Raw genomic sequence first — 485,540 nt, forward strand, 5'->3', positions numbered from 1 at the left:
TTAACAGAGTCAGCAATTTTCTAGCATCCTTTTCTGGCTTTTGTGGCGGCAACAGTGTTGCTTGTTGGCTCCGCTGATGTGTTTGAGTTCTCCATATTTTTAAAGAATAATTTTCTGCTCTTTCAGGATAAAGTAGGCTGGTGTGCAGGCTTTCTCCCATTTCTCTATGTGTTTGATTGGTCACACACTGCAAACACCACCCCTCTTGTGTGGGCATGATCAAGACTGGAAAATCACTTGTTGAGTTGATATCCAGCTGCGTAGTACCACTTATCAGGATTGTAATTGTATGGTTAAATCAATCAAAGTAACAGAGGGAGATCCAGGATGTGTTAAAGGATAAGTTCGGTTTATACAGCTTTTACATTTTTTAGAGAATGAAGTAGAACAAAATACTCACACTGACCTCTGAACTTACGAAGACTTTTTTTACGCTTGCCCCTCAAAGTACTGCGCATGCGCAGTACTTTCTGGAGAGCTGACTCCTTTCTTTGAGGGACAATCGTAAACAAAGTCTTGGTCAGTTCAGAGGTCATTACAGCCACACGGCGCTGTCTGGAGTGACACAGACTGCAGCAGGAGGTGGTGGAGGACTAACCCTGAGCGGACCATGATGGAATATTGGTGAAAAACATGAGTTTTTGGACGATTAATGCAGTTTTAGGAGGGGCGCTGTCTATGCCCTGATGGATCCCATTATACGGACGTCTGCTGCACAATTTTGGATTCTGAAGCTTGGATCAGGAAAGCCTTCTTGGTGAGTATTTTGTTCTACTTCATTCTTTAAACAATATAAAAGCTGTATGAACCGAACTTATCCTTTAATCCCAATTCATAGGGGCCCTGGACTTTAGTATGACAACACTGGCTTCACATGTTTTTCAGATAATTCTGTGGTGTGCGGCCTGACACTGCAGGGACTAGATGGCAGAATGTCAAGGAGACAGCTTTGAACCAGAGAACCTGCTTTTGTTGCTAGCTGGTTGCTAACTGAGCACTCCTCCTTCTCCACTCTTCTCTGACCTATCAGGCTGAACTAGGGCAACTCCTTCCCCCTTTAACTCCCCATCAGTTCCCCCCATAGCCCTGTAGAGTAGCTACAATACTAAGACATCTTCTACTTATCACATCTTCTTTGGACAAGGACACAAGTAGATTAGATATAAGACATAGAAGGAAATACAATCTGATATGATGTGTTAGCTTGTATAACATTTTTCATGAAAGCGCAGGAAAAGAAGTCAGGAAATGACTGAGACACTCTGATTCTCTATTAAAAAAAAAATCACATGGGAAATAAACTTCAATGATGGACTTGTTCTGTCCTGAGCCATGCATCATGCCAAAGTCCCATATTTGGCAAACCTAGAGTTCAGTCATCAGTAATTGAATTTAATACATTTCTGTAGTTCAGGCATTGAACTAAAGGTCTGCTGTGGTAATGCCAGTTTGAGAAATCATGCAGCTTTTTATTTCTCCATCAGAGTGCACTAAGCTGCTGAAAAAAGAGGCTCTATTGCTTGTTCATTAATATAAAGGTCAGTTTAATGCCCAGTTAAGTGGAAAAGACAAAAGAAGAGATTCTCAAAGGTCTCCCAGGAGAGGCGTACACAAGAGACGAGACCAGAGGAGGGATTTTTAATGAATCTGTGAGCTACCTGTGTGTGCTCAGAGGAGAGTCAGGGATTTCTGAAGTGTGCATGGAGCTCAGGTTGTCTCTCTCTGGGACATGAGTGCAGTAATTGGTTGGGGGGTCTGAGAGAAACAGACAGGGGATAGGTTTGGCTTAACCCCATGAGTCATTGGTTCATGAGGTCAGATCAAACCAAGACTTCTTTTTTACACACCGAAAAAACCCATTCAAACATGACCGGATGTGTTTGCCAAGTTTCCTTTCATTCTGAATTAAAAGTCTGTCCATGAGCAGCAGGTAATTAAATCGTTTTGGTGCTGCTGCCGGGGATCATTAGTTCCTGTTGTAGTGCATTGATATTCAAGAGGAACTTCAAAACAATCTCAGAACTAAAAACATTGTGACCACAGGGACCTGCTGAAGCCCTGATGTTTGTGTTACTGTCACCGTAAGCAAAGACCAGGTGCCTGTTGCCTTCTGGATAACATCCTCTGTCTTTTTCCTCATATTACTATTGCTTTGCCTTGACCTTTTGGTGACTGAAGTTTCTTCCATTAAAGAGGCTGTGAGGAGCTTTAAAGTGATCTTGAAAAAGTCTCCCTTCTAAAAATATGCCTAATTGAGATTCACACTTTGAAATGATATTATCAGCGCCAATATTACAGGTTATTTTGAATTGCTACTTCTTAGCTTCCAGTTCAGGTCGACCAGGACCAGACTGATTTACGGCACATCTAAGTCTCTATGACAACACCATGCTGGCTGATGAAGTTTAGAAGTGAAAAGAGATAAAACACAAAGATCTGTGTTTTTCTCTGCTAAAGATGATTTCTGGGATGAATTTTGTAGTAATGTTGGACACAAGAGCCTAACTGCCAGACAGAAAACGGACAGGAGAAAGCTAAATGGGAGAGTGATAGGCTAATTAGCCTTTAGCCTGGGCTGTATCACTCAATGACACAGAAGCTAATCTGTTTGTGCTAATGCCCATTCCAACCCACAGTCAGCAGTTATTCTGCAGTGGTCTGTTCAAACTTGAGAGTCTATCAATAAAATGAAGAGTGATGTTACGTTAGCTCTGATTGGTAGATGACTGGCAGGACATAACCAGGATTCACTAACGTTACACATTACAGACATGTCTTAGAGCGGCTGTCGGCTGTGTTGAATATAAACAGCTACATAACTACTTACAAACTGTCGTGTTGACTTGTTGTCACATTAGCCTACAGATACGCCGGAGCACCGGGCTGATGATGTTGCTAATGTGTAGCTGGCTGCTACAACATCAGCTTGATGTCATGTTTCAAACCATATTACTACGTAACTGTACTGATGAATACCTTCCCTTGGTGTGTTATATCCAGTAAAAAGTTGTCTTGAACAAAGAAAATGTGTTTTGATCCGATCTCCATTTAATTCCAAAACAACACACGGCTCGCTAAAAATAATTTACGACAGAGTGCGCGAGACTCTGGGCCAGAAGGTTGTGAGGCAATCCAAGTAAAACAGATCCTCCTCACAGCATCTTTAAAAGAAACAGCAGATATTTCATTATGTTGCTTCAGTGTTTAACACCACCTGTTACACAGAAGAAACTTTAAAGGCCATTAACATTTAAAATCTGGAGGGTTATGGCTGATTGTTTAATACCAGATCCTGTTTAATTCCCACTTAAGCAGTGTTGAATGACTCTGATCAACAAGGAGGGCGCTGCTGAGACATACAGTCAAGCCCAAAATTATTCATACCCTTGGTAAATTTTCCCTGAAAGTTACTTTAATCCAGCCTTAAAGGTTTTTTTCTACCAGAAATGACACAGGCTTCTCCAGGAAGATAGTAAAATGATGTACAAGAGGCATCATTGTGTGGAAAAAAAAATCTCAGCTTTAATTCCCATTTAATCAAAAAGTGACATGTCCAAAATTATTCATACCCTTCTTAATAGTCAATAGAAAAGCCTTTATTGGCTATCACAGCAATCAAACGTTTACTGTAATTGCTGACCAGCTTTTTGCATGTCTCCAATGGTATTTTTGCCCGTTCATCTTTTGCAATGATCTCCAATTCTTTCAGGTTGGAGGGTCTCCTTGCCATTACCCTGATCTTTAGCTCCCTCCACAAATTTTCAATTGGATTCAAATCTGGACTCTGGCTAGGCCACTGCAAAACATTAATGTTTTTGTCTGCCAACCAGTTCTGCGCCACTTGTGCTGTGTGTTTTGGGTCGTTGTCATGCTGAAATGTCCACTGGTGACCAAGGCCAAGTTTCTCTGCAGACTGTCTGATGTTGTTGTTTAGAATTCTTATGTATTGCTCCTTGTTCATGGTGCCATTCACTGCAATTAGTTCCCCTGGTCCACTGGCTGAGAAACACTCCCAGAACATGAGGTTCCCACCACCATGTTTGACAGTGGGGATGGTGTTCTTTGGGTTGAAGGCTTCTCCTTTCTTACGTCAAATGTAGGCTACATCATTGTGGCCAAACAATTCCATTTTAGTTTCATCTGACCATAAAACAGAAGACCAGAAGTCTTCTTCTTTGTCCAGATAAGCATTTGCAAAGTCCAAGCGGGCTTTTATGTGCCTTTTCTAGAGAAGTGGTGTCCTCCTTGGTCTGCGTTCATGGAACCCAGCAGTGTGCAGTGTCCGTTGGATTGTCTGCCTTGAGATGTTGCCACCAGCAGGGCCCAGATTCATCAGAATAGCCTTGGTGGTGATCCTTGGGTTCTTCTTCACCTCTCTAGTTATCCTCCTGGCCAGCACAGGTGTCACTTTTGGCTTCCGACCGCGTCCTTTGAGATTTTCCACAGTGTGGAACGTCTTGTATTTTTTGATAATACTTTGCACTGTTGCCACTGGAACTTCAAAACATTTTGAGATGGTTTTGTAGCCCTTTCTTGATTTGTGAGCAGCAACAATGCGCAGCCGTAGGTCCTCACTGAGCTCCTTTGTCTTAGCCATGACTGTCTACAAACCTGCTGCACAGAGCTGCTGTGTTTCACCTGCTGAGTTGATTAAAACAGCTGTTCCCAATGAATCAGGGTAATAAGGATGCTTTGGAACAGCTTGGACTTTTTAGGATGTTTTCGAACTTTGGATAGTACTATGAATTCCCATTTACTGTGACAGTTTGCAAAGGGTATGAATAATTTTGGACATTCCACTTTTTGTACAAATGTAAATAAAAGCTAAGAAGTATTTTTTTTCCACACTGATGCCTCTTGTACACTGTCTTATTATCTTTTGGGAGAAGCCTGTGTCATTTCCTGTAAAAAAAAAACTTGCCAGTTGAATTAAATTAACTTAAAGTGAAAATTTACCAGGGGTATGAATAATTTTGGGCTTGACTGTAAGTGTTTCTGGGTACAGGCTGAGAGCAGCCTGAGGAGCTGTCCGGTCCTGAAATCCAAACCTTGGCAGCAGAGCAGGGAGCCAGTAGCAGCAAAGTAACTGAGTTAACTGTAAAGCTCTGAGAGGGAGATCAGAATGAGGACAGAAACATCAACATGAATATTCCTGCAGCTGTTCAGCTCAAGTGATGTTGTAAGAAATGTTCATCTGAATGTGAAACACAACAAACAGCCTCATGTTTAAAGCTGACTTGATTTACCATGTCCACACATAGCTAGGTATTTGGTAAACCGCATATACTTTTATTTGTTTAGGCCTGTCTTCCACACGTCAGGCAGTTTTACGTCACTGAAAACATGTTTTCTAAAAAATCTGTCTGAAGTGAAGATTTTGGAAAATTCTGGTTTTGTGGTTTTGTGTCGACGCCAGAAAACTGTTTTTGGTTCTCAAATGTCACAGCTAAATATGGGGGGCCCTCCTGATTGGATGGCACGGGTTTCACATCTGAAAGACAAATATAAATGAAAAATAGGTTTGGTATGCTTCAAACTGCACTCACCAGCAGATTTACCCAGTGCATGTGGACAAAAATATTTTTTTAATGAATGAGAGGGGGATATGTGTTTTTGAAAATACCTGGCTATGTATGTATGAGGCCCTAGTGACTGACAGGAATCCTCTGCCTCAGCAACAAGGCACACTGATGGATCGGATGGAGTATTTTTCTTTTCTGTCTGGAGAAATCAATACAACCAAATAATGTTTATTGAACTTTAGACTGAGACAAGATCCCATCAGGGGTCATCTCAGGATTCCAACTTGCACCTATACAATTTTTTTTAAATGGCATCCACAGACCTGCTAGTGTCATATTTTCAGTTATTCATTGATTAAGAGTTATTTTTGGCCTTTTTGAGCCTTTCTTTTGTGAAGGACAGTGGACTAAACAGGGAACACAGTGAGAGTGAAAAGTGAAATGTGAGGAAAAGAACCACAGGTTTGACTCCAATCCTGGCCACCTGCTTGCCTTATGGGACTTTTCTGGAGCCCCATAATGTCATACAATCAACAAAGACTCAACAATAAGGAGTGTGATCTCACATCATAGACTGTATATAGAGTGGACAGCGTGTCTCCGCCATTTATCATTGTACGGTTTTGAAGCCAAACTTCCGCCAAAATGGGGGGTGAAGCCAAAAGTGGAAGCCAAAATACCGCTGTCACAGGCGCCACCATTGTAGCAGTTTGGAGCCAGAGTCTGCGCAGTGGAAATGGTGAGGGATTCTGGGAAAATCTGAGTGGAGCTGGGTGACAAAAATAACATATATTTTTTTCTTTCGAGAGTCTTATCACTTCCTGGCTCTCCCTCCTGACATATTTTACAATCCCTGAAAAAAATACACGAGAACAACAGCAATCAATCATCGTTAAACGTTATGTAAAGCCTAGTTTTTAACCTTGTATAACTAATGAAAAAAAAAACTTTTCAGAAAAAAAGATGACTTGGATACAAGACAGCCAAATGATATCTTCAAATCACCACAACAATCGGACGTGAGAAACATTTCCACAAGGAGTATTAATACTTTAAAGTTTGACCACAGCCCATCTGGAATGGCTGGAAAGCTGTATCTTTAAACCTATACTGCAGCCAGCCACCAGGGGGAGCAGTTTTTGTGGCGACCTCACTTCAAGCCGAGCAAGCGGACGTCCATTTTTTTACAGTCTATGGGTGCACCTCAAAGCTCCAAAGTTCCATCCTTCCTTCCTCCACGTGCGTCGTTCACTTGTTTCTTAGTCCCTCCCACCAGAGATGCATGGAGAGACAGGAGGAAATGAAGAGAGGAGAGAGGATGGAGGAGATTTGTTTTTAGAGCAATGGGACGTCCTCTCCTTCGGAGCGTCACATGACGCGACGAGTTTCAGTGACGAAGGCATCAGCTGATCACCTCTGGATCATCTGTCAGTCAGCTCTAACAGCTGTTTGTGCGTCTGGGCATGTGCGCTGTAACAACTCTGATCAAACAGAAACAGTAACAGAGCTTTGTCTGTTCCTTTAACCTGTTAAACACACACGTTACCATGAAGAAAACCTGCTCTCTGTTTATTCTGTGTGCTGTTTAGAAGGTCATGGATCACTTTTATAGTATAATGCATAATTGTGAGATTATTTATGAATTATTTATCCTTTATCTAGATCGTGACCTCTGAAGCTTATTAATATAACCCACCTTATTGTGTCTCAGGAAGATATTATTTATCAGTCAGTTTTCTGTATTAAGCCTCTGTTATATTGATTTGATGATGGTTGTGTTCAGTGTTTTGTGCTTTAAACTCACAGCGAACACTTTATTACCTAATTTATGATCAGTTTCTGAACGATCCTCTGTGTCTGTTTTCAGCTCGTCTTTTCTCTCATTAAACTCTGTTGTGTTTGTGAAGATTTATGTAAAGTCTGAGCTGCTGCAGCGTCCAATCAGAAAGTGATATTCCATATGGGGGCTTGTCAGTCAGTGAAAAGACTTCTGCAAAGCCGGCTCTCGTGTCTCCTCGATCATAGCTCCTCCGATCAGTCTCCTCCATCCTCTCTCCTCTGAGCGCAATTATCGCTTTGGGACAGTCTTCAAAATGGCGACTGGGAAAGTACTTCCAGTGTCGTGGAGGAGATAGGACGGAGGAAGCACGAAATTAACGCATTGAGACGCACCCTATGTCTCACATTTACCTGCTAAAAGAGTGTCAGCCTCCTGGACCCTGACTGTACATCATTTGTTACAGAGCTAATGTTAGCATCTAGCCACATCACAGCTTATATTTCAAAGAGTTACAAAATCCTTTTTGCTGTTGACAATTCACTCATTCCTTGTTTACACAACCATCACCTGGAGATTGACTTTTACAGGGGCCTGCAAGGGCTGCCCACTTTTATATCGATCAATCAATCTTTGTTTATATAGCGCCAAATCATAACAAAAGTTATCTCAGGACACTTTCCAAAAACATTAACAGGCACAGACAGAAACTCAGAGTTTGTTGTTGGGGTTGTAGTGCTGATTTTGGTGAGACTGTAAGAAGCCGTCCACAGCAACAGACCTGATCCAAATCTGACTGTAAGCTTTATCAAAAAGGAAAGTTTGAAGTCTACTCATAAAAGATGTTATAAGAGACTCAGGGCCTGAAATGCAAGTGTTGGATTTTAAGTACACAAAACTTGTTAACCCTTATGCATTCATTTTGGAGTGGCACAGGCACTCCTCTGTGCAAACAAGCCTCGTGCTAACAGGCCTGCACAGTCACAGTGAAAGTCTTACCGTCTGTGGAAAGCTGATGGTAGATGCTCCGTTATGTTTATAAGCGTTGAAAACCCATGACACAGAAATGTGTTGAAATAATGTTTTATGTATGTTGGAAAAACAAATATCCAGGAAAACGTCTGATGTTTTATTGACAGGCTCTGGTATCTTCCTGTGTCGAGAGGCACTCAGTGAATTCAGAGAGCTCACGGTAAAATCCTGTAACTACTTCCTGCCTTATCACAAGATTGATTTGTTCTCCTGTGATACTTTTCATCCTCCTTCCTGTGCTGTTGTTTACATGATGGGAATGTGAGCACACATAAATATGGATGTTCTTGATTTGTATTCTCTTTCAGACCCGCTTTTTTCCACTTCTCCACATTCCTCTTTATTTTTTTTTTCCTCTCATGTTCTCAGCATGAAGCTCCTCGATGTGGGGGGAACCCGGCTCTTTTCTCCTGCCTGCTTTTAGAGTGTCATCCCTCTTTCTCTCTCCTTCTCTCTTGTCATTGCAAGTTTTGCAGCCACATGGTTTCTGTTTGGCTTTCACTCAGCTGCTGAATCATCACTTTGATTCCCTTCCCTCTCTGTCTGTTTCCCTCCATCATCTGCCAGCTTCAGTCCCCCGTCGCTGATACAAGAAAAAGTTGCTGCTTCGCTCTGCTTGCTTATGTAATTCCAACTTATTTATATTTTATATTATGTAATGTTTTTGCTGCAGTAGCAACACTCAAAACAATAACTTTGCCAGTAAAGCTTTATGCGGAGATGAATCATGTGAGGTAAACAATCTTCAGTGCTTACAGGAGGCAGTGTGTTTGTTGTTCCTGGGCATGCGTTGACATTATATCCTAATTATAGGCTGGCTAACTTTTGTGGTATGTGGTCCGTGCTTTCCAGTGTGTATCTGTTAGAGCACAAGAGACGTGTGTGCATTGTTATGTCCATTCAACAAATGTCTAAACCACAATTAATCTGAAGCAGTGTTGTTGTCAGGTTATACAGCTGTCAAAGAACAAAACAAAAAGCATTCACAATATAAGATAGAGCATGTATAATTAATGATTTACTTCACAAAATGAAGTACAGAAGCTTGAAATGCATATATTGTTTTCTTTTTTGGCAAAGAGTGGTCTAGCTCAGGGGAATCATTAAGCCATTATGGGAAATGTAGGACTCAGGCTTTTTAGAGATGAGTCAGGACATCTGACACAACATGATGCAGTAGGATGGTGTCAAACTGAAAGACAGGGGTGGCCAACCTGTGGTTTGGAGCCTCCTTTTGGTGTCCGGCTCTTTGATCCAGTCATATATATATATATATATATATATATATATATATATATATATATATATATATATATATATATATATATATATATATATATATATATATATATATATATATATAGTGGTCTTTTGTGGACAGTCTAAGGCACCCCTATGGGGTCTGATGAGTATCTTGATGTGGCACACCTGTAAGGTGGGATGGATTATCTCAGCATAACAGAAGTGTTCACTATCACACATTTAGGCAGATTTGTGAACAACATTTGAAAGAAATGGTAATATTGTGTATCTGGAAAGAATTTTAGATCTTTGAGTCCATCTCGTGAAAAATGGGAGCAAAAACCAAAGTGTTGCATTTATATTTTTGTTGAGTGTATATACATATTTTTTGTATTTAAGTAATGGTGTGCTGATCAATTTTAAATTTTGATTTAGATGCCAATGTTGGGATCAGTATTGATAAATACTTAAGTGATTGGATTGATACTTAAGTTTCAGTTTCTCTTCTCTAAATGTCTTCCTGTGAACTGCTCATGTGCTCATAGCTATCTGGATAGATAGATAGATAGATAGATAGATAGATAGATAGATAGATAGATAGATAGATAGATAGATAGATAGATAGATAGATAGATAGATAGATAGATAGATAAACTTTGTCTCTACGACGGAAAAATCTGAAATCTGACTTTTGACAAGGCTCAAAATTTCATGTCATTTCGTCTATGTGTGAAAGGAAGTGTGTTTGTAAGACCACGTGTGACGTGGCTTTTTGTAGTACCACAGTTATTTTTCTGGCTCTTGGTCTCTGACTGGTGGGCTACTTCTGATGTAAGCCAATGCAGGAAACAATTTATTTACTTATTTACTTACTTACTTACTTATGTTTTTATTTTCAAACAACAGGAAGTGTTGAGGCTAGAGCTGGACTCTTTAAGGCTTTTAGTGGCAGCTCATACTGCCCCAGTGGATTCCTGTCGTTTGTGTTTATTAACACCTTTGCTTTTTTTTCTGAGTTCTGTTTGATAACTTTGCATACCAGCAGTGATGGATAACATTTCTGAACCAGCATGATACGCCTTTAGATTTGGTTAATGTTATAAAATTTTGATAGTTTGATACTTTTTTGCAGCAGCTCAGCAACAGATCAAAGTCATCCAGAAATGCCTCAGAGCTGAACTTTGTAGGAGAATGTCCAGACAGTCTGTAAAGTAGTGAAATCATCTGTGGCTCTGACAAATGTAATTATTGTGAGGGATAATGTGTGAGTAGAAGGTTGTTATCCAATATAGTAACCTAACAGGGGGGGACAAGACTCCAACATGAAGTCCGCCTATTAACTTAAAGGGGCTGTAAGGAGTTTGAAAGTGAGTTTGAAAAAGTCTCTCTTCTAAGTATATGCCTGATTGTAATCCACACTTTAAAAAGCAACAATTTTACAAGTTACAGATTATCTTAAATTGCTACTTCTTAGTTTCCAGGTCAGGTCGACCAGGACCGGATCAATTTACAGCACGCCTAGGTCTCTATGACAACACCATGCCAGCTGACAAAATATAGTAGAGAGAAGAGATTAAACTGATTTCTGTGATTAATTTTGTAGTAATGTTGGACACAGAAGCCTAACTGCCAGACAGAAATAGGACAGAACAGCAGAAGAAAGATAAACAGGAGAGAGATCGAGCATGGGCTAAAGGCTAACACAGGAGCTAAACTGTTTGTGCTACTGTTGATTCCAACCCACAGTCAGCAGTTACTCTGCAGTGGTCTGTTCAAACTTGAGAGTCTATCAATAAGATGAAGAGTGAGGTTACGTTAGCTCTGATTGGTAGATGACTGGTAGGACATAACCAGGATTCACTAACTTTACACATTACGGACATGTCTTAGAGCACCTGGCTGCTAAACTACTTACAAACTGACTGTGTTTACTTGTTGTCATGTTAGCCTATAGACTGCCGATGTTGCTACATGTAGCCAGCTACAACATCAGCTTGATGTCACATTTCAAACCATAGCGCTACATGACTGTACTGACAAATACCTTACCTCAATGTGTTGTATCCAGTAAAAAGTTGTCTTGAACAAAGAAAACTTGTTTTGATCCGATCTCCGTTCAATTCCAAAACAAACACATGCCTCACTGAAAGCAATTCACAACACTGTGAGGGAGACTCCGGGCCAGAAGGTGGCGAGGGAGTGCAATTAAAACAGATCCTCCATACAGCATCTTTAAATACACACATGTTGTAAAAGTCACGGAAATAATTTCTGTGTGCAATATTCTTTCCTTTTACAAATATTTCCAGTGAATCTACAATGATCTGCCTGTTGTTGTTGAGTTAATTTCAAACTATTCTCCTTCAGCTCTTCTTCTCTGAGATCTGTGTTTGACACACATTTTGAAATATAAACAAAATGTCACAATGATTATTACTGCTGCCACAATCACGACCTCTCATAAATTAAATATTTGACTTAAAGTTTCTCTCACCTGCTCTTCCATTATCAGGATTTACTGAACAGGCAGTGTTTCTAAGTCCTCAGAAAGGGAAGAGCAGTTGCCTGCTCTGGCTGCAGCTTGGAGAGACTGTGAGGAGGACTAGTCTGCCTGTGGTAATGAACAAAGGGCCATGGCAGAGTAAGATCACACAACAGGGTCTCCTGAAAACTCATTAGTTGCTTTTTTGATAAAGTGTCACAGGAAAAGAAAATCAAATCTGAAAGATAATCAGCTCAGCTGATTATTTTTATTAGCAGCAGACATTTTTAGTGCTTAGAGATAACTCCAGCCCAAACTCATCTTCAGACTTATTACACGCCAATGTGCAAACTCAATCCCTGTCAGCAGGCTGCTGTTGGCCCCCAGCTCAAAGTGAAATCTGAGTAAAATCGTATTGACAGGGTGTTGGATCATAAATGTTTCACTTTGAAGCGGGTAAAAGATGCCAGCACTTTGTAAATCACTTTGAATCAAGTTTACAAGAAACAATCATAATTCAAACAGCAGGTTTCAAATGTATGCAGATACTGTGTGTGTTTGTGAATATGCTTCAAGCTCTTCACAGTTGACCTAATTACTTAGCACATCCTTTGGCGATGTTCCCAGATGGAGGCGCGTTGAGTGGGCAGGTGTGTGTGAATGTGTGAGAGTGTGTTGTAGGAGTGCTATTCTAATATGTCACTTATGCTCCTGCTCTCCCAGGAGGGGACGCAGAGGGGCGAGCGGGACCGCACCGAATGGCAGATTTGGGCCAATTAAGCTGGAAACAGAGCATATATAAATACACAAATACACACACACACTGGACACACACACTGGACACAGCCTTGTCCTCCTGCTTAGACACGCACACATGTCTCCTTTGTCTTCCATGTCTCACTGGCACTTAAGCAGGCCCTCGGTCTGTTTCCTGTCCACACACACACACTCAAACACATTCAGATCCACTGCAGCTTCCTCCCTCCTCCCTCCCTCACACACATACACACACACACATCTACTGCAGCACTTTTCCCTCTCACATACAACACACACATGCATATCTCCTGTGTTTCCAAAGTTCTGTCCTCCTGCATGTGTTTCCGCTCCTCTGAGACAGCCGATGTATCCTTCATCCAGTCGTCTCTGGTGAAAAACTATTTGGTCTCCTCCTCTCACACGCTGACTCTGAGCATCTCAATGTCATACGAGGCTGAGGAGGCTCAGTACATCTGTGGCTGAATGTGATGCTCCTCTCAAATCCCCACAGTGAGACAGAGAGCACATACGTCTCAGAGCAGCCTCTGTGTGTGTGTGTGTGTGTGTGTGTGTGTGTGTGTGTGTGTGTGTGTGTGTGTGTGTGTGTGTGTGTCTGCGTGTGTGTCTTTAAGTGTGTTCCTACATTTAAAGTGTAGCAAACAAAGTCAGGGATTCTGTTTGTGTGTTGTTTGATTTTGTTTCTGTCTTGAAAGCCCGTCTGCCTGCCTGCCTGCTGCACCAGCAGACACAACCGCAACAGAAATTCTCAATCCTGATTCAGGCTCGTTCAATTATTCATACTGCTATTGCGGTGCTCAGGCACAGTCAGAGAGAGAAGGAGAGAGGAAAGGAGGGAGGGAGGGAGGGAAGGAGGGGGTGTGGGGTAGTGGTGAAGGAAGGAAAAGGAGGAGGGGGAGATATTGGTGTTCCCTGAGAGCGTCAGCTTCAGAGATGGAATATGTATGTGTACCCGGTGACTCCCTTTTCACTGTGGTCCTCCTGCCTTCACCGCTGCTCATAACCTCTCATCACTCCTTCTTTCTCTTCTCTTACTCTGTACTCTATTTTATCCATCTTTCACTTTATTTACACCTTTTCCCTCTTTCTTTCTTCCTCACTTGTTCTTCATCTATCTCATCTTGTATCAGCTCCTACATGTCATCGTCTCTGTCTCTTTATTCTCCACTTTCCCTTTCACATCTTTAGCCTCCTGTCTTTCTCATTTCTTGAATGACTTTGCTCCTTCTTGACCCCATTTCCTTGTCAGAGTTTTGGTTTGTCTCATTTTGCCTCACTTTTATCTGTTTTTCCTCTTGCGTATTCTTTTTCTCAAGCCCTATCTCCTCATCTTCCTCCATCCCTTTATCTTTCATTCATTTCCACCATCTCCATCTCTTTCTGTTCCTTTTCACACTGTGAAGCCGGATAAGTTGAGTTTACTTGAAAAATGCTCATAAACAGCTTACCCTAAAAAGGCTAAGTAATGAAATATAAAAACTTAAGTTCATTTAACTCAACATCTTCAGTAGTTACGATTATTATGGAAAATCAATGTCTTTAATCAAATAAACCTGATGCTTATATGTTACAAATTAAAATAGTAAGTAATGTTAAAAAATGATGTATATTACTGTAAAACATGATAAGTTGACTTCAATCAAACCTGAGAGATGTGATATCAATAAATTTGTCTTATGATTTGATTAAATGTAATAATAAAAAATTGAAGCAGATCCAAAAAACTAAATTAAATAATATTTCAAGTTCAGCTGGGTCTCATATCCACAGCGTTCCCTCCTCACTCATGGTTACAAACGCCGTCACAACAAAAATCAGCTCTAATTTCATAACTTTAGTAACCATGAGTGAGGAGGGAAGGCAGTAGATATGAGACTCTGTTGTACTTTGATATATTGTTCTACAGGGGGCACAGGTTGTCTGAGCCCCACGGCACTGACTGGGGGTCTGTGCTCCATGGCACAGGGTCTTGTACCTATTGACTTTTGCAGTGTTTGTCTAATGGGTAATACATTTTTAAAGAAAATTTTTGACTGGACTATCATGCTATTTAGACCAAGTTTGAAAATGTAAAAAGATACTTTATATTTATTCATTTTAGATGCAGACAGCCAGTCCACACCATGTAGAGCATGGACAGCTGATCAATGCCACAAGGAGTACAGACAAACAGTCCATGTCATGCAAAGCACAGACAACCTGTGCCACTGCTGCATGTTTAGAACAAGGGGCAAAATCCAGTTAGTAAAAATTAAGCTTATGCGGAAGTGGTAAATGTCAATCCGCTTGAGGCTGGCTGCAGAAAGACTGGAAGTCACGTATACACCCAGTCATAAAAACAGACTTTTACGGCATTAAAAAGCATATATATAGCCTGGTTCAAGAAACAATTTGGTCTAAAACACTGATTTCACCATCGGCACACACTGTATGGTGGGCGAATTTATTTCTATCTCTGTGGTTTAGAAGTTAAGATCTTTTGATTGTCCAATCAGAGGCACAACTTAGGTCACGTGACCACTGGGCGCCCTGTAGCTGCTTGAAAAAAAACTCACAGCCGGCGTCATAGCAAATGTGGATGCGTCCGTGGATTGGCTTCATTTCAGTTCCAGGAGCAGACGGGTGGTGCAGCAGAGACTATGTCCATGTTTGATACAGTCTATGGTCTAGAAGTTCAACAGGGTCTCACATGGACTGTGTCCCCCTCCTCACTCATGGTTACAAAACAGAGTCAGAAACTAATGGTTTCAAGTTGTACTTACTTAAACAGTAACAAAAAGTAAATCTACTCAGAAATCATCAGTTTTATCACTTAAAACTCAGACATTTGAGTAAATTGAACATACTAACACATTTTAAGCTATCATAGCTTCAATGGAGGAATTTGAACTTTGGGGTTTACAGTGCATCACCATCTTTCTCCTCAACATCCTCTCTTCTTTCCCTCCCTCCGCTCTCACTTTCCTTTCTCAGTCTCTTTTTCCTTCCAGCCACTTTCCTGTTCACCTCATCTGTCACTTTTCATCTTCCTTGTTTAAGGATCTGAGGCCCTCTCTCCTCCTCCTGTGTGACACTCGAGTATCCCTGTCCCTCCTCTGGGGCCACAGCTCGAGTCCTTCCATCAGAGTCCTCTGAGCTGGAGGGAAAGCTGCGGTGTTAATCTGGAGGAGGCTGCACACTCATCTGAGGACACTTCAGTGCTCATGCAGCTGACCTTGAATATGTGATCACTCCCTGAACTTAACCTCCTGTGGGAGGTTACCTCATCCCATTAACAGTTCATCCCAGCCTCACCCGCTCCTCTAGGGGAAACTAACAAGTCCTGGACCCATCTTTGGACCTGCTGACCCCCTGGTCTCCAGGTAGCTCATTTTCTCTCTCATCTCACATGTTTTAGACTTTTAGTCCTCTCTGTAGTCTCTGTGTCTACAGCCTTTCTACCTGTATGCAATGTTAATGCAGGAGGCCGCTGTGAGCCCCCCCCTTCCTCCGATGTGGAAATCACTGGCCTTCTCTGGTGCATGGAGCGATTCTGTTGGATAAGAGCTGTAACTGGTTCCCCAGAGACAGAGAGACGGAGAGAAAAGGCAGGGAGATACGTAAAATGAAAAACACACGCCTGCTTAGTTGGGTTCACAGAGAGAGAAACAGAAATGATGAAGGGAGTGGAAGGGGTGGGGAGATATGAGGGAAGACTGAGGGAGAAATGAGAGAGATTGGCATTAAAAGCAGTGAACAGCGTGCTGGAAGACCAAGAGCAGCATCTTCTGAAACTGTTCGTTATCATTGTAACAGTTCTTTACCACCCGCTGCAGCTCAAAGGTTACAACCAAGAGCTTTAGTTTACTTTGATACATATCTCGTAACTTATTCAGAGAGACATCAGAGATCCCATACCAGTGATGAAAGCATCAAACCATATGGTGTGAACTAATGGAGACTATATGAGAGGGAGGCTATATGATTGGCTCTGACTCATTACATCATCACCTCATGATGACCATCTTCATGTGATATTAAGCCAAGAGTGGGAAGTTTCAGTTTTTCCTACATCATGCCTCAATGTTTGGAATAGAAGCTAAATAACCTGTGATTTTGACACACTGTAATGGTGTAGTTAGTGATCATAACGCACCAGGGATTGGACCCGAAATGTAGGACAGAGGAGTCAGGCAGAGAGTTCAAGAGCCAGTTTGACCTGTCTAAAGTTCAGTGCGCAGGCAAGAAGAAAGACAAAAATATGTGCCAAACATTCGAGAAGGGGTCTTAAAAACACTAAAGGGCAACACAAGGACATATGGCTGAAATGCTGAATAAAGGCCCATTTAAAGGTCCCATATCCTGCTCCTTTTCTGCAGTTTAATATGGCTCATTGATGTCTTCATAAAATGGTAGTAACATGTTTTGGTCCAAAAAGCCAATAAATTAAGCACAGCAGCATTGTTTCCAGGCTCTCATAGCCCCTCTGTACAAAACTGTCTGATCACAATGTTTAGAAAACAGTGAAGCTCGTTTACCGTAACATTACAGGCTAAAACAACAGGATAACCGCAGCTAAAGTTAGCATCCTGAAGCTAACACAGAGACAGGGGGGGGACACTGAGGAAAAGCTCTTACATCTGCTCCACAGCACACAGCATTTAAAATACTCACATTCCCAGGGTGCGGGGTTTGTTGGTGGGTGGTTGGTAATGAGCCTGGATTCAGGACCAGTCTATTTGCTAGCCCTCTGTTGTACTGTCCAAAGTTGAAAAAGCAGTCGGGCGTGAAGTGACTAGCACACACATGCACAGTTTTACTGAGTGTAGCTGGAACATTTCCTTGATAAATGAACTCTAGCCACTTAGTCTTGTCTTCTTCTGAGATGGGAAGCTTGTGCATGGAACTATGTGGCTGTTTACAGCCCAAAACAGAGCAGTGATGGCTCTGTAACTTTGGCATTCTTCTCCCCGCTGCTGGAAAGGTTTCTCTCCAGCAGCGAGGAGGGGAGTGGGCAGGGAGAGGGTTCAGGGGTATCTGCTCTGGTGGACCAATCAGGTCAGACTTCCTCCTGATTCGTCAAAAGAGGGAATTGCTGACGTCGGCAAATCCCCAAAATCCAAACAGCTTGTTTGAGGTCAGGATTTTATATTCACAAGCACTACTAAATACAGGTTTTGTCATTAAATATTGCATTTTATGGGCTGGGAGGAAAGCCAAAGACCCACAAATTTCACCAAAAGACTTGATAAAGTTATTTTTGCACAACATGGGACCTTTGAAATTTATTCCAATAACGCCTTTTAAGCAGAGAAAAACAGAGATCTCTATCCTCTCTGCTAAACTTTGGGGGGCATTGTTGTGGTTTTAATTGTTCTGTCATTTAAGGCCCATTTATGCTTAACGTTACTTACGGATAAGGAGCAAGTCTTCTGTCCATGTCTCATTTTATCTGTATTTCTGCACGTTTCCATGAAGCTTATGGATATGGACCAAACGGAGCAGTACCACCGAAAACCATGGGGGCAGTGTTGCTGTTACTACCCAATACGTAGCTGTAGTGAGACATGAAGAAGAAATAACAATGGCGGAGCTTTCGTGATGTATTTAACTGCCTCACTTACCACCACCTGCTACAATGTTGCCTCTGTCTTTGTCTTGTATGCAAGGGGTAAATTATCAATTCTTCCTCCAGAGTTGCCATGTTTGTTTATGAGCTAGTTGTTGTCATAAACGTTTGTCTCTGGGCTGCTCCCCCCGGTGGATGTATTGGTTAACTGCAATGGTAACGTAAAGGACGTATGAGAGCAGTGACGGTAACACCATTTGAAACGGATGAATATGATTTTGAAGGTAAAGGGAGGAGAAATGGACCTTAAGAGTACAAGAAAAGCTGGCAAAGAAAGGAGGTAAGACTGGGTTTGAAACCACATGGGGAGTGGGGATGACAAGACACACAGAAAAGGTGGAGACACAGAAGGGCGTGCTTTGTTGCACGTTGACTGCATATGTCGACTCACACTGGCTGTGGCACTTCAGGATGCTAACTTTAGCTGCTGTTAGCCTGTTGTTTCAGCCTGTAATGTTACAGTAAATGAGCTTTGCTGTTTTCTAAACATTGTGCACTCGGAGCTTGGTAGTCATGGATGAGGCGCCGCTCTCAGTGAGGTAGAAGAGCGGGGCGGTATCAGCTGTGGCTCATTTGCATATGAAGGTCACGCCCACTAAATCAGAGCATTCTGAACAGAGGGGCTATGACAGCCTGGATTTATGTGCTTGATTTATTGGCTTTTTGGACCAAAACATGTTACTACCATTTCATGAAGATATCAATGATCCAAATTACACTGCAGAAAAGGAGCAAAATATGGGACCTTTAATAATGGTTGGCGCTGGAGCTGAACTGGCAAAAAGAAACAGGACACGTCTTAGGGCACTGGGCTGTGAGCAACACTCAACAGTCTGCTCACAAAGTTTAATAGTTGCCACGTTTCAAACAATAGCGCTGTGAAAATAAATAAAACAAATAATCACCTTGTCACTTGGCAAAAGTTGTCTTAAAGAAGAGTAGACTTTAAAAGAAGGTCTGCTCTCCAAAACAAATACATCCCTTGGCTCGAGTCATGTCCTCACCACAGTAGATGCAAGTGCTCATGGGAAACTGAGTTTTTATCCTAGAAAAACACTAGCTTTACAGATAGTCCTCACAGCCCCTTTGAGACCTTCCACTGTTTTGACGAGCTAGCAGCCAGTCGCACCCATTCAGCAAGCGCTGTAGACTTCTTCAGTTCAGTTTGATTCACATGTCTGTTGTGACTTACTCTTCAAGATTAAGCTCTGCCAGCCTTTGTGACTTCAGCTTAATTAGTTGTGTGCATAACACAGAGTTATGTCTTAAGCATGGCTCAGAGGTGGTAGCTCAAACATAAGCACTTTAGCTATTTGACATAAAGCAAACAATACGTTTGATTGTTAACCAAGCCATCTGGGATTTTTTTTTTTTTTAAGTAAAATGTGTTGTTATTGTTCATCAAAGCAGCAGCTGGGGCAGGGGGACACTGCAGTGTGCTGATGGGTAAATGAAATATCACACAGTGAAAACAAAGTGCTGTAATTTCAGACCCATCATGTTGCATTTAACAAGCCAAAGCTAAAAGCCTTAGTTATTTTTAAAGATGTGAAGTGCTGAACAAGTTTATTAGACCACCTGTCATAAAATAAACCATCTAGCATCATGGAGCTCTGTAATTCAGACTCTTCCTGTGAGATTTTCATGCTTCATGATTTTGAGCAGCAGGGAGGAATTTCAGACTGAATTCACATTTTATTCACAAATTTGTAAGGCAAACACCTGAATAAATTTGTAAGTTTCTTTTGTTTTAATTCAACAGAAAAAAAAAGTTTCCCAGCCCGTTTGAAACTCTGTCTCTTTGGTCCCTCTGAGTTCACTGATCAGATTCCTCGGGGGAGTTCACCTGAGACGACCTTTCAGATGAGATCAGGGCTGCTCCCCCTCACCTTCCCACGAGTGTTCCTCTTTGACATCCTGTTGGCATGCGTCAGACATACATATTTCATTCAGGATTCAGCAAGGGGTAGGTGGCAGTAGGTTGAGGGAAGGCACATTAATAAATCAAAGCAGAATGGAAGTGGTGTGATGCAGGACTGGACCCTGTACAGTTATTTTAATTTCTTCATGTAAACCATTCATGCATGCTAATCTAAAGATTTCTGAACCTCATTGACAAAAAAAAAAAAAATCTCTGAATATTCAGACATAGAACGTCCTACACATTTGTCCAGTGACAGAGGGAACTTGGGGAATCACCCGGGGGAGACTCATCAGGTACAGAGGGAAGGAAACACCTGAGAGCCCCCACCGACACAGCGAGAGCTTCCATCTGTTGAGCACAGGGCTATAACTCTGCGGGGCGTCAGATCAAACGCTGACTTCAAAAGGCTTCCGCACCACAAAGACCAGCCTGAATTGTCAGGATTGTCCAGACTTGTTTGTGATTCAGTCAAGCTCACAGAGACACTTCAATCTCAAAGAAAGTTTGCTTGTGGATTATTTAATAGGAGGAGGCTTCAGCCCCCTGCAGCACTGTGAGAGGTAGCAGAGAGCGTTGGATACTCTGATCAGACTATCATTTTTTATTTGTGTGGCACTGAGTCATAACGAATGTGAGGACTCTACAAAAAGAGCAGGTCTAGACTTTCCTCTTAGTTATATTATTTACAGAGACCCAACCATGAGCAAACACTTCTCTCTCTGACAAGAAACAGTAGCTTAATAAAAAGTTCTTTTTATGAAAAGAAACTGTTGTATAAAGTTCAAATCAGACAAATCAAACAACTATTACACAATGATAGCTCTACATGGCTTCAAATATAAGACAACTTTATGATTATTCTAAATTAACTCCATTTGAACCACTCTCATCTTCTTCTTTGTCTAAAACCTTTGCTGTGCACCGTACACTGACTGTAGGCCAGTTTTTCCCAACAGGAGGAGGATGGATGGAGAGCTGTGACACACTCTGTGGAAGTGAAGTGTGGAGGTTTCTCACCCATCTCACATCTGTTCCAGGAGATGGGCTGTTCACCGGCAGGAAATATCAGAGCTGTCAGAGAGCTGTCAGAGGAAGCTGAGGTCGCTGTGGCTGAGGAGGAAGCACAGAGTTTAAGGTAAAAAAAACTCCAGGCTAAGTCTCAATGTACCCTCTGAATCCTCAACACTGAGCCTTTATGACTTCACCAGCATCACCTGAAAAATGAACAAGTGCATGAAGCTGCAAAAGCTCAAAATGATGTAACTAGGAATGAGACAACACTTAACCTTCATGTCATCATGTAGCTCACCTGAGCAGCAGGAGGAGTTTTTACAAACTGGGAGTGGCTGCCTGATTTTTATATAATCAAGAAAAAATTTAATATCTACCCATACACACTTAATATATTATACATGAGTGTAAATATGTATAAATCAAGGTTGATTAAGGCTGTACATTTGAATCTACCAGTAGGCATATTCTTATTTGTATTTTTAGAGCATCATATTGTGTGCATCTTGTTCATCATCTCCTTTTCTTGTTCCTATTTTCAATTTATGCTGTCATGTTTGTGGGTTTCAGCTGGGAATCTACTGTTTTACATCACATTACTATAAACTCTTGGCAATTTCAATGGACCATATAAAAAATGGACATAGTGTACATGATGTTAGCTGTCTGTGTCTGCGATGGAGTTTGAAGAAATCCTCAGCAGGAACTGAGGCTTTAAGCATTCTCACCAACAGCTATAGAACCCACCTCTCAATCAGTTGAGCTGGGTCTCTGATTGGGCGAACTCATGATCTTTAAATCTTCTATACTGCCGAGTCAGAAAAAAAAAAACCTCTTGGCTTGATGTGTATGTGTTTTCTAGTACCTTCAGAGCCAGCCTCAAACCGACACTTGACGACTGAAGATTTAGTATTTCTGCATTACCTTATATTTTTTAGACCAGAGGTTACCTCTTGGTAATTTCCTCACATAAAACCTGCAAACAGACAGGGTGCCTAATGGGCTCAAAAAAGTTCCAGGACCCCTCACACACTTTCAGTTTGACACTGGGGCAGCCCTAAGTCCTCATGAATTTAACAGGAACACACCTGACTAGTATCTGCTCCTTATTTCTTGGTACCAAGTACCACATCACATCCTCAGAGGTCATGTGTCCTGATGTTAGGGCTGATTTTACCCACACCTGATGAGAGGGGGCCTGCAAAGTACTCAGGAAGTGGTCATCATTTTATGGCTGAACAGTCCAACCCTGCTGTTGCACTTTTTATATCCATACAACCAAGATTTAAGTTTCATTATTGAATTTGCTGATGATCCAGTAACAGTTTTTCTCTTGTAGGACGATGATGTAGGCCTTGGTCCCATCCTGGACAACTCAAGGATTTTTCTAAGAACCAACCCACCCATAGTGTAAGTATCCAGGCACAGAACCTGATTTAAAACTGGCCTTTGATTTCAGCATCATCTTAAAGAACTTCACCATCCTCTTGATATAGAGTCTGGACTTTTCCAACAGGGAGTGAAGTATCATATGTTAGGAAAGTCAAATTAAACACATACCTGAGATCATTGGTTTCATCTGTTGTTTGGTTTTAAAAAAGCTGCAGGATCGTTTTCCGTGGCACAACAAAAAAAGTCTGTTGTAGCATGCTTCTCATTTCTGACTGCTCAAAAACTGCCAATTGGCCAAAGTAACTTGGCAAAAAGGCCTTGTTCCCAAAAGTATGACCCCAAACTCGGTTTTGAGAAAACCGATAGAGTATGTTTCTTCGGACCTCACGGATGTACCCTTAGAGTGTCGAAGCCCTTGGGCTACGTCTTACTGAGTTTTGGCTCATTTGGTGGCAGGTTAAAAAGGACCTTTTTTTGCCCTGCCAGAATAACTTGGCAAAATGTCCTTATTTCCTAAGGAAGGACCACTTGGTTTTGAGAAACCCATTTAGGACCCTCCTTGAAACCAGTTGCGCCCCATGAGTACTGAAGCACTTGTGCTATGTACAACAGAGTTTTGGCCCCTTTGGTAAACACTTAAAAAAAAAGGCCCTTGTCATCCTGCCAAAATGGCCTGGCAAGAAGACCAGTTTTTCCAAAAGTTGGAACCGAAACCCAGTTTTGAGAAAACCCACTGGGAATGTTCCAAGGGATCTCACAGATGTGCCCTAGGAGAATCAAAGCCCTTGGTCTACGTGTAACAGAGTTCTGGCTGATTTGGTAAAAGGTTAAAAAAAGGGCTTTTTTCGCCATGTCAAAATAACCGGACAAAAAGGCTAAATTTTGAGAATAATTCTGAGAAAAACCCATTGAGGACCCTCCTTAGGACCTTACAGTTGCACCCTTTAAGTATTCAAGCCTTTTTGCTATGTCCTAGAGAATTTAGACCCCTCAGGTGCGAAGTTAAAAAAAGCCATTGTCTCCTTTCCAAATGGCCTGGCAAAAAAGCCCTTTACCCTAAAGTTGGACCCAAATCCCAACTTTGAGAAAATGCACTGGGGATCTTCCTAGGGATCTCACAGATGTGTCCTAGGAGTATCAAAGCCCTCGAGCTACATCTTACACAGTTTCGGCCGATTGGTAAAAAGTTTTTTTAAAAAAAGGCCTTTGTCATTCTGCTCAAATGGCCTGGCATGAAGGCCATTTTTTCTGAAAGTAGGACCTGAAACCTGTTTTTTAAGAAAACCCACTGGGAACGCTCCTAGTGACCTCACGGATGTGTCCTAGGAGTATCAGAGCTCTCAGGCTACATCCTACAGAGTTTCATTTGGTGAAAGGTTAAAAAAAAGGCCCAATGGAGGTGTTTAACATTAACATTTTTCAAATGTAATTAAGTTTTTTTTATTTTATACAACCAAGTTTTCCCAAGTTTGGGTACAATTAAGGTTTTCCAAATCCAAAAACACCTCAAGTTTCTCTTATCACATATAATCTCACACCTTAAACAAAGCCTCTCACATGGTCATACACTGAAGTTATTTTTAGAGAAAGTGTCTGATCCGTGCTGCTTTGTCAGCCATGAAAACCCACAGAGATACACGAGTGTTATCCAGGTTAGAAATGAAGGGGTTATTATTCTCTGCTTCGTCAAAGTCAGCAGCTAAAACTGGAGTGAATCCTCTGAGTGTGCGCCTGGACAGGTCCACATTTAGAGGAGAGTTTTAGTCTTACAGAGAGTCCTGAGCTGTGGAGCAGCCTCCTGTCGATGCCTACATCCACCTTGATCCCAGCCTACCCAGGAAGCCTCATTATCCTCCCTGCATCCGTCCTGGAAGCTTCTGCTGATCAGTAAATGCCACAACTTCCACTCCCTGCTGCCTTAGGGGGCTCTCGCCACAGGAGGAGAACGGAGAGGAGGAGAGGAGAGAAAAAGACAAGACCCTTTCAGTCTTTCTTCCTTTCTTTCTTTCCACCTCTGTTGTGGAGGAAAAGCTTGATGTTGGCTCTCCGCTCTCAGGCATCTGCTGTGAGACAAATCCCTCTCCCCATTTCAAGTCTTGGAGCTCAGCATGAAACGGCTCCAGTGGCAGAAACAAACAAGCTGTCAGCCATCCAAAGCTTCAGCATTTCACTGGAATCAAAGGGACGTGGACACACTCTTCTTCTCCTTCGAACATGGCAGAGCCCAACCCCTCATTACAAGGTGCTGCTTCGTCACCCCAGTGTTAACAAGAGCAATTGCAGCAGTTCTGAACTGAAACATTATTCCTGTCTTGCCTGTGCCACCGGGGACAGCTTATGAATTAATGAGATGTCAGCAGAGATGTCACGTCTTTATCCACTCAATCTCTCCAAAAGAAAAAACCTACAAGGAGGAATTGGTGCAACACAGCACCATGAATCTTGTTTGTCTTTGGGGGCTTGACTCAGGGGGACTCATCCTTAAAAATGCTTGCTCCTTCTATTTTGTTATGACAGATATACATCGAGAAAAAAACAAAGGGGATAAATCAGAGAGGGACATATATTCTGACTCAGAGCTGAATTAATCACTGATTTGGACTGGATTCTGTTCAACACAGAGCCACTTCATGTGTTTCTGTCACAGTCTGGTTTGAATACATGAGTCTTTAAAGGGCGTATTGCAGGTTATTATTATCATTTTTTAAATTAGCACTCAACATCGTCTGATTATGGCAGTAGAACGAGTCAATCACTGATTTTGTTTGTTACCCAACAAAAAAAAGCGCAAAGTTAGAGCAAGAAGTGTCTGTTTTGAGTAAAGCTGTTTAAAACACTTTTTTTTCAAGATCACGTCATTTGACGTAACAAAAGGGACTCACCTCCTCTAACTCCACTTTGAGCCAATGTGAATAACAAGTTGCCATGAGTGAGATCAGGCATTTCCAGTCATGTTTATTGTGTGTCTTCCGAAGTATTACTTAATTTGACCGTTCATTAAGATGATTCAAATGTGTTTGGATGGATGGATGCAGAAATACTAGCTTAACAGGACATAGAGTCCACTTTTTCGGACTTGTGAGTTAGCTTTCATGCTTGGATTCATTCTGTGCAGCTGACAAGATGGGACTTTATTTCTGCATTGGTCACAAAGAAAAGCAGCCGTCCGCGGTGCCCATTTTTTGTCCATGAATTCAGTTCAGGGTGGGATACAGGAGCCGGGTGAGACTGATGTGGCTGCTGTCCCTACTAACAATTTTTCATTCCCAGAATATTCTGCACTGCAAAAACTGAAATCTTATCAAGTGTTTTTGTCTTATTTTCAGTAGAGAATTCCTTTTTTGACTCAATATGAGCCACATTCACATGACCAATCCTAAAAAAATGTCTTGTTTAAAGTTATTTAAGGACAAAAATCAGGTCTGAATTGCTCGTAACCAGTAAAAAAAATTGCCAATGGAACAAGAGAAAAGTTACTTGTATTAAGACATTGTTCTAGTCTCAAGGAAATTTTCAAGCATTTTTTTCTTGTTCCATTGGCAGATTTTTTTTACTGGTTACAAGCGATTCAAACCTCAATTTTGTACTCTCATAACTTGAAACAAGACATTTTTCTGGATTGATAAGTTGAAAGTGGCTCATATCGAGTATGATAAGACAATTTTTACTTAAAAAAAGACAAAAACACTTTTTAGATTTTAGTTTTTTGCAGTGTTGAAACAAAAGCTCTGACGATCCTGGAAGGGTGTTCTTAGTTGTGATTACAGGTTACCCCTTGGTTGCCATGGAAAGTTTGTGTTACGTTCTCTTAACATACTGTGTTGGTCAGATGTTAGGTTTTCCCAATGTTGCCCTGACGTATATTTTGGTTAAAGTGACATCTCTCAACTTTCCCCTAACCTTTAGGGAATGTTAGATTTTGGTCACCTTTTGGTAACATTGAAATTCCCCCACCACCTTTAAAACCGCATAATTTATTTTTGGACTTTTAAAATATAAACCTGACTGCATATGAAGAAGTAGTAAGTACTTGCAGTAATGAATGAAATAAATATGTCAATGAAATACATATAACACAACAAAAAATAATTCAACCAATTACATTGCAAGGCAATAAAAAGGTTGCAAAATACAAACAATAAAAATAATGTGCCACAATAGCAATGTCGTGTCCAGTTGGTGTCTTAATTCCATCTTAGCTGATAAAAAAATTAAAAATGGGAGCAAAAATAGGCATGTATGGTCAGGTGTGTCCTCATTGCATTTAAGCTGGCTTTAAAAGACAAAGAAAAGTTTGAATTGTTCTGTCAGACAACTGCAGTTCACCAGAAGAAGCAGCACTGAGCCCAGCTCCAGGCGTGACAGACGTAATCAAGGATTGCCAGAGATTCAACCCGGGATTCAACTTGACAGAAATGTAAGTTGAGCACTGTAGTTAAGTCTTAGTTTTCTGACTCTAGATCAGTGGATAGACCTCTCTTTCTTTCTGTCTGTGGGCTTTATCATGACGGCTCAAAGCACCTTACTTTATGATCAGTCCTTATAACAACTACTTATTTTTAAGTCAGTGAATCTGATTTCAAACTTTAAAGATGTTGATGTGAACACAGCGTTGGGCTACATATCACTAGCTAACAGCGCTCTCTCACCGGGATACCTGCTCCATTCTCCTCTGGTTCCCCTCACACCACAACTCCACTGCTCTCCTGCCTAATTGTTAACCTAACTTGGATATAATTTAAAAGACTTTTAAACCTATTGCCTGACTCTTTAAGTCCTGTGTTTTGGTTCCTGTTTCTAGTAAAGCAAAACAAGGTGTGAGTTTTTTTGTTTGTTTGTTTGTTCTTTAAGGAATGCGGATTGGATCTTCTTTTTAACACTTCTTGTCTTTGTTCAAGGTAACTTTTTACAAGATACAATGCAATGAGGTGTTGTATTTATCAACAGTTAAGTGCAATTAATCCTGGTTATATCCTACCAAAGCTCATCTACCAACTCCAACCTCACCAATCAGAGCTAACATAACCTCACTCTTCATTTTATTGATAGACTCTCAAGTTTGAACAGACCACTGCAGAATAACTGCTGACTGTGGGTTGGAATCAACATTAGCACAAACAGTTTAACCCGTGTTTTAGCCCGTGCTCCATCACTCTACTGTTTAGCTTTCTTCTGCTCTGCTCCTTCTCTTTTTGACAGTCCAACTACAGTGTCCACCATTATGACAAAAGGAACCCAAGACGTAATTTCAGTAGAGAAAACACAGATGTCTTTTCTGACTGCTAAACTTGGCCAACTGGCGTGGTGTTGCCATAGGGACTCCTACGTGCCGTAAATCAATACTGTCCTTGGCAACCCAGCCACAGATACTGAGAAATAGCATTTAAAAATAACCAATGTTGGTGCTAGTGATTTAGCTTAGTACCGAAGGTTATAAAGATGTAAATGTATAAAAGTGAGACTATTTGAGGATCACTTACTGTGCCTTTAATGCCATCCCTGCAGTCAGTGCCCTTGTCTGGCCACCCCTGTGAAAAAATCTGGAAACACTACAGACTTTACCTGAAGATATGAGATGAAGTGGTAGAAATAAAGTGGGTCATTTCATCCTTTCCTCTGCTACAAATACGTCATCTGTTTACATTAGCAGGAGCTGTCCTAGAATCCATGCATATCCAGAAAAGATTATATAATGTACTGTACTGTAGAAGCATAAGAATTACCACCAGAAGTTTCCCTGCACTAACTGTCCTAAAGTCATGAGGCCTCTTATTTTACCTCACAGACTTTATATAACATACACAGAGGGCAGAAACCGCAAGTATTTGTTGTGTTTGCCTGCTGCTCTGTGGCTGGGTTTTTGGTGAAATGCAGCTTGATCTCTGAGTGTTACGTATTCACGGCGTCACATCATCCTTCTGACCACCTGGATCTATTTTTGTCCCTGTTTAATTCTGCACGGAGCAGTGTCTGGGGCTCAGAAAGCAATTGCAACATATTCTGTCAGGGCTTAGCTGCATTACCCTGACAGCGTGTTTGCAGAGTGTAGTAAGCAGACTGGCTGATTATGACTGTGTGCCTGTTGACTAGTGTGTGTGTGTGTGTGTGCGTGTGTGTGTGTTTAAGATGGCATCAAAAACAGAGGCAGACAAACATCAAATACATAACACATTCATGGTGTTTGAGAGATTAAAAAAGATAAAACCTAAGTGAACAGTTTTTCTAGGCATCTCTGAGCTGATCAATAAATCTATAAGTGGCTGATAAACTCAAGTGCTTTAGGATCCATCTGATAGTGTGTGTGTATGCGTGAGTGTGTGTGTGTTATGCTGCTACAGACATTTGCTCTGTGTGATAATGCCTTGTCATTCTCGTAACAGGTTCTTGACCCCGCCGCTGTCTGCCGTGCATCATGGGGGATTAAGCTGATGTACACTCTCCCTGCTGAAGTATATCCACTCTTATGTTAAGCTCCAGGACAGACCACACACCTCTGCAGGAATCTGTCACCTGTGTTTCAGCCAAGGCTTGATTAATTGATTCATGTGCTAATCCCTGGAAACATGCAAAGAAGAGGAGCTTCTGTCCTCCAGGAAAACAACACGTCCAACAACACGTCCCTAATCATTGAAGCTTGTGCATCACTCTCTTTGGCTGAAACAGATGACTGATGAAGACACTCATCCCTCAGTGTGCTTTGCATAAAGAAATAAGTAATTAACTTAACCTAATTGAAACCAGACTGTAAACAAGTTAAAATTTGTTGTAAAACTGGCGTTCCAATGTTGGTGAACAAGGGACTTTTGGAGCTGGCCTCAAGTGGACACGGCCGGAACGGCACCTTGTCCTTCCACTGGGGTTGCTCTTAAAAGATTCTTGAAAAAAAGTTTTCACAGTTGTGTGAAGGACATCACAAAGTTCAACTTTGTGAATCACTGTAGTAATCAGACAAAAATGAACCCGCAGGTGCATGGTGGGCACTGCAGCACACAGACATTTGAAGTCATTTTCTCCTAAAGTCAGTGGTCTCTATGGTGGAACTGGATACCTTGCTCAGAGTGCTCTCTGCTGCTCCACACTATCAAGCTTCATTCTGTCAAAAGTGAACAGAAGTCAACATTTGGCCCAAAATGTAAGGGCCAGCCCTTACATTTAGGTCAAAGCCCGTCCCATCCCATCCAAGGAAACAAAAACGCAACCTGGATCAGCTAAAGCCTTTGTTTTGGGTTTTGAAAATTGGCTCAAAAAATCAGGGCTCTTAGGCTTGGATTTGAAGGGAAACACATATTTCATGTAATTTCAGCCAAAAATGGAAAGTCAAAATTTGGCCCAAGACCTAAGAGTCGGCCACTGCATTTTGGGCCCAATTTCAATAAACCCAAAACAAAGGTCTTAGCTCTAGGCTTGATTCAGGATATATATATATATATATATATATATATATATATATATATATATATATATATATATATATATATATATATATATATATATATATATATGTCTACTCCAGATGGGATTGGCTTCAAAGGGAAACACACATATAAAGGAATTTTAGCCAAAAATGGGAAGTCAGAATTTGGCCTAAAACCTGGACCCAATTTCCAATAAACAAAACAAAGTTTTAGCTCTCAGACTTGATTCAGGGTGGGGATTTTTTTGTCCAACCAGATTGGACAGCTTGAACAGGGGAAAGATATTTCATGGAAGTTCAGCCAAAAATGGGAAGTCAAAATTAGGCCCAAACCTAAGGGCTGGCCATTGCATTTTTGGCCCAGTTTCAAAAAACCCAAATCAAAGGTTTTAGCCTTTGGTATTTATTCAGGGTGCATATTTGTCACCCTTGGATGGGATGGCCTGGGATGGGAAGTCAAAATCTGGCCCAAAATGTAAGGGCCAGCCCTTAGGTTTTGGGCCAAATTTCCAAAAACCCAGAACAGAGGTTCTAGCCCTTGAGCTTGTTTCAGAATGCATTTTTTGTCATCCTGGATGGGCTAGGCTTTGAAGCCAAGCGGCTAAAAAGAAAAACATTAAATGATATGCAGTTTTTTTTTTTTTTTTTTCATATTGTGTTTCAAATAAACAGTAAGTCCTGTTTAACTGTGGTTTCACTGAAGATGACGTCATGTAACAGGAAGTTTATGTCCAACATAAAGTTATATTGTTTGAAAGCATTCAATGAATTGAAACAGAATCTTTAAATCTCACATTAATTTTTTTTTTCTTGTTGTAGATGTTTGGAAATTAAGACTTGGCTTACGTCTAAGCTTACATTTGTAAGTGTTTTTTTAAAAAAAATTATTTATTCGTTTATTTATTTTGCTTATTCTGACCTAAATAATTGGCCTGTACAAATTAAAAAAAAAATCAAAGCATAAAAGGAAATTCAATAATAATAATAATAATAATAATAATAATAATAATAATAATAATAATAATAATAATAATAATAAATATCAGAAAAATGAAAAGAGAACTTTTCCATGCCCTGGGAAGAATAAAAAACACTCGAGGGAAAAAAAAAATGAAAAAAAAAAAGTAAAAGACACAGCCTTCATAATTCATGCATCAGAGGGTTAATTTAGTTCTGCTGGCAGAAATTTTTTCAGCATGACATGATACAGATTTAGGGACTGTGAGAGGAAAAACTCATTTCAAACAGAGAAATTAGTTTCCCCTTCTGAACTTTCCTGCTAAAATGTGAAATCTAAGAGTGAAGGAACAAACTGTGTTTCTCTGATGTATTGCTTTCACCACTTGATCCTACTTTTAGAGATGAAGTGTCTGATTTAAATGCAGAAGTGTCAGCAGTCACATCTCTGTCATGCAAATGTTTGATGCTACAGCAACAGGTCTTTTCACCGCAGCCGTAATGAAAGTCAAGCCTAAAGTGCTTCAGTTTGAGTTTCGGGAGCGCTCACTTGAACCAGGCTGTTGAAAGGCTGATATGACGAAGCACTTTTCTCCTCTAACAGCTCGGCTGTCTTTAGCGCAGGCACGGCATCTCACAGCAGCAGCAGCAGCAGGAGGAGCAGCAGCAGCAGAGCTTTGACTGCAGTCAGCTCACAAAGAGTCACTGCACGCCATCTCCCTCTCTGTTTATTTACTCTGTCAGACTCTTTATCGCTCCTGTCTGTCTCTTCGCTCAATCTCAAGGTTAAAATGTCACATGATGAAGCAAAAACATCCCCTCCCCTCTCCCACCTGTCCTCACCTCGAGCTGTGACGCACATAACCAAAGGCAGGAAGGCACAGTGACGTTAAGTATCACAATTTTATTACAAAAATTAAATTCTTCATCTCTCAGTTTTGCCATGCTTGGAGCATATAACAATACAGTAAAAAACCCAGACCCAGAGAAGATAGTAAAGCAGATTTCAACAATGCTTTCACAGCACTCTGTCGTTCATGCTGTTACTATACAAATACTTTAACATTCCTAATACAGAGTAGTACAAACACCTGCCAAAACACGTCATGTCAGATAACAAACTGTAATTAAAGTACATTTACCAGAGAAACAAGAAAACTCAACCCAGCTCAGAAAGAAAACAGAAACCAATAAACATTGAATTTGCAACTTATAACATACTGAATGTGCTGAATATTTGTACCAGCCCAAGGCACCCAGGCTTTGTAGCAATGTTGGCAAGTTAACGACATTCTTACAGAAACACTTGAAGCAAACGACAATAACAAATTGGCTTGTACCACAGTCTGACTTTGCAGTGTCCTTCAGCGTACCCTCCTCTCCTGGCGATCTCTTCGTCAGTCACAGTGCAAGTTCCGGAGGGGAGGGGCGGAGTGAAGGAGTAAGAGGAGGAAGAGGAGGAGGAGGGGTGTTTGTTTGTGTGTGAGGTGGGAGGGTATGGGACCTCAGGAAGCTGTACCACTCGAGATATCACTTTACAGCGCCAAACACTGACAGAAATTGGATGGACAGTGTAATCTCCCACACTCCGGAGGGGAAGGGGGCGGGAGCAGTTATGTAATTCCTCTCTTGGATTGTGAATTGTCGAAACATAAGGCGCAGATTGCAAGCTGCCAGTCCAAGACGAAATAAGCCAAACGAAAAGCTTAGGTGTGCTTTCAACTCAACGTCCAAGAAAGAAAAGAGAGAAACAGACACCGATACTTTCTCACTGAGGTCTCCAAGACGATTTTTTCCCCCCTTCGAGATGAAAAGTGTTGTTTTGCACATTAATACCTAAGAATGATAGAAATCCCCGATTGAAGCTTACCAATAACTCAAATAGTCTCTAACAAACGTCAAATGAAGACAAGAACGACAAAAGCTCAGAAATACAGAGAGGCCTCTCTTGATGCAGTTCAGTTGTGGGAACGGCAGGGCTCAAATGTCCATTTGGTCGCTCCGCCAAATATTTCGATGTTGCTCTCCGTCCAGGAGAAGACGTTCCCAGCCGGTGCTTTGCTGTTGCATGTGGCCAAGTTGTAGATCTCTGCGATAGAGAGTTTCCTATTCCAGATGTTTAAGTTTGCTAATTCTCCCACGTAAGCTTGTGTTGCATCAAAGCCTCCTCCCAGCGTGTCCTGTGGAACAATTCAGACAAGTGTTAGTCACAAGTTCAATGAGCACAACAGTAGATGTTAAAAACTCTGAGACATTTCAAATGAGATGGAGAGGGTTGAATTTTGAGCTCAAAGTGACATGATTCTGTCTTGAGTAAAAAAGGAGGATTTAAAGCCGATGAGTATTCTTAAGTCAGAAAATAGAGCCTGGTGGATTTATGCCTATATGTTCTTTCCTGTTGTATTAGCTGTAAAGTTGCAGAGTATATCATGACCTTTCAATGACAGAGCTGCAAACAGTCGTGATTTTTTATAAAAGACAAATGTGCTGAGGATTTTCACCAGCATGGTCTGTAAACTGTCAAACAACTGTGACAAATGTTCATAATAATTTCCCAGAGCCCAAAGTGATGCCTCCAGATTTCTCACTTTTCAAAGCAACAGTCCAAACCCTGAGGACTCCTGTTTCACTGTCATCAGTGACAAATAAAGGCAGCAAATCTGACAGCTCATAAGTTTCTGCAAGTTTTTGTTACTTTGCTTCGAAATGACAAAAACAAGCTTGGATTTATGAAGAAAACCTTTTTTTCTGACTTTACTTCAGCTTTCCAGAGCCTTAAGGTCAGCTCATCACGTTTTTAAAACCTAGAGGAGATCAAGCCTTCACAGTCGTTCTAACTCTGTGGTCCATTTCACCTCTGACTGTGTGGACTGTGAATAGCCTCTCCACTTTTTTCCTCTCTGCTTTTATTGTTTCTACCTGTTTTTCTGTAAAGCACTTTGGCAGGCTTTTTAAAATATGTCATATAAATAAAGCTGACATTGTCATTTACTATCAAGAGTTTTTGCAGTTTCACCAAATGAAAGCAAACTTAAAGTCTCTCCTGGAAACACTCCAAGGATGTCTTTCTGGCAGGATAACAGTGGACTCTTTTCTCTAATAGAATGACAAATTGCACATTAATATGAGTGGAAAGACTTAATGAAGCACCTCGTCAAATATCTCCACAATCTAATTTCATAAATATTCACACCTTTAATCTGTGACCGAAATTTAAAAGCAGAACTGTGCCAGGATCCCTCCCTAATGTGTGAGCAGATTAAAGTGCAGATAACGGATCTAAAAACGAGTCTCCACCTGCTCTTGTCCCAGGACCAGCACTCCCTCTGGTTTGATGGGGTGGTACGGTGCCAGATTCTCCCCGCTGCCCCGCATCACTCCGTCCTGGAAGGCTTCCCACATCCCGTCGCGGGTGGTCCACGTGATGCACAGGTGATGCCATTTCCCGTCGTTGATGAGGAATGGAAGCTTTGCCACCTGCAGCAGAGACATAACATTTGTCTCACTCTCTTTTACACCCCAGTAACTCATTTCCTGAAAACAATCACACCTCCTTTTCTTCAGCCTGTTTATAACTTCAACTTCCACCTTCCATCCAGAGTTTTTACAGCCCTGGAGAAAACTCTTTTTTTTTTCTTCTAATGCACCTTGGTCGTGGAATTATCTCCAAAAAGAGCCAAAATTGGATGCAATGATTTCTCTTGGTGAAGAGCATCTTTAAGCATGTGGTGACAGAGACATGTGGTTGTTTTTCTTGAAAGCCAAATGTGTATTTGATTATTTGTCTTAAACCGATTGTGTTGTGTAATTTTTGGCCAGGTCTCTCTTGTATAAGAGATTTTTTAATCTCAATGAGACTCTCTGGTTTAAAGATTAAATAAATAAAAAAAATAACAATAAAATAAAAAAATAACCTCAGTCACATCTCTCCTCTTCTGTAGCTCTCCTGGTCTTTCCTGACACCAGGTTACTGACTCATCAAGCTCTTTATCACCAACAATAACCTCTCTGACTCTCACTCCCCCTTTTAAACAGAGTCTGAACATTAACATGACGTTTGTAAACACATAAAGCCATGTGGTGATGAAAGATGTCACAACAGTCTGTGTGTCTCTTACCTTGTCATTGATGAGAATCTCCATGGGGTTGTTGCCCCACTCGATCAGCACCAGCTCATTGGACTGGCCCGGGACAGCATAGGAAAAGGGCGTTCCCACTCCAGGTGAGGCGTTGGACTTGATCCAGAGACACACGCTGAATGAGTACATCTCAGGGAGGCTCCTCTTGGCTTTGGCGTACATGTAGTTGGTTCTCAGGGGGAAGGTGAGCTGGAATTTGTCTGTCGGCCTGGTGTCTTTACCTGCACAAGACATGTCAGACTTATCATTTAGTATTTCAGGTTAGGCTTCAGAGTTTCCTCATGTCTCCAGAGAGGAACTTTAAACACCTTTAACAATGGCTGTTACATACAAGAAGTTGTGATGGACTGACTTAAGGATCAAAGTGAACTTATAAAACCTGTGCATCCTCATATCTAACAGAGAGCTTTGTCTTCACTCTGATTTTCCTCTCTTGCCTCCTGTCCTCTCTGCCTCCTCTCTTTTTGAAAACAACACGAGCACGCGCATTTGCTTTTTTAGCTCCGTGCAGGAGCTGAAAACGCTTCCCCAAAGGCGCCAGTGAAAAGGCGCAGCCTGTGAAGTTACTCTGCCTCTGACCCCTCTCCGGACAAAGCCCCCTCTGTTTTGAACGCTCACGCTGGACAATATCCTGCTCTGAAAAAAACACAGAAACCCAGCGCAGCAGAAAGTGCCAGCAGCGGGTCTTGAGATATGCAAAGCAATGCAGCTCTCTCCTCCCTCACACAATGTGCGCGCAACGTGATGGTTGCGGTATTCCAAACGGCTCCATGTGTGTGTGTGTATGCTCCTGAGTGCTTCCGTGTTTTTATACTGGGATGATCTTAAACTTAAAAGGCAATTTACTCCACTCTTAATCCTGTTAAGACCTGCCGTAGAGCCACATTCAAAGCGCGGAGGATCCGAACGCACCTTTCTCCAGGTCCGTTATGCGATGGTGCAGAGAGGTGAGCGTGGACTCCACTCTGTTCCGCTGCTCGGTGTCGTTCCTGGAGCCCGGTTTGGACTCCTCTAACGTGTTGACCCGGGATAGGACCTGCTTCTCCATGTCATCTATCTTGTTTTGCAGCAGGTCTTTCAAGCTGTTCGCCTGAACGGTGTTGTTGCCTCGGCTGTACTGCTGCAGTAGACAGAGGGACACAAACACGGGGTTAAAAGAGAACAGAGGATACTTTCTGAAACATGTGCACTCTACTCAGAGTGGAGTTTAAAGCCCCATCCCTTCCCTGATCACTGTCCTTTATGGATATCTGCTCTGCGACGCGTTATATAAAGACAGGTATCCTGCTCTTGGTTTAGGCTACTTTACGAGATGTTTTTCTCTATGTGAGAAAAAGATTGCGAGACTTGGAGCAGATCCGCAAACAGTTGGAGAACAAAGCTGAAGCGCTGTAAAAGAGGATTATCCTTAATTCTAATAAATAACCAGGGAAGCTAATTAAATGAACTTTTGACCTGATCCGCGTTGCCTCCTCTGCGTGCCTACCTCTAGGTTCTCCAGTCTCTGTTTTAAGGTCTGCAAAGTCTGACCCAGCTGGGCCAGAGTTTCCGTGGTGCCCCGGGATACATCCCCCATCGTGTTCTTTGACCCCGGCCGTCTCCCGCCGGGTCCCGTCCCCGGCAGGCTCTGGCTCTCGCAGCGGCTCAACTTGGACGTTAGTTCCCTGATTGTCTCCTTCTGGTTCATTATGGTCTCCTTCTGCTGCAGCACGGTCTCCCGCAGCTGCATGACCGTGGTTTTCAGGTCCTCTGCCGGCCCGCTGTTCTGCATCGTGGCCGTGCACAAGTCCATATCCTTCGGCACTGACGTGCAAATAAACTGTGTCTGTCCGAAATCTTGCGCCGAGCTCTCCATAACAACCAGGCAAGAAAGTAGAAAAAGTTTCCACGAGAATCCGTCCATGTTTCCAGTCATGCACCGCGGCTCACTGAGGGAGTGAGTGTGTGGAGAGAGTGTGAGGTTTCAGCACCACGGAGCTGTCCACTGACGCTGTGAGCTCTGCTGTCAGAGTGCGCTTTATATAGCGCACAAAACGCAGCGCAGTTTCACCGCATCACTGAAGGGAGGCAGCGGGTTCTGCTCTACCTACTGAGTCCAGCCCCTTATTTAAGGTCGTCCTGGGCGCTGTTCGCGGAGCTCCCACTCAATCCTGTCTTACAGTAGCAGAGCGCCTACACGGTGTTAGTGGTTAGAGGAAATGTGGAGTAGTAGATCAGCAGTTCTTGGAAGTTGAAGCAGTCACGACATACTTTTGTACGGCGTCTTTATTTTCTTCACATAACTTATCTGTGCTGCAAAAGTAACGTTATTAAGCCTGAATCAGTGGGCTACATTGGAAAAAATAAAAATAAAAACTTTGAAAAGTTCCTTCTTAAAAATGATGCTTAAAGCAGGCTGTAAGGGGTATTAGTAATGACGGTGATGAGGTCTGAAGAGCTGGAGTCTGAAAAGTCCTGTTCCTGCCAAATCATTTTTGATCCTCGTGTAGCTAATGGGGAGCTCTGTCAACTTTAAACCAGCCCAAAGGTTAACATTTTCAATGTCAATTGTTGACCATTAGACATTCTTACGTTGAAACTTACAACGTTTGTACTGGCCTTAGGTTTTATACATTTGTGGGATGAGTAAGCTATTTGACCAGGTGAACTATCTAAAGCCTAATGAATATTTTATTTTAAAGAAGAATTGGGCTGAATTAAATAGAGCCATTTTAAAATTTCAATGGCAGCAACAACAAAAAAAAAAAAAAGAAAGCATGATACATTTTTTATTATTTTTTTTTTAAAAAACGATACATTCTGCCAGGGAAAATAAAAAAAGAAAATGAAGACAGAAAATATTTATCTGTTTATTAGTTTGTTTTTTGTTTATTTATTTCTACATTTATTTATACATTTGTATGTCTATTTATTTATTTATTTATTTATTTATTTGTTCATTTATTTCTGCGTTTATTTATACATTTGTACATCTCTTTATTTTTTAAATTTTTATACATTTATTTCTTATTTATTTACTTGTTTGTTTATTTATTTCTACATCTATTCATATATTTGTACGCCTATTTATTTATTTATTTAAAAATTTGTACATCTCTTTATTTATTTATTTTTATTTATTTATTAACTTGTTTGTTTATTTATTTGTCAATTTGTACATCTCTTTATTTTATTAATTAATTAATTAATTAATTTATTAATTAATTAATTTATTTATTTATTTATTTATTTATTTATTTATTTTTTATTTCATTTTCGTCGTTTCTCAGTTCGGAGATCTTATCCAAAAGAAGGTGAGCTAAAGTAATCCCAGTCAGCCCTCTGACTTCACGACTCGTGTCTTTGATAAATTACACTTTACCACATGCCATTGTTTCGTATTCTCCTCCTCCAGAAGCTGCTGCACGGAGTAACAGTTCACCACCAGACTTAATGTGACTAACTGGGCTTATTTTAACTCCTCACTGGCGCGAAGCACAGGCTTAGTGTGGAGAAATTATCGGTCCACCTTAAATGAAAGCCGCCCTCCATCTCCTCCATACAGAGGAGTGTGTCCCACGGTCGGAGTCCCCCATCCCCTCTCCCCCTCACCTCCTCCTCCCCCTCCCCTCCTCTTCCTCTCTCCACGGCACGCTCCTCACACCATGAAACCGTGAATCACGCCGGACAATGTGGCAGAAAATATCTGGCGTTATGCTTCTTTACATCAGGACAGGCTTACAGCACGGTTTTAATCTCACTGTACAGACGAAGATGCCCTCCATCGGCTGCTCTCAGACACAGAGAAGGAAATTAATAGTTTAAGGAGAAAGAGGGGAAGGTTTCTGTGCGCAGCAGGCTACACACAGTCTGATAGATGCTCTATCATCTTCCCTGGATGCGTTGATAGCAGTGGAAACATGAGGGGGGCGCTAAAATGAGAAAGAAATGTTTCCAAATTATTAAACACTCTCCCCTCCCTGGCTCCCTCTTTGATGAGGGCTCTAACTCCAGCATGGATCAACAAATCAAGAGCCAGCTTCATGAAACCTAAAGTGTAAGAGCTAAAACAGGAATTTATGCAGTTACAGCAGGGTGATAATGAGGCCAAAGCCTGTCAGAGTGAGAGGGATTCTGGTAAAGCAGAGAGAAAATCTGTGCTTCACCTACTCTAAGGCTGCACTCAGGAAACTGAAGAAGTAAAAACTCCAGCATCATAAAGAAGACCTTATTTTATAAGTTTCTTTGCACATCAATAGTTAATCATTACATCCCAGGGTTAGCTCAGAATATTTCTGGAAATGTTTTAACTTTGCTGTTTTTGTACGGTGGCTCTGAGGTGCAAAACAGGACAATAACAAAAAAGAAAATGCAAAATGCAACCATCCCTGTCAGAGCAGGTACCCTGATACCTATCTTTTTTTCTTTCTTTTTTTCGGTTTTAGTTTTTGTTTGTTTGTTTTTTTATTGGTTTTTTTGTTGTTTTTCATATATTCATGTATTTATGATTCTTTTTATTGATTTTAAATTTTTGTTGTTTTGTTTGGTTGTTCGTTGTTAGTGTTTTGCACTCCACGATAAGCATATTTCAAACTTTACAGGGTCACATACTTCAATGATTCATGATAACAATTAAGAAGCAATAAGATGCACTTATTTCAAGCTTTACTGATAAACCACTGAAGTCTTTTGAAATGTTTCCTAGGCTTAAGATTTAGTTTGAAGAGTGATGTGCTTTTAGACAGATGTGAGAGGAATCAGTGTAATATTTGAGTAAGGCAACCCTTACAGAAATCAGCTTTGCTTATGAGACACAAAACTGTAACAACACATGACAGTAACAAAGAAAACACTTCTCAATCCACCACCAAGTTTAAACTTTTAACACCTTTAATATCATCTTTAATATGTGTCCTTAAAATAGCTTCATAAAAAAAATACAAAAGGAATAATAATAATAATTTAAAAAACATTAAAAAAGAGATCACATCACTCAAGACTGACACCTGCCAGAAAATAAAGTCTTTGGATAGTTATACTAGCGCATCTTTAAACCCCCAAAGAGCAAACATCAACATTTGAAAAACAGATTATTTCTTTACTTTGATAAAAATCTGTGGGGTATAATTTATTGAAGCCTGAATCAAGATTTTGGGCGATAATTTTTCTTTTTGCATGAAAAAAAGTTCTAATGTTTTGATTTTTTTTTTATTTTCAACTGTTAAATTTTATTTATTTTTTTAATTTAATGTATTTTTTTTGTTGTGTTATTTTATATTGTGTTATTTTATTTTATATTGTTTTATTTTATTTTATTTTATCTTATTTTACTTTATTCATTCTATTTTATTTTTTGAACGTTACAGGCATGTTTTTGGTAATTCCATGAATATTTTTCTTATCTTTAAGCTTTGCAAAACATTCTAACTCTAATTTTTTCACAAATTTTAACGTACTTATTGCATTAAGGGTTTTATTTCTTTTGTTACTGTTACTGTTTGTATTCGTTGTTACATTTTGGGCTCTTGCACGGTCCCATGTACAGGAGCTACAGTCCTGTGTGCATGTCATTCCCTAAGTTTCTCAGTGTCTTATCTATCTCAAGCTGTGATATAAAAATAAATGCAAAATAATAATGATAAGAATAAAACGAATAAGAATAAGAACAATAAAAACAATAAGAATAATGATCTTAAAAAAAAAAAAAAAAGTGAGCTTTTTAAACACAAAAAACCATAAATCTCAACAAAACATCCTGTTCTTTTGTGCAGAGCTGTGCTTCATAAGACCTAGACTCTATCACAGCCAGCTCATTGTCTCTTCCCACCTCTGCCAGTAGCACTGGGCCCTATTCAAAGTCATCAACCACTGCAGCACTGGTCCCACACTGGAGCCATTTTTAAAAGTCACGGGTTCCCTGCCAACTGAAGAGCTCCCTCCTGCTCTGAGACGGATGACTTCTCCCTCCCTGTCGCATCAATGAGGCAGAGTGCGGCGTAAAACTGAGCCATCAAACAGAAAAGAGGAAACAAATGTGCAGCCAAACATTTTAAACATGTCTTTAATTCAGCGCAGCTAAAATTCAGGAGGAGTTTTAGACTTGCACATGATTTGGTGTTGCCGCTGGGTAAGATGGGATGGAAATTGACCCAGCAGTCTGCCTTCATTTGTTTAATTATCGATCCAGCACGCTGTAATCAGCAAGGTGCCAAGCTGAAGGCAAGAAGCCGCAGATATAACAAATGGTTAATGGCAGGGTCTAATTGTGAGGGTCCTAAACAGGCATGAAACAAACCCTGATCTCAGCACATGCACATTAGAGACCACACCATACTTGCTGTTAACGTCTGCAGATCAACAAGTAATGTTTCATTCATTATCAGCTGCAGCTCAAAGCTCGTTTGCAGAGTGGAAGCCAATGAAGAAGCTTTTGATGTGCAGGATTTAATACTGATGATCAAGCTGAGCAGCGTCTCCCACCGGGACACGGCCCACCTCCCACTCTGTCAGGTTAGAGTCAGCACTGCCTGTACTCTACTGTACTATTCAATATTCATCTCAGATCCCACACATAAAAAAGTGCTGCAGCAGCATATGGTCAGCCATGTTTCTCTCCTTCTCAACATGTGCCTGCTGCTTAGTCTGCTCTGTCACGGAGAAACATGGAAATACATGTTCATCAGCTTTAGCTCGCTGCGCAGACTTTGACATCCCTACAGGCTTTTTGGTTGGACTTTATTTTTACCTCAGTCATTCAAAGAACACTGATGAGGCCGAGGCCTCTCTGTGAGGGATTGGTGTGTCAAAACCATGTTTGTAATGTCGACACTGTTAAGAGTTTTGAATGAGTCTTCTCCTGTGCCACTGAGTTCAATGCCCAGGGGTTATGCTGAGCCTATTTATGCTGTAAAAAGAAGCTTTGCATACAAGAGACACTTTGTTTGTCTGACTGTAGGGATGAATGCAGCCAAAGTAGAGGAGGTCTGAATGCAGATCCACACATTTCAGTTTGACCTTTTATGAAGTGAGTCTTAAAAATTTAAAGCTACAACAAGTTTCTGTTTCCTTCCCACATAGGTGCCCAAAGAAATACTCATTTTGCTCACTTGTCTATAGTGTCAGTGCGTCCAGCTGTTAGCCCTGTGATAGTTTGGCAGTATTTGTATGAACCAGCCTCCAGTGACCTCAGTCAGGATAAGCAGCAAAGAAATTGTCAGACACAAACTCTGTTCTTTTTCTTGAAGAAAATTATATCTTGGGTTTATTTTATAGTAATGGTGGACACTAGTGCTGGACTGACAAAAAAGAAAAAAGAGGAAAGCTAAACAAGAGAGTGATACAGCATGGGCTAAAACACTGGTTGAGCTGTTTGTGGGTTCTAGAGGAGGAGCTTTAAAGAGTCTGTCAATAAAATGAAGAGTGAGGTTACGTTAGCTCTGCTTGGTGAGGTTGGAGATGAGACCTGGTAGGATGTGACCAGGATTCAGTAACGTTAGAGGCACGTCTTAGAGCACAGGGCTTTGAGTAACAATAAACAGATAGTCTGCTCACCTTCTGGACACTGAAATCAAGGGTAGTGTTAGTTTAGGCAGGCCACAACATCAAGCTCTAACAGCTTAGCTGTCATCAGTGCCCCATTAGTTGCTGATTGCTCAGCTGACTCCCGCGTTTGCTTCCTATTGGAAAGTTGTATTCAGAGAGGGCTATTTAAACTGCTGTAGCCCAGCCTCCTTCCTGCTTCCTCTGCTGGCACTTTGGAACCCACCTCCACCTGTCAATGTATTCATGTCAATTGCTCTGCTATGTCTGGGTTTTCTTTTTTCTGCTGCCCCCCCTGCTTATGCCGCTCATGATGGGCAAGAAGGTTCCTGCTTTTCACAGAAGCGCATGGAAGAGCAGGGAGTCCCAGAACAGAACCATACCGCCAAACAAAAACTGTGCAAGTTAATAAAGATCATTTTTGAGTGGTCCTGACTGAACTACAAACTAAGTTTACAAAGTTTGATTGTTGTCACGTTTCAAACAGCAGCTTTATGTTACTTAAAATGAATATATTACCTTGTCTCATGCATCCTGGGAAAAGTTGTCTTGAACAAAGAAAAGTAGTATCAAACAGAAGAGCTGCTCTCCAAAACAAATGTATGCCTTGGTGAGAGTCATGGTGTTTTGACAGTGGGTTCTAGTGTTCATGGTAAATGCTGACATCAAAACAAACTAACAAAAAAAAAAAAAAACCTACATATTCGTAAGGTATCGCTGTAACCAAAGCCGAACAGATAGTACTCACAGCGCCTAAGAGATAACAGTAATGCTGTTTGGTTTACTTTCATCCATGGTGCTGCAAGTTCCTTCTCTCTTCAACATCATGTTCTCTGAACTCTGTTCTTTTGAGTTGGTCATTTCTTGCTCTAAAATTTGACTAGGGATGGGTACCTATCACATTTGAAATGATACGGTACTGATGCCTGGTACCTGGCAATCAGCGTCAGTACTCAACGGTACCAATTTTTGGTACTTTTGTGTGTTCATGTGGTAAAAAATATTAATTGTTTTAATAATAATATCACAAAGTTTTCCAATTTAACATATTTATTCTTCATGTATAACTTTGCAATGCTGCGTTAAAGTCCAGCATGGAAAATAGCCTACTCCTCCACTCCCTCACAGTCTCAAAAATGTGTTTAGGTACCTACATGGTATCTTTTGATTTAACATGAATTGATACTCTGTACTACATTTGGAATTCAGTCGCTACCTATAAAAGTACCTAGTTCGTTACCCTATCCTTAAATATGACAGGGGGAGTAAAGTAAAGGTGACAAAGCTTTTTAAACTGTCAGTCACCTCTTATTGTTATCACCATTCATTTTATAAGTCTGAGGATCCTTTTCTGCATCATTGGTGGCTGGAGCCTGTTCCAGCTGTCACAGGGTGAGAGATGAGCGACCAGTCAACCTGATGAGCATGTTTCTGGATTGTAGGAGGAAGCCAGAGAGAACCAGAGCATGCACATGAAGGACATGTAAACTTCACAACAAGGATGGATAAATCTGGCTCTACTCAAGGCTGAAAGCTTAAGACTGGTAAACAGCTGAAGCAGAGAGGCCGTGGTTCAGAGTGCACGTGGCTTTGAGGGGAAGACGGATAAAGGAAAAGATGGATAGAGAAGAACAGGCCATCACTTGTATTTCATTTATTCCCACTTTTTCTTGATAGTTACTCTCTGGTATGTCCTCCTCTAACGTTCAGTGCACAATACCAGTCCACAGCTGCACTAATCCTGGTTTCCCTCCAGTGTTCGGTGTTCAGAGCACAGGGTCAGGTCCACACATGCCTGTGCTGGCAAGCCGAGCCGGACTCCAGGGGCTGGTGTGGTAAAGGGCTGAAATCCATAATGATCAGTCTCTCAGGCTCACTGAATTATTCAGAGCTTTATAATAGAACCCACTCTCTAATGGCAGAGATAGATAAGAACAATTTCACACACTGGCAGCAAACTGCTTGCTTATTTATCCTGCATCTGCAATAGCAGAGAGAGATGATGGAGGGGAGGTCTGACAGTGCTGCACAAAGGGAACAAAACACAGAGAGGCAGAGGCTGAATGGTGAAATGCTTTTTTATATTCATTGCTGGCACAGTAAAAAAAACTCTATCCTCCTTTTCTTTGATCTGAATCCTCTATTATTCTCTTTTTTATGACTCAAGGGAGCTGCAGTTTAATTGTTAAACCTATTGACTTTCTGTCTTTGTTTGCTCTGTCCAGGTTTGGTACAAAGCAAGCTTTACTTTGCTTCTGTAAACTCTTCGCTGCTCCTCTTCAGACGGCTGAGAATTAAGATGTGCTGCCAGGTAACTGAAGCCTCGGCACAGCAGCTCCTTGTCTCTGCTGCTGCACTGACGTCTCTATTTCAGCCTTCCCGCCGAGGAGGAGATGAGGGGGGAGTCAGGGGGGAGTTTTTCCGATGGGATCACTGCGCTGTAGAGCCGTCAGCTGATGTGCACGTATTCCCTTCCGGGGAAAGATGCAGAGGTAAAAACTTTACATTCATACGTGTGCACAGAGAGCCAGCTTCATGTGTTGTAGAAACAAGTCACGTACAAACAATAACACGGCTTTGACCTTCAGTTTCATTCTCAATTGCTCATAAGTTTCCAGAGGAATACACAGATTTTTATATATATCCAGTCATTTACTGACTTATTTCCCTCTTATTAAAAGCTGAAGTGACATAAACAAATATTGGTGGCATTATGAGTTCCACTGGGCACAGAGCTAACCTCATCATAACTCTCTAAAGCCTGCACATTAATGCTTCTGCTTCGACAGCACCGTTCATCAAGCCGCTTGTGTTGGCCTCCCTCCAGAAAAAGCATTTTCCCCATTAGGCGTTTGGCTACAACAAGTGTCTGGCCAACATGTGTCCAAAAGAGGAAGTGGAATCAAGCTGTCACATCAAGGATGTTGTTGTCGGTGATGATGATGATGATCCTGTTTTTCAAGAAGTGTGTGTGAAATTTATGTAGGAAAAAGAAATGGTTGGCTTTCTGTACTGTGTGACTTTGTTAAGAGGAGCAGCAACATGTCGTATACTAGGAGTACCACTGAGTGTCAGAAAGACATGTTTGATAACTCCTGGTAGAGTTTAAAAGCACAGACTTCTTTTTTTTTTTTTTACAGTTTGATCGTTTGATCTCGTTTCCAGTGAGGGTTGGACTCCACCAGGGCTGCCCTTTCTCACCGATTCTGTTCATAACTTTTATGGACAGAATTTTTAGGCGCAGCCAGGGTGTCGAGGTGGTCCAGTTTGGTGACCTCAGGATTGGGTCACTGCTTTTTGCAGATGATGTGGTCCTGTTGGCTTCATCAAGCCGTGACCTTCAACTCTCTCTGGAGCGGTTCGCAGCCCAGTGTGAAGCGGCTGGGATGAGAATCAGCACCTCCAAATCCGAGTCCATGGTCCTCAACCGGAAAAGGGTGGAGTGCCCTCTCCGGGTCGGGGATCAGATCCTGCCCCAAGTGGAGGAGTTTAAGTATCTCTGGGTCTTGTTCATGAGTGAGGGAAGGATGGAGCAAGAGATCGGCAGGCGGATCAGTGCCGCGTCCGCAGTGATGCGGACTCTGCACAGGTCTGTCGTGGTGAAGAGGGAGCTGAGCCGGAAGGCGAAGCTCTCTGTTTACCGGTCGATCTTCGTTCCCACCCTCACCTATGGTCATGAGCTTTGGGTAGTGACCGAAAGAACAAGATCGCGGGTACAAGCAGCCGGAATGAGCCTCCTCCGTAGGGTGGCTGGGCTCTCCCTCAGAGATAGGGTGGGAAGCTTGGCTATCCAAGAGGAGCTCAGTGTAGAGCCACTGCTCCTCTGAGGTGTTCAGGGTACGTCCAGTGGTGGTTTTTTATGGAGGCCAAGGGAAGCCTGGCTTCCCCCAAAAAATATTGCAAGAAAGAAAAAAATAGCCTATAAACAAGCTTAACCACAATGTATTTCATATTGTCATTTCCTTGTCAAAACACTACATTGGTGCACTTCTGCTTTGGCTGAGCGTGAGAAGCAAAACAGCGCCCTCCTGTCAAGCTCTCATTGTGTATTACACTACGTGTCTCATGCCCTCTGCCCTGTCAGTCAGCTAGGAGGCCCGCTTCACTTTGCCTCCCTTAGAAAAAAAAACAGCCCGTATTAGCCAATCAGGTTGAAGCAAGGCTCATCGCTTACTGGTTGATGCATCATTAAAAAAAGGTGAGGGAGGCCAGATCGAATCTGGCTTCAAGCCACAAGAAAGAAAGAAAGGAGTCAAGAGACGACTGTGCATGGGCAGTACTCTCTGGAGAGCTGACTCCTTTGAGGGGCAAGTGTAAACAAAGTCTTCGTCAGTTCAGAGGTCAGTACAGCCAAACAGCGCTGTCTGGAGTGACACAGACTGCAGCAGAGGACTAACCCCGAGCAGACCATGATGGAATATTGGTGAAAAACATGAGTTTTTGGACGATTAATGCAGTTTTAGGAGCGGCGCTGTCTATGCCCCGATGGATCCCATTATACGGACGTCCGCTGCACAATTTTGGATCTAAATATCTCCTGAAGCACTGCTTGGATCAGGAAAACCTTCTGGGTGAGTATTTTGTTCTGCTTCATTCTATAAACAATGTAAAAGCTGTATAAACCAAACTTATCCTTTAACGAAGGGTAGAGCCGATGGAAAAGTCCGCTCTGAACACTGAATTAAATTCGTTGTCCAAGCTGGCTTCCTCTGTAATTTTTACCACAGGCCGCCACTGGGTACGTCCCACCTGAAGGAGACCCCGGGACAGACCCAGGATATGCTGGGGAGACTACGTCCCTCGGCTGGCCTGGAAACATCTAGGGATCCCCTGAGAAGAGCTAGATGAAGCAGCTAGGGAGAGGGAAGTCTGGGCTTCCTTCTTTAGAACCGACCCCGGATAGGCAGCAGGAGATGGATGGATGGATATTTAATCTTCTGTTTTAATGCTTTAAAACACGCTTCAATGCTAACATGATTGTGCATGTACGTTTTGGTGATTGGATTTTGGGTTTTGAAAATGATATAAAAAAAATAAAAACAAAACAAAAAACAAGTGATTTGAATGTCGTATTAAATTTAGAAATTAAAATTGAAAACCAGGTTGATTTTCATATTCTATTTCCAAAAACAGAAAATAAAATATCAGTAGACAGAAACAAAAAAACTATGTTTTTTCATATTATGCAACCAGAAGTTGTCCTTTAAAGTAAGAGCACCAGTCAGGATGGTGCTGTGTAGGCTGAAACATGGGTGACTCTAAACAAAGACAGCTTTTCGTTTTGATCCCTATAAGGACCCTATGAACCCTTGGACCCATGTAGCCTGCTTGATATAGTGTGGGGTCACTGTCAAATAAATAAGTGAAATATACATAAAATACATAAAAACTAAAAGCATTTAATGTTTTGGTTTTTAATCTTATATAAGCTGTTCTCCCAGGAAAATCTGACTCAACAAGGCGATGAGAAATGATGCCAGTTGGCTCAGCCCTTTTGGTCAGGACCAGAGAAGAAGCTAGCCTGCAAACCACAACAGACAGGATCAGTTAGAGCATAGTTCAGCTAGTTTTACGTAAGATCAACCAAATCAATGATTGTTTTTTGTATTTCTCCGTCTCCAGTCATGATGTCTGATCTCAGGAAATAGTAGAGAGAGGGGGATTTGAGGAGGATCAGAATTGTCTTATTGGACTGTCTGCATGCCCTCTTTGAGCACGCTCTGTCTTTGAGTTTATTTTTGAAGACAGATTAAATTCAAACACATCATCACACACTTGTGGACAGGGCCTCTTGTCTCCTTTCACATCTTTTCGCACCTCTGGAGTCTCTGATGTTGGTCTGATGGATGGATGGATTCTCTGATTGGAAAAGTAACACACTATTCCCCAGCTCCACCATCAGAGTAAGACTCCAGTCTCTGTCAGACCATACAAAAAGACTTAATACACAGCATGGTGAAGCGCTATGATCGATGACTTCACTTTTTATCACCAGGAATAAAATCCCGTGGCTTAGATTGACTTCATTCTCTGTTTACATCCAGCGCTGACAGAGCTTGCTTTACAGAGCCCTGTTTAATGTTTCTTTTTATTGCTGGGATGAATTTTTCCAGATAAAGGATTAATAAACCATTACAGCAGCACTATAAGCTCTCACAGCTTCAGTGTATGTGTGAGGCCAGTTTGTGATGTCGACACATTTTTCCTCTAAAAGGTCGCTTTTTTCTCTGCTTGTGAAAATGTCAGGAAAAACTGCACATGATGCAAACACACACACATACACACTTTATTTGACCTGTTTTGACTTGTATTACAACATCATCCTGACAGAAATAAACATTAAGCCTTCTAAAATTTTACAGAGCGCTATAATAGAGCAACAGTTCCCATGGAGCCTGCGGTCTTAAAGACAAGCTGAAGCACTTAGCGTTTAGTGGCAGAGTGAGGCCATGGCACTGAGGGAGCAGGTGTGTTTTAGGACTCAATAACATGGTGAAGGAGAAACCCTGTAAAGCAGAAGGGTCTGGAGTGGAGGAGAGAAATAGATAGAGTGAGCCCTCTGCACATCCCCTCTCAATTACGTCAAGTGACCAGGGCGTCCTTGTAAAACACAACTCTCTGCCACTGTCCTAATGTGCGCGTTGTTATTCCTCCCAAACAGAGATTGAGTTTTGACCAAAGAGAAGGGGAACTTATTTTACAGAGAGAAAACCTAAGGACACACTGTTTACACATCAGGTTTTTGTTAGAATGAGAACAGAACATGTCTAAAAAAGTATATCATAGACGCTGCTATTACCCAATAAGAATCTTTTGGGAAAATCTACAACCAAACCCCCTAAAAACACAAACACCTACAAACAGAAGTCCAGGCAAAAATTAAAGGTTTGAAAATTGTTTAAAACTTCCTTTAACTGAAAACAGAGTACAGAAAACACATTTTTACAAATTTTAATTTCTTGAAAAAAAAAAAAAGAATAAATTCTAAATTTAGACGTGATGTCTGAGACTTGTTTCAAAACTTTGGACAGGAGCATGTTTGTGTTGCATCAACAATTAGCTGTAAACATTTAACAAGACTAGTTTTAAAGTGATTTTAATACCAACTCCTGTCTGATGAAGGGTTTTAGCTGTCTAACAGTTCAGAATCTTCCCTACTTTTATTTCACTATGTCCAAAAAGTTTTCAATTGGTGAGACTTGCTGTTTTGGACTCTTCAGCTACATGTAGAGAAATGTGCAGAGTGTGGTTTGTAGATGTCTTAATCAAATATGCAATGTCTCATTTGAAAAAGACATCGTCTGGACAAAAGCACATGTTGTTAAAAAATCAGTTTATATTGCTTTGTGGTGCCTCTCAAGATGTGGAAGGTACCATTAGTGATTTATACATCCCACATTGCAAAAACTGAAATCCTATTAAGTGTTTCAGACCTCATTTCTGTCTTTAAATAACTTGAAACAAGACATGTTTCTGGACAGGTCAGGTGAATGTGGCTAATAAAGGGATAGTTCAGTTTTTTTTTTTTTTCAAGTGGGATTGTATGAGCTCTATGTGACCACTACGGACATTAGATACAGTAGAAAGGTGTCTCCTCTCCCTCAGTAAGACACAAACTGTAATCGATGGTGACGAGGAAATAGACGCTAACAGGGACAGACCGTACCAGATTCAAAGGCTATTTTCTCTGCCTTCAAGAACTAAAATCAAAAAGTAATACCACAGTATAAGAGTACGCTACATAAAATATTTTTAAGTGCATTAAGTCTTCAGAAATATAAACATTTATCCGGACCTAACAAACTGGTCATTTATCCTTCTGCACAGCGCTACGGCGCTCCGTCCCCCCTCCTCCTTTCAGCTGTAGGGAATGTAAACAAGCTGCTTAGGGTGCCGGTTGTAGCCTCGTGTAAGTTTGATCAAGTATCGTAATTCTTTTGTTTGTACTCTAAGGATTGTGAGGCAGCGTAGGAAATTCAAAATGAGTGACGCGACGATGAAGTTCCATTCACTTTGGAACCAAAAGGATACCTGCATGAACCGGAGCACACAGAAGAAGAGCTGCTACAGATGGCGATCGAAAGGAATACAGAGGAAACATCCACGGACACTGATAGATAGAGGGGCTCAGGTCTACAGAATTACCTGCCAGGTTCATGTTTTTACGCTTTTCCTGTCTCTTCAAACGGTTGATCAAGTGGACTGCAGGATGGAACCTGGACGAGGTACTTGTGTTGTTGGGGATGCAGGCTGCAATCAAGAAGGAAATCTGAAGAGCCAAAAGGTTGGGTGGAGGAGGGTCACCTGTGCCATGCTTTAAAAGAAAATGTACAGAGCAGTGAGAGAAATGTGATTTAAGTCTGACAACAGCAGGATGGTTGGGTGATTGACGTAATAACTCATGTATATAAAATTCTTGACTATGTGCTCCAAAAAGGCTGCAGAAAAAGCAGAGAGCTGAAATGATCCAGGGTGTGGAAATGATTAAACACTTATTTTTTTAAAGTTCACTTTAGACACACTTTGTACCAGCAACCACAGCACTTACTGGCCATGATTTCTTCTCTCTTCTGTGTTTTTTCAGTGAGAACTTTCATTATGTAAATATTGTAAGAGATGTCACATTATCCTCACAGTTAGTTAAAGTGCAGTGTCATCATCACATTTGCTTTGTGTGCATTTTCAATGAGGTCTACATTATTTATCACATTGGAGCGTAACTCTAAGTGTTGTAGCACACGGTTAATTTATACAACAGACAAGGCACAGCAATGAGCTGCACATCAATAATACAGATGCAAAGCAGGTTTTTTTAATAGTGGGAGTCGTTTGTAGGCAAATGTGGGCCCACAAACTCAAAGCTTTACAACCAGAATGTGATTTTATTCTCAGCACTCGCAGAGTGAGATCTCCGGATGCTGTTTCTTTTTATTGGAACAACACCTTTTGGGATTGTTTAACATAACAGTCCCATTAACTGCTAACTTTCCTCATATTTCACCCTTAAAGCGACATGTCCTGTGACTTCTCCCTGTGAAATCATACACCCTGTGTATGTGGGAGTGTGAGTCAGTGCCAGCTAAACACAGAGGCTACTCCTCTCAATCAGGCCTGTGTGAAGCCTTTAACATGTTACTTTGATGATGTGCACAAGGCCACTCAACACTCAGTATTTTCTTTCATTTAGTTTTACAAGCCGTCACTATGAAACTCAGAGCTGCTGGCTTTGGCTGCTTAGAATCACTTTGTTCTCATTCACCAGTCACTGCTCTCAAATAGAAGTCAGTTGTTGTGAGTTTTTAGCTGATAATAAAATTCCCTGAAATCAGTACAGACGCCTCCAAGTGACCAACAAAAGAAACATGATTAGCAGTGGGACATTTTTTCTGTCCCTTTACAGTAGGCCATAGGGTTGGTGTGAGTCCAGAGGCTACACAAAAAGATGGATGATACAATAGCTCCCCAAAAATGAAGCCAAAAAAAGTTAGAATTTCATCTACTACTGAAATAACAAGCAGAATTTCCTTTTAGTCAGTTATCTAAAGTTAGATGCCCCAGAATCTTTGTTACGAACTGCAGAAGTAAAAAAAAAAGCCTGTATAGTATTCAGTGTAAATAGTAGAATATGTGGAGAATTACTGGTAGGAAACTGCGTGTTGCATTAAAACAGTGTTCTCTTGCAATGAACTGTGAGAAATGTAATACAAATAAACAAGAACTAAGCGTTACTCCAGAGTCTTAGCTTGGTCAGAGGGCCAAGAGATGACAGCCAGATCACACCAAAGCCATCTCCACTCCATGACAGCTATAGTGTAAAGGCTGTGTTGTACTTCCCGCACAAACGTGACGCGCAGAAATGAGACACTCTGGACCACGCGAGAGAAGGCATGAGGCTTTTGTACTTTTTAACAATCCATGTGGTGTCCTTTGGTGTCCATACCCAAACTGCAGGGGGCAGTGTATCACAAATGTACACCTACCAGAGTACTAAACGAAGGTCGGAGAAGTTTGCCTTTGTTCACAACATGTCCCAGAGATTTTTCCAGGTTCCTTCAACCGATTCCTCTACTCTGCCGAGAGTGGCCACAATTTCACGCCATGAATTATTTACCACTAGGCTATCACAGTGATCTCTGTGTGAAGAGTCATACAGATTCCTGTATTTCTGCATTTCGACTACTAGGGGATCCCATTCTTCCTCCATCTTGTCTGCACTGTGTCTTCGTCCAGCAGCAATTTTGAGTGCGCAACGTGGAAGTTTTCAGCGTGAAATGGACTGCGCGAGGAAGCGTAGGTGTGAAAATGATGTCGTTGCTTAGCGCCGCCCTGTTGGCTATGGCTGCCTTTTGCAGCAGCTCTCTCTTCTTGTAATTTTTTCTTCTCTTTTTCGTGATCTCTGTATTTGGAGTGGATCATTACTTTGTATGGTTCATTGTTGGTCATGGACAAACTTTTTGTGTCTTCAGTGAAATTTTTACAACTTTTTCTCCTGTGTTTGTCTGGACATCCTACATGTAACCATTGCTGCATTGTTTACATGTGAAATCAGCTGTAAGCAGCCTGTAGCATGTCTATGCTAACTGGTGCAAGGCCTGATGTCTTCCCACAAGGTGAGAAGAAGGAGGTGAGGATGACGTGCTGGTTCTCAGGTGTGAGCTAAGAAGTGACGACATTGACCTGTCCGTCCATCCATCGTTATTGGGAACGTAAGATCTATCTCCAATAAGATGGACAAGCTAGCTGTGCTAACCCAGCAACAGAGGGAATACCAGAGGGCAGAGTAGCATCATGCTATTCACAGACATGGCTAACAGAGCTAACATCAGACACCAACGCCACATTGAAAGAACTTCACCTGCTGTGAATAGACAGGATCCAGGAGACAGAGATGGAGCATGACTGGAGAAGCTCAGTCTGGACCCTGTGGAGGTGGAGACTGGCTGAACTGGAGAATGATGGACAAGCTGTCATCATCTATTTTCTTATGGACCTTTTTGCACTTTTTATACACTTTCTTACTTTTTTTTTCTTGATTGCTGCTGTGACTTCAATTTTGTTGTACTTGTTACAATGACAATTAAGTTCTATTCTATTCTATTCTATTCTATTCTATTCTATTCTATTCTATTCATCCGCACAAAGCCACGCGGACCCCGTGGACGCATCAAGCATAAATCAGCCTTAACAAGCAACGTTTGGGCACATATGCAACACACAAAAAACACAGAAACTGTAGCAATGTCTTTTATTGAAGAAACTTCAGTAAGAAAAGTCCAAAAACCAAGCAACAGTACTGTGAGGGATCATACAGAGACCATAGTCAGCAAGGCAGCAGGGTCTAAACCAGGTTTCAGTCCAGAAAGGCGAGGGCAGGAGGCAGAACGAAGACAGGCAGAGGATCAAATCTGGGAAACCAAAACCCTGAAACCAAAACCCCGAAAACCAAACCTGAAAAGTCTTGCATGAAGCTCAGAACAATCTTGCAAAGAACGGGTGAACAGGGGAGGCTTATGCAGGCCTGATTGCAAATAAGTTGCAGCTGGGTGCCCAGGTGCACTGAGTTGCCTGATTAGGTGGGCGTGTCCCACAGGCAGAGCAGCAGAACTGTGACAAATAGATCTGATAGGTTTTAAATTAAGTTAATGTATTGACCCACACTGGCCTCAGTTGGTTGGGTTCCAGCTGCATGTCGGATCCAGCAAATCTAAACTTTCTAGATCAGATGTGTGAGTCTTCTTCTGCAGTATGCCAGAGCAATGCCGCATCAGTGCCACAGAGCAGATCAAAAGAGACAGGAAGTCAGGCATTGAAGCTGCCTGACTTGCGAGACAAATAGTTCTGTTGGAAGTTAGCCATAGTTTACCATCATAGGATCAGTGTAAAAGTACAGAGTTGGATCCAGAACCCTAAATGAGCTTAAAAAAAACAGGAAACAGGAACAGGAAAGCCTTCTGGGTGAGTATTTTGTTCTACTTCATTCTATAAACAATGTAAAAACTGTATAAACCAAACTTATCCTTTAAGGGATTTTAATAACGTTCTACCTGTTTGCATCTCGACAAAACAAACTGAAAAACAACGGTAGCACTTCGGCTGTCAAATCAGCCTCCGGTAGCAAGTTTCGCACGAGTAGGACGTGTCGACAGAACAAGTTTCCTACTCGAGTTTTGCAGGTTAGCAAGTTCACAAAGTTTAATGTTATGGTAACTCTGATGCAGGTCGGACTTTTAGTAGCAAATTTAGTGGTGTGTTCCCCACCTCCACAACATTGACATCTTTATACATTACTTACAGTGGCTGCTGCTGGCCGAAAAAAACTTCTAATATCCCTCCTCTTCGAAGGAGGCGGCATGTTGTCGACACGTATTTCTGTCAGGGCTGAGTGAGTGTGAGTGTGCGTGTGTGTCTGTGTGTGTGTGTGTGTGTCGGGGGCGGAGTCATTAGCCAATCTAACGTGCGTTTGAGGAAAAAAAAAATGGACCGGCACATTCAGCGAGTGAAAAGGGGCAAATTTAGGTCTGAACATTATGAAAATAATTCACTTAGTAACGGTAGGGTCAGTTCTATCCTTACAACATATGGGAAGACAATCTAAATTCCCTATATAACTGAACTTATTATATAATGCAAAAAGTTGCTTAAAAGTTGGTGGGGACAATTTGTGCCTCCTGAAAAGTTGGTTGTGTTATGTCCCTACCATCCCTATGCAAACCTACGCCCTTGAAACCTATGGTTGCTTGTCTTCTCTCATTTGCACAGTCACTGTATGGTGTATAATAGTGTACATAATCCTGAATTGTATACTCTCCCACAATTCAAACGTGTTAATTAACCGGTCTGGCAAGTTTTAAATGTGTTGATACAGAAGATATGGTTTCAAACTTTTCCATTTGTTTTCTATTAATTGGATAGAATATCTGTCAATCAGTCTACAGCATATTAAAATTATATTCCCCAGGATAAGAGGCTCAAACTGTACACAGCCCAACCAGCCAGACCTCGTCCATTTGAGTCAGACGCAAAAAAGCAATAATTAATTTAAACCTGTTTTAACACCTTTGTCACAGGGTGTTTTGATAATAACAAAAGCCAAAAGATTACGCAAAATCTAGGGGTGCACCTATCACAATTTTCTGGCAGATCACCGATCTTTAAAAAGCCTGAGCTGCAGATACAGATTTTAATTTTTTATTTTCTATAACTAACAGCATATACCTTCAATGTTCCAATCTTGTTGTATTGAAAATCGATACCAGTGAAACAATAAAATCTTTATGTTTTAACTGTTTTAGGTCTAAGAGCAAAAAGTTACAAAGGCTGGCTGTCAGACCTTCCAGGAGGTATATAATATCAGTTTCACTTACCCCCAAAATTAAGGAAATATCTATCTGATGGAAAGGAAATATCTAATGGAAACCCAGAGTCCAACAAAAGCTCACACTGGAGGAGCATTGAAAGCCACAAGGAACACAATGTCAATGAACTGCTGAAGACAGGAGGACCCAGAGGGACTTGATACACACCTTGTAATGGGTAACAGGACAAAGGTGTGTCAAAGAGACACAGGTGACACCTAGAAGGTGCAATCAAAGATGAGAGAAACACACAAAGGCAAGAACAAACTGCTACAGTCCTCTCCAGTAAACAAAGCCTCGTCAGTGTCTCTGAGTGTACACATGTTTGTGTGCATGTGTCTAAAAATGACTTTTTCTAGGTCTGTGACAAAAGCCGAGCCTGAAGGGTTCCAGCGTCTGCCTCCTCAAACACACAGTGACACAGCCATTACTGAAGCCATCACTTCAAAACTCAAGGTCAGGGTCAAGGAGCCCAATTTATTTTGTTTTGGTCTGCAACAACAAAAGAGCAGAAAATCAGCCCAACAGTCCCGTCCACACTTGCTTCCTTTGAACCTCAAATAATAGCAGCTTGGTCTGTGGCTAATTTTTAAAATATGATTGTCTACCATCAGGTACTGCTCTACTGCTGCACAGAAAGGATGTTACTGGTATACAAATAAAAACAGAGCCTTATTAGTGATGATGAGTGAGTAGTTTCTGGACAACATGTTGAAACTGAAGCAGGCAATAAATAAATGTTTCATGTTCAAAGCTGCCAAAATAACACAAAGGAATAAGAATAAGCTGGTTTTGTGATGAAAGGAAAAAACCCAGGTTCTTACCTCTCACCTCTGGGTAACAAGTTGTGTTCCTGACCTGCAGAAACAGCGGCAGGTAATCTTTCAGTGATCCATTTCACCAGAGGGGAGCCACAGAAAGTAGACACCTACATTCATCCAATTGACTGCGTGTCGTCTGGTCTAATATGAACTCATTGATCAGGGGTAAACAGAGACGTGTCTGCAGGATGTGTGTGTCCATGATGCCTGCACCGTCATGAATGAGCAGCTACCTGTGTAAGTGACTATCGATTATCCTGACAGGAGGAGCTGTCTGCGATGATGGAGGGATTGTGTGAACACAGAGCTAATTTGCATAACATTCACAGTTAATTATTGACAAAGCCTTCTGGGAGGTTTAATGAGACTGCACTTGTCAGATACAGTTATGACTTAAAATAGAGAGAATGAGCAGATTTGATGCATTTGCATGTTTTACAGTGAAAAAGTAGAGTTTGGTCTAGAGTCAATGAACCCAATCTGTTTATTAAATGTCTATGTCCAGAAGGCGTTCATAAAGGCCAGATGTGAAAGTGCATCTGGAAAGGAACCAATTTTTACTAGGACGGTGGAAAATAAGTAGTATGATGTATCGTGAGTGGGTGAGTGTGAGATCCTGACATGGTGAGCAGATCAGCCTCAAACATTTTTTTTACTTCAAATCTCATTTTTTGATTTTTTTTTTTTTTTTTACTGTGGCCGTAATTTTCCGTCAAAAATGTGATAGTGACGCAAAGTTAAAAGTATGAACAGGAATCTGCATAAAACCAAAAGATCTCCTTCAATCAAGGGCTTCTCTGGCAGTAACAGAACAGACATGTCTCTACACTGCAAAAGAACTGAAATCTTATCAAGTGTTTTTTGTCTGATTCTAAGTAAAAATTGTCTTTTTGTACTCTATATGAGCAAAATTTAAAAAAAATGTCTTATTCAAGTTATTTAAAGACAAAGATGAGATCTGAATTGCTTGTAACAAGTCATAAAAAATCTGCCAGTAGAACAAAAAAAAATTGCTAGAAATTTTGCTTGAAACTAGAATAACGTCTTAATACAAGGAACTTTCCTCTTGCTCCATTTGCAGATTTTTTTTTAACTTGCTCCAAGCAATTCAGACCTCATTTTTGTCTTGAAATAACTTGAAATAAGACCTTTTTCTGGAAGTATCAGGTAAATGCAGCTCATATTTAGTCTAAAAAGATATTTTCTACTCAAAATAAATAGAAAAAACACTTGATAATTTCAGTTTTTCACAGTGTAAGACCATGCACCTGTAAATGGAAAGAATTATGTGAGCTATAAGCAGGCCCTCACCCCACGTGGGCCCGTCAGGGCATGTCCTGAAAAATCTGCCTCAGCCAAAAGCCATCTACAATGACTTCCTGGTTCATGGCCAGATAGCAGAGTTTGACTAGACGCCGAAGACACCCTTTAACTACAGAGCATGACGTAATACATGATGCTTTATGACGGCTTGAAAAACTTTTGTGAGCAAAAATGAAGAGAAAATCCAAAGAAATGGAGGCATATTACAAGATAGATAAAAACATATTACTTCCTGTTGACAATAAGTGGTGCTGTACTTTGAGCTGAAACAGACATATAGATATGTTCAGGATGACACACTTAACAAGTGTGTGCATTTTGGTCCTGATACAACATAATACAAGAGCGCTATTGAGGTTTTCCTGATGTTAAAGAAATGGGCAACTTATGGCCACACCCAGTGAGTTACAAAAAAAATCTTGCGTAGCATATACAAGCCAAGTTTGGAGTTGATAAGATGAAAAACCAAGTATAGTTCAGTGAAATACATACCCTATAAATCGTCAAAATCCAATGTTTACATCCAAATTTCAAACTTCCCGTTTAGAATTCACAATGGTCTTAAGAGACTTTTTTGTAGGTGTAGGCATGACAGTTATGGGCAAAACATTTTAGGGCTCTAGCTCAAAGTCAGAAGCGCTGCAGTTTTTAGCCCCTTGGTGGCGCTATGGAGCATTAATGTTTGCAAAACCAGTGATAGAAATCCACCTAGGCTGTGATGGTGAAAACTTGTGTGCATTTTGGTCCTGATCCAACTTTGTACAAGAGAGGTTTTTATGAAGCGTCCGAAATGGTCAAATTTTGCAGTCATTTGTGGCCACGCCCATTGAATTACAAGAAATCTTTTAATAGCTTTTCATCGTCAATGTGTGTAGCATAAATAAGCCAAGTTTGGAGTTGATTAGATGAAAAACTGGGTGAAATACATACCCTGTAACTGTAATTCTTACTGTTGCCATTTGGGGGCGCTGTGCTCTCTGGTGAAAATAATGACATGGTTGCATCCGGGTTGTTACACTGAACATGTGTGTCTGTTTTTGTAAAGATCGGAAGTAGTTGAAAAAATGCCGAACTTTTAGCCTTTGTCCTGGCCACGCCCATTGAGAGTCTATAAGTGTTTTAGTAACTTTTTAATCATCAATGTGTCTACTATACACAAGCCAAGTTTGGAGTTGATCTGATCAAAAACCTCGAACTTGTTCATTGGAATACATACCCTATAAATCGTCAAAATACGATGTTAAAGTCCAAATCACAAACATCCTGTTTGGAATTCACCATGAACATGGAGACTTTTTTGTAGGACTAGGCATGATAGTTACGCCTGCAAAATTTCAGGGCTTTAGCTCAACGTAGCCTGAGGGGCTGCAGTTTTAGGCCGCTAGGGGGCGGTATGGAGCATATTTTTGTGCTTATACTGGGTTCATAAATTTTCACAGCTGACTAAATTTTGTGGCTAGGTGCCTTTACATTTATCTCAAGCAAAAGGCAGGCAATTGGGGGTTAAAAGGGGTAAGAATAACCCATGAGGTTTCAAGAGGGCCTTCCAATAATGAAATTTAAACCATGGAGAGGACTGTGACACATGATAATGGTTACAGAGTCTGTAGGCTCATTGTGGGATACATGTAATGAGCATGAAGTTGACCCGCAGAGTGAGACGCAACACTTCCCTAGACAAATAATCTGACTCGTAACAAGGAAATAGATTTTGCTGCCCTCACTACCAGCCACTCAGGGAGGAAGGGACAGAGGTTGGAGTTCATGAAGTCACTGAAACAGATCAACGTTTAATTGAGTCTTCTCCTGACCTGAGGTTAAAAAGCTAAAGACTGAAAACTCCAGCATCGTCTCCCTGCTTACATTTCTGCTTCCACACTCAGCCTCATTATAATCTTAACACCAGAAGGGTCTACCATGCCTAGTTTCTATTAGTTGGTGTTGAAGTTAGTTGTTAGTTTGTTCACCTCGCTTCAAACCTTGAATTTGTCGTCCATCTCCTGCTACACTATCCTCTCCCTGCAGCTCCTGACAGCCAAATAATCTGACATCTCACTAAACATCAGCCTCTTGTGAGTCTCATTTAAAGCTTCACTCTGCGGCAATCACTGCCTTAAAAATTCCAGTTGGGGACCTGATGGATTTACAATTCATATTCTCAGTCAACCTTGAGAGGGAGTTATGAAGCTGAGACTTTCACTGCTGCTCGGAGAGTAAATAGTGATCAGTATGCGGTGGAGAACGCAGCATTAATCATCGCAGCAGCTCTACTGTAAACTTGGCTTAGAAACAGAGAAAGGTAAATGTTCCACTGTGCTCATCGATTAGTCCCAAATTTTCTCTGCTGTGCTGTGCAGCGCCAACAGCGTGAAGTCACGTTTAGGAGCTCTGTGGCTGAGAACAGCTGCCGTCTGAGTAGAAAAGGCAGTAGAAAAGGCAGAGACAGATGAAATGAAGTAGTAAGTGACTATCAGATCAAAACAATGAGCTGAAAGATGCCAAACCGCTCCATAGAGCTTTAAGATCAGAAACACGGGATGAATGAGATACTCATTTCTGCCTTTCACAGGATATGTTCACCGAGAGCGGCACTGGAAGAACAGAACGCAGCACCTTTTTGTAAGGTCTTAGTATATTTCCTGGTTATAATGAAGCTTCAATTAGGAAGACTGTGTGCTCTCTATCACCTGAGTGGGGGTGTGTCAGCTTTTCCCTTTATCCAATCACGTCATCACAGATTCACCTGTAAGCAAATAATCTAATAGCTGTCAAAGTTAAAAGGTCCCATATCCTGCTCCTTTTCTGCAGTTTCATATGGATCATTGATGTCTTCATGAAAAGGTAGTAACATGTTTTGGTCCAAAAAGCCAATGCATCAAGCACAGCAGCATTGTTTCCAGGCTCTCATAGCCCCTCTGTTCAGAACGCTCTGATTTAGTGGGCGTGACCTTCATATGTAAATGAGCCACCGCTGATACCGCCCCGCTCTTCAGCGTCACTGAGAGCGGCGCCATGAGCTCCGAGTGCACAATGTTTAGAAAATAGGGAAGCTTGTTTACTGTCACATTACAGGCTAAAACAACAGGCTAACTGCAGCCAGAGTTAGCATCCTGAAGCTAACACGGAGACAGGGGGACACTGAGGAAAAGCTCTTACATCTGCTCCACAGCACACAGCATTTAAAATACTCACATTTCCAGGGTCCGAGGTTTGTTGGCAGATGGTTGGTAATGTGCCTGGATTCAGGACCAGTCTGTTCGCTAGCCCTCTTTTGTACTGACCAAAGTTGGAAAAGCAGTCGGCCGTGAAGTGACTAGTACACACATGCACAGTTTTACTGAGTGTAGCTGGCACATTTCCCTCATGAATGAACTCTAACCACTTATTCTTGTCTTCTTCCGAGATGGGAAGCTTGTGATGGCTCTTCAACTTTGGCATTCTCCTCCCCTCTGCTGGAGAGAAATCTCTCCAGCAGAGGGGAAAAGAAGAAAGTGGGCGGGGAGGGGGTTTGGGGGTATCTGCTCCGGTGGACCAATTAGGTCGGACTTGCTCCTGATTGGTCAAAAAAAGGAATCACTGACGTCGGCAAATCCCCAAAATCCAAACAGCTCGTTTTAGGATTTTACATTAACAAGCACTACTAAGTACAGGTTTTGTACACACACACACACACACACACACACACACACACACACACACACACACACACACACCCCAACACACACAGTGTGTGCTGATTGTAAAATTAGTGATTCAGATGGGAACTATTTTTGAACCAGGCTGTAATATGTTTATTTCTGCTGTGAAAACTGCATTTTTACCTCCGCCAAGGAGGTTATGTTTTGGGGAGTTTGTCTGTTTGTTTGTTTGTCTGTGAACAACATAACTCAAAAAGCAACAAACAGATCTTGATACAATTTTCAGGAAATGTTCATATTTGGTTAAGAAAGAAGTGATTCATTTGGGAGGTGATCTGGATCACCGTCTGGATCCAGTGTTTTTTAAAGGATTCTTTATCATTGTGAGATAGGGCTGTTGTCACCATATGTTGCTAGGCGCCCTCCTGTTGGCTAAGGCTGCCTTGTGCAGCAGCTCTCTCTTTTTTGTCCTTTTCTTGTAATTTTTTCGTCTCTTTTTCGTAATCTTTGTATTTGGAGTGGATCATTACTTTGTTTGGATCATTTGTTGGTCATGGACACCAAACTTTTTGTGTCCTCAGTGATATTTTGACTACTTTCTCCTGTGTTTGTCAGGAGATCCTACATGTAAATATGGCTGCATTGTTTACATGTGAAATCAGCTGTTAGCATCCTGTAGCATGTCAGTGCTAACTAGTGTAGGGCCTGATGTTTCCCCACAAGGTGAGGAGAAGGAGGGGAGGATGACGTGCTGGTTTTCAGGTGTGAGCTAAGAAGTGACGACATGGACCTGTCCTTTCATCGTTATTGAGAATGTAAGATCTATCTCCAATAAGATGGATGAGCTAGCTGTGCTAACCCAGCGACACAGGGAATACCAGAGTAGACTTAACTAACAGAGCTAACATCAGACACCAACGCCATGTTGGAAGAACTTCACCTGCTGTGAGCAGACAGGATCCAGGAGACAGAGACTGAACAGACTGCTGAAGAAGCTCAGTCCTGGACCCTGTGGAGGTGGAGGCTGACTGACTGGAGAATGAGGGACAAGCTGTCGTCATCTATTTTCTTATGGACCTTTCTGCACTTTCTTTACACTTTCTTACTTTTGTTTTCTTGATTGCTCTTGTGACTTCAATTTTGTTGTACTTGTTACAATGACAATAAAGTTCTGTTCTATGTGTATACAACTCCGCGATAAATGGTCGGATTGCTTTGCAAAACACTACAAGACAAGGTCACCATCATTTCTGACAGATGTAAAAGTAGGATCCAGATCCTGCCAATATTTTGGATACTAAGATCCAGAACATGAAATATGTGCTGGGTCATCATAATTTTCAAAACTGTCAGGTAACAAATTATGGTACAAAGCTGCAACTAACACCAAATTGTAGCAGACAGTCTGCTGAAAGGGAGTATAACATTAAAGTAAGACTTAAGTGTTGGTGACAATCATAATATGCTTGGTGTAGGTCTGCGCTCTCTGAGTGCTTTTCTAGTTTTATGTTTTTTGGCCAAAATTTGATTTAAGAAATATTATAAAACCGGAATTATAATAACGGACCCAAAATGTAACAAAATTGCTTATGCATATGCTTCATTCTACTCTTCTTTTTTTTTTTCTCTGGACATGTTGCGTTCATATTGTTATAGTTTATTATTTGTTTATTGTAGTTTGTTTTTTACTTTACTTTCTTGCATTACTTGTACATGTTTGAAATAAAACATTCATTCATTCATTCGTTTATCATCTTCTGTAGCATCTACTGAATCCCTGGATTAGTTGCATCAGGTGAGTTGAGATTACACCTGTTTGGCAAGCACGCCCTTTAATCAGAGACATTAATCAAGGCTTTAAAAAAAAACATTTAAAGCATCTATTTTGTGTTTCAATCTAAGAACCAACTTTGAAACATTGGATATTTTGTGCTATATAAATTGTTCAATATTTAATTTGTTCAGAGTAAACAGGTAAAAGCTTGTTCATTTTGGCAATGAACCTAAAGTAATTCATTTGCAACCTCAAATAACTATTTGCTGAAAAAAGGTTTTATAATACTCTGACTCATCTATTATTGAAAAACTGAGGTAAAGCAACAGGGAAACGACTCTCATCTGCTCTCTTCTCACTGTCGGCCACAGACTTGACATTTAACAACTGCTGCTAATCACGTAATGCAGGTATTAATAGTTGCAAAAGCGTGAAGTGGAGCTGATTTAATAAAGTCGTGACAATACTCATGACGTTTCGGTCTCACTGTGACCTGCAGGTGATCATGTCGGGGTCTTATCTCACAAAGATTCACATTCTGTTTTGCATAACCATCTGCTAACCATGCCTTGTCATTTACATGTCATATATTACTATGTTACATAAATGAATACAACTCAGTGTCTTGTTTAGTTAAAGCGACCACCAGCCTCTCATGAATCTGAAACCTAAACCATGTCAACTCCACCTGTAACCATGTACAGATTGTTGTGTTTGTTGTGTATGATAACGCAGCACAATCCTCTGACTCTCTATAGAGGAGGCCGGCGTGTATAAAACCAGACTATATTCTTTTTCACTTCCAATGGAGACTTCAGTCTGTTGTGTACTTCAAACACCTCACTGACAAACACAGTCAAGAGTATAGAGCTTCAAGATCAAACAAAGTTTTGTTCACATCAATACTTCTGTCTGGAATAACCCACTCTCTCCCGCTTGTACACATAACAGCAACACTTTGTCTCCCACTCTGTGATTGCAGAAGTCTGCATCACTTTTCTTCTTATAAACACAGATTATAATGAAGAGGAGCCAGACCTTTTGTTTATGTGCAAACAGAACGAGGGCATGAGGTAAACTGTCAGGTTGTAGTCAAACTGTCAGCACAAGTAACGTTACATAAACATCAAACCTTCAGGCCATTGTTTTGCTTTCAGGGTGGATCTCTGTCTGAAACCATATGTTCAACCACTCAACTTACAGAATGAGATGGACTTTGATCTTGTGTACTGTGTTTTTATCATCTCATATCTGCGAAGGTGTGTGATTGCATAGCTAAGCTGCTGATAGACTCCAGACTCATCATAAAACAATGTTTCTGTGATCTTTGCAGACCATACTTCAGCAAATTTCTGTATCATGAGATTGCTGAATACTATAGTTCAGGTTTAACAACAAATTTACAATCTTGCACTCACGAACTCTGGGTAACTAGATCTGTAAGTATTAGAAAACTTGTAAGAGATCATACCTTGTCTTTTCTTAAACTTCAGCTCTACTGGATCACAGTTGTTGGATTTAAAGTTATGAGTAAACATCATCATGCCAACACACTAACAACTTTCCCTTCTCTCTGTTTTTGGCCTCCACTAGTTCTTTTTTTTTTTTTTTAATATGATTTTATTTTCATTTTTCAAACATCAAAAAATTACATGGTTGACAACAAAGACACGCAATTATAATACGAACAATCAAAACAAGAAAACAAAACTGACTAAAAAAGAAACAAAAACTCGGACATGTACAAGAGACAAAAAAAAACAAAACAATTACACAAAAAATAAATAACTACACAACACAAAATTTGACAAACCCACAACGAAAAACAAACAAGCTCAACCTCCTGATTTCAAGTCCTTTATCATAACACCAATCTCTATAATCCAGCAAAATAAATATACTCATGTAAAACAGTTCCTGTCCCTTATTTTAAACCATGCTATTTATTCATCCTGCTGAGTAAGATAAAAAATTAATCAGCGCATATAATTCATACCCAGACCACTGGAAAAGCCAGAATACTGTATTAATCAAACACACCTATTTGTTAAACATACAACTTTATGAACTCAGCGCTTGTAATACTTTACCCCAGATGTTTTCAAATTGAGCCACTTTGTTTTTTTCATTGGCTATAAGCTTTTCCATGTTCAAATAAAAAGACAGTTCACTTTTCCAGTGTTTAAGGGAGGGAGGATATGTAGATTTCCAACTTTGTAGAATACGTTTCTTTAGTATCAAAGATGAGAAAAGAATGATCCATTTTTGTGGAAAATGCATATTGTTATTTGAGACATCTTGCAAAATACAAAGTGATGGGTGAAAATGCAACTTCGTACCAAGAGCCTCAGATAGCCAATTCTCTATTCCCAATCAAATCTTCTGAACTTTATAACGTTCCCAGAATGCATGTACCAGAGAGTCTGGGGTTCCACACTTTAAGCAGTTATTTGAAACCCTTCCATCATACTTGTGCATTTTATCCCTGGTGCAATATGTTCTATACATTATTTTATACTGAATCAAACATAAATTTTCATGGCCTCCACTAATTCTTTGCAGTAATGTCTGGCTCTTTGATTTCAAGCATATAGTGTATGCCAGTGTCGTGTACTCCAGTCCAGGACTGGACTCGAGTCTTAACTTGTGTGCCGATGACTTTGACTTCTTTACTAATAATGATTAATGCGTCCTTACTGACGGGCTACGTGCCCCAACTTTTTAAAGTTGCTGTTCTTAAGCCTCTTCTTAAAAAGCCTACACTTGATTCAGGCTCTTTGGTCAACTACAGACGATATCTAACCTCTCTTTTATTTCTAAGATTTCAGAGACAGTTGTGGCGAGTCAGCTCTGTGAGTTTCTTCATAGCAACAGTCTCTTTGAGGTCTTTCAGTCTGGGTTCAGAGCCCACCACAGCACTGAGACTGCGCTTCTAGTAGTAACCAACGATCTACTTTTGGCTTTGGGCAGTGGTCTTCTTCTGTGCTCGTCTTGCTCGATCTTAGTGCCGCTTTTGGCAGTATTGATCATCGCATTCTTCTGTGGAAATTAGAGGGTCTTCTTGGTATCTCAGGAACGGCTTTAGCTTGGCTTTGATCATATTTTTCAGATCAATATCAGTTTGTCCATTTGAACTACATATCTTCTTTGCACACCAGGGTGCATTATGGAGTTCCTCAAGGTTCAGTGCTCGGACCAATTCTTTTCATCTTGTATATGCTTCCTCTCGGCACCATATTGAGGAAACACTCCATAAACTTTCACTGCTATGCAGATGACACTCAGCTTTACTTGTCCATGAAGCCTGAAGAAACCAACCACTTATCTAAACTTGAAGCATGCCTCAAAGACGTAAGGTCCTGGATGAGCAGAAACTTCTTACTGCTGAACTCAGAGAAGACTGAAGTCATTGTTCTTGGACCTAAACATCTCAGAGAAGCTTTCTTGAACAACATCGCCGCCTCGGACGACATCAGCTTGGCTTCCAGCACCACTGTCAGGAACCTGGGAGTTCTTTTGGATCGGGACCTGTCCTTTAACTTTCGCATCTAACAGGTCTCAAGGACGGCATTTTTCATCTTAAGCCGCGTTTCCACCAAGCAGTCCGGGACGGATCCCTAAAAACCAAGACGAGCCGTCCCACTTTTTTGGGACCCTTTCGTATGGGTGCCAGACTGAACCGATCCGCTCTCGGGAGGTGGAGCAACACACTACAGACGGTTGATTGGTCAAAAGAATCGTCACTTACCCCGACAGCGGCTGCATTTCTCCTGGCGTCACACAGACTTCTCTGAAACGAAGCTTGATTGTTCTTTGTAACAGAGAGTTACATGAAAATCACAGAGAGGATGAAATGCTGCATGTCTTACATCCGTGCTCTTTGTTTACTGTGTCGCGTTTTCTTCTTTGTTGGATTTAATTGCGGGGTAAGCTGCTACGGCGTCGCGCTATTGTTTACCAGCTGTGGCTTCCGGCATGCGGCTTACACACCGCCCACCGCGAGAGGGCACAGTTTGCTGTGGAAACGCAAACAGGCTGAGACTTAACTGTCCCAAACCGTCCCAAACCGTACTGAACCGACCCGTACTGCTTGGTGGAAACGCAGCTTTAGTAATCAAGATACAGAGAATTAGACACATCTTGTCTCAGAACGATCCTGAGAAACTAGTCCATGCTTTTGTTTCTTCTAGGCTGGACTATTGTAACTCTCTTCTATTCGGCTGTCCTAATAAGTCTATTAGGACTCTTCAGCTGGTTCAGAACGCTGCTGCTGAGGTACTGACTTGGACTGGGAGGAGAGAGCACATCTCTCCAGTGTTAGCGTTTCTAAACTGGTTACCTGTAAAATCTAGGACAGAGTTTAAATTCTTCTTCTGACTCACAAAGCGCTTAATGGCATCGGCCATCCTATCTTAAAGATTTAATGGTTCCGTATTGTCTGTTTCTGTGTGTGCAGTGTGTGTATGGGTGTGTGTGTGCCTGTGTGTGTCTTCCTCTCTCTCTTTATATATTATTCAAAAACTGAATTTTGTTTATTTTTGTGTTTTTGTGACCGTGGGTGACTACTGTGTTTTTCTTTGTGATGAGTCTGTGGAACATGACTTAAGTGTATTGCCGTGTTTGTGTTCTTAATGTCCTGAGCTGTCAGACTTCACACTCCTCTGTCACACAGCGGGATCCAAAGGTTTGTTTTTGAAAGTAGACACTGAGAGAAAGCTGTCCCATCTGTCCCCGAGTCAAAATCAAACAGAGTCTGCATGTATTCACGCAGCCGGTCGTGACATTACCAGGAGCTGTTTAATTGCATCATCAACATGTTTACCAGTTTGCTCTCGGTCAACAAAGAGGTTTGCTCTGTGGCCTTAATGACTTGAATCAAGCACAGCACAGTTTGTGTTGGACACGGAGGACAATGCTGTGCTGAGATGACTAACAGCTTTCTTTGGGCTGTCAGCTCATCAGAAAACATGAAAATGCCACACCAGATGGGTGCGGCATGAAAATATCTCTCTCAGTGCGTTTGCCAGCACAGCAATCATCGCTGCGGCCTCTTGGCTTGCTACACGAACAGCGACGGGGAAATCTGGTGTGCAAGAAACTCAAAGGTGCATCCCACCAATTTGTTCTGCCTTTAACACAATCCTGCAGGAGGGAAGGGGCAATTCAATCTGCAGCCCACCAGATATGGGGACAGCTAACAGGAAACAGGGAGAGGACACGAAAGAAGAGATTAGTCCACTTTTTTTCTCTGTCATGTGGAGATTGAGGTGACATGGAAGCTGGAGCTGCTCCAAGAGAAAAATCAGACATGGGATGGAAACTAGAAAGAAAATTGTGTTTCAAAGGATTGGTTGTGACAAGGTTAAAGACAGAATAAAAGGTAAACAGAGACTGATGGATGAATGGATTCAAGGAAGTGAATGTTTTGAGGGAGGAAGCTTTAAATCATGATCCTAAAATGTGAAGCAGACAGATCGCTGAGTAGGGGGAGCAAAACTCTTCTGTCATTTCCCTTGAAGATATATTCAACAACATGCAGCCTCTCTCTACATTTACGTTCAGCAGAAATACCAAACCTTTACCCACCTATCCCAAACCTCCAAACTAAGATCCTGTTAAATGATAAACTCTTATATCTGAGCCCACTTGATGAGGGATTCTTTTTAAGGACTTGCACTATCACCTAAAATATTGATTCTCTACAAAGGACTAAACTACAGGAGGTCAGGGAACAAGATCTAGAGATCGTAAGTCTGGGTAAATTACATCTCGAGTGTTCATTCGTCCTCAGTTTGTATAAGCGAGAGTAAATTCAGAAAAGTGAGTAGGCCTACACCCCTCACATTTCTGCAGATATTTAATATCTCATCATGGGTCAAAGAAATAATACTTTGAAACAATGAAATATAGTCAGTGCACAGCGTATATAACAGTGTAAATTTATTGTTCCCTCAAAATAACTCGGTACACAGCCATTAATGTCTAAATCACTGGTAACAAAAGTGAGTACACTCCTAAGTTAACATGCCCAAACTGAGCACAGTTAGGACACGGTCACACTCAAGGGCAAAAATCCCTTTTCATTGTTGGGGGGGACAATAAACAGCAAAATTCAAGACATCAATTCCTGGGGGAGAACATAAAAATAAATGCTATATTTTTTGCTGTGTTTTTTTATGTTGTGATATTAAACAGTGACTATAATTCAGTATTTAAAATCGTCAAGCAGTGTGTTTTAAGTAGCATGACTTGTATTATACCATTAGAAAAACATTACTATACAATTAGAAAATTAATTACAACTGATTTTTTGGGGGTGCAACTTTATGGAAGGGGGGGACATGACCCCTGCGTGCCCCCAGGTCGTGCTTGAGCATGATTCACTTTTTGCTTTGGCGCGTTTCAGAGAGGTGGGCTTCAGCACTGTTTACTTCACGCATGAGCACAAGCACGCGGACAGCACGTGTGATCCATGACATATGATCACCGCGTGCGCATCTCTCGACAATCATCTCAACGTAATATTTGCCGCAAAGACAGGGGGTGATACGGGAAAAAAATGTTTCAGAAAGCAGTAAAAGCAACCAAAAGACGAAGAAGTAAAGTCACATGGACCAAACATAGGGACCAAAACAACGGCGGCACGAAAGTTACGAATGGAGGAGGAGGAATTTTATAGGAAAATCTAGAAGCGCCACGTGTGGCTCTTGTGACACGTTTAAATATTTTGGAGGTGCACGACCACGTGAATGCCAGTGCGCCCAGCGTCAAGCATAAACTAGGCTTTAGAGGGGTGTGTCGGGCCAAGACGACTTACCATAAGTCTAAAAGTCTCTAAAGGTGTAGCTTAGTGGTCTGTGTGTCATTGTTTCATCTGGCTTCATGTAAACAGACACTTCACGATGACGTAGGTGGGCCATGAGCATGTGTGATACCCGCAAAACTCTGGTTCATATAGGAGTAGTGTGACCGCTGGTCGTACTCTACAGCTGGGGAACACGCTGGGGGGGGGGCAGTGTGACCGCGCCCGTAGTCATTTTTCCTTACCTGTGTCATGTGCCTTGTTAGTGTTACAATGTCTCAGGTGTGAATCTGTGGCTGTTATCTTAAATCTCATTTTGCTGCTCCAGTCACTTTCTCATATTAGTCACAGAGGGCTCTAATTTCGTAGACCAGGCGCAAGCGCAGGCGCACCTGCCCTGCGCCGGCCTTCGCTGCGCGGACAGGGTGGGACCGGCGCACTTTGCAAGTTTCCTGCAGTGCCAAGAGAGGCGCAGTCAAGGCACAGAGGAGCACAGAGGTGCGTGTCCACACCTCCCTCCGCACAAATGGCAGAGAGGGAGGAGAAAAGCCGTGAGTGTGTTTAACACAGCCGAGCGCTGTTTTCACCAATCAAATGAGCGCCTCTCCTCGCCTTTCAATGCCCTGCAGCCGAGGCGCAGCATCTGATCGGTCTGAGTGATCCCCAGCACCGCGGAAACAGTGCTGGTAGCGGAGACGGTCAGAGCTGTCCCTGCAGCAGGAGAATGGACAGCGGGGCGCATCAGAGGACACGAAGCGCGTCATCGTGTGGGCCAGCTCCCGGGACAGATTTAATCTGTTCCTTTGTCATTAATAGGAGTACAAAATGAAGAGACAGTTACACAGCTGGCTTATCCATTCAGAATACTTTTGATCCACCTGCACTCCTGGTTTGTCATCACCAAATAGCAGAACCTTTGGTGATATACTGTATACTCTCCCGGTGTCTCCACCTCATCCTCCTTACAATAATGTACTCCATCTTTTTAGATCACATTAAAAATAAAGACTAAAACAGAGAAATATGGGAAATCATGGGTAAATCCTGAGTGACATACATACATATACATTAATTGCAAGATGTGCATCAAACTTCCAGCTGCCGTCAGGTTAACTTTCCATTATGACAAACGGCTTTAATCTGACATCAGATGTGACGGGACAGTTAATATAGATATAAATGTATATGCTGGTTCAGACGGTTACATTAAATAGTGATTGCTGTGATTGTTTATTACATTAAAATGTGCCTGACACTCTGGAAACCTGCCTCTGAGGCTTTGATGACATGTGCGCACATGTGCGCCTGTCACCAAATTACAGCTGCGTGGGGTGCGCTCCGCCTTGCGCCGAGGATAGACCAGGTTGGAGCTGGTGAGCTTTCAGCGCACTTTTTTGGCACAAAATTGTCACTGCGCCAACATGAATCTGCTGACACCTCCCCCTGGTGCACCGTCAACTCCCCCTGGCGCGCCGTCACACCCATCTCTGCGCAGATGGTCTACCAAATTGTCAAATTGGCAGCACATGGCGGTGCGCCGCACGCAATTAGCACTGCGCAGGCTGCGCCAGGCTTGCGCCCCCTGCGCTGCGCCACTAAATCAGAGCCCTGAGGGTTAAGGGAAGAATTGGAATTCACCCAAAATGTCTTGCCAAAGGACACTTCAGCATGCGGACTTGAGATTGAACGCTCCACCTTCTGACTGAGAGATGACAAACGCCACCACTGAGCCATTGCCCCAGTCAAGTATACAGAAGACTGATAATACCAGGGCAGTAGTGACTTATACGTTGTTTTTAATGTCTAATGATCATACTCTCTGAGCATCACTTAAAGTCCCAGGCTTCATAACTCACACTCCAGGTTAACTGAGAATATGAACTCTGTATTTATCAAGTCCTGGGTGGAAATTTGAAGGCACTGATTGCAGCAGAGAGGGCCTACAAATGATATTTAGAGGAGATTGATGGTTGGTTAGTGCAGTTAGACATATTTTGCTATCAAAAGCTGCAGGCAAAGGCTGGCTCTGTGAGTGCTACAGATGACTTGTGCAGCTTGTGGAAACTGAAGGGAAACGCTGGCTGAGGTTTAAATCTGACACTTAAAGCTGGAGTCTCTAACTGAGAGCATGATTTTCTAAATACACAGTATGCAGTGTGAAGGAATCACATGGTGACACAGCTTTTATTGTGAAGGGGCCATTGAGACTCACTGCCCACAAACCCAACACTGTGAATGTGAGCAGTTAACCTGAGTGACCTTATGTACTGAAAGAAATATACGCAAAACACAAGTACTAATATGCTGTGTGGTGAGTCGTACAAGAACAGCATTCACTGTGAGGAAAATAAGTATTAATGTGTCAACTTTTTTAGCATTACATTTATTTCCAAAGCTGCAATTCACACAAAATTTCTACCAGACATTGGTATTAACTCAAATAATCCACACATGAAAATAAATCATGATATCCAAGTCCATAAATAATGATTATGTGGAATTAAGTACGATAACACAGGAAAAAAGTATTGAACACACCATGGAAATGCTGTATACTTTGGCAAGGAAATGCACCATACCACCTGAAATCTGTCAGTAATTATTACCAACATCAGCTGGGCTAGAGCAAATTGATGGTCCTATAAAAAAGGTAGTTTTTTCACCAAGCAGTTAAATACCACACACCTCATGATGGGTAAAGGCAAAGAGCTCTCTGAAGACATTCACAACCTGATTGTTGCTCAGCATCAGAATGGAACTGGTTACAGACTTATATCAAAGCACCTAAATATTCCAGTCAGCACCGTTGGGGCCATTATTCACAAGTGGAAGAAGCACCACCTTACCATCAACAGGCCACCCACAGGAGCTCCTTGTAAGATTTCTGACCAGGGAGTCAAAAAGATAGTCAGAAGAGTAATCAACAAGCCAAAGACCACCCTGAAAGTGCTCCAGAAAGACTTGGAGGCAGCAGGTACAATTGTTACAGAGAAAACAATAGGCAATGCACTCCACCGCCATGGCCTCTATGGACGCACAGCCCGCAAGACTCCATTCTTCAAGAAAAGGCATGTTGAAACTGGTTTAAAGTTTGCTAAACAGCATCTTGACAAGCCTGTAGAATACTGGGAGAATGTTGTCCGGTCAGATGAGACCAAAACTGAACTTTTCTGCTGTCATACTACATACCATGTTTGGAGGAGAAATGGCTCTGCACATCACCCAAAAAACACTACACCAACAGTGAAGTTTGGAGGAGGAAGCATCATGGCATGGGGTTGTTTCTCATCTCATGGTTTTGGCAAACTTCATACACTTGATGGAGCAATGAATGGAGCCATGTATGGGTAAATTCTTGATATGAATCTGCTGCCATCCACCAGGATGATGAAAATGAGACGTGGCTGGACCTTCCAGCAGGACAACGATCCAAAGCACACGGCAAAGTTGACTCTCAAATGGTTTCAAAAAAAGAAATCAATCTGTTAGAATGGCCCAGTCAATCACCTGACTTAAATCCAATTGAACATTTGTGGAAAGAACTAAAGAAAAGGGTTCACCAGAGGGCACCAAAGAATATTCCAGATTTAAAGACAATCTGTGCAGAGGAATGGGCCAAAATCACACCTGAGCAGTGTGGGCCATTAGTTAAAACATACAAGAAGCTTCTGGAAGCTGTCATTGCAAACAAAGGCTCCTCCACTAAGTAAAAGATGAGTCTCAGTTAGCATGTTCAATACTTTTTTCCTGTGCTATCTTATTTAATTCCACAGTTGCTAGGTGCCGCCCTGTTGGCTATGGCTGCCTCTTGCGGCAGCTCTCTCTTCTTTATCCGTTTCTTGTAATTTTTTTGTCTCTTTTTTGTAATCTTTGTATTTGGAGTGGATCAGGACTTTGTATGGCTCATTTGTTGGTCACGGACACCAAACTTTTTATGTCTTCAGTGATATTTTTACTTCTTTTCTCCTGTGTTTGTCTGGAAATCCTACATGTATCCATGGCTGCATTGTTTACATGTGAACTCAGCCGTTTGCAGCCTCTGGCATGTCAATGCTAACTGGTGTAAGGCCTGAGGTAAGAAGGAGGTGAGGAAGACGTGCTGATTCTCAGGTGTGAACTAAGAAGTAGAGTGTGTTTAAGATCTTACAATCTTAATAGCTATAAAGATGAGCATTGTATACCACTTTGTTGGATTTATACAAAATTAACTACCATGTTAGTGTATCAAGTGTCATTTGAAAGATAAATTAATAAGTAATCTAATATTTTAGCATGAAGAAGAATGGCCTTCACATGTTTACATTTGAATTTGAGTTGGAACCTTAGAACAAACAGAACTCTAGAACCTCTCCTCTATGAGGTCACAGAGGGCTCCTTTCCGCGCACTAGTCTATGAGTGAGCAGCTTTCAGAGATCATTCAAACCCATCGTTCACTGGAGACACACGTGTCAGACAGAGAGCTACAAACTGAGAAAAATGCATCAGAAAAAGGAAGCAGGAAACGCTCAGGCCAAGACCTGCAGAAGAAAAACTGCGCATACCAACGCCAGTGATGGAAAAAAGGTGAGAAGCAAGCTCAACCAGAAGACCTTCAAACATCAGGTCCAAGGACGAGCTGCAAACACCAACGTGTTGGACGCAGGCAGGCTCAACATCATGTTGAACAGAGAGAGGAACACCTGCCAGCAAGAGAGGAAGGAGAAGGCTGTACTCAGCAAAAAACTGGATATGGCCAAAAGAAATGCGGTGAAAGAGAAAACCCTCAGAGAAGTGTACCAGAACAGGTGCAAAGAGCTGGAGGAACTACTGAAAAATGCCTCAATACAAATTCCACTGCAGCTGTTGCAGACCAAAAAGGAAACTAATGGTGGGAATAGCAGGATGGAGGTGGACAATGCTCAGCTGGACCTAAAGAGGGGGAAGAACCGACACCTGCAGCAAGAACTGGAAAATATCAAAGGTGCTCACAGCCAGCTGCAGGCCTTCCATCAAAACCAAATGAATGAGGCCAGGAAGATAGTGGATGACCTCAACAAACAAGTTCAGGTCTATGCCAACAAGGTGGCCCAAGACCAGGCTACCATGGCGGCTATGACTAAAGAACACCACGCCCTGCTACAGAAGATGGCAGACGAGAGCCAGAGCAACAGGAACAATATGAAAAGCGCAGAGCAGAGGATTGAGGCTCTACAGCGCGAGCTTCAGGAGCAGAGGAAGACTAACGCTGACAAAGCTTCCCAAGATCAGGCTGCTTTCACATCTCTACGAGCCGATCACAACGCCCTGCTTCAAAAGACAACCGAGGACAAGGCTGCCAAGGAAGCCATGACCAGGGAAAACAACGCCCTGCGCCAAAAGATGGAAGAGGACAGACAAACTTACCAGGCTCATCTCAGGCACGCTGAACAGGTGCTACAGGGGCTACAGCGGGAGCTCCAGGAGCAGAAGAGCAACAACAACAACAATGCTCTTCAGGTTCAGGGAGCCTTCACATCCCTCAGAGCTGAACACCAAGCTCTCCTTCAGAGGACATCAGAGGAAACAAAGAGGCACCAAGCTGATCTGCTCACTGCCAGGCAGACAGCTGACACCCTTACACAAGAGCTGCAGAAACAAACCCAGGCTCACACTGTCAGGGTGTCACAGGACAAGGCCGCCATGGAAGCTATGGCGAAAGAACAAAACGCCTTGCGTCAGAAGATGGCAGAGCAGAGCCAGACGTACCAGGCCCACATGCAGCACGCTCAGCAGGTGCTACAGACCCTACAGCGTGAGCTCCAGCAGCAGAAAGATGGTAACGCTTCCAAGGACCAGTCCACCATCATGTCCTTAAAAGCTGAACATCAAGCCACCTGCCAGAAGATGGTCCAGGAGATGACCTCCCTGAGGCAGTTTGCTGTCCACAGAGAGCAAACGCTACTGCAAGAGATGGAGAAGCTACAAACTCAGCTCCAGGCAAAAAACAAGACCTAAAAAGACTATGAGGAACATAAATATATTTGTGTATAAATAAATAAATAAATACATAAATGTGAATATATAATATACATAATTAATTTAGTAAATAATTAAATAAATAATTGAATAAATAAATAAATAAAAGTTTCAAATGGTTCATTCATTTTTTTATGTAGGGAATGTTTCAATGTTGTGAAGTGAAGTGTAAAGAAAAACTAAAACTGTAAGTGAGTGGTGTCTGTTTGTCATGGTTAGTCATTTCTTTAAAGGTTTCAGATACTATTTCTATTCGTTGCAACTTGGGGGTCCTCCCTGAGAAAAAATTGAAAGAAGTTGGTTTAATTTTCTGCTTTCTGGTGCATTTTATCATGTTTAGGTCCCCCTCTTTTGTTGTTTTTGTGGTGTTTGCTGCCTGTTAGAGTCTTTTGTGTGTGTGTGTGTGTGTGTGTGTGTGTGTGTGTGTGTGTGTGTATGTGTGTGTGTGTGTGTGTGTGTGTGTGTGTGTGTGTGTGTGTGTGTGTGTGTATGTGTGTGTGTGTGTGTGTGTGTGTGTGTGTGTGTGTGTGTGTGTGTGTGTGTGTATGTGTGTGTGTGTGTGTGTGTGTGTGTGTGTGGAGTTTCTATTTTTCTCCACAGAGATTGGGCAGTTCTCTTCTGCACTGGCTCCTCCTCCTCCTCCACCTGCTCACCTGCTTCGCATCCAGGCAATCTGCACCTGCATTTAAGCTCTGCTCACAGACTGTCCAGTGCCAGAGTATTCCAGCTTTTCAAGTAGTATATGGTCGACTCTCTTCAAAGTTTTATGAGCTTCTGTAGAATTGAATTGTATCTACCTGGATTTGCCTGCCCTGTTAACTCTTTTTGTCTTCCTTTTTGGACACTGAATTACCCCCCTCCTTACCCTCGTCACAATAAATTCTCTTTAACTGATTATCAGCCTCTGCAATTAAAACAACTGGTTGCTAATGGTAACACTTTTTCTCTTTTGTTTAACAGAATGTTAAACTACATTACTGTTGTTTTTTGTAATAAATGCAAGAAATTATACATTTAATTTGAGTTTTAGTTGTAACTTTTTCTTCATTCTGTTGAATTTTGAATTCTGCGTCTTCAGGTGCTGCTGGTCTTAAATCATATCAATAACTGCTTTTGTAACTTGTGCTTTACAGGTGATGAGTTAAGAGCTAACTCAAGCTGAAACGTTTCCTTGAATGATTCGAGGTACTCGATTACTAAAATTACTTGAGTAATTTTCTCCGCCTTGAGGAATCCTTTAATTTTAATAAGATCAAAGAGTGGTATTTCAAATAGAGCTGAGGCCATATTAAGAGAGTTTTCAGACCCCTCAAGCTACCTCTTATACAAAATAGCAACTAGCAACAAATCTAGCTTCTTTTCTGGAGTTTGGAGACTAATGGGTCATTCTACGTGCCATTTGGGTCCACAACATTTGATGAGATGTACAAGGCACAAAAAATGTGTCAAAGCGTGTTTACAAATTTTGGAGCTAGCAAAGCAAGTGCTCTTATTGACATGCCGTATCAGAAAATTTTATTTCTTAAAGAGAAGAATTTTCTTTTGAAATATAGCTGCTCTATAACTAAACAAAAATGTATTTTATCCAATTACTTGATTAATCGATGGGATTTTCAGCAGAATACTCAAATACTAAAATATTCGATAACTGCAGCCCTGTAGAGCTAACTACTACTAAACCAATGCTTTTTTAATGTTAAATAGGATGTAGTTAATAAAGTGTAACCAGCATGGGTCTTACCTTAGGGATTCATGTGTTACATTTTACAATGAGGGTCAAAAAGCATTTAGTCATGGTTAACTGCGGTTAAATAATGCTGATAAGGCACTCCTATAGATTTATTGAGGTTTATGTCAGGTAACTGATGTTAAAGATAACTAAAGACATAATGTAACTTTTAATTCTTAATTATGTATTAATTATCTCTTAACAGTAGATGTTAATTAACTGCTTATCAATGCTTAACTAATATGTTAATTAATGTTAGATAACACATTATTATGCCTATTGAACTTAGAATTGATGCTTTATGATACCTTTGCTAACATTAGCTAAGGTACAGTTAACTATTGCTGGACAGGGGACCCCCTAGGTAGACAAACCAAAATAGTCAATAAAAAGTTGTAGTTAATTGTGTCTATCAGTCCTGCCTCTTGCTGGACTAAATACACAGCCATAACGTAACAGAGTGAAGACAGAAACAGACACAGGATTTCTTTGTATTCCCAATGTCAGCCTTGTTAGTTGACAACAGACTGTGGCAGCGTTTGAAGGGCCCTCGTCCCCTCTCGCTAAATACGTGTTTTTGGGGAGTCACAAATGACACGAGTTACAGCTGGCACCAAGGTTATAATAGTTTTGGATTTGACATTATAGTTTAGTTTTACTTATTTTTGACATTTTTTTTCCCATTACAGTTTAGTTTTAATTAGTTTTAGAGCAGGCATTCTAGTTTTTATTTAGTTTTGATTTTTGCAACAAGGCTTAGTTTTAGTTTAGTTTAGTTTTAGTTTTTCATACCTTATTAACCAGGTGCAGGATTCAAAAAGGTCAGAGTAAATATTTTGTAATACTGTTTAGTTTCAAGTCCAACATAGTGCTCACTGCTCAGTCAATGCTGATGCTGAAATGTTGGCTGCTGCCTTTCAACACAAGAAAATAATCTAAACTTCATATAAAAAATGTAAACATAAATTATATAAAACAAATTGATATGAGCTTAAATAATTAGAAACTTGGACTCTGTAACAGTAAAGTCAGACTCAGATGAAATTAAACTATTACAGATGCTCTGGTTCATTGCTCCACTACGTTTGGTCGCAGCACAGCGCACAGCCAGTCGGTGCAGTAAACAAAAACGTCCCAGTATGTCCCTATGATGGTGCCGTACAGCGCTGACAACTGCCGAAAACTGTCGGATTAATTTAAATCCTAAAGGCTATTAACATTGTCAGAAACGATAACTAAGGACATTTTGTCTATAATTTTAGTTAGTTTCAGTTAGTTTTGTGAACACAAGATACAGTTTTAGTTTACTTATCGTTTTTGTTTTCTTTTCTAGTTTTTATTAGTTTGAGTTAACTGCAATGTATTTGAAATTTTAGTTTTCTTTTTTAGTTTCATTTTAGTTAACTATTACAACCTTGGCTGGCACACATTACAGGATTCTCCAAAACTTTGCACATTTAGAGAGCGCACACTTGATGATAACAAAAGACAGATCTCACAAGATTTCTCACTCCTGATCTTACAGTGTGTGGTCTGCACTCCGAGGACACCACACGCTAACAGATTCTTCAGCAGAGCTTCAGCTTCTTCACTCTCAAAATTCCTAATCTTGCGTAGTAAAACGTGACTTTGGTGTAAACAAACATGACGGACGTGCTGGAAAAAGCAACAATGTTTGTTTTCAGACTCTAGAATTTGGAAAAAACACACAAAAGAAAAAGGCTTTTGGAAAAGGTTGTGGAGACAGTGGGGATATGAGCTGAATGAATAACAATGCGAGATGGGGATGAGTAAAGTCAAAAGTATTACCCAGGTCAGGGAGATATATGTGTTGTTTAGTTACATCTCTAGTATGGTTGTTCAGCATTTACTCGTTTACTTTTAACTTTTTGGTGTGATAAAAAATCAGACTTTATTCCTCTAAATGCATTCTCTAATAGTGTCATAGTTTCTTGTTGTATTTTTTTTACATATCATACCGCACCCCCTCTGTATCATCAATTCTTCTCTCCGCTCCATTTTCTACAGTGTTAAATTTTTCTTGACAATATTTTCTGGAGTTACTTTTATTTTTTGCATCAATAAATTCAATGAAGAAATAGGGTTTACCAGTGGCAGATTTTAGTTTTAATTCCATACAAGTTGGCCGTGATATTGTTTTTGTTGCTGATTTCATATAAGCACAGCACAGCTTGGTATAAAAGCACAGTTTATTTTAATATTGTGGTGTAAAATAACTAATGTCTTCATTAACTGACAGTTGTCAAACAAGTGTGTGTTCTCAGTTTGTGTGTTTATATTCTGGTGTCTGTGCCATGGGTCGCAGTACTCTGTGTGTGTGTGTGTGTGTTTATGTTGTAGTGTGTGTGACCGTAGCAGCGGTGACGTTTCATGACAGCCCGCCGCCCCAACAGTGCATTCTGGGTCCAACCCAAGATGGCTGCGCCCTTGCAGAAGTGCTGAAGAAGTGCCTCTCCGGAGCGGTCCTCGGGATTTTGTGAGATTTCCGCGAAAACTGTAGCACCAAACAACATACCAGGGTCGCTGGTTTGTAGGAGAGGACCATACGGCCCCAGTCATCGGTAATAGTGGTCGGTGCTTCGTGTGGCTGTGGCAGACTGTCCGTGTGAAGATGGGCCTCGTCTCCAGCCCCTTCCCATAGCGAAGAGCCGTGGGGAGAGGAGCCGCAGATTCCCATGCAAACACGCACCCATACAACTCGGATTTGACGGCTTTGACATACTATACAGACTGTGGACGTTGCCCTACAATTTTCTGACCAGGATTGTTTGTGCAACAGTATCTGTCATCGTCCGGAGACGGAGAGGTTCCTCAGCCCGGGTTGATAATCCCACCGCACCAAGGTCTGCATGCATCTGCACGCCTCGCTCCCATGATCTAGCGCCATTTCTGCACATCTGCTGAGTCTTACTCAGCTTGGTGCTGGTTTAAACCTTTAAATAGCTCTCTTCTCTTGCACTTTGACAACTGGCAGCAGTAGTCACTCTGAGCCTCAGTCAGAGCTGTCACATTAGCCGCGCGAGTTTTGTTAGCACTTGGCTAGCTAGCCGGTTTATTTGCTAACTGTCCTGCCAGCTGCTTGCTAGCACAGAGCTCTAGCTGCAAAGTGGAGCTAAACTAATTTAAGCTGTGATATCTGCATTTATAACCAAAAACACACCTGGCTCCCCACCTGCAGCTCGATAGTCTGAGCCAGGACATCACCTCAAAGTGAAAAGTATGATAGCACAACCTGAATACTACACCATATGAAAGTGACACAGCTGCTCTGTTTACAGTAAAAGATCAGTGATGAGAGAGCGAGTCTAAGCGTGTTTGCTTTCAGTTTTGTTTTGCGTTAAAGCAGGAGTTTCACAACAGTGCGTCACTGAACTAACTGAAAAACTTTTTGAGCTTGCAGGCCCTATGTGGACTTTATCGGTGATCTTGTAATTTCCTCATTTTTACATTTTTTTTTGTTCATCATCATGGTTTAAAATGAGAATATCAGTGCCAAAATCAGTTATTTCTAAATGCTATTTCCCAGTATCCATGGATGATCCGGCCAGTCTGTTTACAGCAAAGTCCAACAACACACAGTCCCTTTTCTTGAAGAAAACAATACTTTGATTAATTTTGATGTAAAGGAACTGGAACTACACTGAGCACACAAACTACAATTCACTAACGTTACACATAGACCTGTCACGATAACAAATTTTGCTAGACGATAATTTTCCAAAATATTATTGCTGATAAACGATATTATTGTCAGTATTATTTTGATTTTTTCTTTTTTTTTCATTGATATAATTATGATAAATGGGATAATAAAGTGAGTACACCATATCAAAAGCAAGAAACTGTAATTTCTCAAGAGTATTTAACTGTAGTTAAAAGGTCAGGATCTTTTAAATAAAATAAATTAAACAAAAAATATGATAAATTTAACAAACAAGAAAGAGAAAAAAAAAACAAAGAAAATGAAATGGACTCTCTTTTAGAAAAAAATACATGTCGATGAAAATAATTAATACTAATTAAAAACAATAAAACATAGACCCTGTCTCTAAAGAAAAAACAAACTCCAAAAAAAAAAAAAAAACAACAATAAAAACTATAGCCTAAATAAAAGGGAGTTTATACAGTTCCTGAACTGTTTGTAACATGTACTTTTTCCCAGTCAATCCGTACTGTCTGTCAAACATTTTTAACATTTCTGACTTTCAACCGTATTGAAGGGCTGCATTTCTTTGGCAATGTTGCTGTCTTTGAGCGCCCACCATTTGGTGCTTTTATTTCTATTTACTTTGCAGACCAAAAGCCTCAGTAAGAGCGGATTGTCAAAAAACAAGGCTCCGCTGCACCTCCCCTTCTTCTTCTTCGTCGCCACTATTTTCAAACAAATGCGACATATCAGCTCGTTGGTGTTCATGAGCTCACACTTTGTTCATTCTGATAAAAAACAAAATCTTCCCACACTGGGACTGTGGCAGGCGGCTTAAGAACCGTATCTTTGGTGCCATCACTCATATTAGCATGCGTTTCCTCCTTACCCCTCAGGACGCTCACTTCAGCTCTCTCCGTTTGTACGCGGGAGCAGCCCTGTCTTCACCCCTAAGATCGCAATTTTGACAGATGCTCACTCTGCTATAAATCCGCTAAATCTGCTATAGAACCTATGCACCCCGATGTTAGGAAAGATAGACGTAGTGAACCATCTTCTCATTCAGCCTCTTTGGTCGAAAGAGAGGAGGAAAACAAACATGCATGCATGTGTCAGTTTATCGAGGCTGGCAAACTTACCGAGGACGTTTTGATTTATCATTCCGTTAATTGATTTATTGATTATGGTGACAGGCCTAGTTACACATTACTGACATGTCTCAGAACACTCCACTATAAGTCACTCTAAACATAGCTGTTACAGTTCAAACAATAGTACTACGTCACTATAAATACATACATTATCTTGCTGCTTTGCATCCTTGTTAAAGTTGTCTTTAACAAAGAAAAGTAGTGTGACAGAGAAGATCTACTCTCTCTTCATTAACTATAAAACAAATTCCCGTCTTAAATGATAATGCTTCTGGGAATTGGAGTCTTTTTACTAGAATATGTCTAGCTTTTCCAGATCGTCCTCACAGACCCTTGAAGCTGCCAAAATGCTTAAACTGGGCAAACAGGTTTCAAACCACAAAGTTCACTATGATCCATGCCTGAAAGTGTAACTTACGCAGAACCGCAGTCTTCCTGCTTTGTAATTTGCCAACAGTCACAGAGTAAATGTACATCTGGCTTTACATTAATAGATAATTAGGAAGTAGACTAAGAGTTCCTTGCTGTAAATGTCACCACTTCACGAAAAGTCCACAGATCTCATTCACATGTTGGATGAGATCAGAGCTGTTTGAAAAGTTACCATGTTCCTCTCAGTGTTTAAACTTCTGTCTTTTCAGCAATGAGACTGTTTCTTTTTAAAAATTCATGTACTCATGTGAGAAGATGCTTTCGCTAGAAATGATATTACGAGTGAAAATTATTGAGCTACAATTACTAAAACAGGTGCTGCCATTAGATGCTTTTCAAACTTGATAGTATAAAAATAGTTTTAGATTCATTTTTGATTGAGTCAAAACAATTTTCAGTATTGAACAGTTTTATCCCACATTACATATTTACCACCATCCCATGACAGAGATTAAAGGTGAAACAATCCGAAGTGATCTGGACAGGTTGAAATGCTTCAGCTTGAAGTTCCACTCATCTCTGCTGAACAACATTACTGAGAGTGAAAATGAGATTCAACCATAAGAACAAAGGACATTTCATGATGTTACTTACTCAGATTTTCAGGCATATGTATATGACTGAAGTCAGTAAATGACTAATGAAATGTAGCAGAGCAGGTTTAGGGCTGCTTTTAAACCTGTAGTTGTGAGCAGGCCAGCTACAGCCTGCACACCTCCAGAGCTGAAGAACCAAGCTCTCTCAGTAAGAACAGCGCGTGTCTGCGTGTTTTAATCTTTCTTTTTCTTGCTAAAGTCATGCGGTTTTAGATATTCTTACTGGGTAGTTAAGAGTTTAATTAATTTAATTTAAACTTGTGATGTTTATCATGATGTGAAACTGTATTTTACTCACAGCTGTAGTATATTTTTCACCTGGTGTCACTAAGCAAAGTACACACATGCACATAACAGGTTTATGCTGTCATTCGTCAAGAGGGAGGCTATAACAATGTTTTTAAAATTGAAATCTAGACTTCCATGCTCTGGATCAAGTATTCAATAAGCTCCTTATCAAATCTGTGTTACTAACAAAAGTCCTCTCCTGCAGGGCCTTGATGAAAATGGACTCGGACTTGCTTCACTCACCAGCCGTTGGTCTGGCGGAGGAAGAGGAGGCTGACATGAATGACTGGAAACTTCCCCTGGCCTTCATGAAGAAAAGGCACTCAGAGAAGATTGAGGGCTCCAAGGCCTTGGCACAGAGCTGGAGGATGAAGGACAGGGTAATTTTATTTTTTTTCACGCTCATCTGTGTGTGGAGTCATACGGTGGGTTAGGGATGCTCCCTGTGCTGAGCTGTGCTGTCAGCTTGTTGGGCTCTGTCAGTCCAGTGTGTGCAGAGCCGCAGAGAGAATGATCTCATCCTGTCACGTTCACAAGCTGCAGACTCTGGGCCAAATATCACAGAGGTAGCAAAGTTTGTTGCACACGGTGGAACAGTAGTTTTCAGTGGATAATTACTCAAGATCAATAGTATTAAAAAAAAAAACTGGACATCATTTCCCAAGAGATATTTGATTCTGAAACTAAACAATATGTCTTGCGAGTCTTCCGCCAAAGAGAATAAAAAGTAGGTGGACTGTGCATTGTAGACAGTAGTCATCTTAGCTCAGCTAGCATATATCTCCTATGTTCACTCTGCAAAGAGCATATTGCAGGTTGAAGACAGCAGTGAAAAAAAATATTGGAAAATAACTTAACAATTATATTTTGCGAGAAATTCAGAAACTAATAAACCACTTATAGGTTTGCATTTGAACTTTGCGTTTGAACCCGCAGATTCTGCCTGTGTTTAACATTCATAAACGTGAATCTAACTGTCACTCCTGTCAATGAAGAGGAAAAAAAAATTGTAATCCTATAAATATGATGGTCCTCAGGGTTATGATTATGAGCCTGTTAGGAAAGATGGAGAGTGGTAACATGTCAGGATAAGATGGAATAACAGTGGTAGGAGAGCAGAGGAGAACAGATCAGGTGTCCTGGTGAGTGACTGGTGTTAGCTAGCTATTTGAATTCTGTGTGTTCATGTCAACATATTTAAAGTTTGAAATCGGATACAATGCTATAATGCTTGGTCACTGCTGGCTTGGACATGAACACAGCATTGTAAAGTTACATATTGAAGACTAAATATGTTAAGTTGAATACTTTTTATTAGGGCTGGGCAATGATTAAAACTTTTAATTGTAATTAATCGCATGATTTCCCTGATTAATCATAATTAATTGCATTGTAAATTCAAAATCTAATAATGAATTCAAAAGCAGTGTATAGTGCACTTTTATTGGAATGTTCTGCCATATGAACGAAAGTGCCATAACATCTGTCATGCAAACACTAAATCAGTACTTTTTATACAGTAATAATTAAATCACATATTTAGTGCAAATCAAATTTACAAAATGTAAATACAAAATAAAAGCTTATTGCCACTGTCAGGGCATTAAAGTGATACTCCGGGATGGAACAAGTTGGGTCCTATCACAAGGTTTAGGGCAGAAATTACCCCTACAGCAGTGTTTTTGTGCAGCAGAAGCCCAGGGCACTCACACCAAACACCCCAACACCCCCTCTTCTCCATGCTTGTTTTGGTCAGCAACAGACATTTACAAAATAGAAGCATGTGAGCAACATGCACTAATGTGCGATAAAATATTCAACGGCATTAATAAATTGACTGGTTAACGTGAAAGTAACGTGTTAACTTGCCCAGCACTACTTTTTATATTTTATTATTAAACAATATGATATTTTTTGCCACATTAACACAAAAAAGCACAGAAAATTGGTACCATTAAGTACTGGTACCGGGCATTGGTACCGTATCGTTTCAAATGTGAAAGGTACCCATCGCTACCTGCAGTTATTAACTTGACTGCACCCGCTGTCAGTCTCACCTGGCTCCAGTATCCAATCCTGGACTCCACGTGATCTTCCTGTCACCACAGACAGGCATGCATTTTGTGACCGATGCTGAAATACAGTCCCGTGTCTTCACTTACACAAAATGAACCCGAGCATGAACGCTAACTCTGTTTTTCTTCCTGTTGGGGAAAGAGTGGACTGCATGTCCTTTTAAGTTGGTGTTTCTGCATCCAGGGCAAAATCGAACCATATAAATGAACGGTGAATTATTAAATATAATATGCTGGAAGAAGCATGACAAACAAGACCCCAAACGCCCACTCTCACTTGCTGCCACCTTTCATGTGCGCTAGATTAAAGCAGAGTAAGGGGACGTGAGTCTCCTTTGCTACTTCATATGACGTGATGTTGGAAAAAAGAGCAGTTGGAACAGCTGTCACCATTTCCTCTAAATTTGTGCCCTTTCTTTTTGTCTCTAAAACCAATGACTGACTTATTCTAAAGTCACTATCAGACAATATCAAACCTTAATTTACCTTAAAATGTAACCCGCAATCTGATCTTTAAGGAGTCCAAACTGAGCCACCTGGCATCTGTCTGTAGCTCCATATTAACCAGACAAGACATGAGAGCAGCTGGCTGCATGGTGGCCAGCTAGATCAATGGGAAGGGAGATCAATCTTCACCTCTGTGCTGGCAAGAAAACTGAAAAAGCTCATTCTTCATGTAACTGCACCAACATGAAAAGCTGAAGCTCCAAAGCAGAGCAGTGACTGGGCTGCTGAAAAGTTTACGCTGAGCTGCAAATGCTGCCTTTAGGAAAGAGCTGGTGCTTTAAGTGGTTGGTTTGTGGAGATCTGAATCTTTTAGAGGATGTCACTCTTTAATCATTAAGGACACAGAAACAAATCATCGTCCACTCGTCTTTATTACAGCCCTGGTTTGTTTTATTCTGCTGGAGGCTGCTCTTCCTCCTCTTTGACAAGAGAGCCCCAAACCTTCCCTCGTGAGTGGCTGCAGTCTGTTTCACCTCTCATAAAGCCGTCATATCATCCACTGCAGTGCTGCAGAATGATTTTTTCATTGCCTCGCGCTAACAGAGCACTACTTTTATCTGGATAAGGAATGCTATGTGGTCATACATAACCTTACAAATGCTGCACCTGTTGTAGAAAAGCGCCCAGATGAAAATGTAGCACCTCTGTGCTGGCAGGACATCAGTGGAATTACTCTGCAGCGCCCACTGAAGTGTCGAGCTTCAGGGAGGTGTTGAATAAGACGGCATCATTAAATGTGACTCTGCTATTGATTTAAAAGAGGTAATAGAGGCTGGCTGAAATGGGCATTCCCATCAGAAACTCATGTTAAATCAGCTGTGTAACGTTTATCACTGCTCACACTGTTTCCAGGCTAGAAACTCTCATTTGTACTTCTCCCTGAAGAATGTGTCCTTTTACATTTCTGCGCCCAGAGAGCTGTGACTAAAGAGAGCTTTCTGTTTTTCATGCAGGAAGAATTTGGCTTTGAACTGTGGCCCGGGGTTACATCCAACTTTAAAGAGGAGAGTGATTCAAAGAGATAGATTTAAAGCTGTTCTTTAAAAGTTACTCTGTCATGAATAATGTGATAAATATCGGAAGAGGGATGTAAAGAAGATGGACTTAAGTTTGGGTGACTGTGGTTTTTATGCTTTAAAGAATCTCAGAGAACTGTGGTGACTTCTTTAATAAGTGTGTTTTTATAAAGAGATTTTGTTCTTGGCTGCTGCAGGGCATGGCCATTTCTCTACAAACACATCCATCACGTTGAGTGTTACAGGAACCTCAGATGCAGATTTATAGGTTTGGTTGATCTGAAAAGCTGACTTTAAGTCTAAAAGAACAGCCTTCGATCTCTCTTTGACAGGGTAACGTCCACACGCCTGTGCTGGCTGTAGATGGACACAGCACACATAAAATGTTCAGCCCCAATTTTTCAACTCACAGTCCTGCTAAACTGCACCATGCTATATGATGCTATCTGTCAGCTGGGCTTGTTTACATCAGGGCAGTAGAGCATCATGGCAGCAGCTATTAAGCAGAGCTACAGCCTGAGCGAGTGTTGGGCAGCTTAGACACAACATACGACCAGCATTTCAGGCCCACAGTAATAAAAACAGTTTGTTTATCTGACTGTTAATCTGGGTGAGGACTACTGAGTGCAATGACGTGTGTCTGTAGAGACGCAAACTTTTCAGTCAGTATTTAGGACATGTTATGGTTGTCAGTCGGTGGTGATGACTCTAAGACTGCAAGGGAAGCTCAGCTTCCCCTAAAATGTCCCCAAAAAAGTGGTGATATGTTCTGCTGTGTGTACATGTCATTGACAAAATATGCGCCAGAATTCCTTCATCTTTTGTTCAGAATCAGCTCCTATCACAGGTAACTGGCTCCCCCTCCTTCTCATTCATCCCCCAGCGTCTCAGCACTTTAACACAGTAGACTTCAGCGGGGAAGCGTAGAGTGGGTTGTTCCACTGTGGAAACTGGATGGTCATTGGATAAATGCTGGGCTTTGTCCCACCCATCGGACGCTCAGCGTCTCTGGGGGTCTATGAGGCAGTGGGCTGGCCTGGATGCTGGGCTTCTGCATGATGATTGGATGATCTGTCTGAGGCTTAATCCCTTTTTGATTGACAGTGAAATGAGCCAGTCAGCGATCTTGAAGTATAACCCTCCACCAGAGCATCTTCTGAGTCCTACATTAAGTTGTTCTGGACTGATCTGGAGGCTTTATCGATCCAGAGCAAGTTTACCTTTCTCAAAAACGTTGACGCTGTTAACTTGCCCAACTTCTGGTCTACTTTGGTCTGGACAATCACTGCGTCTCTCCATCTCTCATCTTCTGTCTGTAGCTTCTGTCACTGCGTCGCAGCGTCTCACTGCAGCCACTGTGAGGTCTCTGGCTTTACAAAAAGCTGGCTCTCTCGCTGTCGTGTAGCGGTCGTGTAGCGGTCGTGTAGAGACTCTGGACAACTATGAACATGTGTCAATGCTCAAACCCAAATTATAAGACGACCCCACGACTTTTCACATTATTTTCAAAGAAAAAAACTTATCTTGTATTCAGGTCAGTATGATATTTCTTTCAAATGTGGCATCATTTAAAAGAAAATAAACAGGCTCTCCAGGGGTAGAAAATTTATTGCAAAGGAGCACCGTTACAACACAGAAATACTCTACTGAACACAAACTTCCTCACTTTTGTGATAACTTTATGTTTGTGTGTGTGAATGAAGTCTCTAAAGCATCATCACTGCTCAAAAAACAACTTATTTCTCTGTTCTCTGATTTGTTTTCACTTACAGTATTTGCAGGACCTCATCTGCCCTCTCTGTGGTGTCAGGACACCTTGAGTTGCCTGTCAGGCAGTTTTTTCTATGATATTTGGAACTTTTTAAAGTAATTTTGGGCTTTTTGTGCCATTATTTGGAGAGTGGGAGGTAACATAAGGGAAAGGTAACTATTGCTGGTTTTGAACTAGGGTCACTTGCTCTAGGGGCTGTCTACATCATAGGCTGCTCGGCTTTACTGACACTCTGAAACGTGGCACTTTTTAATTTTTGTTTCATGCCAACAACAGAAAGTGTCCAGGTGTTGAGACTTTTATCAACCCCTCAGTGTAGAGCTGTTTGCATTTACCTAGAATTCGCCCTGTTACAATCTCTGGTGTATTTTTAAAACATTATTTTATATATACATACTTTTTAAAAATTTCTGCAATCTTATTCCAGGTATTTTGTTTGCCCTTGATTCTGCATTATTGTGCGGGGGTTTGATTCCCTGGCTGGGCAGGACTCTTTCAAATCAACTCAAACTTTATTTTCAGAGCACAATTAAAACAGCCGAGGTTGACCAAAGTGCTGTACAGATTAAAAGCAGCAAAAATAACAGAATATAACACTGAGATACATAAAAACATAAAACCAAAGCAAATATAAAATGAAATAAAATAGGATAAAATAAATAAAAATTATGCCAGATGACCAATCAAGCTTTGATTAAAAGCCAGGGAGAAGAGGTGGGTTTTCAGGAAAGATTAAAACCTCAATTGACCGTGCAGAGTGGATATGTAATGGCAGTTTTACCACAGCCGGCGGGCAGTACGAGGCACATTTTGTGGCGTTTCCACTGACTTATCCCGGGACAGATCCCCAAATAACCGAGATGAGCCGTACCACTTTTTGGGATCCTTCCGTATGGGTGCCAGACTGAACCGATCTGCTCTTGGAAGGTGGAACTACAACACTGCAGACTGTTGATTGGTCAAAAGAATCGTCACTTACCGTGTGACAGCGGCTGCATTTCTCCTGGCAGCACACAGTCTTCTCTGAAACAAAGCTTGATTACACTTTGTATTAAAGAGCTACATGCTAATCACAGAGAGGATGAAATGCTGCATGTCTTCCATCGTTGCGCTTTGATAACTGTATCGTGTTCTTCTTCTTGGATTTATTAACGGGGTACACTTTGTCGCTCTGTTACGGCATCACGCTATTGTTTAACAGCTGCGGCTTTCGGCATCCGGCTTACACGCCGCCTACCACAAGAGGGCACAGTTTGCTGTGGAAACGCGGACACGATCAGGCTTTACAGTACTAAACCGAGCCAAAACTGTACTGAACCAACCCAGACTGCTTGGTGGAAATGCGGCTTTAGAGCGCGGTCACACTGGCCATCCAAAACGTACTGTGCCTAAGCATGATTGCCCCCCTGCAGAGCAGATCCCCAGCTGGAGAGTACGGCCGGCGGTCACACTGCTCCAATATGAACCAGACTTTAGCGGGTATCAGACACGCGCACGGCCCGCCTACGTCATCGTGAAGCATCTGTTTACATGAAGCACGATCTTATCAGAGTCAGCACAATGAGACACAGAGAGCACTGCTACAACTTTAGAGACTTTTGGACTTATATTAAGTCGTTTTCACCCGACACAGCCCTCTAACACCCCCCCTTTGTTTAAAATGATCGTTGAGAGATGCGCTCGCGGTGATTATACTAATAGATCGCACGAGCTGTCCGCGTGCTTGTGCTCGTGCATGAAGTAAACCGTGCCGAAGCCCACCTCTTCGAAGCGTGCCGAAGCACGGAAGGGAATCGTGCTTGAGCACGGCACAGTTGCGGTCACACTGGTCATTCCAAACGTGCTTTACGGCTGAAGCGTGCTTAGGCACGGCATGATTGGCCAGTGTGACCGTGTCCTTAGTTTTGAGTCTGGTTTTGGGGGTGACTGGAAGCAGCTGACCAGTTGATCTCAGTGTCAGGCAGGGACATGAGGATGAAGAAGTTCAGTCAGGTATTCAGGGGCAAGGCCATTAAGAGCTTTACAAACAAACAATGAAATTTAAAAATGTATTTATAACAGCAATTGGGAGCTAGTGCAGCCAAGCTTAAACAGGTGAAATATAGTCCTGCTTGCATTTTCCATCAAGGAGTTAGCATTTCCTGCTTCCTCCTTCAGTCCAAAAACACGCTTATCAGGTTGATTGGTAGCTCTAAATTACCCACATGTGCTGTAGTAGACTCCACCCCCCTGCGTCTCTCAAAGGAGAAAGCCGTGAAGATAATGAATGGATGGATGTTTACCCTGGTTGATATAATCTGGAGATTTAGAGCCAAAAGAGTTGTGTGTTCTCAGTACAAAGTCTGGGAAGCTTTTTCCTGCCAGATGCTGCAGAGATTGAACTTAGTGCTGTGTGCAAAAATGTCAAATAAACAAAGCAAACTGTAAAAATCAGGTAAAAAGTGACTTTTGACACAGGTCAGGGCAGCGCTGTGAAAGTCGAGCCCAGAGTGTTTATCTGCCGTGGTGAACCTTTTCTTTCCTGTGTGACCGCAATGAGTGGGGCTCTTACAGGAGCTGGCCTTCAGCTGCTGAATTCATTTTTCCTGGAGATCAGGGGAGTTGGTATGCTAACAGTAAGGCATGGAGAGGGGAGTGTGTGGTGTGAGGCTCAAGAGTGGGCTGTAAATGATGTTCTGCACTGTGGGAAATCAGAGGTCCTGCTCTCAGAAACACACACACACTCCTTTGACCGCAGAAGGAGAGAGAGAGTTTATACAATTACAAGCCCCATTGGTCAAATCAGTGTTTTTATTCCCCCTGTTGGGCCAGTGACTGATACCCAGCTTTGCAGGGGTGTGACTGAGTGTCTAAGTGTGTGTGTGACTGAGTGTCTCAGTGTGTGTGACTGAGTGTCTCAGTGTGTGTGCTTGCTGCACTTGCTCTGAGGACTCATGATAACAGTTTCCAGATCCTCATTCTTTGTAAAAGCCTATCAGTGTGGAGTCCAAGGACAGAGCTAACAGGAGGCTCCTTAGAGGCATAAATTTCCTCCTCCTTGATCAGAAATCCATCATGACAGAAATGCAGTATTATTTCTGACAGTAAAGTAACAAGCAATAAAAGAAACTCAGATCATTTTTTCCTTTTATTGAGCTGTCAGACCAGCAGTGTGAAATGAAAGCAGTCAGCTTGACGAGGAGTGACTGAGTGGGAGGAGGTTTGCAATGATTCGGAATGAATTTCATTAATCTTAATTAAGAAAATGGAAAAATAATGTGGGTGGTTCAGGCAGCAGATGTTGTACTTTGTTGTTTAGTGACTTTTTTTCTTGCATTGACGGTAAACTTTGAACATGTGTCTGCAAACATGGACCCTGACCTGATGAGATAACTCAGGCTTGTGTAAGTTTCCACCATCACTGCACCAAAGATTTTCCTTTTTTGAAGATGTTAAGGCTAAAAAACATTATCCTTATACAGTCAATCCTTATAGAAACTTTGGTGTTTCAGTTTGAGGACACAACATATTGAGTCGCTGATCTCAAACACCTGGCCCTTCACAAACAGACCCTGCTTGCTCTCTGATTAATCATTTCTTTAGGTCAACACTACTCCTGGATCTGAGAGCAGATGTTTCACAGAGCAGAGCAGCAGCCTGAGAACTTTGCAAGTCTTTGCAGGCAACATGATACTATATTGGTGTGCTTGTTTACATTTTGAGCACATTAAGAGCTGATGTAAGCGTCTTGTTTCAAGAAACAGTAGACTCTGTTATCGCACTCTGAGACACAGATACACTTAAAGCCCCAGAGGCAAACAGAGGCATTGACAGATTAAATGCACATAATACATTTTTTTTTTTTTTTTACGTTAGAAGAGTTTGTAGCTCCACTAAAGGTGTGTTATGCATGTAGAAAAACATAGATATAGACAAAAAAATTACAGTGCTGCCTCATTGAACTCACAGTTCACCAGTTAAAGTTAGCCTGCTAGAGAATCCCTCCTGCAGACTGCTGGACGGATCACATTCATTGCCATTGTAGAGCCAACATAGCGTGCCTGTTATAGTGATGTCACCAGCAAATTTCAAGGTGAACTAGGTTAAAGTTTTGAAGACTTAAGAAATAAAGTGAGGTCTCTTAATTTCATCAGTATGTATAGCTGGTGCTGCGCTGCAGAGTAAGTGCTGCTGCTAAAGCACTGTGGGTCTGTGCAGCGTTTTCAATCAGAAACATCAGTAACATCAAGTCATCAAGCTTCTCTTATCCAGTGTACCATCCAAATTACAAGAGGGCCCCATATTATGCTAATTCTGAGCTAACAGAGCTTTTTTTATTAGAGCCGGGGGCAAAAAAAGCGCCGATATCCAATGTATCGACCGATACCTGATATATCGTCTGATATATATAATAAATTCATTGATATACACAGGATATATATTGTTTATAATCACAAATCATTATAATACCCATATGATTCAAAACAGAGACAGAACACTATTAAAATAAAACAAGGAACTTTAATTATAAAACTGTCAACATAAGAACTGTAGTGTAAACCAATGATAAATAAGAACAAGCTGTAAACACAATAATAGATAAAGAAGTCAAACTTAAACACAGTAAGTAGAAAAAAAAGTCAAACTGTAAACACACAATGAGCAACTTACACGTCGTAAAAACGCTGTATTATTTTTAGATTATATTTAGATTATTTTTACATTAGATGATGGTAGACGTGTGAATTAACAGTACCATTTATCTCTGTTTATCTCTCAAAAAAGCAACTAATACGATGTTAAAACGTCCTTCTATGGTCTTACATTAGATAATGATGGACAAAGGGGGCGGGCCCTCTGGCAGTGTGCAGCCCAACACACAGGAACAGGAGCGACAGAATCTCCGTGGAGCAAAATTTTTTATAATCGGCTACGTTTTGCAGATGTTGATTAATCGGTGACAGGCATAATCGACCCGATTAATCAGCCCGACCAATTAATCGGTCAGGCTCTAGCTTTTATTAGGGATTTTTTTATTAGGGATGTTTGATACCACTTTTTCTCATACTGATACCAGTACAAGTACTCCTTCTTGAGTACTCAACAATACAGAGTCACGATACCACTAGTACTGTTGATATATATAATTTTAATTAACAGTCACAGACCATTTTGATCAAAGACAGCACAGTCACATCGCCTTAAGTCCAAAATAAAATAAAAACAACTCTCTCTGAGTTTACTCTGTTTTTTTTGGGGGGATAAATTAACAGAAGTGTAAAATAAAAATACCAACTGTCAGAGAATAAGTAATTTTTAATATAAACTGAGGTTCAAAACAAAACAGTTTAACTGTTAACTCTCCCTGGTTCATTCATATTGTCCAAACAGGATCTGACCATAGACTATATAAAACACGGATGAAGCATCCGCAACGCCATACCTGAACGCAGCCACGTAACTATGACACCGACTGTGAGTTTTTCTTTGAGCAGCTACAGGCGCCCATCACATGCCTCTGATTGGAAAATCAAACAAACCTAATAAATTTTAAATCGCAGAGATATAAAAAAAAATCACTCACTGTACAGTGTGTGCTACTAGTGAAATCAGCATTTTAGACCCAAGCTGTTTTTTGAACCAGGCTGCAATTATGTTTTTTAATGCCGTAATAGTCAGTTTTTCCTGGCTGGGTGTGTACATGACTTCTGGTCTTTCTGCAGCCAGCCTCAAGCAGGTTCTCGATGAACAGCGACTTTTAGCACTTCCACAGAGCCTTCATTTTTACTGACCCGATGTTGCCCCTTGGATCTGATGCATATTTGCTGTGGTGTTGAACTGCAGCAAGTAGCGTCAACTAGCAGTGAGGAGGACTAACCTCGATGTACTATTTTTTTGCCTTGAGTATTGGCTGCTGGTATCGACAGCCTTCACAAGTACCAATACCTTAAAAAAAGGCTGGCGATACCAGTACTCGCCCATTCCTTGATGTTTTTTTGTCTATTGTCTACGCCATAATAATCAACAAACTTGTTTTTTTTTTTTCCACAAATTCATTTATTTGGTAGAAGAATATGATATCTGTGCTGTATTCTGAACAGAAAGCATTTTATTGACAAGGTTTTGTGTTCAGCTACCTCTGATTCTGACTCTTCTGATTTGGCCCTTTGGTGTTAAAATTTGATAGCTTTGATGAAAAATAAAGCAGTGCCTGTTTGATTTTAGAATCTTGAATAACTGGTTAGTAAAAAGGGAAGAAAACACTCAGGTAACGGTTTGAATTAAACACCATTTCTGTGAAGCAGCAAAACACAGAATCAAAGACTGTGGGTAGATAGAGGCAATATAAATTTCATATTCAGTCAGTTTATCCCCAGACCAATATAGAGAATGCACACTTTGTTATTCAACAAATATTAATTAGTACTGGAAGGAATGATCTTAATTCTTCTGTCATCTATGCATATTTTCTATACCATACTAAAGTATATTTATCAATAAGGAATTGCATCAAATCCTGACCCAGAGAATTAATTTCAAAGTAAGTCCTCAGGTTTTTGAGGAACCCTGCCAGGCGTTGATACACCATCTGCTAGCTGTGCTTATATTTAAACATGTGAGTTTATTCTAGAGGTCTGAAACATATGGAAAATTCAGTTATGTAATATTTCCTCTACAAAACACCAGGAGCCAGGTGTTTAATGACATGTTAGCAATAAAAGAAAAACACTTTCTTCCATATTTAAACCAGAATACTGCCTGAGGAGATTGTGTGGTGAGGGGATGTGGAGCTTGTGCAAACTGTGCATGATCACAGCTGCTGTGGGTCAGAGGAGCTCACTGATGCAGTCCTGTTAATAAAACTGCTCTTGGTTTTTTTCTTGTCTTTGAATGAATTTTAATAGAGGTTTAGCTAGAAAAAGTTTCTAAATGCTGGAGTCAGGATGTTTGTTTTTTCCATCAGCTGCTGACTGACTGTGGAGATGAGGCTTTTATGACTGCACCTAGACCAGGATCTGCAACCTTTACTTTCATAGGAGCCGTTTTGCCTCAGCTCACCTGGATTATGGTCATCCCAGAGCCACAAAATCAACTTTCTCTTTACAATAAAGACTATAAAGTGTAAAAAACTCTATACATAGTTAAAATGTTGTAAATAATTATCTAAACAAGAAGTTTTTTGAATTTATGAAATTATACATGTGATGGCTTTGTTTTTTATTTGTAATAAATTTGCAAAATTTGAATTATTTGCTAATATTGCAAAAAATTAAAAAAACTTAAATTGTTAAATATTTGCAAAAATTGTCAAAAATTTGTCAACATTTAAGATTAATTTAAAAAATAAATAAATAAATATAATATATTTGCAAAAATTGTCAAACATTTGTGAAAACTCAAAAATTTGCAAAACTTAAATAAAATTGAAATGTTATAAATTTGCAAAAATTTTAACAATTTTGAAATTTCAAAAAAATGCAAAAATTTCAAAAACTCCTGGGAAAATACTTCAATTTAAAAACATGGATAATATCGACTAACTTTATTAATTTTTTATGTTTGTTTGCTAATGTCTTGCCACTTATCAAGCATGTATATTGAGCTGGCATGCTGGCAGTTAAATGAATCCATCCACACAGAATTAAAATCTCTATAACCCTCTGTAAGAATAATAAACATTCTTAAATTTAATAAAGTTATGAGGAGCCATTGCAAAGGTGTGGAGGTGCAGACCCTCGACCTAGACCAACAGTGATCATCACATGAGACTCAGAACTTCTATTTTGTGTTGCTCTATTCATACCAGGGAAAGGTGTATGCATATATTTGTCTTTGTACACTCACACACACACACACACACACACACACAGTCTTGGTTGTGACTGCTGCGCTGTTTTGTTCAGCGTGTCTCAGGGGTTTGTAAAAAACTTTGAATGACAAACAGCCTCAGACCTGGATGGAAATGTCCCGACTCTTTCTGTCCCTGTTCCTCCCCACTCTCCCCTGTGGAGCTTGAAGGAACATGACGTCAGAGCAGTTTGATGTAAAGTTGGTTTGTACTTTTGAGTCCGTCCCACCGCAGTCCAACATGTTCCCCTGTCACAAACCCTGCCAATGTTCTTCTGTCTCCTTCAGAAACCGGTTTGTTCCGGCCCAACTTCCTGTCAAACGGATCTGATTTTTAGGACTTGGAGCGTGTGGGAGCTGTCCAGCTCTTTGAGCGTGAAGGTGGATCAGATCAAATTCTTCCTGCCAAAAATAAATGTGGGCATCAGCAGCGAGCAGGAGGACGCTGTGAGGGACCTTTTTGGGTTTTCAGCATATTGGATGAAATCTTAAAACTGTGAAAAACATTGATTTTGTCACTTTTGTTACTTCACTTTGTAGAGATAGCTTTAATGCGGTCCCCCTCAGTAATTAGAATCCTACAAGTTGTTTTATTTAGTGATGCGCCAGATATGAAAATCAAGGCTCATACAAACATCAGTCATGACTAAAAGTCTGTTTCCTGCAGGAGCTAAGAGATTTAATGTGTAAGACTAGAGAAAGTACTTCATAAACACAGTTCATTCACCATTTTAAACTCATGCTTGTTCTCTTACCACTTGAGATGTAACTAGACCATTTTATAAAGTGGATCACACTGATCTTTCTTAGAGGCGGTGAGAAGCTACAAACTGTGAACAACCCCCCCCCCCCCCCCCCCCCCACACACACACACACACACACAAAAAACCCACCTCACTTTTTTTCTCTTTCTGTTCAACCATGTATGAATAAACACTAAATATCACAAACAGAAAACAGATTAAGTAATTTAAAAAGTGAAACTTTTGTATGGATAAACAAATAAATGTGCACCTTTAGTTAAATAGTGCAATGAGTAAGTATATTAAAGCAAGGTGTGATTTTTTTTTATTTTATTTCATATATCTGGCTTCCTGTGCCTAAGAAGATGAGATAGTGGAGAGAACAGGAAACAGAGTGAGAGTAGCAGGGAAAGTGCCACGGTTTGAGTTTCAAACCCTGACCACATGCTCAAGGGTGTTTGACCCGGACTGCTAGGCTATACCAGTGCCCCGAGGCTGACTGCCTTTTGAAGGCCCTGTGAGGACACCTTTAATAAATATGGATATTGTAATATCATGCAGCGAATCGTTCATCACAGGGGATAGTAGCGTTTTTTATTCTGGTGGCAAAAAAAAGACCTTGAAGCACAAGAGAGATGAGGAATCAGCAACAGAATGCTCAGTGATGCTACTAAGCTTTTAACACACAGTTTGGTCACTGCTGCAGCTCAAATCATGTTTTATGTTAGATAAGGAGTAGGCAACCTTAAAGTGATACTCTGGGATGGAGCAAGTTGGGTCCTATCACAAGGTTTAGGGCAGAAATTACCCCTACAGCAGTGTTTTTGTGCAGCAGAAGCCCAGGGCGCACGCACCAAACACCCCCTCCCTGCTCCTCTGCCGGTTTCCTCTGCACTCAGACGGGGCCATATTTTACTTGACCAAAAACACAAATAAACGGACTTCCACCTAAAAAATCTGATACCGGTCTGCATTCACGCTTCATTTAGAGAATTTTCAGCGCGTTACTTTTACACAAAAACACCACTAAATAAGGCTCTAGTTCTCATCGTGTCTCTTCGTCCTGGCAGACTGCCTGCGTTTGTTTATATCTGTCACGCCGCGCGCGCGGACTGATGCACTAAGCGGCAAGTGCCTCGTAGCCAGCTGTGGCTCTGCAGTGGAGGTAGCGCCATTTTACGACAGGATGAGAACTAGAGCCTTATTTAGCGGTGTTTTTGTGTGAAAGTAACGCGCTGAAAATTCTCTACATAAAGCGTGAATGCAGATAGATATCAGACTTTTTTCGGTGGGAGTCCGTTTATTTGGTCAAGTAAAATATGACCCCGTCATAACACACATCGGGTGTTTGGTGCGTGCGCTCTGGGCTTCTGCTGCACAAAATCACTGCTGTAGGGGTAATTTCTGCCCTAAACCTTGTGATAGGACCCAACTTGTTCCATCCTGAAGTATCACTTTAAATCACAGGTGCTATAGCTAGCACGTGAGGCTGTTAATGTCGGCACGCAAATTAACAAATTAATAAACAGAATAATAGCAATATTATGTTATATTCTATATAAAACTTCACTAGAAATGAAATTAAAAGCAAATAAATCTTCTTATTTAAAAATTTACCAAAAACCGGTAAATACTTTATTTAAATCATGACGTCACAAGTGCAAGATTGTGTTTTGCAAGTGTGTCACCGCAATCTCTTGGGAGGTCAGTCTGGTAGCTTGCAATCCCATCCGTTTAGCAGTATTATCAAATAAACCAAGTTCCAGTCGTTCTTTCCAACACAGCTGGACAAGGAAGTGTGGATTTACTGCAAGAGATGGCACAGATTTAGCGATACGCACCCTTACTGTAAATGTGTGGTACATAGGACCTCAAGTGCGCAGCGTCTTTTTAGACCAAGCACGAAACGGTGTTGGCAAAGTATGTGAAACAGAGTAACACATTCAAAACTTACTGTACTGTCAAAAACCGGGCAGCAGGAGGAAGTTACACCATTTCTCACTGCATTGAAAACCTCTAAAAGAAACCTTCCTACCGACCGATGAGTTTATAAAAGAAGTAGGTATTGGCTTTTTGGGCATGAGTGTATTTTAAAGTGGCTGGAGTCATGGAAAAAGGTGCCTACCCCTGCGTTACATAGAAGTAAGCTACTTCATCTGGATTTAAAAAAGTTGATTCAGAGGTTTGGGAGAGTCATAGAAAATATAAGAGTGAGTTTCATTTCACAAGACGCTTCTGTTGGGTTGGTGTTGCAGAATTAAGTTGCACGTTGAACATTATAAGAAATGAATGACGACTTTTGAGTACAAGTGTCACTCCACCTTCACCTTGCTTTTTCTTTACTCGGCTCATGGTGTTGTTCCTTTTCCAGGTTTTCCATAAATATGGATTACCAATGTGAAAGCAAATGGTGCTTCTCTACTTCTGGTATTAGGTCTACTTCTGTGTTCTCTGATGCAAGTTTAATAAATAGTGAATCTGAAAACCTCTTGATCGATCAGTTGAAAAGAAAACTGAAAGAAGAAAAATCTGAAGGGTCATTGGGATTTTTTCATCCAGTCCATTTCTGTCTCACTCTATTGTTCGATGGCTTTCAGAACAGCCCTGGAGCCTGAAGTAAGAGAAAAACAACAGCATTATGAGGTAGGAATGAGGTAAATAATGTCTATTTTCATCTTTATTAGCTTAAAGCAGGACAAATTTTCGCTATGATTCACCGCCCAGTGTGTCCTTTGATACTACGTTATGATTTTTTAGTATGCGTCATCAGTCTGCTGGCTGCTGCTTTTGTCTATTGTGGTGCCCACGGAACAGTTGTAATTGTCACAGTGACAGCACGACGGTGAAACACTTTATAACAACAGAAAGTCTAAAACCCTGAAATGGCCTGAGGCTGACTGTGAAGTCCTGAGATTTTAAAAAATTGAACACATTGGGTGGTGTGTTATTGATGAGATCTTTCAGTCTGATTTTTAAAGATTGCTCAGAGCTCTTCCATCAGATGGACGTCACATCTAGTCTTTGGTGTCAGAGTTGCTGTCGTTTCCTGGATGATCTCGCTCCATCACCGCTGCCAACAGCTGGTGGTCATAGACCAACACGCGTGCACAAACACACAGAGTTCATTTACATTCCTCTGCCTGCTGCTTCTCACACATGCGCTGCCTGCCGGCTTTTTCGATTTAGGAATAATGAAATCAATACGTCATCAATATCCAAGCCCATTGCAATAATGTGGAAATGAAACAGGCGTTCTGTGGCTCTTTATCTTCGGCATCATTAGTGGTTCAATCAATGTACACAGTTCATTAGGCAGAGCATAGACTTTCAGCCATACAGGCATGAAAAGAAACACAGGATACGAAGAAAAATTGCTCCTTGGTGTTTTTTTTCTTGTTATTCAGTTACAGTGGCAGAGACAGCAGGGGGGCAGAGAAATCAGACTGATTAAGGGTCACTACCAGCTTTAGGTGGTGGTTTCAGCGAGTACACTCAGAGCAGGAAGGAGGGACAAAACCTCTGAATCAAAAAGGTGTCTCAGCCTCTGAAGGTTTTTCTGTTTCAGCCACCTGCTGCTTTCTGGTTGATTTATTCTGTTTTATATCTTCTCCATCTCCACAGGCTGCTGCTCTCATCTGCTTTTGACACTGTTTTGACAGTTTACCTTGATACCTGTCCATTGATTCCCAGATCCTCTGGCGATCTGATGATAGACCAGGGCCCATTTGCAGTCACACAAGGCCTAATTTGGCTGTAACGCCAGAACCTCATATATCCGGTGAACTTCCTGAAAACCCCTATCCTACAAATTTGTATTGCTCATGCAGCTGTGTGATAAACATGAAAAATGTTATCTCCTAAACTGGGTTTCCGCTATAAAAAAATGGCAACGGACAACGTGACTGGCAGGTTTTCAATTTCCCGGACAAGCGTTTGATTTCCCGGTCAAATATTATCTGAATTTATTGAGCTTAAATGCCTCAAAGTATACCCCCGCAGCTTCCGCAAGGCTGGGGGGATGGTATACTTTTAAAAGGGCCCCGACCTCGCCTGTCAAATTTCGTGTGGACTAAATTTCAATGAGTGTTAGGGGAATTTATTCAAAGATATGCCCAAAGATCAGGACATATAGATTAAGTCTACTTACCTGCAAAGCAAGCCTGTAAAAAAATAATATATTCCTGTTATTAAGTGAGAGTGTATTTTCGATCGATGTAATCTTTGTCGCTATATGTGACGTGTCGCTTTAAAGCGATTTAAAAACATAAATAATTTGGTACTAGAAACATTTTTTCTATATTCAAAGTCAAGTTGTGTAACAACCAAAGTGGACTGATTCCAAAAACTGATTATAAAACCCTGCACTGTGCGTCAATGAGTAATGAGGAGTCAAACAGCGGAGTCCTGCTGACAGCTCCCGAATAATGACAGTTAGGATCCACACCTCGACAGCAAGGGAGGCGTGGACGCGCACCTCTGCACTCCTCTGCGCTCCTCTGCGCTCCTCTGCGCTCCTCTGCGCTCCTCTGCGCTCCTCTGCGCTCCTCTGCGCTCCTCTGCGCCTTGACTGCGCCTCTCTTGGCACTGCAGGAAACTTGCAAAGTGCGCCGGTCACACCCTGTACACGCGGCGAAGGCCCGGGCAGGGCGTGACCGGCAAGTCTTCACATTATTTACTAACCAAACTGGTTAAGGCAACTAATTTGGTGCTTTTAAGGTCTTGCCATTAAGTTTACGTGGATCCTCACGTTTACGTTAAGGGGCGGACTTAAAATGATACGACGTACATATAACAATATATCAAAGCATGTCAATTTATAAAACTTTCTTTTAAAGCATAGGCTGTATCAAATAAAATGAGTGCCATCAACAGACTCCCATGGTTAACTAAAATAAATATTGCACAGCAGAAGCTTCCATTCGGTCCAAAACGACAGACTTTTCCTTTTCTTCTCGGCAGGAGGCAAGACATCATCTGCTGCAGCCTCCGGGATTTCAGCCTCATCACCATCTTTCTCCTCTGAACTATTTTGTTTAGTAAAAAAGTCTTGAAGTTTCGCCTGTTTCGACATACGTCTCCCGCTGTATTGTTGTTGTTCTGCGCACTTTGTCGGAGTAAATGAAACCCGTGCGACAAGTTGAGTACCGCCTGAAAAAAAAAAAAAAAAAAAAAAAGTTTTGTTCCACATAGACCAGGCCTATCCATAAAAGATAAGAGGGAATATTTTTCACCAGACATTTTGACCGGTGGAGTTGAAATATGTGGGACTTCGGCAGATTTTACCGGTCAGTCAGGTAATTACCGGATAACGGAAACCCAGATTTCATGGTCTTTTTTTTCTGTGAAAAACCTGAAAAGGGTTATTTGGTTATTATTTATTTCATAAATAGTGTTATATATTTAATTAATAGTATTATTATTTTTTTCTGATTTTTTTTTCCTGTCAAGATCCCTGAAAGGGTTATTAATATTCAGTCATGTGTGGCTTTCTGGGAAACAAATATATACGTTTGGACACCTCTGCAATCGTCACACTTTTTTTAACAAACTGACCCTGGCCCCCCATCAGAGAAGGGAAAGTTGTTTGGCCCTGATGGGAAAAGGTTTGGGGACCTATATAAATGTTGAATTTAACCCTTTGATGCATAAAATGGCATCAGTTAAATGATTCAAGCAGACTTTTAGTTGTATTTTTAAATTTGCGCGAAAAAAAGAGGCAGGGTGTGCTGAAGAGCGAAAGTGAAAGTCCGCAGCATGTTGCGTTTTTTTTTTTCCTGAAAGAAGCTGAGAGAGAATCAGAATCAGGCAGGGATCATACTACTGAACTGGACTCGACCTCTTGCCTTCCCATAAGAAGAGAAAACTTGAGTTCTCTGAATACTTCACATCCTTTTCTGATTTCTGATGATTTCACGTCCTCTTTTTAAATGTGTGGTTGAGTGAAGTCCATTAGTTCCATGAAAATGACTCGGTTCGCCTCAGTTTATATCATCCCTCATTTCCTCTTTGCACCACAGTAATTACTGGAAGGATGACACTGATGGGTTTCATTGGGCAGGAAGATGAATGAATGGTAACACTCTGTCATTTACAAATGGTGTGGACGCATGGAGAGTTGTAGAAATGATCTGATTCAGAAGTTAGTATTTTAACCAATAAAGAAAACCAGTGCTTTTATTGATGGTCGATAAATTTAGTTAGACATTTAATGACTTGAGCCCCTGAAATATGAGAGCTTCTTTTGCCCCTCATCAACATTTGTATCAGTGAAGAGTCTCTGGGGTTTGGACTGCTTGTTAAGACATCTCTCTGGGATTTTGGAAATGGGATGAGTTTGTTCACCTTTCTTTGACATTTTTTGAACTAGGGAAAGCTGATTTACTGTGGAACTATTTTTCCTCTTTAGAAAAAAAGATTTCCAGTATAGATTTTTGCATATTGTAGTAGCTGAGCCATCCCTAAGCTTTTTTCGATTACAGGTCTGTTCTTCCTGGGCTTTTGGGACCATCACCTCCACATGAATTTGTAATCATGGATTCAACATTTCATTTCCCAGAGCAGAGCGTAAACAAAGACGGTGTTTACTGCCATCCTGCGCATCTGCAAAAGTTTTGAAGACAAAGCTATTCCAAAAGTTAGATTTGCGAGATGGTTAAAAGTTAATGTTAAAGTAGTTTTTCTTTCTTTGGCAGAGATATTCCAAAGTGAGTCATTTGCAGTTTCAAAGTGAATCAAATTAAGATTTAAGTCCCCACTTGCTAACTTGTGTAGAATGAAGGAAACTCCAAACCAATCAAAATAAAGCACCATTATGACTGAACACTTTAAGACACCAAGCATTTGTTATTGATTAATAAAGGAGCCCATCATTGTCAGATAAAAAATAATGTTTGAATCAAATGTGTGTCTCTGTTCAGCGTCTGAGTTTCAGAAGTATCTTAAAAGCACATAACTCTTTGGTCTTTTCTGGATTTCGCCCAATTTGTGACCCGTTCCTGCCAACGAGTTACAGCACAGCCAAAGAAAATCAATGTCCCGCCATTTTAATAACCTTCATTTATTTGAAGCCTAACAAATGGAATAATCAGGGGCCATTGATTGACGCAGCGAGCGCTGCTAGAGGCTGTGTGGGTGTGTTAAAGAGGAGAAGAGGGAATCGGCTGGGAAGTCCCCCAGAGTCCCGTGCAGTTATTAATGAGAGATGGATCGCTACCTATTACACACACACACACACACACACACACACACACACACACACACACTTACACAAGAAGACACACACACACTCACATGCACATAAGAACAATCCACCTCCTCTCCCCTCTTTCCCCCTGCGAGCTTCATTCCGTGCTCTTTCTGTAACGCAGACACTTTTTAAAAACATGATCACTCACAGTAGGCCAGAAGCTGAGAGTCGTACAGGCACCTGCTCTCTCTTTATACTGAAGTGACGTGACGCTCCTCCTTTTCTTACCAACCTATTGAATCTTCCTCTTCTGTCATTGATTGGTTATTGAAAATCTGTGCAGTCTTTGAACCTATTTTCAGAAGTAATTCAGTGAAGCCGTTCCTCTCAGATTACTACAAACAGACTGTTGGGAAAAGACACTCGTTTTTACAGATGCACCATATTGATAATCACCAATGATTATAATCTGTTACCGACATCTTACATAGATTATATCACCTAATTTTTTTGCATTTTTTGTTTGTGAGAACATTCAGAATATTCATTTTATGCTAACCTGGAGGCAAGAAAGGCTTAAGTGTCGAGTGCACGGATGTATAAAATATTATTTACCTTCCAATACGATCCATCGTTACCTATGCTAACCGAAGGGAAAATGTGCCTGTTTAACTGTCATTTTGTTTTTACTTTAACCCTGTAATGCCAAACGGATCATATTTGATTCATGAGTTTCAAAGACCTTTACTTCGTCAACATAATGAACAGTTTCCTTAGAAACCTGTTACAAAATGTAAAAAAAAAAAGTATTCAACCCCCCCATGTATTTTTCCCCATAATCATATTTACAACACCAATGACACAGAAAAATGTGCTCGTCAACTGTCTTGAAATTGAATAATGTCTTAATACTAGTTACTTTTATCTTATCTCATTGGCAGATTTGTTTTACTTGTTAGAAGCAACTTAGGCCTTATTTTTGTTTTTAAATAACTTGAAGTAAGACATTTTTTTGTACTGGTTAGGTAAATGTGTATGGAAGCAAATAAGAGATATAAATGTTTCAAGCCTAACAGCCACTGAATTTTGAATACTGAAATAAAAACACCACTGAACTCATTGCATTCCTGAATTCATTCCTGTCCTGGGTAGCAATCTGAATTTTTCAACTTAAATATTCAGATCTGAAGTTTGACGAGTTGAATATAGAACTGAATTTGACAAAATTAATTTGAGCAACCCAAATCTTTTTGTTGTTGAGTTATGAAACCTGAATTTTTGGATCTGACTTTTTAATAGGTGAAATCAGGACGAATTCAGATACATGGTTTTTATGGCAAAATAATTCAGTGCAATGAATTCAGTGGCGTTTTTATTTCAGTATTTAAAATACAGTGGCTGTAATAATTCAAATAGTTATGTCTCTTTTCTACCTCCATAAATAGGGCTCATATGAAGTCTAAAAGGACATTTTTTACTTTAAATGAGAGAAAAGACACATGATCAGAGTGCTATTATAGACTGTAAAAAAATGGACGTCATCTTGCTCGACTCAAAGTGCTGTCTCCACAAAAACAGCTCCCCCTGGTGGCTGGCTGCAGTACAGGTCAAAAAAACGTCTCTCCAGTCATTCCAGATGGGCTGTGGTCAAACTTTGAAAAATTAATACACCTTGTAAAAATGTTTCTCACGTCCCATTGTTGTGGTGATTTGAAGATATCATTTGGCTGCATTGTATTCAGGTCCTCTTTTTTTTGGAAAAGTTTCTTTTTCATCAGTTATAAGAGGTTAAAAACGAGGCTTTATGTCATGTTTAACAATGATTGGCAGCTGACTTTCTTGTGTTTCTTTTGGCGGATTGTAAAATATGTTGGGAGGTAGAGTCAAGACGTTATTAGACTCTTGAAAGAAAAAAAAAACATTTTTGTCACCTAGCTCCACTCAGATTCTCCCAGAATCCCTCACAGTCTCTACTGCACAGACTCCGGCTGCACAACTTATTCAATGGCTGCACCTGTGACGCAGGAATGTTGGCTTCAAAACTGTACAATGATAAATGGCGGAACCACGTTGTCCACTCTAGTAACAGTCTATGAGTGCTAATGGCTAAAATGTGCTGAGTCACTATTGTGGAACACTACATGGTTAAACTGCTCCATAACCTTTTACAGTTTCTCCTCACAGCCTCTGTTTATGGTTGGTGACCCAGAGCATGGGCATGACTTTTTTTTAATTCATAAGGAAAACCTTAAGAGTAATTTCAGGTGTTATCTTTGTTAATATAATTTATTTTGAACATCCCTGTAAAGACTCAGTTTCTACATTTGTTGTAAAGTTATAAGTTTTGGAAGGACACAGAAACTATTCTTTTTTTCACCTGACCATAAATGAGTCCTATTAGGGATTGACTCGCACCTGAAGCCAGCCTCAAGTGGCTGTTGCAGGAACTGCGGTTTAATCTGGGCTTAAACTTTTTTCAATGGAGTCTGAGTTTCTGACAGTTTCCCCTGATGTAGGATCTAATTAATATTTCCTACCCAGTGGGTTTACAAACCGGTAATTTCCAAACCTGTTGATTAATGAATCGGTGACTTGCTTTGTTTTCATTGTTTTCCTTCTGAGGTAATATGGGGAGTATGAGGAAGACAAATGAATAGGAATAATGTGGACACATCTGTGCGCCGTCACACTAGAACGCCACGTTGTACTACGATGATGAGCTGGAACACACAAACACTATACCCCATTCATCTTTGTTATTTTCATGCAAATTAGAACCTGATGTATTCTCATTTTCTGAGATGTATGCTGAAACATTTTTTTCTTAATCGGAGCTGTTTATATTGTTAGTAATCTCTCCTGTCGTGATCCGCTCAGTTGTAATAATGATCAACAGCTGAATGCTTCTCCAGCATCCCTGTGGCTTTTCTGTGATGTGAGTTAAAAAAGGTGTTTCTGTGTGACTTTAAAATTGAAGTGATATCCTCTTATCTTTTTTAAAAATCTCATTGACATTTTACCCACCGTGACAGTTACATCTTTTCCCTCTCTCTGGACTTAAACAGTAATCTGTCTCTGAGGTGTGCTGTCATCTCAGCTGTTGTATTTTAAAGGCCAAACCTGCCCGCTCTTCCCACGTGGGTTTGTGTCTTTCTTGCCTAACTTTTACAAGTATTTCTCCTCAGATAAAGACGTAAATATTTGCTACCTCGACAAAGAAAAGACACACAGTCAGGCATACCAAAAAGTTACCTCATCTGGTTACAGTGTGGTATCTGGGTTGATTCTGGGCTCTTTATTCAGCTTCTGCATTGTCTAAAAAGATCATTTGACTGATTTAATTACTGAAATAAATCAGCCATTAATGTACCTCCCAACAGCAGTGACTGTAACGGCGTCAAACCGTCTCTCCTGGTCATAGCAAAGAGTAAATGTTTTCCTATCAGGTGCCTGACAAGCAGCACGGCCCTCTCTGTTTTCCTAACGTCTTCATTGAATGTTCTGTCACACAGAGACTGAGCGGGGACACTAAATCATTCTCTCAGGAAAGCCTCCCCATCCTCCAAGAAAGGAAGAAAAAACATCTTTACAGTATTTCCTGTTACCTCAATGAGCTTAAGATCTGGTGTCTGGGGATGCAATTATCTGCCTTTCATCAGACACATTAGAGCATGTTGTGAAATGTCTGTAACATCAGGACGATTGTTCTTAAATCAATTGGAGCTTGTATTTAAATAGTATTGAAACAATTGATTAAAGAGTGGGTGTTGTGCTTTTTTAAATTTTTTATTCTTTATTAACTTCATGCAATCCCTGTGGTTTCCTGGTAGTTGCTTTACATAATTTACAGTTCTCTATTTTTTTCTCACTGATGTTTTAGAAAATCCTCATTATCTGTCTGAAATGCGTCCTTTGAGCTGCTGTCTCTTTAAGGCTCCTCAAACCCCCTTCCTTTTGATTGGCCAGCCTGTCAGGAGCAGAGCTGTGAGAGACTTTGGTGTTTGAGGCCCACATCTCCAACGTGTCATAGATTAACCAATGTGATGACCTCATCATTCTATCATGTAGGGGCGGGAGAAAAAAAAAAAAAAGATGTATCATAGTATTGGAATTTTTGGTTTAACAATTCCAAATCGTGATTTTTTTGTTCCAAAGTTGTTATTTTATTTAAATCCTTCATTTTTGAGCTGCATTGGAAAAAAAGTTAAGAATTCAGATCCTCTGAACAAATAAAAGTGACTCACATGTGATGAGCATTTTTGGCGCCTGATAAAGCCCGCTGACATTATCATCATTATTTAACTTTTTCACTTGGTCTGGTGTTCAAAAACATACTAAAAATCCCCCAAATTGGAAATATTGAAGAATCGCAATCTGAATTGAATTGGCATCCCAAAAATTGTACAGAATCAAATTGGAAGAAAAGCATATTGTCTGTGTCCTACTTTCAAGTCTTGTGAATATCTGGTGCTATTTTTAGAGCAGACGATTTTGATCAATTAACAGACAGATCCAGGGATTTCTACAACAAGTAAATATAAAGCAGTTCAAAAATCTGCTCGTTAAGTCTGAACATCCACATCATCACTTTAAATCCATGTTTAAAAGACAGGAATGTATTACATCCCCTCTCGAAACTAAAAATGTTCATTTCATGAAAAAAATATATCTACCTCTCTTTAATTTAATGGTGGTCAAGTATTAAAAGCAGTTGGGACAGGAATAATGAAACATTAAAAAAACTTGTGTAATATTAAAAAAACACCCGAAGGAACATCTATCAACTAATTACTATATTTTTATTTGCTACAGATTTGTAAAATGACTGGATATGAGAAGAACACTCCACAGAGGCTCAGTATCCCAGACTGGGTGAGGTTCAGAAACTCCAGAATAATGTTCCTCGGCATAAAATTGCACAGGTTTTTAAAGATTTTTTAAACCAGAGTACAAAATATGGTTCAAAGATTTAGAGAATCTGGAGAACTCTGTGTTTGAAAAGACACCAGGCTGATGACTGATACAGGATGGCTGTGATCTTTGGGGCCCTAAGGCATCCCATTAAAAGATCACATGACTCTGTAGTGGAAGTCACTTCATGTGCACAAAATAAGGCCCTGTTTCATCTAAAAACGCGGTGAAAAAAATCTGTGTCTACATGGAAACAATAGCCAAGGTTACATGAGTAATCTTTTGGGATGAGTTTTCCTGAAAACAATAGTATATGAAAGGAATATTCCAAACACTGGTCTACATGTGCCACTTTAATCAAATAGAATAGTCAATAGGACATGCACAAACATACGTAAACAAATTGAGGAACGTCTCTAGTTGTGTCTTACATCATATCTGAGCATGCGCTGAACGAACGCACCCTGACAACTTTCCATTTGAATGGATACATGATACCTCAATCGGTTTGGGGAAAGGAATATTCCACCCCTTTGAAACTGATTAAATGTTCATTTGGATTGGCACTTTTCTTTCAGAATGAGGTGTAAACAAAGGTTAAATTCTTTCCGTTTGAGCAAATAAACCAAATGCAAGTGAAATATTTGGGTCCATGTAAACGTGGCTACTGAGGGACTGAAAACGCTGTAGTAAGCATGCCAGGCCTGTAGGTGGCGCTATAACTGTCTTGTCCAGAAGCAGCTTTTGTTAGATCTCCACCAAAGTAGAGTTGAGCCGATCATCTGGTGTATTGGGGAATACTAAGTGCAAGAGTGGAGCAATAGATGCAGATTTTGTTGAAAGACAGTCAGCAGATTCAGCAGATTGAGCAGCACAAGCACAACACCGTAGTCCGTGACGATCATAACAACAGTACTGTTAGACTGTTGTATGCGCTCACGCAGATGTCAGCGTTTCCACTGAAAACACTGGCTTACTGTTTACATGACAATGGTGTCGGGAGCATTTCAGAAAAATCCCACTCTGGTTGCTGTTTTCAAAAGTTTGCATTTTAGGTTGGCTATAACGCAGTTTCCGTGTCAACGCGAGGCTGAAACGCAACAACACGCATTTCGCGTTTCACCCGAAAAACATTGTTGTGTCGGCCCCTAAAATCCAAAGAACACTCTCTGTCATTAGTTTGTCAAGACATCCAGAAATTTCAGGTCCAAGTAAGAAGCTTCTTCAGTATTCAGGACTTTCTTCACCTTGGCACACACATGATACATCCTAGAAGCACTAAAGACTAGAGCTGAAATGATTCCTCGAATGATTCAAGGTACTCGATTACAAAAATTACTCGAGTAATTTTCTCCGCCTCGAGGAATCGTTTAATTTTTAAAAAGATCAAAGAGTGGTATTTTAAATAGAGCTGAGGCCATATTAAGAGAGTTTTCAGACCCCTCAAGCTACCTCTTATACAAACAGCAACTAGCAACAAATCTAGCTTCTTTTCTGGAGTTTGGAGACTAATGGGTCATTCTACGAAACGGGTGCCATTTGGGTCCGCAACATTTGAGGAGATGTACAAGGCACAAAAAATGTGTCAAAGTGTGTTTACAAATTTTGGAGCTACCAAAGCAAGTGCTCTTATTGACATGCTGTATCAGAAAATTCTATTTCTTAAAGAGAAAAATTTTCATTTGAAAAATAACTGCTCTTTAACTAACCAAAAATTTATTTTATCCGATTACTTGATTAATCGATGGGATTTTCAGTAGAATACTCGAATACTAAAATATTCGATAGCTACAGCCCTACTGAAGACAAGACTGTAAACTGACTTTAATGTCAGCTTGTGATGGATTAAAAACTGAGTCTGATTTTCGGAACCAGAGTATCCTGTCCGTATAGCTGTGCACCCAGGTAGAAAACCCTTAGCATTAGTTCACTTGACGTGAAAGGCCCATGCCGTGTTCACCATACAGGGGGAAAAGGTTGGTAGGTGAGGAGGTCAGTAGTAAACATATGAAGCTATATGAAGCAGTGCTGTTGTGTGTACGGATGCCTGTGCATGTTAAGCCTGAGTCCTGCTGAGTCCCACTAGCACACTGACCTTTACTGTGTCAATGCGAGGGCAGTGGGTGTATTAATAACCTTCTAAACAACAGCTCTCCTAACCCTGAGCAGCCACAGAATGTCACAGAACCCAGTGTACACACAACACGTGTGCTCAGTGGGTCTGCATTACACACACGGGCAATCTTACACCACCTGTGAAAGGTCACTCAGAACAATTGTATTGACCAGCGTAGCAGTGTGCATATAGATCCTATAGCTCCCTGAATGCAGGTATGAAGTTCTAATTACTTTTTCTCTCAAGCTGTGGGTCTTGTGTTTATCCACAGAATTGTAGTTTTTTTTTTTTTTTAATTTAACACAGCTCTGTTGTCGTGAAAAGCACAGATGTGTGCTAGTGTTCAGCTAAATGCCAGGTGCTGACTTGATGGTGCGTTCAAGTGCAACCTAAAGCAGAAGATTTGACGCACAGCAGTGTGTCTTTGCCAGCGTCAGTTCATTGAGGTCATCACTCAGTGAAGCCACATGGGGGGGGTGGGGGAGGGGTGGTGTCACAGAGTCTGACGTCTGCTTTGATGTAAAAGGAAAGAGTCTCTGCACTCTGTTGTTTCCGTTTACGAAACCTCGCGATTGATTGGCCAAGTGAGAGTGTGAATGTGTGTGTTCACAATCAGCATTTCACCCATGGATCAATGGTTTTCCTGTTTCTTTCCGCTCACTCCATGATGCAGATGTCCAGTGTTACGGGGTTCAGTCACAGGTTTTGTTTGTCATGATTCTACTCTTGCGCTTTGTGCATCAAAAGAAAATCATCATTATGTTTATCGTCTTTTATGATGATCACACAAATCCTTGCCTGCACACTTGCCTGTATATGGAGCCAAAACAATGCAACTGAAAATAAAATTTTGAATTAAAAAACATATCCTGAAAATAAAACAAGGAGTAAGATTGGCATTAAAAAACATGTATTATAAAAAGTTATAATGGTATCAAAACAGGTAATGGCACTGATAATCCTTTTCTTTTTAAAAAAAAATACAAAACATAAAATGTTTTGTTTCATTTTTACAAATGTTTACATTTTGATGTTTTTGAATTCAAATCCTATTTTATTTATTTGATGTCACTGTTTTATCAGTGACAGTTTGCAATTTCAATGATGTTTTTCTTCTTTCATCACACTTTTTTTTGAAAATGACAAATTTTATTTTCAATACCAAACATTAAATTCAACGTTTTCGCTCCATAACTAGGCCTGTCACGATAATCAATAAATTGATTAACCAAGATGGCTCACTACGTCTATCTTTCCTAACATCGGGGGGCATAGGTTCTATAGCGGATTTATAGCGGAGTTAGCATATTTCAAAAATGCGATCTTTGGGGTGAAGACGGGGCTGCTCGCGTGTACACACAGAGAGAGCTGAAGCGAGCGTCTCGAGGGGTAAGGAGAAAACACACGCTAATATGAGTGATGGCACGGAAGATACGGTTCTTAAGCCGCCTGCCACAGTCCCAGTGTGGGAATATTTTGTTTTTTATCAGAATGAACAAAGTGTGAGCTCATGAACACCAACAAGCTGATATGTCGCATTTGTTTGAAAATAGTGGCGACGAAGAAGAAGAAGAAGGGGAGGTGCAGCGGAGCCTTGTTCTTTGACAATCCGCTCTTACTGAGGCTTTTGGTCTGCAAAGTAAATAGAAATAAAAGCACCAAATGGTGGGCGCTCATAGTCAGCCACATTGCCAAAGAAATGCAGCCCTTCAATACGGTTGAAAGCCAGAAATGTTAAAAATGTTTGACAGACAGTACGGATTGACTGGGAAAAAGGACATGTTACAAACAATTCAGGAACTGTATAAACTCCCTTTAATTTAGGCTATAGTTTTTATTGTTGTTGGTTTTTTTTTTTTTTTTTTTTTGGAGTTTGTTTTTTTCTTTAGAGACAGGGTCTATGTTTTATTGTTTTCGATTAGTATTAATTATTTTCATTGACATGTATTTTTTTCTAAAAGAGAGTCCATTTCATTCTCATCGTATTTTTTTTTCTTTCTTGTTTGTTAAATTCATTATATTTTTTGTTTAATTTATCTCATTTAAAAGATCCTGACCTTTTAATTATAGTTAAATACTCTTAAGAAATTAAAGATTCTTGCTTTTGATATGGTGTACTCACTTTATTATCCCATTTATCATAATTACATCAATGAAAAAAATGGAAAAAAATCAAAATAATATTGACAATAATATCGTTTATCGGCAATAATATTTTGGAAAATTATCGTTTCGCAAAATTTGTTATTGTGACAGGCCTAGAAATAACAAAAAGCATTTGCATTGCAGATCAGATTCCTTGAAGGAATAAGACAAACTTCACTGTTAGACATCACAGAATCTTGAACCCAATGAGGAAAGCATTGCGGGGGAAGGAAAAAAATCCATTCCTTTCTGACTTACATTGTGTTTCCCCTGAATGAGTCTCTTAACCTTCACCGCTTTATTGAAGTGTCAGTGACCTGCAGCAGCAGAGAAACTCTGACGAAAGACCTAAATACTTGTTAACTGCTCAGTACTGTTTCCCCAGAGAAATAAAAGTTTTGTGTGGTGTTAAAAAATCCTGATGAACGATGTGTGCATAACTTTGTTTTCTATTCCTTCTCCCTCAGATGAAGACTGTGAGTGTAGCGCTGGTGTTGTGTCTGAACGTGGGAGTGGACCCTCCTGATGTCGTCAAAACCTCCCCCTGTGCCAGACTGGAGTGCTGGATAGGTGAGTGAGTTCACACAGATGCACACAGACGGGGATGCTGGAAGGCACAAATACAACACTAAGTGTGAGGGAAAGGGATCTTATTTCAAGTACAAGTCATAAAATGTGTTCAGATATGACTTGGGACTTTAGACTTTCCAAAAGGACAAATTAACTTTCTATTTCAACTGAATCTAAAATAGTGTCTAGCTGACTCAGACCCTCAAAAGGCATAGCAAGAGCATTCAGAGGAAAGACCTGAATATATGCAAATATTACCAGACCAGATCTACATTACCTCAATATTAGTAAGTCACTTCAACCTGGTGATGACTTACATGCTTAACACGCTCATTGCCCCGAACTGTCCATACAGCTAGAGAAACAAATGCAGAAACCCACCAACATTACAAAAAGCCATCTCTTTCTCTCAGACCTTTAACATAAGAAGTGCTAAACTGTATACAACTGTTAACACACCAGGAAATAGCTACATTTGCACTCTGATAATGTTCTGCTTTGTCTTTAACACCTTTCCCTGGTTTATATGGAGAGCAGCATGAGGTCAGAAAGGTCGTAAAGAACATCCTTAGGGGACAGCTGCAGCTAGGATGAAAAATCCACCTACATTAAGCTGAGTAATAACCAAGGCTGTGTTATGTTAGTTAATCGGCAAGTCGGTGAAAAAGTGCTGATCAGACGAGATTTTGTTGGTTGGGTTGTCAGGAAAAACTACACATTCAAGTTGCATCTGTTGGGTCTTTCTGTAATATAACCTGCTAGGCCATGCTCTTTTAGGCTGACTTGTTGGTAACATGACTGCAGGTAGATTTTTACCTGAAGGTCTAGGAACTTTAGGTACCTGGTAAAATATCCCTAGAAACTACATGGTTCCTGTTGCCCAGCTGTTTGTTTGGGTTTCCACCCAGGGCCAAAGACCCAAATAGATTATGTAAATCAGGCCAGTGGGCTTTTACGGGTGTGTGGAGAAGAAATAAAGATAATTGCAACACATTGCGGGACCAGTAGGGGGCAGTGAGACCAGTACAACCATGAAGGCCTTTCAGCAAGAATCATAGTATAAAAGTCAAGACAAGCTAGCATCTTTATGAGTAGCACTGAAGTTAGCCTGTTAGCATGAGAATATCCAGCCTGTGCTGGTTTTGATCTTGTTTATTGAACTGGAAATGGATTTGTTTACACTTGGAGGAGACATGTGCTAGCGACAAAGCGTGAAGCTAGCAGAGGTTGGCTTGTGTTCTGTCTTAAACAGCAAGCCTATTGATTGAAGTCTGTCAGCAGGATGCATCCTTTTCGAACAGTTTTATATAACGAGTTAATACCTATCTGACGAAGATATTTAAACACGTATATAAAATCAAATCAGGATGCTCTCTCTCGAGGACTTGTCTGGGTTTGAACAGCTGATGTAAACTGGATTACCATTGGCACATTCATCTGAAGGTCTCCAGTTTACAGGGTCGCTTTTCAAACCGTAACACCAGGAGCTGAAAGAGATGCATTCACACTGTCAGGCTCAAAGAATAGAGTTATAAAACCAAGTCAAACACCTGGATGGAGGACAAAATAAAAACACTGTTGGTGCTTCACCAATCAGAAATGTATGGCTTGTAGCCAAAGTTCCTGGTCATGGCGCTACCGCTTTCAGGGATACACTTATTATCTCCAGAATTAAATTTAGACCCTAGTTCCTCCAGTTGAAAAGCACCTTTTGTCTTGGAGATGAGTATTTCCTGCGTTTAGTGTGCAGACGGTTGTAGATGTTTAACGATGCTCACAATAAATGGTTGAAAGTTTGATGATGACAAGAGCGGCTAGTTTGAGCAATGTTAACTAGTCACTGGACCATTCTTCAGTCAGACACCCAGCATCGATGAGCAGCCTGTAATACCTTTTATGACATTTCAGAGGCTCAGATATGTTTTATTTAATCACCCAGAGGAGGAAATGTATCAGTTAATAAACAGCTCTGTGAGGTCTGCTGAGAACAGGGGGGAAAACAAACTCTTCAAAGTGACATTTAAAGAGACAAACTCTTCATCAAATATCAATATGAGGCGAAACAAATGAGGACATGTAGTGATATTGCCAAACACAACTCAAGTTCACAGTGGTGCAAATAAAACTTTAAGGGCTTTGTGCTTTAGCCATTACAGACTGCAGCAAACTTTGACTGGATAAATAAAGTTCAGTTTTTCCCTGCATCATTTAGGGACAAACTCTGTCCTCCCCATGGGAACTCAGGCTATAAGGCTTCTGCTATCAAAGGCTGGAGCAGACTGTCCCCACCAAAACCACCCAGCTTGACACAGAACAAAAACCAAAGAACCACCTTACCTGAATGGGAACCTTGAAACCACTGTTCAGACCCCCTGAGACCACTTTGCTCTCAGGAGTTTGGTTAGCTCAGTAAAGGGAGGACACAGGTCTGGAAGTTTCTGAAAGTTTCTCAGTCACCTCTAAAGGCAGCCAGGTTTTCTGCACACCTGATGTTTTGTTTTTAGGGGGATGTGTGGAATGTAAAAGAGTGAATGTGAAGATAAAGGCAGAAGATGCATCATGTTCTTGATAGAGATGGGTACTTTTATAGGTACTTTTGTAGGTACTGACCTGATTCTGTCAAGAGTACCCTGTACTAATTCATGTAAAATCAAAAGGCACCATGTTAAGGTACCTAAATTCATCCTTGTGACTGTGAGGGAGAGAAAGAGTAGGCAATTTTCCATGTTGTACATGAATACAGCATTGTAATGTTATATATTGCAGAATATATATGTTAAATTGAAATAATACATATATTTGATTATTAAAAAATGATATTTTTTCCACGTGAACACAAATACAGAAAATTGGTACCATTGAGTACCAATACCAGGTACTGTGCATCGGTACTGTATCGTTTCAAATGTGAAAGGTCCCCATCCCTAGTTCTTGATGTAGAGACTGTTGTGGAAATTTTCCTGTTTCTGGTGAAGAATGAAATAGAGACTTCTGCCAGCCAGCAAGGTTTTATTTTCCTGTGCAAAGAAAAAGGTCAGTCAACACACGAGCGGTCAAAGTGAAGAAAGACCTAGAACATTATTCGAGTGAAACATTTATGCTTGAGAAAAACGCCCCAAAAGGTACTGTCCACGCCCCTCTGTCTGCTGCAGGAATCCACATTGAGATCAGGCCTAGCAGAAGGTGTGATGACAAAAGGGCCTGGAAGCTTGTTGGGGAATGAGGAGATGAGGGGTCTCAAGTGGTGGAAACAAAAGCAATGAATTCGCAATTACACAACAGGGCCTTGAAGCTGGGCAGAAGGTGCGATGACAAAAGGGCCAGGAAGCATATCAGAAGAAAAGAAACAGGACATAGGATGTCTCAAGTAATGAAATTATAATTACGAGACCCAACCTCACACACACCATAAGAAACAGTAGAGACTTAGATCTTTAAATGTCCATTTAGTATAATTCCCTTTGAGGTATGAAGGGGCTGTGTATGGGTGCGTCTCAAAGCTCCAAAGTTCCATCCTTTCTTCCTCCACTTGCGTTGTTCTCTTGCGTCTTAGTCCCTCCCACCAGAGATGCATGGAGAGACACGAGGAACTGAAGAGAGGAGAGAGGATGGAGGAGATTGGTTTTTAGAGCAATGGGACATCCTCTCCTTCGGAGCGTCACATGAAGCGACGTGTTTCAGTGATGACGGCATCAGGTGATCACCTCTGGATCATCTGTCAGTCAGCTCTAACAGCTGTTTGTGAATCTGGGCATGTGCGCTGTAATAACTCTGATCAAACAGAAACAGTAACAGAGCTTTGTCTGTTCCTTTAACCTGTTAAACACACACGTTACCATGAAGAAAACCTGCTCTCTGTTTATTCTGTGTGCTGTTTAGAAGCTCATGGATCACTTTTCCGGTAAAATGCGTAATTGTGAGATTATTTATGAATTATTTATCCTTTATCTTGAGCCCATCTGATCATGAACTCTGAAGCTTCAGAGTTCATGATCAGATAAGGTGAGTTATATTAATATATTAATATAACCCACCTTTTTGTGTCTCAGGAAGATATTATTTATCAGTCAGTTTTCTGTATCAATCCTCTGTTATATTGATTTGATGATGGTTGTGTTCAGTGTTTTGTGCTTTAAACTCACAGTGAACACTTTATTACCAGATTTATGATCAGTTTCTGAACGATCCTCTGTGCCTGTCCTCTGCTCGTCTTTTCTCTCATTAAACTCCGTTGTGTTTTTTTGAAGTTTCATGTAAAGTCTGAGCCGCTGCAGTGTCCAATCAGAGAGTGATATTCCATTTGGAGGCGTGTCATTCAGTAAAAAGATTTCCGCAAAGCTGGCTCTCGTGTCTCCTCGATCATAGCTCCTCCAATCAGTCTCCTCCATCCTCTCTCCTCTCTCCTCTGAGCGCAATTATCGCTTTGGGACAGTCTTCAAAATGGCGACTGGGAAAGTACTTCCAGAGTCGTGGAGGAGATAGGACGGAGGAAGTACGCAGTTAACGCATTGAGATGCACCCTATGAACCTGTCAAATCTACATCTTCATTGTTTTCCTGTCTCCACTCATCAAAAGGGAAGCGGTTTAATTTTCAGCATAAAGCATATCACCATCTCCCACTCCCTGCCAATGCATTTTTCACTGCCTGCTGAGTGAAATTGGATCCATCCTCAGTCTATATTCTGCCATTCTTCTGGTTGTATTGATTTACTCTCATCAATTTTTCAACCTGAGGAGCTGTTTTTTAAATCCAGCTCATGCTTTCAGTATTTCTTTGATCTGAGATCAGAAACTCAGACTCCGCATTTCTTTAGGAGGCTGGAATATCATTTTCCAAAGTGTTACATATTGTTATCGCACTTGCTAATTGGATTTTATTTTCAAAGGATAGAGATGTAAATTGTGTGTTTGTCTCTTTAGTGTGCTAAGTGTGTGATCACTTTGTCTTTGTGCCAGATCCTCTGTCCATGAGTCCACAGAAAGCCCTGGAGACCATCGGAGCCAACCTGCAGAAACAATATGAAAACTGGCAACCCAGGGTGAGTGACTACACATGACAAACGACTCTGTGCACACAAACCGTCACTCACACTCTGTTTTATGTTGTGGAATCAAATAACGCTCAGATGAAACACTTGAAATTCTGCAAAATGAATCACTCCATCACTTGACCTTGCTCATATCACATTATTGCTGATTGATTTTGGCAACCACAAAGTCTCTCTCATGTTTTGTAATTCCTTTTAGTGATTTTGGCAGACTGTTCAGAGTCTCAAGGCTGTCTTTCAGCTTTTTGCAAGTTGTGTAAACCCTGCAATGTTGGTTTCTGCTCTCAGTCCCGTGTCAGAGAGCTTTTCATCATGACCCAACTATTGACTCTGGTCATGTGTTTTTGGTGTCACTAAGCAGAGGCAGGTTTGTACTTTCCAACACGTTCAATACAGCGAAGACAAGCTGTTGAGGGGAGTTTCCTCTGAAGGGGACCCAGTCTTACAGAGGGTCAGGAGCTTGGACCATCTGGAGGGAGCTCAGAGTGGAGCTGCTGATTCTTTGCGCTGAAAGGAGTCAGATGAGGTAGTTCGGACGCCTCCTTCAGGAAGCATGTCCGCCTGGGAGAAGACGGGGGGGCAGTCAGAACTCAGTGGAGGGGATTATATATCCCACCTGGTCTGGTCTAGGGTCGCTCTGAAATGAATGGTCTTTTTTTTGGGGTTTTTGACTTCAAAACTTGTAAAAAAAAACAAAAAAAAAAACACATAAACACACATTTGGGTAGTCCTGGTTATTTATTTTTAGGTATTTACATACCATGTGAAAACATCATAACAGATCTCACTTGGTCAACTCTCTCCTCGCGACTATACTTTGATGGCCAGCATAGTGTCTTCAATGCGACAAATGTCTGTGTGGTGTAAATTGATTTCTTGGGAAAGTCTAACTTTACCACAGATGCTGATAAAAAGCATTTATGATAACCGATACTGATGCTAATAATCTCATTTTAAATAATGGGTTATTCAGGATTTTTTTCCGGCCACATTTCTTTCTGGAAGTCGATGGATTCCCACTATACTTCTAGTTTTTAGTAATGTGTCGGGCAGTTTTTAACCCAGTTTTAGTAGTTTCTGCAATCTCCTTCTCTGTTTGATGCATGCCAATGATTTGACCCTTCTCAAACAGACTATCTTTTCCACAACCACGGGATGTGTCTTTCCACATGGTTGTTGAAGAAATGAGAAGCAAATCATTACACCAGTTGGGGTTAAATAGCTTGTTGCCAGCTGAAAGATAATCGGCCATGCAACAATTATCCATTAGAAGGCTTGTACCTATTTTCTCAGTTAAATCCAGGTGGTGATTTTTTTTTTAAGCCAGGCAGTGTTTATAAAAGTGAGACTATTTCAAGATCATCATTAAAAAGTCCTCACAGTGGCTTTAAATTGGTAAAGCTGTTGTTTTCTGCGTCTACATCATAGACTGTATAAAGCATGGATGTAGTCTCGCTGACGTCACCCGTCTGTTTCTGAAACTGAAAATGAAGCACATCGGCTATAGCGCCTGGCATTCGCTTCGCCTACAGCCACAGGGCGCCAGCCATCACGTGACCCTCAGCTGTGCCTCTTATTGGGGGAGCTCGTGATCTTAATATCCTCTGAACGGCCGCGTCAGAAAAAAATTCACGCCCGGTACAGTGGGATTCGGTAGTAAAATTAGCGACTCAGACAGGAGACGTTTTTTTAACCAGGCTGTAAAAAGGTTAATTTCTGCTTTGAAAACAGCTTTTTTTTTGGCTTGGTGTGTCTGTGACTTCCTATACTTCCTGAGCACAGCCTTAAGCGAACACTCCAGAAACAGCAGATTTTAGCACTTCAGCACTGTCTCATATTCTAAGACTGAAGGTTTCCACTTGGTCTACATGAATGTCAGCGAATGAATCTGAATGTCTTTATTTTGAACTGCAAAATAAGATGATCTGAAATCAACATATTCACTATGAATATTGCACTTAAGGCTGTTCCTGAATGGATTCTGTTTCTTAAAATGACATGCTGACTATAAGGCATCCTTTACCTGAAGGAGGGATGGGTACCTTACACATTTGAAATGATACGGTTCTGATGCCCAGTACCTGGCAATCGGTACCCGTACTCAACCAATTTTAGTGCTTTTTTTCTGTTAATGTGGTAAAAAATATCAATTTGTTTAATAATGAAATATAAGAATTTTTCAATTTAACATATTTATTCCTCGATATACAATCTTGCAATGCTGTTGCTGTTGCTGCCGCTCCTTCACAGTCACAAGGACACATTTAGGTACCTTAACATGGTACCTTTTGGGTTTACATGAATTGGCACCCGGTACTTTTAAAAGTACCAAATTTGGTACCCATCCCTAACTTGAAGACTATGAAATTTTATAAAATGAAATGAAATAAAAAAGCCAAATATGGTTCTATTTTAGATTATTAAAGAAAAAAATAATTTCAACTGCATTTTAGTAGTTAGGTGCAGCTATTTGGCAAGATCATTTCGACCAATCAAACCTCTACTCATCTGCACAAGTTTATATATGACTGTAATTTGAATTAGGAGTTAGCAGTTCCATAATCTGTAATGGTAACTCAGCAGGTGGAGTTTTATGTAAAAAGACTATTTGAGAGTGTAAAATGCTGAGTGGATTATTTTCAGATATCCCATTGTGCAAGCTTTATTCCACTTCCTGTTTAATACCAACCAAACACCCACACGCTGTCAACCCTGGATTCATTGTTGTCTTTTTATGCAGATGCATCATGTGTTCCTGTAAATTTTGCTCTAACAAATGTGTTTAAGTGTGTTTGTGAGTGTGTGTGTGTGTGTGTGTGTGTAGAAGAAGCATACTAATCACTCATTCATGTTGATGCAACATTAACAGCAGGACAGTCAAAGCTTCCTGCACACTGGCAGGTGCAAGACACATTATTATGCTACATAAATTAAATAGGCTGCCACTTAAACATCACAATTAAAGCTCAAACACAAAGATGTATGAGGAATGAAGAGCTGTGAGCAACTACAGCTCACAAAAATCACACATTAAAGAAAGATGGAGAGCCTGTCCTGCTCTGTTTCTAGGCAACACGGATCATTCAGAGGTGAAGTTACAACATTCAGCGTTTGTGTTTTTGTTTTTATCCGTCTGAATCTTTCTTCTCAAGCCTTTTGCAACACACAGTCTTAAATAGTCAAAAAGTCTGTTCCAGCTTCAGCTTCTCTGTTTTCTCACTCTTAATATAACCCGTCCACTCCGTCCCCTCTGCTTCTCTCCATTTTTTAAAGTTCATGTGTCTCTGCAGTCACAGGCGTGACAGGGATTACTGTCAAATACACCAACCACACACACTTCACTGAAGGTTGAAGGGAAATGCAAAAGTCAAAGCTGGAGAATCCACCATGAACTTATTAGCATTTAGTTTTAGAGAGATGAAGAGTGCACTGGTTGGGTTTGAAACAGCCTTGGTTTGCTTGTGTGCTTATTGAGGGTGAATTCGTCCAGTGAATAAACAGAGGAAAGGAGAGGAACTCGTTATTAATCCCTGGATGAAATAAAGTGTTTTCTCTCTGTAGCTGAACATGACACACTCATTATCTCTGGATTCACGTTCACACAAATATGATCCTTCATGCTCTAATGGAGCGATGTCAGAGATATGGGTGTGTGTGTGTGTGTGTGTGTGTGAGTGCTTAGAGCGCTTGGGGGTTTGGTGCATTGCTCAAGAGCCATACTAAATGGTGCCTCTCCAGTAAGTAGTCCCACCCTCAGTTCTTGGGTCCATTCAGGGACTAAACACAATATTTAAGATAAGATTTGAGTCAATCCAGATTCCTTGTTCCTTGTGACCCAACTCGAACTTGACGGCTGGTGGCTCATTTCGACTCACACTCAGACATTGTCTGCAATAAGACACAGATGATGGAGAAGAGGACTTATTCTGTGAAAAAGCTCCAAAAAACAGGTCTTTTTGAATTTAAGACCCGTGTTCACCTGCACATTCACATGTCGTCTTGTTCAACAACAGTCACGGTAAGGATGCCTATGGAGGTGCTTTGAATCATGTTTTGCATTCAAAATTCACAGTAAGTAAAAGCAAGAGTAGAGCACAATGTCGGATATGCAAATATACTGTCGAAGGGAAAGTGGGGATGCTGGCTTTTAAAGTGACTCAGTATAGGCCTGGGACGATAGTCAGTAAATGAATTAATTGTACAATAAATAAAATGAACTTAATAATAACTAAAAGTTAATAGTAGAAATTAGGAGGAAAAAAGATGATTGTAATAGAGGTCGACCGATATGGGTTTTTTGGGGGCCGATGCCGATGCTTTCCAAATTTGGGCAGCCGATGCCGATATGCATTGTCGATTTTTCCAATTTGATATTCAAGCCGATTGTTAAATAAATATATATTTATCACATTTTTGTGAAACGCAGCAATTTCTGAGCAACTAAAAGAAATCTATTACAACAAGTCGTGTCCAGTCCTCTGAACATTCATTCAGCTTTCAAAACAATGAAATATTTTGTCTGAGTAAACACACAATGTAACAAGCAGTAGTAAACATTCACACTCTTCTTATAATGTCAAAAAAGAAATTTAAACTTATTAATATAATTTGAACAAAAGTATGTAATGTATCCAAGTGGTTCCACAAGTTTGAGGTGCTCATCTTTTTTGTGCCTGATCAAAAATTGCGTCATTTAATACAACGGATCAAAAATCGGCTTTTTAAAAGAAAATACGGTCGATGGCAGATAGAGACAAATGTCCAAATATCGGCCCGATATATCGACCGGCCGATATATCGGTCTACCTTAAGATTGTAAAGTGAAGAAAAGAAACGTCACAGCCCCAGTGTAGAAATATTTCAGGTTATAACCAAATGAGCAAGGTGAGCCCATCAAAATGGACAAGCCAGTGTGCAGCAACAAAAAAAAAGGCAACTCAACAAGCTCACAAGCCCACTTACAACGCAACCACCGACCCAGTTTTCCCAGCTGGGGGAGAAACTGCTCCTGCAGATGCAGAGCCTTCCTCCTGAAAGTCAACACCATAAACAAACAGAACAGCGCAACAGCGTTTTTGGAAGACTTCAAACCAAGAAAAGTAGAATGTTCAGAGTATGTGAAGACCTTTTTCCTCTCATCCATGAGGCTTCATCAGCTTCATCAACTTCATCCCGAACAGTCCAGTTTCCTGGTTTTGGAGCGTTCAGAATGACCCTGACCTGGATGAGTGAGAATTTAAATGGACACAGAAAGTGTAATTTGCTACATGGCAAAAGAAATGCTGCCCTTTAATACTATTTTATTAATTGCAATTTTTGACATAGAGCCCATTTTATTTATGAATTCATTATTTTTTTATTCATTTATTTTTCATTTTTTTAAAGGACATTTGAAAGTTTTTGATATTCCAAATACAAAAGTAAAAAAAAAAAACTCATAGGAATTAAAACTTTACAGCATTTGAAGGGTGTATTGCATGATTATGATATATTATGTTTGTATTTTGGTTAACTTGGCCTATAATAATGTTTGTTGTTAATAATCGTGGGACAACATACTGTTCAGCAAAATTTGTTACTGACCCAGGCTTAACTCAGCATCTTAATCAAAGAAGTCTGGTTATTTAAAAATCTGTTATTTAGTTTATAAGTTGCAGATATTTTGAGTTTCCAAGGCCTCTGATAGAGCAGCAGGAGCATTTAGTGTTTCTCCTCATTTAGAAAAGCTTGATGTGCGTTACATACTTGCATTCTTTTTTTAATCTAAACCTCCAGACGTCCCAACAGGATCAGTCCGAATCCAACAAGTCTAAATAAAAAAGTGTTTTCTACTGATTTAGAAAGTCCACACAGTCAGTTCAGGGTCATTCAGACAAGGTTTATAATAATGAGGACTCAGACTTCAGCTCACCATTCTTTTTGACTTGAAGTCAACCCAGATTTGAAAACCGAGGCATCAGGACTTGACTCCAACCTAAGTTTTGATGATCCAACTATAGCTTCCTTATTTCTATTCTGTCTCCTTTTTCTGCTGCTATAAATTTGGAGGAGAGGGGAGGGATCAGGTCTTAACATCCAGGAAGGTTTGCACTCTTAAGTACTGAATAAGAGATGCTTTGTTAAAGCAAATGTGAAAAAGTTTTAAATCCAATCAGTGAAGCTGGATATGAGTCTGCTTCATTATTTCTGTTGAGACTTTGTAGGAAAATATCTGTTAAATGAGAGTGGAGGGTGATTTTTGCTGTCAGGTGGTTGACTTCTCTTTTTTAATTTATTTTTTATTTTTTATTGAAATCTTTAAGATGCATAATAATAATAATTGTGCTTGTGAATTTTCATATAGGAAACGTGATATAAATTGAAAGAAAAAAAGGGAAAAAAGGGAAAAAAATACAATAAAATGAAGTTAAAACAATAAATAAATAATAATTATAATAAAATACAATAATAAAAAAAATATAAATATGATGATAATAATATGATTCAGAAGAACAAAACTGTGCACTAGCTTGAAGGACTTAAAAAGCCCCATGTACTCCAAATCCCACCTGTACAGGCAGGGGTGAGACAAACCAAACAAATGCACAGATGCAAATTCACAGATGTAAACATAGAAAAATTCAATACACAAGACAAAAAAGTATGGACTTCTATTTTTTAACATGTTGCTGGAATTTGCAGAATCCTAAGATCCCGCTAAAAACATCTCCTGATCAGCAGAGCAAAGGAGAAAAATAAAAATGTGTATCGGTTGGGTAAATAGAGCAGAATTGTGAGGTAAGAGGAGGCGGAGGAAGAGATGTCCCCGGAGAGGCAGGAATGTAGGCCTGGGCCGGGTTGACCCTGGAGGTCAGCAGAGAATGGTGGCGGAGAGCAGGAGCAGGAGGAGGAGTGGGAGGGTGAGAAAGCTGTTCAGCCGGAGGATTCGCTGCACAGGAACACCACACCACAGATCAGCGCTCGCCAACACAACTTACATAAAGTGTTGACAAAGAAATCACTGACACTGCAGCTTTGTCACCTTGATAAGAAACCTCCGAGAAGTTTAATTTTGGAAGAGTTAACTGAGACCTCGAAGGAGATCAACATTCCTCTTTGTTGCTTTCCCCTCCTGCTGCAGGTGGTGCCGATATGGAAGAGTATAGTGTGTTTGTACGAGTGGAGCTGCCCAGGGAGTTTATCTATGCCAGCCTGCTGTCACGAATCACTTTCTCACTTTGCTTCTGTACTCTTACAATAACCCTTCTGGCCAAAATACAAAAAGAAAAAGGCAAATATGGTCTTAGCTGCTACCCACTCACTTTCAACCAACTCTGCGTCCAAAAAAACACTCTCTTTCTTCCTCTCCATCTATGGCCACTTTCTACCCAAGCTCTTTCTCTCAATGTCAAGAAGCACTTTGACTATTATCAGTTTTTTTTCCCTGTTTCTCTTTCTTACTCTTTTACACTCCTTTGACCTTAAGGGAGGGATTGATCATCCCATCTGGTGGGATCTACTTTCTCCAGAGCACATGAATCCATAACAGCAAAAATAACGGCCATTCACAAGGATTATGGAAATGTTGATTGCAAATATTTAGTCTTATTTACATCAGCTTTATGAAAACTAAGGTTGTAAACAGTAGCCATGGCAACAAGGGATGAATTGTATCACCTCCACAAATAAAACAAACAGTTGTGAAAAAAAGTAAACACTGATTAATGTTTGTTTTTGTGTACACTGCTTAGTGTTTACAGTCTGTTTCCTGTCAGTGGTTTTCTTTGCACTGTTAGCCAGTCAGCAACATCAGCTGGGCTGTTTTATGAATGAACGTCCTGGGGCATCCTGTTCAATTTCTCACAGAGCCAGAAAAGTTTGACCTAATGACCTGGATCTAAATGACTTTATTGTTGAGCTGTTTACATGAAACCTCCAGTTTCTAAAGCCTAAAATCCATCCTCTGTGGGTGTTTTTACAGTGACTGAAACTTTTCATTCTGCCTTTTGCTTCTCTTCAAAATTCAAGTATAGGTTAGAGACTACAGCTTTTAACCAAGGTTGTACGTCAGTTTGGTTTTTCAAATCTAGATTGATCACGAAGTTTTAATATTTACTGACTTAGATGCATTTCAAATTGCATGTAAACTGCGCACAAAAAGTAAAGGATTTTGTGTTTTGTCGGATCCTTCCTGTTGGAAAGCCTGTTTATTTCCCCTTAAACTGGAGCCTTGTCTTCTCTGCCAGTGCCAAACAGCTTCTGTTGCTATTGACTTTTGTTTTTAGCTTCTGGCACTCCCAGGTGCTGACATTCACCCAGCTGTCTGAATTGTTGCAACAAAGAAACAATGAACCAAACACAAGTTTTCTTACTTTTTGTGCAAAGATAGTTTGTATGACTTAGAGGTAGACGACAGCTTCAAAGTGCTGATTCTGTAAAATGAGGTGTTATTGTTTTCAAGTTTTTTTCAGAGGATAGCCCAGTCATTCAATACAAAAAAAAAGTTGTTGGAGTGCACAAATACAGAATCTTGATTTCTTTTTTTTTTAATCAATTGTTTTTTATCTCAAAAGAGAAGAGCATGTTATTTAAAACAAAGCCTCCAGGTGAGTGTTTTGGCAAACAGCAAACTCGCTCGGTCTGCTCCATCCAATGTGTCGATTTTGTAAATACTGCCATGCTGCAAAAACCGCCCCCTGCTCTACCCCCTCTGCCCCTCTGATAGAACTGACCAATCAGAGCACAAAGGGCTGTGACGTTGCGAGGTTACTGGAGGTCAATCTTGAAATGGCCTAAACTGAGGATATTGAGAACGCTATTGTGGGGCAATGAAGGAACTAAATGACTTGTACTGAGGGCAGAAATGCTTTACAGGCATCCTAGTCTGGCATAGTGAAAAGGAGAAACAAGCAGGATATGTCCCCTTTAAATTCATCTTATTAACAGCATATAATCTTTTGACTTATTGAAGCTGCCTCAGAATTGTGAGAATTGAAGTGGGCCATTCAAAAGATCACTGGTGCTATTTCATGGTGGCAGCAGGAGCAACAGCTTCACTATGCCCTGAAAAAAGAGACAAAAAAAAAAAATGAACGAGTCAGTGTCAAACTTAAAGTGCATATATAGCAGACAGACATAATTTTAATCTTACTGGCAGAGATGTACCACAAAACTCAACTTTTGTCATTCGGACCCTTTTTTCCATCGTTGCTGAATGAAACATGATCATATTTAGCTGTTTGGCATCATATGATGGGGTAGCTTTTATTGTAGTTGTATATCTGATTCTAAGCCAGGCTTACTTTATGAACAGTAGAGACATACATCTATTTTTTTACACTTAAGCTTATCTCACCAGCGCATGAAAAACTCAGACAGAGAAGTCCAAGGTTTGATTTTTAGTTGAATTTTAGTTCTGTTACCTGGATAGGTGAAGCTAAAGATGTGGACTTTTTATTCAGTCAAACTGTTATTATGCTCTCCAGCGCCAAACCACTCACTTCACCCTGATGCCCCAGACTACCACTCTCTTTGTGTGTGTGTGTGTGTGTGTGTGTGTGTGTGTGTGTGTGTGTGTGTGTGTGTGTGTGTGTGTGTGTGTGTGTGTGTGTGTGTGTGTGTGTGTGTGTGTGTGTGTGTGTGTGTGTGTGTGTGTGTGTGTGTGTGGAGGCACCACCACATTAACCCTTGTCATGGCATACCCACAGAGGCCAACTGGCCCACTGCGTTTATCTAAACGGACAACACCATTACTCTGATATAAGACTCAAACAGCTTTAATGAAACAGAGAATCTAAATGACTTCTACCACTTTAGTTGCGTTAAATGTGCCGTCTTATTGCAGATGTGTAGCTCTTCCTGATACAGTCTGTTGTTGCTTCACCTCCAGCTCAAGCAGTTTCTGAGCCGTTCTAGTTGTTGTGTTTTATAATCTCACAGACTTTCTTTTTTTTTACTGTCTGTTCCTTTCTGATTTTCTATGATGTGTTTATGTGTGTTACCTGAAGCCAAGGCCTTTTCCTCGCTCTCTGTGCTTTTATTGTCTGTTTTGTGTTATATAAGTGCCCAGACTGGCCTCAGCTGATTACTGCTTTTGTTTCATGGAGAAAAAGAAAAAGTTATTGAGATACCTCGGCTTTCTGTTTCTCTTTGAGTTCTCGTCTTGACGTTCCTCCTCTGCTCTCACATTCTCTTTCAAGCTTTACTTGTTCTCCTTTTTCTTTCTCCATGTCGCCTTTTTTCAAGGTTTTCTCTCTCTTTCTGTCCTCTGATGTATGTTTGGGAATCTAGTTTGAAATTCTCACCTTTCGACCTGCCAGGTGTTTGGTGATCGTTGGGATGAAAAGAAGCATGCTCGGCTTGTCAAAATAAGACGCTGCACTTGCTGAACATGTTGCAGCTGCCAAACATGTTTAAACCTCGTCTCTTTTCATTTTTTCCTTTGGTCTGTCTCGTCTTTATCTTTACGTTGTCATACATTTCTCGTTTTGCCTTCTCACCGCCTGTGAACCCCCTGCTGTCCACTCAGCCAACAGCCTCTGCATTATTTATCAGTGCTCTGCAGTTTAAACACTTGGCTACTGATTAGCTTTGAGCTTGTCTCTTATCACCCTGGAAACACCAAATTGCAGAGCAGAGGATGAGTAGCAGTGAAGAATTTCACCGAGTTAGGTCTGTAATGATGCAATGCACGCTTTAGGATTGGGTCATGAAACATTTGGTCAAACTCAAGGATACAGTGCTTTTCACTGTCGCGCTGTAATGACATGAGGAGTTGTTTGAGGAGCTGATGTAGTGGATTTCTCAACAGTAAGGCCGGTGTCAACACCAGAGGAGTTACAAAACTTTTATATAAACTCTAACTTGTTTTGAAACCATGTTGCATCAAACTCACAGAGGAAACTTCAGAGTGTTTTCTCCTTCATCTCAAACACGCTCAAACTACTAGATTTGAATTTTAAAACAAGGAGAAGAAGCCAAATTACTTGCAGTATGATAGTTTCAGTTCTAACCTGGGTGTCAAAGGGAAGTTTCCTCTCAACTGTAAGGTTGCCAGTTTGACCCAGTGATGACGATAACGTGTCCAAGACACTGAACCCCATCAGATGAAGAAGCACATTTTCGCAATGAAACAGCTCTTGGCTCCATTCATTCAGACGAGTTAGCATTCTTTAAAGCCTGAATTAAAACATTACTACTCCACCACCGTCTGTGGCTGTGAGCTATCAAATATATGTCTGAATCCAGCCTCAGTTAACCAGGTTTGATTGTAAATAAGTAATATTAACTGATGGATTAATTCTGAATCCAGTTTTTACTTTGTGTAGTTCATGAAAAAGTTGCTCTGAAATTGAGGTTTGGATTAAATTCAACACATAGAACTCAGTTTGGAGAGTAAATAATAAGAGGAAGTTGAAATTGTGATCAGTGGAAACAGATTTCATGTTAAAAGTAAGTTCAGCATATAATCTCGTGGGTGGGTGATATGTCCTCAAAGTTATATCACGATATTTTAAGGAATTTTGCAGTTATGATATTTATGAGGATATGAGGAAAAAACAAACAAACAACTTATGTGGTTGCTGCTTCTGAATTACAGCATTTTTATTGCACACACTGTATGGAAGCCACTTTTCCAATCATTCACTACAACTACACAAGCTTGAAATGTAAACATAGTAAGTAGGTCAGATCCAGAGGAAATCTGACGTTTTGGAGGAGGAAAAGTTTATCTTCATCATTCCATACGACACAACTCATTCTTTCTATAAAGACACCAACAGAAAGGAGAAGGCATGGACCAAAGGAGCTGAAGTTTGGGGGGGACCAGATGAGCTTAAAGTAATAATTAATTACCATGAAAGTACGTTGTCAGGGGTGGGATTTCTGCAGGAACATGTGGTTCTCCTGTGATCTTGTGATCTCGGGTATCCAGCTGCTACGTGCGCTGCCCAGCACTGTTCTGCGCGGTGCTCCAGAGACGCATCCAGTATGAGGTGGCACGCGGCCAAGAATCGTGGAACTGCGTTGAATTAGGGGTAATGTACGTTCAGCTCGACCACACGTCCGTTGTAGAGGCAAAGAATCCACTGATAACGTAGCTTTCACGTCCTCCTCACGTGTCTTCACAGCCTGGTTGTATTCAGCCGTGTGTTTCAGCTTTAGGTGGTGGAACATGTTTGTGGTGTTGTCACCCTTTGCGGTAATAGTTCTCCTGCACATTTGCTGCATGTCTGAACTCTATTTAGCTTAACCACCTCCACATCACTGAGGTAGCTCCTCTTTTAGGCTCTAAATGAAGCTGATGATGTCGTGCTACTTTTGCTGCCGGTCATTATCATTGACACAATGATGTATAAGTGTCGTACATCATTACGTCTCCGCACTGTAAATATTGTGAAATGACAAATTTATTCAGTCAAGAAAATTATGCTAGTATTATTGTAGATGGTATGATATGGCACACCCCTAATATAATCAAACTATTTATTATTCCAATTAACAACTGTAAAACACAAAATCAGTTCTGTTCCCATATATTTGGTGCAGTTCCATGGACAATTTTCGGTCTTGTTTAACATGACCCAGGTCTCATACTCAGAGGTCTATTTGCTCGTCTCTGGTTAGAAGGGTTCCTGGTCCATCGACACAAGTTTATTAGTGTGTCCCAAATTGCATACTTCCATACTCAAATACTCAAAATTTTGAGTATACTGCGTCAAAATGAAAAACAGTATGCATAGTATGCGAGAAATGAATATGCAAAAGTACCAGGATGATGTACTCAAATCAGCCCAGATTTTGAGTATGCAGCTGTGGACACTTAACGCACTCATTTCCTCCTGTGGCAGCAATGTATAAATGTAAGTTATTGATGTTGTTTTTAACACGTGTTGTTTCCACCAAGCACCATCAGCTGTTGACGTTGTATGTGGTGTAACTTGTTTTTGTTTGTTTTGTTCTGCAAATGATAGGCTATGCCAGTGTTTCTCAAATCTGGTCCTGGGGACCCCCTGCCCTGCATGTTTTTTATGTTCCTGACTCCAGCACACCTGATTCAAATGATCAGCTCGTCATCAAGCTCTGCTTGAGCCTGATAACGAGCCATTCATTTGAATCAGGTGTGCTGGAGTGAGGTAACATCTAAAACATGTAGGGCAGGGGGTCCCCAGGACCAGGATCGAGAAACACTGGGCTATGCTAATGCTAGTTGAGCTAACAGCTATCTCAAATGCCAAAGCTCATTGGGCTAACAGTTACCGGGGCCCTAGCATTACCCGGTGAGCCAGGCAAATATAATAACAAGCGGGTTAGACCCTGCACAGTGAGTACATGACCAGAAGCACCACTCAGACATTTAATTTGTGGATGTATTTCAACTGCCACAGCGGCCCACGTAGCTCTCTCGGTAGCCTCAGTCAGCTGCACCGACCCCCATTAATAAACTCTACACCGCTGATCGTGTTATTAGCTGTGTTTAATATACTAGACAGCACAAAATTTACACACTAAGCCAGTGAGTATGTAGTTTGCTTAGTACACTTAATTTGAAATTTTTGAGTACACAGTATGGAAGTATGCGATTTGGGACACACTATATGTCTTCATATTTAACAGTCTGTGAATGTCCATGAATAATTCTGTCCCAAATGCCTCGTGTTAGAGCTCCTCTATAGTATGGTTTGGTTTATGCTAGAGATGTTCAGATACAGATTTTTTGACTTCTGATACAATTTTTTTAATGATATGTTTTACTGATCTCATACTGATACCTTACTCTAATAAATCATGTGCTCTGTTGGGTGATTACGTTGTAGATGATGAATCATATTTGTTGAATTAAAGTGAGCCCTGTTGGTGCCTCCTTAAGGAACACTCACTTCTAAAGAGAAGTAGTCCCACACAGCGGGCATGTTTGCAACGTGGTTTGATTCACAGCAGCCGTAAAGCGCGACGGTGCTAAAAACACATGAAGTGGATCTGTTCTGATCACGAAATGAAATCTGATGCTATCCAATCCTCTAGAAATAGCCATATCGGGCAATAATACTGATCAGTGTATTGGATCAGGACATCCCTTGTTTATGCTGGATCTCATTACTAAAAACATTCGTCCACTTACTGATTTCACACAAAACTGTTGTTTACTGTTTGTCAAAGTAGCTTTTTTTTGTGGTTATCCCCCTCACATATGTTGAATAACCATTGTACTCAGTGATACTTCCTTTGCTGAGATGCGCACGCTTGCCATTCCAGATGAAATGATATAAACTCAAGGTTTGGTTCCAATGGTTTGAGTTGGTTGGTTTGGTTCTAAGTTTTTGTACTGATACTGTGACCATGACATAACACCTCTGAAAAAATGCTGATTGTATTTATCTTATAACCCCAAAATCAGAGACTGTACAAAATATCGGACAGAAGAGCAGCTTTCTCGGGTGAAGCCATGACTGTTTGAGCCTCCCCTGGTGACTGGTTAAAGCATTAGTCTCAGAGTCTTCATCATGATAAGTATTCAGCTTTTGAAGAAGCTGTGTTTTATCTTGTTATTGAGGTTCACAGGCTGATTTATTTCATCTCTGACACTAGAGTCTTGAACTTTCCACGAGCGCCAGCTTCAAATCAACAAAAGAATCTGTTCAGCTCTGGACGATACTGCCCTGAGGAGTCTTTGACATTTTATCGGCCAGTTCATATGTGTTTAATTTAACAGGAAGGATGTGAGGCCAGTCCTGCTGCTCCAACAGACAGATCACAGTATGTCAGTGAGAGATGTAGCATTGTCATTAGTTTTAAAGCCAAAATGAATCCATTAACTTTGATCAAGTTACAGTTACAGAGGACATCAGGGGGAAGAGAATAGCTGAGTCAGCTTTATTAGAGCCCTTTCACACAGGAAGAGGGTCAGGCTCCATCTTTGGAATATGAAACATGGGCTGGTAGAGCACTGATTCATGATGTGTAAGGCAGTTTTTTGTCCAACCAGGATACAAACATGTTGAGGACCAGGAATGTCCTGTGGTGATGCACTCATGGGCACCTCCAGTGTAGTTGGTTAAAGTGGACATATCATGCTTGTTTCTCCTTTTCACTATGCTAGACTAGGATGCCTGTAAAGCATTTCTGCCCTCAGTACAAGTCATTTAGTTCCTTCATTTCCCCACAATAGCGTTCTCAATATCCTCATTTTAGGCCATTCTGAAGATCTCGTTGAAACGCTCTGTTTCCAGAATGACCTCCAGTAACCTCGCAACGTCACAGCCCTTTGTGCTCTGATTGGTCAGTTCTATCAGAGGGGCGGAGGGGGTAGAGCCAGGGGCAGACCGAGCGAGTTTGCTGTTTGCTAAAACTTCACAGTAAGGCACTGATAGGACTAATAAAAGGCAGAGTGTAGGATACTTCCTTTTGTATTGGACCCCGAGTCAGACCCGGACGGTTCTGCAGCTCAGGATGAAGAAAACCCACCTGGACACAGATCATCTCAGGACGCTTCAGTGTGGTGAGTCAAACCAGTACTGTAACATGTATAGTTTATACGTTTATACTTGGCTCTTGGTGGGTGTATCCCTCGGTGGTGGTTGTGTGTCTAACTGACATCACAGAGGAGGAGCTGCTTTATCAGATTACTCCAATAAAAAGAGAGGATCCTCGTGTCGTCACGACGGTCGAAATCTCGCAGCCAAATGGCAATGACCTATTTTCAGAGGCATCAAATCTTGTTCTAGGATATCAAAAAAATACAATATCTCATTTTTTGAAAATTCAGAGGGTGAAAGGTCTTGTTTTCAAATTTATTATATTATATGTAAGTATTAAATCAGGCATCAGCATGATATGTCCCCTTTAATTAGTACTCAATGACAGGAAGGATGATGATGATCTTTAGTTGTTGTCTTAATGGCCTCATGATAATTACATTAACCTGAATCCTGTGAGATAACAATAAGAGGAATGATTTGTGATCATAAGGGGATAGTGATGTGGTTGTGTATTGTGTGCTGGAGAAATGTAGGTGAAAAAAGGAAAAAGGAAGGACATGATACCCTTTCTTTTTGTGTCTGAAAAAATGTTACAGATCATATTCAGATGGTTAAAAAATCTTTTGATTCTCTTTGAGCTTTGGTGATTGTTTAGCATCCACCACGCCTCACCAGGACCTCTCCAACAGCTTCATGATCCCCGCAAAGACTCCTCACAGCGACCGAATCAGCTGAATCTCATTTGAGTCCAATTGCCGATCGGTGTGCTCGGGAAGCTGCCGAGTGAATAACACGATGCAGAAACCATCCTAATGATTTCCCCTCTTGTCTCCACATGCACTCAGTCCATTAGCCCGCTGAAAGACTTATAGACACCCCACCAATACATCAATAAAAAGGATAATTTATTGCCCTCAGTTACCGGAAATTTGTTTCCACAGCCTGCAGGATTGTAGGCAGCATGCTCCTGAGGAGGGCTGCAGGTCACAGCTCGCCTTCCTCCTGGGAGACAGACAGACAGAGAGCGCTTATTGACCAGGTCCCTCAGAGCTGCTGATCACCGTGTAAATATCCCACTAAATGACAGTTTGGGGACCACAGGCCATCTCCTGTTAATGACTGGATAGAGATTAATTCCAGATTATGGTCTTGCAGAATGGTTATTGTTTTCAGTATATCTGTTGGATGTGCTCTATTAAACCGGAGCTTCAGACTCTAAATGAGCTGAAGGTTTGTGACAGTTGGGTTCACATGAAGGGATAGACTTCATGTTTAATTGACCATAGCTCCTAAAACTACAACCAGAATAAACCAACAGGTGTGTTCAGGGAAAGCAGAGATGCAGAAGTTCCAGCAGGTTGACGATCCTCCATTCTTCTCTTACTGAAGTAAAGGACACAGATTTTATCTTTCTTTTTAATGGAAAGGGTGTCTTCTCCTCTCTGCGTTTCATGCACATAACCATGGCTGATCTACAGATCTAAATGAAGTAATCCACTAGGTTTGGTAAGAAGCAGCATAGTCTGTGCTTGGTTGTTAAATCCACCTTTTCTTTGTTCTTTGAAGACCAAACAGGAGCTCTGCTCTCTGTGGTGTACAAGTATAATCATCATGTTAACTACCAGGGTAATTGTGTATTCAACCGTTACCTATTCACTAGGGATGGGCATTTTAAGCAAAAAAGCTATTTGATATTTACTGGTAAGTATTCGAAAACAATTGAAGTATCCCCTCCGAAAGCTGCCACTGCCACTCGACACAGTAAACAAAGAGCAAAGGTGAAGGATATGCAGCATTTTGTCCATGTAGCATGCATGTAGCTCTCTGATACAAAGTGCAATCAAGCTTTGTTTCAGAGAAACAAAGAAGCCAGAAAGATGTTTTCTTCATCCTCTTCATTCATGCATTGCAAATATTCAGGAATTGTGGACAGGTGTGATGAACCAAAACAAAACCAAAACTTAAAGAGGACATATCATGCTTGTTTCTCCTTTTCACTATGCCAGACTAGGATGCCTGTAAAGCATTTCTGCCCTCAGTACAAGTCATTTAGTTCCTTCATTGCCCCACAATAGAGTTCTCAATATCCTCATTTTAGGCCATTCTGAAGATCTCGTTGAAACGCTCCGTTTGGAGAATGACCTCCAGTAACCTCGCAACGTCACAGCCCTTTGTGCTCTGATTGGTCAGTTCTATCAGAGGGGTGGAGGGGGTAGAGCTAGGGGGCGGTTTTTGCAGCATGGCAGTATTTACAAAATCGCCATACTGGATGGAGCAGACCGAGCGAGTTTGCTGTTTGCCAAAACTTCACCGTAAGGCATTGGTAGCACTAATAAAATGGCAGAGTGTAGGATACTTCCTTTTGTATTGGACCCCGAGTCAGACCCGGACGGTTCTGCAGCTCAGGAGGAAGAAAATCCACCTGGACACAGATCATCTCAGGACGCTTCAGTGTGGTGACACTGTAACATGTAGAGTTTATACTTGGCTCTTGGTGGGTGTATCCCTCGGTGGCGGTTGTGTGACTAACTGACATCACAGAGAAGGAGCTGCTTTATCAGATTACTCCAATAAAAAGAAAGGATCCTCGTGTCGTCACGACTTTTGAAATCTCGCGGCCAACTGGCAATGACCTATTTTCAGAGACACGGAATCTCATTCTAAGATATCAGAAAAAATACAATATCTCATTTTTTGAAAATTCAGGGGGTGTAAGGTCTTGTTTTTCAATTTATTATATTATATGTAAGTCTTAAATCAGGCATCAGCATGATACGTCCCCTTTAAGAATATTAAAACAGCCAAAGGGCAGAGCTGAGTTATGATTCCTTGATTTACTTTATATTTATCTCACAATTCACAAGTTTTTCCCATCTTTTGGTAACACTGTTGAAAAATTATTCCATCTCTGGTTTAAGTAAATATTTGAAAAAGAGCTAAACATGGAGGACAAAAACAGGTAAAACCTCCAGCTTGTCACAGTCTAGGGCATGTATAATGACTGTGTATAATCTAACCGAGCCAGTTCCAGGGCCCCGCTGTGGAGCATGCTGGCTGACTGGAACAGATGATGGAACAGAGCCACCAAAAACATACCTGCTCTCACCTTTGCTTTCCCTGCTTTGCTAAATGTCTGCAATCAAATCCTCCTGAAATGTCAAAATGCTCTTGTCCTTTAACCGTAAAACATCAAATTATTCCTGCTAAACCTTGGAAACTTTATCCCTCAGAGGTAGATTTGTTGAAGAAGCAGAATTAGCCGCCTCTTGTTACATTAATTGTCGGTTCACATGTCTGGTATATGATGCACAGCATGTGTCGCCCTGTGGCGGTGTAATGATTGTGTCTGAGTGACTCACCCTTTCACATCCTCTGTGTGTCTGCTCTGCTCTGATGGTGAGTGGGACTTTTCTTATTACCTCTTGATGCTGTGTGTGTGTGAAATTGTGTGTGTGTGTGTTTGGGTCCATATCATACCTGAGTGCACTGGTTTGCATGAACCTTCTGGAAAGGATGCAGAGCAGGAGGGGACAGCACGGGAGGCCAGGATGTGACTCATCAGAGAGCGCATTATGGATACACCGCCCACCTTTCATCGAACACCCTTCCACTTTGATGTGTCGTATTGAAGGTGGTTCAACCGTCACCCAGAAAGATTAGAAAACTCTGATGTGAAGTCTATGTGCAGGTATCGGAAACACAAAGACAGTAGTGTCTTCTGAGTCACTTTTCTGCCTGTGGCCCTGCCCTCTCTGCTCACTGATCAACCACAGAACGGTGTCCACTTTCTGTTCGGTCTTGTTAACACGTCTCCTCCCAGCTAGCCACTGTTTTTAATTCAGCAGCACTTGTCTTCTGTGCTGTTGCTCCAGATATCTCTTGTAAATCCCCCAGAAGAACTGCCAATGAAAATGTGAATTCATTTTCTCCTCATGCTCACAGATTTAGTGGCGTGCCACTTTTGGGGAAGGAGTAAGGAAAGTAAAGAAGGCAGAAAGTGGTGGATTGAACATTAATATTGAGTTATAAAATCCCAGAGCACTGTGATGCTGCAGCAGAGGAGCGGGTTGGAATGTAATGTAACCGCCCTGCTGTTGAAAAGTGGTTTAGCTGACTTCACTGACAGACATCCCAGGTGCAGAGCCACACTGTGTCAGTCTCCTACAGCATTGGTTCACATGATTTGACTTTTTCAACATATTTCTAATGATAATTAAAACTTAGAGCTTTAGTGTAACTTGATTTTTTAAAGGGGACATATCATACTGATCCCTGATTTAATACTTACATAAAATATGATAAATTTGAAAACAAGACCTTTCACCCCCTGAATTTTCAAAAAATGAGATATTGTATTTTTTCTGATATCCTAGAACGAGATTTGATGCCTCTGAAAATAGGTCATTGCCAGTTGGCCGTGAGATTTCAACCTTCGTGACGACACGAGGATCCTCTCTTTTTATTGGAGTAATCTGATAAAGCAGCTCCTCCTCTGTGATGTCAGTTAGTCACACAACCGCCACCGAGGGATACACCCGACAAGAGCAGACTGACTGAGTGCTGGATGCAGGGACTCTGCTCTGCTGAGCAGCTTGGCTTTACATGGTGAATTAACAGTTAAAACACTGTAGTTTAAGCAGACGTCGTAATACTTGTGAGACTGTGATATTTGCATGCTTGTTCTGACATGCACTGTGAACCTGGACCACAATAATGCTGCGGTAATAACATAGTGACGAACTGACGTTAGAGGCGATCTTTAGACTACACTTTCAGCATGATGGATAAAACAGACAGAGAAAAGTGAAGGAGCAGGATGGAGCCCTGTTATAGAAATAGTTTATTGGTGAAGTCTGCCTATATTTCCACGTATAAACTCTACATGTTACAGTACCGGTTTGACTCACCACACTGAAGCATCCTGAGATGATCTGTGTCCAGGTGGATTTTCTTCCTCCTGAGCTGCAGAACCGTCCGGGTCTGACTCGGGGTCCAATACAAAAGGACGTATCCTACACTTTGCCATTTTATTAGTGCTATCAATGCCTTACGGTGAAGTTTGGCAAACAGCAAACTCGCTCGCTAAAAAATAAAAAATAAAAAAGTGGAAACAATTCCGATTTTCTGTTTGCGTGTTTTTAAATTTAACACCCAGTTTTGTTTGTGTTTTTACAATTATAGGTGAAAAAGACAATCATTAACACAATATTTTTAATATTTTGTGACACATCTGACTTTTTTTAAAGCAATGACTCTTCTATCTTAACCTCCTGACTACCAGGAAAAAAAATATTGTCCAATCACAAAGATTTTAAGATTCCCCAATCTTTGTGAGGTTATGAGAATACTGAACACATTTTTTTGAAAAAAAAAGTTTTTTCAGACATTATGTATATTGCAATGCATATTACAATGCTAAAATACAGTAAAAATTATTCAATGTTCAAATGTGTTGTTAAGAGTCCCATGTAAAATATGCCACCAAATTTTTAAGCGAAAATTTGCTTATTAAAAAGTTTTATACACTTACTTTTCCTCTAACCATAAATTGCACTTCCACTGATGGATGCCATTTTCCTTAATGAAAAAGAGAAAGGTGCCAAAGCCCCACCCTTCACATTTGGTATCAGTGAAAAGCCCTAAATGTCCTCTGTAGATGGCATGAGGAGTTTATTCAGTAGTGTGAAGTAAATGGAAGATATTTAGGTTTACAAATGTCCTCCAAAGAGGACAAATTTGAACTACTGGTAGTAAGGAGGTTAAGACCAAGATGATGGAAAAAATGCAGGCTATGGCTCTCACTAATAGACACAGAAACTTCTATTTCTATGTAGTCAAAATCGTCTGTTGTTAATTTGCTGAAGTGCTGTTATTGTGGTAGGGTGATGCTTGGAAAGGAAAAGTTATAACTGTTTTACATTTATAGATCAGGTGTATTTTTTAGATTCTAACATGAAGCAGGAGAAATGAAAATCTTCATCACACAGATTTAATCAGGAAGTAGAATTCTGTGGCAAACTTGCTTAATGGTTCATGGTTCATGGCAGGTGAACATGCGTGACTGTCTTTCATTTTGTTATGCTGTTGTATTATGCACTGTATAAACTGATATTAAACAAAGCTCGTATCCTCTACCTCTTCTTCAGTACACACAAATGTAGTAAAGGCATGGATAAAGAGTTGGATCAGAATCAAAAATTACTTATTACCAATACAATCATTTTGAATCTAATAATCAACCCTCAAAAAATCATCATTAAAAAAAATATTTTTAATCTTAGCAACATCCTTTGCAATATCATCAATTGTCGTCATTCACAGCCCTGTTAGTACTTTCATGTGTGCTGGAGTTCATTCGCACCTTTCATACAGTTAAACATTCTGCCCAGAGTGCTTCACAAAAGAACAGAGAGAACGGAAAATAACAAAAGAAAGTAAAATATTTAAAAACCAAAACAAGGAAGAAGATAGTGGACATAAAAATAACATCGTATCCAAACAGTAAAACAGTAAAAAATGTAAGGGTAGAGGAAAAATAAGATGATATAAAACAGATGAAAAGCAAAAGATCATTAAACTTTACATGCAAAAACACCCTTTAAGGGAATATTTAGCATATTAAAAATGACTTTAATAATGGTTACGGCTTTGGAGCTGTTGTTGTAAAGGGAACCGCTGCTTGAAGTACATTTCTAAGTCCATACACATTTTGATCTGAGGTTAATCCTTGGTGGACTCTGACATGTGAGTCTTCAAACAGCTGGACTCTAAAAGGTTTCCAGATTGCTCTAAGTTTGTTATGAAGCTTTTTTTCAATGGTTGATTCTCTGCAGCCCGCTTCCTATGACCCTGAACCTGAGCTTTAACAGACGCTCTGTGGAGATCTGCTGCCGAAGCTTTCTGCTCGACCAAACTCTGAGCTGTCCTCATTACAACAGTAACCACATCTGTAGGTAATGATCACGACTCTTACTGCCGTCACACGCTAACACAGAGTCTGTTTTATTATTAATGAAGAGAAGAAGCGCTGAGGGTTGTGAATGTACACAATACAAACAGAGGTGTTTGTCCCCGTTTCTTCTGTTTACCTTTTAATTCTCCTTTCTTTAATAAGACATGAGGAAGCATTGAGAGGTAGCTTTTGCCCTGAAGAGTGTGACTAATGAATTGTAATGAGCTGTTTGTCAGGGAGCTTGATGTAGAAGAGGTGTAAACAGTAAAAGCTGTCAATACGGAGAGTGTGCAAAGGGCTCTTGGTTCTTTTAGCAGCAGATGAAATGATCAGGCTTCTCTGAGCTTCCAAATGATTATCAAGTCATTTTTTCCACTCAAGTGTCTTCAATTAAAGAGCAACTTCCTCTAATTATGCACTCAGTAGATTGTCATATCAGTTTTCATATCGCCGCTCTCATTAGTGCTTGAGTCTCCAGCGCTGAGATGGAGCTGCTCGGTCACCCAGCATCCTTCACTCCAGACCCCCCTCCCTGTCAGTCTGCTCCCCTCCTTCACCGTGGGGCTGGTTGTGAGTGAATGCGAGGACCTGCACCCCTCATTAGCAGGACAGTCTGTTTGATGATCATTACTGTCCCCCTCCGAACCGTCAGTCTTCAGCTAATGGCTCCCCTGTCCCCCTTCCTCCTCTGATGGCTGGCTCTCTTCCCCCACTGCTGTAAGGCATTGTGGGAAATCTCACCAGTGGTTGCTTCTTAATGGGCAATTTTTCTAAAGCACAGTTCTGCCTCACTGTCCATTTTGAATGTAATCACACTTAACCCTGATGGGAAAAGTCTTTCTCTTGACAGTATGGATGCTTGTTAGGGAGGACCTGAGGATGATGTGAGGCAGATTTTATGACCCCTCACCAAGAGCAATAAAACGCCGTCATCGTATTGAATGACAAGGCAAGTGCCAAGGCATCCATTCCTGATCTCAAGTCTCTGATCTGGGCTGATTTAAACATTTTCTCACTGGTTAGTGATCAGTATTTTAGCTGATCTTCTCATCCGATCACTTAGATTAGTCTTCATTGAGAACAATTTTCTATTGAACCCTGATGTGTTAGTATAACATCAGCAGCCAAACTAAGCTTTAATACAGAACACGTGCACAACCATTACAGCAATAACAACTGCTTTACAGCATCTTACAGCAACTCTGCAGGGACATACAGTTATAAAAAAGCAAAACAGCCACATGTGGAAACATTAATGCACTAAGATCTCTTCACTTGACATTCAGTGAGACCAAAACACCTAAAACATCCTCCTAAACCATAATGCAGCGTAGTTCGCTAACACAGGAAAGGCTGCTCCACTGTTTCTGGGCTTTCAAAGAACAGAAAACCACTACGGAAAGAGGGAGCGTCCAAAAAGCTCTTAAAGGAGGTGGGATACAGATTTATTGACTTCGCATGGCACAGTAGTATGACTGCAATGATACAGAACTCAAACACAAACATGTTGGGCTCATCGATGATGAGCGAGGTGAGGAATAACAAAATCTCACAAACACTCCTTTCATATGTTGTGAGATGCATGGTATGTCTTTTAGGACTCATTTAGTCTTTTAATTAAACCGTCCCCCCGATTCAAAACCACAGGGAGCTTATTGAACCAACGTTAGCATTAGCGTTAGCTGCTACAGATAGTGGCAGGGCAGAGGAGGTGTACTGTTTGACCTGCAGGTGAAAAGATGGAGGACACATTTTTATTTATTTTCCTTTTTGGCCCACTAAGTTTTTAATCTGATGACATATCAATATATTTTCTGTTATTTTGCCCAAACTGTTGATTCTTAAAGTGACAATTCATGCATATAACTTTTAAACTTTGTAAATGTAGCATCAGGTCAGTTTCATTATGTTCAAACATGTTGTTTCTTTGTATAAATCTTTAAGCAAGCAATAGTCATCAACTCAAATAAAAACGCATGTTTAGTTTTTGCAAATTTGACTATTATGCATTCTCATCCTTTTTTTCCTTTTCATCGATTAATCGTAAATATAATAGAGTAATCGATAACTAAAATAATCATTAGTTGCAGCCTTAGTCTTGACTTGATTTATACTCGAGGGCCAGGGCTGAATGATTTTGGAAAATAATCTAGCGGTGTTTATCTTCTACATTATTCACTTAACACATGCACTAAACTTTTCTATAGTATGACCAACACAACAAAGGATACTGTCAACATATAAATAAGTATTTCCTGTAGGCCAGACCTACATGTAGTGAAATGAAATAATACATCAATTGATACAACTAACATATCTTTTACTATTACAACCACAGTAATATATTGACTGATTGATTTAACTTCAAGCCTAGTAGACATGAAACAAAATTATCATTAATTTCCTCAAATAAAATCAGAGAAAGGAACAAAGCAATGCAGAACAAAATGGCCTGGTGTGAACATTATTATAAAAAGTAAATATGAATCCTCTCTTCTATGAATATCACACTAGATAAAGAGCAGAAATGTATTTAAGATCAAATCTCTGGCTCAATCACTGAAATATGTCAACATGTGGAATGCACTCTTTTATGAAAAGAAAAAGAAACACTGTGTGAACTAGGGCTGAACGATTTTGGAAAATAATCTAATTTCTATTTATTTGGACCAATATTGTGATTCTGACTTAGCATGCAAATTTTCTATTTATTTATTTGGGGGGGGAGTCTTTTGCATTATTTACTAAAAACAATTAATAAATCATTCTCAATCATTCTATAGTATGAAGGCCAGGCCTACATGTTATGATGAAATGAAATAGATTGAAGCATAAATTGATACAAATAAAACATCTTCATTCAAATATTACAGAAGAATATTGACTTATTGATTTAACTTCAAGCCTTGTAGACGTGTGATATTTTTGCCAGAAAAAACAGCATTTTGACTTTTGCTGGTTTTGAGAAAGAGGGAGCACAAGTTACTTTGTCCCCTCCAGGTCTGTGTACATGAAACTTTTTGTTTTATTTTATTTTTCTAAATTGCAGACTCTGCGATTTGAAAATTGCACTCTGTTACATCATGATGTCCATTTAAATTTGATTAATTGTTCAGCCCTAGTGTCAACAGACATATCAAATGTCAAACAAAACACATACTTAATTGCAGAAACGTAAATAAAGACAAAGTTTTGTTTCAACCACTGAAATATGTAAACTTGTGGATTGCACTTTTGAAATGCGCTTAAAACATTTTTTTTTAATTGCAGCCTTCGCGATTTGAAAATTGCACTCTATTACATTGCCATGACGGTTAAAATTCAATTAAATGTTCAGCCCTACTCAGGGCTGACTTGATCATGCTTGATCTTGTTTTGCTGTTCAGTGATTAAGCTTCAAACCTTATGTGTTTCCTCTCTGAGGGTTTCCTGAAAGACTTTTGATTTAAAGGAAGTGGCTTTATAAGCTCACTTCCACCTCGATTAACAAAAATAAATGTTAGAAACTCAAAGACGAAAGGCTTTCGTGAACTGGTTTAAACCCCTGTAAGGAAAAAAAAAAGACATTTCATTTTCTGCTGTGGAAATGAAAACCATGCAAACATAAACACGTCACCTGGAGCTCCCTTCCCCATTTCTGCAACACTGTAAAAAGATTAAACAGAGATATGCTGATTGAACTCAGTGGTTTGAGAACTCAGTCCTCTGTACTGTTTCTCTGGACGACTCCAAACTGAGGGTCTCTGCTACTCATCATCCTTTCTTCTGCAACCACTCCTGAGCTGGGCTTTTTGTATAAAGACAGACGTATCCATTGGAAAATATTTTAAAAGATCTCAAAGAGACTCTAGAGGTATCACATTACATATGAGCTGATACATGTTGCTTTTGATCATACAGAAACATTACATGAGAGAATAAAGAGGAGACATCAGAGTAAATGGAGTGGGGATTCTGGTGATGTTGTTAATGCAGGACATACAACGAAGGCCGGTGGACCAATCACAGGGCTCGAACACTTCACTTAGACCCAGGGGACTTGCGTAGGTTGCCCTTTGTTGTAGAAAAGCAACGTAGACCAATGACGCAGGTTTTGAATGTGTAAATTGTGTAAATGAGGCTTAAAGAAACTCATTCCTCCCCCTGATCTTGGACCCAGCCTTTAACTGAGGCTTTATAACTTTGAAGTGAGAAGTTTGCATCCACTTTGTAATGACGTCACCACACTCAGACCATGCTGTGTTCAGCTTATTGGGCTGAAACTTTGCATTGAAGCTTGTAATTCCAGTTGAATATTTATTTATTTTTCTGACACAAAGAGTTAGCACTAACCCCGACTGTGTGATATACAAGCTTTTCTCTTCTCATGTCTGCTCCTTTGAGGTAAGCTGCCACATTTTGATTTAGGAGAATTGAAAAGAAAAGCCTCTGCTAATGACTTGTTGAATAAAAGCTCTGACTCACTGGTCTTTTCTGAGTCAACAAAATGTTTATTTCGTGTTTATGTCCTCCTTGTTATACCGCCATGCCTGGCCTTCATTCTCCAGCCGCCCTCCAGTGACTGATTGGAGCCTGCGCCTCTGCAGTCTCTCAATGACAGCAAACAAGTTCTGGTTTCTTTGACGTAATGTGAGTTCAGCATGAAGTTCTCTTTCAGTGTCAAACTTACTGAAAAGTAAGCCGAAACACAGAGTCTGTGAACCTTGTCTTTACATGAAAGTTCAGAAAATGCTCCACAGATAAAACCAAGCCATGCGGAGTGTGACAGTTTATGTCTTCTTGTCCCTCTGCAGCATTGAAAGGGAGGGAGTCTTTTCAGGATGAGAGGAGTTTGTAGTCTATCCCAGCCTGTGGACAATTGACGTCCTCTTCACTTGATACTCTACTTTTCCCTCTTTAACTTGTTTTGTTTTTCTTCTCTGGCTGTCCACACTCAGTGCCCTCTCCCGTCTTTTCCACTGTGTCACCTCATATCCCTCATCTTTCCTTATTTGTGATACTGCACCGTATTCTCCCCCTTTAACACGGTTAAAAAAAAATTAAAAGACAATGATAATAAAATATATATATATATATATATATATATATATATATATATATATATATATATATATATATATATATATATATATATATATATATATATATATTATTATCATTGTCTTTTAATTTTTTTTATATAATATATATTTATATTTATATAATATACGCCAAACCTGCTCCAGACCAGGTTTGGCGTTAAGCATCAGTTACCGGGGCAGTGTGTCTGGATAAAAAGAGATCAACATTCGTAGTACGGAAAACCCTAAACTTATCCAGGAAGTTATCTCTCTGGGAGCTAATCCAGCTTTGTAGTACAGGCCCCACGTGTCATTTAAATATAAAAAGACAACACAATTTATCTTTAAATACATTAAATAATACATTTTTCAACTAACTTAGAAAGCATGAACCTGCAAAAGACACAGTGGATTAAACCTATGAATACAGAATCATGCTAAGCTAGCTCGGTTTGGTACTTTTTGTTTGTTGGAAAGGGAGTGTTGTGCTTTTTAAAGCTTCATAACATCCTTCTTGTGCTCCCAATGTGTCTACATGATTTACAGCTCAAAACAATCTCAATTTTTCTCTGACTGGTGTTTTGGAAAACTCTTATTTCAGCCTCTGTCTGAAACACTTCATTTTAGCTGCCGTTGTTTTAAGGCTCTCCGCTCCCTCTCACTCTGATTGGCCTGCTCTCTGGAGGCCTGTCCTGTGCAGAGCTATTAGCAGACCTTGGTGTTTGAGGCCCACCACCAACAATGTGTCATGATCCAGTTAGGAGATTTTTACGCGATGACATCATTTCATCAAGTTTTGTGAGGATCTTGTGCTGTTTTGAGCAGTTTACAAACAGATTCAGGGATTTCTACAACGTATGAACATATAGAGGTTTGAAAATCTGCACGTTTGGAACAAACATGTAGCATTGCTTCTTTGTTTCCTCGTTGAAGATGTGGGAAAGCAGAATACCTTCTCTTTAACTGGTCAGAAGATCACAGGTAGAGGTGTGTAGAGTCACACTTGTTAACACTCTAGTCCGTGGATTATATGGCATTGGGATTGTACCCACAGCAATGAAGAGAGAAGAGGAAAGAAGGAGGAGGAAGCAGGAGGAAGGTGAAGGAGTACTGAAGAAGTCATTTATCACAGCCAATTCAGGAGCGCAGGCAGGCAGCGTAATGAAGACAGAGAGCAGCTCTGAATGTCAACACGAGAAGCTTATCTCTGTATTAGTCTGTATCACCCATTGGAACACACTGGCTACATGTTAGGAGCTTGATCTGGAGCATTAAACAACTGGATGAACATCGTAATTAAGCTGGAGCTCGATACCAGGACTCGCCATCTTTTCTCTCCTCTTTTCTAGTGGTGTGATGAAATCGTCACTGAAGTCAGAGGCAGAAAAAGTCTTTCATCTGTGGTGGAACACTAGGGCTTCAAGAAAACACCTCTCTTTGTCTTAGTGTAAGAGGTTCAGTGTAAGAGAAGCAATTTAAAACGTTAAGAAGACAATAATCAAGAGCATGTATGTCCCAATAACTCAAGACTTGTACAGAAATACAGTTATAACAAAGAAGATTGATATCCAAAATGTGAAATATAACAGTATGAATTAGGGCTGTCACTTAAACAAGTTAACTAGATTAATTACGCCGCAAATTACTAAATTATAAAAATTAGCCCAAGATGCTAACCATTTTCAGAACATTTTGGATGATCTTTCAAGACCTTAATAATATATATTTTTTATGACTATGTAAACACCAAAACTACCTAAGACGAGTCAACTCTTTCTTGTGTCTCTCTTCCTGTTTTTGATCAAAAAAGCAAACAAAACATCGATTTATGATAGCGTTAGTCTCGGGTGCTCCATTCTTTGATCCTCTCCATAATCTCTGTCATCTTTTCTCTTGATGGCGCCGCTTTTTCTCTCTGAACTACTGCGACACATCCTCAGTTGGAGCGTGAGCTGCCTGAACTTTCTGACTTGCAGCGTCTCTCTATGTCTCTAGCTGGGTTTCCATTACACCTAGAATTGCGCAAAACCTAAATATCGGAGTAAAGAAACAGTAATGGAAACACCACATTTTCGAAAAAACTCTCAAATTGGATAAAAGGTTTTTTGCTCTCATGACGTGGTTTTTCAGACATTTCGAAACTGAACTTTATCACAAAAGTGCAATGGAAACACCTTTTCCGCACGTTGTCATAACAATGCTCCTCCCTCACCTCCTCGTACGTGTCCACTGCCACAAAAACAGACTCCAGCGTTCTTATTTTATCAGCTCTGCTCTTATTTATATGTTCAATGCAGAGTTAAGGTTACTTGTATTTTTAACCGACACTTGTGAAGGCATCAGGACGGCTGTGAGCCGGTCAGAGTCAGAGAGCAGCAGGAGGGAGGGGCAGAGGTGTGAGTGTGTGTGCGTGAGTGTGTGTGAACTGCAGATGATGATCTTATTCAGTGTTTTGTTCGTGCCTTTTTTGAGTTGGCATGATCATGGCCGACAGTTTGAGCAGTGAATAAAAACACTGATGTTCAAGAATCGGCATCATCATGAGTGCAGCGTCCGGACAAACATTATGTTTTACTTTACTAAAGTTGTGTGCAAATCTGGTTGTAATGGAAACACTGGCAAGGCGAAATTGTTCTTTATCCAAACTTCAGAAATATCACTTTCATTTTGCGAAAACGTTTAATGGAAACCCAGCTACTGTCATCTCACATCTTCTCCTCGTATCCATGCTGTCCTCTCATCCAAAGAGCGCACTGCTCTCACCCACAGTAGTTTACGAGCAGGATTTTGATTGACAAGCTTCGCCAGACCCCGCCTCCCCCTGCTGAAAAAACACGATTCACTTCTATAGACGCTGTAAACAATTACAATTGAATTGACGTCTGTGAACGTCAATGGCAGCAAACTGACATTTTAACATTGGCAGCTGAAAAAAAATGTGGATTTACAAATCTTCTTTTCTTCATGGATTCATTTGATTTCATTTGAAACTACAATTTGTTAATGTCCTAGAATTCAATTTTTTTTTTGAACACCTTAAGCAGATATGAGATTAAAATGCAACTAATTTGATAATTAATTAAAAATCCTGTGATTAATTACATTAATTTTTTAATCCCCTGACAGCACTAGTATGAATCCGTTGATATCTAACTGTATACTGTGCTGGCTCCATACCTATATCAGTGTTAATTTCTGAGGCATGAGTGGTACATCACTAAGATTTTCTGTGACCTCTGAATCCGTCTGAAACCCGTCACAGTGCAGAGCATGTCAGAGAGGGTCACAGAGGACAGCTTACAGGATGGCCTTTTTAGTGACTCACGTCCTTGGTGTCATGTTATACTGTATTGATAAACATGACGACGTGCTATTTTAGCTCACCTGCCCCTTCATTGAGAGGTTAAAGGTTAGGGTCAGGAATGTAGTTGAGTCCCAGAGGCTGGCAGGAATTCATCTCAGTGTGCATTATGGCTCTCAGCCAGACGCTAAACGTATCGCGGGGAGAAGGAGAAGCACTGTGGCGACCCTCTGGAGCTGGGGAGAGATGGCGTTTCTGCTCTGAGCCATGAGAAAAAAGAGTCACAGTAGTTCTCTATGAAAGCCTCAGTGTTTCTATTCCTTACTGCAGGCTTACTTTGTTAAATTGTATTCAGCTGTGTTAAAGACAGTGAGACATAAAGCTATGTCTTTACACAAAATCTTGTCTGAAAAGCCAGGTGTGAATGCCATCGTGTTAATTATTTATCTCAGTAATTAAAGGAGTAACAAGACGTGTTTGTTTCAAAGCAAATGAACTTGAGAGCAAATCTTCTTTTTAACACCACTTCTTTTTGTTTCACAGGATGCAAAGCAACAAGGTGATGTGTTTTTAGAGCTATTTTTTAAAACATGACAACAGTCAAACTATGTGAACTCAGTTTGGAGCGTAGTTTAGCATCCAGAAGGTGAGCAGACTATCAGCTTAACCTGTGTTTTAGCCCGTACTTTATCACTCTCTTGTTCTTCAAGAAAAAGTTCAGATCTTGCTCCTTATTGCCAAACTTTTTTGGCCAGCTAAGTGTCATTAAAGGGACTTTCAGTCCATGCGCTTTAGATAGATTTGTCTTCTCTCCAGAAAACGAAACAGCATTCAGAAATTGCCACTTCTGGAGCTAAAAAATCATTTGACTTTGTGGATTATGAACAGAAATATAATTCACTTGAGAACTCTCTTGTGTTACATAGGGATGCTTGTCTCAGCATTATGTCCTGTCTGCTGTGATTACATGAAACTAAATGTGCTTAGGTTTCTTAAGTGTCTATTTGTTGACAGTTTTTATTGTGAGTGCAACAAACACTTGAGCCAAAACTAAAAAACTAAAACTAGAGGTACCACTTGTTTTACACTCAAGCTGCTGCAAATAAAATCAGCTTTTTTTCAGTTTTCAGTGATGCAAGCATTAGTTTGTTTAATACAGAGAAACACTTCTGGTCATAAAACACAATAACTAAACTTGAACAGAGGATTAAAGGCCTGGGCCAGCTGGCTCTTAACTTACTGGAAACTTAGTTTAGAAAATATGTAAACAAGGTACATACTTTATAAACAACGTTTAAGTAGTTACTTGTAATTTATTTGCTGATAAAAAAGCTCATTTAGGCTTTGGACTCAGATTTATGAGATGGCAGTTTGAAAAGTCCCTCCACGTCATGGTCAGCTATTGTAACTTTGGTAACTTCTCTTGTTGTCAGCCTCGGTTGTGCTCCCTGAGCCACTCCACACCACGCTATCCCACCCCCCCAGCACAAACCCTGAAACAAGTCTGCATTAATTCCTAACACTTATTGTTGCTAGGCGCTACCCAAGTAGCTGCCTGTTGCAGCAGCTCTCTCGTCTTTGTCCGTTTCTTGTAATTTTTTTCGTCTCTTTTTCGTAATCTTTGTATTTGGAGTGGATCATCACTTTGTATGGTTCATTGTCGGTCACGGACACCAAACTTTTTGTGGCTTCAGCGATATTTTTGACTACTTTTCTCTTGTGTTTGTCTGGAGATCCCACATGTAACCATGGCTGCATTGTTTACATGCGAACTCAGCTGTTAGCAGCCTGTAGCATGTCAATGCTAACTAGTGTAAGGCTTGATGATTTCCCTCGAGCTGAGGAGGAGGAGGTGAGGACGACGTGCCGGTTCTCGGGTGTGAGCTGGGAGATGACGACGTGGTCCTGTCCTTCCATCCATCGTTGTTGGGAACGTGGGATCTAGCTCCGGGGGATGGACGAGCTAGCCGTGCTAACCCAGCGGCATCGTGCTGTTCACGGACGTGGCTGACGGAGCTGACATCGGACGCCGGCGACACATCGGAGGAGCTTCGCCTGCTGTGAGCAGACAGGATCCAGGAGACAGAGACTGAACTGACTGCTGGGGAGGCTCAGTCCTGGACCCTGTGGAGGTGGAGACTGGCTGGGCTGGAGAGTGGTGGACGAGTGGTGGACGGGAAGTCGTCATCTAATTTCTTATGGACCTTTTTGCACTTTCTATACTCTTTCTTACTTTTGTTTTCTTAAATGCTGCTGTGACTCCTGAATTTCCCCTCGGGGATAAATAAAGTATTTTCTATTTCTATTCTATTCTATTCTATTCTAACACGGACTGAGACAGTGGCAACTCGCGATAACTGTAAAGCTGCGTTTCCACCAAGCAGACCGGTTCGGTTCGTCTTGGTACGGGGCGCATTTTGTGGCTTTTCCATTGACTTATCCCGGACAGCTCCCCAAATAACCGAGATGAGCCTACTTTTTTTGGGACCCTTCCGTACGGGTGCCAGACTGAACCGATCCACTCTCAAAAGATGGAGCAACAACTCTACAGACTGTTGTCTGGTCGAAAGAATCGTCACTTACCATGCGACAGCGGCTGCATTTCTCCTGGCAGCACACAGACTTCTCTGAAACAAAGCGTGATTGTTCTTTGTATCAAAGAGCTACATGCCAATCACAGAGAGGACCAAATGCTGCATGTCTTCCATCTATGCTCTTTGTTTACTGTCACGTTTTTCTTCTTCGTTGGATTTATTAACGGGGTAAACTGTGTCGCGTTGCTACAGCGTCACACTATTGTTTAACAGCTGCGGCTTTTGGCATCCAGCTTACACACCGCCTACCATGAGAGAACACAGTTTGCTGTGGAAACGCAAATGGGATCAGGCTTAACTATACCAAACCGTCCCAAACCGTACTGAACCGACCCGGACTGCTTGGTGGAAACGTGGCTTAACAGGCTTCTGTACTCTCACACATGCCTTTAAATCACTCAAAAAGTGGTGAAAGAACAAGAAAAACACTTACTCTCGTTGTACTTCTACTCCCAACCAACAACCAGTTGTATGTACAATGACAATATGCAGTACATAATCAATGCCAGCATGTCAAAGTAAGAGTACAACTGCTTTAACCACGACCCAGAACCTCCACCTACCAGACCCATCATTATGCAACGGAAATAAAAGAAGGAAAAAGCCGACAAGACCCCAGATGTTACAACCTGGCTCTAAGCCTGTAGCAAAAACTGGACACGAGACGAGGTAGCTGCTGCTTAAACAAGAATTTACCACAAAAGGACAAAGCAACATGCCAGTCAGGATAGATATTCAAAGTAAAAGGAGCGATGAGCTGCGCCGCGATGCAGCAAGCCCTACACTGATCCAACAGTTGGGTTTAAGATGAAGACTGCACTGGGCTCAGGTGAATCCCATCATCTCCTGATGACCCTGCGAACATCTGGCCCTGTAACAAAAAACACAACCAGCAAAACAGCAACACCTAGTGGTCTGGAGGGGTTATCACATCAGGCATTTGAAGTTATCCATAAAAAGTGCCGAAACTTTAGCCGCGTTTCCACCAAGCAGTCCGGGTCGGTTCGTCTCGGTACGGTGCGCTTTCAGCGGCGTTTCCACAGACTCATCCCGGGACGGATCCCTAAAAACCGAGACGTGCCGTCCCACTTTTTTGGGACCCTTTCGTATGGGTGCCAGACTGAACCGATCCGCTCTCGGTAGGTGGAGCAACACACTGCAGACGGTTGATTGGTCAAAAGAATCGTCACTTACCCCGACAGCGGCTGCATTTCTCCTTGCGGCTCACAGACTTCTCTGAAACAAAGCTTGATTGCACTTTGTAACGGAGAGTTACATGAAAATCACAGAGAGGACGAAATGCTGCATGTCTTCCATCCTTGCTCTTTGTTTACTGTGTCGGGTTTTCTTCTTTGTTGGATTTAATCGCAGGGTAAGCTGCTACGGCGTCGCGCTATTGTTTACCAGCTGTGGCTTCCGGCATGCGGCTTACACGCCGCCCACCATGAGAGGGCACAGTTTGCTGTGGAAACGCAAACAGGATGAGACTTTACTGTCCCAAACCGTACTGAACCGACCCGTACTGCTTGGTGGAAACGCAGCTTATGTGTTGCATGTAGGGATGGGTAGTGGATTGGGTACTGGATTGGGTACTTTTAAGGGTACCGACTAAATTCTGTCAAAAGTACTGGGTACCGATTTACATATAGTCAGAAGGTACCATGTTTAGGTACCTAAATGCATCATTGTGACTGTGAGGGAGTGGAAGAGTAGGTTATTTTTTATGCTGAACATGAACACAGCATTGCAAGGTTAAATACTGAAGAAGAAATATGTTTAATTGAAAAAAAAAACAGATTTTATTATTAAACAATTTGATATTTTTTACCACAAAAACACAAAAAAGTACCCAAAATTAGTACCTGGTACTGGGCATTGGTACCATACCATTTCAAATGTGAAAGGTACCCATCCCTAGTTGCATGTATGTTTTGCAGTCTGTAAATGAAACCCAACATGTAAATCTGCCAGTATCCAAAAGACACAACCTGGCCTACGATAATAACAGGACTAACTTAATTCTTCCTGCACTATTTTCATAATTTAGCATCTCACATAGCTAGCTTGCCTAAATTAGCAAGCTGGCTAGCCCAAGCAGATGCATCCTTTGCTGCAGCTGTGTACTTCAGAATCCAGTGGAAAGCAAACCCTCAGCATCAAATGAGCTTTTTGTTATCTAATATGGTCTTCTTCCCCCTCCTCTCTTCCCTCTCACCCGTTAAAAGCATCAGGTCATCCTCAGGACTATCAGCTTTCTCCTCCAGGATGTTGGAAGCAGAGGTTGATGAATGTTTGCTCTTTCAGTCCCTCCCTCCTCCCCCTCAAGTTCCTCCTCTCACTCAAGTTGACTTCATACTTTCCCATTCCTTCTTTTCACCCTTCATCGTGTTTATTTCTACCTGCTAAGTTTAATATGCCCAGAGTGTATAACCACTCTCTCACAGAAATATGTCTCAGTGAAACAGGAATGGATCTGAAAGGAAAGAAGTGGACGCAGTTTTTAACAGAGTTGTGCCGTTGATCCAAGCAAAGCCTGTCGACACTTGTATCCATTAAAATCAGAAACTGCTCAGACTTTCACAACACACCTCAATAATTCATCACCCAAGGAGGATTATTTACCAGGCTGCTTCTTTTTTCTTTTCACATGGATTTGAGTTGTGTATTAAGGATGATAAACATCAAACCAAATCTCAGTAGCTTTACTGATGCCTAAAATGTCAGTTTTATTTTGACTTTTCAGGCTTTTTTTTAATTAGCTTTCTAAGTTTGACATTTTTTATTTAAGTTACCATTTCTATTAAAGTCTGTCTTTCCTTTAAGGGTCAGTTTGCACTATAGTTATCCCAAATTACTTTACAAAAGATCAGGTCTGGACTCTTTGTTTTTCTACCGAGTCAAAATGACCTAAATGAGGATTTCTGCGTCTTGTGTGTTTATTGTACCATGTACTGACTGTCAGTGTAGTGAATTATAAATGGAGTTAAACTTCTTGAGTCTCAATGAAAGGGAAACAGAAACTGTGTCTGGTAGACCTGCTCTGCTGAATGGTATGAATTATATGACTGGCCCTTTGGCAATGTGCAGTCACCCATCTGCCAGGAGCACAGGTGTCATTTTTGATCCGTCAGATTTGGTGTTCAGTTGTTTAGATAAGCGTCTTTCAGCTGAGACTCCTGTCGAGGATAAACGCTGATCTTCCCTTACGTGAGTCTGAAAAGCTCATACGCATGTTCATTGCTTCTCCCTGGATTATTGTGGTGCTTTGTATGTAGATGTTGATCAGTCGTCTCTGCGTCGCTTATATCTGGATCAGAATATAGCTGTATGCCATCTGCCCGGAAAGAGACAGCGGGATCACTAACCAGTGTAGTGGGCTTTATTTTCCCTTTAAGTTTCAGGATCCAGTTAAAGATTGTGTTTCTGGCTTGATCCATTGTACCTGTCTGAATGTTTGCACCAACATGCTCCAGCCCCAGGGCGTTGGGCTCAACATAACACGCTTTTTTTGACGTCCCAACGTCCCAGCTCCAAACCAGAGGTGACATAGCTGCAGTGGCTGCTCTCACACCGTGGGACACATCTAGCATGAACAAGTTATTGCTAACCAAAATGCTAGCTCCTGACTCTTATCTGTTTATTTATTTTTTTTCTATTTATCCCGCTGTTTTTCAAACCTACTGACAGGTGACAAGAGGACTGATGTATTCACAGTCGGGATGGGGATCTTTCACAATCAAAATGATACAGTACTGATGCTCTGTACCCTGCAGCTGGTATTGGTACTCAACAGTACCAGTTTTTGGTACTTTTTTGTGTCTTTTTGTGGTAATTAATTTCTATTTTGTTTAATTATATAACCCTAAAGTTTTTCAATATATTACATATTTATTCTTCAATAAACTTGCAATGATGTGTTCATGTTCAGCATGGAAAATTGCCTACTCTTCTACTCACAGTCGCATGCAATGTATTTACGTATCTAAACATGGAACCTTTAGATTTTAAGTGAATTGGTACTTGGCACTACAGATGGTATTTGGTCCGTACCTGTAAAGGTACCTAATTCCGTACCCATCCCCAATTCACAGTGAGTCTACCAAACTCTGGATTAAAGACCATATCCCATGTGCTGTTAAGAAATAACAGACTGATGCTATGGAGTTTTGACTAATCATTAAAGTGGATAACACAGCCATAATTAAAGCAAAGCTAACTAGAAAGTTCATGGCTTGAACCATATGATCCTTTTTGGTCCTTCTTAAGTCACTTGGACTATGAATGTTTAATGCCTTTTAGTGTTTTAATTTTATTTTTTTTGAATTAAACTTATATGTGTGGATGGGTAACAAATAAGGCACTTTGACAGGTAGTGACCAAATTCCATCAGTAGTGCCGAGTACTGATTCACGTAAAATCAAACGGTACCCTGTTCAGGTATCTAAACGCATCATTGTGGCTTTGAGGAAGTGGAAGAGAAAGAGATTTTCCCTACTGTCCATAAAAACAACATCACAAGTTTTTAAATTGAGAAATAAATGTGTTGAATTGAAAATCTTCAAGACTTGATTATTTAACAAATTAATATTACCGCATAAACACACAAAACAACTGAAAATTGGTACCGTTAAGTACTGATACTGGTTGCCTGGCACTGAGCATCAGTACTGTATAGTTTCAGTCTGGTATACAGGGATGTTATGAGAAATATTTTTCATGTTTTCTATTGAGCCTTCCTGAAGCTCTGAAACACACACACACACACATGCACACACATACAGGTTTCTTGTAAGTGCAACACAACAAATTGAGAAGTGGAACACTTCCTGCTGTCTGATGTCAGAAACATCCTGTAAAAGGCTTTTGAGCCTCCTGTCTTTTGCTTTTCCTGACAGAACAAACAGCCAATTCAATAAAGCCGCCTTGAGCTTCTCGCTCAGTGTCATGAGGTTTAATGTAATATGAATGAAGCCACGTGTGCATCCATTACTTCTTTCAATGGAGACGCTCTCTTACTCCTTGCTAGACCACCACAGCTATAACCAGGAGTCTATTAGGTTAGATGATGTAGGAACTATTTTTAGGAACCAAGACTCCCTGCGTTTTCCAGGAATGAGACAGGAGGGCAGAAATATACTCCAACTTCCATTTCCCTTTGCTGAGGAGGAGGGGGTGGGTGTGCATGTTTGCACACACTAACACACACACACACATTGCAGAAAAGGGTTGTTTCCATGCATGCCCAATGAGCTTCATTATCCCCAGAGCTGGAGTCACAGCCGGACACACACGTTTGGCTCATTAATCTCAGAAAGCAGGACCTGTCCGCTTCCATGTGCTAACACTTTCTTCACATGTACTTGCACTTACACATGCTTCACTCAAAAGGCACAACAGTAACCCAATTAGAGGTGCTGTTCGACCCCCCCTTCCCTTCTCCCACTGATGGCCTTGCTGTAAGTTTTGAATCATAGGCACTGCTCAAGTGCAGAAATGATTCATACCCCATTACATCGCTCTGCTGGCTACTGTAATGTGTTCACTTGCTGATGATAGAGTTCAGTGTTGGAAGTTTCATGTTTGACCAGAAAGTATCTACTTTTTACGAGTCAACTGAGCCTTCTGGGAGTTTTAGTGATTTTTGTCGTTCAGACGTTAATTGGTTGTATTGTTTTCCATCACAGGTAGCAGCACTGCATCAAAACTTAGGTTTAATGCAACAAAACAAAACAAATAAAATCTTGTGAATTTCAGCCATGGATATCATTTGCAAACAATCAGTTCAGAAAGAAAATCCTTCAGACTGCATAATCAGACATCGTAATTATCTCTACTAAAAGCTTCATGTGAGACAGTGACCAGTAAACAACAACAACAGATAAACAACACACCGACGTATCAGCCTCTGAGCTGTTCACTATCAATGCTTCAAAGAAGAGAGCTGCAAGCAACATCTCCAAAGCAGACCTCTTCAATCGTTAAAGCACGTCTGTGATTCATGAGTGTTTGAAGAGCAGAAACACTGAACGTCTCTCTGTGAGAAACATTCAACCCAACAGCCGACAGCCAGAGCCTTGCTGCAGGATCTTTCTCTCATTTACATTTTCTGTCCCTCACCTTTAAACCTTTCATTCAACACTTTATCTTTCTCGCTTTTTCAATCCCCAACACTTAACACTCAAACAAACTCTAAACATGTTACTCAAGTATCCACTCTTGATCTTAAATATGACTCACATGAAGATCTTTAACGGCGGCTTTGGAGTTCTGCAGAGTTGAAAACCAAAAGTGAAAACAATCTGCAATCCTTTATCTGATCAGTCGAATATTGGATGAATAAATAAATAATTGATAATAGCCACCTACCAATCATTACTGTTTGAGGTCTTCAGTTCATTAGCACAGTGTACAGATTTTCCGGACAATTGTTGAAAAAAAAAAAATACTCTACTGTGATAAAAGCAGCCAAATTTGAAACATTTGGTTTTTTTTGAACAGCATTTGACGCAGTATCAAGATTTCAGGGTCATCTCTGATGAGCTTTAGCACCACAGTATCACTTTTTTGCTGTTCAATTATAAAACTAGTTCAAATTCACATTATTTTACAGTGTTTGTATAGTTTCTTGACATCAGACCACACTCTTTTGGCATCTAGAAACATTACTAGTAGGGGAGAAAAAAAATCAAAAATTGACACATCTCGAATTTTTGTTTGACGATGTCAAAATCAGGATTCTTTGTTAAAAAAAACTTTCTTTTTTTTTCAAATTCAAATTCTTCATTATAAACTGGAATAGGAAAAAGTTACCACTTTTCTCCAGCAGAGGGTGAAATGTAGAGCTGCAAAGATTAGTTGACATAATCAACTTGTCGACTATAAATAATTCATTGATGCAAATTTTAACTGTCAATGCATCGAATTATTGTTTTTATTGTTGTCATACGGTGAAATGAAATACCAGGGGGTAATGCTTGTCTGTAACTTCAGTTCACTGTATGAGGCGTCACAACATTGGATACTTTTATAGGAAAAGATCACAAAGTTCTTACATGAGGGATATTGATGAGGATGAATCTCAGCGCCTCGATGGAGGCTCTGCGTCTCCGGCTTGGACAGCCTGACAGCTCCCGGAGTTTAACGTCTGATAATGTGATTTAGAGAGTCTCCTTCACTCTCTGTTTGACAGTTTTCCAGGATCTGAGTCACAAACTAGTCACAAACTCCCCTAACTTTTGAAAAGAGAGGACATTTATCTGATGGAGCTCTCACTCTCAAGCTCACACTGCACCGGTAACACTCAGCGGGGAGGAGGAGGGGCGGAGTGGGCACGAGCGAAGTGGAAGTAGCGCATGTCGAGAAACAAAACTTAACGGGTTGTTATGAAGAGCTGGGAGAGAGACAGACGGGATCATACAGAGAGCAAAGCAAGCCCCAATAAACAAATAAACATTAGAAAACAAGCCCAAAGTCACTAATAAGCGGTCTGTCCAACACTGCGTACAACAACAACATTTCCCTGTTACCTGCTTCATTCATTTTGAGATTTTTTTTGTATTTTTTATGTCATCATGAATGAAATAAAAACAAACAAACAAACATGACACAGGGCTGACCAATCAGAGGTGAGAACCTAACTCTGGGTAACTGCAGTGAAAATGCAACACACAGGTTGAATTTTAAAGGTCTGCACATTTTAAAGGCCAAATTAGGTTGAAGCACAAAATAATCATGATTAATCAACTAATCGAAAACATAACCCAGTGTTTCCCACAGGATCTTAAGAGACTGTGGTGGCAGAGTCGCTGACCCTCGGCGGTTTTAATGTGTGTGTACGATTTTAAGCACGATGTATCGCCCTTACAGTAAGTGCAGTTTTGGACCATGGACATGAACGTACGCTGATAAATAAGAACTTACAAAGGCATATCAGAAATATTTTAAATTTGATTCAGAAACAAAACCAAAAACTCACTTGCTCACAATATTTTGAAGAATTTACTGAACAGCATTTCAACAACAGGTTATTTACACTATTTCCATGATCTGTGATCCGTTATCAGGCTACTGAGACTGTAGCCTATCGTTATTCTTCTTCTCTCTGCTCCCTTATCTGTATTTAGGACTGTTGTGTTTTCATTATTTTTTTTTTACAGTGACTGCAGAAAATAGTTTAAATAAATAAAGATGCCTAAATTTGCTAAGGCCCACTTTATCACAAAATGTAGCCTAAATCAATGCAAGATCATTTTCTGACTGATATTTCCTGATATTGCTGTGTATCTGGCTTTGAGAGAAATTCAGCTTCTTCCATGCTCTCTCCGTATGTTGTGTTCACCGTCTTACGCTGATGTCGCTATAAAATCCCACAGCGCACATGGCTACTTAATATGCACGTACTGATTTGCATTGACCATATATGGCTATGTTCGGGCGTGCTGAAGGCGGGAAACGAGGTGTGTTCACGTCACCGCATTTACGCTGTTCTCGGCGCGGTGTGGTTTATCACAGGGAATAGCGTGCAGCCGTGTGTACATAGAGTTTGATAGATCTGAAAAGAGTGTATATATTTTGGTCGTACGCACGTTTTGCCTTTTCGTCGTAAGTGAAACTTAAGAGGACTTTTACACGCTGTAAAAAATGAGGCCCCAGGAGAGGAGACTATGAAATAATAAGCCGCGTCAGCTTGTTGGTATGGTAACAGGTGATTGTACTGTGTGCCTGCACTGACTCTGAATGCGCTATGATATTAAAACAGTGTGGTCGCTCTCGTTACTGAAACTCTGGAACCGAGACGTGCGCTGTGCAGCCGGTCCTCTTCCAGTGAAGGGAGGCAGACAGCGCAGTGAGCTACTGTGGCCACGGCTGCAGTTAGCATGAGCGCTAATGCCCAAAAATGCACGTACCTCAGAGTCAGACGCACCGCTCCAGTGTCTCTGGAATCTGGTTTCCGTCAAACGTGTCAAGTAAAGAGCGACGTGTTTGAGTGTGACCAGTGCGCGCGCACTCTTATTCTTGCTTGTTTACGTGCGGTAGGAAATTACAGCTGTGCAATGATCTGACCGAGTGACGGATCGTATTTTTTTCTCCATATGAGACTGTGGCGGGGCCAAATGAGACTGTGGCGGGCCGCCACAGTCTCATTAATGAATGGGAAACACTGTAACCAATAGATTAGTTGACATTAAAAATGATCGATAGTTGCAGCCCTAGTGAAATGTGTCTCTTTGACTCGCGTGATGTGCATTTAATGGGAAAATATGGCTCCTGATAAAGTCTGGAGAAATTATCATCATTATTTAACTTTTTCACATGGTCTGGTGTAAAACAAACATTGTATCGAAGAATAGCAATCATTCGGCACCCGAAAATCCTGATAGAACTGGATCTCGAGAATCGTGTATCGTCCCAGCCCTACTACTTATTCATATTTTATGTTCCAGTATATTTTTTCTATTTCTAACAAACAGTTTACTTAATAATGATACATTTTTCGAGATTTAACACTTTGACTCTCTTGATCTAAAAAATAAGTGGAGTAATGTTTTCTGCAGCATTTTCCACAAATGCCGAGTATCACAATCCTTCTCTTACTTCTTTCTGGATTGTTGAATTGGATTTTCATAGACTTTGCAGGTAAAGCCAAAAGACTGTAGGTCCCTATAATGCCTCAATAAAGTGGTGTACATACACATCTGTTTCTGTAACCAGAAAATTATTATATTCTTGATTATTAATGTGAAACGTGGCTCTTACACCAGCTGGATTAATGAAGCAGAATTTGGTTTGTACTCTAATGAGGCCCTTGGTTTATCATCAGCTCTAACTCAGAGTTAAGCAAATAGATCATCAAGAAAAACGCAGCTTGGCCGGCGTCCAGGTCCTTTTCCTCTGCTCATGTTGAACACAAAGCTATTAAATCTGAGCTTTTGAGTGTAAACAAGGTGATTGGGGAACCACACAGGCACAGAGGACAGAAGCCCCCCTGCAGAAAAGAAAACGGAGAGAGCAAACATAAAAATAAATGCACACAAACACATTTAGATTCACAGAGAGGAGATCTGTTACATCCAGCTCTGCTGCTGATATAGATTCATTGATCGGGTTATAAATATGTCCCGTGAAGCCCCTCGGCACTGCTGCTGAGTTATTATAAGACACTAATGTGGTCGATACGCAGAGGAAATGAAGAGACGGAGAGGCTGGTGTTGCTGCTGTCCTACAGTGGTGTGTGCATCCTCAAGGCACCTATGTGAATGAGTGTGTGTGTGTGTGTGTGTGTGTATGGGGGTCAGTCACAGAAACCTAACCCCACTCTATTTGACCCATGGGACTTAAAGAGACATCCTTCATTGGACCAGTGACGTGACAAACATCCTCTCTGGGCCTCAAATGACTTGAAAATGTGTGTGTTTGTGTGTTATTCCTGGTTGTATCCGGTCTTTAGAGAAGTAACCAATAGCAATGTTTAAAAACTGCTGTTCCTCAATCAGAACTGGGTAATAAAATAATGATAGAAATCAGCCGGACATTACCTGATAACATTTTCTGCAAAACTGACCTGTGCAAACCCAAAGTGTCCACTCGAGGCATGGAAACAGACTTTTTTGAAGCAGAAATAAACACATTTACTGCCTGGACTGAAAAATAGTTTGAATCTGAAAGGCTTATTTCTCCATTCCAAGACGCTGCACCGAGGGAATTTTTTAAATAACTTTATAGTTCTGAGTAAATTGAGGTTATGAGTTTTGCTTAATTAGGCGTGGCTGACATAACTGATGGGGGAAAACACTGCAGCTGTTAGTGAGGGCGCTGAAGGCTTCAGCTCTGTGCCTTTTTTTTAGGCTGACTGAAAGTTTGTTTAAATCTGAAATTAGAGACTGCGTCCATGCTAAACACAGTTTGTGGTGCAGAAATACTTGCCACGTCAGAAGTATTCAAACTAGGGCTGTCATTTTAACGCGTTAATTAGATTAATTAATTACACCGCAAATTAACGTGTCATAAAAATTAACGCAGATTAATCTGGATCCCAAACCCGCGAGGCGTTCAAAGACGCACTTATTTTCAAATGTCTAGCATTTACAAACCGTTTGTCCTACATGAAAAAAGAGGTGTTCTCGTCAGATTTTCAAATTTCGGACGGTCCCTGAATGTATCACACCTGACGTCAGCAACATGCTTTGAATGGGGGAAGAGAGAGCGCTGTTAAGGGGACTGCCGTCCACATCTCATTTATTCACACGTCCTTTTTGAAAATCTAGAGAAAATCAACCGTTTGCTCTAGCTCAATTCTGTAAAAAAACAGGTAATTTTACACTCTCTACTGCATCAAACAAGCCCTGAATGATCGATAAATGTCTTGAATTTAAATCTAAAGAATTCTTTGAAAATTTCCTTCCATCTTCCTGGTGTCATGTTTCAGCTTGAGGCTGCTCTGCACTAATGAACAACAGTTTGTGTGTTCAGAGCATGTAAAACTGAAAATACTTCACTTTTCTTTGATCCAAGACTTGAAAAAAGTGTTTTGTACATAGTTCCTCACAGCTTTTAGCCTTTAGCCCTGGTTCTCCTGACCTCATAGAAGTATAGAAGTTCATATTGCAGTGAAAATTGAGTCCACATCGAGTAAAAATGTGAACAGAAGTAAAAAAACGTCCTAAAAATCAAATCAGCTTATCTTTGGTGCAGGACTGTGTAGATTTTGTAAAGATAGAACCATAAAACTTTTTTTCATTTATTCCTTATGCATCAGGCTACCTAAAAATGTGTTGTATACATTCCCAACTTATTTTTAAATGTCTTTTAATGTAATTTTAATGTCCTGGAATTCAAATTCTTTATTTTGGGACCTTAAGCAGATATGAGATTAAAATGTGATTAATAAGATTAATTAATTACAAATCCTGTAATTAATTAGATCAATTTTTTTAATCGCCTGACAACACTAATTCAAACCTTTCTCGTCATTCGTTGATCAGTGTGCCGTCTGAAAACAAAATTTTTAAAAGACAGTACCCAAAATATAAAATTGGTGACTCTGACCAGGCCAATCTTTGGTAGGGATGTGAATCGAAAACGGGTTCCTGTTGAGAATCCATAAGAAATGTTGCAATCCATCAATACAGTTAGCCTTTGTGTTTAACGATTCCCTTATCAATTAGTCACATTGTGCCGGAGCCGCCATGCCTTATGTCGACTAGTCTGCTGCTGCTATCTTAGCTTAGCAGTTAGATAACGTTTCCGAAGAAAACTGTGATTCAGGATTTTCAGCTTGAAGTTTTCCTGAAGAACTGACTTCATAAAGAAATGTATATACTCTCTCTTAGGAGCTTCATATTCAGTACATTTGAAATGGTATAAATCACCTTTTTCTTTCTTTTTTTTTTTTTTACCAAAATAACAAAGTAGCGCAAGCTTGATGATATATGACTTCATAACTACGGAAAGCTTCCAAACAACTTAAACTATTGCTATAACCACTCTGAGACACTAGATGGCCTACTTTCATTATTAACATATTACAACACAGTACATCAATGTACATTGTGTGCAATTTTTACCTTTTTCTGTATAATTATGCCCAGAAACATCCAGACTCAGGGTCCAGTTACATTTAATTCACTTACAGTATAAACTCAATTAAATGTTGTTGACACAGAAAACCTGTAAAGCTACTTTTTGTACCAAGAAAATTCTCAACAGGAATTGATAAGGGAATCAATAAAGAATCAGATTGATAAGTAGAATCGATAAGCCCATCAGTGACAAAATCTTATCAATTCCCATTCCTAATCGTTGGTTTTTAGGAGCAACAGTCTGTCTTTAAAGTTACAAAATCTAAACAAATGTCAATATATGTTTCATTGGAGGTTAGGGTAACATCACTTGAAGCAGCTTATGACACAAAAAATGACCTTATATACAAATATTTTCCACATATGCACCAAGGCTCAAAGATAAAGATGGATAGCACATGTGCAGACAGAAGAGCTTTTAACATTTTGGGTTGTTTTTCTTTTTAACATCTTCACAACAGACAATCTACAAATCCAGAAATGTTTTATTGGCTGAGTTAGAGAACAAACAGATTGTTATTTCTCTCCTTGTTTGTTAGAGAGCCTTTCAACATGAGTCTTAATGTCCTGCTCCTCTAATGACTGTAATACGTCTGTGTGGGTTTGTTTGGGCTCCTGATCAATATTAATAACTCATTACTCGACCTGCTGCTATTTCTGTGGCTGTGAACAGGAATCCAGCGCCACAAGACAAATGACACGCGTAACCGCGTTAAGAGATATGACTAGTTGGTTTTATTTCTGTTTCACAACTTTTTCCATTGTACCGTTTGAACTCTTCATCAGACTTTTTAACTGACTCATTTCTCAGACTGTGAAGGAGGTGTGCCTTTATTTGATGTCACAGATACACACTGACGCAGGATGAGCTCTTTAAATAGGGATGGGACTGAGTAACAACACTGCAACTTTTCACCACACTGACCCGTGATACATGTGTAAACCAGAGGCTAAATATCAATTCCTAATTGAGATGATGTAGTGAAAGGAAGCAGAAATGCCAAAGACATTTTTAAATCAGTAGAAAAAGAAAGAAAGACAGACAAAAATATATGGGTGAGAAAATAACGTCATCATCTTTATCAGGTCTTAGTGCTGAGATGAGATGTGGAAGATGCACTCCATTCTGTAGAAACAGTTTCACTCTCCTGTGATAAGTGAACTGAAGACTCATTTTAGTCCTACATCATAATCACAGTCTGTTAAATGAATCGAGAAGTTCTTCATGGCATCGTCCATTTGATTCTGATGCAGAGTTTTGCCTTTTGTGGACCAGTACCATATTAGAAATGCTGGTTCAACCTAACTCAGAGTGGACCTAACAAAAAGGGCAGAGGTTACACTAGCCACGGTTACATGAGGAGTTATTCGTCTTTCTGAATGGAATCTTTCTGAATGACTTTTCCAAGAACAATAGTATACATGGAAAGGAATATTCCAATCTCTGGTCTACATGCGCTGCTGTAATCAAACAGAATAGTCAATGGGGCATGCGCAGACAAGCGTAAAAAAAAGTAGACAAACTAAGGAACATCTCTAATTGCATCTTATGTTATATCTGAGCATGTGCTGAAAGAACGCACCCTGACAACTTTCCGTTTGAGTGGATACATGAAAACCTCAATTAGTTTGGGGAAAGGAATAATCCACCCCTGTGATACCGATTAAATGTTCATTCGGATTGGCACTTTTTTTTGGAATGAGGTGTATACAAAGGTTAAATTCTTTCCATTTGAGTGAAAAACCAAATGCAAGCGGAATATTTGGGTCCATGTATATGTGGCTATTGAGGCAGTCCTTAAGCTCCTCTCCCAGACAACTAGAGTAAAATCAGCCATGCCCTCAAATAAGCAAAACTTGTCAGTTTGGTGTCTTCAAAAACAACCAGAGCAGAAGAAAATCCAGACTAAATTGTATTTTTTTTTGTACTAGGAACCTAAAGATCTGCTTTTTTTTCGATGCATGTGCTTCTGCAACCAGCCTCAAATGGCCACTTAACAGACTGAGGTTTACACCGACACTTGACCCGTATTGGCAAGAGGTGCACTGATCACTGATCACCTATCTTAAAAAGCCTGACCTGCCAATACCGGTTTGGCTGGTTTTTGTTTTTTATTTCTTACAACTGACAGCATATAGCTTCAATGTTCCAATCTTATTTTATTGAAAATCATTGAACAATACCTATGAAACAATAAAATCTTTATGTTTTAACTTAACCAATTAAGTGTCCTAAGTTTTAGGTCTAAGAGCATGTGTGATGCTCATACGGCAAAAGTTCAACTGAAAGCCACAGAGGGTTGAAAGCTGTTCTAACTGTAGCCACATATATCAGGCTGAAAATGAAGGCAGCTGTTTGAGGTACAGCCATACAGATTAAGGCCCCATTTACACAACCATGTTTCTTCTGAAAAGATTTAAACTCAGTGAAAAAAATCTGCATTTACACGGAAACCAAGGGACTGATAACGCTGTTGTAAGCATGCCAGGCCTGCAGGTGGCGCTATAACTGTCTTGTCCAGAAGCAGCTTTTGGGAATTGGGCCTCATGCTCATTTTGTATAAAGACAGTCAGCAGATTCAGCAGATTCAGCAGCATGAGCACAACACGGTTTTTCCTTTTCTTAATGTACCTCCTTTTAGGAACAGGTTATTCATACGCATGTTAACCAACTTAAACAAGTATATTGTTTCATCTCAGAGAAAACCAAATCTCAGGGCAGTGAGAACATGCAACGCTATTTTCTATTCAGTGTTTGATGAGTTACCTCAATGTATCATTTGGAGTATCTGAATCACATTGATTATTTTATAATGATGTTATTGTTATAGTGGGCCGCCTAGTGTGTATTGTATCATTCTATAAAAGTCCTGATTTGACTCCATCCTTAAAAACTTTGCCTTCTAAAACATTTCCTGGTTAGAAGAACATATACACACGCACAGCCACAGCCTCACACAGAGGCAGCGACAATACTGCACCCTTTCTCTTGGCTAATGATTTTTGGCACTCTTGCTCACTTCAATCTCTCCTCAATCACCAACTGGTGTGACTCTCCCTGCAGGGGGCTGGGAATGAGAGCAGCAGTTGATTAGAGTGGAGGAGAGTGCTGTAATAGGCCACTGGCTGCTCAGGTTAAGAATAGCTGCTTCCTTGAATTTGTGGGACTTCAGGTCATTGTGGGTTGATGTGGCCCTTAACAGTTATGCTTCTGGACACATATTAGAAAACACTATCTGATATTATCGAAGGGAATTAAGCCTCTTTCACACAGGCACAGGAGTTCTGACTCTGAATCTGGGTGGTGGCAGTTTGACCACGACATTATGTCGACTCTGGATAAAACAAAAAATTGCATCAGGAATGGTTCAGTGTTTACTACAAACAGATGACACCAGAGTTTACAGCTGTTAATTAAAAAAAAAAAAAACTTTCCACCTGCTGTTTAAGTGTACATGATTAAGTCCAGTAATCTGTGACCTAAGATAACCTCAGTACTTGAGTGTCGTGTGCTGTCCTACAGGTGACCAGAATGACAGGGAGAGGGGTGAATCACTGTGTTTCAACTGTGCATCAATTGGTCTATTTCACTGCTGAGCACAATAATGCATCAAATCAAACAAACAAAAAAAAGGTGTTTTTGTCTTTTTAGGGTCAAAAAAGCTCAGCTAGTACCAGCTAATGCAGGAGGAAAATTATTTTCCACTCCCAAAAGGTGCTTTCCCACCAGAAGTACCAGAAACGTATAGTTCCTGGAACTCCTTTTCCAGGAATTAAATGGTTCCTGTGAAAATATTTGTTTCCACCGGGACCTGAAGATCAATGGAGATTCATTCATTCAACAAAAAACAGAACCATAAGGGGCAGCAGATGAGCTGGTTTATCTACAGTTAGCCTGTTAGCATGGAGCACAGCCAGCCTGTGCTGGTTTTGATTGTGTTTTCTTGAAGGAGGCAAGCGCTGCCTGTTGATTCCACTTATACTATGAAGACGGCAGAAATCAACTGGTGTTTTGGCTCAAAGCGCGACCTTATTAATTAAAGACTTCCAGCAGGATGCATCCCTCCCAAACGGCTTCAGATTATTATTACATACTTATCTGGTGAGGATATTTTGACATATTTAAATAAAATGAACCATCTTTCGTGTTTTAACAGCTGTTGTAAGCTGAATACCCACTGACATGTTCAGCTGAAAGTCTCCAGTTTACAAGGTCACTTTTTAAGCTGTAACACCGGGAGCTGACAGAGACACATTCACACTTTTAGGCTCAAAGAAGAACATCATTTAGGAGTTATTTAACCAAGTCCATCACAGCTGAGTGTCACCTTGTGGTAAATGGAGGGAGGGAGGATGATTAAAGGATTAGGAACTTTTCAAGGGCTTGCTTCCTGACCCTACTTCCCAAGGTCAAAAGGCACATAGTTCCCCTAAAAGTGTTTTAGTTCCTGGGGGAAATTCCTGTGTTCAAGAAGCACCTAAAGCAGGCGTGGCTGCTCAAACTGTGTTGCAGTTTGCACCTGGTGAACATTGTTGAAAAAGGTCAGACTCATGTTGAAGAGACAAACAGTCTGAAAGGCCCACTGTGAGTGTGTGACAGGAAGTCATTTGTGACAGGAAGTGAAGTGTGTGAAAGAAATTAAGAGTGCTAATTAATGTCTCTGTCAAACACATTAAAGCAGATTTGATCTTCGACCTGTTGGCTGCTAAATACTCTGAAGCTGCTAAAACAGACTGACAGCTGCTCTGCGCCTGAAATCTGGGGTCTAACTGAGAAATCCCAGCAGGCATTGCTCCATGTCTCTGTTTTAGGATTGACTGGCTCTCATTTGATTTCATCATCTCATTCTGTTGTGCTGCTCTGTTTCTGACTGCCAGCTTCAGAATGACACCCAGCAGCTGTTTGGTCCTGTGAGCTCAACCCTGCTGTTCTGGTTTTCACCGTACTAAAGGAGATTTTCTTTGTAGCTCTTTTTCAAATTTGAGCTGCATTTGGATCACATTTCACCTGATGTTGTTTTTTTTATCTAGTGTGTTTAAGCCAAAACAAAAGATAATGAGACTTGCTTCAAAGAAATATTGGCTTCACTCTGAGTGTTATTCTTAATGGTTTGCTTTGAGCTCCTTAGGTGTCAGTTTTCATCAGCATCTGCCCCATACAATCTCTGTATTACACACACACACATACAAATAACACAGACTTCTGAGTGCTGCTCAGCACTCTGCTTTTAATTGGTTTGGTGCTTCAGAGGTTTCTGTGCTTCTTGCTCTTTACACACACTCACACACATGTTCACCGATGTTTTGATCTGGAAGCCTATCAAAGGTTGAGACTCAAGCATTGAGTTATAAAACAGTACTCAGAGACAAGGGTGTGCTTTTGGTCTTAATAGATATTTGAGTCAGAAGAAAACAAGACAAAGAAACTATCAGTTTTTGCTTTAGGTTTGAGGATTTGTCAGTAGCTTCCTGTGCTATCAACCAAAGCCGCATTTTCACCAAGCAGCCCCGCAAGGCTCATAACGGTTTGGTATGGTTACTGTGCCCTCTCGTGGCAGGCGGCGCGTAAACCAGATGCTGAAAGCTGCATCTGTTATTTGTGTTACGCTGTAGTAGCGTGACACAGTGTACCCCGCTAATAAATCCAATAAAGAAGAAAAACACGACACAGTAAACAAAGAGCAACGATGGAAGACATCCAGCAATTTGTCTTCTTTGTGTTTTCCATGTGACTCTTTGATAGAAAGAACAATTGTCTCGGCTGACTGGCGATCCGCCCAAAATAAACCGACACGCCGCAGAAGGCTAAGCACGGGAGTATACCTGAGACGCACTCTCACACAAACACACATCCACCTCTAATGACTGTTACTGACTATTTCTAAAGATGCGCGATCCAGTAGATGCTTCATAATTTACAAGATAAAGCCCAGAAACAGCAAACCAATGCGGTGTTAATTAGAGCCCAACCGATATTGGATTTTTGGGGCCGATACTGATACTGGGGGCAAAAAAAAAAGCCGATATCCAGTTTATTGGCTGATATCTGATATATTGGCCACTATCTGATATATCGACCGATAACCGTTATATCGGTTGATATATATATAATATATTCATTGATATACACTGGATATATACTGTATATGAACACAAATTATTATAATACCCATATGATTCAAGACAGAGACAGAACACTATTAAATTAAAACAAGGAACTGTAATTATAAAACTGTCAACATAAGAACTGTAATGTTAACCAATGATAAATAAAGACAAGCTGTAAACACAATAATACATAAAGAAGTCAAACTTTTAACACAGTAAGTAGAAAAAAAGTCAAACTGTAAACACACAATGAGCAACTTACACAACATTAAAACGCTGTATTATAGTCTTACATTAGATAATGTAAGCCCAACACACAGACACACAGGAACAGGGGTGACAGAATCTCCCAGGAGCAAAATTTTTTATGATCGGCTTCATTTTGGCCAATGTTGATTAATCGGTGACAGGCATAATCGGCCCAACCGATTAATCTGGCTGTAGTGTAAATGTCAATGTGTGATTAAGCAGTCAACAGAAAGTGTCGCTCCTGACCCACCCTCCCTCATTAACCTAAACCAACAGGCTACAGGTGAGTGGAATTACTTGAAACCACCGAGACACACCCACTGTGACATACCCACCACTTAAGTGCCAGCAGAATGTACACACCCCCATCACATCAGTTCAACACTTACCAACATATCACAAATAAACCCACAGATTTATGGCTCCTACAACAATAGAGCTTTGTTTCAGAGAAGGCTTCATGCCGCTAGGAGAAATGCAGTCGCTGTAGTGGGGTAAGTGGCAATTCTTTTGACCAGTCAACGGTCTGCAATGTTGTAGCTCCACCTTCCGAGATCTGATCGGTTAAGTCTGGCACCCATACGAAAGGGTCCCAAAAAGTGGGACGGCTCGTTTCAGTTATTTGGAGATCTGTCCCGGAAACACTGTAAAATGCGTGCTGTGCCAAGACGATCTGAACTGAACTGCTTGGTGGAAACGGGGCTTAAGTCCACAATGTGCAGTTTCTGTGCAGCTGTGAAGCTCTTTTCTGGTGCCACTCGCAAGCCATTTGTAAAGATACTGCTAGGGTAATTAAGGTAATTGTAATAGTATCTTAGTACAGACAAGCCAACAGCCTACAAATATGGATTTCCTGATTCCATTTTTTAGGTCCCAGTACTGATACCAATACCTCACCTTTGGTATTGGACTGTAAAGATATTGATCTGATGTCAGCTCTTATTTTACAATCATGATTCCTTACTATGAGTATGAGGTGGAGAATAAGGATTCAGCAGCTTCAGGCTTTTCTAACTTAAGTTGAACAGATGAGCCTTATGAATAGGTCAGTTGCCACCAATATATGATCAAGTTTTTTGAGGCTGACTCCAGGATCGAAGTGGTGCATCCCTACCTGCAACCAGTTCGATGAAAGATGTGCCATCCACCTCTGGTTGCTTGTCTTAAACTGAGAAGACTCTTCAATCAGACCAGCCCCTTTTTTTTTTTTTAGATTTCTTACTTTATAATATAGATTGTGGCAATACACTTATCTCATAATCGGCTTGGCTACCAGCACCCTGAAGAAAAATTCGAATCTGCAGTATGATTAAGAAAACTTCTGTCATGTAATAAAAGACTGGGGGAATAGTCTTTCATTCAAACAAACATCACACAATAAAAAACAAACCAGGTCCATTCAAAATGTTTTAATGAGTCATTTCATACATGGACGTCATTACTCTTTGCAGTATCACATGAACAATATGTGAGCAAAGACGTCATTCTCATTATGTCTGTGAGTGAGTCATGTCAATGAAAGACAGAGAAGTTTACTTGCTCACCTAATCAGTGATCTCATCGTTCAAGGATATGAACTGTCAATTTACATACAACAGGTCATTTATTCAGCATCTGCTGCAGTGGAGCCAGTGTTTTCAGAGTTTTTCCTTTTTACATAAAATTTCCTTTTTATTGACCTTTTAGGGTCTGGAAAACAATAATTGATTTTTCAGCTGTTTACATGGTCTGAGAGTGCCCTGTTTTTATGAACTCACACCTTTTGTGCCTTTCTGTGGCAGTAATAAACAGGGATACACTGATCTAATATTATAAGTCATGATACCAATACTGTTACTGACACCTTGGCTTTGGTAACGGCTCATATGGGTACTGATCTAATTTGATACCAGTATTATTAAACATTCTGTATTCTTTAATATGAGGATGATTATGACAGTCATGTTTCCGAAACTTTAGACTTATCTAACTTTGTAAATTGTTGGTGAAACAAGTGTGATATACCTCCAAACTGCTGGGGCATTTTAGCTCTGCCCAGCAAAGTTTCAGGGAACTACTGGTGTCGATGATGTAAAACACACTTATTTTTTCTGCAAACACAGAGTTAAGAGCATAGAACTAGGGATGTCCTGATATTACATTTTCCCTTCCGATACGATACCGATACTGCAGCATTGAGTATTGGCCAATACCGCTATTAATTCGATACGATATCAGCATTAAACATGCATACTTTTATTATTTATTTTGTAGTAGTAGTATTGTCCGTCATGTTAGAAAAGGCTTGATTTAGTGATATTATTCAAACAAAGAACAGTAGTCAGCAACAGTAGGTATGAGGAAAAACTGACCCATTTATTATTAACCAATGGGTAACAGAAACTGCTTATATCGGAGTGCTTATATATGAGATTTTAGATGCATTAGATCTGCCTTGGATCTGGCCTTAGTCAACAATATCCGATCTAACTAGAGATGGCTGACTTTCACATTTGAAACAATACAGTACCAATGCCTGGTACCTGACAATCAGTATCGGTTCTCAACAGTACCAATTTTTGGTACTTTTTGGGTATATGTGGTAAAAAATATCCATCCATCCATTTCCTATACCGCTTCATCTATTCAGGGTCGTGGGTAGCTGGAGCCTATCCCAGCTGTCATTGGGCGAGAGGTGGGGTACACCCTAGACTTGTCGCCAGTCAGTCACAGGGCTGACACATAGAGATAGACAACCATTCACTCACACACTCACACCAACGGACAATTTCAAGAGACCAATTAACCTGGTGAGCATGTTTTTGGACTGTGGGAGGAAGCCGGGGTACCCGGAGAGAACCCACGCATGCACGGAGAGAACATGCAAACTCCACACAGAAAGGCCCACCGACCGAGGTGGGGATTTGAACCGGTGACCTTCTTGCTGTGAGGCTGCAGCGCTACCCATTGGGCGACCGTGTAGCCCCATGTGAAAAAAATCAATTCGTTAAATAATAAAATATATATTTTTCCATTTAACATATTGATTTTTTTTAATAAATAACCTTGAAATGCTGTGTTTATGGCCAGCATGGAAAAATCACCTGCTCTTGAACTCCCTCACAGTCACAAGGATGTGTTTTGGTACCTAAACATGCTACCTTTGATTTCATATGAATTGGTACCTTTTACTTTTGACAGAATTTGGGCGGTACTTTTAAAAAATAGATGCAATTTTCTTTTACTCAAACATTACCATTCTTATCCCACAGTAGAGCATGCAGGTTATTATTTAACACTGGTTTAGGATTAGGATCAGTATCAGTCGATACCCAAAGCCCAGGTGTCTGCATCTGTATCGGGATCAGAAAAGCTGAATTGGTGCATCCCTATCTAAAGTACCTAATTTTCTGCCCATCCCTAGATCTAACTTTTTGGGTTTTCATCAGACAAATACCCGATATCAAAATCCGATCGGTGCATCTTTAATAATGAGCTATTTTTTTTCATTTTGTTCTTTGTGTTTTATGATCAACATGAGTTCTTCTATATTACTTGTGTGACTTTTTAATAATGAGCTAAACACCATAATCATGATGTGAGGGCCCATCTTGTGGCCTGGGATCTCATCAAACCAAGGCAAAATAATATGCCATTGTTTCCACTAAATGCACAGTTTTGACCTAACAGTCAAGAAGTGGCACACATAGCCTGCTCTGTCTCTCTGCTTTGTTCAGTGAAGCAGACGTCGTCTTCTTAAAACACCATATTTTGAGTGAAATACAGTCACACAGTAAAACACCTCTCTGCGTTTTATAGTGGCACTTTGGTAGCTCCAGAGTTAGGATGCAGCTGATTTTTCAGCTGATAGAAAAAGTGTTAACAGAATGTCTTGTACACTTTTTTTTTACTGTATATCTAGCACTAAAGTTTTGTCTTCTTTCTTATAAAGCTGTAGCCGTTTTGCGACAGTATATATGACGTGAAGAGTAAACAATGAACACTGCACCTGAAGTGGACACAGACTCTGGGTTAAACCTGGACTGAACCACTTTTTTTCACATGAATTAGCTTTGCATGATGCTTTCAGGTTAAGCTCACCCCAAGCCACAAATTCTAATGAATTAATGAAATCAGTTGAAGCTTTGTGATATTTAAAAATGATCAATGCAATGTCTCCACATGGCTGGAAAAAATCCAAAACATCTTTAAGTTGAGAGGCATGAATTAAATGAATAAAAGGATGTGTACAGAAGCTGTCAATAGATGAAGGGGAAGTCTGTGTGGAAGCGTCTGGTTAATAAAAGGTTTCAGGAAGTGAGGTTTGTTGTTGTAAGAAGAGAAACACTCATTGATTTCCTTCTCCTTAACTTTTATTCAGACATTAGAGTGTGAACGTGAGAGCGGTGACAGGGGCAGGATGTGTTTCAGAAAGTTTTCAGGAAGTCAGATCAATCAGTTAGTTAACTTGTATTGATTGGGTTGTTTTTGAAGTCTTTTCTTGTTAAATGTACAGTCCACTAACACTTTGTGTAATTGGCCCTTCTGCCAGTTACATAAGCCATGTCACTTAGTCAGCTGCAGCAGCAGTGCTCTGATTCCTACTGCTCACTTCAGCAACAGAGCACAGAAACAGAGCAAAGAGACTTTCTTAGCGTCTCATCAGATCAAGATAACATAGTTTTTCTAAAATGTTACTCTCAGGGAGGGTCAGTTGCTCCCTGTCCTGGTAGGATGCTGAACTCGCAGTGATGAGGTTGTTGAGTATATCTTCTCAAAAGTGCAGTCTTCCACACCTCAGAAACTGTGGTTTCAGGACTGAGAAATGTCTGCTTGGTGATCTCAGGACCACAGGAGGTGTGTGCTGGCAGAAGGAGGTAGATGTGTCATCTCTCCCTCTGCCTTGTGTGACCTGCTGTGAACTGACTCAGCCCGGACACACTGGCCTCAGCAGGACTGCTGTCACCGGGGAAAAGACGACTGCTGTGTGGGTCTGCTCACCAGTGTGCTCACTGCTGTTCGACAGAATGGCTGTTCTTTCTCAGCTAAATCTAAATGAGTTAATTGTGTTGATTCCTATGGAGAGAGTTTGGTCCTTCTTGACCCCTCTCCAGGTTTACGCATGGCTGGTTATGCATCAGTGAAGACTTTCAAGAAGGGCCTAAATAGCTCGATTTAAATCACTTTACTTTCACTGTATCAGAGGACTGCTCAAGTAGACTCTTGAGGGGACTCAGTTTGTCAGATGAAACTCAGCATTTTTAAAGGGGACATATTATGCTTGTTTCTCCTTTTCACTATGCCAGACTAGGATGCCTGTAAAGCATTTCTGCCCTCAGTACAAGTCATTTAGTTCATTTCCCCACAATAGCGTTCTCAATATCCTCATTTTAGGCCATTCTGAAGATCTCGTTGAAACGCCCTGTTTGGAGAATGACCTCCAGTAACCTCACAACGTCACAGCCCTTTGTGCTCTGATTGGTCAGTTCTATCAGAGGGGCAGAGGGGGTAGAGCCAGGAAGCGGTTTTTGCAGCATGGCAGTATTACAAAATTGCCATATTGGATGGGGCAGACCGAGCGAGTTTGCTGTTTGCCAAAACTTCACCGTAAGGCATTGATAGCACTAATAAAATGGCAGAGTGTAGGATACGTCCTTTTGTATTGGACCCCGAGTCAGACCCGGCCGGTTCTGCTCAGGAGGAAGAAAATCCACCTGGACACAGATCATCTCAGGACGCTTCAGTGTGGTGAGTCAAACCGGTACTGTAACATGTAGAGTTTATACGTGGAAATATAGGCAGACTTCACCAATAAACTATTTCTATAACAGGCTCCATCCTGCTCCTTCACTTTTCTCTGTCTGTTTTATCCATCATGCTGAAAGTATAGTCTAAAGATCTCCTCTACCGTCAGTTCGTCACTATGTTATTACTGCAGCATTTTTGTGGTCCAGGTTCACAGTGCATGTCAGAACAAGCATGCAAATATCACAGTCTCACAATTATTACGACGTCTGCTAGAACTACAGTGTTTTAACTGCTAATTCACCATGTAAAGCCGAGCTGCTCAGCAGAGCAGAGTCCCTGCATCCAGCACTCAGTCAGTCGGCTCTTGGTGGGTGTATCCCTCGGTGGCGGTTGTGTGACTAACTGACATCACAGAGGAGGAGCTGCTTTATCAGATTACTCCAATAAAAAGAAAGGATCCTCGTGTCGTCACGACGTTCGAAATCTCGCAGCCAAATGGCAATGACCTATTTTCAGAGGCATCAAATCTCGTTCTAGGATATCAGAAAAAATACAATATCTCATTTTTTGAAAATTCAGGGGGTGTAAGGTCTTGTTTTCAGATTTATTATATTATATGTAAGTATTAATTCAGGGATCAGCATAATATGTCCCCTTTAAGCTTAAGCTCACTCGGTTCGGCCATGTGTGCAGTTTCATTATTTTTTTTTCTCCATTTTACTACTAAGTTTGAAGCTGGTATGCAGCTGATCATACTCATGTGCAACTTGAGGTGAAGGACAGCAGAGAAGACAGAGTAAGAGGGTGTACCTGTGGCATTGAGTCGTTCTGCTGTCATGGAGCTCTTTAGATTCAATGTGAGCTCTGATGACAGCGGTAAGAAAGTGGAGGATAATACCACAACTGAGTGTTGCCAACTTAGAGACTTTGTCACTACATTTAATGACTTTTCAGACCCTCTGGTGAGTTTTTTTAAAGACGACACTTCTGGTGTCTTTTCTGGTGTTTGGAGAATCTGAGGTTACAGCGTGTTTTGATCTCCTCAATGGTCAGCGTGTGTAAGTCAGTCCTCCTCACTCACAGCAGATGAAATCTCATTCCTGTCACTTTTGCCTGTCCACAGCCCAGATAAAGGAGGATGGTTGATACTTTGACATGAAAAATTAAAACAAGAATGGGCAGAAGAAAATTAGTTTGTAGTTGTAAACACATTTCTGAGGTTGTGTTTTACCTGTTTTCTGTCTCTCAACGTTATTTCTCTCTCCTACAGAGTCCATGACAATTACATGCAAATGGATTTTTATGCAAATTAGACAGCAGTGTCAATTGGTGACTTCTGGTACAGCCAGTAGTGACTTTCTTTACTGAGGAGCTGGCATGTTGAAACTAGCAATGTTTCACCCAGCTTTAATGATGTTTGAAATGGAAACAGCCTCAATCTTTTAGGTTTTTTATAATGTTACTTGACAGGATTGATTAAAAAAAAAAAAACTGTTAATAGTGGATTATTAGGATATATGGTAATCTGGGGTGTTAAAAAACAACAACAATGTGCACTGAACCAAACTGAAAACTGCGGCCACTAAACCGTGATAAGAACCGAAGCGTGGATTTTGTGAACTGTTCCATCCCTATTAGGTCATCTAAAGATCTGTTTACTGGAAACGTATTAATTGTAGAATGATAACTGGACCAAATAGAAGACCCAGGGATTGAAAATGGAAATCTAAATTTGAAAGATATTGAGATCATCTGATTGTCCAATCAGAGATGCAATCCAAATCATGTGAGTGACGGGCCCTATAGCCGTTGGAAAGGAAGCTCAAAGCCCACGTCATGTCTAATACGGTCATGTTCGATACGGTCATGTCCGACTACTGGCTTCATTTCACTGTATCAGAGAACAGATGGGCGAAGTTACAGGGACTACATCCATATTTTAAACAGTCCATGGGAGTGAAAAAACTCATGTAAGTGACTCGAGAGTTTCCTTTAACTTTTTTTGCGGTCTTTTGGTCAGGCAGGAAGAAGCAGAAGAGGACACAAAGATCTGAAACACCTCACCTCAACTTTCTTGTTCTGTTTTTTTCAGTTTCTGTCTCATTCCTCCCCCTTTTTCTCCAATTTTCTCTCTAATCCTTTGATTTCTTCCACATCTAACCCAGAGCCCCCTTACATGTGTGGATTGGTTTTTGATAAGACAGAAGCTTACTTCACTTGCTTTCTTCTTCAGCTGTTACTGTGACTTTTTTATACTGTAACTTTTCTTCCTCTTCAGGGAGGAACGGTTGGTGTCTATCGCATCAAAAAAACATTTTGCGCATTTGTCCTGGTGAAATAGAGGATTTATGTTTTGGGTTTGACAGAAGAACTCTACGAGGGTCGTAAATGTAAATGTTGCCTGACTTTCTACCTTGAATCCAGTTGTTTGCTGTCACTGCAGATATCTCTTTTTGTGGTGTCCTGATGAGTCTGGCTCCTCCTGCGCCTTGCAGCTCGACAGTCTGTGTTTTAATTGCATCCTGGATGCTGACCGCAGTTTGAAAAGGTTGCCTTGCTCCCAGGAAGTGACATGATGATAAATGGCGACAGAGCCAGCGCAGAACACGCCTCTAAAGCAGAGTTTGTGTCTGTGGCCTTGATGGCTGTAATGGAGGAGTTTTTCATAGAGGTACTGTGAGGTGAAGAGGAGTAGGAGCGATGGTTTGTGTCCACCTCTGGAGAAACATACCTCCATGGGAATGTGCAGCTCCCACTTCAGACTGAGATGTTTAATGAGTGAGGGTGGCGCGAGGGCTGGGTATTGCCACTGATTTTCTGATATTGATATCGATTTATGTAGTAAAAATGTAGTTTTAATACTTATTCTACTTTTGCCAGGGCTTAAAGTGAAAAAAAAAAAACAGTGCCTGAAATATCTTTTTTTCAATGGTTAAGCAAAATTTACTTTTTCCATGGTTATTTTTCTTCCTGTCAACCCTGCCACCAGGGTTGACTTTAAGGGCACATTTGTTTACAATTTCACAGAAAAGACTCACATTTAGTTAGTTAGTTTTAATTTTCCAGTCATTGCACAATCGGATACACTTTACATACATATACATATATCCAAACATATCTAAACATATATGCATATATATATATATATATACAAACATACATACATACATACATACATACATACATACATATATATGTATATATATATATAAATATATATATATATATATATATATATATATATATATATATATATATATATATATATATATATATATATATATATATATATATACATACATACACATACATACATACATACATACACATACATGCACATATACATGTTGATCTGCCCACACATACATGTATTCTCACACATAGACAAACAAACACATAACCTTGTGCAGATCAATGTACCTGGTAGTGCTGACTGAAAGGGTTTAGGCTGAAGTTAAAACTTATAATTGCCTGACCCCCGTAGTATTCAACAAAAACAATTCAAGATGGCGCAAACAATAAACTGTCTATTTTAGTCTTCAGTTTTAGACACCGACGAAACCCAGCTTTATAAAACAACTTATAACAGCGATCATAAGGTGATTAAAACAATAATGATTATTAAGAAGTGACAACATATCAATATGATTTAATTTATTATTTATCTATTTAATTATTTATACTAGATCTCCATTTGGAGGCTAATTAACTTTAATCGAGTGCTCTATAATTTTCAATAATTCTTGATTTGAGGCTTTTCTTAAATGCATTAATAGTTTTGGCGCCTTTAAGTTGTCCATCTAAGTTGTTCCATAGATCAACCCCTTGAACAGAGATACATCTACTTTTCAAGTTAGTTCTAACTTTGGGTTTATAGAAATTTCCAGAGTCTCTGAGACTGTATCTATTTTCTTTCAGTTTGAACAGATCTTGGAGACTGTGTGGAAGCTTTAAGTTGTGAGCTTTATACATCACAACAATAGTGTTAAAATCAACAAGATCATGAAATTTCAATGTATTATATTTGATAAACAATGGATTTGTAGAGGCATAGTAATCAGAAAAATTAATGATTCTAATAGCTTTCTTTTGCAGCAAGAAAATCGGTTGAGTGTTTGATTTATAATTATTCCCCCATATTTCCACACAATAATTAAGATATGGAAGTATGAGTGAATTGTACAGGATATAAAGTGCATTTTGATTTACAAAAGGTTTAATTTTATATAATATAGCGATAATTTTTGATTACATTTAAAAAAAAAAAAAAGAAAAACAGCATTTTTTCCTGATGCTTTGTTTTCACTACTTCTCAAAGAACTGACTCTCATGACTTGCCAACAAAACTGGTATCATTATCTTTAAAACTAAAAGTAATAGGAGAATTATGAAGATTTATATTATATTTATTGTGTTACAACAAAAACATAATGTCGTTCTCTCCTTTGTGAAAACAACATCCCTCCACAGTAGCTATTCCACAAATAGTGCAGACTGGGTGAACAAATCAAACGCACCCTTTCCAACGCTGTGTGTGTTTATGAAGCAGCTGCTCTCAGTGGATCAGCCTGAAGACAGAGAGTGGAGTCATATCTCTTGTTCAGACCTTCAGAGCTAAACTGAACACCTTGTAACGGACAACCATCCGTCAAAAAACACCAGAGTTTAACAAGATGGAGTGCATTGTTTAGCCGGGCACATTAGCTGTAGCTCGCGCGAGCGTTAGCTGAAGAGGTGGATGATTGTTTTCTCATACTCTGACACAGATGTCATGTTGAAGCAGGACAAACAGGTGGTTTAACGCTGCTTTTCTGAAGTTCTGATCAAACATAACAAAATTTAAATAGAGTCCGTTACTCTAAGACGGCTGTGTGCCAAAGTTATGATCTGATGAACTTAAGTCACCGTAGCAGAAGAGAGCATGAGCAGACGCCCTGATCCAGATGCATCTTGGGCTGATCTGTATACTCTATATAATCTTACAAAAACTTGCTGTGAGATATACAAAGATGATGTATGACTATATATCCCACACTGACTTGCAGGAACGAAATATTCAGTCTGAAACTGTAATCCGGCTGAGAAAGGGAATATTTTCTTTGATCAAAAGATCGATCCTTGGACTTTATGAATCAATATCAAATTTGTAAATGAGAATCGATTTTTTTAATATCTAGCATTTGTTAATGAGGAGATTAAAATTGAAGGGATGAAAAATGACTATGATACACTTTTTAAACTGGGGTGTGATCTGACTTTGCCTTTTTTTGCCTGGTACCTTTTAGTCTCCTACATATGCAGCTGAACAGGTGCTTACCCATCATGTTTCCGCTCCTTTGCGTGTCGACTGCTCTCTTTTTATTTTGAAAGTCAATCAGATGCTTTAATGTTGTTTCGGTGTCGAACTTCCTGACTTGCTCAATTGGCTTTGTGGAAAATTGGCATCAATCAAAAAAAGGAAAGCTTGTGTACCTGATCCAGAGGGCTCCAGCCTGTCGGGGCTGATACACAGCTGGTACACAAATGAGCTGAGCCAGTGTGAGTCAACACAGTGACTGGACAGAAACCTATCAGATCTGATGCTGTGACGTGGTGGACACAGACCGCAGATGGATCTAGTGTTATTTGGATGTTAGCCTCGCCAAAAGCTTCTGTCCATCAGCCAAGTCAGCCACGCTGTAAACTATGCACCCATTAAACCCTCTGAGCTAATGAGTCGTAGCAGTTTAACCCTCTGTACAGTGTATGTGCAGATAGCTGTCAAGACAGGCTAACTAACCCTTTTTTTTAATAATATGAGGCTTCAAGGGTGATTACAGCCACTCTCAAGTGGACACCAGAGAAACTGCAATCTGCAGTTCTTCATTTGATTCATTTCTCAGGACTGGAGCTTGTGTCTTGGTTTTGCCAAGAGATGTTTTAAGAAAACTATATCTGACCCTGCCCCTCAGTTTGAGACCTGGTTGAGGGAACTGACGGACATTCTTCATATTTAAGTTTTTTTTCATTAATAATACAGAACAACTTAACTAGGGGTGGGCAATACTGGGAATTTTTGTATCGATCTGATACCAAGTAAATACAGGGCTAATGTTGCCAATACCAATACCCATACTTTTTATATGAAATGTAATGATCATTGAATAATTTTGGGATTTTGCCTTGAGTTGGTTGGTTATGATTATGATTAAGGTAAAACAAAAGATTTTAGGTAATGAAAATGTTTTTTTTTTATTTTTTTTTATTACTAACCCAACAATAGAACAGCATTTGAACTGTATAATAGTAATAAAATATTTATTCTACCACCACAGTTGTTTAGGAAAAAAAAAAACACAAGTGCAAAATAACAAAAAGTTCCCTCCGATTTGAACAGAGAAGTGGCAGATGGAGGAAAGTAAAGAAAACTGCTAGACTACATAAGAGAAACTGCAGTATCAATCTCATCACGCTAGTATCAATCCAATACTCAGCTTGCTATTGATACTATCGATATTTACATCGATACGCTCACCCCTAAACTCAACCCAATGAAACCCTCTTTTTCCATCACTGCAGTCTGCTGATGTCCCAACTGACAGAGAAGCAATGAAAAGTATGTCTTTAATAATTGCCCTATTATTATTTTTGTCTGTTTATTATCATTACTTTCTTCATTTCTTCAGGTCTTTTGTCTCTATATATGCACTTTACTTTTTTTTAAGTCTCGTCATTGCTTTTATTGTAAAAAATATATATAAATCCAAAACCATTACAGATAAAGTGTTCAAATAAATAGGAGAGATATTTTTAGAAGCAGAAGAGCCCTCAGACTATTCAGGGTTTGTGCCACAAACAAACATGAAAATTGTGAATTGATGACCTTCCATTCATTTCACTTCATGATGTAGCAGACAAACTTTTTCCTATTAAAATGAAATATAATTTAAGAGGAAACCAGGAAGAAAAGTATTGTGTTAAGTTATAAAAAATGAAGAAGAGAAGAAAACATCGAAATAACAGAGTAATGAGGCCGTCTCTGAATAGAGACTGGACCAAATCCTTTAAAACCTCCTCACTTTGTGTATTATGTGACCTGATGATAATGGAGACATATTTTTCACAGGTTTGTTCCCAAAATTTGAGTGATAGCAAAACATCTCAAAATTTCATTTTCACTGCCCTTTCTGAGACATAAAGTTGAACTCCTTTGGCACACACACATAGACACACTGCTGCACACGTGCCTTCCTCTCTTGAGAAACTATATTTTCTTTTGTGAGTGGATCTCCAAGATTTCTTCCTCATACATTTCTCCAAGCCACTTGCGTTTTTTGACCATCATAAATGTGATTCAGTCAGCTTTGTTAAAGCAGATGAAAACAGCCTGGAGACTATCGACCCACCAGCCTGCATCTCCTCTCTTTCACCTTTTCTTTTGATTTTACGTAGCTCTGGTACTTTCCCTCCCTTCAACCTGCGTCCTGAACAGTGCAGCAGCTCCAGTTTCACATGCCTCTCCTCCATCACTGCAGGTTCCTCACTAACACCATTACACATTTCAGATAGCACTTGATATCATCAGGATGAGCGCTGCGTCTCTCAACATTCAGACACTCTGATCAGATTATCGTCAAATCAAATCAGCGTTCCCTTCTTCACACTGCAGTTCAGCTCATCCTCACAGGAAGCTGAAATGTGGCACCTATGATCACAGAGTGCTCTGTTTGGACTCTTTGGGGTGATGTGTGAGTGTCAAACAACCAGCAAGGGATGATTTAGTAATTTCATCAGTAGGATTAAAGCAGATCTCTTCAGTAATAATCACACGACTGGAGATCTGAAACATTCAGTTATAATCCACCGTGTAGCTCCTTAACACAGAGCGGTGAGCTTCTCTCACAAAGGCACACAAAATGTTTCCTGAGCCGCTCCGTCACACGTCCCTGACAGCATGAAGCTTGTCAGGATGTGAGTTGAAGACCTGTATCAGAAATCCTCCAAATTATTGAAAGACTCACAGTGCTTGAAAACCTTTTCCTATCAGCTCATAGATGCAGACCTTTAAAGAATGACTGCACAACATTTTTAAAGAAAGGGTAAAAAAGAACTTTTGAAAGCTTTTTACTGTTTTGTCAAAGAGAAACCAACTCCAAAAGAGAGTATATCTAAGGACACATTTTTCTCTTTCACTGCAAAATTAGTCCTTTCTACACCGCGGCCTCTCTGAAATCTGTGAAGGTAGTAAAAGTGTTATGTTGCTTTACTGATGAGAAAGGCCTTTAAGCAGAGTGGTGAGTTGTTATATTGGGGATTGTTGGCTTGTATTTAATCTGAGCCTTTAATCTGAATGTTTGCTTCTACCCAGGAATATGTGACATACAGATTTTTAAGGTACTTTAGGTACTTTTTAAGCTACTGACAGAATTCTGTCTGTAGTTCCAAGTACAGATTCACATAAAATCAAACCGTACCATGTTTGGGTACCTAAATGCATCCTTGTGACTGTGAGGGAGTAGGCAACTTTCCATGCTGGACATGAACACAGCATTGCAAGGTTAAGTATTGAAGAATAGATACGTTACATTGAAAAAACTTATGATTTTATCATTAAACAAATTGTTTTTTACTACCAAATAAAAACACAAAAAAGTACCAAAATCTGGCACTGTTGAGTACCGATACCAATTACCAGGTACCGGGCATTGGTACTGTATTGTTTCAAATATGAAAGGTACCCATCTCTAGCTGTAACTAATGATTATTTCTTTGAGTCAACTCATCCATTGTTTATTTATTTATTTTTTTGATTAATCAGGATTATTATCCTAATCTGTGTAACTCAACCCATGGTGATGCATGTTGACGTCATCTCTCCTTCCTTTCAATGTCAAATAATCAGATGACTCAGCAAATTACACACAAAATCATATGACTGAAAATAGTTGATGGTGATGGTGGTCTAACAGATTCTGTTAAACGCCAACATGATAAGTATATTAATTATGGTTGGTTGACAAAAACACAAAGGGTTTAGTAACTGAATATGTGAAAAAAGTCTACGAGATATTAACCCTTTAGACTCCACAGTTCCTGTTCTTTATGAAAGCTTAGCAGTGATGTCAGTTTATATGGTTTTGTTAGTTCATGAACTTTAAAGTAATTTTTCTGTGTTTCCAGAGAGAACAATTTCTGTTTAACTTTTATGAGTCATTATTTGTATATTCAGAGCTTTAAAAGAGAGGTTTACCCAGAGTTAGGTTCTCAGCTCTGATTGGTCGGTTTAGTGTCAGGTGAGCATTTAACAGGGAAGTACAGTTGTTGTTATACTGGTGCAATGTGAGCTTAAATTAGCTCCATTGAAGGAATGGAATCACTTTTAAAAAGTTGCAAGAGTTTTGACACTATTGTGACTCAAATCCCAAAAAACACAAAAATGGAATGCAAAGAAGACGCAAAGGAACTTTTATTTCTCTATTTCAAGTCATCAGGTGCTTAACACCAACAGTTGTCAGGCTGTCAAAGCTGGAGCTGCAGCATGCAGTCCAGTTGGGGTCTTGGAGATATTTTCTCATTAATATTTCTCATGTATGAATGAACCAACCTTTTTCCATTAAAGTGACCAATAGACAGTTCCTCATGAACTGAACTGAAGTTACAGATGAGAATGTATAAACAACAACAATAAAAACAATAACTCAACACATCAATTATTAAAATTCTGCATCGTTGAGTTTTAATAGTATCACTTAATCGATTATGCTCCACTGAAAATTAGATGAGAAACATCTCCTTTCCCTGGTTCTTTGTTTTTTGTCTTTACGTTTATTTTGAACGCTCTGAGTTTGATGTTCTCTGAGGATTCAAGGTACAGATATGTCTCCTTCTTTGATCCAAAGCCATTCGACAGGAGGCTGCCTGTGTGGTGAAGGCATGTCGGTTACATAACGTCGAGGCCTTGGCGAGAGCGACTATGATTCAGTCTGGTCCAACCGGGTGCTTCTCTGTTGCATAACTCGTTGACACCTCTGTGTCCCTTCCATCCACACCAATTCTTAATCTGATGAACTGAAGGAGCTCAAACAAAGCAGCGTGCTGACAATCTCTGACTGTAAACTTTCTTAAGGAGCTTTCCCGCTCTGCACATCTACACGGGTACAGACACGAGTTTCACGCTGACTTCACTCTTATGAAATCACTCGGTCTGCTGCAGTATGATCCAAACTAGCAGCAGGTGGCAGAGAAAACAAGTTGCTTAGAGTAAAACAACAGTAGCAGCAGCTCAAGCTCAGTGATCTGTGTTTCACTTTGTTTATGTGTGAGATATCTGCTGTGAGAGCTTGAACCTCTACTCTTAAAGACACAGCTCAACCTGATTTGTAAAACATAAACTATTTTACACCTTTTCTTTAGTGGAAGCTTGTTTCCACATTTCGTTATTTAAACGTAAACCCTTTGTAAACTTCCTCATTCACCCACACACACATGTAGCAGTAGCATTAAATGTTTGGTCTCTGATTCACAGCAGCCAGTGAAAACAGCTTTGAGTGTTCTTTGACGTGTGCCTTTTCCAGCTGAAGTCATTGTTGGTCGATGTTTCACAGCTTTTTTAAAGGTTAAACATGTTTTCCGAACCGCTTCTTTGTTCAATAAGCTGTTGGATCATTACAAATAAAACCTCTTTATCAGGTCTGCCATCTCCTTAGTCATTTAATCAGTGATTCACTTCTTATTTTTAGGAGTCCAGAATAGGATGCTCAAAAGATCTCTCTCCCTGCAGGAAATTTCTCACTTTTCAAAAGGAAGCGATTTCACTTTGAAGTGAATTTATCTTTTAACTTTGGTTTTTAAAAGAGAGCTCTTTGAATGTTCAGAAGGGAGCTACCTCGCCTGGAAAAGACCGGGTTTTTCCTCGGAGCTGGTGGGTGTCTGGTGCCCATCTTGGGGAAACATGTTGCAAAGCAAAGTGAGGTGGACTCCTCCAGTGACATCACAGCAATGTATTGGTGGTTGATGTACCAGTTGGCTCACTGTCTAAGCTGCGGGTCTCAAACTTAATTTTCCTGTGGACCGCTGAGCATCTCGTCACGAGGGGCCACTTCAGGTGTTTCACAAAAAAAACAAAAAACAAAAGGGAAGTGACAGTTGAAATCCTCATTATGTCTTAAAGATGGCTCCTTTCTTACTTCCTGGACTATATTTTGTGTCCACTCATCTCCCTGGTACTTTGCATCCTGCTCCTCATGTTCAGTTGAATAATGCCGTGTGAGCTTATACCCCTTAAGATGGGAACTTTCTCTTTGCATAAGAGACAGGTGATACTTAGGTCTGTCACGATAACAAATTTTGCTAGACGATAATTTTCCAAAATATTATTGCCGATAAACAATATTATTGTCAATATTATTTTGATTTTTTTTCAATTTTTTTCATTGATGTAGTTACGATAAATGGGATAATAAAGTGAGTACAGCATATCAAAAGTAAGAAACTTTAATTTCTTAAGAGTATTGAACTGTAATTAAGGGTCAGGATCTTTTGAATAAAATAAATTAAACAAAAAATATAATAAATTTAACAAACAAGAAAGAGAAAAAAATACAATGAAAATGAAATGGACTCTCTTTTAGAAAAAAATACATGTCAATGAAAATAATTAATACTAATCAAAAACAATAAAACAAAGACCCTGTCTCTAAAGAAAAAACGAAACTCAAAAAAAAAAACAACAACAATAAAAACTATAGCCTAAATGAAAGGGAGTTTATACAGTTCCTGAATTGTTTGTAACATGTACTTTTTCCCAGTCAATCCGTACTGTCTGTCAAACATTTTTAACATTTCTGGCTTTTAACCGTATTGAAGGGCTGCATTTCTTTGGCAATGAATCTGTCTTTGAGCGCCCACCATTTGGCGCTTTTATTTCTATTTACTTTGCCGACCAAAAGCCTCAGTAAGAGCGGATTGTCAAAGAACAAGGCTCCGCTGCACCTCCCCTTCTTCTTCTTCGTCGCCACTATTTTCAAACAAATGGGACATATCAGCTGGTGTTCATGAGCTCACACTTTGTTCATTCTGATAAAAAAACAAAATATTCCCACACTGGGACTGTGTCAGGTGGCTTAAGAACCGTATCTTTCGTGCCATCACTCATATTAGCGTGTGTTTTCACCTTACCCCTCAGGATGCTCGCTATAGCTCTCTCTGTGAAATACTCTCCTGAAACACTCTGTACCTGACATCAACCTTTCCTTTAGCCTTTGAAAAAGACATCTTGGAAATCAATGTTTTGAGGGGGTCAGCATGACAGTTGTTCTTCTTTTTTCCTGCTTGGTTTCATGCCTTGATTATGCTGCATTTAGGGTCACCTTGGAAATCAGATATTGCTTCTCCATCTCTGTCTTAGCTCATCCTCATGTGACGCTGCAGTCCTCAGTACAGAGTTTCATGGTTTGACTCTTGGTCATGACCCTTTGCTCACCACTGAACTCTGTCTATTCAGGTGCAAAAAGCAAGGTGCCAAAAGAGAAAAAGGAAAAAAAACCAAAAAACTAAAAAGGTTATTAATTGGTTTTATGTCCACAGCATTGGTTATGCTGGACTGTAGTGCTGAAGAGGGACTGAAGCCTAAAGGCAAAGCTGCCATTTCTCAGACAAAACCTTCAGACCCTCGCTCATGGTCATGTCCAGGTTCAGGATATTTCCAGCTCCTAGTATCTTTGTGCAACTCTTTTGACACACCCTGCCCCTTGGGAGAACACTGATACCCTGCCACAACAAACATGTCTTTCTGCTGAGTTTAGTTGCTATCTTCAGGATGATGTTGCCTTAGACCAGGGGTCTGCAACCTTTACTTTCATAGGAGCCATTTTGCCTCAGCTTACCTGGATTAAGGTCATCCAGGAAAATCTGATCTACTTTATCTTCACAACGAAGACTGTGAAGTGTAAAAAATTCTATTCATAGGAAAAAAAAACGGAATAATTAATCTCAATGAAAAGTTTTTCTGATGTCATTGAGTTTTTTAAATTATTTATAGATTTGCAAACATTTCAAGAAGTTTTTGATAAATTTAAAAAATTTAAAAAATTTACAAAACTTTCAATAAATTACAACTTTTAAAAACTTTGGAAAAAAAAGCAAAATTTTAAAGAAAATCAAATACTTTTTTTTTTTTTAAATTGAAATTTCAAAAATTTAGCCAAAGTTCAAGCAATTTTAAAGGAATACTTGAATTTGATAACACATATTAACAATACTACTCAACTCATCATTTATTGTTGTTTGCCTATGTTTTGCCACATACCAAGCATGTATGATAAGTTGGCATATCGGCAGTTACATGAATAGTAGGAGGAGAGCTAGAATGGTGGCTATATTGCAAGATGTGACCCATATTTTGTTAAACTAAATGCTAATGCATGATTTAATCTTATTTCATTGTCTTTAATCATCAGTACCCTCTGTAAGAAAAAAAAAAAAAAAAAAAAGATTATTTCAGTCATATTTCTTTAAAATTACAAGGAGCCACTGCAAAGGAGTCAGAGACTTGTATGCGGCTCCAGAGCCACAGGTTGCAGACCCTTGCCTTACACTGTAAAGACAGTGACCAAGGGAAGAAGCCTTCAAAGGGGACATATCCTGCTGATCCCTGATTTAATACTTACATAATATAATAAATTTGAAAACAAGACCTTTCACCCCCTGAATTTTCAAAAAATGAGAAATTGTATTTTTTCCTGATATCCTAGAACGAGATTTGATGCCTCTGAAAATAGGTCATTGCCAGTTGGCCGCGAGATTTCGATTGTCGTGACGACACGAGGATCCTTTCTTTTTATTGGAGTAATCTGATAAAGCAGCTCCTCCTTTGTGATGTCAGTTAGTCACACAACCACCACCGAGGGATACACCCACCAAGAGCAGACTGACTGAGTGCTGGATGCAGGGACTCTGCTCTGCTGAGCAGCTTGGCTTTACATGGTGAATTAGCAGTTAAAACACTGTAGTTTTAGCAGACATCGTAATACTTGTGAGACTGTGATATTTGCATGCTTGTTCTGACATGCACTGTGAACCTGGACCACAATAATGCTGCGGTAATAACATCGTGACGAACTGACGGTAGAGGCGATCTTTAGACTACACTTTCAGCATGATGGATAAAACAGACAGAGAAAAGTGAAGGAGCAGGATGTAGCCCTGTTATAGAAATAGTTTATTGGTGAAGTCTGCCTATATTTCCACGTATAAACTCTACATGTTACGGTACCGGTTTGACTCACCACACTGAAGCGTCCTGAGATGATCTGTGTCCAGGTGGATTTTCTTCCTCCTGAGCTGCAGAACCGTCCGGGTCTGACTCGGGGTCCAATACAAAAGGACGTATCCTACACTCTGCCATTTTATTAGTGCTATCAATGCCTTACGGTGAAGTTTTGGCAAACAGCAAACTTGCTCGGTCTGCTCCATCCAATGTGGCCATTTTGTAAATACTGCCATGCTGCAAAAACCGCTTCCTGGCTCTACCCCCTCCGCCCCTCTGATAGAACTGACCAATCAGAGCACAAAGGACTGTGACGTTGCGAGGTTACTGGAGGTCATTCTCCAAACGGAGCGTTTCAACGAGATCTTCAGAATGGCCTAAACTGAGGATATTGAGAACGCTATTGTGGGGCAATGAAGGAACTAAATGACTTGTACTGAGGGCAGAAATGCTTTACAGGCATCCTGGTCTGGCATAGTGAAAAGGAGAAACAAGCTTGATATGTCATCTTTAAGAAATGAGCTTCTCTCTTTTATTAGTGTTAGCTCACGCTGTAATGATGATGTTAACCTGATACTGAAGCAAACTTCACGTTCCTGTGAACTGCTATCACTGAGAGGTGTTATCAGCTCTGTTCTGTAACTAAGATGAACTTAAAGTTAATATCATCTTTGAGGCAACGTCTACAGCCTGGGGTCTAAATTATTTATAAATAGATCACACAGCTCTGTTCTAACTTGTGGAGGTAATGAGTTCATAATTAAAACTCAGTACTGTTGTGAGCTTACACGTAAAGAAACAGAACACTAAAAACTAATGAGAACAACAACTCAAAAGATAACAAAACTCAAGCTGTAGCAAACAACCTTTCACCAAAGGTCAAAATTATAAATAACACTCAGAGAAGAGGAAACCAAGCTCTGCAGTTGTGTCTTATTTTTTAGGAGTTCGTTGGCTCTGTTCTGTCTTCTTCACACTTCTAATGTGTCTTCACATCTGTGTGAAGTGTCTCCATTTGTCAAACACTCACTTCTCTCTTCTTTTTCTAATCTTAGTTTCTAATTTTGAACTTCTTTCTTCCCACTGCTGCATAAAGGTCAGAGCGACATGTCCGACTTTTTTTTTATCGGGACATGAACAAATAATGTCAAACTTCACAGCTCAGCTCCAAAAAACATAAGTGATGTGAACTTAAAATCCAATTTATTTTCTGTTAGAGTGATGACCATGACACACTTAGCCAAAGCTATTCCTGTTCTCAGGGAACAATGCTTCTCTACATGCTGTCAAAACAAGAGCAGTACATCTAGTTTATCTCAGTAAGTGGCTCTGACCTTGTGGTACACACAAGATGAAAACAAAGCAGACTGATTCACCACAATAGTCTTCTTGTCTTGTATGTTTATGTATTTCTACATGCATCTCTTTCTCCCTCATTGTATTTTCCTGATGAAGCGCTTCTCTAAATGTTGACAGTGCCACAGGGTGTTGTCGTTTCACACGATGATCATGTTTTCTGTGCTTGGCCTCCTCAGAGCCCCTGTATGGATTTATAGGCAGGATGATGTGTGGTGTTGTTTTCATTGAGCAGCTCCTCTCTTTACTGCAGGGGAGTGACTAAAGGATGATGTTAAGATGGAAAACAACTCACCCTTCTGCCTTTCTCACTGTTTTTCAGGCACGCTACAAACAGAGTCTGGACCCCACGGTGGACGAGGTGAAGAAGCTGTGCACGTCATTGAGACGCAACGCCAAAGAGGAGCGAGTTCTCTTTCACTACAATGGTCACGGGGTACCGCGGCCCACTGTCAACGGAGAAATCTGGGTCTTTAATAAGGTAGGGTGAGAAAAGGTAGGATAATAATGAAATACAAAAATTCCCACATTTACATGCCAGATACATGAGTTTCTCCTTTTGTCAAATGCAAGGGGTCACTGGTTTTGTTAATGCACCAGGAAAGCAATTATGAAATAGTCAAGGAAAAAATCAGAGCAAGGTAAACAACTTCTCTCTTTTATTGTGTTTGAAATAAAGAAAGTCAGATGCAGTGTTTCACACAGGGTTCGAATTACACAGTGGCCTTTGGGGGAGCCCTATATTTTACCATGTGCACCACAACTTTTTAACTCACATGTGTACACATATTTTATTGCCCATATGTGGCCAATAACAGGTTTACAGAGAAAAAAAAATCCACGATAACTACAGCAATTGCCTAATACTGTATTAAAAATCTCATATAGGCAGCATAGCAGTAATCCAAAAAGTGTCATGGATTTTTTCTGTTAAATTCATGAGTCACTTAAATTCACAGCAACTACGAATCACAGTGTGATAAGTCAAGTCCTTTAAAAACATGCGGCACGGAGAGGAGATCTCTCTATGGACTGTCAGTTTTAAAGCAATAAAAATACAACAGGACATCCCTCTGCAACATATTGAACTGTATCATGTCAACTGGTCAGATCAATGTGGCAGTGGCAGCTTCCTGGCTCTCAAAATCTCTAGATTGCCCCTCATATAAGCAGCAGGAAAGACCTAAACAGCTGGTAGAATTCCCCACAAAGGTATGAGGTGAGTTAATTCACCAGTGCAAACGTTACCTCCACTCAGGTGCTGCAGTTTACTCTAACGTCACACACAACAAACAGCTCTGTCCGTGGTGCTGAAACAAGCTCTGATATCAAGCGAGGTTCATTAAAAATCAATTCTATCTCAGTTCAGAAACAGGCACAATACAAATCCAAAAATTTCAGAGCTCCTCCTGAATATGTAAGGTGATGCTTTCAGGGAAGCGGAGCCCCCCTAGTTCCCCCATAATTTGAATCCTGGTTTCACACATACACTTTAAGATATGGTCTATGATTTGGAAGCTTTGTACATCTTAATAACACCGTTTATAGGGCTGTTATGGTCCTATGGTCTAATCTACACAATATAAAGACCAAAAAGAACGTAAAAAATCCATTCAGTATATCCGCTGCAAAGCTACATACTAGTTGACCTATATAAACCGGTTTCGGATTGGTCCGTGAGTCCATCCAATCCCCTGTCTCCCCTGCTCCGCACCATCCTGCCCATGGTCCCACCTCGTCCTTCCCCACTACCCCTCTCACGTCAGCTAGCTGATTGAAAAAGCTACCACTGTGTGTTACAAGGAGGATGACTGTCTTGTTTCCTACATTTTCTGCCGGCCGGCTTCTTGCTCTGTCGGAGGGGGCGTGTTGTTAGGAGGAGAAGAAGGGCGATACGAGCTGGGGGGTGGGATCTTGGAACACAGAGGGGAGGGGTGAGTGAGGCTGCGTTTTTCAAATGTGTCTCATCAGCCAAACTGGATTTCAGATCATAGACCATAGCTTTAACTTGAAAACATAAATAGAGCACAATAGAATTGAATAGAAGTTTGTCATTGTAACAAGTACAACGAAATTGAAGTCACAGCAACAATCAACAAACAGAAGTAAGAGTATTTTCTTATGGACCTTTTTTTTTAAAAAGGTCCATAAGAAAATAGATGACAGCTTGTCCATCATTCTCCAGTTCAGCCAGCCTCCACCTCCACAGGGTCCAGGACTGAGCTTCTTCAGTCATGTGCCAAAGTGATTTTAAATTAATGTTGCAAAGAAATTATTGTGTGAAAGACATGGTCACTTGGTGAAACTGGTAAATGTCACTTGGTGTAACCATTGTTACTCATAAAAAATCTAATATGTACAAAACATGACTATGATCATTATTTTATCAGTCTACTGCACCGTGAAAAAATAAACTTAAAATGATTTTAAACTAACTGACCCAAGACTAGAGAGATAACATTAATGTTTACGGCATCAGAACCCACATCATTAAGTTTAGGAATAAAATATTTTGAATTTACTTTCAGATTATATTTATTATCAAGTTTAAGGGCAGCATACATAGGAGTAGCTCTTTAGCAATCTACTGCAGTGGAGGAGCGGAAGACGTATTGTACTTCCAACTCACGTGAAAAATGGATTTTTATTTTAACATAATGTCAATATTAAGAGTTGAAATACTGATATTTTATCACTGGTCAAAGTATCGTGATATGATGCAGTATCAATATTTTTTCACACCTCTAGTTGGTAGATAAGCACTAGTAGGACATAACAAAGATTCATCAGTGTTACACGTTACAGACACGTCTCAGAGCAGCGGGCTGTGAGGAACATTAAACAGATAGTCCCCTCACCTTCTGGACACTAAACTACAAACTGAGTTTACAAAGTTTGATTCGCTCATTTCAGACAATAAATAAATGAATACATTACCTTGTTGCTGTGTATCCTGGGAAGTTCTTTTGAACAAAGAAAAGTAGTGTTAAAAAGAAGATCCGCCCTCCACTCATTTCCCTAAAACAAATTGGTGGTGGTGCCAATAGGAAACTGAGGTTTTTATCCTGGAAGTTCTCTCACCATCTTTATTGAGGGGATCGACATCATTTTGGATCAAGCCTCAAGTGGACACTTATGGAATTGCAGTGTTGATATGGACTCCCTGGTGTAACGATTGTTGGAAGTCAGACATAAAAGAGTTTCTTATGGCTTACCTGTACGCATTGAGACTTGGTAACTTGCAAATTGGACGTAAAAGTCTCCAGTTGTTCATCCTCTCGTCCTATAAGTGAGCACCCACTCACAATGATGCACAGCTCCTGTCTAAGCTTAGCTGTTAGCTCCATGTCCTTACTACACCCTCGGGCCTTATGTCCTCTCCTCCTCAACTCTCCTTCCTCTTCCTGCACCAGTCACTTCTCCTCCTCATTCCTTTTCCTGTAAAATAAAACTGGCTGCTGAAACAGGAGATGACTGTGCATTTGTTGCTGAGGCAATGTTTGAGAAAGGGTGTGGAGCTAAAATATTTCCAATAAGTACAGGATTATAACACCTTTCATATCTCTGAAGTTATTAGATTTGTTTCTCATTTCTTCTTTCTGCATCCGTCATCCACGATTTTCTGACACTTACTCTGTTTCCTTCTTCGAACTGCTTCTGTTCTCCCCTACTCTGATTCCTTCAACTCTTTTGTCAGATTTATTCAAACAAATGATGAGTCTGAGGAAATACTCAAACATGAAGACAAAGTAAGAGTTCAGGATTAACAAACCACAGAGCTTCCTTCCCTCCTTTTGATCTGTCTTTCTTGTTTTTATTCTTTTTGCAGAACTACACTCAGTACATCCCGCTGTCCATCTACGACCTGCAGACATGGATGGGGAGCCCGTCCATCTTCGTCTACGACTGCTCCAACGCCGGGATCATCGTCAAGTCGTTTAAGCAGTTTGCCCTGCAGAGAGAGCAGGAGCTGGAGGTGGGACCAGGACACAGACAAACCCACACGTTGATTTGTCACAGCGCTGCAGCCTTGAGTCTTAGCGAGGTCGTCATATAGAGACAGGCTGGTGGTGGGCAGGCACACGGGGCGAAATGACCCTCTGGTTAATGACTCATCAGAGGGAAAGAGGGGTTTTTGCATGTTTGCACAGTTCAGGGATCCTACGCAGAAGAAAAGATAATGACATTTCATTGCAGCCACTTCCGAGTCTTATTAAGTACAGAGAGAAAAAAAAGAGTTTAAAACGCTGCTGTTTTCAGTGTATTTCCCTTCCCCTCGTTTTCCTGGGTATAAAATTCTGATTGAATATACGGGATGTTTTTCACGCTGTCTGGAGCAGCCAGCGCCGAATGTTTACCGCTGTGTGCAGACTGTAATTTCCAACTCTTTTCCAGTCCTTATTTATGAAAGAGACAAAATATTGGGGGAACAAAAAACAATCGTCTTTATTAAAAATGCCAACGAAAAAAAACTGTGTATAAATAACACTGGCTCATTTCCTCTTCAGAGAGCATGGAGCAGCATTTTTAATGTGGCGTAAACAGTCCAAACACAAGCTTTTTCTGTCGTCAAAATCAGATTTGCTAAAAATCCAAATGGGAAAACATGTAGGATTATTAATAGATTAAACAGAAAGCTATTTAGAGGTTTGTTCCTTTACTTAGCTGCCACAAATGCAGCAGCTTCCCCTCCTGGGCTCCACATAGAACAAAAGTTCATCCATTATCTTAACCTCCTTTCCCTTTCGGGGTCGAAGGGGAGCTGGAGCCTGTGGCAGCTGTTGTTGGACACGAGGCGGGGCAAAGAGGAGGCCAGTGTGTCACAGGCATGGAACAAACATAGCATCAAAAATACATAAAATACAACAAACAACATTTAACAAACAAACTAAACTAGGGATGCATGATATTGGATTTCTGCCGATATCCGATATGCCGATATATCGAAACCCCTTTTGGCCGATACCGATAATCACAAGTTTGTTTGTTTTTTTCACTGTAAAGAAAGCTAAGTCTATCCTGTACTGGAATTTATATGTTACTCTTATTGTGACGGTCTTATTTGTTTAAGAAACACATAAAACAAGACAAAAAACATTTGATTTTACCATAAATAAGAAATGTATTATTTTTTTTAAAACTCAAGACATTCAGTATTGTAATAGAGAAAAATAATTTCTTTAGATCACATGAACTTTAAATGTACAATGCATTTTTTAACATAATCAAGTTGCATTTGATTATTTTAGAGCTACTGTAACAACCTGGTGACAGACACAGAGCTCTGCAGTGCAAATAAATGAAGTGCTACATTTTATTTAAGGAGCTTATTTTTCAGATGGAAAATAATAACAATCCTAACTGAAAAGCACCTTATCAGCTGTGCATATCAGCAGAAATTTGTATATCTGCTGATACCGATAAACGTGTTTTTAAGCTTTTATCTGCCCATACCGATATTGTGCCGATAATATCGTGCATCCCTAAACTAAACACATCCTGGATGTGGAAGATTGTTATTTTGTACATGTTCCCATTAGTTTTTGACAAGCACCATTACATTACATCAAATACCAATTATTGCAATGTTTGTTCTTTTCTTAGAGATGGATACCAAATTAGGTACTTTTATAGGAACTGACCGAATTTTGTCAGTAGTACCGATTCACGTAAAGTCAAAAGCTGCATTTCCACCAAGCAGTCCGGTTTGGTTCAGTACGGTTTGGTACAGTTAAGCCTGATCTCGTTTGTGTTTCGACAGCAAACTGTGTCCTCTCATGGTAGGCGGCGTGTAAGCCGGATGCTGACAGCCGCAGCTGTTAAATTATAGCGTGACGCCGTAGCAGTGCGACACAGTTTACCCCGCTATTAAATCCAACGAAGAAGAAAAACACGACACAGTAAACAAAAAGTAAAGATTGAAGACATGCAGCATGTCATCCTCTCTGTGATTGGCATGTAGCTCTTTGATACAAAGCGCAATCAAGCCTTGTTTAAGAGAAGACTGTGTGACACCAGGAGAAATGCAGCCGCTGTCACGGGTAAGTGACGATTCTACCGACCAATCAATGGTCTGCAGTTTTGTAGCTCCACCTTCTGAGAGCGGATCGGTTCAGTCTGGCACCCATGCGAAAGGGTCCTAAAAAGTGGGACGGCTCGTCTTTGTTATTTGGGGATCTGTCCAGGGATAAGTCAGTGGAAACGCCACAAAATGCGAGACGAACCAAACCAGTCTGCTTGGTGGAAACGCGGCTAAAAGGTTTCATGTTTTGATATCTTAAGACAGCTTTGTGACTGTGAGGGATGAGGATGTGGAGTGGAAGAGAAGGCAATTTTCCATGGTGAGCATTAACACAGCATTGCAGCTTCATAAATTGAAGAATAGATATGTTAAATGAAAAAAAAACATTGAGATTTTATTATCAAACAAATTCATTTTTATATACACATAAACACATACAGAAGAACCAAAAATTGGTACCATTGTGTACCAATACTGATAACCAGGTACTGGGCCTCGATATGGCATTGTTTCAAATGTGAAAAGCACCCATCCCTAGCTTTACTCAAGCAGACTGGTGAGTGGTACCCAAGTAGAGAGGAAAGTAGCGCCCGTGTCACCAGCTGTTCAGTGATGGGGATAAGGAGGAGCTCTGTTAGACTCTTTAACAGTTTCCAGAGACTAACATTAACTCTGATCTTGAAGCTACCTGGAAACTTAGAATATTTAACACTTGGTTCAGTGCAGTCTGAAAATCATTCATTCAACATTGTATATTCATCAGTTGAATCTGTGAAAGGAAACAACTAAAGGATGCAATTTCCAAAATAAAGCTCACATTCTCGCTGGATTTCATTTTTCAAATAGTCACTTTAAGAATAAGAGGTTTAATAAACTCACACACATTCAGATTATAGAGTGATTAATGATTTAATTTATGAAAAAAAGTCTTCCTTGAGCATTATAATAATAGTATACTGTGTTTAAATGTTTTTTTTTTCAAAACAGGGAAACAAAGTGCTTAACAAACCAGAAATAAAGCTCAAAGAGAAATGTGAGGAGGATGTGATTGAAAGCACAAAAAAAAAAAAAAAAACAGAAATAGAACCAAACAATATAAAAAGGCTAAAATCCACCAACAGATAAAAGGGAATACAACATCAGACAAATAAAAACAAAACAGAAGATAAAAGAACAAAACAAGTAAAATTTAACGATACAGGATCCTGGTTGTGCCACAGCCTGAGAGAGAATAAAAGAAGCATTTTGAGGATTATAACACCACGCTCTGATAACATCTCCTGTAAAAGCACACTGGTAAAAATGTGCTTTTAAAAGGACATTTAAAAAGAGGACAAATAGTGTGCCACTCTGTTCTTCTCAGGGTGTTCCAGAGGATGAGAGCTCTGACAGAAAAGGTCAAAGGTCACTTTATGTTATCAGCCTTCACTTTTTTGGTAAAAAGCTGAGCCTTTGCAGAGGAAGAAGTGGAAATGTACTTGGGAACAAGCCCAGAGCTTGTTTAATCCATGTTAGATGTAGACCTATGGCACATGGTGAAAACACCCTTAAAAACTTCAGCATGAAGTAATCTCAACCGCTCAAAACCTGGAGGTTTTCTGAGAAATAAGTTCATTAAACTTTTATGTTTTAGCCTATGGGGCAGATAGAAGCGTGAAATTGAAATCATTTTATTGTTTAGAACTAGAGTTTTTATATTATTAGAACATCCTTTTTTTCCCCTTGTGTATCAGCAAATCTCTGTGCATTTCATATGTCATGTCTTAAAAACAATGATACCGTCTGAAATGGCCTCACATAGCTTTCGGGGCATGTACTATAGAGCAGGATTTTCACATCCAGCATCTCTCTCTGTTACTTGGGTTGACTTAATGAGGCATTCACAATAATAGTAGTAACTTTTCTAACACCTCCTGCTTAAAACCCAAAAAGTCAGAAGGATCGTGAGGCCCCGCTTTAGAGTCACTTCTCTCCTAACCCCCTCCTCTACACAATCTGTATACCAACTTCATTAGGATTGGACTGAAAGGATCTTCAGCATATGGGCAGGCCATTTTCCAAGAGAACTGATTGGTCATAAGGTAGCGCTTTCATAATCATCGATCTCTTATCCAGAACTCAACAGGCTCCAAAGCAGGTTAGCTGTTAAGCATAACATACCAAGGTGATCTACCCCGGTAAGAAGTGGACCAGTGTTGTAGGATGGAAATCCAGGGTGACACCTGAAGTTACCTCAAGAACTAGAGAAAATCCAGCTTCGTAGTAGAGGCCACTGGTCTTAAAGGGTTAAACTTTTATATTTGTCATCTGGCTTTGAAGGTACATGCTTAAATGTTGCACTGGGTCTAGATGGGTTAGAAGCCAACAACAAAAACTCAAAATCAATTCTCAAATTTATTGAGTGCCAGTTAAAATGTTTTACCAACAGGATTATGTATTCAATTTAACCCAGAGCACATTTTTGTGTTGAACTGTTACTAAAGAATGTTGTAGGACATTTTATTATTGTTACAAGGCCATCTAAGGGGGCACTGTCGCTGTGTGTTGAACTTCCAGAAGTGTTAAAATAAAACTCAACATCCCGAAATACAAAAAAAAAACCCTCAGGGGAACATCTTTACTCAACTTTGTGGTTTCCGAGAAACTTTTCACAGCGTGTATCCCTTCAGACATTCGACCTCTAGCCATGTACCCCCTACTCTCACGCACTTATAACTCCACTTCCCACATTTAGCAAGCATAACATACAGATAAAATTTCCTAAAGTGAGTTATTTCTCACAAAATAGATTTATTGTTGCAGTGAGAAACACCAGTTTACTTTTGAAAAAATAAATTTACATTTCTAGGACATTTCAATTCTGAACCTATGAAGTACAAACTCACCACAGCTTTAATGAGAAGTGGGTCTGACTGAACACTTGTTTCTATAAGAACCTTGGATGATAACAGAGAGATTTCCTTCTCCAAGATGTCACAGGAATCCAGCCTCCAGCCTCTCTGCCAGCAGTTCAGGCCTTTACTAATACACAATACACAAACAATATTGTGCTTTAACTTCTGTAACAACTGACATGTTTTTAAGGGCCAGCATACAAAAATAAAATAAAAAAAAAATCAGAAAAACAAAAGTAAAAAGTTACAGTAGTTTATTTTTCACATTCCTCCTACATCATTTTGGGGTACCTCAGTTTGGGAATCACCAAATTTGAGTAGTAGTTTATTATTGCTAATGTAAACACTTACTGGCTAATGCTAATCCCTCTGCTCTGTGACTGCGTGAACTGACTCCAGCTGGACCCACCTGAGGTTTCCACACTCTAAGTAAGTTACCTGTAGCTAGTTCCAGCATTAGCTGACCACAGTCACACAGCGTCTGATACAGAGTGCTGTTGTACGTTGGTTAAAAGACAACAGTTAACACCTGAACCCTGGCTGAGAAATTGGCCCTCATGTATCAATCTTGCGTGGGAATTGACACAGATTTGGGTGTAAAATCAGTTTACGGCAACGTTCACATGTGATTTATGAAACGTGCGTACCAGGGCCAATTGCGGCGTACGCCTGATCAGTTGTTGATAAACGTGGCAGCTGAAAACAATCATAATTTACATAGCACGCCCTTAAATATTCAAGGTTCAGCTTGCCCAACCCACGGGATTTAGGGCATGGAGGGACACATTACGGGAAAAAGGGAACTTCTCCATGCTGGTAACTGACAACGCTATAGCAACAGAGGTAGAGAGGAAATGATGGGTTGTTTGGCAGTGGGAAAAGTAGAGCGAATCAGAAAAAACTCACCCGCAAGGAAATCACTGCAGTGATTCAGCAGCGTGGATGTTACAAAGTAAAATACAGCAGAGTTTAAACATTTAATTTACACAGCCTTTGTTCATACCTTGATTAATTAATGTCTGACTTTTCGAAGCCACAATATTATTAATTGTTTCCGTTTGCACATCCATTTTGGGGTGTACGTACGTTTGGAAAATGAGGGACACCGTGTGTGTCGTGTTGTTGTTTTGACCAAGCGGCAACCTCTGGTCTAAGAAAAGGAGACAGAGCTGAAGTGCTAAAATCTGCTGTTTCTCAAGTGTCCACTTGAGGCTGACTCTGGAAGTACTCAAAGTCACGTACACTCCAAGCCAAAAAAATACGTTTTCATAGCAGAAATAAACTTGTTTACAGCCTGGTTCAAAAAACATCTAAGGATATTAAGATCCCGAGCTTGCCCAATCAGAGGCACAGCTCAGGTCACACTGTCCTACAGCTGTACGCAAAGCCTTTTCCACTTCCAATATCTCTGCAATTGCGGATTTGCTTCATTTTCCGTTTCAGAAACAGACGGGTGACGTCGGAGGGACTGCGTCCATGTTTTATACACAGGGTGTCTGCACGGTCTTAAAAAGTATTAAAAAGTATTAAAAGTTGATCAATCAATTTTGGGAAAATTAAGGGCCTTAAAAAGTATTAAAAAGTCTTAATTGTTGTTTTATGAGGTATTAAGTTTCATAGGTATTCAAGCGTTGACCCAAAAAATATCCATGAATATTTAATTTCCTCCTTGCAACTGTTCCCTGATTGGGACGTTAAACATTCAGCCAATAAAGTTCTAAAATAGAATAGAATAGAAAAAAATAGAGTTACTTTATTGATCCCAAACTGGAAAATTGTTGTGATAACAGCAGAAATCGATGGAGTCAGTAGAAAAATACAAAAAGAAAAAAGAATAAAATAAAAAAAAAATACATAAAGACTTTAGTTACAATAAAATACAACAATAAGGATTGTGAGTGGTATAAACACCAGCTATAAATTAAAGCTGCAAGCAGCGTTAGACGGGTCCTCGGGGCTCATGCCGGTTTTGCCCTACTATCATGGTATTGGCCCCACTGTGTCCAACAGAATAAGACAAACATTTTGGTGGTGGTTTCATCTCTCTAGGACATTCCTAGCCCCAGTTAGGGCTATTTTGCTGTGCATAGGTGGAAGTGAGCCTAATGGCTCTGAGAGAATATTATGGGATGTCAGGGAGTCAGTTGATACCATGGCAACATATCCTCTGCTATGCTGAAGAGAAATAGCCAACTTCCTGTCTGGGAAAGGTCAGGGTGTCAGCAAGTAATTTGTTCATCTTAATGAGATGAACATTTTGATGTTGGTTTGATCTCTCTAGGACATTCCTACTGGCTGCTATGGCTGTTTTAATGTGTCAGAATGTGGACAGAGGGAATAGTATGGGATTTTTGGTATTATATTGAAGAGTTTGATGCTTGAAATGTGTGTGCCGATTTCGGTGAGTTTTTGAGCATGTTCAGGGGGTCTAATAAGCACTTTAATGGAGGAGAGAGTCATTGTTGCCTCTGCTGAGTCATGTGACCAGCTGTGTGGAGCTCCTAATCAGTGTGTGACATCATCACAGAAGTGCAGGAGGATGAGATTCCTAAAGGGGACAAACTTCTCATCCTGTAGGCCAGAATGTTGACCTAATCTGTGTAAAAATATGATTTTCTTGTAGAGTGTTTTGTGAGGAATCAAACCATGTGAATTTTAAAGCTGTGCCACTTTTACTTTTTTGTATAGAGGCCCAACTGCTTCACCGAAGCTCCTCTCCAATCTGTTAACATTGCGTTGTCGGCGACTTTGAGGGCTCGCCATTCGAAAACCGGGCCAGAAACAACAACTTCCTCCACAACTTTTGTAGAACAGGGTCTGGTCTGTCATGTGAGCCAATTTTCATGCCTGTACCATTTTTGGTTCCAGAGGAGAAAATTTTGGCAGAAAGGCTAAAAATGCCGAAATCTCTTATTTTGGCGGGCAAATTGCCGGCTTCCTGTGCGAGATAGGCGAAAAAAGACCACCCCCGAAGTTGTGCGTCTCAATGAGACGAACGTTTTGGTGTTGGTTTCATCTCTCTCGGACATTCCTGGCCCGAGCTAGAGCCATTTTTGTGTGGTTTTGAGTGGATTTTCGAGGTTTTTTGGCTCTAGATGGATTATTATGGGATGTCGGGTTTAACTTTTTTTATTTTATCAAATTTTTTGGCAGTCACAATGTGTGTGCCAATTTTGGTGAGTTTTTGAATATGTTAAGTGGACCTAATAAGCGTTCAAAGCGCGTGTGGAATAATAATAATAATAATAATTAAAGCTGCAAGCAGCGTTGGACGGGTCCTCGGGCTCTTGCCGGTTTTCCCTCCAATGTGTCCATCAAAATAAGACGAACATTTTGGCGTTGGTTTCATCTCTCTACGACATTCCTAGCCCCAGTTAGGGCTGTTTTGCTGTGCATAGGTGGAAGTGAGCCTTGTGGTTCTGAGAGAATATTATGGGATGTCAGGGAGTCAGTTGATACCATGGCAACGTATCCTCTGCTATGCTGAAGAGAAATAGCCAACTTCCTGTCTGGGAAAGGTCAGGGTGTCGGCAAGTAATTTGTTCATCTTAATGAGATGAACATTTTGATGTTGGTTTGATCTCTCTAGGACATTCCTACTGGCTGCTATGGCTGTTTTAATGTGTCAGAATGTGGACAGAGGGAATATTATGGGATGTTTGGTATTATATTGAAGAGTTTGATGCTTGAGATGTGTGTGCTGATTTTGGTGAGTTTTTGAGCATGTTCAGGGGGTCTAATAAGCACTTTAATGGAGGAGAGAGTCATTGTTGCCTCTGCTGAGTCATGTGACCAGCTGTGTGGAACCCCTAATCAGTGAATGACATCATCACAGAAGTGCAGGAGGATGAGATTCCCAAAGGGGACAAACTTCTCATCCTGTAGGCCAGAATGTTGACCGAATCTGTGTAAAAATATGATTTTCTTGAAGAGCGTTTTGTGAGGAATCCAACCATGTCATTTTTAAAGCTGTGCGACTTTTACTTTTTTGTCTAGAGGCCCAACTGCTTCACTGAAGCTCCTCTCCCATCTGTTAACATTGCGTTGTCGGCGACTTTGAGGGCTCGCCATTCGAAAACCGGGCCAGAAACAACAACTTCCTTCACAACTTTTGTAGAACAGAGTCTGGTCTGTCATGTGAGCCAATTTTCATGGCGGTACCATTTTTGGTTATTGACAAGTTAATCTTTGTAGAGAGGCTTAAATTTCAGAAAACTCTTATTTTGGCGGGCAAATTGCCGGCTTCCTGTTGGAGCTACGCGAAAATACCTCCTATATTTTTTGTGCGTCTCAATGAGAGGAACGTTTTGGTGTTGGTTTCATCTCTCTATGACCTACCTGGCCTGAGCTAGGGCCGTCGAAGTGTGTTTTTTGGGTTTTTTGGCTCTATGGAGATTATTATGGGATGTCGGGGGTCATGTTTGGTATCATTACGCAATTTTTCGCAATTGTGAGGTGCGTGCCAATTTTGGTGAGTTTTTGAGCATGTTTAGTGGGTCTAATTTGCGTTTTCGGGGTGCGTGGAATAATAATAAGAAAAAAGAAACAGACGAAAAACAATAGTGCCCTCCGCCTTCGGCGGAGGGCACCTTCTAGCTTGCTAGAAGGTGCCCTCTGCTCAGGCCGAGGACCCTAATTAAAGCTGCAAGCAGCGTTAGACGGGTCCTCGGGGCTCATGCCGGTTTTGCCCTACTATCATGGTATTGGCCCCACTGTGTCCAACAGAATAAGACGAACATTTTGGTGGTGGTTTCATCTCTCTAGGACATTCCTATCCCCAGTTAGGGCTATTTTGCTGTGCATAGGTGGAAGTGAGCCTTGTGGTTCTGAGAGAATATTATGGGATGTCAGGGAGTCAGTTGATACCATGGCAACGTATCCCTCTGCTATGCTGAAGAGAAATAGCCAACTTCCTGTCTGGGAAAGGTCAGGGTGTCGGCAAGTAATTTGTTCGTCTCAATGAGATGAACATTTTGATGTTGGTTTGATCTCTCTAGGACATTCCTACTGGCTGCTATGGCTGTTTTAATGTGTCAGAATGTGGACAGAGGGAATATTATGGGATGTTTGGTATTATATTGAAGAGTTTGATGCTTGAGATGTGTGTGCTGATTTTGGTGAGTTTTTGAGCATGTTCAGGGGGTCTAATAAGCACTTTAATGGAGGAGAGAGTCATTGTTGCCTCTGCTGAGTCATGTGACCAGCTGTGTGGAACCCCTAATCAGTGAATGACATCATCACAGAAGTGCAGGAGGATGAGATTCCCAAAGGGGACAAACTTCTCATCCTGTAGGCCAGAATGTTGACCGAATCTGTGTAAAAATATGATTTTCTTGAAGAGCGTTTTGTGAGGAATCCAACCATGTCATTTTTAAAGCTGTGCGACTTTTACTTTTTTGTCTAGAGGCCCAACTGCTTCACTGAAGCTCCTCTCCCATCTGTTAACATTGCGTGGTCGGCGACTTTGAGGGCTCGCCATTCGAAAACCGGGCCAGAAACAACAACTTCCTTCACAACTTTTGTAGAACAGAGTCTGGTCTGTCATGTGAGCCAATTTTCATGGCGGTACCATTTTTGGTTATTGACAAGTTAATCTTTGTAGAGAGGCTTAAATTTCAGAAAACTCTTATTTTGGCGGGCAAATTGCCGGCTTCCTGTTGGAGCTGCGCGAAAATACCTCCTATATTTTTTGTGCGTCTCAATGAGAGGAACGTTTTGGTGTTGGTTTCATCTCTCTATGACCTACCTGGCCTGAGCTAGGGCCGTCGAAGTGTGTTTTTTGGGTTTTTTGGCTCTATGGAGATTATTATGGGATGTCGGGGGTCATGTTTGGTATCATTACGCAATTTTTCGCAATTGTGAGGTGCGTGCCAATTTTGGTGAGTTTTTGAGCATGTTTAGTGGGTCTAATTTGCGTTTTCGGGGTGCGTGGAATAATAATAAGAAAAAAGAAACAGACGAAAAACAATAGTGCCCTCCGCCTTCGGCGGAGGGCACCTTCTAGCTTGCTAGAAGGTGCCCTCTGCTCAGGCCGAGGACCCTAATTAAAGCTGCAAGCAGCGTTAGACGGGTCCTCGGGGCTCATGCCGGTTTTGCCCTACTATCATGGTATTGGCCCCACTGTGTCCAACAGAATAAGACGAACATTTTGGTGGTGGTTTCATCTCTCTAGGACATTCCTATCCCCAGTTAGGGCTATTTTGCTGTGCATAGGTGGAAGTGAGCCTAATGGCTCTGAGAGAATATTATGGGATGTCAGGGAGTCAGTTGATACCATGGCAACGTATCCCTCTGCTATGCAGAAGAGAAATAGCCAACTTCCTGTCTGGGAAAGGTCAGGGTGTCAGCAAGTAATTTGTTCGTCTCAATAAGATGAACATTTTGATGTTGGTTTGATCTCTCTAGGACATTCCTACTGGCTGCTATGGCTGTTTTAATGTGTCAGAATGTGGACAGAGGGAATATTATGGGATGTTTGGTATTATATTGAAGAGTTTGATGCTTGAAATGTGTGTACTGATTTTGGTGAGTTTTTGAGCATGTTCAGGGGGTCTAATAAGCACTTTAATGGAGGAGAGAGTCATTGTTGCCTCTGCTGAGTCATGTGACCAGCTGTGTGGAACTACTAATCAGTGTGTGACATCATCACAGAAGTGCAGGAGGATCAAATTCCCCAAAGGACAAACTTCTCATCCTGTAGGCCAGAATGTTGACCTAATCTGTGTAAAAATATGATTTTCTTGAAGAGCGTTTTGTGAGGAATCCAACCATGTCATTTTTAAAGCTGTGCGACTTTTACTTTTTTGTCTAGAGGCCCAACTGCTTCACTGAAGCTCCTCTCCCATCTGTTAACATTGCGTGGTCGGCGACTTTGAGGGCTCGCCATTCGAAAACCGGGCCCGAAACAACGAATTCCCCCACAACTTTTGTAGAACAGGGTCTGGTCTGTCATGTGAGCCAATTTTCATGCCGGTACCATTTTTGGTTATTGACAAGTTAATCTTTGTAGAGAGGCTTAAATTTCAGAAAACTCTTATTTTGGCGGGCAAATTGCTGGCTTCCTGTTGGAGCTACGCAAAAATACCTCCTATATTTTTTGTGCGTCTCAATGAGACGAACGTTTTGGTGTTGGTTTCATCTCTCTACCACATTCCTGGACCGAGCTAGAGCCATTTTTGTGTGTTTTTGAGTGGTTTTTAGAGATTTTTAGGCTCTAGAGAGATTATTATGGGATGTCGGGGGTCATGTTTGGTATCAAACGAAAATTTTTCGTAATTGTGAGGTGCGTGCCAATTTTTGTGAGTTTTTGAGCATGTTTAGGGGGTCTAATTAGCGTTCAAAGCGCGGACGGAATAATAATAAGAAAAAATTAAAGCTGCAAGCAGCGTTAGACGGGTCCTCGGGCTCCTGCCGGTTTTCCCTCCAATGTGTCCATCAAAATAAGACGAACATTTCGGCGTTGGTTTCATCTCTCTACGACATTCCTAGCCCCAGTTAGGGCTGTTTTGGTGTGCATAGGGTGAAAGTGAGCCTAATGGCTCTGAGAGAATATTATGGGATGTCTGGGAGTCAGTTGATACCATGGCAACGTATCCTCTGCTGTGCTGAATGACATCACCTGCTGCATGCTTGGAGTTCTAATTAGCGTGACAGAACCCCAAACAGAGTGGAGACTGAGAGTTTATCAGGCATGTAATGTAAAGAAGTCCTCACAGAGTCCACAATTTTATCCCAATCTGTGTCAAAATATCATATTTGATAGAAGAGCTTGTCAGGAATCCATTTTTTGCATTTTTAAAGCTGTACGAGTTTTACTTTTTTCTCTAGAAGCCCAAATGCGTCACAAAAACGCTGTAAAAGCGCTGGAAACGTTCTAGAAATGGATTTTTTACTTTAGAGAAATGGCCGAACTACTTGTCCTGTAGGTCACAATGTTGGCTTAATCTGTGTAAAAATATCATATGGTTGTAGACAATTTTGTCAGGAATCCAACCATGTATTTTTTAAAGCTCTATGACTTTTAGTTTTTTGTCTAGAGGCCCAAATGCGGCACTAGTAGAATGTGTGTTTTGACCTGAAATCTTTTCTCCTCATCTGCTAACATGGAGAAATCCTAAATCGGCCAAAAGCGGTCGGCGGCTTTGAGGGCTCGCCATTCGAAAACCGGGCCAGAAACAACAACTTCCTTCACAACTTTTGGAGAGCAGGGTCTAGTCTGTCATGTGATGGTATTTTCAAGCATGTGCCATTTTTGGTTTCAGAGGAGAAAATTTTTGCAGAAAGGGAAAAAATGCAGAAAACTCTTATTTTGAAAGGCAAAATAGCCGGCTTCCTGTTGGAGATAGGTCCAGGGTAGCAGCGTATGATTTTTGTGTCTCATTGAGCTGAAAATTTTGGTGTTGGTTTCATCTCTCTACGACATTCCTAGTGGCGGCTAGGGCCGTTTTTGTGTGTTTTTGTGTATTTTTTTTTTAGGTTTTTTGGTTCTCTAGAGAGTATTATGGGATGTCAGGGGTCATGTTTGGTATTTTCTCGAATTTTTTGGCGATCCTGATGTGCGTGCCGATTTTGGTGAGTTTTCGAGCATGTTTAGGGGGTCAAATTAGCGTTCATTGACGGTGTGGAATAATAAGAAAAAAATTAAAGCTGCAAGCAGCGTTAGACGGGTCCTCGGGCTCCTGCCGGTTTTCCCTCCAATGTTTCCAACAAAATAAGACGAACATTTCGACGTTGGTTTCATCTGTCTACGACATTCCTAGCCCCAGTTAGGGCTGTTTTGGTGTGTGTAGGCTGGAAGTGAGCCTTATGGCTCTGAGAGAATATTAAAGCTGCAAGCAGCGTTAGACGGGTCCTCGGGGCTCATGCCGGTTTTGCCCTACTATCATGGTATTGGCCCCACTGTGTCCAACAGAATAAGACGAACATTTTGGTGGTGGTTTCATCTCTCTAGGACATTCCTAGCCCCAGTTAGGGCTATTTTGCTGTGCATAGGTGGAAGTGAGCCTAATGGCTCTGAGAGAATATTATGGGATGTCAGGGAGTCAGTTGATACCATGGCAACGTATCCTCTGCTATGCTGAAGAGAAATAGCAAACTTCCTGTCTGGTAAAGGTCAGGGTGTCAGCAAGTAATTTGTTCGTCTCAATAAGATGAACATTTTGATGTTGGTTTGATTTCTCTAGGACATTCCTACTGGCTGCTATGGCTGTTTTAATGTGTCAGAATGTGGACAGAGGGAATATTATGGGATGTTTGGTATTATATTGAAGAGTTTGATGCTTGAAATGTGTGTACTGATTTTGGTGAGTTTTTGAGCATGTTCAGGGGGTCTAATAAGCACTTTAATGGAGGAGAGAGTCATTGTTTCCTCTGCTGAGTCATGTGACCAGCTGTGTGGAACCCCTAATCAGTGTGTGACATCATCACAGAAGTGCAGGAGGATCAAATTCCCCAAAGGACAAACTTCTCATCCTGTAGGCCAGAATGTTGACCGAATCTGTGTAAAAATATGATTTTCTTGAAGAGCGTTTTGTGAGGAATCCAACCATGTCGTTTTTAAAGCTGTGCGACTTTTACTTTTTTGTCTAGAGGCCCAACTGCTTCAGAGAAGCTCTTCTCCCATCTGTTAACATTGCGTGGTCGGCGACTTTGAGGGCTCGCCATTCGAAAACCGGGCCAGAAACAACGAATTCCCCCACAACTTTTGTAGAACAGGGTCTGGTCTGTGATGTGAGGCAATTTTCATGCCTGTACCATTTTTGGTTATTGACAAGTTAATGTTTGTAGAAAGGCTAAAAATTCTGAAAACTCTTATTTTGGCGGGCAAATTGCCAGTTTCCTGTTGGAGCAACGCAAAAATACCTCCTATATTTTTTGTGCGTCTCAATGAGACGAACGTTTTGATGTTGGTTTCATGTGTCTACGACATTCCTGGCCCGAGCTAGAGCCATTTTTGTGTGTTTTTGAGTGGTCTTTAGAGGTTTTTTGGCTGTAGAGAGATTATTATGGGATGGCGGTGGTCATATTTGGTATCAAACGTAAATTTTGGGCGCCCATAATGTGTGTGCCAAATTTGGTGAGTTTTTGAATATGTTAAGTGGACCTAATAAGCGATTTACTGGAGTGCGGAATAATAATAATAATAAGAAAGAAACGCAGCAGGAACAATAGTGCCCTCGGCCTTCGGCCGAGGGCACCTTCTAGCTTGCTAGAAGGTGCCCTGGCTCAGGCCGAGGACCCTAATTAACGCCATTTCTAGTTTCATAAAGAGAAATTAAATACAACATTAAAGCAGATCACACAATCTCCGGCACATGTCCTAAATTTTAAAAATGATTAAATAATTTCTCATTTTCTTCAGCAAGTTGGCCTTGAATAACTGCTGATTCTTGTTTGGGGAGCGACGATAAACCTGCCTTTAGTTTAATTTGTTCTTTCAAGCTTTATTCCTCCTTAGCTTACATGATTTCTGTAAAAATGTAAACTACAACTGTTAAAAAGTGGATGCCAACAACAACTGAAAGTTGCAATAAAGTCTTAAAACTTCTTTAAAGGTTTTTGAAAAAGTCTTAAAAAGGTATTGAAACCAACCTCAGGATTTTAGCATATACCCTGATACAGTCTATGGTTTCGGCCAAATGTAACTCAGGCTGATCTGTGTGTGCCTGAGCTTTTTAAAGTGCTCTGTTTTCAGAAAGACACTGGGAAGTGGAAAATGTGTAAAAGTCTTAAAAATCATTCATACACTCACGCTCAGTCAGTAACTTTTATTTATAACCTTCTGTATTTCTAACCGTTCAGTCAGTGAGTGTAGAGTCATGATTCTCAGCTGGAGTCGTGTCTTAAACCATTCCATGTTCACCGCTCTGTGATCCAGCCAGTCAAACAGACAGCGTGCTCTCAGTCGCTGAGTTCTGCTGCAGTCATGGATGTACACAGCTCCCTACCCCTCTTCTCAACACACACTCTGGCACACACACCCTCTCACACACACACACAGCAGCAGCTCTGGTTTCTTTACTACTTCATCTTTCTATTACATTTCCTCTCCCGGCTATGGCATGTTATGTGAATCCCTAATGAGATGGCGCTGTCATTCATTTCAATAATTCACTGAGAAGTTTCAGGCAGTCAATAGATGAGCTGGAAAATCAGAGCAGCGGAAGCAGGAAGGTACAGGAGCAGTGACGGGGGAGGAGGGGGAGTTGCTGTGAAGGGGGAGGCGACTGAAGCAGCTGAAGTGCTGAGTTAATACAGTTTTTGACAGAAACTGTCACAAATGTCTCAGCATCTCTTGCTGTTTTCAGTTTGATGCAGAGGTCTTGGCATTGCTGAACTTTTCTGGTTAGGGTCACTGCTTTCATTCTGCTTCATCACAGGAGTGTTTTCTTATTCCTGGTTTTAGAAAACAGAAGTAGCTCATCATTGGCTCTGTGTACGTTTACTGCATGTAGTCTAGAAGTTATTTAAAGTAGACTAACAAACAGTCCTTTTATCTGCAGATAATATTGTGCATTTGGTTTCTTATTTTCCAGGTCAGGTCTTAGTTCTTGCATAAGCTTTAAGGTTTGGTTGCTTTCTGTCTCTGCCCTATTCTTATAAACAAATTAACTCAGGAACACTCACAGGAAACATCCCTTAAACTGGTGTTTTAAATACCTGAGTGCAGACTCTAAACAATTAAGGTCTGATCACTGGGACATTATAGAGCCCAGCAAAACAAATCTTTTTTTACACTGCTCAAAAAGTGAGAAAATCATCTTGTTTTATTTTACTTTTTGTTGTGACGATACTTCTCCACAGTAAATCTTATATAAACGAAGAGCCTGTTTGTTTTCTTTAGACAGACCCACATTTGTGAAAAAAGAAATTTGTGGGATGGGCAGTAGAGCTGGTTTTGTGGGTTGGGCTCATGAAAAATAAGCCAAATATTCTCTGCCAATGCGGCACAGCATATTCTGCTGTCCACTCTTGTTTGGACTGGATGATTGAAATTTTCTGAAATTTTCTGTTTGCATGCACAAAATGTTACCACTATTTGTGTTTGTATTAAAAATATAATAATAATAATAATAATAATAATAATTATTATTATTATTATTATTATTATTATTATTATTATTATTATTAGTAGTAGTAGTAGTAGTAGTAGTAGTAGTAGTAGTTGCAGTATTATATAATTTGTTTAGCACCAAATGGCTAACAAAGTGCTTTTACAATTTTAAACACGTCAGATAATCAGGGAAGGTAAGTGCTGAGTGAGTGTGATGTAAAGACACAAAGAAAAAAAAAACAAAAAAACGGAGGAATGATGACATCTCATCAGAGAAAAAAAGGGGAAAGGTTGCAAGAGGGTGAGAATAAAACAAAAAAAAACATTGAACAACCAAGCAAGTAATTAAAAGCTTAAAGAGATATAATAAAATAATATATAAAATAGTAAAAATAAAAAAGAGGATAATGACAACAAATGGGTAAAAGTCAAAATGAATGACAATTAAATAAGGTTATAATACAATTAAAAGGGTGCAATAAAAGAAAAGCAATTCTGTACAGGAATGGGTACTGAATTAGGTTCTTTTATAGGTACCGACTAGAGCCCGACCGATATGGGATTTTTGGAGCCGATGCCGATGCCGATACTGAGGGCAAAAAAAAGCCGATATCCGATATATCGGCCGATATCTGATATATCGACCAATATCCGGTATAATGGCTGAGATACATAATAAATTCATTGATATACACAGTACACATACTTTATATAAACACAAATTATTATAATACCCATATGATTCAAGACAGAGACAAAACACTATTAAATTAAGACAAGGAACTTTAATTAAAAAACTGTCAACGTAAGAACTGTAGTTTAAACCAATGATAAATAAGAACAAGCTGTAAACACAATAATAAATAAATAAGTCAAACTTTTAACACAGTAAGTAGAAAGAAAGTCAAACTGTAAACACACAATGATAAATAAAAAAGTCAAACTTTAAACACAATAATGAATTTTTAAAAAGAAGTCAAACTGTAAACACACAATGATTAATAGGAAAAATTAAACTGGAAACACAATGATAAATAAGGCAATAAGGCAAATTTGTGCGAACAAACTAGTGCAAACTGTATTTTAAGAGTATAATAAAAATAAATATTCAAAAATAAAGTTTTCAAACTGTAAACATGTAAACAGTTGCATAATGCGTATATCGTTTCACAAAGATGCAACTTACACGACGTTTAAACGCCGTATTATACTCTTACATTAGATTATGGCGGACGTGTGAATTAACAGTAGCATTTATCTGTTTATCTCACAGAAAAACAACTTACACGACGTTAAAACGCCGTATTATACTCTTGTATTAGATAATGGTGGACGTGTGAATTAACAGTAGCTCTTATCTCCGTTCATCTCACAAAAGATGCAACTTACACGACGTTAAAACGCCGTTCTATAGTCGTACTGTAGATTATGGTGAACGTGTGACTTAACAGTAGCATTTATCTCTGCTCGTCTCACAAAAGATACAACTTACATGGCGTTAAACATTGTTACACACTCTTTAAAACTTACGTGAAAAAACCTTGAATGCTCTTCCCGGCATGTCTTAACAGTGTGTTTTTGTCATGGAGCACTAAAGTGTAGAGTTACATTGTTTTGAAAAGTCACAGCTGACGATGGAGTAATTTCAGTTTTTGCCGTCCTCTCCTGTAGCAGACTGATAGTGAATGGGGGAGACGAGCGGCTTCAAAGCATGGTCTGCGTGTGAGGGGGAGGGGCCGGGCACTCGGGCAGCGTGCAGCCCAACACACAGACTCACAGGAGCAGGAGTGACAGGAGTAGGAGCGGCAGAATTTCCGCGGAGCAAAATTTTTATAATCAGCTACATTTTGGCCGATGTTGATTATTCTGTGACAGGCTATAATCGGCCCGATTAATCGGCCCGCCGATTAATCGGTCGGGCTCTAGTACCGACCGAATTCTGTCAAAAGTAGCGGGTACTGATTCAAGTAAAATCAAAGGGTACCATGTTTAGGTACCTAAACGCATCCTTGTGACTGTGAGGGAGTGGAAGAGGAGGCAATTTTCTATGCTGGACATGAACACAGCATTGTAGGGTTATATACTGAATAGTTAATATGTTAAATTGAAAAAAGTTATATTTCATTTATAAGCAAATTGATATTTTTTACCACACTAACACAAAAAAAGTACTGAAAATTGGTACCGTTGAGTACTGATACTAATTTCCCAGGTACAGGAAATCGGTACCTCAAATGCAAAGCGTACCCATCCCTAATTCTATAACAGTGAGTTTTCAAAAGAGATTTGAAAGATGTTACTGACTCTGTCAGTCTCATATTCTCGGGAGATTGTGCTAAATCATTGACTTTTGATTTGAGCCCTGGCTTTGGAATGAACAGCAGAGCTCCGGTGAGATTATTCATAAGAAGTCAGTATTTCTAAGATGTAGTTTGGTGCAAGACCTAAACTTTAAAAGTGATCAGTAAAATTTTAAACTCGATTCTAAAAGCCACATGGAGCCAGTGGAGAGGAGTCCAGGGGTGATGTGATGTTGCCTCTTAAAACCAGGCCTAGGTTAGATACCAGAAGGGAGTAACTGTAGGTGTGTCAAGAGGAGATTAATGCATAGGTCACTTTTCTAGGTAATTGGTAAAATGTGCAGTTGTTAATATTTTTTACTTTAGAAGTCATTTCACGACTCCTCTATCTGTGTTTCCTGATCCCCACTTTTAGAACCACTGAACTAAAAAAAGTGAGGTTAAATGTCCAGTGGAGTATGTGGAAACACAAAGCTCAGTCCTGTTGAAGAAGGATGGGAAAAGTTAACTGATGTTTGGGCCTCTTGAGACTCTCCCAAAGCCTATCTGTGGGATAAAAGTTGAGGCTACTATCAGCTGTGTGTAAAGTGTGTAAGCTGAGTCAAAGCTTCGCCTTAAAGCCTGGAAGAGCCGCTTCTAAAGATACTCTGGTTGTCATAAGCTGGGAGACACTGTGTGGATGATGCAAGAACAGATAAGCTCATGATCAGTTTTTGGAGACAGTATTTTCTTTTATAGCTGGGTGTGCTCTGTACTCTCAGGTGCTTGCTGCATCACTGCACAAAAATAATATATTTACACGGGGAGCTTCAGGGTGTAGCTATAGTGTCTGGTTGGGGAAATAACCTCAGGAAATCCCTCGGTTAGGTACAGGGGAAGTTGCATAACATCTATAAGCAATTTCACTTTTCCACCTGAGCGCTCCCCCTCCTCACCCTTCTCTCCCACGCACACAGGAAGTGTATTACAGGGAGGGGTAATGGCAAACATAGAGGGAGCCCCATGACTGGGAGAGACTTCTTAATCATGCAGGGGGGGATCCAAACTGGGTGTTCCCCTCCCCTCCCCTCCGCCCTCATTCTTCTGCATGCACTTCTGAAGTGAATCAAGATCCTGAGGGGGATCCACACACACTCACAAACACACACTTTTTAATTAGACATGCACAGCGCACCTGTGTCAAATTGCACGACAGGCTCAAACTCACCGGGGACTTTAAGTTTTGGAGACGAAGATGAAGACACGAGCATGAAAGAAGCCAATGAAAAGATATGGGAGGAGGAGGAGGAAGAGGAGGTGTTTTGTCACTCCTCCATAGCACCAAATCAGCCTCCTCCACCACTTAGACACAGTGTGTGTAGGTGTGTGTGTGGAGCTCTGAGTGCTCTCCTATAAGGCCACCTGCTTCCTTTTAAATATCTCATGACTTCCTGCATGCACTCAGCTAACATGCTGCCTGCATTAGCTGCAGGGTGAAAAGTTAAACGTGTGTGTATGTGTGTGTGTTCCCTGTAGGCGAAGACATATGGAACATTCTGGTTTGTGAGAGCTTGTGTGTTTATTGGTGTGTGTGTTTTCTTTTTCTTGGCATTTCCAGGATGCTCACATTAGAGCCTCCTCTGGCTCCTTCCATCATTTTAATGAATAATTAACGCACTACTGTAGATTGTTGCACGGCTAAAGTTGCTTTCTGGTATGATCGGATGCTGTGTTTGTGTAGTTTTTACGCTAGACACTTTATTGTAGGATTAGTTTCATAAATTAGCGTCACTTTTTCAAAAAAGAAAAAAAACAGGAATTCTTAGTAATTAAATGGTATCCTAATATCCCCTTTGAAAGCTAGACAAAAGAAAGCTGTCATGGTGATCTCTGCAGTAATTTGCAGGATTACAGTATGCTAATGTGATAATTACAGTGGATGCTTGGCATTCACCAGCTTCAGCAGGCAGTGTTTTCATATTTAGAGTAAGGATTACTGCGGCACGCTGTCAAACATTCTCTCCAGATTCCCGTCAGGAGACCGTGATCGTCCTGAGACTGACACAATGAGAAGCTTTGGAGGCACACGCTGCTTTTATTCCAAGTGTCTGACGCCAGCAGCAACTTGACAGTTTCCTCATTACAAAGAGAGAAGAAGAATTGCATTACCAGAAATTGGCATAGATCCATCTGCAGCGCAACAGGCGTGCTCCTTTACACGCCTGCAAACATTTCAAAGTGAAATGAAAGATGTATGTTATTAGAGGAAAAAGCCTCGTGCACAGCACATACAATTGCATACTCCCCCCTCCATTAATTAGGACTATTCTTCTGTATTTTTAATACCATGATTTATTCATGTGTGTGTGCAGAGCTTCTTATAGAGCAGTTCTCTAAGTACATAATGTCTCACACTGAGATCTGAGCCTCAACTGCTGCTGCCTTTTTCCGCCACTTATTATAGAGTCAGCTAATGAGTTATTAGACTAAGAGAGATCAGGGAGGAGGTGCAGTCTGTACAGGCATGGGGAGGCTTTACACAAATCTACAGAAGCTCATCACAAACTATCATTTGAATCCAGTCGCAGTGGTTTTTAAAATCAGATAGACACGTTTGTAGCTACTTCCTGGTGAATATTCAGGAGAAATTGAAATTAGACTCCTTCACGCCTTGTTTTGTTTTCAGGGCAGCCTGCAGGACCATTTGTTGTGTTTGTTTTCTCGGCTAATCCTCTATTTAACTCTCCTCAGCCTCCGGGCGCTGAATGACTAGCACGTGTTCACTCTTGGTTTTGTGGGTTTGCCCAAAATTGCATCAGATGCTGAGCTGCAGCACACAGCAACCTCAGGCCTGCTGAGCGGTTCTCATTCAGCTGCTCCGCTGAAATTCTGTTTGTGTTTTAGTTCACTTTATCAATCAATAGGGCTGGGACCATATGCTGTTATTGGGAATCTATTCTATTCCGACTTTTGGGGTGCTGGTTCAATTTAAATGCTGATTCTTTAAAATTCACAATTTTTGAGATTTTTAGTTAGTTTTTTTTAACCCCAGACCATGTGAAAAAGTTACATGATGAAGGTAATATCTACAGACTACATCAGGAGCCATATTTTCCCATAAAATGCACATCATGTGAGTCAGAGAGAAACATTTCACTCTATGCCGGAGAAAAGTGGTAACTTTTTTTCCAGTCCAGTTTTAAACAAAAACTGAAATGAAGAATTTGAATTAAAAAAAAAGAATTCCAATTCTGATATTGTCAAAAATTCCAATATATTTATTTTCTATTTTACCTCCCACCCCTAGTTATTAAACCCAGAAGTGCTAACGTGTTTGTCGTAGTATGATCCTAGTATGATGATAATGGTGCCCCTTCCACGATGCAACGTAGGAAACGTTTCCAGTGGGATCTCCTCGTCATGTCAGTAACACTGGAAGCCATCAGGACTGTCAAGGCTCAATTTATTCTTCTCAGAGAGTCAAAATTTCCTTCACTTTTCAGTGTTTGGTGCTCCTGTTTTCAGTAAATGCCCTTCTCTCTTTTTTGTCTTGCTTTTGTTTTTCTTTTTCAGTTTTGTAGAAACAATTCATTTACAAGGCAATTTAAAGTGCTTTACGGCAAAAAAAAAAAAAAGGATAAAATAAAAAAAATCCAAATAGGCAAAATAAAATCATTGCGTAAAATCATACCGTAAAACATTTAAAATGAGTAACTAAATTAAAAGAGGAGAGTGCAGATTAAATACTTTCAGGTGTTGTGTGCTAAGTTAAACAGAACTGTTTTCAGCTGTGATTTAAACCTTGTCATAGTTGAGGCCTGCCTCACGTCTTCTGGAAGACTGTTCCAGATTTTAGGGGCATAAACCTGGAATGAAGCCTCACCGTGTGTAGACCTGACTCTGGACACCAGCAGGAGACCCCTCCCTGAGGTTGTCAGAGACTGAGTTGGTTCATATGGATTTAGCATGTCAGAGATGAACTTTGGCGCTAAACCATGTAGTAAACAAGTAGAGCTGTTTTAAAGACTGTTCTCTGAGCCACAGGAAAATGAAAACTCAAAGATATCATCCTGTCAAATTTTCTGCTGTTTACAGTTTATAGTAGACATGCACCATTGGCTGCACCGTTGTCTGGCCAATCGATCGGTGATCGGCCCATCCTTACATATGAAACTGATCTTATATTCCTCCAGAAGAAGACAGCCAGACATTGTTGCTTTTTGCTCCTAGAAACTCAGGACACTTTATTGGTTGTTTAAATCCAAACATAAAGATTTTATTGTTTCACAGGTGTTGTTCAGTTATTTTCAATAAAATAAGGTTGAAACATTAAAGGCATATGCTGTCAGTTATAAAAAAATACAAAGTAAAAAAATGGTGTCAGCTCAAATCGATATCGGCAGGTCAGGCTTTTTAAAGATTGGTGATCGGTTATCGACCAGAAAATTGTGATCGGTGCACCCCTGGTTTATAGAGGTTTGGAAATTAGGTCCTGGCCTGCACTGATTGAGAACAGGGCCTGTGACCCACAGGTTGGCCAGTAGTCTATCTCTGAAAAGAGTTACCAGTTGTGGTTGGATTTATCTAAACCCTCTTTAAACAATATTTTAGTTGCTCTTAATGCAGCCATTATCTAACATAGTTTATAAGGCCTCGTTGGGTTGGTGTGTGTGGTTGTGATCATGTTGAATTAAGAGCTGGGAAGCCAGACGCTGGATTATGATCAACATTTTTTTAACCTCTGAAATAAATAAAAAAAACTTCCATCAGAACATTTTTATTCTGAGTTGATGTCCAAACATATGGCCCACTTTAGTAACGAGCCGTATTTATAATTGTTTATATTTTGCTGAATTATGGTTTCAAATGGAGTTGGTGTAATAGTAGGCCATGCTTCAGTCATTATTGTTTCAGTAATGCTCCCCCTTGATCGTAAAATCCTTTGTTTTACAGGGTTTTGTTGAGTAATTCTTTCTTTAAGAGGTGGTCGTGTTCCTCTTTAGGTGCTGTGCTTTTTATGCTTTCTAACACTTGTCACCTAACAGTTTAAACACATCTCACACCTTCCTCCTGCACCCAGCCATCGTGCCTGCAGCCCCTCTAGTGTTTGCAAACACAGAAAGAGTTGTAGCGCTTAAAGCAGCATTTTCCGCCGCAGTAAACAGCTGTTCAGGGTGTCTGCGGGTCTTCATGAGGTTGTGCTGTACACTTTTAAAACTGTCACGTTTATCTACCAGGAGTGTATCCTGGTTTCAGTATATGATCACAGCTTATTTATGCATCCCACACATGTTTGTGGATCAAACTCAAATTGGCAGACAGCAGCTGTCAGAAGAGGAGTTATTAGTAGGAGTGAGTGATGAAAACTGGTTCTGCACATTTTCAAACACAAACAGACCAACAGTGAAGTGTCACATTTAAACGCTTTAAAAGAAAGAAAGTGTTTGAAGTTCTTTCCATTATTGTGCCAACAAAGCCTCAGCTGCTGAAAACAAGCTGGTTTTCTGTGAATATTATAGGATGAGCATCATAAATGAGTGTTTCCTGAAACAATAGAGATTTCTGATTTGCAGAAGAGGCAATGATGAGGATTGTTATGAAAACAGTCTCCCTTTCTATTCACTTCCTAAAATCAGACTGAGCTAAAAGGTTAAAGCAGCAACCACAGCAGTCAGTGATGATGAAGGAAAGTTGGTTTTCTACCTTCATTAAGAACCACGGCTCATTAAAGTGTACTCAGCAAAAGACAGAAACCATATTGAACTCCCCGCAAACAAATCAACAGAACAACAACGCAATGAGCACATAAATAGTCAAGAGCTTCAAGTTTAATTAAAGTTTTACATCATATGCAAAGTCCTCTCTATTTCTCACCCTGAACGTATTGACTGAGCCGTCCCTCTGTGTGGAAATACCACGCTAGTGTTTTCTAGAATAGACATGAGGATTGTTCAGCTCTCAAGATCGCCTGCTTAGAGGGCAAGCAGGAGGAAAATTCCCTCCCTGGGATCGATAACCTATCCCATTATCATCAGGCCCTAACTATGTCTCAGGCAGTGCAGCCGGAGTAATGTTTAGCCTGAAAGCATAAAGTGGCTAATCTGCAAAAAGCTCTAATTTGTATCTTTTGCATTTTAAGTTGTCTCTTGTTTCTGTGCAGCAGCGAGGAAAACAAAACAGTTTATTGCTCATCCCCTGCTGTCCATTTCAGATGCCGAGAGCTGGACTAGTTCATTACAGCTTTTACTGGGATTTCTTTACTTTTCACCAACCCTGTGTTTGTTTTTTAATACGGTACACCAAAGCTGCTGTGGAGAAAAACACAGCATTTTTTTATGAAGGGCACGGCTGGTTGGTAATAAATACAGTCCTGGTGATGAGAAAGTAGATCATTTTCGAAAAAAAAAAAAAAAAAAGACGACAAATTTCTGCTCTCAGCAAAGTCTGTTCCCAAAAGTTCACACGCAAACAAATGAATAGTAGATTTGTTTTTGCAAAATAGTTTTTCTGGGAGCAAAGAGATGGTGCCAAATCTGTTGGGTGCAAACAGCTTGCAACAACAATGACAGTAGTCAGTGCAGGCTCGTGTAGGCGGTGATAGAGCGCTTATGCTTTCACCTGTTGCCTTCAGGACATTGGCTGATAGTCACGCTTGGACTTGGGATGAGTTTTTAACTTGTTTTTAGTCAAAGTTTTGAAAAGCCAAAGAGGGCTGCTTCTTTTCTCATTTTCTTTATGAAATTATTTTGTTTCTTTTCTACACCTTTAAATTTCAGAACATTACGCTCTGCTACTCATGAGTTTTATTTTACACCTTCATCTGCCGTTTACCCTCCTGTCTGTCGTCCTCTCACATTGCTTCTGTCAAAAAATGTTACAGAACAACAAGAGTATTGTAATCAGAGGGCGAGAACTTCAGTTATATTTCACAAATTATGGAGGGTTAAAGATTACCCATGTCAAATGTCTGTTAAAAGAAAGGGTTAAAAAATGTGAAATTAGGTCCAGAGTCCATGCTAAACTGACTTGAAGCTGATCAACTTCCAAAATTCACTCTTATACCACTACAGGGCATAACCAGTGTTTAACAGCAACAAAACGGACAAAAACACAAACACTGATCCATTATCATGTCTCACAAGAGCAAGGCTGGAGCCATGGAATTCAGTACAAAATTCCACCTGAGTTCAAGACAATAGAAAAACCGAACCCATGTCTGAAAAGACTGGGCTGATGATCCTGTTATTACAGCCCTGGGGTTACACATGAACACAACTTGAAAGTGGCTGAAAAAGTCATAATTCCATCTATTTGCTTACAGGTTGAATACAAAAGACGATTGATTATGGCAAGCTGCTTCTTATTTGCCTTTTGATGCATTGCACACATTAAACAACCAGGAGCTTCGGTAAACTCTCTGTTAGCTTATTAGCTATTGTTAACAGCTCACAGCCACATACCCTCCACACAAAACACCAACAAAACACTGTGCATTTTAAATGAACTATGTTTCTCACCCATTGACAATTTTGATCCTCGTAAGGTGATTAAATCAGCTGTGACTGCTCTTCACCTTCAACTTTAACATGCAGCCATCAGGCTTTAGCCTCGCCACAGAAACAGAAATGGGTCTTCTGGTTAAGTAATAGTTCAGTGTTGTCCTCTGTTTGTTGATAGTAGTCCTTTTGTTGATTATCCCTTCATCAGCTGAAGTTACTGCTTCCCTGCTGTGAGCCTGGATAGCCTTGAGCATGCTCAGCTCCGACTTGATGTTTATTCCATGAATATTCAATTAGCCATGTGCTGCTTAAGCAGATTTCCCACTACTGTTACAGCAGCCTTAAACTGCACCCCCCAGATCACCCTGGCATAGTTTCTTGCAGTGATAAAACAAAAATAGTTTGGGTACTTGAAATTCTTCTGACCAGTCATTCAAACTTATGCTAGCTACAAGGCTTTTCCACCTCAGTATTGGAATATCATCAACTTCTGATGTTTCTCTTGATTCATCCATAATCAGACATTCTGTGTTCCGGTTCCTGCCTTTGTGGGAATGTATTTTAATTTTGCAATACTGCTATAGAGGAGAAATCCATGAAAAACTGTGAATAATGTATTGCATTAAGTTAAAACTCTCACAGATTTTCATATTACTTTCTCAAACCTCCTCATGTCACAAACGGATGCTGTCTGCACGTCTGCATCTGCTTCGACAGACACAAACACCAACCACAAACAAGTTTCTCCTCTTTGGAGTCAAGTTGTCAGTCACTCAGCTCCTTTTCTCTTCTCCGTCCTCCGTCGTGTATTTCCCCAGACAGTGGGTCAGGTTGTGAAGCAGTTCAATTATTCAGTGTTTGGAGTCTGAAACCTAGATTTACGCTGAGATTACTTTCTGTGGCGGGCGCAGTTTTAAAATATCCCATAATTGTACCATTCTGTATCAGGATGTTAGCTGTGTTTGCCTCCACACAGATGTGGCTCAGGTCGGCACTGCAGCAGAACTAACAGTACAACCCTATTGTGTTTGTTGTGTTCAGGTGGCAGCTATCAACCCCAGTCACCCACTCGCTCAGATGCCCCTACCGCCCTCCATGAAGAACTGCATCCAGCTGGCAGCCTGTGAGGCCAGCGAGCTGCTTCCCATGAACCCTGATCTCCCAGCTGACCTCTTCACTTCCTGTCTCACCACGCCTATCAGGATCGCCCTCAGATGGTAACGTTTGGATCACATGTTTACTCTACACCAGGCATGGGCAAACTACTGCCCGGGGGCCACATGCGGCCCGTTAAACGTTTTAACCCGGCCCGCCGAACTTGAAAAAATTAAATGAATAAACCTTGTTAATGTTTTATTTCCCCTGCAATTCTGATGTTTTCCCACTAGATGGAGCACTGTAGATACATTGGCTGTGTTGAGGTGAAGCGTAGGCCTATTACTCCACGTTTGCACTTTACCCTCTGACCCATCAGCCCTTCTGTAACGATGAACGGACCTAAGAAAAGGAAAGTGGACATAACGAAACTCATTGAAACACATGGAAGTGCGCATATGCGCGCGGATAAGATGGAGTGGATCGTCAGCAATCTGTTACTTACATAAAAAAAAGAAGCTCAGGAACATGTCTGTATAAACCTTCAATGTGAGTTATTAGTCTAATTTTTTTATATAAAGATGTTCACATTTGATATCAAAATATCACACAAACAATTTTGACACAATCTTTTATTATTTATTTTTTATTTTTTTTCATTTTTAAAACCAGGACAGAAAAAACGCGTTTTTCTGTCCATAATTTCGTTTTTATGGTCCATAATTTCGTTTTTTTTTTTTTTTTTTTTTTAAATTTTGTTATGTTTTGTTTATAATTCCATTCTCTCATATTCTAATTTTAATTTCAAAGCAAAATCAAAACAGCGAAAAATAGACGGTTATTTGTTTTTCTGATTTTTGATTTGAAAACGAAAAATTGAATAAGAAGTCGTTATCCGTTTTCCGATTTTGGATTCTAAAACGGATATGAAATGAACAAATGATACCCTGATAGTTACCAAAGCACTCCATCCATCTGCTCCTGGTCCGGCCCCTTTGTCAAATGTTAGAACCCATTGTGGCCCAGGAATCAAAAACTTTGCCCACCCCTGCTCTACACATTCAAATCTGAGAAATGAAGTCACTCTAGAGGAAGTGCAAGATTTATCTTCAGTGTAGTGGAATTTTTTTCTCTCTAATCTTCAAAACTTACTCTCTGCTGGTTGCTTGGTTTTACTGTTTTAATGCCCTACTTTCTCCATATTCATGAAACTTGTGAAAGTATGACATTTTCCTCAGCTGGATGAGGCTAGTTTTACTGTAATACTCACACAATGGAGCACAGATTTTCCCTTTACCCTGCAGGAGACAGTGTGTCAGTCTTTAATTTGTAAATCCTGTCACTGGCAGGTCAGATCACTGCTTGGACACTGTGTGACACGATGATGTGCCCCGTGCAGAAAGCAAACGTTCCTCTGAGCGCCGACCCTGCTCAGTATTCAGCTCTGATGAAAAATGTAAACTGACATCATCCACCGTAATGTGAGTCTGATGATCCCTGCAGAGGCAGCTGGAGTAAAATAGGCGAGAGATATTCAGGCAATTTTGGAGAGTCGACTGATACAGTGGCCTGATGTAAATTCAGCCTGATGCATCATTCAGAGGACTGTACTGACGGAGCCTTGAGCTCAACCACAGGAGCTCACAGGTTGCATCAGTCAGTCAGCTGTGAGCGGGGCGCACTCAGGGTATGGGACTTGCATACCCAGCCAAAGGTGATTGCATCACCTCCTATTGCATTAGTAACACACACACGCACACATGCACACACACATAAATGTCATTCATGCTCTACATAAACATGAACCATACCTCTGCATCCTGTGCAGGACTGATTTCCTGACAAGCCTTAGAGCTGATTACAAGCAGTTTGTTCTGTCTGGGAAAAAATAAACCTGACATCAAAAAGTAACAGTGACGGTTTTGTCAGAGCCTCAGGCTTTACTTCTTTTTGGAAATTTCCTCTCTATCATTGATCAGAAATGTCACTAACTTTGATTAGTTTGAGCCTGTAGAGATGAGACACTCATTGGATGGTTTGGTTTTATTAATTAACTGATTTCTTTGCTTTCTTATTTCTCACTCACAGTGTTGTTGACGTCGTCAAAGGATTTACAAAGTACAAATGTTTACATTTTTGATGCTTATTCTTGCCTCAGCTTATTATCAAAGCTGTGTAGTCACTTTCAATAAATATTACTAAAGACTGCATGATTAAAGATATTACGATGGTTGTGATTACTTAAATGAACATTAAAGGGGCTTTGAAGACTATCTGGAAGAGCTAGTGGTTTTCCAGGATAAAGACTCCATTTCCCATGAGCTCTAGCTCCCATCACTGTGAGGACGTGACTCTTACCAAGGCGTGTTTGTTTTGAAGCAAAGATCTCTTTAGCACTGCTTTTCTTTGTTCAAGACAACTTTTACCAGGATGCAAGGCGACAAGGCAATGTGTTTAATTGTAGTTACTTAGAGCTAATGTTTGCAACATGACAACAGTCAAACTTTGTAAACTCAGATTGTAGTTTAACGTCCAGAAGGTGAGCAGACTACCTGTTTAGTGTGGTACTCACAGCCTGGTACTCTGAGACATGTCTGTTAACAACGTTGCGTCCCATTTTAAATCAATACGGGACCCAATTTGTCCTGTATTCCAGTTTGCCTTGAACGCAACACCACTCTGTCTGAATTCAACATGCGTTTGAGTCCGCCCGCTAAAAACAGCAGTTGGTTGTTTGATATTAAGCGTTGAATGAGTGGTCATCATTGATTGGGTGAGAGAAAGTCACAGGAAATCAGAAGTAAACTGTCTGTGGCTGCATTTGGTACTCCGCCCCCTGCCCCATTGAAAAGCAAAGGATGCAGAAACAGACGTGACTGGGAAAATTTGTATGATTGGTTTGACAGTGTGAGTGAAACGATGTCAAAGGACACGATAAAATCTGTCGTCGAGCGCTCTCTGTGGCACATGGTGGCCTGTCAGATGTCAGACAGCTTGCGTCTAGAGAGCAATGATACTGTAACATCAGGACAAACAAATGTCACTGTCAATTCTTTATACCTGAAGCATCTCCAGATACAGGATACTTATTAATAATTGATAAAATATGGTTAATTTGGAAAAGTCAATCCTTCTTAAAGAATCATCAGAACAAGATTTTTAAAAGGTATGAACTATACTTAAGCTGCCACAGTGTTTTACTGAATATATTCCTCAGATTGGTTATTTCTTACCAATACATCAAGAATACAGGCATTTCATTGGTACAACATGAAAAAAGTTCAATATAATTTTGATGATCAGTACCATTCGTGGCTATAGAAAAAAAACAACAACAAAAGGACAGACTGGACAGAATACATTTTTGAAAAAATATTTCAAGATTCCTACATATACCACAACTGGTGCCCCACTCTGCTGTTGGAAGTCAGGCCAACCTCCCTGGCAGTTGGGGGTGTCCCTTTTTTTATCTGCTTCAAAGTTGGCGACCCTAGTAAAATGTAACGTTAGTAAATCCTGGTTAGCTATGTCCTGCCAGTCATCTACCAATTAGAGCTAACGTAACCTCACTCTTCATTTCATTGATAGACCCTCAAGTTTGAACAGACCACTGCAGAATAACTGCTGACTGTGGGTTGGAATCAACATTAGCACAAACAGATTAGCTCCTGTGTTAGCCTTTAGCTCGTGCTCTATCACTCTCCTGTTTCTTCTTCTCTTTTGTCCTTTTTATGTCAGACAGTCCAGCTCCAGAGTCCACCATTACTACAGAATAAAAACAAGAAATCAGCAGAGAAAAACACAGATGTCTCTTCTCTCTGCTAAACTATGTTGGCCGGCTTGTTGTCAATGAGACTTCTATGCTAGTTGAAAGGCCCTGCCCGACCTGAACAGAGAAATGGAGGAATAGGATTTACAAATAACCTGTATTATTGGCGCAGGTGATCTTATTTTGAATTATGGAGCGCAATCAGGCATATATCCTGATGTAAGACTTTTTTTAAGATTACTTTTAGATACATGCATATTCATAGGGACTTTGTGGCCAGGGGTATTAGTCTCTGTTTTCTGTTTAATTCAACACAATTTTCTGTTGTTAAGGGAAACCCTTTGAGTTTGTTTTTTATTCTACATTTCGGCTTATCTGTAAATTTTGCTTTGAACTTATCTTCAAAACTTGGATCTGTATCTGATTTAGGTGCGACTTTTGGACCCAAAAATTGTATCAACAGAGCTCTACTTTCTCATCCACTCTTGGTTCACTGCCACATTCCTGCTCAGTCATTAAATCTCAGAGAGTGAACGCTCCTCTGGTTTGCTCGGCCACAGGTCAGTGGTTTTGGCTAAGTGCGCCACAGCTGACACACCTCCGTTTCAGCTCCATGTCTTTAATACAACACAGGTAATGCTACTCAAATAAGAGCAAAATTCAATGACACAATGCTGGACCACTGATTTCCTAAAGCCTGTCCAGCCCAACGTGTTGATAGGACACACATTTTGGGCCAAATGAAATTCAATTGTTCATATTAGTTTTAGGGATTTAAAGGAAAAGGGTGTCATGTGAACAGTGTCCTCTTCTGCTGGAAAGTGTGTGCTCATTACATGACATGCCAGCTTCCTAAAAAATATATCTGCATAGACGCAGCATCCATCCACTGAGTCCTATGTTGTCACATATCAACAGTTGTTTGCAGGATTTCTCTCTGTGTTTCAGGGACTGAATGAATTCACTTTGCTCACACTCAGAATCACAGACAAGGTTTATCACATTTGCAGCAAAAAAAAAAAAAAAATCAAAGAGGCTCTGAGTTTTCCTTTTGTGTAAGTGGGAACGACAGGCTGCCTCCAGGACGTGTCCCACAGCTAGCAGAGTGTTTCTTTTCCGTCAGAAATATTGAAGAGTTGAGTTTTTCTTCCCTGTTCTGAATCCTCATTCCACAGTGACCTTCAGCATAATGAGGTCTCAGTGTTATATCATTAATATTGATATCTCTTAGCAACACTCCACTTCAGATAACAAGTTGCTCAAAGCCAGCACCATCATATTGACTAAACTACTACTTAGTGTCTTCAGAAATGGTGAAATTGTGACTCAGAGTGGCAAGTGGAGACTGCTTCTCCCTGTTGATGACTCAGTCAGGTCAGTGGTTTATGAATGAAGCTAGTCTAAAGTTTCAAAAGAGGAGATTATAAAATGTGTGACTTGTGGAAAAGACACAACATAGGCACAAGCTGAAAAGACTGAGCTTTGTTCCATCTTTCGATCTATAAAGTTTTGCTTTAAAAGTTAGCAGACAAGCTTTGTGTGTCAGGCCTTGGCTTCTTATGCCCTCTTCTCTCACTCTGGTAACCTTTATGATTATTTAAGGTGGGCTGCATGTGTGAATATGAATGTGAATATGAATGTTCTGCATCTGTATGAGGCACAAACTGTGGAGTATCCTTATAACAGTCTGAAGCCCAGAGTTCCAGCTTTTCGTGGTGTGATGTTTTCTGCGTTTACTTATTTGTTGCCACTTGTGGCTTATGCTGTTAATATTCAGCATCTTTGAAATGGATATGATACTGAACTGCCATTCATAGGTTGTCTGCCCATCCTTGTAAAGTCTTAAAAAGTCTTATAATCTAAAATTAAGGCCTTAAATTCATTAAAATCGCTATATGTTGGTCTTAAAAACATTAGTCAAGAGGTCTTACATTTTTACAGGTCAGGACTAGTCAATGTTACATTTTTTTTAATGTAGGCTACAGTCAGAACTTTTATCTGCTTTGTGAAGTTCGCTCTGTGTTTGGGACTTTCATTGTGGTAGCAGGGATCATGCACTACCTGTCATGTCCGGACTTTTACTTTGGGTTTGTTGTGCAATTACTTTACCCGACCTAAGAAATAAGTACCAGAGAATAACAATTCGTAACATGACGGAGCTTATCGTCAAAGTTTTATCGCATGCAGGCAGAGCAGACAGTCATCAAGCAGTCATCATATTGTTCAGATTTTTATAGTGAACACCTGTTGCTCCTGTTACTCTACATAGCAATTAAATTCAATTCACTGTAGGTCATGCTTGTTAAAATAGAGGTAAGGTTATATCTGTGTGCTCAGCTCTTTAGCTTCAAAAATAAAAAAAAAATCATTTTTTCCTTAAATAGAAAACACCTCTGTTGTTTCCTTGTTTCTTTCTTTAGGAATACAATTTTTGGCTTTAATCCTCGTGATATACCGTAAAATACCAAATAGTAGCCGGGGCGTTTATTTGTTTCAATCACTGAGCAGACCAGGCGTTTATTTGGAACAGGCGTTTATTTCTTTCCCAGAAAATAACATTCAGCGGAAGTGGTAACGTCTTCTTCTTTGACTCTTCAAAGCCTCCTCATCTTTACGTTGTTATTGCATAATTCGTCCCGGCAGACTACGTGCGTTTGTTTATATCTGGCACGCCGCACGTGGACTGATACACTAAGCGGCGAGTGCCTTGTACCCAGCTGTGGCTCTGCAGCAGAGGTAGCGCCGTTTTACTAAACGATGAGAACTAGAGCCTTATTTAATGGTGTTTTTGTGTGAAAATAACGCGCTGAAAATTCTCTAAATAAAGCGTGAATGCAGACCGTTGTCAGATTTTTTCGGTGGGAGTCTGTTTATTTGTGTTTTGGGTCAAGTAAAATATGGGCCCATCTGAGTCTGCACTCAGACGGGGCATACGAGCAGACGGCAGACGAGCAGACGAGCAGGGAGGGGGTGTTTGGTGCGAGCGCTCTGGGCTTCTGCTGCACAAAAAAACACTGCTGTAGGGTCATGTGTGTGCCGAACCGATTACGTCGATCCTAACGGATCACAGATCAATCATGATCCGTTGCACCACTACTAATAAGATGCAGTCTGATTATGTTTCTTTTACAAAAAAATCAGTTTTCAAGAGTCAACTGTCAGTTGAGAGCTCAGCGTTTGCATGTGTGTTCTGTAACTACGACCGTGGAATGAAAAAAAAAAACAAAAGAAATTGACTGCGGCTCGTAGGCTGCACCGAGTAACTTACCATACCCCCGGCGTTTATTTGGAACGGGCGTCTATTTTGCTAAACGTGCTGCTACACCCGGCGTTTATTTGGAACCCGGCGTTTAATTGGAACCCGGCGTTTATTTGGTATTTTACGGTAAATCACCTGCATGGTAGCTAGTAGGGGTGAGTGTTGGCAAGAACCTCACGATACAATACGCATCACAATACTTTGGTCACAATATCACAATATTGTGATATATTGTGATATTCTACACAGTCAACTATTTGATTGAAAACAACTCTTTTATTTTATTGTGTTTGATATAATGAAAGTCAGATGCAGTTTCTCATACAAACACTTAACTTGAAAACATAAAGTGTGCCAAGTTTGTCACTTAAACTACTTTAAACTAAACTTGTAAACATTAAAGTTGTAAAAAAAAAAATGATTGAAAGACATGGTCAGTTGGTGCAGCTGATTAATGTCACTTGGTGTAACCAATGTTACTCCTAAAAAATCTAATACTTCACAAAACATGAATATGATTATTATTTTATCAGTCTACTACACTGTAAAAATAACCTTTAAATTATTTTAAACTAACTGATCCAACAACAGAGAGAAAACACTGATGTTTACAGCATAAAAATTCACATCATCAATTTTAGGAATAAAATATTTTGAACTTACTTTGAGATTAATACTACTACTACTACTACTGATAATAATAATAAACTTAATTTATATAGCACTTTCAAAACAAAGTTACAAAGTGCTTTACGTAAAAGCAACCAGTAAAAAGAAATAGAAGAGAAGAAGTGAAAGAGAGGTAAAAGAGAAATGTGAGCAAAAATATAAAATATTATAAAAGACTAAAAACCACCACGAATAAAAGAAAGGAAAACATCTGTAAAAATAAAAACATTACAGATTAAAGAAATTAAAACAACAAGGGCTAAAACATCTAAAATGATTTAGAATACTGCCCATGATACTGTAAGTTTATAAAAATAAAATAAAAGCAGTATTTTGACGATTAAAACACGCTCATCTCAATCTCAAATAAAAGCACATCTATAAACATGTGGCTTTAAAAAAGATATAAAAGAGGATAAGTGTCTGCCATTCTGATCTCCTCAGGCAGGTTGTTCCACAGGGAGGGAGCTCTGACAGAGAAAGCCCGGTCACCTTTCGTCCTCATTTAATTTAGTATAAAGTTTATGGGCAACATACAGTGAAGTAGCTCTTTGGCGCCATCTACTGCAGTGGAGGTGCAGAAGATACATTGTACTTCCAACTTTCCTAAAATATGAATTTTTATTTTAACAAAATTATCAATATTAAGATTCAAAACATCTATATTTTATCACTGGTCAAAGTATTGTGATATATTGCTGCATCAATATTTTTTTCACTCATCTAGCTGCATGTGTGAATATGAATATTCTACATCTGTATGCGGCACAAACTGTAGAGAAACACCCTTAATGCCAGAGTTTCAGCTTTTGGTGATGTGAGATTTTATGCATATACTGATTTGTTGCCACTTGTGGCTTAGGCAGTTTAAATCCAGCATCTTTGAAATGGATATGATACTGAATTGCTATTCAGAAAGAGTTACGGAGTATGGAAAACCTGCTCCCCTGTTAGAGATGACAGCATGCATTTCGCTGATGGAGGTAGCCTACATAGCGGACAGCTGATGTGGTCAGATGGAGCAGAGAATGATAATTAGATTGAGAGCAGCCCCACTGCTCCAGGAACCTCCTGACCAATAAAAGCTCACTGCCTTTAGCCTCTGCCTGAATGCTCCCGCCCTTCAGCTTTTGCTGAGACCAGGAGCTCTTCACAGGTCTCCAAAGATGAATCCAAACCCTTTCTTCCTCCTCCTGATCCTCATATAGGTGTTCTGCTGTCTCGCCTGTTAGTTTATTATTTTCTAAATATAGGCACGCTGAGGTGTCCTCTCTTTAATTTCAGGCTGGCCCACTGTGAGAAGCAATGAGACAGAGAGGCAGGGATAAGGTGGAGTATGGCAGGCTCAGAGTGGGCGGGTGAAAGAAATCACTGATATGCAGGCTTACCTGGGCTTTAAAACTTTAATAAGATGCATTGAGGGATGGATGATGGGGTTTACAGAGTCAGTGATAGAGAGAAAGAGGGTGTGTGTGTTTGTGTGAGAGTGAGACTGCAGACTGAGTGCATGTGTACCTTTCATTGCTCAGCTGAGCAGAAAATCATTACTGATGGAGCGCCATCTTCAAGGGATTTCCCCACTGCTGGGATTGATGGGGAGGGATGGAGGAAGCGAGCTGCTGATGATGGAGTGGGAGGGAAGGGGATGGCTCCAGGGTTTACAGGGAGAGGGGGGAAAGACAACAGGTGGAGAAAAGAGATCTGAAGCTTCAGAAAGGCAAGAGCTGCAGCTCAAAATGTTGAGTCTGGTGTTTCCGTTTCCTCTGATGGCACCAGATTTACCAGGTGTTTAAACAATTTGTTACATTTATTATGAAATAGCATGTTGTTTATTATGTTGGCCCTGGAATAGAGATGCACAGATCCAACTTTTCTGGTCGCGATACTGATAACAATACCTGGACCTCTCTGGTATTGTGTTAAATGATAACCTGCATGCTCTACTGTGGGATAAGACTGGTAATGTTTGGAGTGAAAGGCAAAAATGCGTACAAATGGAATTACTGGATTCAAAATTTATATAAACTATAAGTGTTCAAACAGTTAACAGCATTTTGGTTAAAAAATGCTTCAGAATTTACAGAAATGACTATTTGATTGTAAAATTGTATACTTTCTACACTAAATCATAGTTAAGCCTTAGTGTCAAGTTTGGACCAATCCTTTCCCACTGGTACCTGTTCCAGCTGTGAGGGGCTGGATCCGCGCTGATACCCGATTCCAGGATCAGATCGGTGCAGCCCTGCCCTGGAATAATGGTGGTAGGGCAGCCACTTGCCACAAACCTAGGATGTAGCTGGTGAATTGGTGTTTTTCTATAAGCCGCGTTTCCACCAAGCAGCAGCCGGTTGTCTCGGTACAGCGCGCATTTTGTGGTGTTTCCACTGACTTATCCCGGGACACATCACTAAATAACCGTGACAAGCTGTCTCACTTTTTGGGATCCTTTCGTGTGAGTGCCAGACTGAACCGATCCACTCTCATTTGAGGTAGGTGTCCCGAAGCAGTGAGCCCCCCCCCCCCCCCCCCCCGAAAGTTTGGTTTGTTTGGGTATATGTGAACACAGCACTTAGATTTGAGATGAAACAAGTGAGTCGAGATCACCAAAGTAAAGTGGTCTCACCTGCTACCATCCGAGCCACGCAGCCGGTCCTTTGCAGTAACAACACACTCATCTCATCAACCAGCACAACTGACTCAAAACAGTGGTTCATGCTGTAGGAACAGGGGGCAAGCCTACAAGGGTAAAGCGCCCAATTGCCAACCGTACTGTCAAAACAAGAAAAGGAGGAGTAGAACGTCTTCAGCCCTGTGAGGGGCAGTGTTGGGTGTAACATTACGAAGTAATACATAACAGTAACGTAACTACTTTTTTGGGTAAAAAGTAGCGTAACGTGTTACTACCGAAAATATGGCAACGAAACGTAGTTTCTTAGTTGGGCACAACTTTACTTGTCCCAGGGACTGATTCGACAGCAACACTGCCTCAGCTGCACGAATGAGGCTGGTACTTGCAACAGCACGTAGAGAGCAGTCAGTCATCATGGCATTATTGTGTTTCTTGTCAAGTGATCTGTGACATTTTTCAAAACAAAGAGCACAAGAGAATTACCTGTTATGTCCTCCACAGTATAACTTAATGTAGGCCTATACATATTTCAGAAATGAGATGGTTTCTGCCCAAAGTCGAGCACCATAAAAGTAACGTAAAAGTAATGAGTAACGTAAAAAGTTTCTTTTCATAAAAGGTAACTAAGTAAAGTAAGGGACTACTTTTCAAGGAGTAACGTGCAACAAGCAAACACTACTTTTAAAAGTAACCCCCCCAAACACTGGTGAGGGGACATGTCCTCATCTTAACAGGTGCATCAGCACATTATTTTCCAGGTGCCGTCGGGACTCTTGAAAAAAAAAAAAAGAGTCAAATGACAAAGAGCCACGCACACTACTGATGCTCCAGGGCTGCTGTGCTTCCCCATGGAAAAGAGTTAAGAACCTGGATGAATAAATGAAGAAAAAAAAAAAACTCCCTGCCCTCAGGGTAAGACTTCTGGCCAGTAAGAGAAAAATTTAATCACGCGTGGCATTTGTTTACAAACAAAAATTGCCTCGCAAAAAGGCCTTTTTTTTTTTTTTTTTTGCAAAAGTTGGCCCTGAAACCTGGTTTTGAAAAAAACCCTCTGGGGATGCTCAAAGGAACCTCATGGCTGCACCTTAGGGTTATCAGAGCCCTCAAGCTACGTCTTGTGGAGTTTTGGGCCATTTGGTGAAGGGGAAAAAAAAATAAAATAAAGACCCCCTTTGCCTCCTTCAAAATGGCCTGGGAAAAACGCCTTTTTTCCAAAAGTTGGACCAGAAACCTGGTTTTGAGAAAACCCACTGGGGGTGCTCCAAGGGACCTCACGGATGCACTCTAGAAGTATCTGAGTTTCTTGCGTAGTTTTGGCCCATTTGGGGAAAGGTTATAATAAGGCCGTTTTTACCGTTTGTGAATACAAACGACCAAGTGACAACTGTAACAGTTGTATCAATTTCCCTCTGAATCTGAACAAAGAAAATGAGCCAGAGACGGCATGTTGATCTAGAAAATGGAAGAAAGAGGTGTCTGTAGGCCGTCTGATTGGACTGGCATATAACCACACACCCGGAGCAGTGTGTGACCAGCACAGGCATCTGGACGTTATGACATTTTCCATCTCTGTACTTTATCATGTGTTTAGCCGTGTTACTAACACTGTGACATAATACATTTAACCACATGCACTGATGCTGCTAAACGTGCATCTTGGGTGCTGTGGATTTCGTTAAGGATGCTTGTGATGATGCACACAGGGATCATATTTATACATCTATGTATATATATGTGCCTTTAATGCTGCAGCTAATGAGATTATTTATTCATTCTTCTCATATCTGTCAGGTAGTATAATGCAGACAATGTACAAAGTCTCATTATCTACATGTTTGTGCTGTGTGTGGACCTTAAGGCAGAAATACTGATGAGTTTTTAATGGGGACGCTGCAGCACAGGCTCACATGACCAACCCCCTTCCCTGCATCCCCACCCTCTCATCTTCAGCTTCTATTGTTGGAACAAATGAAGTCAACAACACACCAAACAAATATTTTGTGCTGCTTTAATATTCACACCACTCTTTCCTTCTTCTGCAGCCTTTGCTTTTATAACTGATGTGTAATTCACTTGTTAAATGTTGGCACATTCATCTCCCCTCTTGTCTCCTGACGCAGGGTGAACTTCAGAGCAAGCTGTTACATAACGCTGCATATATCTAAGCTGGAGACTTTTGGGGGAGAGATTGGAAAGAGCAGCAGGTTTACCTCATAAAACCTCATCATACATACATACTGAGAGCAGAATCTAAAGCTCTGGAGGCTCAACCATCTGCTGGCATCACTGCATATTTAAGGTTTTTTACACCCTGCTGGCTGCCAGTTGAAACAGCAGCAAATCCACAGTAAAATAATAAGCTCAAGTTTAAATATTTCATGAGCTACTTTTTAAAATCTACATAAAAAATGACCACTGCTCCCTCCTGAAACTGAAAGTAAAAAAAAGAGAAAGAAGGAACTGTGCTTAAGCCTTTTTGCAAAGGGGAGAATGGTTCAGTGAAGGTGAGGAGCCAGAGAAAAGCAAAGCAGCATTAGAAGTCTTCCTCAATAGGAGCTTTTCAACCAGAAGTTACTTCCAGGAACGCTTGGTTCCTGGGGCCCATTGCTGTCTGTGTTTCCACAGAGGCCTGATGAAGGACATTCAGTAAAGATGTCAACACAGAAAGAAAGGCAGGCTGCGTTAAGGCTGATTTATGCTTGACATGTCCACACGGTCCGTGTGGCTTCATGCGGACAAATGACATCATTGTCGCACTTACGCCCCCTTGTGCGGTCCCTTTCACTTGAAAAATTTCTGCACCGCACACACTAGAAAATTCCTAGCTTGCTGGACGGAGACATGTGGACAAGATGGCGGAAGAATGAGATCTCCTTGTGGTCAAAGTGCAGAAATGCAGGCATCTGTATGACTCTTCACACAGAGATCACCATGATGACTGAGTGGTAAATAGAGCATGGCGTGAAATTGCGGCCATTCTTGGTAGTGAACAGAAATCGTTAAAATAACCTGGAAAAATTTCCATGGTCATGTTGTAAACAAAGACAAACTTCTTCCACTCTGGTTTAGTACTCTGGTAGATGTACATTTGTGATACACCGCCCCCTGCAGTTTGGGAATGGACACCAATGGATGCCATGCGGGGTGTTAAAAAGCATAAACGCAGCATGCGTTCTCTCATGTGGATCTCGTGCTCACATTTCCGCGCGTCACGTTAGCGCGGAAAGCATAACACAGCCTTTACGCTTATTTCAGCACTGCAGTTAGCCTGTTAGCATGTATGAAGGAGATCCAGCTTGGGCTGGTTTTATCATACTTTATTGCACTGCAGATGGATTTGTTGAATTGTCACTTGAAGGGAGACGAGCACTAGTGTAACGGCACTTCTTCTTCAAAAGATCTGAGTTTGTTCTGTGCATGTCTGTCTGGGGCTTGTGGAACAGCAAAACACTGATCAGTAACTTCTGTCTAAAACAGGAAGACTACAGAGATCAACGAGTGTTTTGGCTGTGAGAGTAGCCCTGTTGATTGACAACATTTAGAAGGAAGCATCATTCTCAAATGACTTCAGAATATCATTATATTTCATATCTGGGGAGAATATCTTGACATGCGTGACAATTTTCTCTGACAAGTTCAGCTGAAGGTCTCCAGTTTGCAGGGTCACTTTTGAAACTGTGACACCAGGGCCTGACAGAGACACATTCACTCTATCAGGCTCAGACTCATTGTTTAGGATTTGTTAAATCAAGGCAATCTCAGCTGTTTGTAATCTCATTGTGGACAGAGGGTGATATGAGAACACTGTGAGTGCTCCACCAATCAGAGACATCCAACATGCAGGCTCCTCTCAAAGACCATGGATATCTGAAAGTACAACACCCCAGGAAAGTCTGCTTAATGGGGTATCTTTGTCCCCTGTAGTCTTAGTCTGTTACTCATAAAGTTCTTGTGGCTGGAAAGCACTCTATCTGTGTGAAGAAAAAGCTGTTTAAATATTGAGACATTATCTTGTTTAACTCATGTGTATGAGAGTGAGCCAAGGAAGCGATCACTCAGAGACGGATCAGGGGTTTCCTCGACTGTGCCACCAGTCTGTCTCCTCTTCAAATCACCTACTCGTATCCAAGTTGTTTTGGACTTTTGAGTTAGTCTCCAAAGACAAACAGAGCACTCAGCCCAGCTCTACATAATATTGTAATTAGGTGACATCTGCTGATCACTACATATTCCTAAGGAGTTTAATTTAAATGTCAGGCTCACAGCTGTGAGTCAGAAAATGTCTCAACAGTTGTTCCATTATTCACTGTCAGAGCCGCTCCAGGATTTGTCTCTAGGTGACATCATCACTACAGTCTGTCTCGAGGCTGCTCAGCCTGAAACTTGTTAAAATTCACAAATTAAAATTCAGCTCTAACAAGAAATGACACATGTGATTTCTTACAGCCTGATTTTTTTTGTTTGTAGATTTAATTATGCTGTAGGGAAGGTCAACGCCCGTATATGTTCAGGAAATGTCTTTTAATTAGCATAATGTGTCCAGTCTACCTCTAGCGCTGCACTTAGATGTAAGTGAGCGCACTAATGAAGCATGCTTTTTATGCTGATCAGGCAGAACCTTCTCCATCTTCACATTTGTCTTCTAAATGATGAAGAAAAAAAACATAAATCATAATGTATCATCTGGAAAGGTTGCTTTGGAACTAGAGCAGTTGTGTTGGAGCTCAGGAGCTCCCTCACACTTAATGAGGTAGCTTATTAGGATCTTATGTAACAATGAGACATTCAGTGAGAAGCTATTGAAATGGAAATATCTGCTTTTTCTTTTTTCTGTATATTTATATCTCGCTGTAAATTAGAGTCAACCTATAGAATAATGTACTGTGAAAACAGACAATATAATGTCTTCATTAGCCCTCAGGGTTTGTGCCGAGCACATTAGAGTAGGCTGGATCTGTTCTTCGGTTCAAGGTCTTCCCAAACTTGGAGAGGCTCCATCAGAACTGTTCTTAACTTCTTCAGGCTTTATGTTTATTTGTTTGTTTGCTTCTTGTTTAACTTGACAAACAGAAGCAAAGCACCATCCACATTGTGAAACATAGGGATTAAATGCTTCCTCTGGTCAGCTTTAAAAAAAAAAAAAAAAGTCCATCACGACAAGAGGATGGTCAATGTACTCTGACATTTCACTGAAGCTAATTCATTTTCCTCCTTTTCTCCCCACCTGGAGAAGGGGTTCCAAAACTTGTCATCCTCTAAACCAAGGGACAACATCCGGTTGGTAAAAATGAAGCTTATGCTAAAAGTTGATGTTTATCGAGGAGCCTTAGCCCTAGGGAACTGTGGCATAGTAGGAAGACGTACAGATGGGTCAATGCAAAGCCTTGAACACTGTAAAAAGAGGTTCGAGTCTGATTTGAAACAAATGTGGAGGGTAACATTCTGTTTCAAGGTTGGCTGCAGATAGACTGGAAGTCATGTACACACCTAGCCATAAGGCTAGACTTTTACGGCACTGAAAAACATACTTACAGCCTGGTTCAAAAAATAACTAAGATCTAATATGTTGATTCACTATTGGTACACACTTGGGGATTTAGAAGTTATTAGGATAGTTTGATTTCCAATCAGAGACACAGCTCAGGTCACGTGACTGACAGGCGCCCTATCGCTGTTGGAAAGGAAACTCACAGCCAGCGTCATATCAGATGTGGCTGTGTCCATGGATTGGCTTAATTTGACGGTTTCAGAAACAGATGGGTGATGTCGTGGAGACTATGTCCATGTGTTATACAGTCTATGCTCTAACCCCCAAACAGGTGCCAGAGACTGGTTACCCCCTGCATGGAACACAATGATCGACCAATCCAAAACCAGACAAAAAATGGATTTCACGTAACCCCTTTTTTTGTTTCAATAACGGATGAAATGTGCATTTGTAAATAGTTTTGAATTGTGGAAGACATTTTGCAACCCTCTATCAGTGTATTGTGACCCCTACTTTGGAAACCACTGATCTGTTTCCTAAACCAACCAAAGCCTGCTCAAATCCAATTAGTTCTCCAGCCATGAAAAAAAGGATCAGAACACATGGTGTTCTCAAGGCTCACACTCATATCTATATCCATAAATCTGTCGCAATGTGTGTGTTCACTTAGGGACTGGATGACTACCAAGTTAAACATTTTTTTTGTTTGTTTGTTTTTGTCGACCCAAAAGCTGATCTCGCCTTGTTTCTTGGCTGTAACCCAGCAACCTGCCACTATCCCTGTGCCCATGCTGATGAACTGATGCTGTTATGATGCTGTACTACCTGGATATAAACAAACACAGATAATAGATAGCTTCTTGTAGTATAACCGTGTTTGTAGGCTTTTTCAAAGTTGTTTTTGGGCTTTTTATGCCTTTAATTGGAGAGGACAGTAGAGTGGATAGGTCAGGAAACAGGACGAGACAGTGGGGAGTTAGATGTGGGGAAAGTGGATTCAAACCCAGGCTGCTGGATTTGGAAATATTTTGATCTAGAAAACAAAACAAGAGTTGTTTTTTGTCAGTGTCTGTTTAAACTGGCATATATCAACTCAACCATCTCTGTATTAACGTTCTCCACCACACTGACTGTTTACTGATGGTTTTATCCCCTTTAGACATTTATATGCTACACTTAGGATTCAGTGTCTAATAATATTGCCAGCACAGTACTGAGACATTGAGAAAAGAAGGAAAAAGTAGACAGAACTTTTCCCCATCAGATGTTTCAGTGGATGGAGTGTGATATATTTCGTAGATGCTCTAAGTCTGGAGCAGAGATTAGATGAGATATCGCTCTGCAGTCCCTCCTACATGTGACTGATAGAGATGGAGACGGGGGACAGGAATGCTGATTGAAGGAGTAATGAGCTGTAGAAGACAGCGTCTCCGCAGGGACCTGAGGAGACTCTCAGCCCCCCTGCTCCTCCTCCTCCTCCTCCTCCTCCATCCTCTTGGGAAGCTGTATAGTACTTTTCTTCACACTAGATCCTCTTCATTTCCCTCCTCAAAGTTTAATGTCTACATGTCCACCCCTTCGCTGTCCTCCCAGCAGCCAGGCACTCTTTTATTCACAGTTCCAATTAGACTGTGGCCATCCTGCTCCCTGTGATAATCCCTCAATTTCCTCTTCCCGCTCTCGTGTTTCCTGCCAACTCATCTGTCCCTGTTCTCCCCTCTCAGGGACTTTACGTTCTACACCGGTCGTTGTTGACACATCCCAAATTTCACACTCTTTCTCCAACAAACATAAATATTTTTTTGAACAGTTTGGTGGAAAAAACAGGTGAGATGATCAATACTTTGTGTCACTGTATGCCACCTCTCCACTGTACAGGAGTGAGTCTTTGATCTTAGTGAAGAAGTTCAGGTTTCTCAGGGTTCGGTCCTCAAGAGAGGGTGAAATGGATCGTGGCAGGTTGGTGCTGTGTCAGCAGTGATGCAGATGTTATGTTGGACAGTCATGATAAAGAGGGAGCTCAGCCTGAAGACAAAGCTCTGGATTTACCAGCAGAGCTATGTTCAAACCTTCAACCATGATTATGAGATCTGGGTAGTGGCCTAAAGATTTAGATCACAGGGACAAGCAACTAAATAAGATGAGAAAGAAAGAATCATTACTCTTACACATTGCAAAGCGTCAGCTGAGGTGGTTTGGACATTTGAGGCTTCCAGAGCATGTCCAAATGTTAGAAGACCCCTAAAAGAAACATGGTTGAATGAATAAAATGTGTCAGCGATTAAAGTTAGAAAGTTTTGCAGCTGTTTTATCTTAAAGTTGTACTTCTTTGTTGTCTTCTAAAGCAATATCTCAACATTTTAAGACTCTGTTTTTGCCAAGAATGTGTTGCTCCACTGGCTGGCTTTGTTCTGTGAATCTCTGTGTAAGTCGTTTCAGAAGCTGATCCATCACTTTGATCTGTACTGAAACATCCAAACAACCCACTGAAAAATTAGAAACTGCAGACACAATGGCTCCAAGAAGTCTGAACTCTAAGATCTTCATGTTAGACTCTAAAAGTTTTAACCTTCAGTCTGATCTGGTACAAGAACTTTTGCTCCTCAGAAGGTTGGTCCACAAGCCTCTGACGTCACATTTACTTTAAAGTGGTACTCAGGGATGGAACAAGTTGGGTCCTTACTTTCACACAAAAACACCGCTAAATAAGGCTCTAGTTCTCATCATGTCTCTTCGTCCTGGCAGACTACCTGTGTTTGTTTATATCTAGCACGCCGCGCGCGCGGACTGATACACTAAGCGGCGAGCGCCTCGTAGCCAGCTGTGGCTCTGCAGCGGAGGTAGCGCCATTTTGCGACATGATGAGAACTAGAGCCTTATTTAGCTGTGTTTTTGTGTGAAAGTAACGCGCTGAAATTCTCTAAATAAAGCGTGAATGCAGACCAATATCAGATTTTTTTGGTGGGAGTCCATTTATTTGTGAATTTGGTCAAGTAAAATATGTCCCCGTCTGAGTGCAGAGGAAAGCGGCAGAGGAGCAGGGAGGGGGTGTTTGGTGCGAGCGCTGTGGGCCTCTGCTGCACAAAAACACTGCTGTAGGGGTAATTTCTGCCTTAAAACTTGTGATAGGACCCAACTTGTTCCATCCCGGAGTATCACTTTAGGTCAAAAGTTAACATTTTGGGTAATGAGTGACAACTCAATAAATTTCAAGAAAATGAAACTAACAACTGTTCACATCTCAATCTAAAGAATGGTGCCAACTTTGTTCGATCCCTAAACGTGTAACCAACGCGCAGCTAAACAAAGACTCATATGTCTTATGTCTTTTTTTCAGTTGAACTGAATCATTGAGGATTGTTCCCTCTGTCAGTATAAAAAAATGTCCTGACCTGATTTTTTTCCTTTTTTTTTTTTTTGGTTTTACTCCAAAAATCTGCAACAACGAAGCTGATCCAATAACTGTATCTCTGTATTCTCATGTTAGCATTTAGCTCATACCACTGCCTTGAGTTTGCAGGGACAAAATGTTCCAGTGCAGCCTCTGCTTTAAGTTTTTCCTTTATAACTAGCTTTATACTTAGCAATTTGATATCCCTATGCCACACAGCTGCATGAAAAATCATCCACATTTTGAACTTTGGCTGAAGTAAACTCTGCCTGGATCTGTGTCCGTGTGTTAAGCTTGAGTTTTGGCTAGCGGCCACATGTGGCCTTGTGAAACAATAAGAAATTGTGTGTCACATTGTAAAATTAGATGAAGTTTCATTTTTCATCCCAAACGTTCCTGTGTGACCACTAGAAGAACACTCCAGTACAACGAGTAGAGCATAGTCAATGCAAACACTTGGTTAAACAGTAAGTATTGTTAGCAGTAAATGCATGAACAGGGAAAGTGAAGGAGTCTGTGTTAGTTTTGTTAAAGAGCTGAATGTGGCTGTTGGTGCAGAATATGAGAACGATGTAGGAGGAAGCTGTACAGTTAATACCAGTTAGATTTAAAGGTAATTTTGTATTTCAGCCCTTTAGGGAGGAATCCGGCAGCGGGGATGGAGCTCTGTGAAATGTAAAGCAGGCTGAGCCAACTCCTCGGCAAAGTTCTGCTTCAGTCTTTTAATATTGCAACAATATCACCAGCCCTGCACCGAGCAACTGAGCAAGTAGGGTGCTGCTGTTCCCTCCAGGTGTGTGTATCAGAGGAACTTTATTCAGAGGGTTTTAAATCAGTGTGAGGATAAATTCTCAACCAGGCCAACGGCTTTATTATCACCTTGTAACAAAGATGAATCACTCATTTGTCCGACTGACCTGTGAAACATTTTAATAACACAAAAAGTGAAATAGATCCATCAAATGATACTGAACATGAGGCTGGCTGTCTGTGCCTGACCTTCAAACTCTCCCAACCCACCTGTGTTTTTATTTTCTTCAAGCTAGGTGTAGGTGATAGTAGAGACAAAAACAGGTTGGGATTTCTCTGATATGAGCCAAAAGAGGAAATGGGTCACTGATTGAGAAATTGTAGAAGCACTGCTGTTCCGGCCACAATGGCAGTCAACAAGACATATGCAGACATAATGAAACATGGCTTTACATTCAGTTAGACCATTTCTGATTGAAACATTTCTCAATTGGTATTAGGAGGTCCAATTTGTTCCAAGAAAATCTCCTCACACCTTTACACCAGCAGCAGCCTCAAGCTTTGATCCAAGGAAGTCTTCTGTTGTCCAGTTTTGGTGTTGCTGTGAGAATTGTAGCCTCAGTTTCCTGTTCTTAGCTGACAGGAGGGTCACCCGGTGTGGTCTTCTGCTGCTGTAGCCCATCTGCCTCAAGGTTGGACGTGTTGTGTGTTCAGAGATGCTCTTCTGCAGACCTCGGTTGTAACCAGTGGTTATTTGAGTTACTGTTGCCTTTCTATCAGCTCCAACCAGTCTGTCTATTCTCCTCTGACCTCTGGCATCAACAAGGCATTTTGTCCCACAGAACTGCTGCTCACTGGATATTTTCTCTTTTTGGGACCATTCTCTGTAAACCCTAGAGATGGTTGTGGGTTAAAATCCCAGTAGATCAGCAGTTTCTGAAACACTCAGACCAACAACCATGCCACCTTCAGAGTCTCTTTAATCACCTTTGTTCTCTATTCTGATGCTCAGTTCAAACTTCAGCAGGTCGTCTTGACCATGTCTACATCTTTTGAGCTGCTGCCATGTGATTGGCCGACTAGATAATTGTGTTAATGAGCAGTTGAACAGTGTGTTCCCACTAAAGTAGCTTGTGATTGTCTATTCCAGTCTGTTGGCATGTTGGCATGTCTCACTGTGTTCTGTGGTCTGTCATAATCATCAGCTGCAAAATGAAAAATTCTGAGGAAATAAAACACATTTGGCATGTTCTGGTTTTTGGAAAGAACACAAATTTCATAATTAAGTAAAAAAACGATTGTTGGCATATCAACAATGACTGGGGACAGTGCCTTCTGTTTCCAACTAAGGTCTGCAAATATTTGTGTCAAGGTGCCTTTTTGTGTGTTTGAGGTCTGTTTTCTTTATTTCTACAAAACCTCAAAACAGAATTTTACCCTCCAAACTTCTCTCATATCAAACCCATTTTTAGTGTTTAAAGCTTTGCATTGACCCATCTTTATGTATTTTTGGTACGCTACAGTTCCCTACAGCTAATAACTTGGGCATTGTACAAGGATCTATATGTATTGTGTCTGTTTTTTTCAGCTGAACTGAATTATAGAGGATTTTTTCCTGTCAGTTTAATGAAAAAAACATCCTGACCACTTTGAATGAAGATGTGCTGATTGAATTGAATTGAATTTATTTATTTATTTATTTATTTATTTTTAGTTGAATTGATTTTTATTTTGGTCATGTAAGCACACTTATACAATAATAATAATAATAATACATTTTATTTGTAGAGCACTTTTCATCTAGATTACCACATATTGTCAATAGATGATCACATTGTACATGTCCGAAAGGGAAGACGGGAGAAGCAGAGCTTATCTAGTCCCGTCCCCGTTTCCTCAATATTTAGTCTCCTCTTTTTCACATATCATCAGATTAATATACATTTTGATTCCATTTACAGAAGTATAACATAATTCTTGATTGTATTTTAGTGCCCATATTTGATCTTTAATGTCCAATCCTTTGTTCCACGTAAGGCATAATTCATGGGTCTGTCAATTTTTTCTTTGTTCTTGTAGACGTTAGAGTGTTAGAGCAGTTTTCAGATTCGAGATGTCACATGACCAGAAGCAACAGTGTGACAGTTATCACAGATATTTTTGAATTATAGAATTATAGTTATTATTATAGTCATTTTTTGGTATTCAGACTAGGTTCCTGGGCGAGCTGTCTTCACCCCCCAGAGCAGAATGAGGATTTTTAGACCTGGAGCTGTGGCTCACAGGGTTTTCTGTTTGTGATTCTTTGAGCTGATCTTTTAACATGTAAAGTTCCTCCCGTGTGGTATGTTTTAAGCACTGGATGATAGGACTCTGAATGAACCTCTGATTACTCAGTTCTGTCTGTTCAGTTGAGTAAGTTTGAGGTGAGTCAGGAGCGCTGACAGATCTAAGAGGATAATGTGCCACTCTTGATAAAAGCTTTCTTAACTGAACCTACGGCTCATTCAAACTTTTCTGCCTCAGAGTAGCATCTCATCTTGGTAAAGGCTGCACTGTAGAATAAATATTTACTTTAACCTGAGGAAATTCACCATAGTCTGAAAGAAAAACGTCTATTACAATGTGTAATTTTGACCTCCTCAAGCTTTACCTCAAACTGATGGTCCTTTTGTCTCATTGCTGAGCAGTAAGTGTATTCTCTTACTGAGACAGATTTGCTGTGCTGAGCTGTGTCTGTCTCATCGGCACAGTACCGTCTCTTTTTAGTCATTTAAGAGCACAAGCGTCTTTTTTTCTAAAGCTGGTTGTGAATCAAATCTCTGAGATACTACTGTCTCCAAGTCCTGCCAAATGTTTCTGTCTCCTCTCCTCTCCTCCATGCCTCTGGTGTCGTAAACACAGCGCCAGTGTAAACACTAAGCCCCCGAACGACCTCCTGCTCCGTCTCTGTTTACTGTTGTGTGTTTGTTTGAGTCTGCCAGACACCATTTTTACTTAATCATCACTTTCTCTGTCTGGAGAGCCACTGTATCCCCTTTTTCACAGCATCTCAGACAAACTCAAAATCAACATTTGTATATAATCTGCAGACAGCATTCATGCAGAGAGCAGTGTAAAATGACCAACAAAACAAGAACACAAAATGAAAGAAAGGAATGGAAAATTTTGCAAACAAAAGCATTGAGTTACAAAGTACTTTAAAGTACTAAGACACAGATTCACTTGTTTCTCTGAATCGAAATATGTAAAAATCTACCTCGGGAACAACCCCAGAGTTCAGGCTCATAGTTCACTCACACTGTGCAGACAGAAAAGTTAGGACGCAGTCATTGGAAGTTTTAAAACATGTTTTAAGTCTTGGAAGAAATCAGGATGTAACAGTTGTTGTAACTAATGAGTAAAATGATATAAACAGTCTTTAGAAACATATTTTCTTTCATGTTTTCTGTCATTTGAACCAGAAATAAATCAAGTCAAATGTGTTTCTGCTGCACATGAAGATAGTTGAAACTGAACAAAGAGCCTCATTCACAGAGGCTCAACAAAGCAGTGTTAAAAGACACAAAATGTGATGTTTTCAGAAAGAACTGTTTCTTTGAAAACTACAGATATATTTTAAAAACACAAGTGTTAAGTGTTTGAAGGACATTAAAAGACAGAGAGATATAATGTGTTTTATGCCGTTTTAAAGAAAATGTTGAGAGTCTAAAGCGAGGAAGAATTTACTCCTACAAACGGACAGGAAGCTGAAAAGCTGTGTTCACCTTAGTTTCCAAAACCAGAAAAGACTGTTCAGAGAAACTGAGCTATGTGCTGGGGTGTCAGGGATTTAAAGTTCTGAGAAATTAGTTGGCGCTTATCCACGGAAGGGCTTAAAAAACAGGAATTACATCTTAAACAAGTTTTTGAATTAATGGGGAACTAGTGGAGGAATTTGATGACTGAGGTGATGAGATCCAGAGAGTGTGCAGGACTTCAAAAACCCAGCAGCATGTTGCTCGTACTGCGGGCGAGGGAGGGAGGACTGACACGTAAAGAGAGTCACAGTTGTCTTTGTGAGACCAGATAAGTTCATGGAATGGCTTTTCAACTTCTTGAGAGTTCTCAAACAGGTTTCAGGTAATTCAGGACAAAAAATTAGGAAAAAATTAAACATATGAGGAAGTCTTTAAGTAACTTAAAGCCAGTTCTTTCGAGGCAGCATTTTGAATCAGTAATCCACGCCTTTGTGACTACTCGGCTGGATTACTGCAACGCTTTGTATGTGAGGTTAGTGGGTCCTCCATCGCCCGTCTACAGACTGTACAAAATGCAGCTGCACGTCTTTTAACTGGCACTCGTAAATATGAGCACATTACCCCTGTTTTAGCCTCACTTCACTGGCTGCCCATAAAATTTAGGATTGATTTTAAAATTCTTTTATTTGTTTTTAAATCTCTCCATGGTCTCGCTCTGCCCTACCTCTCTGAGCTTCTGCAACCTCACTCACCTTCCCGTTGTCTCAGGTCAGCCGATCAACTTCTCCTGAAGGTCCCTAAGACCAAGCGGAAGCTCAGAGGGGACCGTGCCTTTGCTGTCGCAGCCCCAAAACTCTGGAACGGGCTGCCTCATAGCATTAAACAGGCCCCGTCTCTGCCTATTTTTAAATCCCTTCTTAAGACCCACTTTTTTTGTCCCTGGCCCTTGAAGCACAGTAGCCGGCGATTGTTTTATTTTTTTTTATCAATTTTATTTATTTTATTTAGCTTCTTCTGTTTGCTTCTTCTTCTTCTTTTATTCATTTTAATTTGTTTTATGTCTTTTATATTGCTCCTTGTCCTTGACAAATTCATTTTACTTATGTTTTATGTCTATTCCTTTATCTTGTATCTTATTCACTCTCTTGTACAGCACTTTGTTTTAACTATGGTTGTTTTTTAAAGTGCTTAACAAATGAAGTTGGATTGGATTGGATTAGATAAATTTACAGAAAATAAATAAATAAACAGATAAATAAATACAATGAATGAATAAATAAACAAATAAATAAAATGAATGAATAAATCAAACTTTAAACTTTTGGTAAGGACTCAAGTTGACTTTAGACATTTATAATGTGGTAACTAATGTCACCAGCTGTCATCCATCATTGTTTAAAAACCTATTTTTGATCCTTAGTCTCACTTCAAATGTGCCCTCAGGTTATTCTGTCTTTTCTAGATTATTTATTATAGTTTTAAAGTTTTACTTAACATGATTTAGAAAGTGAGAGCATCTCTCAGTTGTTGTTAATAGATTCATAGTCATCGCTCTGAAAATCCAGTTGTGATCTCTGCACGTCTGCTTGTGAGAATCACGTTTATTTTTGATTCCTGACAAACTCATTATTGATAAAGTATCATGCCACCAACATAACGCCACTCTTGTTATCATGAGTGACCTTGCTCCAGTGTTGTGCTGGTGCTGCATCGATTCTGATTGGTTCGTTTCTTTGGCTGTAGCTCGTTGCAGCAGCTTTTCTGCTCCTGCTGGAAAAAAATAGTGAACAACTCCCTGTTCATTCTCGGTGTACTCCTACACGGCCAACTCCATTCAGAAAGTTTGTTCTTGTCCCTCTGCCGTTGTAAAATGAATGCAGTGTGGCTTCATGTTTTTTAATGAGGAGAGCACATACTGCAGGTGAAACACTGGTGTAACTCTGTTTACTTATTGTGCAGTTTGGGCCAAAAAAATAGTGCATTTAGGAACATTCAGTAAACCTGAGGATTTAGCATGTGGGGAGCCATTTTTTTTACGTAGGGCCACATGAGAAACCTGAACTGTGTTAACCCCTTGATGCCTGCCGTCGCAAATTAGCGACATACCCTGTCAGGTCTTGATGCAGCGGAAATGACCTTTGTATCTCATTATTACCTATTGATTGATATTCTACACATACCAAAGATCATATCAGATCCACTTAGTCACAATATGTTGGTCAGGGGATGAACTTCTCATGTCTATCTATATATTATAACATACCTATTACTATTGTGTGTACTATACTCAAATTTACAATCTCCACTTAATTTATTATCTGTAAGAATGCAAAAACACGTTAAATAATCTATTTTTTAATTGTTAATATATTCAGGCAGAAAGAGGTCAAAAGGACTCACCAACAATAATCTGATCTTAATTCTGCTCTTTGTTAACTTTTCTCAAAATGCACATGTATCTTTGATTAGCTGCAATTGATAACTAGAAAAATAAGGATGTTCAGTGAATCTTTATACAAATATGTGAAACTGTGGTGTAGGTCAAATAGGAAAACACTCCTATACAAGTAATAAATAGTAAAAACAAAAGCATTCATTTGGGGATGGGCAAGTACTGATACCAGGTATTGGTATCGGGCTGATACTCGTAAAGGCTGCTGTTACCAGCTGCCGATACTCAAAGCATATATTTGCTGTGGTTTAACACCACAGCAAATGCGCGTCAGGTCCTGTTCAGCAGTGGCGTCGTTAGGCCTAATTTGAGGGGCTGAAGCCCCCCCTAAAGTATCATCAAGCCCCCCTAAATGATTTGAGGTGATTTTAACATACTACTCACACTCGCTGTGGTTTTCGCGGGAGATGTGAAATCGCGAAGGAGTCGAGTCTTTTGTACAGCTTTTTCAAATGAATGGTGAGAACCAATTGGCTGTCGTGAGTGAGCTGTTCGTTCTGAAACGTGCCGGCAATTTGTATTCAGTAATGGCCTGCAAACAAAGGGCTGAGACAGAGCAGTTAATCAGTTATTTTTGTTCACTGAAAAGCGCTGTTCAAAAGAGTCGACTCGTTCGAGGATGTCCCATCTCTCGCGAAAACCATCCCGGTACTAGGACAACAAAAGTTACGAAACAAAGGCTCTTTTTAGTAGTGGAAGGAGATAACACTTTGATAGTAGAAGCTAGCTTAACTAATGAGGTAAAAATGACTCACAAAGGGCACACAAGACCGTTTGGAGGACTGAAGAGTTTATCTGATGAGGCAGAGACAGGCTAAACTTTCATATTGACTCACAGCGTTTGAGCTAAGCTAGGAGTGGTGGGCAGGCTTTATCCGTCTCTTCTTCCTTGTTACTGGACGGACAGTCAAAGGATGGAGTCCATCTTCTTGTCATGGACTCAGGAGTAAAGCAAGACACAAGAAGTCTTTATTAAAGCCATCAATGTAGAATGGATATCAGGAAGTTTTTCCAAAAATTAAGTATTTATCACTGATGGTAGTTAACAATTGACTCCAGCCCCCCGCTAACAGTAGTTAATGATTACTATTATCATCATATCATTATGATGACTATAACAATAATAATACATTAACAATAATCACTCCCCCATCCCTATTGATCTGTAGGAGTCAGGGCAGAGGAGCACAGGGAATGAGAGGGGAGAGACCTCCACTGGAAAGGTGAGTCTAAAGATAGAGTCATTTGTCTGTAGGACACTGAAAATAAATAAAATGAAATTTGAATAAGTAATATGGTAAAAATGAGAAAGCCTAACTCGGTGGGTAACAAAAACAGCTAAAGCAGAGCAGGTCATAAAATTAGAAGTGATAGATCTGGTCTAAAAAGGAGAAATAAAACAGGTTAAGAGGATTTAAATAAATAAAATAAGAACAATATATTATACTAAATACAATCAGCTGAAAGCCAGACTAAAAAGGTAGGTCTTGAGTTTACTTTTAAAAATATGAACAGTAGGAGCTACCCTCAGGTCTTGAGGTAGGCTGTTCCACAGATGGGGGACATAATAATAGAAAGAGGCTTCCCCAAGTGTTTTAGTTCTAACTTCAGGTACCATTAAAGTCGACTACCTGATGACCTGAGAGCCCTACTTGGCTCAAATGATAAAAGCAAATCTGATAAATATAAAGGAGCAAGACCTTTAAGAGATTTTTTAGACCAATAAAAGAACCTTAAATTCTATTCTAAATCTTTTCTAGTTACTTATGTGACATAATTGTATCAATATGACTTCAAAATACAAAAGTATTGTTGTGTTGTCTGCAAAAGTCATGGCATTAGCCTCTATGTTGAGCAGTTATTAACTCTATGTGTTGTTTTTCGTTTGTTACACATTTGATCATTTGCAGCTCCCCTGTCCCTAAATCCTACTGACGCCCCTGCTGTTCAGACAACATAAATGAACCAGAAAGGGTTAACTGTTAAACTGTTTTTATTTTGCACTTCAGTTTATTTAAAAATACGTATAATCCGACAGTTGTCTGTATTATTTGGCACTTCTAATATTATTTTTTAAATATTAAAAAAGAAAAACAAACCATAAACTCAGAGAATTTTTTGTGTGTGTGTTTTATTTTGGTCTTAATGGCAATGTGACTGTTCTATCTTTGAGCAAAATGATTTGTAACTATGAATTATAGTTTTATGTTTCAAAAGTACTAGTAGTATCAGTACTTGGTATCGATGAGTCCGAAAGAGGGAGTACTCCTACATATATTGGGCTGAAAAAAGTGGTATCAAACTTCCCTACATTCATTGCATTAGTGTTTTGTTTTTCTTTTAGCTTCTTATTTTCTGCAGTAAAAAACTTTATAATGTCTTTATACAGGAAAAACAAAAACCTGACTGTTTTTTCACCTTCTTTTACCTTTCCAGTGAGACAAAATATAGTTTGTCTTGGGCTTAAGAAAATGGAAAGAAGGCAAACATCACACCTTTCTAAATCAAAGCATCAGAGTTAAGTTGCTTGCGTGGCTTTCTTTATTCATTTATGTTCTAACTTATGACTGACAGAGCAGACAGGGACCCCCAAAGGACCAGATGTGATGCCGCAATTTCCCCAGGTCATCTTTAGTACCTAAAAAGCATCCATCATTACAAGTAAACGTGAGAGTTCACAGTCACAAAAATGCAGATTGTGGTTTGCATGGAGAGGGGTTGATCATTAAAACTTTCCAACAAGCTGTCCTGCTTCCATTTCTCCTCCTCTGTTATTGGAGCGCCTGGCCTCTCTCAGGGCCCAGGCTGTTCTTTAAAGAGACAGTAAATCACAATAGTGTCATGTGGGATCTCATTATTCTCCAGCATCAGAATAAACCTCTGAATGTGGATACCATAGATAAAGTCACATCGAGGCTGGATCAGCTGTAGGATGAAAACTCTCAATCTATGCAGGAGTCTTTGCTTTTGGAGAAGGATTTACTCCTGGGCATGCTGATGGATTCAGTAAGTGGAAGAAAAACATGATTATTATCTCCAAACCTGACTGAATGTTGGAGCTGTGACTGTGTCTTTGACAAAGAAGTGCAGATGTTATGGTTTCATTATCCGTCAGTACATTTCTAAAATCAGTTTCATGAAGCCATTATTTTACCTCTATGCTCCACTTTGTGTGGATACATTTTGATCTTACACCTCATCTCTTTGAGATACTGGATGTTCAGAAGTTAAACCTATGGTCTACGATCTGAAACCCAGTTTGGCTGATGAGACACATCTGAAAAACGGAGCCACACTCACCCCTCCCCTCCGTGTTCCAAGATCCCGCCCCCCAGCTCGTATGGCCCTTCTTCGCCTCCTAACAACACGCACCTCCGACAGAGCAAGAAGCCCGCCGGCAGAAAATGTAACAAACAAGACAGTCATCCTCCTTGTAACACACAGTGGCAGCTTTTTCAATTGAACCGGCGCGATCAAAACCATGAATTAGCCGGCGAAGCAGGTCTGGCGTTACCACTGCCAGCTGATCAGAGCAGAGCCGACTGTGGGCTCGGCTTTACCTTTCTCAAGTTGTCTTCACCAGCTCAGTTTACAATGCTAAAGATGTGTGGCTAACTTATGCTAAAATCTATTGACAGAGCCAACCCGTTCCGACCAGCAGCATTCAGTCATTAGCCAGTACAGGCACAGACTAACCAGAGTTATTCAGCTGACATCTCCCACTGTGGTAAACAAAGTCATTACCTGTTCAACAGAAACTCAGCTGTCTCTGCGTCAGTCTTCAGTCCCAAATCCCTCTGCAGCTTTTTCCACCGGTCGTACATTTCTCCAATTTTCAGTCTCTGTTGGCACCTGTATCGCTCATAATTCTTCCTTGCTTCAGCCTTTTCCTTGAAACATTTTTGTTTTCTTCCCTTCCCTGTGGAGGGTAACAGTAACAGCTTTCTGGTTTCGGTCTTCTCTGGCTCCATGACGCTTCGGTAGCTGAGCAGCTAGCTGACGTGAGAGGGGTAGTGGGGAACGAGGTGGGACCATGGGCATGACTGTGCGAAGCAAGGGAGACAGGGGATTGGATGGACTCACGGACCAATCCATACTAGTTGACCAATCCGAACCGCGCATGCCATGCCCGGTTCGGATTGGTCAACTAGTATGCAGCTTTGCAGCGGATATACTGAATGGATTTTTTCCGTTCTTTTTGGTCTTTGTATTGTGTAGATTGGACCATTGGACCATAACAGCCATATAAACGGTGTTATTAAGATGTACAAAGCTTCCAAATCATAGACCATAGCTTTAATTAAATAGGTTAAACATTGTTTTCAGGTACTGTGTTGCTGAAATGTCAGCCAGAATTCCTACATTTCCTGCAAGTTTTGGCTTTATTTCCTAAGAGGAGTCACATCGTGTTCACTTTCCCTGATCCTGTTGAATCTGCATAGCAGTGCAGCACGAGCTGGGGTCTTGATCCAGTTTGGCACCCCCAGGCTCAGAGTTAAGCAAAACAAGAAAACTCAGAACAACAAAATAAAGATCAGCAAACAAATCACAAATATTCCTGACAGTGTAAGAATAACAGCAGCTCATCTGTTCTCAGCTGAGCTTCAGTTTGTAGATCATAAAAAGAGACTTAAATTCTCACTGATCTTGTTTTATGATCTACAAACGCAAACACAACCAGCAGCAGCGAGACTGATGAGTCTGTGTAAAGTTAGGCTCTCTGAGAAACAACATATTTCATGAGTCATACTCTTCTTTTAAAAACAGTGTTCTATTTATGTTTGTATCTGAAAACACTTCTTACTCATGTACAGGATGAAATCTGCTCAGAGATTAGAAGTTCTGCTTTGTTCCCAAGGGGCACCAAATCAACACAGACTAAATGTTCCTCATAAGAGCTGTAAGCAGCTGAGATATCAATCTTTATAAGGTGTTTCACATCCTCTAACTCAGAGAATAAGGGGTTTTATTGGTGTCACCTGTTGGACAAACTGATTTCATTTCAGGGTCCGATGAGAGGGAAATGATCCGTCAGTGTGAGAATAATTCACTGTCATCAGCCACAGGCATGTGGGCGTTCTTTGAATTATTTAGAAGCATCAAATAATAAAGCCTGTCTGAAAATCCAATACAAAGAATTGCAAATAAGTAATGCAGGAAATCTCAATACATTTTTATTTTAAAGATCAGTATGTTTTTATGTTTGTATCAGTATTGTTTCCCTCTCAAAGGTCTGTACCCAGGTCTCTTTCAGGTTCTGTTGAGTGTTGAGCTCTTGTGTTTTGTTTTTGCAAACTACTGGATCATTCCCTCTGGAAAAGCTAATGAACAAAGAAAGACCACTTCAGAGTTTCTCTTCATGCTCTCAGTGGCCCAAATGATTCAAGATTTCCATTTATTGCTAATTTTAACCCTAAATCCATTTAGGTTCTTTCAAATACTGGACATGCTTACAAGACATTACCATACTGAAATGAATTAACAAGATTTCTGTGTGCACAGGTGAAACATTTGAAACACAGACAATAACCCTGCACCCAGTAGCTGATGCACGGCTAACTTTCAACTTGAGGAAGGGATATTGTGCTTCTGTTAGGCTTTTTACTGTCCCTCTAGTACCTCCAAACTGTTTTTTCATGATTAGCTTAACACAATCACATTTTTCTTACACTGAGGTTCCAGAAAAACCTTCTTTTAGCTTTTGTCTGAAACACTTTGGGCAGACTTTGGTGTTTGAGGCCCACCCCTTCATCATTCCATCAACCAATCAGGGGTTCTGTACTTGTTGACATCATCAAATCAGCAAGTCTCATGGAGATCTTGCGAATATCTTGTGAAGATCTCATGCTGCTTTTTAGAACACATCATTTTGATCAGTTTACAGATAAAGAGATTTCTAAAAAATACAAACATCCAGAATTTATATTTAACATCCACTTTTAAAAGTTTGGGAGAAAAGAAACTGCAAGTCAAGAGTGACACAATGAACTTTATAAACTTTACCAATGAGTACAGTACACTTCCATGTAGGGTTGCAAAATTGTGGAGGTTCTCTAAGTTAGAAGCGTTTCATGAGAATTTTCAGAAATTGATGGAAATTAAAGGGAATTTACATTAACTGCCTTTACCCTGTTATATTCTTATGAATGTTAAATGTTTTGGTTTGTTATAAGAAGATGTGTATACAAACATGTCTAATGCATTATTTTGAAATGGCATTATGAATTGATTTAAGTCTTACTCTTAGGGATATAGGTGTTGATATAAGCCCGCCTCTAAAAATTAAACATATTTTGATTAGCATTTATTTGTTTACATAAAATGTGTCCATACTTAAAGTTGAACCATACATTCAAATATTATTACTTCAGTACTGTCATCAAAATAAACTTCTAGACTTCAAATCCAGACATTAAGTCTCAATGGAAACACTGTAGGATAGTGAAGTAGTGTTGATGATTATCAAATGTGCTTGGAAGTGTTTGCAAATGTGATTCATGGTACACAGTTGACTTTGCATTCAATCATGTTGTTTCAACCAGGGACATTTTTGACAGAAGGAAAATTTAGAAAACATCTAATTTTCGGTCTGTTTCCCACCACTTTACAACCGTACTTACATGTTATATTTCCTTCTTTTTTTTTTTTCTTTTTTTTAATCATGTTATTGTTTGGTTTTTTGTGCCTTTAATCAGAGAGGATAGGACAGTGGATAGAGCAGGAAACAGGGCGGGAGTTGGGAGTAACATGCAAGAAAGAGGCTACAGGCTGGATACAAAGCCCAGGCCACCTGCGCAAGGGCAAATCTCATGGAGTGCAACCTAGACCACTAGGCCATCTGTGCTCCACATGTAATGATATTTCTAATGAGGTTCAAAATCGGGAAATACATGTCTCACCCTCCCGTTGACAAAAAAACCATTGAAGACTCGTTGGCTTCTCCTGCCTGTGATTCCAGGTTGTCTGTAACACCCTATCAGTCTTAAAAAACCCAAACTGGTGACATTTTTTAGAGGTTCTCATTTTGATGTGTCATGATTCAAGCTGTCATACAGACCACGCTGTGCAGTGAAAAGGAGCTAGCTGGTCAGCCGCTTGGTTTTCTTCTGTTGGTCTTATCTCTGGGTGGAGCCAGCCATTCAAATGAACCATACTCACCACCTACTATGAACCTATCAGTGACTTGATTTAAGATTTATTTCAGTAAAATATCAATGATTTGTGTTTTCAAGAAAAGATGGTTATTGTTAACACATCTGAATCCTTGCTTCTTATTTGTTCATCACATTTAAAGGGGTGGCACAAAATATCAGTACACACACACACGGTCAAATAAAGCTGCTGTTAAGGGTGTGTGATGACTTGCAGTGAGCTCCAGCTCTCAGCTGTTAGTCTGTCAAGGCTCTGGACACCAGGCGGCTGTGAGTTACAGCTGGTCGAGCCGTCAGAGCTCAGCTCACTGTAAACAATAACCTCCATGTTGGATGTTTATGAAAAACTGTAAGGCTGTGTTTACTCCCCCCCTGCCCCCTCCTCTTTGACAATAACACGGCCAAAACACACTTATCAAAGTGCTCAGAGGTTGTAACATTTAAAGCTCTCATTTTTCATTTGAGTGCTTTATCTGTTGATTGTCTCCTGCAGGTCGTAAAGCTTCCTGTAGAGGCCAAACGTTTTTATTGCTTTGTCTAGTCTGTGAACGTTCTCTTTTTGCTGCTCAGCTCTCATCAGGAGTTTTTCCCCTCTGTTTTTTTTTCCAGGTTTTGTATGCAGAAGAGCGCTAAGTTGGTGCCAGGGGTGACGTTAGACCTCATTGAGAAGTAAGTGGCACTCCACCAGCATAGTGAAAAAACAAACCAAAAAAAAAGTCTCTGTCACAGCTCTTTTCCCTCTCACTGTCTCTCCTCCCTCTCAGTGTGTACAGGCTAGGAAATCATTATCCTGTTTTCCTCCTGTCCGTCTGTCTTCCTGTCTCTCCCCTTCTGCTCGCCCCTCCTCATTGCCAGCACTCCCCCTCTGTTGTTTCCCATCCTGCAGGTATAATTCTCTGCCTTTGCTTCCCCCTCACAGCCAAAGCGGCACTCGTTTGGCAGATTTAAGGTTTCACATTTCTTCAATAAACCTCCAGGTGCCAAGCAACCGAGCAGGGAACATCTCTTGCTCTTAGGCACACAATCTCAGCTCTCAATACGGCTGTCATCTCCAAAGTTTTAATAGTTTCACTGAACCATCAGGGGTGGCATTGCGGGGGAAGGCTAAATGACACCCGTAAAGTAAGAAGTAGTAACTTAAAACAGACTGTCACATCTCAGCGGAAAAAAGATACCTTGTTGGAAAGTACCTTGAGGTGCTAAAGTGCCTCAGCAGTCAGTTAATAATATTTGTGAAAGGTGAATTATCTCCGCAGCTGTTTGAGCCCCAAGATTCCAGTTTGTGAAATACGCATGAACATCTTCACAACGTACGTGTGTTTAAGTTCGAGTCTGTGGTCGTAGAAATGTTCTTACTCTGCGCACAAGTCCCGTGATTACACCCTGCACCAGCCAATTTTCCTCACACCAGAATCAGAATCATTCTAAACTGACAGGCGTGTGCCCACAACCTGCAGTCAGCATAAACCACATCCCAGTTCATCTATATAAGGACATCTGCTCAGTGCCTCAGGAGGAGGCACCACAGACCTCGACATCCACGTCGCAAGCGTCACATTGCATACCCACCGAAAGCGTTGAGAGTGAATGTATTCACGTGTCAGGTGAAATCGCACTGCGCTAGACGCTCGAGTTTTGACGCTGGTACAAATATACAAAAAACGCTCACCGCTCGCCACGGCCATCATCATTTCATCGTCGAACATGGCTCCGATCACCACCATCGCTGCTCTGTACCTGCTGTCGAGAAGTTAGCTGCGGGCTAGGCGCCAACGTTGGTACAGGATGCATGCTACCCTACAGAGATGGTGTGAGCTCGGTGAGTTCCACCGTCTCTTGCAGGAGCTGCGTCTGGACAACGGCCGGTTCCAGCCGTACTTCAGGCTGACTGTTGCCCAGTTTGAAGACCTGCTATCCAGGGTTGGTGCCAGGATCTCCCGCCTGGATACCAACTACAGGTGCTCCATTCCAGCTGCGGAGCACCTGTCCTTCGGTGACGATCTCCACGCTGATAGGCTGTCCCGGCGCGTTAAGACGCTCGCTCGCTCACTTGAAAAGTTCAATTATTTCAACTCGAGCGTCAAGCATTGAGTAGTGAGCAGCGAGCGTTTTTCGCTGGAAACGCTCACCGCTCAACGCTTGAACGCTTGACGCTGCTCTATGCTTGCCCCGACGCAGCGTCAATTCGCGGTTTTAAATTGACTTTGTATGTAGTATCAACGCGCGACGCTTTAGGTGGGCACACACTGTCTGCCACAGCCCACTCCCCTGTCCCCTCACCAGGAGTCTTTACAAGGTCATCAATAATCCGTGGGCGCTCCGGGGTGCTCTGGGGGAGATCGCAACGGGTATCCAAATCATACATGATGCATATTAAATAGGGCTGACGACGAATGGATAAAAGTGGTAAAAATCCATTAGTAAAAACATCAACAAAGTTTTTCCATAATCAATGCTCTATGCTGCACCATCACTGTATTAGTTTCTCTTCGGTTTGTTTGTCTTCTTCCTTTCTGTCGGACTTTCTAGAAGTTGGCAACTAGTTGAATGTGCTTTACCACCACCTACTGGACTGGAGTGTAGATTACCTGGGCTGTATGCGTCACATGTTAACAGATCAACATGGCATGTGAGGGGAACAAGTAAACACGTGAATAATGGCAGAGCTGGAGAAGCTGTTTGTCCTAAAATATTCAGTTTAGTAGTATTTCACGCTGAGTAAAAGCACACAGCGTGGTAACTGACAAAAATGACCTCACATGGCGGCAGTACGACTTTAAAGATCCAGCACATTTAAGGGAGCTTTGTCTTTTTACTAAATCGTCACCCCGTTTAAGAACCACAAGGAGTTCATCAAACCAACATTAGCTTTAGCATTAGCTGCTTTATATGGTGGTAGGGCAGAGGGGGTGTACTATTTGACCTGCAGGTGAAAAGATTAAGGACTCTTTTTTTTTTTTTTTTTTTATTTATTTATTTTTTTACCTTTTTGGTCCACTAAGCTCTTAATCAATCGTAACAATATGTTTTCTATTCTGGCCATGCTGTTGATTCTTTAAGTGACATTAAATTAATGTCATTCATGTTCTTTTTTTCCCCAAATCATCGATTAATCGTAACCATATTCATCAGAGTATTACTAATTTAATTGTTAGTCGCAGCCCTAATATTAAAACAGTTGCTGGATATTTTTGTGAGCAAATATATACGTCTAAGGTATCAGTGAAACTGTGTCATTTGTTCAGAAAATGTCTGTCATGAGAAGAAGCAGTTGTTTCATGTCTCTTACAGTTTACATTTAGAAACTTCATCTCCATTTCAGACGCTTCATTTACCATACCCAGGGATTTCAGTAACATCCAAACTGTGACAATTAAAATGAACATTGTGTTATGTTGAATTGTTAGACTAAGTATTTAATTTAAGATTCAATATCATTATCATTATATGTGTAATAAGGGCAGAAATGTGTCAATTTCATGGTTATTTAACACATTGTCAGCTCACAGTCTTAATTTAAAATTTTATTGAAGTCTTTTCTTCTTTTATTTAAAGTAGTCTAAATATGTCATGCATTTAGTTAAAGGTGTATGTTTACATTTCTGAGAGTTGGTCGTCATCATTTGTGCGTATGCATGGTCCTAGGAGGTTCTGAATTTATTCACAGACTAAGAAAAAATTTAAGTAAGAAAGTATTGTATCACAGTATCACAGATTTGTGCGTCAAATGTTCGTACGTATGACTTAGGAATAAAATTGTGCATATGTCTTGTTTGTGAATAAGGCCCATTGTTGGCTGAGAGAGAAGGTGTATGCTGACCTGCTCTCACCCTTTTGTGATTGTGTGTCTATATGTGTGTGTCTCCCTGCAGCTTACAGCAGTGGTCCCCTGATAACACACTGACTTTCCTGTCTAAGCTAAAACTTTGGTGTCTCCACTTCAGAGGGATACTTCTGTTGGTCTCACCTCTGTCAGGTGAACTAAAGTGGTTCTGATAATGTTATAATCTGAACCCTCAGAGTTTCCTAATGTGCTGCTCTGAAGAGACACCTGCTTTTTTCAGACAGGATTATTTAATGTTTATATTTTCTGTGATGTTGTTGTATATATTTTAGGAAGAACGCATGGCCCCAAGCAGCTTACTTCCTACTAACCACCAAAGACTGCTTCGACTGGTGGGACTTCTTAAAAGTCATCTTCAGTTGGAAGGCTTAAAAACACCTTCAGAGGTCATGAACTCTGCGTTATAATGCTTTGATTGACTAATCAGTTGAAATGGACAAAAAAACAGTCAGATTGATGGCTTTTTGGAACAAAATGCATGCGCTATATCTGCGCCTACAACATCAGTTTAGAGTAGGGGTGGGCGTATCAATCTAAATATTAATAGTATTGATACCAAGATGAGTATTGGTATCAGATCGATAATAACCCGATGAAATTGATGCTGCAGTTTCTCTTATGTCGTCTAGCAGTTTACTTTAATTTCCTCCATCTGCCGCTTCTCTGTGCAAATAGGAAGAACCTTTTTGTTATTTTGCACTTGTGGTTTTTTTTTCTAAAACAATTGTGGTGGTAGAATAATTATTTTATTACTTTTATACAGTTAAAATTGTGTTCTATTGTTGAGGTTAGTTAACAAAAAGCATTTTTATTGCCTAAAATCTTTGTGCTTTGTTTTACCGTTATCATAATCAAAATCAACCAACTCAAGGCAAAATCACAAAATTATACAATGATCATTACATTGCATGTAAAAGGTATCAGTGTCAATATCAGTATTGACAATACTAGCCCTGTATTTACTTGGTATCGGATTGATATCAAAATTCCCAGTATCACCCACCCCGAGTTTAGAAAAACAAATAGTGTCTGCAGACACTTTAGGCAGCCCTATCGGTGTGGCTGCTGTCAAAAAAAAAAAAAAAAAAAAAAGAAAGAAATAAGACTATGAGCTCAGTCAGAACAAGACTGGATTATTGAGGTGCATGTAAACTGCTTAGTCAGACCAGGAACAGACGGGGCATAGCCTGGTCAACATGTTGATTATGTGATTGCTATTAGACCGCAGTTAGATTCGGCAAGACTGGGCATGTCTCTGTGTTCAGTGCAAGCAAATGTCAACTGGAAGATGAAGTAGATGACCATGATAAATCAGGTCACTGCGCTCACACCAAAAAAAAACATGTAATGCATTAACATTAACATGTATAGTATGTAAGAAACATAAAGAGCTACAGCTGCATCCGCATCCGCCATCATCTTTAGAATGTTGTTTCCTCTTAAGGTGAACCAGAATGAGTTAGATATGGACCCATCTTGACTTACTACAAAAGGACGCAGCACCACCTGTCAGAGTAGAGTGAGACGTTCTCTCCCAGAAGTCAGATTCCCGTTTGCATGTGTACGCAGACAGGACTAGACCCCCCTCTGGGTCTTAAAATGATTGCGCTATGACCTTAGTCGGACCTCTGAGTGCATGTAAACATAACGGCTTTTAGCCATCCTCTGTTGTGTCCATTACTGTTCTGCATTGTACCAGCAGATTTCTGGTGCCGTGGAATTGTGGGAAATATGCCACCATCACATTTCACAACAGTTAGACCTCATACCGTTCTTAACCTTTTCCAACTTAATAAGGTCAGAAATATCTTGCAGTGGTATTCAAGCCAGCTCTGTTTTTATCGAAAGGTTTATTCAGGTTTAGCAATTTTGTTTAAAATAAATTGTAGTATTTCATCAAATTAAGTCATCCTACTTTCAGATCATCAGCATTTATAATTGCATTTTTTTAAAAAAAATGGGCGAATCGCTAGCCACACTTCGGCTTTATTTATTTATTTTTTTTATTTACTCAAATGGATAAGTTTTTGGAAGTGAATATTTCTATTAGACATCCACCTGAGTTAACAAACACATTACAGTTTCCCCCCAAATCAGCCTTTATCTGCTAGAAAATAAAACTTTAAAAACAAGAACAGAATTTAGCTCCGGACACATGAATATGACCTTTTTTTTTTTTCAAGTCAATTCGAATATATATTTCATAATTTATGAGGAACTTTATCAATATGTAAAGCTATTTACATTAGCATTTTAGCCAAGAGCATACCATCTACTAAATCTAAATGAACCCTACATAAATGGCACAGATACAACATTAGTATTCCACTGTGGTGGTCAAACTTGTAAATAAATAAAGGAGAAATGAATATGCATTGAATAGTGTTAGAAACATTGAGATGAATTGTTAGAGTAGCTAATTAATGAGTTTAATGGATGCTTGACAGACAAAGGTGAAGGTGAGAGATCCACCTTTCTGCTCTGACCGGAGGTGGCGTTACCGGCTGTGTGGTGTTTGTGTGACATCTATCACATCATCTACGGCTTTTTGTAGTCTTTGTAGTTCAGCCATGCAGTGCTGATCATGGGTTCCTGCTCCAGTTCAATAATAAAAGGCATGGTTTATTTAATGAGTTGTAATGATTGTTAGATAGGAACAGAAACAGGGCTGATGTATTGAAGGTTTGGTAAAATTGCTCCTTTTACATCACTAAACATCCTGAAAAACAGAGTTTAGAGGACATGCAACAAATGTTTTGAGTGTTTTCTGAGTCTCAGAGCTTTATGTGTTAGTAGCCTTTATGGAAGAGTAGAGGAAGAGTCCCTGTTTTGAAAACAAAACCTGAGGAGAAGATGTCAAAAGGAAGTGATGCACAGCTTACAGGCAAGGATGTAAGTTTAGTGACTGTGATGTATGAGAAACCAACTCCAGATACAACTTTCAGCCAGATCACTATGTGTCTGGTTGGTTTGGCTGATTGGATTTGCAAATGTAACCAAACTGACAAAAAGCCAGGCTCTTGTTATCTGTTGTTTTGTTTCCTGTTGTTTCTTATTTGCTCACAGATTGTTTAGGAAAGACATGTCTAAAATCAGACCTGGGGGCTATCGCAGACTGAGGTCTGTTTTTATATGGTCCCCATCTTTCATCTTAAAATGTAATAAACATGGCATTGAACTGAATCATGTGCTGAATGTGAGCATTTACAGTTTCTGTCAAGGTCACAAACAAAACCAAAGCATATCTAGACATTTCTCACTAAACCACATCTGGACTGTGCATGGGCTGTCTGTATGAAGCTAACACTCAGTACACTCTAGGAAACACAATAACTCTCACAGCTGACGTCTTTAAATGAACGGATTTATCATGACGTAAAAAATGTGAGTTCAAAAAATACATTAGAGGAGATTGAAGTTACCAAATGGTGCAGAAACAGTGCATGGAACAGAAGTATTTAGAGTTAAAAATGTTGTTTGCAGTTCAAAAAGGTGTGAATCCTGACATATTTTTCCAATACCGCCCTCAACATTTTCCTTGAAGAGAAGCAAAGTTTTCTGGTGTTCATGCAGTAAGTTACACTGCAGAAAACTGACCACTGATCATCTGCAGTAATGCGGGTAACGCTTTACTTAGTAACATGAGTAGAGCAATATAACTTAAGCCGTGATAAGCAGGGGCGTGCCCAGACTTTTTCGACTGGGGGTACTGGGGAGCAGAGTACTGAGGATTATGGGAGCAGACTTTCTATCATTTAAATTTTGCTTATTTGTAATACAAATTCAGGATTAGCAGAATACAGCTTTAACAAAAAAAATTAAACTGATAAAAACCAAATTAGACTAAAACAAAGAAGTTAAAAAAAAAAAGATTTAAATCTAAAATTTAACTGAACAGTGCACCAAAAAAGGGGTTATAAAGCCTTCTTTAATTGTATTTTAAAATTCAAAATGTATCAATGAATATTTTTGTTTTTTATTGTTAAGTACACATTACACAGCCTTTAATAGTCTCTGCATATTCCTTTAAAACAAAACATGAAGACTCAATTATTGTTATTTATTATATTCACAATTGCACAATTTTGCCAAATCATGCAGCTGCAGGTGTTGTTGAATGTAACTAAAAAAGTAACTTTTAATCCAACATGGTTCTTTTAAAATTGAATAATCAGTAGATTAGTAGTATCAGTAGTAACTAAGTTACTTTTTATAGGAGTAAACAGTAACTGGATTACTTTGTCAAGGGAACTGAGGCAACACTAGCTGCGTTTCCATTAAACTTTTTCACAAAATTAAAGTGATATTTCTGAAGTTTGGATAAAGAACAATTTTGCCTTGCAGGTGTTTCCATTACAACCAGAAATGTGCACAACTACAGTAAAGCGGAACATAATGTCCGTCCAGACGCTGCACTCATGATGATGCTGATTCTTGAACATTAGTGTTTTTTATTCACTGCTCAAACTGTCGGCCGTGATCATGCTAACTCAAAACAGGCAGGAACAAAACACTGAATGAAGATCATCACCTCCAGCTCACATACTCTCACTCACGCACATAGACCTCCGCCCCTCCTTCCTGCTGCTCTCTGACCCACTCCTGCCAGAGTCTGGTTGTGTAGCAGTGGACACGTACAAGGAGGTGAGGGAGGTGCGTTGTTATGACAACGTGACGTTTTTGCGAAGAAGGTGTTTCCATTGCACTTTTGCGAGAAACTTCAATATCAAAACTTCTGAAAAACCACCTCATGAGAGCATAAAACTTTTTAGCCAAATTTGAGAGGTTTTTCGAAAATGTGGCGTTTCCGTTACCATTTTTTATTGCATATTTTGCGTTTTGCGCAATTCTAGTTGTAATGAAAACACAGCTACTAATCACCTGGTAGAGAACTAAGGAACAGGTGAGGTTTGATTTCACAAGTCTGTAATGATGGTACAAGGATGTTTGAGCACACTTAGAGACTGATTTTTACAGAAATGTCTAAAAGAAATCAACCTTCACTCTGTCAACAGCAGTGCAAAGGGAAAATGACTTCCCTCATTCATTGTGTGTGACAAACAAGCGTGTTCAGTTGTCTTCATTTGCAGGGATCCTGCCTTCTGCCAGTACTTGGCTTCCCTCAGTATGTTTGGGCTCCTTCAGGTCTTTGGTAGCGCTCTTTTCTTTTCACCCAGTGCTGCTTTCGCTTTCATCTGCAGCCTTGGGTCGATTCTTATTATTGTATCCAGTTTAATATTAACGACTGTTTTATCATTTCAACACAGAGTTTGGAGAAAGTTTCAAGAGTAAATAGTTTCTTCATCCCCAAAAAGAGAAAATATGACTCACCACTTCCACATGTATTGAATTTAATAAGTTCATCTCATAACAGCCGTGATACCATCTCCTCATTTCCTCCTCTGACGGTAATTTGTTCAATCACCAAGTGGATTATTTGTGCAGAGCTTGGATGCTCGATATCAACTTTCTTCCTGTGTTTCTATCAGATAAATATGGATTATCATTAAGTTAGTCATGTTCTCACCTCTCTACATCATCTTGGAAGATGTTCATCCTTCTATTACCACTGAATTATCTTTAGCAGCTCGCTCACGGTTTCCTGTGATATTTGTTTTATTTTCCCAGTTTCGCCCATTCCTCCTCCTCCTTCTCTGTCAGGCACCACTTCTCCAAGTATTATGCAGGAAACACCGCATACAGAGCTGCTGCCCACTGACTCCCAAAGCAGTGCCCGAGCCATGGCAAACATCTTTGAAGAAATATGCCCTTTTTTCGTTTGTCTTTCACTTTCATTTTACATTCTGCCTTTTCACCCACCCCAACATCAGTCAGTGAATTTGACAACAGTGAAGTTTTCCAGTCATGCTCCGGCTCCTGTGTCCTCCTCAGCTTTCATCACTTGTCCCACCAGAATAAAGAGCGGGCTTCTGTGCCGGATGAGAAAAAAATCACTTTATGACCCACTTACTGGAAGGATGGTTTCAGCACCCACAGATATTCACTGGTTTTACGTCACGGACGGCATTGAGGAAAGAATTCTCAATGATCCCGTTTCTTTGTTTGACGTGGGTAAAACACTGAGCAGCGACATCAAAGACGAGAGGATGACAGAAGTTTCTGAATCACTCTGCACTGTCACAGAGGAAAAAAGCCTTGGGAAATTAACACAAAAAAACCAACAAATTATGAATTGAAAAGAAAAAAATATATAAACGACCTTTAAAAAAGAGGCGTCCTATCCGAATTACAGAGTAAATAATAGTATGATGAAAGGATATCTCACTGTCATTCATATATTCATTCATATATTCATTATGGTGTTGATTTTTCTATGAACATTTTTAATTTGGACAACCAAGATATTTATTTCTATTCGTTCATTTTCCTTCTTCTTTATGTTTTCATCACAATTCCTCTTTTCTTGCTTTCATAGATCTTCAAACCCAGGCTTTGTATAACACAATAAAAAAGATGCACAAACTACTCAAAATTAAAACAACTCCTGCTAAATTAATAAATCAAAAAGTTAAAGACCTAAAAACCTAAAAAAAAACACAGAAAATCAATGAATGGCCTAATGTTTATAAAGGATCATTTTGGTAGCCTAATTTTTTTAGTATAGATCTTTTTTTTCCCACACATATGATTCCTCACTCCACATACAGCTCCATACTGATTGTACTTTCCGTTTAAGGTTTTATAAACAGACACAATATCTGATTTTGTTTCAAAGCTGCTGTCAATAATAAGCTCAGATAAGGTTTAAATGAAACCCCACTTAACCAACCCATGCTAAAGAATACTTACCCTTAACATGCATTGAAGTGGGGTTGATTTGTGTGTAAAAACAGTCCTCATGAATAGAATTTACCATACTGACCCGAATATTGGACACTTTTTTTGTTAAAAATAATGTGGAAAGGGGAAGGGGGGTGCTCCTCTTATAATTGGGGTGTGACCACATGACTGCGACAGCAAAGAGCCCCAGCATTTCGTAAAGCCAGTGACCTCACGGTGGCTGCGCAGATCTGTCAATCCCAGCAGAGACGCAGTGACAGGAGCTATGAAGAGGAGATGAGAAAATGCTAATTTTAAGATAGTTATGGTCAGTGCAGCAGAGATGCTAAACAACTGTCAGGCAGACAAAAATATGAAGTTGTAGAGTGTAATGTCCCAAGATCATGCAGCCAAAAAGTGCCTGAAAAATGCAAACTGTAAAAGAAAACCTGTCTGTAGTCCACAACTTCCATTTCCAAGAGACTGACGGGACTGAAAAGTGTGTGTCAAAAATAAGAGCAGTCTAAAATTATTATTTTTAGGATTCTCTCAGAATTTGATTTTAAAAAATAGTTTCTCTAAACACAGTCAATTTTGGTTATTTGTCTTCTTTTCTAAGATTGGTCTCGAAAAGAGGAGGCTTTGGTCTATAATTGAGGTCGTCCTATATTCTAGTCATTACTAATGTCTACTATCTGGTCAAAAATATTTATCAAGTTATTTTGTCCTGGCTTTTTCTGCCTTTTTGCAAAGAGTGCAGGATAGTGGATAGAGCAGAGCAGGGTATAAATCAGGAGTGGGGAGTGACACTCAGGAAAGATATCACATGGCTTGAAACCGGGACTGACCGCTCGACGCTGACCTCATGGAGTGCCTGACCTCAGCCCTCACCCTCCCTGACATGTAGAAAATGATTTGGAATACGTCGTATGTGCTGGAGGATTCTGAGAGAACAACATTATCAAAGAGCTGACCTTGCATGTGTTTGTCTGTTTGCTTGCCTGAAATTGGATTTGGGACGATGTTGAATCCAAACAATGTTTATCCATAAGGGTCTGTGACCTTGAAATGACCTGCAAGCATGGAAGTCTTTAAAGTGGATCTTTTTGAATAATAAAAGAAACAAACTGTGAAACTTAAAAACTATTTCAGTATGTTAAAAACCTTTTGAAACAGAATATTGACACGTGTCAGTGCTGACAGGAGGCAGGGGTGGGGAAACATGCCTGTCTTCAGCAGCCTCAGCACTCCTGGTCTTGACTCCAGACAGGCGTTTTGTTTTTTCTTCAGCAAGGCGTGGTGGGACCTCTAATGCTTAAGTTGCGGTTTTGCTCATCGCATGTTGAACATGCTGTCCAGAGGGCAGAAAGGTTGACTCAGCTGTTGTCCTTCAGACTTAAATAATAGATGGTCCCAGAGCTCATAAAAGAAAAATGGAACTAAACCTCTTTGCCGTGTCCCTCTCTGCTCTGTGAAGCTGGCCAAGTATCCAAACCAAAGTTCAGTGCTAAAGTCAAAGACTTCTGAAGGAATAAGTCATCAAAGGAAAAATTTGTTACTAGAATAGACTGTAGTCAACTGTACTGAAGGTGCACAGACTAATGTTTATTTCACGAACCCTTAGTATAGAGAAATATTCTTCATGGTTAGCATGAACAATCTTGCTTGTATTGACAGAATAAAAAATGTTTTGTATCTCATATCTGGGGGGATCTGAATTTTTTTCCCTTCTCAGTAAAATCATCTGGGTTAAAATTATGGTCTGCAGGAGTTTTGGTTTCTTTTTAACAAACTCAAACTCAAACTGGGCTCCTCCTCCTCCTCTTTGGATCAGGGGTTGGAAGCGCACACCCACAGCGTCCATCTCTGACTATGTGAACACATTCTCTAGCCCAGTAATTTTTAAAGTGGGGGCCGTTGCCCCCTAGGAGACCACCAGGGGGCACTAGGGAGGCCTCAGAAAATCGGAGGGAAGGGAAAAAAAATGATTTTTTTTTTTCTTTTTTCTTGAAATAACATTTTTTCCTTAACATTTAACTCATAAATTGCTATAATTGTCGGATTCTCAAGTTTCCGATTGTACCTCTCTGCACCTTGTGTGACAGCTGCAACTTTGGCATGATGATGTCATGATCTTTTCCAACCTGGTGGTTTGAGCCAGGTTTATTAGAGTTTGTCAGCGATCTGAAAAAACTGAACTGACCTTTGAGGCTCTTTCCCTGTCTTACTACTGGCTACATGTAAGAAAGGAGTATCCCACTTTAGCTGGTGAGCCAGCTGGCTTTTGTTTGGAAATAATTTCCTGTTCTAAACAAATGTAATTATTGAAAAGTTCTTAAAAGTTAGAAAAAAATGTTCCTAAAGTTGACGTTTCTTTACATGTTTGAAACATACTCTGTTGTTTTCCAAAGGGGTTCCAGGGCCAGAAGCATATTGTTTGGAGGCCTTGGTATAGTTAAGTTTGGGAGCCCCTGCTCTAGCCTAGCAACCACCTGTAGCATTGAGTTTCTACATTGGGGAGACTCAAGAGCCATGCACCTGACTTGGCATGTTAGCACAAGCTGATCACAGGTATTTGACACCAACTTGCTCAGCAGAAAGCAAACTTGCCCTGCTCTTCATCCTGTGCTGCTTTTAAGCGCTAGCAAGCAAGCAGAAGTTGAGCCAAGCTTTACCCTCATTTAGGGAAAAAATTGTTTCACTCTGGTTGTTTTTCTCTTCTCCATGCTACATTCACTATCTTAGTCAATGAGGTTAGCTTCTGCCTCTTGCTATCACCAACATGTGAAGCTGCTTGTGCACTGGGCGCGCTGTGATCAGCTGAGGTAGCCATATCTACTCTTCACCCAGAAACATCCCGTAACAACCAAAACATCTACATACGGGCAGAGGTGGGGGTTGAGGCAGACACAGGGTGCGTCTCAATGCGTCCTCCACGATATCGGAAGTATTTTCCCAGTCGCCATTTTGAAGACTGTACCAAAGCAAAAATTGCGCTCAGAGGAGAGAGGATGGAGGAGACTGATCGGAGGAGTGATGATCGAGGTGACTAGAGAGCTGATTGGACGCTGCAGCAACTCAGACTTTACATGAAGCTTTACAAACACAACAGAGTTTAATGAGAGAAAAGACGAACTGAAAACAGGCACAGAGGATCGTTCAGAAACTGATCATAAACTAGGTAATAAAGGGTTTGCTGTGAGTTTAAAGCACAAAACACTGAGCACAACCATCATCAAATCAATATAACAGAGGCTTAATACAGAAAACTGACTGATCAATAATATCTTCCTGAGACACAATAAGGTGGGCTATATTAAGCTTCAGAGTTCACGATCAGATGAGCTCTAGATAAAGGCTAAATAGCTCATACATAGTCTCACAATTACGCATTTTACCGGAAAAGTGATCTACGAGCTTCTAAACAGCACACAGAATAAACAGAGAGCAGGTTTTCTTCATGGTAACGTGTGTGTTGCACAGGTTGAAGGAACAGGCAAATCTCTGTTACTGTTTATGTTTGATCAGAGTTATTACACCGCACATGCCCAGACGAGCTAACAGCTGTCAGAGCTGACTGACAGATGATCCAGAGGTGATCAGCTGATGCCGTCATCACTGAAACACGTCTCTTCATGTGACGCTCCGAAGAAGAGGATGTCCCATTGCTCTAAAAACAAATCTCCTCCATCCTCTCTCCTCTCTTCAGTTCCTCCCGTCTCTCCATGCATCTCTGGTGGGAGGGCCTAAGACGCAAGTGAACGACGCAAGTGGAGGAAGAAAGGATAGAACTTTGGAGCTTTGAGACGCACCCACAGACACTGACACATGTGAATGGCAACCTGTAGGAGACAATTTAACAGGATTCTTCCTGTAAGAGTCGACATTCGTTTTTTAGGAAAATCCTGCAGACTCTACCTTTAAAGCCATGAAAGCGTTTGGCGATCTCACACAAGCTAATAACCTGAGCGGCACACCCTGGGTAGCATCTGATTTTGAGTTTAAGCCCCTTTAAGCTTTGTTTTGGTTCACAGGCAGAACTGTCGGGATATGTAAAGAATCAGAACTACAGAAAACTACAGGAAACTACAGACTGACACATTACAGCTTGTAGCTTTCTTCATACAAACAGGAAAACTAAAACAGAAAAGCTATGTATCGATCATCTCATTTATCCTTGCTGATGTTGATCTTTAGAGCGTCAGTGAGATGTTTGATGAAAGATGCCATGATTGGTTTATAAATGAAGGAAGCTGTCAAATGGCTCTCTGTTAAACATTTTATTGGTCAAGAAAACTTAAATACAGGAACTTAAACCACTTACAATGTTGAGAGAGACTATAGAAAAAGCCAGAATCATAGAAATCATCCAAAAAAACTATATAAATCTACATACATTTTAGCCGTTTATGGATTACTTGGAACCTGAAATGAAAGTCATTTGAGAAATTACAACTTCCTTTTGGAATTCATATCTGCTTTGCCAATAAAAAAAGAAAAGATAAATTGAAATATCACTTTTCATCAGAAAGTCTCACTAGAGCACTTGCAAATGGATCTCCTATGTCTGATAAAACATTCAACAAGGAAGCCAGATACCTCATCTTTGTAAATCGTACCCTTCTGTACAAACATTTAATAGGATTACACCTTTATGAAAGGCCACTAAAATGTGTCGGAGTGATTCGTCTTCCTGCACAGATAACCATTCTTACATTTTGATATGCTGCGCTGAGTGAATCTACTAAAGCTTATCTCAGCGGAGTTTCAGTGTCCTAGCAACATCATCACTGCAGGTTGCTCTTCTGAGCAGGCTCCGGCATAGAGAAGCAGGGCAGCTGGGTATTGTTCAGCCTCTAAAAAAGGTTCAGGGTGATTGGTCTCAAATAGGATTCAGAGCAGCCTTGTTCCTTTGTCATCGTTTTCGCTTCGTCCAAATTTTACACGTGGGGATGAGTAAGCAGCTATTGGGCATTGCTCCCTCTGTCCACTCGTTGGGCACGTATTCACACTTTTAAATGTCACGCCCGGTTTGAGAGCACGCGGCGAAAACACTCATCCGCTTTCAAATATTACAACCATTTGTTGGAAAATGTATTCAACATAATGTCAGCCTCTAGTTGCTGTGTGCTCTTGATTTGTTTATTTATTTGATCATTACTCTGTCTGTCCTCCATCTGTGGACCCTTCTGTCTCTGCTTCCCACATACATCCAACACACATTCTGGCCCCGTCCAATCACAAAAGCCTTTTAGATACCAGAGTCACGACGCAATGCGCATGTGGATTTTACCTCCTCACACGTACTTTTTTTTCCCACCTCTCTCTGCTTTCTTTAGTAGACTTGTCTTTCACAGACGTGCTTCTTACAACGCTCATGACACATGGTGTCGTGGGTTGATCCCTTTCACAGCCTCCCTCTGAGTCTTTCACTGTGAGTCTTTCCCCCCTGGGCAGGCAGGGCAGACCCGCCCCACAGCGATTGGATCCCGGCTGTGCTGGGCTCAGCAGGGGTCTCACTGTGTTATTGAATGAATCACATCCCTGTGATGGGGTGTCAGCATTAATAACACCACAGAGATATGTTATTGATCCTGTAGGGAAATGCTTCATGCCTCGTCTCCACAGAGACGTCAGAGAGACAGCAGCAACATTGCAGATGGTGGAGATCAGGATCTTTGATCTAGATAACAGAGAAACAATGTTTAACCTTATCCCCCTCAAATGAGCTAGCATGGCTGTTTTTTATCTGCAATATGGATCCTGTTCCAGCTTTGAATGTCAGGGAAAATATTAATGAGTTCAAAGCAGAGCGTATTTTGCCTGCTTTTCATGTTTAGTCCAAGTTTTAGTGTTGAAAAGAAAACACTTGTTAGGTTTAGTCACATTTTAGTCTTGAGTCCAGTTTTTAAAATCCACATTTCACCTTTACTTTCAGTCAAAACATTTCCTCTTTCAACACATTCAGCAGCAGAGATTGGTAATAAGGTTGTACCATCTGTAAACCTGCAACATCTCATTCTCTGAACACTTTCTCTTGTGTAAAATCTTAGGCCCCGTTAACACGGAGACTCCCGCAACGATTCTTCCTCTGCGTTTTCAAAAGCCACCCACGTTTACATGAGGACGGCGTGAAAACGATCCGCGTTCATATGACTCCAGGAGGACAAGTCACTTCTTCTGTTCTTTCTTTTGCTGCCGTTTTGTTGTGTGAGACGGTCGGCAATCCAACCATAACGCGCATTACCGCCACCTACTGGACTGGAATGGCTCAACTGGAAATGTGGCTGAGCGAGCAGCCTTCACCTGAAACTGCGAGTGCGCATGCGGTGACGTCAGCGTTTCACCCTGAAACGCTCTGCTCTGTGTTTACACGAAGCTGGATGGAGGAGCGGATTCAGATCTTTCCACTCTGGGGAGCGTTTTCAAAAGTTTGCGTTTTCACTGAAAAGGCAACGTGGTCTCGTCTAAACGGAAGGCCAAAACGCAACGAAATGTTTGCGGAATTGACCGTTTTCAGCGTCATGTAAACGGGGCCTTAGTGTAATAGCAGCTGTCTCTGCTGATCTCCAAAGGTCAGTATGCACAGATAAAAATTGAGCTGTAGAAGCATGATCTGTCTGTAGGTCAAGTAAAAAGAAAAGAAAACACTTTCTGTGGACATTACAGCTCTGTTTTTCATCCCTGACTCCTATGAAAATAAAAAAAAACCATAAAAGTGCACTTAAAGACAGTCTTTGAATGCACCTTCAGTAACAGGCGCGCTTTTAACTTAACCTCTGATTATCAAAACTTCAAAACATCTCACTAAATGCAGCTTCAATAGCAGCAAAAATGTAGAAAATTAAAGTTGCCAGTGCAGTAGCTGATGGTTGTTATAGGATTGATGAAAATCAGAAAGTTGCGTGAAGGCACTAAGAACTCGCACACTCAACCTGTTGCAGGTAAATTACCAAGCTAACACTACAGCCTGTTTCTACCAAGCCTCAGGTTCAGTTTGGTTCTTCTCGGTAAGGCACAGATTTTATGGCGTATCCACTGACTAATCCCAGTAGAGATCCCCAAATAACTGAGCCGTCCCACTTTTTGGGAGCCTTCAGTAGGAGTGTCATATGGAATGAGTTTCCTGTCTTAATTCAATCAACCAACAGAAGGGCGACTAGTATTGACCAATCAGATTATCCCTGTTTGTTTATGGGTGTGTCCGCATACAGGCGGGCACTCTTTCAACCTGGTCTACCACCCCCTGACCTGCAGGGGGTGGTAAGGGCTAATAAATGTGATTTCTTCATTTTTTTGTCCACTGTTGAAATCAAATATCATTTAATAAATACACAAGCTCTCGGTTTTACACTGAAGTAGCTATATTGTATAATCATAGCTGCAGGACACAGTTTGAGCACGCACAGAGCAAATTTGAGCCCAAGAGCAGAGTTTTAAAAGACAATATCACGAAATCTGAACAATGTTGCCAACTTCTCAGCATCGCAAGTAGCTATAGGCCCGACCAAAAGTAGCTAGATGTCGGTGGGGGGTGCTAGTCTCTGGCTAAACAGTACTGCCGGGGGGTGGGGTTGACAGCGCCCCCCCCCTTCTATCTCCTGCTTGGCCTCTGCCTTTTTCTCACTGATCGGGGAAAGAGAGAAAAACAGCCCTTTTTTTTTTTTTTTTTTTTACCTTTTGTCCCGTGATCTTGGAGCCTCCAATCACCAAAAAAAGGCGCTACATTTGTCGCTAGTCACTTTTCTCTGGTTTTCTCGCTGGGGGGGTCCAGAAAGTCGTTAAAAATAGCAACAAAATCGCTAAGTTGGCAACACTGAATCGGAGCACTTATATGAATTAAAAGTGCTTTTGAATTAAGACAGGAAATTAATTCTTTAGTGCCAGACTAAACCGATCTGATCCCAGAAGATGGAGCTACGACACTGCAGACCATTGATTGGTCAAAAGAATCGTCACTTACCGTGCAACAGTGGCGTCTGTACGGCGTCTCCTGGTGGCACACAGTCTTCTCTGAAACAAAGCTTGATTGTTTTTTGTAAAAGTGAGCCACATAGAAATCAAGGACAAATTGCTGGATGTCTTCCATCGTATTGTCAAGTCGCTATAAAGTTATTATTATTATTATTATGCGTAGTAGAATAGAATAGAATAGAAAACACTTTATTTATCCCCGAGGGGAAATTCAGGAGTTACAGCAGCATTTAAGAAAACAAAAGTAAGAAAGTGTATAGAAAGTGCAAAAAAGTCCACAAGAAAAAGGCGACGACACCCCGTCCACCACTCTCCAGCCCAGCCAGTCTCCACCTCCACAGGGTCCAGGACTGAGCCTCCCCAGCAGTCTGTTCAGTCTCTGTCTCCTGGATCCTGTCTGCTCACAGTAGGCGAAGCTCCTCCTATGCATCCGATGTCAGCTATGTCAGCCACGTCCGTGAACAGCACGATGCCGCTGGGTTAGCACAGCTAGCTCGTTCATCCCACCAGAGATAGATCCCACGTTCCCAACAACGATGGATGGAAGAACAGGTCCACGTCGTCACCTCCCAGCTCACACCCGAGAACCAGCACGTTGTCCTCACCTCCTCCTCCTCCTCAGCTCGAGGGAAATCATCAAGCCCTACACTAGTTAGCATTGACATGCTACAGGCTGCTAACAGCTAATTTCACATGTAAACAATGCAGCCATGGTCACATGTAGGATCTCCAGACAAACACAGGAGAAAAGTAGTAAAAATATCACTGAAGACACAAAAAGTTTGGTGTCCATGACCAACAATGAATCATACAAAGTGATGATCCACTCCAAATACAAAGATTACGAAAAAGAGACAAAAAAAATTGCAAGGAACCAGACAAAGAAGAGAGAGCTGCTGCAACAGGCAGCTACTTGGGCAGCGCCTAGCAACGGAAAGGTAGTAGTGGAAGTAGTAGTATCTAAAAAGACAAAACTTATGTTCTTCAGAATTTTCATTGTCTGAATCTTGGCGTGTCACCCTGTCTTCCTCCTGGAAAAACAGGTTGCTGTCAAACGTATATTTTTAAACATTAATTAAGAAAGTGAACTCTAGTTTAGAGGAAACAAAATGTTCCCACAAATTGAGTTTAAGCTTCAGGTCTCCTTAAAGTCTGAAGCATCTGGTGTGTTTTTAAAGCTCAGAATGTTCTTTGCATTACTGGCTCTGATTGGTTGACTGTTTTCCTCCATCTCTCTGGGTTTCACACTCATTAGTCTCTCATGTATGAAGCTTATGATGCTGGTTTGTCATACAACAAACTCTAGAACATCTGGTTTCTGCTGTTCTCTTCTTGGATTTTATTTGTCTTTTTCATTATTTGTATTTTAATGTTGAAAGAAGAAGACAATTAAGAGACTGTTACCACCTGGTTTCAACATTTTCCCTGTTTAATTAGATCACAAGTAGACAGCTTTAACTGCAGGTCTCACGGCTTCTCAGACAGGTGGTCTGTGACACATTTGTTCTAATTATTCTGAAGTGTGAACACTCGTGCGTCTACATTAGGAGCCACCCACTTCTTTCCCTGTATCTATGGCAAAAGCCACGAGGAGTAAGTGAACACCTGCTTCTCATGAATGATGAATTCAATATGTCTCTGCTGTGTCTCGTGAAAATTGTGTATTCATATATTTACTCCTTATGCTGTTAATTTAGACTCCTTATGAATTTCAATATGATAGTTAACCATTCAGAGCAGCATCCGCAGTCCAACATGTGTTTGTGAGATGATGTTTATTCAGGTTTGTATTTAGCTGCCATGCATTCTGTTTCTTTACACGTCACCTCTGTTTGTGAGTGTCTACGAAAAACCCCTGCCACAAATAAATACACAGTCCTTGAGCTAGAGTTGGGGGTGTTTATGATACTGAAGTAAGATGCTCAGTACTTTGACATGACGAGCAGTGAGGAGGGGCAGTGTAATGAGGATGGATAATAAAAATAAAGAGTGTTTTTGAAGGCTCTTACTCGTGAAGATATCCTCATATCCTCATAGAGTGAAAATTTCGAGGCACTTGGGTTTTTGTAGAAGTTGTTGCCATGGTGAGTCATAAAATTTTCATGTTTTGCCATGAATCAAGAAGCCTTTTTGAAGCAGGTCAGGATGATTTAAGACCCATGAAATTAGGTTCAGACTCCAGAATAAATAAAACGTCTTGTTTGATGTCTATTCTAGGATGCGTTTCATCGAGACGGAACAAGAATGTTCCTTATTTCACTCCATCAAAACACCACTGGCCCAACATTTCACCACCATGCACAAAAACTGGTTGAAACATGTAACACATTGGGACTTGTGAAAAGTTTTGGGGGACATGCTTTAACACCTTTAAATGTTAAATTGGGTGTTAGATTTTTCATGGCAGTGTGTTTATACCCATGCCAAGAAGACATGCCTCAGTATGCTATTTTTTTCATTCCACCTCACTCAAAAAGAGGACAAAATACTCATGGATATGAATTAAACTATCCTTATTTTAGTTTGTGTTGTAAGTATATTTTGTTTATCCTTTTTTTTTTCGCTAATGATGTTCTAGGAACAACATGGGCTGTCTGACTCTTTAACTTTGTGCCTAATCACCAACATGAGTGACTGATATAACCTTGAGTCGAAGCAACTCCCCTTAGTGTGTACAGGCTTACACTTCTTAACCAAGAATGATAAGTACAGGACAATCTATAGTGAACAGTAGTTGTGTGAACAGAATCCCAACAGGGTGAGCAGGACTCAACACAAAGTGGAGAGTTTATATCCTGAAGAGACTGAGATAAGAATAAAAGCTTCCTGATTATTATTCAGTTACATATACAAAGAAAAGTTGATATAAGATATTGGTTTTAGTCTGATTTCATGGGTGCTGATCTTTCCAAGGACACAGATTTGAATCATCTGCCCTACAGTACAAATTAATAAATTCATTGCACTTTTTATTTATTTATTTTCATTCATTATAAGGGGAACATTTCTACTGAAGGTAGTTTAAGACATGGATAACAGAAATTTAGAAGATGTAATTTTTTTTTACACATTTGTCTCCCATTAGCTCGCCTTCCTCATGAACATAAATGTTACAACTTTCATTTGTGTTGCTGATGTCACCGACATTAATGGTGTCAGCTATTTTTTAGAAATCAGCTGTTCGTGAAGTGGCTCCACTTTTCTCCACCTGACAGGTTAAGGGTCATGGTTGTTACTCAGGTGGTTTGCATATCTGTGCTGCTAACCCTTGTTTATCTCCCAACTCTAAAGACCAACTACATTTTTTTTTTCCAGTCCAGAATTCTCACAGTGTCAATTTGCCACAGTGTCAACAGGCAGAGGTGAACTGTGAGGAGACTTTTTTTGCGGGCGTGCAGGCTTGCTTTTGTTGTTGGGAACAAAACCCTATTGTAACAAGATTTTAGACAATCATAATTAACATAGCTAGGTAATGACTTGGTAACGTCGGGAATAATGTCTCTGTTGCCTTTTGACTGTGTATGTCATCTCACACCAGCTGCGTGTTCAGTCCAGTGCTGTGCAGGACTGCCAGAATACTGGAGTCACAGACTGAGGAGTTCCTGCACTTCCCACTCCATAAATGATCCTCTTCTTCATGTCAAGCAGAAAAACCTCAAACCTGTTGACTCCTAGTCTGGCTCTGCTCATTATGTCTGTTTGTTGTTATAGTCAAGCTGAATACAATCTGGTTTTGACAGCATTTTTATTTTTTTTTTAAAGTCAAAAGGCATTCTTGTGTAACCTTGCAGAGCAGACGGACCTGCCTGATTCAGTTTCTGAACTCCTGCAGCTCCATCTTGCCAGGCTCCAATGACTAACGATTTCACTTGGCTAAATTCTGACTGGCCCAATCAGGGAAGAGAGGCGGGAGCTGTGTGAGCAGATGTGACGTCAGCAGACTTTCGTACTTGTCAGCGTTCCTTTGATTCTTAAGTTAAATTTATAAAAACGGAAGCTGTCGCCTAACGCCTTTTTCACAGCTGTTTCTCGTGATTCAGTAGTTGTTCGTCTATTATTTCTCAGAAGCATCGGCTCACATAAGCTACATCATACCGTGGCTTGATGTGGATTGGTCCGTGGTGAGTGTGTCAATCAGAACGGTCGTCCAATCAACAGCTGCAGATTTTTTTTAAAGTCCTGCCTCTGAAAACAAATCGGAAGAGCTGCTACCCAGATGGACTAGTGAAATATTTCCGTGGCGGATATATGAAACTGTCCGTCTGGCGTGTGAGGCTAGTTCTTGTGGTTTCCATGCAAAACTTGCTGCCCCAGTTGATCCAGTTTTAATAAAAAATCAAAGCGTCACAGCTCCCGCTTCTGTCAAATATCAGAGGCTTGTGTATCTGCTGTGACCTGCTGTAGCAGGGACGCAGTCAGACCACAGAGGAGTGGATCCAGTCTGAGCTGACATGTTGACTTCAATAAAAACCTATCTGATCTGGCTGTGATGGAGCAGAGCTGGGGGCATTTGCCATATTTTGGCCAGAAGAAAGTAGTTTAATAAGCAGGATAGGTTAATAGGGTAATCGTAAAGATTTGTTGGTGTCCACTCTAATGGGGTTCTTTTTCCCATAACCATACATTACCCAGCAAGAAACTTAAGATACAAAATATGTCTGAAAATATCCATGTTGTTTGGACAGCTGAATTAGCGTGCTAACCAAAATTCACGTTTTAGCCTCTTTCTTCACCAATATGATGCTAATGTAAGCTAACGGTTTTACCTTACCTTGACTTCAATTGTGTTAACAAGCAGAAGCAACATGTGGTTTGACTCTTTTTAAAGATACTTCAAGATGTATAATTTAAAAAAAAGTACAATATGGGTAAACATGGACTAAAATTAAATAAAAGAAAGAAAGAACATCAAATTTCAGGTAAATCTGAAAAATTTGACAAGCCTAACACCTCTGCAGGCGTTATTCACTTGTTCTGCTATTCATTCATCTATCAGTCCATCGGTTTCACCAAAATGCTGTATTTTGTCCTCGAATATATTACTGAACAGGGATATGAAGTGCTGAGTGTTCATCCTGAGTGCTGAGTCGCTCAACACCTTTGGCAGGCGTTCAAAGTGCTCTGGCGCTGGCCGGCCCTCGTGGTTATACAGTAAGCTTGTATCTGCCAGGAGCTTCACAGCTGCTATTATTTGTCACTAAGGGGTGGAAACGGGAGGCTGGGGGTTAGGGAAAGTTCAGACACTCTGTGTGCAGTTATTTGTAATTAGCTTGGCAGCTCATCGGCTTTACATGCCAGCTGTCCGACTACAGTCCTGAACTTACGCTGTGAAAGTCTTTATCAATAAATATGCGCAGTTACAGCACCACTGGATCATTTATTGTTGGATAATACAGACTACAATATATATCTTCAGGAACAGCACACTTACTCTTGACAGCTCCCTAATTCATCAACTGATGCTATCGAAACCCAGCAGGAACTAAAAGTCAGTGGGTTATGTTTTTCAACTACGAGGAGAAACTTGCAGGAAAACCCTTCAGCATGTCTGTTTGCAACAAATATCACCATCTTTGTGGCATGTTGCATCACGCCAGCTCTGCAATGGTACAATGATTTGTAGAGGAAAGAGGGAGAGTCAGATTTTGGAGAAACATCATTGTCTTTCCAGGGAGATTTTGTACATACAGATATTTATTGAGCCCTGTATCACGCTCTGATTGAGTCACTGAAGTCTTGTTCTTGCTGTTAGTATCAAATCTAGCTATGAGCATACTCATCACCAGGGGCGTAACTACAATTAGGCAAACACAGGCAGTTGCCTGGGGCCCCAAGATTCCCAGGGGCCCCCAAAGTATCTCTTAAAAACTGATTTATGAAGTTCTCTTCAATTGAGAGTATTTCTGTTTTCTAAAGCTAACTTCACATGCTTCAAAATACATCAAAAGGCTTAATCTTTAATGATGGTTTTGGGTCGTCCCCCTCCCTTCTTATACAATGACCTATTCCATGTTACAACACATCTGAAAATTTGATTCAGGAAGAAAGTGGTAAAAAACACTTTTTTCCCCCATTTTTTTTTTTTTTTATTTTCAACCAAGTCGGAAATAAAACCAATGTTGCTCTGAGATTTGAAATAAACATATCAGACTTTTAGGATTTTAAGGACTTTATCTAGTCCAGGAAACAGGATCATTTTCTTAAAATCAAACTTGATGAACATTATTGTACAAAATCTCTTTTTTGGATACAGAACTCACTGGACAGGGGGTCAAAATACATTAAAAAACAAATAGAAACACATTAACTTTAAAATAATAGTACCAAAAAGTATGGTAACTGTAAATATCACCTCTTTCAGTAGATTTTTTTCCAGTTTTATGTTGTGCTTGATATTTACATATTTTTTTCTTTACTATCTAATATATATATATATATATATATATATATATATATATATATATATATATATATATATATATATATATATATATATATATATATATATTAATATTTACCTATTGTAATGTTTTTCACTTTATACTTTTTATACTGTTACTCTGTAAATTCTCCACTGTGGGACAAATAAGCTGTCAATTGACCATAAAAGATTTCAAATCCAGGACAAAGTGGACTAAATTATGTATTCACTTTTTTCAAAATCAAACTAAAGTGCAGAATTTGAGGAAATGCATTTAGTTGCGTTAAGTAACCATGCACAAGATTGGCACTGTCTCATGCCTTGATTCTGGGAAAGAGACAGTGGACCCAGGAAAGGCCAGTCTAGCTCTGAGGAAGATGAGTTACAAGGACATGGAGGGCCCCATTGACTGGGTTAGCCTTGGGCCCCCAAAAGACTGAATACGCCCCTGCTCATCACTTTGCATTACATTACTAGTTTCTCATTTGTCAGTCTTTTTTCCTTCATCAGACTGCAGATGCAAAGAAACACACCATAAAGACACAACTTAGCCCATTAAATCAATCAGATATTTTAGATAATTTAAGACAACACATGGATAAAAATGGAATCAGCTCTGTTTGCCTCTGGTCATGTTTGCACACATGAACGTGGACTCAATATGAAATCTTGAGTCATGTGACGACCTATTTAAGTCAGATAACGTCAATATAATCTTACAAAGTAATGCTTCATTTCTCAAACCTGCAGCTTTTTTCGTACGCAGACACTTTTTTTTTTCTTTGCAGGAAACATGTTAGCAGAAACACTCAGAGCTGTGAAGCATTTAGAGGTGCTTCTTTCCACACCTTGTCACTTCTCCCCACACCTTTCATAAACTTGAGAGACGCTCCTCCCTTTCACTTTTCTCAGACCCAAATGACTCATTAGCTCAGATTAGCTGTGATATCTGTGAAGCAGGTATGGTGTTCTTTCTTACTCTGCTTTACATAATGTTCATTAGAAAGCCGAGGACTCGCTGTGTGGCTGAGCTTGTCTGGTTGTGCTGCTGTCATGGCTGTCACGCCAACCTGTTAGGGAGATTTCTGTTCCACATGTTTCCATGGTGCGCTGAATAAATGTACATGACTTTCATCATCAGTCTGGATGGACAGATTTACTCATGACAGCTGGGTGTTCCAAGGCTGTGTGGATACTGTGCTGTGCTTGTAAACGGGTTACCTTACAAAAAATGAAGTAATGAAATATGAAACTTAAGTTAATTCAACTCATCTTAAATAGTAACGATTATTATTGAAAACCATTCTACTGAATGTCTTTAGTCCACACCACGTAGAGCATAGACAGCTGATTGATGCCACAAAGAGCACAGACGCTGTCCGTGCTGTGGAACACAGACAAACAGTCCTTGTCATGTGGAGGACCTGTGCCACTGCTGCACGTCTAGAAGTCTGCGTCCCCTCCTCACTCACGGTTACAAAATACAGTCACAAACTAATGATTTTAAGTTGTGCTTACTTAAGCAGGAACAAAAGTTAAATCTACTCAGAAATAATCAGTTTCAAAACTGAAAACTCAGATATTTGAGTAAATTGAACTTACTAACAAGTTTCAAGTTTTCATAGCTTTATCCAATTGAGTCATTTGAACTTTGGGGCTTACAGTATGTGCTGTATTAAGGGGTTACAGTCATCTAACTTCCGCTGACTTCCTCAGAGCCTCTTCTTTAACTCTTTGGGATAAACAAACAGAGCGTGTAAAATATTCAACTCTCTTTTTCCCTTATTTGTTTCTGTGAACTGCCCACCCTGCATGTTAACCTCACACATAGTATGCGCCTCGCCTTTGCCCGCTCCTCTTTGTCTCATCTTTTGGCCTGCAGTAACTTTTCTTGCTCACATAAGTGTATAATCACACATAAATATTCAACCCTGCAGTCATTGTTCGTCCCTTTGTGATGGAGCTTCTCCTCCTGTTCATGTAAATTTCTTCCACTGGTTGGGATGACACCACTGAGCAGTTGCCACTTTGTTGCTCTGAGTCAACTGTGTGACATACAGTGAGCGCGGCTGACACACTCCCATCTGTGTTGTGTGGTGCAGGATCCCCGGCAGGCTCAACGACAGACGCACCCCCCTTGGAGAGCTCAACTGGATCTTCACAGCCATCACAGACACCATCGCCTGGAATGTTCTGCCTAGAGGTAAGACTTCATCCACCCACACGCACACACACACACTCACTCATTAGAGATGCTTGGTTAAACTTGTTTAATCTCATGTTTAAACAAATTCTCCAAAGCTTCCAGACTCGCATAATTAATTTAATTCATGTTTATGAGGAAGCAAGACGAGGTAATATATTCATTAACAGTTAAATAGGAAAGTTGTTTTAAACATGACAACACCCAAACTTTGTAAACTTAGTTGGTAGTTTTGTGTCCAGAAGGTGAGCAGACTGTTTAGTGTTACTCACAGCCCAGCTCTCTGAGGGTGTGGTCACACTGGCCATCTGAATGCAGCAGTGCACAAGCATGATTGCCCCCCCTGCAGCGCGGTTCTCCTGCTCGCAAGTATGGCCCATGATCTCACTGCTCCCATATGAACCAGACCTAAAGACAAGCATGGCCGGCTACAGTTTATAAGTAGTGTAGTCTCATCAGAGTCAGCATGATGAGACACAGAGAACAATGATACAACTTTAGTGACTTTCAGCCTGTGTTGAGTTGTTTTGGTCCAACAGCCCTCTAACACCTCCGGTGTTGTTTGAAATGATTGCTGAAAGGAGCAGCAATTACCTGTGAAGTGAACCTTGCCGATGGACACCTCTCCAAAGCCAAACAAGCGGCATCCTCTGGTCTAAGAATATAAGACAATGCTGAAGTGCTGAAATCTGCTGTTTCTGGAGTGTCAGCTTGAAGCTGGCTCCAGAATTACCTGAAGTCACATAAACACCAAGTCAAAAAAATCAGAAATTAATCTATTTACAGCCTGGTTCAAAACGTCTTCAGCCTGAATCACTAAATTTTACTATCGGCACACTGTACAGTGAGTGAATTTTTTTCTATCTCGGCAGTTCAGAGGATATTAAGATTTCAAGCTCACTCAATCAGAGGCACAGCTCAGCTCACGTGACTGATGGGAGCCCTATAGCTATATGTGAAGCCCTTGCCACTTCCAATATGGCCGCTATAGCCGATCTGCTTCATTTTCTGTTTCAGAAACAGACGGGTGATGTCGAGGAGACTGTGTCCATGTTTTATACAGTCTTTTATACAGCCCCGTTTACATGACAACACTCTATATGAAAACGCTAAATTGTAGTGAAAAAAATCTGGGTTTACACGGAAACTGAATACGCTGCAGTAAGCATGCTAGGCCTGTATGTGGTGCTATAACTGTCTTGTCCAGAAGCAGCTTCTGGTAGATCTCCACCGAAGAAGAGTTGAGCTGGTCATCTGGTGTACTATACTAAGAGCAGAAGTAGAGCAATAGATGCACATTTTGTATAAAGACAGTCAGCAGATCCAGCAGATTGAACAGCACAAGCACAACACGGTTGTTAACAACGATGGTAACAACGGTACTGTTGTCCTGTTGTATGCACTTGTGACGTCAGTGTTTCCGAAAAATCCCACTCTGGAGGCTGTTTTCAAAAGTTTGCGTTGTAGGTTGATATGCCATTTCCATGTAAACCCGAGGCTGAAACACAACAAAACTTTTGCGTTTCACCCTAAAACTGTTGTTATGTTAACAGCCCCTATGGTGCCAAAGCAGATAAGTGAACTGTGCCTAACAGGTTAGACTTGGGGTCTTACTGGCAAAAAACTGTTGTTTTTGCTTTTATTTATTGTGTATTTTTACCTATCTGCTGTTTAAAATCATATTTATTCACTATCTGTTTTTACTGATCTTGTTTTTATGCTTGTACAGCACTTAGGTCAACTACAGTTGTTTTAAAATGTGCTTTATAGATTAAGTTTGACTTGACTTCACTGGCCAAATAAAAAGGACTAATGAGCTTGAGCATTCGTGGGCATGGTTAAGGTAGCCAGTGTTACAGACATCTGTAACGTGTTAGTGAATCCTGATTATGTCATGCACCCAATAGGAGCCAACGTAACCTCACTCTTCATTTTATTGATAGACTCTCAAGTTTGAACAGACCACTGCAGAATAACTGCTGACTGTGGGTTGGAATGAACATTATCACAAACAGTTTAACCCCTGTTTTTTAGCCTGTGCTCCTTTACGTCAGCATTATGAACTGACAAATGTATAAAAGGGAGACTACTTCAAGATCACATCTAAAGTCAGCACAAGTGCTTTAACACAATAAACTAATGGCAGCACTCACATCAAAAATAGAGCTTTGAGCTTTATGTTTGTGAGTATCAGCTGATAAAATGTAAAACAAAAGAATAACAATCCTGTTTTTTTATCTGTTTTTTTTTGTTTGTTTGTTTGTTTGTTTTTCATATAAGCTCGTACAGCAATCATCTTTGTACGTCTATTTCTCGGGTAGGTGCTTCGGAAAGGGACAAAGTCCACAGTATTTTTTCTGCACACTGGCCAACCTCCCAAAAAAAAAAAAAACTTTTCACAACATTTTGATCATAGACCTTTTTCACGCAAAAAAAATGTAGTAAAAGTAAAGGAAGAGCATGCTGGTTTTTGTGCTACAGAGCTTCCTCAGTGTCTGTGTCATTGATTTTTTTGCACTTAAATGTTCAGTCGTATTTTCAGATTCATCATCATCAGATCTTGGTTGACGAGTAGGACTTTTTTACTCAGTACATGAAATGAGAACAAAACGGGAAAACATGCCATTTAAAGCCAAGGCAGGGTATTGATTGGATTTCTTCCAAGAGTAAAAGTAAAAAAAGTATTTTCTATTCATTTGTGAAAGGTAAAATTCATCTTAACCAGTGGCTCATTATGTTTGGAGCTGCATAAGATTTTAAGAGTATTTGGTGGGTACATAGTTAAACTGACTGATAGTGGCCACATCTGTGGTAATGAGACCCAAAGCAGAGAAGAAAACAACAACAACCACTCTTTTTATGTTGTAAGGAAAAACCTGCAAACGCAGCAAAACTAAAAACCAAAAACTGTTTGAAAAAGTTTATTTAACATGTCTTCCTGATGAAGAATTATGAAATGAGCCGCGTTTCAGCTCAGGAGGGAGCCTAAATAAAGGCAACTAATAAAAGCAGCAGTGAAGCCTCAGCAATCCTAAAACTTTGAGAACTTCCCTGGTGGCGGCAAATAGTGACGATGTTGACAGAAAACGCCAAAAGTGCAGTAAGTGCAGGTTGGCTCCTCAAATTGAGATTAATTGTCTTCAGAGGGTTTAGGACGATAAGTGGGGATCAGGGAAAAGCTTTAAAAAGCAAGAATACACCCAGAAATACATAAACACAAACATCAACACACCTGAGACTCTGGAAATGACAACACACGCTCAGACTCTCAGGTCGTCTCACTGGAAAACTCACACACTCTTCATTTTCTGACATTTAACTTTCACGGCACATACTTTTTCCTATCGCTGATATGCAACACACATCCATAGAAAGACACACACTCACACATGAGCACACTCAGACACACTCAGACTCCCTTGAGACAAACTGTATCCCAGCTTGAATAGCAATGTGACAATGCTGATGGCTGCCAAAGCCTTTTAAACCCCCGGGGCTCTGCTGTTAATGAAGCAGCCCACATCAGAGAGGATCCCTGTAATGAAGGCACTGCACACCTAATCCAAACCACACACACTCGCACGCACTCTGGAGTCTCACACACAGTACTAGCACTTCAGTATTTTAACAGCAGAACAGTAACAGTAGGCCCGGGAGTTTTCAGACAATGGCTGTGGAATAATATCAGGAAAGACACACACACTGGCTTAGTTCAACAGAGTTTCACATTCCTGAACCAGAGATCTGTATGGGATTAGCCCAGCCCTGACACAGTCTATAGGAGAATTCTGTGACAGACGAGTTCAGACTCCAACCTGCATATCCTAATTTTTCTGTAACTGAGCACACATTGACCTGTTTTGTCATCTTCTCTTCTCCTGCTCTGTCTCCATCTCCAGATTTGTTCCAGAAGTTGTTTCGTCAGGACTTGCTGGTGGCCAGCTTATTCCGCAATTTTCTGCTAGCAGAGAGGATAATGAGGTCGTACAACTGTACACCAGTCAGCAGTCCCCGCCTGCCCCCGACATATATGCACGCCATGTGGTAAGACACACGCACAAACAGATCTCAGGCTTTTTGGTTGCAAACACTCATAAATAGAGCTGAAACGATTCCTCGAATGATCCGAGGTACTCGATTACAAAAAATACTCGAGTAATTTTCTCCGCCTTGAGGAATCGTTTGATTTAAAAAAAGATCAAAGAGTGGTATTTCAAATAGAGCTGAGGCCATATTAAGAGAGTTTTCAGACCCCTCAAGCTACCTCTTATACAAAATAGCAACTAGCAACAAATCTAGCTTCTTTTCTGGAGTTTGGAGACTAATGGGTCATTCTACGAAACGGGTGCCATTTGGGTCCACAACATTTGAGGAGATGTACAAGGCACAAAAAATGTGTCAAAGTGTGTTTACAAAATTTAGAGTTACCAAAGCAAGTGCTCTTATTGACATGCTGTATCAAAAAATTCTATTTCTTAAAGAGAAAAAATTTCATTTGAAAAATAACTGCTCTTTAACTAAACAAAAATGTATTTTATCCGATTACTCAATCGATGGGATTTTCAATAGAATACTCAAATACTAAAATATTCAATAGCTGCAGCCCTACTTATAAACATACTCAACGATACGCAGATGTCTTTTTCTTTATTGGAACAGAGATGAAGAAGAAGAGGAACAGTTTCTGCTTGTCACTCACATGCCCACTTGAGTTAAAGGATGAACAGACTTTCTGACAGATTAATTCTTTAATGAGACAACAGACAGTCTTACTGAGGGTGTGTTTCAGTAATGATTGCAAATTGTTTCCCTTAAAAAAATCATGGAGGCATCACAAAGTGCAGTCTCTCTTTCAGCTCTTATTTCCCTAAAAATGAAAATCTCTTTTTAAATCATTAAATCAACCAGCTGCGTCGACAGCAGAGCTTATTTCACTTAACAACAGCCAGCTGTCATAATGAGCAGAGCCAGGCCTGGAGTCAACAGGTCAGAGGCCATTTCAGACAACACAGACGAGGAGAAGCTCATCATGGAGGTGGAAAACAGTTGGTTCAGTAATTACCCTGGTTTCAGGTTCTTAAAAAGCAGTCAGGTGTTGATGGCTGAGGGAGGACAGAGCTGAGCCACAGATGAGCTGCTCTCTTTTCTTAGTAACATGTTTGTTTGCTTTCAGGAAAAATAGATTTGAAGGTTTGAATCAACTTTGGCCCTTAAGCTGAAATGTGTTTGGTCTAGGTCGGTGCAGAGCAGCATGATGGTGAATTTACTGGAAACTGGTTGTGACTCACTCCACAGGTGTTGAAGTTCTATGGTGGGTTGTTGGTCTTGTCACGTTAGCCCTGCAGTGGGCTGGCATTCTGCTCAGGGTGTACTTGTTGGCTAATGACAGCAGTCACGACCTTTACTTGGCAAAAGCATCACAGTTAATGGAAGGATGGAAGTGTCAGTTGGCACAGACGCACAATGAGAGGCTCACAAACAGACTTACCCTTAACTTCACACGCATACTCTTAGGAGCCGCATAACCCAGAATTAAGCTCAGCTTCTCAGAATGAGTCATTTCTGTTATTCTCAAAAGATGTACACCTGGTTCCCTACCTTAAAAAAACTGGTTGTTGTGAACCAGAGTTAGATGGCTCATCCAAACTCCTGCAGTCTAGTTAAATTTGCAGACTTTGTCTTGTCTTTTGTTTAAAGTATAGCTTGTTTCCTGTGCTTGTCAGTGGCTTTACAGAAGTGCATCAGATAACCGGGAAAAAAAAAAAAAAAAAAAAAAAACATCCACATGATGATGCAAGCATGAAATTTGGCACAAATACTTTCCAAGGGCCACTCTTTCGAAAAACGAAAATTCAAGATGGCTGCCACTTCTCTCAAATGCTTACCATTTCAATAATTTAAATGGTGATGCAAAGGTGAAATTTGGCTCAAATACTCTAAGGGCCACTCTTGAATTCCCATATGTCTAATGTTATATTTCAAACGAATTTCCCTTGGAGAGCATCCGTGCCAGATTTCATGTTTGCATCACCATTTGAATGATTCTCTGGAAATTTGCAATTATCTGCTGCACTAAAAATTTCTCCAGTCATGGGAATGTACTTTTAGGCCAGTGCGCACCAGCACTTGCGCGTATTTCGCATCAGCTGATCAGTGACCCTTCTCACGCTCACACAGGAGTCACCTTTCTGCTCTCTCTTTGGATCAGAAGTTTCAGTTTGTCTATTTTTCCTCTCATTATTTAAATATCAACAGAGGAGTTCTCCTCCAGCTTTTGGTGATCAAACCTGAAAGCCTGTCAAAATTCATATCACACCGTTACTGTGTGTCTCTGTGCAGCGGCGTGTCCAGACTTTCAGACTGGGGGGGCTCATAAGGGTAGGGGGGCAGGATGTGTACATTTACAGGTTGCCACTATTTTTCTTATTTAACTTCACGCTGTACTTCAAGAACCATAAATAACTCTAATTGTATAGATATTAAATCCCAGTTTTTGCTTTCAGTAAAAAAAAAAAATATTATACATAATGTGCGTCAGCCAGTCTGTTATTTTTAAGCAGAGCTTTTAAGACAAAATTGATCAGATAAACCTTTGAATTACTACAATAGGGACATTTAAAGCAGTAATGGCAAGAACATATTTAATAAAAAAATGTGTGTGCAACATTCCTTATTAGTCAATAAATCAACATATTAATTTGATAAACACACAGTCACATGCAGACAAATCAAAGAACAAGAGCCATCTTATTGTCAGCCACCCTACTGACTGTCTCAGACTGGCTGTTTGTAGCTATGAGCCAGACTACAACACGTTAGAATTCCATTTATTCATAATGTAAAAGGAAGAAGTTATAACACTAAAAGGGTTTCAGCAGGTAAGCAAAACAGCTTGTAACACTTAAATACGAGAGACTTGAGTATAATTCATACATCTCGGCTCGTTTTTTGATGGAGATGCATAATGTGTTTTCCATTTTTCTTCAAGCCTTCAATAGGTAGATCTTGCATTTATGCCGGTTGGGTTTAGAGATCTTGGGCTCAAAAAGTTTGGTGACCACTGCTTTAGGGGGTGCAGCTGAACAGCCTCCACCCTGGGCCTAGGACACTTTGTGAATTACTTTTATCTTACCTATTCTCTACCTAATCTAAGTATTTTTCTAAGGTTGACGTTACAAAGAGCTACTTTTAGCCTAATGATGCTTTGTGAATACAAGTCCAGAGCTTCATCAGTGCCTGTGTTATTAATGTATTTTCATTTTAATGTTCAGTCTCATTTCCAGACTCATCAGACCTTGGTTGAAGAGTAGGATTTTTCACTTCATTCAACATGTATAATAAGAACAAAACGAGTACATCTGCCGTTTAGAAGCAAGGCAGGGTATTAATTAGATTTTTCCCAATGTTCCAAACTGCTTCATCATGCATGAGAAAGAGGGAAGGACAAGAAAATGAAAAGCTTTAGTACCTCGAACAACTTGTGCTGCAGAGAGATCGTGAGCCAAACATGGAGGTGGCTGTATCTTATTTCTGCACTCCAGCATATGCACACACCTCGTTTGTGTTAATTATTGTTTCTGTGACAGTGTTTCTGAGTAATTCTTACTGTTAACATCTGCTGGTGTCTGTGTGTTGCTTTTCGCCTTGTGGAAGAGGTAGATGAGCCGTTACGGTGTCGTCACCACAGTCATCCTCACTTGACCTGGCTGCCACACATGCACACAGACACATGATGAGCTGCGTGTGTGTGTGAGTGTGTGTGTCAGGGCTGTGTTGAGCTGCTGCAGCCACCCATCTCAAGTCTGAGAGCAGCAAGACGACACCTGCTCCCTGGAGGATAATAAGAGACACTTTGTGTCCTGTAGGACATCACTGGCTGTGTGAGACGTGGCAGAATAAGGTTAAAAGCAGGAATGGAACAAAAACTGCGACTACACCAGAGCACAAAACTTTTCTGTGGAATTACTGAAAAACTTCAAGTTTTAGTGCTGTCCCTTTTACTCTCACAGCTTGAGACCTGAGACACAACTTCCTTCCTGCAGTGTTTTTCAATTCCACAACTTTCCTGAAATGAGCTCAGTGTATTCCATTAATATAGATAAGGCTGGGTGATACAGCTCTAACAACAGTCACTGTTTTGTGTTTTCTGCTCTGCACTACTGTTTTCTATCACTTGTTCCAGTGTGTCCTTCAGAATGACACTAAACCTTTTACTGTGAGATAGGTAGATGTGTGTGTTGACACTTCCAGCTATTGTAATCACACAATATTAAGTTAAAGAGGCTATGAAGAGAATCTGTTTTAATTAGATGGCAACGACACCTTCTCTCTCACGCACACTGTCGTGAAGACGTGACTCTTAACAAGGCATGTTTGCCTCTGAAATGAATGGAGATCAGATCTTTTTTTTTGTAAAGAAAACTTTTTACTGGATACATGAAATGTATTTATCAACAGTTATGTAGAGCTGTTATTTGAAACGTGACAACAAGAAAACGGTATGACATCATGCTGTAGTTTACTGGCAGCCAGGTGCTCTGCCGTATCCGCAGGCTAACATGACAACAAGTAAACTTTATCAGTTTGTACTGTGGTTTAGTGGCTGGCTATATTTACTGCCAGCCCGGTGCTCTAAGACAGTCATTCCCAAAGTCTTGGTCCTGACCCAAAGGTGGGTCGCCAGAGAGTTTTTTATGGGTCACCAAATTAGTTTACACAAAATTCATGCTGTCCTAAACCAGAAGAAGTGCCCCCTCACCTCGATTTGTTTAATGATGATTGGCTCCTCACACTGTCATAGCTGGTTATGTTTTCATTGTGAAGGGTCATCAACAATATTTACAGTAACTGGAAACATGTAACTGTTTTAAAACAGTCTGAAGCTATGAGCCGGCACTACTCAAACAACCAAAGCCAAACCACCGTATGTTTCCTACTGTTTTACAGCACTCAGAGGAAAATGCTGTCACTGTGTCACCATCACATACATAAAAGAGCTGACCCATTGATCACTTTGATCGTTGGTTTCCAAATGAAAGATTTGAAGTCAGATTCAAAACCTCTTTGAGTTTGAAAGTCCAAAGTCTCTGCTGGATCTTGGACGGACACCAGCAGCAGAAACAGGGCTGTTACAGCTTGTTACAGCTGTGTAGTGACATCACGCTGAAAAAGAGGATGAACATCGCATCTTAATATCTTGTCCTGAATATCACATGACTGGGATACAATTCAGAAAAGCAAGCAGGCAAACCCATATAGTAAAAATACAAGTATTTTCAGAACATAAGCCTCACAAAACTGTAATGCATTTTTCAAATATGTTAGGCCTGTTAGCTGCTACAAAAGATGTTAGATGATGCGGAAACATGATTAAAGAAGCCTTTGTAGCTTTGCACAGTTATTCTGTCAATTGGTTTACGGATTGGACATATTTTGGATTGAGTCACTGTGGCTTGTTTCACCCAAAATGTTGGTTACCTGTAAATAAGTTTGAGAAACACTGCTCTAAGACATGTTTGTAATGTGTAACAATAGTGAATCCTGGTTATGTCCTCCCAGTCATCTACCAATCAGAGCTAACGTAACCTCACTCTTCATTTTATTGATAGACTCTCAAGTTTGAACAGACCACTGCAGAATAACTGCTGACTGTGGGTTGGAATGGGCATAATCACAAATGGTTTAGCCCTTTGTGGTTCAGCCTTCGGCCTCCATCCCTCTTCTTGTCCTTTTTCTGTCTGACAGTTAAGCTCCAGTGTCCACCATCACTACAAAATTAATCACAGTAACCATTTTCAGCAGAGAAAAACACGGATCTCTCTTCTCACTACTAAACTTTGTCAGCTGGCGTCATGTTGCCATAGAGACTTTCCAGTCCTGATCAGTTAGCTTGGACGTAGCATTTAGGAATACCTTATATTGGCGCAGATAATCTCATTTTAAAGTGTGGATTAAATCGAGGTATGTAACTAGAGGAGAGATTTTTTCAAGATCACTTAGAAATTCCTCACAGCCTCTTTAAACATTTAAATTAGATCATCTTATTGTAATATTTTAATAGTTCAATACTTCATTATTTATATTATTGTAATACATGGTCACAAACTAACCGACAATGCACAATAGGCACCTCCTCATTTCCTAGCTGTGTGAAAGGAATTAAAAATTCATTTTTTTCATCTTGTCTGTTGGTGATAAAACACCCAGAAAACTGTCATAATTGTGCAGAAATACTTGAAAAAACTTGCCTGTGCTTGCGATAAGCTGGACAACAGCCGAGACACACCATGTATCTGGTGTTTGAGCCCTACAATAACAGAATTATGATTTCCATCAGTTTATTATTGTAGTGGCAGCTGAAGGTGATACTGTTTATTCAAGGTGCACACACAAAATTCAGCACCTAGACTCAGTTTCTTTGCGCCTGCATGTGTCTGATTTTTTTTGACAAAATGAATCAGAAATGTGTTGATGGAGACACCAAAATAGTGCAGCTCAGGTTTCTTGATGTTTCACTTGTAATGTTACCACAGGGTGAGATCTGTGTACCAACAAGACGTGAAAGGTTGTTTGTAGCAATTCAAAACTTTTACAGTGTGTACTGACATCAGCAGCAGCCAACTGTACTGAACTTTTTAAAAAGATGTGTAAGAAGATGCATCTACACTATATTACCAAAAGTATTCACTCATCCATCCAAATGTTTAGAATGAGGTGTCCTAATCGCTTGGCCTGGCCACAGGTGTATAAAATCAAGCACCTAGGCACTCAGACTGTTTTTACAAACATTTGTGAAAGAATGGGCCGCTCTCAGGAGCTCAGTGATGCCACCTGTGCAATAAATCCAGCCGTGAAATTTCCTTGCTCCTAAATATCCCACAGTCAGCTGTCAGCTTTATTATAAGAAAATGGAAGAGTTTGGGAACAACAGCAACTCAGCCACAAAGTGGTAGGCCATGTAAACTGATGGAGAGGGGTTGGCGGATGCTGAGGCGCATAGTGGTCACCGACTTTCTGCACAGTCAATTGCTACAGAGCTCCAAACTTCATGTGGCCTTCAGATTAGCCCAAGTACAGTACACAGAGATCTTCATGGAACGGGTTTCCATGGCCAAGCAGCTGCATCCAAGCCAGACATCACCAAGTGCAATGCAAAAGAAACAGATGCAGTGGTTTAAAGCACGCCGCCACTGGACTCTAGAGCAGTGAAGATGCATTCTCTGGAGTGATGAATCACACTTTTCCATGAAATTTGGTGGAAGAGGAATTATGGTGTGGAGTTGTTTCTCAGGAGCTGGGCTTGGCCCCTTAGTTCCAGTGAAAGGAACTTAGAATGCTTAAGGGTACCAAAACATTTTGGACAATTCCATGCTCCTAATCTTGTGGGAACAGTTTGGAGTGGGCCCCTTCCTCTTCCAACATGACTGTGCACCAGTGCACAAAGCAAGGTCCATAAAGACATGGATGACAGAGTCTAGTGTGGATGAGCTTGACTGGCCTGACCTGTTTGAACACCTTTGGGATGAATTAGAGCAGAGACTGAGAGCCAGGCCTTCTCGACCAACATCAGTGTGTGACCTCACCAATGCACTTTCGGAAGAATGGTAAAAAAATCCTGTAAACACACTCCTCAACCTTGTGGACAGCCTCCCCAGAAGAGTTGAAGCCGTAAAAGCTGCAAAAAGTGGACCAACATCATATTGAACCCTATGGGTTAGGAATGGGATGGCTCTTAAGTTCATATGTGGGTCAAGGCAGGTGAGCAAATACTTTTGGTAATATTGTGTATAAAGGTATCATGTAATTGTTGGGAAACACTGAATACAGATGCTTATGAAGTTAGTTTGGTAGTTAGTCTTGAATTTCATAATGAATTCTGAATAATGCAGATTTAAAAATATGTCACTAACATTCCTTGAATTATGTAATCGCTAGGAGGGCTTAGCTGGCACCAACATTACCCTCTTAGCTAGTAAAATTGGGCCACATCAGTATTCATCAAAACCCAAAGGAAAAAAAAACTGAATGAAGAGGCTTTAAGCCAAAAGTCTTTTCAGGAACCTCAACTTAAGCCATTATTCAACTTTTCCTCCACATGTCTAAGGCCAAAACTTCTTTGCAGCTCCAGTCATGAAGTTTAAACAACAAATATCCAAGGCAAGCTCACATTGGAAGGGAAATCAAGTCAGTGTTGTGTGATGGAAATGTTTTTGTGGCTGGCGTAGTTTTTCCCTAATGTGTACAGATTGATTAACTCAAGACAGAGTGTTCAAAGTTAAACATTGTTCTGACCGTCAATCACCTCTCCTTGTTTGTTATGGCCCAGCTCTGAGCACAGCAGTGTATACAGACACAGTGATGCAGAAGAGCCTGTTGTCCATTGATTTTACACTCTCCACTGCACCGTGTAAGAAACATTGTCTCATCATCTTTTTCCTTTAGTTACACAAACACCTCTCCCACCATCTATTGTTTTTCTTCTCAGCCTCCTATAAATGCCTCCCTCCATCGCTCCCACTCATTATCTGGCTCAAGTTGAGAAAAAAAGGATCACTCTCACTCTCTCTGCCTCAAGGAGCGACTTGTTGTGTAACACTCAGGCTTTGCCTATTGTGAAGCACACTACTCCTTAAGCGAGCGATAGCCTTTCTGACTCGCTCGTACAGGCCCATTATTCTGGAGCGGGAGTATATTGCAGCATTTACCGCCAAAGAAATTGGAAGTTGCACTTTGTTTTGCAGCAGCACATGCGGTATTAAGAGGGACAGGATAACAACAGAGAGGTGCTTGAAGACTGTAGGAAACAAGACAGAGAGAACAATAAAAAACAGAGGGGGCCAGGGATAAAAAGCAAATACAAAGATAAAAGTTTGGATTAACAGAGACAACAGGGAGGACAATGGAGAGGAGGAATTAAGCAATTTAGGTGCTGGTTGATCGATGATGGTATCCAAACACAAACAGCAATTGTTATTCAAATGGAGCTGAATAGTGTCGAGCAGATAAACCCAAGGCTGATTACTCCCCTGTGGGCACTTCCAGAGTGGGAGTGTGTGCTTCTTTTTTATATGTGTGTTTGTCTCTGCACCACTCTCTGCAGGCACAAAGAAAAAAAGAAAAAAGCTTAGTCAGCCGCCTACCGGTCCCCTACACTCCTCTGCTGGCTGTCCTCTTCTCTCCAAACACAGATACAAATAGACAGGTTAGGGTGATGATTCGCTCACACGCATTGGCAGCATCATGCAAGTTAATACTGTTAACTCAAACACTGCAGCAGATCCCTCCCTGCGAGTGAGTTTCCTCACTCTTAGATTACATAAACACCGGCAGGGAAACAGATCTGTTGGCTGCTTTGCTACACAGAGTAACTATCCAAGTACCTGTCGTTATGAAAGCTAAGAAATACCTTTTCACGCCTATCTTTCTGCTTTATCTTATTAACTGATAAATTTATGTATCTTATTAAAAATAGTGGAGTTGGTTTCTTTTATAATTTTCAATTTCAGTGGTGGCACCACAATTTTGCCCTCGGATCAGAAACAGACAACCAAGGCTTCAAATTATCTGCCATGAAACTCAATGAGTAAGAAAAAATTAACTCCATTCTGCAAAACCAAACTCAACACCAATCAAACATGTTTTTGTTTGCAATGCACAGAGAAAACAAACTACTTCAAACATTAAAACTAACCTATGGAATCCTATAAATGAAAGGCAATGAGACAGTACGATAGCTACTTTACACAGGTATGTTACTTAAGGTAGGAAATAGAGATAGACATGGATTGTTTAGGGCCGATACCAATACTGATTATTTGTAGTCAAGGAGGCCGGTAACTGATATTTGAAGCCAATATTCATTTGCAGTCAAAGTGAAAATATTGGCGTAAAAAACTTCAATCAATGCAAACTCCAACACTTAACTGCAATTGAATGCCCTCAAGCATATGTTTATTAAAAAGCTTCCAGGCTTAGCAGCATGTTATTATAAAGTTAAATGAAAACTTGAAAAAAAGAAATACCATAAATTTTCTACAGTGAGTCAAGTTTTCCAAAATTTCTATGCAACTGCAATAAAACTGGACTGAATTGACTTTGTGCTGCCTTTTACAGGCATGTAATGCAGTTGCATTAATTTTCTGTTTGGTTTTACATGACTGATTTTAAATGACCATCTAGGGCTTCCATAGTGTAGACAGGGAGAAATTCTGTGCAGGGAAGCATCAGAGCCAAAACAACACAGTTTTGAATGGGTTTCATATCGGTCATCGGATTTTTAAAAAAGGCAGATGCCGAAATGCCGCAAAATGCCAAATATCGGCCCGATAATCGGCCTATCCCTTGTGGGAAATAAAATCAGGAGTTGTAAGAGTTAAAAGTAATGCATCATAATATCCCTGTGTATTCATGGTGCAGTGATTGTTAACTGTTCAGACATGGTACCAGTTTAAACTTTATCTGAGCTATTTCTGCTTTCATTTAATGGTGAATAAATGGCTAAAGGTAAACAAAGACAAGGAGAAAAGGCTCATTGATCAGATGTTGTTTGGCCCAAAGTGTTTAAATGAAAAACCTTTTGAAGACTAATCCCTGCCTTGTTGCTCCAAGTTATAACCACAGTTTTCATTCTCATTGAATTTGTGTGTACCGAGACAACATAAACACAACTAATGTATAAATGAATTTGCTTCATTAAAGATTTTGTTAGAATTGAAGATATCAAATATCATAGCAGCTTAAAAGTAGATTCTCTTTAGAACAAATTGAAAATAAATTAATGAAAATGTTAAATGACGCAAGAAATTAGTAGTTCTACTTATTGATGCTTCATGTTCTTTGAATATTTGCAAAATATCATGAATAGGTTAATTGGTTTGCAAAGTGCACCAGAAATACTAGCAGAATACAAACAGGTCAGAGCAAAGACGGTGAAAACTTTGCCCAACAGTAGGAAAATGCACCTAAATGATGTCTGAGGGTGTTTTCACACCTGTGGTTTGTTTTGTTCTGATTCAGGGGAAAAATGATACAATTGTAGCGGTTACCACTTGGTTTGTTTGTGTTTACAAGGCGAAAGTTTGTTGCGGTCCAAAGTTGTAAACAAAAGTCACGTGCGATCAATTTTTTTCTCGCATTCGTCAGAAATCATACCTGGAGAGTTTCCCTATCTTTGTTCATTCATTCATTTATGTTCTTACCTGCTTTCCTCAGGCAGGAACAGCCATGAAGCATCAACAATGTGTGTTGCTAGTTTGCGTTATAGCATTTATCTAGCTAGCAGTATGCGCTATATGATTAACATATGTAGTTTATTGAGAGTCCTGACTGCGTCATGGCACTTCGATAAGGCGCTTTATTTCTTTACCGCTCCATGTGAGCCCATGACTCCTTTTCCTCAGTTCTTCAGTCTTTTCTTCTTCTGCTGATGTTGTTGATTCTTCTTCTTCTTCTTCTTCTTCTACTGTTTTGACTGTACAGTTGTCCACCAAGCTCATTACTGCCCCCATCACTACAGTGTGAGCCACAGTTATAAGTCAGCTGTGCCGGTTGTTGGGCGTTTGTTTTCTTACTGCACAGAAACTGCTACAGGACTCAAATGGAAGCGAGCTGATACCACCTATTTTTGGCGATATCGACCTGCTTGTTTTGTCTCGCATTCGAGAGCGATTACTGTGCTCACCAGTGGGGAACCTTCAGGGACTTCTAGGCCTTCAGAGAAGGCTTTAAAAAATCTGGACCAAAAAATATACGTATCATATATCTAAATATATAAATAAATACATTCTCATTTAGTTGAATACATATAATACATCATGTAAGTTTTGAAATTAAGTGTACTGCAAAGTTCACTTCAGTAATGAAAGGGTTACTGTCTTGAAACATGTTATCTCTACTGGAGCCCGGTTTGCTGGCTCGTTCAGTGGTTAGGACTTCACGAAGGCCAGGCTGTGTGTTTTGGTTTGGAGAGAGACAGAAAAATTGACCAATCACGATTTGATTTTTGGGGGGGCGGGACAAAAACAGAAGAGCATAGGCCTTCGTGAAGTCCGAACAGTGGGCAGAGCGGTGAGAGGAATGGCAGAAGACGAGAATGAAGTTGTGGCTAGCTTGTTAGCATTTTTTCAGTGTGTGCGAGTAAAAATTTCATCTGGTCGCGCTCATGCCAGTGCTTATGTCTTAATACTTCATCTATCACGGGCACTGTAAGGGACATTGTGGTTTGAATTCTCTCTCTTCCACTGGCTCAGTCAGTCTCCTCCACCTGAACCTTCCCCTGTTTTAAAGAGAGAGCGCTGTCCCGTACACACGCAGCTCTTATGTGCATCACACACCGAAGACAGACAGAACATCACAATGACACAACGTTTCACTATTTTAGAGTCAGCCTTCTCACTATATGATTCACGCTGCTCTAAACTCTCCTGATTGAAGAGGATGCTGCGTTAGAGCAGAGCTACGTTAGTTTAACTTACGACATGTCAACACCGAAAAAGAAAGATAGAAAACAGCTAAGGCTCTGATAAACTCTTCATCAACAAGTGCAGCACAGTTATCTGTGTCCGTCTCTGAGGTCTCCTGCAGCGTCTTTGGATCAAACCAACTAGGAGAGAGGGGGTGGATGGTTTTTGAGTTTTCGATATAACGTCCAAGTACAGGACTTGATTCACTTTTTAAAAAATATTAGCGATCACAGGAGCATACTTAAAGTTGGGGGACAATCGGGAGAAATCACAAGCCAGGAGAACAGCCAGAGAAGGGGTTTAAAAAATGTGAGACTCCCTCCATATTCAGGAGTGTTGGCAGCCTGCCAGTACTCTCGATGGGTAAAAGTAACGAGTTTATGTATGACACAGATTGACAAAGATAAAAACTAAAGACATTTTCTTCATCATTTTAGGTTATTTTAGTAAGTTTTATAAACTCACTTAATAATGTTAGTCATTGTTTTATGTAAAGCCTCTTATTTATTTTTATTTTATTTATTCAATGAAAATGTTTTTTGTTAACTACTTTTTTCCGCAATTATTTCTTTTCTGGGCTGTGAGGGCTGAGGTGAAGGCCCAGCTGTAGTACTCACGGTTCGCCACTGGTGCTCACATGTGCCCAAACGAACAGGGGTTTCTGGGGGGGCTGCCCACTGTTTCGGAACAACAGCCCCAAATGATCCAGGTGTGATTTCACCCTTAGTCAGGTCTAAAGTCCTCAATATTCCAGTCAAATTGAGTCTATTTCTATGAAGAAGAGTAATCTCTAAGTTTGAGTCCTCATTAATGTTTTATTATGATGTTTCATTAAGACCATTTCCTGTGTGAATCTCATCTGGTTGTATGAGACACACTCCCACCCTGATGAGGTAGGATCAGTGAAACCACTGGGGATGCTCCCAGGATACTGATTTCTTAGCTGTACAAAAAGAAACTCTAATCCCTTTCAACTGACGAGTCTAAAGTTGATACAAAAGTGATTCACTTGTCAAAGTTGTGCAGAATTTTGGGGAAACTCAGTGTCACCTGCCTTTACGTGCCTTGCAGATTAATGGGTGCTAGTTTTGCATTGTTGCCGTTGAGTGTAAACTCAACTAAACACAGTACATGTATGAAACTTAATCTCAATCTCTATATTTTACAGAAAACAGCTATTAACTCATTGGTTGCCAGCCGTTTTCAGATCAGAGAGCCCCACACTGACAGCAGATATAGAGTATTTTGACCAATCTTTAAGGACCAACAGAATATTGTTGTCTATAACTGTGCAAAAACTGAAACTATCAAAAGAAAGTAGAGTCTCTTCTTTCAAGACTTAAGGCAGATTGGGGTTGTAGCTCTGGATTTGAGTACAACATCGCTGTCACCCCAGCTGGTCTAATTCTTCTAAAACCAGCCACAGAAGCATTGCTCAGTGAGAAACACCTGTTCTACATAATGCAGTAATATCTATATTGACATTTTAACAAGAGGGACAAATGTCTTCTTGCCAAAAACAGCAGCTTATTTCATAAACTCTTCTAATCAGCCCCAGCATGTACCAGCTGTGTCGTAATTGCAGGAATAAACGGCCTTTTTTGGTAACTTTCAGAGCAATTTAAAAACTGTGTATGGTGCAAAAATCCCTGTCATAATATACTGTATGTCCTCAGGGTAGTTGGTATTTTTCATGCACCAGGCTCTATAGTAGGAGGTTTTAACTTATCAAACTAGCGAGTTCACTGGAATTTTAATGTTGCTCGAGTGCAGCTCCATCAAAGCTCTCCCTGATAATGTGGAAACCTCTTTATGCAGCAGAAAGGGTCTGAGGCAGAGTGAACTCCCTGTCACTCATTCAGCATCGCATTACATTGCTGCAAAACTACTGGGAGCAGGCCTCAACCTCTAACTCGTGCTAACTGAGAGGAAAATGAGACTCTGAGCTCACTAAGGGAAGTGAGAAAGCATAGAGAAAGAGAGACAGACAGAGGGAGCTGTGATAAGGTTTGAAGGGAGTTACATAACCCCATGAATTAGATATGATGACCATGAGAGAACGCTGGTGTTTAGAAAAGGATTAGAGGCTCCTTGCTGCCCTCTCCAGGACCTCGTGCTGGGAATTTAAAGTGGTGTTTGTGCTGAAGAGAAAGCATGAGCTGAAGAGAACAGTGCGAGTGATGGGTTAAGAAGGAAAAACCAAAGACGAGGAAAAAAAATGTGTTTATTTCTGTTGCTTTCTGTGATTCCTTTCAAGTTCTAATTGTGTGTTGGTTTAGAGTTTCTAATGCACGCTTAAAGTCTAACGTGCTATCTGTGTGTGGGTGTGTCACCTCTCTACAGGCAAGCGTGGGACCTGGCCGTGGACATCTGCCTCTCTCAGCTGCCCACCATCATTGAGGAGGGCACCGCCTTCAGGGTAAGTTTTATTTGTGTATGTGAGAGAAAAACAAACTCTGAGACCTATTGAAAGGTGGAGGAAGCTTTATCCAACTGTTCAGTGTTTTTCTTGCACTGATGGACGGCTGTTAGCTCAGATATGTCCACCACTGACGGCTGTAAACGTCAGCTTCTCTTTTTTGCACTGCTAGTTCACCGACACCAGCATCTCTATTAATCTTCCAAACACACACACACAAACACACCTTGTGGCAAACCAGGGGAAACTGCCCCCCCTACCCGTTTTAGAGAGCAGACAGGTTAGGGGAGGTGGTGGTGGGAAGTATTGCCCAGTGAGCGCTCTGCAGCCAATGGGCTCATAGAGCTGGACCCACCTGTAGCCCATCAGGCAATCAAGACAGAGCTGATTTGAGGAGCAGTTTTCCCAGAAGACACTCGGACGAAGCTAAACCTGGTTCTCTGGACGGACCACAATGAGCACAACCACCAAACTGGGACACAACGATTCCATGCTTGGACCAATGACTCCACCGCTCTTGTCTGGCCTCAGGTTGCAGCCCTGATGCGTGTAGCCCTCAACTGGCTAGCTACTGGGGATGGACCCCTGACTTGCAATGGACCGCTGTATCAGAGCCTTGCCATTGGATGCAAAAAGGTGTGCTTCTTGAAGTAATCCAGAAACTGTAAAAGCCCAGGTAGCCTTGTTGGAAGTTCACCAAGTCACTTCAGTCCTGATGATAGGCAGTTGAGCAGTCAGCCTTGGACCAAGTCAGATGGACCCAAAAGCAAACAAACCTTGCCTAAGGAACAGTGACTTGCACAACCCCTGCAAGGGAAACCCTGATCCCCTCCATTGTGCTGGCCGCTGGTGAACCTAGATGACCAAAAGTGCCTCAACTATGGGGAAGAGGGAGACCACTCTTGGAATTGCCCTGGTAACGAGGAAACCATGCCTACAGGGGGATCATTTGACCAGATGAAGGCACAAACAAGGGTACAAAAGCCCCGAAGCTTCCTGTCAGAGATGGAGGCAAGGATGTAGAAGCCGTACTAGACCCTGTTACCTATGTCCCCCTCCTGGAGCCTGAAACTGACCACTGGATCCCAAGGCCCAACAACCCCTGTGTCCATGGGGACTCCAGAGATTACCCTACCACTCATGTCAAGGTACGGACCACTAGGAGCACCCTTGAGGCAATCAACAAAATCTGCATGTGCCTGTTCAAATCAGGTGAGATTTCCCCATATTTTGGAGGTTGTGGTCTCAGACCCCGGTCCTAAATGAAGAAGCAGGGTACCCGCCACACCAAACTAATGCCAGCATGTGCATCCTCCTCTAATCCCCCTCTGAGGAGGCAAGTGGGGAAAGTGCCAGGAGGGATATAGAGCCAGAGGAAGCCTCAGCTGATGAAGCACTTTCTGAGGTGTTTTCTGAATTTCCCCAGGCTGAAGGGTCAAGGGAAGACCAGCCAGGAAAGTTTGGGACTGCACAAGTGGGGGACTCAAACCTGGAGCAAGTTAGACGGGACCTGATGGTGGTCGAAGGGAAGCCTGTAGAGGGGGTGAGTGTTATCACTTTTCCACATTTTGCAGTGAAGAATGGCCTCCACTATAGAGTTATTACAAAGGATGAAACTGCTGTGGAGCAGTTACTGGTTCCAAGATATTGTGTTTCCAGAGTGCTGTGTTTGGCCCACTCACACCTGTTGGGAGCTCATTTAGGAGCAGAGAAGACCTACAAAAGGATTCTAGGCCACTTAGCCTCTTGGTTTATTGTGGATTTTGCATGCAGTAGCCCCTGGTTGGCCACAACACACACACACACACTCACACACACACTCACTCAGGCTCAGTCCCACTGGAAAACATTGTAAAATGTCAAGTCTCATAATTCAAGTGTGAGTGTGGAATAAAAGCTCGTTTCTGAAACCACTGGCCCTGCACTTTCAGCCCGTTTATTTTGATATTTACTGACATGGCGGGGGACCGTGATGGAGAAGCTGAGTGTAATGGAAACACGCTGTGAGAGTGTGATTGAGCTGATGATGACGGACGATATCTGGGTCAACACAAGACAAGTGTTTGGAGCAGACTGGTGGACAAAGCAGCCGTCAGCATCATTTGCCCTCGAACGCAAGCTTAACAAAAGATAAGAAGTTGGCACCAAAGCAGCTTTCCCTGGCGTTTGCACCTTTATCTGGGGCTTTTCTCTCCCCCAACTGGCCTCAGAGGTGGGCGTCTTCCTCAACAGTCCGCTGGGAGCAGTTTTCCATTCGCATTCTTCCTCTGCTTTCCGGGCCGAAAACACTTACCGGCACCGTAATTGAGCCTCTGAGGAGCGCTAAAGGAGATCTTCCCTCTCTGTCTTGCTCCCTCTTTCAGGAGCCTCTAATTCCCTCTTATGTGCTTCAGCTGTTTACCTCATTCTTTGGTCTCTGTCAAAGCTGGATTTATTGATGCAGGAACATAATGGTGCTTGGTGGATGTTGATTCTGTTCAGACAATTATAGACTGAAAGCCGAGTCTTTGTTGTTTTAGGGTTTATCACTGAGGTTAAATAACACAGCCATTTTTTAAACAACGGAACAAAGACTGAAAAAAAGTACTTGGTGAATCTAATTAACAAGCTGAAAGGTAGTGACACTGATATGACCTGAGATCTGGGGACTGTGGAGGCCATTTAGGTACAGGGAACTCATTGTCATGTTGAAGAAACCAGTCTGAGATGATTCCAGCTTTATGACATGGAGCGTTATCCTGCTGGAAGTAGCCATCAGAAGATGGGTACACTGTGCTCATAAAGGGATGGACATGGTCAGCAAAGTGGGGGGCCCAAAGTGAGCCAAGAAAATATCCCCCACACCATTACACTACCAGCAGCAGGCTGAACCCTTGATACAAGGCAGGATGGATCCATGCTTTCATATTGTTGACGCCAAATTCTGACCCTACCATCTGAATGTGGAGCAGAAATCCAGACTCATCAGACCAGGCAACGTTTTCCCAATCTTCTATCGTCCAGTTTTGGTGTTGCTGTGTGAATTGTAGCCTCAGTTTCCTGTTCTTAGCTGACAGGAGGGTCACCCGGTGTGGTATTCCACTTTGTTTTCTCTTTATAGGACCATTCTCTGTGAACCCTAGAGATGGTTGTGTGAGCTTCTGGATTCAAATACCTTTAAAAATCTCAAAGCAAACAGCTGTTTGTAGATTTGATTCCAGAAAGAAGTGAAAACAAAAAATCAGATAATGGAAAGCGAACACAGTCTGTGGAGTTTACCCTCTGTGTGGACTCTATCTCCCATCAGTGATGGTGTGAGTGTGTCTATAGAGTTATCAAGCTTTGATTATGCACCAATTAATTTAGCCATCCAGCCAGGAAGCATTGATATTTCCTCTGTCTTCATCCATCATCAGCTTGTCATAATTCCCTCTGCGATATTAACACTCGGTGTGATCAAAAACTCCACGGCCAGCAACCGATCAATCAGGCAAACTGCCCCAGCAGCCGAGAGAGCGAAGGTGATCATGATGGATCAGGATTCATGTGGCTGCTGCAGTGCAGTGTCACTTCTTGGCTCATTATGTCAGGGCTTTTTATGAAATGATAAGCTAGTCACTGCAGACTGGCTCATTACTGTGTGTGTGAGTGTGTGTGTTTGAGATAAATATAAATGAAACAGAACAATTCCCTCTTTAATATCCTGATTAGACTCACGTGTGTTTGTTTTGTGTCCACAGCACAGCCCTTTCTTCGCCGAGCAGCTGACGGCGTTTGAGGTGTGGTTGACGATGGGCGTAGAGAACAGAAATCCTCCTGAGCAGCTCCCCATAGTACTGCAGGTACAAACAAAAACACACAACCTGTTTTTCTTTTGATTTGATTCTTTCAGCTTTAATTTGCTTCATCTGCACAATTAAGAAAACCCATTTGTGTCTCTGAGGGGAAATGAACGAGACAACAAAGGAAAACAAAAGATTATAGAAAGTCTGTTTTCAGCAGGTAGGAGAAAAAGTAATGATGGTTTCAAATTTAAAAAAAAGTTTATCTGTCAAGTCCTGTACTTGGACTGTTTTATGTCACTAAAAGCTCCTTCTGTTCACTATAGACATTTGTCATGCTGTCTTCAGCACTGAGTGTTGTTTGTCATGTGCTGTGGCAGCGTGTAGAAATCTAAGCTGATGGTCCTGCGTCATTTCTACTTCTACAGCAAATTTTAAAATCACACGCACAACACAAAACTTAAACGGCTGTGTTCAAAATATTAAAATGTTCTTTTGAGGGACAACAAGCACATGTCTTGATGATTTCGAGATTTTTGAGTTTTTGAGGGTCGGTTTTGAGCTGCTGGTGCATATGCCATCTGTTGCTGTCGACAGGCCTTGTTGGAATGTTTAAAGAGACAAAAATCACATTTGTTAGCATTGTGTTTATGATGTGTGAAAGAACTGCCTTAGTCTTTGACAGAAATCACCTCAAAAAGCAAGAAGGAGTCAGCAGTAGACTGTGGATTACATTTCTCCTAGCAAGCCAATGGCAAAAGTGATTCAACCACTGGGTTTATAAAGTTTTTTTTTTTTTTTTTTTTTTTTTTAATCGTGGTCAGTGTGTACAGGTTTAGGGATGGGTACATTTGAAACGATACGGTACCGATGCCTGGTACCTGGTCATTTATACCGGTTCTTAACGGTACCAAATTTTGGTACTTTTTTTTTGTTTATGTGGTAACAGATATCAATTTGTTTAATAGTAAAGTACATTTTTTTCAATTTAACATGTTTTTTCTTCAATATAAAACCTTGCAATGCTGTGTTCATGTCCAGCATGGAAAATAACGTCCTCTTCTACTCCCTCACAGTCACAAGGATGCATTCAGGTACCTAAACATGGTACTTTTTGATTCTACGTGAATCAGTACTTGATACTTTTGAAATAATTTGGTTGATACCTATAAAAGTACCTAATTCGGTACCCATCCCTGTACAGGTTCAGAGTTTTTTTTTTTTTTTTTTTGTTTGTCTCTCTGATGCTTGAATTATCAAACACGTGTCAGGTTTTCTCCTATAGTGTTTTTATTTCTTTTAGGGCCGAAAAAAATGTTTTCATCAAGACAATTTTTTCATAAAGTTACTGACATGTCTACTCCAGTGGACTGCATGCAGCTGATCATCCAACATAAAACAGTTTGTATTTGTCAGTTAGGGATGGGTACCAATTGAGGAACTTTTAAAGCTACTGTCCGAATTCTGTCTGTAGAACCAGTACCATAAAGTCATATAATACCATGATTAGGTACGTTAGTGCATCCTTTTGACTGTAATGGAGTTGAAGAGTAGGTGATTTTCCATGCTGGACATGAACACTACATTGCAAGTTTATATATGGAGAAATAAATATTTTGAAATGAAAACTTTGAGATTTTATGTTTAAACATATTAACATTTCTTAACACATGCACACACAAAAGTACCAAACCGACACCGATTGCCAGGTACTGGACATAGGTACCATATCATTTCAAATGTGGAAGGCACCCATCCCTTGTAATAGTATATTATTAAAAAATAAACAGAATATCATTTTTTGGTAACTCCATGAATATTTATTTTCTTTCTGCTTTGCGAAATATTTTAACATATTTTTTACACATTTAACTTTGTGTCTGAAATTAGCTTAGTGTTGCACAATGTCCACTTCAGCAGACACACAGTTAATCATAATTTACTGCTTATTTGAAACAAAATGTTCAGAAATAAAACAGTTATACTGTTACTTAGATGTTGCTGTATATTATCATATTTTTACCTGTAGAGTTTGCTTGCAGTTACACCTTGAACTAGAGGGTTAATAACACCTTTCTTCATGTTCGTGCTGTGACCACATCCACACAGATGTTTTCAGACATTTTTTTCTTGTCTTCATTTCCTGATGCAGATTCTCTCCACACTTGAGTTGTTTCTGAATATTAATAGAAACACAGTTCTTAAAAGATTGTTCTTAACTCTGTTTTCAGTGAGCAAAAATCTCCTTTTACCTGTGAATGTGAGGCCAAAACAAAGAAACCAACCAGGTGTCCTTGAATATCCCATGTATGTGTATATGCAGGGCCTATAAGAGGTGAGATGTGCCATGACGCACAACACACAACAGGCGTGATTGTTACATGTCAAAAGAGGGCGACAGGATCCGTCAGTAAAATGTAAAGAAATGATCATTTATTGCTCTGCTCTCCTTTAGTCCCACACAAACAATGAGCTGTGTACAGCGAATAGTCAAACAGCGATCCTGCTCACAACAACTGATGATATTGATGAGAAGGTTTCACCTCAGCTTCTATCCAGGGAACAGGGATTTGACTCAGGTTCTTCTTTGGTGAATCACTTGAACACTGAGGACTCGTGAGTTGACTCAGACTGCAGGTTTGATAACTGGACTATTACACGACTATGTATGGTTGTAGAATCCAGTCTTCATGAAGCATCACTTCAGCCAGTTAAAACATGCTCATTTACAGTGTTTATGATTTAATATGGGAATAAATGTCTTACAGCACTTTTAGTCTTTATAATCATGTCTAACACACTAATCATGTTAATATGACAGAATTGATTTAGACTTGAAGTAGATGAGAACTTTATTGTTGAACTGCTGCCAACACTTTGATATAAAAATGAACCTAACATGAAAAAAGGCCCGCAGGCTTGTAGTAATGAAGAGGGAGTGTGTGTGAGTGTAATATGAGTGTGATGGAGAACATGTCAGCCAATCAGCACATGACATCTCGTCTGTTATCACACTCTGTAAATACCAACCTCCTCACTCACAGCTCAACCTCTCATAACCCAGAGAAACAGATTTCAGCACATTCAACATCTTCGTGCTCTGTTTTATTTCTGAAGATGAAGAAAGTTGAGTGAGAGTGCTGTGTGTGTGCGTGCATGTGTGTGTGTGTGGGTGCGTGTACGATGCTGTCTAGACAAACTTAATGAGTTCGAACTTGGGAAAAGGAGTGAAGAATGTGAAACAGCTGTGTGCATAATATAAATCTACATATTCATAATTACATTTCTTTAATCAGATCGTTCCCCCCGAGCTCAGTTTTCTACAACATTCCTTACAGTTTACTGTTATCTGTGTAGTCACGGCTCCTGAAGCCATCAGTATTGATTTCTGCTCAGGATGTTTCCATTGCACACACTGGATTAAAATGGATGTGTTCAATTATCATGAAAGATCACAGAATTTCACCGACGCTGTTTTATAAACATGGTGACATGGTTAAAATACACTCAGGCCCAAAGTGCAGATACTTAATCCTTTTATAAAATCATCCACAGTCCATAGGAAAGTCTCCCTTATTGGTTTTCCATGCTTAGCTATGCAGTGAGAAATGGTAAAACTTCCTTCTGCAGCCTGGTTTTTAACAGTACAGAAAGTTTTGAATGTGTTGTTCTGTTTCACATACTTTGCTAATGCTGTTTTTTGTATTTGGTCTCAAAAGGCGCAGCACACTCGATGTCTTAACATACAACACTTTTACAGCAAAGATTGATCTTCAGCCAACTCTGGCAATAGATCCACACTCCCTTGTCCAACTATGTTGAAAAGAGTGACTGGTGCTAGGTTTGATAACATAGCTGAATGGATGTGGTTGGAAGCAAACAGACTGACCTCCCAAGAGATTTACAGTGACACACTCGGTAGACACAATCTGGCACTTGTGACATCATGTTTTAAATTTGTTATTTAAAGGTCTCATATTCTGCTCCTTTTCTGCAGTTTTGGTGAGGAAATAAGCATCAAATAATCAACCAGAGCAAAACTGAAAACACAGAACAGCTCTAAAGGACTGGAGCTGAGGATAAATGCTAATTGATTGGATCAAATCCAGGCATGAAAGGCCAAGCATTCCCGTATTCTCCTCGTTTCCTTTCTGCTCTAGTTTCTAGAGAACACAAAACACACATTTATATTATTTTCACACAGCTTTGTTGCTCTCACTATGAATATTCAACAAAACTTGTTACAACCAGAATGTTTGCTCACTCACACTTTCAATCTGGACTTCTTTAAAAAGTATTAAACAGGATGGAAAATTCAACTTTTTACCTCTTTACTGATATTATTGACAAAGCAACACATTCTATGATTTGTGTGAGTCGGGGAGTTCTGGGGGTTTCTTTTGCATTCTTGATGGTCATAAAGTGAGCCTCATAGATGAATTCTCAGCTGCACACCATCTTAAAAGAGCATCACTGATGCAGCCTGGGAGAGAGGTGAAAACAGACTTTTTCATGATTTTATATCCCGACCCTCTGCTGCTCTCAGCAGTTCTTCTTCTGCTCCTGCTTTAACACATTTTTATCATCCGCAGCAGAGTTCTGCTTTTCCAGCCTCCATCCAACCACGCCCAAATTCAGGACAGCTGTTACACCACTAAGATTTATTAATTCTGGATGCATTTTAATGCGTATAAAGCTTCAAACTTACTGAAGTTATATTTTGGTTTCATTTCTGCTGTTTTGACTTGAATAGAATAGAATAGAATAGAATAGAATAGAATAGAATAGAATAGAATAGAATAGAATAGAATAGAAATTCAGGTGTCACAGCAGCAATCAAGAAAACAAAAGTAAGAAAATGTATAGAAAGTGTAAAAAGATCCATAAGAAAATAGATGATGACAGCTTGTCCATCATTCTCCAGTTCAGCCAGTCTCCACCTCCACAGGGTCCAGGACTGAGCTTCTTCAGCAGTCTGTTCAGTCTCTGTCTCCTGGATCCTGTCCAGTGTTAGCTCTGTTAGCCATATCTGTGAATAGCATGATGCTACTCTGCCTTCTGGTTTCCCTCTGTTGCTGGGTTATCACAGCTATCTTGTCCATCTTATTGGAGATACATCTTATTTCCCCAATAACAATGGATGAAAGGACAGGTCAATCACTTCTAAGCTCATGTTGTCCTCACCTCCTTCTCCTCACCTTGTGGGGAAACATCAGGCCTTGCACCAGTTAGCAATGACATGCTACAGGCTGCTAACAGCTGATTTCCCATGTAAACAATGCAGCCATGGTTCAGTGTAGGATCTCCAGACAAACACAGGAGAAAAAATAGTAAAAATATCACTGAAGACCAAACCAGTTTGATATCAACAAAACACAGTCAACACATCGAAAATGTTTAGATAAGGGTTAAGTGTGTTCAATGCTGAAACTTCTTTTAAATGAGGGGATGAGGTTATCCTCTCATGCACAGGATGAGAATCCTATCAAAGTCTCCTTTATTCACAAACAAATGCAGGAAGTCCATCTTGATAGCACACACACACACACACACATCATCTATCAAGTGTCCATCACTTTCTTGGAACATTACCATCACAACAATGCCATCCACTCATTATTTATCCCTCTCCTCCTCTTCCTCCTCCTCTCACACAGAAGACGCCCTCTGCCAGGCTGCTTCAGTTTGATAAACTTTTTTTTCAGCTCAGTATCTCAAAGTTTTCTCTATAACAACCTCCTTAACAAAATTTTGCGACCAGTGCAGTGGCCCCCTGTGGTGGCGTAACATCATTTTGTGATGCTTTAATTGGGACAGAGTCTTACACCCCATAATGTACCATGGTGTGCCTCAGCTGCTGAGTTATGGCAGCAGGACGTTTCTCCCCTCCTTCCAGCAGCTCCAGCATCATCCCGCGGGGCGGTACAGTCGTGGTGTTACACTATATCACAGCTGTAGTAGTGCTGCTGTCCGTGTTGAATGGTAATTTCCTGCTGACTCAGGGCTCTGAAAGCCACGGCCGTCCATGCAGCAGTTCTGTCGGGACCTGTTAAAAGCCAGGGAAGGCAGACGGATTCGGCGTGTGAAGGCATGCATATATGTGTGTGTGTGTGTTTGCTGTGAGAGTGAGTGAGTAAAGCCTTTGAGATTACACTACATTATGCAGCTTCACACCACAAAAGCATAGTAATCTCAAGGCTGCTCTGTGCTCTCTGATGTAACTGATGGACACATAAACAGGTCTGTCATGAACACTGTTGCATAAGAATGAATTTAAAAGACTGACGTGTTCTTGTAGGATTTACAGCTTGGTGCCAAAATCAAATCTGGCTCCAGCTGAAAGATGCCAAAAGAGACGAGCAACGGGCAACAGAGAGTGCTGCATCAATAATGCTCTTTGGAGAAATGAGCAAAGGGAGGACAACACAGAGCAGGATGGAGAGATATGGTGCAGGGTTGTCTTGACAACAGCCGTTTCATCCAGGAAGGATTAACAGATTTTGTAGAGCAATTACAGCGTCTCTTAGATGAGGTGTTACAGAAACAGCAGCGGTCATGCTCACACACGTTTGGCATCAGGTGTCGGTAAAGTGATGAAGGCATGCATCATGTATAAACATGAGAAGGTGTGACGGTTGCTCACAAACAGAGAGGGATGATGGGAGGTGCTTAGTCATCGCTCCAAGGGAGATTGAAGTCAAGGTGTTACGGGAATAAGAAACAGAGAGGGATATGAACACAGACAGATTTGTTGTGTTTTAATGCAGCAGCATTGCTGAGGGATTGCATTTTCATGCCTGTTCTGGTGAAAGAACAGATGTCACTTAATGCGTCACACGAATGAAGAGCATAAAATGTGCTTATGCGAGTGTGACCTCCCAGAAAATATCCCCTGACATCTGTGTCAAATCAGGATGAAGAGATGCATCGTGACGACAAGGAGGAGATTTTATTTTTAAATCTTGGATTAGGAGATGTTCAGATTGTATTATTGTTTGTTGGCTCAGTTTGTAAGACACACACCTACATCTCTCTCTCTCTCTCTCTCTCTCTCTCTCACACACACACACACACACACACACACACACTCAAATGTGCATGTTCCCACGCTCTTCCTTGAAACAGGAGGTAACCCTGGGCCGGTCTTCCCCCGGCCTCCTTCTGTTAGCATGATCACGCTCTCCAGGTTTAAGTCACGGAGAAGGCTAATAATACATTGTGTGTTGGAGGAAGTGGACGCGTGTCCGTGTGTGTGTGTGTGTGTGTACGTGTGTAAGTGTGAGTGTGTGGACCTGGATGCCTCCATATGCTTGTTCCCACACACACTGTGGGACAGTCACATGGGGATGCCTGTGTCCGGCCCTCACACAGACGCTGCTGCTCTGCCTTAATGTCGTATTTACGACCCAGGACATGAGCAGAGCGTCAGCGTGTGATCCTGAAATAGATTTTACGGATGAGAGCATGGACGATGTATCACAGGTATTCCTCAAAACGAATGTTTCCTCAGGAAGCTGATGGGAGTGGAAGCCCAGGGGACACACCCAAACACCCACACACACGTCCACACATTCATGCGTACACAGTGTGTGAGTGTTAGTGTGGGTGAATTAGAGGATGGAGAGCCACCTGTTCCACTCCACCTCCTCACCTCGCTCTGCTGTTCTCCTGCTGTCCCCACTCCACCTCTTCTCCTTTCATCTCAGGCCTCCTCTCAGCTCAGAGGCAGCAGCACATTGACCTCTGACCTCTGCTCTCTTTCAGGTCCTCCTCAGCCAGGTGCACCGACTACGGGCTCTTGACCTGCTTGGAAAGTTTCTGGACCTGGGTCCCTGGGCTGTCAGTCTGGTATGTCCAGAAAAAGTTTCTGTTTGAAAAGCTTTTCTATCTTAGGAGTGTACCCCTGACTTCAGATGATACAAACATTAACAAAATGAATGTTTGATGAGCACAAATCCTGCACGGCTGCCTGAATAAAGCAGAAACACATTTTCATCAGTTTGTAGCAACAACTTAGTTCAAAGAAACAAACCATCCACTGCTCTCGAAAGACTGAATGAAGTTTTGCAGATTTAAACGGCACAGCCACAAAAAGAGACTTTTTCATTATGGTGTATCTGTCCTTTGAGGGCCTGTGTCCACTCTCAGTGATTCTTGAAATGGTTTTGCCTTTTATGTTGGCAGAAGCTCAGCAGGTTGATGTCCCTCTGTACTCTGCAGCCTTAGTCCAAAGATGCTCTTTAGCTGTTTTTTTATCACTGTCCTCACAACACTTGACTAAAAACATTTTACTCTCTAAACGCTGCCACACTTTTCAACATCACATTTCAATCAGCAGACATTACAACCAGGAAAGGAGTGGAGAAAATCTGCTTCAAAGAGAGAAACACAATTTGTTAGTGTGTTTTTTTGTTTGTTTGTTTTTTTTGTTGTTGTTGTTGTTTTTTTCTCTGAGGGTTCAGTTTCAGGTCTTAATCTGCTCCTGTAATTGTTTTGGTTTATTACTTTTAACTTTCCTTTTGTTTTTAATTTCTGAACAACAGCAGGTTTGAAGAACAGAGAGTTGTGAGACAAACTTAATGGTCACTAGGAACTAAAAACAGAATTGTGGAGCACGGCAAAAAAATGCTCTGTTAATGGACACAGGCCCTTATGCTCCAGGACAACACCACAACAAGTAAACAGACTGCTTCAATTTGATTTTTGAGAGTACAAAATCTGTTTAAAAAAACATAAAAAATGCTAATGCACTGTTGATGATGCTTGGGTTTTATTTATTTATTTTTCTTTTTTTTTTCTTTTTGTAGAGTTACAAAATAGTTTTTTCGGAGATAGGTGAAAAGGGCAAACTTGTGTATGTGTGTGTAAAAAGATGTTATAATTTGACTCTCCTATAACAGTAAATTCTCTACATCAAATAAACTTTATTGCTAGTGATTATCTTATGGAACAGGAATCTAGGATGCTGGATGCTCTCCAGTTTCACTCCTGTCCTCCCCATGTTATATGTCACTATCTTTTTTATGTTGAAAGGGAAGAAATTAAAATGTAATTCCCCTTCGGGAATTAATTATTTTTTTCTGATGTTTTTTTTTTTTTTTTTTTTTTTTTTTTTTTTTTTTTTATTTATTTATTTATCTTTTAAGATTAAAAAAGGATGTTTTGCTTTTTTGAGATTTATTCTGTCCCCTTTGTGTCCCTGTAGTAGTTTTACTTCTTCACACAGGTGCATCTGTCTGAAACACTATGTTTCAGCTGCTGTCTCTTTAAGACTCCCAGCTCCACAAACTCCCTTCCCTCTGATTGGCCAGCCCTCTGAAGGCCTACTGGGGGCCAGATCCAGGGCAGACTTTGATTTTTGAGGCCCTCCTCTCCACTGTGTCATAAACTAGTCAGGAGATCCTTATGTGATGACTTCATTTCAGCAAGTCTCGTGAAGATGTCATGTATTTTTTTTTAACGAAAGCTGGCAGCTCTGACCAGTTAACAGACAGATTCAGGTATTTTTACAAAGTATGAATGTATAACTGTTTAAAAAAAGTTTAGCGTGGACATCCAGTGTTGTTACTTTACAGTCATGTTTAAAATATAAGACAGCAGAAAACCCCTCTCTAAGGTTTCTGTTATGAGATCTTAGATCAGAAAAAACAATGAAGCAATCAAATTTTACTTTATTCTGAAATACCTTTTAGAGCCGCTGATAGTTTGCATAAGCATTTAGACAAATAATGAGCAGGACAAACGTACCAATTACAAAGGTCCGTCCTCTTAACTGCAGTCAAAGCTTCAACTTCTGACCTTAAGATCCACTCCATAGAGATTGTACTCCTGTGTTCATACTTATATTTTCCATCACAGGTGTGTCCCTGTGGTCTAACTTTGGCAAACATGTCCAGGAGTAAGGCCAAACTTCAAACTTCTGTACAAACACCAGTGTTTGTTTGTTTGTTTGTGTTTGCAGGCCCTGTCAGTCGGGATCTTTCCCTATGTACTGAAGCTGCTCCAGAGCTCAGCCAGAGAGCTGAGGCCACTGCTCGTCTTCATCTGGGCAAAAATCCTGGCTGTGGACAGCGTAAGTCATACATTCACATCTTCACATGTAAAAATGTCATCTTTTCTAAACTATTTTTGTTTGATGATGTTATTTAATCTGCTTTTTTCTCTAGTTGTAGACTTTATTGTTGTTTGATGAATCCTGTCTGCAGCACATAATACAAATCTTTGGGCATTTAGGAAAGCTCTATATTAGTCTTATTAATTATAATTATCAAAATGACTGACAAAAGAAGTGGAGGGGAACTGAGCGGCTCAACAGTATTAAAAAAAGATCTATTAGTCAAAGATATTTCGAACAGGAGAGACTTCATTATGATCAAATGATTATGTAATCTTCAAGAATAGAAAAAAATGAGACTTGCAGGTTAGAGCCCCATCATGACGTTTACATGTGTTTGAAAAGGAAAGTGAGACTGGCTGCAGCCTAAGGTACCCTGGTTGAATAATGCTGGTGATGAAAGGATGCAGAATGAGATGGATTTGGAGCGACTGAGGTGAAGGAGCGTTGCAACCGTCCACACTGAAATAAATCATATCAGCACAGAGAAGAAAAGATTTGAAGTTTGACGGCAGCATGAGGATCTGATGATGAAGGTTAAGTCAAAATGTTGTTGATGTTATTTGGAGAGAGTAAACATTTATGACCAGCTGATCAGAAGAGCCAAAGAAACAGAGGGGCAGAGAGAAAGAGTATTTACAGGAATGAATCTAAAGCAGCCTTTCTTGAGCTTGAACTAAGATTTATTCAAGTCAAGTCAAACTTTATCTATATAGCAAATTTTAAAACAACTGCAGTTGACCTAAGTGCTGTAGATCAATAAAAACACAATGAATAAAAACACAATCAATTAAAACAAATGTTATTAAAAGTAGTTTAAAACAGCAAATAGGTATAAGACACAATAAACAGTAGAATAATTTTAAAAAAGCAACAATAAATTAAAGTAAATAAAACGTTGGATGTCTCACCTAGTAAAGGCTAATACAAAAAGATGAGTCTTAAGTAGTGATCCTGTCTCAGGCTTTCCACGCAAGCGAGTGGAAGAGCAGGGAGTCCCAGAACAGAACCATACGCCAAATGAAACAGTGCAAGATTATTTTGACAAAGTGGTCCTGACTGACGCTGACAGGAAGCCAGTAAAGAGAGGCCAGTACAGGCGTGATGTGATCACGTCTGCCCATCAGCAGGCACGCAGCTGCATTCTGAACCTGCAGAAGGCGGCGGAGAGACGACTGATCAACACCAACATACAACGAATTACAATAATCCAAACAGAATGTTCTGAACATGTGTATCACCCTCTCAAACTCATGAGGAGGGAGATAGGCCTTGACTTTGCTTAGAAGTCCCAGCTGGAAGAAGTTTGTCTTCACCACAGAGCTGATCTGTTTATCAAATTTAAAGGAACTGTCAAAGATGACACCGAGGTTCCTGACTGAAGGACAACAGTGAGACAGCAAATTACTAAAAACACTGTCCGCGCCATTCAGCAGATTATGAGAACCAAAAACAATGATTTCAGTTTTCTTTTCATTCGCACTCAAAAAGTTCAACGTGTTGTGGAAATTTTCCTATTTCTGGTGAAGAATGAAATAGAGACTTCTGCCAGCCAGCAAGGTTTTATTTTCCTTTGCAAAGAAAAAGGTCAGTCAACACGCGAGCAGTCAAAGTGAAGAAAAGACCTAGAACATAGTTCAAGCCAAACATTTATGCTTGAGAGAAACGCCCCCCTAAGGTACTCCTCACGCCCCTCTGTCTGCTGCAGGAATCCACATTGAGACAGATGCCTAGAAGTTGGGCAGAAGGTGTGATGACAAAAGGATCAGGAAGCTTATTGAGGAAATGTGCAGACAGGGTTCTCAAATGGTGAAAACAAAAGCAATGTATTTGCAGTTACACAACAGGGCCTTGAAGCTGGGCAGAAGGTGTGATGATAAAAGGGTCTGGAGGCTTATTGAAGAACCAGGAGATGGGTTGTCTCACGGAAGCAGGACATGGGGCATCTCAAGCAGTGAAAACAAAGGCAATAAAATTACTATTACAAACGACATCCATGATTATTAAATGTGGATGCAGTAAGGGGTCCCAAAATATCATCTTTTGGGCACTGCTGATTGAGCTTATCTCAAGAGCACTTTGGTGTAATGTATCTACATGCTTTCATTCATGGGGTTTGTCCTCAGCTGTGGGACCTGTGGACCCCAGGGAGACACAGCTAAACCTAATTTAAGCATTCCTATTTTTTTTTCAGTGCAATTTTTTATTTCTTGATATTTTACTTATGAATTTGTTTTGTTTCTGGTTAACTGAATGCTGGTTTTACAACACTAATGTACACATATAATGGGTAACCCCTATAAAAATACACCCTAATGCTGACATGCAGTCTGAAAATAGTTAGTTAGGAGATTGGCTGCTGCTTTTCTTATAATAACCTTTTTGCATATTTTTTTGTACTGTTTTTAAAGAAGTGAAAAGAGTACTTCAATGCTCTTTAATTAAAGCCGTGTAATTCTTAAATTTGCGTTAGATTTGGCTGTAGGAGTGGAAAAACAATATAAACAGTGTGGTACACTTATAAATACAGGGCATGGGAATGGGGAAATCCATGAGCAAAAATAAGTCCAAAATTAGTCTGAAAGGCCTGCATCTACTCACCCTGTTTCATATCAAAGTAAACTTTCATCCCACAGTTCATGTTAACGTTCAGTCAAACAGGAGCTTTGAGACCTTTGAGAACAGCAGACTGTGAATACATGGTATTCTAATGTATGCTATACCTGCCACTTAACAAAGAAGCTATGTGTTCATGAAAGGTCATCCTTTCTCTGTGAACATGTAAAGGAACAAAGGAAAATGGAAACCAACTGGTTCAGTGTCCATTCAAAGCATGGTGCTGGCTTCACTGAAGAAATGTAAGAACACTCCTTAATGGCAGGACTTATGTGAGCAGCGGAGAAGCAGAACATAGCCTTGAGTTACTCATGTCGCTTTCTGATGGATTAAACTTTTTTCTCTCTGACTCTCTCTTCATCTCTATTCACAGTCATGTCAGGCTGACCTGGTGAAAGACAACGGACACAAGTATTTCCTCTCGGTGTTAGCTGACAGTTACATGCCAGTAAGTATCCAGCATTTCTGTTTGATCATGGACAAAACTGAAAAGAAAAGTAAAAATATTTGACTCTTTTGTTTTATGGGTAAAGGGTTGGTATTAAGGAAAGATGATGACTTGTAATAATAGCAAGACTCACTTCCATTTTGGGGGGCTAACATTATTTTCAAAGCATTTGCACTTGTCTATTTATACATTTATTTGTTTTGGCATCTCTTGGTGGTCCCAATTATCACCCTCATCTTTCCTTTTGCTCTTCCTCTTCTAGCATTATGTATGTCTCTCATGTTACTGGAGTTTCAAGCCAAATTCTGAGCCACAGAAAGACCAAGGCCAGCATTCACAAAGCACCTCAAGGCTAAAGTAGCTCTTATAGACGTCATTCTTCATGGAATTCCTGGAACTCTGAGATTTTTCTTAGAATTTTCCTTCAGATAAAGGTTACTCAGAAAGCATCTCAGTGAAAAACTGTTAAGAGAAGGAAGGAGGACTTTTAAGAAGCCTCAGAGTGGATGCTGTTAAGCTAGTGATCCACCCCTAAACAGTCCAGTAAATGAGCAAATTTTATAACATTCATAAAATATTTGATATCAAAGTAAGCGATGTCAGCAGCCAGAGTCTGAACAGAAGCCTACGAAATTGTTTAAGAACAACTTTGCTTGTGTGCTGTAATCTCTGCTCTTGTTTTGGTTTGGGTTTCTGTCCCCTCTTTGCTCAGAGTTGCTCTAAAAAAACTTCCTGAATCACTCTTAAGCTAAGACTCCTTGCTAGGAATTTTTAGGCTGAGCTAGAAGCTCTCTGAGAGGACTCTGAGAAGTTTGTGAGCCTTGATCAGTACTAAGTTCCACAAACTCAACCAAAAAACCTTTGTCCCCAGTTCCACCGTGATGATTTGAGGCTTTAGGGTGCAGCAGTGTCTTAATTAATGACTCTGATTTGCCAGCTTTTTATGCTGGAACCTACCTTGTCCCTGGTCTAAAGCTTTTCTGCCAGCAGTGTAAATGCTGCTGGCAGCAGTATAAATGCTGACCCTTTTCAGGTTCCGTCCATCAGGCAACTCCAAAATGTAGTCAAAGCTGCCAAAAGACAGAAAATGTTTTACTGATGAGAAAAAAGAGTGATAAAAGTGTGTTTTGTACAATAATCAGAGGGAGCACTTGGCTCCAATCAAGTTTTTTGAGTTACCTTTCAGGTATTGTATCAGCAAGACTGAGGACAAGATAGGATCTGGCACAAAGAGCTGACAAATCAAAGTCACTAATTAAGACACGGCTGCACCCTAAAGCCTCAAGCCATCATGGTGAAACTAGGGACAAAGGAGGTCAGATAAGGTCGTGGAGATCAGTTCTGATCTGGTGTTTTTGTGGCTCAGACTTCAGTTATGTGGACATTAAAAAGATGAGAAGTAGAATGAAAGAAGAACTAGAAAAATTACATTTCAAGCAAATGCGTTGAGATGCTGAAAGTGAAGAAGAAAATGGGAAAAAATGCTAAAAACATTGAGAGAGAGCTTAAAATGTGGAATGTTGAAAAGAAGAAGCCGAATTAATAGTAAAAACAGAAAAATAGGTTTAAATAGTAGTTGAAGAAGAAGTAGTAAGGCAAGGCGAGGCTATTTAATTTATTTAGCACATTTCAGCAAGGCAGTTCAAAGTGCTTTACAGACAGAACACATTAAAAGGAAACAATTAAAATTCAATTAAAAAGTAGATTATAAACATTAAGATACAATAAAACAAAACAGAATCAAAAGAAAAGAAGTTACAACAGATTTTAGAACAGATTTAAAGATCAGAGTTGCAAGAGTTGAAAATGTGTGCGATTTTTTTTTTTTTCAAAAAAGAAAAGTAATTAAAATGAATTGTTGAAATGCTCTAATAAAAGACAGCTGTAAAAGTAGTAGAAGTAGTTTGAGTTCTTTTAGTTGTGAAAGAAGTTGGATAAACTATGGAGAAAACAGAGGAAGTTTAAGAAGTTATGGTACAATAAAAAACTGAAGTAGAGATGGGAGTATCAGTATATGATTGCATGTAAAAGTGTGTGTGTATGTGAGTGTGTGCGCATGCATGCGTGCGTGCATGCATGTGTGTGCATGTGTGTGCATGTGTGTGCATGTGTGTGCGTGTGTGTGTGTGTGTGTGTGTTAGTGTTACAGAAAGAGCAAACACATGTGTCTTTGTTCCTGAATGTTTTGATTAGTTAGTATAAACAACTGTGTGAGATTAAAGGGTTCCATGGTAACCTGCTTGTTACGCTGCAGAGAGCTGCAACTGTTTGACCTGTATGCGTAACAAATGATGAACAAGCAAATATAGAGTCTGGTTCTCCTGTAGCTGTGGCAAAACCGTAAAAGCTGTCAAAAAATCAGTTATGTCCTGATAATCTGAAGACTGTGGTGAACACAATGACGTGTTTTTCATGTCTGTAGAGCCAGAAATGAGGCCAGGACAACGAGGTAAAAATGTGGTTACGAATGCAGCTGAGGTGAAGAAGTAGGTCAAAAATAACATTACAGCAGGCTACGGGAAAAAGAGGTTTTGTCTCACATTTGGGCATTTTTTGGCTAGACAGTATGATCTTTTGCTTAGATACTCCCTTTTTAAAAGTAGAAGAAGCCAGGGAACGTTTTGACATACTTGTTATGTTTCTAGAGTGAAGATTCTGAGACTTATGACAGTTTGTTCGAGAAATTTTTAACATCTCAGCAGCAGCCTCCTTCACTCTGGCTGCTGATGTCACGCACTGTAAGAGCAGCGTTTTTGTGAAAGTTTGTGTTGCTTAAACAGTGAAATCTCAAAAAGTGTAAAATATATCTAAAAGTTACATCACACATGAAAAGCTGAAAGATTTGTGAACATTTTGAAGCAGAAATGAAGTCTGTACGTGGAAGTATGTTGAAGCTTCTAAAAACTTCGGAATTTTCCTGAAGAAGCTGAATAGTTTAATATGAAGGAGTAGCGCGGCAAAAAATGTACAGAAGATAAAGTAGAACAAAATGTTGAAATGCTGAGTCAGCATTGAGTCAGAAAAGCACTGAGCAGAAAAACAAAAAGATTTAAAATTCAGAAGAACAAACTGGAGTTCAGCATCTCAGAGTTCCTTTCTTTGTTACAGGCTGAATATCGAACCATGGCTGTTTTCATCTTGGCTGTTATCGTCAATAACTACACCACAGGACAGGTAAGAGTGTTGAACAAGCATGTATTACTGTTTGCTTACCTCACCATGTAACTCATCCACGCTCCTCACCAGAGGCTCAGCAGCTTGTTTTGGGGCCAGCCGGTCGTCACTGTGAGATATAACTCTCCTGCCCATTGTGTATTAAGGGGATATTGGTTATGTGACAGTTTTGTCACCAACAGTCACCTCAGTAATCTCTGTCTTCATCCCAGCCACCTCCATGGTGACACTTTATCACCACAAGTGGCACGGTGTTCAATCCCAGAAGCCTTTTGTGTCTGATGCTGATCAAATGTCCAGAGGAGTGATGTTGGGTGATGTAGCTCATCATTTCACCCAGTAAACACAAAGAGTAACTCCACCATCACTCCCTGTGGCTCCTCTTTCCTCCTCTCCACTCTTGTATTTATGTCTGGTTTGTAAAGTGTGTTTGATTAATTTATTTTTTCTTCCGTACCTTAGAGTACTTTCCCTCTAGACATTATATAAACGTGACAAATCAGGAAAGCCATTTGTGCTCTCACGCTCTGGAGCAGTCATTGTTCTTCCATACCGAGGCTCCTTAATGCTTCTACCTCTCTCACAGGTCTGTAAATAATAGATTATTCCCCCCTAACATTACAGAGAGTCTCTCTGCCTGCTCCACATCTCCATTATTTATCCTCCTTACCTTCACCAACAGCACTCATTACTGCAGTATGGCTGCTGCGCACATGTCACCGTGCACCGGTGTCTTAATGTTCCAGCTCTCAGGGTTCAGCTGGGAGACTCAATCAGTGCTGAGGGAATGACGCTGCAGCAGCCCCAGACACTTCATGAAAGTGTGTGTGTGTGTTGAGGCACACTGTGTCACTGTTTTTTCTTTTTTCTGTTATTATTTTTTGGTCTCAATCTTTTAGAGAAAAAAAGCTCCGCACACTGAGCAGCCCATTCAAGAAAAGGTTCATGGGTGTACTGAGTGTTGCATTTATGGCATGTATGTTCACAAGGAAATCTCAGCGCTGAGCTTTGACACACATGACAGCTGTCGAAGTCACAGATTATGTGTGAATAATTAAAAGCCTTGAACAGCTGAGTTACCGAGGAAACAAGAAACGTTTTTGTTTTAACTTCAAGCTCTTTTTTGTGACATATTTTTCACTGTTTTCTGATCTCTCATATTTATTTCTCTTTTGATTCTCTTCTATTTGAAAATAAACTCTACTTGTTTTCCTTCTGGCTTTATGAATAAGAGATTATCTGCATTCAAACAATGCCAATCTTATATTTGATATTCTGCCATGCTCTCAATCATTACAAGAGAGAGTTTTTTTTCCTCTGATTAACTCTTTAAAAGCTTTGATTTGCAAACACTTCATGTGGAAGTCAGACAGGAACAGTGTTGTTAGCCACTGAAACCCTTTGACTACAAACATGCCTTCATGGACAGGATCCACCTTGATTCCTCTTCACTATCCGAGGTGTCTTGTGTGAATTATGGATGTGACAGCCAATGATTTCTGCTTTTGAAGAGGGAACTTGCTTTTTATGGTAACAGGGCGCTTATCCTGGTTCTTCCGAGATTCTGAGACTAGACATGAGGGAACATCATTTATGAAGCCAGAAACAGAGTAATGTGATTATTTCTCTGCATTAGGGATCAGTGGATGGAATGAAGATATGGCCTCAGATGATTCTCATTATCATATTAAGCTTACTGTATCATAACAGTAGAGCCTGTGAGAATAAGCTGGATCAATGAATTGACTTAAATACATTTACCCACCTCATCAACACTTTAAAACCAGCTGGAAAAATTGCACAAATTTATATTTTACACTGTTGGATCTTAGTAAAGTTCAGAAGTTCAAAATGCGACATTGACTAAAAAATTGTTTTAATAACAACAATTAAAGTGAAATGGCTGATCAAAAGTTTGACACCGCAGCCTTTAAAAGCTATAACCTGGATATGGATTCAGGACTCATAAGCAAGGCCTCTTGCAATGCACCATTGCTTCTGAGGTTGGACACAGTGAGACAGTCTTTTTGAAGGTCTTAAACAATCCTGAGGGTTATAGATCAGGAAAGTCGAGTGGTAGACCCCAAAACTTCATTGGCGCTGAGCCAGAGGATCTGATTTCCTGTCTGTCAAGACATGGGATGATCCTCAACCCAAGTTTAGGCCATTTCTGGTGCTGACTGCAGCCCAGTTACCATCAGACGACATCTGAGAGACATCTAAAAGAACAATCAACATCTTCAGAGGTCTCGACTCCTTCAATACCCTGAAGTAGCCAATTTGGACTTTTTCAGAGAGACAGCAAACATGGGGCACTGAAAGGTGGAAAGAAGGAAATCTCTGGGTAGAAAAGTCCCCACCATCCTCCCGGAAACACTCGCATCAAACATGCTGAAACAAATTTTTGAATTGAACAACAAGAACACAAGAACAGGCATAACGGAGCGCCTCATTTCTTTTAACATCTTTATTTTAGATGATTTCAAATTGAAATACAAAATACAATGATACGTTAGCAATTTCTATTGTAAAGTTTCCAATTTTTTTTTTTTGAGCTGTGTCTTGAAGTTTTGATCAGCTGATGATTATTTCCCTTTAACTGTTTTTTTCAGAAGATCGCATCTGCAATTTTTTTTTTTTTTTTGTCTCATTACCGTATTTTCTTTTTGTATTTTTAAGTTCTACTTAAAACCTTCTCAATATCCAGCTGTGCAAAATGTAAACTTGTGCATTTTTTTAACTGGTCTTAAAATTTGGATCAAGTGTGTATTTGCAGTAGTGTTCGGTACCTTTCACATTTGAAATGATATGGTACAGATACCCAGTACCTGGCACTTGGTATTGGTACCCAACGGTACCAATTTTCAGTACTTTTTTTGTGTCAATGTGGTAAAAAATATTCATTTGATAACTTTTTTTTTTTTTTTCAATTTAACATATTTACTCTTCAATATATCCTTGCAATGCTGTGTTCATGTCCAGCATAGAAAAACACCCACTCTTCCACTCCCTCACAGTCACAAGGATGCATTTAGATGCCTAAACATGGTACCTTTCGATTTGACGTGAATCGGTATCTGGTACTTTTGGCTGAATTCAGTCGGTACCTATAAAAGTACCTAATTCAGTACCCATCCCTAATTCGCAGCACTCCACTTATCCTTCATTCTTTTTCTACAACTTGAAGCCTCCTGAGCCTCGGCTTTGAAGCTACACACTGGATGTTCTTAATGTCACAATGCAGCCAGAGTATTTACAGTTCTCTAAAAAAGTTTGAAAAGTTTGGCACAAAAATTTCTTTTAACTTTTCAGACACATTTTGTAAAATGAGACCTAGAATACCTCCAGTAGTGGAGGTCTTTCAGGATATAAACTCCTGTCGAGGTAGATTTTTTACTAAGTGTCAAGTGCCTTTGTGGTTTTGTGTCTTTTACTGATAAATGTTTCAGGAGGAATTAAAATGTATTGAAAAGTCTCAGACTTATCATAAATGAGTCAGTCAGGGCCTTTCATTACTCAGAGAGCTAGGCTTTAATTCTCAATGCTGCGTTTTCAGGATCCTTGAAGTTTCATTTAAGGCTGAAAAACAGAAAAAGAAAAGCCCAGGATGAGAGAAATGAATCAAAACAGCATTCCTGTTAAAATCACTCAGAGCACAAAAAAATATTAAGTGAAGTGTGTTACATAGTCCACTGTTCTTATTACCCTCTGTAAAAGAGAAAAAGAACATCAGTCATGACGAATGTCCAAAAGGATTCTGATTTGGAGAAACCCCATTTCCATCCCATTTTAGCTGCCTTGAACTGTGATAGACCAATTACCCTGAGTTCACAAAGAAACTCTTGAAGAGGGCTGAAGAGTTCAGAGAAACAAGTCATACTGCTGCAGAGCTGATAATCTTTTTGTCCATGGCACAGTGTGAGGTTACAGGTTAGTGCTGATTAACTGGCTAATGAGCTACACGTCTGCTCTCTGCCTGCAGCCTTTGTGCTGCAGAGGAGTTAACACAGAGACATGATGTCCATGATATCCTGTAATTAAAAACAAAACAGTGTCTACTGCTACAGGTGCAAGTTCATGACTCCTCTCCAGAAGTTACAGGAGAAGTTTAGGATTCCAATCATTATTTAGATTTTTGGAAGTTATGTCTCAAACACTTGGTCTTTTTAGTTTATTGTCTGAAACCTCACCGTTCCCTCTTTTTCATTTCATGATATTAAATCCTAAAAGTAAAAAGTGCACATCCAAACATCTCTCCTCTCCTCTCCCCCACCAGGAGGCCTGTCTGCAGGGCAACCTAATCGCCAACTGCCTGGAGCAGCTGTCAGACCCCCACCCCCGGCTCCGCCAATGGGTGGCAATTTGTCTGGGCCGAATCTGGCAGAACTTCGACCCAGCGCGCTGGTGTGGAGTTCGAGACAGCGCCCACGAGAAGCTCTACACCCTGCTGTCAGATCCCATTCCTGAGGTGAGAGGTTGGACGATGTCTGAAAAGTATAGAAAGATGTTTTTTAAAGACGCTGTGAGGAGGATCTGTTTTAATTGGACTACCTCGCCACCTTCTGGCCTGGAGTCTCACGCACACTGGCGTAAATTACTTTTAGTGAGGCTTGTGTTTGTTTTAGAATTAAATGGAGGTCAGATTTTTTTTAAAAATTATTTGTACAAGACAACTTTTTTACTAGATACAACCCCCTGAGGTATGGTATTAATCAGTACAGTTGCGTAGCGTAACGGTTTAAAACGTGGTTGTCGGCTATATGTAGCGCCATTAGCAGCTCTGACGTATCTGTAGGCTAATGTGACAACAAGTAAACACTGTCAGTTTGTAAGTAGTTTAGTAGCCGTTAATCCGTTTAGGCTCAAATTAAGTTTTAGTAACAGAAAAAATCAGACATTTGGAGGAAAATGTAATATGAGGTAGTTTTATACAATTCTGGCTTTTTTTGAGAGAGACCTTCACATGCAATGCATTCTGGGATGTTGCAACATTGTAATAAAGCTGTCCCTAAGGTAAAACCCAGAGGAGATACAATGTACTTATTGGTGTGTACTGTATCTATATATATTCAGGATTCATCTTATGCAGTTTTGGTTTCAAATTGATGGAGGTTGGGAGTCAAATTTACATGAAATTGATGCCTTGAAAATCTGTTTTGGTGAAACCAAGGAGGCTGCCATGTTGGAAGTTTGTTGCTAATGCACAACTAAGTTCTACAGTGGTACGTCTGAGAAAAAAAGGCTCATAAAATGTGGATGTGGAGTAATTAGGTAACTAGCAATTAGCTGTTGAAAATCTGGAACGTCTACTTTGAGAGGGTTATATTTAGCGTAGCTGGCAGATCGATGCTCTAAATCGTGTCTGTAATGTGCAACGTTAGTGAATCCTGGTTATGTCCTGCCAGTCATCTACCAATCAGAGCTAACGTAACCTCATTCTTCATTTTATTGATAGACTCTCAAGTTTGAACAGACCACTGCAGAATAACTGCTGACTGTGGGTTGGAATCAACATTATCACAAACAGTTTAGCTCCTGTGTTAGCCTTTAGCTTGGGCTGTATCTCTCTCCTGTTTATCTTTCTTCTGCTTGTCTGTCCTTTTTCTGACTGACATTTAGGCTCCTGTGTCCACCATCACTACGAAATTAATCATTGAAATCGTTTTCAGCAGAGAAAAACACAGATCTCTGTGTTTTATTTCCTCTCACTACTAAACTTTGTCAGCTGATGTGGTGTTGTCATAGAGACCTAGAAATGCCGTAAATCAGTCCGGTCCTACTTGACCTGAACCAGGTTAAAATGGGTGCCGATAATCTCATTTTAAAGTGTGGATTATGATCAGGCATATATCTAGAAAGGAGACTTTTTCAAGATCACAGTCAAACTCCTCACTACCCCTTTAAATCACCCACTGCCCAAAAACTGCAACTCTCTGGGGCCCTAATTTCTTCTTCTTAACTGATTTATTCATGCGTGGTTGGCTGAGATTTATAATTTTTTAAAGCACCATTTTCATTACTTGATTATTCTTGTTTCAAGTGTTTTGATTTGGCCTTGTTAGATTTTTAAAGTCTTGTTCAGCTTGAGCTGAGTGGTTGTCACACTAATGTCAAACTCATCCCTTTGGAAAGAGACAGATCGTTTCTCCTACTTCAAGAAACAGACTAATCTTAAAGAAGATGCAGACCCAAGCAAGACTTTGGAAAACTGTTTTAAAGCTTTTTTTTTTTTTTTTAATGGGTTCAAAGCTGAAGGATCACTCATGTTCCTTTTTCTTTTTATCTACATGTTACTCAGACTGCAGTGTGCTCTCACTTTATTTTCACAGCTCTTTTAACAAGTTGTCATGTTTTTAAGCTGCTAATAGGAGCAGTGGTGTAAATTTTCACAAGATTCTCCTTCATAACTGTCACTATGATGGATATATGGAATAAATTTGAAACTATTCTGTGTTTCTGTGCACTGCGGCATGCCAGCATTCACAGAAAAGAAAGAAAGAAAGAAGTTCACAGGAGTCACTGTGATCTGACTTCTCTCGCATGATCAACCCAACACACAGTAATGACAGGTGTGTGTGTGTGTGTGTGTGTGTGTGCAGCGGGGGATTATGGATGATGTATGCTTGTGACTTACTGGAGGTGCACTTGGCAGACGGTCGTACAAATTGGCGCCGGGCTCTGGCGTGGCACATCTCTGATCAGATGCTGTGCACTTATTAACATATGTGTCCTGCTGCCTTCAGGAGGCTGCTGTGATCAATTAACCGAGGAAGAAACTTTTCACAGAGATAAATCAGCCAACAACCGGCTCTGTAAGAATCAAACCAATTAATTTCCAGGGTTCTGCTCCCTGTTGTAACGATGTTCCTGTTCTGAGAACAATTTGTTACACCGTTTAAAGTCTGTACTAATTGAAACTTGTTTCTTTAAGTTTTGCACACATTTAAAAATCATTCAGCATTCCACAGTCCAGCTCCTTCCAGGCTCTTTATTTTACCACAAAGTTTAGTTTTCCAAATTCCTACCATTTACTGTGGCCTCACCCTGCTGAGCTTATGGATAATGAGTCTGGTTTTACAGCTGTAGGTCTGGACTAGAAACAATAAATTTGCACAACCAAAAAGAAACCAAAGACAAAAAAAGCTAAAAACCTGAAGGAGTGTTTATCCTCTGCTCTTAAGAAGGAAAGCCATGCACACACACACCTCAACGCTCACATGCTTTAGACTTTTCTTCCTCATTGTGACAGCACCTGACGGGGTCTTGTTTTGGACCAAGGGGACTGGGAGATGGACTGTTGCTCTGAAGTTCACCCACACCCTGGGTCTCCTCACTCATATGTTTGCATCTATCGACACACGATCACAACAGGAACATCTGTTTTTAGGAGCATCACCCCGCTTTCTCCCCGGACGGGCATCTGCTCTGGCTGTAGGGTTGAAACTGAGGTCTACAAACACATCTGTCACTGCACACACACACACAAACCGTACAGACCTAACTGTGTTATGGTTGTTTCATTTTTTTAATTTTCATATCTTTTGTTGACATCATGACCAGAGGAGACAAAACCTGCCTGATTCTGAATGATATGAAGATACTGCACATTTATCCTGAACTGAAGGTGTTTTAAAGTTTTCTCTCCTTGTGTTAGACACACACACACACACACACACACACACACACACACACACACACACACACACACACAGGCTGAGGCACCTTGATTGCTGCATTATTCAAGTCTATTCCTGTGTGTTTTTGTGTGTGCACCCCTGGAGCCTCGTAGGACTGAGTGAAGGAACCAACGACACTTTGAACGGGGACGGGAGGAGATGGGAGAGTTCAGTGTCAAAGCTGAGAGTTTAATTAAGTAAAAGTGAAAGTCTGAGGGGATGCAGAGAGGGTGACACTTCTTCAGGTCATCACAGCAGGCAAACAATTAATTGGGAAGTTGCTGAGGTGTGCACTGACCTGTCAGCTTTGAAGTAAAGTAAACGGGGAACAAGTGGGAACAAAGATGATATATTTGTGTCTTGTTGGCACCGACATACACAAGATACAGTATTTTGGTAACACTTTACTTGAGAGGTCCACAAATTTAATCGCACTTAGGTAATAAATAGACAAAGTTTCATCTTATTTCTTTGAAATTACCCTGAAATTTTATTAAAATTTGGTGAAAATTAGCATATTGCTTCTTTAAAATTAGCACAAAACTTTTGGCTAGATTCTGTTTTACAGTGCGCCTGTACTTAGTGTCTATCACAATCAGGTAAGACCAATTAACAACCCCACTCTTGGGGTCACATCACATCTGAAGCCTTCAGTTGTATCATGTAAAACATTATAGGCCTAATCATAAAGGTTTATCATGTAACGTGATCTCAATTCTGCATATCAACAAACTGGGTACTAAAGAACTTGGTGAAATTAAATAACAAATAGCTAACCATAAACTGCTTATTGGGAAATTGAATTATTCACTGAACATTTCAAAGGTAGCTATCAGAGGGAACAATGAACCTAACTTCTGTTTTCAAGAACTAAGCAGCTTTTTAACACCTGCTTCTCTGGAAACAGCAGAAACATTGGGATACTTCTAAAAACATTTTGTGGTGGGTTGTGATTCAATACCAAATAAATTATTAGCAAATTGTCACCTTTTTACCTTGCAATTTGGAGTAAATTTCAAAGAAACTGGAAAAAACAGTAACCTACCAATTGTGACTTGCAACAATAAATTTGGACAGTTTTTTAAAGAAGTTATGTGCTAATTTTAAAGAAATAAGAAAAAACTTTGTCTAATTATTACCTTAGTGTGATGAAATTTGAAGACCTGTAAATTAAAGTGTTACCAGTATCTTCAAAGTTAAAGGTGTGTTGATGATTTTAAGTTTCTATCATGTTACACTTTTTCCCCTCTTTTTTTAGTTTTAAATTTATTTATGAAGACTTTGAAGAGAATGGATTAGTAGGCTGTGACTTAAAAGGCTCTGTGAGGACTTTATAAGTGGTGTTAAAATTAGGCTCAATTTTAGATATTTACCTGTTCATGATCCAGTATTTGAAAGGAGATTATCAATCTCCATAACTGGTTGTATTTTAATGCTCTTTTTAAGTATCTGTGGTTGTATGGATTTTCCCAGGAGAACACAAATCCATTTTTGGCACTTTGACTGAAAAGTTCTTTTGATGACACTTCACTTGTCCTTTTTTTGTCTGCTGAAAAGTTTTGGTTTTGTTTCTTAGTATCGTGGACACTGTAGTGGGATTTTCAGAGCACGAGCTGAAACACGAGTTAATCTGTTTGTGATAATGTTGATTCCAACCCACAGTCAGCAGTTATTCTGCAGTGGTCTGTTCAAACTTGAGAGTCTATCAATAAAATGAAGAGTGAGGTTATGTTAGCTCTGATTGGTAGATGACTGGCAGGACATCACCAGGATTCACTAATGTTACAGACATGTCTCAGAGCACTGGGCTGTCACTAACACTGGACAGATAGTCTGCTTGACTTCTGGATGCTAAACTGCAAACTGACTTTACAAAGTTTGATTGTCGTCACGTTTGACACAGCGGCTCTATGTAACTAACATAGACTATGTATAGAGTGGACAGCGTGGCTCCATCTTTTACGTTCATTGTACAATTTTGAAGCCAAAATACCCTGTCACAGTCTTTGCCATTGTGTCGCCAGAGTCTGCACACAAGAGACAATTAGGGACTCTGAGAGAATCATAGAAGAGTGTCTCTTCTTGGCTCTTTTTTCGGACATATCTTAATATTCGCAAAGAAACTACACAAGATCGGCAGCTGTCAATCATTGTTAAACGTGTCATAAAAACCTGTTTTTAACCTCTAATAACAAATGAAAATGAAACTTTAAAGAAAAAAGAGGACTTGAACACAATGCAGCCCAATAATACCACAACATACAGCTGTGAGAAACATTTCTACGAGGTGTATTATTATTATTATTATTATTTTTAGGTTTGATCACAGCTCATCTAATATTACTGGGGAGATAGAATTATTTGACCTGGGGAGCAGTTTTTGTTGCGACCTCACATCGAGCCGAGCAAAATTACGTCCATTTTTTTTTTTCTTACAGTCTATGGTAGCTACAAAGAAATACATTACCTTGTTGCTGTGCATCCTGGGTAGGGTAAAGTTGTTTTGAACAAAGAAAAGAAGTGTTGAAAGAAGCTCTGCTCTTAGATTTGTTGCTTAAAAACAAAATTGCACTTTGGTAAGTGTCAGATCCTCAACATTAGATGCTAATGCTCATGGGAAATGGAGTCTTTATCCTGGAAAAACAGTACAGATCCCAGCTAAAAGTGTCACTTGTGGTCATTTTTTGGGGTGTGATGTACAAGAACAGAAACATAAGTAGTCTGATTTTGGAGCCCAGATGGCCTAGAGGTTTAGGTCACGCTCCATTAGGTTCGCCCTTGCGCAGGTGGCCCAGGTTTGATTCCAGCCTGTGGCCTCTTTCCTGCATGTCATCCCCTACTCTTGCCCTGTCTCCTCCACTATCCACTGTGCTCTCTCCTATTCAATTAAAGGCATAAAAAGCCCAAAAAGTAACTTAAAAAAAGAAGAAGAAGAAGAAGCTCAATTCACTTCAATTGTGTAAAATTCATTCTTGTGCAAACCCCAGCAGCCCTAACTACAGCTTTAAAAATCTACTCATTGACATTTTTTCGAGTCTTAATGAAACTGAAGGGCTGTTATTGTGTGCTGCAGTAGATCGTCCAGGTGTTCAGAGCCTAATGGTCATAAAAAAAGGATGAACATGATGATTGTTGCAGATTGTAACTATCAGTGCTAATACGTGTTGAAATCACAGGACTCTTCTAGTATGTTCCTTCAACATTCAGCTTGTTATTTCCATCACAGTGAACCAAACCACATCAAAGCAGCATCTGTGTGCTGCTGCAGCATCACTCAAGATTAAACAGTGGCTGTGGTGTAGTTTATCCTGTTGTCTGTGAAAATGTGATTTCTATTCCCACAAACAATTTACAAATTTTCACAGTGTTCTGTGATTCCCTTTAGCTTCCGAAACTAATCCCTCATGGAGAATATGTTTTGCGCACATTTGGATTAAACATCCAAACTTGAAGCAGAGAGTAAGAGTAATGAGCTCTGCTGGCAGAAAGTGGCTCACAGGAGATAACAGCACAGATAATGTCCAGAGCAGAAAACTGGACTATGAAATCGTCATCTGAAAACAAAGCTTTGAGCGTTCGTGGTTTGGACAAGCAAATATTTGAGTTTGGGAACAGGACAAAAAGATGTAGCTTCTGTGCATTGTTCAAACTCCATAAAAGCCGTCTACATTGTGATTAACAGTGTTTGTGTTTGTGTGGCTGCAGGTGAGATGTGCGGCCGTCTTTGCTCTCGGGACGTTTGTTGGGAACTCCGCTGAGAGGACGGATCACTCCACTACCATCGACCATAACGTGGCCATGATGCTGGCCCAGCTCATTAACGATGGCAGCCCCGTGGTCCGCAAGGTCAGTGCAACACAAAAACACACACACACACACACACACACCTACAAAGAGAAAAAAAAAAAACATGCTGCATGTTCAATGAATGTAGATCAGCAATAGAGGGAAAAACAAACAGCAAGAATGAATCTATGATCTACTGTCTACATAAAACCAAACACAGGCAACAGTCAAAAGACGTTTTTCAATGTTTGGAATTATATATTTTTTTCTTTAGTACAGGGTATTAGACAGTTAAAACACATTATGTTAATACAAGGATCAACTTTAGCATCACGTAAAACAGTTTTCTATTTTTGTCTTTAACAGTATTACTATTGTGCTGTTCACATTAAAATAAAGAGCAAGCAGAATCACGGAATACCCCTCATCTGTTCACACATTAGGAGATGCACCAGCAGGAAGTTGAACTTAAAAGCAAAGACACAACATAATTATTTAGCTTTTTTCAACAATATTCAAATCTGAATACATAAATGTTTCTAGAAAAAGAAACCTCCCTACTCAATTTGTCATCCCTTTGTGAATAAATAAAGTAAAAGGTTTTGAAACAGTTGTTAGCTGCTCAACTCTTTTCCAGCACCTGACGTTACTTTGAACTGATGCTGTAAAACGAAGGATTTCTCATTTGACAAATTGGCCCCCTACGTCCTTGTAGCCTGGCAACTCTCCTTCAATTCCTCTACTGAGCGGAGCATCATAGAAACAGTGCTGTGCAAGTGCACAGGATGAGACTAATTTTGTGATCTACATCTGCTTTTAGCGTCCATGCTAAGCTAATCACCTTAAAAATCTAGCGCCATACTCGACATTTACACATCAGAGAGGTTTACGCTGATATTTCCAACTCGTCCTCACCAAAATATAAGAAAATGTAGTTATATATTTCTAAAATTCCCAACTACCACTAAAGACCCGAGGAGTGTTAAATATTTCAGAACGTGGAATTTCAAAACAGCTATCAGACAGCTCTCAAACTGATGCTACCTCAGTGAGGAGGTACATACAGAAATTAAACAAAAAAAGTTTTACAGAACCTACAGATGCTTTACAGACTCTTATATCACACTCTCACATGATCAGGCCAGAGAGATATCTGAACAAGTGATTACAAATGTATGAACTTGTGTTTTCCTCAATGTGTGTGTTTTGACAGGAGCTGGTTGTAGCACTGAGTCACCTGGTGGTCCAGTATGAAAGTAACTTCTGCACAGTCGCCCTGCAGTTTATCGAGGAAGAAAAGAATTACTCTGTGCCGTCACCAGCCAACACTGCAGGTACTCCAAACACACACACACACACTCTCACAAACACACACACACATACACACACACACAGTTTAAAACTGGCTGAATTGAAGTCCAGTTTATGTGTTGGCCTTCATTTCTTTTTTCTCACCTCTGTATTTGTGGCCTGTGGCTCTACTCAAGTTCAGACTAGCCAAACTATCATCTGCTGTGATGTGACTGTCTGAGTGTCACACATCCCTGAATCTTTTAGAGAAGCTTTGAACAACATTTAATTAGTCACAAGAAGTCCAAACTTGGGTTCATCTTTTGATTTGATTTCATTAATTTCCAGCACGTTGACCACAGGTTAGGGAGGACAGGGCTCGAGGCTGTGACCAAAATGGTCGCAAATACAACCTTTTTTTCGGCATGTGCGAATAATTACGTTTGTGCAAGTGAAAATTGTGGATTGAATTCTCCCTCTCTTTCACTGGCTCAGTCAGTCTCCTCCACCTGAACTCTTTCCTCCTGTTCTGAAGAGAGAGAGCTGTCGCGTACACGGGCGTATGCGCATCACACACCGAAGACAGACAGAACTTCACAACAACAAGCGTTTCACTATTTTAGAGTCAGCCTTCTCACTATATGATTCACTCTGCTCCAAACTCTCCTTATTAGAGAAGATGCTACGTCAGAGCAGAGCTACGTTAGTTTAACTCACGACATGTCATGTCAACACCAAAAAAGAAAGATAGAAAACAGCTAAGGCTCTGATAAACTCTTCATCAATGAGTGCTGCACCGTTATCTGTCTCTGTCTCTGAGGTCTCCTGCAGCGTCTTTGGATCAAACCAACTAAGAGAGAGGGGGTGGATGGTTTTTGAGTTTTCGATATAACGCCCAAGTACAAGGCTTGATTTGACTTAGTAAAATATTAGAGCTCACAGAAGGATACATAAAGTTGGGGGACAATCAGGAGAAATCACAAGCCAGGAGAACAGCGGGAAAAAGAGTTTAAAAATGGGAGACTCCCTCCATTTTCAGGAGTGTTGGTAGCCTGCCAGCACTCTTTATTGGTAAAAGTGAGTTCATGTATCACACAGATTGACAAAGACGAAAAATAAGGACATTTTCTGTATCATTTTAAGATTCAATAATTGTTTTTGTTTTCTTATTTGACCTTAACACCACCGTTTCACATAACCTAATATAAATATTTACAGAGTGCCTTAATCTTCTGATAATCGGTAACAGCTATTCAAAATATTTAATTTAGAGCATTTTACAGTGGAAAAAAATTGGTGCCCCTCTGACACATTTCAGGTTTCTCATGTGGCCCCTGGTAAAAATTAATTGCCCACCCCTGGGTTAGATAGAAAGATCAGGGCTAACCACAGGACGAATCAACTTTTTAACCAGTGCAAGAGTTTAACTCATGACATGTTTTGTCAACCCCCCCCCCCAAAAAAAAAATAATAATAACACGTACACACACAAAAAAAAACAGCTTAGGCTCTGATAAAGTCCTTATCAATAAGTGCAGCACAGTTACCTGTCTCTGTTTCTGAGGTCTCCTGCAGCATCAACCAACTGAGAAAGTTGGTCGCATCAGTGCTACCAGTGAAAAAGTGAAAAGCGTAGAGAATTGCGCTTTTAAAGTTACAGTTTCTTTTCTTTTTTTCAAGACAGTTCACCAATAGTAGAAGATAAAAGATAGTTCCTTAATTATAAGAATAATAACTCTGTGTTTGATCAAACATTACAGCCTCTGTTTTTTCTCCATTGTTATTTTATAAAGTTTGGAGGCATTGGAAGCTCTTCAGAACACACACAAGCTGAAGCTGAATGTTCTCTAACTGAGGTGTGTTGCTTTAAGAAGTAATTCAGGACTAAAGATTTGTCAACAGAGGAAACAGCTTCTAAACGTTGTATGGAAACATTCGGCTGTGACTCAGCTTGTCAGGACTCCAGCTGCTGCTTACGAACAAAGGCACTTTAACTATTTGAAAAGCCAAACATAGCAGAACGCAACTTATAATTTAGACAAAATGTCAGATTTTTTGCAGGTTGAGATGTCAGTTCAAACAGAGAAAGAGATTTATCCTGTTAATCTAGTTTCAGTGTGAGGACAACTTAAAAAGAGAAATTACCCAATGACTACAGGGAAGTTTCCCTCCCTTATGCAAAGGAAAATGCCATACACAGTACAGTGTCTGATATGAAGTGTCTGTTTTCTTATCTGAGGCACAATGATGTGAAGGGAACTTATGTTTAAAAATATTACTTAATGTGCTTGCTTCCACATCAGATCTAGAAATGCAGTCGTTGCAGGATATAACTTGAAGCCTTGAGAAGCCATCAGAACAGACACAAATACAAGTGGTAAAAGACATATACAGGGTATCTGCAGGGTCTTAAAAAGTCTTAAAAAGTCTTTAATCTAATAAGTTGATTTTAAGGCCTTAAATGTCTAAATTTCTCCTAAAATCCCCAAAAAGGTCTTACAAACTATTTTGAAAGGTCTCAAAAATCTATGGATGTTACTTTTGTTTAAAACATGCATTAACCTTTAGTCTTGTGCTGAAATGATTTGATTTTTGAGGACAATTGGTAGAGCTCAAGGATATTGTGGAGGAGATTGCAGCCACGGGACAAGAGCTCAGATAGTTCCTTCTTATGCGCAGGAAAACACACACACAATGGCTGTTGGCTGTAGAGTTTCCAATATTGCTTCTTAGTCTGACTTCCAAGCAAATCTTGGTTCACAACAGAGATGTTTCTGATTTTTTAAGATAGATTACGTGTTTTGTATTCCATTGTGAAAGAGCTGTGAATAAATTCCGGGCCTCCAAATTTCCTTGAAGTCTTTTGTACTTTTTTGCCAGCGTTAATATGAAATGGGTCTTAAACTGTATACATTATGGTCTTAAAAAAAGTCTTAAAAGGTCTTAAATTTAGCTTGTTATAACCTGCAGAGACACTGATATATGATGCACCAACCTCTGTAGCTGCATAATGACGAGTAAAATGACAAAATGCAAGATTTCAGTGAAAGTTTCAGCTCGTCTCACCGTGCAGCCTCTGTCTGACCCGGCTCTAACTTTCCAACCATTAGATCAGTATTAATTATCATCACTTATCGTTAGACAGTGATTATCCGTGCTCTGACCTGATCTATGCCCTCCTGTGTTTACGTCCAGAGCCCGGCAACCTGACTCCAGTGAGGGACAGCCCGGCCATCCCACGCCTGCGACCTGTCAACTCCTACACCAACATCCGAGCTGCCACCACTGCCCGCCTGAACAAGAGCCTGCAGAACCTCAACCTCAACGAAGAAGGTAAGAGAGAGTGAAGTAACAGAGGGGATGAATTAAGGCCGCAGAGGGAGAGATCAATGAGCTGAGGTTTTAGAGGAATCTGTGGGCGGATTGAGTGAAGACAAAGAAGAAGATTGAAGTCAGCTGAATAAAAGAAACAACATTTCATTGGTGACTCCTCCTCTACATCAGCTGTGGATCATCAGAAAAACAGTTTCTGAGACAGACTCTGTCAGCGTTAATACCAGAGCTGGCATCCAGTAAGAGGATGTGATCAGTTTAACAAGCACAGAGTAGTTTATATTTATTCCGAGCCAGCTCTCATGCAAACACAGAAGTAGCCAGAGGATGCTGCCCATAGCTGTAATCCAGGTCTGCTGTGGTTTGAAACACAAATGCTTTTTTTTTAGTAAAACTGTTTTATTTAGAAAGGTTTAAATGATTGTGAAGTTTTGTGCTTTTAAAATAATGTTTTTTCTCCAGTGGTGAACTTTTGCGCTCTCTGAAAGCACTTTGACTTCAGGATGCAGAGTTTCTCATCAGAAGGCAGCACTATCAGCAGTGAAGGGCTCCTGACAGAGGAGCAGAGTCCTTCAAAGAGAGTTTAAGCAAGGCAGCTCAACAGCTCAAACTAAATTGAGGCTGTTTTTTATTTGGCGATTCAGACTCAAAAAAGCATTAAATAATTTGATTGTTCAGTCCAAGAGGTTTGAGTCAGAGGTCAAGTATCTGGGTCAAATTTGAGTCTGGATAAATCCTTGAATGATCTCTTGTCTTTTATTAAACTCTATCAGCCTCAGCCAATGCTGAGGGGTTAATGTTAACTCGCAGACAGTGTGTTTAACACTACTGACAACAACTGGTATTTCCAGTTTGACTCAAAGGTCACAGTGATCTTTGTACCTATTTTTGGCCTGGATGCAGGAACTTTTACTCCATGAATGTCAGTTAAATAACAAAGTTACAGTTGCTTGATCAAAATGTTTAAATGTCCACTTCACTGTCACACTATGTGCTGGAAAAAAAGATTATTGGCTCTGCTCCTTTTTGAAAACTCTTGGTAAAACTTTATACCTTAAAATTTTACAGTAGCAATCATGAAAGAGGGCTGACATTTTGGAAGTCAAAAGTCAGGGTGACATGACCTCTACATCCGTCCTATGAATTTTTCGTTTTATTCATTTACTGTTCATTTTAAAAACAAAGCTCTCCAAGATGAGTCTGTGACCAAACTCTACCTGCTTTTGGTTTTCTATCCATTTAGTAAAAGGTGTACACTATTGTGCTCTTCTAAGGACTAAAAAGAGACACACTCTTTGGTGTATTGTTTGTCATTGTTTGACATTCTGGTATCCTGATGTTTTTAAGGACTGTGTTACCTTAGAATATAGTTTAAACTTTCTTTAAGCAAACATCTGCCCAGTAATCCAGCTATAAAGGAAAATACAACTCATCTAGCTCACTAAGATCAGATGCAGCATTTACATGTATATACCTTTAAGGCCAATTAAGTATTTTCAAAAGCGAATATCCCCCCTCGTTCGTTTTAAAAAATGCTTTTGTCCACACGCAGCAGGTAAATCTGCTGGTGGGTGCAGCTCCAAGCATGCCAAAGCCATAATGGGCAGTGTTTTCCTGAAGTAAAACCCATGCCAGCCAGTCAGAATGAGCCCCTGTTGTTCAGCTGTGACATTTGAGACCCGAAAATTCTGTTTACCGGCGTCCACACGAAACCATGAAACCAAAGTTTTCCAAAATCTTCACTTTGGCCGGAGTTTTCAGAAAGCATCGTTTTTAGTGATGTAAAGCTGCGGTTTTGTGTGGATGACAGGCGTAAACGTGCAGTTTCCCAAATACCCAGCTATGTGTGGACATGGCCTAAGAAGTGTCATTTCAGACGGTGTCATAGTTCTCAATACATGTGACTACTGAAACGCCAATGATTTGCTGAAATACACAAACAGGAAGTGGAAAGTTTGTGCTACTTATTTCTATTGACAACAGGCTTTTTGACACCTAAGATAAACGTCACTGTCTGGAATAATCTACACATCACATCTGGTCTTGAAGAGATAAATGTACATGTGGCACCTGACCTTCAAGGTAAATTATTCTGGTCTAAATGGGCTCATTGACAGAAGCACACAAGAAAGCCTGGCTTATAGTGCACTAGAGAGCAGGTTTTGTTCTGGACAAAGTGCTCTATAAATGTTGAAGCTTCTTGAACTGAAATCCAGTGAAGTCAATGGGATCTGTGGACAGGGAGCTCTCCATGGTGAACTGCACTCTCCTCTATGTGCCGTGTTCAGAAAACATCCTGCACAGTGGTGGAGATGAAGACACACGCCTTGCACTGTGGGCTGTTTTTTCATTAAGGTGTTTTCTTATATATTTATACAACCACATCCTATCTTTACAGAATTCAGCAATCTGTGGCAGAGTTCCTCACAAATTCTTTGTACAAAAGCTGCAAGACAATACAGAAGAAATAGTTTCTTAAAATGTCTTATATTCATTCCTCTGTAATCGCCTTTTTTTTTTTCAGTTTGGTTATAAAAGGATAAAGTTTACTCCTTTAAAACAGGTTTTCTTCCATTTAGTCTATTGTGTGGCGACAGTGCTCCTGCTTCATTCTATTTTTTCTTTATTTGTTGAGTTGTATGGTTCTTATAGTATAGACATGCAGAGACTGTGTATGAATGTGCAAGAGTATGGTTCAAGGCAAGCAAATCCAGTTCTCTTTATTTATTTAAAAACAGTATATTTCAACATGTATAATTGAATTTATGTGTGTATATATATATATTATATATATATATATATATATATATATATATATATATATATATATATATATAATTTGATAGTTGAAGATCCTCAATTTAACAGGTTAAATGTTCATAAAGAAGCATTATTCCACTGTGGGTTTAAAGCATGAACACCATGGACTTTTGAAGACAGATGCATGAATATGACAGATCATGGTTTGATGATTGTCATGTCACCCAAACATCATGATCACAGCCTTGTGAACTGGTGACCTGCTGTCACTTCAGAGCTCCGGCCTCTTGTTTGTGTTTCTGCTCAACGGTTCAGACAGCGAGTGCTAACTGCCCGCCCTCTGTCAACCTCTGCCAGACTGAGGAATGCTCGAGCCCTAAGCGGAGCTGAATCAATGGCACTTGGTGATGCGTGTAACCCACTGCTGACACTCATTTCTAATTCACATTCTCAGTGCTTATTCCTATAAGCAGTGGGGTCTATCATCAGCAGACACAGAGCCCAGCTTATTTCTATTCTCTACCAATCCACCAATCCACATTTCAGCCTGCAGTCTATTCAGACGATGCATGGTTTTCTGGTTTGCTTCAGTCAGTGTAATGTTTGGTGATCAGGAGAGCTACAGCAGGGAATGACTGGGCCCGACAGCTGAAATTAAGTTATGAGCATTTCTTTTTGTCTGCTTTGTTGCTCTAATACTTTATGAAGTTTACTCTGTTATTTGTCTTTAGCAAACACAATAAACATAATCCTCGAAGTAAATCTACAGCAGCCAAACTATCTCCTCTTGAATTAGATTAAAGGACTCATGATGTTTTTTTCTGATTGGCTCTGAAGCTTTTTGTGTCTGTGTGTTTTTTGTCATCAAGGTGGACCGCCAGCCTTCTCTCCTGGTAACTTGAGCACCAGCAGCAGCGCCAGCAGCACCCTGGGGAGCCCAGACAACGACGAGTACATCCTGTCGTTTGAGACCATTGACAAAATGAGACGGGTGTCCTCTTATTCCTCCCTCAACTCCCTCATAGGTAACAGCCTGTCAGAGTTGCTCTTTAAAATGCTGTTTCATTGTTTTTCAATCATACTTTTCACCGATTTGCTCACAGAGGAACATCAAATAGTTATGCTGAGTGCTACGCAGCCTGTGCAGACGGCTCCTCAGTCTTTGTGCTGTAGGGCCTTTGTAAACTCTGAGGAAACACCTGTCATGTTTTCACTCAGACTGAGGTTTTATTTTGACTACAGATGAAGACTACACATCTGTGATGTAGAGTTTGCGACATGGTGTGTGCATCAGGAAGTGGTACACAAGGATACTACTCAGTTTCCTTTTTGTAATAAGCCATATACTCCAAAACTGTGGGTTTTATCAGGGCCTCTTCTTCCTACAGAGTATTTCTCCAACTCTGACCTAGCTTAGATTTTTTAAAGATCCTAAAAGAGATGTCACAAGAAATTAAAAAGATAAGAATTGGTAAACACTTACCATCTCATAGTGGGCAGTGTTTTTTGTCACTAATCACAACACGTGAATAGAACAGAACAGTATAGAATAGAATAGAATAGAATAGAATAGAATAGAATAGAATAGAATAGAATAGAAAATACTTTATTTATCCCTGAGGGGAAATTCAGGAGGAGTCACAGCAGCAATTAAGAAAACAAAAGTAAGAAAGTGTATAGAAAGTGCAAAAAGGTCCACAAGAAAACAGATGACGACAGCTTGTCCATCATTGTCCAGTTCAGCCAGTCTCCACCTCCACAGGGTCCAGGACTGAGCTTCCCCAGCAGTCTGTTCAGTCTCTGTCTCCTGGATCCTGTCTGCTCACAGCAGGTGAAGCTCTTCCAATGTGGCATTGGTGTCTGGTGTTAGCTCCGTTAGCCATATCTGTGAATAACATGATGCTACTCTGCCTTCTGGTATTCCCTCTGTTGCTGGGTTAGCACAGCTAGCTCGTCTTATTGGAGATAGAGCTTACATTCCCAATGGAATGTCAGATGGAAAGACAGGTCGATGTTGTCACTTCTTGGCTCTCACCTGAGAACCAGAACGTCGTCTTCACCTCCTTCTCCTCACCTTGTGGGGAAACATCAGGCCTTGCACCAGTTAGCACTGACATGCTACAAGCTGCTAACAGCTGATTTCACATGTAAACAATGCAGCTGTGGTCACATGTAGGGTCTCCAGACAAACACAGGGGAAAAAGTAGTAAAAATATCACTGAAGACAAAATCAGTTTGGTGTCCATGACCAACAAATGAACCATACAAAGTAATGACTCACTCCAAATACAAAGATGATCATAAAGAAGAAACGGATAAAGAAGACAGAGCTGCTGCAACAGGCAGCCACAACAGGGCGGCGCCTAGCAATCTGTTATAAAAAACTTGTGCTAAGGATAACTAAAGAGAGCAATGGTTACATCCATAATCAAGATTTATGATGACATTTGTTGGGTGTAGATTCATGCTATTAATTAACAAATGATTGAAAAATAAGTGGCAGTACTTCCATGTAATGTCAATTAATGCAAAGGTGGTGTTAGTAGTTTTTTTTATGTACTACTACTACTACTAAGTAATGTTTTACTCTCCAAACAGTAACTCGTAATGGATAACATATAACTTTTTTGACCCCAACAGTGTTATCTGCTTTTTAGTCCCTCATCAAAATGACATGATTTAAGAAAGAACAAGTTTTCTTTTAGACCTACATGTTTTCTAGTGTGTATGTTATAGACACTTTCAGTTTGCCCTCTGTTTGAAAAGAAGCATCAGTTGCAGTTGTGCCAGAAAAGCTAATTTCTGCAGATCTTAAAAAATAAAAGCCGTTTTTTCATTTCACAGTGTTTTTTCATGAAAAATATATCTGTATTTACAGTGGCATCTGTGAAAAAAATATAAGTGATAATCTTTGCGAGCATTCATATCTCCCATTAGGGAGAACAGACTCAGGAGCTGCCCTTTCTCCTACAGAGGCAGGGCAATTAAGTGTGTCCCTTCACTTTAGACCGATCTATTGTTTGGCCCCAAGATTTGTTTATGCTGTTTTCAACGTACATGACGTCAGCAGCTGTTGTCAGAGGAAACAAGTCAAAAGGCCAAAACCAGAGCCTTTTGCATTTTTGATTTTACACCTCTCTGTTTTGTGTTGTGTGCATGGATCCTTGGTTGTCTTGCTTAGTCTATCCTCAAACTTTTCTGATCGTAATGAAAAGTAAAGATGTTGAATATAACGATGCAATTCTATCATTATTAAAGTCAATCATAGCCCACCAAGTTGTTTGATGAAAGCTTTGGATGGGTTCCCTCCTCATCATTAGAATTTAAATTGGGTCGTGTCACTCTTAAGTTCTGAAAAAGCTGATTTGAATATTAACTTTTGTACTGTATTGTGAACAGTTTGCCAAGTGTGTATCTGGAGACGAGTAGCTTTAGCATCAGTGAGGAGAAGGTACCCTGCTGAGTCAGGAACTGGAACAGTACAGTGTGTTTTGATACAGAGACAGCGCCATCCCATGATAGAGCACTTCTGACAGCACGAAGCATGGGAGGAAAAAATAGAAAATAACCGACTGGGAGAATGTGGTGGCACCAGAAAAGACGACTGAAGGCTTCTCCTTCAGAGGGCAGTGACAGAGAGGAGGGTGCAGAGTCTAAGAATAGATGTAGTGTGAATAAAGCTTTGGCAGATGTGTAAAGGACAGTGTAGTCAGGGGGGTGGATGTGTGTGTGTGGGGGGGTCTCACCTGAGGCCATTAAAGTGCTTTTCCTGGTAAACACTGAGCTCAAACCTGCTCACTTACCCCACTCCTCTGATGATTGGCGGGCTCCACCATGCGCCCTGACAGCCTGTGTGTGTGCGAGCAGGAAAACCATTAACTCACTCCAACCCCACTGAGACTTTGGAAAGAAAACCCGAGGATCCTTTTCTCCCCTCTCTTTCCACCTTTCTGTTGCATTTCCTGTTACAAACCTTTGTGCAGTCTCCCTGTGCACGTCCCGCAGTGTGATTTTTGAAAGCCTCAATGGAAAATGAGTCAAAACTGAAAATCGAATGGAAATATAAATCGAGCTCTGGAGAACGGTGAATTAAACTTGGTGGGGAAGTGGGTCCAGGTACTATAATGAAATTTCCTTTCAGCTTGTTTTCTTTGATTTGTTCCTTAAATGAATGCCACCTTATTTTATGTGAACATGACTCACTCAAGCTCAGCTCAGCTTCGCGCCAGCCCCTTGAGGAAACCAACCAATTTCCCCTGCTCTTGAATTAAATTCAAAAACAAGCTGCTTTATTAACCTGTGTGGAGCAGCAGGAGTGCACACTTGGTTCTAAAGTCCAATGCATGTTTTTTATTCTTTTGTCACACGTGGACAAAGAAGCAACAAAGAGGAATAAAATGCTCCTGGTTAAGTTTGCGACATACAGACGCTGCTGCCCTATCACGGCAGTTGCCGGTGCATGTCATCCCTCTGTTATTTTGTGCTACTTATGTTTTCTGTCTCTCTTTTTGTCTTATCATTAAAGACAAAAACGCTCCAAATACAAATGTTTAAAAAGTCTCTGTGTGCAAATCTACATCAAGTTATTTTCTAATCAGGGAATTTTTCAACAACCAGGATGACAATTGTGAATCTGGTGTGACAGTTTTCTTTAAACGGCAGATAAATTCAGGTTATAAAGGCCTCAACAGAATCCTTTGCAGCTAATGTCTGAAAATGCATCCACTGTGCATCATTTTTGCCTCTGACTTTAGTTTTAGTCACACACATAATACAATGAAAGGATCCCTACAGAGAGACACCTCCTGATGTTAGAGGGCAATAACAAACTGCTATTTCTTTACTCTTCAAAGCCACCATACTTCACTGTTAAACCTATCAGGGCTGTGACATCACACAACAAACACAACAAACACAAGGCACAGTTCAAGTCATTATCGCTTCTATAAAGGAAACAAACTTGAAGTGTATAATTTCTTATGCTTTACTGCTTTACTGGTTACTTATTGTCTGTAGTGCAGTGATGACAGTTTGAAGTTGTAGGCTTGCACAGATTTAAATTAAACGTATTTAAAATGCAAAATTGTTAAATAAAAAAAAATAAAATAAAAAAAACAGAACAGGGCTGCAACCAACAACTCCCAAAGTCTCAGATAAATTAAAGATTCTGAAAAGTATCACACAAAATGTTTATTTCTAACAGAACTCACATTTCCTTTCAGATGCCTGAGACTCTGACACCTTTTGTTGAGCTAACACTTCTTTCTATGCCCTTGAACACAGACTCAGTCTTTATCTCTGTCAGCCTGTCAGTCATGGGTGCTGCAGTACATGCTTTGTATAAGTCTTATAAAGAGCTTTGTTAGCTCTTAATTGCTACATATATGTCTGAGGATGAACACCTTACAGTGGCTCTGTCACCTTTAACATGTGTTGGTCCTGTGTTCCATCCAGCCTAGTGTGATTATAGATCTGCTGTTGTGAAAACACTTGAGGCTTGTGTTCTTGTGGTTGGCTCATAATCATCAGCAGAAAGCTGTTTAAGTATCAAATGCGATGCATTTTTGAGTCAGTTTCTTTTCTCCATCATGTTTCAAATGATAATTTTCTCTGATTTTTCTAAAAAGTTGATGCAAATGAGTCAGTAAAAATGTAAAGCATTCAACTGTTAGAGCATAATTCAAACCTTACTGAACAAATCTTTTTTAAATAACTAAAAAAAGTGCACAGTTCCAATTTGTTGTGCCCAACAGTGTTTCATAGTTTGTTAGTTTTATAGTTTGAACTGAAAATTGTCTTTAGTTAATTTTTCTGGAATAGGATGTCATATCTACTTCAATCAAAAGCTTTTTCAACTTAAAACCATCTTAACAGGCCAACTCACATGTTACCACAGAAGCTCTTTTTCGATATCACCTTCACAGTTCTTACATCCATTGAACTTATACTTTGGATCAGCCACAGTTTTTTTTTACTGTAGGATGATCACACTAGAGGGCTGTTTAAACAACAACGATTTTAGGGTGAAACGCAAAAGTTTTGTTGCGTTTTGGCCTTGCATTTAGGAAACAGTATCCAGAGTGGGATTTTTCTGAAACACTGCCGACACCGTTGCCATGTGAACAATAAGCCGGCGTTTTTAGTGGAAACGCTGACGTCACACTGTGTTTCGCAATGATTGTACCATTGTTACAACCATTGCAGACTACCGTGTTGTGCTTGCGCTGCTGAATCTGCTGACTGTCTTTATACAAAATTTGCATCTGTTGCTCTACTTTGATGGAGATCTCCCAAAAGCTGCTTCTGGACAAGACAGTTATAGCACCTCCTACAGGCCTGGCATGCTTACTACAGCTTTTTCAGTCCCTCAGTGTTTCCGTCTACATGCAGATTTTTTTTTACTGTGTTTTCACTGCGTTTTAGCGTTTTCGGATGAAATGTTTTTGTGTTAAAAAGGACCTAGGTCTTAAATCAAGTTCTTATAAAAGTAAGTACTCTTGAATACAACCATCTTTCGTTGTTTTATCCATCCATATGCAGCCAATATTGCAACTGTTGAGTGTGAAAATTGTCCAGCATTTTGACTTTTTGGCTGTTGACTGAGTGAGAAATCAAAGTGCTTTGACCTTTCTGTACTGTCAGAACAAACACACTTATTCACTCAAAATTGTGTGAGTACAGAAGTATGCGGTTTGGAACACAACCTTAAGTTTTTTTTAAATATATTAAATGTTTGTATGCTTCATCCAAGACAATGCACTATTTGACGCTTTGAAGCAGAGATACTGTTTCAACATGAAAGCCTAATTCAGTTGAACATCCTACTTCAGCAGCTTTCCTTTGGATGGCCCCAAATCTGTCTCAGATCGATTCCAGTGATCCAACGAGGCCTGTGACACACTATCATCTATGATTCTAATTAAAAGTTTTAAAAAATTGGATGATAATTACATTGAAACCCAGTTTGCATGATTATTTGGAAAATAGTTTGGTTGCAGTTTTATTTGGTTCATGTGGTACCATTTCAGATAGGATTATTAAACAAACATACCTGACAGCTACTGAACACTATTGGCAGACTACTTACTTTATATCTTATCAACTTGTCTGTGACCATTATTGTGTACAAAGCAGTTCTCATTTCTTCAATTGGTCACGACTGCCCACACATGCTTAGCATGCTCTGCGTGTGATGCTCCCCCATCATACGGTCTGTTTGAGAACTTAGATTGAAAATACTCTTTGTTCCTGGAGCCATCAGGTTGGTTCCAGTCAGCTCCTGTACTCAAACAGTGTGAATACGTGTATCATTAAACCCCCCTCAGGGTACCAGCTTATTGAATGTGATTTTCACATCAAGTTGGATCATTTAGAGCCCCGTAGTCCATTTAACCTGAAATACAAATACACTGCTTGAAATGAACAAACATGTTTCAGTTGAATCTTCCCCAAAGAGAAAGTCTGTTAGCATTTTAAACCCCTCCATGAACAAATCTGTGTTCAGCTTTAAAATAACCACACTCTTTATAATGTTACCCACCCTGAATGTCAGCCAGCTTAACACTGGGACCATGTAGCACAAAGCTTCGAAATAAATGTTTGATTAAAATAAATAAAACAACAAAATCACCCTGAGAGTCCACTTTCCCCTTGTAACAATTTCACCCAACAAAAACAGCGTTTTCTATCACTTAATGTTGTTGCATGCTGTGTGTTGGCCGTTATGCAATCCTGCAGCCCTAGTGCTAACGCTGGCCGCTCACCCACAAAGCTGTGCCCACCCTCCCCCCCAGCTGAGACCAGTCCCAGCCTCCCATTGCGCTTATTCATGACTCCGGCTTGCAGCGGCTGCATGCATAAACAAGCAGAGCTGAGCAGATGAATGGATGTTGGTCGCAATATTCAGGAGCATAAAGAAACGGCTGAAATGCAAACTTCAGTTCATATTATTGTCAGACTGAACGCTCAGCTGGCATTTACAGTTTGTTGTCACTTAGATTTTGTTATCTGGCTCAGTGGAGATTTCACTCTGAATGTTTCGTTGTTTACTCATTTGTTTCTTTCGTCTTTATCCGGGTTGTTATCTCAAAAGCCTTCAGGGCTTTGTTTTCATCCCGACTGGAAAATGCCTTCCCTTTTCTGTATAGAGCAGCATAAATTCTCTCTTTTATATATGTTTTATCTCTGCAGTGATACGCATGTTTAGAGCTACGGTGGCTGAGACGGCATTTGAACTATGAACACTAAGTGCAGCCGCTGCTAGGCACTGGCCTGCAAAGCTGTGTGGGAGTCAGGGCCGGAGCTGCACTAGTGATTTATTGATTCACATTTCAAGTCTTCCTTCATTGTTTGTTGTTTCTCATTTAAACTCAAAGTAATCTTTCTTCACATCATAGCACCACCACCAGCATCCTCCTTTGATGTTCTTATTAAAGACAAATGTTTCAAACTTTAAGCCCCAAACTTTGTTCTTGATGTTAAATGTTTAAAAGCAGAAAATGTAATGATGTACCTCAGAATAGACGACTGCATCAGCTGCTTTTACTGCCTTCTCTCTGCTGTCTTCCAACTACAGTGTAATAAAAATTCAGCGGCTTGTCGCTGATTCCTTCTACAGGGCTTACATCACACCCATCCTTCAGCAGCTTTCCTGGCTTTCCATGCAGCACAGAATCCACCTTCAAATCCAGCACATGACCTGTAAAATCCTCGGTGACGTTTCCCATCCTGAGTGATCTTATGAAAAACACTACCCCCCTTTTTTTGCCACCTCAGATCTTTACAGAGCTTTAGCCGTCACTCTCACTGAAAACCCCACAACTTCAAAAAAGCCTACCACGCAGACTTCCTCTCTATCTCTGACCTGTTTATCTGGATCTTATACTTCAACTTTTTTTGCACACAATGTCAAGCACCTTGAAATTATCAGGAAACTTTATTAGTGAACTTATATTTTCATAACTTGTTTGAACACTGTGGTATGCACAATATGCATATCATTATCCAGCATGTGAAGCCCAGTGCACACAAGTTACATCCATTGGGCTGTAAGAAGGAATGCACTGTTCTGATTCCAGTATCAGAAATCTGATCTTACTTTTTGAGTCAGTATCTGAGCCACACTGGAAAGAACTGAAATCTTATCAAGCTTTTTGGCTTATTTTCAGTAGAAAATGTCTATTTAGACTTAATATTAGCCACATTCACCTGAACATCCCAGAAAAATGTCTTGTTTTAATTTATTTAAAGACAAAAATGAGGTCTGAATTGTTTGTAACAAGTAAAAAAAAATCAGCCTAAAGCAGGGGTCTCAAACTCATGCCACGGAGGGCCAAGAGGCTGCAGGATTTCTTTCCAACCAGAAACTCCACCAGCTGAATTCACTGATTAGTCCCTGTTCTCTGCTTGAAGGTGAGGTAATCAGTGAATTCAGCTGGTGGAGTTTCTGATTGGAAAGAAAACCTGCAGCCTCTTGGCCCTCCATGGCATGAGTTTGAGACCCCTGGCCTAAAGAGAACAAGAGAGAAGTTACTTGTATGTAGAGTGGACAGTGTGGCTCCGTCATTGTACCATTGTACGATTTTGAAGCCAAAATTCCCCGTCACCAAAGCAGCCATTGTAGCAGTTGTGCAGCCAGAGTCTGCGCAGTAGAGGAGGATTCTGGGAGAATCTGAGTGGAGCTGGGTGACAAAAATACTAATTATTTTCTTTCCTTCAAAAGTCTTATCCCTTCTTGACTCTACCTCCTGATAGGGCTGAACGATATTAAGAAAAGATTGAATTGCGATTTTTCTGGCAGATATTGTGATTTCAATTCGATTCACGATTTTCTTCAATAAAGCTTCGGGATATTCACATGTAGGGCTGAGCGATTTTAGGAAAAGATCTATTTTTTCTGGCAGATATTGCAATTCACGATTTTTTAATCCTCAATAGTGATGATAAATAATCTGCTTTCATCAACTTCTACTCCTAAACAGAGGCTTTGTGTTGTTGACCTGCTTACCAGCACTTTTAACACATAGATTGTCTACAAATTTGTAAAACAGAATGTGTATAATACTTGACAAAACAGATCCTGAGTCAGTCAGGAGCGCTGCAAAAAAATTGCTGCTTTGGCGATCTCAAAATTGCATTGTCTAAAATTGCGATTTCGATCTGAAAACGATAAATTGTTCAGCCCTACCTCCTGACATATTTTAAAATCCCTGAAAAAAAATACACAAGAACAGCAGCTGTCATTCATTGTCAAACGTTACGTAAAGCCTTGTTTTTAACCTCTTATAACTAATCAAAACTTTTCAGAAAAAAAGAAAACTTGAATACTAGACAGCCAAATAGTATCTTTAAATCACCACAAAAATTGGACGTGGGAAACATTACTACAATGTGTATTAATTTTTAAAGTTTGACCACAGCTCATCTGGAATGGCAGGAGAGACAGATTTTTTAACCCATACTACAGCCAGTCACCAGGGGGAGCAGTTTTTGTGGTGACCTCACTTCAAGCCGAGCAACGCCCATTTTTTTTACAGTCTATGGTTCCATTGGCAGATTTTTCTTTCTTACAAGTAATTCAGACCTTATTTTTTTCTTTGAATAACTTAAAACAAGTCATTTTTCTAGACTGACCAGTTAAATGTGACTCATATCAAGTATAACAAGACAATTTTTACATAAAATAAGACAAAATCACTTGGTAAGATTTCAGTTTTTCTGCAGTGCATGACAAAGGGTCGATCCATCCATGCAAGTTTTATTCTCACTTATCCACTGCTAATGTTTACAGATTATTTGTGATTCCTGTTAGTGTTTAAGATTTTCATGGCACACATTAAAAAAAGTCCCTTAAAAGAAAAAAACAGTCACTTTTAACATGTTTTTATGTTTTAGTTTTCAAAAAAAAGTTTTTGTTAAAGTTCAAACAAGACACAGAAGTCATATGCCCAGCTGCTATCTGCTAACAGACTGATGATCAATCACTATTCCCAACCCCGCTCAACCAATCACAGCTTCTGTAGCGTCAAGGTGGTGTATTTAAACTTGTTTCCACCCTGATGCTCCTTTGCTATCCACTCTATGCTGCTGTCTTGAAGTATTGCCTCCTCCACCCTGGACTCTTCCACCATGTGTCCTGTTAAGTCTGTATGTATGTATTTACCCAAGCAGCCTGCTTGGCCAACCCAGAGAGAACTCTGAAAAGCAGAGCTTTAATGCCAACTGTATCTCTATTTCCATTTGGCAATAAATGTTTAAATCTATGACAAGCGTGTTCCTGACTGAAGTAAGAAAAACCTGAAGTTGCCAAAACATGATTCTGAGTCTCAGCCTCATATTAAAGAACAGAGAATGTTAAATTCATACTGATATGGATCGGACCAGTATCAGCAGAGACCAAAGCTCAAGTGTTAGTTTCGGTATCGGTTGGTGCATCCTTACTGTGCGTTCGCACCAAAAGAGGCAAAGCGGCAAGCACGCCCGAGAAAACGGACAGCAGCCAAAGTGGCAAAATATCTTAGCCGCTTTGGCCTCTCATCATGTGACTGACGTCAAAGTAAAATTGCGCACGTCATTTAAAGGAGCCGCACAGTGCACTTCTTCACAGCGGCAGCTGCTTGCTGTTGTTCAACACAACTTATGAGCTTTTTGGTATCCAAGACAGAACTATAAACTGAAGTGAGTGGTTGAGTTGTTCTTTAGGGCCCGCTATGTCGAAGGACATCTCTACTCTGATTGGTTGCCACCGTTTGCTGCTGAACTGCGTCATAGATAATTACCATAAAGTTGACCAAGACTCAACTTCTCATCTGAAGCTGCTTTTGACGCTTTTGACACTTTGGCCGCTTTGGCAGCTCCGGATGCCGGGCTCTCATTGAAAATGGATTAACTTCTGGCGTGCTTGCTGCTTTTGCCTCTTTTACTTCTTTTAGTGTGAATGCACAATTAGGTGTAAGGGTCAACATCACCAACAGCTGCTTGTCTTTGCATTAGCAACAATCTAGGGCAAGTGGCAACCTCTGGTCTAAGAATATGAGACGATGCGGGAGTGCTTTAATCTGCTGTTTCTGAAGTGTTTGCTTGAAGGCTGGCTCCAGAAATACAGGAAGTCACAAACACACCAAGCCAAAAAAAGCCATTTTCAAAGCAGAAATTAACATATTTACAGCCTGGTTCAAAAAACGTCTCATGTCTGAGTCGCTAATTTTACTACTGGCACCAACTGTACGGGGGGTGAATTTTTTTCTAACTCGGCCATTCAGAGGATATTAAGATCGTGAGCTCCCCCAATAAGAAGCACAACTGAGGGTCATTTGACCAACAGGCGCCCTATGGCTGTACATGAAGCCCTTGCCACTACCAATATGGCCGCTACAGCTGATGTGCTTCATTTTCAGTTTCAGAAACAGACAGGTGATGTGGCGAGACTACGTCCATGTTTTATACAGTCTGTGGTAGCGCATTAGTGTGGACGTTCACTTCCTACTGCAGCAGCACCTGAACCAGCGAGAGAAGAAATCTCTTTTCTGTCTTTCTTTTGTTGTCTGCTCCATGCAGGTAATCACTGTTTGTCATTTTGCTGTAAATAGCAGTTTTAGATCAAAGTTAAACTGTGTTTTTATCACTTTTAGAATCGGCCTCCACTGAACAATAGGGGATCTGGTCTGTTCTGAAACAGCAGAAGTTGCCTCTTGAGTCTAAACTGTACAAGATTTCATGTCAGTGCATCTGGTGGTTATTATAGTAGCTCACTTATTCCAACATTAAGAGCTGATGTGGACGAGAGAATTAAATCTCTGGAAATCACAGATGGCTGCAATCAGCGGAGTGGGGAAGAGTCCACATTTTAAAGCACTTCTGATGAATAAAGTATGTAAATGAATTCACAAAATGTGTTGTAAAAGTGTTTCTAACGTTTGCTAGAACTGCGTTGATGTGATCCTCACATCATGTCTGCGACGTTAGGAGCTTTAAAGTCATGATTATGAGCTGCTAACACCTCACAGTGAAGCACATTTAAAATCTGCCTCACAAAGAAGTTCCTCTTCTGCTTTCAAACACTCTGATGTGTTTTTTACAACTTAAACATCCACAGTTCCCCAAAACTCATTCTGTGGTGGTAAAGTTTTTTTGTAAATGGTTCGCCAGAATTGAAGCTGAGGCTATAAAACAGTAAAGCTGGGTTAATTTAGCCATTGATTAATGTCTTTACTACTGTACATCCATTTGGGTGTGCAGAAGTCAAGTGTGGAGTCAGGAAAAGTCAGTGGCGCGACGCTCGGTCAGTGAGTTATGTCAGCCGTGGCCCTCTCTAATGTGGAGCATGTAGCGTGCAGCTGTAATTTGTGTGCGCTGAAATGTAGTGCTGCGGTTAAATGGGAGAGAAACATATTTCACATTTATCAGCTGGCTGTTTACTGCGGCAGGTAGTGCACTGGCTAGCCATCGCTAATCATATCCTGCCCCTCAGGCTACTCCATAATCACCTCTTTACTCCCTCACTCACTGCTGCTCCATTCTCACGCTCACCCTCCCTACTTTTTCTTCCTTTTCCTCTTCATTTTGCTCCAGATTCTTCTTTTTCCTTTCTCCTTCTCCTGCTCTCTTCTATATCTTCCAGCACACAAGCCTCTGAAATATCTCATCCTGTCTCTGTTTCCTTTGCTCACTCTTTACTCCCTCTGGCCCCTCTCTGCCCCACCTTCCACATCCCTCCTTGTCCTGTATCATATCCTTCATTTCCCCACAGATTCAGCTCCCCATCCTCCTCCCCTCTCCCTGGAATCGTACCTCTTTGCTCTTGTGTCTTTGAAGCTAGGAACCCTTGAACCTTTGGATCCCTCAGGAGAGGACCCAGAGCTCTACACTGTATAAGAAGGTCCAGGCTCTAGTCTTTCCCACCTCTCCAGAAAGCCCTGAGGAGTTTTCAGCTCCAGGGCTTGGCTGGACTCCTCACAGCAAAGAGAGAAAAAGGAAGCAGGGATATGATAAAGTAAAAGGCATAAAGTGTTCTTCCTCAGAAGCATCCGCATGGTTGGGAAGGTCTGAGCAGAAGAAACATCTAATGAGGCAGCCAAAGCTGACACTGAAAGAACAGAGAGATGGCAGGGCAAAGCAGGCTCAGCACTGGGAACTGGTCCTGTGTATGAACCTGTATCTGAAAGTAAAGTCTTTAGATCAGGGGTAGGCACCCTAGACCAGCCATTCCCAAAGTCTGAGTCCTGACCCAAAGATGGGTCGCCAGAGATTTTTTATGGGTCACCAAATTATTTTTCAGAATGTTTCAGAATGAAATTTGTGCTTTCCTTGACAAGAAAAAGTCTCCTCTTGCCAATTTGTTCACTGATGGTTGGCTCCTCACACTGTCATAGCTGGTTATGTTTTCATCACCACAATATTTACTGTAGCTGGAAACATGTAACTGTTTTTAAAAAAAGTCTGAAGCCATGAGCTGGTGCTACTCAAGCAGCCAAAGCCAAAGCCACCATATCTTTCCTACTGTCTTACAGCACTCAGAGGAAAACGCTGTCACTGTGTCACTATTGCACAAAGAGTTAACCCATTGATAACTTTGATTGCTTGTTATGAAAGATTTGAAGTCAGAGTCAAAACCCCTGTGACTTTGAAAGTCCAAAGTCACTGTCAGATCTTGGACGGGCACAAGCTGCAGAAACTGAGCTTGTCACAGTTGTGCAGTGACGTCACACTAAAAAAGAGACATGAGCAGATGCTTTTACTTCATTCTGGATGAGCATCGCATCTGAATATCTCGTCCTGAGTCTGGTATTTTGCTTCTTATCTCTTTCACTAACACATAGAATGGAATAGAAAAGTAGTTTTTTTTCTTGTCTGTCACAACTGAAAGAAACTTGACTCTGACAGGCTCATTAAAACAAATACAAATACAAATTGGAGTTCTCACAAAAATCAAGACAAAATACAGAAACAGAGTGGACGCTGCGCTCAATACGTGTGTTGTTCTCTCACCTTGTACATATGATTGGGATACAATTCTGAAAGCAAGCAGGCTAACCCGTCACAGTAAAAATGTAAGTATTTTCAGAGTGTAAGCCTAACAAAGCTGTAATACATTTGTCAAATATGTTAGGCCTGTTAGCTGGTACAAAAGATGTAAGATGATGCAGAAACATGATTTAAGGACCCTTTTTATCTTTGCACAGTTATCCTGTCAATCGATTTACAGATGTGACATATTTTGGATTGAGTCACCATGGCTTGTTCCTCTAAAAAATGGGTCGCTGGAAAAAAAGTTTGGGAAACGCTGCCCTAGGGCACGGGTGCTACAGCTGGCATGTGAGGCTATTTATGTTGGCACGCAGAGAATAATTACAGGGAGGCAGAGGACAAAATAAATCAATAAATAGTACATTTATTGTGTTGTATTCTATTTAAAACTTCACTGGAAATTGAGCATACTATACATTTTCTTACATAAAAATTTAACAAATAACATTAATTAATAAATTTAAATCATGATGTTATAAGTGTGTAAATGTGTCTTCCAGTGCGTCACAGCAATTCTCTTAGGAGGTCAGTCTATTAGCTCTTAATCGCATCCATTTAGTGGTGTTATCAAGGTAAAGTTCCAGTCTTTCTTTCCAACACAGTTGGGCAAGAGAGTATGGATTTATTACCAGAGATGGCCGTGGCTCAAGTGATATGCACCCTTTGCTGTGAAAGTGCAGTGTGTTAGGACGTCAAGTGCGCAGTGTCTTTTTGAGACCAAATACGAAAACAGCTTAAACTAAGTATGTGAAACAGAACAACACATTTAACACTTTCTGTACTGTTAAAGACCCAAACAATGTGAGGAAGTTAAACCATTTCCTACTGCATTGCTAATCATGGAAAACCATTAAAGGAGACTTTTCTATCAGCTGCCAATGGTTTAATGAAAGAAGTAAGTATTGGCACTTTGGGCCTGAGTGCATTTTAAAGATGCTATGAGCAGGACGTATTTCCTCGCCCCCTTGTGGCCTGGAGTCTCACACACACTGTCATAAATTACTTTAAGTGAGGTGTGTGTTTGTTTTGGAATTAAATGAAAATCATATCAAAACAAATTTTCTCTGTTCAGAACAACTTTTTATTGGATACAATGCTCTGACTCAAGTTAACACTGTCAGTTTGTAAGTAGTGAAGTAGCTGTCTATGTTTAGCGCAGCTGGAAGCCCGGTGCTCTAAGACATGTTCGTCTCAAAAATCAAAAACTATCCACAGTTGCTTATTTCATCCATTTCTGTCAAATATTAAACAAAATTACGCAAAACCATGCCAACAAAAAATGTTTGATCTGTTTTCCACATTTCGTTGTCAGACCCCCCCCGGGTGACTGAACCAGGATAACGCCAGTGTCCGTGGAGGCAGATTAACTTAGAAAACACAATATTTTCACATAGGTAGACAAGTTTTCCAATGCTCAGGAATAATGAAGCAGCTCTGTTTTTTTTCTATTTTTGTCTGATTTTATATTTGCTTATAAGCGTATTCTCATGGCAGGGGTTTGCTGGGATCCAGTAATGCAATTCTGGGAGTCGAAGGCTGAAAGTTGGGTAAACTGTGCTTAATGGCAAACTTCAAACGTACTGAATGTTAGCTGTAATATAGCACATCATTAATCTGTCTGAAATATGTCTCCGTGTTAAAATAGGTGTAGATATCATGGGGATGCATGAGTCAGTGGCAGATCAACAGGCATTGAAGAAACTGGTGCTGTTATATGCCAAGAGATGCAGGATTGGCAAGTTCAGGTCAAAACAAACTGATTTCAGGAAGTGATTTCCTTGAAAGTGACAGCAGAGGGTTGGGGAGGTTAGAAAAAAGAAGAAACAAGCAAAAGAAAAATAATAAAAGTTCCAACAAAGACTTGGATTGATGAGTGAAACTGACAAAGTGTGACCCTTGTAGTCATCCTTGGAAAGACAACACCAAAGATTAAAACATTGACAGACGAACGCTACCCACTGACAGCCAGAGAGACTTTGTTCATTTGTATTCATGATAACATTTGACAGCAATCAGGCTCTGGTGGATAAGGAGAGCCAGCTGCCTGCCTGTGTGTGAGTGTGTGAATGTGATGCGTGTTTATGTGTGTGTGTGTTCCTGTTGATTAATGATGTAAATTACCAAACATCAGAGGTCATTCTCCCTCTGCCACCTCAACATATCAAACAACCTGCAGGAGAGGGCGTGTAGCTTGGTGCTAATGAGATGATTGTGCATAACTACTGCGCTGTTAGCGCTGCTGTGTTAATGAACATGATGGAGGTAATAAGGGTGCACCACATAGGTGTGCGTGGGTGCATGGTTCATAAATCTTGTCTATGTTAAGTGTATGTTTTTCTTTTGATGAGCAGAAGAATAAATGTTAAACACTGCTTTGCATATCTCTTCCAGGTGTGTCCTTCAACAGTGTTTACACTCAGATCTGGAGAGTGCTGCTACATCTGGCTGCAGACCCCTTCCCTGAAGTGTCTGATCTGGCCATGAAGGTCCTCAACAGCATAGCATACAAGGTAAATGATGTGTTTAAGGTGTTAAAGCTGGCAGAACTTGACTTTTAATATCACCTTCCTGTTCAAACACAGGAGGAGTGAGGCTTGCTTTGCTTTAACACATGTGCACAAAATACCAGGGATCCAAAATATGATGCTTCTTTTTAACTGCTGTGGCCGTTAGAAGTCATTAGAGGATGATTTTAAGCTAACTTTAAGGATTGCATAAAGGCAGGTCATGATAACTGACCTCTAATTCCTGTATTACAGTTTTTTTTTAGCTGGATTATGAAGTAAAACGAGGTCTGTTTCCAGCACATGTGCCCCTCCCGCCCTCTCCCTCCCATTGGCATTTTCTTTCCTCCAAAACGCCATTACTTTTGTGCAAATGCAATTAAGGGCCGATGAGTCCCCCAGGCCTGGCAGAGCAGAGCGGAGCAAAGAGGCAGTCGTAACTTAAGGAGCTGTAATAACCACAGTAGTCCACCACCAATCCTAACCCAGAGGAAAAGTATCTTATGTTTCTGCCACCAACTTCAACTGCACCCTCAGTATTCCTCGGAGGAGAAGAATTCCTACGGCAGCAGGTTTGGAAAAAAAGGCCTTAATCTGCCATATAACTCATTAGACCTCTAATCCGTCGGCATGGACTGTGTGTGGGGCTGCAGCACTCCTCTGTCCTATCATGTTCTGCTAATGTGTGACTCAAACTGAGGAAGGGTTGGTGTTTCAATTATAGAAATTCCTTTCCTCACAGCGACCGCATGAGAGTAAGACCATTTCTGTTAAATCCCTGGATGGCTGGCTGGAAATGAAGCTGTGTGATCAAGCTTTGCACCTGTGCCACAAAGTAATCTTTCAGTATCTGCTGATGTGAAGTCAGTCAAGTCTTGAATTAATTATAAAATACAGTCTAGACAGACTTAATCAAGCTTTTGTGCCTAAAGACTTAATATGAAATCCAACAGCAAAGGTCTTTCTTTCTCAGGTTATCCAGGTTAAATTCTCTGCCAATAAAGAAAAACAGCAGCACGTTACCCTTTTTGATTTGAGTCATTAAGTTTGAGCATTAATTTGATAAATACTGGCTGTAGCTGCAAAAAAAAAAAAAAAATGAAAGCATTTCAAAGCTTTTTCAGTGTCATGGTGATGGTAAGTGACTTGAACATCTTGCAAGTGTGTTCAATGAAGATACAATTTGATTTTAAGTGGAAGCTTCACTTAGACTTGACCTCACCAACACAAAAAGGCAAGTAAGACGCTCAAGTGTTTCAGCTCTTTTATAGTTTCACTTTCACCATCCAGAGATTTTGCTTTCTTTCATAATCCACTTTGGGCTCCTTACTTCAGCCTTGATGTCTGTATGACTACGAACAAAAGGTGAGTGCTTTCAAGGCCCTCTGCCAGGACACCATTTCCACAATATCTGCTCAGCCCGAGTTAGCGCATCGCAGAACAGATTTTGGAGGGAGCAGAATTGAAACTTTGGCAAATAAAGATAAAAGATGTAGAGCCTGAAATGTGGGGTGTAAAAAGTGAGGCATGGATATCAAATATTCTCATATTGTGGGTTGAATGATTGGAAATAGAAAGGCCAACAGAATACAGCAGCCGTTATGAGACTGGGACAGGGTGCCACAGCCCAGACTTCACCTGGACACGCTGAGAGCCTCAGATATGGCTGAACCATGTCTCGTTGAAGCGTCTTCAAGTGAACTTTTAACCATTGCAGCAACAGTGCTGGTGTCATGTCACATGCCTTCACTGAACACTTTACCAGGTACACCTCTTCAACATCTTGTTAAATCCAATCAGCAAATCACATGGCACTGCATCCGGTCATGTCGACATGGTTAAGACAGGCTGATGAAGTTCAAACTATACATTAGAAAGGTAGAAGAAAGATCATATAAGGGACTACGAACATGACATGATTGTTGGTCTGAGTATTTGACTAACTGCTGATCTTCTGGGATTTTAACCCACAACCATCTCTAGGGTTTACAGAGAATGGTCTAAAAAAATAGGAAATATCCAATTAGTGGCAGTTCTCTGTAGGGATGGGTACCTTTCACATTTGAAACAATACAGTGCCAATTCCCGGTACCTGGCAATTGGTACTGGTACTCAATGGTACCAATTTTAGGTACTTTTTTGTGTTTTTGTGGTAAAAAATATCAATTTGTTTGATAATTCAATATATTAATTAACCTTGTAATGCTGTGTTTATGTCCAGTACGGAAAATATCCTACTCTTTACAGTCAGAAGTATGCATTTGGGTACCTAAACATTATACCTTTTGATTTTACATGAATCAGTACCCAGTACTTTTGACAGAACCTAATTCGGTACCTTGGGTAGGTAAATGCCTTGTTGATGCCAGAGGTCAGAGGAGAATGGGCAGACTGGTTGGAGCTGATAGAAAGGCAACAGTAACTCAAATAACCACTGGTTACAACCGAGGTCTGCAGAAGAGCATCTCTGAACACACAACACGTCCAACCTTGAGGCAGATGGGCTACAGCAGCAGAAGACCACACCGGGTGACCCTCCTGTCAGCTAAGAACAGGAGACTGAGGCTACAATTCACACAGCAACACCAAAACTGGACAATAGAAGATTGGAAAAACGTTGCCTGGTCTGATGAGTCTGGATTTCTGCTCCACATTCAGATGGTAGGGTCAGAATTTGGCGTCAACAACATGAAAGCATGGATCCATCCTGCCTTGTATCAACGGTTCAGGCTGCTGCTGGTGGTGTAATGGTGTGGGGGATATTTTCTTGGCTCACTTTGGGCCCCTTAGTACCAACTGAGCATGGTTTAAAGTCCACAGCCTACCTGAGTATTGTTGCTGACCATGTCCATCCCTTTATGAGCACAGTGTACCCATCTTCTGATGCTACTTCCAGCAGGATAACGCTCCATGTCATAAAGCTGGAATCATCTCAGACTGCTTTCTTCAACATGACAATGAGTTCCCTGTACTCAAATGTCCTCCACAGTCCCCAGATCTCAATCCAATAGAGCACCTTTGGGATGTGGTGGAACGGGAGATTCTCATCATGGATGTTCAGCCGACAAATCTGCAGCAACTGTGTGAAGCTATCATGTCAATATGGACCAAACTCTCAGGAATGTTTCCAGTACCTTGTTAATCTTTGACACCTTGAATTAAGGCATTTCCAAAGCAAAAGTGGGTGGGTTGTACCTGATACAGTGGCCGGTGAGTTTAAAACATTCTCTTAAACATTATCAGGAACTATAGCTCTGTCTGAATTGACTGTGTCTCTTTAAAAGGAACAGTTTGACATTTAAAGAGATGCCAATCAGCACACCTCTCACTGCTGTGATTCTAAAGTGAATGAGCTGTTATGGATGGAGCCACATTACTATTAATTAATATTTTTTTCTGGCAGAGAGCTCATCAGAGACGACTCAGAACATCTTCCCAAGTTCACCAGTGTTACTGTCAGCCTTACTGGGAATCCAGTTCTTTTAATTAGGATTTTAAATGTCAAATGTTATTGATTAGCAACAAAGCGAACAAGGTCAGCGGCTAATTAAAATTTATTTGCTCTCAGATGAAGAGAGCACTAAATGTTTTTTAATAGCTCCCCTGTGACAGACTGATTGTGATGGGTCTTTTTTAACATCCTGATTCGTGTCTGTCTGAACAACTGAGTTTGACCATGTAGTCTGAGAAGAAGAAAGAGTTTGTTCTGATTGAATGGATTTTGATCATAACAATGAAGTACTTTAGTGTAGATTCTGTCCTAGCATTTCTGAGTAATTTAGTCTTCAGAGCTCAGCTTTCAAACTGATTTTCCTCTGAGAAGATAATCTTATGTTTAGAAGTCATCAAAATGACGCTTGGCCTTTGTCATGCCTTTGTACACATTGCATAACAGCGTAGAAAAACCCAAGAGGCAGAGTGGAAGCTTCACAGATGCGCTCTCAGACATGCACACATGCTGTGCTGATCAGCCCTGCCTGGCTCTACCAACACCTCTGCTACTGCCTCTGACACGAACACAGCAGAGGGACAGCTTGGCTCCACCACAGCACCTGTGACATTCGTTTGATGGCTGCTTGGAAATGTGTTTTGTTTTATATATACATGAGGATAAGAGTGGGGTATCAGATGTTAATGTAATGAAAAATATAAACAGATAGGTGCGGACAGGTTCTCTACAGCCGTAGATTCAGGGGGACTTTAACTGCCTGATTTACTATGCATACACAAAGAAATGCTAACTGATTTAGCCTCTATGTATCCATTAAAGGTGAGGAAAAATATTGCTAAACAACATATTGCGATACTTTGACCTGTGATAAAACATCAATATTTCAACTCTTTGTATTTATATTTTTGTTAAAATAAAAATTCATATTTTAGGTGAGCTGGAAGTACAATACGTCTTCCGCTTCTCCACTGTGGTAGATGGCGCCAAAGAGCTACTCCCTGTATGTTGCCCATAAACTGTAAAATAGATATAATCCCAGAGTATATTCAAAATATCTCAAACCTAAACTTGATGATGCAGGTTTTGGCGTTCACATTAACGTTTTCTTTCTATTCTTGGGTCAGATAGTTTAATTTTTTTTTTTTTTTTTTTTTTTTTTTTTTTTTAACAGCGTAGTAGACTGATACAATAATAATCATTGTACCAGTAACAGTGGTTACACCAAGTGACATTTATCAGTTTCACCAACTGACTACATCTTTCACTGAATATTTTTGCAACATAAGTTCAATGTCACAGTGGTTTAAGTGAAAAACCTGACACACTTTATGTTTTCAAGTTAAGAGACAGTTAACTGCATCTGACGTTTATAATTTTAACCACAATAAAATAGAAAAGCTGTTTTCAATCAAATAGTTACCTGTGTAGAATATCGCGATAAATCCCAATAATGTGATATTATCGTATTGCGATGAGTATTGTATCATGAGATTCTTGCCAATACTCACCCCTACTATCCATTCATCTTCTACCGCTTACCTGACTCCGGGTTGCAGGGCAACAATGTCATCAACAAAGACCAGTGGCCTCTTTCCCTGCTCACATCTGCCAGCCTCTTCGTATTGAGGCGCTCCCAGGCTAGCTGAAAGATGTATCTCTCCACCCTGCCCTGGGTCTACCCCGGGTCTCCTCCCAGATGGACATGCCTGTAACACCTCCCCAGGGAGGCATCCCATAGGCATCCCCACCAGATGCCCGAACCATCTTAGCTGGCTACTCTCGACGCAGAGGCACAGCTGTTGTGAGCCTCTCCTGGATGTCCGAGCTCTGAACCCTGTCTCTAAGGCTAAGCCCAGACACCCTGAGGGCAAAGCTTATTTCAGCCGCTTGTATATGGGATCTTGTTCTCTTGGTCTCTAACCACTGCTAGTGACTATAGGTGAGGGTTGGTAAATTTATTGAACGGTAAACAGAGAGCCTTGGCTTCTTTCTCAACTCCCTCTTCACCACAACGGACCAGTATAGTGTCAGTATTAAGATCTGGAATTATTTATTATTATAAGCATAAGCAAAAATATTGGATGATCATTAGTGATCTGTCAGCTAACTTAATACTTTTTTGCCCTACTGTAAAACGTGTTTTAAATAATCTAGCAGTCTTCAGTGAGCCTGCATTTACTGAGTTGTAAACCAGCCAACGGAACTGGACTGGGATGGAAGAATGTCTCATAAATCTACCACAGGGTTCTGCAATCTGACTTGTTTTGCAAGATTTGAAAAACACCCTAATGTTCATCAGAACCAAACACATCCCACCTCCATTTTTCAAGTAGAGTTATATTTCATGAAGACTCCCCTTCAGGCCATCAATTCATGTGAGGCATAACTCTGACAGAAAAATTTCTTAACAGGCGACAAATGACAGGAAACTCAAATCTCTGGACACTGGAAGTAAAAAATATAGATTGCAGATATTCCAAATGCAAATTGTAAAACTTATGTGAAGTCTTCTTCTTCAGAAGCACCTTCAATTATTCAACAGGAACGTTAAGAGTTTTTTCCTGAGCCGTCATCATCTTCATCACCTCCATCCTGCCCCAGCTCTCGCTAAGAGTCTTTGTACACTCACTAACTCGTTGGCTCTGTTGACTCACTTTACAGCCAATTAATGACGAAGGAAGTGAAGCGAAGAGGGTTGAAACAGGAGAACAAGCTGTTTCCCAGCATGGAGCTTAGCAGCTGGTAGAGACGATTACCCTCTTTTCTGCTAATGCTCCAGTTTTGCATATCTTATTTTCCGGAGAGCTCGTCAGCAAATAAGCCGTGTGGCCTTCTGCGCTAGCGTGATGTTTGTTTACCACATGTTGATGATCAGCAAATGTTTATGAATAATCCATGAACAAGTTGCATAATCGAGTCGTTTTAACTGATGAGCTTGCAACTTGGCGTTCATACCAGCATCTGGTGAAAAGCATCGACTGTAGTTCACACAGAGTAGCTTTTTTCCACCTGAGCACTGCGCCGTATTTTAACAGGGTCTGCCATATTTATGACTCAGAGGCTCAAAGAAGTAGTAGAAGTCATTCCAGCACCCAGGCTGTTATGGCTGCTTTGTGATCCCTGCAGGAGATGCATATTGTAATGGTACTTCAGCTAAAAGTGCTAGTTCTCTAAAGTGACTGACTCAGACTGCCAATCACAGCGTTTGAAGGATCCCCTCCAGCCTTTCTTTTAAGAAAAGGGTTTCAAGTTAAGTGTCTTCCTGTTTAACTCGAGGATTTGTCTCGATTTTTCTCTTCCAAAGAAAAACTGTATTATCTTAAATGATGTGTGGACTGATAAAGGCACAGTGACTGCTGAGGGGGTAGACTTCTTGTGCAGGACAGGTCTAATAATCACTCAACCTCTCTGCTGACTTGTATCCTTAAAAGCTCCTTTTATTTGTTTTCTTTGCCGCAACCTGTTTCCAACTCTTGTGAGCTGCAGGAGGATGAATGCTGCAACATCAGGCTCACTTTTCCTCTTCTAAAAGATTATTTTTCTGCCCGGTGTTTGCTGTGTATTACTGCCTCCATACACATCATCTGGATCCCATTACCCTTATATACCACCCACTTTCATATTTCCAAGAAGAAGCTTTCTCTAATGGTGCTGATCTGCTTTTCCTCTTTATGACCTTTTCATCACATTGATCTTGTTGAGCTGAAGTAGAAAAGGTGTTTGGATAAGTGACCAGGCCGTTTCCATAATAACCCTTTCAGCTGGCTTTACTGCCGGTTTGTTTCATTCCCAATTCTCTTTTAATGAAGCGCTAACAGCTAACTCTGCTAACTGATGTCCTTTCCTCGACACAAATGCAGGGGGTTGTGTTTGTGTGTGAACTTTGCATTAAAAACACTTTTCACTCCTTGTCTGCCTTAAGACACACACACACTAACACACACATACACACAGATACTTGCTACAATTCTGTAATTAGCATAGAAATCAAATACAAAGCAATCCCAGGTAGTGAAATGTGTTTGCCTGCGTTAACTAGATTTACCCTGCGCAGAGTTTTCTCTGCATCCAGCTTGTGTAAACAACAACTCTGCTATTCATCAGTGATCCTTTGCCTCTATTGTCTTTATTAAGTTTACCCCTCCCCCGTGAACAGCCATTAGACAGCTCACAATGAAGAGGTTATATTACCTGCTCCACTTAATGAGACAAAGTTCTGGAAATTCAGGCAAACTTTGTGAAGTGCTGCTCTTATCAGGCACTTTCACAGCAGGCACAGTGTTTAGATTTTAGGTATGGCTTCTGAACTCAGTCCATCCTCAGGTGTTTCTCCTCTAATTTCACCCCTAGTTTCATGACTTACTTCAGACATGAAAAGCTGACACACGTTTTTTTCTTTTTTTTCCTTTTTTTGTTGTTGTGTGTTTCTCACAGGCAACAATGAATGCAAGGCCTCAAAGGATCCTGGACTCTGGATCTCTCACCCAGTCGGCCCCAGCCAGCCCCACCAGCAAGGGCACGCACATCCACCAGGCAGGGTGAGGCAAGAGCACTCACACACCTGAACAGAGACACAGACCAGACCTCAGTGAAACTGAAACTCTCCCAAACTTTCTCAGCCTTCCTACCAGCAAACAAGGCTATCTTTATTTTTACTCTAGTAACGATTACTGGGATCCATTAAACCGTGAAAAGCTCTGTTTCACGTTGAAGTAGTACTTCTTGGAGACCTCTGGTGATTTTACCCCCTGACTCAGTTTTTGATGTGGTGCATTCACATGGGACAAGCAAGGCCTGTAAATAACTTGATGTGAGTCATGTTTCTGATTGAAAACTCTGCACAGATCCATCATGCTTCAGTAGCCCTGTTTACATGAGTACAAAAATTCTATTTACAATCAGATTGAAAGGTCAATCAGACTTAAAATGTCTCATGTAAACACATTAGCCAATCTGATTCACCCAGATCTGATTGTATTTCGGGTCAGATTGTAAAAGGTAAACTACACAGATTGATAATCCGCTCCATGCTCCATTTAAATGGCTGAGTGGATTGGATTGGGTTGATAGAGAGGATTGTTCGGTCTGCGCATGTGCTCCCTAGTTCATAAGAGGCACGTAAGTGAAGTACGTAAGCATGTAAGTGACGTACGAAAACAAACATGGCGAACAAACAGAAAAACTGGACACAATAAGCGTCCCCAACAAAACACGATGTGGATCCACCTTTCCAGAGGTCAACAGGAAGCAGGAAGTGCACCTCTTCTTCTCTTACACATTTACAGGTAGTGGCAGAGTGACGTAATCATAGACTGTTTATAGAGTGGACAGCGTGGCTCCGCCATGTCTCATTGTATGATTTTGAAGCCAAAATACCCCACAGGCGCTGCCATTGGTAGCAGTTGCAGCCAGAGTCTGCGCAGTAGTAACTGTGAGGGATTCTGGGAGAATCTGAGTGGAGCTGGGTGACAAAAATAATGTATATTTTTTTCTTTCGAGAGTCTAATCACTTCTTGACTCTACCTCTCGACATATTTTAAGATCCCCGAAAAAAATACACGAGAACAGCAGCTGTCAATCATGGTTAAACGTTACGTAGAGCCTTGTCTTTAACCTAGTGTAACTAATGAAAACAAAACTTTTCAGAAAAAAGAGGACTTAAATACAAAGCAGCCAACAATTGGACGTGAGAAACATTTTCACGAGGAGTATTAATTTTTTTAAGTTTGACCCCCTGGAATGGCTGGAAAGACTGATTTTCTAACCTATACTGCAGCCAGCCACCAGGGGTAGCAGTTTTTGTGGAAACCTCACTTTGAGCCAAGCAGGCAGACGTCCATTATTTTACAGTCTTTCGACGTAATGCACAGCTAGAGTCATGTACACGCAGATTGAATGTGGATCCCTTTACTTAAACTTCATGTATACAGATCAAATCAGATTAACTTAATCTGATTGATTTCAATCAGATTGAGGAAAATTACTCATGTAAACGGGGCAATGGCACCGCCTCACTCTGCAGCTCACTGCCAGTAAAAGGAGCTGCCTGCATCTGGCTTCAGCAGATTAAGTACATATAGGACAAACTTTTGAACATGCTGGATAAATTTAATCATCTTAAATCTGAAAAGCTACTCTGCAATAGATCAGTTCTTATTAAGCTTTTTTCCTGATATTCAATAACCATAGTTATTGATTTTGACGTGTCTGTGTGAGCAAAGCTTTTTTTCCCTCTCTCCACGCCTGGATCTATTGGACAGAAGCTCTGACTCCCCATACACATCTAATAATCTGCATTAAAGAGCAACAAAACACACAGAAACCAACACAGTTTTTCAACAATTCTAGTTAAATTTGATGAATATGATAATGTGCTCTGAGACAGCGCGTCTGAGCCAACCTGTTGCACAGAGAGACTCCAAATTATATTTTAGGCTACGTGGTTTTAGACCTCTTGGGTTATGGAGCTGTCTAAACATCTGACTGCAGTATGTTTTATTTGTTGTTATCATGAATGTGTCAGCCTCATGTCCTATGAGAAACAAACCAGTGGTGTGTGTGTTTTTCATTGTTTTTATTTACGTCCATAAACTGGAGTGTTTAAAGACTATTTACCAAAGACATGGGGTACATGGCGAATCTCCTTCCATTTATTTCTTCGCTCACCTTCAAAAGTGGTGTTAAAACCTTTCTTTAGAATGCTGATGCATAATCATTTTTGACCGGAAATGATCAGAAAAAGCCGCAGAGACCCTCTTAAAAAATGTTACTGCCCAAAATTACAGGGATGCTGATTTGGACTCAAGTAGTATCATCAGAGGACCAATGTGTGTCTCAAAATATAGTTGGTTATTTGCCCTGGAATTTATACTTTACAAATGATGGTTATGATTGAATTGCACAGGATTAAAAACACAGACATTGTCCACAATAATGAAAAATTATCAGAGGTCTCCAGGTGAAGCGAACCCTGTGTGAATAGGGCTTCAGAGCAGAGTAAGGATAAAAGAAACCTCAGCTCCTTCACGATTCATCTCACTATTGTTCATGTACAATAGCTCTGTGTCCAGAGCTGAGTCTACAAACTGCCTAGCTTAAAGTGATACTCCAGGATGGAACAACTTGGGTCCTATCACAAGGTTTAGGGCAGAAATTACCCCTACAGCAGTGTTTTTGTGCAGCAGAAGCCCAGAGCCCTCGCACCAAACACCCCCTCCCTGCTCCTCTGCTGGTTTCCTCTGCACTCAGACGGGGACAATTTTTACTTGACCAAAAACACAAATAAACGGACTCGCACTGAAAAAATCTGATATCGGTCTGCATTCATGCTTTAATTAGAGAATTTTCAGCGCGTTGCTTTCACACAAAAACACCGCTAAATAAGGCTCTAGTTCTCATCGTGTCTCTTCGTCCTGGCAGACTACCTGCGTTTGTTTACACAGGCACGCCACGCGCGGACTGATACACTAAGCGGTGAGCACCTCGTAGCCAGCTGTGGCTCTGCAGCGGAGGTAGCACAGTTTTACGAAAGTAACGCGCTGAAAACTCTCTGAATAAAGCGTGAATGCTGACCGATATCAGAGTTTTTCGGTGGGAGTCCGTTTATTTGTGTTTTTGGTCAAGTAAAAATGGCCCCCGTTGTTCCATCCCGGAGTATCACTTTCACACAGCTGTCTGCTGAACCAGTGCTGCATTCCTGTATCAAAAAGAGGTAAAAGCAAACAGGATATAACAGAATAAATGTTATCCAATCAACATCCACATTTAAAGAGAGGAATGTTGATATTTGATGATTGACATCAGGCTGGATGTCCTCATAAAACCCTCTCTCCACACTGTATTTGCCCAAAGCTCTCATGTTTTGTTGCATTTAGTAGCTGCTGTAGACCAACACATCAGATACCTGCTGCTATTTTCCTCACCATGACACTAATCTGACCGTGTAATGAGATCAGAACAATCAGAGCGTTGTTTTCACTTCATTGAATAAGTGATGTCTTTTTGCTGTCTGTTGTTGTTTTGTCCTCACTTCCATCTGCTCCTCCAGTGGCTCTCCTCCCATGCCAAGCACCAGCAGCTCCAGTCTGACCAACGAGGTGCCCAAACCCCCCGCCAGAGAGCAGCCAACCCCACGACCTCCCTACACCCCCACACTGGGAGGACAGGCGCCTCACTCCCATCAGTTCCCCCGCACTCGCAAGATGTTTGACAAGGGACCTGAGCAGGTACGAACACAGGTTCCTGTGTTAAGTATGATGTCTGTGAAATAATCATCAGCATGTTCTGGGTTTCATTTGAAGAAAACATAGACGACAATAGAGTATGTAACTGAGTAGACAGAGCAGTGCACCAAAGCTGGGGCAGTGTGCCTTGAGTTGTGCATCATCTGTACATGTGCAGTTTAATTAGTGGGCTAATCAAGCACTCCACTTGTTTGGTTTTTTTTGTTCAGAGTAATGTTTAAGAGAGGATTTTCAGATTCATGCAGATGATACAAGGGATGGGAATTGATAAGATTTTGTCAATAAAGATGTCCTTATCGATTCTGCTTATCAATTTGATTCTTTATTGATTCCCTTTTCAATTCCTGTTGTGAATTTTCTTGGTACACAAAGTAGCTATACAGGTTTTCTGTGTCAACAACATTTAATTGAGTTTATACTGTAAGTGAATTGAATGTAATTGGTCCCTGAGTCTGGATATTTCTGGGCATAATTATACAGAAACGGGTAAAAATTGCACAATGTGACGTTGATGTACTGTGTTGTAATATATTAATAATTCAAGTAGGCCATCTAGTGTCTCAGAGTGGTTATAGCAATGGTTTAAGTTGTTTGGAAGCTTTCTGTAGTTATGAAGTCAGCCATGAGCCTTTCAATTGTCTTTTAGCTTTCGACATTTGAAATTCTCAGTATTTTTTACAAAGAGTTGATGTGATATGTTTCTGTGATGAAAGTTGAAATTCTATTCTTCTTCTGAAGCTGAAGTTATACTAGTGTGTGCTAACTGCTAGCATATTAATGCAGTTTCCCATATACGTTAGCATCAAGTTTGCGCTGTTTTGTTATTTTGGTAAATAATGTGATTTAAACCATTTTGAATGTACCGAATATGAATCTCCTGAGAGAGAGTAATGTACATTTCTTTATGAAGTCAGTTTTTCAGCAAAACTTAAAGCTGAAAATCGATACACACTTCTTATCGATTCTCAAGAGGAACCAGTTTTCCATTCCCATCGCTAAATGATACAGTCTTGTATGTTTCCCCTTTGTCAGTCATTACTGCTGTCCATGGACGTTGGTTTGAGGTCTCATGTCTCACACACGTCATTAAGACAGCTGGGTGCCTGCTTGTCTCCTGAGGCTCTGTCCTCATTAGCAGCCAATGAGCTGAATCTGGAGCTGAATGGACAAATTATTGAACAGGATCAGGAAGTGAAACATCTTGTCCTTTTTTTATTTGCTCACCCAGAATTTGACAAGCAGGATCCTAAAAGCAAACTCAAACACACTGAGACACATTATGGACTGTTTCTCTATTCATGCAGCAGACAACACTTTAGGTCGTTGTTGTTTTCCCACATTGATGCACGACACTCCTGTAAAAAATCCTCGGAGGAAAGGATTTCGCTGAAGAATTAAAGATTCAGACACAAGGTTGATAAAATCACATTATTGTCATGCTCCAAACGTGAGATAGGGAAGCTGTCAGGGGTTCAATCCCAGGTCCCGATGAAGTGTTCTTTAGGGAGACACTTAACCTTAACCGAGAAAGTGTTGTACAAACACAATCCATTTAGCGATTTATTAACTCCAAACATCCACAAATACTTCAGTCCTCAGGCTCCTTAGGTGCTCCGTAACCTTGTGTTTTCACTTGAAGTTTTCAGCTCTGAAACAAGGAGCCATCAAATTATCATTGGGACAAATATCCTGAGATCACCATTTAGAAACTTTCGACGCCTTGAACTTGTGTTTAAAGAGGACTCATGTAGTCACATGTGATCTTTCTTTGTTTCACTGAATAATTTTTGTATGCTCTATCTGTTTTTAATCTGAGTTTGTTTTGTACGGTCCCTTGTGTTTGTTGCTTCTGTGTTTTAAGGCTCCACTCAGGGACAAGCCTCCCAAATGAGCTCAGGTTATAAAAACTGTAGTGTGATTCCTCAGTTTACCTGCTTCCTTCCTTACCCTGAAGCGACACTGAAGGAAGGGATGATTTTGATAACTAAGTCAGCTGTTTTTGTGTGTTCAGGCGGGTGAAGACGGAGACGAGCCCGGCGGTCACAGGAACTACATCAGCGTGGCCCTGCAGACGGGCCTGTGTGACTGGAGCGCCAAGTATTTTGCACAGCCGGTCATGAAGGTAGTGTTTCCATCCCTCTTTTTTTTCAACTCCTCAGTCCTCTGCCTGGCCTGTGATAATCTCTTTATGTCTTTCTTTCATAACATTATTTAATAACAAACCTGAGCCTCAGTTTTAAGAAGACGCTGAAGGTGAAAAGGTGAAACACAGGCTGAGATATTGTTTTAATAAAACAAGTAAAGCTTGACTGAATTTAAAGCAGAGAGAACAAATCCATCTGTAAACTGTAAATTATTATTATCATTTTTCCTCCTTTAAGTAATCTAATGTTTAGCCAGCAGCTTGCAGCAGTTGCTTGGCAACAACAAAGTGTTGATCTGCGAGGTAATGTTCAGTTTTTACATAAATATTTGAAGAGGAGCCACAGGTGCACATTTGTCATCCGTTTTATTTAATGTTCCCAGGAGTGGTAGAGTCGTCTGAGGACACGGACTCTGTGTTACAGGATTCATTTTAGGAATAATAAAGTTAAATAGAGAACAGCAGGGACCAAACCCGGTGTGAGAGGCCACCTGCTGCTTTTACTCGATGGTTCAGTGACTAACTCAGATCTCCAGGGTGAAACTTCAGATTAAAAGAATTCATTTTACTGATACTATAATCATTAGTTAGTGTTATCTTTTCATTAGCAGGGGAAGCCTCAACGTTTTTAACACGGCATCCCTGCTGAGAGAAAGTAGACAGGACAAAAAATGTCAGCATGTTTCATCAAGGTTAGGCTAAAGACGAGGGATTTTAAAAGAGTGTGAAGGTCAAAAAGCCAAAAATTAAGAAAGTGTGTGAATGAAAATGTGTGAGAGAGATTTTAAGCGAATAAAATATTTACAAGGAGCTGGCTGAAAAAGAGAAAGACAGAGAGCTCTCTGAGAAAAGAAGAAATGAAGAAACTAGAATATTTGAAACAGAGGAGACATCAAGCAGGCAGAAAGAGGTGTGAGGAGAGCCGAGGAAAAACCACAGATGCTGACGGTATACAAAGGAGCAGCCAGATGTGGAGGATGAAAAGAAGAGATGGTTGGATGAAGAGTGAGTGGAAAAGAGGGTGGGGGATGGAGAGAAGGACAGGAGGAGGGATTTCTGCGGTATCGCAAATCTGAGAGCTGTGTAGGCAAAATTTTGAGTGCTGTCATAAAACTCCACTCTGTTACAAAGCTGTGTGTGTGAGAGGGAGTGTGCCTCAAAGTCTGCACACAGGTTATCATATCACTGTGTCAGCAGCAGGAGAACAGAAAACCGTGTGTGTGTTTCTCAGAGAGCGTATCCACACTTACAGCTTTGGCAAGGACACTGAAGACTTTATTTGCATGAGGGAAGAGAAATACAGAAATACACGTCTAAAGCTACACGTTTGTGTTTGTGAGGGGAGGAGAAAAAACAGTGGTTAAAAATCCTGATGGCTGTTTTTTATACTGCTTGGCTCCCTGCTTCAAATCTAACTGCCACAGCATTGAGCGATAATCTACAGAGTTAAACCTCAATTTGAACATCTTTACTGTTGTTTTCAGAAACAACCTGCTCCTTCTCTAACGTTTCAGTTCAGTTTTGTCATTGTGTTTTGATGGATCAGAGCTGCAACAGTCACATTTCTGTCCGTGGGACAGTGACAAATGAGAATTGGTATGATATCCACGAAAAAAAACATGCTTTAAATTTTTTAAAACAACATATTAGATGTCTGTTTAAAAGTGTAGTTTGCTTTCTGTTGGTATCTAGTATTTTTCATGACATTTCTATCATTTTTAACCATTTAAAGAATCAGTCCCTAAAAATTTGAATTCAAATCGAATGGTGCAACCACAAAAGCATGACCAGTTTTAAATAATTTTCCTTCCTAGACGTTATACAAGTATAATTAAGTTTAGACATGCACTGATTGATCGGTGCTGATTTCCTTAATTTTGGGTGATCTGTGATCGGCCCATTCTTACATATGAAACTGATCTTATATACCTCCAGGAAGGTCTGACAGCCAGCCTTTGTTGCTATTTGCTCTGAGACCTAAAACTCAGGACACTTTATTGGTTAAGCTAAAAAATAAAGATTTTATTGTTTCACAGGTATTGTTCAATGATTTTCATGAAAATTAGATTGGAACATTGAAGGTATATGCTGTCAGTTATGAAAAATAAAAAATAAAAATCTGTATCAGCAGGTCAGGGTTTTTAATGATCAGTGACTGGCCAGAAAATTCTGATCAGTGCACCCCTATAAAACTTGGAAACTTTCCTTGGACAGTAACGAAAATTTACAGGACTTTATATCAACTGCATTTAGAAAAGAATAGAATAGAATAGAATAGAATAGAATAGAATAGAATAGAATAGAATAGAACTCTAGTGTCATTGTAACAAGTACAATGAGATTAAAGTCACAGCAGCAGTCAAGAAAACAAAAGTAAGAAAGTGTATAGAAAGTGCAAAAAGGTCCATAAGAAGATAGATGCTGACAGCTTGTCCATCATTCTCCAGTTCAGCCAGTCTCCACCTCCACAGGGTCCAGGACTGAGCCTCCCCAGCAGTCTGTTCAGTCTCTGTCTCCTGGATCCTGTCTGCTCACAGCAGGTGAAGTTCCTCCAACATGGCGTTGGTGTCTGGTGTTAGCTCCGTTAGCCATGTCTGTGAATAGCATGATGCTACTCTGCCCTCTGGTATTCCCTCTGTTGCTAGGTTAGCATGGCTAGCTTGTCCATCTTATTGGAGATAGATCCCACGTTCCCAATAACGATGGATGGAAGGACAGGTCCATGTCATCACTTCTTAGCTCACACCTGAGAACCAGCACCTTCTTCTCCTCACCTTGTGGAAAGACATCAGGCCTTGCACCAGTTAGCACTGACATGCTACAGGCTGCTAACAAATGAGTTCACATGTAAACAATGCAGCCATGGTTACATGTAGGATCTCCAGACAAACACAGGAGAAAAGTAGCAAAAAATCACTGAAAACACAAAAAGTTTGGTGTCCATGACCAACAAATAAGCCATACAAAGTGATGATCTACTCCAAATACAAAGATTACAAAAAATGTCATTACATGGTCAAATACATGAATAAATATTAAGCATGTTGGTTTGTTATAAGCAGACACACACAAACATCCCTAATGCATTATTTTTAAATGACATTACAAATTGATTTTCTAGGAATTTTCCCTAACTGAATGAAACTGTCAGAAATATAGGCATAAACATTTGGCATGAGCAAACATACATGCTAATATGCCTGATACAACATTTACAAATGACTGTTATCACTTTTTAGAATTGTAAAACTTATGGTGAAAAATAAAAGAAGAGTCTTTCATTTTTCACCATTCATGGTTTTTTGTTCTTTGAAAGAAATCATTCAGTGACACTGAAGATGAGGAGCATGGTCCTTTATGACTGCAGTTATAAAGAGACGGCAGCCACTGAAGGTGATGAGGTCCTGGTCATTTTTGAAGCTTGACTACATATTTTCACATCTTTGAATGGAGCTTTTTTTAGGGTGCTGAGGATTATGCCTGGATATACGCTAATGAATGTACAGGCTTTTGTTGATACTTTAATCTTATTTTATTTTTAGAAAAATTCATTAAAGTTGGCAGCAGCAAAGCCCTGAAAATTTCCACTGTTCCTGGGCTAAAATTCCCATTAAAATGTCCCTCTCTTTGCAACCCCACTCTTACTACAGAAACCAATAACACAACTACAGAAACAGGCGATGTAAGTCACAGCTTCAGGCTCAGTGTAAAAAAAAATAAAGAAAAAAAGGTAGTTATATTTTTGCAGTACAAAAAGTTAACATTGCCTTGAGCGTTAAGGATAATTCATCAAAAGCTACCCTAACAGGTGTGCGTTTTTTGTAAACGTAAAACCTGTGTACCTAAAAAAAGGAAAGTGCTATTTTTAGTCTTAATCCTTTTGCTGTTACCCCTGCAGGATCTTTACATGATTTTATAGCTCTGAAAATCTCTTGTTTTTTTTTACATTGGTGTGTTTGAAAGCCCTTTATTGAGTCTCTGTTTAGAACATTTTGTTTTAGCTGCTGTCTCTTTAAACCTCCTCCTCTACAAGCCCCTCTGATTGGCAAGCTCTCTGGAGGCCTGTGGGGGCGGAGCTATCTGCAGACCTCAGTGTTTGAGGCTTGTCCCTCTAGCTTCTGTCCTTGCATTGTATATTACACTAAGCTGTCAACTGATAGAATTAGAAATTTTATTTTGCCAGCTGGCGTGGTGTTGTCATAGAGACCTAGACGTGCCGTAAATCAACAAGAAGGAGCAATTTAAAATAACCTGTAACCAGCAATTTTGGTGCTTATAATCTCATGTTTAAGTGTGGATTCAATCAGGCATATATCTAGAACGGAGACTTTTTCGAGATCACTTTCAGACTCCTCACAGCTCCTTTAGTATCCATGTTTAAGATGATTTAACATGATTACAATGATGATTGTTTTGATTGATAAGAAGCAGTAATAACTTCTCTCTGTCTCGTAGTTTACTGGTTATATATGTTGGCTGTAAACCCACAGCATTCAGACGCCTGTGGAGTTTCCATTCAACGATCTCTCCATTACTCTCACACATGCTCAATTTTTGTAACCTCGGGGCCTCATTATACGTTACATTAGCAGCTGATACTCTGCAAGACTGCAACAGGGAAGCACAGTATCAGCTGGCTCTTACCTTGGCACACACATACACAGCACACACACACATACAGAAACACACATTGGCTCTCTCTCAGCTGTGGGAATGTGTCAGCCTCAGTCTGACTGCTGAATCTCAGTGTCTCTGGGGCTTTAAGGCTGAGGCAGGGACCTTAAAGCTCCAGAGAAACAGTTTGTTACATAAAGCTAAACCTGAGTTCACCACACACACCACACACACACACACACACACACACACACACACACACACACACACACACACACACACACACACACACAAAACCTGCTCATTCACATATGTATTTATTCACAAGCTACACACTGAAGTGTTTTGGTGTGCATGATGTGTGTTTCCCTTACAGCAACACAACCACAGTAAAGGCATTATAGGAATATTGATTACACATAGACGTAGTAAAGTCACATGGTAGAGTAGCTGTGAGCGTGTGTATGGATGTGTGTGCGTGTACTGTATATTTGTGTGTGAATCAGGCTGTTTAGCATTCAGTGGGCTGGAAGCTTCTCAGTGGAAATGTGCTTAACAAGCAAACAGCATCCACACTGAAACGCTCTATTGTTTACACTTCTTTGTTTGTTATTTGTCTTTTAACGATTTATAATAGTTACAAAGTCAGAGATTTTATTTTACAGCTTTAATACTTTCAAATGAAAATGGACATTAATTAGCTTCATGTCACACTCTGCATATCTAATGCGGTGATTAAAAAAGGCAGTCGTTCTGCCTCCCTAAAATAAAGCTGGCTCAGAGTCTGTGGGGGCCATTATGTTATGTAAGATTTAATAAAGGTAATCCTTTTCATATTGTCCCTCTGCTGAACAGATGTGATTGCATAAAGTGAACTTGACACCTTGACTCATTAACAGAGTAACCGCATGATTTTCACTTAACGCTGGAGCAGGCAAACTAATCTGGGCCTATAATGTGATGAGAAAATTAGAAAACTTTAGATCCTCAAAGTGCAGAGCTTTACATTGTGACCTGGTACTGAGAGCCTATGGCCCTGTGTTCATCCTTCATCCCTTTAGGCCCGATTGTTGTCTCTGATTCTTAAGACCATAGATCAGGGATGTCAAACTCGTGCCATGGAGGGCCAAGAGGCTGCAGGTTTTCTTTCCAACCACAAACTCCACCAGCTGATTTCACTGATTAGTCCCTGCTTTCTGCTTGAAGGTGAGGTAATTAGTGGAATCAGCTGGTGTAGTGTTTGGTTGGAAGGAAAACCTGCAGCCTCTTGGCCCTCCATGGCACGAGTTTGACATCCCTGCCATAGATCATCACGCTGCTGTAGACTCCGGCAGCACAATGAGGAGCTGAGTTTCTGATCAGTGCTCAATCTGTGAATGTTTTCCTTTGTTTCCTGAGGCTTTCTCTGCTTGAACAACTTTATGATGATCAAAACAACTTCAGGCTTAACTGTGGGTTTTAAGTCCTATGAAGGTAGCTCTCTCTTTAGCTGATAGATCACTGATGATCATCCAATACTTTTGCTCATGCTTATAGTAAAATGCTTACACTAGGGAACACAATTTTTGTTGTGTTAGGTCCAACGGCTGTTTCCAAATAACTTTTGGAAGCAGAAACCAAAACTGATCTCGATTTTTCTCTATCATGTCAAGTTTTTGAACTATAGTATCCTCATTATCTTGAAAAATGAAAAATACCTTTCTTAAATATTTGCTTGATTTTTAAAAATCTTCAAATAATGATATACAATAAAATGCGAAAGAAACAGGCATGACTGCAATATTTATTTAAAACTATTGTGTTTTTACAAAGGATGTGGCTACTGGAGGAGCTACAGGAGCTACCGTCCTGTATAACACGGAATCGTCTCGTATTTCACACTTAAACGTTGCGTCCCGTTGTAAATCAATACAGGACGCAATTCGTCCTGTTTTTCCAATTTGCCTTGAACGCAACACCACTCTGCTTGAATTTAACGTGTTCGTGTCTGCAAGCTAGAAACTGCAGTTGGTTGGTTGATTCTAAGCAACATCATTAATTGGGTGAGAGAAAGTCAAAGGAAATCAGAAGTAAACAGTCTGTGGCTGCATCTGGTACTCCGCTCCCTGCCCCATTGAAAAGCAAAGGATGCAGAAACACAGACGTGACTGGGAAAATTTGAATGAATGGCTTGACAGTGTGAGTGAAACAATGTTATAGGACATGGTAAAATCTGTCGCCAAGTGTTTTCTGTGGCACATAGTGGTCTGTCTGATGTCTGACAGCATGCAGCGAGAGAGCAATGATACTGTAACATCAGGACAAACAAATGCCGCTCACAGGTCTTCATAGCTGAAGCATCTCCAGATACAAGAATCTTATTAATAACTAATAAAAATGGTTAATTTGGAAAAGTCAATTCTACTTAAAGAATCAACAGAATGAGATTTTAAAAGGTATGAATTATTTCTAAGTTGCCACAGTGTTTTACTGAATATATTCCTCAGATTGGTTATTTCTTACCAATACATTAAGAATACAGACATTTCATGAGTACAACATGAAAAAAGTTCAATACAATTTTGAAACCATTCGTGGTTATTTGAAAAAAAAATGGACGGACAGGACAGAAAACATTTTGAAAAAATATTTTACAATTCTTACATATTGACATGAAACTTTTACTAATACATTACCACAACTGGTGCCCAACTCTACTGTTGCCCTATACTGCCCCACCCCCCTCGCTGCTGAGGGTGTCCCTTATTTTTCTGTCTCAAAGGTGGCAACCCTAACACGAGCAGACATGATCTGGAACAAAGGAAATATAGATATATAAATTTGTAAATAAAACACTAAGATGGAATAGTAACAAGCTTTGAAAACTAAAAAAAGCAGCATAAAACAAAATTGAACTTACAACAGTTTGTCCATGGTTATATGGTTAGGAAAAAATTCAGCACAAATCCTCTGAATTCCTACCATGCTAGCTTTCTGTTTGCAAATATTGATAGTTCTAACCTATTGGGAGCTACACACACCTCTCCCCACACTGTCTCAACTGTGACTGCACAAACAAGATGTCACGTAGCTGTAGATGAGTCCAATCGTAATCAGTTGGAGAGTCTTACTACAGCTAATCAGTGGAGTTTTGATTATCTGGAGGGTAAACTGTGGAGAAAAACATTGACGTGCTAGAAAAAAACTAACGACAATTTTGGAATCAGCATGCCAATTTCAGTTTTAACCAGCATAAAATCTAACTCAACAGAACTTTTTTTTTTTTTTTCAAATTGTTTCCCTGTGTTATACTTCGCCAATCAGCTCTCTCTTTTGGAAGTGCCCTTGGTAGACAAATGGCTCAGGCTTTTAAGAAACACACTCCCTTGTTTTATCTCTCAGAATAAGATAGAAAAATGCCTGTATCAGGATCTGTAAACATCATTACCTAGTCACATAAAGTTTCAAAACCACGTCACATTTTTGTGGTGCAAGTCACAAACATGAAAAACTTTGATTTGTTTTATAACGTGGTATAGTTGGGTGAGAGTTTCTGCAATCATAATACATTTTTAAGATTGACCTTTTTAAAGAGAATCTGCCTCAAACTGTGTTTCACTTTTGCACGTTCAGTTTTTTCAGGATATGGAGAAATTACATTTTGTCCTATTGTATGTTTTGTCACACTTTTCCAAGACCTGACATAAGAATTTGAAGAAGAATAATGATCTGTCTCCTCCTCTCCCCTCCTCTCCTCCTCTCTCCTCCTCTCTGCTCCTCTCTCCTCCTCATTGTATTCACTCTTTCAGATCCCAGAGGAATATGATCTTGAGAGTCAGGTGAGAATGGAGCGGCAGTGGAGGTTTTTGAGGAACACTCGGGTGAGAAGGCAGAGCCGGTGCATCACACAAAGAGGTGCGTCACTCACACTCACACACACATACCTTTTTCCTAATGTGAACAATAGCACAGAGGTGTTGATTAAATCCTCTTTAATGTGTTTTGATGAACTAAGAATAGGATCAGCTTAGAAACTAAAACCCATTAGAAGAACAAGCTCTGCCTGGAAGGAAGAGTTTTTTTTTTAGAAATTAGATAAAGCTTAAGATTCAGTGGATAAGATGCACTTACATTCTCCCATAAGGCACAAACTATGGTTGACACATTGGCGCTGTCCCAAACACATTTAACTGAGTGTGTTCGGTTCCACAAACACACTTTGATAAAGTTTTGTTACGCAAAAGCAAAGTTTGCTTATTGGGAAAGAAAGTGATATTTGTACTTTGACCACTGGGATGTTTTGCTGTCAACACATCAAATGTAGTTAGTAAACATAAAAAATACTAAAGTTCTCATCAGTAGACAACTATGCATGTTAAGATACAGGTAATGATACCTAAGTGGTCACCGTCTAAGTAAAAGAATTGGCAATAGATAAAATTACTCAGTCACATTGTGGTTTCCCACGCTGTGCAGTTCTGAACCCAATAAGAACATATGTTCAGTGGTCTCCTAATAGACTGTCCATGAAGTCTCTTTACAATTAAAAAAAAAATTAGCTACAAAAGAAAATGGACAGACAAATATGCGGACAGTGTTACAAAACGACGAGTAGATATTAAAGTTTTTATAATTTAATACACCTCTATACGGGCACCACTGGTTGCAGGAAGCACATCAAGACAGTGCTCGATTTCTTGACATGCTAACTGTAGCATAGCCTCATCAGTGGTGGGAATAGCATCACTAGCCACGGCTACATGAGGAGTTTTTCATCTTTCCAAATAGAATCTTTCTGAACGACTTTTCCGAAAGCAATAGTTGACATGGAAAGGAATATTCCAATCTCTGGTCTACATGCACCACAATGATCAAACAGAATAGTCAATGGGGCATGCGCAGAAAAACGTAAACATCACGTGATTAATCAAAGACGGAGGACAACTGTTTTTTTTTTGCGAGTTTTTCGTGCATCCAGTCTTGAAATTATGTTCATTTCTGTCAAAGTTTGGATCAAAAACAAACTTTCCACAGCAGTCCAGTGCTGATTGCTTGCTGCCATTTTGAAAATTGAGGAACATCTCCAGTTGTGTCTTACATCATATCTGAGCATGCGCTGAAAGAACGCACCCTGACAACTTTCCATCTGAGTGGATACATGAAACCTCAATCAGTTTAGGGAAAGGAATATTCCACCTCTGTGAAACCGATTAAATTTCCACTCGGGTTGCCATTTTTCTTTCAGAATGCGGTGTATAAAAAGGTTGAATTCTTTCCGTATGAGCAAATAAACCAAATGCAAGCGGAATAATTCAGTCCATGTAAACGTAGCTAGTGATCTATAGCTTTAGATTAGTGATGTTCCTTATCTTTGTTCGATACATGATATCCTCAACATAACCCTGCAGTTTCACTGAGTTTAGGTATCCAATTTTGTTTAAATAAACCATGACACACATTGTGCCGTCTCTTGAGGAACAGCCATTTTTTATGGTTTATTTAACTGTACCTCTTCTATCAACTGGATACCTAAAATTTGTATGTGCAATGTGAGAAAAACTTTGATAACTGCTGACTACATGGAACAAATCTGATTTAGATACCTCAAAACTTGCTTTTGTGACATCTTTTTTTAAAGTTGTAAAGAGACTTCATGGACGCTCTACACCGTCACATTGTTATGATGTGAATATGACATAAAGTTACAACTTTTGTGTTTTTGAAACATCTGCGTTGTAATTGCTGTGGCAGCAACTGGTGGCATCTTACTGCTCTTGATAATAACTTGGTTGTAACTAACGTAAAGATGAAGAAAGATACAGCAATAAACAAGCGCCCTGCACTTTTGAATTTTTTGAAAAACAAAGCACACTCAGGCATTGAAGCTATGCATGTGTTTGCATGGGAAGCAATTAGTGAGTTAGTGACGGGACAGCTCCATAAACAGACCTGTCCAAATCATGTGTTTATAGGAAACAGTGACAACCTGGTTGGACTGGTATGACTCCTCATTTTTAAGGCCCAATATTCTGCTTCTTTTCTGCAGTTTGATATGGATCATTGATGTCTTCATGAGATGACAGTAACATGTTTGGTCCAAAAAGCCAATGCATCAAGCACAGCAGCATTGTTTCCAGGCTCTCATAGCCCCTCTGTTCAGAAGGCTCTGATTTAGTGGGCGTGACCTTCATATGTAAATGAGTCACCGCTGATACCGTCCCGCTCTTCAGCGTCACTGAGAGCGGCGCCACGAGCTCCGAGTGCACAATGTTTAGAAAACAGCAAAGCTTGTTTATGTAACATTACAGGCTAAAACAACAGGCTAACTGCAGCTAAAGTTAGCATCCTGAAGCTAACACAGAGACAGGGGGGACACTGAGGAAAAGCTCTTACATCTGCTCCACAGCACACAGCATTTCAAATAGTCACATTTCCTGGGTCCGAGGTTTGTTGGCGGATAGTTGGTAATGCGCCTGGATTCAGGACCAGTATATTCGCTAGCTCTCTGTTGTACTGTTGTACTCTGTTATACTGGGGTCAGGGGTCAACCAGGAGCAAGTCTGACCAATCAGGTCAGACTTGCAAATCCCCAAAATCCAAACAGCTCATTTTAGGTCAGGATTTCACATTCACAAGCACTACTAAGTACAGATTTTGTCATTAAATATCTCATTTTGTGGGCTGGGAGGAATAAATAAAGTGATTTTCGCATAATATGGGACCTTTAAGACCGATGTGACCAGTAGAGGGAGAGGCATGATACATTTGACGTAAGAAAAGAAAATGTCTCTTGAATTCAAATGCTATCACTCAAATTAAACACATGTATGAGGAGATAGAAGGTGATACGTCATGACTCAGTCACTGAGTACACTCACTGACAGGTAGAAGATAGTAGGATCTCGTATGATGAACCATTAGAGCAGTCCCTCTCCGTCAGTGCTAAGATCACAGAGCATACACACTGACTTTGTGCCAGAATCATGTTTTAATTAATAGATTTTGGAGCCTTGGTGAGAGCATAATCTGGCTGACATCCAGAGTACACCAGGTGTTAAATGTGCAGCTTAGTTTCAGACATGTGAGTGAGGCAGTAGAGGATTTTCAGTGATGGAAGAACATTGATTCAAATGAGTCCATGGTCAGAAAAAAAAAACCTCATTTCTGAGTAACAGGACTCCCCTCTCCCTCCCTCTTTCTCCCACTCAGACACAGACCCACACGTTAAAGAGCCCGAGGTCTCAGCGTATACCCAGACTCCCCAAATGAAGTCAGCGCTCTCTCAAACAGAATAACTAACACCCTAACGTCACTGGTATCACCCTCTGCAAGCACACACATGTATACACATATATATCCAATCATGAGTGGATTGGCGTCAGAGCTTCAGTCCACGCTCATGCCTCATCCTCTTTTTCTGACTTCTCACTAATTCATCGAGTTTCCCTCTAACTCACTCTTTCTGAAAGAGAGATGTAGTAGGGCTGCCCTCATTCAGTCGGTTCCCCCCTGAGATGAATATACAAGAGGGGAGGAGGAGAGGGAAGGATGGGGGCTGTGGAGAGAGCAGAAAAACAAGAACTGAGGAGAGAAATGTACTAAAGAGAAATTTAGGCTCTGAAACCTGATATGACTCCTTCTGATTGATGCAAATTTCAAACCCAGCACATGCAGTCCAAGTGTCCTCGGGTTAGTTTCATCTCTTACCCTTCCAGACGAAGCAGACTAGTGCTGATAATCTGCCCTGATTTCAAACAAGCTTCAGTTTTTGGATTTTTCTTCCTGTTACATTTTATTTAGAACTCAGCTGCATCTGCGATAGATTCATGATAGATCGTTCTTCATTCCTCCTCTCATTATGACCGTCCCCAGGGTGCATTCAGGTAGCCAAGGACGGGCTGGTGAACTGATATGTGTTGTTTCCATGACAACATATGCTGAGGCGGTGAACTTAACAGTTGTTTCAGAGTGCTCACTCACCCAGTGTTATTCTCTATGAAGCTGCCAAAGGGGTACACAGCCACTCTCTTCCTGCGTGCACTGAATCTCCAAGCACACACTCAAACCTATTTTTTGTTTGTTTGTTTTCCCACTCTATGCTCTCCTACTTGTGGGATTTTATACCCTAGCAGCTGTTATCCATTTTTAAACATTCTCAGATATTTAGTGCTGAGTGTTCAGGTTTAAAATTTCTGTCCGGAAAAAAAAAAAACATAGTTTCTCTCAATTTCTGTTCTGCCATATTTGGTGCTGCAAATGAGCTGTTTCCCCTCTGGTGTTATTTTTATTTCATCTTTATTAAGAGAAAGCATTTTTCAACAACAATCACTAAAATCTTCCTTTAATCTGCATTTAAATCACATTAAAGAGAGGTATGGTGCCTTCCTTTAGGCAGCATATTGTCCCTCTGGTGTCCCTCTAGTAATTTTACATGATTTACAGCTAAAAAAAAAAATACAACCCTGTTTTTTCCACACTGGTGTAAACGAGTGCCCCAGCCCCCCCCCAAAAAAACCCTTCCCATTGATTGAACAACCCTCTATAGACCTGTCGAGGGCAAAGCTATGTGAAGACCTTGGTGTTTGAGGCCCACACCGCTAATGTGTCATAAGAGTTAGAAGGTCCTTATGTGATGACCTCATCACTTCAGCAAGCTCTAGACTGTTTTGATCAGTTTACAGACAGATTCAGGCATTTCTACAACATTTAAATGTATGGTAGTTTGAAAATCTGCACACATTTCGAAGGAACATCCAGAGTTGTTACTTTATACCTATGAAACCAGGAAAATGAGAATACCCCCTCTTTAAAAAAAAAACATTTCTTTTTGCAGTCTGTGTGTTAAAACTATGTGTATTCATCCACAGCCTGAAAAGGAATACATGTACAAACTGTTATTTCCTTGTTCTCTAATTCAGCTCTCACCACTTCTCACACGCTCCACAGTGTACTTCTGAAAGAGTGACAGATTCAGGTTTTGAAACCCCAAAAATTGAGTTATCTTTTTGACACCTGGGTCTATTTTCTGCATGCACTTGGTTGAAAATGAAGAAGGGTACAAAAAGTTCTGAAACGCTCTGTAGGTTGCTTCAGCTATCTGTCAGGAGCTGGGTGAAAAGCCTGCAATGTAATGTTCCAGGTTTAAATATATCCACTGACAGTGCTTGTTTTTGCAGCTGGGAAAAAAAGGACCCATGTCCCTTAACATTGAAGGCTAAAACCATGTTAGACTACTTTTGATGACCTCGTGAGAACGGTTCATGTCTGTCCTGAAGTGCCCTGTTTGCTTAGGATTTGCTTTTAATGAAGGAAGTAATAAAAAGGGATAAATAGGCCTCGCAAAGTTCTCTTGTTTCCAATGGAAGCTGATGAGAAAAGCTCTTTCAGTGTCACATTCAGGTTTCTAGGTTTGAGCTTTTTGTGCGCACAGTCTGCACAATAACAAGTCTGATCAGATGAGCTCAAAAAGATGGAAAATAGGTCTTTTTGCAGTTTTTGCATCTTGTGCAGTACAAGGCTGAAAGTCCACTGGTTCAGCATCGGGCACGACACAAAAGCTGTGATTTTCCACTCTGGAGAAATGTATCTCCCTTTAACACGTGTTCACATCTCGGTTTGTTCCCTGTTGCAGGTGTTTCCCGTCTGGATGATCAAATATTCATCAACCGTAACCCCGGAGTCCCGTCTGTGGTGAAGTTCCACCCCTACAACACCTGTATCGCCGTGGCCGACAAAGACAGCATCTGGTCAGAGAGTGGACACACCTGACGCAAACATTACTTTTTTTAAACTTTCAATGTTAACTCTTCAGATAATGAATGAAAGCCTGAGAGTGAATGTGTTTGTGTGTTTTGCAGCTTTTGGGACTGGGAGAAAGGCGAGAGGCTTGACTACTTCTACAACGGGAACCCTCGCTACACACGAATCACAGCCATGGAGTACCTGAACGGACATGACTGCTCATTACTGCTCACTGCAACAGGTTGGAGACACTTACACACACAAGAGCATCTCAGCAGATTAGAAATTAAGTGTATTAATGAGCGTACTGTACAGGAGAGGGACATTTCTAAACCCTTTGTTTTTGTTGATCTTAGAAAAATATTAAAAGCATTTAGAGACACTGGATCTCATGAGCCAAATATGAAAGTTTATCTCTGCAGTTCACCAGCTCAGTTGAAATCTCAATAAGACTCATTTGTAGCAGCAAGGAGCCTTAAACACTTAACTCTTAGCCCTGCAAATACACACACACATACCCACACAGACAGCACCCATGTGTTTTCATTATCATTCATCAACAGAACAAAGCAATTACCCTCCATGGCTTTATCTTCATAACCCAGAGAGTGCAGCGAAAAAGTCCACTCAGAGACGCACATTTGTTTTGTTTTGTCTTTACAGTGGAGTATTAAACTAAGAGTGAACGCTGTATTTCATTGCATCCCTCCTGAGACCTTGTTAGGAGCTCAGGGACTAATAAATTCAGGTTCCATCTCATCAAAATGTAATGTGCACTTATTCAGCTTTTCTCCATCAGTCACGCTGTGAGGGATATCAGGAAGGACATTACTTATAAAAAATATACTGCATTAAAGAAGTGAAACGCTGAATGTAAATCAGGAGGAGACTTTTATGGGTTGTAACGGCTCTCTCATCAGAGCACGTGGACATGCTTTATGTGGAGCTCCGTGTCTGAGCCATGTTTCAGCCCTGCTGTTCAGGCAGAGCTTTTTTAAGTTAGAGACTCGTGCCGCACTTTGTTTCTCACTGACAGAACACTTTCAAGCAAAGAGCCTTTTAAGATGCTGCTGTACACTCTCCATTGATTCTTCTGAGAAGCGTGTGCGAGTGTGTGAGTTCATGCCCGAGTCACACAGTGCGTTTCATGTTTTGAAAGAGTCTGACTTCAGGATTCTTCATCAAAACACAAACAAAAAGTGAGGCAAGCTGAGCCTTCAGGAGAACTTCTGCACTTCTACACCTGGGTCTTATTTTAACCTTTAATCCTTCGAACTTCATCTCCGAAAGGATCCACAGAGAGGTGCATCAGTGGAATCTGTTGAAGAAAATTTAGCTGTTTAGAGGATGTTCACTGCAAGTGCACCTGTAGAAACACCCTCTGATCAGAGAACCAACCATGGCCCTGACTTAATCATATGAGATCCCACAGCTGCAACAGCTCAGAGGAAGTACATGGATATGCAGGGAATTTATGACACGCTCACCATTATTTTATTATCGCAATCCACAGTTTTTTGTTCCTTTTTTTTTCAAGCATGTGTCTTGAATGCTGCTCTCCATGAGAAGATATAAATCATTACTTTCTGTTGTTCAAAATACTGAGATTTTACACAAGACCTAAGTGAAACCATTAAAGTTAAAGAGTCAAACATGAACTGTTTTCAGGTTGACTTGCACATATAATTGTATGCAGTGACATGTTTTGATAATGTGCAGAAGTCACAGTTAATTTAAAGGTATAATTGGTAGTTTGATTTAGATACACGTTTTGCTATACTGGTAGAATTGAATGTGTATTAATATAGATCCAATGTTTAAGGATCCAAGAAATCATCTGTAATTTTTTCTCGCCTCCCACGCCTGATTTTCCTCCCTCCAGACGACGGAGCATTACGGATCTGGAAGAACTTTGCAGACCAGAAGAACCCAGAGATGGTGACGGCGTGGCAGGGCCTCTCCGACATGCTGCCCACTACCAGAGGTCAGCCCTCTGCCAGCGCTCACAGTAAAGATCAACACTTTATTTTCCTTCCTCCTCCCTCCATCCATCCATCCATCCACCTGACCACAAACTCTCCACACTCTTTCCCTGAATGACACATTGTTCAACTCATCCTGGTTACATCTCACATCATCACATGCACAGTACCCAGGAGGGGAAAGCGTTCATTGTTTTTCTCTGTCTTCTCTGCTTTTATGGCATCTTTCACTTTTAAAAAAGGGAAAACGAAGGGTTCAAACTTCATGGGCAGAAACTGATTTAAGTGTTGAGTTTTCTTCTTTTCTTCTTTTAAAAAAAACTAGAAATTAATTTCTTGGGTTTACATCTGTTTATAACAGGGTTCCCGCGGATCCTTGAAAAGTCTTAAAAGGCATTGAATTCATAGTTCTAAAAATAAGGCCTTAATTGGCATTAAAATGTCTTAAATCCAATTTTCAAAAGTCTTAAAAATCTAACCACATTAATAAGATGTATGTTAGATTGAACTAAAAAAATATTTAGCAAAATGTATATATTTTTCAAAAAGAATTTACTGATTTATTGTCATGGCAACATCGTGTAATCACAAAAGCAGAACTAACAAATCAGTGATGTGGCTGCACCAGGATCTTTCAGAGCAGACGCATGTCTTGGTTTTAACTACAGTGCCTGGAGAGGGAAAGAAAAGGTGAAAAACTGGCAAAAAAAATCCAAAAGTGGCTTAGGAAAATTGATTATGGCAGCAAAATTGGAAATTAAATTGGAAATTAAAAGTCAAAAAACATGTAAAAATTCAAAAAATGTTTCTGACAGTGATCAAAATAAATAAATGGGGGCAAACTAGGAATAAAGTTATAAAAACGGGCTTAAAAAGATAAAAATGGTCCAGAATTAGGACAATGTGTGTGAATAAAGGTCAAAACAGGTATGAAATTGCAAAAAAAAAAAAAATGTGCAGAAAAATCCAAAAGTAGCTTAGGAAAATAGTCTTTGGCAGCAAAATTGGGAATTAAATTTGATATTACATTTCAAAAAACATGTAAAAATTACAAAAATGTTTCTGACAGTGGCCAAAAAACGATGAATGGGGGGCAAAATAGGCTTAAAGCTGTAAAAATTGGGTTAAAAAGAAGGCAAAAAGTGATGTTTTATTTAAAATAAACATTGGGTAAAAATAGCCTCTCACCCAGGTAAATCATGTGGTATTTTTATTTTGTTGTTTTGTTTGTTTCAATTGTGGTTCGTTGTCGACTTGGTCTTAAATTTGATTTCAAACGGCCTCAAAAAAGTCTTAAGTAGTCTTAAATTTAACTTGGCTTGAGCTGTAGGAACCCTGTATAAATTCTGTTACAAGCCCTGAAATGGACTGACATCCTTTCCAGGGTGTGTCCTACCCCACAACCTCCGAACAGGATTTTTGGTAAAGATGATGGATAGATGAAAGTATTGTTGCTTCAAATTAGCCTCTGGTCTCTCAAATAGCTTTGAAACATAGTGCCCTACTCTAAAAGTTAGGCTTACATTTGCACAAGGCTCTCCTTGTGCAAATGTAAGTCAGGCTTTTGCAGAGACTTGACGCCCCTTTGTTCCTCAGTGCAGCTGGATTGCTCACCAATGGGCTGATCCCAAAATTAGATCACAAAACCACAGAAAAACAAGCATCAGCCAATAATGTTTTTCATTATAATTTAGAATAAGGCCAGAGGCAGATTATGAGTAATCTCCATGATAAGACTGTAGCAGTGATGGGACTCGTACATAAGTTCATGTGCAGGTGATGTCTGTGAGTTTCAAACGAGCTGAAAATCTTTAATTTTGGACTGTCTGGTAATCAAATTATTTAGAGCAACATGAAAATCAAGATGCTTTGACTAATTTTAAATGACAGACTTCTTTTTGCTGGAGATAAATATGAGTTTAACCAGAGATACAAATCATACATACACTGCATTTAACAAAAAAGTGCATGCATCACTAGAGACCAGCTCACAGCAGACAAATCTTTTTTTTTTTTTTACAACTTTATTGAAATTTTCAAATAGAGGACTAAAATCAAGCCTTACAAAAAAGATAACAAAATTATAACCATGAAAGACAAATAGAGTATGATATAAAACATACAACATACCATTTTTATACATGGAATCATATAAAAGAGCTTAGCCAGTGTTGTCTGAGTATGTGAGCACACACAGGCCTGACTGCATGTCCTGGGTCCACCTTGCCTGACCTCATACGATGAAATGAAACCTGAAACCATCACCACACTGTTGAAAATTGTTTTTGCCACGGCGGTGGCAGGTTTTGGATTAAAAGTCAGGAGTGTGTATTTACTTCCATCAGTCAAAACTAATGTAAGGCTGGCCTGGAGCCAGCTGTCAGCTTCATCTTTCTCACCCTGGCACACGTGTCAGAGCCGTCATATGTCTGTCAGTCCAGACGAGATGGAGGCAACAGCAAACTTGTTTAGAAGCCTACATTTAAAGTTAGTTCACACGAAGACAACACACATTTTCAAACTAAACAGCTGAACCAGAGAGTCAGCTTTGTCTTTCACATGACTGTAACAATGTGAATTCACTTTTTATTTTTCGGAGTCAGTGCCATGTTTACGCACGTCCGAACCTCCAAAGGAAAAAGTTCTTCACAAACATTTGCACCAGGCCCTGACACTGAGCACACACCTGTCAGACTCTCGCACCCACTCTGTCATTTACATGGTTAACCACTCGCTTTCTCTTTCTCTTCACTCCACGTTTATTTTACCTCCAGCATCTCTCAGTCGTCGATTCTGGGTCAGGGGGGGGTTGGAGCAAACCGTGACAGCTGTGGGAGTGATGAGGTGCTCCTCTGAATACCTGACATCCTGTTTTATGAATGCAATGATTACTTACCACACTTTTGCCTGTTAGGAGAAAGTTTCTGTATGATCTGTGACCCATTGTGACACTCTCAGCACCTGTGATGACAGTCGTATGTGGGTGGAGAGCTTCTGATATCATTATTCCTGCACATCTCATACGGAATTGGAGACATATTAATCTAATTGGTAGAAATGAGAGCAGAGCTGTCACGTCGAGTGTCTAGCTGAATCACCAGCTGAGTAGGAACCCACGCAGAGGTGTTGACCGCATGCTGCATACATATGTGTCTCCATCATTACAAAACCACAGAGTCACCAGAGCTCCGTGGGGATCAGCAGAGAGGCGACACACTTAACTTACATCACTGTCAGTCTGCTTCTCACGACACACATCTCCCTGAGAGTCTCTTCCCCCGTGGAGGACTCTCCTGCAGTGAGCCACAGCCTTGTTTTGACTGAGGCTTTAACATTTAATGGTGCGCTTGTTATCCTGGATGTGTTGTTAGTGACAGCAGCTGTGTTGCTTCTGCATTCAGACGGCACTGAAAGCATCAATTTTAATACGAACAGCCACTCGACTGAGAGCTTCCCTCGAAAAACTTTTGCTGAACAGTCCAGCCTGAAACTTGGCAGGAAGTATCAGGAACACGATCTTTCACAGTTCTCCCTGTTGCTTTCACACACACTGGCTCCCCTCCTGAACCAATAATCAGTTAAGAGTTAAAACCAGGGGTTAGGGCGAGCTTCAGATGGAGCTCGATGATTTTATGCTTGTGTTTTAAGACTTTTAGCATTGCCTCAGTGGCATTAATAATGAAACACCCGATGAAATATTTCACAAGTCTGTCTTTGTACTGCCAAAAAACTCCTCTAGCTCTGTAGGCAGCAAGACTATGGAAGTTTCTCAAGGAGAGACTAGCAGACACACACTCGCCCCCTCTCCAAAACACACACATAGTCCTTGTGCAACCTGTCCTCGCTCATCCCATTGTCCAATAACGTGCTTTTTGTGCTATTTTTCATCAGTGAACCATCTCTGCAGACGCGGTCTGTCTGGCTTGTTGTTACTTTGCTGGTTCTCTGATATTGTTTTGTGGTTTTCTCGTCTCCTGAGAGGCTGAACAAGGCGGCAAGCGGTGGTTTCCTGATAAAGTCCACCCACACGACAATTTATGTCCCTCTCACATGTCTGAGTCATTTATTTGCTCAATCAGTGAAGTGAAATTATACAGTCTGAACATGTATCTTTATGCAGTCACACCCCCATGGATCTCTCAGTGTCTGACTGATGTTTTAAATTACTGATATAAAGAGCCAATGTCATAGATTCATGAACATTAATCAACACCTGGTTACTTTCAGTATGAGCCTATAAATAGTACAGTTTGCATCCAACAGTATTTAAAAGCAAAGATGCTTAAAAGAATCTGATTGGTTTGATTTATTGGGTGCTACTTTACAGACTGACAGCAGGAGGCTGCAAAATGCACTCAGTGCATGCATCTGCAGAATAACTCTCCTAAAAAGTCCCAAGCACAGCAGAAAACACAGTAAATAAAAAAATCCTGAGAAAGGGCACAATCTCTGCAGATCCTGCAACCACCACACTCTTCAACTGGATTATATGAGATGATGAAATCCTTTCACTAGGACCAGGCGCTGGACTCAGTACTCTCTTTTTGTATATATTACAGATACTCAACAGTAACCCATCCATCATGTTTAGTATTTGTGTAAATATTCTGAAATTAAGAGGCAGAAACCTGGAGCAGACTTTAAAAATGTATGTAAAATAAATAGATAAATAAAAACTAGAAAAACACAGACCTCCACCAAGCATACTGTGATTGTCACCAATACTTTAGTCTTACTTTAATGTTATACTCCCTTTCAACAGACTGTCTGCTACAATTTGGTGTTAGTTGCAGGTTTGTACGATAATTTGTTTCCTGACAGTGTTGAAAATGATGATCACCTAGTACATATTTCATATTCTGGATCTAAGTATCCAGAATATTGACAGGATCTGGATCGTACTTAAACATCTGTCAGAAATTATGGTGACCTTGTCTTGTATTGTTTTGCAAAGCTATCGGACTGTTTATGGTGGAGTTATAAACACCTATGGTGAAAATGGCCCAATCATTCAATGATAAAGAATCCTTTAAAAAATCCTGGATCCAGACGGATCACCTCCAAAATTTAATCACTTCTTCCTTATCCTATTTTGAACATTTCCTGAAAATGTCATCGAGATCTGTTTGTTACTTTTTGAGTTATATTGTTCACAGAAAAACAAACAGACTCTCCCAAAAACATAACCTCCTTGGTGGAGGTAATAATAAAAACCATAACAGCTTTTAAATACACAAAGATCATCATAATGCATCAGTCATTTATTTTTCTCATCTAATTTTTGTGTCCGGCTCTACCAAGTCCAACACTTGTCATCTCTGTCTCTGTATGGGGGGGGTCTGGCGACTCTATGTCCTGGAGGTAGAGGACCCTGTGCTGCTTCCACAGCCCCTGTTTGTAATGCAGAGGCAGCTCCTGCCTCCTCAAGGTCCCCCTCCCAGCACTCTTTGATCCCTGCATATCACTGGTTGTCACTTGGGAGACGCAACAATGGGAAACAGCCGCCTTGTTCATCCCTCTCCTGTTGAGATGCATATTGAGTGTATTCATGAGGTCATACTTTTCATACTTTGTCTGTTTGCATGCACAAGGGGCCCTTGCTAATTTGTTGCTTGCTTTGTTACATTCCTGCCCTCCCTCCCCCTCCTTCCCCCCTTCCCCCCTCCCTCACCCCTTCCATTTGCTGCCTCCTCCTGCTCGCAGGTCTTGCCAGAAGGGTCTCCATCTATCTTGACAGGAGTAAGCAAGGAGGTGAGTATTGCAGTTCTCTTGTCTTATTCTTTGCTCCCGGAAAGCAAATGTGCTGCACCAAACAGCCCGCAGTGTGCTTCCTTTTTTCAGTATTTCTTTGTTTCTGTTACAACCCGACCGCCACCACTACCCATCATCCTTTCATCTGCCCCGCGAAGAGTGCTTATTCACGATACACCAGACAGATCCCACAGGCTCAAAGGCTTGATACGAAAGAAGACCTAATGTCTGTTTTCTAATACCTCGTGTCTTACTTGCTGAGCTGGAAACGCTGATTTGTGAGTCATGAAATGCTTCACCGTGCCTTTAATTACTGTTTTTGTGCCTGTCAGGCTAACATTTTGACAACAATGCCCACACAGGTAACAATGATAGTGGTGGCCAAGCTACTACCCTGAGGTTTTTGTGATTTATCTTTCAAGAGGATCTTCCATTTTACAATTACAGCAGAAGCTTTTTTGTCTCAAAACTTTTTCAGTTTTCCCCGTCAATATTGTGCCATAAATCTGAAGCTAAAGCCTGTTTTATTTACTTCTGTGTTGATGCTGCACCATAAAGGCTGATGCCAGTGGGAGATGTGGTTGATAAATGTGGCTGTTCATCATACAACAACTGTTTCAAAAAGTTCTTGAAAATCAGAAATCCAGTATTAACAAATTAGCTTATTTTCTTAGATCAAGCAAAGACAAAAAAGGATTTCAATCACAGAGATATCAAACTGCTGAAAAGTAGATTGTTTTTATTTTCAGTACTTGGTGAACGGTCAGTTGCTCTGCGGCAGTTTTAGTAAAGCCCAGCCATCATAGTTACCTTCAGCTCATCTGTAACTTAGTTTTGTTATTTCTAATCTTCTGCTCGAACCTACGTACAGATATGAGGAGTTTACTGTGCAGTCAGCAGCGGTATCATGGTCAGCAAAGTACTTGGTTGTTATTGTTGTACTGTGGGCAGGGGCCAAGTCCAGCAAGAAAGAAAACTGGTATCTCCATGAATTCTACAGATTGTAGTATGTGGAAAGAGGACTTTGGATCATTGACTGTATATAGAGCGGACAGCATCTCTCTACCATTTACCATTGTACAGTTTTGAAGCCAAAATACCGCCGTCTCAGGCGCCACCATTGTAGCAGTTGTGCAGCCAGAGTCTGCACAATAGAGGCTATGAAAGAATCTGAGTGGAGCCAGGTGGCGGAAATATATATATTTTTTCTTTCGAGAGTTCAATCACCTCTTGACTTTACCTCCTGACATATTTTACAATCCACGAAAAAAATACACAAGAACAGCAGCTGTCAATCATCATTAAACGCTACAGAAAGCCTTGTTTTTAACCTTGTGTAATTAATGAAAACGAGAATTTTCAGAAAAAAGAAGACTTGAATACAAGACAGCCAAATGGTATCTTCAAATCACTCCAACAATAGGACGTGAGAAACATTTCTACGAGGTGTATTAATTTTTTAAAGTTTGACCACAGCCCATCTGTAATGATCGGGGAGATAGATTTTTTCACCTATTCTGCAGCCAGCCACCAGGGGGAGCAGATTTTGTGGTGACCTCACTTCAAGCAGAGTAAGATGGGGTTCATTTTGTTTTACAGTCTATGCTTTGGATCAATGAGCTACAGTCCAGTTCCTTATCTTCTCAGCTCAGCTCAGAGTGTTCAGACTGGCTCTATATTAGGAATGCAACAGGTGCATGGTGCAGAGTTAGAAATTTCCAGAGGCACACGACGCAGATATCTTCCTCGTGAAAAGGACTACATGAGGGGGCGAGGTTGCGCAGACCTCACGAACGCCTCAATCATAAACTATAATGTAGCCTACATAATTAATGGGCTACTGTACTACCTGTGTATTTTATATGCTGACAAAATGTCTTAGCTACCTCACGGAAATCTTTATATGAAAAATCTCCATTAAGCTTATTTCAGTCATCAATAAGAAAGAATGCTTAGTGCATCTCCATGTGTCCTGATGTAGGTGGTTGAGATTGAGAGTGAGTCAGAGGCAGGGGCAGTGGAGACAGCTCATTTGCTGAGGTGATTGTGAAAGGTGACAGGTAGTTCAGGAAAATGTCACAGGGCTCATTGTTAAAGTTAGTATTTTCAGACTCTTCTAATTCTCAGTGCCTCAGTATATATGTATAACAACTTTTGCAAAGGCAGAATCTAACCTGCCTAGAGTTTACTGTAAAATTGTGAAAAATTAAAAATGAAATGGAATGAATAGCCGCATGTGACATTCACGGTAAAGCTGACAGAATGAAGAGGGGAGATGGAGCAGCTACAGTAAGGTTGAAGGAGACAGAGAGTTGTCAATCTAAAAACATGATAAATACATTTTTTTCTCAGTCAACTTTACGTTAGCTTGCTTCAGTGAAGTACTCTGTGAACCACTCGCCTTTACAGTAGTGACTGTCTGTGGCTTACCCTGTGTGTTGACACAGACTTTTTGCTGTTTGAATCGTGATTTTCTGTAACTCAGAATGATTCTTATCATTTTTTTAAGCTGTCAGCCATAATGATCAAGTTCAAAATAGAAATGGCTGAAGCATTTCATCTGCATATCATGGGTCCAGATTATCACTCTCTTAAAGATGCTGTGAGAAAGATCTGTTTTAATTGCACTCCCTCGCCACCTTGTGGCCCAGAGTCTCTGCACACTGTCATAAATTACTTTTAGCGAGGCATGTGTTTGTTTTGGAATTAAATTGAAATCAGATCGAAACACATTTCTTTGTTCAAGACAACTTTTTACTGGATATAGCCGAGGTAAGGTATTTATCAGTACAGTTATGCAGCGCTACGGTTTGAAACATGACATCAAGCAGACATTGTAGCACTGGCTATGTAGTGCTATCGGCAGCCTGGTTTTCTGACGTATCTGTAGGCTAATGTGACAAGTAAACAATGTCAGTTTGTAAGTACTTTAGTAGCCGTCTATATTTAGCGCAGCTGGCATCCTGGTGTTCTAAGACTTGTCCGTGATGTGTTACGTTTGTAAGTCCTGGTTATGTCCTGCCAGTCATCTACCAAGCAGAGCTAACGTAACCTCACTCTTCATTTTACTGATAGACTCTCAAGTTTGAACAGACCACTGCAGAATAACTGCTGACTGTGGGATGGAATGAACATCAGCACAAACAGTTTAACCCCTGTGTTATAGAATGATACAGCCCAAGCTGTAAGCTAATTAGCCTTTACCTCGGGCGTGGTGTTGTCATAGAGACCTATATGTGCTGTAAATCAATCTGGTCCTGGCCGGCACAAACTGGAAGCCAAGAAGTACCAATTTAAAATAACATGTAAATAGTGATGTTGTAGCTGATAATCTCATTACAAAGAGTGGATTTACAATCAGGCATATATCTAAAAGGGGGAATTTTCAAGATCACTTTAAAACTCCTCACAGCCCCTTTAAACAACTCCTTTTTACTTCTTCAAAACATTCACATGATTTGAGCGGCGTCTGTATTTGCATGTCATCTGCCCACAAAACTTCCCTCATATTGATGTTTAATTTACTGAACTGGAAATGTTGTTTTCTCCTTTGGTTTGACGGTGGTCTCTTTGAAAAACATGCTCTGACTTCATTACCTGTTCAAACTTAAAATAGCTTCTCTCATGTATAAAAAGACACACTTGTTTAAGCTGCTCCCAAAGGTGTCACTGTTTAATTGGGAGTGTGTCGGTGTGGTGGGGTTTTAATAGCACAGAGACAGTCAGTCTGCGTGGCAGGCGGGATTAGGCTGCTATCCTCTAGGGGGAGCGGTGAAACCAGGGACCATGGCTGGCACAGACCAGAGGAACTGTTCCTGGAGTTACAGCGCACAGAGCTCATATCTCTGTGCGCTGGTTTGATAGAAGATCTCATTAAGTCCTGATCTCTGCTGTTAATAATCTTTCTACTTGTTTTTCTCCTCCTCATTTACCTCCACCTTGTCCCTCTGCTCTCATTCCTACCTCTGCTGTTTCTCTTCCCCCGCCTTATAGTATTCCTTCTTATTTTTGGCTCTCAAAGTAAAAGTAGGGCAGCCTTCTCCTCTCTGGCTGCAGAGGCAGACCGTGTGTCCTGCTCTACATTTGGCTGCACTACCTGGTGTCTTGTTAGAATCAGACCTCTTTGGGAACTTACTAAATCTAGACCTGAGGACTCCATGTGGAGTTGGAACAGCATGAGTTAGGTTCTGAGTCCATCTTCCAGGTAGATCCACATGTTTTTAACTGCAGCAAATCAGGAAATACTAATCCAATATACAACATGTGACCATATATCTCCATACATGTCACAGAGGGCGTGATTTTAACGCGACAAACAAGACATGAACCGTTTGGTTATGAAGAGTTCAGCAACAGCTGGTTGTCCAGATATGTTTGTAGGGTTGTGTTGTATATTTGTAGAAGCATCCAGCTTCAAACTTTGGAAGTATTATTCTAGATGTGTATCATGTTTTTTTGGCATTTTCCAGACTGCATATGTGAGCACAAACAGCTAAGTGTGTCATATCTAATTTTATTTCTCCTTTTTCTAAACCCATGTTCACATATGTGGACACTACATTTCTGCCTCTCAGCCACATGATACCTTATTTTTTAAAACTTTAGCCCGTTAGCCACAATTGGGGACACGGTCAGATCATCTTTTAGTGAAATCACAACATGACACCCATTTTGGTGAAAAAAAAAAACAATATATCTATGTACAACAAACAGTTAATAGAGAAGTCATAACACAAATAATCAAACTTCCTGTACAACGACCAAGTTTAGTTATTGTACTTATTAGGTCTCACTTATCCCAAATAGCAAGGCAAATTAAATACTGCACACCAGACAAAGCTCGGGTTTTAAGAGGCTAAAGGTGACCACAGAACTGCTGGGTAATGTTCAGGGTGGAGGTTTAGCTCCCAGAGCTCTCCAGCAAAAAAAGGAAATATCCAGTAAGCAGCATTTCTCTGAGACTGATTGTCTTGTTGATGCCAGAGGTCAGAGGAGAATGGACAGACTGGTTGGAGCTGATAGAAAGGCAACAGTAACTCAAATAAACACTGGTAACAACCGAGGTCTGCAGAAGAGCATCACATCCAACCTTGAGGCAAATAGGCCACACCTAGGGATGGGTACCAAATTTGGTTCTTTTTTTAGGTTCCGACCGAATTGTGTCAAAAGTACCGGGTACCGATTCATGTGAAGTCAAAAGGTACCATGTTTAAGTACCTAAATGCATCCTTGTAACTGTGAGGGAATGGAAGAGTAGGCAATTTTCCATGCTGGACATAAACACAGCATCGCAAGGTTATATACTGAAGAATAAATACGTAATATTGAAAAAAAAAATATATATATATTTCATTATTTAACAAATTGATATTTTTGCAACATACACACAAAAAGTACAGAAAATTGGTACCGTTAAGTACCGGTACAATTGCCAAGTACCGGGCATCGGTATTGTATCATTTCAAATGTAAAAGGTACCCAACCCTACCCACGGCAGCAGAAGACCACATCAGGTGACCCTCTTGTCAGCTAAGAACAGGAAACTGAGGCTACTATTCACACAGCAACACCAAAACTGGACAAGAGAAGATTGGAAAAACGTTTCCTGGTCTGATGAGTCTGGATTTCTGCTCCACATTCAGATGGAAGGGTCAGAATTTAGCGTCAACAACATGAAAGCATGGATCCATCCTGCCTTGTATCAACGGTTCAGGCTGCTGCTGGTGGTGTAATGGTGTGGGGGATATTTTCTTGGCTCACTTTGGGCCCCTTAGTACCAACAGAGCATGGTTTAAAGTCCACAGCCTACCTGAGTATTGTTGCTGACCATGTCCATCCCTTTATGAGCACAGTGTACCCATCTTCTGATGGCTACTTCCAGCAGGATAACGCTCCATGTCATAAAGCTGGAATCATTTCAGACTGGTTTCTTCAACATGACAATGAGTTCCCTGTACTCAAATGACCTCCACAGTCCCCAGATCTCAATCCAATAGAGCACCTTTGGGATGTGGTGGAACGGGAGAATTTGACTCTTCACCGGATAGTTGCAAGTAACATTTAAAGGGCTGTGAATAAGTGCACTTTAAATCATCTCTTCTGACCCAGCTGTAAGAATCCTGTGTGCTGAGTTAATTGGCTGAATGAATTGGTGTTAGTTTCCTGTCTGTAATCATAGGGTGAGCAAAGGCTAACTTCATGAAGGTGATTCCTTGCTCTACAGGTTTTTCTACAAGCAGAAAGAAACCTTTAACCTCCCTGAATGTCAGACATCAGCCAACCGAGTTTAGACAAATGTCAGAGCAGAGGAGTCTCTCTGCCACTCAGAGCGTTCCCATGGAAAGCATCATGTTCTGTTAGAGGCTTTCAGAGGCACAGCAAGTCCCACTAATCCTGTATAAGGTTTATTACTGGAGTCCTGGTGGACCCTTTCAAAGCAAACAGGATGAAGGGAAGAGAGGGAAAAAACTCTGAGGGAGAAGAACCAGGAAAGCCACGTCACCGGTTTAATGAGCTGCAGTGTGTGGGAGCGCTGGTCCATCACAGGAGATAATGGTGCAGAATGAACACACAGAGGAGGGCGTCTTCTCCACAGAGGAACTGGGGGGGTGGGTGAAACAAAGACGGTTATGCAAAAGAGAAGATTAATATATCACAAATTAAAGCTTGTCTCGACAAACTGGCACAGAGACAAGACGATCCACCATGTCTGCTGCCAGGCGAGCTGTAAGTGGAGTTCAGCCAGTATTCAGAGTCATTTCTGCTTCTGATGTCTTTATTGAGGGAGAATATCTGAGCTCAAGCAGAAAAGAAAAGGAGCAGGCTCAGGGAGGGAATGCACATGGAAGCTATCTATACCTCCACCTCTGTGCAGCGGTAAGATTCACAGCTGAGGGAACATTGCCCACACTGCCTCTCTCCTGCTCTTCCTTCTCACATCTCTGTTCTCCATGTCTGTATTGATTTCTGTGTGGGTAACTAAGACCCGCTCAGGCTCACAAAGACTCCCTCTCTAAGGCTGGTTTTTAACCCCTTTTGAGCAGCTCGGTGCAGACCACAAGAGACAAAACCAAAAGGTCGGCTTTAAGGTTGCAGATGTGCGAGCTCTGACCCCCTGAACTCTGGTAAACTTCTCTGATTGGACTAAGAGACAATTGATGGAGCAGAATAGAGAGGGAGATAATGAGGGAAAGATTCCAGCTGGAGAGAGGAAGTTAGCTGCTGGATGGAGAAACAGAGGGACTGGTGAAGTCAACAACTGTGCTCACCTCTGAATTTCCAGCAGCATGACGGCCAAACGACCTTTTGTTTGGATAAATCCACCATTAAAGCACAAAACCTTCTGATATACAAATGAGAGAGGTTCATAGTGTGCTCCTCAGGCCGCATGGACCTGTTTTTTCATGGTTTCAGTCAGGTTTTTTATTTATTTATTTATACCCAGTGAAATATTTTGTGGGTTGAAATAGTTGCCTAAAATTTGAAATCTTTTAACATTTTTCCTTTTTGTGTCTGGGACAACCTGTTGTCATTTGTCTTTTTTTTCATAAGAAATGTTATTTCATTATGATTTAAAAAAGCAGCAGGTCTAAAATGCACTCTTTGTTTTTTTGTTTTTTTGCACAGACCTAACATCTAGACGGGAAGAGATCTTTAAACCTTTAAACAGTTTAAGACTGAATCTGATCCCATCTTGACTCACCATGAACAGAGACCCTTGCAGCATTAGGAAGTTACAGCTGCAAGAAAAAACGTCCATTCACAGACAGAAACCTGGAGCAGAACCAGACTCATGTTGGACAGACATCTGATGAGACTGTGAGGATTGTCGAACAAAAAAACAAAGAAAAGTAGTGTTAAGAAGATCTTCTCTGCTTATTTACTTCAGAATAAGCGCACACCTTGTCATGTCCTGACAACAATGGGTGCTAGTGCTTCATTCATCTATTAATTTATTTATTTAATTCTTTTATAAATACAAATTGATACAAAGAAAAAATAAAAAATCCTCAAAACTGAATGAAAGAGAGCAGAAGGAAGAAAACTCTTATTGTATCTGCCCCTTTTTTCACAGGATACAAATCAACAATACTGGGAAATGGAGTCTTTATTCCAGAAAACACTAGCTTTTTCCAGAATAATCCTTGCAGTGCCTCTAAAAAGGGTTAAACCTGGTTTTAAAGATCTGATTCACTTGAGTCATTTTTACAAAAACAACAGTCAAAAAGAATCCATCTATATCAGAGGTGAGCAATTCATTTTTACCAGGGGCCACATGAGGAACCTGATTTATGTCAGAGAGCCACCAACTTTCTTCCATTGTAAAATGCTCTACATTATATATTTTGAATAGTTGGTACTGATAATCAGAAGAATAAAGCACTCAGTAAATATTTGTATTAGGTTATGTGAAATTGTGGTGTATAGGTCAAATAAGAAAACAAAAACAGTTATTGAATCCTACAATGATAGAGAAAATGTCATTAGTTTTCGTCTTTGTCAATCTGTGTGATCCATGAACTCACTTTTACCAATAAAGAGTGCTGGCAGACTGCCAACACTCCTGAAAATGGAGGGAGTCTCCCATTTTTTAACCCTTTCTCCTGCTGGTCTCCTGGCTTGTGATTTCTCCTGATTGTCCCCCAACTTTAAGTATGTTCCTGTGAGCTCTAATGTTTTTCCAAGTCAAACCAAGTCCTGTACTTGGGTGTTATATTGAAAACGCAAAAACCATCCACCCCCTCTCCCTTAGTTGGTTTGATCCAGAGACGCTGCAGGAGACCTCAGAGATGGAGACAGATAATTGTGCTGCACTTGTTGATGAAGAGTTTATCAGAGCCTTAGCTGTTTTATATCTTTCTTTCTTTTTTGGAGTTGACATGACATGTCGTGAGTTAAACTAACGTAGCTCTGCTCTAACGTAGCATCCTCCCTAATAAGGAGAGTTTAGAGCGGCGTGAATCTTATAGTGAGAAGGTTGACTCTAAAATAGTGAAATGCTTGTCGTTGTGAAGTTCTGTCAGTCTTCTGTGTGTGTTGTGCATACACACTGCACATGTACGCGACAGCACTCTCCCTTCAGAACAGGAGGAAAGAGTTCAGGTGGAGGAGACTGACTGAGCCAGTGAAAGAGAGGGAGAATTCAATCCACAGTGTCTTGTACAGTGCCTGTGATAGATGGAGTATTAAGACATATGCACTCGCACAAGTTTTATGTTTATAATTGGCCTCACATGGGCCGGACAGGGACGTACAAAGGGCCAGATGTGGCCCGGGGGCCGTAGTTTGCCCAGGTCTGCTCTAAATCTTTTCTCTCTCCTTCAAATAAAAGTAGCTGATTTGAGTGTTTACATGTGTGACCATCTGATTGCTTTTGGTTGTTTCTCAACTTTGTCTGAAATGTTTCAATGATTGTATCTGAGGCTAGATCCTCAAAAAGAAGAGCTAAATGAGTGTTGCTCTCAAATTTGAATCTCTGCCTTGGGGGTTATATTTTCAAAGTTAAGGATAAGTTGGTTTTGTTATTCCTCTCGTGTCATTTTCTCAACCACTCGTCCATTCTGGAGCTGTTCCGTGTGCCAGCTCAGTGAGCAGAGGGATCAAGTGTAACAGCAGTCCTGTGGTTTTCTATTTCAGTCATTTTTATTCAAAGTTCCACTCAGAGGTCACATCATACCAGGGCAGAGGAAGAGCTTTGTGTCACCATGCTGTCAGATTTAATCCACCCTGGCCCTCATTTTATACCAGTGGTCTAAAAACTGCATAGCCTCATCTCCGGGAAATGCTGCCAGCTCACCTGATGAATCATAGGTGCTGCAGTTACCTGTCAGACAGAAGGTCAGGGTGTCAATTAGGGATGGGAATTTACACTGATTCCTTATTCAATTACCCTAAATATCTAACGAAAGACCTTGGATACTCACAGATTAATTTCATTGTTATTTTAACAAAAATAATGTCCATTGGTTGCGAATCTCCCGGATCATAATTTAAGACTTTACAGCCATCTTTTCCACTCTCGTAGATGTTGATCTCCATGGTGGTAGCTTGTACTCCAACTTAACAAACCCTATTGGCTCTCTGAAGCCTTCATCTTCCACAAAACTTAAAGAGAGCACATCTACAGTTAGCTTTTTGGTTATAAGCAGGCTAATCTCCTCTGCTCTGGTTTCATCACAATGACGTGCTAACAGGGCTAGCAATTGGCGTGATGTGAGACTGCCTGTTGTCTGCACTGATACCCATCCTGGTATCGGTGTATCGGTGTCCCTCAAAGCTGAGTTGGTATCGGTGGTAAAGGGGCTGATCTTTGGTGCCAATCCAGGCAAACAGCTCTGGGCCTTTTTTTACTGGCTACTTGATTTAAAATGTTACCTCTGATGCACTTTCTTTGTTTTTGCTGCATTACCAGGGGTATAAAAGTTTACATTTCAATAGCGTTTCTATAAATTATGAAGCTTTGTTTTTACCAAAATGCTGCTAAACATTTAAATATTTCATATCTTCAATAAAAAATTTGTCCTGTTCAGGGTCTTGGGTGGCTGAAGCCTATCCCAGCTGTCATTGGGCGAGAGGCGGGTACACACCTGGACTGGTCACCAGCCAATCGCAGGGCTGACAGAGAGACAGACAACCATTCACTCACACTTACACCTACGTACAATTTAGAGAATTCAATTAACCTGATGTTTTCGGACTGTGGGAGGAAGCTGGAGGACCTGGAGAGAACTGCGGTGAACATGCAAGCTCCACAAAGAAAGGCCTACTGGCCAAGCTGGGGATCGATGCAGCCCCTTAAACAAACATTAACTTCAATAATTCCATATACTTTTTTTTGCCTTTTACCCCAAACATTACCAGTCTTATCCCACAGTAGAGCATGCAGATTGTTATTTGACACTGGTATCAGATCGGTATCCACACCCAAAGCCCAGGTATTGGTTTTGGGACCCGAAAAGTTGGATCAGTGCATCACTAGTAATAGGGTCAACTGCGAGTATTCAAGTCCTCAATTACTCACACCTGTCCCTAGTTTCAATACCCATCATCCTCCCAATCTGACTGACCGGCGTTCCTTGATGGTCAGACAAATCATTGATGAGCTAACATGTTTCTTTTCACAACTGATGTTGATAAACAAAATGATCAAATCTACAGTTAATGAGTTAAGTATTTGTGTAGCTTCAATTAGAAGAGTTATATAATTGTCATCAATTTTTTTCCTGAGCATAACTCTCCCAGCCAGTTGAGTGAGAACAGAGTCAGAAATAACTCTTTGTCAGCTTTGAGTGTGTGTTCCCTGTTTCAGAGAAAACACAGGCCCCGCCCGCTCTTTTTTGTTGCAGGGAATCTTCTGCTTGTGCAACCCCTCTCATTGTAACCTAGATATGCTCATCGCAGAGCTTCCAGCTTCAAAGGGAATGCCTCGTCTCCTCTCGCAGCCTCACAAATGAGCGAGCACTGCGCGCGCCTCCACACAAGGACGTGAACATGACGTGACAGAGCCTCCATACTGTGTGGAGTATTGTCTCTGCATGCAATCCCCTCTTCATGTGAGGGGGATCTCACTACCAGGGGTGTGATGTGGTGACACCTGCGAGAGGGCCAGTGACGTCAAAGTGAAGGATCTGAAGATGCCGCGTGGGGCTTGGGTTTTCTTTACAGCGTGAGCCAAGTAGAGCAGCAGAAAGCCCCGCCACAGATGGTTCAGTGGAGGGAAGATGAACTGAGTCACGACTCATAAAAGAGACATGGGAAGAAATGAATGCGTGTACCATGTTTGTTATTGTTGTGCAAAGCCGGATGAAAACAAAGTGATGGAGTCTTTCTCTGCTTGCTTTTCAAAATTGTCAAAAGGAGCCAATTAGGTTGAAAACGTGCCATGGCGAGGGGTGAAGAGACAGTATGAAGGAGGGGGGTGATGTGGGTGATCTGGAGATGTTTATCGGTTGTGAAAAACCAGGAGGAGGAAGTGACTCAGAGAGAATAACCAGGAGGAAATGAGGAAATGAGGCATGGGCTCATGTGTTTGGAGAGGGGAGAAAAGGATGCTGCTTGAAAGCATCCGTGGTAAAAGCAAGAGAGGCGTGTTTTTTTCAGCGTTTTCAACAAGTCTGTCTGCTGGCCTCCTTTATCAAAGATAAATGAACAGCACCTACGTTTACGGTTAGTGTGAATCACATCATGCTCACACCCTGACAGTGGAGACTAATCAGCTCCTCTGGTGTCCCTGAACTCACACACTGATGGCACAGCTCTCAGGAGTCATTTTGGTTTCTGAAAACACATCATCAGACAGACTGGAGGAGCCCGGGCTTGAACTTTTTAAGGACAACCTGCTCCAGACAGCCACCCACCACAAAAACGTCCACTACACTCCACTTCACTGGTGGTTCAAGAGCTTCTGCTTCTGCTCCACTTGATTTGTAGTCATCTCTGTAATCGTGTTTCCGCACATAAAAGCAGATGGGCCAGATTTGTTCTGGTTTTCTTTTGTTGTCACAGTTTTTACCATTCAAGTTTAATTCGACTCTGTACATCTTTCAGGACATGTCAGTCAGATCAAAAGCTTTGATTGAAATTCTTTGACAACCAACATGCCATAATGAAACAACCATTAATCATTTTATTGATCCAATTCAATTCATTTCAATTCAATTCAATTTTATTTGTAAAGCAAATTTCATACATACGTAGACTCAATGTGCTGTACAGAAGAAAAAATAAAAACAAACACAATACATATTCATTTTAAAAAAATAGATGAATGTGTGTGTACATCAGCCCCAACCAGATGTACACACACACACAAAGACAGACTAGCAACCAAAGGCATGAGAGAAAAGCAATGTTTTAAGACCGCACTTAAAAGAACAGAATTTGTTACAAACCTCAGGTCAGCAGGTAGTCTTTTCCATAAAACAGCACCATGGTGACTAAGTGCACTCTCCCCAGATTTAGTCTTGACCTTTGGTATGTTGAGTAGACACGTATCTGCTGATCCAAGAGATATTACCGGGCTATAGTTAGTGAGAAGTTGTGAAAGATACTGAGGTGCCATTCCATGTAGTGTTTTGTATACTAAAAGTAATGTTCGATTCTGAAATGATCTGGAAGCTAATGACCATTTTTTAGCATTGGTGTGATGTGTTCTATTTTCTTTGTCCTGGTTAGCACTCTGGCTGCAGAATTTTGGGAAGTCCAGCAAAGAGAGCATTGCAGTAATCTAATCTGCTTGAAATGAATGCATGGACCAGTTGTTCAGAGTTGGATTGGGTCATGAAACACCTGAGTTTGGTTATGTTTCTGAGGTGGTAGTAGGCTGTCTTTGTAATAGCTGTGATGTGCTTCTGAAAGTTGAGATCTGATTCAATGATGACACCAAGGTTTTTTACATGATCACTTTATTGGAAAGGAAAAGATTTTGAACTGGATATGAGATCTTACCTTTGTCTTTGTGGGCCAACAATCAGGACCTCCGTTTTTTCCCTGTTGAGCTGTAGAAAGTTTTGTGTCAGCCAGCAGCTAATTTCATCAATACATGCTGCTATTTCATTTATGTGGCTATGGTCACCTGGGGATAATGAAATATAAAGCTGCGTGTCATCAGCATAGCAGTGATAGGAGATTGTGTGTTTCCGTATGATGGAACCAAGAGGGGGTGTGTGAAGACTAGATAGCAATGGACCAAGAACTGAACCTTGAGGTACCTCATGGTGAATTTTGTAATTGTCTGATTTAAAGTTCCCAAGTGAAACTGAGTATGGTCTGTTTTTAAATAGGAGGAGAACCATGTAAGAACAGATCCTGAAAGGCCAACATCATTTTCCAGTCTGTTAAGCAGAATTCTATGGTCGACTGTATCAAAGGCAGAACTGAGATCTAACAGTGCTAAAATGGAAAGTTTATTTGAATCACTGTTAATTTTTACGTAGAATTTATCCGCATATAATTGCTGATAACAATCAAGATTATAACATAACGCTCGTACCCTCTTAAATGTGTCATCCGCAAAGTTCAGCTGGAGGAAGTTTGTCCCCAAAAATGTTTTTTTGTCCCCAAAAATGTTTTTAAAAAAAAAAAAAGAAAGAAAATACGTTAATGTCATACGGTTTCCCATGACTACACCGGAGTATTAAACAGCAAAAGGTTTCAGCTGATGAGGCCTAAAGTGAGATATTCTGTGGTTTATCAAAACAAAACTTAAAGGTTAAATCAAAATATGGAGATCTATAAAAGAAACTCTGACCACCAAGTAGATTTCAGATATTTTTTATTCAGTGTAGGGTTACGAAGGGATGGAAAATTCCTGGTAAATTTCAGTAAAGTTTCCTGAAAAATTCCAAGGGATTTTTGGCTCACATATATTGTGAATTTCCTCAGCCAACTTTTATAAGATTCCTAGGAAATTTTGAACATTTTTATGTTTTTTTTTCTTTTTATCAACTGGATTTAAAAATCTTGCATGTGACATGTTTACATGAATATGTGCCTATAACAAACAAAAATGTTTGTAGATCTACTAAACCAGGTAAATGCAGAATATATATATATATATATATATATATATATATATATATATATATATATATATATATATATATATATCTTTCTATATATATGTATATATATACACATATATATATATAGATAGATAGATAGATAGATAGATAGATAGATAGATAGATAGATAGATAGATAGATAGATAGATAGATAGATAGATAGATAGATACACTAAGGGGCGAGTGCCTTTAAGTTCCGTGGCGTTGCCCCTCTTCTCCATGCTTGGTTTGGTCGTTTTTTTCCGCCAATTTCACTTCCGGTTCCACCGCGGTCAGCAACACTAATTATGTATTATGCACTAATGTGAGATAAAATATTCAAAGGCGTTAATAGATTGACGGGTTAACGCAAAAATAACGCGTTAACTTGCCCAGCACTAATATATATTTATATTTATATTTATATATATATATATATATATATATATATATATATATATATATATATATATATATATATATATATATACATACAGAGAGAGAGAGAGAGAGAGAGGGAGAGAATGTAAAATCGCTCAGATGAAATTGCAGAGGCACACTAGCATGCCGGTTCACCTTCAGCAGACGTCCAGCCATAGAGGTGTGTGGTAACAATCCTATTAAGCACGGGAAAGAGAGGAGTTCTTAGATTAAGGAATGGAAAAGTTTAACAAACTAAGACAATAATTACAGTCTCACTTCCAAAAATGTGATAATGAACTTTAGAGTTTGTTTTTGGTTGTCAGGAAGCCCCTGAATGTCGATGTGGAGAGGGTCCCTCTGGTGTAGGAGAGTTTCTGAACATGTCCTTGCTGCTTGTCTTGTCATTCTGGTCTCTGCCAGGCCTCGCTGAGCCAGTGGGATGAGTGTGGCTGACATGGCACTGCTCACTTGTTTCATGCTGTGACTGCCAACATATGATAAGTCTCGCTGTCTTCAGCTCCTGCCCTCCTCACTGACTCACTTGACTACATTTGACTCATCTGATCCAGAATCTGCTGACAGGCTCAGTTCCAGGGTCACTGTTTGTCCCAGTGGTCGTCTTGTTTTGAAGGATGCTTAATGCTTAGTCTTGCCTCTGTCTATGGGGAAGGGAGGCTTAGACACTGACTTTGTTTCTTCTGCAAACTTTGCAGATTTGTTTGGTGTGTGAGCAGAAGTCTGTGGCACCAATCGGTCTTTTTGCTTGTTAAATGCAGATATAGGAGTTTGTCAAAACCTCTAACAGATTGTGTGTTTGAAGATCAACATGTGTTACTGATTGTGCAGGGGATACAAAGGAAGATTTTCAAAACTGTTTTTTGAATATTTATTGGAGGAAAGAGTCACAAACTGTTATGTTGGCCAGAGACATGTATGTTTGAAGAGCAGAGGAATCCACCAGAAAACATCGCAAAGAGTCATTTTTCCTAAAACTGGGTTAAGACATGACCAGAATTGGGAAGGCTGTGATCAATATCAACCAAACAGAGTCCACACCACCAATATTTGACTTAATAATTGTATTTAATTCTAGTTTTAGCTCAACTAAGGCATTTCCAGCACTTCACTTTGTCATCACTTAACTCAGCCTATTTATATTTGCTCTATTCTCTGACAGGACACATACCTGTTCCTGTTGCAGACAAACTACTCAGGTTCAAGATGTTAGAGTTAACATGATGTTTGCTCAGTTTTTGGTCTTGGAAGAAAACGGGTCAAATGATGGCGTTAAGTAAAGCAGATAATGCCTTTATCTTCAAATCCTTTTATACTGTTGCTACCAAGTCCCACTCCTGACATCAGCATCAGCTCTCTTGGGCATTTAGGCTCTCAGTTTACACACCTGAACCACCAGGGAATTGGGTGTCTCTTGTGTTAAGTCACTTTGTTCCTCGTTTGTTCACAGAAATCTGTATTCTGTTAACTCTGTCAGAATAACTCCTGAAAACTTAATAGAGTTCACGTTCACTGACCTATTGTTAAGGATCAACTTTTTTAAGGTCAGATGATAGCCTGCATTTCTGGCCTTGATTCCTGGAGAGGAAAACCCTGTTTTCACCGCGCAGTTCAGTTTGGTTCATCTCAGTACGGCTTGCAATTAGTGGCGTTTCCACCAACTAATCCAGGGACAGATCCCCAAACAGCCGTGACGAATTGTCCCACTTTTTGGGACCTTTTAGGCCCCGTTTACATGACGCGATAACGGTCAATTCCGCAAACATTTCGTTGCGTTTTGGCCTTCCGTTTAGACGAGACCACGTTGCGTTTTCAGTGAAGACGCAAACTTTTGAAAACACTCCCCAGAGTGGAAAGATCTGAATCCGCTCCTCCATCCAGCTTCGTGTAAACACAGAGCAGAGCGTTTCAGGGTGAAACGCTGACGTCACCACATGCGCACTCGCAGTTTTAGGTGAAGGCTCCGCGCTCAGCCACATTTCCAGTTGAGCCAGTAGTTGGCGGTAATGCGCGTTATGGTTGGATTGCCGACCGTCTCACACAACAAAACGGCAGAAAAAGAAAGAACAGAAGAAGTGACTTGTCCTCCTGGAGTCGTATGAACGCAGATCGTTTTCACGCCGTCCTCATGTAAACGCGGGTGGCTTTTGAAAACGCAAAGGAAGAATCGTTGCGGGACTCTCCGTGTAAATGGGGCCTTAGTTGGGGTGCCAGACTAAGGGGCCATTTACATGACAAAAGTTTTAGGGTTAAACGCAAAAGTTTTGTTGCGTTTCAGCCTTGCGTTTACATGGAAACAGCATTTTAGCCGACCTAAAACGCAAACTTTTGAAAACAGCCTCCAGAGTGGGATTTTTCTGAAACGCTGCCAACACTGTTGCTGTGTAAACAGTAAACTGCCATTTTCAGTGGAAACGCTGACGTCACACTCCGCTTCACGCGAGTGCATACAACAGTACAAGAGTACCATTGTTACGATCGTCACGAGCAACCGTATTGTGCTTGTGCTGCTCAATCTGCTGAATCTGCTGACTGTCTTTTAACAAAAGTTCACTTTTGAACTTAGTATTCACCAATACATCAGATGATCGGCTCAACTCTACCTCCATGGAGATCTCCCAAAAGCGGCTTCTGGGCAAGACAGTTATAGCAGATGAAACATTGTCGTGTAAACGAGGCCTAAACCGATCCAACCCCAGAAGGTGGAGCTACAACACTAACACTGCATTCATTGGTTGAAAGAGTTATCACTTACTGTGTGAGAGTACTGTACTTTTCCTTACAACACACAGACTCCTCTGAAACAAAACTTGATTGTTCTTTGTAACAAAGAGCCACATGGAAATCACAAAGACGACAAATTACTGCATGTCTCCCATTGTTGCTCTTTGTTTACTGAGTCACGTTTTTCTAATTCGTTGGATTTATTAGCGTGGTACACTGTGTCCCAACGCTATGGCGTCACACTATTGCATATCTGAAGCAGCTATCGACATCCACTTACACGCTGCCTACCACAAGGGGGCACTGTTAGGATCAGGCTTTACTGATGCAGCCGTACCAAACTGTACAGATCTAAACCAGACTGCTTGGTGGAAACAGGGCTTAACACACCCTCCATTGACGAGCATCTCGTACTCAAAAAAATACCCAACTGTCCCTTTTACTCTGTTTTTCTTTGGACTCTGTGTAAATTTGTCTGTGTTCTGCTTACTCTTTTACACATGAAACTCCTCGACCACAGCTCTGAGTCTTTATCAATAAGAAATATTTTTAGAACATGATCAAGTCAAGGATAGGTGCTTAAACAACCAATTTATCCCAGTCTGTGAGCAGAACTTCCTCCAGAGCAGGCCAGAGGCTGCCGTTGCAGTAACTTTTGTAAAAAAGATATTTCTAGGAGAGGTTGAGATTAGAGATTTTCTCACTGAAAAAAAAATCTCTGGCTTCAGTCGTAACAGAGCTTGCCAACCCTTTGATCTCGTTTTGCATCAAACCCACCTGTTGAACGGTGTGTGGAGTGTTCATCTGTGTGTGTATCTTTGTGTTTATGTGCCTGCTGTGTCATTGTGTGTTCTAGGTGCAGGGATGGTCGTGGATTGGGAGCAGGAGACCGGCCTTCTAATGACCTCTGGAGACGTCCGGGTCATCAGGATCTGGGACACAGACCGAGAGATGAAAGTCCAGGTAAACACCCAGAGCTCCTGTTGATTCCATCCTTTAACTTTTTATCAGACTTTCAGGCCTGATACTTCAGACTGCTGTGTTCACATCTGATTTCTAAGAAACCCAGCCTTAAGAAGAAATGGACTCATTCATTAAGACGCTCCCAGCTGGGATTATTTTGACTCTGTTTGCAAACAGCTTTTGTCACTTAAAGTTTTGAGTTTATTCCTGAAGTTTTGTTTTGTTTTGATTCTAACGCTCCTGTGATTTTAAAAATGAATAAATCACCCAGTCTGCTCTTCACCCGTTGATGTGAAAAACCCATTTTCCAGCAAAGTTGAGCGGTTTCCCGTCATAGTAAACTAATGGAGGCTGTGAACAGAGCTGGTAGCATCAGCGTGGTTTCCTCTCCTTCTTCTTTCTTTCTTTTTACACATGTAATGGTCCTCTGTGTGCTAATCATCGTCCTGATGGATGTACTTAATACAAGCACAAATGGCCCAGCCTTGCCTGTGGCTGCATATTGATGCCAGGTCCCACTTCCAATGAGCCAACTGTCAACAGGGCCCGTGATTGATGAGCTTGTACAAGGTTTAGTGGGAAACAGGGGATTCAGTGACAGCGGCAGCTCTTATTTAATCAGCATTTCCTGTTTGTGTGTTTGTGTGCGTGTTCCAGGACATCCCCACAGGAGCAGACAGCTGCGTGACCAGCTTGTCCTGTGACTCCCAGCGCTCCCTCATTGTTGCTGGACTTGGTGATGGATCTGTACGGGTCTTTGACAGGAGGATGGGCCCGAATGAATGGTAAGACACACTTTCTCATCTTTGATCTTTCCTCAACCTCTGACCCTAGAAAGTCATTGGTAACTGTGTTCTTTCACCAAACTGTCCGTTTGCTCGTTTCATGGTAGGTTGGCTGTCAGCTCACCAAAAGAGTTGAGTTAGCTGATGGCCAGTCCAGTCTGTACAGTTCAAGTCCTAGTCGAGCCTTGTATCCTCAGTGTTCCAGTCCGATTCACCCAAAAATAAAAAATCTGAGGCCGAGTTCGAATCCATATCCAGTCCCCAGTGCCCTAACCCAAATCCTAGAAAAATCCAGAGAGCAGACCATAGGAAACCCGCCAAGTGGAACTTGAAGTACCAAACTTTTAGGATACAAAATATTCGGATGAATAAGGAATGCTGTCGCTTGACTCCAGATTATTGACTGACTGTGCGGGACAATTTTGAAGCACAGAAAACACATTTATTGAATTTTTGTTAGTGTCTGTTGATCTGAATTTTGCAGTGTGACAGTTCAGCAAAGAGTGTCAAAAAAAACCTTGGCTTAATTGCAAAGACTTTAAATATAATAAATAAAATGAACGCTTTATTATGTCACACTTTATCCAACTTCTGTGAATTTTTTGTAATTGCAATAAGTACCTGCAGTTAGGATTCAGTCATCTAATGTTGCCTAACTTATCTGTTTAAGGATGAATGTTTGTGAAATAAAAAACAGATAACAACTTGAACCAAACACCATGGAACTGTTGTTTAGGTGACTTTAGAGAATAATGTTATAGTTATTTAGCAGCTAGCTTCTGACAACATTATCAAAGTAACATTAGCATGGCCATCTACTCACTTCTCTGGGTGCATCCTGGAAAGATATCTGTTGAAGTCAGACATTGTCCCTGTCTTCTTCTCAAGGTTTTTTGTCTTTACATAGCAAACATGTTGCTCTTCATTTACCAGCGATAGCCATTAAATCTAAAAGCTAACCTCACAACCTGTGGCGCATCTTTCACACGCTGTTGCTGAGCGAGACGCACATGAATGCACATGCAGGTAAACAAACACATGGGCCAGCTGTAACTTGTAATCTGTAAACTTATCTGTTATTAGGACCTTAAGGACTAAAAGAAATAATAAATAAAAATCAACAAAGCATTCATTGATAGATAAGCCTGTGTCAGTGGCTGTGGTTCATTTTTCTGCTTTGTTTGTGAGAAGACAAGACGACTTTTCTAAATTTGTTTTGCTCCATTTCAAAATCTGGTAAAGATGAAGACTTAAAAACCTTTTATCTTGCATAAAGAGCACACTGGCAACAAGCAGCAGTTCTTCTCAGCAGCTCTCCTAAAGTGATTTGTTGGCTGAAGAGTGTCAAAGCAAAACTTTGCCAATTCAGTGCCTGATTATAATTTTGAGGAAAAGGAGACATCTAGAAATATTGCAGGCCTTTGTAAAAAATGTTGTGAATGGTAAGTAAGTTAGTAAAGGTTGTTTTAGATGTTTCTTTGTAAAGTCCACAGTTTTGCATTTCTTAGAAAACTTTTAAAAAGTGCGACTTGACCTTTCTGTATGAACATCAGACTTTGACTTTTCAAAGGCCTCAGTGGTTAAATTGATTATTAATTTACAGTTTAATTTTCTTTCAGTGTTGTACAATTATTTAAATGTATTGGGGAACACACACACAGCACTTTCTTTGAGCATTAACTTCTACAGAGTCCTACATTATTCACCTCCATAATCTATATTTATTACATATATCGGCCTGTAAATCTCCCTCTGGGGTTGCCACCTCTTTTAATGGACCCTAGTGGCACTGAATCCCCTCAGTTGGTTAAACATTATTTTAATTTCACTTCCAGAGGGGGAAAACATTGCAGTTAAACCGTGAAGTGGTCCATAAATCTTTAAGTAAAGCTAATTTAATAGGTCCCCTCAGGCGTGGAGCTACATCCCTCTGCTACTGTGTCCCTCCCCTCCCCGTGAGAATAGTTTAGGAGCAGTCCACAGAGCACACAGGCCAGGTTAAGGATTTCTTTCTCCTGTTATATATATATATTTATACATAACTTAGTATCTGTCGTGGTGGTGGGAGCATACTGTAAATTGATTTCATTTCTTCTTTACAATAACAACAGAAGAAAGTGTATAAGTTCACCAGGAATGTAACTGTCAGGTCAGATATGCATAATCTATGTGGTTTCAAAGGAGCCACGTACAGTTAGAGGAGGAACTTTAGCTTAAAGCTAAATCTCAGTCTGCAGTCTCTTGGATGGTCACAGTTCAAATATCAAGGAGGATAAAACAGCACTGAGCTCTCTGAGGTGAAGCTGAGCTTTGAAAAGATGGTTGAAGGGTTTTGTTTTTCAGCTGCAGTGCTGTCAGTTTTTAGAAGACTTCAACCATGAATCACTGCTGCCACCTGGTGGTTACTGACAGAGATCACACACTGCAGCTGCATAAAGAGGTTGATCAAAGTTTTATGCAGCTGATCACTAAACCTCATCATTTCTGAATGAAACATTATCCACACCTGCTGCTACAGACATGTTAAATGATAAATTAGGAACCATTTAATGTAAAAATCAGGTGCTGGGGGTTTTTTTTGTTTTGTTTTGTTTTTTTATCTTTGGATGTGTGAATGTTTTGTGAAGCAACGTCAGAATTTCTGCTGGGCTTTAAGCGTGGCCCTCACTCAAGATTTATGACAGATTTTTTAAAGACTGCACATAATGTCAAATAACCCAATCAAAGTCATAATATCTGATAATCACATAAATCTACTGATTAAACAGTTTTGTTTTTGCTGTGTTTGAAGCGATATGATCACCACAGCACACCTCAAACTAATCGTCTACACTCACCAACAAACAAGCTGCTTTTCAAACCATGTAGTACATTCTACATGTGAATGTTCTGTGTTGTATGTCTATTCTGTTGAGTCTGTTTTGTTGTATGCTTCACTCGTTTTCACTTTTGTAAAAAAGACTTACAGCTGATAGAAAAAAATACTTCTGTATAATCCACATATTGTATCAAAAAAGATTATGTTTTTTTATATTGACTTTAATTATTTTGATGAAGTGAACATCTACCTTTGAGATTGATATCACCTCTTTAACAGCTAGCCACAAGATTTACCAATGTTTCTTTTGCATCACTTCACTTCAAGCACAGGACTGTTTAAAGGTCCCATATTCTGCTCCTTTCCTGCATGAAATGGTAGTAACATGTTTTGGTCCAAAAAGCCAATAAATCAATCACAGCAGCATTGTTTCCAGGCTCTCATAGCCCCTCTGTTCAGAACACTCTGATTTAGTGGGCGTGACCTTCATATGTAAACAAGCCATCGCTGATACCGCCCCGCTCTTCTGCGTCACTGAGAGCGGCGCCACGAGCTCCGAGTGCATAATGTTTGGAAAACAGCGAAGCTTGTTTACTGTAACATTACAGGCTAAAACAGCAGGCTAACCGCAGCTAAAGTTAGCATCCTGAAGCTAACACAGAGACAGGGGGGACACTGAGGAAAAGCTCTTCCATCTGCTCCACAGCACACAGCATTTGAAAATACTCCCAGGTTTGTTGGTGGATGGTTGGTAATGCGCCTGGATTCAGGACCAGTCTATTCACTAGCCCTCTGTTGTACTGTCCAAAGCTGGAAAAGCAGTCGGCCGTGAAGTGACTAGCACACACATGCACAGTTTTACTGAGTGTAGCTGGCACATTTCTTTTATAAATAAACTCTAGCCACTTAGTCTTGTCTTCTTCCAGGATGGGAAGCTTGTGCATGGAACTATGTGGCTGTTTGCAGCCAAAAACAGAGCAGTGATGGCAGCGGGTATCTGCTTTGTTGGACCAATCAGGTCAGACTTGCTCCTGATGGTCAAAAAAGGGAATAGCTGACATCAGCAAATCCCCAAAATCCAAACAACTCATTTTAGGTCAGGATTTTACATTTACAAGCACTATTAAGTACAGGTTTTGTTATTAAATATCACATTTTGTGGGCTGGGAGGAAAGCCAAAGACTCACAAATTTCACCAAAAGACTTGATAAAGTGATTTTTGCTCAATATGGTTTAATATTACTGTTGTTGCATTGTAGCTGTCGTGCTAACTCATGCCAGTAGGTGGGGGTAATTCATCTAACACTGAGTGCCAGTAGAGGACGACGAACATCATTAGCGCTGTGGTTGTGGGAAACAGTGTATGAGGTCTACTGGCTTTTTGCCTACTGAGAAATTTTGGAAAACTGCAGAATTTAATGTTCCTGAAAAAGTACATATCATTTTTTGTGAAATCAGTTGGCACTGCTGGTGCAGAAGACAGTTCTCACTCTCAAAACTAGAAATCTCTGAATCCCTCAAGACTTCAGAAGAGTGACTTTGAATCTTGGCTGACATTGAGGTAGTTTTCTAGCTAAACGCTGCTCGCTGTTATCTACCTGTTACATCCACAGTGGTTGTGATTTCCTTTTCAGCTTCACTTCTTGTCACTTTGACGATGCTAAAAACTTTATAACCTTCATATTCTTGCTACAGGTCAGGAAGTTGGTCCCCTTTCTGGTAACTGATGGCTGTTTATTTTTGATTGTGACCATGTTTCTTCTTTTGTTGTGCTCTCCTCCTTCAGTCAACTTGCTCCTGAACTGACACTCCACAGATTTCACGATCATGTCTTTTGATTGTTAATGTCCAACATGTTTAATGTTTATGTAATATCAAAGTGGAATGTAGCTTGCCACTGTTTTCCTTCAGATCTGAAATAAAGCAAAGAGGCCTGTTGTGTTTTTGCAGCTTGTTGTTAGAGGACAGAACTCTGTTTTCTCCCCAGGTGTTTTGATTTGTCTCTGTTGTATTTTCTCTGTTTTATGGTTTAGCTGCTTCTGTTTTTCACTCACTTAGTTGTGTCAGAAGATCCATACCACACGATGGCTTGTTCTCCAGTTTACCTGAGATGATACATTCTCTGTCTCTCAGCTCTGTTTGTATTTCAAGGATTTCTGTTGAGATGGAGCACACAGAAAGATGTTTACTCTTCTGACCTCTTTCTGTCGTCTTTGTTTCTGCAGTCGGGTGATGACGTACAGGGAGCACGGAGCCTGGGTGGTCAAAGCTCATCTACAGAAGGAGACAGACGGACATGTTATCAGTGTCAGGTGTGCTCCCTGTTTCTTCTTCAGAGATTCATGCTGCCAAACGTTTCCCTCCTTGTGTGTCTGTGCTGACTCTGATTCTCACACAGTGTTAATGGAGATGTTCGATTCTTTGAACCACGGACGCCAGACTCCATCAACGTTCTGCAGACGGTGAAGGGGCTGACAGCGCTGGACATCCACCCACAGGCCAACCTGTTTGCCTGGTGAGTGTGTTTGAGCTGAATGAGGTTAAAGCCCAAAGAAAAAGCACAGTAAGAGTCTGTGGCGTCAAGCTTTGTACAACAGTGGATACTTAAATTAAAATCCTTTGATAGGAAAAAAAAGAAGAAGCTTGAAACAGATTGTTGTGACCAAAAAGTGAGAAGCTCCTTGTTCAGAGAGCATTATAGTCCAACTGAACCCTGATCAAGACACCGTGATGGCACACCAACATCATAAACCTTTAAAGACCTAAAGTGCCAGTGACGAGACAGGACGATCTTGAGTTTCTCACACACTTACATACATCAACATCCTTATTCATCCAGCTGTAGTGGTGCTCCCTGCTGGCGCTAAAAGACTTCAGATTTAACATGTTTGTGCTGTGGTTTCAGTCAGATCATGTCAACAGAATATTTTAAGCTTTTTTCCATTTTTATCAAAGAGATAGGTGATAAAATATTCTTATGAAGGTTTGTGAAGAACCATTATGAAGCTTAATAATGATTGGCTGACATAGAAACTTGAGCTGGGACGATATGCTATTTTCGTGATTCGATTCTATTATAATATTTTTGGGGTGCCGATTCAATTTAAATTGCGATTCTTCATATTTTGCAATTTTTGGTTTGCTTTTTTAACACCAGACTATGGGAAAAAGTTAAATGATGATGATAATGTCTACAGACTATATCAGGCTCCATAATTTACCATATAATTGCACATCACATGAGTCAGAGAGAAACATTTCACCCTCTGCTGGAGAAAAGTGGTAACTTTTTTCCAATCTAGTTTATAAACAAAGACTGAAATAAAGAATTTGAATTTTTTGTCAAACAAAAAATCCCAATATATCAAATTTTGTTTTTTTTTCTCCCACCCCTAATAGAAACAAGCAACGGTTGAGTTGAAGACATAGACTCTAGACTCTGAGTGCAACTGTTAACTGTTTGCAAACCATCGTTAAATGACAAAATACATGAAGAAGAAAAATTGGCATGATGAGTTTAGATGATAGACAGTAGCCAGAGATCCACCGACTTATTCAGATCAGCTGTATGGGAAAATGTGGGGTTCCCTGTTGGGTACAACAGCAATGGAGTGAGTGTGTTGAGGTTATTCGACAGCTGTGCAGTATGTCCATGGAAACACGTCGAACATCCCAACACGTATGAAACGGCATCATCCAGATGAGCTGAACACTAGAGCCAGGCAAAAGAAAACAGGAGTCCAACAACTTACCCCCACAGAGCCAAAGACATTACCAAAGCTGTTAGCATAGACATTTCTTCAGTTACTATGTGCCCATATGCAGACTAAGAAAACCCAGGCTTCAAGTATTTATCCTCAGCCAGAGGGTTTTCTCAATGGCAGGTGACATACACTGTAAACCCAAAAGTTTAAATTAATCCATTGGATTAAACTATGAAAACTTAAAATGTCTGAGTTTTCAGTGTTAAAACTGATGATTTCTGAGTAGATTTAATTTGTTTACTGTTTAAGTAAGCTCAACTTAAAATCATTAGTTTGTGACTGTGTTTTGTAACCATGAGTGAGGAGGGTACGCTGTCCATATTAGACCCTGCTGTATTTCTAGACATGCAGCACTGGCACAGGTAGACTGTGCTCCAGACTGACAGACTGTTTGTCTGTACATCACAGCATGGACCAGCTCTCTTTGCTACAAAAAGAAATTAGTACATCTTTTTTACATTTTCAAAATTGGCCTAAATAGCATGATAGTCCAGTCAAACATTTCATTTGTAAATGTTAGGCACACACTGCAAAAGTCAAAAGGTACAAGACCTTTTGCCATGGAGCACAGACCACCAGTCAGTGCCGTGGGGCTCAGACAACCTGTGCCCCCTGAAGAACAATATTTCAGTGCACAGCAGGGTCTCATATCTACTTCCTTCCCTCCTCACTCACGGTTACTAAAGGTATGAAATTAGAGCTGATTTTTGTTGTGACGGCGTTTGTAACCATGAGTGAGGAGGGAACGCTGTGGAAATGAGATCCAGCTGTACTTCAATTTTTATTATTACATTTAATTAATTCATAATGCAAATTTATTGATATCACATCTTTCAGTGTTGAGTAAGGTCAACTCATTATGTTTTACAGTGATATGCAACATTTTTTAACATTACTTTATATTTCAATTTGTAACAAATAAGCATCATGTTTATTTGATTAAAGACATTCAGTAGAATGATTTCCCATGATAATCTTAACTACTTAAGATGTTAAATTAAATTAACTTAAGTTTCATATTTCATTACTTGATTTTCTTGAGGTGACAGTTTACAAGCATTTTTGAAGTAAACTCAACTTATCTGGGTTTACAGTGTAGTTTCTGCTAAAAGATCTGCCCTGACAGTACAGACAAACTTTTTTTTTGTTATTTTGTTTTTGAAGAAAAACTTAAAAATAGGATAAATCTGGAGAATTTTGAAGTGCTACATAAAGACAGCTGATACCAAGCTATGTCAGGGGTTTTTGTTCTGCTGTTGTTGGCTTTCAGTGGACTGTCTTTGCTTGAAGCCTCATGTGGACAGTTGAAGAATTGCAGCATTTTGCACTTCAGCACTGGCTTGTTTCTGACTTGATAAAAATGTCATTGGACAGCACAGCAGAGTCCTAACAAGACAGTTTAACTCACCATGAAAGACATCCGTTCACAGCTCGTGATTAATGTGACATTTAAATCTCCCCCTCTCTGCCTCCCTCCAGCGGATCGATGAACCAGTTCATAGCTGTCTACAACTCTAACGGGGATGTGATCAGCAACATAAAATACTATGACGGCTTCATGGGACAAAGGATCGGGGCCATCAGCTGCTTAACCTTCCACCCTTACTGGGTAAGAAAACACTTCTTGAGTAACTGTGATAATGCTGTAAATAATGACCCACCTGTTTGGTTAGGTTATGGTAACAAACTTTATCTTCTCCTCTCTTCATCTCCCTGCAGCCCCACCTGGCAGTTGGCAGCAACGACTACTACATGTCCATCTATTCAGCAGAGAAGAGGCTCAGATAACACACCAGCATTTATTGACCTCGCCCCCCCTCCAACCCCCCCAACGTGACCCCACATATGACTTCTGACCCCGAGCCTCGCGCTCTGGGATGTAAATGACGTTTTTATTGTACATATGCAATTACCACCCTGAATGTTCTAGTGATGGCTGCTGACAAACTCATGCTAGGAACGACGATATATATTATTATTGTTATTCTCATTGTTTATTCATATTCTTCTGATGAAGCTAATGATTGTAGACTTGGCTGTGCTGAGGAGTGTGTATATTTAAATAGCGTATACAGATGAATAGAGGTTTCTATTTTAAAGTCGTGGTACCTGCCAATCACTGGGGCTCCTCCTCACCGCTCAGCGTGCATCCACTACCTAAACCGGACTGTGGCCCCAGAGAGCCTGGAAGTGGACAACACTCACTGTGTCACACTTTCATTGGTGCAGAAACATGAAGTTGCCCTCTGCTGGACCCTGGTGTGTTTATTAGTTTATTTTAAAAGCAGTCTCGAAGGCAGAAAACTCAGAGTATCGCTGCTTCCCAGAATCCTTTGCAAGACGTTCATGAAGACAAACTGAGACGGTGGACTGTGCTTATTCTCACCTGACGTGGTGAACAGATAGATGTGAAGAGTGTTTTTGTTTGTGTGTGTGTGTGTGTGTGTGTGTGTGTGTGTGTGTGTGTGTGTGTGTGTGTGTGTGTGTGTGTGTGTGTGAGTGCTGACATGGATTATAGCACAGCAGTGCCCGTCAGTGGGTCCTCACAGCCTTGGACTTTGTTGATGCCCTAAAAAAGATGCCTGCTCCCGCACTAGCTCTCTCCTTTTTCGCTCCCTGACCCCAGCGTGCCAAACACAAATAACACTTCTCATGCTGATCCTCTGCTGCTGCTCAGAGGTTTTGTTTTTGTTCTGAACGCCTGTAAAAAGAAGGAACCCCAGCCCCGGGGACAACGCTCAATGAAACATCTCGCACCATGAGATCCTACACGGCACCAGTGACACCGGCTCTGCAAAGCAATAAATAAAAACCTCACGTTTTACAACCCAGAAGCTCCTTCCAGATGTTTGAGAGGAGCAGCTCCTCAGTTTGAGTGAGATGGTGCCCCCCTTATAGCAATACAGCTCACCTTTCTCCAACCAGAGCGGTGCGACCTTTCCCAGGTGGAGTGTCAGATTAGTGTGTTGACACTCTACTAACAGAGCACCTGTGGTCATTGAAATTCTCTCCTCTCAAAATTCGACGTATTGACCAAATGGTTAAACTGGCTCCGGTGAGCAGCCCATCTTTCTCTGGCTTGATAAAACCACGTCTGTCTCTCTGCAGTGGGAGCAGCTTCTTGGCACCCTGAGAGCACGCAGCACTGTAGGTCATGTGACTTATCACTACAAAGATCACCTGCTACAATCTGGACTTTTTCTCATTTGGGCAGTGTTTTTTCTCTCCCTCTGTTTTTTTTTCTGTCTTTCAGATTTGACTTTAATTTTCGTGCCAGAATTGTTGGGTTTGATTTGTTTAACCAAATTGAGGCAAACCATAGGTTGTGTGATGGCTGTGGCGCTCTCTTTAACTCTGTACCCGTCTCTGCTCACTGTGTCGAGCTTCGTCAGTCTCGCTCAGGTACCTCATGAGCAAAGCTGGTCCAGCCTCCGGCCTCCTCGGTGTCAGTGGCGTGCGCTCACTCACATGACGCTCCAGAGATCATGAACTGTTTGTCTTTGTGGTGCTGTTTTTTAAAATGCCTCTTGTGTTTCTTTTCTTTTTCTTTTTCTTTTTTTTTTTTGAGCATTATCACCGTCAACGTGCCTCTGCTCTGTGGCTGCAGCTTTGCTTATTCAGCTTTTTAACATTTTTTTTTCTCCTTCTCTTTTGTAATTTTATGTTTTTAAATGTGCTGGCATTTTATTTGCCTTAGCTTCAGTGAAGTAGAGGGAAAAAGTGGGGACAGCCTTACCTTCACACACACTCACACACTTACACACACACTGTCTGCACTTGAGTCTCTAGAAACCTTTCGTCAGCTCCCTCTTTTCTCCTCCCCTCTGCAACATCCGTCATGAGCTCTGCCCCTCCACCCTCCTGAGCTGAAGGACAACGGACTCATGGACTGAAAGTGATCTTGGAAAACGCTGCACAGTCTGTAGAAGCAGCTGCTGATGCGGTCTCCACCTTAGTTCCCACCGTCACTCTCTGGCGCCCTCTGTGGCGCTCTGTGTGGTTTAGCAGCAGCTGCTCTGCGGCTGGGTGTCAGCGTCATTTTCTCAGAACCACAGTCATCTTTACGTATCCTGCTTCGGGTTTTAAGATTTTAGATCAGAAAAAGAAGAGACTTTAACAAAGTAGAATGAAAGGAAAACAATCAGGTTTGTCCCTGTGACTGTAGACTGCTCTGCTGACCGTGGTTTATCAGACAGGAGATAAAATCGACAAAATAAACCAAATACAACACCGGATCATGACTGTTTCTGCTCTTTATTGGAACTTGGTGAAATTTTGAAGCTAAAACCTCTTTGAAAGTATTTGAACTCATCAAGAGTGAACAGGATTTTCTTTCCTCATCAGAACATCAAGATCTTGAAAAATAGTGTAACAGATTTGGATCTCATTGAATGCTGTTTAAGTTAACGGAAACCTGTCATTTCTACAAAAGCTATGACCAAACATCCTCATTCAGCTTTCTTCAGATACTGGTGCGGTTCAGTCCTCGATTCGAGACCCAACCCTTTAGTCTCAGAGCCATCAGCTGTTTAGTCCCCTACCTCTTTGCACACATTCACTGATGGATCCAAACACAGCTCAGCAAGACCAACAACTTTAATATGAAAGGAAAATGTAATCAGAACTAAAAGAAAAGTTACATTTGAAATTAATATTATTATTAACACATGATATTTAACTTTTTTTTTAATGTGTTTCAAATCTGAATTGACCATCATAGTTAAATTGTAAAAGAAAAAAATAGCTCTGTTAGTATTTGGGTATAAAAGTAAAAGGTAAGTATCAGTGTAGCATTTGTTGTAATTCACATATGCTCAGTATCAAAGATCTTCCCACATAGCCAGAAGGTTCCTGGTTTGATTCCACAGCTGGGTAGCAGTAGAGTGACCATGTTTATGAAAACCCAAAAGAAGAACCCCTTCCTGGCCTCTTGGAGATACTCAACCCTAACACTAACCCTGCAAAAATACCCAAAGACACTCCAAGACAAAGTACCTTTATGAACCATACTGTAGAGGCCATTTTAAATTGTTTATGGAAAAGAAAATTAATTATAGTTTTATGTTCATATGATTTATTTTGGGTATAGAATTCATTTAAATTTATTAGCTTTAAAGGTAATTAAGTGGTTAGTTTATGTTGATTCATAGTTTTATTTAGACCGTTTGAGTTGCTTGGTTGTGGGTGGAGTTTTTGTTTATTAGGGCAGTCAGTTCAGGTGTGGGGGTCAGTCAGTCTTTTGTTTCAGGGTGAGAGGAGTGAAGCCAGACGTTTTTGTGACCGTGGAAAAGAAAAGAAAAAGGTCTTTATGTTGGATTTTTTGGGGATTCATGAGAAAGGAATGACAATGACCTTCCATCAGAAAAATAAACGGATTATGGAACAGACCTGCGAGTACTGGACTTATTTTTAAAGTGGACACGCGTCAGAACAACAGCTGAGGCTCCTCTCATTCAGGTGGCTTTTAAACTCATGGCAGGGTTTGCCACTACATCTAAAAGTCACAAAAACGGCGTGGGAAACTGTTGGCAAGTCTTGGAATCATGCGTAATGAATGGCAGCCGCGCGCTGCGTCAGCTGATCACAAGGATGAATGAATGAAAGGATACGGAGCATTACAAAGGCTTGGAATAAAGGACAGTGACTGTGTTTCATGTAATGGTGATCAAAATCACCCAGTGACTTTTTCATATGTGTTTGGTGCTCTAATGTTTGCCACTCTTGTCGAATCATGACTGAAGAAAGCGCAGTGGACGCGCTCACGGGCGCGAGCGATGACGAAAGGCTGCAGCGGGATATCACCGCAAGAAGAGTTAAGTTACGGCAGCTCACTTTGAAATCCAATCAAATGGAGGATTTGTTGGGAAAAGACTCAAACGATCAAGAAGTCAAAATGAGAATGAAAGAATTCAATGCGCTACTGGAAGCGTTCAAGGAGCTCAATCAGTCCGTCCTGCAACAATTAAATAAGGAGGAGCAAATTGCAGATCAGGAGCAATGGTTTCAACCCAAGCTGAAACGGTTTCAAGAATTCATGCAAAAGGTTGATTCATGGTTTAAAGATGTTGAAAAAAGAACTGAAAAGACTTCAACAGAGCTGGATGAAATAACGCATCTTGACAGCGCATCAAACATGTCAAAAAGGACGGCCCACAGTGCGCGTTCCGTCACGTCATCAGCGACGTCAGCGCGCCTGAAAGAGGAGGCAAGGAGAGCAGCGTTGGAAGCACAGGCAGCTGCTCTGAGGCAAAAACAGGCCTTGGCACTGAAGGAGGCACAGCTTATGGCTGAAAAGGAGCAGTTACAAATTCAAACAGCTCTTGCAGTGTCAAATGCAAAAATAAAAGTTTATGAGGATCATGAAACTGCAGAGTGTGATGGAATGAATGAGTATTATGATGCTGCAGCCACGAAACACAAAGAAAAGAGTGTTAATATTCAAAAAGAACCAAGTCTTGTTGATGTGGTCGACTCTAAGCCTTCTGTCCAGTCCTTAGGAGCCAGACCCAAGGTACAAAGACAACATGAGTTTGCCACCACCCAGCATACAATCCCCCAACAGTTTACAAATCAGACAAATGAGCTCTATGATGTCATGAAGCGCCAAACCAGTATCACGGAAATGCTTGTGAAACATCAGCAATCAGCCCGTTTACCACAGCGTGATGTTCCTGTGTTTTGTGGTGACCCTCTAGAATTCAGATCCTTTATGAAGGCATTTGAACACGTTGTGGACTCTAAGACAGATAATAATGTGGACAAGCTTTTCTTTTTGGAGCAATTCACAAGAGGTGAGCCACATGACTTGGTGAAAAGTTGCCAGCACATGCACTCTGGACGTGGCTACCGTGAAGCGGTGCGCCTACTGGAGGACCATTATGGAAACCCTCTTAAAATTGCAACAGCCCTGATGGACAAATTATTCAAGTGGCCACAAATCAGATCTGAGGATGCAAAAGGCCTTCACAGCTTCTCTCTCTTTCTTGTTAACTGCAGTAATGCTTTGGAGGATGTGGATTATATGGATGAGTTGGACAATCCAGCCAACATGAGGGTTGTTGTCTCAAAACTGCCATATAAAATGAAAGAGAAATGGAGAGCTTTGGCTTTTAACATTAAAGAGAAAAAACGGGTTCGAATAAGGTTTGTGGATCTTGTAGCTTATGTGGATAAAGAGGCAAAAATGATGAATGATCCTCTTTTTGGAGATCTACAGGGTGCTGCAAGTGAAAGAAAAACACCTGTTATGGTGAAAACGACAAAGAGAGTTCATCCAAGAGGAAGTAGTTTTGCTACAAATGTATCAATGTGTGATGAAGAGAAAAGCGAAAATGTAAAGAACAAAGCTGCAACCTTGTGCAACAACAATGTTCTCTCTCGGCCATGTTTCTATTGCAAAAAGAACCACACCATGTCAGAATGCAGCCAAATTGCAGAGAAATCACACAAAGAGAAATTGGAGATTTTAAGGAGGAGTGGTGTTTGTTTTGGTTGTTTGATGAGAGGTCATTTAAGCAAAGACTGCAAAAGAAGATTGACCTGCCTGGTGTGTTCACAGAAACATCCAAGTCTCTTGCACATCTATAAACCTGAAAATGCTTCTAAACAAATGAATGCAGGAAGCCAAACAGAAATCACTCAACAAAAGGTTTCAAGTGCATTGGTGAGCCTAAATCCTGCTGCATCCTCCCCTACTGGGGCCGGAGACAACTGCATTCTGTCCATTCTGCCAGTCTATGTCAAATCAAAGAAAGGAACAAAGATTGTGGAGACTTATGCTTTTATGGATCCTGGGAGCTCAGGAACCTTTTGCACAGATGCACTGGCAAAGCAGCTGAACCTCCATGGTAAGGGAACTGAGATTGTTTTAAGCACCATGAATGCCACTAAGCAAGTAAAAGGCTGTCTCGTTAGAGATTTGGAGGTCAGTGGGATAAATGAAGACAAATATGTCGCACTTCCAAAAGCTTTCACACAAAGAAACATTCCTGTTGGAAGAAAAAATATCCCTCGTCAGGAAGAAATTGATAAATGGTCATACCTTGAAGAAGTAAAGCTGCCACACATTGATGCAGATGTAGGACTGCTAATTGGTAATGATGTTCCTGAGGTTTTTGAGCCTTGGAGAGTGATTCACAGCCAAAATGATGGACCATATGCTGTCAAAACAATCCTAGGATGGACAGTGAATGGACCTGTCAGAGGACAGGAGGTTGGTGAGCAGCAAAGCATTACAGTGAATCGAACATCAGTTGACACCCTAGAGAAAATGCTTGTGCGACAGTACAATGTGGATTTTCCTGAACATGCTTGTCTTGAAAAGTTGGAAATGTCGGTTGAGGAAAAAAGATTCATGGACCAAGTGTCAACTTCAGTGGATCACAAGGAGGGGCATTACTACATTAAGTTGCCAACAAAAGAGTCTGAAATAAAGATGCCAAATAACAGAGACGCAGCTGTTCAGCGTGCGCTGACACTGAGAAAAAGGCTCAGCAGGAACCAGGATTTTCTAATGGAGTATACTGACTGCATCACAGGCATGTTGGAAAAAGGATATGCTGTCAAAGTTCCAGAGACACAGTTAAAGAGGCAGGATGGCAAAGTGTGGTATATTCCACATCATGGAGTTTACCATCCGCAAAAGAAAAAGCTGCGTGTGGTTTTTGACTGTGCTGCCAGCTATCAAGGAGTGTCTCTTAACAAAAAGCTGCTTCAGGGTCCAGATTTAACAAACTCACTTATTGGAGTTCTCACTCGCTTCAGACAAGACAGTGTGGCTATGATGGCTGACATTGATGCCATGTATCATCAGGTGCGGGTTCCAGAAGAGGACACAGACCTTCTGAGGTTTCTATGGTGGCCTGAGGGTGACCTAACTCAAGAAATGGCTGAGTACAAAATGGTTGTCCACCCGTTTGGGGCTACATCATCTGCCAGCTGTGCAAATTTTGCTCTGCGCAAAACAGCTGAAGACAATAAAACCAGGTCCTCATCTGAAGTGGTGAAAACTGTGCAAAACAACTTTTATGTGGATGACTGCTTAAAGGCAGTCAGTGATGAGAAAGAAGCTGTCGCTCTAAAGAAAGGCCTGACAGCTCTGTGTGCATCTGGTGGTTTTAAACTCTCAAAATGGACCAGTAACAGTCGTTTGCTCTTGCAATCTATACCTGAAGCTGAGCGGGCAAAAGAAGTGAGAGATCTAGATCTTGCTAAAGATGCACTGCCCATAGAGAGAGCACTAGGTGTGCTGTGGTGTGAAGATTCAGACTCCTTCAAATTCAAGGTTAGCTTGAAGGAGAAACCGATGACGAGAAGAGGAGTTCTTTCGGTGGTGAGTTCCATATATGATCCACTTGGGTTTATTGCTCCCGTGGTGCTGCCAGCCAAAATGATGCTGCAAAGGCTGTGTAAAGAAAAGATTTCCTGGGATCAAGAAATTCCTCAGCATCTCCTGCATGAGTGGTCTACCTGGCCAAACCAACTGCCTAAAATATCCAGCTTCCAGATAAACAGATGCATCAAGCCGAGTGGCTTTGGGACGGTTGTAGCAGCTCAGCTCAACCATTTTTCAGACGCTAGTGAAAGTGGCTATGGGATAGTTACCTTTCTAAAGCTAACAAATGACAAAGGCGTTGTTCATTGTGCTTTTATGATGGGGAAATCCAGAGTAGCTCCGTTGAAACAAACCACCATCCCACGCATGGAGCTTACTGCAGCAGTGATGGCTGTAAAAGTTGACAAAATGATAAGGAAGGAACTTGAGATTGATCTTCAGGACTCAGCGTTTTGGACAGACAGCACTGCTGTGCTGAAATATATTGCAAATGAATCACTGAGGCTGAAGACGTTTGTTGCAAACAGGGTTGCAATAATCAAAGAAAACACAAATGTGAAACAGTGGAATCATGTGGATACATCTGAAAACCCAGCTGATTGTGCATCACGTGGGCTCACAGTGGAGAAGTTTTTGGCCAATCACTCCTGGACTCAAGGCCCATCATTCATAAAGGATGCAATCAGGAAAAAGACAGAGAGAAATGAGTGCATTAAGCTGTCTGAGGATGACCAGGAAGTGAAAAGGTCAATGTTGGTGCTTTCGACAGCGACAGAGGATTCATGTGCAGTGGGAAAACTGATAAGTCGCTACTCCAGCTGGCTGCAGTTGAAGAGAGCTATAGCCTGGATACTTAGGGTCAAAGGCATCCTGGTTTTGAGAAGTCGCGAAGGAAAGGAAACATCTGCTACCCTTAAACCTTCCCTGAGGCAGGGGCCTTTGACAGTGGAAGAGCTGAAAAGAGCAGAAATGGAGATTGTTCGTTACTGTCAGCGGTGCAGCTTCCAGTCAGAAATATCAGCTCTGAAAAGTGGAAAGCAGGTGCTGAAAAAGAAAAGTCAGATCTACAGGCTGGATCCATACCTTCAAGACGGCATACTCAGAGTTGGTGGGCGATTAAATAAATCTGCAATGCCAGAAATGTCAAAGCATCCTGTAATAATGCCAAAAGATCTTCATGCCACCCACCTGTTGTTACAGGACATACACGAAAAAACTGGACACTCAGGCAGAAACTTCATGCTCTCTCGTCTTCGTCAGCAGTACTGGATTCCCTCAGCTAATGCAGCAGTGAGGAAACTTCTGTTTCGTTGTGTTGTTTGCAGAAGAAACCATGCAAAGACTCAGGAGCAAAAAATGGCCGACCTGCCTATGGATCGGCTCATCCCTGACCAACCACCTTTCACAAGTGTAGGAATGGATTATTTTGGGCCTATAGAGGTCAAGAAAGGTCGCACCATTGTTAAAAGATATGGAGTGTTGTTCACCTGTTTGACAACACGCGCTCTGCACATTGAAGTTGCTCACACGCTGGACACTGATTCATGCATAAATGCGATTCGACGCTTCATGTGTAGAAGAGGACAAGTGGCTCTCATCAGATCTGATAACGGAACAAACTTGGTCGGAGCTCAAAGAGAGCTAAGGGCAGCTCTACAGGAACTGGATCAAAACAAGATACAAAACACACTAACAAACAGAGGAATACAATGGATATTCAACCCTCCTTCTGGACCACATTTTGGTGGTATTTGGGAAAGACAAGTAAGGCTGGTGAAAAAGATTCTAAAATCTGTACTTCATGAACAAGCAATAGATGACGAGTGTCTACAAACAGTGCTTTGTGAAGTGGAGGCCATCATCAATGACAGGCCAATAACACCATCATCAGATGACCCTAATGATGTGGAAGCTTTAACTCCAAACCATTTACTTTTACTCAAGAAGCAGCCATTGCTCCCACCTGGTTTATTCAGCAAAGATGACTGCTATTCGAGAAGGAGGTGGAGACAAGCCCAATATCTGGGAGATTTATTTTGGAAGAGATGGGTAAAGGAGTATTTACCAAACCTGCAGGAGCGCCAGAAGTGGAACAAAATCAAACAGAATCTGCAACCTGGGGATATTGTGATGATCCTAGATGAAAATGCCCCGAGAAATTCCTGGCTGCTTGGAAGAGTCACACAAACAAGGAAGGATGCAAAAGGTTTGGTTCGTCAGGTCCTGGTAAGGACGAAATCCAGCACGCTAGAAAGACCTGTTGAGAAGCTCTGCCTTATCTGTGAGACCGAGGCCCAAAAGGTCTAAAGAGTTTGCTGCCCACAAAGGACTTTCTAGTGCATGCTGCAGAAAAAGAAGATCATGAAGCATCTGTTATTATTTTGAATTATTTTGACTAGAAAGGGAGAATGAGTTTAGCTTAAGGTATGGATTAGTTGATGTTAAATCAGCTTGAAATTGCTGGTGCAGAACTTTAAGTAATTATAAGACCTCCTGCCTTATAATTAGGGGCCGGATTGTAGAGGCCATTTTAAATTGTTTATGGAAAAGAAAATTAATTATAGTTTTATGTTCATATGATTTATTTTGGGTATAGAATTCATTTAAATTTATTAGCTTTAAAGGTAATTAAGTGGTTAGTTTATGTTGATTCATAGTTTTATTTAGACCGTTTGAGTTGCTTGGTTGTGGGTGGAGTTTTTGTTTATTAGGGCAGTCAGTTCAGGTGTGGGGGTCAGTCAGTCTTTTGTTTCAGGGTGAGAGGAGTGAAGCCAGACGTTTTTGTGACCGTGGAAAAGAAAAGAAAAAGGTCTTTATGTTGGATTTTTTGGGGATTCATGAGAAAGGAATGACAATGACCTTCCATCAGAAAAATAAACGGATTATGGAACAGACCTGCGAGTACTGGACTTATTTTTAAAGTGGACACGCGTCAGAACAACAGCTGAGGCTCCTCTCATTCAGGTGGCTTTTAAACTCATGGCAGGGTTTGCCACTACACATACATTTATTTTAGAAAAATTGTTTTTCTGTTTGAGGTGAAATATTTCCATAATGTGAACATAACATACTTGAACAACAACAGATGTAGCCCATTGCTGAAAATACTTCTCAAATGTAGAAATACCAATGTCTCAAAATCTTGTCTAGATCGGAAGAAGTAGAGACGTATTCTTCAGTGGGGCTTTTATTTATTTTGTTACAAAAGAAAAACATGGACGTCCATTCTTGTTCATGTAGAGAGAGCATATCCTTAGATCTTTATAGGAATAGTGGTTTGCATCCCTGCCCCACTCACTGCTTTCTTATCTCTTTAGCTGTCCTTTCAGCCAAAGAGAAGGTGGCTAAGAGTACACCTTGCCAGTACCTGACTGGCCCGCCTTTAGTCTTTAGAACTTCAGAAATTTTTGGTGGATTGAGATCTGGTGACTGTTGTCTTGGAGTACAGGGAACTCATTGTCATGTTGAAGAAACCAGTCTGAGATGATTCCAGCTTTATGACATGGAGCGTTATCCTGCTGGAAGTAGCCGTCAGAAGATGGGTACACTGTGCTCATAAAGGGATGGACATGGTCAGCAACAATACTCAGGTAGGCTGTGGACTTTAAACCATGCTCAGTTGGTACTAAGGGGCCCAAAGTGAGCCAAGAAATTATCCCCCACACCATTACACCAGCAGCAGCAGCCTGAACCGTTGATACAAGGCAGGATGGATCAATGTTTTCATGTTGTTGACACCAAATTCTGACCCTACCATCTGAATGTGGAGCAGAAATCCAGACTCATCAGACCAGGAAACGTTTTTCCAATCTTCTATTGTCCAGTTTTGGTGTTGCTGTGTGAATTGTGGCCTCAGTTTCCTGTTTTTAGCTGACAGGAGTGGCACCCGGTGTGGTCTTCTGCTGCTGTAGCCCATCTGCCTCAAGGTTGGACGTGTTGTGTGTTCAGAGATGCTCTTCTGCAGACCTCGGTTGTAACCAGTGGTTATTTGAGTTACTGTTGCCTTTCTATCAGCTCCAACCAGTCTGTCCATTCTCCTCTGACCTCTGGCATCAACAAGGCATTTTGACCCACAGAACTGCTGCTCACTGGATATTTCCTCTTTTTGGGACCATTCTCTGTAAACCCTAGAGATGGTTGTGGGTTAAAATCCCAGTAGATCAGCAGTTTCTGAAATACTCAGACCAACAACCATGCCACGTTCAAAGTCCCTTAAATCACCTTTCTTCCTCATTCTGATGCTCAGTTTGAACTGCAGCAGATTATCTTGACCATGTCTACATGAATAAATGCACTGAGTTGTGATTGGCTGATAAGATATTTGTGTTGAAGAGCAGATTAACAGCTGAACCTCATGACTGTGTAGGCGTTCTAACACCCATCAGTCAATCTCACACCCACGTTTCCTCTGTGGCTGTTTGAGCAAAGGAAACATATCTCCAAATGCAGTTTTGAAATGACACGCTGGTGAGTTGCACTTCTTACTTTTTTGTATTCAGGAGTACATAGCCTTCGTGTCAAAACAGTATTAATATTGTAATAGAGATTAGAGTTATCTTATTAGTTTAAATACTAGCCGAGGGAAATCCTCAGATTATAGGATTTAGATTTTTTAAATCATGCTAAATAAAAAAGATCCCTTTTTTTAATAATATGACAGTAATAAAAAAGACTTCAAATAAAGTTTTTAAATGTGCTTTGTAATATTTTTCGTTATTTATTTCATTCAGAGTCATTTGATAATATTTGTCTGGTTTTGTTGGGGATAAAAACTTTTTAATTCCTCTTCTATCTTGAAGAGGATCGGGGAAATGACTGAAGTCTCAGTTAACAGAAATGACTTCAGCTGTTCACCAGGGTGACGCCTCACTAAGTCATGTTGGAAACTATGTGTACTCGTGAAAATAGTTCCACCTACATGTGTCCTGGCTGGGATTTATGTTGGTGTTTCAGTAGCAACGCCGAAAGATCAGGAAATGAGTGTTCTGACAGAAAGAATGTGCTGCCGTCTTCTTCTTCTTCTCTCTACCTGCAGCCAAGGTCAGAGGTCAAAGGTCTGACTACTGCACCTTAAACAATCCAACAGTATTGTGACTACCATTTCACACACACACACACACACGCGCACACACGCACACACACACACGAAGGAGACCCAGAAGAGAACATTCCACAACAGCAAAGAGCCAGGCGGCACGAACATCCTGAGGAAACAACACTCACTTCCTGTCAATTTAAGCCAAGCCGACGGCTGCTCGGGTTGATAACCGCTGACCACTGAGGGGCTGAGGTAGAGCACCACCTTAGTGTCCGCTCCCGCCCACCACAATCACATCTGCCCCCCACACTCACACCACCCGACAGCCAAGCTGGTTACAAGTCTGTTACCTTCCAGGACAGTCTGCAGCACCGGGATCCTCTGCGCCCCCTGACAGGATGGGCCTCCTGCTACTGCTCACCTCCTCGCTCCTGTCCAGCTGTAAGACCTCTGAGCTCTGACAGCTTCTTCTTCTGGAGATCTTTGGATTGGTTTTTCTGGAGTTAGTGCATTGATCTGTCTCTAACTTGGTGCTCTTCATGTCTTCTCTTCATCTCAGACTTCCATGCTGGGAGAGTGGTGACGGCACAGAGGGGTAAGTACAACTTCAGGTGAACGTCTGAATAGCTGGGACAGAGCTCTATGGGTTTGACAGCTGCAGGTTATGGAGCATCACTACCTCACTTTCCAGACAAGTTGCCATGTGGAGCCACAGGGTTAGTTTGTGGAAACAGTTTGTTATCTGACTTTTCTGATGAGGGAGTCTGGTGTTGTGGAAAACCTGTGCAGGGTCTGGTTGGGAACACAGTTGTGAACAGTGTCACACGCCTCTCTGTCCTCTGGAGTCGGTTGATGATGGCGACAGGAGTCAGTTCAGGTCAGCAGGAATAGAAGAGTCCTTTGGCTGTTGGGCTCATTCATTAACACCAACAAAAAATTAGAGAACCCAAAATACAGAGTGCATCATAATTATGAGGAAGTTGATGATCTTTAATGATATTTCTAAATGAGAAGGAGCAGATCTTACTTGTCTCCCTTCTGAGATAAACTGGATCATAACTTTGCTGATTGTAACTGTTGGATGTGACGAAGCAGTTTTGACAGATTTAGGATGTCCATACTCATGTGCTGTAGTTTGCTCTTGCTGTTGTCTGAATGTTTATGCTGATATATATTTATTTCTTTAAAGACGCCTACATACATATGCCTACCACTGTAGCTGTATACCTTCACCTGATTTAATCCAACATGCCGCCTTTTTTTTTTTTCTTAAATTTTATTTCTGGAATCTCTTAAAATGATGGTTTAACTTCATTAATTCAATTTTAAAAAATGAAGGGTAAAAAAATGTGTAATAATAATAATAATTATAATAATAATAATACATATGAAATAATAATAAAAGGAAATGAAAAAATCGGTTTATATAATGTACTAGGGAGGTTTAAATAAATAAAAGGCATGGATTTATTTTTCAGGGAAAACTTAAATTTAACAGGTTTAATGTACAGTAATGTGATTTTTCCAGTAGCTTGTGCGCATTGCTGCACTTTGTGTCTCCTTAAGTTACACAAACAAGAAGTCTGAGTAGAAATTCAATTCTAGGCACATACTTAAATTGAAGTATGAAAAACTTTAAAAATCAAATCACAAATTAAATTAAAGTTTTTTGTTGTCCAGTGGTGAAGAAGCACAGTCTGTGCTGACACTGAAGTCGAAGAATCACCACCTTCCCTTTTATTGTAATAAGTTGTTAACAAGGAGAAGTCCACACTGAAATCTGAACTGAATTCTTCACATCTCACTCAGTGATTCAGTTTGATTCTCCATTTCATTTTACAGAGCAGGCTCAGTTTGTTTGTATTCACACTGTTTTTAATTAGTAAGACTCCGCTCATTGAAAGTAAATAATCAATGATAAACAAAAAGTTAATCAGTTATTTGTAAAGTTTACTTCCAGCATCAGGTATGATGGAGTCGAAACACAGAAGTTATTTTCAATATTCTATGGCAGACAGTTAATTATATTATTATTATTATTATTATTATTATTATTATTATTATTATTATTGTTATTATTATTATTATTATGAATATTGGACAGATTTGTGATGTCCAAGACAAAAAGGACCAACTCAATAAAAAAAAAACTCATGACAAAGTGCATAAAAAGGGCGAGAAAAGATATTTTATTTTTATTTTTTTAAGTGTGAGGGTGTAAAGGTTTGCAGGAGTAAACTTCTGCAAAGGGGGTTGATGCTGAGTAAGGTGTACAAACAAAATTTCATTCTGCATAGAGAAACCTAACTGTTGTAAGACAAAATGCTTCGAGTTCTGAGATTAGAGAAAAAGCAACAGGTCTGACAATGAGCAAACATCACAGCTCTGAGAAACTGAACACATTCACACTTTCATGCTTACACACTAACGTAATTCAGAAACACATTGGACACTTTGATCTCTTTAGACCTCCACAGGGACAGCCAAAGACACAGACAGGGTAAATCATTTGCGGGCACAGCTGAAGCACCTTTTCATGCAGAGCCTCTCTGACACTGAAAACAAACTCATTCTAACTTATCGTATTTGTCTGGCAGAGTGATCTGACTAGAAGGTGTCAATTTTTTTCATTGTACTGCCAGACAAAACTGACCTAACATAAATTTAAGTAGCTAAAACACATTTTCAGTCATCTAAAAAGTGAGCTGCAGTGCAACCAAGGATAAAACATGGAGATCTGGAGCACAGACAGATACTAACTGAGAACAGACTGCAGCTTATGGACTGGTGCAACCTGTGACCATATTGTATGGTAATCATTCAGTACCCAGGTTTGCTGTGCAAAGTTGCATCTATGTGTGGATCTAATGTCTTTTTAAGTTTGAAGCACATGGAGTGTAAGACTAATTCAATAATGAGAGAGAAACAGACAAAAGCCAAAAGTTCCCCACAGGAGCTTGAAGCTTCACAGGAAACTGAACTGGGACTGAGGGAAAATGAAGTGAAGGAACATGGAAATCCTCCTCTTCTAATGCAGTGCAGTGTCAAACAGCACAAAAAGTACCAAAGTAAATACAGACAACTGAAATCTGATCCTGAACGCTTGAATAAATGTATTGAGTGGCCTTCCAGCAGAGGCTCAGCGTGCACCTGACATGACTCACACAACATGTCCTTCACAGTGAGCCTCTGCCCCACACGCCTGACTCTTCTCAGGCTCAGGCTCGGCCTCAGAGCTGCCAGCTCTTGCAGAATGATGCTGGGTGTGGGCCAGATTCAGCAGGCTCTGATTTGCTGAAAGATCCCCCGAGTGGCCTGTTTGTCTCACAAAGTGCTTTTCCTGCCCTTTTTTCTTTGTTCCTGGGGTTTGTTTACTGCCTCACAACAACACGACACCCTGCGTCACAGCAGCAGCCTGTTGTCTCTTACTCTTCACCATACGGGTGAGGTGATGGGGGCTGATGTACGTGTTTTTCTTTCTCCGGACACAGTAAAAAAAAATCCAACTGTTGGCACTTCAAGACATGCTTCCTAAAAGACATACCTCAACAATCACTTCCATCGACCATCTCTACCAATCACTGACTGAAGCCTGTAAACTACAACCCAAGAATTTAAAACTTATGTGTTTCACTTCTTTTGTTTTGCTGCTACAACAATGAATGTAACATCATGGCTAAATCTAAATGTGTCCTGAAGTTAATCTTGTTTTATGACTAGAAACAGTTCGACAATGTTTGACAGTCTAAAGACAGAAGTCAGAATTATGAGGTCTCTTAACTGTGTTAGCCAAACAAAACGTTATCTGTTGTTTTTTCTTAGAAAATCACTTCTTGATGTCAGAAGTTTTCAGCAATGAATGAATGAAGACCTACTGTACATATACTGAACTTCTTATGAGTTTCCCACATTTTGTGCAGCAGGTGTGAACACAAACTGTGGTGGCCCTGAAGTGCAAAACACACAAAAAAAGACATTTAAAGAACAAAAAAGAAAACATGACAAAGCACAAGAAATCACAAAAATGCAAAAAAAAAAAAAAAAAAACGCAAAAAAAAAAATGCAAAAAAAAAAAAAACCGCAAAAAAAGGATTTTTTAAATGAAAAAAAAAAAACGTATACAAAATGAAGAGAAAATACACACAAAAAGGACACACACAAAATAAACTTAAAAAATAATGAAGTAAAAAAGAGGACGTGAACAAACAGATAATCTTAACCCACCCCCAAATAAGCAAAGACAAAAAAAAGAGTGCAAAAACAACAAAGGATACAAAAAAAGGGAGGGATAAAGCTTAAACAAAAAAGAAAATAAAAAATACAGATATAAAACACCCAAATGAAAGTGCTATCACTAGACAATCACTAATATTCAACAAATCAATTATGATATTACTTATAGTAATATAATAATAATAATAATAATAATAATAATAATAATTATTATTATTATTATTATTAAGGACATACAAACCAAGAAAAAAACTCACAAAAAGATAAAAGAAACTTAAAAATTTAAGAGAAAGCAAAAATCCAAGAGAAAACAGATACACACCTACAAAAAGGAAGAAAAAAAATAAAAACAGAAAAAAGGAAACTGAACTTTTATAAAGATACTATGAGAGATGTATTTATTCAAATAGGTTTGATCCGTGTTAGAGCAGGTACCTACCATATCCAATTGCCTTTCTTTCTTTCTTTCTTTCTTTCTTTCTTTCTTTCTTTCTTTCTTTCTTTCTTTCTTTCTTTCTTTTTGTTATTGTTGTGGTGGTGGTGTTTTGGAGGTCAGAGCCACCATAGAAACTGACACATTGCTTAACTCAGTTTGACTTTTTTCTGCTGGTCCCCACATAAAGTACTCCCTGGGAAATCTTTGAGAGCTGATCTAAGAAAACAGCAGGGGACAGTAAATTCACCACAAGCAATGAGTGATATGGGATAATGATGTTTTTATAAGTAGTACAAACTTAAAGCACGTGATGAAGCTAACTTTTTCCCCCCTTTTTTTTTTTTTTTGCGTCTTTCCTTATCAGCATGTTCTTTTCCACTGTTTCGTTTTGTCTGTGGATATGCAGTAACATGTAGTAACATGTAGTTAGGGCAACTGTCATCTCTGCTTTGTCAAACATTTAGGTTAATGATAATATGGTGACAAACTTCATCCTCCTTCAAAATCACATCTTGCTTCCTGAGACACCATCCTCCTCTTCCTCCTCCTCCCGGCTTCCTCCAACAGGAAAATGTTGACACTTTGGAGGACATGTGTGAGGAAAACTTGGAATAAGCTAACCTGACTTTTGAGATATTTTGAGAGTAGCATGTGAAAAGGGTTCAAGTCACGTTTTCCTCTTCTGTGAAAAAACACTGAAGCTGGATCTCTCTGATCCAACAGCGACTGAAGATGCAGCTTCAAAAGCACAGAGAAACATCTGATGCACAAAACTCTTACCTTTCATCTTTGACAGAGAATATCTGTTTTTTTAACAACATCTTGTAACTCAGAAAGCTGGCAGGTGTTGCTAACTCAACCGAGCATGGAGAGTGTACTCTGTGTTGTGCTGCTGTGAAATGAAATGAAATGAAAACTTCACTTGCTGTTGGCTGGAGCCACCCTCATTGATAGAAGGCGGTCAAGTCAGCGAATCAGAAGGCCTGTTAGTCAAAAAATGAAGAATATGAACTAAATCCAAACTAATTTTCTGACTAACAGGCCTTCTGATTCTTTGCCTAACAGGGCTTCTTACATTGCCTGAACAAAAACACGAGGCTTGTTAGTCAGACAATACACAGCCTGGCCAAAAAAAAAGTTGCCACCATAAAAAAGGTGACATACTCTATTTCGTTGGACCGCCTTTAGCTTTGGTTACAGCACACATTCTCTGTGGCATTGTTTCTATAAGATTCTGCAATGTCTGAAGATTTATTTCCATCCAGTGTTTCATTAATTTTTCACCAAGATCTTACATTGATGATGGTAGAGTCTGATCGCTGAGCAAAGTCTTCTCCAGCACATCCCAAAGATCTTCAATGGGGTTAAGGTCTGGACTCTGTGGGGGCCAATCCACGTGTGAAAAAGATGTCTTATGCTCCCTGAACCACTCTTTTACAGTCTGAGCCCTGGTCTAACCTGGTCCTTCAGTATGTTGTAGTCAGCTGACCTCATTCTTTGAGCACAGACTGTTGATGAACCTAGACCTGACCAACTGCAGCAACCCCAGATCACAGCACTGCCCCCACAGGCTTGGACAGAAGGCACTAGGCATGATGGGTGATCACTTCATCTGCCTCTCCTCTTACCCTGATGACCCATCACTCTGGAACAGGGTCAATCTGGACTCATCAGACCACATGACCTTCTACCATTGCTCCAGAGTCCAGTCTTTATGCTCCCTAGCAAATTGAACCTTTTTTTCCGGCTAGCCTGACTGATTGCTGACTGACAGTGGTCAGACTCTACCATCATCAATGAAGATCTTGGTAAAAAAAAAATTAGTGCAACACTGGATGGAAATAAATCATGTGACATTGGAGAAACTTATAGAAACAATGCCACAGTGAATGCGTGCCGTAATCAAAGCTAAAAGCAGTCCAACAAAATATTAGCGTGTGTGACTTATCTTTTGGTGGTGACTTTTCTTTCGGCCTGGCAGTGTATTTTTCGACTAACAGGCTTTCTGAGAAAAAGGCAGGTCCCAAGTTCTATAGATTTTATGATCTTGTTTGTCCTTTTGTGTTATTTGAACATCACGTGGCTGTGGTACCCTCATGCTTTGGCATGCGTGCCGTCTCTACAGTCTGATATTAAAGCAAGCTTCCTCGGAAAAATACAAGGGTGGGCTGAAAAGTTCGTAGACTGACTAGGAAGGAGTTATGCCACAGTGACCAACCTTGGCGTGCGTTAAATTCAACATTTTCTGTCACTTATGGCATGGCTTATTTTTTGACATGGTCAATGTTTTTTGGGGTTGTTGCTGTGGAAGGGTGTCAGGACCTTGTCCCAGTTTTTCACAGTTGATAAAGATGAAGCATCATCACCTGATGTAGCTACCATGATGGCGTGAATGTCCTTGAGGATTAATCCTTTTTTCTGCAGATATTTGATAACACCACGGTGCCAAATTTTATCCATATTTACAAAATGTTTTGGGTTCTACTTTTCAAAGTACTCAAACACTACATCAGTGTCAGGTAATCTGAAAATAAACCATGCTGTAAGTGTCTGAAAATGTTGAATTTAATGCATGTCAAGTTTCATCACTATGGCATAACTTCTTCAACAAGCACTCCCTCATATGCATGGCTTGATAGCTTTACTGGTAAAGACACACGCATTTCCTGCCCATAGGATGATGGGCAAAAATCCCCAAAAGTAATCTACAGAAAGAAATAATTAGCACCTCCACCCCCGCCCCCCTGGTTCCTATATACACAATGTCTCAGATCAGATACCAAACAACTGGTTGTTCCCTCGAGCGTGGGCGAAACTTAGCATGTTCAAAAAGGATCAGATCAGCGCAACAGGCTCTGCAATTACTCTAAGCATGTGTGTGTGTGAGAGTGTGTGTGTGTGTGTTTGTGGCATGTGGTGTCGGGCCCTTTTGGTCTAAAGACTGTGAAGGTGTTTCCTGAGCACGGCCCTTCCTTATGTTTTTCTTTTCTTGACATTGTTTCTCCCCCTCTCATCCGATGACAGCCCCTGAGTTTTACATTCATACATTCTTTCATTGTTTCTCCTGTGAGTCAGCCACACAGAGAGGACGCCGTCACCAGGAGGATAAGATTTCATAGTAACACCTCAGCTTCCTCAGAGTTCGTCATCAGCAACATGAAAGTGAAATTAAGCTGAAAGAATTTAGCTGATCTGAATGTGAACAGGAAACGTTTCAAAGGAAATGACTGATAGACATAAAACAATTACAAGGACAAGAAAAAGGACACTACTTCACACCCAAGAGCCAGGACATTGGGTACCATGTCTGTCCTGTTTTATACTTGAACCCAAAGGAGACAGATATTTTTCAATCAACACTCTTCAAATTCAGAACAACCTGAATCAGTTTTAAAAATCTCCTCTTAAAACTCACTTTTACTGTCTCTCTTTTATGTATGTGAAGTCTTTGGTTAGAAAACGTGTAGCGATGAGACAAGAAAGTTAAACAATTCCTGCAGGAGAAGTTCTCTTCCCTGTGTCCTGTGTAAAAGCTTTCAGCCGAGCTGATTAAGAGAGATGTGAACATATTTACTGTCAATCATCAGAGTTTAGGTTAACTGGTGACACAGATTAAACCAGAGTTAGAAGGATCGACAGATTAAACATAAAGCATCTCAGTCAACTGCTCCTAATTTTTGGTGTTTTAACATTTTTTTCCACTCTACCCCACAGCCTTCACAATAAGAGACATCACCCTGTCCATCGAGCCCAGCTCAGATGTAACCAGGGACACCAACGTGACTCTGAGGTGTCAGGCTGTGGTCAGCAGCTCGGGGCAGGAGCCTATGAGTCGAGAGTACACCATCTACAAGGACGGAAAGACCATCCTTACAAAAACCTCCAGCAGCTCTGAGGACCTTTTGTACACCCTGACTCAGGCCCGAGTCTCCAACAGTGGCAAATATAAATGTATGATCAACATCGAGGGCAAGCAGCTCACCAGCAACACCAAGAAACTCACAGTAACAGGTTGGTTCCTTTTTATGAACTCTGATAGGAGAAGTTCAGTCTAACCACATAAAGCCGAGCTGGTCAAAATACGGTAGGAACAGTGGTTGATTCAAAACCTTAAAGTGATACTCCAGGATGGAACAAGTTGGGTCCTATCACAAGGTTTAGGACAGAAATTACCCCTACAGCAGTGATTTTGTGCAGCAGAAGCCCAGAGCGCTCACACCAAACACCCCCTCCCTGCTCCTCTGCTGGTTTCCTCTGCACTCAGACGGGGCCATATTTTACTTGACCAAAAACACAAATAAACGGACTCCCACCAAAAAAATCTGATATCGGTCTGCATTCACGCTTTATCTAGAGAATTTTCAGCGCGTTACTTTCACACAAAAACACAGCTAAATAAGGCTCTAGTTCTCATCGTGTCGTAAAACGGTGCAACCTCCGCTGCAGAGCCACTGCTGGCTACGAGGCGCTCGCCGCTTAGTGTATCAGTCCACGCGCCGCGGGCCAGATATAAACAAACGCAGGTAGTCTGCCAGGACAAAGAAACACAATTGTTTGATTGATACCCAGCCCTACCCTCTGGTTGGTTAAAACAAGATGACCTTTTAGCTGGAGTGTCCTTGAAAACAACAGGAACTTAATGCTCTTCAAAGGCACAAAAACGTTCCAAAGTATAACAAGCATCTATGAAGAGTTAGCAAAATATCTGATTTTTACACCTTAGATGTGTCAAAGTTAGCACTAGATTAAATGTAGAGTGACTGAGTGATGTTGCCAAACGGGCTGCTAATGGGAAAATTTCTTTTTTTGTTTTTCCTCTACCATAGTTTTAACAGAAAAAAGAGGGTAAGATCTGATGTGTCTGTCACTTTCCCCATTCTCAGGTCTTTCCCAGCCCATCCTCAATCTGAATAACGGCGTGGTTAGTGAAGGAGAGGAGACAAAAGCCAGGTGTGTGGCGCCTGGTGAGACCGGCTCTTTTTTTTTCTTCTTCTACGAGGACACTAAAGAGATCCTGGAGATTCAGGCCAGCTCTCCTTTAGCCGAGGCCAAAATTCGCCTCAGCAGTGTGGGCATCCACAAAATTCACTGTGACTACACCGTCCTTGTAACACCTGAGTCCTTCAAGTCCGAGGGGAGCAACACCGTCACAGTTACAGTAAAAGGTATGAGGTGCTGCCAGCAAAGTTTCTGCACCAAGCATCTGACTATCAGCTCTGACATTTTCCTCTTTTGATCTTTTTGTTGCAGAGCTTCTCATCATGCCAGTTCTGGAGATCATCCCCCCATATCAAATCTTCGAGGGAGATCATCTTACTATCTCATGCACTATCACAAACTTCCAGCTCAGCCAAGGCAGCACTCACCTGTACCTGAGCCAGGGGACCAAACTTCTCAGCACTGGGACCTCTCAGGTCAACCACAGCATGATTGCACTGGCAAAGGACCCTGGGGAGTTTGAGTGCAGGTTGGAGATGGGAAAGATAGTGAAAGTGGACACAAAGACAGTCGCTGTGACTGGTGAGTGTTTAAATGGTTAAATGGTTGCATCTGCACATTTGTCCACTCAACTGTAGTTTTTTTCCCAATTCAGGGTCTTCAGCCTACAAAGGCTGCAGCCTATTATTATTATTATTATTATTACTATTGTTATTATTATTATTATTATTATTATTATTATTATTATTATTATTATTATTAGTATTATTATTATTATCTTTAATGATTTTATCTTTATTGATAGAGTATAGGACCACAATGTACATTTACATTTTTGGGCATGGAGAGAGAGTAGTGATGGTGACATACTGCAACAATGCAAACCAGTTCATTTCTTTTAAAGTGGTGAATGTGATAATTGTCCATGAGTGGGGGGCAGAGTTCAGTAGCCTCACAGCCTGTTGATACAGGCTGTTGGTCAGTCTGGATGTACTTGCCTGTGTGGATCTGTACCTCCTCCCTGAGGGCAGCAGACGGAAAAGGTGGTGGACTGGATGGTGCTGGTAGCGCAGGATGTTGTGCACTCTCCTCAAACAGTTAAAAAAAAAACTTCTTCAATGTTTTAGAAATACTGTCATATGGTTGTTGCCAGAAATCCTTCTCAACTGGATAAATCAGGACTCCTTCTGGGGTTCGATCGTGTCCATCATCTTCGACATTTACATGCAATGAATCTTGGGGTATGTGAGGCTGAGAAGAATTCACTAAATCCGTCTTTCACTGGACCCAAAGAGGAGGTTTCCCCAATTCTGAGGCCACATGGGCCACATTTTGAAATGAGCCTTTGAAATGGGACAGCCTTTGATGCACCGCTGTAATGTAATCAATCTTCAAATTCAGCCTCCATAAGCTGCAGCTGCTGAATTAGGACACAGTTAGTTTTCTGCTGGATTTTGTGATGTGGTTTCCCTCTGACATCAGTTTGATTTGTTGCACCTGTATGCTTAGCTTGTAACTCAAACTGTAGACACTGCTGGGACACTAAGTTTCTGTGTCATGAAAAATTCCTTTTTTTGTCTGACTTGTCAGTTAACTCTGCTTGGATTTGTGTGTGTGTGTGTGTGTGTGTGTGTGTGTGTGTGTGTGTGTGTGTGGGGGGGGGGGGGGGGGGGGTGCAATGTCCCATTCAAAAGAGCAGTGGTTTCATTATCTCATCAGAGACAGCACGCTGCAGTAGCTTATGGTGTGCTGAACAGGGTGGAGTATAGCGTACATGTTTTTATTTTTTATTATTATTTTTTTTAGAATCAATGCATTAATTTTGACTCTGGTTTGTATTGTGTCCACATTTACACTATTCAGCGACACCAGTTCCTGAGCTGCAGTCTTGTGTGAATCTCTCCACAGAGCTGTTCTCAGTGCCCACTCTCACCATGTCTCCCGCTGAAGTCTTTCAAAAGGACCCGATGACACTAACCTGCAGGAGTGAGATCTATGCCTCAGAGAGGCTCAGCAAAGAGGACCTGACTTACACTCTTGATCCATATGACAGCCACCTGACCCAAAGAGGCTCTGGAGATTTTTACGGCAGGACCCTGCCCTTTATCTTCAACTACACCTGTACAGCTCAGGCAAAGGGCATCGTCAAACAGAGCAAAGCCCTCACTGTTCGTCCAAAAGGTGAGCTCATCTGATGCCTCTTCACATCAAAATTCAATATATACACATTAACGTATTTAATATTTACACCTCTTCTAATGAAATGAGTGTGATAATAAGATTTATCTATTACAGGTAGTTACCCCCTTCCTTAAGGGGTGACCTTTTTATGTTGTGCTTTAGGATGTATTCATTCAAGTCTCTCACTATCAAAAGTTGTTAAACGCCAAGTGCAACCACATTTTTCTCCCATTGGTCACAAATCTAACCCTGAAGACTGGGGACTTTCTTTATCTTCACTCATTCATTCAGATTCTTTACTGTTTTCTATGTGAAGAACAACAGGCCTGGTGCTTCGGCAGTGTGTGTGGCTGGTTTGTGTTATCGCATTCATCTGGCTCATGTACCAGTGTTCACTATAACACCAAAACATGCATTTTTTTCAAGAGCCCAGACTGTTTCTGGAAAATAATATACACTGTAAACTCCAAAGTTCAAATTACTCTATTGAATTAAGCCATAAAAAACTTAAAATTTGTTAGTAACTTCAGTTTACTCAAATGTCTGAGTTTTCAGTGTTGAAATGATGATTTCTGAGTAGATTTAACTTTTGTTACTGTTTCAGTAAGCACAACTCAAAATCATTCGTTTCAGTGACTGCGTTTTGTAACCATGAGTAAGGAGGGGACGCAGTCCATACGAGACCCTGCTGTACTTCTAGACGTGTAGGAGTGGCACAGATTCTCTGTGCTCTGATAGAATTAAATTACGTCGATGTGCTTAGAACAGAGTCAATGTAAGAAGGGAGTCACAAAGTCTCAAGGTTCACCTTCCTCATGATTTGAAATTAGAGCTGATTTTTGTTGTGACGGCGTTTGTAACCATGAGTGAGGAGGGAACGCTGTGGATATGAGACCCAGCTGTACTTTAAGTGTTATTTTATTTAGTTGTTTAGATCTGCTTTGTTTAATTTTTTTTTTACTACATTTACTTAAATCATGGGGCAAATTTATTGATATCACATCTTTCAGTTTTGAGTTACGTTAACTTGTGTTTTACAGTGATTTGCAACATTTTTTTATTACTTAACATTTTATTTTGTGGGCTACACGTTGCAGCCTCATAGCAAGAAGGTCACCAGTTTGATAACCAGCTTGGACAGTGGGCTTTTCTGTGTGGAGTTTGTGTGGATTCTCTTCGGGTACTCTGGCTTCCTCCCACAAAACCAAAAACGTGCTCACCAGGTTAATTGATCACTCTAAATTGTCCCTAGGTGTGAGTGTGTGTGTGGATGGTTGACTGTCTCTGTGTCAGCCCTGCGATTGGCTGGCGACCAGACTAGGGTGTACCCCGCCTCTCGCCCAATGACAGCTGGGATAGGCTCCAGCCACCTGCGACCCTGAACAGGATAAGGTGTTAAGAAAATGGATGGATGGATTTTAATTTGTAACAAACAAGCATCAGGTTTATGATGCTTTCAGATCCAGTATTAGCTCAAAGACTGAGCTTAGGTTTTCATCCTTTCCGGAAAGTGGAGGACAACCCTTAGTTTGAAATGGATTAATATTGTTCTTCAGGGGGCACAGGTTGTCTGAGCCCCACGGCACTGAATGGTGGTCTGTGCTCCATGGCACGGGGTCTTGAACCTTTTGACTTTTGCAGTGCGCCTTATGGGCAATTTATTAATAAATGAAATTTTTGACTGGACTATCATGCTATTTAGGCCAATTTTGAAATGTTTAAAAAATATGTTTATTTATTTATTTTGACGCAGACAGCCAGTCCACACCACGTAGAGCATGGACAGCTGATCGATGCCACAAGGAGCACAGACAAACAGTCCATGTCACGTGGAGCACTGACAACCTGAACAACTGCTGCATGTTAAGAAGTATAGCAGGGTCTCATATCGACTGCGTCAGTAACAAAAGTTAAATCTACTCAGAAATCATCAGTTTCCCTGGCACCCCTACTAAACTGCTTGCACGACGTCAAGGTTTGTTTGGCTATGAAATTTTTAAAATCAAATGAATCCAAGACAGAAATTGTCATTTTTAAACCCAACTCTTCTTTTGTTTTCAATTCTGACTTGTGTTCTCTTCAAGAGTTTCATAAATCTACAGCCACCAGCCTTGGCGTCATAGTCGATGGAGATTTTAAACTTGATAAGCAGATAAATGCCGTGGTTAAATCCAGTTTTTATCATCTTCGGCTTTTATCTAGTTTAAAACCAATTTTGTCTTGTAATGATTTGGAGCGAGTGATTCATGCTTTTATCTCAACACGTCTTGACTACTGTAATGCATTGTACACAGGTATTAGCCAAGCGGACGTGGCACGCTTACAGTCAGTTCAAAATTCTGCTGCTCGTCTTTTAACCGACACACGACACAGAGAACACATCACACCAATTTTATCTTCACTGCACTGGCTCCCTGTTCATTTTAGAGTTGATTTTAAGATTTTATTGTTTGTTTTTAAGGCCCTGCATGGACTGGCACCCACGTACATCTCAGACCTCATTGCACTTTACAACCCAGCGCACTCGCTGAGGTCTGAGAGCCAGCTCCAGCTTGTCGTTCCTAAGACAAGGCTTAAAAGTCAGGGTGACCAGGCATTTTCTGTTGTCGGACCCAAGTTGTGGAATAATCTTCCACCACACATTAGAATGGCGCCCTCTGTTGATGCTTTTAAGTCTCGTTTAAAAACACATTTTTATTCACTTGCGTTTAACCCGGCATGAAATTGTGTGGTCCTCTGACTGTTTTTATTTTTATTTATCTCTTTTAATTATGTTTTTAATTCATTTTTTTAGTAATGTTTTTTTTATTTTTTATGTTTGTATTTATCATTCATTTCTTTTGTATTGCTGTTGGTTGTCTGTTTTTATTAGTGCTATCACTCTGTGCAGCACTTTGGGGACCTTGTGTTGGTAAAATGTGCTATACAAATAAAAAATGGATTGGATTGGAGTTTCAACACTGGAAACTCAGACATTTGAGGAAATGGAACTCACTAACAAATTTTAAACTTTGATAGCTTAATCCATTTAAGTAATTTGAACTCTGGGGTTAACAGTGTAGAGTCAAGAAGTAAAGTCAAAAGCATCCTTGAAAAAATCAAAGAGAGAGACACACACATGCACAAAACAGAATTAGTCCGTCAGAAGTAGGAAGACAAAGATTGCAAACTGGACTCTGGAAAGAGAGGTGTATAACCCAAAGGACAACCCCGCCCACAGTCAAACTCAGTGGTGGGAGTATCATGCTGTGGGGATGCTTCAGAGCCCAGTCTGGAACTGGGATCTCCTCAAGGTGAAGAGGTGGGATCATGGAAAAAGAAGGATATGTGAAGTTCCTGAATGAAAAGCTCAAGTGGTCAGAGTGTCGTCTATTTCTCGTGAATCTGACGTATTTTGAAGCAACAGCAAAAGAGGGGGTTAAAAATGACCTTTCCACAGAGAGAATTTTCACATTGTTTTCTTTCTCTTTCAGTCGCTGTCTCCATTCCAAAGATCTCAGTGGTTGGCAGAGCGGTCGTAAACCAGCCCTTCAAGATCCTCTGTCAGTCGGACAGTGGTAGCCTGCCCATAAACTACACCCTGCTGAAGGATGTCACTGAAGTCAGCACAATCAGCGTCAAGTTTCCTTCCCAACAAGCTCTCTTCTCCGTCACGATCTCCAGTCCTGCTGAAATCGGCAAGTTTATGTGCGAGGCAAAGAACAGTCAGAGGATACCGCCTCTCAGCAGGAGACTCAACGCCACTGTCATAGGTAAACCACTGATGTTCCTCTTTACTCTCCCTGATCGGTGCTGTTCAATATCAAATCAATTCTCAAAACACTCCAGAGTCTCTCTTTCCTCCTTGTTGGAGATTTATTGTTTTTGCTATTGCTCAACCCTCATGAGCAGAACAATCCTCCTCTTTTTATGAAATATTACTTCTTGCTTTAAGCACATTAAGAAGTTGTGTTTTTGTTAAAGACACATGTACACAAGTCTTTCCCATTGCAATGACCAGTAAAATCCCAAATACCCTAGAAATTACATCCACAGCTTTTTTTAAGGTCAATATCTAAACATAAAGTTTTGATATACAGCAATGTTTTATTGTTTACTTGTTTTAAATTATTAACAGCAAACCTACTGCACTTGCTGAATATAAGCATTGACTTTACAAAGTGCATGTAGTTGGAATAAAGAGTATTGTTTTGGCTTAAAGTAATTTTTTTTTTCTACACTTAGCCACACAGCTGTTTGGTTCAGCTCCCCTGACAAAACATGCTGGTTGGATTGAGAGAGAAGAGCCTAAAACTAACAGCTATCAATAGCATTTGCTCAAGGGCCACATTTTGTCTAGCAGATACTGTAAGAGCCAGATGTGAAAATAAATAAAACTAATATTGTATTCTAAATTATATATTATATTATTACTATTTTATGTATTGATTTTCATTCCAGATGTGTATTTTTGTTGAGTGTTTGTTGGTGTTAGGTCTTCATGGTGGGGGAACAATTAGCACTACAGCCTCACAGCAAGAAGGTCACTGGTGCAATTCCCAGTTTAGGCCCAGTGGGCCTTTCTGTGTGGAGTTTGCATGTTCTCCCTGTGCATGTGTGGGTTTTCTCCATGTACTCTGGCTTCCTCCCACAGTCCACAGTCATCAGGTGAAGTGGTCACTCTTAATGGTCCGTGGGTGTGAGTCCAGGGTGTACCCTGACAGCTGGGATAGGCTCCAGCCACCTGAGACCCTGAAAAGTCAACAAGTGATGGCATAGAAAATGGATGGATAGATTTGTTGGTTTTAATCATAGACTGTATAATAAATAGATGGATCTGTATGACGTCATCTGTGATTTTGGCACTTCCACATTGTCTGATATTTTTTGACCAAAGGTTGCTACTTGATGTTAACAGACTCATAAGACTGCATCAAGCCACCAGGTTATTTTTCAGTCATATTCCGTGGAGCCCTATTTTGCCGTGAGCCTCCATTTGACATTACACTATTCATTTTTTTCAAGATATTTTGGGGCTTTTCATGCCTTTAAAGCAATAGTAGAGGACAGCTGATAGAGTTGAAAAGGGGCCACAGGCTGGAATCAAACCTGGGCCAGCCACAACACGGCAAAACTTATGGAGCAAGATCTAAACCACTAGGCTATCTGCTCTCTAACATCACTCTACTATTAAACAACCTATTTCATAAAGCACTCTGAATTTTTGGATGTTTTATACCCAGCCTCCAAATCCCTCAATGTCATTCTTTCACTCATGTACATGCCAAGGTATTTTCTTGTAGGCAATTACAGAGTAAACGTTGCATTCAGAGACCTTTATCCTGTTGCAGCGGTCCTTTTGGCTGCATGTCCTCCACACTCTCTGCCAACTATGCATTTATCTTTTTTTTTCTTTTTTGTCCTCAGCAAGCAGCAACCTCTGGTGTAAAAACATGAGACAATGCTGAAGTGCTAAAATCTGCTGTTTTTTGGGTCTCCACTTGGGGCTGGCTCCGGAAATTGTACACACCAAGTCAGAAAAAGCCATTTCACAGCTGAAGTAAAACTAGTAACTACCTTTTGTAAAAAATTATAAAAAAAAAAAGTCTCCTGTCAGAATTGCTAATTTCACTATTGGCACACACTGTACAGGGGGTGAAGGTGTGTGTGTGATTTTTTTTCTAATTCAGCAGTTTAGAGGGTATTAAGGCCTTGTGTTCCCCCAATCAGAGGCACACCTCAGGTCACGTGACTGACAGGCGCCCTATAGGTGCTAGCTGTTAGTGTGGAGACTCGAAGTCCTCATAGTCTTCCAAAAACTGTTCCAGAAACAGACAGGTGACTTTGAAGAGACAACATCCATTCATTATACAGTCTATGGTCTTAATAATAATAAAAAAATATATGAAAAAAAACAAACTCAAGAAAGACAACAATTAAGCTTAATATCACTTTAATATTCATCTTGTGTGCAACAATGTGCCCCACGTTGCCTCTTCAATTGGTCGGCTTGCATACAGGAATGGCTTTATGTTGTGCCAATAAAAAGCAAGCTCTGATAAAATACATCAGAGAAATTTCTTTATTACTTCATATGAAATGTGTTTGAAAGAACCTGTTCTTCTAGATTTGGACAGCTGCTTACAGTCTCTGTTTTAAAAAAGATGACACATCACCGGTGGTGGTAGCATCAAAAATAAACCATTGCTTGAATGTCGGATGACATCTTAACAGAAATATCAGTATGTTCTCTTTTGTTCTTCAGGTAAACAACATAACCTCAGTCTTTACTTGAGCCTATTTTGATTTCTCTCACACCTTTTCTCCACCTTTTCCCTCCCAGTTCCTCTGACTCACCCAACTCTGACCGTCATCCCCGACGCAGCAGATATCTCGGAAGGTGATGATCTTATCCTCATATGTGGGGTTGATGGCACGCCACCGGTCACCTTTAACTGGTATCGAGTTGGTGAGGAACTGCCCCTGCACACCACCATCTCCAACCAGAACCACTCAAACTACCAGGTCCCCTTGTTGTCCAAACACCACAGCGGCACCTACCTCTGCGAGGCCATCAACTACGCTAACAAGGTCGTTCGCAGTGAACCGGTCGTGGTTGAAGGTGAGACTAATGAAAGTAATGGGAGCTAATTGAGAACGCCATTTCTGGGAGGTGTGATAAAGATGGTGTTACTTTTTGGATACATAGATAAAAGTTACACTTAGAAATGTTAAAATCTTGGTCAGGGATGAAATTTTTACAACTGAAAGCTCAATGCTCTGTGTTGAGTCTACATTGATGATGCTTTGACACCAGCTCTCTCTTCCCCTCTGCACCACCACCTGACAAAGATCTGACAAAGATCTGACAAAGATCTGCCTGCCTCTGTTTCCACTGTCATGCAGAGCCAGTAAGTGGTGTGTTCAGCCTGTCACGTTAACAACAGAGAAAAACATTGTGCGTGCATGTTTTAAAGGGATAGTTCAGTTTTTTTGAAGTGGGGTTGTATGAGCTCTATGTGACCACTAAGGACATTAGATACAGTAGAAAGTTGTCTCCTCTCCCTCAGTAAGACACAAACTGTAATCGATGGTGACGAGAAAATAGACGCTAACAGGGACAGACGGTACCAAATTCAAAGGCTATTTTCTCTGCCTACAAGAACTAAAATCAAAAAGTAATACCACAGTTTAAGAATGCGCTACATAAAATATTTTTTAAGTGCATTAAGACTTTGGAAATATAAACATTTATCTGGACCTAACTAACTGGTCATTTATCCTTCCGCCCAGCACTAGTGCGCTCCGTCCCCCCTCCTCCTTTCAGCTGTAGGGAATGTAAACAAGCTATGCTTCGGGCGCTGGTTGTAGCCTCGTGTAAGTTTGATCAAGTATCGTAATTCTTTTGTTTGTACTCTAAGGATTGTGAGGCAGCGTAGGAAATTCAAAATAAGTGACCATGACAGCGACGATGAAGTTCCATTTACTTTGGACCAAAAGGATACCTGTATGAACCGGAGCACACGGAGCTGCTACAGATGGCGACTGAAAGGAATACAGAAGAAACATCCGCGGACATCTTTGGGATGTGGTGGAACGGGAGATTCTCATCATGGATGTTCAGACGACAAATCTGCAGCAACTGTGTGATGCTATCATGTCAATATGGACCAAACTCTCTGAGGAATGTTTCCACTACCTTGTTGAATCTATGCCACCAAGGATTAAGGCAGTTCTGAAGGCAAAAGAGGGTCCAACCCGGTACTAGCAAGGTGTACTCAATTAAGCTGTCTGAGCTTAAGTGACATGGTCAATGAACTCAAACTATAATATTAAACTAAACTAAACGAGACAACAATCATGGTATGGACATAAAGCTAAAACAGAGAAATAAAAATACCCTTTCAAAAATAAACCACATGCCCCTTCTCAGATCCATTGGATTTCAAAGAATCACTGGGACGTGCTGAAAAGTCTGATCCATGGATGAGCCACCTCACAGCTTCCAGGTCTTATCGAATCTGTTGCTAAGGTCTCTGTGTCAGATACTCCAGCGCTCCTTCAGATGTCTTGTTGAGTCCGTGCCTCCTCATTTCAAGACTGTTTGAATGCTGACCTTAGTGATGGGAATGATACATGAAGCAGGTGGCCGTGATGCTGACTGGTGTGAAAGTCTTCAGAAATATAGACGCCAATACAACTCATAGTTATAAAAATACCTTTGACTAAAACATAGACAAAGCTGAAGGTTATGGAGTTCGTCTCATCGTATGGGCAGGCAGAGGGTGTCAGGCCTTTACACTGAGTCTGACAGACAGCTGTGATATCTGTGGCTGTAGTTGTATATATTCATCTTTCATAAATCCTGTTTCCTCCTCCCTGTTTGTGTTTTGTCACTAACCTCTCCTCTCTGTGTCTCTGCTCTTCCACAGTGCGCATGGCGTTATGGAAGAAAGCGCTGATTGGGGGCTTCTGTCTGTTGGCGGTGGCGTTGCTGGTGGTGTCGTTGGTGGTGTGCTTCAGATCCAAGAGAGGTAGAAAGACCTACAGACCCCCACCAGCTTAGGCCTCTTATGTCTAACCACATATGACAACCAGCCTTCCTATACTCCTGTAAACTTCCTCCTCTCTTCTTTGTGCCTCTCTTATTGTAGGTAAAAGAGAAGCAGCTTCTGAATTGTCAGTGTGAGTTGGCTTGACTTCTTGCTTCTTCTATAACGAATGCTGCAGAATTCAGTGACAGTGAATTTGCTGTGTTAGCCTGCTTTGATAGTTTAAGGCCTGTTATGTTAATGTTATTCATAGTTTCTGCAGAGCAAAGCTAGTTTACAGCGAGCTACTGCAGCAGCTAGAAAGGCATCAACATGCAAAATCCCCAGTGTAGCTAAGAGAGCGATCATTAGTGCAATTAAAACAGCTGTCATGTAGTTGTTATGCTTCATAGTCTTTTGATATTTTTTTCATCACTACTCCCCGAGCTGATTTTATTTTCACCATTTCTCAGAAAGCCTTCGAGCCCTAAATCAGATGACTCTTTAACAGTGAATCTAACCCACGACACAGAGGTTTATAACGCAGACACAGGTAGCTTGGTTTTGCTATTCTATGTACTTGTCCTCATGAGTCATTGTCAAAACCATTCTTCACAACAGAAGTCAAAGCATGTCTCCTTTTTAAGCCACAAACATTCATTTTCATCCCATTATCCATGTTCTAACCTGCATGCAGGGCCCATGTGTGGTGACCCAGCTACATGTATTCATCGTCTTAGACGCTGTCAGATTTTAGCTTTCCTATTTCAGTTTCTGTGCACACATCATGTTATGTTTGATCATATTGTCTTTTCGTGCATGTACATTGTGTTTGTGTCTAATTTTGTACTGCAGAGGCAGGAAAAGAAGGATGTATTTAGGAAGCACTTAGCATAGGAAGTTGAGACTCAGAGAAAGAGCTGTGTTACCCCAAAGACTGTTTATAGGATGGACGTAGCCTCTTGTTTTCTGAATCAAAGTCAAGAGTGGAAGTGATGGCCAGGTTTTGTGGAAGTCTACAGAACATGACCCCCGTTAAGCATTTCATCCGTCTTCTTCAGCACAGAGGGCATGCGTGGTCACATCAGTCCCTGCAGTCACATTCTACAAGTGGTAGAAAGCACAAAAACACAGGAAATGACTTCTGAATAAAAAACTGAGGGGTCATACCATGATGCAACAGAGTATTCATCGTCTGAAGCGGCTCTAGTTTAACAGCCGAGATCACAATGCTTTCTGAGCTGACCTCATGGGATTAGAACAGGCTCAGAGTTTCAGCTTTTAAGACGCTGTGAGGACTTTATAAGTAAAATTGAAATAGTCTTCTGTGTATATATTTTTCTCATGTTTTAAAAATAAGATTATTGGTGCCAAATTTGGTTACCTTTAAATGCTATTTCTCAGAATCCAGAGTTGGGGCAGACTTTCATAGGAGAACGCTAATCCATTCCCCAAATGTCGACCAAAAATCCTTTTGACTTCACCCAAGACACTAGGCTAGTTCAGCATTGAGAAGTGACCAGGATTCACTAACGTTACACATTAAAGGCTGTGGGTAGCGTTAAATAAAACTAGGTACTAAACTATGGTACGTACTGAGTTGATAAACTTTTCTTGTTGTAACATCAACAACAGTGCTAAGTAAATACCACAGACTGTATCATGATATATGCACCTAGTCTCTGTGATGTCATCCGTCTGTTCGTGAACAGAGCAATAAAGTCAATCGTTGGCCAGGGCCCATTGGAGTTGCTGACTGTGGAGGCGGGCTTTCAGCCTCCTTACTAAAAGCTACCTGGCACCAGACCTGTCAGTCCCTTGAGTTGGGGCTCTGATTGGACAAACATGGGATCTAGATACCTCCTAAACCTCTGAGTTAAAAAAAAAAAAAAAAAAAATTCACCCATTACAGTGTCTGCTGATCAAGAAATGAGCTATTCAGACCCACGCCAGTAAAAATGTTTTTAAAGCTGCAAAAGTTTATACTTTTTCTGGCTTGGTTTGTGGTTTCTGGTTTTCTGTAGCCAGCCTCAAGTACACACTCAATGAACCAGGGCTTTTAGCACTTTCACATGGGCTTCATTTTTTAGACCAAATGTTGCCTCTTGCTACCTACAAACAAAAATGTTGCCATACCAATTTGCGTATTGGGAAAAGTAATCTTCAATAGAGAAAATAATGTTTAAAAGAAGATCTGTGCTCCAGTCCTTTGATTCCAAAACAAATGCCCACCTTGGCAAGAGTCACATCTTTACAACAGAGTTTTCATCCCAGAACGTCACTGATTCTGAACAGTCCTCACAGCACCTGCTGAAGAGCACTGTCTCTTCACCTGTGTGTGTGTTTGTGTGGGCACTTTCAATCCACAGCCAGGATCTGATCTCTGGCCAAACTTTCATGTCCACGGACTAAAGATGGTCATGCAGGGTGTGATCTCATGGTAAAATAATTTCAATGCATCCCCTCTACAGCTTAATTTCTGTTTACAAGCTCAGAGCAGACTGATGAATCAGGGCTTCCTGTGTCATAAAGGAATTTGAGTCAAAAATATTACATAGTCAACTTAAGACTTCCACAAGACGATCCACAAACGTGTGAAGTCGCAGCGGCTGCGTCCAGTTCATGTGAACAGTCTTTGGTGTAGACAGGAAGAAGCTGCTCGAGTAGTTCGTAGTGTGTTGTAGCACAAAGCCTTGATGTCTACTGTTGCATCCTACTTAGAGAGCCCTTTATCGTCTTCTTCCAGACGCAGCGCCACTCTATAATGGCACGGAGGGGAGAGTGGCCAATGGGGCACGAGATAGCGCGGCGTCGCTTCCTGCTGACATCAGCAACAGGAGCAGCTACAGTATCCCAGCCACAGTGTAGAGATGCGCCACAGTGGGCGGGACTTAAATCCAATCACTGAATGAGGCAATGAAAAGACTTTGAGAGCGCTTGTCCTGTTTGTGAGCGATCTGATTCACTTCTGAGCGTAGGAGAGAGAACTCTGCTCTGAGACAGTATTCACCAGCACCCAATGCTCCCTCTCCCCTCCTTTTGCAAAGTAGATGGATTTCACCTCAAATCTCATTTCTGTTATTACCATTTCTGTGTGATCCCATGTCTTTTATTGTTGCAGCTGCTCTGTGGTGCATGTTAAAACTGGCTTGGTGACTGATTTAGATGTAAATACATTCATCATCATTACGGGAAATGTGTGTATATATTTTGGTTGATCCATGGATACTGAAAGAGAATCTTGTAGAATAAAGATGTTGGTTTTATTTAGAGTTGTGTCCAAACTATTTATTTTGTCCAGCTATCAGAGGATAAATTAATTTGCTCATTCCATAAATAACATGTGTGTAATCATGCCTGCAAAATTCTTCCATTACTTTCTGTGCACAATCCATGAAGAGCCCAACACAATACAGAGCTGGTTCATTTCCTAAAAAGGAACGCTCAGCAGAGACTTCCTCAAACGGTTAAAACAAAAGAGTCCAGAGGAAACTTCCCATGTTGGCAGGGAGCAGGTTTCAGGGCTCGGTGTTGATAAAACTGGTGTTTTGGGGGTAGGGTGGGCCTTATTTTGTTTCAGACCAGACGGGTTTCAATGCATGCAGCAGTCAGAGGAAATTAATCACACAAGCTCTGGTTGAGCTGTGTGTGAGATTACATTACCAAGAGGGAAGCTGCAATAGGAAGCTGTTTTTGCCAGAATTTACTGTGTAGCCGCTTGTAAATTAACGGCCCATTGTGCACAACACGGCGCAGGAATTCTGTATGGACCAGATGCAAACTGCACCTTTGTTTGAGCTTTTATTTTTAGAGTACTAAATTCCCTCATGAAGGCCAAATTGAAGGTCTCTTATTTTTTGAATATTGCTTTAACAATCAACTCCAGGTCAGATAAAATGTATTAACCACATGTATTATTCACTTTGTGGTCAAAAGATGGATACTTCTTTCACTTCTGACTGTTTATTTTATCACTATAGGTTTAGCTGTGCTAAAAATTAAATATCTCAAGGATTAAGTGCCACATTATTTTGTCTTTTTAGGTTTAAACCAATAGAAAACATCTTGATTTGAGAATTCCGGATATTGGGTATTGTCACAGGGTCTTGCAGGGTTTCTTGCTGTCACCAGCTCTTTACAGTCTCTATGCTTACTCAGTCGACTTGATGCAGGATACCACTTCCTATTTGTAAAACAGACCTATGTGCATGTTGTGTCTGCAAGTGACAAAGTTCTCAAAGAACAATTCATACCCACCACCTACACATCAGGGGGTGTTCACACAAGATTTTTCTTGTAATTATTGTTTACGGTATGTCTTTTTATCTAACTCAGTGTACTTTTATAACAACTCAGTCAACAGCCATCTTGTGCTGCTGCCTTAAAACAGCATGTCCATCTCTCTGTGTTTTACAGTGAAGGTTGACAAAGCAGAAGTCAGTGTTTGGAGCAAGCGACCACCTGAATCAGGTAAAATGTAACTCTCTATTATTAGTCTCTGATGGAAGAAGAGTCTTACATTTCTCTGAAGCATTTGTAATTATCTTAGAGAAACATGCAACATCAGGTAACAATCGGTAATGACTGTTGCCAATGAATTAGTAGGACAATGAATCTGGAAAGTATTCAAAGCCCTTCACTTTTAAACATTTTTGCAATTTTTTTTTAAACAAAAAATAGGATATCATATGTATATAAGTATTCACAGCCTTTGCTTAGTATTTCGTTGATGCTCCTTCGGCAGCAATTACAGCATCAAGTCTTTTTGGATGTCGTGCAACAAGCTTGGCACATCTCTTTGGGCAGTTTGGCCCATTCCTCTTTGCAGCATCTCTCAAACTCCATCAGGTTGGATGGCAAAGTTGCTGCAGAGATATTTGGTCAGATACAAGTCTGGGCTCTGGTTGGGCCACTCAAGGACATTCACGGAGTTGCCCTGAAGCCACTCCTTTGATAACTTGGCTGTGTGCTTTGGGTGGTTGTTCTGCTGAAAGATAAACCGTCGCCTCAGTCTGAGGTCCAAAGTGCTCTGGAGCAGGTTTTCATCCAGGATGTCTCTGTACATTGCTGCATTTATCTTTCCTTCAATCCTGACTGGTCTCCCAGTTCCTTCTGCTGAAAAACATCCCCACAGCTTGATGCTGACACCACCATGCTTCACTGTAGGGATGGTATTGTCTTAGTGATGAGCAGTGACTGGTTTCCTTTAATCATGGCATTCATGCCAAGAAGTAAAGAATAAATCAAAAAGAAAACTTTTTCATGTTTTCACTATTGTTTGTTATATGTAAAATTTTGTGGGGAAAATGAATTCATTCCAATTTGGGATATAGCTGTAACATAAAATGTGGAAAAAGTGGGTCATTGCATCAAAAACATTTCAGCACTTGTTTTTAATGGGTAAATTTGCTTCCTGTTTATTTTTTGTCATTCATTAAACCTTTTCACCTGTGTCTGTGGAAGATTGTTGGGACTCTAACCAGGAGCTATAGGATACAGTGAACTGAAAATGTTGTAAGCAGCTTATTTTTTTTTACATAAAGCTGTACTGATGTGTTCAGATGCAGGGGACGATGATGAGGAAAGCAGTGTGGAGTCTAATGAGCCTGATGTGGAGTACACTGAAGTTGTGCATCCACAGCAAGTGGATTCTGACAGAGGTAAACACACCCTCTCTCACACGCAGGGCTCATTTCTCAGCGTCCAAACTCTATCACAATCCTCCTGGCCTAAAACATATTTCTCCTCTTTGCCCACATTCCTCCAGAGTTGATGATACAGAGCAGCATTTCCTGGGAGGGACTTAATTACATATAATCAACACATCTCAGAGTTGCTTTAAGTGCAGGGATAACTGCAGGGCTTTCCACAGTCAGAGCAGACCTTATAAACAGGAAGGGTTGAGCTAATTACCGGGTTGGTTTCTGATAGAGGCCCCCTCTTCATTACAGTGCCGCGCTGAAGTCCCCTACCAGCCAGAGATGGCGGTTGGAGTGTGACACAGCCGGCCTATTTATAAATCTGTTAATGAAAGATCAAACAGACGGTATCTTTCAAACTTTCTTTGATGTTCAGGCAGGCTAATGTGTTTCTGTCTGCGTTAACAGCCCCCCTGAGAAAAGGCACTGACACAGTGTACAGTGAGCTTCAAAACTCTCCACATGGTGAGTAAAACACCCAGAAAGCATCCTTTCTATCACTTTCTGAGAGATCAGATAGTCTTTTTCTATCTGGTGTTAACTTAAAAAGCTGACAAAATGCATGCAGAAAAAGAAGAATGACATATCTCAATGGTTAACCATCAGATAAATGATGCTGCAGTTATGTAGCATATGATCTTATCTAAAAACTGCTGAGGAACTTCCTGCATTCTCATACAAACAGCACTAACATTGAGTCTTGTGGCTTATTGTGATGCTCTGTACTGGGTTATAACAGCTATGCATGACTTTTTTTTTTTTTTTTTTTTTTTTAAAGCCAGTTTCTACATAATTCCTCAATCAAGATGTAGTTCACCCTCTGCCCATGTTTTCTTCAGAAAGAGATTAAACCTTGCTTCTCTCTCGCTCAGCTCACTGCTAGGCCTAATGTTGTGAAAGGGACTTGCAGTCAACATGTGGTAAACGGTTCTCCTGAGGGTATCTGACCCAACCACGTATAGCCTACAAAGAAATAGCATTTGGAGATAACCAATTTTGTGCTGGTAATCTGATTTGAAATCCTGGATTATGAAAAAGGAAATATGTTACAGTGAAACTTTTTCGAGACTACACTTCTAAAGTCCTCATAGTGTCTTAAAGTGAAGTCTTATGTCCATAGAGGGATTCTCAGTCTACGTCATCATAGAGATGCGCACACATCTTGCAGAAGCTGCGTTTAGCTCCATTCATTCAGACGAGTTAGCGTTTTTAAACACTAAATTAAAGCTGTTATCAGCATAAAAAAATGTACGGTTGTTCTGTGGTCAGTTTTTAGAAACGATACTATACAACAAAGGCAACGACTATCAAGTTTTGACCGTCACAGAGCAACCGGTGTTTTGGAGTAAATAGCGACCTTGCTAACTGATGACTCTCAGTGACAGCATCCATCAGTGATTAACGGCGAGAGTCACCAGTTAACAGGGTCACACTTTACACTGAAACACCAGCGACGTCTGCGGGTAAATAATTAGATCTGGATGTAGTTTTCTGGTTCTTTTACTATGAACCGGGTCTCAGACTCAGCAGTCTGTGTGCTGTTTGGTCTAGGGGGTTTGTGATGTAATTACACACGTTTATGTCCTGGTCTGTCACAGTCTGTTAAGTGTCCATGGATAATGCAGTCATGAGCACCGAGTGAGAGTTGTGTGTTTAAATTGCTCTCTGGGTACATGACGGACTTCTCTGCCAAAAAACGTCTGTCCACTTGCTGATCTCTTCTGTCCACTCACTGCTATTTCACAAACCTGGCAGCCATTTACCATCCGTAAAAGTGATATATTTAGCTTAAATATGTGTTTTTTGGTGGTTAACTCCTCCACGTTAGTTGACAAACCATTATACTCTGCAGTGTTGCACCCAAGTTGTGCGCGCATCCGCCGTTGTTGATAAACAAATAATCCTTCTATAGCCAATGACTACTCAGCTCAGCTCAATTCAATTCAACTCAATTCAACTTTAGCACTATAAAGCAACCACAGCCAAAACAAAGTGCTGTAAATAAAAGTTGGTGCAGGTATAAATAAGTAAATAAAACAAATAAATCAATAAAATGAGGTGCAGGTAGTGAAATAATTGTTTCATTGTTCTTAAACCAATTTAAAACAATGGGACAATGAGTAAAAATTAAAACAAACCATAAAACATGAGCACAGTCTGGGTTAAAAGCCAAAGAATAAAAATAGGTTATAAAACTTTTTTTTTTTAAAGCAGACAGTGAGGGGGGCTAGTCTTTTGTGGAGGGGGAGCTCGTTCCACAATTGAGGTGTGGCAAGAAGTGTAAACTATGCATTTCTACGAGGTGTATTATTTTTTTGACCCCAGCCCATCTGGAATGACTGGGGAGCTGGATTTTTTTATATATACTGCAGCCAGTCACCAGGGAGAGCAGTTTTTGTGGAGACCTCACTTGGATCCGATCAAGATTACATACATTTTTTTTTACAGAGTCTATGGCCATGACGAGGGGTGTTCTTTGCACTCGCTTTATTGACCAACCAAATAGCCCAGGATGCTTGCTATTGCCCTATAGTGTATATTATTCGTATCCATTCTTCATCAAAGTGTGACTAAAACTCTCTCCTCCTCCTCCTGCGCAATCAGAATATTTTGATTATTCCCATTAATACAGGAATATGGTGCGCATGTACACATAGTCAGTAAGACAACTTGAACTACAAAGTTTAACGCTGACTTCATACCCTGATTTAAGACGCAGTGTATGTAAAGCGGGGTCAGTGTTCTGTGCAATGGTGATTACACAGCTCCCAAGACTTAAAAACATCAACAAATCCATTATTAAGTTCTTTGACTGAACCCTGATGGTTGCACTTCTGGATGAGAGCAAAAGAAAACAGACCAGTTTACCAGGCCAGCTGCAGAGCCATGACTATCCTGTTACTGCTAACAGGAAGTTCCTGTTATTAAAACAGCAGCCAGACGCTGGATGTGTCTATCAAGCGGTCAATCAGAGTCCCAATGTTTCCTGTTCAACAAGAGCTCTGAGTTGTTGAGAGAAGCCTCAGTGAGACTGATGGTGGATCATTTGACCGTGAATCAGATGACAGGGACAGGAAATGAAACTGAAACAAAGACTCAAGTAGAGGAACAAGTGAGTCATCAGGGTCAGCCTGGTTGTGGTAACAGTCTAATGAATAACTGAGAGGTCAGTGTGGGAGCGTGATACTCGCCTGATAAATATTCACCCTGTGACACTTTCCTCAACAGGTGCTGCTGACCATCATGACTATGTGAGTAATATCAACCCACACACTCACAAACATGTTCCTCTGCTTCTTTCATACTGGTACTATCAAATACCTGGGCTTTTTTTTATTTTTTTTTTACCTCAGTGGAATAAATATGTATCATTCAAATACATTACATCAGTGTAACCAAATGTATCACCATCAATTTCTGTCATATTTTCAAGAAACCAAGAAGGCCCACTTAAATTAACTCAAAGTGTAAATGAAGAAATATTGTTCTGCATTTCCGCCCAGTTTGTTTCAGGTCACACATCTGACATGTGGTCATGTGCAAGTTTCAAGTTTTTAACCTCAAGGTCTGACCAAATATTGCTGGTGTCATCAAATACACATATTTTTTTAAAGCTGACATCTGGGACTGCAGATACCGCAACATTATTTTGCTTAGGGAGTGTTTCTGCACCGTTTTTTTTCTTCTGGTTTTTGTTTTACTTTTTTTGTAATATGAATGTTCATCATATGTTGATTGTACTTTGTATCTTCTGACAAGTGTAAAGCTCAGAAAACACAAAGAAAGAGGTCCATTAGTCCAAGTTGAGGAGCTTAACAGGTGATCATACAGCGTAGGGGTTAATGCTGTTAACTTGGTGGCTAAAGATAGCAGAGCTAGCACCACCAGCCTTTGTTCCTTTTTGCAGGTTAACATCCACCAAACTGTGAGGGTCAAGCACTGCTCCAGTTAAGTGGTTTTAAGATAGGTTAAATACATTCGCTGAATTCATACTATTTTATAACATTTCTCAAAAACAATCAAATAAAAGAAAAATTCCTGCTGAAATTTGCGCATCTGTGCTGGTGTACAGATAACACGTGAAGCATTGTAACATGAGGTAGCTACTAACCAGGGCACGTGTTTTTGCTCATGTCAGGTTTAAGCACTACACTAAATATTTTTATCAGCAGACCCTGTGAGGGACAGATACTCTCGTGAAATAAATACATTTCATATTGTATCACTAATGATACACAATTATTTTATTATTAATTCAAATTCAAAATGTATCCAATTTTTATTATTTGTCAGAGTTAACATACTCAAAATACCTGTGCTGCAGTCAGCCACCAGGGGGCGATTAGAATATTTTAGGTTTCATATTTGTGAGGCTGTCAAGCTGTCTGTTACTGTCTAATGCAGTGTCCTAGGTTGTGGAGGACACCATCAGTAAAAAAAAAAAAAGGCCCTCTAAATATTTGAAGCTTAGAAAATGTCACTCTCAAAGAGTCTTACGAGGAAAGTTGATGCAGAGAAGCACAGCTCACCACAACACAAAACATGCAGGATTCAAGGACATATCCTGAACAGTCAGAGGCCCTACATTTCTACTTTGAAATCTCAATATCGAAATATGATCAGCTTTTTAGGCCTTAAAATACAAAAACATTAGAATTTAATTTAACTGACTGGTAATTTTTTAATTACTTTGTGTGGTTGATGGTGGTTTATCATTGAATAGATTACATCCTTTGGCTGTTTGTGGCTGCGGCACTGTCCAGTGTCAGTTTTATTATGAAAACTTAAAATGATAAATGTTCAACAACAACCTGTTTTCCCCAAAAGTTCATTTTTCTTATTTTCTATTTTTTTTTCATAATGGCTTGAAGAAAAAGCACTACATACATGAAGTGCAGCCTTATTTCTGTTACTAATCTAAATATGGAGTCACTTGAGTCCTCCTGGTGTCTGCTCTGGCTGCTCACGGTAACAGTGACCCTCTGCTGGCAGATGATCCAGAGCGAGAGGGAAACTGCCGTCAGAGTTTCCAGACTAGAACAAAAGCGTTTGGGCTGTGGCTTCCTTCCTTATCGCTGCTGTGGATCAGCGCTGTGGTTCAGACAAATTACCTCCAAGCCCATCTCAGCCCACATACTGTCCCCCAGCATGGACTAATGACCGCACTGTTTGTCCCTACATGGTGTTAGAGGCAGCTGAGGAGAGGACTGTGAAATCGAAGGCTCAGGAAGTCACATCATCGTCTAAACACGGCTGACTCTTTCATCAGGGTGTCTTCTTAAAGGCAGATAAGGCTTCTCCTGACGGTTATCTCATACAGTTTGTCTTCTGTTGAGTCACGGCAAAAAAGTGAATCACCTCTGGGAGTGTATTTTATAGAGCGGCTCCTTTAAGGTTAGGATAGGCATGGAGGTGGTTGAAAATATTCATATTGAACTTAAAAGTAAAATTGAGCAGTGTTAACTGTATTTTAAAGCAATTTTAGTATCTCAGCATATTGTGTGTGTGTGTGTTTGAATGAATGTGAGATAATGAAAGCTCTAACCGAGTTTAATGTCTCTGCTTTGTGTGTCAGCAGGGTTCAGTAGAGTATGCTGAGCTCAACAAAGAACAACCTGAGATTAATCACTTCAATCCAGAGGTCAACAACTACCATGACCTGCCAGAGCCAGTGGATTAGCGGTTTTATGGGCTTTCATTTCTCTTCACATGTCTGTTTCTCCTCCTAATCCCACTTCACCACAGTATTTTTTAGCTAAACACACTTAGTTTCACACAGAGGCTTCAAAGTCATGAAGGGTGATCATTTTTATTTTATTTGCACTGCTTGATTTCCTCCTTAGCTTCAGATAGTGTTTTTTTGGGAATGTGCAAAAATGTTTATTGCTAAATGAGTTGAACCAGGCGCTAACATTTGCTTTGAGCTTTTAAAAAGTTTTGAATCCTCTGGTTCATTATCATGACTGCAATGAGCAGCTACTTAAAGTCATTTTCTCTCAATAGCCGTTTACATGACAACGGTTTTAGGGTGAAACGCAAAAGTTTTGTTGCACTTCGGCCTTGCTTTTACACAGTAACAGCGTTTCAGCCGACCTAAACTGCAAACTTTTGAAAACAGCCTCCAGGGTGGGATTTTTCAGAAACGCTGCCGACACCGTTGCCGTGTAAACAGTAAGCCATCACACTCTGCTTTGCGTGAGCGCATACAACAGGACAACAGTACCGTTGTCGTGATCATCGCAAACTACCGTGTTATGCTTGTGCTGCTCAATCTGCTGAATCTGCTGACTGTATTTATGCAAAATGAGCATCTGTTGCTTCAGTTCTGCACTTAGTATTCACCAATACACCAGATGATCAGCTCAACTTTACTTCGGTGGATATCTCCCAAAAGTGGTTTTTGGACAAGACAGGTATAGCGCCGACTATAGGCTTGGCATGCTTACTACAGCATTTTCAGTCCATCAGCGTTTCTGTTTCGATGCAGATTTTTTTCACTGTGTTGAAGCGTTTTCAGATGAAACGTTGTCGTGTAAATGGGGCCTTTAAGTCAATGGTCTCTGTGTTGGAACTGCATATCTAGAGTGCTCTCTGCTGCTCCACTCCTTGAGCTTCATTTAGTGGTCAGTTGTTGTAACTGCAAGTAAATTTTCTCTGGCTCCAAGATGACCTCCAGACAGCCACACATCTGGACCCCTTGCTGGCACATCCTGCCAATCCTTCTATTCCAAAATAACCGGAGAGCTAAAAAGAAAAAAAAATGCTACGGGGTGGAGATGTCTGTCACTTTTTAAAAAATCAAGTTTTGAAAAACATAAATTAATAAAAAAAACATTTATATAGAGAAATTTCCATGCCCTAAGGACGAAGTCTTGACACAGGCTTGTGCATCAGAGGGTTAAGGAGCTGTAACACAGTCTAGAAACTGTACACACTCTGTAATACTGCTGCAGTTTAATATAACAGTAAATCCTCTGACATTAGGTACATGTTGACATGTTACATGTTAATAAATCCATTTTAGCTGAGTTTGTATCAAATCATAAACATAAGTAACATGTCTTAGCTTGGTCCAGCAGAGGGCGCTTATGTTACACACTAAACACCATTGCTGCACCCACAACTCTTTGAAATTAAATCAAGAACAGTTTTCACACATTAGAAAAGCAAATCATCACACACAAATAATCACATGATAAATAACATGTGTGTGGAAGGTTACAATGATAACCTTAATGGGACTTCAGGGACTCTTTAGTTTCATCTCAATTTCATAAAACTTGAAGACTTGCTTAATTGCTTGTAAATACTTCTGCATCTTAATAAAAGGCATGTCCACGATCACTGGTGGAGTGTTTTTTTTTTTTTTGCAAAGTGGGGCCAAGATAATTACTGAAAGGAAGTTTGATGAGCAGAAAATGACTCGGCTTCCAACAGCTTTACAGCATGAATTTCTCAAGTACGGCATGTTTTTCTCTGACCTGTGCGACTGAATGGTTACAGAACACAGAGGAACTGAGTCATGCTTCTCTCAGTCCACAGGTCAACAGATGTGGTTTTACTGATATGTTTGTTGCACCTGAACGGACATGGAGGGTGAAAACAGTTTGATCCTGAAAAAACTTTATTAAGATCCACAGAAAGTACAACTTTTAAACCAATCAGAGAGTTTACAGGATATAAAAGATAAATTTGTGCCTACAAACAAGGAAGGACTATAAGAGGGAAATTCAGGAGATCTCACTGTGACTGTGAATGATGTGATAATAAAAAGGTTTTACAAAGTAACCAAAATACTGTTATAGTTTCACAGTGGGAGACACTGGTGCAGAAGTACTAAAGATAAAAAGGAAACGACTGTAAGTGATAAAAGAATACATCAAACCAATACATGTACATAGAGGAAATTTTAAATTTTTTTTAAAAGAGGTCGCATTTCATTTTGAGAAAATGACCAAAGAGCCAGCAGCTGTTACTGACATATACATTAACCAAGAAAGTAACATTTGTTTGCTCTATTCAACTCTTTACTGTAGTGATTTCTGTAAAAATCTGTCACTAAGTGTGGTCAAACATCTTTGTTCCATCATCCAAAATATATGAAATCAAACCTCACCTGTCCCTCAGGTGTCTCCTGATACCAGATGATCAGTGGTCAGTTTTCTGCAGTGTTGAGTGCTGCGTAAACATCAGCAAACTCTGCTCTGACCAAGGAAAATGTTCTCCATTAGGGGGCGATAAAGGGAAAATATGAGGATTTAGGATATTTCATTTGGATATTTTTAAATTCAGACAATTTTGACCTGGAAAGCCTCAAATATTTCTTATCCTGTATTCTGACCATTTTTATGCACCAACTTTTCTTTTCTACTGCATTTAATAACTTAAATCTGACTGTTGAGTTTCTGCAGAATGTAGAGAGCTTTAGCTTTATACAAATAGCCTACACACAGCACAAATGCATAGTGAGGCCTTACTAGCTATACTTCAGCTTTGTTTGTGACCTTGACAGAAAATGTAAATGTACAGATAATTTAGAACATGTTTGATTTCAGTAATATAACTAATACACTGTAAGACGAAAGCTGGAGGCCATATGAAAATGGACCCCAGGTCACAGTCGGCCCTTTGGTCTGACTTTGGTCACGTCTGACTAAGAGGCATTAAAAATGCAAACTTTCTGTCTTCTTGTTGACGGTTTTGTTGATTTTGAAGTTCACTGAGAGGCAACACTTTTAACTTTAGCCCACTTTATAAACAGCTACAATTTCCTCACACGAGCCCAAAAAACCATCTTCTACAATGCTTCGTGAATGTCAAGGCACTGAAAAGTTTGCATTCTCAATGCTCAACATTAAGGGGCGCCATTAGACCAGCCCATGAATCTGCTCGTCATCTTGAGTATTAGATTTGTGGTTCATTGCTCCATCTTGTGGTTAAAAAAAAAAAAAAGTCTGCCAGGGACTACAGATGAGAATAGGACTTGTACTCTCTGTTCTGGCATATTTATAAGGCTGCTGTGCTGAAATGTTAATGAGCATTTAAAATGAATAAAAAAATAAATAAATGAAATGGAAAAAATAAACAATTAAATAAATAAATAAATAAATAAATAAATAAATAAATGAATGAATAAATAAATACACTTAAGAAAAAAGTACACTTCTGTTTTGATATAGTTCCTCTCCTCTGACAGTATGCTGAAATAAGTGAGGCAGATAATGTTTAGTAGAGATTGTTGTGGCCTCTTTTAAAAAAACAAAACTTAAAAGCTGAGGTTCACCACACAAAGATTCAAGGTCTGCTCAAAGAATTTTATTTAGTGAAAAGAAATCTCAGATATTTAAAATCAATAAAGAAAATTCAAGAAATAAAAGACAGGGAAATAAAAATAGGTCAAAGGAGCCAAAGATGGAAAGGTGTCGAGTCAGCCACACAATGGATCATCACTTCCAGCCTATCCTTTTAAAACTTCCCAAGAAATGAACTTACCCAAGAAAACAAACAACCGATAACTGGACGAGACTAAGCCAAACTAAACAGGCTGTAACAATATTACATCTCAGACGTGTTTGGGAAGGAACCTGTTCAGGTAGAAAAAGAAAGATAATGCTCCTCACCACAAACGGCCTGAGGTGTGTGAACCAAAGAGAGTCCTCTTCTCCTTTATCGACCTCATAAGCCTGACAGTTTAGCCTTTGTTGAAAGTTTGAGAGCAGGAACAGCAATGTGGGGATAGGGAGGGGGATGACATGCACCAGATCATGCCAGGACTTGGAATTAATCCTGTCACTGGTGTGATGTAGATTGCTGCCCCACTAGTGGAGCCAAACCAGTGAGGTGACTCAGAGCTCTATCTGCTGCTCTGAGTCACCTCCTCCATCCAACTGAGAGTGCACAGACCAGGGAGGAAAAGAGCAGGCCCACAAAAACCAGACCATGTCCTACAGAGATCATCATTCATTCATTCATTCATTCATTCATTCATTCATTCATTCATTCATTCATTCATTTTCTGAACCACTTATCCTGTTCAGGGTTGTGGGTGGCTGGAGCCTATCCCAGCTGTCAATGGGCGAGAGGCGGGATACACCCTGGACTGGTCGCCAGCCAATCACAGGGCTGACAGAGAGACAGCCATTCACGCACACACTCACACCTATGGACAATTTAGAGCAGTGGTCCCCAAACTATGGCCCGGGGGCCGGATACGGCCCGCCTCCACATTTTGCCTGGCCCCCCTGAACAATACAAGAGGCAAATTATGATTTTTTTTTTTTTTTTTTTTTTCAGTCTGGCCATGTGATCAAGACTTACACATGCATAGAACGTAACTTTCTATTCCACCCTTCTGCAGTTTGTGCCCTATCTGAAAACCCCTCCCTCAAAAAAAAAAAAAAAAATCTTTTATACAACCATACTTGTTAGAAATGTATTGTGCTGGTAGGTGTTGTATCACTTAGTTGGGTTTCTTAGCCTGCCTGCTTTCTGGTTTTCACAGTGAAGTTAATGAAAGAGAGCTGCAAACAGTGGTGTCTACAAGAGAGTTAATATTCCATGCTCTTTTTCTCTGTGAAAAACCTGAAAAGGGTTATTTAGTTATCATTTATTTTATAAAAAGTGTTGTATTTTTCATTTATAATGTTATTACTTATTTTCTGATTTTTTTTTCCTGTCAAGATCCCAGAAAGGGTGATTAATATTTGGTTATGCGTGGCTTTCTGGGAAACAATAAATATTTACGTTTGGACACCTCTGCGATCGTCACACTTTTGTTCACAAACTGACCCCGGCCCCCCATCAGAGAAGGGAAAAGTTGTTTGGCCCTGACGGGAAAAAGTTTGGGGACCCCTGATTTAGAGTGTTCAATTAACCTGATGAGCATACTTTTGGACTGTAGAAGGAAGCTGGAGTACCCTGAGAGAACCCACGTATGCACGGGGAGAACACGCAAACTCCACACAGAAAGGCCAAGCTGGGAATCAAACCGGCGACCTTGCAGTGAGGCTGCAGTGAGGCTGCAGTGCTAACCATTGCACTACCGTGCAGCCCTACAAAGATTTTTATGCTTCTGAAATTAAAATGTCATACTCCTGGCCTGAGTCATTTCCGCTGCTGTTATCAACATGTCTTTGTAACATGTAATGACTGACACTTAAAATGAGGAACAATGTGGGCTCAAACACCCAGTCTAACGTGTCTTCATATTTTTAAACTCATTTGTTTGTTATGTAGCATGTTTCTCCGTCTCATAACCAGAATGACAAGTTAGTCAACAATCCAAGACATTGAACTTCTGAAGAGTGAGAGATATTCCTTTGAAACACTGAGGTTAGGGTGATTAGGTTTAAATCTCTGAGCATCAGCCTGTGCTGTTCTGTACGTTACATAAATGTTCCCCAAAGTGTCCACAGCACTCTGCGCTACTCCACCTGAACACAAGTTAGCAGAGTTATGGGTGGGTCTGTTTTTGAGCCCCTATGGGCAATGATTTACCTTTTATTTCCCCACCTTTTTGATCATTTCTGTTAAGCTGTCTCTTCAGTGTACTGTTAAATGCCTGCTCTCCCTTGGAACAGCTTTAGGCTTTAATGAGTGGAGTCCTCCACTGTAGAGCACCTCCACTGTCAGTGCAATTACACCTGGCGACGGGTGGAAGGTGGCTAAAACAGCACCAAGAAAAAGAAAAAGACAAACGTCATGCACCAAACTTGCATTTCCTCATTTTTCATGTTCTTAATTATTTAAACTTTGCTCAAATAAGTGAATAGATGACACCTGTACAAAATCTTTGTTGTTCTGGAAAGGCTATACGATTGTTAGCATCAGCTGCGGTGGGTAACATTAGCTTTGCTTTATAAATTTTGGCCTAAATTGTGATGGTTTCGCACTAAACAAATCCTTGTTTCTGTGAAGCTGCTGTTTATTGGACTTGTTTTAAAGTTCATAGAGAGAGGTCCTCCAGGTCAAGTTATTTGAGATCTAAGGTTTAAACTGACGTAAAAATATAAATACTGTACTACACTGCCATTCTGGCTCTGCAAAGAAAATATTGACTGATATAAGCTTTGTTCACATTTAAACAGCATCGCCTGAACCTTGTTTGACTTTGTTTGCAGAGTGAACATTATTTGTTTAAAACAGTTTAAACAGTCTGTCTCTCAGATCTATCAATAATCTCATGAAGCTCAAAGCAACATGCTGCTCATCATACCTCTTCGCTCTGTGCCATTAGGGACCACATGTTTGAGGCTCCAACAGTTCATAATAAATTTCCTTATAAAAGATCCTGCCACCATTCCTCTTTTGCAATTTTTGTGTATTTTTTTATATTTTGAAGCAGAGCACCAAACTGTTTTCTTGTTCATAGAGAATCACCAGTCTCAACTGAAATCTGTTTCATCAGTTATGTTCAGAAAATGACTCAATCAGTGCATGACACATTGTTTTCTATTTTCATTTGTATCTTTAAATCGTCACATTCAAATGGCCTCCATTAATATGATAAAGATTATAAACAGAAAACACTCCGTCATTTTGTCCATGACATCAGCATCCATGTTGGTTTTTTTTTTCTTTTGTTGTTGTTTTATTGGACAAACTCACGTCATAGTCTCTGTACAGGCTGATTGGACATCCTGCCACAGTTCACCTCAAGGACTCCTCACACACACACACACACACACACACACACACACACACACACACACACACACACACACACACACACACACACACACACACACACACACACACACACAAACACACACTATGAGCACAGTGACTGCACGTTTCATACACAGTACATTTAAAGATGAATCTCTCCGGCTCTCTCTGCTTCCATATTAAAAACCCATTAAGCTTTCATGACCTGTGCTCATTGAAATGGTCACGACATGAGCACATACGGCCTGTGTGCGTCAATCAGTGTGTCCTCATCTTTCATTCAGTCCTCCTGCTCTGAATCCATCCTGCTCATTAAACCAAACTTCCTGGTGCACATTAAAACAAAATCCATCATATTTCCTTTTTTTGTCCTTGGACAGAAAAATAAATAAGCTGTTTGGAACCAAAAGAAATTTTATTCATAATTTTATTTTTTGAGAATTAATATTTTGTCTTAGAAAATAAGCATCAGTGTGTTGACAAAGAAATCTATAGTCCCCTTAGATTAGAAGATTCTAATGGGTCATTTAGACTCAGTTCTGACCAAAGTAAGGCTGTTAGCGAGGAGACTGACCCTTTTTGTGGTGTATGAGATTTAAAAAACAAACAAAAAAACTCTCTCTTTTTAGAGATGAGATAATTTGTCATAAAACAAACTCCACATGTTCAGGATCCAGATGATAGGCTGTGTAACAAAGGGAAGTAGTCTGTATGACATCACCCATTTGTTTCATGTACAGAAGTTTAAAGCCTGTCATCGAGGGGGTTGTATTGGTCATGGTGAACTCAACCTGTGGTTGGGATGAGGTAAAGAGAGGGGTCTTTAGCCTCTTTGTAGACGGCTACAGGATGCCTGCTGTAAGTCAAGACAGCCATGACCTTATTGGCAAAAACCCAGGAATTCAATATCAAGATATACGGAGAAAAACAAAAACAAACACAAAAAATGTTACATTGGATGCAGATAAAGAAAGCAGGTATTCAAGCCCAAACCATTTCATAACCAGGTTTGAAACCTATTAGTTTTACTGTAAAAGCTTTTTGACTGGGTGTGTCTGTTAGGGATGGGTACCAAATAAGGTACTTTTATTGGTACCGACCGGATTCTGTCAAAAGTACTGGGTACAGATTCATGTAAAATTAAAAGGTACCATGTTTAGGTACCTCAAAGCATCATTGTGACTGTGAGGGAGTGGAAGACTGGGCAATTTTCCGTGCTCAAAATAAACACAGCATTAAAAGGTTATATATATTGAAGAATAAATGTTAAATTGAAAAAAAAGATTTTATTATTACACAAATGGATTTTTTTTTTTACCACAAAAACACAAAAAGTACCAAAAATCAGTACCGTTGAGTACCAATACTGATTGCCAGGTTGCGGGACCGTATGGTTTCAATTGTGAAAGGTACCCACCCCTGGTGTCTGTAGCTTTAAGAAGTATTCGGTAAACTGGTTCCCTTTCTCCCACAGTACCACTGCATTGCACTGTGCTATCAAACATGCGGGGCTGAGAGTGTGGGGGCACATCTGGGACGCTGGAAGTCACTAATGAAACCCATCAAGGTGCTGTGGACTAGTCATTGAAACACTGATGAAGGACAGTTTCTTCCTGATGACCCCAGTGGAGCTCTTGGCCCCCGCCCCACTATTCACTTATGCATAGAGGACTCTCATCCTCACCCTATCTTTATGCATTCTTATTGTAACTTTGTTTGCACTATACACTGTCTTTTGCTCTGTGAATTTCCTCATTGTGGGAGGATTAAAGGATCATCATCTTATTGTATCTTTTCAATGAATAAGTGAATGAATGAGTGAGTTTACAATAGCTCACCTTCAACCAGCTGCTGAACTGCACACAATGATCGCCCCTCTATGAGTGATCGGCTGGCTTTCCAGCTTCCTTCAACTGCAGGATTCATGTATTTCTCAGCTCATTGTTTAGATTTGACTATTGGAGCGACTCAGTCAGCCCCCAGATATTTCAGCTTAACTGCTCAGTTTATTTTCTGTATCACAGATGCTCAGCTCAGAATAGCCAGCTTCATTTGGAGAGGACACATCTTGGCAGGCGCTCCGCCATATTTTTTTCTAAGGAGGAAATTTACCCAAGACAGAAAGTGGAGTCCAGAGTTCAAAGCAAACATGGTGAAGCAGCATTTAGCTGTGATGCTGCATACAAATGGAACGAGCTACCAACAGACTGTCATCAGCCCCAAGTATGAATGTTTTCAACTCCAGTCTGATATTTTTATGATTAAAACACTCTAAAACTGAATCAGTCGTTTGCATTGTATGCTGTTTATCTGCTGATAATTGGAAAGCCTATCATTATTCCATGCTATGCTATGTTTTGTCTAATTTTCTTTGCCTTTTCATTTTTCCGTATTTTGTTTTAGTGTATTTATTTGATGAAATGTTATTTCATATTTTTTTCAATTTTAAATCTCCTTTTAACTGAATGTTAAATTCATATAATCATTAATTAACTGATGCTTTGTTTTACGTAAATTGTAAATTGTGTAAATTGTGTAAATTGAGTTTTTTGCATGTATGAAATGTGCTATGTAAATAAAAATAACCCAAATAACTGTGCTACACACTCATGACCTATAAGAAAAAAAAATAAGAAAAGTCATCAATCCTATCAAACTTATGTATTTAGATGAATTCAGTTTTATTATAGCTAAAACTTGTGTTTTGCTTACAAACAACTGAAACTATATCTTTAACTATAGAAATCCTGAGTTGAACACTAAGTTAGGTTTTGCTTTGCCTTAACTAAAGGAATTATTTTAAACAATCAAATATTTATTCATATATTTACATAATGTAAGTATTTTTATCACATGTCTACAACCTCAATGTTTCTACACACAGCCTAAAAAATAAAATGACAGGACTGCAAAAAGTCTTCATGCCTGTAGCTGAGAGTGGACTATTTTACTGGAAGACACACAAAGAGGCCAAAAGTGTCAGGTACTAAATAAAGCTGGTTTGCAGTTTTGAAAGCTTACTTTTTTTCTCTTTTGTCTGGCAAAGTCCAGAGTAGTACAAACACCTGCGCTTTGGGAACAAACAGGACAAACGATTACGTAGTGCACTCATACTTAAAAACACTTTCTTCAATAAAACTGCACCGTAGAGAGAGCTTCCCCATATTTCTCCATTGCAGGAGCACCAAAGCCCTTCACATCACGCTATCGTTACAATAAGGGTGCTCATGAAGCATTCAGGCTCTGCCACTGGTTCAACTTTATCACTTAATTTGAATGTGTTTTGAATGCCCAACTACCATTTCAACTCCACGCACAGTGTGCTGTTCAGAGCTGACGTGCCTTATGCAAAGAATATAAAGATTAAAGTGATGATTTGTAATTATAAACAGGCTCAACAATAAAACTAAACAGTTTTCAGGCTCAGTGTTTGCTTTAAAAACAATCCCTTCAATAAAAGAACCTTATTAAGTTTTTCTTCACATGAGATTTCATTGGCTGCAGCGCTGTGTCAAAGCAGCAGAAAGAACAAAAACTGTTAGTCTTAACTAAGTGCTGACTTCTTTCAGTGATGAGGGAAATATTCTTCATGACCACAGCTGACTTCCCTGAAAGTCTGAAAGCTGTGAAACCAAGTGACAAACTGACAAAATGCATCAGCCAATCACCTTTCAGTTTGTTGAACTTTCAAACAGAAAAGAGACAGAGGTTCATGACGCGTACGCTTTGTATTTACAGGCATCAGAGGACACAGTGTTTGTCTGGCAAACATCGTAACTGTGAAGCAAACAATGTGTCTGTTATCTGATATAAAACATTGACTGAATGTGTTACAGTAAGCACACACTGTCATTCCTCAGAGAGTGTGTGCACGAAGACTGAAGATTTTATTAAAGCGTCAACCACCAGTGGTCTGATCTCCATCCTTCCAACAGCCCTTCCAGGAATCAAAGGATACAAACTGACAGTCCTGTTGCCAGCCTAGGTTTTTGGAGGCCTCAATACATGTTTTTCATCCTTTTCACAACAAGCAATAAACTCCTCATAGATTCATAAATTTTCAGACTTACTAAGTTCATGTAGTTTTCTGACTTATTCGGTTGTTCTTTGTTTACGTGTACAGACGAGTGGGGTTTTGTTATTTTCCATATGTTTGTCTTCTTATCAGGGTCTTCATTAGCCTTGTTTCAGCTTATCTATACTAAGACAGAGACGCAAAAGTGATTGGAGACTGATGGTGACTGAGATGTTTCTTTCTAAGACAGGAAATGAAGAGTCACAGATTTTTTAAAGCAGCTTTTCCAGCATTTCCCAACAAAGTGCTGTGGTGATAACAGTGTTGGACTTTGAACCGTACTTCAGATAACTCAGACCTACTTCCTATGCACAGAGATAAAATGAGGCAACACATCTTTGCCCTAGTGCAGTGTCACCGCTACGAACATGACTCACACACTTCGCATGAGTGTAAATGTGAGAGCATGCTGTTATTGTAACTCTGGAACAACAGGAAGGCAGCACTGACAACCTGAGTTACAGGTCATGCAAATTTTTGCGCAGTTAAAGGGAATTTCCAATGTGTCCTGTATCAGTGATATAATCAGTGTATTTCAAAGTGTAACGTTAGTCTCATGTTAGCAGATTAAGCAGAATAATCTGGGCTATGATGACTCTTTTTTGTATTCACTTTGCTCTTATGTGTAAACAGCCAAATGTGCACACAACTTGATCTTAAAATTACTTTTCATTCTTCAACCTATGATGTTTTTGATTCACCCCTGCCATCATTATACCTTTAAACTTGCACATTGCAAACTTAACAGCCTAATATTGGTGCCTTTACACACATCTCTTTACAGTGTTGCTGAAACACAAGAGGCTCAAACTATAAAAACACACAGCTTATGCACCACATTTACACACACACTCAGACTTGCACATACAAATACTCACACAATGCTACTTTCTCCCCCATTTCGTCCTCTACACCACTACAGATGAGGCAGATCAGACGTAACAAGGGTATAAACACTCTGCTTTAGTCACTCTCCTACATCTATTTTCTCACTGGTTGCATGATTTAAAGGTGCTGCAGAACTATCTGAAAAAGCTAGTGTTTTTCTGGGATAAAGACTCAGTTTCCCATGAGCACTTGCACCTACTTTCATAAAGGCCTGACACTTAAGATGTGTTTGTTTTGAAGTAAATGAATGAAGAGCAGATGTTTTTTTCAACATTCCCTTTATTTTATTTTATTTTTTTACGATCAAGACAACTTTTCCCAGGATGCAAAGCAACACAGGCAACAATCAAACTTTTTAAACTCAGTTTGTAGAAGTTTAATGCCCAGAAGGTGAGCAGATTATCTGGGGTCAGATCTTACTTCTTACTGCTAGACTTTGCTGGCTGGGGTAATGTTGACAGGACCCATAAATGGATTTGAAAACATTTATCCTTGGGGCTAACTTTAATTATGTATCCGCGTGATGGATTAAGATCACACAACAGATCACTTAAAGGTCCTCACAGGGCCTTTAAATGCCCGTACCTTCACTGCTCACTCAAGGTGATTTTTTTCTAAACATTTCCTGCTTCCTTTTCACGTCCTCTCACCCATGTATCAGAAGTTCATGTTGGGGCTGGAAGGGAAAGGTCTGGGGAAAATTTAGGGGCTTTTGGCTGCTTTCCCTCACACATGCCTTCCGCTGAAAATTTTGACATTTTTTAAATATGCATGGATTCATATTAATAAAAATGGATAAAATGAATCTCAAGTCCGGATATAAAAAAAACCCTCAACATCAATGCAATCTGCAGCCTTGTATAACAGCCAAATAGTTAAACCAACACTTCTTCAAAACACTATAACAACCTCCGAAGGACAGATTGCATTTGCAACTAATTTGGTTTAAACAAAGTGAATCCTGTACAGCTTAGGTGAGTACTGTACAGCTTTCTTAACATTTTTTTCACACTGTTTTAGTTTTGTGCTGAACCCTTTTTTTTTTTTTTTTTAGTTTTTTTTTTAAGGTTTTTGTCTGTTTGTGATGTTTATTCTGCAACAAGGAACCCCACAGCCAGGGGTTGATACAAGGGCACTGATGTAATTGACAATGTACTGAATAAGCTGTTACAAAATAGTTATAGGTATCAAAGGTTGCCCCAATAAGATTCTAATTCAGTCCGTCTTCATACTCCACATGTAGGGCAGGAGCAGTCTTTAAGGACACAGACGCAAAGCTGTGCTGCACATATGCATCAGGCTTTGGAAAAGCTGTAGGGGGTTTTAGTTTTAAGTTACACATGGTGCTTTTTTCAACTGGTGACCCTAATGTTTCAAGATTGATGTGCATTTTGACTTGGAAACTTTTTAATGAAAGAAAAAAAAAGTAAATGAATGAAACAGATAAAGCATAAACAGCACCAGTAAACAGTTTCACTTTTCAGTCAAATGCAAATGAAAGTCAATATCCCCTCTTATGCATTTCTTTGGCAGGATGACAGACATCTTGAACTGAACAAACTGAACCAGCTCCACTATTTCTGGATGACAGGACAGGACGTATGTACTACCTCTCAAGTTTCTTCTGGCACTTACATCATATGTTACTCTTCTATACCCAGCCAAGAAAATCTGAGTTTTTGTAGCACTATAGATTGATTTTAATTTGATGACCTGCATTATATACCCTCAACTTAACAGCAGCTAAGAATGCACAATCCTATCCACAACAACAACTCCATTTCACCTTCTTATCATGACTTTGTCTCTTGTCATCACCTTTGCAGAATGGGGACTACACCCCTGCTGGTTCTGCAGCTCAAGTCCATATATACATAAATACATCTTCTCAGCGAAATGTAACCCACGATGAAGAACAGGAAGAAGAAATAGAACAGATCACAGAATTATGTTTTTTTTTCTCCTCCTTTTGTTAGAATTTCTGGAATTCTCATGATGAAAATCACACCCATATAAAACAAGCCACCTGATCAGCTTTGGTTTTATTTCCCTTTGTGTATTGGATTTCCGAAACTTGTCTTGCCTAATCACCTGAGAAACTCAAAAACATTTTTTATTTCTTTTTATTTTTGAGTTACTTTCTCATAACATTTGATAATTTCCACAAAATCTTGCACTGCCTTACAAAATTCTTCTGTTGCTTAAATATTTATAGCCACAACCCCCATGCACTTTCTGTGAATTACAATAATATAACATGTGAGTTTAAAATACTTCACTTTATTTTCGGTAGATTTTGAGTTATAGGCCCTGACTTTTTGGTAACCTTAAAATATTTCCACAGCTACTGCACCAAGCTACTTTGAGTTTTTGCCCTTCAAATGTTAAATGCATTTTCCCAGTACCCCAAATAAAAAGTCTCAGTTTTATTTCAGTAGTGTTGAGAAGTGGACAACCACAGGTTCATAACACAGCATCAGAGGGTTAACCTTCAGCTCTGACACCTCAGCTCAAATGTAGCTGTACTGCAGTTGAGACCAGCTCACCTTGCTCTTTCACAGCTTTGGCTGTAGTTTCCACTGGACCCATCTGGTCTGTATCATTAAACAAGGCTTAACTAGTCCTGTGAATCTGCAGAAAAACTGTGGTCATATCCATGCTGGATAAGGTAATGCCACTTTGTATTTACACTTTGGACTTTTCCCTTTGAAAACACTAAAACATATTTACAAACACTCCATCCATCCCTCACCAGCTTATAATTGCATCATTTACATTAGAGGGAGTAAATCATAAAAACACTCAGGTTATGATGTGGTTTACAAATAGGCTGCTCATAAAAACAAATGAACAAACATGATACTGCACGATATAACCAAAGGTGTGTCCAAAGAGGACCCCAATTATAATGCTATGTGTTCTAAGTTTTCCCCACTGTATAGTGTTCAGTATAGTGTTGAAAGTGAAAGAAATACACAGTCACATTAATTTTCTGACAGCAAGCATCAAATATAAGAATTTTCAAATACTCCACTCAGCTACGTGAAGTAAATGTGCAGATTGGAGAAAAAGTCAGTTGAAATGCTATTCGTTCATGTTTCTGTGCTCCAAGCTCTTGTGCCATTGTACCAGAATTGTACATTATCTGAACTGGAGTATTGACATTGGGAAAAACTTAAATTATGCAAAATGTTCAACCAAAATTTTGATCAGTTTCTATGAGCTGCGCAGTAAATCCAGGAAATCATTATGTTGATTGTAAGATTCCAAGATGTTTTTTCTTTGTTTAATTCTTCTTATCCATCTGTATTGACAAATTTGTAAAATTGACCTCACCCCAGCAAACATTTTGGAAAAAAAATGCCATTTTTTAAATGAAATAAAATCAACATTAATGTCAATTTTAAGTTTTTTTATTATTTAAAAACAACATGAAGTTTCAGTCAGGTCACATTTGCAGAAAAGTGTGAACCAAAAGTGTGGCACAGGTTTTTAAGTCTTCTATTTGAAGAAAGCAACATAAGATCTGACATTGATATTTGTGTTTTAACTCTTTTTTTTTTACGATGTTTTTGTAATGAGTTACCAAGGGCGTCAGGTGCTTTAACTCTGAAGTAACTGAGACTAGTAAATATATATATATAAAAATGTGTTTGAAAGTTAACTAAAAGTCCTGTCTTTCCTACTAACAGCTTGAATGCCATTATGCATGTGTTGGGTAATATTGGGTAAAGGGGCTGGCTGCAAGGCCCTGTCACATTCAGGTCATGTCAGGCCCCGTGTTACAGTACTGTGACAGGGGTTGATGGGTCCAACATTAAAGTTTATTATGACATTCAGGAGTAAGTTAATTCATTTAAAAGACATTACAATGCTCATGTTGTTTCTTTGTAATAATGAAAAGCTTTAAAGTTTTTACACCTGATAATTCACAAAATATTAAAGATCGTGGATTTTACTTTAGAAAAG

At 40.5% G+C, this 485,540-nt stretch overlaps 3 protein-coding genes and 1 long non-coding RNA gene across 11 annotated transcripts; 3 read left to right on the plus strand and 1 right to left on the minus strand.

Annotated features, from left to right (window-relative positions):
• Positions 1-21,308: 21,308 nt before the first annotated feature.
• Positions 21,309-29,375, plus strand: LOC141801846 (uncharacterized). The gene is made up of 3 exons (XR_012599440.1): positions 21,309-21,499; positions 22,715-22,785; positions 29,148-29,375. It is a non-coding gene; the product is annotated as an uncharacterized LOC141801846 (long non-coding RNA).
• A 2,652-nt stretch (positions 29,376-32,027) lies between these two features.
• Positions 32,028-37,280, minus strand: LOC141787176 (neuronal pentraxin-1-like). Its single transcript, XM_074665460.1, has 5 exons — positions 36,764-37,280; positions 36,190-36,397; positions 35,257-35,498; positions 34,436-34,615; positions 32,028-33,318 (listed from the first exon to the last, which is right to left on the minus strand). Exons 1-5 carry the CDS (start codon positions 37,190-37,192, stop codon positions 33,097-33,099), a joined length of 1,281 nt encoding a protein of 426 aa, XP_074521561.1. The 5' UTR covers positions 37,193-37,280; the 3' UTR covers positions 32,028-33,096.
• Positions 37,281-80,600: 43,320 nt separating this feature from the next.
• Positions 80,601-427,802, plus strand: rptor (regulatory associated protein of MTOR, complex 1). 3 transcript variants are annotated; one of them, XM_074690536.1, is made up of 36 exons: positions 80,601-81,096; positions 84,572-84,746; positions 115,131-115,233; positions 120,191-120,273; positions 194,233-194,391; positions 197,740-197,886; positions 225,698-225,873; positions 259,659-259,718; positions 286,171-286,271; positions 290,171-290,315; positions 305,075-305,150; positions 308,870-308,971; positions 316,676-316,759; positions 318,873-318,983; positions 322,015-322,089; positions 325,198-325,263; positions 329,540-329,731; positions 336,645-336,785; positions 337,939-338,059; positions 341,211-341,348; positions 344,978-345,133; positions 361,524-361,642; positions 369,522-369,625; positions 373,135-373,312; positions 375,342-375,452; positions 383,876-383,981; positions 389,698-389,812; positions 389,924-390,048; positions 391,690-391,815; positions 397,493-397,540; positions 416,100-416,206; positions 416,864-416,991; positions 422,035-422,121; positions 422,208-422,324; positions 425,053-425,182; positions 425,293-427,802. In XM_074690536.1, exons 2-36 carry the CDS (start codon positions 84,579-84,581, stop codon positions 425,359-425,361), a joined length of 4,074 nt encoding a protein of 1,357 aa, XP_074546637.1. In that variant the 5' UTR covers positions 80,601-81,096; positions 84,572-84,578; the 3' UTR covers positions 425,362-427,802. The 3 variants fall into 3 exon arrangements, with proteins under 3 accessions (XP_074546637.1, XP_074546646.1, XP_074546653.1); XM_074690545.1 differs by having other exon boundaries at positions 391,690-391,791; XM_074690552.1 differs by lacking the exon at positions 397,493-397,540.
• A 10,322-nt stretch (positions 427,803-438,124) lies between these two features.
• pecam1b (platelet and endothelial cell adhesion molecule 1b) lies at positions 438,125-471,209 on the plus strand. Of its 6 annotated transcripts, XM_074665416.1 has the most exons (14): positions 438,125-438,386; positions 438,505-438,540; positions 446,329-446,625; positions 447,498-447,779; positions 447,865-448,134; positions 449,461-449,733; positions 453,207-453,485; positions 456,056-456,334; positions 458,145-458,246; positions 462,660-462,713; positions 463,805-463,903; positions 464,351-464,407; positions 467,171-467,193; positions 469,521-471,209. In XM_074665416.1, the coding sequence occupies exons 1-14, from the start codon at positions 438,344-438,346 to the stop codon at positions 469,620-469,622; spliced, it is 2,196 nt and encodes a 731-aa protein (XP_074521517.1). In that variant the 5' UTR covers positions 438,125-438,343; the 3' UTR covers positions 469,623-471,209. The 6 variants fall into 6 exon arrangements, with proteins under 6 accessions (XP_074521517.1, XP_074521518.1, XP_074521522.1 ...); XM_074665417.1 differs by lacking the exons at positions 462,660-462,713; positions 463,805-463,903; positions 464,351-464,407; positions 467,171-467,193; positions 469,521-471,209 and adding exons at positions 458,367-458,397; positions 458,717-458,796; positions 460,990-461,472 and having other exon boundaries at positions 438,129-438,386; XM_074665421.1 differs by lacking the exons at positions 464,351-464,407; positions 467,171-467,193; positions 469,521-471,209 and adding an exon at positions 458,367-458,397 and having other exon boundaries at positions 438,130-438,386; positions 463,805-463,828.
• The last annotated feature ends 14,331 nt before the right edge of the window (positions 471,210-485,540 follow it).

Source organism: Halichoeres trimaculatus, unplaced genomic scaffold (genome assembly GCF_033239565.1).
Source record: "Halichoeres trimaculatus isolate MK-OKI-2021-1 unplaced genomic scaffold, fHalTri1.1 fHalTri1_scaffold_2, whole genome shotgun sequence".
Taxonomy (NCBI): Eukaryota; Metazoa; Chordata; class Actinopteri; order Labriformes; family Labridae; genus Halichoeres; species Halichoeres trimaculatus.

Coding starts and splice junctions, on each gene's coding strand:
- LOC141787176 (XM_074665460.1), bottom strand. CDS start 37,192: ATGACTGGAAACATGGACGGATTCTCGTGGAAACTTTTTCTACTTTCT. Junction 36,398..36,763: donor AGAGACTGGAGAACCTAGAG/GTAGGCACGCAG, acceptor TGTCTACTGCAG/CAGTACAGCCGAGGCAACAA. Junction 33,319..34,435: donor TGGTCCTGGGACAAGAGCAG/GTGGAGACTCGT, acceptor ATTGTTCCACAG/GACACGCTGGGAGGAGGCTT.
- rptor (XM_074690536.1), top strand. CDS start 84,579: ATGAAAATGGACTCGGACTTGCTTCACTCACCAGCCGTTGGTCTGGCG. Junction 308,972..316,675: donor AGCTCCCCATAGTACTGCAG/GTACAAACAAAA, acceptor GCTCTCTTTCAG/GTCCTCCTCAGCCAGGTGCA. Junction 325,264..329,539: donor ATAACTACACCACAGGACAG/GTAAGAGTGTTG, acceptor CTCCCCCACCAG/GAGGCCTGTCTGCAGGGCAA.
- pecam1b (XM_074665416.1), top strand. CDS start 438,344: ATGGGCCTCCTGCTACTGCTCACCTCCTCGCTCCTGTCCAGCT. Junction 447,780..447,864: donor CGTCACAGTTACAGTAAAAG/GTATGAGGTGCT, acceptor TTTTTGTTGCAG/AGCTTCTCATCATGCCAGTT. Junction 467,194..469,520: donor CTGCTGACCATCATGACTAT/GTGAGTAATATC, acceptor GTGTGTCAGCAG/GGTTCAGTAGAGTATGCTGA.